Consider the following 576,716-nt stretch of genomic DNA (forward strand, 5'->3'; position numbering starts at 1 on the left):
GCACTATTTTAAGCGTTCACGACAGGACCATGATGCAGACGGGGGAAGCATCAGTGGCTTCGGCTCCCCCCAGCCGCGGATCCACACCGGGACAGCCCCCGCGTGGGAGCAACTCCCGCCGGCCGTCCCCGCCGGCCGTCCCCGCCGCCACCTCCGGGAAGCGGGATGCGGGTGGGGGAACGGGGTCACCTGACTGCGCCGGGCCACCGATCTGCGGCGGCAGCGGCAGCGCCGCTCGGCTCCGCTCCGTCCCGCCCTCTGCACCGGGGTAGGGGGCGGCGCTGCTGCGGCAGTAGCGCGGGGATTAGGCTGCGGGAGGATTAAGCCGCCGGCTGGAAATAGCAGCGTCGGCTCCCGGGCGTGGACGCCCAGCGCATCCCCGGCGGCGGCGGCGGGAGGGGACAGCCCGCCCGGCACCTGGGGCTACCGGGGCCGGGGGGACGGGGGGGGGGGGCTGCTGCGCCGCGGGGCTCCTCGCCAGCGGGCCGGGCCGGGCCGGACAGCGGTCGCGGCGGGGGCCGGCAGTGCCCTCCCCGGAGCGGCGGCAGGAGGACGGGAGGGAAGGACGCGCTGACAGGTCGGCCGCTGGCGCTCGGTCCATCCTGCTGTCCCCCCGCGCCGAGATGCTGCATGGCGCTGGGCGCCGCCGCCGCCGCATCCAGCGGCGCCCCGCTTCCCGGCGTGGGGGGGGGCGGGGGGGGGGTGTCTCTGTCGGGGCCGGGGGTGGCGGTGCGGGAGGCACCGGGAGGGCAGAACATGGCGCAACGGTGCCATAATCTCCCATCGGGGAGGCGGCGGCGCGGGCGCTGCAGCGGGGCCGGGGCGCGGCGGCGGCTCCTCCGCGGGTCGGCTCGTGGGGCGGGCGCTGCCGAGGCAGGTGCGGGAGGGCTGCCTTCCCCCCATCCCGGGGGCTCGCACCGTGGTTGTGTGCAGCCTCCTTCAGCTGCTGTCATTATTTCTCCTTCATGCGTTCCTTGCAACGCCTAAAATACCCTTCTTTCTGCCCCAGGCGGCTTCTAGCGAGGCAGAGGCTTACACAACGGGGCGGGGGGGCTGCGCCTCGGGAGGGGCCGGGCTGCCCGAGGGACCATTGTGCGTGTGGCGGGGCTGTGCGAGTGCCCGTGTGCGTGTGCCCCTGCCTGTGCGCGTCCCTGCCGTGCCTCCCCCCGGCCACAAACCCGGCATCTCCCCCTCCCCTCCCGTGTCTTTCGCCCCTGCAGAGCAGGCAGCAGCCAGCACGCCGTTCGAAGATGTCGGGTCAGACGCTGACAGATCGCATCGCAGCTGCTCAGTACAGCGTTACGGGATCGGCCGTAGCCAGAGCCGTCTGCAAAGCCACCACGCATGAAGTGATGGGGCCCAAGAAAAAGCACCTGGACTGTGAGCATCCCTTTTTGTTTCCCCAGCGAAGGCCCGGGGCTGAGGAGCCTGCCCGCAGGGCACTTTAGTGGGCCTTTGAGCCGGCTGGCTGTCACGCTTGCTCTAATCCAGCTTGCAGAGCGTAAGGGTGATGGGAAATCTCCAGGAGAGGATGAGTTATTATTGCATTTCTTCTCTTATTGCATAATACTGCTCTTTCGGCCATTTTTTTTTTCTCATGACCTCTTGCCTTTTATCCAGGAAGACAGTGGAAAGAGCACCTTATGCAGCAGGGGCTTGAGAAGAGGGGAGGGAATTGGACGCAGGGAAAAATGGACGCACACTTGTCACTGCCTACTTCTGTCAGGATTAAGCTAGGATGAGATATACATAAATGATATTCCCAGAGCTGGCCAAGCACCAGTGGGGCTTGAGTGGGGCCATCTCCACAACCTTCTGAAGAGGTTCAGATGATGGTGTGCTTAAATGGCAAGGCACTGGGATAACACCGTGCTGTAGATTGGGACAACCTTTGGAGAGTTTAAGGGCTGTTTCTGAGGTCCCAAATATCTGACAGCAACTTTGTGAGCTATCCACTAGTTTGCATCATGTTTTATTAAAGATGGCTGTTGGCTTTATCTCCAGATGTATTCTGGAGTGACATAAGCTAGTTAAGGCATGAAACAAGGTCGAGGCAAAACATTTATTGGAAAACAATGAGCTAGTCATGTTTTGTCCTGACAATTTCATTTCAACTGTCTGTCCCTGCTTGGAGACATCAAGTAGTAGAGTGGTGAAAGAATTTCATCATATGATATTAATTGGCCTTGTTTACCACTAGTATCTCTGTCGAGCATTGAAGTTGGCAGATCAACAGCAGGTGTTAATATCTAAAACTAAGTGGGTTTCCCGTGGTTTTTTTGGACATGGTAAGAAGTACTTTCAAGTGAAGATCAGCAGGTTTTATACCAGGCAGTCTCTTGGCTGCTGGCCATTACTAAATATTGCTGGTGCAGGTGTTTGTGAGTACAGTTCTGATGATGCAGTGTTTGTTAAAAGGAGGTAGCATTACTTCTGGAAAATAATTCCAGATTTCACTTTTAATGACTTCGTAGCTTACCCTCCAAGTGCCAAACAGTGGGCTGGTCTTTCAGTATATCTAGATACTCTTGCATGTATGTCCAAGAAATGCTGATGTAAGCAGCATTGACTGAAGACTCACTGGAGTCTAAACTGTTGTTTAAATAGGTAATTGGTCATGATATCATGTATTCTGTCATGTTTTCTTGTATATTTTAGAAAGTCATCTTGGTTATTGATGTCTGTCCTATGTTGTGTGGTAGCTGTCAACACTCTTTAATCTGTAGGCTCTGTCTGGACTGTCCTAAACAGACCATATCTGTTACTACAAGCTTTAGCTTAAAAAAAGCATAGCTCTTGTATTTAAAAGCATGCTGTGACTCTGTGTTTCTGTGTGTACGTACATATATATAAATAAAAGTACTATCTGGAATAGGCAGGATTAAAGTGAGGTAGAAGTAATCTACTGGTGTTATATTAAGGACTGTAAAGGGTCTGTGTTTGGATATTGGTGCTAATATTACTACTTGAGAAAGTGGTTGTAGTGGAGACAGAAGCCAGTAGAATTCCACACAATTTCATACCTACCTGCATGTCACACATACAAGAGGAAAAAAAGTTATAATTTCCTGGGAAGACATATGCCTGCTCATTTTTCTTTCTATTTTACAAGCTGTAAATAACAGTTCAGAGTTTAACTGGCTGGGTGCATTTCAAGTTGGATAAGTAGCATTTGAAGATGTGAAGGATGAAAGGTAAAAACTTCCCAGTGCCTTACAGTAAGTTTTATGTCAATGTATGAAGGATTTAGATGATTAAAAATTCAGGTTCATCACAGAGAGTGATGGTTGGAGTGATACTTCATGAAGAGCTCTAATTCTGGTATTAATGTTGGGATTCTGTGTCCTTAGGGAACTCCATAATTTTATTTAGTGTCTTAGTGGCCAGGTATCAAGTCACACAACCTCTCTTCCACTGCCCTACTTAACAACTTGTAAATGAAATTGAGAGATCAACTATTTCACATGGGTTAAGTAGTCCTGTAAGGATAGGACACAATGATGCCTGTCCTCGTACGTTTCTGCAGAAGATACTAATTCCAGAGGGCTATAGGCAGATAATAGGTGACAAGGTGATATGTAAGGTGACTTAGGTGGTATGTAAGGAAGGGAGAAAAGAACAGAATTAATGTCTTCAGTGTAGAAAAGCTGAGCTGCTAAGTGTTTACTTTTGTGTGGTTTTCTGTACTTGCTGTAGATTTCAAATACAGACTGTAATATAGATGCTGCTGTCCTTTGGCGTGGGCTCTGGGTGCTGGACAGGCTTGTCTTGTAAAGAAGTACTAAAGTATCATTTGGTTGCTATCATGTGCTTATTAACAGGATTTACCGTTTGCTTGAACTCCAGATCTCCTACTAGTGAATTTGCAGCAACTGCTGGAAGTAGTGCCAGATGGCATTAAATGAGCTTCTCAAGTCCCTGTGGGGGAAAAAGGAATGTAAAGCTAGGATGCTCTGATGGTTTGGGACGGTTGAGCTCTGACCATTTTGGACTTATAAAACTGTTGGCATCCAAAAGTTGTCTTAAAATCACCACAATGATATGGATTCTTATCCCTCAGCTAACCAATGTTTGTTAGCTAAATTATTATTCCTGTGAAGAAGTGGGGAATTAAGAACTTTATTTTGATGCAGTGAGAAGGGCCGTTGCAGAGTGGGTGAATGAGGCATATGGGCTACATTAAGGATATATAAACTTATAATTCAAGTGGGAAGGCAATCCTTGTGCACAGCATAGGAGTTTGATTCTTAGAATTGTTCTGAAAGATGTGTTAAGGCTTCACCAAGGGTTTAATTGTGTGGAACAAGACTGCTTCCAGCCTCAAATGGGAATGACTCTGATGGTATCAAGAGGGAGATGCTTTTGGAGAAGGGAAATAACATGACTTCTAAATGTGAAAACACATGATAGATGAGGGGAAAGTAGTTGATCTCAACTCAGCTCTTTTTATAGGATGTCACTCAGAAACAGACCTTCAAGTTTTCATTTAGGGAAGTGAATTGAAAACTAGTGAGGTTGTTGCATCTGCAGGTGGTTGTAACAAGTTCCTGTTTGTGAAAATGATAAAAATGGCTGGGATTTTCCTTGACTTATTTTGCTGAGTGAATTGCTTTGCAGCAGGAGGAAGTTCTGCAGTGTGTATTCTGAGAAGACCACATGTGTCTCCTGACTTCTTCAAGATAATTCTCATAAGGTTGAAGACCCTCCCAGAAGCCTGATCAAGAGCTGGGAGATGTTTGTGAAAAGTGGAAGCAAAGCAGATGAAGATCAGGATTTGATTTTCTGTGGCTGTGGAGATGACCTGTGTATCTGCTGTAATTTATTTTTATCCCAAGTTTAGTTCTGCATATTTGCATGTACCTGGCAAGGAGAGGCTCTAAAAAGAAGTTTATGGTTTAATTCATGGTGGTAACTGAACTTGCAGGGTGGTGTCAGTATTTTGCTTATACAGACACTTCTTTCCTGCAGTGTTCTACCTTTCTTCTGCAATCTCTACGGCTGACCTAAGAAGTTTGGGTCACTGTGGTCTTCAGTGGTGAAATAGAAGTGTCTGTTGACCAAAAGCAGTGCATCAAACTTTTTTGCCTAGGCTCGTAAAGATGAAGTTGCTAGGTCCCACAGGTTAGCCTTAGAAACCTCTATCTTATTCCTGAGGAATATCTGTCTCTGTTTTTGGGAAAGGTGGGGGTCACTGGAATTGCCTTGAGTCCCTAGACTTCAGTGTCTGTTGACTCGGTGGGTTAAAGGGTAAGGTTGACTAGGATGTGTATATTTCAGAAGTAGTTTGCTGTTGAAGTGATTTGGGGAGTGTTCCAAGTGTGTTGGCACTTGTGGCCCTTTCCCAGCGGGAGGAGTGCAGATGTACTGCATTGCTCTGCAGTCCAGGTGACACTCGGTCTTTATGGCTGGGGGAGAATCGTCAGGAAGTTGCCAAGCACGGAGTCCCTGCACACAATGGGCTTAATCCTTCACACTTTACTAATGCAACTGCTTTAATGTCTCACTGTATCTTGTACTGCAGTAATTTGTCACAGTTTCTATGTGTGAGAAAACTGACTTTGTTTAAATGTTACCATTGAAGATCAGCTGGAATACTCTGTCTTGGCTTTTGTTGTCATAGCTGGTGTGGATGTTTTAGTGTGAGCTCCTCTGTCACCCCAATGAATTGCTCTCACACCTGAAAAGAAAAAAATCCAAGCAAGCAGTTATTTTCTTTAATTCTTTATTGGATGTTGGATTAGCCCATTTATTGCGTGTAAGGACTCATCATCAATTTTTATGTTGAATGGCTGTTTCTGTGGGCTTCTACCATGTCCTTTCCCAAAAGGGTATTGAAGACACACTTCATTTGGAGGCATGTAGATCTCTGAATAGGAGTAGAAATGTCTGTCATGGGTAAGGGGAGGTAATAAGAAGGCTTTTTAGATTAGTTGTTCTTGAGTATTTAAGTGGCATTAACTTTCAATTCTCCCCCCAGCCTCATACTGTTTTTAAGGCATGTGTAATTCCAAGAGAAGACTGCCCTTTTAATCAAGCTAAGACTTAGCTAATTTTTCAAAATATGCTTGAATCTGAGTAGAAGTTCGAATTCATGTTAAGATCCAGATGTTGAAATATGGGCAGGATCACTTGATCCTGTGGATCTCAACTGTTCTGTGTGCAAATTGTCATATGGTGCAATGCCTAAGGAAAGGAAGAGGGAAGATGAGGGAGCAGAAAAGTGAGTAGGCACTGTAATGTTAAACTTTTTTCATCTAAGCAGTGTAACTTGATAAAGATTGACTAGTCCTGAGGGCACGTATTCTTAGTCTTTTTCAATAGTAAGCAAGATCTTTCTTTTAAACATGCTTTGTCAAGGTCATGGATGACAAATTCTGGGACAAGTCAGGTCTTTCTGTTGTATTGACTTCCATTGTAGACCTTGATGGAGTAGCTATTTATGAGATGGTCAGGATCCCAGTGACCAGAGACTTTTATTTAGTAGTTGAGTGTGTTTCATAATAATCTCATAGTGTCGCTCTCATAGATCTGAGGTGGCAGCAGTTGAACATCTTTTAAATGACAATAGCAAAAATCTGCAGATCTCTGTGTTTTGATTTCATCTATGTCTCTGATTTCCAAGCCTCACTCTTAAACCTTGTATCTTCTGTGCATGCCATACATGGGCCTGTCACTCTAGTGAGGAATTCTGTGAAGTCTCCAGGAAAATGCTCAGTAAGTGTGGTCAGCCCATGCTTCTCTGTCTCTGCCATGTGAAGGATCCCCTGAAGTGCTTGAAAGTAGATGACAGATAACTTTGAAGGGCATAAAGCATTTTGAAGGCTACTCATTTTCTCTGCTCCTTGCTGGATTGAGAAATTGGTAGCCAAAGAGGAGAATTTCCTGCTTCACAGTTCCCACTTTTGAAGAAATGTTAGTATAGTAGACGCACACTGCTTCTAATATTTTTCTACTGCTGCTCAAGATTCTTGAGACTCCTTTGCTCTTCCTGCCCTGCTTACCTTCCCCAGTGCTGGGTGTCTGTGACAAGTTGTTGGCTGCAGGGCTGGCCTGTGTGAGAAGAGACCAGGACCTGCTCTGTGCCAGACACAGCCAGCTCCACGTGGATCTGCTGCAATACCCAGCTAAGCCCATCCACCAAGTTTGTGGCATCACAAGGACAACAAACCCAAAAAAAAGCAGAAAATACTTGACAGACAGAGGAAGTGTGAAAAGGAAATGGCAAAGGGAACACCAAGGTTAGAGGCAGAGCAGGAGGTACAGGATGCACTCCATGGTGCTGAAGCAGATGTCCTCTGAAACCTCTGGAAGAGACCCCTGTTGTCAGAAGTCACAGCTCCAGCATTTCCCAGTGCTACCAAAACCTTTCCTTGTACATTGAGTTCACTCCCTGTCACCGAAGAAAATAAAGGGACAGACCTTCCTCAGTCAGCTGTGGACATACAGTATTGCTGAAGGAACTGGCTCCAGTATTTCTGAGGATGGGGAAAAATTGGGGCTGGAGTGATGATTATATCCCTTCCCTCAGCCTTACTGTAGCCTAAAGGTGAGTCCAAACAGTACCAAACAGTATCCTTAAGTTACCATGCCCTGTTCCTTTTTTGGAGCACAGATCAGGATGCCAGTAAGGGTGGAAAAGCACAATTTCTATTGTGTGCCTAGGGTAAATACAGGGGTCTCACCAGTGAGTGATAAACCTTGAATCTCCATGCTTCAACACATGGCATGCAGATTAGGAATAGCATCCTGCCTGGTTTGGAGAGAGGGGTTTCAAATACCATAAAAACTAAACAGCAAGGAGTAAAGCAAGGCAGGAAAGAAATCAAGGTCTGAATCTCAGGGCAGGACATATAAAGGAAAGGATGGGTCACCTGGCACAGGACTGAACCCTGAACTCAGACTAAATAAGATGATAGAAGAAGCCTTCTTAGTAGCCTTGCAGACAGTGATCTGTAGCGCAGGGTTTGCAGCAGTACTTCTGTTCCTCTGAGTCAGCAGTACCAGCAAGATTGCAGTGTGAAGCCTCACTGGTAAGCTGATATTAGAGTGTCCCACCCCATCAGATTCAGCATGGATGCTTGATTTTCCTTCTGTCCAAAATTTTGCTTGGATGAGAGCTGGTGGCTTAAATTAACCTGAATTAACCAGATGTTGGCAATTGCTGAAGGCAATTGGAATACTTGGCACAGGCTAGCTTGTCACTTTGCAGAGTATGGCTAGGTCTGCTTTTTCTGGAATCTTGCAAACCATATGCTAGACCCCTAAAACACTTTCTAATGCTTTTAATTTTGCTATTTTGATCGTGTTTACTTCAGAGCTGGCTAATAATACTCAAAATCAATGCAAAACATGTTTTGCTTGTGCTCATAAAGTCTTCTCTTTAGATTATGAAACACATTTACTGAAGCAGTTGAGAGCTGTAGTTCAGTAAGAGAAGGAATATACTATACTATCCATCTGTACTAGCATCACAAGTGATATTGGACATCAGCCTTGAAATGAATGTAGGTGGAATACTAGAACAGCATTTTCTAGGCTGCTGGCAAATGGGGCATTCACTGGGCATCTGAGGCTCACGGCTTAGTTGTAGGCACAGGAAATGACAGTGCACAATATTACTGCTTCCCTCTGGACCAGCCACGTCTAAATGCCCTCCTGTTTCTCTTTTCTGCCCAGGATAATGTGATGTCATGCTTTGTTGTAGATTATATCTCTATCTTAATTAGTTTAATGAAAGGGATTGGATGCTGAAAGGTCCTGATGTTATGCTAATGTTGCGTGTTTATGTAATTTTTACTCTGGCCATCTGAGCTGAGGCAGCATGTCAGTCAGTTGCCTTTCCTAGAGTCTATTTCTTCTAGCTATTGATAAAACTCAAATGTGTTATGATGGTTTTTGTAGAGGGGATTTTGTGAGTATATAGACATGATCATGCTTGAAGACCACCAAACGTTGCCACCCATGTGTACTGAGAACTGCAGGTTGCTGACAGCACATGTCTGCTTGGGTGTGACTTGTGGCAATCAACTCCTTTTGGTCATAAGCCAATATGCAAAATTGCCACCAGTGAAAAGCAAATTGGCAGGAACTCCTGTGTTGCAATTGGACCACAGAGTTCTAACAAAACAGTTAAGCCATGTGCTTTGACAAGGTTGCTTTACTGACTCAGAGAAGGAATGAAAAAGAAAACAATGTTCTTTTCTCATTGTTTCTAAGTGTTTAGGAGACTAGGTTATGGCTGAGATGCAAAACACTGGTAAGGGTAGATTGGAGAGTTTGGTGTCTACTTGAGCTAAGATTGTTGTACCATACAAATAAAGGACCAAAGGACACATCTTTGCAAGAAAGTGTCTTAAACCTTTCTGTCCTAAGAAGGGATACAAAGCTGTGGCTTGACTACTGACAGTACAGTACATCACTTCAAACTGACTCTTGGCTTGGCACGAGCGCTGATGACACGATGGCAGCAGGTGCTTCCATAGCAGATGGTCAGGGGTTAGCCTGCAGAGCCTGGCAGGCTCCTGGTGCCTCTGGCATAGTTTTGTTATATATCTTAAATCACTCTGATAGTTTACAGAATGTTCTGAAATGGTCGTCCACAGAAGTGAGAGAAAGACATGACTGCTCAAAGCAGGAATAAAACATGCTGACTTGTCGCCCACCTTGTTTAAATGTATGCAAGTTGACAAGTTTAGAGGAAGGTCCTCAGAAGAAGGCAATGATCAGTGATCCTGCCACAGTGCAGGACAGCACTAGGAGGGTGCACATCTTAAGCATTATTGAAGAGCCGACGTAGATGCACTTCAGTGTGAGTTCAAACTGTTTTTAACGGGGCTCTTCCTTTCACTTCTTCCTCCAGGGAGTGTAGGACTTGTGTGAAAGGGACAAGCCAGCTGGTCTGTTTCCTGCCTCTGAAGGCTGCTGTTTCTCATTACATATAGGTCAAATATAGATGAAAACGTTAACCTGTCATTGCATCAGTCCTTTAGCAACCCTGAAGTTTTCAAATCCAACCTTTTCAAATGGAGACTTGGGTTTGGATCCTGTTGCATGACTCTGGAATCCAAAGTATGTTTATTGTGCCTGTAGCTCTTAATTTAAGTTTTACAGCTTCATCTAAATGTATTTATAGGAAAATGTACATTATGTTAAGGGACAGCAAGCCAGAAGGAACTCAGCATATTTAGTGTGCCAGTGTTTAGAAAACATTTACATTTTATCATGACTTGTGTTTTGTTGTGAGAAAGTGAAACAATGATATTTTCATATGTGAGCCTTGCCTGTGACTGTCTGATCTGATCTTTCATTCTATGAAATGACTATGAAAGACTCTACATTAGAGTTTTTCTGGTTTTGCTAAGTTTAAACTTCAGATGGCTTTTTTGTTTGTGAATGGCAAGAGTGTTAACAGGCAGGGTTTGCTGTGTTTGTAATAGGTGAGTTTAAAGAGCTGCTTCTTGTCAATCTGAAAGCTGGAAATTGCTCAGACAGTATTATGAGAAACTACCTTTCAAGTATCATGCTCTGTGTCATGCTTAGGAATTAAATTGGCACTTCTGAGTATTCCAGTCTAGAGATCTAACTAGGCAAAAAGCTTCACTGCCTGGGTGTGAGCCTGTGTGATGGATTCCAACTTCCTCACTCATCAGTAGCTTGATAGGAGACTTCTACTGCCAGTGGCAAATGCATCATCCAGAGGCATTGGTAACTTCAAACTGTTGATAGCTACTTAGTACTGTCAGGTTTTTTTAAATGTTAGTAGTCCTCACTCTATCTTCTATCTCTCAGGTGGATGCTCCGTTGAATTTAGCAGATTTTGGGGTTTTTTGCAACATCAGGAAATCTGCAGTATGTGAAAGGCTGCTGGCTCATGTTGAAGAGCCAAGTCTATTGGAAGTAGAATTTAGTTTTTTCAGAGTTTTTGAGACTTAAACTCACCTGTGTGGCAGACGCAAAGGATTATTGTTTAGCTGATGTAGTACAAGGGAATGGACATCAAGGAATTGCACGGTTTCATATTTTACCTTTTTATTCTTAACTATGAAGGATCAGTCATTTTGTTAAAAAGACTGTTTTAAGGCACAACATTCACATATGAAGCAGCCATCTGGTTTTAGGAACTCTTCTGCTTCATGGTAGATACCATGGATACAAGACAATGGATTGAAATGATAGCAACCGTGTTAGAAAGTACTTGCTTCTCAGTTGGAGCTGCTTCAGTGTGCTTCCAGGAGGTCACACTGTTGCACTGGCTTGTGCAGAGGTTTGCATGACTCTTGGTTTCTTTTTCCTACAGGTATGTTCATGTTTTCAACAGGGCTGCCTGCATGGTTGTGGGCATTTTCATTCCTGGTGAAGAATTTCAGGTTGTGTCATTATGTGGCATCCACTGATGAACAAACTGAGAACTCTAACAATAATCCTGCTGAGGGAGTAGGAAAAGCATGGACCATGGTCTGGGTATTGAGTAAGATGTGTCATCTTCTGAGGCTGCCTACCCAACTGATCTCTTTCTAGCATAAAGTCTGTAGCTAATTACCATGGCACTGGAGTTGCTTGCGCATTGTCTCATCCCCACCCAATTTTTTTTTGTTTTGTTAATGTATTCCCAACATGTACCAGCTAAGTATTGGAGCTGGAACATCAGGCTTCTTGCAATATATTTTCAGTCTCGTTCAGCTTTTTAGTGGATTACAAATTGCTGTTCTGGGCAGAGTTGATAGGCTAGTGATAGTTTCACTTCTACAAGTTTATTAAAAACAAATGGTCTTCTGAGGAAAGGAGATAATTTGGGTGTAGAATTCTTCTCAGATTCCAGCATGGCAACTGAAAGAGCTCTGCCACCGTGCCTCAGCTGATTATCACTTTCTGACAGATATGCTTGGAGTGTAAGATCAGCCCAGCGTGTAAAGGCTGATTAGAAAATGCCATAGTGCAGAGATTACAGTAAATGGCCCAGTGCAACTGAGGCAAACATGAAATCCTTGTGTTTCTGGTGTAGCTGTACTCTCTGCTAAAAGGTGAAGTTGATCCTGTTACTGCTATTCCAGCAAGCACCCAAGTGACAAGAGTTATGAGTTGATGCAACCAACAGGTAATGTTAGGGGTTGGTCACTTTCATGGAAGGATAATCACAGGCCACAGCTGGAATCCTGGTATCAGGTTGTGGATGTCCCTAATGTCAGTAGGCAATTGACAGTAGCCATTTAAGTAGATTTTATTGACTGTTATCCTTCTAAGCAATAATCTTGTGACTCTACAATGCCTTTAAAATTGCTCTGTTGTTTGCAGCAAGAGCTAGGATGCAAGAGAACTGTCACTTTAATGCTTGCATGGAGGGAGAGAACAATTCCCTTAGAGGAAATTGAATAAATGCTTTGAAGGCTTGGCAGAAGATTGGCTGGTGGTTGCAGTTTCGTCTCCAAATTAATGTGTATTTTGGTTAAGGCTTCCAGGTTTGAAGCGTTGAAGGAAATGTCTTGTAGAATGAGGTCTGAGATTTGCCATGCAGGATAAATGTTCCTTTTCATGCAAAGTTATTGGTCAAAAGCTATTTGTAATGTTAGCACGGTTTTTCCATGTCTCTTCTCCCCCTAGAGTTTGGCATCTAAGATGCCATATTACAATAGGATAGGAAATAGCATTTCTCCAAGACAATTGCTATTATATTTTAACTTTATAACCTTTGGTTGGTGTCCACCAAATGGAATTTTGCATATCCTAAACTGTTAAGGGCTATGCAAAAAAGGTAGTGCAATGATGATTTGTGGTTCAGCTCTTACTTCCAGTAAATCAATAAAATAGAGAAGTGGCACATTTAGCTCCAGAATTACTTGGTGTTTCATATCAACTTAAGCAGAAATGCTTAATTCTTGTTTTTGAGCAGAAAAATGGCATGTTTCTGTTGAGCTAGTTGTGGAGCAGGATTTGTGTGGAAGGAGGATTGGAAGTGGGTTCTGTGGGTGAGAGGAAAAGATCATTAAAGCTGTGATTTCGCATCTTTCCTCCACTTTTCTGAACTTGTATTATTGCCTGAGACAGATTCTTTGGTATTCAAAGTGAGTGAGTTCTGTACAAACGAGGTTCAAGATTGAGCTTCTTATGACTTTGGACAGGGAAAAGTTTCCATGCTTGATAGCTAATACTTTTCCTACAGTGAAGATGCTTAAAAAAGCTGTGATAGCTGTAGTTGGGAAGAAAGCAGGCAGAATTTTTGGACCATGGGGCTTCTTCCCCTTTGTTCAGTGTTCTGGCTTCATATGTGTGAGGTTAAAAAGGTGCTTTCCAAGCATGTTTATAGTAGAAAGTTTGTGTAGCCTATCTGCTGTTACTCCAGATATGTAATTCCTGAGTAAAAATGAAACTTCTATTCTTCTGACTGGTTGGGTCATGGGTGTCAGCAAGGTCTCAGACTTTATTCATAAAATATATTAATCGCTAATTAATTAGCAGTCTTAAAGACTATACTTAAAACCTCTGTGACAGCTCCTTAAAACTGAGCTTCTGCAGGTGGCCTGAATGTCTCCTTTCAGTTGTACTACTCTCCTTGTAAGCATTAAAGGTTGTGTGCGCTGTTCTTCCCCAGAATCAGTGGAGCTCTGAGTTCTGGGAACTTCTTTTCTATGTAAAAATATTCATAGTTCGTGAAACTTGAAGGAATTGCTTAAAGCAAGATGTATATTTTTAATCACGCTTTGCCCCCATTATTAGGTACTTAGAGAGACAGCTGCTGTGGTTGTACCCTTTTAGATCCAGTAGAAGACCATCTGGTGATTGGCTGTTATTTCCTGTTTCCAAGAGAGCTGAACCTGAACCTCTTAGGAGGAAAAGCCATACATATAAATAATTAAGGACCAGAGGGAACACGAGTGCAGCATAACTGAGGTAACACTGCTAATGAGCTAGGGTGATTTTTGCAGGTGACTTAAAGCCAAATAACTTGCCTTGATGTGTTGGTTAAGGAGGGGTGCAAACCGTATGGAAGTATGTTGGAATAAAATCCAGCAATGTGTATGGGCAGTAGATTTTTCACTTTGTTTCAAAATAGGTATTTGATACTATAGGAGGTGGTGCAACATGTATTTAAAAAGGAGTAGTGAGATAGTAAGATGATTCTAAGGCTAATTAAAGTCTCAGGCAGAGAAATTGGAGGATGCTTCAAGAGAAATTTGCTAGTACTCAGTCATTTACCCTGTCTGCAGACCCTTCATGTGATTGATAGGTTCTGCAAAGCACTTAATACTATGGGTAGTACATATGCCTGTGAGTAGGCAGAGAGGAAGAAATTGTATATAAAAACTTGGTGTGGGGTGCTGTTGTGTGGTTCCAAGATTGATTGTTGTGACCTCTCAAACTTCAGGATCTACCGCAAGTATTTGTCCTCACAAGAGTCTGAGATACATTTTGGAAGGAGATCTTTGAAGTAAGGCTGGAGAGAGGAAGTAGCAGTCCCCCCAGGGCTACAGCTGCATTATTGAGAGTCTATAGTACCTGGAGAGCACGTGCTCAGTGGAAGATTGTGTTTAGGTTTGTTGAGTTGGTGTAGGCATGGAGGCAATATCTAAAAGATACTGGACTTTGATAAAGGGTAGGCTTGCTGGCATCAAGGTGAGATACAGCAACCCTTGAGGCAGACTTTTGGGGAGGAAGGAGGAGACAGCATGGACTGCTGTTCTGCTTGGGGTGATTGTTACAAGCCAGATCAACATGTGTGTTTGTGTAGACAGGGCAAGCTGGAAGTGAAAAGAATAAATGATAAATTATATTCTCAGAAATGAATTCCGAACTCTTTTCCGTGGAATTGCCTGATAGTCAAAGCCAACAACATTCAAATTATCTAATGTTCTTATGAGCAATTGTTGTAGAAGCAGAAACTGGTAACTTTGTTCTGCTTTCCAGTACTGTTTTGTGGTCAGGTGTCTGTAGATATGGAAGTTCAGCTCTTGCATTGTTTAGCACAATGCGGTAGTAGCTTCCTAATACAGTTCTGTCTTGCAGGGGAGGAACTGTACTCTTACTTGCCTATTTAACTTTCTTAGTTGATGCTTGAAAACTCTTACTCTGAGCTACTTCTTTCTGTTCTTGGCTAGCCTGAATTTGGAACAATCCTGCATTTCCTTTTAATTGGGTTCAAGGCATTATTTAAGTACTTAAAAGTGAGAAAAAAACATCCTGAAGACTATTTGTAGCATTTGAGTAATAGCTAGGAAGGTCTGTAAGGGGGTTACTGTTGGAGAGATTTGGCAAAGTTTGGGAACTGAATGTATGACACAGCTCAGATGCTGAGGCAGCTTGTGTGTTAATTCAGTCTGGAATGACAGCTGCTCTTAAGCTGGCACTGATATTCCTCTGAACAGGGAGGTCTTGTGTGCTGCTGCTGTTTCTCTGCATACTGAAATGTAAATTGTGAATAATTAATCATGAACTGGAAATCCCAGGTCTGCTTATTAAAGAGTTGGGGGGCGGGGGGGAAGGCTGAAACAAACCAGGAAAAATCCCTGCCTAGATCCAGAATACAATCTGGAAAGGTAGAGGACTAAGAGAGATTATACAATACTTTAAACAATCTCTCTCATTAAGAAAACAAAAGAACTAGAAACTATTTTTTAATGAGACTGAAAGAGTCTGGAATTCTGAAACCTTTGAAACGTTCTTACTGTTCCCTTTTTTCACCTTATGAGCTTAATAAACACTAAGCTAGTCCCATCTTTTAGTGGGCTCTTCAATATGCCATGAAGAGAGAGCTAAGGTCTCTTAACTTACTTCAGTCTGCCTCACTGAAGCCTCTCCCATTCTTCCTCTGTTAGGCAGGTTTGTCTTTTTATTAATGGAGGTGTTAATTAGGGAAGAGAGGTAAACCTAGAGTATGATTAAATTTCAGTTGTCTTAAGTCTGGGTGTAAAAATTGGCCTGTCCAAGAGCTTAAAGATTGTTGTTTAGATTTAAGTTATGGTGTCAGAGAATTGACAACCATTTATTTCTTCTATGTGCATTGATTTTCCATCTCAAAGCTTAACTAGAAAAAGTATATCAAAGTAAAATTATAATTAAAAAATGTATCTTTAATTGAAAAAGTCCTTAAAATAGCAACTATGAAAATGTGAGGAGAGGGAATAGGAGAAATCATGTGTTGGGATTTGGCAATTGTAATTTAGTCCCACAGTAAACAAATGGATTCAAATAAAGCATATATAGGTCTTCATTCTCCAATCACTTCTGTGAAAGTTGTGATAAAAGCACTTGCTGCTACTGCAGTACAATTCCTGATTTCTTACTGTGCTTGGAATTGGTATTTGAGCTCGGTGTCTGGGTTTGGGAATTAGGTGCAGTAGCAGAAACTGCTTCAGGAAGGTACCTTTAATCCTTGTTTGCCCTACTTGTGTGTGCCCCAAATTGAATCAATTTTGCAAGATTGCTTCATATGGCTTCTGTTGAGTTGTTCTTCATCTATTACTTCTTAATATTCCTTATTTTGTATTAACAAATGTACCTGTGACTTCCTTGTAAGACTAAGCTTTATTGTCTCTTTTTAAACTGTCCAACCCATAAATGTCTGAATCTGTGTGTTTTGAAGATGTAGTTTCTAGATTTTTTTCCTGTATATGCTTTCTTTTTCCTTGTGTCTGTTCTTCCTTACCATGTTAAAGTAAAATTAATTTTTCCGACTCTTATTTTAAAATTTAGCTTAGCCACCGAACTCTGCTGCTCAGTTTGTTAAGGTTAGCTGTGCTGGTGCTTCACTCCAGATGCTGATGGTTGCTGGTTAAGCTGAGATGCTGTGGTATTGGGGAAAGAAATCCAGGAAACTTGGATACCTTATCTTTGTGGTGTGACTAAACGGGAAACAGTTCTGCAAGAATTATCCCCCCACCCCCAATCTTCTTTTTCTGGCCTCAGATGACAAGTGACATCTTCATGCATGGTTTAATTCTTTTCTGTGCACTGAAAGTAGTGGATTTAATTTTAATCATGCCTCTCTATTTTGTACACTATAATTACTCATGTCCTAAAACATTCAGGGCTGCAGACTGAGATGCTGTACCCTCCAGTGTTTTGGAGAGGAGACAGGAATGACTGAGTGACTTCAGAAGCAGTGCTATGGCATCATACAGCAGTGCCTTGTTGCCTCCATTGCCAAAATTTCTGTGGGTGAATTCCTCTGAGGTTTCATTATCTAAAGTGCATCGATGGAATACACAATTTATAGTGTCCAGCTTTCGCAGAAATCTACATACTGAAGCCCAAGACAGAAAGCTTACAAATTTGATGCATTTCCTTATATTAATAAGACAAATGCTGTCACTTGCAGTAAAATCTCTGAGCAGGGTAAACAGTGAGCAAGCCACTTGTGACTTGCTTCTAGGTTTTTACAGACCACTGTCTTCTGTAATGCATTAATCAGCAGCACGGAGTAAAAGATCATTGGCCTGTTTGTACAACAAGCTCAAGGAGAATTCTTAGAGCTCTGTGATCTTGAATTGTTGTCATTCAATAGCATGGCTTTACTGCTAGCAGAACTGCCTCCTTCAAGGGTAGTATTGCTGAGGTTATAGTAATGAACACATTTCAGAAGGTGTTTTGCAAAAAACTCAAACCCAACATCCATAACCAAGACAACAAAATGCCATGACAACAAACATCTTCAATTCAAACTTAGCAAAAAGATCATAAAATTTTTGTCTCCTGTCTCATCCCAGAAAATCATTCCCCTGGCCTAAAACTGAAGGCAACTTGCAGCTTTTATGCCCATGCAATAGACAATTTTATGTGCAAGCAAGCACTGTGTTTTTCCCAAGCTTGTGACTCTGAGCTAGAGATTTCTTAGATCTTAAGTAAGTCTGTGTAATAGACGGAAAAAACCCATAAAGATTACGTGCCAGGATTTTAAAAAACACCCAAACCAACCAAACAAAACCTGAACTTTTGAATGCTTCTGCTGCAGCAGTGTGGGTTCTTTTACACACCAGGTGGGTCTCCGTATCTGATGTGACTGATTGATCTGTTTAGACAGACTTGTCCTCTGGGCTTCTCCTGTCCTGCAAAGGCAGAATCAGTAGTTTAATGTTGAGCCTTGACTTTCCACTCTTGGCAGCATTAATGCTCTCCATTGCATGGGATTATGTAGGGGAGGGGAAGGAAGTCTGCAAAGTGGTGACCCTGCTGTCCTAGTGGATTGAACTCGTCCTGTAGACTCACATAGTTTAGGTGTGCAGGGATCAGTCACAAAATACCCTGTCTGCTTTTGAGGTAGAATATCTGTCATCACTGAATGACTTGAATAGTTGGAGGAAAATTTCTAGTCTGGGGGTGGGGAAGAAATCATTAGCAATGATTCCTCTGAAGAAAAGTAAAAGACGAGTATTTTCATTTCAGATAATGCTTAGTCTAGTAGTTAAACTTTTAAATTTTTCCTGCTTAGGCCTTCAAACTTTAAGCCTCGGCCCTACAATTAGATCTGTGTTTGGTGCTCTTGGTGTTGCATAAAGTTGTCTCCTGAAGTCTTCCTAGGGCTGTATGTGGCATCACACAGGTTTTGGTCATGCAGTTGCAGTATGCAGTTTCCAGCTGTGTCTCAAAAATAGGTGATAGCTTGTAGAAGGTAATTGCTGGCTGCCTAACTGGAGTCGGTAGATGACAGGTGATGTAGTAAATCACAGATCCTATCAGTAGATGTGGGGTATAGAGGATAGTGGAAAGCTTACTGCCCTACTGTTTATGATTTAACTGCTTACCTTAATTTCATGCACTCTTCTGTGCAAGTCTACATCTTCTTAATGTCCAGGACACCAAGCTGTATGTTACTGTTCCCTAAGACAGACTAATGCCTTATTTCTTCTATGTAAGGTGCAGTTGCTTCAGTATAAACTAATGTCATTCCTGGTGTTCTTTCTCACTGTTGAAGAGGTCTAAATGCATGCCTGAATGCACTCTTCTGCTTTCTGGGTCTGTGGAAACTCTAGGAGGTGTGCTGGAGCTTGCTGATTAAAACAACCTCTGGGATGACTAGAGTATCTGTTTCTGGAGATACCTCTTTTTGCTGATGTGACTGGGTTCAGTGTGCTTGACATGTTACCTGTAAGTGAAGAATTCAGTTGTAGTTACTCCTCTAACCCAGAGGTAATGAACTGTGACAATTAACTTAAAAACCTGCAAACAGTAAAGTCATATGATGTTGTGCACCCTAACTTCATCTGGGATAAAGATGGAGAAACGTTTGGTCATAGCTTGGGACAGAATTGTTGGATGAAAGAATTAGACCACTGTTGCTGTCAGCATGTACTAATATAATTTCAGTTTGGGTTTTTTTGGTTTTGTTTCTTTTCTTTAAATGTGGAATGTAAGCACTGAACTTCCTATTGTCACAACCATGGCCTGCAGCCTGGTGGGCTGAGAACTGGTCCATGCTGCAAACTTTCTGTCATATTTTTAGCACCTAATGCCTTCCTTTTCTCTCTCCTACAGACTTGATCCAAGCAACTAATGAAACAAATGTGAATATCCCTCAGATGGCTGATACGCTTTTTGAGCGAGCAACGAACAGTAGCTGGGTGGTCGTATTCAAAGCCTTAGTCACCACACATCATCTAATGGTCCATGGCAATGAGGTATGTGTTAACAGCTCTCACAAGGCCACATTGGCACTGAACACACTCCAAGCCAAAAGTGTTAGTAGTGCAGAGGCATCTTGTCTGAAGCAGTAAGGACCTGAGAACAAAGGGCAAGAATGATTCTTGATGAAGGGAAAACTTACCTTCAGCAACAGAGTTGGACTGGTTTTCTGTCTCTCCATTTATAAAACCATAACATAAGACCAAGACACAGCTTGTGCCAGGATGCTGACAATTTATGCACTGAATGTGAGAACAGAGCTAAACAGGATTAAACACTACCTGTGATTTTTTGACTAAGGTCAAAGTTGATGTTCTGGCACGTGTATACTGCCATCCAAATAGTTGTTTTTTCTGCATAAATGTTAAAATCTTTCTAGAGCTGTAAATTCAACTTTAGCCTTTTGGATCAAGTTCTCCTTATCCTTGCTTTTCATTGACCTGAATGGGCACATATGTTTGCATAAAAAGAGACAGCATGTTTAAAGAATTTCAGTATGACTGTGAAACAATTCCTCCCTGCTGTATATAAAGTGTTTTCATGCAATGAACTAATCACAGTGTAAGTTTTTACTCCTATTTTTCCATTCCAAGTTTTGGTCAACATTCTTATCTGATTTCTCTGTTTCAGGCTGTTAGTCCCTGTATTTGATGGGGGGCCTTGCTTGTTATTAAAACAGGCCCTCAGCTTGGCTGAAACAGAGGGCTGATGGATTGAGAAGTCTGGGACTAGCCTGGATATGTGCTTTGTAAGCAGATAAATTTTTGCTCCCTCAAATCCCTGAGCATTAAACATTTCTATTACTCCTTTTGCGATGTATTTTGTATTTTGCACATAATCTATTTTTTATATATGCAGTAGAACATTTACTAGAGATTCTGACTGAAAGTAGTTAATCTGAATGGACAAAAAAAAGTTTTGAGGAAGGTATTGCAGGCTAAGACAAAAATCAGTGATTTCATGTTGTATGCTGAAAGTAATCATGCTTCTAGAAGGTACAAAACCTTCAGATGCAGCATGTGATAAGAAAAATGACTTTGTGTTGCAGAGATTTATTCAGTACCTGGCATCTAGAAACACATTGTTCAATCTCAGCAATTTTCTGGACAAAAGTGGATCTCATGGTAAGCCTACTTATGTCTGTAATCTCAACAAGATTTTAAATAAGATACTATTGTTAATTTGCTCCTTTGTTATTAAGATGTAAATAATATTAAAATGTGCTACTGAAGACTTTTTATAAGTACTTAATAAATACAGGAGCACAAGTGAACTGCTGAACGAATTCAGAACAATATTTCTCATCTCCTGCAATATTTTTACTCAAAAGGTGAAACTGTACAAATCCTTCAAGTGCTGGTTGAAATCTGGGCTGAGTCAGCTATCTCTTTAACTCTTATGGGTGTTAAAAGTTGGAATGGATAATTTTCCATTTAGTTCTTAGTTTTACTCAGTCTTAAATAGTGATTCAGTTGCTTGGGCACACTGTGCTTTTTAGGCATTATCTATAACTGCTTAGTGGTAGGGCTGTTGGCACCAGAAGAACTGGTTGGTTTTGATTTGATTTGAGTCATGAATTTAGAAAGGTCTAGGCAGAAATTAAGGACATCTTCCCTCTGAATCTTACAAAGCCTGCTTTTCTACTTTTCACACTGGAATTATTAGTGAATTTTCCTGTGCCTCCAATTAACAGAGGAAAAGCTTGTTTCATGGAAGCTCTACCAGAAAAGAGGGAAAATATAATTCTTCAGCTGTCAGAGAATATTTGTAGATTGTATGCATACTACAGGAATGCTACAATAATGGGAAAATTCAAAGCAATGCCACATTACTTCATCTCTTGATGTAGACATGTGATGCCAAAAAAACTTTAGCATCTTTTAGACATGGTAACAGGGCAGGAACAAAGCTAAACAAGTACTAAGAGTGTGTTCATCTAAGCAAAACATGATATATGTGTGTGTGTGTATATATATATATATATGCGCTCAAAGATACTGGTGTTTGGCAGCAATTAATTCAGTTTAATTCATGCATTTGTGTTCTTCACTACTTTCTTTAAACTTGAATTGCCATTTCATAGATAATACATGGTATGTCATAGATAATGAGGCATCAGATTTGGTAGTGTTTTGCTTGAGTTGGCAGGGATACTTAATGGTGAGAGATATTAAGGGAGAATATAGTCAGTGACTGAATTGAGGGGTGTGGATTTTTAGAAAGGTAACAAAAAGGGACCTGAATCGAAGAAGATGAGTTGCCTTCTGCAGACATCTCTGTGGCTTAGAGGAAGAAACTTTGCTAGATAAGCTGTAAAACTAACTGCTCAGATATCATAGGCTTAAAGGGCACTGAAGTTTGAGGTGCCTTGTACGGTATTATGTGCCTGGAGGATTTCTGATTTAACAGTTCAAGGAAGGCACTAGTCTCTGTGGATTCCATCATAATTTCTTTGTTCTGGTAAACCTAGTCAGGGGAATTTTGAAGGTCCATGTAAGAGTCAGAGTGACTAATATACATAAAATATAAAGTGTTTAAGTTGAACTTGAGCTTTATCTTGGAAGTCCAAGAACTGTACCAGTTCAGTATAAACTTTTTGCTAAATTGGTATTTTTCCCTGTTAATAGAGGGGTAACTTTTTTGCCATCAAGTAATGTTACCCCATAACTGTGTAGGGACCTCTAGCAGGTTTCCCCAGGAACCATGCCACTGGTGCATTGCATGAACCTGTTGGAAGTAGAGGACAGTGGTAGATTGTTTTGGTGAACCACTACTGGTTTTTCTTCAGAAGCTGAAAGATGTCTTGTGCTGCCTGTTCTGTATGTGAAGCTGCATAGTGTAACAGAAATCACATAATCTTGGGGTCTGGCAGCTGTGTATTATCATTTACTAAAGAACTTCCAAAAAAGCATGACAATTAAATGTAAAATGCGTAACTGTTTTTTGCAGGTTATGACATGTCCACCTTTATAAGGCGTTATAGTAGATACTTGAATGAAAAAGCATTTTCCTACAGACAAATGGCATTTGACTTTGCAAGAGTGAAGAAAGGGTAAGCGAAGTTTAGATACGTAAATTAATAGGGTTGCCTGACCCAGGAAAATCTTATTTGTGGCATTACACTTAATTTTAGTTTCTCAGTGACTTTGTTGTTATATGCTTTGTGTAGCTACAATGAAAAACCTGATTTTTGAAGTACTTGTAATTGGTTAAAAATTGCCAAAAGAGGATAGGAAATACTGGGTAGTAAGGCAAATATGGAAGACTAAAGTAGGTGCCTTGCCGAACTGGGAGCTTTTAGTGCTAGCTTTTAATCTGACCCTAATTAAATTTTGCAGCAGTGAGGCTGTGTTTAGGATTTGGAGAAGGAAACACTCTAAAACTATGTTTAGGATGTTTCATTACTCTCCAGACACTTTCCCTAAGAAAGGTGGCTGATTGCAAACAAAGCCTGAAGTGAACACCTGAAGTTCTTAGCAGGCAACAGAGCAAACAGTTACAAACTGAATGAAATAACATTTCAAACTGCTTGTTTTATTTCCCACACGAACTGTGTTAAAAAAAAAAAAAAAAAAAAAAAAAAAAAGGTTAACCCAGCCCAGAGTAGTATGTTGGTATTTATGAGAACATTTTTCTGGTCTCTGACTCTGCTAGCTGGGACTTTAAGGGCTCTAGATTGTCTCTTGAAGCACAGATGACACAGCAAGTGGCTTAACACCCACTGAAGGTGCAGCTTAATTGACTGCATATTAAAGATGCTTCTGCTAATCATGAGTTGTATACAGGATCCTTCTGGCAGTTCTGGTGTGTTCTGCAGCTCGGGATTCTGACCTGTTGATGCAGGCATCACTACCAGGCTGCTCTCTCCTGCTTCTCAAACAGCCAGAAAGTGTAAGGCCTACTGTGGCAGCTTTGCTGTGTAGGTGGATGCCATTCCCTTAGTGGGGACCATATGAGTTTGCTCTTGCACACTTGATGTTAAATTAAGGTAAGTTTGGGCTGCTGGGGATCCTGCTGTTCCTGCCTTTCTGTAAATTCCTGGAAAGGCTTTCTATGCCTGTTATTTCTGGTGCTCAGAACAAGGTGCTGCCTCAGAGTATAGCATAAAATAAGTAAGAGTATGCATTTCCTGTCTGCATATGTATACCTGCCTGCAGCCAGAACAGGGCAATACATAGCCATGGTTTTGCAGGTTTGTCATAATCAGAGATAAAATTGACCATGCTTGAAGACTGCTATGAGACTATGGATGACTCTTAAGAAATGCTACACATCCATGGACGTGTCAGCAATGAGTTTTCATTAGTTACTCATAACAAACTTTGTGCACAAAGTGTATCAGTGTAAGTACTTCTGTGGTAGTATTTCTAGTTAGTAATTTAAGCTCCCAGTGTCATCTTTCCATAAAGAGATCAATCTCTTGTGTTCATCACTCTAACACAAAACCTTTCCTCACCTGCTGTCAGAAAGGGTGGCTGGATGAAGTATGTTTCATGCCAGCTCTCATGATGACATGAGAAGAAGGAGAATCAGACTGTGCTTTTGAAATGGTTTAAAATGAGTTATAGGTGCTTCAAGCATAAATTTTAGACAACAGATCAGTTTTGGGGAAGGGAGAGAGGAAGCAGCATGGTTTCTAATCTGTATTCCCTCTTGCAGAGCGGAAGGTGTAATGAGAACAATGGCTCCTGAAAAGCTGCTGAAGAGTATGCCAATATTACAGGAACAAATTGATGCACTACTTGAATTTGATGTATGTATTGAAGCTGACCTAGCCTTAACACTGTTACTTATAAATGATTCATTATAATGAGCACATTTCACCTTGTAGGTAATGCTTTACTCATCATCCCTTATGGAGGGCCAAAAAAATCCCCTTTTCAGTGTCCCACTGAGGTATTGTGGCCAAGAATGAATGGCCCTTGCCCATATGTATAAAATATAAAGATTGCACTTTCGGTTTTGTAGATAGGGAACTTGGAGTTTCGTCTTCTGCATCAGTGAGGGGGAAGAAATGGACAAAACAAGGACACTGAACACTCTCTTTTCTGTCTTTAGCAACCATCTTCTTTTGGAGGGGGAGGGAAAAGCCCATTACAATACCACATGTACAATGTTTGACTTCCTCAAAATCTTCATCTTGTTTTCAGCTGCGAACTAAATTGGCTAAAGTTTCGTCTAGACTGTTCATATAAATAAGTGTGTGCAATATATTTATCATGTCATGAATGCTGATGGGATTGTTTATCTGACCTAAGGATAAAAACAGAAATCATTTGTTGTGGGAGGCACAGTGTAACATTTCAAAGAGGTTTTTGAAGGAATTGGTTCTTCTGTTGGTGGGCAGCAAGATACACTTTGAGATGGAAGGCAGAGCCTACTACAGCTCTCAGAGGAAAGGCTTAGAAGTACATCTCGCAATGTGCGTTCCATTCCTTAAATGGCATAGGAATTGTGATAGTGCTCTCAGAAGAGGAGATATTTTTAAGAAAAGAAAGACCTTTTAATAAATGAGCACATATTTTTTTCCCAAGTTGATGTGAGAAAGGATCTTGACATCATTAATCCAAATACATTATCTCATAGAATATTAAGTTTTTGTTAAGTTCTGCTGTAAACTGACATCTTTTGTCCATTTCATTAAAACCATTAATAGCATCTCTGCCTTCCTCTTCTTCGTGATAAGTGAAGGAGACAAGACTAAGATGTTGATGTGGGTACTCCTCTGCTGTAGAGGGTTGTTTTGCAGTGGTGAAGAAAGCAGTCCTTGATCTGCTAACCAAAGCTTTTGTTTAGTGTCTTAGCATGTAAACTTCAGTGCTTGGTTCTGTCTGTGACAGCACCAAATACCTGGTGTAAGCCATAATATTTGGTTGCATTTGATGCTTGTTTTGTAAATAACTGGTATTTTATTTGTAGGTTCATCCAAATGAACTGACAAATGGTGTCATAAATGCTGCATTCATGCTTCTGTTTAAAGATCTCATCAAACTTTTTGCTTGCTACAATGATGGGGTTATTAACTTACTAGGTAAGTAACCTGGCTTGTATCTCACATACCATAAGCGAGTGAAGAATCAGTTTCAGGTCTGCTTCAGCTTTTTTACTTAACTTCCATTAAAGCTACATTTGTCTTGACTGTTCTAGTCTGATTTTAGAGAAAATTTTAAGCTGTACCCTCTTACATTACTGTTCATCTGAGGCTGGATCATCACATGCCCTTAAAAGTGTGTAGATGCATTCTTTAAAGACACTGACCATCTCTGTGCTTAAAGAAGTGTACTGTGCTGTGTGAGCATGCATAGTATGTCCTGCAAGGTTAGACACTTTTGCATTTTTAAGATGCCCACATTCTTCTGTTACATATCACAGAATCAATTAGGTTTGAAAAGACCTTTGAGGTCATCGAGTCCAACTTGTGACCAAACACCACCTTATTACCTAGACCATGGCACTGAGTGCCATATCCAGTTTTTCCTTAAACACCTCCAGGGACAGTGACTCCATCACCTCCTTGAGCAGCCCATTCCAATGTCTAATCGCCCTTCCTGTGAAGAAATTCTTCCTAATGCCCAACCTAAACTTTCCCTGGCACAGTTTATTTCTGTGTCCTCTTGTCCTGTTGCTGGTTGCCTGGGAGAAGACACCAACCCTCGCCTGGCTATAACTTCCTTTCAGGTAGTTGTAGAGAGTGATAATGTTATGTGGTAGCCTTGTATGAAGTAATGCACTCCTGAATAACATTCCTGATCTGCCTGAAAGCATGACTGCCAAAATTGGATCCCTTCCAGAACCCTACCTCCCATCAGCCTACAAAGTGTAAAGGAGGCTATGAGCATGTTCTGAAGCTCAGGCAGCCTGGTGTGATCACCAGCATGACACAATGGGTTGGGCATAAAATTGAAATTGAAATTTCAATTGAAATTTCACTGTCTACTGCTACTTAAAGCTTAAGTTCAGGTTGAAATATGTGGCAGCTGTGTTTAATAATGGACACAAATGGACCTTAGGGAGCTACCTAAGTGTACAAGTACAGTTCTTTTGAGTGAAGACAATTTGGAGAGGACATATATTAATATATGTTTAAGTATCCTTAATTATTTTGAACTTTAAGTTGGGTAGATACTTCATCTGCTTACTTTCTAGTCTTTGAAAAAGTGGTTGACATCACACACAGTGCTGTTGGGGTTCAGTTTGATGGTTTATGTAATTCTTTAGTAGCTCAGCAAGCCCAGCTTCTAAATTATAGTAGGCAAGAGGGATGCCACTAGATTAATGTCCAAGCAGTAAATGTTAATGTAGTGTCATATTCTTGAAAGGTGATTTTTCTGAAGACTACAGTTGCAGATGTAAGACCGAATGTAAGACATTTTAACTGAAATTTACCACATTATTTCTTTAGAGAAATTTTTTGAAATGAAAAAGGGACAATGTAAAGATGCTCTTGAAATCTACAAACGATTTCTAACTCGAATGACCAGGGTATCAGAGTTTCTTAAAGTTGCAGAGGTAAGTGGCTTTCAGTCTTCTGGAGTCTGGCACTTAAGTACTTTGTGACTTTTTTTTTTTTTTTTAAGCATCAATGTAAAGTATTAATTGCACTTGTTAAGCATCTGTCTCAGTGTGTATAAACAGATCTGGATCTTGGATCTGCTTGTTCAGGTCTTGTAGTTAAGCCCTGCTTAACACTTCTACATGTCTCTGTAGTGCAGCCAAACTCAACTTTCCTGGTTAAATTAATAGATGACATGACTTCAGATGTACCAGTATTTCTGAGAAATGCTGTAATAAATGCATACTTCTAGGACAGGGTTGAATATTAGAGGAAGATACAGCAATTGGGAATAAAAGCATGCAGATTTTTTAAGTCTGTTTTTTTAGTCTTTGCAGACAACATTAGGTTAACTGTAATGTGAGATTTTCCTGGTTTTGTTCCTTGTTATCATCCTCTTATGTGGATAATAGGAATATTACATGGTTAATTAACTCCGTTGCTGGATTCTCATTTGTGGTAGTTGGCTCTTTGGCACAGGGTGCACATTTTCCACGTTTCATACTTCATTATAACGGACAGCAGTAATGAGCTTAATAAAAAGTTTGTTTCTTTGCTAATTCACTTGTCTATGGAGAAGCCTAATAGACTCCCTAATGACTTGTAATGTCAGATAGGAATATTGAACTTGAGGGAGTAAAGTACTTTAGGGACCTAGGTCAGCTTTTCTGAACAGGGGTTATAGTGACTCTGCTTCAGAATTACAAGATGCAGTGGAGCTTGCTGCTCTGCTGCAAAAGCTGAACTAGCAGTCACTCTGAAGAACCATAGTGAAGCAACAGGGCAATTAATAGAAGATTGCAGACTTAGACCTTAACTTCCTGTCCTCTGAGACAATGGTATATGACCAATGTATTTGAGTATAGAGTATGAATTTCACATGTGGGAAATCCTGCTCCATCTTGTTATCCTTCTATTTTAAATGGATTTTTAATTTGTGGGGAAAAAAACCAAAAACCTGCTGCAGGTTATGGAAGGTAGCTGCTAGAAAAATGGACATCTGCTTTCTAACTTTGTAGTATTTTTCTAAAGACAGAGTGCATTATAGCTTGAAGAAAATTAATGCCTGCTGCAGTGGAATAATGCACTTAGATTTTACCTTTACTCTTTTATCTCCACAGCAAGTTGGGATTGACAAAGGTGATATCCCTGATCTTACACAGGTAAGCTTCTCTTGCAGTCTTTTTGGATTTGTGTAATAAATAAAAGTTCTGTAATTAGGAAAGCACACCAGGAATGCAAATGTTGGTGAAGGCATGCCACCTAACATGCTGTAGCTGCTGGTCCATTTTAAGTATCACTTGCAAATTGGCCTGGGTGCCTGGCTTTGTGTTTGATGTAAAGAGGATATTTACTTAGAGGAAGAGGTCCATGCTGAAGAGTTCACCTGTGGCAGTTTTGATGCCAGTAAAACTGGAACAGAAGAGCAACCCAAACTATTGAGCAGCTGCAAACCCCAACTGTTCATATAGTTTTTGTTCATGCAGTTTTCAATAGCCTCTTGAAAGCCTGGTTTAAATCAGTATCAGAATAGTGTTTCTCTCAGTTGAATGCCACTTAAAAATTCTGAAAGTGAGATATTATGAGAAGGTGGAGAGTTGTAATCTTTGTGGATTTCAGATACAATGGGCCTATAAAGTCTGGCCACTCTTTCAGCAGAGAAAAGCAGCATGTGCAATACCAGACCTGATCCTGAAATAGGTGCCACAGTATGTTCCCCTAATTCTGTACCTCAGGGACTCTTTTTTAACACAGTCCGGTCAGTGATGAACTGAGTCCTTAAACCAGAAGAGGTCACCTTAAACCCAGTTAATGAAATATGCTTTATAAATTTCTGTGGCATTTTTATCTGCTTCTGCTTGTGTTGTGCCAGCCTGTTCCGCATCATCAGTCAACGCCGCACTTGCTCAGCAGCACCTTAGTTATGGCTGCTGGATGGTCCCTTCCACCCCGTGAGCCAACACTTTAAAATACAGTGGTTCTTTTGGAAGGAAGGGATCTACTGTGATAATCTCATCCAACTTCCTGACCACTTCAGTCTCTGCTCAGGTAGTCTGTCACAGCTGTATTCTCCCAAAGGCTGCTTGGCACTCACTTGCTAAGGCTAGCCTGAAACATGCTGTATAGCTTATGTGAAAGACCTCAGCAGCATACTTCAGAGAGAAATAAATAAAAGGTGAATAATAAAACTGAATTTCAGTTAATAATTAGTACATAATTCTACATAGTATCAATGGTATACCTAAATTTCTACAGCAAGCCCTGGCAATAGTTGGTATTCTGCAGAAGTTGGCTGTGTTGAAACTCTGTGTGCACATACTCTGTAAATCCAGACAAGTGGTCCCAGTAGTGTAATCCAAGTTGATAATTGTCTTCTTTGGACTTTATAGTTTGGCTACAAAGTTTTGGAGACTGAGAAGGCATATTTGCAGCAAAAAATCTTGGTTCATTTTTATTTACTAGCATTTCTTAAAGTACGACAGTTTTGCCCCTAGTAGCTAGTAGGGAACCCATATCGAAGGTTCCAGCACAAGGCTGACTGATAGATTATCTAATGTTAAAACAGCATCTAGAAGACATTAAGCAATGTTCAGTGTTGCAAATTGAGTACTAGATAGTATTTCCTTTCCAAATTGGTGCATCTGGGTAGAAATTTTCTGAAGCTTCTTCTCTGAGTTCTGTTTGATAGGTAAGTTTTGTATTACCTTGCTGGTTTTTAAGAAACCTTTGACTAATATATTGGAAAGCTATCTAAAGTGTCTAGAAGTAACTGGTAACAGTAAATCATGCAATCCTTTTTTTAATTTTTTTTTTTAAACATAGCTTTTACTTACATGTTAAAGTCACACAACTTGTATCTTACAATATAGCCTTTTTGAATATGTAAAAGTCTGAATCCATCTGGATTTTTTTGGTTTTTTTACCTTTCTTCTTTTATTTTCTACTGGAGAATTCTTATAACTAGGTCACTCATGTTTAACCAATTCTTATTATGCCCAAATGAATTGAAAGTTAATAAACATGCCTGTAAAAGCAGCAAGGTCAAGATGTCTCTTCACTGCTTGTGTACGTAGGACGTATTTAAACTCAATATGTCATTTAAGATTATTTTGAGTGTTTTAAATTTCTGGATACGTTAAGTTACTGGTTTTAATGCTAAAATCAATATGCAGACACTGCAAGTACACTGAGCTGTGCACTGGTACCAGCAGGTGCTATGCATCCTGAAATACCTGATGCAGCCAGTCAGCTGGTTTTTCAGTATAGGAGCAGTGAGTAGTCTGTTTTCAAGCATCACAAACTGACTTGTTTGATAATTATGTCTGCCCTGAAATTAAAGATGTTATTTATGAAAAACATCATAGATACTGCTGTCAGGAATTGTGGTTGATCTGAAAGAGACTGATAAAGAGAACTCCCTGTTTAGAGACTGATGAACTGATGAACTTGTAACGCTGATGAAATATTCAATTATTATATGCTACTGTATCTCTCAAGGGTTTCTTCTCTGCTTGTAGATCTTCTAGGAGTCTACTTATCCAGACTCTATTTTTATACTGGAATAGCTAAGCCCAGTGTGCATTTACAACTACTTTTTCTGTCTGCCATTGTAACAGCAAGTGCCTGTGGGTATTGGCTGCTGACCACAAAAAAGTTGCTTAAAATAAAACCTAAAATCAGGGAGGCCTGAAAAAGCTTAGTTTTTTATAGATGTCTAAAATAGTAATCTTTCTGCATTTCGAGCTATCTGCACAGTAACCTGTGTCAGGGTATCATTTTGCTAAGAACAGCTATAAGGTTTTGTGATGTTGGGGGTCTTGAGCTAAAGGTAGCTCCTTCTGGGGGCATTGGAAAGAACTTTGTTTCATTTAGGCTGCAAATGCTTTCTAAGCCTCTGGTCATGAAAGAGGTGTTGGGGGTCTGACCACAAGCAAAACTGAAAGTGTGACCTTGAATCTGTGAATCTTGACATTAACCCTGTGGATGCCTGTGCTGCTGTCAGTGTTTAACACTGATTTTAAAGCATGATGAGCAGCGCGTCCTGGATTTAGGCTTCAGGTGCTGCATAGTGGAGGTAGACATTTTCCCTCTGCAAATTTGGATGCAGTAATATCTTTTTAAAAACTGGCTTTGCCTGAATACTTCTAGCATGGAAATGCACTGTTTCCGCACTGATGTAAGTAAAGTAACTGAATGAGCCCACACATGGTGGGCTTCAGGGAAGTTGGTGTTGGATTTCAAAGTATGGTTAGATCACTGCAATACATTGAGGTGTGTATCTTTCTCTTCACTTTCAAGGCTCCCAGCAGTCTCATGGAGACCCTTGAGCAACATCTAAACTCACTGGAAGGAAAAAAACCTGGCAACAAGTAGGTATATATGTTGTACCATGTATCTAGGCATAGCAGTGACAATGTGAGATTAGTTCATGTTTAGGTTTGCCTTCACCAACCTCCTCCTGTCACTTAGCTGGAAAATATGTAAGACAAGGCTTTTCCTTCCCTTTAAAAAGTCATCTTAATGGCAACCTTTTCTTTAATTACTGGTAGTGGGGGAAACACACAGAACAACTAGACACTTTCCAAAATTAAGTAAAATTACTTCAGGAAAACTTGAAGGAACTGGGGGTTTGCATGCTGCTAAGGATTTTATCATCAAAATCTATTTCTTTTCTAATGGTTTTGCATCTTCTTAATAGATACTTGCCATGGCTAAATCTAGGAAGGATTAAGCTAAACCTCTGTTTTCTCTTTTACTATTGCTTTCCTTGCAATTTAGTGAAGGGTAAGTACATACCTTTGCATATCACTTGCTTACTGGCATGGTTATGTGTATTTTTCAAAGATTTTCTTGAGCACTTAGATATTTTCTTTGAACTGAGCTCAACTGTTCTTTGCTTTTGTATATAGTCATTAAGTTATTTTTTTGTCATTTCTGTGATTAGAAGATCTGCAGATCTTGTAATCTGTTCTACAGCTCCTAGGACTTACCCAGTTCAAGTAACTTATGGGATGGATGCTAGTTCAATACTGGTGCAGCTTTATCTTCAATTCCTCCTTTCATCTCTTAGATCAAAGCAGCTCTAAAAATATGTAGCAGTATTTTCATACCTCATAATGAAAGCAAACAGATGCACTGACGTGCATTTTAAGTTATGATTAAGGCTCTGTCAGTTACTGTTAGTGTGATTTTTGTGCATGTGGGAGAACTTTCAGCTTGAACTTTCCAACTCACTGTTTTCAGACTTTTAAATGCAGTTATTTTCAAGTAACTCTGACTTTCTTTAAAAGAAAGCAGACTTTGAAAATTTGCTGATACATCCTCAGAAGACTTATGTTAGATAACTGCTTCAGTCTTGGTGGTGTTCTGCTGCTGTTGCATGGTTTTGTAATATGGTGACACCTTGCCCATGTAACTCTTTCCTACTGGGTCCTGTAGGCACCGAAGCAAGATACTTGCATGCATCTCTGCCTTTCCTCCATTTAGTAGAGCTTATTTAAAAGGCAGAATAATCCTCTGATGCTAGTTAGCTTAAAAGATTAATTTAAGATTTGAAGTAAAATTTGCATTCCTTGTCTAAAGTGGCACATGGAAGTTTGAGAAACGTAAAGGGCATGCAATTGAAGAGGTCTTCAGAAAACTTTCATGATTAGGTTTTGGTCTTTTTGCAGGAGTTTTGATGACCTAAACTATACTTATCTGAAAATCCCCTTTTTTTTCTAGATCTGGGGCTCCTTCTCCTCTGAGCAAGGTAAATACTGCCAGCTGCTATACTAGATAATTCTTGTTCAGGTGATATGGTTTAGAACATTGTAAGGGCATAAAGAGTTAAATTTCCGTCTCTTAATCTACTTTTTAGACTTTGCCACCTAATTGACAAAATTGCATCTTTTAATGGCTTTATAAATAATGGCCCTGTAAGAGCATGTCACTGATCTGAAGGGCTGCGGTGCTTGTACCATCAGAATGCTAAGGAACTTTACCTGGGTGTGATGATTGCTCCTTGTGAAAGCATAAAAGATACACATATTTTTATCTCAATTTCTTTTTTTTTTTTTTTTTTTTTTTTTTTGCTTTCACTCCACCTTAATTCTCATGTCACTGAGAAACTTGCTCCAGGGTATTATCTTTTACTCCTTCACTCGCTCTGCTCTGCAGCTTTTTAGGAGGAAGTTCTGACTCTTTTAAAACCATGTTCATGTGAAAAGCCAGGAAAAAAGGAGGAAAATTTTCATCCAATATATTTAGTTTCAGAAATGACCTTTATTAGAGAGACTGCTGACCTTAATTTAAAGCAAGGGTTGCCAGTGAAGATGCCTTGGTTTGAGTGTCAGATAAACTAATGAGCTTTATGGTGTTAGTAATAGTATCTCCTGGTATCCCTGGAGCATTGCCAGGTGCTGTAGCTGTGTCTCATAATGGGTGTTGTGCAGGAAAAACTCAATGAAATCTTCTGAATCTAAGGCAGGGGGGTCAGTGTCTGATTCTAGAGAAAATTCTTAAATTTCTTTCTGAAAAGCCCTTTACAAAAAACCACAACAAAACCAAACTAAAACAAAACCAAGCAAAAAATACCCCCTCCAACTCTCCTGTTTAATATGAGAGCAGTTGGTGAGAGCTACATGGTGGCTCAGAAAGTGTTCTTAAAACTTTAACCACATCTTCCTTGATGTACATGAGGGATTGGGACCATTATAGTCTCAAACTTTACTAAAGCTTTGAGGAGAGTCTCGAAAGCTTACACCCATCTGCTAGAGTTATGATGATGAGATGGCAGTAGAAGAACTCAGAAGAAAATCTCTTCACCTTTGCCATTCTTTTTTTTTCTTAGAAGTGGTCAGAATGGCAAACAGTACTAAAATTAGGACTTGTTTTCAGTTTTTAGGAAAAGGCTCTCTCTAGCATGAGAGATGCTGTACCAAAGCTTATAGTATCTTTTAGAATTAAATTGACACTCTACAAGGTAACTTGAGTCTTCAAGTTCACAGAGGAATTGCGATACACTCTCCTGGGTGGCTGTCCTTGCCATACTTAAAGTATCTTTATCCAGAATTGGAGGAGCTGATGAAGCAAAGTTGTAGGCTGAGCTGTCTTTTGTATCTTCCCAAGGACTTAACCTTGAGTGCTGTTGGTGGCTCTTTAAATGCTCTTCTGAAGATTTGCAAACACACTTTTAACTAGTTTCTAACCATTTCTCTTCTCTCACCATTTCTGTGGTTAGACTACTAAGGTGCTGTTGAAGGCAAACAACTATTTAATTCCATAGACAACATGAAGAGTCTGACAGTTATAGAAACAACCCCTTTAGAATAAATCTTGGAGAAATTTTTTTCCATCTTTGGAGTCACCCTGGGGTTTCTCAGCTCTACGAGCATCTGAAAACTTAGCCCAGTCTTCCATAAATTCTTTCAGAGGAGAAAACAGCTCACAATAAAAAGGCCTGATGTCAAAATTGGGTTTTTAAAGTATGTGCATCTGTGCATGAGTTGGTTGTGAAGAAATGTTGGGATATTGAATGTATATTTAAAATATTTCTCCAGTCTTCTCCAGCCACAACTGTTACATCTCCTAGTTCTACTCCAGCAAAAACTATTGATACATCTCCTCCAGTTGATCTTTTTGCAACTTCATCTACAGCTGCTCCAGTCAGGTAAGTTAAAAAGTGTATTTCAGTTAACTGAGCTTGGTGTGGGTTCCAAAGTCATACAACAGGAGGCTTGCCTGAAAGGCTTTGCTACTTTTACAAGTAGTGTACATCAGTTTTCTGTGGTCTACATTATTCTACCAGTATAGATCACAAATAAACTCTTAACACAAAAAAACCCACAAAACCCAAAAACCGAAAAAACAAAAATACTGTACAGAAACTTCTAATTGAAAGACTGAAGTAATGTACAAATCCCAAGTAGTCTTTGCTGACCTTCAGGAATCTCTTTCTAAAACTGCTGAATTAATATTCTCTTTTCCTGCTTTTCAAAACAGTTAATGAAGCACAAAGATAATGAACTTCTGAAGGTTAAAATAAAAAGATAAACATTTTACCTTTGAGAAAATCTGAACCTTGCTTTCAAGTCAAAACCAGAACAAAGCACTCTTGCTCATTGTAAACAGCAGGTGATTGAACTCCAGAGGTGTAAACACGCTAAGCTTGAACCAAAAGTCTGTAAGATGTAACTAATTTAAGTGTCAGGTGAAGAACTTCACTGAAGAAAGAGCTTCTATTGTTTGTTATTTAAATGTTCTAGATGAACAAGGTCTGGTTTCCTAAGTAATTACCTGACTGCCTTAACCTGCAGAAATTTTGCCGGTTCTCTTCTACCTGCAGCCTGTTTATAGCCTGGAGATGCAGGTTTCTTGCTTTCTGACATGGCATGATGTAATATGGAAGTAGAATGGTGCTGGTGTCAGTCACAGCAGTTATTTCCTCTGTTTTTAGGGACCACCTGGGATTTTGCATTTTCTGGTTTGGGTGTTGTGGTGGGGTTTCTTTTGGTTTGGTTAGTTGGGTTTGGGTTGTTTTTTTTTTTTGGTTATTTGGGGTTTTTTAAAATAATTGTACATCTTGTAGTCTGTTGCAAGGTCATTATCAGGAAATGGAAGTAAGTTGAAGCTCCCATCCTGCGTTGTAATGTATTCTTGGGACTCAGTACACTAGAGGTACTTATGGCCACTTCTCTAATCCTAAGGCCTGAAAAAAATGTCTCTATTTCATCCAAACTAAGGTTAATTCCTATAACCCAGTCATGACTTTTTAAAAAAATTTGATTGAAATGGCAAATTCCTCCAGTATTTAATGTCTCTCTTCCTTTTCTTGGCAGCTCTTCCAAACCATCCAGTGATCTTTTGGATCTTCAGCCAGATTTTGCTGGTACTGGGCAGGCAGCTCCAGCACCTGCTCCTGTGGGTGCTGCTGCTGCTGCTGCTGCTGCTGGAGGCACTTCATGGGGAGGTAGAGAAACCTCACTATCAGCATCTCTTCTTGCAGTTTCCATCTTCTTGCCTGGCTGAGCTGAAGTCTGCCTCTTCCTATGCTAGTGCAGGGTGTTCCCAACTCACTCCCAGGCTTCTGCTGACCTGACAGTCAGGCATCCCTTTGCAGCACAAGGCTACTTTTTCTTTCCAGGCATATGCATAATAGTATAATCTGCTTGTAAGGGCCTGACTGCAAAGCTGAGGGAGCCAGCTAAATGTGACTAAAAGTGAGCAGGAAGGGATGGATGAAGGTGAGCAGGTAAGGTAGGCACTTCAAAACAGAAGAACCAGAACTGCTTATGTGCTTATTGGCAAGGTAGGGGCAGAAACCAGCTCTTCTGTTCATAGAGCAAAGCCCACAGATCAATAGGAGGAGGAACAAAAATAGCTTTTGAAACAAAAATGCATGTAAAGCAAATGGTTGCAACTTAGTTCTGCTGCAAGTGTGATTACCTCTGAGAAGCTGTAACATATTTTAATAAAGTATCTTCCTTGTGTACTTAGAATAATAATATGGAAATAGAAGTAGAGGGCTAACTGCTTTCAAACAGGAATAGCTAACCAGCTCTCTGAAATCTGACCCTGTTGTTCCAGGCAGCACTAGCAGCTGCTGATCTGGAGGACCACAGTAAATGTAGGCAGTGTTCACTCCTGTCCTGTTAAGACAAGGAATTAGGCCAGTAAATGTGATTTAATTTGCACAGTTGTAAACCCATTGTGGGGTAATCTTAGGAGATCCTGTGTGGCAGCTTAATGAACTCATCAGCCCTCTGCCAGCAGGAATGCAGCACTGAGTCATGCTGACTCTGCTGTCAGTGCTCATGCTGGGTACTGGTGGCTTCTGCAGTCCCTGTTTCTGTTCTTAGTTGTCGTTCATTTCAGATGACATTGTACTTCAGCCACTTCATTATGAGAGGATAGCTAGGGCTGTCATGTAGACATTGTATTGCATATTCCAGTTTAATCCGTTGAATTAATTTCTTTTTTTTCCCCAGCAAATGTCAATTTTATTAACAGAGAGGTAATCTTACCCAGAAAGCAAGACCAAAGAGTCATCTATTCTAAGATGCCTGGGACTAATTATTCTGCAGTATTTTGATTGTGTCCTATTTGTCTTACTTTGTCATTGCCAAGCACTGAAATACAAGCTTTTGAGATGTTTGAAAGAGCATGAAAGAGCTAACTTTTTAAGCAGTTGCTCATTCCTGCAATAATAGAAGTATAAATAAATAGCCAGTAATATTTAAAGTATTGCTTTGCATGGAAATTGTAGGGTGATTTGGTTTGCTTTTTTTCTTTTTGGACAAAACACCCATAGTTTGGAACTTAGGTTTTTTTATTCCTCTGAATTACTAAAACTTTAAAATTGACTAGTAATGCACCTAGTCTTACTCCATGACAGAAAAGGACAGCTAAGTATTTTCCTGTGGCCAGAATTGTCACTACCCTCATCAAGAATACTTATCTTTCAGAATAGCATTTTGGTAACTTAGTAAGCTTCAGCTTTGTCTGCTGCTTTACTGCTGGCAGTAGCTAGGTATGATGACCTGTTACTGCCCTGGAATCTTGCTTGCCTTTTTTTTTTTTTTAAACTCTCTGAAAGAATAAAAAGGGGTAGGGCAGTACTGAGGCAGATCCATGAAGGAGGGTAGGGCAGTACTGAGGCAGATCCATGATGTGAGCTAGTGAACTCTCCATTCCTGGAGATTGTTCAAGACCTGACTAGTCAGTGCCATGACTGACCTAATCTGGTGCTGGGAGCACTGCTGTTCTGAGCAGGAGGCTGGACAAGATCACCTTCCTTCCACCCAGGATTTTTGGGAGGACGTGTAACCATGCCTCCCTGCTACTTGAGCTGCTTATTCTTCTGGGCTATAGCAAGTTAATGTGGAAACTCATGAGAAAATAGTAGTAGAGGGAGGAAGCTGGAAGAAGTGCTGCAGTTCAGAATAGCCAGGAAAATGTGAACATGAAATACTTCATGGTGCAGCATCAATACATGTCAACAATAAATAATCCTGCTTTTCTCAGTCTCACTGGCAGTGTTGATTCTGTGTTTTGGCTGTATATTCAGTAAAGTGGACTATATTTAGGGGTATGTACAGTACACTGTGTATTTTGTTGTATACCTACTGTATTTCTGAATGCACAATATGTCATCTAGCAAATGTACTATAATGTGAAAATCTACACTTCTATCAAGATAGGGTAATATGCTGCCTGCAGCATACTGCAAGGAGAAGAGATAGGTATTTGGCAGGCAGAGTAGACTATAGTATTACAAAAACGACAGTAGGTTGAAGTCTGCATCTATGTGAGGTTTGACTCTTGGATGTAAAAGCAAATTGACTTGACTTTCTGCTCTGAACTACCTTACTGTGGGCCTTAGAACATGGATTTGCTAATAATATTGTTACTTTAATATTACTATACAAAACCCCACTGGTTTTAATCATTCCCATATTAAGACTAAGTGTAGATTGCGGTGCTGGATAATTGTAATATCCTGTATTAAGTTCTATAACATAACTGAATACTAAAAAGGCATTTAATACTAAGCTAATAGAACTTAAAAGTTTGCCAACAGTTGTTTATCTCAGGTCTAACTGTGAGACATTCACCTGGTGTGCAGTAATGGGATACCAGAGTGCTGCATTTTTAATGTACTGTTCTGCTCTTTCAGAATGGTGTTTTGACTTAGTTCAGTTGTGCAGTCAGTCTCAAGTAGAGCTTGCCCGAGGAACTAATTACAAACATTGTAAAGAACCTAAATGTAGGTTTTTCCTGCCATTTTTACAAGTGTTGTAAAATAAAGACAAATTTGTGAAGATAGGGCTGTGCCTGCTCAAATCATTTTGCTTCCAAATGCTGACCCACAGTCAAGCATCAGGACTCTGCTTGCTGTTCAGTGTGGATCAGATGAACCCATGACCCTGTTATGTGTGCAATGAATCTAGGAGCAGCACTGAGCTACTGGTTAGTAAACAAATAGTTGTTGAGCTCAGACTATCCTAACTACAGAATAAAAATTTAATAGGACAGACTCATTAGTTTTCACATGTTTTTATATCTCGTAGTTGATTTTTATGTAGGCAAAACTTCTGTGTTTGAGCTCAATCTGGCTGATCTCAGAGGACATCAAATTGTAGGAAAGTCTGTCATTAGAGATGCTTCACTGGCTTCCAGAAACAGTTGACTGAGGAACCAAAGCTGGAGCAGAGCCAGTCTGCTTATGCTTATGCTGTCAACATTCATACTCCTTATAGCAAGTGTTAACAGAGTTAGTTGTTTCTGCAGAGCATGTTTGCTCTATCATAAATGCAGAAAAAGCTTTCAAAGAGGAGCTGCTCTACTTATTTATTTATTTATTTATTTAGCACTTAACAGTTGTCCCAAGTCCAAGAACCACCACCTGTTTGTCTCTCAGGATATATTTCGGGACTAGGGATGCCATGTATCATATCCTGAAGTAACTTAACACTGTATTTGCAAGCTGCTCACTGCTAAGGTACCCTTGCTTTAGTGCCTGTTCTGTGAAGGGTTCTAGGCATGTACTGGTTCTGTTTTGAAGAGTTGTTAACCAGATTGAGCTTTGTCATGTCAGAACAACTTCTTGAATGTTAGAAAAGCAAGTGTAGAAATTATGTTTGTAGACATAGCCTAGACATGTAATTTAGAATGAACATTCGGCTAATGAACATCTTCAATCTGGCAGTTCTGCTAATTGCTCTGTTTTTTTTATTCTGCTGTCATTTTAATGGACAATCACTAGACCTCTTGGGAGAGGGTGAGTAGTATTTTTGATTTCTAAGACCTTTGTATGTTAAGACTCCTTACTAAAAGCTCCCAGCTTTCTGGAGCTGAGTGATTGTGGTCTCTGCCTTTCCCCTTACCTTTCCTGTTTGATCTTCATTACATGGTTGCATATAGATAATCTGGCTGCACTTTCCGGTGTTACCTCTGAGCCACAGATTTCAGATCCATTTGCCTCAGAGCCTACTGCAACTACTGCTCCAACCACTGATACTACAACTACTACGGCTGCTGCCGCTGCAACTACCACTGTCACTGCTGCCACTGCTGAAGTGGATCTCTTTGGAGGTTAGTTTGGTTGCTGTAGTCCTCTACACCAGTTCATGATGCAGTTGAAGCAATACTGAGCTCAGCTGTGTAGCAAGGCCTCTGGTTTAACCAGCTGTATCAGAAGTGCCTGTGTGTTGGGTGCTAGATGGAACAGGAAATATAAACTGCCCAACTACCTCTGTTTGCTGTGCTTTTAGCTAATAGACTCTACATATACATGGAAAAATATATGGAAAACTGTAAACCTTAAGACTGAGTTACCATGTGATTGAACAGCTAAGAACAGTAGTTCTCAGGTCCACATGGGAGTAAGCAGGATTTTTTTTCCACATTATTCAATAAATATGCACTGTACTACAGTTTCTAGGAAAAGCAGCTGTGCTTTCATAGTTGAAGAGGATGGATGTGACAGTGTCCTGCTCCTTTGTTACTTGTCATGCTTGGGCTGTGTTGTGTTTCTTTTGGGTATCTCCTGTAAATCGAGTATAGAGCCAGCTGAAATTACTGTACTTCAGCAGTCTTGAATCTGGGTTTTATTTCGCAAATATTTGCAGTAAATTGAAGTGTGATGAATTTGTACTAAATGCCACCTATGCAAATAATAATATGTAAAGGAAAAAAGGAAACATATTCTTAGAGTTTAGTCCTACTCATTCAGTTTCTAATGTTATCTGCTATCCATTTGAGTAAGAATACATTTCCTGTATGACACTGTATGTTGTCAGTTTTCTTGTTACTCCTGTGGAGCAGGAGGCTTCCCAACAGCATGCCAAAAATTACATTTCTTTTGAAAAATATACTAGCCCAGTAATGGAAAAGTCTTCTTGTTTACAAACTGTTAACATGTTTAAGATCACCCGACCACTGTGTTTTTCTAGTTTTCTCTTCTCTAATGCATACTTCCAGCATGACAGGGGATGTCAGGAATAAGTAATAACTTATTTGCTATCAAGACTGAATTCCAGTATCTTCTCTGTGGGGTGTGTTTATCTATCACTTCTACTGACAGGAATGCCAGAGAGGTCTTATACATAAACAGCTTGACTGCAAAGGTGTTTCCTAAAGACTGAAAGTTCCCAGTTAGAAGGTTGTTTAGGACTGGCTTCAACAGACAGCATCAAAATATCCCCCATTAAAGTGCTGAAAAGCTGTAAGAAAGGAATACAGCTGCAACATGCTACCTACCCCTCCTTTTACAAAGATTGATAATAATCCAAGTGCCACAAGATCAGCCAGTTGAGAAGTAGCTTCAAATTGTCATGGGCAAGGTTCTGGATGCCACTAGGAGCAAGAGAGAGTCTGATGTTGGTTGCTCTCAGGAGCCTGTTGCAGAAGCCAGGGCCTGTGCTCATTAACAACTCTGCAGATGCATAGAGTGTGAAACTTCTGGTAATGTAAGCACTGAGGTCGAGCCAGTCTTGGATACCACACCTTCAAATTGCATTATCAATTTAGTAATTTAGTAATTAATTTAGCAATTAATTTAGTAATAGGTATAGGACTTTTTGAAAAATGAAACAGTTAAATGGATAGAAATCACTGTAAACTTGAAACAGGATTAGAAAAACACCTACCTGTGCTTGTTGTTCCAGTACTACAGCAACAAGATGCAATCTTTTTTTTCTACCTTTTCCACTACTCTATGCCTGGAAAAACAGCTGCTGCCAAATCACGTGCCTGCCTCCAGGCTTGTCAGGCAAAGACCTGGATGTGTTTAGTTTCTAGTGATTTAACTGATCATTAGATAACTTAGTGACACATGTTAAGAAGTGGAGCTTCACCCTTCAGTGGGGAAAGAATTTCACTTTTGCAGTATGCAGACTTCTGTGACTTGGTCTCTTCCTTTAAAGAGAATGTATTTTGTCTCTCAAATGCTATAAATCTCCAGTGGAGTATATATTAGATGCATACTGATTTTTTTTTTCCCCTGGAACACTTCAGAATGAAGCAAGGTTCTGTTATTTATGATAGCAGAAAACCTCTGGTTCTCGAGAAGAAAAATCTCTAAACACACTCAGCAGGAAAGATACTTTTGCAGTGCCTTCAAGACACCCACTTTTCAAAAAAACTTCAAGACCCTTTTAAGATCCATGAGCCTACATTGAACTTCCATCTCTCTGCTCATGGTTTGAGGTTTTTTGTTTCTTTGTTGTTTTTTGTTTTTTTTTCCTGAAGGCTGTGCTGTAATTGTATTCTAGCATCATATACTAACGTTCTTTGTTACCTTAAGACTGTGCAAGAAGAGGTAGTTTTGGGGCAGACACTATTACTCTCTAGTTTTTGTGATGCTAGACATGCTTACACTTAATCCTATTAAGTAGGTATTTCACCTTTGAGGTCTGCTGGAGATACAGTCTTCAAGGTCCCCTTAACTTCTTGCAGCTTGCCAGTGCTTCACACAGTTTCTTGTGGTAAGGTATGGTAGGAGAAGGTACAGGAGCAGTGATCTCAGGAGAAAGAGTCTTCAGGGAGTGTCTGTGTAGGGAAAGAAGCTGACAGCTGCAGGAAGAAGGTAGCCAAGCTGAAGGAAGAAGCAGCAGAGGAGGCTTTGGAATAACTGTTGACTGCTCTGTATGGCTGATACTTCAGCTGATAAGAGCCTGCATGCTGCCTAGGACTGGGCTTTGTCTTGGAGAGATAAGCTCTGCATTATGTGTTCATTGCAAATATGGTATTGGAAAGCAGATGAGAAATGCAGGATTGATCTAGCATAGCTTTTTTAAAGAACTCAATCTGATTAATAGACAAGCTTTCAGTTACCTGGGCCAACTTGAGGAGCTCCTTACTGTGTTTCAAAGATAGGCAAGAGGAGGCTGTTTTCAAAGTGCAGCTGGAATCATTCCTGAGAGGGGAGAAATGCAAAGGTAGAAGAAAGGCAAAATACCTTGATGTGGCACTCAGTAATAGAATTTGGGCACGGTATTTTTGCACATGTGTAATGTGCTCTTGAGTTACATTTTGTTGTGGAATTGCTCTGTAATCAGTGCAAGTAACAAGTCATGGCAGACACTGTGCAAATGCCAGTTATGAGGCATTAAGATGATTTGAATTATAAGTGGGCAGAACTATGGTCTTCCCTGTAAAGAAACTACAGGCAAAGTGATGAAGACTTTTGGCAATAAAGGGCTAATGAATGTACCTTGTGCTGGTGCATGCTGGTACATGCTGGTATAGCAAGCTAGCGCGTAGTTTAAAAAACCCAAACAAACAAGAAACACTTTGCATAATTACTATTATTTCCTAGCTCTGAGCATAGTGAAATAATTCTTTTTAACTCAGGTCAGGTTTTCTATATCAAATAGTAATGAAGAAGGAGAAAACTCTGGTAACAGTTTCTTGTGTGCACTTTAGTTCAATGATCTTTCCTCTACTTGTGACTTCCACAGGATTGTTTCACCTGTTGCATAATACATTGATGATTATAAGTCAGTGGTATCATCTCTGTGAGTAAATTTGTCATGTATTGATGCTGTGGCATCAAATAAAGCCTGAAATTATGAGATGAAAGAGATTACTCTGCAGAAACACTTACTTTGTCTGCAGACAAGATGTAGGGAAGCACTGCTTCAGTATTTAACAACTTTGAAAAGCCCTTGTTTGCACATTATTTCAGTAAGAACTATATTTATGAATTCAAGTGTAGTGCAGTACATAATACATACCTGTCACTCCTGGTAGATGTTCCATGCAGTGTGAACTTGCAAAGGTTTCAGCAACATCCCTTTATGTTTTCAGGATGTCAAGAAATTCAAGTGAGGACCATATGTTACTTGATTCTAGAAGTCAAAAGCTGAATTCGCTTTTGAAACAGGAGATGCAAAAGTGCAAAAATACAGTAACAGCTTTAAAGGGAGAAAATCTCTTGCATTGCTGAATGTGCAAATGTAAGGTTACTACACCAATATGGAGGAACAAAAAAGAAAATAAACTGTCCCTTTTTTTAATAGTAAAATATGCAGATTTAATTGTATCCATTTTTGCATGTTATGCTGGATTTTAGCAGAGGGCAACTGTGCGGGAGCAGCAGAGCTTTTTGAAAGGAACTTAGTAAGTGCTAACTTAAGAAAAACCCAATGGCAAACCCTTGGTTTAAACTATGGGTTGTAGGGTCACCTGTTCAGGTTGGTTTGTCTCTGTGTAGGTTTCTTGAACTTCTCAGAGTAACTAATATTAAGAGTTTTTACGATGACATTTTTCATTTAGATTCCAGTATGAAGTTAGGTGTTTCTCCCACCTGCCATTTAACCCAAGTCTGATGCTATAAAAAATTACAACGCTTGGCAAGAACCTTACTCAGAACTGTCAGTAAATAATAAAGCTGGTGCAAAACTATCTGTTTCCTTGCATCTGTGGGCTGTAAGGAACTTGTACCCACCTGAATATCTATGACTGTTACATGTGGAACTTCAATAGACTACATCTGGCCAGGAATAGGTGTCACTCTGAGGCTGAAGTGATCCCAACATAGAACTAATGACTAGCTCTATGCTTTCTGATTTTCTGCCTTAGATGTCATCTGGAGTCTATCCTTTCATTCTGGGAAATAATTATAAGTGGGGTTGACCAATGTCTATGCTGTTGGCCTACAAGCTTGTGTGGGCACAAATAGTTTTTTCAAAAGAGCCCACGCTGCCCCTTCATCTGAAAGCTGGCCCTGTAGAGCAAAACTGAACACACATGGCATTACACAAAACATCTTCTCGAGCAGGATGATGCAAAACTCTTCAGTTCAGTGCTGAATTCCTTCCCTGTGGTGCACGCCAGTGTCTGGTATACGTACAACACTGGGATGTTCTGATGTTTTTACTTGGACAACTGCCATCCAGTTTTGTTGTTGAACAACCCTGTTACTTGAAAAATAGAATTATATTTGAAATGGCTTATTAGCAGGCCTTTTTTGCTACTAACTCATTTTAATTCTATTGTAGAAGACTCGTGGGCTTTCTTCTCTTCTGTTGAAGTTTTGATGCATGTTCTTTTGAGCTTTTTAGATTACCTGGCACGACTTTGTTTTTAAAATTGTTGTTTTCGTTTTAAAATTGACATTCAAGTTAAAGCATGTTAAGCTTTTTCCTGTGCTAATTTGACAGTGCAATTGCAGTATTCCCTAACAGATTTTTTTAAACTTGCTAACTTTTGTAGCAGTAGAAAAATGTCCTTTACAAGCATCTTGAAGTATTTAATCTTCATGGTGCAGGTTTTTTTTTTTGTGAAGAAAATGCTTGCCTATGAGGATAGTCCAAATGGCACTGTCCATTAGGGCTACTTCATAGAATTAAGAGCACAAATGCTGGTTTAAGCCTAGAAATAATGCTGTTCATAGCTTGAAATTTAAGCATGCCACTTAGGAGCTGGCAAACAAAAAGGAAAAAACAGGCAAAAAGCAAGTGGCAAACAAAAAAAGCATTCAAAGAAACCTCATGAGCAAGTCATTCCAAAACCCCAAACTAGTTGTTTTCCCTAAGTTGACTGGTTGGCCTAGAAGTGATCCTAAAAGGACAGACAGGCTATGGCTGGCCAGCCGTCAGTTAAGATGAACAATCTTGATCTGTTTGAAGCAAGCTGAGTAAATATAACCTATACATCAGGTTATGGCTTCAGAAAGATCCAGTTGGAATACTGTTAAGAAACAAGTAAGTTCAATTTTTCAGATGTTGCATGACTGACTTGGCTCAAAGACTAGAAATGGTAGATGCATATATCTGCCAGAGTAATTGGATTGTTACTCATAACAGTGAAAGGCACTATGCAAGTAAACTCATAGTTGCAGATTAGTCACATGTAATACAGGCTTTGAGCATGCAAGTTGTTAATATCTGCTCTTAAGTTTTAATTTTGTTAATTAGTTAATTTTGGGTAGTACGTGAGCATGCTGCTCTGAACCCTTATACAATGAGAATAATGCCTTCTTTTACACTCACTGTGCTTATTGTGGGCAACCCAAGAAGCTCCATCTGCAAACCCTGTCTAGAACCTGCTTGTGTGGGGTTGGGGGAGAGACAAAGCGTTTTGCGCTGCATGACTTGTCTTGCTTTGGAGTAATTCATGTTGTATAAGGGGATCTACCTATGCAATTTAACTTGGTTCTTTTATTATATTTTTCTTCTCTTTATTCTTTTTTTTTTTTTTTTTAATTTCTGTTCTTAAACTGCACCCAAGATGCCTTTGCAGCTTCTCCTGGGGAAGCCCCTGCAGCAGCTGAAGGGGCAGCAGCACCAGCTACCCCAACCCCTGTAGCAGCAGCTCTTGATGCATGTTCAGGAAATGGTGGGTTTTATGTCATTAGATAGTCTCTTGTTTTGCTGTTTTGTTTTTTCTTTTTTGTTTAAACTACATGGCAGTGTGTTTTCCTGAAAATTTCGTAGTGTTTGCAATTGGTAAAAACAAACCTTAGACTGAAGAGCATGCTTAACAAAACTGCCTGTTTCCGAGTCCCAGTGTTTATTTGGTAGTGCTAATGAATGGTTCTGTCAGTGCTGAGTTGTAAGCAGTAGCCTGGATAGTCTTTTGCCATATTTATTTTTTTGGCCTCGTCAAACAGCCTTTGAAAGTTCTCCCCTCTAGTAACTAGAACTGCTCAGCCTTTCAGACAGTCTTTATTTTAGAAAAACTTAAGTAACATGTCTGGATAAGTAAGCTAGATGTTAGAACGACCTCCTCCGTGTGCGTGCGTGTATTTGCAGTATGTGCATTGCCTATAGTTGCTTTGTTCTTGACTTCCTCCCTCACTGATCCTAAGAATGCATACACATATATTTCCCCTCTCCTTTTTACAAGACCCCTTTGCCCCATCCGAAGGTAGTGCAGAGGCTGCTCCTGAGCTGGACCTCTTTGCTATGAAGCCAACAGAGACTGCTGTTCCTGTAGTTACCCCTACAACTAGTGCAGCCACTCCAGTTCCTGCAACAACTCCTTCTCCAGCTGCTGCTGTTGCTGCTGCTGCTACTGCTACTACAGCTACTGCCACTACCACTACTGCCACCACTTCTGCTACCGCCACCACCTCCGCTCCTCCTGCTCTAGATATATTTGGTGGTAATTTTGTTTTTAACTCTTTGATTCTGGTGGATTGATCTGTCAGGAGTACCAAATGAACAGTTCATTGTTGCATGTGTGTTGTGTGCTAGGCTTTCAAACCAGAGAGCCTATTAATTTCAAATATGATGTGCAAAATTGGAAACTTCTGTTTTCAGTCCTGCCTTTCAAAGATGAGTTAAAGATGTGTTGTGTTCTTGGCCTTAGATTTATTTGAGTCTGCTCCTGATGCACCTGCAGCGCCTAAACCAGATGCTACTCCTAGCATAGATCTCTTTGGTACAGGTAAAGAGAGAATTCTTCCGATACTCTGCTGCTTTGAGGCTGTGCAATGGTGTAAACTGAGTTGAGTGATACTTCTTGTTTCTTCTTTCATTTCTGGAAGATACATTTTCATCTCCACAACCTGGAGCTTCTCCTGTGCCTGAGAGTTCTCTCACTGGTGATCTCTTATCTGGTGAGTGCTTGTTTTCAGAGGCCATTCCACAGACTTCCTGGGCTTGGATTTTTTTCCAAAAATAAAACAAAAAAATCAACTTACTGCCAATTTACACCTTTAAACTGAAATACTAAGAAATATTAAGTTTTGGGTTTGCTGCTTTGGTCACAAGATGTGCACTTGCTGAAGATGCAAATCATGAAGTGGCTGACACTGAAGTTCAGTAAGTAAGTGATGTTGTTGAGAGAGGAAATCCTCCTCTAAGCATAAGAAAATGTTTCATAAGCAATGTTTTCTTTAAAGTACTGTGGTTTTCAGTTGCTGTGTGAGAAATGTAACATTTTCTGTTTGCAGTTCTGGAGACTCTTACCCAAATTTACCAAATCTGTGGTTCTAACTGTTGGAGCCCATGTAGCTTTGAAATATTTAGCTATCATTGTTGCCTTGCTGATACTAAATATTATTTATCCTGTGCTTACTGCAGTGGATGCATTTGCAGCCCCCTCTCCTCTACCTGCTGCCTCTCCAGCAAAGGTGGATTCTTCAGGTGTGATTGACCTATTTGGTGGTGGGTATTTTTGTTTCCTCACCACTTCAGAGTTGAATCACTTCATTTCAATTACCTTTGCGCTTTGCGAAAGCTGCGGCTTTCCCCTTCTCACAACTTTTCTGTGTGGCCTTAGGGCTGAGTCTGGCATGTCCCTGTGGCCTTAGGGCTGAGTCTGGCATGTCCCATTCTTACAATTGCACCGTAATGAACTGCAAATCAGCTGTCAGTGTGGTCGTTCTGTTGTCAGGACACTTGCCATTCTGTTCTCAGTCAGTGCATGTGTGACTCTTCCTCAGCTGTCCAGTGAAAGTCTGCTCTGTCCTTTTTCTTCTTTGCTGATCTCTGTGGTCATGCTGTTTTCTCTCAGTTGCGTTTCTCAAAGCAGCTGAAGTTTGGAGGGTGACTTGTCTCAAAGTGGGTATATCTGAATCACAGGATCTTTGTTGGATTTGACAAGGTGGAAATTAGGATGGGCACCACCAGCTCTAGGCATGTTAAAAGCAGAAGTGGTGCTTAGAGGCAGTGAATTTCAAACATTAGTGAGAAATACCTCTAAAAAGATTTCATGTGAACCACTGGCTTCTGGCTGGAATTACTCCAAATTTTCAACCAATCCATTCATCTCCAAAAGACTTAACCCTGTTGTCTTGAATGCTGGGATTTGTATCTGAGAAGAGGCCCAAATAAAAGAGAAGAGATATCTTTCAAGTGCTGGTTTGTTGCACATCCTTTTTTCCACCTGAACTTTGCATCCATGGTACTGCTCTGCAATAAGGATGGCCAAGCAGTTTCGTTTTCTTCTTCTGATTTATGAAGTGGTTATTCTTTTGTCATCTTTTGTTTACGATAACCGATGAATCGATGTATTTAATATTGAACTCCTCACTTTTTCTTGATGCTTCCTGGAATTCCCTTTAGATGCTTTTGGAAGTAGTGCTTCTGAACCCCAGCCAACAACCCAGGCTGCTTCTAGTTCCTCAGCTTCTGCAGACCTACTTGCTGGTAATAAAGAATTCGAAAAATGTGTTACTTTAGAGCAATACCAAGAAATGTGTTTGAAATCTTTTATGTTCCTTGGGTGTAGATAGTGGAATAAAATACTTGTTCACAAGATTTCTTAGTACTTTAGATGTTTTAGTTAAAACTAGAGTGATTTGTAATGGAGGCAATATACTGAAGTACAAGCTAACTTCCTAGGTTATCTTCTTTCCATGTTCTTTGTTTTCCTACCTCCCACATAGCCTTATTTTTCTGTACTGTTCACTGAGTATGAGTCTGCCTAAAGTTTCTTTTGATGTCTTCAGCAGTACTAAAGTTAAGCAATATTTCAGGCTATGCTTCTTGTTCCTTACTGCTAATTAAACTTTGAGTTCATTCAATTTGGTTGCTTTAATTGAGGCAGGTTGAACATTTAAATGTTAGTAGCTTGAATGTCTGACAGCAGCCTTGCATTTAGCCAAGGAGAGTGGGACAATGAGAGCACAAGGGAAGAGAAGTGATAGAGACCCTCTCCTTATACTGGGTGAGATGAGGTCTCTGCTAGTGCTGAATGTGGCATCACTGTCACACTCTTTATCAAAGGCTGGATAACTGTATTATTTTAGTCTGCATCCTACAGATAAGCAGCTTAAGCTGAGTTCTGTGTGTACTGTTCTCCAAAATTTGTGCTATACCATGTATTGGAGTGGCTACAGTGATTGTGCTGAACAGCTGTGACTCATCCCCATCCCAGTTTGAAGTTTGTAGAGAGCAAAATCCCAGCACTCCTGGTTTGTAGAAGACTTGCCTTAAATTCTGCCATGTTTCTAAATGGTGAATTTGTGACATGATTTAAATTAATGCTACCCCAGCCAAAACCAGCACAATCTGTAGAATCGGTGGGTAGGTTATCACTACATTGTCAATTACCTGCTCAAAGTGTGGAGATTGTCTGTTTGTGCCACAGGAAGGAAGAAGTTGTCTGGATAATAATAAGGCACACATCCATTCTCAATCAGCAACCCAGATTCTTAAATTGGGACATAATGTGTAAATGCATGCTAAGGCTTTAGGGCAAACTGCCTCAGATTTTAAGGTAGAAGTCTACTTTTTTTTTCTTCATATTGCTTCAATTGGTCTTTGTATTAGTTAGTTTATGGATGGCTTAAGGCCATAGATTAGGTTTTAACTATTAGATTCTGAATCATGACAGTCTTTTGCAGTTACATGTGTTATCAGGAGACTGAGTGCAATGAGGTTGTAGGATAGAAGCTAATTCTGCTTATGCAAACATTACAATACAAAATATTTTATGTCATTATCCATAACTAAGCTTAAATGCAAGTAGGAATTGTGCTCCAGATGGCTTAAACTTCAGCAATGTGCTCTCTGAATCTGATGAGTTGCATTAAATCAACCTAAATTATAAACGGGATATTCCAAGTCAAAATACTCAAGCAGACCTGAAGCAGTTGGGATTAATAGATGATTTTTAAAAATTTATTTTATTTATGCTTTGAACATACATTCCAAAGGGCTCTAAGTAGACTTGATTTTTTTTTTTTTTGGCAGACAGAGAGAGTCTATAAACATTGCAGCATATTGCTAAGCATTTGTTCACTCTAGATAATGGCAGATGTATAGCCTGCAGTGTAATCCAGTTTTAAATTTAAGAGTGTCTGGAGTTCATATGGTGGCTGAAGGCTTGTCCTTCATGGTTTATGACTTTTTGGTTATACTGTGTGTTTATTTGCATAATGTAATGAGTATACTTACTATTCATAATTTTCTTAAGTGTTCTGCTGTCAGTTAAGTTCCTGCTCTTTCTTGGCTTGCTTAGGAAATTTGGAAGAAATGTTTTCCTACTCCAAGCCTTTCAGCAGACAAAACCAGAACTATGCTGATAAATACAACAGTCTAGCCATTTCCCTTTCTAGATCTTTCTATCCAATTAAACTGTGTGCTTGTGTGTCCCACTGTGTACTCTAATAATGTGTTCTTACATGAAATCTTCCTTGACTGTGTAAAAGTAACCTCAAAATCAGGCAGTTGGGGATGTCCAGGCAACACATCTGACTCAATTACTGCTGTTTCTGCAGACTTTCTTGGGGTCTTCTGCAATCTCTAGACAACTAGGAACTTTGTTTGTTAAAGAATTTTTACGGTTTCTGTGCCTGGTGTTACTGTTAAATTCTGCAAGGCTAAAAGCTATGGAATTAAGACCAGTCATCATACAAATTTTCACCAGAAGCTGGGGAGTCCTCTTTTCTGTAGCTGGAAAAGCAGACACTTTATGGGGCTTTGCAAAAGCTTACAGAACTTTCTAAAAAAAAAAATCTTATTAACTGGATCATACCCTTCTGCCAGGCTCCTTGTTCTCACTCAGGAAGTGGAAAGACAGTCTCTTTAGATGGCTCCTGTGGTTTAAGAATAGCTTCAGTGAACTGCCTTTGTCATCCTTGGGTCTGGTCAATCTGCTTCTGGTCTGCTTCTGTGGCAATTAATACTTTTGTGCAGATAGTTGAATGCAGCTTTGCCTTGGGGCAGGTGATGATCTAGTGACATGTCAGTCATGTTTCAGCAGGTATGTGCTGCAGACCACCTGCTCAAGAAGAGGTAAGTAGAGGAAGCCTTTTTTAGGCAGCTAGAGAAAGCATCACTATCACAAGCTTTGGCACTTGGACAGCTAGAACCACCATAGTGTGTGCTGGAAGGGAAATAGGGAATGTGGCTGGGCACGGGTAATCTGGAAATGTATTAGAGAATCTCTTGATGTGGGTCATCAAGGCATGACAGAGTGAGTTCAGTGGAGAGCCACATAGATGGTGACTTGTGCATATGACATATGCAGAGAGGCTGAACTGGGCTCATTCAGCCTTGAGTAGGCAAAAGGGAATAGATGTCTATACTCATGGGAGTATACAGAGAAGACTAGCCAGGTTCTTCTTGGAGGTGCACAAAGATAGTAAAAAAAGGCAGTATATGTGGGAAACTCATTAAATACTGTAATGCTCTGATAGGACAACAGGCCACCCAGAGAGTCAGTAAGATCTCTTGGAGGTGCCAAGGCAAATCTCTGGGCAACCTGATTTGATTAGACTGACTTTAAACAGGTTGCATGGCTGGCTGACCTCCAGAGATCCCTTCCAACCTACAGTATTCCATGACAAACTCATGTCAAGAACAGACCATGGAGAGATGCGGGCAGGTCTCTGATCCCAGTGCATTTTTCCATATTCAGGGTTAGCAACTGTGAGCATGAGACTTGCTGTAGGCTAGAATTTGCGTTATAAGGGCTTCTTGGTTCCATTATACTGAAGTAAGCCTAATAAACACAGGGAAGCTCACCTAGGCTGCTGACATATCCTTTATTTCTGAGTGCAGAAAGCAGGCTGCTCTGCTTTTCTCCTGGTTCCCTGGCTGCAGCTGGTGCCCTTGGTTGGTGGCATCTGAAGGGACCAGTTCAGGTTATGATCTGGGTGTTTTCGGTCATTACCTGGAAGCTGGAAAGCTTCAGCTGAGAGGTGCAATTTCTGAGGTGGTTCTAATCAGGTTGCCTTCTCTTGGACCTGCAGTGCACGGTCAGGTTTGCATTCCCTCTCCCAGCTGTGTCTGGGGCCAATGTGTTTGTTCATATGGGCCAGGCATTCCACACCTAAAGCCTGTCTCTGATGGTACAGCAAGTTGCTGGGCTGCTGCCCAGGACCCAGTGATGGCACTCTCATTTCCCCATGGAGGGTTTTGGTTTGAGTACAATTGACCCTGCTTTGGCATGGGGGCAAAGGGACAGCTTGAAGACATCTTGACCAGGAAAACCAGGATATTTTAAGATGGTGAGAAAGGCTAAACTGGATTAGTAAAACACTGCCTTATGAATTGAGATTCCAAAGTAGTTGATGAGTGATCATATGCACTTCTCAAGTTACTCTTCTGTTTATTTTTTTTCTGAACTAATAGTTTGTTGCATACTGCCTGTGATATTGTTTCCCTAGAACAATAGTGTGTAGAGACAGAAGTATTGCATTCTCTACTCTTTTGGTCTGCCTCTCCAAAAATCTGAATTAAAATCGCTAATGTTTTTATTGGTGACTGTCAGAAAATCTTTAAATTCCCATGGTCATACCTGGCACACCAAGGATGCTTGTGTAGTACTGAGTTATTTAAAATGGTCTAGTAATAATTGTCTCTATCATTCTGCCCTCTGTAGACTGAGGTTTTGGTAAACACAGTCTAACAAGGCTGACTCTAATGTCCTCACCTCTCTTAATGTGTTTTTTCAAAGGCTTTGGAGGTTCTTTTATCGCTCCCTCTCCATCACCATCCCCAGTCACTCCAGCTCAAACTGGATTGCTACAGCCTAACTTTGATGCAGCTTTTGGGACGACAGCCCCAACAACTGGCAGTTCATTTGATGCATCAGGTGAGCCACAGGGTTTCTTCCTGTGAATTTTCTAATGTGTTTTATGTGGTAGATGAGTTAATGACATCATATTTGGGCTCTGAGTACAAGCAATATCGGTGGCGTCCTTTTTCTTTCTCTACTGGAAGAACCTCAGGGTGGTGATAAGGCTGGTGTGTGCCCAAGAGCTCTCTATATCCATTTTTTATTCTAGCGTGTCAGTAAAAAGCAAACTAGTCTATACATCATCCTTGCATGTGCTTGATAGCATGAATCAGGAGTTACCCAAGGAAAACACTACTCTGTAATTCAAGTATACAGGCAAGTCATCTTGCCACTGCTGCTGAAGGTGCTCTGGAGCTTGCATGGCACCTGAGGGTACACACAACAGAAGCTGGCCTAGAGTTCTTTGCCTGACTATAAGCTTAAACTTTTATCATTGCTATCATTTTGTTTGCATCTCTTCCATTCTATATTTTTCATGCTGGGTCCTTGCTACAAACTTAAAATTGGTGAGTTCTACAACCGTACAAGAAAAAAGATGGAAATAGTACTGCTGCTTGGTTATTTGGTTGCTTGCCAGTGCACATGCTACCCCTCCCTGTTGACTTAACATTAGCATGTACCTCAAATACAGATCAGAAGATAGAACTCAGGCATGAGTTGTACCAAGCAGTTTGACTTCAAGGGATCTAAGAAACAAACTTCTGAGTTAGATGACTGGACTAAGGAGAACAGCACTGTCAGTGTGGATGGTTCTGGTTCCTTCTGATCTCATAAGATGTTAATAGGTTTTCCCGATTCCCTGCTGCTTGCAAGTGAATAGTAACATCTTGAGACTGCCAATCCTGTTGCTGTGAGATGTCAAGGTATAAGACTGCCTTTGCCACAGTAATTCTGACTGGTGTTTGCAGCAAGATGTTCATTTTAAAAACCTTTAAATGAATATCTCCTGACAAATGTGTGTGTATCTGACATCTCTGTAAGGATGGTTGTAAGAAAAATAGTGTCATGTGGAAGTGGTGCTGTATCTATGTAGATTCAACGCTCCAATTAAATTCCTTTTAGGCATGTCTTATCATGTTAGTTTTCATTGGTATAGCTTTTTGAGGATTACTGTACATTCAATGTCTAGTAAGATGACATGCATGCCCTTGTTGGCATTACTTTTAATGTCAAATGGTGTTCTGGTAAGACTTGTGATGTGGTTGTCTGTGCTGTATTCATTGAGCAACAGCAGAGTAGCAGGCAGTGCTTTGTTGATCATAGCTGCTGTTCTGACTCACTTTCCTTTCACTTCCAGTGTTTGATGGCTTAGGTGATCTTCTTATGCCAACTATGGTTCCTTCTGGTCAACCTGTAGCACCTACAGCCACAGCAACAGTCACTGCTGCAGCAGCAAGCAAAGGCCTTGGAAGTGATCTTGATTCGTCTCTTGCAAACTTAGTAGGCAGTAAGTGAAAAATTTTGGTTTTAAATGGTGTGGCATGCAGCTATGTTGCTTTTCCATGGAGCCAAATACCTGTCTATTTTAGCTTGCTTCAGTCTCCTCCTGTTCTGCTGGGGAGATTGGGGAAGTTATTGGCAAGAATAAGGCTTGGTTCAGATAGCTGATTCACATAGTCTGGGTTTGTCCTTCTTTGAGCCCAGGATCTGAGTCAAATAATGTCATTTTTTTGGTAGGTATGATTTGTAATGTGTGACCATCCCAGGTACATTCCAGAGACACATCAGACTCTTAATGGATGTGCCCCTCTGTAATAGATAGAAAAATTAAAATTGTCCAAGGTGTCTGATGGCATACTGGAGTTTAAGCAGCAAAGCTGGTGGACACAAATAGCTGACTTCATGTTTAATGAGAGAAAGAGTAGCAGTGGGGTGATGAGTGCACTCAAGAACAAGCCTTCTCTCAGGCAGAGAACTTACCAAACAGGTTCTTGAAATGCTAAACTAAAATATGTTCCTGTAGTAGGAAAAGGGCTAGGGCCTTTGTAATTAGAGATCAGTAGCTGCAACCCCCCAAAAACCTAACAGAGGCCCACCTAGGCTAAGGTGTAATCCTGCTGAAGTTGTATTTTGGAGGGCTGTATAGAAGGAATACTCTCTTAGTATATGTAAACACACCACAACAAAGGTAAAACTGATCTTATGATGCAGACATGGCTGTTAGGTGTAGGGGAAAATACTGTGCTTAGAAGTTAGCAAGACTTGAAATCCCTTGAAACGTCTTCTGCAAGTCATTTGGTATATCCAAGTTTGGAGGAGGAAATCAAACAGCAATTTATGACTTACAGGACTTATACTGGTCCTGTGAGAAGAGTACTCTTTAAAATTTAACTTAAGACTTCTTCCAAAGGGTAATTATGGAAACCATTTGGAGTTTCCATGTATGACAGAGCAGATAAAACAGTTCAAAACTCACAGGCAATGTCCAGATTTATGTGTATGTGGAATACAGCTTTTTATTTCCATGTGTGTAATGAGGAACAGAAACTAGTGTTGTCGTTCATGGTAAATAGTTTGGTGCTCTTAAAAAACTTAGCATTTTGTAGACTTAAATATAGTTACTTTGGTTTGCTTATGAAGCAAAAATGACTTTCTCAACTGCAAGATATCCACAGGGTTTCTCAGACGTTTGTCCTGAGGAGTAGGTAGATGTGGCCAGTCTTCTGATGCTGTCTGAATGAAGACAGCCAAAACTTTTTTCGCTCTTGATAAGCCCAGGTGCAGTGAAATCTAAGCTTTGACAGGCTTCAATTTACTAAACGTGGCTTCTTTTTTATTTCCTTTTTTTCTTACAATTTTCAGATCTTGGAATTTCTGGTACTACTTCTAAAAAGTAAGTTCAACTTTGCTTAAAGATAAAAGGAAGTTTTCTACTCTGCTGTATAGCCCTACATCTATTTCAGTGGTTATTAAGAAACAATGAATTGGTTATATGCCCCGACCTCCCAATCCAGAAAAATTCTGAAGAAAGCATTCTATTCTATACAGGTTCACTGAATAATTAAAGTTCAGTGTTCCTGATATAGCTTATAAACTTGCTGTCTTTAATCTGAGTCTTAGAAATATTTTTTTCCTGTAATTACTGCCTTCATGTTGGATAGCTGATTTCCAAACAGCTTATAATGAACAAATAGTCCAGATAACAAATTGTATAGTTCCCCTCAGTAATCTATGCTAATATGTAATAGTTTTGTTATATTTTACAGATGCTGGCTATACTTATTGTGTAGGCATTGAAATACTTCCAAAATAGAAAAGAGGTTCATTCCATGGCATGATAAGCTTCTTTTTGCAAAAAGAAATACTTACAACATTGCATTTATTTTTTTATCTTCTTAATCTAATTGCTTGCTTCTGCCCTGAGTCTTCCTCTGTATGCAAGACTTCAAAATGGTTTGTGCCTGTGTGGAGACGATAGGAGGGATATGTACAAACATATCGTGAGGTTTAGCCCCAAAATGTAGCTTCCTTCATTCTGCTTTGTTCAAATAGTGTATTTTATTCTGGGTAGAGCAGCCTCTAACAAAACCTGGTTTTGCAACAGCCCTGTTATTCTATGAATGATTTGTTTGTCTTGTATCTATCAACTTTTTGCAGAACTGAATACTTTCCTTCTTCAGCTGTCTGAGCAAGATTTCCAGCACTGAAATGGCCTTTCAAAGACATCTAGCAGGCAGCTCTCCTGCCTGGCCCCAGTAGAATAGGCAGTAGCAGTCCCTCTTCCTACTTTGCAAGGGTATATGCGATATGTTACCTTCAGTCAATACTAAGTAAAACTTCTCTTTAATTCTCACCACAAAGGCCATAACCATGTAACTTACTTCAGCATAGAGTGTTCTGGTGTCCACTGCTAACAACCCTTGAAACTGAGTGTCACTAAAAGTATATCTTTCTGTTAATAACTGCATACACCATAAGCTAATGTAGCTGCACGTCTAATGCTAGTGTGTGCTGCAACTGGGTTTGATTTTCACTGTGGAAGTATGCAAATAATAGCCTGCCTCTCTCCCTCTCTGTTAGGGGAGACCTTCAGTGGAATGCTGGAGAGAAAAAGTTAACAGGAGGAGCGAACTGGCAGCCAAAAGTAGCACCTGCAACATGGTCAACTGGTGGTGTCCCAGGTGGTCCATTGGTAGGTGGTTAATCCATAGACAACACTGGTATTGGACTTGCAGTATTTGATGAGACTGTGCAAGCATACATGTAGGCACTGCTCCAGTCTACTGAGGCTAAACAGTTTACCTCAGTGTAAATTATATGAGTGTTTCAAGTCAGACTTTTTAAGAACAGATTTACAGCTGGTATAAATAAACCTTTGAGTAGTAAATGAAAAATACACTAGTGTATGTATCAAGATACTGCTCTACATGTACATTTAATACCTGTGGGCATTTCCAAGTGTGTGATTAGCCATGTAAGCCTTACCAGGATCAGGCCCAGGTCAAGTACCCAAAATAAAACACTATCGATCCACAGCTGGTGTATTATAAGGAGAGAAAATATCTAGGTTTTTCCCAGGTTTTACTGAATGAAGTAGATCAAAAGACTACACAGTATTCATACTTATCAGGTAACTGATGTTAGATCAAGAGTGGGTAGCTTATTTATGAGGGTAAAGCAGTTGGCAAAGGTAAGATTACCCTGTAAAAAAGTATCAGAAGGCACTAATTTTGAGAGAAGAGGGTTGAATTGAGCTAAAAATCTAAAAGTGGCACAAGAGCAGCTTGATCATGAGTAAGCTACGAAAGTAATCTGAAGAGGGGTCGTAACTCATCAAATGTCTCACGAGGCTTAAAACAGCCTCCAATTGAACAAGGTTGTGTTGGCAAAGGAAAGAAAGAACTCTGAAGGGGGGCCATGACCAATTCAGTTCCTTGCTGCCACATCCAGGTGTTAACAAGACTCTGAGCATGTCCCATAACCTTATGGAAGATACAAGAATTCCCTGTACTTCACTTAATGTGTTAGTTGTAACATCAACTTTTTTTTCTTAATAGAAAGGCTGGGCAACACTGTACGGTGTAAGTGAATTTTTTTTGATCTCTTACTGCACTTAACTAAACATGAAGATACTAACAGCACCTCACCTGCACTACAGTTATTACTGCTGGCTTAAAACTAGCTAGAAGCTTCTAACATGGCTCCTCTTGGACTGTGTCCAACAGGCAATTCTCAGGCAAGGGGTTGAGTATGGTAGTAGTGATTAACCATTTCTGTACTGTAAGCTTGAAAATGATGTCTCCACTGCTTTACTTGGACGTGAACTACCTGATGACTTGTACTGCCTGAAATTTCAAGCTTCTGTAGCATCAGTCTGATCTTGTAGTGATTTTACCATCTGATAAGTAACTGGTTTTCCTGGAAGCTGGGTGCTTTTGATAGCATTTCATGAAATACATGTGCTGTATATATTTCTTAAAAATCATGCACTTAGGTACTTTTTGAATCCAGAGAAACCCAGGTCTGCAGGCAGAGTAAATATGAAGGCAAAAATGAAGCTTTTCTTCATGTCACTGTTGAACCACTTAAGTTTTGGTCTCTTTTTCCCTTCCTTGTGACCTTTCAATTCCAGGTTTAAAATCAGCAGAATCACATCAAAGCCCATTCCCTCGAGTGACTCAGTGCTTAGAGACAAAAGCAGATTTGGTTTGTGTGGCCATTTTCTTGGCATCTGCCTAACTGGTTGTTGAGCTACAATGTGTTCCTATAAAAGCAGTCAGATCACTGCATCTGATATCATTAACCTGTGTGGTTTAATTTCTTGCTTTACATACCTGAATGTCCAGATCTTGGCTTTAGTTTGGGGCCTCTCTTAGCGCAGTACACTTTTTAACTGAAATGCTCCCCAGAAAACCTTCAGACTGGAATAGAGTTCATAAACTAACAGTTCTCTCTTCCTGAATTCTAGTGGAAGATAAACTTTTTCTTGCCTTGTATTATTTGAATGAAAATCATAACAAGTCCAGCATATGAATGAAAAGCATATCAAGATAAACTAAACTTCCTTTATAAAGTATGTAATGGTTCTGATCGTGGTTTAAGTGTGTGAACTTATTCTTTAACTTCAATGAATCTTGGTACATAATTATTCTTTTTTTCACTGCAAATTAATTACAGCAGCTATTTCCCTTAGCTTTACAATCTGCTTAAGCTTTTACTAAAATAGAGTGCTACAATTAAGTGCCATAGTGTGTTAGCTGAAATTGGGATGCTTTCTTACACTCTTTAGAAGGAAGAGCAAAGTGTGTATTTTCTTGGCCCTATTTTGAGTTGTAGTCAGTAAATGCACTCTGTTCATGAAGAGAATGGAGTCTGTCATCCTTGCTTTCTTATGAAGAAACAAGCTGTGCATAAGGACTCATTCAGCTCCCTCATTCTTTGAAGCATTGTGGTTTTGAGGCTGCATATGTGCTGCATAACAGTCCTACTTTCCAGAACAGCTTTGAGAATGCTGGAGACTTGGTGTGGTTTCCAGATGGTTGCTAGATTTTTGCTCTTTTTTTGCCTTTTTTTTTTTTTAATTACTTTTTAGGCGGGAGCTGTGCCTCCAGCAAGTGCTGTTCCTGCCGCAGGAGGTACTCCACCTGTCCCACAGCCAGGAGCAGCATTTGGGATGGTGAGTCTCTTTTGCTACACTGCTCTCCTTCCCTCCCCCAGACCCCTGCTGACTCGGTGTTGGTTTCCAGCCCCCAGCAGGTGCAGGGGTGCCCATGATGCCCCAACAGCCGGTCATGTACGGGCAGCCGATGATGAGGCCCCCCTTTGGAGCTGCCACTGGCCCTGGTGTACAGGTGAGCCTTGCTGCTACAGGAGTGTTTAATTGCTCTCCACATCTCTAGGAAGTAGCTTGTGTGTGTGCATTGTCTCAGCTCAACTCTAGCTCTAGGTCTGTAAATGAGATGTCGTAAAGGATCAGCTGCCTGCCTTGCTGCAGATCACATGAACCACCTTGATTTTTTATTTCAGTTGCCTTGTATGAGACCAGTGGAACGAGTTTGAAAATCTCCTACAGCTAATTACATCCAAGATCTAGTTTTGGGGGATATTTGAGTCAAGCTCAAGGTGGAACTCACGGGCATTGCTGTTCTGTTCACAGCTTACCACAATTTACTATAGCTACACTCAGCAAGCGATGCAGCATAAGCTATAATGCCTGTTCCAGGCTATTATTTCAAAGTAGAGTTTGGTTTGTAATAACACTGAAAAGGAAAGGCCCTTCCAGAGGAGAGGCAGGAAATTATTTAGCTGTAGTATTTTGCTTTTTTTAAGTCACAAGTCCATCTTGTCTTTCAAGTAAGGAGGGAGATGGAAGTTGATGCTGCAGCTGTAAAATCTCACTGGTAACACTGGAAACCAGGCTACCCCCCTTGTATTGCGAATACTAGGCAATCAACATCTAGCAAACCACACTTCTTAAGTCAGGAACTACATTCCCAATGAAGCTTGTCAAGGTTTTCTGTGTAGAAATGGAAAGAACTTGAAACTGCTCTAAGTAGGAATATACTTAGTCTTGCTTTTCCTCCCACCTTAAACTATATGTGCACTTACCAAGAATAATATTATGGGACACAGAAATATTTTTCTAGAAGAGCGGTCATCAAGGTGCCAGGGCTACGTATAAAATACTTCTTGTGCCCTGAGTTGAGGTAGGAATGGGGAGGAGTAAGGACGGAATGGGAGAATCATTTGACCACCATAGTCAGAAGTGTTGCATGGAACTTGAAAACTGACATTTTCTATGGGATAACTGATGATTTTTATACCTATCAAAGGAGGAACCTAGTATAATCTAGTCATGTTTCCAGTTTGGTTTGGACTCTTATTTACATTACCAGTGTCAAATAATTTGTACTTAACTGCCAGTTGCAGGGATTTTCAGTTGTACCCTGCAGGATGCACTCTGCTTGCTCTGCACCTTGGTTTTTAACATCTAACAATTGTCTTGTCTTCTGTCTGGGTTGAAGATCCTAACACCATTCTGTCCTACAGGGAGAGAGTGATCTGAAGCTATGCTCATTCAGATCTGCAGTGTCTATAGCCTTGTCTATTAAACCTGCCAAACATTGTTAACCCTGTAGTAAGGATGGAACCCAAACAATGCATGAGCAAAACAGCACCACGCTGAACTTGCAGACAAATGAGAACTTTGTATGCTTGCAATGTGCTTGTGTGAGAACTGCTTATGTCTATCTAATGCTTGGGTATTCTTATCTGCTTTGTTTTTTTCCTGCCTTCCTGGCTGGCGTCTGTTAGCTTTCTCCAAGTCCAACTCCTGCTACTCAGAGCCCCAAGAAACCTCCAACAAAGGACCCATTAGCGGATCTTAACATCAAGGATTTCTTGTAAATGATAAGGTATTCTGTGACTGCCTGCTCGAGCATGTCACATTGTGGTACATGTCTGGCACACAGATGTTGTTTAGGATGAATATGACTGATAAAATCGCAGCTGTGGAGGTAGGAACATGCACTGTAATGAAAACCAAATTCTCTGTCCACACTCTTAACTTTAGCCTGAAAGCTTGACTCATAGATAACTTTTCCTGACAGTTGCTTTTGGCAAAAAAAAAGAAGTATCATCAATGTATAACTTCACTTATTACCTTGTTTCCATTCAGTCCAAGGATTCATGTTTGGTTTTTTTCTTGAAATTAATACTGAAACATGTAGAATGATAACAGGGTACAAATACTGGGGAGTGGAAAAGGTGCTGAAGAGGCTTCTTCCAGTCTTGTGGGTGTTGAAAAAGATTTGGTATCATAGGTGTGAAGGTATCAAAAGGGGAAAACGTATTCTTGTCATCAAGGGAAGGTTGTTTGCATCTCTTTACTACTGCCAGCTAATGTTCTCCCCTGCCATACCATTTTTCAAGGCACTGCTTTTCTGAATGCTAAGGCCATGAGGTCCTGAGCAGTGCTGTGTAGAACAACAGTGGGGAAGAACAGAGGAGTAAATGTAAAGAAAAATGGAGGAGAAGCAAAAAGCAGTACTGCATAATGGAAGGAAATAAAGGCCAAAACATTATTCTTACTGTTTTGGAGGGCCAGGTAGAAATATCAAATTGAATTAAACACTAATTGCCAATTAAAAAATAATGATGCAGTAGTAAGGTATGCATTTTATAATGAAGACTAGAATAATGTGACTAGAATAAGGTGAGGAGAGGACAATCATTACATAACTTTAAAGCCTTCTTCATGAGTCACTTTTCTTCCTTCCTAGAGCTTAATTCTAAAATTTGTTCTGAGCCCACTCTGCACTGGAGCTGGCAGCAGTGATTCAGGCTGCTCTTAGCAGGCATCTCCCAGTCCCACTCCACCCTTCTCCAAATTCCAGCCCTAGGGAGGTGTACCTGGCACTTGGCAGGTACACCTCCAGGTGATGGCCAGGAGTGGAGATACACCTTCACTGCTCGGACTCACTGCTTTCAACCTGTATTTATGATGGAGAGATTCATAACTGGCTGTGGGAAGACTGCTGCTTCACTAGAGTCTGATAGCAAATCCCCTGAGCTGTGGAAGGGATGAGCAGATTTGGTGCTCTTTCTAGAACATGCTTTACTAACTCATTGTATCAGTTTTCATCCAATACTTTTCTATATTCACAGCTGCGGTTTTTCTGACTGGATGCTAAAAACGTGAGTTTGGAGTCTACAAATGGATGCTCAGAGTTTCAAAGTGAGCCACCAGTACCAAACCCAGTGCTTACTCAGACTTTCTCTTCCTTCTGAAACGTGTAGCACAGCTGTGAAAGTGAACATTAGGAATGTGTACTACCTTAGCTGTTATCCCTACTCTCTCGAAATTTGTGTACTTGGGTTATTTGTGTTTTACAATTTAAACAATGGATGTATGTTTCTGATGCCTTCTAGTGCTTTTCTGAACCTATCCCACGGGGGCAGATTATGCAGCTGTTGTTTGGTGAGCCATTTGGAGCAATGTCTGTGGTTTTTGAAGGTTTCAATGTATATAACTTTTTGAGGACACCCAAAGTTTCCCTAGGCCTCAATTTCTCCTTTATCTGTTACAAAACATAGTGTGATAATACCAGATAGTAAAGCAAATACTTAAGAAATTGTGCAGAATACTTTTTTTTTCCAGTCACAGGAATCTCAATTGTCGTGAAAAAAAATGTTTTATTTTTGTGGCACTGTATATGTTAAAATAATTTAAAGTAATATAAAGGAAAACTTCCATGACAAATACTTTTTCAATGATTTACCAAGAATGAAAAATCATATCTGAAAGAATACCATATTTATTGCTGTTTTTATTTTAAAATCTCGTTTAATTATTTAAGTTTTTGCATTTATAATTGGCATATTTATCAGTTCTTGCTAAATGCACTGAAAATTAAGTAAAGGGTCAGTTTCTCTCCATGTATTTGGGAAAAAGCAACCATAGTCATGCTGGCATTAAAGGATTTCAAATACAAGAGGACTTTTTGGTATATCTGTAGTCAAAACATTACAAGTGATGTTACCCATCTCTGTTCAGTTCTTCCGTACATCTCTTAATTTAGTGCTTACCTGTGTATGCCTTAGGATAGTGTTTTCTCATTGCCCCGAATGCGCTGTGAGTAGCTTTTGTACTATTGGTGATTAGATTTAATTCTGATCCAGAGATCCATGCCCTTTACTGTACATACTGTGTTTCTTTAATTTTTATTTGTTCTCATACTGTTTCTGCTGATGGCTTGGTGTAAGATCTTGACTCTTCAATGAGGTCACTGTTGATCAGTGTTACAAGTGGCTTGGCAGTTCTCTGTAAAAGCATATTGGGTTGGAAAGATTCACCTAAAGTCTTTCAAATGAACTATTTAATCAATGTATGGTACCATTAAAAGTGGTTGTATCTGAATTTGCTGTGGGGATAACATACACTGTAATGGGAAAGTTCTATAAAAAGCTAATTTCAAAATGGCTTTTCTTTGTATTTCAGTTTAAAAAAATCCCAAACAAAAAAAAACCCAAAAAACAGAAAGCCCCAGTGCATGTGTGCCCTCTGAGATGCAATAAACACCTTGATCAAAGTAAATATCTTGTTGCCAGTTTCATAATCATTAAGATGTTGAACACAATAGTAATCTTTGAGATGAGAAAAATGTGTTTAGGTCCTAACACTGATTGATGAGTCTGCTGCATATGGGAATGACTTTTATAGAATCATAGAATCATTTAGATTGGAAAAGATGTCTAAGATCATGGAGTCCAACTGTTAACCTAACACTGCCACCTCCAGTACTCATCCATGTCCCTAAATGCCACACCTACAGCTTTCTGCACTCACTGCACAAGTTTTGTGGCCAATGAATTACCAAGTATGTGCTCGATTGTTTTTTATGGTTTCTTTCACCTATCTGAATAACCCCATCAGTAGTTTCATCTCACTGCCATTCCCAGCTGTTTTCAGCTGTGCCCCAGTGTATGGCAGCCAAGAGTAGGAACACACTCCTGGGCACAGGGACTGCCCTGGGACCATAAAGGCCTTCCTTGGAAGGGTGCTGGGTGGAAGTGTGTGGGGGGCAGGGCTGCACTTGGGGGACCCCAGAACCCCCGTGTCACAGTGCCACCACCTGGCATTGCAGCATTCACAATGCCCCAGGGCAGGAGAAAGGGGGCGTTGGTTTTATATCTCAGCCTTATGATGAGCTCACAGTTGCAGCCCAATTTTCTGGATTAAAAATATGTAATGCTCAGCAAATTGCTGTGTTTCCTCACTATTGGAGCACGAAGACCCGAACAAGGTCAGTAACTGCACCTCCAGAGAGGCTCACCATGGTTTTTCCTACTCTGCCTATGTGCTATGTCTTGCCAAATGCAGGGAATGCTCGACTTCTTAGCACTGTGTTGTGCATGTCTTCTCAATGTGAGGACAGCATTTTCAGAGGAGAATCATAACCAAACAAGTAAATACATTTAGACCAGTTCATTAGTGTCTTACTCAAATTGAGATAATGAGCTACTACTCACTAAATTGCAAATGAATGTTTGCAATGCCACGTGTTTCAAGGGGCCAGACCTCAGGGTGAGGGTTTTCTCCTTGCCAGGTACGTGCCCCTGCTGCAGAGTAATTGACTTTCTGCATTAACTTCATCCGTGTCCACAGCCCTTGGTCCTGATTTTGGTTAGTTTTGTCTAGATCTCATGGCCAACAGCTGTTCCTGTGTGTGGTGTGGAGGGGGTGTGTGATTGGTTATTCTGTAAACAAATAGAAGCCTGGACAAAAAGGAAGCTTGGTGGAGAGCATCTAGAAGCTTGTTTACTGTGGGAAGTAAAACCCGTGTATTTCCCCAAATGCTGACTAAGGCTAAATAAAAATGACTTTCTCTCCCTGGCACAAAGGCATTATAAAATCTGGCTTGCAATGGAACCACGTGGTTTTCTCCTGGCCTGCAGACAAGAACATGTTCTTGTTATCATCTGAGTTTCATCACCCAGGCACGAACGTGTCTGTGTCCTGCTATGACTAACCACTTTTCAATACGAGCTGTAGGGAAGAGTGGGTGGGAAGGAGTGCTCCCATCTGTGGAGAGAAGAAACTGTCTCCTTTCCCTGCATTTTTCATGGGGGGAGGACAGATTTCAGACACCTGATAAGTCCCTTATCCAAGTTCTTGCTGTCCTGTTGCTGGCTTCTTTAAAAGTGGGCACCTCTGGCCACATAAGGATTTGTAGCTCACCCTTAAGCTCACCTAAGTGCCTTAAGGAGTGGTAAACACCTGGAGAACCTGAATTCAGCTTATTGCAAAGGTTTGGAAAAAAAATCCAACTCATTCTGCAGAACTGACTCATTTTTTTGAATGTTTGGAGTTAAAATTGCCTCCTACTCCTCTTCTTTGTTCATTTGTTCATTAATTTTAATTGGCTTTATTTGAAAATTTTAGCTGTAAATGTACTGTAGCTTGAGTTGATGGCCTCTGAATTGATGCTGGTGTTTCCACAGATGAAAGCTTGGATGGTGAGAGCTGAATTGTTGTCTTCTAAGATCTTGGGAACCACCTTAGCCTTTCAGGCTGGTTGCACAGTCAGGCTGCTACCTGAACTTCCATTCCTAAGACTTGGTAAGGCAGCTGCAAAGGCTAGCGACTTGCCCTAAAAAAAAGCAGGAAAGTCAAGAGCAAAAGCTGTTTTGGGGTGGGGGGAAAAGAGAGGGAAAGAAAGGAAGATTTGCTTTGTAAATGTACTTGAGACTTCGGTATTATGAGGTACTACTTACTGGGGGCAGACAGCATCTAGTTCATTAAATGTCCTGTAGCCACAGCTGACAGTTATGTCTTTGTGGCATGAACATTTGCTCCTGCCCCCCTTCCCCATCAGACATCTCAGAAAAAGAGCTGCATGCTCAAGTAACTTGCTCTGCATGGGGGAGAAAAAAAAATCACAGTAATTCTTAATGCCTCGACAAGCCAACTGAAACTTGCTGTGGTAGGAGTAGTGGCAGTGACACAAAGATAATACACTGAGTTAGTGATTCAGATCTTCCAGGACCTGAAATATATCAGAAATTTTATTAAAGTAGAAAATCTTTTTTCCATGTGTTATATACTGCTAGTGCTGTGAGCAGTGTGGGAAGTGGCAGACACTGGGTGATAATGAAGGGTTGAAATAAGAATTTCAGAGATAGGACTACAGAAGGAGAGAGGCTATACATATTTTAAAGCAGACAGCACTGCTATTTTTTCTGCTCCAGATCTTGGCTCCTAAAGCTTAACCACCTCTTCCCTTTCCCTTAATTAAACTGTGCAAGTGGTGTGGGCAGCAGAAGCCCGATGCTTGTTTCATTTCCCAAGACATCTCTGCCTGCAATTAGAGGCGTAAGAATAGTAGCCTTTGGGAGTTACCAAAGGTGGTAGACCAGAAACAGAAACTGAAACAAGTGAAGAAATGTGTGTATGGGTGTGACATCCACTGCAAGGACTAAAGAGAGCAAACATCTTCTCTGATGTTGGAGAACCTGTGAAAGGGTTGGTGAATGTCCACCCTGCACAGCACTGTAAATCACCTACATTCAAATGCCCATTCAAACATGGTGAAGTTTGAGCTATATTTTCAAAATCTAGTTTATTATGATGGAAGAGATTTTTCCATTTTCCTCAATATCCTAAAACCCTAAAGTAGCCATCTTTTTAAGAGGTCCTGCAGGTCCTGCCAAAGCACTCTCCCACTCTGTTGGAAGCAGAGATTTCATACCTCTTACTGCACCAGTGAAGACACGTCCTGCAAAATCTGAGCCAATTTTTCAGACTTAAATTGGTAGTTGGAGACAGGTTAGTTGTTGCCCATGAAAGTATGCAGGGACTGATGGGATCTTGGCGACACAGGGTAGGAGGGATCCTCCTCTGCCCTGTCAAGAACATCACCTTTCCATGGTCCTTGTCTGTACTTTTGCCTATCCAGGCCTGGAAAGAGGCTGACTGTGTGGGAGAGGGGATAGTATTGCATTAAGGAGGGGAAGGAGAAGAGGGCCAGGATGGAGGCACTAGGGAGTGGTGTGGGGGATAGATGCTGTGTTCTTGCTCTTGGGGCTGCAGGTTGTCTGTAATTGAGGAAGACAGTGGGCACAGGAACATTGTGGGTACAGGGTGACCCCAGGGAGGGGGCAGCTCTGTGCCCTCAACCTTGTAAGCTGCTGCAGGCCTGCAGTGTGGGTATTAAATGTCAGCAAAAAGATTTTGCATACAAGAACAATTTACAGCTCCAAGCAGACACTGAGCTTTAAAAGAAGTAGCCTTCCATACTCTGTGTCTGCATATAAATAAAAGGGATTTTTTAAAATGCTACTGAGATGCAAGAGTAGGACAAGTTAAATTCTGAAGATAATTTTAAGATTATGCCTTATGTGTCTACGATGAGTCTGTAATTACACCCTGTCAGTCTGGGTTGATCAATCTGGAATAATCCCACACTGTCTCCAGCCAACTGAAAGAGCAGTATTGAATTTATTTTGAAAAACATCAAGAGAGAAAATAGACTACTTCTCTTTTGAAACATGGAAAAACTAAGTTTTTAACAAAGTAAGAAAGAGAGGGAAAAATAATAATACTGAGACCAGCATACTGCATAAATAAGATTATCTTACTATACAAATTCTGGCTTAGGTAATACAGCATCTTTGAATCTGCCTTTGCACAAAATTCACAAGGCTGCAGCCACTTTGAGATTTTGGTTTAGGAATTATTTCTGTGGACATGCCTTTGGGAGATAGAGCACATCATCCGCTTTGTGCTTGAAAAGAGATGGTTCCAGCAGTGTATTGAAATCCCCATTTCCCAGCTCACCTCCATCCCATCCTGACAGTATCCAGCACCTTGTCAAGCATCCCTGCTGCACAGGGGTGAACAGACACACTGAGCTTTCCCAGCTCTGTGTTTTGCAGGACTTGAGCTGTCCTGATTTTGAATATGTATTTAATTATACAAATAAATATAGATAATTAAATACATTTAAGATTGCAGGTAGCTGGTGACTTTTCCTTGCTGCCTGGGTCCCAAGTATTGCAGTTCTCTTTGTGAAAGTTTGCGGTGTTGTGCACAAATTACTTTCCTGTCACTCTCATTTCAGAAATGGTTTTGATGGAAATCCAGCTGCTTGCCTCTTTTTGTTTTCTTCAAGATTTGCTTGCATAGAATTTGCTTAAAGAACCTTTGGCTCCAAGGCAAATTGTGCTGGAAATGCACTTCTCTCTCAAAATATTTGACTGCCTGTGATTCCTTTAGGATGGCTGAAATATTTTACTCTGTAAAGCATGGTCGAGGCCCCAACAGGGAGAGAGGCAAGGCAGCATTCAGCACACTGAACCTAATTTTGAATTGACATAAAACTCCATTAACTCCAGTTGTATACACATCACCCAGCAGTGCATCTGAGTTCGTGCATGGACAGTTTTTAAGCATCTTCCTAAACTTTTGTGAAATTAAATTAGGCTAGTTATTTGGATAATTTTCTTTTCTCTTTTGAACTTTATATTATAAAATCCAAAATATGCCCATGAAAACACTTTGTTACCATAGTCCTTGTACAGACAAGTGAGTTGACTCTCATTGATTAACTGAGACCATACAAAAAATACTGTTTTTTTTCAAAGTAGCATAAAAAGATTACATAGTGACAATAAGCAGACTTTTCTATTTAAATGCTCAGCTATTTTTTAGGACTGTAAGTAGTAATTATAAAACGAACATGTGTGTGTATAATTCTCTAATGCTCCATACACAGTCTCAGATACTAAATAAACCTATCTCTCGTGAGTAGCTCTTTAACCATGTTATGGAGGACAGGTAAAATTTGTGTCCACGTACACTTAAGCCTACCTGGTTTTTCCAGTATTTTCAGTTGTCTAAAAAAAGTGCACCTTGTGACTCCTAAGTGGAGAGTGTTTTTCTGGAGGTTTTAAAATGCAGCCTGACAGATTACATTCTTGATGATTACTAAGATGTAATATTAGGTCTTGATATATATGTCTTGCACATATACATTCAGTGAAGGAAAATGTAATTTAGAGAAGTGCTACACTGTTCTGTCCACCCAAAATACAGTATTTTGCATCTAGGATTGATTTCCCTGGGATTTTAGAATCCTGGAAATTATTTATTGTAATAAAGTGGCTTATGTATCTGTTAAAACATTTTGCTTCTTTAGACATTTGGCTTCATGACTGATCATCAAGATTGACTCTAATCCTACTCCGTCATTTAGCCTGGCTTGTGGATTTTTCAGACAGCTTTTTTTTTTTCCCCAGCAGGTGTTGAAGGCTGGATTTGGTGGTTTGTGCTTATAACAGCTTTTAGAAATACCTCCAAGAATTTGCAAACATGTCACTAACAACCTCCATCTCTCTTTAAATGAGGAGCATGTACTGAGAAAGGGGCAAATCATCTATATTCCATTCAACTGCTTATTTTAGAGAAACAGGGAACTGCAGAAGAGTTGCAAGCCCTGGAAACAGTGACACCTAAGCCAGGCTGTATCCCATGGACTGCTTCTGCCATTAGCAAGGAAAATCTCCCATCTCAAAGCAGCAATGCTGTCTTTGCTGTACCTTTACCCCTTTGAGGCTAACACAGGAATAGTCCTAACTTATATTTTAACAAATTTAACTTGACACCACTGTAGTGTTACAAGTGGTTGCTCTGGAAGTCTTATAACGAAGTAGTTGGTCTCGTGTATGAAGTAATTACAACCCAGTTCAGCACAGTTTGCATGAAGAGCCTGTCATGATGTGCTTCTGTCATTTAATGACCTTTAAAATAGCTGGCAGGCTTTGAGAATATTATTTTTCTAGTAACAGAGTTCAGCATGCCAGCCGTGCTTTTCCATTCGAAACTGAACTTACAGTGGCTGGAAACTTGAACTGTAAATCCGTATTTTGATAGATCTGTCAGAGATGGAGGAGAGACACAACTGAAATGAAATAATTTTTGCCTAGCCAAACTAAAGAGCTAAGCTGATCCAATCTGTGCTTTCCTGGGACAGGCTCTAGTATTAAATACAATATTCTTCTCTTAGCCAAAGCATTTTATTGCCAATATAAAAGATCAGTATAACTATGCATACTGTTTCATTTAAAATTTGGCTTTCTGCTACAGATAAGTGAGACCAACACAGCTTTCTGCATTCCACTGCAAAGGCAATGCATTCAGAGCACATGAAGTTTCCACTTTAAGACTGCTAGGCAGAATGATAAGATAGAAATCACATATATCTACTCTATTCCCCTGCTCTAAAACCAAAATTGGGTAATACAAAGCAGATTTTTCTAGAATAGCTCCATCATTCCACAGCCTTTCCAAACACCACTGAAGAACATCATCACCTTCATCCTGAGAGAGCTGCTGGGGTTTTTTTGCTCTATTACCTGACAACTCCTTGCTGCATGTTGAACTGTTATTTCTTCTGTCCGCGGGGATACCCTCTCTGTTCTTTGCAATAGCAGTGATGGTATTTGGGGAGTCTCTGTCTTCAAACTTTACTTCCCAATCAACTTTTCTAGGTATCAGTTCAATCTTGGTTCAATCACTGCACTCTGTTCAACTGTGGCACATTGCCTTCCCCAGCAGGATTGAACTGTTGAGCCATGGTCATCCTGTGCCCCTCTGTGCTCTCAGAGACCTTCCTGAAGGGCTGTAGTTTCAACATACATTGGTTCATAGTGTATAGCCATTTTGGAAAAAAGTAAAAGAAGAACAGAAATAAAAATTCTAAAATGAAGTAATTCTAAAAATTTTTAAAAGGGAGAAATTTGATTGTTTAAATAGTATCAGTATAGAGCATTACTGTTGGGCTCTTTGTGACAATAAGACTCAGTGCACTGCTAAATCTTTATAGAAATGGAAGAAATTTGGGAAGGAAGAGGGAAGCTGTGGGCTGACTGTCTCTCCACATCCTGCTTTTCATCTGGTTGTATTTCTTTCTGCATCAAGAATTGTCCCAGGAGAATTCAGCACACTACAGAGATAGCAGGGCAGAGTGGCTCTGGAGGAGATGGGACTACTCATCCTCCTCAGAGCTTCAAATGCAGGATCCTCAAACTCTGTTTCTCCTGTGTGTGGCTTGCTCATGCACCTGGCAGGAGAGACAGAAACAAGAAGCAGCTACAGGTCTCTGGAGAGTGATGGGAGAGGTGAGGGAGGAGACAGGACACAGCAGTGCATGGGCACAAGATCAGGGTCTCACAGGCTGTGACAGCATCATCAGCTCCTCTTGTGTTTGAGTATCACACTTACAACTCCACTGCTGTGTATGTCTTGTTTCTCTGGATTGCAGGCTTGAGGTGGCCCCCACTACAGAAGCATCTGGAGCTGTGCATTTGGTGTGAGAAGCCCAGCTGTGCACTTGGGGGTCAGCAGCAAGTTGCTTGCAGGGTGATGAATGTGCCCATCTGGGGGTGTCTCCCAATAAATGTAATGATGCAAGTAGCTGGAAATGGCAGAAGGAAGAGTTTTTGATGCCTCTCTGATAAGGATGGTGGTTGCATTAACAGATTGAGAGCACAGGTCTCTTTTCCTTGCTAGTTGCACTCATTCATGGCATGTGTATGTGACACAGGTAGCAAGGGAAAGAAACCTGTGCAAGGAAAAGAACCATGCTGTGAATATGAAAGGGGCAATAACGAGAGGCAGGACACAGCCCTGAACTGCTCTGCTATCATGTAAAGTTTTGTGGGTATTAATGGCCAGAATACCTGGATTGTTTTTTGTTGGGTTTTTTTTTCAAAAACCAGTCCCATCAGTAGAAGGTTGATCATCATCACCATCACTACTGCCTTTGTATTGCCCCAGGGCATGTAGTATTATCTGCTGAAATCCTAATACTGTAATTGGTGGAGCTGCCTAAAAATCCCTCTGCTAAGAGATCACATTGGAATCTCACTAAAATAAAAACCAAACCAAACCAATTTTTTCCATGCACACAGGCAATAGGTAGTAGAAAAAAACACAGTCAAATCTTTTTAAGAAAGGCTGTGAGTCTTCCTTATTTAAGCAATTATCTGCTTCATAGGCAACCTTGTTTCTCACCAGTCTTGTATCTCTGAGCTGTATCTTTATCATGTTTCTATGAGGTTCCACAGTGATGTTGCCAGACAAGCCTAAAAATTTAAAGATTTTGCTTTCAAATTAGGAAGAGGGAGCTGGCTTCTGGATCTAGAAATGTGACTTATGTGTCTAAAAATACTTACTTGGAAGCCTAGTCTTAATTAAACAAATTAAACAAAAATTAAACAAAGAAAGCTACGTTGTGGCCTTGAAAAGTAGGTGGCTGCACCCCTCTGTCCCAAGACTGTGTAATTCTGGCTCTGTATGTGGGCTCTGACAGCTGTGGCAAGAGATGAGCATGAGGGCCAGCACAGGTTTGGCAAACAGGCTGTGCTTACAGCCCTGGCTCCACCTTGAGTGTTTAAAAAAGGCTGGAATAGGGACATAATGAAGCATGGCATTTCCTAAGTTCTTTCCAATACTTACAGTGTTTCAAATTCGTGCTGTTTAATCGTGTCGGGGGGAAGGGAAGGGAAGGGAAGGGAAGGGAAGGGAAGGGAAGGGAAGGGAAGGGAAGGGAAGGGAAGGGAAGGGAAGGGAAGGGAAGGGAAGGGAAGGGAAGGGAAGTGCGTTGCACATACTGGAGTATGAAGACTCTGCCCTTTCTGTAGAGTGGTGATGTTCTCTTTGGCAAATGGTATGTGAAGAAATGCTGCAGGTAAGACCTATCTGAAACATCTATAGCTGTCCTTTTCCAGGCTTTGTCCTTGGATTAGCCCTAGAAGACTGTGCTGCTGCAACAAGACATTAGCTTAGCAGTAGGCTTAAATAACTGGTCTAATAAACGTCACCCACAGCCAGCTACCGAGAAAGTTTCTGCCAGATTTCTCCAGGTGTTGAGCAGATGTGGATCCCACACAGGCAGATATCCCTCTCAGGGATCATTTGCTTTTTATTTGATACTGTCATTACAGTGAATCTTGTGATAGGAGCCATTTACAGCCCAGTTAGTATAATTTGATTAATAGCATCAAATCATTGCTATTTTTGCAGTCATTTAAACCAGTGAAATTAAATCAATTTCCTCTGGAGAGCAGGATGTGCCTAGGAGATTAAACCCTGTGCTTGCTGCTGGGGTGCAGAGCCTGTGGCCTCTGCCTCAGTCAGCATCCGTGGCAGGAGGAGCTGTCAGGGCAGCCCAGAGCTGTTCTGTAAGGACGTCACAAAATTGTTCTTTTGGCTGGCATTCTTTCAGTGTTTGCATTGACTCAAAGCTTACGAAAGCATTTCCCAAGGCTAGCTCCAGATTTGATGTGTTGTCTTAGACCTATAAACACTGGTTTGCTTTCAGTAATTTTGCCTTTCATTCTCTGTTTGCAGCTGGTACCTTATTAGCACTTTGAAGTGGCTTCTCTTAAGCAGCAACAAAAGTTCCTCATTATATAGCAATGGTTGGGCATTATTTAATTTAATTTAATATAATTGTAGGTGTTTGGTATTAGAGTAGAAAATGAGGTGGAAATCCAAAATGAGCACAATTTAAAAAATTAAAAAGTGGAATTCTCTCTCACTTAGAGATAATCCAAGATAGGCAGGAAAGAATGAAATGAAGTTGGAAACTGATTTGAAATAGTGAAATGCAATTAGTGGCAGCTGTTTTTGTGGGGTTTTTTAAGCTTGTGAACACTGTTTTCACACAGATGCCTGATTTTATCTAATTTGAACTGGTAAGGAAAAAGCAGTTTCAAGAAGTGAAGGACTCAAGCACATCAGTTGAATGAGCAGCATTATTGGATCACTGATCACTGTTGTACCAGGTTAATTGGCAAGCAAGGAAGTAAATTGAGCAGTAAATTGAACACTGACAAAGCTACTTTCCCTTTTGAGTATTGGCTTCCTTTTTATTTCTTTGTGAGAGAAATTTACGGGTCAAAAATGTCTAGTGTATAATGTTCTATAACAAGTAAATACGTATACTATGCGATGGGTCAAATTTCCCTTCAACACTGAGCATTGTGAATGAGAGGAGAATGTGATGCAGCGTTTGGTTATAAGAGTTTACTGTTTCAGCTCACTGTTATTAAAAATGGCATCATACATCCTCCATGTAGATGCAGAGCAAAATGTATAAAACTTGAATTGTCAGTGGCCACATCCTTGGAAGCATCTGTCCACTGTTTATGAAGGCCAGGTCTGAGCCCAAAATCCCGACAAGCAGCAAGAGTTTGGTAGCACAGTAGGTCCCTTTTGCTGTGGGGTGGTGAGATGGACAACTAGCAGGTGGATTTTCTTGCACCATGTAACTCACCACAACTCTGGAATGCATCAATGCCCTGCACAGACAAACATGGCAGAAAAACCCATATGCCACGTGTAGCTATAAAGTCTCCATTGCCTTCATGCATCAACTTTTTTCCCAAATATCCCATTGGTGCTTTTCTTAGAGGTGACTTTTGCCCCCTCTTTTCATTGCTAGTAATTCCCTTTGGGGTAATTTAGCATTCTCTTTTATTATGTGTGTTTTGGGGAGGGGAAGCCCCTGCTGGCGCTCAAGGCCGTTGTATCCCCACCACCGTTGGTTCATTCCTGTACATGGCCAAAAACATTTAGCTGATGAATCATTCAAGAAAACACAAAGGAATTGTAAATACAAAAACTAGTGTTGCCTTTGACAATAGGAAAAAACAGAAATCACATTTTCTTCCGTTCAGTAAGGCACTGTGCTTTTTTTCTGTTGTTCATGGGGTTCACCTTTGCCTTCTCTCGTCCTCTTCTTCTGCCTGTTTCAAAATGTCCACAGAGAGATACAGCCAGAAAGGGTCCATTGCTGTGTGCTGTCTCCTGGCTGCTTTCATCCTTGATTAAGCAAAGCTTTAAACAGCATTTAATCCATAAATTTGGAAATTAAACTGGAGGGGAGGAGTGGGAGAGTGCTGCAACTGCAGCCAAAGGGCAGCTGAGTAATTTGTCTGAAAACCAGCCCAATTTGGTTTCATCCAAAGTTTTCAAAATCTTTCACATGGAAAAGAAGTAGAGCCATAGCAACTGCAATAAGTATGGTGTGTTCATAATTACCAAGAAGAACAAGTAAATATTTGTGTGGCTTTTCCAGTATATCTGATCTATTTTCTAAGCAATAACAACTGAAGGATTAGCCATTATCCAGGTCTAAAGATATATTTGAAGCAGAAGGAATGAAGGACTCATCAGGAATATCTGCATAATAAACAGCGTAAAGTGCCACTTCTTTGGAGGATTTGAGTGTCTATTATTTGGGGAAGGCCTTTTGAGCATTTGTTAGACTATGAGAAATGGGAGTATGACTGGCAAATACCTGCACAAGAACCTGGGTTGTATGGGAACATTTTAGGACTGAATAGACATTTGGGTAAGATTCCAGTTCAAGCCCCCCAGGGCCCCTGGGAGTGTGCGATCCATAACATTTGTTGGAACATATCTTCCACCAAAGAAACCACATCCGTGCCAGTGGCTTGGGAATGGCCTGCAGAGGACACAGCTGTCACCCCTGGGTCTCTGTTTGTGTTCCCTGAACAGAGGCTGAGAAACATTTCTCAGGCACCAAGACATTCTCCCAGATGGTGGCACAAAGTAGATTTCAGCAATGAAAATATTTAGATCCTGTTACCAGCCCCAAACGGACTTTTTTCCAGGTCACAAATCTTTCAATCCAATTTATTTCCCTGTGGCACTAGCTTCTCCCCCATGTGAGGACCCATATAAGAGCTGGTGGGTAAACCCTTACCAGACCCCTGGTAAATATTGCTTGTATTAGACACATTGTTAATCGCAGCTGTAATAATTCCTTAACTTTCCATTAAATATTTCCAGCAGCTCTTGGCCTTGCCAAAAATCTCCCCTTTTACTGTCAGAGATAAAATCAGCACCAGTTTCAAGGGCACAGATTTAAGATAATTCTAAGAACCAATATTATAATATTTTGCATACTTCTAATTTGGCCTGGCTCAACAGATCTCTGAGGCAGAAAGTGTAACTATAGCAAATAGCAGAAACAGAACTAATTACTTATTTTAGAAGTAATAACTTGCAGAATAGACTATGAGTCATTTCCTTGCTGAACTAAATTTTTTTACTCATCAAATTTGCTCATGGAGTAATAATCTTGAAGACAGGGAGGTTTTTTTCCCAGAACAAATTTATAGAGACATTAATATCTTATAAGACCAAGTCCCAGATGATTCACTGATAAATCATTACAGGCACTTAGAGAATGAAGTTTGTGTAACACAGCCATAGCTAACAAACTGCATCATGACAGAGGAAAAGAAAAACAACAGAAAATATTTATTGACATAAGAAGTGCATCATATAATATCTTAACAGAGCAAAGGTTTGCATTTATTTTCTCAAATGGCTTGTCATTTTGCACAGTTAAAATATAAAGTTTTCTGTCAGTCTTAAAAAAGCAAAAAAACAGGAAAGAATCCTCACAGCTGCTTCTGGAGGTTTTTAACCTAAATGCTCTGACACTTGGAGCAAAAGGCTGGTGCAAAGAGAACCCAAATATACTTCCAAATCCTTTGAGATTAGAGTGAAATTTTAAGCTTTCAGTTTAATAACATTCTTCCCCCCCCCGCCAGTCGTTCTTTAATCCAGGAATTTGTAGATGGAAGTATCTTCAATAATCTGTGCTTTAAAATTAGAAGCAGTTGATTAAATTTCTACAAATGCCAAACACAAACAGAAGACATTTGAAAAAAATTTATTACCTAGAATTTCTAGATGCATGCAAAAAATGGAGCCAACATTTAAATGCCTCAAGACTGAGATTTTTTGTTGGATTTTTTTCCCAGTGGAGAACAGCCGTTACAGGAATCCCAACAAAAGGTCAGGTTTGAGAAACTCCCTTTACTCACTCCACTCTTGGTGATCCAGTGTACTGGGAGGTTCATACTGCCAAGACTTTTGGTCAGGACACAGATCTGCTGCTTTCCAAGGACCCTAAATGAACAGAAGCATAATCCCTGCGAATTCAGGCATGGATTGTAGATCAGGGTCAAAACCCCCTGCCTGCTAGTGTTCCCTGCCACAACCTGAGTCCTCTCACAGCCCCTTCCTTGCTGCTATTGGCTGGGAAGAAAAGCCCTATCTTTAACAGTGAAAAATTGTTCATGAAACTTGTGAATTTCACATCTTAATTCATACTATTAAGTCTTGACCAGCTGCCTACTCTTTCTCACAATGGGTCCCTCTGCTATCTTGCAGTCATTTCATCTGTTACTTTGCACACTTTCTTTATCCCTTGCATACCATCTCCATCTTCCTGGTCTTCCATACCATCTACTTGTTCTTTCTTTCTGTTTTATTTGCTGTTTGCTGCCAGGTCATCCCTTATCAGCAGAATACAAAGAACTCCCCAGCTGCTTTTTTCCTCCACATGTGGATGAGTTATTTTTTTTACTTAAGCCATATTCATGCTGATTCATACTCCATACAGACACATCAATCTGCAAAATTAAGATGGTAAGTTATAAACTGAGTCAAGGAGTTTCTTTAAGCAATTATTACAGTATTGGGTACTCTATACCTCATATAACAAATAATTTTCCTATGTAATATTGTAGTTTTCTTTTGCTAAGTTAGTAAAAACTTAGACTAAATTTTTCACACTGCAAATAACCCCCTTGACTTCCACTGTGTGTCTCAGAGGCTCAGATTAAACACATCCACAAATACCTTGCAGAACCTGGTCTGGGTGTGTTAATAGCTTGCATACGAGGTTTATCTTTGGCCCCGAAAAAACTTACTTGTTCACTCTATAAATTCCAGTAGCCCTCTAGGAGAAAAGAGATTTGACTGAGTTTGTTTTTTCCTAAAGCCAGGAATACAGTTAAATAAAAAGGTCTACTATACCAACTCTTATAGAAAAGCATTAGTACTGATGAAAACAAATTATGTACAGCCTGGTACCTGAGAGAGGAAAAATCCTTTAGGGAAACATCACAAGGGCTGGAAACCCAGCCTTGCTGCTAGTGTCCTAGACAACAGCAAGATCTGATCTCCTGAGATCGTATTTTCCTCCTCATATTTTCTCATTTATAACTAGATAGTAACTGCAGGTCTTTAAGAAAATCTGAGATGGTCATGGCTCAGAAATTCTTGTCCCATTTGCAGTGGTGGGTACCAAGAGCTCTCTGCAGCACACTGAATTCCTGGGATTTCATGTAAGTACTTGATTTATGAACTATTCCAGAAGTCCTTGTAATAGATAGTCACAATGCCTACACAGAGCATTTCCTTCTCTAATAGACCAACTGGAAGACTGAAATGTTGCCTAGCATGCAGAGACAACAGGAAAAACATTTTGTCTGTGGCTTCTTGTACCTGCATTCCCTGGCCTGAAGGTGCTGACTCAATCAAAACTACATGTGTTCTCCAAGCCTGTATGTTTGCACGTGTTTGTGCATGTGCACTCAGACACAGAGGTTGGTTTGTTTGTTTGTTTGAAATTAATTTTCATGTTGCTCGGGCCAACCTCTTTAATCTCTTAGCACCACAAAATGAAGCACTGAGCATCTAGTATTTATTCTCTGAAAACAAAGGTTTTTTGTCAACCTGGTATGAGAACCTCAGGTTGTGGCTGAGATATTTACAACTGATGATTATTATAACAAGACCATTTGAAAGCTGACATCAACATTTTTCATTCTTACCTTGCTCCTGATTCCCAAACTGATAGAGAAATAGGTTTTATTTCTTCTTCTAAGGAGCACGCTTAAATAAGACTCAACAAAACAAGGAATTTACTAAGTCCCCTTATCTTGATCAGTTTTGGACCCAAATCAACAATGATGATAATTGTAAAGAAATCCATGGACTTGGGTTGTCTTGTATTAGATTAATAATGTGGTACCTTATTTGTCACAGTAACTAGGAAAAAGGCACTTAAGAAAAACATTACAGAGCTGACTAAAGAATATTATAGGTCTGTTGCATAGAGTAAGAGTATTAAATACTGGACTGAGGTGATTTAAAATTACTGTCAGCAAAGCCACATGTGTTAATAGAGATGTTAACAACAATAAAAAATAATTAACCCTAAAATCTTAGAGATTTATTTCTAAACTTTAAAAATTATTATTAGTTTTCTGCAAACAATCACACAAAATAAAATTTAAAAATAATAAAAGAAGAAAAGTTGAGTGTTCCCTGGAAAGGTTGACATTAAAAGAAATAGTTTCCTTTAAAGTGAGATCTCTTCCAATTAATGAAATATTGTTAGGGTTATGATATGGAAGCAAGTCTTAAATTTTTATGCTTTGGCAATAATAGGACAAAGTTGCCTGCACATTCAGTGTGTCAGGTTATATACTTTCAATCATCTACAAAAAGAGTGGGTTATTTAAAATCATCTTATTCCATCAGAAGATATTATAAGCACATTTTAAAGATACCAACAAACAAATAATATTTTTAAATTTTGTTGTATTTTTTTCTCCTGCACAGGAAGAAAATGTATTTTGGTCAGCATAAATTTATGGTAAAAAAATGTGAATATTATGGTGGTGAATATTCTAAAAGTATAGAAACCCAAAGGATATGATCAGAAAGGCACAGTATCTTTTTATGTTATTAGAGTAACATAGCACCATAACAATTCTGTGTACTTCAAAATCTTGACATAAAATAAAAGATATAGACTTGTATAGCAATCAACAACAATTTTTAAGAAGGTGGTTTGTGTTTAAAGATGTGTAAAAGTCAAGCTCAGATTGTGTCTTCATTAAATACATGGTTCTGCAAACACATTGAACCAAATTATTTGCTAACTACTGCTCCTATCTAAGATACCTTTTATAATGCATAGGATAGTTCCACCATTCAGAACGTGCTATAATTTTGTTGGGAGAAATTTTTAGTTCACCTTGTAAATCATGTTGAGGTGGAGTCTGAATATAATGTGATTAAAACCACCCACTTTGCAAAAGTGTATAAAGCCAAACTAAAATACTGATTTCCAACTCCCAGTCTAATACATACTATCCTATCTATGAAGCTGAACTGGTATAAAAGTAATTTATAAAAACTGAAGCAATGTTTAGCACCCAAAAAATATATCATCTGTGAATCTCCAAATGATTGTCAAGTAGCCACTTCAGGAGTCAGTGACTTCTCCCAATGGTAAAGCTAAACATTTGACTAGAAACTAAACCTACAACTCTCCAAACACTAATTGGAAGGCAAATGCATGTGTTTAAGATTTCTATAGCTTCTCAAAGAATATTTAAAGGCATTAAACTATGTCCAGATATGTCTTCTTCTTCCAAGCATAGAAACGTCTGTTTGTTGATTTCTTTTTTGCTGTTTTTACTGAGCAATGAAGTGAATTTGTCTTTAAGGTGTAACCCTCAGCTACATAAATTTGGATTTTCCATGGGAGTGTTCCTGCAGCAACCAGAAGAGCAAGTTTTCCAAACTAACCATCATTAACTATAGTGCTGCTTCTCAGCATGGACCTGTGGTCTTTAGAGAATGCCAGAATAATGTCTTGTTCTCATGCAGTTCTCTGGATCATTCTGCACATACAGTAACATGCTATATGCACAACTTGCATTTGAAGAATTGGAACAGAACCCTGAGAAAAGTAAATCCATTGGAAAAAAAATAGATATTGTTTAATAACATCAGTTTGAGATGTTTCAACCCTTCCCCTGGGAAAAAAAAATGACAAACAAATGCAGCCATTTTTTTTTCTCCTCATGAATGACTTGAATTTATCACAATTGCAACCATAAATATAGTTTGGGATTTTAAGTGCGTACTAGGTTGATTACAATTAGAAATATTTTGTCTCACAATTCTACCCCTCCCCCAGCACTTCAGCATTCCTCAAGTCACCATAGCACTACTTGTGAGCTTTGAGTTCAAAAATGTTCTGACACGGAGCGATGTTCCTCCAGTAACTGTTGCGGCCGACTTTCCCTCTATGGCAGTGCGGGTGCTAAGCAAGGGAGGTTCAGCTCTCTTCAGCCTTGTGTGCAATTCTCATCGTTCCCATGTATCCAGAAGCAAATCTGGGCATATTTGAGAGGAGTAATTCGGACTGCTACATTGTAATCCTGCTGTTCGCCATTGATGTCCACCCACTGGTGGCCTGAGTAAACAGCGATGATCTTGCGTTTCCACTTCTTTTTGTTCGGCTCCTTAAGACGGAGATAGATCCCAGATCCTGTGGAGCCAGGCTCAGCATCACAGTACTGATAAAACAGATCATTGGACTCATCAGAAATGCTACAAAATCTGTAGACCAGCTGCCCAGACCGATCATTGTCAAAACCTGAGAAGTGGATCATGCTCCCAGGCATCATTTTGATTGTTGGGCTGATTCCCAGATCCATGTATTTCCTTTTGTGAGGACGCTTGAGCTCAAGAACAGCATAATCATAATCCAGGGCAATATCCCCAGAGACACCCTTAAACCAGCCTTTCGGGATGTGCGTACTCTTCACCCGGGTCCACTGGAAGGAGGGCATGCTATCTGATGTCCCTTGCTTCCTCCTAGATCTCCTCTGCTTTCTCCCATTACCTTTGGATTGTCTTAATTCTGTGGCAGCTTTGGGATCCTCTTTGGCCGCAGAAATTTCTCTCCTACTTCTTTTAGCACCTTTGTGTTTCCTGCCGTTGCCTCTGGATTTCGTCTTCATCAGGCCCACCCTCAGTCTTTTGCTGCCCTTGACATAATCCTTGCCATTGTGCAGACAGTGGGCTGCTGTCAGCACGTGCTTGGGGGAAACGAGAATGCCACTGCAGCCGGTGGAGATCTTCACAGCTGTGTTGAACGGAAAGTTGGTCATAAACCTCTTGTCATAGATGCTGAACCTGCTGTCTGTTCCATATATCTGCCTCTTCTTTCTCAAAGGCCTTCGTGTGGTTGTGTTCCCAGCTGGGTCAAGCACTGCTCCAAGGACATTCACTTCAGTCAGGGTTCGTGTGCCGTTTTCAAAAACAGTCTCATAGGATAAGAGGTTCTTCAAGTCAGACAAGCTTGGCACTGGCAGTTTTCTTTGACATTCAATTCCACATACACTGTTCAGCTCTAATTTGGTTTTTGCTTCAAATTTAGGGCTGTCAAGGGAGAAAGTTCTTTCTCTCACAATCTGGGGAATCTTCTTTAAGTGCCAAGTAAAATCTTGTTCAGTTTCTGTTCCATTACTGAGACCCAATATAGGTATGAAAAATATGAATAGCAGTAACATGTGCTCCATTTTATTTTATTTTTTTCTAAAACAAGAAAGAGAGATTTGAAAATACATTTTGGAAATGTACACAGTTGTCTTAACATCTTTAAGTATAATCATGCAGTTTTAGAACTGACATTAATGGAACAGAATTCTACACTCTGCTCAAAATAGAAATGCCTCATATATTCCCTGTATTGCCTCTGACTCTTCCAATGGTTCCTAGCAAGATGGGTGCATATAATTCAGCCAGCATCCATGCTGAGCTACCTACTGGAAGATGAAACCTCCTGTTTTTCCCTCAGTGGACAGCAGTCTGAGTCATTCCACTTGATGGAGCATCCTGGTTTTAATTATTCCAAAGGAATGCAGTTATACATTATGTTTCTGCTTCTCTTTTCTATAGCTATATAGTTGAAGGTAGAACATAATCGAAAACCCTCAGTGTATTCAAAAGCTGGGAGCCGAGCAGAGATGGATAGACAGACTACACTTGTGAGACTGAGGAACTCTTGGGAAACCAGACCAATTGTGCTCTTTCAGGAAGTGGTCAAAAAGTGGCTTTAACTGACTTAAAAGTCACCAGTGCTTCTCCATTACCCACCCAGCTGAGAATTATGAATCTGTCTGTATGAAAAATGGCACTTTGCTAGCTGCTATCCCAAGGAAACAAGGTCTTCTAGGACAGACAGACAAGTGAGGAAAGCAGAATGTTGCTGGTGTAGAGGAGTCTCCTGGTTATATATACATGCAGCAAAGCTCAGCCAAGTAGGAGGGACAAGCCTGGTTACTCATCACATGCCTTTTTCAGGATCCCACAAAGGCTGTAGGAACTGTGCTGTCTGTGTCTTATGGTCACATGTGGAATGCCCCACCTACATGGGGTGATACACCACACCAAGAGCTAATATTTTAAATGGGAAAGACAAAAAACACTATTATTTCCATCTGTAGTTGAGAAACATGCAGGAAAAATGTAAAATTGTTAGAAGTCTGCGGCAGAGCCAGAAACTGAACCCAGAACTCTTGATTCTGAGCTCAAAACATTAAAAGACCATTTTTCTCCTTTGGCAGCACTGATGTCAGTGGCACTATCCAACTACTGGCGGCTGCCACTGGGAAACCTGTGCTCAGTTCCAACATCCTTCATTCCAATTACATGGAAACCTCAGCAGTGAAGAAAGAAAGGGTCTATGATTAAACTTTAAAAGCCAAGCAATTCAAGGATTTGTATGCGGTTAAGCTCTCTGGTTAACATTGCAATGGCAGTGTAGGCCAGGCCAAATATAACCACTTTCCTTAATTTTAGTTTAGAATAATAAAAGTGGTGCTCTCCAGTGAAACAGCCTGTCTACAGGCTGGCTGAAGATCTAGCATGAGAAATAGGGGTATATGTGCAACATATAAAAAGAAGAGGGAATATCACTTTCAAAGTTGTATAATGGACCAGTGACTCAGGATTTTTGAGGCATCTTTACTCTATAGACAGATTTGTTGTCTATAGTAAGTAATAATTTTAATTTTTAAAACTTAAAATAAGCACTACAGTTCAACCACAGCTTCTTGCTTCTGATGCCAAAATCAGAGAGTGGATTTGTTTTAGCATAGTTTTGACACTTTTCACCTTTGCCAGAATGGAACACCAACTTTGAGCTGGAGTCCACTTACTAGGAGATACATTATATATATATATACACACATATAAACCACATTTTACAACACAAAGAAACCCTCCCTGGCTTTAAAGTAGCTAACTCAGGTTTTGGAGAAGATGTGTGGACTTTCCTAGAACATCTGGAGATTACAGTGATCACAGGTCTGAGTTCTGGGGTGTAAGTGGTCATATGAAAAGATATCAGGAAGTTTTGAAAGCAGAGCAGAATCACCCCAGGCACAAGATTTTGTAGACGGATGCCAGCTGCTCACACCAGTCTAGCTTATTGGTATAGCAGAAATGTGCACATTTAAACATTAACTTTGATATACAAAGTTACCTTCAAAGTGTTGGTTTGGTTATCGCTCAATTAGCACTAAATCTGAGGAGAAATTACTATTTTACGTATCTATGGGTAAGTTAGAAGGTGCCAAAATAAAAAAATACTATAACGAGAACATTAAAAATACCTTCCTGGTCTGACCAAAGGCTTGCCTGTCCTAAAATCCTGTTTCTGACACTGGCTAAATGTGGTTGCCTAGGGTAGAGGACAGGAAGAGTGCAACCATGTGTGCCCCTCCTCCCTCATGGTTTCTTAACTTACAAGCAGTTGTACCTGGTGGACTTTAAAGCAGAGGTAGTTTCTGTAGTGTAAGGAAACCTTAGTTAATTTCTCTTCCATAGTTTGACAGTCCTCCCTTGAATACATATAAAATTTTGTAGCCGTAATGTTCTGCATCCAGGAGTTCCACAGCTTAACTACACGTTGCATGAGGAAGCATCTCCTTTATTTCCAGCCTGTCACAAACTAGCATGGTTTGAGGATAACTAATGTTATATTAATGTAGAAAAGCTGGTTTAAATTTGCTTTGCCCTAATATACCTGCTGAACAAGACAGTTCTAATGTTAGGCTTGAGAATGATTTTTCTATTTTTCCCTGGAATACTCCTCCCTTTCTCAGCTGTTCCTCAGGGTCTGGATATTTGATTTCCTCTGCAGCTGAACTTTGTGAGCGCTAAGGAAAGTTCAGTCACTAACTGCTTGTTCATACAGAAAGTCTGGGTTGATGTCGTTCCACTGTGATGGCTGAAGTCTTCCCAGATGCACTCATAACTAAGTTTATAGGGAAGTCCATGTTTTTCTCTCTGCTTTATAGAGAGACTTTCTACAAGGAAATGAGTGGAGTACTATGGCTCCCTTCTGCCACTCTTTAGAAAGAAAAAAAACAGTCAAAGCACAGAACCTTCAATAGATGCCTTGGAGCCTTCCATTTGAAACACGATACTCAAGTGCTCACTGCTTACAAAGGCAGTCTTGGAAGCCAAGATTTTTCCTCATTTATAATGAACCACTTGTCACTGGAAATGAACTAACTACACTTCAGGATAACTGGAAGAAGTTCAAGGAACTTAATAAACATGGTAATTCTCATTACAGACCAGAGCAGTGGTCCTGCTAGGCAGCTTTGTCATTTCCAGCCATGCATTTAAGATCTGTTTACTAACCCCATCGCTACTGTTTAAGGGAGGCCGACTCCAGGCATGGGCAATGTCAGCAGCTGCCATGGTCCAGTACAGACTGCTGGCAAACGGGAAACACAGGGCTCCTCTTGCCAGATGATGAGGATGTAAATGTGTAGATGGGTGCAAAGACAGCATTGCAGGGTGGGAGAACGGGAGAAAATACAGCCTCCAGAGGAGGGAGGAAATGTTCTGAGAAGGCTTCAAGCTGATTTCAAGAAAAAACGCTCAATCTCAATATGTTAGCCATTCTGCCATGCTGTTCTCCACTCTTCCTCCAAACCCCTCTGCCCTCTCCTCTCCTTCACTCCTTTCCCATACAGATTTTGGGTTGGCTTAAAGTAATTGGAATTCTTGAGTCAGCTCTTTAAGGTAGGATGAATTGCTTCAGAGAAGACAAGATGGAAACCAGAAAGTGAGAGAGATTCCCAGCTAAATGAAAATGCTGAAGTTCTTCCTCCAGTTTCCAAACCCAGCTGATAACAGGACTCCCTGTTTGGTGGCATTCCAGCTGCCAGGTGTATCCATACAAGTAAAACTATTTTCAGTTCTTTCACTTCTTGCTTCCAACATTAAACCTTTCTTGCATCCATAGGACAAGAACTACCTAATTTTTCAAGATATCCTTCAAATATTTTGTCATTATAACCTACCTTACTCCAGCTGAATGCATCTCAGATGCTCAGGAAAAGGCTTAGAATCAAGCAGAACTAGAAGAGGTTTCTCTTCAGGCTACCGCAGAGGGAATTTATGTATCAGTGTAGCTCAGAGAGAAGAAAAGTTCAGTCCAGTTTCCTGGCAGTGTTTTATCTTGGTCTGTTCAGTGCAGCCTCTACTCTGGGGTTTCCTTCTTCTTGGAGGAAAGTTAACACATTTCAAACTAAGCTTACACAATTTTAAATGCAATTTTCAGGCCATAAAATAACAGAGGCTGCTATAGTAACCACCTTCTTTAACTGCTTTTGGTCTTACTCTTGAAATGACCTGAAAGTTGGAATTCAAAATTCTACTCTGACAAAGCAAAATGGACAACAAATTTTTGAAATCTCGCACTCCCTGGGAGAAACCATTGCCCTAATCTTATCTGCCACTTCTCTCCCCTTCCCTCCTCCAGGTGTGCTCACTCACTACAGCAGTGCATGAATGTTGTCCTCCTCTCTGACTTGCGGGAAAAAAAACCCACTGCGGCTCCTGGCTCTTACAAAACTTAGGCAGCTTCAGTACTCATAGGAAGAACTAACTGTACGCGGCAGGCGTCACAGCTCGTTTCTGAAACCCCACACGCGGGGGAAATAAAGGCCCGTGGCTGAGTGGCGCTGGCGCGGGGCTCCCCTCTGGCGCAGTGCCCGCCGCGGCCGCGGGGCGGCGCTCCCGCAGCGGCTCCGGGTCCGGCCGCAGCCCCGCGCCCCGGCCGCTCCTCCCGACCCTCCCGCAGCCGGGATCCGCTCCCGCTCCTCCGGGCCGGCAGGAGGCGGAGGGGGAGGAGATCGCGCCCAGGCCACTGCTCTGCTGCTGAACGTCTCCGGGGGTCCAGCCCTGCCAGGCGGGCAGCGGCCCGGGACGGCAGCGGACGGGCACAGACCGGGAACCGGTCAGAGGAACGGCGGGGACGGGAGGGCTTTGCCGGGATGGCCGCCTTCCCACTGCCCTCTCCGCTGTTGCCGGCCCCTCCTATGTGTTCGCGTGTTAAAGCCCAGGGCTACCCTGGAAGAAGACGAGGATTTGGGGAGTAAGTCTTTATCTCTCAGCCATCCCCGTGTCCTGCTCTCCGTAGGAGGCTCTGCTTTTCCGCGCCTGATCCAAAGGAGTTTCCCTCTACAAAGCCTGCAAGTTAAATACCTTGGCACGGCTCTTTCATTTTTGCTATTCCAAGATAAATCTGCTTCCAGCAGTGACGAGTCTGGATGAAATTAGTGTCAATTCCAGAGGAGCGCAGAGATGGTAGCGCTAATACTGAGGGGATGAATCAGAATTAAAGGAGAGTTTGTTTTGAAGGGTGAAGAGGCTCCTTGCCTGCTCTCCGCAGAAGGCACAGCACAGAGGCAATCCCCCGAAAACTCAACAAATATGTCCCTTGCCTCAGTCCCGTTAAGCCGTCTTGTGAAACCGGCTCCAAATATTGAAAAACAAGGACCAGAGAAACGCGTGGCGTTTTAGTCCTATCAAAAATATATGCATCAGGTTAAAGAGGCAGGAACTTTTAAACAACACATCTCAGCTGCCAAACTCAAGGTATTGACATCGCTCAGCCCCTTCATATTTTAGAAACGACCCGCGTAGGAAGAATGACACCGCAAGAAACTATCACTTTAGAGACGCTGGTTACCTCGGACTGCCCGGTCCCCGGCACCGGGCAGTCCCCCTCAGCCCCCATCCCCAGCTCCACTCCTGCCCCCTCCAGGTCTCTGCCTCTTCCCCCGAGGCCGACGCCGAGAAGGGTCTTGGTCATACCTGGCACCCCGCAGGACGGACGGAAGGGAGGGCGGCCGCAGCCTCGGGGCTCAGGCTCCCGGCTCCCCGCTCCGCGCCGCTCGTCCGCCGCCCAGCGCCCGCGGCTACTGAGGACGGGGCGGGGGGAGCGGCCAGGTCTTCCCAGGCGGGGGAGGGGATGGAAAAAGGAAAAAAAAAAAAAAAAAAAAAAAAAAAAAGAAAAAAAAAAGAAAGAAAAAGAAGGCGAGAGGGAGGAAGCCGGGAGGGCGCGAGGGGGAGGGCCGAGGGGAGCGGAGGCAGATCCCGGTGTCTCCTCGGATGGGAAGGGAAGAACGGGCTCTGCCTGCGGGGCGGGGAGGCACATCGCCCCGGCAGCGGCTTCTTCTCTGCGCCGAGCGCAGGGCCGGGGTGACCCGCACAGGAACGGGGCGGGGGAGGCTGCCGGGCCGGGGTGGCGAGGCGGAGGGACCCCGCTCCAAGGGAAGGGCGGCGGGGTTCGCACCGCTCCACCTGTGTGGGTGGCGGGACCGGGCGGCAGCGGGGAGGGCTGCTCCCCCGACCCGCCGGAGCGCTCCTGGGGAAGGCGAGGAGCGGGGAGTGGCGTTCCCACGGACCGTGGCTGCCCGCTCCTCCCTGCCCTCGCCCCTGTCTCCCAGCCTCGCTCCTCCGGAGCGCCTCGCTCCTAAGGGACCCTCCCTGCCCTCCTCCTCTGGACCATCCCTGGCTCTTCAGGGCCTCAGAGGCCAGGTGAGAAGCACCTTCCTCCTTTCCTCATCACTCTTTGTTCCTCTTTGCCTTCCTCCTTTCCCTCGGTGTCCCTGTGGTCTCCCAAGGCAGAAAGCTTTGTGTGGTGGTCTCTTCTCCTTGGATCACCCCCTGGCATTTCAACAAGGTCCTCCCCAAAGCCGTACTGCCACACAGATTAACAAAGTGAAAAGCACCCTCACTAAGCACTTCTGCAAGTGCTTAACGCGAGTACTTCCATTGAGCTCATCTGCTAAAAACTCATTTCACGCTAAATGAAGGACCATTGATCTGCCAGAACCAGCAGGAAATTTGTGGCATTGCTGGAGATCAGAGTGAGATCTCCAGAGTGCTGCTTCGTTGTTTTAATCATAGGCATATCCTTCCTTTAAAAGTCTTAACTTCCAAAATTTAGTGGAACCAATTATGTAAACAGGTTGGAAAGAAGGCTTTGGCCAGCAAACTGCAGCCTGCAGTTTCATTTTGAAGACTGAGGCTTATTTCTTCAAAATGTAAATTTCGTTTGCAGCTCTGGTTTTGTTGTTGTTTGTGTCCACAACCTAATAACAAAGTGAAATAATAACAATAACAATAATAATAAAATTCATGTGCTAAGAAAATGAGCTGAAGAATTCCCAATGTAATTAACAAGGCAAGACAGGAATGAGGGTAAGTCAGTTAAGTTTTACAAGCAATTTATTGAACATAACTTCCACACTGTGTGAGACCATGGGCTTTGCTAGACAATATCAGGCTGCATTACTGAAGGCAATAGTCCCCCCCAGCACTTTCACTGCCACCACTATTTCAAACTCAGAGATTTCTGAGGCAGATGTAATTTCTATGACCTTAGTAACCCTCACTGGATTTCTCTGTCAGGTACTTCTTCTCTTTAACCTACATGGATCTGTAGCATCTACAACTTGCTCTGGTAAAAAGTTCCCCAGGTCAAACATATGTTGTGCAAAATCTTGCCTCTTTTAGTGTCTTTTCAACCTGGCTAGCTTCATTTGATGCTCACTAGTCCTTTATCATATGCTCTGTAACTCCTCTCCCACCCTGAAGAATTCTATTTAAGTTAGCTGTGCTTTACATCAAAAACGTTCCTGTTTTCCATCCTATTGCTGGAGTTCAGGGACCAGAAAAGCATCTGAAGGAAGGTGCAGCCAAACACTTCTTGGCAGTGGCAAGTAGAACAAGGAGCAACAACTACTTGCATTGGGCAGCTGTGTTGAGCAACAGCAACTGCAGCTAGGGAGGTTCAAACTGGACATGGGGAAAAATTTCTTCACCGAAGGGAACATGCAACACTGGAACAAATTACCCAGACAGGTTGTGGAATCACCATCCTCGGTGGTTTCCAACACTCACATAAACAAAGCCACAGCTGATCTGATCTACTGTTGGCAGTAGTCCTGCTTCAAGGGAAAGGTTGGGGCTGGGTGACCTGCAGAGGTCCCTCTCAACCAATATTTCTATGATTCTTTACCTATACAGAAGCTGCAAGCAAAATATGGATTTTTGTAGCAGCAAAAAGATATTATTTGTTTTGTTCTCAGCTGGTTTCTTAACACTTACTAGTTGGTTTTTTTGTTTGTTTGTTTGTTTGTTTTCAGCTGGTGATCACCAGGCTGATGTTCCCATGGGGCCATTTTCATACTCCAGAATGCTCTTTCGTGAAAAATAATGACCAGATCAGATCCTGATGTTTCATACCTGAAGTAAGGGCCCTTTTCTTCTTGTGCAGCACTTTGCATTTATCTACTATGAACTCCACTGCCATTTTATTGCTCAGTCACTCCCATAAACTTTTCTGCAGATAATCAAGGTTATCTCATCTTTATTAACCTAAATAATTTGATAGCCTCATCAGGCTTTGTGACCTGACTACTCATCTCTTTTCCAGACCCTTTATGAATACACTGAATAGTGCAGCACAAAGCAGTTTGTTATTGGTAACCTGTCACCCCTAGAAAAACTGATCCCCTTGTCCCATACTTCCTTTCCCGTTTTTCATAAAATACAAATGGTGCAGGTTTTTTTCTTGAACTCTGGGTGATGGGATCAGTGTGCTTTCAACCCATCAGTCCCCTCACTCCTGATTTTGGAATCTAAATTTCAAATTTAAATTATTTTAAACCATTTTTTCTTCAATTCTATGCCATGGTTTAACCCCAGCCAGAAAGAAAGCCCCTCACAGCTGCTCACTCACTCTCCCCACCCCAGTGGGATAGGGAAGAGAATTGGAAAAGTTAAAATCCATGGACTGAAATAAGAACAGTTTAATAATTGAAATAAAGACACTATAGTAAAAATAACCATAATAATATTCATAGTGAGAAAAATTGAGGTAACCAAAAAAAAAAAAAAAAGAAAACACCAAAAACCCAGAGGAATAAACCTCCAGAAAGACAAGTGATGCACAAGACAATTGCTCACCACCCACTGGCTGAAGCCCAGCACATCCCTGAGCAGTGATCTGTGCCTCCAGGCCAACTCCCCCCAGTTTGTACACTGGGCATGACATTCTATAGTGGGGAATATCCCTTCGGCCAGCTCAGGTCAGCTCTCCTGGCCATGCTCCCTCACAGCTTCTTGTGCCCCTCCTCACTGGCAGAGCACAAGACACTGAAAAGCCCTGGACTGAAAACAAGCATTGCTGAGCCACAACCAAAACATCTGTGTGTTACCAACATGATTCTCATACTAAATCCAAAACACAGCACTGGACCAGCTACTAGGAAGAAAATTAACTCCATCCCAGCTAAAATCAGGATGCCCCTCTCATTACTAATATTTTATTTCTTGTAATAATAAGATTATACAATATGGATAATTCTTCATAAATAATGAGATATTTTAAGAAATAATTATCACATAAAATTTTTCTTCAGAATATACTTTGCAGAAGACATAAGACATGTATATTTCAGAATACTGATTCTTTAAAAATACACTGTATAATATACATGGTAGGGCTGTAAAAATATAATTGTTGGAAAATTTCCAGCATGCTAATTTTATCCTTCAGAAGTAATTTTATCTCATTAGAAGATTAATGAACCCTTTTGGTATTTTTCATGTTCCAAAAATAAGTTTGAGATCATATACTAACTGAGAGATGTTCACTTGGAACCCAACTTTGAAAAGAGTGGCACCTGAAAGTAAAAAAAAAAACAGAAGTCAGAGAAAAAAATAAAACAAAATCTGCATTAACATCAAGAATGCGCTAACTTTTATCAAAATTCTTCCTGCATATCTACAAAGAACATAAAGAAAAAATCCCAAGTTCCATCAGATTTGTAGCCTAGGTTTGAGTGAATTCACAGAACTGTTGTATTCTTATCTTGGGGTAAATAATCCATAAAATGGGTTACAAAATGTTTCCAAGTAAGATTCTCCTAGATTTTTTTTTCAGGTAGAAATTTGAGATAGGAACGTCAACTTTCCCTGTGGGGAACATACACTAAGCGTGGATGCAGTGACTGAGCAGCTGCTCCTGGAATGTCATTTGGCCCTCCGGTGCTGGATGAACACGTGGGTCTTGCACACATGCAAAGAATGTTTGATCACAGCAACAACATGCCTCGTCTGCAACCTCTGGATTGTATTCCTTGTAGTGCACCCACCCACAAAATATTCTTCCACATATTACTTAAGGGAAAACAAGCAGGTGCAACTCAGGAAAACTGAAACAATGTTCATGGATGTAAAAAAGGATGCAAACGCCTATAACCAAATTAAAAGTTAAATGCATTGTCCTTAGCCAAAACCCACAAAAAGTCACCTTTAATCTCTTCCTTTTTTCTATTCAGTCCTTCTTTTACTTATGTATCCATACACCCATGTACTTTATTCCAAAACTAACGATTACTTGAATAGTGCAGGTAACTCCCTTTTCTTCACACTTTAATTCCCAAGCTGAATCTCGAGTACTTGTGGGTGCTCTTCCAGTTCAGCTGATACGTTTCACTTCCTTTCTACTCTTCTTATCCCAGGCAGACTATTTTTGGTGAGTTTTAACACTTTTCCCGTTGCCAAACTCTAAACTTGGGATAACTCATTGGCTCGTGATGAATGGACGTGAGATATTTCCTACTGCTTTCAGAACAAAGGGATGTGAAATACAATGGATCTTTCTTGCAGGATCACGAATAGTCTCCATGGTAGTATCTCTTCTGTGGCAGCTTGTTGCCACAGAGGCCCTTTTGTTTTGTGGACCAGTGGGGTTGGTTATTGTGCTGTTCAGAGGTGCCTGTGACACAGTGCTGATCAGTTAGACTAAAACCCTGAATGAAACAGACCTCTGTTAGAGACCCTGCCTTTGAGAACTTGAAAAAGACGCAAAAACTGCAATACATCGCGTAATTGTTTAACAGCGCACACAATGGGGACAGAGAGGACGACAAACAGCATTGCTAGCTCTCCTCAAATGCTAGAATTCAGGAGAATTCTGCACAGACCAATGGATTATAGCAGTACAGGCTGGCGAGGTATCCACTTAGGATCGAGTGTACAAAGTACTGTGGTGCCAGACACATGGATATTAGCAATGAGTGCGCTGTCATCAACACAGGAACTTACAGATGACAAAAAGAAGGAGGGATGGGAAAGTTGAGGCCTCTAATTGTGACCTGATTTTCACAATATGAGTTTAGGAACTAGATATATGGGTAAGTAATAGACATGAATAAAACCTCAATTTGTAGTAGCGCAAACAGACAAAGTCCCATTTCTAAGTTAAAACTCTCAAGTTTGTGATCAAGTGGACACATGGAGCTCTGAGCAACCTGGTCTAGTGAAAGTTGTCCCTGCCCAAGGCAGTGTGGTTGGAACAAGATCATTTTTAAGGTCCCTTCCAACTCTTGTTGTTCCAAGGCTGTTCTATGATTCTATGATTCTTTATTCAGTGAAGCAGCAGGCAAAAATAAATGTGGTTCTGCCTAAGTGTATGACCCACAGGAGAGAAGCTCTTCTAACTGTGCAGAAAGGAAATTAGTTGACAGCCCAGTCACCACCCAGCTTCTGCCTTTTAGCACATTTTTCTCTCCCTCTAGAGCAGCAGTTGAAAATGAAGCTGGACAGGCTCACTGTTCTAGCATTTGTGCTTTTAGTAGAAAAGCAGAGTCAATTGTTCACTCATCATCTCTAAACAAACAAAACCTACAGTTCTTGCCTGATATGAATCATCATGGAAATTATATACATATGTATATATGTAAAGTGAACATTTTTCTCAAGGAAAATTTCCACAAGAAGAGGTACTTCTGGAGATGTGTCAGATGGCAAATATTCTTATACATGCAATGTGTTGGCAGGTTGCAAGCAGGTACTGTTAAGGAAAAAAGATCCAATCCGCATCATTTTTGTAAGCACACTCCTTTGAAGGAAATAGTTTCCTCCAACTGCCATTCCCATTGCGCAGGCCATCAGCAGCTTTACTGGAAAATCAGTGAATTAGAGATGCTAATGCAGCATACCATGATATGAATAAATGACATATTGATGTGAGGAGAAAAGAAGTGCATGAACAATGACTCTGAGAAGCTTTGGAAGAAACCCCAAACTTGCCTGGCTAAAGCTGGGTATTCATCCTCTCCCCAAGCCTCTAAACTCCTATAATTGAAACAGCATACCACAGAGGAAAGTTAATAGAGTGACATTGACATGCTAGATAAAATTAGATTTTAGCTACCTTCAGCATGATTGAGCCAAGAGAGGGGAAAGAAAATCCAGGGAAAGATGAACTGGCAAGGGGCATGCTACCTAATCTCACCATTCAAACCAGCAGAGGGTGAGTGGAAGTGCCTATCTTAAAAAGTCTGAGAAATCAGAGGAATTAATAGCAATATGTTACTGGAAAAAACGTGACATTCAGCATAAAACTGAGTTCCTGTGGAACTTCCAAACAGAATATTGAAGCAGTTTCCTCTAGAAGTATGGACAAAGTAGGGAAATGTGGAGTAACAGAAATTGCATTTACAAAAAAAAAGAAATTAAAAGAGAGGATGTTGGCCTTAATTCATGGGTATTATGTAATATAGTCTTTATTATCAATGTTAACTGAAGGTGACCATAAACCATTTACTGCCATTGTAAACATGCCCAGGAGAGCACAAGACTCATTTTTCAACTATAGTGGCATTAATTTAAAATTAATACAAACCTGAGAGGAAAAAAAGCACACTTTAAAAAGACCACTTACCAAACCACATTCCAGAATGTTATTCCATCACAAGACAAACTTTTTTAAAATTCTTATTAAACTGTAGGTATGAAGTCAGATCAGAAGAAAACCTGATGACACTATTTTAAAATTCCATTCACAAGCTTGAAATAACTGGACAGTTCTGCTAAAATTATTAACAGTGGAATAACTAACAATGGTGGAAATTTTAAGGTTTCACTTTAGGCTTCAAACTTGATATTCCACTGGAATGAATATGGGCATTTTATACCTCTCAGAGCCATAATTACTATTAGGAAAACAACATTATATTGATTGACAAAATCCATGGTGAATACAGCATCAGGGTTGCTAAGCATGCCTTGTTGCCACCCAGATACACACATTACCTTTGTGGCTCTGAAGCTGGCATGGAAAACTAGGACCAAACAACACCCAGGACATGTTTTTAAAGCAGTCTTCCATCTTCTGTTTTGCACCCCACAGAGCTGTCTCCTGTGTCTTCCTGTTCATGTACTCTCACCTGTGAGCACCCCTGTGTCAGGCAGAACTGGTCACGTTGGTAGCTGTAGGAAAGTACAGCTGCAGCTAAAGAAGTGGGGGATCTTTTTTGTGGGTGATACAGGAGATTGAAGTCATCACTCATAACCATCCCTCTTGGATAATGAAGCCTCTGCATATTTCAGATAGTTTTACAGCTGCCTGTAGGTTTTCAGTTTGCTGCTAGAATCATTTCCACATGCTAACAACCCAGTATATAGCTCAACAAGGAGAGGGAAGGCAGAAGTGCCTTGCCCTTATCAGACACCCCTTTGCACTTTCTCAGTATGGATTTCTGCAGTAGTATTTGAAAAGAATCACATGTCCTGACTGTTATTTCAACTGCACTAGTGCCCTAAGGATTTCTGTAGATGTAGCATCCTTCTCAAGAGGCTACAGGCAGAAGTGCCCTCAAAGGCAATCCATAGATAAACAGGAATATTTATTGAGGGATGATTTCGCCTTTTTTCTTTTAAAGTCTGACCTAAATTTCACTTCCATCTTAATAAAGACATGTCTTAAGACTGTCTAGCAGCCTTTCACTCCCATTCATGACATGCCCAGGTTCAGGAAAGGTGCATCCTCATGCAGTCCCAAAAAGACTCATTGGGGTCTCTTGCAGAGGAGCAGTATTTTGACAAAGGAAAGACAGAAGAAGGAAGATACAGCATGCATTTTTCCCCCTGTGGCAGGCAAATTAACAAAATATGTTAACTTCTCTGACAAACGAGAAATAAAAGAAAGATGACAGAAATTAGAAAACATGTTATCGTTTTCTTTTTCTGATGTTGCTTGGGAAAACTGTAAATTTGGGCATAAGTCTGGAAGGTAATTGGAAAAACAAGAACTGAATTAACCATGATATAAGCTGAAATTTTTGGGAAAAAGTTCTGTTCATTCCTGTCTCACAACTCTCTAGCATATTGTCTCAGCTATAACACAATAAAACATGAAATGCAAGCAGTGCAGAGCAGGACACCAGTAGCACCTGGAAGTAGTTTAAATCAGACCAACACTTTCAGACCAATACAAATCAAAAGTAGCATATTGGCTTATTTATTATCCCAGAATAACTGCACTTCTCATTTTGACTGGCTTTTGACTTAAACATACTAGAGAGCGCATCTTCAGTGGCATCTTCAACAGTTCTATGGATTGTTTGATACCAATGTCATATTCATCCCTATTAATTTATTTGGTCTGCTTGCTGATACAGTAAGGTAAGGGAGACAAACCCAAAGCTCAAAGTAAGATAGTGAAAGGATTTTTTTTCACTTCACTTTGTAGCAGGTCTCAAGAGAGAAAAACAATGGTGGGGATTCAATAACCGCATCGATTTTCCTCCTCTACCCATTACAATTTTTGCTTCTGATTAACTCTCTAAACCACAATCTCCTTGCAGCGTGTGACAACATTAAAACAAAACAGATGTGAGAAGATTGACTTTAGAATGAATTTCATGCAAGTTAAAATAAATGGAAAGTTATAGCCCCAACTTGTAATGGAAAACTGATACTCATCAGAATTATCACCCATCCACATACTTCTGCTCAGCCAAGATTTTTAAATTAAAAGCTGCATGCAATTCAGTTACCAAATCCTCCTTAGCTGTATGTTTTGTCAAAACTCCCTAAGAAGGGGTTTTCCTGCTTCTTGTATTTCTATAAACCTCACCTTGCTTGCAGCAGAGGCAAATGTTTATACACAGATTATTACCAGAAGTCATGGGACTGCTCAATGTATAATCCTTCCCCACCACAGCAAGCATAAGCTAAATGTCTTCACCCGTGGCTTATGGTTCTCCATTTTATATTCATGAAGGTGCTGCTTGTTATGATGCCAGCTCCTCGCACTGCCTGTAACATCATCCAGTGTTTTCCACACTTTGTGTTGGAGCAAACACCATCATGCTTCACCTGCTGCTGCTGTTGTCTGTCTCCATTTCACTTTAAAAGGATCTTCTCTTTTACTTCATAAGGCCCTTTCAAATGCTTCCTTAAAGCTCTCCCTTTCTGTGACACACAAGGAATACTTATCACATTTAGGCTATTGACGAGCAGAAACCAAGCAAAACCAAGCATGCAGACCATTATTATTTTATTATCTCTTTGTAGTCTCCTTTCTGTCTGTATTCCATTTATAATATGTATCAGCAGATGACTGTAGAGTCCTGGTTTGAGTTGGAGATTATATAAGCAATCATAATACAAAAAATAAATTAATTTTTGAAGCATGTGATGAAACACATGTACGCATGCATTACTTCAGTTGTCACAATACTGTTTTTGGAAGAAATCTAAATATATGTAGTTGCTCTGCTTGTGCCATTACCTATTCTGTTTTAATCACAATTGCTGTTGGCACACTGTTGCAGCAACAGCTCTGCACTTCCACTCGAATATCTTGGGTTTAGCAATTCATGAACTGCATCTAAAAATATATCCTCATTTGAAAATTGGCATTCAAGCTACAGTCTACTAGCAGTTCCTGTTTAAGCATACTTATTTAGTTGAGTAGCTTTATCTCAGAGCACAAAGGATACCTTTGTTGTTCCAGAAAGCTTTATTTCATTTTTCTGTGTTTAGAAGTGACTGTGAAGATATTCTTCTGTATTTCATTATCTCTAATATGAGCCTTAGAAAAAAGATAGTTCACTTACCATGTACCAGCTTTGTACTTCCTTACCCTTTGACAGTCAGTGCTAAGTAGGAAGCCACCATCTGTAGTCACATGGATTAGAAAAACAACTTTAAAATGCCAGAAATATATGGAAATAACTGGCCCCTTGATTTCCTTTGGAAATAGATGTTGAAGACTCTATGCCTAACTGAAGCACTTACTAGAGAACAAAATGGCTTTGGCCTTCCAAGTTAAACAACCATCCAGCCAGGAGAAAGGCTTTCCAGTTGCTAACAGCACAATAAAAGGGAGTTCTCTAGGACACTGTAAAACTCTTCCAGAGGAAGAAGGTCCAAAGTCACTTTGATCCTCTCCAAGCTTATTTGTAATTCCTTGTTCCAGTTATTTACCTTTTTCTCAAACCCAGGAAGATTTTACAATGTGTAGACATTTATTCCAGCCCACGGTGGACTGTTTGAACCTCAGAGTGGCTGACCAAAGTTACAGAGTTGTCAGTGACTCCACCAACTCTTCTGCACTTTTCCTACAAGATATGTCAAACCACAGGAGAGGAATTAAAAAGGAAGGACCCAGTCTGGCTGGCTTGGGATTTTGCACATGATCAGAGATTTCTAGATGCCAAAATTTTCGAGTAATGGATACCCTTACTTAGGACTAGTTTGCATTGCTTCCTGGAACCTGCTAAAGGTCTGAATGGGGATCAATATTTAGAAAAGGGGCATTTGCCCTCTGTAAACATCATAAACTTAATTTCCACTGAAGTTTATTCAGCAATTTATTCAAGCATTCTAAAATGTGTGGTTACACAAGCCTAGAACAGCACAACCACTGTCCTCTTAGCTTAACTATGCATAGATATGAAGTGTTGCTCACAATACATACGTGTACTTTTGCCTTCTGCCAAATAATGCAGGCATATGCTATCTGTAAGGATATCAAGTGCATAACTTAATAGCTATTTGATTAATTTGAGTATCCCATGGCAAAAAAATATATTATTTACTTACTAAAATGGGTGATGTAAAACCAAAGAAGCAAAAGTAATTGGTCAAATTTCCAGACAAAATTCACTACAGATTATTTTCAAATTATGTGTACAGGTAGAACCTATCAAAAATATAATTACGTGTGCAAACTGTTTGAGTGGAGGTCATACCAGCTTCTGCATAGGAAAATTCCCCCAGGGAGGTAGACTGCTCATCTGGATTATTAACTGGGCTCAGGAAGCCAAGATTCTTAAACAACAGTTGTTAGTGATTTAATAATACATGAATATGACTCTGAGTTTGAAAACTAAAGCACAGAAAAGAAAAGCCTAAGGGAATAAGATATGACTAATGGGAAAATTCACTGTCTTTGAATTTTTCTTTACATTATCACAGTCATGCTTTGTTGACTTCAGCAAATTGTATTGCTGCTTAGCAGCATTATTATCTTAACTCTAAAATATTCAATTAATGTTATTTGAATGGAATTAATTAGAAAAATATTATGGTATTCCCATGGTGTGATCCTGACTTCATTCTTTACTTCTTTATTCTTTCACTTGCCAGAAAGAATTGGAAACACTGTGCTCAGTTCCACTGAATCAGCTCTTTCTTGTAAAACATAGAGAATCATGACTGGTTACTCTCATTTATTAATTCTAGAATGAGTCTTTTTCGAGATGACTACAGAGAAATTTATCCTTATACCAAATATTCATATTTTCCTTCAATAAAATATTTTTTTACTTCTAAGACATGATTCTAAAAAAAGATGATTATTAATTACTATTGTGAATTACTAAAAGTGTGAAATACTACTGGAAAAAGGTTTTAATTTGTAGAGTGGGCAAGCTTATGTACCTCTGTTAATTTACATAGTTTTTCTTTTTCAATTTTGCTATCCAAAGAACAAACCAGTTCTGCTAATGTTTGCAGAAGCCAAATTCCATTGCTTTGCAACAAGCAAAGGTTACAAAAAAATGTCCGTAGTCTATGCAGAAATTAAGATAATTTTTAAAATCAAGGTTTTAACTAATATTTAATCAAAACATCAGTGGGTTAAAAATACTACATGGTAAAGTCATCATTTGTCCAGATCACCCAATTCAAAAAGGTAGTAATCAAATCACAGCAGTTAAAAGAAAAAGATTTAGATGCTAATAGAAAATTAAATTGGTTTAGTCAAAACCTTCTTATTCTTCTTTCATTCCCAGCACACAACAGTGAAATTGAAATAGTTGGCAGAGACCTTTCTACCCATGTTGATTTTACTCCCTAGTTACAGTTATTAGCTAGAGCCCTAAAATCAATTTAGCTTGTCTTACATAGCTTCCTAGATTTCATATGCAATGCTGTTACACAATTGCAAAATTAAGCTTTGTGTTTTGTGGTTGTGCAGTCAATCCAATACATCTCACAGGATGGAGAACCCACAATGGAGCCCACTGGGCTTTCAGCCTCCCTTACCACTGGCCCATCTGTGTGTTTCTCAGGTATTTTACTTGATGAATCTTGTAGTGTGTTTGATGAAATGTCAGCAGGTTTTGGGCATTGCTGACTGACAGAGTGATGAGGTCCTTATGTATGGGCAGAATAATTTCATAAAGATCAGACAGAGGTTGTCATTTCTCCTGGAGATAGGAAAGCAGTTAGAGAAAGTCCGATAGAGGACAACTTCTGTGGGATAGTCACTACTGCAGTCACATGGTAGAAAAGGTGAAAAACAGAGCCTAGGACCACCTTTACTGAAAAAAAGGCCACTTATTTTAAATAAATAGACGATAGCCATATGATCTGCTCTGGGTATTTTTGCCTGGTTTGGGCATTCACAAACTCACAGAAACAGCTGCAGGCCTCATTGTTAAGACTTTCATTCACCTCAAAGCATCTTGTGCTCCCTGAACATGCTGGAAATCAGCTGAACAAACCCACAATCAGTAGCCCTATCGCAGCACCAGGCAGAGTAGCTAGAGGCAGAATATACGAAGTTTTGTTAATTTTTACCCTCTATGGTTTATACCCATTCAGTAAGAGAGAACTAATAGCAAAGATCTGCTTTCACATTTAATTGACCTAAGCTCCACATAATAAAAACCCATTAAAGTATATGCCACAGAAAAATTACCATTTGAGTTATTTCTCTCACAGTCCATTGTTGTCATAGCCATCATTTTTTTCCAGTGCATTCTTTAAAAATTAAATTGCACACAGATTGACATCACGGTAGTTTTAGCAACACAGACTATGAGCCCATAGAATTTATATAGCTAGAAAGTAATAAATTGCAGCTTGCATAAAAATATTAAAATAACTGAACTAATACTACCATAATGAGTTTCTTAACAAAGAATATAATAAATTGTGTGAAGTAACCTCCATTTGAAATGAATGACCTATATCGCCTCATTTTGCTGACTGTTTTCATAACATTTTAAGGCGTTCACTGTATCAATATCAGTGTAATGCAATAAGTGCTACCAGAATGAGATGCCTCACTGTTACTATTGTTCATTCCAGTCATTGTTCTAAATCAACTATTTCATTTCAAACTAAACCTTCAGACCAACCTTAAAACTGATACGTGTCCATTTGTTTATTGATTTCAGCTAAGACAGGACCACAGTAAAGTAATTGCAAATTATTTTCTTCTGTGTATTTCAGGTATCCAATTTGGATTTCTTTCTGAGAAACACAGATGTAAGCTACTTCAAAGCTGTCAGTACCTCTGACTCAAAATGTCTGTATCTTTCACAAAGTTGTCTTCCTCTGGATTTTCTCCAGAAATTGTATTTAGCAATGGAGGGAAAAAAAGCAACTCAATTTACAAGGTCACAGTATTCTGTAGCTTTGTCCACTCCATCTGTTTTGAGATGCTTTTTGTTTCTAGCATCTATCAGAGGAAACTTTATGACTAGAGTGAAGACAAGGAGGGCTAGTAAGGCACGTGGGACAAAGGAGAAACATTTTACTTAAGCTTTCAAGGCTCATTGTAGAGCAGTTAGGCTTTTTGGCTCTGAATCTGCTGAAAACTATAGAGGCAGCCTAGAAAGATTAGCTTGAATGGCTAAAGTTACCTTTTTGGAATACTTCACAGTTGCCAAAATCTTAGGTGGTTAAATTTAGATGAGGTAAATCCCATTCTCACTGTGGTGCACTTAATCATGAGCTATTTTATTGCAACTGTCTCCTACTGATGAAAATTAAAGAAGAATACAATTTTTTTTTCTGGATTTGGGTTGTAAGTATAATTAAAGATAATTTTGAAATGTAATTTCTTAAAAAAATTGTCAACATTTTAGAATTAGAACATTCATTGAAGAATAAATTATTTTGATAGATTTAAAGAAAAAAAATAAACCCAAACAGCAAGGTAATAATAACTTTTTAGATTATATATCCTTCAAATAATACTTGTGTTCTTGTGGGGAAATAACTCTGAATCCTTAATTAAAGGATTAAAGTCCAAAGATTTTTGGAATAAAGTCTGAAAGCTTGGGATTTGTGGTCCTAAAGATTCCTTTGTAAGTTTTTTAGGATACTTTAATAATGAAATATTTCTGTAAATAAGAATGGTAATCCAGATCTTTATTTGAAGTGGAATCTGTCTCTCTAAGATTTCCAGAGTTTTGTCTTTTATGGGAAGATTGGATCTACACTGTTCTACCACATTCAAAATATGTATCGGAGATTGTGTCTTGAGACTAAAAATCTCACCATATGCTTAAAATTTTATCATTCTGTTATGCCACTGCTCTACACTTCTCTGCAAGAAAGAACAGATTAAGAAGAGAAAATTTCCAGTACTTGAGGGGTGTCTGTTTACACAAATTCCTTTCTTCACTATATCAATTACAAAGAAGAGATGTTGGTGTTGTGTACTGTCATACTCCTTATCAAACAATGAATCCAAATGAATTACAACAACTTTGACTTTTGAGCTGTTATATTATATTTGCTAGCTTAGCAGAAATGAAAGATTTTCCTTTTTTCTTTTTCTTCTTTTTTTTTTTCTTTTTCTTTTTCTTTTTCTTTTTCTTTTTCTTTTTCTTTTTCTTTTTCTTTTTCTTTTTCTTTTTCTTTTTCTTTTTCTTTTTTCTTTTTCTTTTTTCTTTTTCTTTTCTTTTCTTTCTTTCTTTCTTTCTTTCTTTCTTTCTTTCTTTCTTTCTTTCTTTCTTTCTTTCTTTCTTTCTTTCTTTCTTTCTTTCTCTCTTTCTCTCTTTCTCTCTCTCTTTCTTTCTCTCTTTCTTTCTCTCTTTCTCTCTTTTTTCCCCTCTTTTTATCCAGTAGTTCTCATGATAGTTTTGTATTTCTCTTGCTTCCTTGTTTTCCACTGTTCTGGAATTCCAGTACAAGAAAATCCTATGCACAAAAATTGTGAAAAGTCTATGTAAACTTCAGAATTGTAATAACCTCCAGCTGCTAGCAGGACAGTTAAGCAGCAATCTTCATTTTATAGGCCTATGCTGTCACTTCATGATTTTGGAGAATGCAAAAAATCCACATAAATGTCATTCATGTTTGACCTGCTTTTACATAAATGAATGGCATAATAAAGAAATCTTCAAGATATCCTAATTCAGATTCTACCCATGCAAAAGGGCTCTTCTTTCAGCCATCACCAATAGTAAGACTTGCTCATATCTTGTCAGATCTTTGTGCTGTAACACATATAGCTGAAAACAAGACACAAAATTAATAAGTACAGGCAATTTCATGAGCTGGTATAATCACATAAGTGTTTTACAGTCACTGTTCCTTTAGCTGTCTGTGTGAGTAAGTATTTCCTGTCAGACTTGTAATTTCAGGTTTCAAATGAAAACAGCATTGGTTTTTGATCTGATTTTGGAACACCTTCATATTTTTACTGTATCTGGCTGTCAAACTCCTTCTCATAATAATAAATGATATGAAAGTATATAAAATACTTTAGTAATTAAGGGCAAAAGCAGAATATCATACTGTATTGCAACATTTTGTATTTTAATGAACTAACCCCAATTCTGCTAATAGCTATTGCAATCCTGGCAGAGATATCAATCATATGAAAAATACCCCAAACCCAATAATTAACTAGACAAATGACATCAGCAAATTAAGACCCTTTAGAGTTTTGCCAAGGAAAATGGTGACTAGTGAAATTAGATACAAGATCAATCACTGAATGCAGTGGGCTTGGCAGAAGGGAGTCAGAGAAAACTCTTGAGTCTGGGAATATATGCCTGAGGACATGGACAGGGTTAGTAAATGAGAACCCATGCCTGCTTGAGATGAAGAGGCAGGAAATTCCCCATGAGCTCCTGTCCCTAGAGGAAAGAGGACTTCTAGTACTAGAAATCTTTGGCATAGTGTTTAGGGTTAGTTGTTGATGGATAAGAGAACAAGATATATGAGGAATCAGATTTTCTGTATAAGGCCAGTATTAATTCTGTGTGAGAAGGGAAGGGGACTGAGAAGCCTAGTGCAGAGTAAGTAGGGAATCAGGGTGTTGCAGTGGGGATAGGGAACCTGGATGCTGAATGATAAAGAGAGCACTCCATCATCCTTGTGCCTGCTTGGGAGAGAGCATCATTCCCAAGCCTAACCACTGCATTTTGTCATTTATTAAAGCAAACAGCCAAATCTCCTTTTAATTTACTGAAGGCAAGTTTTAATACATAACCTTAGCCCTTAGCTTTTTGCTACCTACTCTCAATATGGCATTCTGTGCCCTCAAGTCTAGGCATCTGGGAAAATGGTTTGATTTCTTAGGGAATTTTCTGAAGTTAGATAATAAACTTCCCTTGCAATTGAGCTCATGGAGATGACATAAAAAAACCTGATTTATTAGGTCTCTCTAACTGCAGAAGACATTCAATTACATAGGGAAGAAATGAGAAAGGTACACCACTAGTACCTGAACATCCCCCTTTGAGCCTTATGACATCTTCTGTTTCTAAAAGGAGCTAGAGCCCAGCGTGGAAGGAGAAGGAAGGGGAACATTTTCCTCCCATGAGCACAGGTTTCTTGAAGATTTCCTCTCTCAGTACACTCTCTTCTCTCAAACTCTTAAAACATAAGCTAAATCCAAGAAAGGCCTTCCAGGACAAAGTAGGTATGTCTGCTGATATACCACCTCATGGTTAAACAGCTGTCAAAGCAGACAGAAAGTTAGGAATTATTAAGAAAGAATAGAGGGAAAAAAAGGAAAACAGTACTATGTTACCATAAAATAAATTTACAGTGTCCCCACACCTTGAATACGACATGTAATTATTTTCATCTGTCTCAGAAATTATAAAATAAATCAAGAGAATGGCAGTAAAGAGGATGCAGAGTATCAAACAGGTTCAGTATGAGAAAATGGAAAACTCATTCTGGACAACAGCTGATCTAGAAGAAAAAGATAAAGGTTTATAAAATCCTGTGTGGCATGGAGATAGAAAATAGGGCATGAATTTCCACTGTCTTTTTCAACAGAAGCAACTTCAAATGAAACAAGCAGGTAACAGATTCAAAATAAACAAAGGACGTACCTTTGCATGCATACATAATTAACCTGTGAATCTCCCTACATGTTGTGGATTCTAAAAGTTTACATAAATAAAAAGTGGTTAGGACAAACTCATGGAAGCAAAATCTGTTCCAGGCTTTTAATGTAAATGCACCTCCTCTCTTGTGAGATATGGAAGATGTGAGACATCATGAAGCAATCAAGCCACTCTAGGATGAGAAGTCAGGTGAGCAAAAGGCTCCAAATTACTTGGTAGCTACTGTGACCACTAGGAGATTATGTGTACACTAGGAGATTATGTTATGCATTTTAGGAACACCCAAATCTGTAGCTCTGACTGGACTCAGAAGACTCAAGCAGAACAATGCTCATTGCTAGCTCCCAAACTTCCCCTGACGACTCCCAGGGACAGAGAGGTGTTGTTCTGGGAGAGGCCAGAAACCACCCTGTGACCTTCTCTGGTCCAATGGGGAGATTTTGCAAGTTTAGGCAAAAGCTCAATGTTGTAGGGTGGAGTCAGACTGGCCTTCCTCACTTCATGTCTGCTTTTGATGATGAACCTTTGATTAGCTGAAGTCCTCTACCATTATCGTTTTTTAGTAATGAGAATTATAAAGCAAAGATTAGGGAAAAATATACATTTCTCAGGGGAAGTTATGTGGCTGTTCCTAGATACATTCTTAGTGGGGCACTGCTCTTGTAACAAAGAGGTGTTTCTGCTCCTTGTGGAAAATGCAGTTCTCAGAAGAGTCAAGAACTGCAGAGGAAAGTGCGGCCTTCTTTAGGGAGCCATAACAAATACCATCCCCAAGGCCCACAGAGAGAAGCAGGGATCCAGACACTGTGTCTGTAGAGCTTAAGTCAGACTAGCAGCAGTGCACAGATACCCTGTGTGATTTCTGCAGTACAACCATGTCAGCTAAAAACCATTGATCTACTTTCCATTTGTACTGCTTTTCCTATAATCTGCATGTCCTTCCCACCTGCTAAGAGGATATTTATAAAAAACCCCAGATACAGGGGCAATAGCCCCTATGCTGAAGAAGTCAACAAAAAAAAGTACATTGTCCTTAATGGAAGATAGAAATGATTGAATATTATTGGTTGTACAGGTTATTGTCTCTTTGTCTTCCCATTTCAGTGTGCCCAGAAGCCTAGCAATACCTTTTATTCAAAGTTTAGAAGTTTAACTAAAGTGCTTAGGACTGTCAAAATATATGGAACACAATTAATATCTACTTGAAGTAATTGATCTGGAATATATGAACACTTCATAACACTTGAATGCAACAACCTAAGCTAACAATACCCACAGATATAAATATACATAGACTTCTTGGAACAGTTTGTTTCTTTACATTTGCAGTGCTCAAAATTATGCTGTTGATCCTGTTGATACAGCAAAATCACAATCAAATTCAAACAGACAGTAAGTGGCTTAAATGAGTCACCACTATGTGTTTCCTACACTACTGTAAAATAACAAATGTCACCAACATAAACAAATTAAGAACATGTAGTGTTTCAGAAAGCTAGATGCCAACATAACCGTAGTATTATTGACATTAAAATGGAAAATACTAAAAGTTTGGCATTAGCAGATATTATAATACAAATTAATTGTACAAATCCCAGGCTGGATACCACCATACCATGCCCTAACTACCAAGTATAGCATGCCCTTATATCTTCCCTACCAGTGGATTTCTTGGCCTATAGACTGTCACCTACTGAAGGGACCAACTGTGGGGTGCAGTGGAAGTCAACCCCTGCATTCTTAGTGAGATAGATCTTAGCTATAACTCCTGGCATTGTTTTTACAGTTCTCAACTAATTATTTTTTTCATTGCTTCTACAAAATTTATTACCTACCAGGTGCTGCTCTGTTCTGAAATGTTCATGTAAGTAGCTTTACATTAATTTGTCAAATAAATTAACCTGGCATATTCTTTAATACCTTTATTTTTTCTAACTAATTGTAAATCATTCATCCTCAGACAAATTTAATCCTTAATGCTCTGCTGGATTTTAATCAAATAATAAAACTAGTGATACAGAAACTACAATAGGATTTTAAATCACTACAGATTATCTGGATAACATTACAAATGCCATCTTGTCACATGTCCAAAGATTGCATTTACAAAATGTCTTTTTACAGACAGAGATGGCTTGAGCCTGGCTGGACACCATGTGCCCACAAAAGTCTTTCTATCACTACCCTCCTCACCTGGGCATGGGAAAGAAAATACAACTAAAGGCTCCTAGGTAAAGATGAGGACAAGGGAGATCACTCAGGAATTACTGTCATGGGCAAAACAGGCTCAACCTGGAAATTAATTTATTTTCAATCAAATCAGAGTAGTATAATGAGAAATAAGAACAAATCTAAAACCCACATTCCCTCCACCCCTACATCTTCCCAGGCTCATCTTAATTTCCGAATTCTCCACCTGCTCACTTCTAGCAGTGCAGGGGGACAGGGAATGGGGGTTTCGGTCAGTTCATCACATGCTTCTGCCAGTCCTTCCTCCTCAGGGGAGGGCTCTTCATGCTCTTCCCCTGCTCCAGCATGGGGTCCCTCCCATAGGAGACAGTCCTTCACTAACTTTTCCAGTGTGGGTCTTCCCCATGCGCTGCAATTCTTCACAAACTGTTTCAGTGTGGGTCCCTTCCACAGGGTTCAGGCGTTCCGGAACAGACTGCCCCAGAGTGGGTCCCCTATGGCACCTGCAAACCTGCTCCAGTGTGGGTTCCTCACTCCACGAGGCCACAGGTCCTGCCAGAAGCCTGCTCCAGCACAGGCTTCCCACAGGGTCACAGCCTCCTTCAGGCATCCCCCTGCTCCAAAGTGAGGTCCTCCATGGGATATCTACTCCACAGTGGATATTTGCTCCACTGTGGACCTCCATTGAGGGACAGCTGCCTCACCATGATCTGCACCATGGGCTGCAGGGGAATCTCTGCCCCAGCACCTGGGAAATGTGAGATCACATGCAAACTGAAACGGAAACTGAAGAGTGAAATTAGTTATTTAGGGAACAAGTGCAATCACTGCAGAGCAGTTAGGAAACAGTGTTTGCGAACACCTGCAAGCCACTTCCTAAGAAACAAAATTATATACATAACATAGTGTGTTATGCCTTAATAACTTCAATGATTTTGAGTGTTTTTGCTTTTCATTCCAGCCCTTCTTGCCTGTCTGGCTTTTCTCATGCAACTTTACAGACTGAAGAAGCATATCTTTGGAACATTCTCTACAGCAATGTATTTTCCGACAAATGGAACAGCCAGTAATTGCAAGATTGCTCATGTCCACAGGCAGTGTCTCTGGCAGAAGGTCAAATTCTTTTCAGAGTCAACTACAAAGCTCTTCTATCTACCTAGAAAGGGTCTTTTTAATACTTGTTTTCGATTTACACTGAAAACAAGTTTTCAGGTTTCCACTGGTACCTCTGGGACAAGCATGTAGTGCCACTACCAAGTGAAGTTATTGCTGGCATTCCCCTCCAGCCTTTTTGCATCACTTCTACATGCTGGTATATAGCTCTGTGTGAATCATACAGAGTGCAGATAACTACTTCAGTTAGCAAAAAACTGGAAAAAGTTAATTTTAATAAAATTGAGTTGCTGATCTGCTTTACTGTGTTGCCTCTGCAGCTATAGCTACAAAAGTGAGTGACGTGGCATGGCACCACTGCCACATTTGAAATTTATTCTTCTTTTTCACACTAAAATGAAGTGTATATATGAGTGCCAGTTAGATGATCCAAAATTTTTCCTTTCCTGAAGAACATAACCCCAGTATGCTTGAGATAGTTTTCTGTTTTCCTCTCAGTTCACGGACTAAATTACTAAGTCCTAACTCAAAGTTGCACTGCCTTCCTGCCTTCCAAGAAAAGTTTTGTTTTTAATTGGCACATGAGTAACCACATACATGAATCAATTGTTTCACTGTTTTTCTGTGCAGTCCACTTACATCTAAGTGCTTAATTCACAGAATCACAAAATATGCTGATTTGGAAGAGAGCCACAAGGATAATGTAGGATTTTATAAGTATATTTTTAATATACTGGCCAAATTCCCAGTTCATTATTGTTTGATGAAAGAATAACAAAGCTAGAATGTGTTAGATTATTTTTTGGTATTATTTTTGCTATTAATTTAACTTTTACACAGAAATATACACCTTATCATAACCTTAACATCATTATGCAGCAAAGCAGATGGAATATTATAAGTTGAGCTGATTTTAAAGTCCTCCAGTCTAGGTTAATAGTCTCTTCTGCCAAACAACCAAATCTGAAAGACAAGATTATTTGCTTTATTTAGAACCCATTCTCTGACTGGAGTAAAGGATGAGCAGTCCTTTTTGGAGCAAAGCTATATCCTGAAAAGTGTTAGACTCTGATCTTAGTCCAGCAGCTCAGTATCTAAAGACTTCGATGAATGAGGGCCAGAGTGCTCAGCACCCTGCAGGAGAGACTGCATAGTGAAGCAGCCTCTGCAGGAGACAGGATCACTGCTCTTTAGAAATGAGCAGGTTGTTACAATACATGGTTCAGTTACCAGTGAAAAAAAGGAAGCTAAATATAAAGACAGATCTAAAGTCTTCACTTCATGCAGAGTCTTTTTAATATATTGTGAATTAAACCTATGGTGTTCAGGAATCTGAGTTGCCATTTGGAAGAAAGCATTTTCTGACAGCAAATATATTTTTAGAAACTACAGAGAAGGCTCAACATGCTAAAGATTCATATGAATGCCATCTATTAGGTGTAAGGGAGAAGATTCAGAAGCTAAAACTATGAGACATGCTGTACCTTAACCCCAAACGAAATAATAGACCTATTAAGGAGTTTGGGGTGAGAAGAGAAAGGGGACTGAGAGCCACTGCAAGGCTAGCAAGAGCTGTAGAGCATTCAGTCTCATCAAGACAACTGCTAACAACTTTAGGACATAAATAAATAATACATACCATGCTAAATACATTGATGTCTTCATACTGTTTGGCATCAGAAGTAAGTAAGAAAGAAGAAATTTACAGCTGTAGCATGGAGTCCACAGGCAAGATAAAGGATATATATTTTATACATAGTGTTTTTCTTTTGTAAAACACAACATAGCTTCTTAAAAATATATGGTAGTAGATTCCATGAAAAAAATGTGGCCAAAGGATAAAAAATTAGAAACCGAAGCCATGGCTGAGCTAGAACTTGCATTTTATTTCTTTTAAGCATCAGTATTATATTCTAGTAAGATCTGTCTCAGGACTGCTTTATTCACAAACCCCTTTAGAAATACTTGCTGGAACACAAAAAGTTCTTCCTCGTTATTAAAGAAAGTGGGTCACTGGTTTCCGCATTCAGGTACATTCAAATAATGTGTCTTTTTAAACTTTAAACATGTCTCATTGTATACAGCTCTCAGTAACAAACACCCATGCACTTTGGTGCATGTGAAAACAGTGGCTGAGACACCAAATGTTTGATATATTGCACATGCACATTCATTAATCTCCCTGACAATTTATATGCAGAGCTTTCAGGTTATCTAAACATAAACTTGCACATAGCTTCAGAGCATGGAGGTTTCACACCATTTTTAAATGCAGGCAACTTTTCTCTTCCATGAATTCCCACTAGGCCTCTATAGTGCACTTGCCAAAAGGCTGAAGCTCAGCAGGTGTGGTCTTTCTGTAAATATTTCCCAGTGGAAGTTTAATGTGAACCTCTCACATATATAAAAATCTAATAGGCAGAGAAATGTTTGCTGGATAAGGACCTCAGATTTAAAACTCAGAGGGGAAGGGACTATGTCTTTACATATACACTAGCTAAGTGTATTTGAAAGCTGCTAAATCATTTAAAGGCACAGTTCTAGGAAAGCCATGGGTTATTCTGGAAACCAAAGGAGATTCAGGATACTCAACACCCAGCATAATGTTTCGCAAAATGAAGGTAAAAAAGTGCAACTACATGTTTCCAGGTAGGTGGCACGAAGATTGTTCACTCGGTCTGTACAGAATAGTTTGTCGATTAAATGTTGTGCAAATGCTACGTGTAATTGAACATACCCTCAGTGCATCTTGGCACTGTTATGCTTGTTAGGATACAGTGATTACAGTGGTGCTCTTCTGAGAGGGAGATTACATTTCTCACAGATTCTGTTCCTGACCCAACCATAGTATAGCTAAAACTGAACATACCAACACCTGGCCTGAGAGCAACCACGTTATACCATTTGAATTGAGATATCTTTTAAAGAGAAGTTGAAATTGATACCTTCTAAGTTACCCTCCCCCTTTCAGCTGAACAATCTGTTCAAGGGTCTGAGCCTGGACTCACTGCACATCCCGCGTAGCTGATTCTTAGAACAAACAATTCCTTTGGGGTCTAAAACGCACACTGGATTCTGACTCAGTTGGAATAAATTATTTCTAACAGGAAAGAAATCAAATTAGCTCAGTTTTGAGGCACAGATGATCAGAGAAGTAAAAGCAAGTATGTAGTACAATTTCATTACAAGTAAACTGTCTATAGTCAGTTACAAGAATAACAGAAAGATGCTGCCTACTCAGCTACCTACTTTATGGAAGCATTGTGTGGACCATTAAATCCTGCCTTCTGCAAAACTCCTTTCCAGTCCACCTATATTTCACTAGTTAATGCTGTATCTACATCACACAGTGAAAAAAACAACAACTGGGGACTCTTGCACTGGAGGCAATTAATTTTTTTTTTTTTCAAATTCTTGTAACAAAAGGGGAAAAAAGCCCATCACCTTTAGGTGGCTGCTTAATGAGGCAAGATCTGTCACCTTATGATGGAGAAGCACTATTTCACGTGATAAAGAACACTGACATTTCTCTTTAACATATGCTAATAGTGCAGCATATATCCCTTTTGGTTTTTCTCCTGTCCAAATCCACCACCTGCAGTCTGCATTACAAGGATAAATGGATACTAAACCTTATGCCAGTGGAACCTGTGCTACACGATGATTTCTGGGAACAGAGCCCATATTCATTGTGCCACGATGACTGGACTTTTTGGGAGAGGCCTGCATTGCTAGAAGCCTGTTGCCCCTCCTCATCCTTCATGCAGGTGTATTTGAAAGTATTTGTCAAAACCCTTCATGTTTGATTTTCTATTTGCCTTTTTCAGTTTCTGCTAGAGCATCAACTGTTGTGATCTATTCCTGCTGAAAATTTTGGTGGAATAAGCACCTAGTGAAGCTGCAGCATACAGGGCTTGAACATGACAACCGCTTTATTGACAGCCACAATAAATTCATAACTGTCTCTCTGCAGACCAGTGCTCCTAACACATGGAATTAGCACAGTACAGTAGGATCACTGCTATGCTTTTAAATGACAAGTTGGTTGATAAATCTGAGCAGCTGAGTAGTGCAGAGGTAAATTTCCATAGTGCTCCACAGCACAGCTATGTGCACATTGTATCCATCTCTGGCAGGCCTGGTTAGTGTTGGCCAACCAACCATTAAAACTGTTGGGGTAATGGAGGTTCTTTGGTTTGGCCACAGATGACAGGCACCAGAAGCAGAACAACCTCTGGCTTTCAGACAATGGTGAGCACACACTATGTAGGGAACAAGGGTAATACGTGTACCCTTATCTCAGTTACCACATGTCGCCTGCAGCATTTGTTCACTGTCAGGGAAAGTTCATAGAAGAACTTTTCCATATTGAAAAGATAGATTATACCAGGATTTTGAGAAAGTCTTGTCTTTTCTGACTCATGACACTTCTCTTCTTTGCCAAATAGAGCTTGGCAAAAGAAAGTCTGACTGTACGCTTACAGCTGCAGGGAGGGAGGCAGAGTGAGATGCAGTTTCAGAAGTCCTTTCAATAGCAAATGAATGAGTAACAAAATGGCAGATTATATTCAATCCAAATATTACACATACACAGTGGATTACCTTAATTTACTTAGCACCAGTTAGGAAAGAGGTCTCTGAGTCATTGTAGCTGTTGTCCCTCCCCTATCAGCGCCTTCCTTTTGGGGCATTCCACAGCACAGACTGCATGGGTTGTATAGAGGTGGGATTTGCTGAAAACCAGTAACATTGTTTTTAATGGAGATTTAGAGGTTTTGGGTAAGGCCATAAGGGTAACCCATTGTGTAAGCATTCGCTGGAAGAATTATGAGGACTCTACAAGCAGTAATGGTAGGATAAAGTAACAAGTAGTGGTATGTAGTTCTATTTATTTATGTATTTATTTATTGTACATAAACACTTAAACACATTTTGAGTAATGTTTTTCTTCAAGAAGTCTCTTCTTACAAGTATGAATCAATAAAATAGCTCACAAACTTAAGCAAGAAGACACCTGATTATTTGCCAGGTAAGATATCTAATGCTGTGCAGTAATGTTTTTATTGGTCTACTTCATTTACTCTACCTAAAATTTCTCGTTTACTCATATTTTTCCCTACAGCTTGTTTATAGCCCAAATTTATTTAGTTTTTGGATAAAGTTTCCTGAAATAAATAAACTGTGCCCTTCAACTGTCCCTTGTAGTCAATTATATTAACTAGGACAGCTATTCTTTGGACATTTTATAAGACACTGAAACCCTCATCTGAACTAGGCCACCAACTAATTGCTATGCACAAGAAACAACGCCACATTATTTCTGAAACTCTGTCATCCTTGCCCTGTAACTCCAAAGCCGCAGTAATGGTGAATTATCTTGTGCATGACTACTTGAAACCAGAAAATCTGCTGCTTAAACAAAGTCTCTGTTATTTCCTTTATTTTGCACAACAGAAAATAACACTGGACATTTTTACAAATTAAGCTCAGAAGAAATAACCCTAACTTTATAAAAGGACATAATGCTCCTTGGAAAATATTGTCAAACTTCAAAATGACCAGGTTAGTTCATCTTCAAAATATTGTCTTAGAAATAAGGCATCCTTTTGGGTTTTTGGTATAGGACGTTGTTGTTATCTCTGTAGCAATCTTTATTAGATGCTTGTTAGCTTCATATTAAGAATTTATGGTATGCAGAACCACTGTATTAAAGCTATAGTCTCCAGACCTTTGAGGGCCTCTATAGAGCTGTATAGAAAGACTCTTTGAATGACAAGGTTAACAGATCTATCAGTGAATAAATTCATGGGACATTGATTATCACTACCTGAGTAACCATGAGGTTCACATGAGAATCACCTTAAAAGTATTTGGAGAGAAACACTCTTCTTTATGCTCTAGTGAAGTTTGAACTCATGAGGCCTTACTCAAGTGTTCTCTTTTAGGTATTAAGCTTGGTAAAATGATAAACAGTGAGATCGACTGCACCCTCAGCAGGTTTGCCACTGGCACCAAGCTGTGTGGTGTGGTTGACACGCTGGTGGCAAGGGATGTCATCCAGAGGGACCTGGACAATCTTGAGAGATAGGCCTGTGCGAACCTCATGAAATTCAACAAGGCCAAGTGCAAGCTCCTGCACCTGGGCCAGGACAATCCCAAGCACTAACACAGGCTGCGTGGAGAATGGATTGAGAGCAGTCCTGGGAAGAAAGGCTTGGGGGTTTGGTTGACAAGAAGCTCAACATGAGCTGTAAATGTGCACTTGCAGCCCAGACAGGCAACCACATCCTGGACTTTGCACAATGAAGACAGGCTGAGAGAGTTGGAGTTGTTCAGCCTGGAGAAGAGGAGTCTCCAGGAAGACCTTATAACAGCCTTCCAGTACCTAAAGGGGGCCTACAAGGAAGATGGAGAGGCACTTTTTACAAGGGCATGTAGTGATAGGACAAGGGGGAATGGCTTCAGACTGAACTCTTTCAGGTTTAGATTAGATATTAGGAAGAAATTACTCACTATGAAGGTGGTGAGGCACTGGAACAGGTTGCCCAGAGAAGCTGTGGATGTCATCTTTGGAAGAGTTCAAGGCCAGGTTGGATGGGGCTTTGAGCAATCTGGTCTAGTGGGAGGTGTCCCTGCCCATGGCAAAGGGTGGAAACTAGATGATCTTTAAGGTCCTTTCCAGCCCAGGCCATTCCATGATACTACTTTTGCCCGTGCGTTGTGTACTCATGCTGAAGCTGTCTAGGCCTTTTACAAGTCATTAAAAACCAAATATCGTTGCCATCAATGTCCATGATTCCTTTACTTAGTCTGTACAGCCTCCTGTTAAAGCAGAGTGGCAATTCTCTACCTCACAAAGTACTGCCTCATCCTTCTTCCCTGATGATTCAACTGCTTTTAAGTTTTAATTGGTCTTGTCTAAGTGATTTGTACATAAAAAACCTAAGCACGGCTGGAATCTCATGTGCTAAACCTCACGTGCTTTGGCAAGTGAACTGCATGTAAAGGACCCCACACAGTTCCCTTTGCATAAGGAAGGGTTTCTGATGAACTAGGACTTGTGTTTGAGTTTCTGCCAACATTTGTTTTAGAAGGTTTGTTTTTAACATTGCTAATGATTTGGAAAACAAAACAGAGTTTGTAGAACAATCTCCAAAATATTTATGGTAATTAGCATATGGAAAAGAAAAAGTCCTTCATGGACTCCTGTGTATAGGAGATGAAGTAGTTAAAAGAGGAACATTTCTGAGCACACTTTGTTGCTAAACTGTTAAAATTCCTGTGCCAGGCATAACCATGGAAGCAAACCATGGAAGCAAACCATGGAAGCAAACAACGGAAGTGCACTTGCTAATACTATTCTAAAATTATCCTAAAGGTGCTGAAGTTGTTTGAAATTTTGTCTAATTGGCAGAGCTGAAAGAATTCACCCTCTTTTTATAAACAATGGAAGGAGTCTTGAAGATTTTCCACTCTTATTCCTGGAACATAGATCTGATACACCAATTCAAATAAATGTGCTGTTTGGGGCCTTTTCCTAAATCCTACTATTCCTAGCAAGACAGTGAACTCCCAGCATTAAGATACAAATCATACCATAAAGTCATAGTAATTTAATTCTGGCATTCAAAAATCTTCAGTTCTGAATTCAGGGTTAGCGCAACTAAAACAAAGCCAAGGAAAATTTGTTCTGAGACAGTTAACCAAACAGTCTAAAAATTTTTAATTCTCCTAATCTGAAACATTCTTCTACAAAATACCTCTAAAATATTTGAGATGGAATAAATGTGCACATCTAAATTTCTAAAACCATGTGCAGTGTTAAAATAAGCATTTGCATTAGTGATGAAAAGATAACACTATAAATATTCCCTATCCTTCAGATAAGCAGGCTTGGGAGTCTAGAAATATTTTACATTCCTCATCTCCAGCCAATTCAGGAAATTAGTTTTAAAAGGATATTTCAAGGAAGATTTGCTTGATTTTGAATAGTTTGAAGAGAAGGAATGTGGTTTTTTACGCCTTTATGTAGGTCATTTAAGTTACTCCAGAGCATCTGTACGTTAAAAATAGTGGCATTTTAAATCACATTTGAAATCTATTACTCCTCACATTAGTTTTGTTCTTGGGAGATTAAAAGACAACAAGTGAATAGTTGCCTCTACAGTTTTGTGGGGTTTTTTTATAGAAATAGAAAAATTATTAGAAAACTGCGCTATTTGGAACAAAACTGAAAAAGGGTTGGATGCTTATCTTGAGTATTATTTAATCTTCTTGAAACATAAATACAGCCAGAATATCTTCTGAGAATATGCTGCACTGTGGCATGCATATTTTATTTGCCTTGTGCTAGATTTACTATAATAACAAGGACATGGTCTATCAGTCAAAATGTTAACACTGGGATGTAGGAAAATTAAAGTCTCATTGTACCCCAGGCCTACTGTGAAGCATGAGTGGCTTTGTAGACGTGCAACTCATCCTATTTGTCTCTTCCTAATTTACATCTGACCTGAGAATCGATGGAAGTTTCTAATGGTACCACGTGTGCGTGAACATTCTCTCACAGTGCTTCAGCACGTCCAACAACATGTACTGGGCCAGGCGCCGCTTTTTTCCTGTGACACCTGGACAATGCAATATTGACTAACAGAAATTGCAACAGGCATTCTTACTGTTCTATTGACTTATATATATATTATGTATGTGTTATGCTGAAATAACGCTAGTATTTCTATGAGTCCAGCACTGGATTCCAAAATTGTGGAGTCTTAGGACACTTGCCACTAGTTGTTGAAGTTCAACAGTTTAACTAGATTTAAGCCATTTAGGATAAAACCCTTAGCAGAAAGGGATAAAGGGTGAGAGGTATGAAGCAAATTTGGAGTAAAAATTCCACTGGTCAAGCAGATATAAGCCTAAATAGAAGGAGAGTCAGAAATTGAAGGGCAAGATCAAAGAAAGCTGGTGAATTCATGAGCAGGAACAGTCTTTTGTGGCTCTAATGAAATTCCTGTAAAAATGCCTGCACGTTCAGAGCCTTTGTTACTCTCAGCAGTGTACTACCCGCAGAATCATGTAACAGTCCAGGTTGGAAAGGATGCCTGAAGTTCATCTGGCCCAGCCTTCTGTTGTCAACAAACTGAACTTCAAAGCTGGATCGTTCACAGCCTTGTCAAGTTTTGAAAAGCTCCAGGCATGAAACTCTTCAACCTCTCTTGGCAGCCTGCTCGAGTGCTCACCACTCTTCTGATTGAAAATGTTGTGCTTAAGCCCAACTGGAGGTTCTCTGGGTGCACCTTGCTACTGCCACCTCTTGGCACTGCACTCCTCCTCTGTGAAAAGAGCCTGGCTCTTCCTTCTCCATACCCACCTCCCGGACAGGGTGCGGTGGGGGCTGGGGCCAGGGAGGTCCCCGTTTGGGCCAGCAAGGCAGACAAGGTCTCACCAGGCAGGGCTCTTCCCACCACCCCCACTGAAGGAGGAGAGCAGGCCGGGGCAGCCGAGGGCAGCCCTGTCCATGTGTGCTGCGCTGCTGAGGCCGGTCTGAGGCTGAGGACGTGAAGCAAGGTCAGCCTGGTGAGGGTAACCAGGGTCAGGGACCTGACCACTGAGTGACTCCATGGTTACAAGGCTGCAGAGGCCAGGCTAGCAAGTCACCCCACAGGTGGTCAGGGTCCAGGACATCAGGGCCCATGGCCAGGAACAAGCAAGGCTGTGGTGCTGCTGGGACAGTGACTGATGGCCCTGAGAGCTGATATGGGATACTGAACCATGGCAGGGTGGGGAGGAACCCTGGGAGTGTGGGCAGGGACAGGGAGGCTGGCAGGGACCTCAGAGTGCTAGCACTTGGGCATTTCAAACCTTCTAGTAGATTCTGCTCTTAACTTCAGGAGTCCATTGTCTACTTTGAAGTAGATCTTTTTCAAAATCCACCTCTGTGTTATAAAAATCACTTCTAGGTAATAAATCATTATTAAACAATAACTTCATACTGCTTATACAGTTCAATTTTTGCTTCTCCTTCAGCCCAACTAAAAACATATCTCCCAGTGATGAAAAATTTAACTTTATTTTCAAATTACCTAGCACAAGTCAGGATTTCTACCACTACTGTAAAATGTTCAAGTTATAGAGACTTTAAAAATGCTTCATCTTTTTTAAAACTAACCTCGGGTCCCTGCCAAATTTGACTTGGTATTGCCAAGCCAAAAAACAAATTTATAACTCAATAAAAATTTGTAACTCAGCAAACAAATGTATAAAAACAAATGTTTCTATAAATACATTAGCAGCAAAAGGAGGGTTAAGGAGCATCTCCATGCTTTTTTTAGTCACCATCCCCGGAGCTCTTTAAAAGTCATGTAGGCCTGTCACTAAGGGCCATGGTTTAGTGTTGGGCTTGGCAACACTGGGTTAACAGTTGGACTCAATGATCTTCAAAGTCTCTTCCAACCTAAACAACTCTATGACCTCCCCTAACCTCCATCCCCTCACAAAAGGACCCGGGGCTGTACCAGATTGCAAGCCCAGCAGAAGTTAACAGTGTTGCACTATTGCAAAAAAGCAAACATTGTGCTGAGAAGTATGGAGGGCATTGCCATGGTTAGCACATATGAAGCAAGGCCTTCCATTGATTCAGGGCTGCTGAGGTCTTGCCTGGAGTACCATGACCCACAGTGAGCACCCAACTGTTACCATCTGTTGGTAATAGTTCAACTACAGATCTTAATGGGGTAAGTCAGACGTGACACACGAGTACCACCCTAAAAGTAGTTAACTGGATGTTTTCATCAGGACATAAGAGTTCCCTTTCTCTTCTTCCAAACTGGTAGCCCTGGAAGCTGAACCCTCCCCAGTGTCACAGCAGGATATTGAGCTCCCAAAATGAACAGTGGTTCAAAAAATAGTTTAAGGGAGTCCAAATCCTCTGATCACTGATAGCCTAACACATGGACATTTCCCAAGTTCCATTCTTAAATATTTAAACAGAGTGAGTCATCTTAATTAACTACAACAAAGAAATATTTTTTTCCTGTACTTATCTGTCCTTACTACTGGCTTGACAAAGCAGGTTGTCAAGTTTCTGGCTGAGATAGAGTTAATTTTCTTCCTAATATCTGGTACAGTGCTGCATTTTGGATTTAGTAAGAGAATCATGTTGATAACACTCTGATGTTTCAGCTGTTGCTCAATAGTGTTTACCCTCAGTCAAGGACTTTTCATTCTCTCATACTCTGCCAACAAGGACACAAAAGAAGCCAGGAGGGAGCATAGCCAGGACAGCTGACACAAACTAACCAAAAGATATTCCATACCATACAACATCATGCTCAGTAAATTAAATTGGGGGATTTGGCCAGGAGGGGCCAATTGCTGCTCAGGGATGGGCTGGACTTCGGTCAGAAGGTGGTGAGCAATTGTCTTGTGCATCACTTGGTTTTCTTGGGTTTTATTCCTGTCTTTTTGTTATCTCACTTTTAATTACTATTATTATATTGTATTTTACTTTATTTTGTTTATCAATCTGTTCTAAACCCATATGATTTACCTTTTTCTAGTTCTCCTCCCCTTCTCAGGAAGTGAGTGACCAGCTGCACAGTACTTAGTTTCTGGCCGCGGTTAAATCACACCACCAATGTTCGTTCTAGGCTTTTTTTCCCCTAGGACATTTCAAGTAGAGTTTTTCATATATCCTGAGAACATCTGAGGAGATTTGAGAGAGACAAGAATACAGAAGGTGGGAGGAAACCATAAGTACTTATGAAAAATAATGAGTAAGAGTTTTAAAAGTGTTCCATATGGAAACCATTTGAGAAAAAGAATTAGGTGCCTGCCAGAAGGGCAAAACCACTGTATTTTCTGTCAGAAACACATTGATAGTGTACAATGCTCACTAATAATCTGAATGCGGGCTAACATTTACAAAAATACCTGTATTGTGTACACAGACATTACAAATACTTGGTCACTTACAAAGGCTTTATTTATAGTCCTGTAATACAGCTTTATTATGCAACACAGTCCTCTTTTGGAATAATGACCTCTGAGTGCAGATGTAACTGCTGAGCATTACACCTTTACACCTCTGAAGTATTTCAATGGTTTGAATATTTTGAGGTCCTGGAAAAGCCACTCTAGTATTTCTCTTGATCAAAGATACTCTATAAAGGCAATACAAATGCACAACTGAATTTGCAGGAGGGTATAAAGTCTAGAAGAAAAGTAATCACTAACAGCAGACGTGGACAAATAAATCCCTACCAAGCTCATTAAATGGTAAAATGTTCCAGGTCTCAAGTGGAAGATTTCTACAGGTGACAGGTGGCATGTGATATCGTTTTTGCTTGTTTCTTTGGTTTTCTTTTTGAGCTGAAAAGATCTTTTGCCATTCTTACCACTCATTTATCTCCAAAGATAGTTATGATTTAGTTTTTACTAGGATTTGAACATAACAAATGGAAATAAATTGTATTTTTAAGAAGATAGGAAGGAGTAAATTTGTACTTCAAACACAACAGTAAATGGTTTCTGAAGTCTGATTACATTAAAAAAAATTCTATATCCCAGCGAACTTGACTTTAATTAGCTGTTTCGTTATATACCTTTTATAACTTGGGCAAGGTGAGCCAGGACAAGTGCTTAGCAGGGGTCAGACCTCTGAGCAGGTACTCACAATGATTGCAATGACTTTTGACATAAATCAAAGAGGGTTTTTTTATAAACAGTGTTGCAACATGAAGATAAAAATTACATCAGTACACATGAATCTCAGATGAAATATTGCATTAGGTTAGCATTCTATCAGAGTGGTTTCAGTGCACTCACAAAGAAAGGAGAAAGGATGTTTCTATGTTGCTTTTCAATTTTATAACTAAGAAAGACCTGAAATGAAACCCCATATTCCTGACACCTATTACAGGTAATATTCAGGGCTTGGGTGGGGAGGAAGGTATTTAGCTAGCCAGACAAATCCAAGGAAAGCTGGATAATTGACCAGAAAGACTCCAGGTTTCAAGTTTTGAAGACATTTTCTAGTTTTAGTTTACTTCTTTCCATAATACTGAGATGGTGGAGCAAGAGAGAATTCTATTTACTGAATTTTCTGCTGACTTGCAAGTCAAGTTTCCAAAAATAGAGACTTGGAATGCTTCCAACTTTCCTTTGTTAGTTAACTGTAAATAAACTTTTCAGAGCTACTTAACAGCAAATTCAGTAGAGGCCGTATTTGTGGGAGTCTTTTTTTTTTTTAAATAAAAGTTGAGGTGGTAGTAATATGTATACAAGGTCTACTCATTAAATGTGAAGAGGTAAGTTTGAATGAGCTGCAAAATCTTGATCTGTTCATTGCTGCTTGACAACAGAAACCAAACCCTTCTAAATTAATCCACTAGTCACACATTCAAAGCTGTGTAAAATCTCCAGCAGGACTACAACATCCATATGGAAATTATTTTTGCTTATATACATGAATTTAGAGGAATAAAGTCACAGTCATACAGTACACAATGGGTTGTATGCAAAGAATTTCAGAACATACTGCAAACAAATGTCAAGGCTAGCGGTACAAACCAGATAACACCTGCTCTGCCCCAGTTCTCGCCATCCTGACCAGACCTAACCCCAATCACCACAGCTGAAGCCAACCCACAGCTAATTACATCAAACGTGTGCTCCTAACTGTAACAAGCTACGCAGTCCATCCCCTTCGGGAAAGATTGGATTTCATGGCCATTTAAATAGCAGAAGGAAAGTGAAACTTGAACGTCACTCAAGCGCAGAGGCCCGGCTCCTGCGTGTGGCCGCGCCCAGGGGGTTCAGCTGAGCTGCGGGACCCTGGCCGATGGGGTCCGGGCGCGGTGCTCGGCAGCTCCTGTGCCAAAGCCGGCGTGACGAGGCAGAGCCGCGCCTGCGAGCCCCCCGCAGCAGGGGATCCCAGACCGGCCTGCTTCTCCGGGCGGCCCGGACGGGCTCTCCGCTGCGATAGAAGGCAGCGCAGCCTGCACCCCCTAGATCCCCGGGCAGGGCAGGGCTGCGGGTCCGCACCCACGCTGTCCCTCGCACCTGGGAGGCCGCCCGCGTGTGCGCGGAGCCGCCGGTGACTCAGCGGCGCCCCGGTGACCCCCTCCCGGCGGCGGCGGCGCCTCGCCGCGGCTCTGCCCCCTCCCTCTCCCCCTCCCTCCCGGCAGGATCATCCCACCCCGCCGGGCGGTCACCTCGGCAGGAGGAGCCGCCGCTTCGCCTCCGCTCCCGCAGAGACCTGACGGCAGTCAGCCCCGCCGCGCCGCGCCATGCAAGCAGAGAAGGCAGCCGAGAAGAGGCGGGACGCCGCCCGGCCCCTGCAGCTCACCATGAAGAGGGGCTACGAGGTGCTCCGCGACCCCCACCTCAACAAGGTAGGGGCGTGCAGGGCAGGTGCGCCGCTGGGCGAGGACGGCGGCTGCCCGCGCCCTCGCCGCGGCCCCCGCGGGTGACAGACGGTCCTGCCGGGCGCTGCCTGCGGGGCCGGGGCCGCCGGGCCGCCCGTCGCCGCCGCCACCTGTCACGGCGCAGCGGCTGCCGAGCGCCCGGGCCGCCCCCGCGCAGCGGCCGCCGGGCCGGGGGCGGCGGGCGCGGGGCAGCGGCACTTCCTGCGGGCCCGGCACCGCTTCCTCTTCCTTCGGGCGGCGGGGGGCGGCCAGCGCTCTGCCCGCACCCGCCCCACCGGGCCCGGGGCGCGGAGCCGTCCCCGCGGTAGCCCCCAGGAGAGAGGAGCTGCAGCAGCACGGGAAGGAGGATGCTGCTGAAAGTTACGCCGCTCTGATGCGAGTTCCTGCTGCCGTGCTTGTGTGTTCCCGGTACCTTCCTTCTTTTCCAATCCTCTTTTCCACTGATGCCCCACCTCGTTTCCTGCGGACAAAAGTGGCTGTTGGTGCTGTCCTGCGTTTTCTCCCCTGGCAGGTGGAAAATGTGTTTATTACCACTATTCCTCTTGGAGCTCTAAAATGCAACTGCAGTTTCCTCCCCGCTCTGCATCAGCGAATGCAGTCAGCTTTTCTAAGAGATGCTATAGCACAGTAAAACCTTTTGGCGCATTCCTAATTTGCTTAAGAATGGTAATTCAGCTTGATCAAATCAAACTTTCTAAATGTGTAAAACCAATCTGGGAAAAATAAAGCTGAGTAGTCAAGTGTTTGCATAATTGCCTTGATAAAGATGCAAAGTTCAAATAGTAAAATAATTAAATCGGCATGACAAGCTCTGAACTTGCTGCCAAAATGAAAAATGGTTAAGGTAGATAATAAACCACACCTAGCACATGAAGCCTTGGTCAGACTCTTGCCTCCAAATTTCATCTTGCACATTACCTGGAATGGTGCTCTGACTTGTACATCTGCATTAGAGTGTATATGCAGTCATTTTGCTTATTGCTGAGTTGGATAAATTGACAAAAACTATGTCTCTAGTTTTACTGGATAGGTTGACTCATCACTAACAGCTCCATGTATTAGTTAGATGAATACTGCTTTTATTAGTCTTGGTGCTTGTCTACAGAGTTTCCTTAGAGGCTGTCTTAAGTCTGTGTGTAGGCCTGAGAAGGTCTCCTGAGGTCAGGTTAAAGGAAAATTAACCAAAATATAAAACTCCCAAGAAGAAACCAAGGAGAGATTGTTTTGCTTGGGGTTGCTTTTAAGCAGCTGTAATATTAATGGAAAAAGTGTGATTCAGCATAACCAGGAAAGCCAACCCAACAGAAAACTCACCTTGTTTTAAGAAATAAAAAGGGGCCTGTTCTAAAATGCATTGACTAAAGGGCAGTCAGCGGCAGGCTCATTGCTATGGTTTTCCCCTCACACACCATCATCTTGCCTCTCAACAGTGTACTGTAAGGGTCAGTCGTCACAGATGAGGTATTAAAGAGGGAGAGTTTTGCTTGATTTTAAGTTACAGGAGACAAGAGTTAGTTACAGGATATTCTGAGTTGGAAGAGACCCGTGAGGATTATTGACTCCAGCTCTTAAGTGAATGGCCAGTGTGAGGATCAAACAGACAACTTTGTTGGGTTAGCACAATGCACTTTCTGGGTTAGGCTTTATTCTTTCATACTCTCTCAGCTGTGGTATAGCACATAGGTACTGTAGAGCAGAGAAGCAGGAAGAGGTAGTTGTCCACTACCAGCCACATCCACCCTGTGAACAGAATTCCATGTTAGAAATGCTCAGCTGAAAAATCTGGTCTTTGTGCCTGTGAGAAGAGTCTGGTCCTGGTCGGGTCAAGGATAGGTAATCCAGTTTTCTGACTGAGACAGGTGATGTTTTTATGGGTGTAGATGTATTACACCCTAATATATGTATATACACCCATACTCTAATATGTATAATAATATATATTTGATTCTGTGTAGGTGCACTAAATTCAAATATGCTGAGGACTGCCAACATGGTTGCCAGTTTGATAGCTTGTGTTGATAGGCTTGCATGCACACATGGAAGCTGCTACTCCCAGTTCACTTTCTATTACCAAGGCTGTTAAACAAGCATCAGGTTGCTAAGAATTCAATGTGAAGTAGATAAAATATCTGCCTTAATGATTCTAAAGTACAGGGATGTTTTGCAGTCCTGCAAGGTGCCAGAACTTTCTGCTATCTTGGCCCTGTCGACGAGTTGCAATTTCTTAGGATCAGCACTTTCTTTTGGATATGGTGCCAGAGTTAAGAGGCCTATTTGCACATATGTGGCAAAAGTAGACTATAAGTACTAAATAGTGGTGTCTAGCAGTGACTTGTAGGAAAAGAAGGCAAATGAAGTTTTCAGGGTCTCTTAAGACAGATACCCTGTAAACCAGGTAAAACTGAATTGTGTTTCAGCATGTGGAAGCTTGGGGCCTGTGTCATCAAATAACACATTCCTGTTCTCAGACAAGTTGAATTTTACATGGAACCATTTATACTTGAACATCTTAAAAACAGTTGTAAGAAGAAATAAGTGCTAGATTTAAAAAGAAAAAAACCCAACCAAAGCAGAAAACCCAACCCCAAAACCGTATGTCCATTTAGGTGCTCTGTTTAAGTGCCCCACTCATACAAGAAGAAAACTGGATTTCTGCATGCTCGTCCATCACTTTTTATACTTAACCTTCATGGCTTGTCACAAACATGTCCAACCTTCACTGGGGGAAAGTTCAATAAAAAATATTTGGTGGTTTTGTGATTTATTTCCCCTCGCTTTCCACACCCACCGCCTCCCCTTGCCCCCTCCCCCCCCCCCCCCAATCCCTCGGTATTTTGGGTCCCTGAGTGGTTTGTGCCATCTCAGCAGTAGTGATACATCAAAAGTCATGACAAACAGTGGATTGTAACAGACTGAATTTAATTACCTGAGGATGTGTGTCTAAGTCTATGGACAATAATTGTAATTCAGTTTATTGTCTGAAATTTTAGGCTCTTAGTGTTTAAAAGGGTATTTAGAACCTTTCTGGTAATTGTCTGCCTTTTTCCCTCAGGCAACCAAACACATTGTAAATAGCAATTACAAGGAAAACAAACACAGTTTCACTTCTTTTCACTGGAATAGATTTGGCTGAGAGTTGTATGCTCCTTAAGCTGATGAACTACAGAAGTGTGGAAGTAATTTGCTCTTTCCCTACTGTAAATCTTATTTATGCTTTATTCAGTGGACAAGGTTACAATCTTAAAGCATGCAAACAGTTTAACATTACAGTTGCATCTTTAATTCTTTATCTTTTAATATTTAAGAAAATCACATTTTCCAATAAGCTGCTTATTTCCAGAATCTCAGTGTAAAGATAGACAAACATGCATTTTAATAGAAAACTTTCCCAATAGCCTGTGTTAGTTGCCAAGTGTAAACTCTTCCATGACTGAGAAACTTTGCCATTGGAGAAATGCTTTGTTTCCAGGCTGCTTTTGTATTCTTGCAGAGCAATTCAGTGAGCAGTAAATAAGGGATGCTATTAAATGTGAGTGCTGGAGGACTCTTTCTCCTCCCCAGATGCCTAATTTTAACTCCTCTACTGCATGACTGCTATCATCCTTGCTGAGTATAACGTGCTTGTGAACTGTTGCTCCCTCTTTTTTCCTTTCCTTTTATTCACGTTGCACTAAAGTGCTGGAGGATTTCAGAACAGCTGCTGAGTATCTGAGAGCTCCCAGTGTCCACCCCACCCGCAATTGCATTGGTGTTTTATCCTTACATCTCCCAGATGTGATGCCCCTGGATCTTAGCAGGTTCTCAGCTAAGTGACATTAGTTGTTGGCTGGAGTTGATTGTCGGTGCACTGACAGGTTTGTCTTGCATACTATTAATAAAGACAAAGTCTTGGAAAAAGCACAAAGTATTTAAATCAGATTATTTTATCACTTTCTTCTATTTAACGTATACAGCTTACAGTGTTCATTGCCTCCAATACTTTGCTCCTGACATAGTAGGTAAGTAGCTGTGGTTGGTGTTATGTTCTTTTCTGCCTGCTGGCCTCCAGTTCTTTGCTTGCAGTTATGAAATAGAGTGCTGAGACAGCGAGTTGGGAACAAAGTTCTGTGACTTGAATTAAAAGCAAATAAAATGAAGAAGAAGTTATGCAGTAAGCTATATAGCAGTGATAGCAACTGAATAGTGGTATAAGTTGTCAGAGGAAGCTAAAATCTGGAATTGTTTTGCTGCAAAGCTGCTTAAGCCATTAAAACAATTTTCAGTTGTGTAATTTTCTTGTGAGCTTCAGTAGTTGAATACGAAATTGACGTTTTTACTTTTGATTGAGGAATCCTGTGCCCATTGGTTATAAATGCTATTTGAATAGAAACATTAATCCTGGCACAGAGCACCTTGTAGGCAGGATCTCTGTATTTAAAATGGGTTAAATGTGCCTTTCTACACTAAGTTTTATAGAGATGCTGGCCAGAGGTCTTGAGTGTTGTTTTTTTAATCTTACTTATGGATGCTGACAGTAAATAGGAGTAGAGTTCACAGAGTACCTACTTCTGTATAGGTAAAATAAATTGCAGAGAGTATTTGTGCTGTCTGCAGAAAGCATATCTTGGAGTACAGAAGTTCTCACTTTGCATTCTGCACTTTGTATGTCCAATTCTGCTGAACCAGTGTTTTGTATCAAGCTGTTGCTGAAAAAAATAGAAGTTGCGGCTGTAGGAGGCACAAGGTTCTCTCCCCCAGCCCTGCTTGTGAATGGGAGGAGGAAGAGAACTGTGTGTGACAACAATGTTTCTTATTAACCCATGACTGGAGGTTAAAATGTGCCATTTTTGCTTTGTCATGGTTTCCTTTCTTGCCTGCTCAGGTGGGCTGTGTATTTCATTCATGACTTGCTTCTGGCTGCTGTTGCCCACGCCTGCAGGGGTTGATGCAGAGTTTCATGCCAAAGGTCTCCTTGCTCCAGGCTCTGATGTCTTAAGTGGCCACTGCCAGTGTGCTAAATACCATTACTGATGGAGGTCTGAAACAGAGTATTAATACCCTTCAATTAGGTCCTTCACTAAGTTTTTTCCAGTTTATAATTGAGAATTTTACAGTGGAACAGCTGCTTCAAAGAAGGTTCCAAAGCATCGTTGAGTGGAGGACGTGATCCTGGGGTTTCAGCCACAGTAGCAAGTGGTTTGTCCTCCCTGCAAATCTGAAGAGCTCTTGTAAGGTGTCATTTGTGCTGCCCTGGCTGGAGCGAATGTACTGAGGTTGCTTGTATGCTCTGTGGCCCATCATGGCTGGAAGACTAGCATGGAAAGGGCAGAAAAGAACAGAAATAACACTGTTGGTTTGTGTGCCTGTCTAATGAGATTGGTTATACAATAATAAAGTTTGTTAGTAGTAGGCCATTAGTTAAACTTTGTTTGAATGTTCTTGTTATTCATGGAGATGCTTTTTCTGTACTTTGTGCCCAGACCAGGCCTGGCCCATGACTGGGAATAGTTTTACAGAAATGATCTCTATTGTCTGGTTTAACACAACATCAAGGAGCTAAATCTGGTATAGGGAAAAGGCAATAGAACGTGGGTAGGATTACCAGTTTGCAATATATGGTAGCCAAAATTTTGTACAGGAAGCTGCAGACAAACATGACACAGCAACTATGTATCTACAAACTAGGATAGGTGGAACTTGGAATAAACTTCCCCACAGACAGCTAGAAGTAGCAAGACTATGCATTAAATTGCAGGAGACTGGGGAAAGGTTTTGGTGCTCCCAGGCGTTTTACCTGACATAGAATTCAAATATTTAAATAAAGATGCTGATGGTTTCTAGTCAGAGCCAGAGGATGAATTTAGCTTGACACTAGAATGCTCTGCCATACCATTCAGGGAGAAGAGTATCACACACAGGCACCAGCGCTGCTTTCTAGAAGGGCTTGCAGTCATGAGAAATCTACCTTACCCAACTGATATATTGTTATTTATTGTTAGTGTCCTATTCTCAAAACCTATGAAGTGACTTGTGGTTCTGAAATTGCAACTGTGCAAGCTCTCTGTGGAATGTGTTGTATGTCTGTTTATCTTAAAAAAAAAAATCAAAGTAATGGATGAAGTCAGGGAAGATAGGGGAAGCCACCTAATAGGTGCTTTAAGAAATTGTCAAAATAAATTGAATAATTTTTATTACTATTCACCCTATGAAGCCTGCATAGATTAAACTGCTATGTCAGGCACTCATTTCTTTACCTTCCCCTTTCTCCCCTCAGTAGCAAATTTATACCTTTAATTGAGAAGTAAATGATTGCTGTCAGGCATATTTATGCTGAACCTCCATGAACTTACATTTTAGAAATATTTATATTTTTCTTTTTTTTCTAGAATGAAATTATATGCTTCCAGAGAAATAAGAAAATTGCTGTGTAATTATGTGTTGGGTTATCATTATAACTAATTTTCTGATTTCATGACATGCAGCAAGACAGTAGGAATTTTAAGGTTGTCTCGAAGGACTGTCAGTGTGACGCACATCACAGATAGCTCCAGGAGCTGCAACTGACAGGCTCTCCCAGCCATGGGAAACCTAAGGGCTAGACCATACTCACAGATAAGCTCATTGCTTTTATGAGGATGATAAATTTGTGTAGGAGGTATTAGGGAAAGACCTAACAACCTGATTCTAATGCCGGTTTTCGTAGTGTAATGGTAGAAGGAATGGTGAATGGTAGAAGAATTCAAGAGAGGAAGCTGCTGCAAAACTGGCATGAAATTAGCCCTGGTGCATTAATCCTTAAAAATACCCAAAAAACCAGCCCATTGTCACTTGGAGAGTTTGAGGTCCTTTCTCCTCCACAGAGTTCTAAAGCTTGTTTCCTAGCAGCCAGTTTATAAAGAAATGTTGAAATATTCGTAGTTTGCAAGGTAAGTGGTTTTGGCTAGTCTGGCTGATTTGTTTAAAGTGATGAATATTATAGTATCTCCTTTTATGTTTAATTAGGATGACTTTAATAGTCCAACTCTTTGGGTGATGTCAGTGGAAAAAAATGCTGTGGAGAAAGCTAAATTTGTTTCTTTTAAAAACAGATCTCTGATTTTGTCTGAGAATTACTTATGTATATCCCTTGGTATAGATTATTTTAGGAGTTAAAAAAAATAACCCCTGAATTGCATGCATAAGGAAACATATTTTGGTCTTAAGCTTTGCTGAAGTAATTTGTTGCGTAATTCCGGAAGCAAAAATCCTGCCTTAGCAGAAGGAGGTCACGGGGCACCCAGGAGGCACTTCTTGCAGGGCACTCTGTACTTTCTGTTGAAATCAGTGTAATTTACTTGAATACTGTTAGTGCCTATTCCTGTGTGAAACAATACTCTGAGCAGGACCTGACTTTGTTTACAATTTGGAGGAAGCAAAGGAAGCGTGGAGTAAGCACTTTTTATATACATAAAGAACACATAACATAGAACTGAAGAAAAAAAAAACTCTTATGATCTGAATACTTGTGACTTTCAGCCAAAGATGTGGAAATATGGTAAGATGTAGTTGTCTAGTGAGAGAGCTCAGAAAGCACATTCGTCAGTCCTAAAATAATATAAATGAGGCATAGAGCAGGTATGCATTTTATCATTGCATGCTTATACTTAGGTTTTTACTTACTTCATTGTTTGAGTAGCAGCTGTTACCCATTTCTGGCTTAGAAAAAAATCTTTTCTCTTCAAAAAATGAAGTTTAATATTAAAACTAAATCACTGTTCTGCTTCTTATCTCTCTTATCATTACAAGTGGTTTGAGAAATTGAAAACGCCTTTGGGTCAGTGTAACTTTGCTTAAATAGATGCAGTCTTGAGTCTTCTGTTATTATTTAAGATTCATATGTCTTATTAATGAATTGTGTTTATCTTTGGAACAGAGTAGGTGCTATGAGGTATGAAATCATTTTGGTATCCAGTTCAGATTGGATATCACAGTTTAGTTTTCTTCCTCTTGTCCCCTGTGAGTGATACCCTTTTAAGTTTGCTTTTGGCATGGAGTTTAGATAGTACTGCTCTGCATGAGAAGAACAATAATTATTTTGAAATACATAATTCTTTTTTCCACAAAGGCAAAAATAATTCTGGCTTTTTAATGACCAAGAAAAAAAAATTGCCTTAAGTCAGTCCTGGAAAGGAGTGCATAGTGGTGATTATGAAGCATGCTATAACATTTACAATACTGGTGTCTAGCTGACTTACTGGATTTCATCCTCCAGATACCTGACTTTGCAAAGCAGATTTATGTGTGTGGGATGTATTTACGAAAGAGACAGTAAAGCCTCTTTACCTAAACAGTAAAAAAGAGTTCAGTAGGTACAGATAAAAGTCAGAATAGAAGAATATAATATTGTCCAAGTAAAATGAATAACTGAGTTTGCCAAAGCACTTAACATTGGTTTAATTTGACTTGATTCTCTGCTATTGAAAGGTAAATTTATCTGCTGCTATTTACAGGAAAATAGAAAAAATTGTGAAAATTCATTTTGAAATTTTGATTTTGTGCTTTAGCAGTAATTTGCGTAATTCCCTAAGGTCCTTAGGTCTGTGTAGCTTAGGTTTTTCCCAGGCATAAGCCACTGTTAAAAGTCATGTCCTAGGAGAAGGGGCTGGAGAAGAATGAAGAGCCTTCTTTCAGGGGATTGAGATTCAGGCTCTTGGACATTCTTCAGGAGTGAGATCTTGCAGCAGTTTGTTCTTATGTCTGTCCAGTCTTTTCAGTCTTCCTCAGATTATGTGTTTTAAGTGACTGCTTGACATATTAATTCCAAAGGTTTCTCTGAAATTCTTCCCTTGGTTTTGTGTGGAGCTCATGTGGGACAGTTGTCCTTTCAACTCCAAGACAGCATCTCCGTTTGTTTCAAGTTGCCTCTGTCCCAGGAGTGTTTTGAAGTTCAGTGATGCAAATTTGTGACTTACTATAGTCTTGGAAGAGCATAAAATCAGTGTGGTTTATCTCTTTTTGTGTTGTTGCTTTTTGTGAAGACACGAGTTCATGACAGATTCCCTAAGGTTGAGGCTTACCAATGGCATTGCTTTCTGTAAATGAAATCTGGGTAAAGCATTCCTCTTGTTCATGTAATAGAGGATTTGGCATCTGCCTGCTTTTTTAGGTCAGTCAAGGGTCTAGTAGAAAAAGAGCTTGCTAGTTCTGAGTTATGTTTTTTAATTCCTATAGAGCATGCGGATTCTTACATTTAGCACAATGCAGTGGCTGAACTAAATGCATCGATTGTAGGTGGGGATAAGTAACTTGTCTCTGGTTTTGAGGCAAAACTTCAGGCGGAAACACTCCGGAATGAGTGTTCCTCCCCTTTTCCTCCATCAATGAACCAAATGGGTCACATGAAGTGAAAGTGGGGAAAAAAACCCAAACTGTTTATTAACGCATGAACAAAACAGGGTAGAACAGGATAAAAAAAACCCTCAAAATACAACAAGTTCCCTGAGAGGGAACAGGCACGCAGGCTCGGACCAGCTGGGACCACCCCGTGGGCCTGCCGGGGCTACCCCGCAGGCTCCCCGGACCAGCAAGGAGGGGAGGCAGTGAGGCAAGGGGAAGGAAAGGGAAAAAAGAAAAAGAAAAAAAACCAACAGAACCTTTTGCCAGCTAGCTGGAACACAAAGGAAACAAAAAACCAGCACAGCACTCCTGGTGCACTCCCTCCTGAGCCCCCCCGAGCTGAACCGTTCAACCGACCCGCACTCGGCCCTGTGGCTCTGGCCCTGCCCCCCGCGTCCATCTTAAAGGCACAGCATCCTTGGGCATTGAGCAGATGTTTAAGGAATAAAGTGGCTTCTTAACATCACCCCAAGACATAAATTAATCTGGGTTTCTCTGTAAAGAGATGTCAGAAAAGGTGTCTTACTGTACTGCAGTACAAAGAGGTCTTGCACCACTCATCCTCAGCAGCTGCTTGAAAGGAACACTTTATCTAAGCTCAGAAAAAGTAGAGCATCTCACTTTGCATCTTACCTGGGGAAACATAACCAGTGTGGCTCTGTCTCATAGTCACTGGTGTTGCGTTTGCTGTAAGAGCAAAAGTGTTCCAGGTCAGGAGCCTGTGTGAAACTGGAGCCTCTGCGCTCCTGCCAGGCTGTTTGTGGTACTGAGCTCTTGTGCTTCTTGGAGTACAGAGATAAACTCTAAATAGGAAATAAAAAGTGAGTGCTTACTTCTGAGGTGTAATTCTTGGGAAAAGAAATATTTCTGTAGGATTGTCATGGGTTAGCACTGTGATTCACACTTAAGAATAGGAAACTCCGAGGCAGAGCCTCTCTGTCTCGTTTCTGGTGCTGGGACAGGTGGCTGTGGGCCCCGTGCGGGGGCCAGTGGGCATGGCCCAGGCCCTGCTTGGGCTAGGCCAGGCCGGGCCACGGCCATCCTGGAGCTGATGGGTCCTGTTCCACCCGCGGAACCCCCCACAGCCCTGCTGTGGGCAGACGGAGCAGTCTGGCTCCCCCTCTCCAGTGTGGTCAAGATTCAGCTGAAGCTGCACCGCTGTCCAGCAGAGATCATGTGACCAACAGCGATAAGCTTCATTCCAGCTGCAAGGCCCGGGTGAGATTAACCCTTTTAGTGCTGTGAAGAGCTGAAAACCTGAGGGAAGAGAAAGAGGAGATGCTTAAAGCTGAAATTCTGTTGTGAAGCTATGATATATCAGAGTACCCATTGTAATTTCATGAAGATGGGGGGGGTGGAGTGTTCAACTCGTGAGCAAAAGCACCTGCGCAGAGATAGGCAGATGCTGACGCAGCTGTAACTTCATGAGAAGTTTGGACAGAGAGAGATGGAAGTGATGAGGACTTTTGCTCCAAATGGGAAAGGAGAAAACCTCAGTTCCTAGAGATGCTGCCAGAGATAGTCCTAAAGATGAAGATGAGGAAGACCCTTTCCTTCCAGGGAAGGAGAAGGGCCTCTGTTCTTAGAGATGAAATGCTCCCAGAGATGGGTGAAGAGAACTTTTGTTTCTGAACGGCTCAACCTTAAAATTGTACCCCAAAAAGCTTCAAGAGTGGACTCTCAAAAGCAGTTGTGGGAAAAGCTGCAAGTCGTGGGAAGGGACTCACATGCGAGCAGAGAACCAACTCAGGCGGCTGTCTTGTTGTGATAATGTGTTCATAGCATGGGCAAGAGAGACTCCTCTTTCTAAATGGACTGAACAAGGTTATCACGGAAGTGGTAAACAGACTGAACATCTCAAGGGTTGTCTTTTTACATTGTCATTTGGAGAAGGGAGAAAGGTGGGGGGAGGAGAAGAGTTCTGAAGCTGTGGTGTGATTTTTTTTTTTTCTTCTTTTAGGTCTGTTAATAAACTTCTTTATATTCTTTCAAGATTTGAAACTGCTTTGCATTTCTCCTAATTCTTATCTCACAGAAGGTAAACAGTAATGAGTATCTTGGACCAAACCACTACACTGAATTGGTGTTTCTGCCCGGTTACAAACCCAACCTGCTACAAGGATAAAGACACTCATCCTTCAAACTAAAATTATTTCCTAAACTTCTTACTTTTGTGTAGTTTATGGCAAGAAGTAACTTTCTTCTGGTTCTGTAGTTACCAAGTCCTCTAACTATTCTGCAGTAAGGAGTAGTGGGTAAAACAAAGGTAAGAAGAATACATGAATATAGAAAAGCATCATATATAGTTGTCGTAATGTACCAGCAGCAATTTAAACAGGGTGTGTGGCTGACAGACACCCTTTCTGCTTTGCTTTGAGGTACACTTGACAAATCTTTAAAAGCTTTCTTTGTCTTACTTCAGAACTATGTAATGCGTATGAGTACCCACATTTTCCCCTCTTAATTAGTGAGCTCTGCTTCATCAAGAGAGACAAAATACTGTAGTAGATTGGGCACTGGACTGGAAACTAGGTCATGCACTAAGAATATTAAATCTTAGTCATTTAGTTTTCTCATCTGAATAGGCAAACAGCATTTGAGAAATGTTCAGGATGAAAAGTAGTATGAAATAGTTGGTCTTGTATAATTAGTCTTTGTAGATAATGTTTACATCATTGTCTTTATACTGCTATAATCTAGTTTCTGTTTACAATTTCTTTCCTTGTGGGTGGAATCATCTCATTTTTGCAGTAATCAGTCAGCAAGCTGATAGTTCTTTAAAAGTCGCATCTAAGTAGGCCGATGTTGAGTCTATATAGTCCTGACATATTTTAACCATGTCCTTTTACCTTCTGCTGTATTGCAATTAAAAGTAGTGAGGATATTAATGGGTATGCAGTCTCCTGCACATACAGTTTCCTAGATCCATGAAAATCATTAGACAGGACTGCAGATCATGGCCTGTGCTGAATGCTGGGGTGGGGGGGTAATGAAGATCTGAATAGGCAGGAGGAACTCATACATCTGTGTAACTAAACCTGCTCCTGGCTTCAGACCATGCTGTGCCACATGCAGATTAGTTCCAATTAGATGAAGTAGTAGCTGACCCTTGGCTGCCTCCTCTAAGCCTCCTGGTCCTGGGCAGCATTCGGAGGGTTGCCTCCATTCCCACTGAGTGGGGGAGAAGAGGTAAGATAGTGTTCAGTATTTATTACCTGAATGCCTGGGGGAACTCAGGTCAGTACTTCCTGCAAAAAATGGCATTTTAACCTCCAGCTAGGCACTATTCAGTAGTTTTTAACTCAGTGAAACTTCACTTCTTTAGGAAGCTAGAATTCATGGCTCCAGGACTTAAATGCATGTCATGATGTGAATGAAGGCTGACTTTCTATGGGTATATTTAACTGTCTGAAGATTTTTCTAGCTATTGAATAGGCAGAGGTGATACAAATCTGATGCCCACTAGTTTCCCAAACTTAGGAATTTCGATGTTGATTCCCTAGAGAAATTGCCCTGCACAGAAATTGTGTATACAGGCTGAATAAAACCACCTTGTATGATGGAGCTGACTATTACTGTCAAAGATACCTTTTAAAAATTTTTTTATTCTTTCCTAAAATGTGCTAAAACATATATATGTCTTCCAAATAGAAGGAGCTGCATACATTTTCTTTAGGTATGAATTCTTATGATATTCTTCGAAATTACACTTCTGTAATGTAAATACCCAGGAAAATAAGATTTTTTTTTTTTGAAAGATAACTCAATGAAGGTTTAACAGTTAGCAAAATAAATCTATTTTCGCATCAAAATATAGAATGATATCTTGATCCTCTCATATTTTGTAATAATTTCTTAATTCAAAGTAGATTCCTTTTTTTCTGTTGTGGGTTTCAGCAGTGACCAGAAAGCCTACATGACGAATTAATATCTGTGAACCTAATCCTGCAAATAATTATATAAGTGGCTACAGAAAGGTAATGCTTGTCTGGCTGTGCTCCAACTTGCCAGCAGTGCAACTCTCAAAGTATACATGGTAAGCATTTTTTTTTGTCCCTGAAAATACTTACATGCATCTATTTACTTAAATACAAAGAAATAATCTTTCAGCTACCATGAGGAAATGTGGCACATGCATAAAAGCCCCATTTATTTTGTACTGACCTGTTACTTACACTTCATTACTTTACATAGGCGAAGCTGCCATGTGGAGAACAGAGCAATAGGGCAGTATTAGACATACAGCTGTAGAGATCCAAAGCTGGATCTGTCATGGTGAGTCTGCTCTGCATTCCCTGAATCTGTTATCCTCAGCAAATCGAATTAATAATAATAATAAAAACCTCATTAATCCCATTTTGGTGCTGTGAGTGTCATGCTAGCACTGTGAGAAATGCAGCTTGGGTTAAAGGTAGTATGAACAGGAATTTTTCCTACCTGTCCTGTCCTTTCTTCACTCCACATTATATGTTGTTACAGGCAAATGGATTTCTGTTTCCAACACAAAATAAATGTTTTCTGGAGCAGAACCTGTTCTGGCTGGAAACTTGAGTCATAGCATGAAGAGAGCTTCAGCCTCTCTAGATCGTGTATGCTGCTGTTCTACTCTGCCTTGAAATGAGTAGTTAAAGGAAAATGCAAGTTAACCATTGAGTGGTTTTGTCAGATGTGGCATATGGGACTGCAGTATTTGAAGTAATCACAACAGCATGTCTTGGTTTTAAAAGAATACCTTCTAAACAAAATTAACTCCCCCTCTTAAAGTTTTCTATGCTAAGGACCTTGCAAAGAGAGTATTTTTATAAACCTTTTCCATGATTTAACTTACCCAATTTAGTCAGTGCTCTGATATTTTATCTCTATAGTAATTTTTGTCATAGCATGTTTGTTTAATTTTGGGGAAAATTTCTTTTTTGGTGTATGTTTATTGCACTGCAATTGGCCTATCTCAATGAGGCTTTCCAGTGCTTTGGCCCAGATTCATCTGGCTTACACAGATGTATGAAACCAATGTGTGCTCACTTTTTTCCCTCCCCTGACTCAAAGAGTACATCAGCAACCATAATAATGTATACCAATTAAAGATTAAAGTGCCTGGCATTCCTCAACATGAATTAGTTATTTTCTGTCACTAGAAACTGCGATGCTTCTTGAAATGATCCTTTTTTCTGTGAAGATTTTTATCTGAATGCTGCTTAGTGGAAGAAGCTTGTAATATCACAGGGAATGTGAGTGAAATGTTATTATAAAACCATGGTGTAATTCCTGTCAAAAGGGATCTCAGGAGTCCAATCTCCTACTCAAAGCAGAGTCAGATATGGAGAGAAGACAGGTTGCTTAGGGCTGTATCCTGTCAGGTCATGAAAATCTCTAAGATGGAAACTGTACAGCTTCTCTGGGCAACCTATGTGTGTGTTTGTTCTCAGGAGGAATTTCTTCTTACATTATATTTAGTCTGAGCCTCTCTTTTATCTCATGCTTGTTGTCTCGTCCTTGCTGTAGAGATCCTGGCTCTGTTTTCTACATAGCCTCAGCATAGGTGCTAGAAGGTTCCTCCCAAAACATTCTCTTTTCCAGGCTAAAAAAGCCTAGTTCCCTAACTGGGGATGTGCTTCAGCCCAAATCATCCAGTTGGCCCCTTACTGAACTTGCTCCAGTTTATCGATGTCTTTCCAGTATTAGGGACTCAAAGCTGGACTCTGCAGCCTAATGAGTGCCAAGTAAAGCAGGATGGTAATTTCCCTCAGCCCGTGGCATACTGTACTGCTGCTGATACAGCCCAGGATCCCACTGCCTGTCTTTGCCTGTGCACACTGGTGACTCCTGCTAAGTTTGCCATCCACCACGTCCTTTTTGACAGACCTGTTCCTCCCCAGCCAGTCAGTCTGTCACCAGGCTGAATCACTGCAGCCTGTTTACTTTCGGGGTTGCAGCATTTTGCATTTGTCCTTGTCGAATATTGTAATGTTCTTGTCAAGCCATTCCTCCAGGCTAGGTCCCTTTGGATGGCAGCCCTGCTCTTGGGGTTGCCCCTGTTTGGTATCACCTGCAAACCTGGTGAGTTTGCGCTCCACTGCCTCTCCAGGTCATTGATAAAGATGTTTAACAGGACAGGTCCCATTACAGACTCCTGCAGCATTTTTACTGGGAGGTGCAGTAGACCCATTAACTGATTCCTTGTGAGCCCCATCATCCAGCAGCAGCTTTTTACCCATCTGGTTGTCCACTCATCTGCACGCACTGTAATATCCCAACTTGGTGCATGGATTTTTTGGGATCCAGTTGTCAAAGCCTTGCTTAAAGTGAGATAAATGACAAATTCTGTCTTCCCTTGTCCCAAAGTGCAGTCATTTTACCGTAGAAGGCAATCAGGTTGATCAGGGGTGGTTTACCCTTGCCTTAAGTCCAGTCTGTAATGTCCTGCTTGCCGCCTTCTGTTCACTTAGGATCTTGAACTGTACTAGTCCATGGTCATTTCACCTAAGGCTGGCATTGATTATTGTATTCTCAGTCAGGTCTTCCTAATTTGTGAAAAGCCAATCCAGTTCTGCATCACCTCTGACTAGCTCACCCAGAATCTCCTATATCATCTCTGACACTTTCCAGTAATCTCCTGGATTGTTTGTGTCCTGTCATGTCATTCTTCTAGCAGAAATGAAGGAGATTGATGACTATCATAGGAACAGGGAACTGTAATCTAGAGACTTACCTTGTATGTGCTCAAGGAACAGGAACAGTTTTTCAGCCTGATATCTGATTCCTATTATTGCTACCTGCTGCAATCAGAGATTTTAGTTACTTGACTAAGCATTTATGTTCTTCTTATAAAAAAAGCAGGAGGAGGAAGAGATGTTTGCACACACATAGCCTATGTGCATGACCTCTATGTCAAACTTGTACATTTTGTTGAATAGGAGTCTCTTAGCAATATTGTACAAGTTTTGGAATACTGTAAGAAAAGAGAAGTTACTGTGTGTCTGGTTCCCCTGCTGCTATTTGTGGAATTTTGAAAGTGTGATTTTTTTTTTTTTTTTGTATGTGATTTTGTAATCATCACTTCTGTAAAGGAAATACAGAGTAACTAAGGCAGCTCTTCGACAAGCTGGGGAAGAACTTACTCAGTTAAATGTTCATTCTGTTTGTGGAAGTAACTGTTGTGGGGGGAAGGTCTATGAGAACCCTCTATTTCTCATCCCATCCTGCTCTTTCTGGCCTGAGAGGAGGCCATCTGGGGCTGTTTCTGAAGGAAAATTGTAGTAATTTCAAGGAATTCTTCTAATAACTACTAAGTGGACAATCCCATCGTCACTAAAGAACTTAATTTCCCAGATTGAGAACCTTCTGGCTTGGTCTACAGAGCAAGTAAGCTTTGATGATTTTATTTCTTTCATTTTCCATACCCCAGTTGTTTTTACTCTCCACAGCTCATTTAGATTTTGGTGCATGGAAATTAAACTGCAAGCCACAGTCCAAGTGTGCTGCAGAGGAAACATAAAGGAAAGGTTTGAAAAGCCTCCATACCAACTCTGTCAAGCTGTCTTCTGCTCCACTTGAGTGAATTGTTAAAGTAGCTACTACCTCTGTTACTAAATAAAGTAGTACAAAAGCTGGCAATGGCAACTTGAAACTCCCCTGGCTAGCAACCTACAAATAGGCTGCTGTAGCTGAGAGTTCAAAGCATGTAGAAAGGATGGTCTGTCTTGCTGTCATAACTGATTTCACTCACTTGGAAAAGGGGGCAATCGATCTTGCTACAATTCTGTCTGCGATTTTTGGAATCTTTCATTCTCTGTTTTTCCTGTCTATTTTCAGTTCTCAGCTGTTCCCATGCCAAGTACCTTTCTTAAAGTTGTTTTACAGCTTTGAGGTCTGCTTGGATTCTCAGTGTTTTCTGGATGCCGTAACAGTAGCCTAGAGGCTGAGACTCAGAGTCACAAGAATAGTTGAAAAGGACCCCTGGAGCTTATCTAGACCAGCTTTTTTCTCAAGGCAGGGACAGCTTCAAAATACTACAACGTGTGAATGTGCTGAAACCGGATCAAAAGGAGCCCAGTGGACCTATAGGCTAGAGGAAAAGGGGATGCCTGTATGCTTTTACCTTTGGGTTCCTTAAAAAGCTTGTCCCAGTGCACTGAATGGTTGCTGAATGTGCTTTCTACTTCAAAGGTGTAAAGCAGCCTCCATGGCATTGACTGGCTAACTGACCACCTTCCTTGTTGTGGTCTTAGACCCTCAAATGAGCTGGAGCTCTACAGGCTCTTGGTGACTAGAGAAGAAACTTGTCTGCTAAGAGGTTTTCTAACTATGGAGTTACAAGAGATACGGGTAAACCATAAAGTTTGGCTAGCAGTAAGGAAGACATTGGGGCTGCACTTGACCTAATCAATGATAATAGAGTAAAAATAGCACAAAAAAAGCCTTTATGAATCAGAATCTCCACTGATCAGGAACCTCTTAAGGGAGAAATCCAAAATCTGCTGCTGTAGTTTCTCTTGGAGTTACAGCCTGTTTTTTTCAATTTGCAATTGTTCTGAGTCATGTGCAATTCTTATGACTGCACAACTCAGAGTAATTTAATCATATTATTCTTGCTTATGTTAACATGTCAGTGGAAATCTAACAAGTACGTAAAAAAAGAATGTGACATTTTTCTTTATTCTGTTGGAGAGAAAAACAGAACACTTGCTGTAGCCTGTGGTCATACTAGAATAGTTTCCATACCAATCTCTTGCATCTTAATTAAAGTTATGTGTTCACATGTATATATTTGCAAACAGTATGTAAGTAGAAATGCTACGGTTTATGGCCTGTATTTTCAATGGCAAATGGCATAGATCTGTAGATCAGACACCCACAGTATACAATGTTATGGATTTTTTAATGAGAATTTGAGGCTTGGAGCTATTAAAAAATATTCTATTGTTTGTTTGTTTGTTTTGTTTTGTTTTCTTTGTTAGGGAGCAGAATATTTGTGGTGGTTTTGTGTTTGGATGCTTGGGGTTTTTTTTGGTCCTTTTGAGTCTGATCTCATGAACTGAATGTCTGCTTACAGCTCAGACATACTAGATGAGCTCCTGGAACCTATTTTCTAATTGCTTTTTATCCAAAAAGAATTCCCTTTGAGCGCTCCAAGACTGTTCCACAACATGAGAGAAATACAGTGAGTGGTGACAGCCAGGAAATTTCATTCAAAAGGCTTCCTCCTGTTCAAGCAAAATACCTAATATGCATGCACCTAATATATATTATTAAGAAATAAGGGATTAAAAACCTTTAGTTGTTGGGGTTTAGGCAATTCTATAGGCCCCAACATGTTTTAGTGCAGTAAAAATGTTTCATTGTATTTTTTAAATGTACACAGATGTATGCTGTGGTTTACATCCATGCAAGAGAAGACAATAGCCTTGATACAAATTTCACTTTTATCAGATGCAATTTATGATGTTGCTGTGGCTCATAGTTAGTGCTGATATACTGTGATTTGTTTCTGCTTGAGCAACCATCCTTCTCATAACAAGGAAGTGAGAGAATTTCACCTATAATAAGATCAGTGAGATTAGACATGTACCAAAATGTGGGCAGCACTTTCCTGGGAGCGTCCTGTCATTTCTCTTCCAAGCTGTCATCTGCCCCAGGTGAGTGAGTTGTTAAAACTAGCAAATGCAACTTAAAATGCTACTGGCTTGCTACCTGCAGATAGTTTGTTGTAGTTGAGAGAACTACGTTATTTCATAGAGTGTAGTAATGAAAGAGTGAAAAAATTGACATATGGACCTGCCAATGAATAACATGCTTTTGCTTTTTTCCACTTATACATGGAAGTAGCTTAGAGAAAACCTCCTCATTTGGGAGCAGTGCTTGCTCTGTATGAATATGACAGGGTCTCTGAGTCAGGGTGATGAAAATATTTCTTCTGTGCTTACTTTACCTGGCGTTCTAAAAATTAGGTGGGGTCCAATGTCCATAGCTACTAGTCTCATATGCATGTAGTATCATTATTACTACAGTAATCAAACCAAGTGCTGAAAAACCTCTTACCACTGCTGGATGGCTATTCCTATCTTCTGCCTAATGTTTTGATAAAGTACGATTTTATGAGAGATATTAAAAAGAATTAAATAGCTGATTGCCTTTATGCTGTTAAGCTGGTAGTATCATGTTATGAAGTCTGTCTTGCTATTGCTTAGTGCCAATTCAGATGCAAACGGTTGCATCTGATCTAGGGTTCAAATGGGGAAGAGTCTACCAGCCTTATTCACCCATTGCTGACCTGCTGTCAGGATCCTAGTCTGTCTGCAGCTCCTCATGCTGGCAGGAACATACAGCATTTAAATTCCCAAACTCTGCTGGTTTTGAAAAAAATTTGTAGGCACTCCATTTATACATTTTTCTGCATATTCATTCGAGGTACAAACCCCATAAAACCAATTAATAAAGGAATCTTAGAGCTTGTTTTACCAAAGAATCAGCTTTTTAGGTAAAGCATGCTCTGACAGCTTGTATCTACAGGCCAGCTTTTCCAAGAATTCTCGTAGTATGGGAAGTGCAGGAAAGAACAAACAACAGTATTTATATTCATTAATACTGGTGACGTATCCTCTGATTTTTTTGGTTCACTGATGTGTGTATACCTAGGAAAAAACCCAGAATTAGAAAGTCCTGTATTAGAACGATCACCTGGAAAATTGTTTTTGCATGGTTCTGTAAATCTTTCTGATGGTTAGACACTAATCCTTGACAAAATGTAAAACATGTTTGTCGGATATAGAGCAGATCTGGATAGGGGTTTGGGAAAAAAAGGCAGAATACAAATAATGTACTTCAGCATTTCTAAGTGTCCCAGCCTGAAAGGTTTCCAGAATGTTTTTTTTTAATTGTCAGAGTAGTTAGGTTTTTTCTTGTATTTCTAGAAGAGAAAGCTGATGAAATGCATGCAAGAATCACCTCATTCAAGGGGCTGCAACTCTTCACGCTGTATAAGTGTGTTCTACTGGGAAAGTGTCCTGAAAATGACATGTGTGACATTGCTATCTGCTCTCCCTTAGCAAAGAGAGTAACAACACTCGTAATTTCAGACATGGTACTGCATTAACCAGGGTTATATATTAGTTTCCATTTCATTTGGTTGCAAATGCATGATCAGATTGAAGCAGTTTGTGTGTGTATGTGTTTAAAGGGTGGTTTGCACAGGCTGTTGAGTAGAAACAAGATACAGACCAAAATTATTTAACCGTACTTTTTTATTTTTGTGGCAATGATGTGAAGAGCTCTTGAAGGCTCTCTTGGGGAGGGATGGGCAGTGATTTTGTGGAGGGCTGAACAGGGGCTCTGCCGATGCAGCTGTGTTGGTAGAGCCCTCTCATGGAGGTGGGATGTGTGCCTGCAGGAGGAAGTGTTTCGTCAGCATAGCTTTGCTGCTGTCCTAGACAACAGGAACTGATCTTCCAAAAGCATTCTTCTGTTGGCACATCCAGCAGGGCTGTTGCTCATGTAACTGCTTGGCTGGAGTTTGTGATTTCCTCCATGCAATCCAGACTGTGCTGGCTTTATGTGGGCCGGTCCTGTGCTGGACAAGAGCAGACATAGAGGTCTGCCAGGTCTTGATATCTGCAGAGTTTGAGCTAAAACAACGTGAGAGAAGGATCTCTCTCTCTCTCTCCATCTCCCCCCTCCCTCGCTGACACTTCTTACCATCTGTAGTGTTTAAAAAAAAATAGTATTCTAAAGTACTTTTCTGTATGCAGATGAAAATGATCCCTTCTGGAATTCTACCTTAAAATATAGTAGTCAATTAACAGATACTGTTGGGAATTGTTGTTGAACTGTGAAAATTGCAGCTGTTTAACAGCACAGTGTTGGTAGGTTTGCTAATCCTCTCAGAGTCAGTGTACTTTAATATCTCTACAGTGTTCTCTGGCTTTTTTTTTTGTTTTGTTTCTTTTTTTTACTTAAAACCTTTCAAGGCTCAGAATTGACATAAAAATCCCTCCAGCAATGTCATTTTTTTACAAAGTCAGACTTTAGGTTTTTTTTTCTAATTTGTCAAATAATGTGAGTAAACACAATATAAATACTAAGAAAAAAATTGTCTGTCCCTAATTACCTAAGAACCATGCTGAAACAAAAAATTCATGTTGGAGCTTTAAATATTTCTATGATCTAACTTAAAAGCGATATTAATTACAGTTACGACAGTACAAAGAACATGAGATGTCTATCTTTCAGCCATTAGTAATTTAAATTAAACTATTGATAACATGATGTTGTTAATTAGAGAAAATGAGGTTAGAATAATCTTCCCACTTTTCATAATCCCAACTAAAAGTTTCTCATGGAAGACCAGTAGATGCCTCAAAATTGAAAAGTTTGATTCAAATAAACATAGTAAATCTGCTAGTAATTATCAGATATTTATTATGCTTTCTTTTGTTGCAGTGTATTCACCCATTGAACAGAGAAACAAATTAACTGCTATATTCTGTCCAGAAAAAGATGAAGTTAGAAGAGGTTTCTTAGAACCTCTTACTCATTTTCTAAAATGAGAATGTGAAAATAAATACTTACAATTATCTTTAAAGAAATATTTCTGCAACTTTTTTTTTTTTTTCATTTTTATAGAATTATTGCACACTTATCCTTTCAATTTCTAAAAACCTGAATTTAGAGACAAAATACAAATCCAAACCCAAACAAACCCCATGATCCAGAAAATCCTGTCAAGGACCACAGGGGAGTAGAGGTTGAAGGAAGGCCAACCACGCCCAGGGAAGACAAGGAAAGAAACCATATCTCAACAATATGAGAACAGCCTTCAAAGAGAAAGTTAAAGTTCATGTGGGTATCGCAGAAATTACACATGGCTTGGAATTTTACTTGTGTGAGAGGAGAATTAGGAGCAATGTCGGGAGCTGCTCAGTTCAGACCATTACTTTTATGCTCTACTTATGATTTCTGTTCCACTGGGAAGTAGAACAAAATTATTATTTCAGATAATGAAATACTGTGGTTAAAGCATAATGGGCTGAACAATTTAGCATCTGTATGAATAAGCTGTGTAATGAGACAGACTACACTGTCTGCAAGCCTGAGGACTGCACGTTAGAAGGCAGGCTGCTTTTTGGAATGACATAGAAACGATGGAAAAATGGGCTGACAGGAATGCCATTAATTTAGATAAAGGCAGATGAGCAGCCCAGCAATTAGGATGGAATAACCCTGTGCAAGAGAACAGGCTGGGAAACAAGTGGAAAGAAGGCAACCCTGTAGGAAAAGACCTGGGTGACTTGGTGATATGGTGAAAGGGTCAGAGGCCAGGAAGACAAGTTTGAGTGTGGGAAATATGAAATAGTTCTGAGGAAAAATAAAAGAAAAAATTGAGGACAGTCAAGTGCAGTGGGGGGCTGCTTAGAGAGAAGTGGAATCTCCATCCTTGGAGAGACTCAGTACTCTCCTAGAGATGCTCCTGAGGACCCTGGCTCAGCTGGACCTGCTCTGAGTGGGGCTGGACCAGTAGACCTCCTTAAGGCCTTTCCAAGCTGCATGATTCTCTTTTATTTGTGGTTGTTGTGAACTATATGCACATAATAATGGTTTGGACTTCATGGATAACTACATTATAAACATTTGTTCTCTTAAATCCAGTTTTTAGCTGTTTTCCCATATTTTTTAAAGAGACTTTGTTTAAATTGATTCATAGTGGTGACATCTGATTTCTAGGGAGCAATGAAAACTAATTTAAATGGGTAAGGATGGTTCAGATGCTTACGTGTGCATTTACAGGTTTTATGAGTTACATGGGACTGTAAATTATCTGCTTTAAACCAGAATTTCTCTTTTCACTTTGATACAGCCAAAGTGGCATATATGTGCAGGGTTAGGTGCTACTACAGGCAATTAACCCAAGAAATCCCATTATTTGTTATCAGTTGTTCTGTCTGTCTTCCAACCTGACAGGGGATTTCTGTCTGTTTTTACAAATGTTACAGAAGGACTGGTGTAAAGTGTTGTCATCCATGGTTTTAAATGTCTCATGGACATTTTATCAACTTAAGGGCAATTTTTTTTTCTAAATCAAGCACTTTAGAAGTAAAGTTTATAATTGCTTTAATGGGGTCTCTAGCTGCCAGGAAAATATTTAGTGATGTGGGAGTTCATTACAACCACAAAGTTGTACCTAAAACATTTTTTGAGTGCCCTTGTCAAAGGGGGAAACAAGTTTGGGTTTTTTTCAGTTGATACATAGTAGTGACAGCCCCTAAGAACAAGCCTATACAGGGCATCTGAATTGTGGCCCCTTAAAACTGTCTAATGTTGGCATGAAGACTTTTTTGCATCTAATTTTGAAGAAAGCTCGGGATGTATTTTAGTGGTTTCCTCTCTTTAGAAAGAAAAAAAAAGTAAAAAATAAAAAATAAATTTAAAAAAAATCAAACAATAGGAAGCAGTCTAGGCCTGCTCCTGCTCCAGTGGTAATTATCTATCAAATAGTGCTGACCTGAGCGGATATTCTCAGTTTCGGTTGGCCCTTTAAGAGCCCAACATGTGGTTGGATTTGTGGAGTGATGATGGAGGAAGAAGGGGACTTTTATAATAATGTGTTTTCTTTTACTTGGATTCTGTTTTATTCAAGCTGCCTGAAGTTTTATTTATGGATGTTACCATTTTGTTATTAAATAATCCATCCCTAAATTCAGACCGTACATCTAACATCAGTACAAATCCTTGGGAAGCTTGTGGAAAGCTAAGAGCAGAAAGAAGTAAGTGTTGTTTCTTAAACAGAATAAGCAATGGTGATTTTTGTAATACTGTTGGGCATTTGTCTGAAGTGAGTGAAAACATACATAAATGATCTAGATAAGTTTTGCTTTAATAGGTTAGAAGGTATGCTGAAGTCTCTGGGGTTTTATTGCGGACTTCTGCCAATGCTGTGCATTTTCACTCAAGGTTTCATCTAAAACAAATAAACAAGCAAAAATGTTTTATTTTTGAAGGACTCTAAGTTTCCTGTTATGTAAAATTCCTCTTGGAAGGAGGTGAGTTGACTGGTTTTTGGTTTTGAACAGGCAGATTTTCTTTAACAGTGTAACTGATAGCAAAGAAGGCATTCAAACTTGACACAGTTGTTAGTACAAGATCTACTGATCTGCGGAGCTACATGATCCCAGCCAAGAGGTTCTCCTGACCTACTTTTAGCTAACAGATCTTAAACTTGGCTATTACTGACACTTGAGAAATGACAAACCATAGATACCATAGTATAATAGGTAACAACCCAAACAAAACCTTTGGGACTAAATTACTCTTACTTTAAAATTGTGTTTTCCTTCTGTTGTTTGTGCTAGAAGATGTTTCTTTGACAAACTGTGTAGTCTATGGAGGAAGTTACCTAGTTGGTCAAGAATATGTCTGTATGTGTAGCAGGATAAATGTGGATTCTGTACACATAAATTCAGAATTTTCTAATTATCTGTGTTTATTGGAGTTGCATATGTACCTTTCACAATCTGTGTCCCTGCTTTAGAATGTAAAAGGTTAGAAATCTCTCAATGCCTCTCAGTTCATTCTCCCACATGTGGAAGAAGTTAAGAGTATCCAGTAGAGGGATTTTTAATGTTTTCTGTAGTACTACTAATAATAGACTAGTTTAAGCCTTTAAACAAAAGCATTCATTTTACAGAAGACTAGTAAATAGTTCTGGCTCAACACAGTAATTTAAAGATTCCAACTTTAGAAACTTGCCAAGCTAGGAGATGCTTTCCCCATGGATGATGGGTTTTGGGTACCTGCTTTGTTAGAGGGACCCTCATATTCCCCTCTAAATTGTGCGATTTGTAATTCCCGCTGAAAGCTGGCTGGGGTTCTGGATTCATCCTTGTGAGCTTCCAGTGGGATAATGCTGCCCACCGCTGCCTGGGAAAAGAAATGTTGCCTTTTGCAGCTTGATTTAAGCTTTCTATCCAGGCATAATTAGGAACAGACAGCAAAGTAAGGTTCTTTGTGTGTGCAGTGTGTGTGAAGCAGATTGCAGCAGTCCAAAGCTCTTCTGGCACAATTACTTGCAGCACCTGTTTTTTCTTTCTGGTATTCATCTGAGCTTCATTTCTTCAGCCTTCACATTTGCATTCGTGTGTGTTCTCTGATCTTAGTGTTCCTTACACAGGTTGGACTTGCTCTATTTTGTCCATGACTCCTGCCTTTGAGTTCTCTTTCAGTTATTCATTGAAAATAAATCCTGTTACTATTTGACTTGCTTTGCTGGCTTTTCATTCCCATCTGCTTGGGCCTTCTGCTTAACTTTTCTGTTTCCATTGCTTTCAGCCACATCGGTTTGGCATGCTTTCTCTGCTTACTGTTGTGCTCTTTCAGCAGCTCCAGGCAACTCCTTATTGTGCCTTTCCTGTTCTTACTTTCTTTCTAGAAAAGTCAGCTATTTCTCTTGGCCACTGTGAGAGGCAGATAGACATAACTAAATTGGGTTGGTGTCCCCAGTAAGGCTAGTGACTTTGCAGTATTAAAGCTTGCTCCCTGTGAGCAGTGAGAAGTGGTTTTTCTATACTATAAGGAAGGCAGTTTTTCTCATGAATCTTGTAAACGAATCCTAAAGTTCAGTCCATGTAAATTACATTTCCTACTAGAAAAATAAGCTGTCTTTGGAAAATCTTGCATATTATAGCTTAGACATATGGTCTTATTTTGAGTGCCAGTACTGGTGAAAGGAATCTGTTTCTTTCAAGGATTGCTTTGCTATGTTGAGAGACTTAAAACTGATGCTTCTGAACAACAGCAGAAACTACTTTTGAGACCAACACTTTTGGGGAAGGAGAGTCAAACTCATCCCTCTTGAAACCAGTCATGCTGGTTTGGAAGATTTCCACTCCCACTTCACACAGCAAGTAGTATTACCTTTGCCAAAACAGTCAAGACCAGTGGTGAAATAAAAGATTTTGTTTTGTTGTGGAGCTTGCCATTAAGATCTCAGTACACAGTCATCAGGAGTGACTGTGAATATCTGAAGGCTCCTATGCCTTCGTGTGAAATGGTCTGAATAGCATCTGGCAGTGTTACTACACTATAAGTAGTCAAGGTACAACAACCACGATGAAGTTGGTCTACTTTTCCATTTAAAGTTCCTACAATAAGCTGTCTAAAACCCCCCAAAGGCAGTTTGGTTGACTAAAGGTAAAGAGCAGATTTCTGTGCTCTTTGAAACACTGTTGCTTCAATTTGTTTTCCTGTTTGAGTTCAGAAAGTATGTGTATTTTGTTGTATGAGCTTTTCAGCCATTTTATTGTGATACTTTCAGCTTTTAGAGAAAAAGCATGGCACTTAGAAAAGGGAAATTTTGTCTTGGTGTCAAAATCTGCCTGTGCTGAGTTTTCTTGTTACTGTTTCTTTTCTTATAGCCCGATTTTTTGCCCTTGAAGACAGTGCATATCCTTGACATTCTCATGTGGGAATTCCTGTAATAGTGTGCAACCAATGCATTTGAAGAGGATCTACTTACTGCAAGCCTGGAAATAAGATATACTCTCAAATATGTGTAGAAATAGAAAAACTAATAAAACAAAATCCCAGTGATGGCTATGGCTACATTGCCTCCACTAGATGAACTAGTATTTCATACTATGGTTTTCTTCATCAGCTGGTCTTTTAACCACCAGGTACCTGCTGAACACTAAAATTAATTTAATTAAAGCAGCAAAGAAATGTCTGTGCTTTCCATGTGAAACAACCAGTACTCCCTGCTCCATTTGTGTAACAATGCATAGAAAGTTAATGTGCTGCATAGGAAACTTCCCCTTGGGTGGTCAGGGCTGGAAGTGATGCTTGCTCAAGATCTGTGGATCCACTGGGTGATGGATTTCAGTTAGGACTTTGCTGGAGAAGATTTTTTCTTAATATAGCCCTTATTATCTGTGGGCTTTTTGCATATTTCCATTTTCTGTAATGGGAATATGCTACTTGAACTTTAGGAACTAATAAAATAAGTTTAGTGTGCTGACTTGTAATGTGGAGGTTAATAAAACAAATAGAATACAAGTGTCCTTCTGAGTTGGTTTTGTAACTGTATTTTTTGTTCAATTTTGCATGAAAGGGGCTTAATATTGGTATTAATGGTCTGGTTGGCATATTGGCATTACTCTGTATTGTTGAAAGGTTTCAAGAAATGGACAAACTTACTTTGTAGTTAACTCGTTATAGAATTGGTGAAAATTGATGATCTTTCTTAATCTGAGTGAATCTCTCATTGTTGACTAAAATATGTTGTGAATAGGTATCTTAGGCTTAAGGACCCCATGTAAGATTTAAGAAGCACTATTAGAAGTATTTCCTTAGATCTGTCATAATTTTTTTTTTTTTTTGATCTTCATTGCATAAATGCTTCCTTGGTTTTTTTTTTTTTTTTTTGTGAAATGCTTTAGCTATTAGTCAGGAAATACTGTGTTTTGCCCATTATCTCAAAACTTCTTCCTCATCTGTATTCCTGGTTGCTCTGTCCTGTGTTGTGTAGATGCTGTGTTTATAGGTCTGCTAACTCAGTGTGTCCAGAACAAGTTTAAACCAAGGACAGTGGTTAATGCCTACTCCAGATTAATAAGGTTTAAACAAGATACTCTCATTTTGTACAAGTGAAGGGTCTGGCACCATAGTTTCCTTTAGGAAAGGTAGCAGTTAATCTGTTATGTAGCTAGAAAAAGCTTATAATGGGTCTGCATAATTAGATTCTAGGAAATGTGAAAAGTTAAAATAGAGGAGTAGTATTTCCTACAGATTCAAATAGGCTTGTGTTTAATGTTTACTGTCAAGTTACATTTTTCAACATCAACCTAGAAAACTGGTTTTTTAACATAATGGTTTGGGGCTATTTTTGTGGATTTTTTTTCTGTTTTACTTTACTTTTCATATTGTTTTAGATTCGAATTTCTGTGTATGGCACAGTTAGATAAAAGGGCAACTAAATCCTTGCTTTGCTTTGAAAACGGTAGCAACTTGAAATTAATCAGGTCTACTGGGAGGGGATTCTTGTCATTTTTTCAGCTTTGTGAATTTTCTTTCAGGTGGAGCTCTTGTGTGTCTGATAGCAAATTCAGATGGTTTTATATTGGCTGTTTTCCTTAACTACCATTCAGATTTTATTTCCATAATGCTCACTTTTCTTTAGTCTACTGTTTGCTTTGATGAGTCAAGCTCTTTTGGAGAGCAGTCAAATAAAAAGAAAACTGATATACCCCATTTTATCAAGCTTTTTCCGTGATTTATTTCAGTCTAATCTTTTCTATGCAAGCAGATACTATTGATGTGCAGGCTGTACCTTGGCAAAGCAGAGCTGTATGAATGCAGCAGGTACAGCAGTTTTAAATGAAATTGTTCTGCCATTAGTAGATATTTTCCTTCAATCAGCTAACTTTTTGCATACTCTGGAAGGCTTTGCATGACTTTGCTGTCTCTGTGTAACTGGTTCAGTAACAGTTTTAGGTTACAAAATCAAAGCTCACACTAAAGTTTTAGACTGATTGTGTCTTACTTTCCCTGTTGAGTTTTAAAGAGTTTGCCTTCCCGGTCAGTCTGGTCCTTCACTGTATTTTCCTCCTGCCTTAATCTGAAGGGTCAGAACCAAACAAAATTGTAGCAGGGCTCAGGTAAGATCGCAATTTTCAGGAAGATGTATGATGTATGACAATGTGCACTCTCCTATGCCTTAGCTGCTATTTCAAATGCTGTAATAGTCTCAGTCTGGGGTTCTAGTAATGACTGTGGCTACTGATGACTGCTCTAAGTGTTTTAAGAATTGAAAATGGAAAAAATAATAATGAGCTTACTCAAAGTCTTAAGTTGGCAATTTTTTTTTGTCACTTTGTTCATGATAACATGAATTTTCAGTGACTTCTCAGCAAGAAGAAAAATACTTTCATTTGCAAGAGAATGTTGCAAGTAGGATGCTTGTTGTTACAGCAAAAATTGAATGACTATCTTCCTGCTGGATAGCAATTAAGGCTGTGCTTATATATCAGGTGCTTTCAGGGTGTAAATTTTGTGTGTTGCTTTACACTTGGTTTTAGAGTATTGCCCAGTTCTGAGAAAAAATACCAAGATTGGGTGTAACAAGGTCCTCAAACAAAAGGTTTGGGTAGGCTTTTTTCATGTATACATGTACTACTACCCCTTAGACTGAGATGATTAAAGGGAAAGTAAGTTTCCATCTGTAGAATGGGAAACTCGATAGGTATGCAATATATGCAATATGTGTATATGGTAGAAAGGCTAACAGATCATATTACCAGGCTGTGGTAATAGAAATACCATAACTATAGGATTACCTGTGACAATGGAAAGTATTAATCTCATTTGTTTTGTCTGAAATAGTTAATTATAATCCTATAAAGGAAAAAAGGGTACCACCTAGGGTCCCAGTCCGACTTTCTCCTCAGTCTGTGGAGGGTGCCCAGAGGACTAATTTTGAGTAGACACGTCACTTTAGGCCCAGTGAAACAGCACACTACCCATGAGTAACGTGATAATCTCTGTGCCTGGTGTCACTCAACACGACAGTGCCATCAGCTCTCAGGTCAAGCCTTTGTCGTTCGCTAGGCTGGCCAGTGCCTCTGTCACCATCTGGATGCAGCAGGAAGAAAGTCTATCAGTGCAGTAGTTGAAGCAAAGACCACAGCATTGAGATTGGGCTCTGCTCTGCTCTACACAACCCTGTGTTACAGTATTTAACATATTTATTTTTGTTAATTGTTTATCACGCCAGTGAAAAGAAATTAGTTGCTTAGTCCTATCAGAAGCCCAGAATACGGTAGTTGGTAATCTGTTTAGTCTCTGAAAGGCAATAATAAAATCTGTTAAGCATATCAGGGTTATCAACTCCCCTCAGGATTTCAGGGCTTACTAACCTGTATTTGGTTAAGTACTTATTTCAGACAGATGGAATTTTTGGCAGTTACTGAAATTCCTCTCCTACTTACATGGAGATCATGCTTGATTCTCAAATAACACCTGATTTTGCAAATGTAAATATTGTATATTGGAGACTGCATGCCTGGTGACTGTACTTTATTTGTAAAATTATTGCAGTTAGAGAGCTATTATTTTGCATTTTGTTTGGAATAATTCTGGTTAACAATATATTCTATGTCAAATGATAATATGTTCATCTAAATTCCCTTCAGAAATAGGGGTTCCATGTCAGTTATTCCACTGATAGCATTGCAGGCATCCTTTGATTAGAGTTACATATTTAAGATATGGGGTAATGACTCATAGCATCTACTATACAAGGAAGTTAATATTTTATGTAGAATTTCAGATATGGTCTAGTAAAACTTAGTGACATCTTTATTTTTAAAAAATAACCATCATTATCCAAATTATAATTTAATATACAATTATTATATAAATGTAACACCTAAAAATAAAACTGCACATTGATGCATCTTTAGAAGACATCAAGTATTGACAAAGGTGGTAATTAACAAGATTATTTTTGTTACCATGATTCACGCAGGGGGCTATAGCTCTGGATTGGCCTACAACCAGGTTTTTAATCTATATCATAGGTAAACTGTGTTGAAAATTAAAATCTGTCATAAGAACATGCTCAACAAGTTTGTAAGTGATGTGGTAAGCTGCTCTTGTCTCTGGTTCCCATAACCAGACTTTCCCAAGTGGTAATCTTTGAGGGTCAGTACATCCCAAAGGAGTTATAAAAGAATAAAAATGGCTCAGAAATATCCAGGGACAAAAAAACAAAACAAAACAAAACCCTCAAACCCTAACATATGAATATTTGTTCAGCTTCTCTGACTCTATAGTTTAAACTGTGTTTTAGGCTGCTGTTTGGTCTTGTCTGCTCAGGGCAACCAAGAGAGCAAAGACAGGTCTCTCTCCACTGGTGGAATACCTCTGCTGGGGGATGGAGTCAGGGGAGGCACAGATCATACCCAATGCTTGTTAATAGGCCTGTTATTAATTTAGCTGCTCTTATGAACAGAACCAGGGTGGTTGCTCTTAGTAGCAGATAACTATGTCCATTGGTCCAGTTCCCAGTTTGCTCATGGCTATGTTCACTGTAGCTCCCAGGTGGGAGCAGCAGTAGGAAGACAGCCAGCTTTTGAGAGAGCCAGCTCTGATTTGAAAGCGTACAAATGCAGCTCTAGCAATTTTTCTGGTTGCTTTGGCATTAAATATCCCTGTAACAATATGAATAATTCAGAGTAATATGATTTTTCAATGGGACGTGTGGATTGAAGAGTCAAAAGGATAGTTGAGGATTGGTGTAGCAGCCACATATAGGCAATTAGTGCCCCTTGAGATACAGAGGTGCCTGGCTGTTGTCTGGTGCTGTGAAAGCCTGCTATGCAGTGGATTCATAGTTGATACTATTGCCATAATGAGCAATGTTGATTGTTCCAATATCTTCAAGCCTCCCAGTTGTCAGTAAGTGCTTACGTGTGCAAATCTGAATTTGGTCTGTAGTCAATATAGTAACTGGAACAATTTGGATTAGTGACTGCAAGGTACCTATTCTTGAGTGAGCTTTATCCTATAATTATCATGGATGGATAGGTGCCTATACTGCATATGAATTACTGAATTTAGAATCTTAACTAGACCCAACCCATCATCCTTCATTAAAGCACAGCATACAAAATATTTTTATATATTATTTTCTTGGTAACTTCTTTTACTGTGTATTTGTTACTGCCTGCTGTTTGTGTAGTACAGTCTTCTCAAAATTAGGGTGAGGGAAGATTATGCAATGCAAAAAGATTTTACTCTGTGTATGTATCTAGAAATAGTTTCTTAAAATAGGTTTGCTTGCTTACCTTCAGGTAATTGTTTACATTAGCTTAAAGGATTGTTAAACTAAGAATGCTGTGATGTGGCATTTCTAACATGCTGGTCTGAATCATGCTTGTGTGCAATCACTGTATCAGCTCACGGCACGGCTGCCAAGCTGCCCACACATTCCCATGATGAATTTGCCAAGAGAAGTCTGATCTCCTTCTGGCCATCTGCATTTGTTTTGAGTCATAAGTCCATGGGTGTGTGTATTAGCTTCTGTATTTGTCTGGACTCTATTTGTTGGAAACTGGTTTTGACTTTTGTTTCAGTTTCCTCTGTTGACTTGACTTTTTAAGTTTGCTTTTGAAAATCCTATGGACTTAGAATTGGGCTATGAGTATGCTTCAGGTCACCTGGTGCTCCTGGAAAAAAAAAATTGTGTGTTCAACACACTGCAACAGATCCACCACAACTCTAGAAAAACAGCTTTGAAATATAAATGCCAAATGTCACAGTATAGTTTTTCAACTTAAAGTACTTGTTAAAAAGCTGTGTTTAAAGAAAAGTGCATACAACAAAACCTATGCCTTTTGGCATTTTATAGCTGAAACTATGACAGTTTCTTCTTTTCTTGTATGTTCAGAGCTGTGCCCATCAACTATTGTATATTTTTTAAAATTTACCCTCAGCATGCCTCACAGTCTCAGAAGTCCTGATGGATGCCTGTGCATGAGCGCTTATCAAAAGGAGCATGAGTGCTGTATCTAAACTGGGTTTTGCTGTTTACACTTCACCAGTCCTCCTTCTCTATCTTTCTTCTTCCTTGTTTTAACCAGGGTAGATACCTGTCTGTGTCTGGCTTTTCAAACTCCAGTGAAGTCACTTAGTTAGCAGGATTCATTGCTAATACAGGGATCTCAGCTCTAGGCTGAGACCTGTATCTGTGTTAGGTACTGCAGAAAGGCAAGAAAAGCACAGTTCCTCTGCCAGAGAACCTAATGGACTGTTAATCATTAGTTAGTGTACTGATTTTTAAACCTTAATCCAAGATGCATAATTCAATGTGCCTCATGAAAAGGCCAATAGACAATCTGAGCATAGGTTTGAGGAAAAATAACTTATTTGAAAGATAGCAGTTCCATCACACAGTGACTTTTCTAGTTGCAGTCTAATAATACTTTAAATAATGTGTGCATTATAAATGGTTACCAATGTTCTTTGCTTCTGAAAGCAAAGGTGTTGTCTGTATGTGTTGCCAGAGTGTTGCAACAGAAAATTTGTATTTTCATATTCAGTTTTCATTTCTTAACTCTATGCTATTCATCTTTGAACTATGATAACTTTCTGCTGTTGGGCATATTTCTTCTTCTTACCAATTTTTATTTGTCATCTTTCTCCCTAGCCTTCATAAACACCATTTGAAAGGATTTCTTTTTTCTCCAAAATTTTAATAATCCTGATTTTATTTTTTTAATTGCAACTGGATTCAGCTATTCAAACCCTTCATTTGTGTATAGTCTTTACAGCAAATGATTCCTAAGAAGAAACATGAATCTCTAAGTTAATGCAAATTGACATTTTTCAGAAATATTTTTTTCTTCAGGTCCAAAAGAAACCACCTTAACAGAAAACTGTGTGTGAATTTGCACCATTAAAAAAGAATTAGTCCCTCTCCTTACCTCCTGGGGTATTTACTGTGACCGGTGTGGCCTAAAGCACTGGTTGCAGAAGAGATGTTTGCCCAAATAGCTGCATTAGCTGCCTCTGCTTGTAATATTTTTTTGGCAGTCATGACAAGTATGGGTAGAGAAAACAGCAGTAACATCTTTAGCCATATGTACTGCTCCAACACCAATTTCTTGCCATGAACCACATTTGTTTTCAGCAGAATGAGTTCATTATGGAGTGTGTGCTCAGATTAGTTATTCTAAGTATTTCCTGGTGTATTGTGCCTTGAAATGAGTGTTGGATATGGAGTATTAGAAGTATTTATCTGGTTTCTCTGAAGTCATGTTTGGATAATAAAAATGAAAAATGGAGAGGAAATGCTCGTAAAACTTTCTTTTTGCCTGTTCATAAGGTGACTTTTTAAAAAAACACAAATTATATAAAATAGCTCAAAGGGATTTGCAGATCATTAAACTCTTAAATGTAGCTTTAAATGCTTGAAAACCCATATGTTCTATATTTTAATAGAGATTTTATAAAAATTTCTTTGAACATGTAAAATTTTGCAGAGTTGTGTTTTTGGTTGGTGGGGTTTTTTTGGTTTTTTTTTTTTTTTTTTTTTTTTTTTTTTAATATTCAGATTCTGAAGGGGTTTATCACATTAGGTGCCTGAAACTGTTGTCATGTAGCTCGTATGTAGCAAGCAGGACTATACATACATTTTTTTGCTTCCTCAGCCAAAGTAGTCCTTAAAAGACATTAATTTTGACTTGGATTCCTCCCTAACAGTACTCGTGTAGTATGAGAAGCCAAAATTGCTGAAGGCCAAAGCTTGACCAGCGAAAGAATTGCCTGCAAACAGTCATGGATACCAAAGATCATGTTTTCCTAAGGACTGCATCTAGTTCTGCAGTTGAATTTCTCCTGGAGACAGTCTTGTGCATGAAGTGGTGTGAGCAGCATGGGATGATGTGTGACTGGCAACTAGTAGTGATGCCACTTAATTTTCATTTGGGACATATTGGGGAAAGAACTCTTCTCTAGTAATTGGAGAATGTTTTTGGTCTTTCAGCCAAAAGCATTTGTCTTGTTTGCGTTTCCTTTATTTGTTTGTTTTTAAGAATGGAATTTTTAAGATTGGACTTATGGTGTTCTGTAAGTCCATTTGTTCAAAAAATTGATTCAGATCTTGAGCAGACAAGTATGGCAGGCAGCTGTGGGGTTTTCTCAGAGCTTTGTCTGACAGAATGCTCCCTGGCCTCTGCTCAGGGATACCAACTGCTGTGGTGGGAGGCTGCAAGGAGGTGCCAGCTTTCCTCTTTCTGGCCATGGCAGCAAATGTTGAGCATATCTGAGTCACTCAGAGTTGTGTGCCTTTTTCACTATATCGTTGAAATTTGTTCACTGCACTTTTATGATTTAGATACAGAGAATGAGTTTTCTAACAAAGAGTTTTTTACTTTTTGATGGACTCTGAGACAGTGATGAACCTACTTGTCTGTCCCCAAAATACTCTAGAGACTGTAATTTTCCTCTAGCAATATCTTAGGCCAGCAATCCAGAGATTTCTTTTTCACAGAATAGAAAGTATTTTTAAATAAACATCCTTGCTGCACCTTTTCACCTTCCTCCTCATTTCTTCCTTGCCCCTTCAAGGATCCAGTAGGCTCAAATATATATATGCGAGTACTCGAGCTTGAGTACTGCTGTTGGTGGTTGTCTGCTGACTCCCTGAAGTCTTATGAGCCTTGATTTTCTCCTTCCAGAGGCTGATGAAAGAGTCACTGAGGTAGAGAACCTTGGATGTGGACATGGTTTCCTCTTCTAAGCCAGCCTCCTTCTACATGCTGTTAGGCTGATACTTCTGTGGTACACCTGCAATGAGGCCAGCAGGAGGAAATGACTTATTCTTCTAAATGAGTTGAAGTTTTTAAAAATGAAAGTTTTGATCTACTAGAAGAAAAGATGGCTAGGTCTTGGGAGAAATTGGAGAAGGATCCCTGCAATGAATACTGGCTACCCTTTAGTGAAGCTGAATCTCATTAGTGCATGAACAGGATGCACATATTGCTTTAGTACACTCTCTTTTTCTAGAGAGGTTATATAAACCTAGCCATTATATGAGCTTCAGATATTTTATCTGAAGGAAAACTATGTCAGTGCAATCTAATTTGTATTAAGAGAGAAAATTTGTCTCTGTTGACTGTGAACAGAGGCTGAGACACCTCTTGAAGTATTTTGAATGTGCTCTCTGTCTTTTCAAGCACTGCTTGAAAATTCAGTCAAAAGCCAGTGCAAAAAGCTGTCTGATACAAGATGATGCTGTTCTGTTTATTTTGTTTTTTGGTTTTTCAATACTGCAACTGAAAAAGGGTATTGATGTATATGTCACTGCACTAGAACAATATTGTAGATAAGGGGCAAGGGGCCTTGGGGGGTCAGAGATTATGAGCAGAGGACAGGTAGTTGAGAGCAGAGTTGACCAATAGATGTTAAATAGTGAAAGAATACTGAATCATGTGCAGTAATAGAAATCACTGCTACAATTACAAAACTTCACAATATTACAAATGGAGAGACAAACTCAGAATTAAATGTATTTGCAATGAGTTAAATTTCTTGAAAACTCAGAGAGCTTTCTATGTACAGCTGAGAAGCTGAAAGGGTGTGTCTGCTTAAGGAGCAATAAAAAAAATAACCCAAGATTTTGAGCAAAAGCTCTGTGAGAAAGGAAGGTAATGAGGTGGCTGGAGAACAACTTGTTTTTTGTCAAAACCAAACCAGAGCACATGCAGAAACATATGAAACACAACTCCTGAAGAATTGCACACTCTTAACTGGGAGGGTTGACAATAACTATATTTTTCATCTCTATGATGTATATGATGCATAAAGCAGTGAATAAACCAAAACTAATTAGGCAGAGGATAATGTTTATGGTTGTGGTCTTTTGCCCTTATGCTGCTTTTAGATTGTCATACTATTGTTCTTTAAAAGTTTGTTTGTAATACAAGCTGCAGAATAAAAATATCCACATCGTTTATAATAGCTGGGATGCTAGATGATGGGAGTCTGTCCCATCCAGGTGTGTGCAAAATACGCCTCTCAGGAAGGGAAAGGAGTGTGTAAACCAAGCTGGACCTAGAGCCCTCTCTGCTGGATGGCTGGGAAACAACACTTCAAACAGGAAAAATAAGAATTTTGATGTAGAAAAGAAAATCTGAGGCTAGTGCAAGAAATCTAGACATAAAACATAAATCCTACATAACTGAATTCTTCCCTATTTTAAGCAGATGGAATAGCATACACTTATTTCATAAAATGGCCTTCTCTTATTAAATTATTAGGTGATGTATTTTAATGAGAATTCTTTTCTCCCGAGCAAATACGGGATCTGAGGGAGGAAGAAAAGAATTAACATTTCATCTTAGAACTTTGAAAAATCCATTATATCTGTGCCAAAGAGGAATATTGAGGTAAAGGATTTTCTAACCATATATAGCGTAGAGGGTGTAGGTGGGTGCTGTGTTTTTGCAGTAATGAACCAAAGAAATGAACACTTACTATAGAAACTGTAGTAATACATTGAAAATATGCTATTCCAAGATGAAGTACTTTTTAAAAAAGGCATTTGGCAAGATGTAACACATGTGTTTGTTTTAAAATAAAATATATTTTCCAGTAAGAGGGGAAACCCTATTATAGTAATTAAAGTCCATATTTTATTCCTAATGTAAAGCCAAACACAGACATTCAGAAATTTTTGTCATTCCATTTGACAAATGGAAACAAGGGAAAGGAGAATTGCAGAGAATAACTGGATTACCACTTTACTGCCAGCACTAGAAGATCCACTAAAACTGTGCAGCTCCCTGAAGTCCAGTCACTTGGAACTGATTCTGAAGTGTGTGTGAGCAGACGTAGGTTTTTTAAGCCCAAAAAAGTCTAGTGGAGATGAGAGGGATCAACATTGAATAAACTTGTGAGAAGTGTTGACTCTTCCTTCTTCCATGGTTTTTCAAGATTGGATAGCAGCTGAAGACATTCATGACGTATCTGGTCACAGAAAGCTCGTTAGGGAAAAAAGATGCAGGCTTTGTGTACGCATTTGGAAACCTCTGAAATCTCTCATGCACGGAGAGCTACAGCAAAACAGTTACTGATCTTTATTAAACTTGGTTTCCATTAATTTCCTCTCTAGGCTAGAAGAAGCACATTCTGGAAATATTTGGTCTTTTGTAAAGTGTTCATTATAAGGTGGTTTTTTTTTTTTTTTGAGTTGTCATTTCGCTTAAGGTAACAATTTGATTAATGGCATTATAGAGCAGATAGTGTGATGGGGTTGCTTTAGGGCTTTTTTTCTACTTTTTTTCAAGTCACAATGATATAACTTGAAAATTTAGATTAAAAATGGTGTAAGAAATGTAGACTAGTAAGATACAGGAAGATTTTGTAATATATTTTTTGTTCTGTAAGAATAAGCCCTATGAGCTGACTATTTCTGAGAAAAAAACCCCAACAAAACAGATACAAAAAAGAAGAGCCTGTCTAGGTAACCAAGCTAACTGGCATTAATTTATCCCATGGTATCACTCACCAAGAGTTGTGTGAGAGGCAGTAAGGACATTATGTAAAGGACTGAATTTGTTCTCTTGAAAAGACAAGAGTAGTGAAAATGTAGACTGAAGGAAGCCTTTTGTATTTATGTGCTTGTTTTCCCTTTTTTTCCCTGTCATTTGTTGACCCAGCTAATTCAAATGGTAACATGAACAAAGACATTTTGAAAGTATCTTTATAGAGGTGGCTCTGAAAGTACCTCAGTAGTACTTATTTTCCACAGGAGAATTAATGCAGAAACACTATATTGCTATTTTTTCCTCCTTTAATGGATCTCAAGCTGTCTTCTCAAGAATTTTTTTGGATAAGAAACAGTGTTTTTTGTATAGTTGTATCATAGATGTTGAATATTAGGCAACTGTCTAATCTATGGCTTATATGTGTATTCACATATCCTCTTGTAGAGTAATACTTGCTGCCTAACCTCTACTACATGAGCTTTAGAATATTTTTAAGCTACATGATAAGCATGTTGCAAAGATACAGAAAGTTGTAGTGTTAACCTAAGAGAGGCCTCAAAGACATGTGCAGATCAGCCAGTATTGACTCTGGAGCAGGAGAAGTGCAGGTGGAATGGTGCTAAAGGAGAGCTGCCACGTGTCTGTGGTGCCAGCGACCAAGGGCTACAGTGTGAAACAAATGCATACATTTCACAGCTCGTATATAGAAGAAATTCCTCTGACTTTTCTTCTTATCTGCTAAAGCTGTCAAAGGTCTGATCCTGTCTGTCAGTCCTGCCTGGCTGTAGTTACCACAGCAGAGTAAAACTTCAGCAGCCAGAGTGCTCGATGCTGGTGTGCTAAACCCACAGTCATGTTTCTGCTCTAAGGGCACAGTCTTTCTTACAGAAGCTTACAGGTAATTTCATGAGGATGTTTCAGAGAGACAGACCTCATTAAAAGCAGAAAATTAGTGGAGTGATTATATGGCTGCTTTCTTCTTCAGCTATAACAGTTTTGCAGGTGGTACTCTTGTGGTGTCAGGAGACCTTAGCTTGTTCTGTGCTGGGATGGAATTATTGTACTGTACAGGCCTGTTTCCTTACGGCTCAATAAAACCTTTTCCCAAAATAATTGCACAATTCTAAATTCTGTTTCATTTTAAATAGTTTTTCTGATGCTGACTTTACCTGTGCTATGATCTGTTGCAGAATTTTTCTTAAATTAATTCTCTCTCATATACATCTATATATGGTTTTTGTTTTTATTTTTGTTTTTTCAGGGCATGGCTTTTACCTTGGAGGAGAGGCAACAATTGAATATTCATGGATTATTGCCGCCTTGCTTTCTTGGTCAAGATGCTCAGGTTTATACAATTCTTAAGAATTTTGAAAGGCTGACATGTGACCTAGACAGGTACAGTATGGCTATGAAACTTTATCCTACTTATCAATTCATGAGTCACTTTTTTTTGTATAGTAGCATAGGTGAAATTTTGGGGTATTTTTTTCCAGCTGTGGTTGTTAATTACTGGGAGTTCTTAAGCTAAGTACATACTTTTTCTAAAATGCTTTCTTCAAAAGATCAACTCCTACTTTAAAATTGTAATCTTCCAGAGCTGTTCACATGAAGTTACTTTGGTAACCAAATGATACAAAGGTCATTGGAAGCAAATGAGCTAATGTGAAACTAAAAGTCAGTAATGACTTTACATGCATGTAGATACACATGCATTAAAACATTCAAAATTTATAAAATGCTGTAAAACTAATATGTAATGTAGTACTGCTGTGCTTAGGTTTTTTTAAGGAAAAAACCTGTGGAGGGCTTTAAACTGTTATGAATGCTAAAAATTTTTTTCTTAAAAAATTGTATTTTATAGGCCCTAGAGCAAAACACTGTTACTTCATGTCCTTACTTCTGTGCCTTGCTTTTCTCTGTCTTGGGATGTCTTGTTATCAGTAATACATGGCCTTTAGGTACCCATCTGTTGGTGACAAGGCTTTTTTATAATTTAAAGTTGCCATAACCTTTGTTTTTTATGGAGTCAGAATAGGATGAGGACAACTTTCCTTGCAAGTGAAGCTCTTGGCAATTGTGGAATCTTTGGTAGGCTAACTATTCTCCAGTGCTCTCAGGAAGGCCATTATCAGTTGTCACAGAGTAGTAGCTTCCAAAGCTAGAATGTTTATGAGGCTGAGTCCCTGCATATAGGAAAGTGTAAAATTGCATGAAGCCCCCTGATTCAACCATTGATGTTACCGTAGGAAAAATCTTTCTCTATCCTTCTGTCCCCATCTCCTCCTTAACTCTGTCTTGAGGTAGTCTCTTCATGGTACAGCTCGTTCATGTGTTTCAGGACATTTAAGGCAGTTTGAACTGCTTGTTTCTGTTTGAATTGCTGGAATTTCTCTTCACCTATAACTTGAACACCAGAAGAAAAAAGGTCTTTACCCTACTGTTTTATGTGTTATTTAACTAGGAAAGAAATTTTGTTCCTACTTCAGGTCATGGAAGAAAAGCACTTGTGCTTTTTAAAACATCACAGATAGAACCTCACAGGTCTAGCTATGCAACAATCAAAAGGAAATTAGCAATATTTCCAAATGTTGTTTCTTTATTTTTGTTAGCAAAAAATTGTGGATATTGAAGCAGCTTTTTGCCAAAATGAAAAATTTCTTCAGGCAAGGAAAAAAGAATTAATCTATCAGTTTTAAATGACAGAGTAATAAAACTTTGAATGATGTGCCTTTTGAACTGCAATAAAACACTGTATACTGAAGTTTTGATTGCAGTGGGAATAATGAAATAAAAATAACTGTCTTCCAGTATTGTGGGAATACATTGCAGCTATCTTTATTGTGTTAAAAGAAAGGAAAGAAAAATGTCTGTCTTGGGGGTGGGAGAGGAAAGATTTTTTTAAAAGTATAATTAATCCATGTATGATAAGCACAGATAATACAAAACTATAAAGAAATATAATATGGTTACAAATAAATGTAAAGAAAAAGTTTTCCAGAAGCCATTTGCTTCAGAGAATATTTTTCCAAAGTTGCTGCTGTTAAGCTTAAGATCTGTAAATACTTAATTAAACAAAAACTTGGCGGCATTCTTTCCACCTCTGAGTCTTCTTTGGCATTTTCTCTTTTCCAAATACATCATTGGGTAAGGAAGAAATTTGTTTCCTGCTCCTGTAACCAGACATCAGTAAAACAGAAGCGCTAGCATTTAATTATTCCATCCATGTGTCTTGAGCATTAGACTGTAGCTTGCCATTTTGTACCATAAAGCCAGTTTTTATTATAATGCCTGCTTTAGCATAAATTATATCTAGTATAAGATATAGTATTATACTGTACTGTGCAGCTTTGCAGTAAAAATTTATTATTGTTAATTTGGTTTTAGTGATGCAGTTCAACTGAGAAAACTCGCAAGTCTTCCGTTCACAGAAATAGCTTGAAACTATTACAATTTAGGCTTTTTTCTCACTAATGTGTCCACTAGTCAGAAACTTAAATTAAGATTTTAATAATTAACATATTAAAAAAGTGAATAGCTGTGTGTCTTGGGGTGACGTTATGATGTGTATCCCATATCGCTGCCTATGCCCAAAATTAATTTTTGTGCCTTTCTGTGCCTCTAAACTGAGCCTGAGAGGGGGAAGGAAAAAACTGAGCAAAACTTTTTCAGGGCAGTTTGCAGCTTGTTCAAGGTCACACAGAGATAGCAGGTTTTTTTTTCAGCTGCGGGAGGGGAGCGAGGAAGCACCCGGCTTGCTGCTTTCCAGTCAGCTTTTGACCAGTTGTTTCAGCTTCTTGTTCTCCGGAGAGAGAGAGACTGAGAGTTGGACTTTGTTTTTCCTTCTCTGGAATTCCGGATTTTCTCCCTTTTATACTGGACTGTTTTTTTTTCAACCTCAGAGCACATCGGGAGGACTTTCCACCGGGCACAGAGGGCCTGGCCCTGGCCCAAGCCCCAGCGCCGAGGAGACCAAAGGGAGGACTCTTAACACTTTCCCAGGTTTTTTTCCTCCACAGTGAAACATTTTATTATTTAGCCTTATTTTCCTTTTCCCGTGTGTTTGGTAAATAAATAGTTTTATCTTCTTCACTTTCCTTCGAGGAAAATTTATTTTTTCCCGAACCTGGGGGGGAAGGGGTAGCTGTGCCTTCTCTCAGAGGATATATTTCTAAATTTGGCCAAACCGGAACACTGTGTTTATTTCTCAGTTTTATTCTGTGATGTGTGTCTATTTCATTTTAAATAGTTTTTCTGATGCTGACTTTACCTGTGCCGTAGTTTGTGGCCCAGGTATTTGAATCTTCTCCTTCCCCTTACAATGTGAACAAACAGTGTGGCCCCATTTATAGTGCTGGATAAGCTGTGGTGGGACCTCCATCCATGGGAGGTATTCAAAACCTGACTGAACATGGTCCTGGGCAAACTGCTGTAGCTGACTCTGCTTTGAGCAGATCAGATGAGGCAATCTCCAGAGGTCCCTTCCAACCGGAGCTAGTGTATGCTTTCATAATGCAAGTCCATAGTATTTAAGAAATAAGCTTATATTTAAGGGATAATCTTGGATCAATGACACTGAACCGTGCCATAAATCAAGTCCCTCCTGATGGGAGAGAATTTGCTGAAAGTCCTTGCAAGGAGTTTCAAAGATAAGCCGAGACTTTTCCTTAAGTTTCAATGCTTCTAGATAGTTGTTTATTAAGTCTTATCAGAGGAACAGAGCCACTAGTGTGACCCAGGTACAGCATAGAAGGAAGAAAAGTAGGAGTGAGAGCTGATTATCAAGATTTACACAGCCTTTTAAAGATATTTTAACCAATAGTTACTAAAAACGTACATTATTTTCACTTTCCTACCAACTATTCAGTAACACGGGCAGGACCTGTGGAATTCTCTATCCAGTCATTCCAAACTACTTTTACTGCAGAACATGGAGTAGTAGAAGAAGGAGAAAAAGGTTTAGAGAACAACATCAATCCTCCATTTTGATATTTTTTACTCTTATCTATTTACTACAAAGAAAAGCCCAAAACCGCTAAATTTTTCACCCTGTGACAATCTTACATAGTAATCTATCACCTAATTCACACCACTGTATTTTCTAGTTCTTGTCTGACTGTTGGTAATTTTTTCCAAGGTTTGAAGCTAAAACAGTGTTGTTCAGGGGGGTAAGAACCCTTAAAAACAGGCAGAGAAATATTCTCGGCACTCTGGGTTCCTACAGATCAATGCAAATTTTTGTAAATTAAGTCAGGTTTTCCCTTAAGAATATTAAATTATATAAATCCCCAAGTACCCTCCAAATTGAATTGTTTCTTTAAGAAATCATATTTATACTGTGTGAACACCTAGCAGATCTAAACTGACTATTTGTGCCATGCTGTGTTTTGATAAAAAAAAAATATTTTCCTCGTGTATGATTCAGGCTTTATATAGCTGTGGTGTTTTCTCCATTTTTTAGCAAAATAAAATTGTATTATATGCATAGGTCTACATTTAAGACCACTGATGAAAGACTTGGTAATATTTGCATGAAGAAGATCCTTCCTTTTAAGACTGTCAACAGTGACATCTTGGGCTTTTTTGCAGACAAAATGCTTGTGTGAATTGAGTGTGCAAAAAGTTGCATGTGCAAAATGTGATTTGCAGATGTGTTTATAAGTTGTGTCTGACAATTTCATTGGAGTATGTCAATAAAGAGGCTGCTTGGAGAACATGTGCATTACATGTGTGTGAGCTCAATCCTCAGGACAATATGTGAACTCTGGTCTCCTATATTTATACTTGTATCAAAGAATTTTAAAGAAGAGTGACTGTGATCCTGCCACAATTACACCTTGAATCTCTTCACTGATGAAGAATGTCAGAAGATTTTAGCTATTTTAACTGGAACTTGAAATCTCAAGTGCTCCCTGTAAGGGCAGGTGCTCAAGGACAATCTTGCATAAGAGCATGCAGTTATTGCCTTGAGTGTAAATGTCCTAATTTCAGAAAAAAACCCAGTGTTTCTTGCAGTATGCACCTGGCATAGTCTTGGCTCCCATAGAAACAGTGACTGAAAAGAGATAAAGGGAGGCCATTGTTTTCCTTCTAGATCTTGGCAGTATGTGTTTTACATCAAAATACAAAAGATTTAGTACAAGCATTTAGATATTGCAGAGGTGGAAGCTGTTTAGTACCTTAGACAGAAGGGTATTGTCTGATGAAACATAAATGCTGTGTATGACAGCAATCTTACATTGGCAGGATTGCCCTGGTTTTGCTTGGAAAGAGGGGGTGTGTAAATTCATAAAGCTAAGTTGATAGATAGTACCATGACATGTTTTGGCACAGATGAAACGCCTTTGTGAACTCATAACATGAAATTGTTGGACTCTGAAATTCCAAAAATTCATACACAAAGTGAATGTGGAACAGCAGCACATCAATTGCCTGGTATGCTTGGCAAAAGGGACACAAATAAGAGGAAAAAATTCTATTCATCTAACTTAATTTAGAAAAGCTGTGATGGATTGTGAAAGTAATTTATTTTTTTTTTTTCTCCCCTGCATGTTCTTAATTGTTTTTCTTCTTGCTCTATATTGATACTGAAATTGTTGCTCCTGGCATGATCACATCTTCCTCCTGAGCTTTTCTCTCTTCAAAGAGTCACGCTGGTAAAATGTTATACTGGATGTGTTAACTGGATTAGGAGAGGGGCCATCAAATCACATTTCCAGAGGATTCCATCTTATTTTGTTTTTTTCTTAAAGTTCCCTGTTTTTAATACATTTTTATATAGATACTGAGGATACAGAGAATGGAGCAAAGTGTCTTACGAAGGTTAAAAATAATAGCCTTTCCTCTCACCCTCCTTTATTTACTCTCATATTTTTCAAGATAAGCGCAAATAAATTTGGAGTTTGTTCTGTTTTCACCTTTCCATTTTGCCTTGTAAACTGCATGCCAGCGATAGTTGGGCCAATTATCCTAAGAAACCATCAGTAACTTTCCGGTAGTTATATCAGTTTTCTTTTGGGTTTTGGATGATACGTGGTTTATATCCTTTTGTTGCTACTGTATTTCATTCCCTTCATAACAGCAGGCTAGTATGAAGCATTCTTAGGTGAAGTAAAGGCAAGGGGGGGAAAAGTGACAAACTGAAATTTGAGTGCTTGGCAGTCTCTTCTCTCTGACTTGCCAGACCTTGGGTTTTGTGCTCTGAAACTCTTCCCTGAAATCATCATTCAAGACTCCTTGTCTGAGGACAGATAATATTTTTCTCCCTTTTTATAGCACAAATGATTGTTCTCAGTGTTTTATTGTGTGTTTTCATTATGTTTTCAATTAAATGTGGGCTTCAGTAATAGATTCCAATAAATACTGAATTTTAAATTTATTTTTTAAACACAATGCTGAAAAAAACTTTATGCTTTTAGTTGTGTAGATACTTGGATATTGCTAAAAGATGCATACTTGTTATCTAATGCATTATAACCAACCCCACATTGAGGATGAGGCATTTTTGGTTTTCCCTTTAGAAAGAATTTTTGAGAAATCTGATACCCCCAGTGAAGCAAATTATGATGCTGAGAAAGAAGACATATACCTGCTGTTGAAAAGTAACCTTCTGATAAAAATTGCACTTCTCTAGAAATATTTTTCACATTATAATAATATTTATTGTGCTGATTTGTATATGATCAAGTATGTAATATTTGAAAATATAAGTAATATCCAGTTACTACTTTTTCAAGTTCTTTAGCGTATCCTGAATATAAAAGTGGCATGATAAATACAAATAAGAAAATAAAACCCCAGTGTAATGCTATAGGACAATAAAAGCAAAGAGGAGAGTTTTAAGAGAGTTTTTTGATTTGAAACCCGAGGAAGCCTTTTGCTAAGCTTTTAGTTTCTTTTGTAAAAGATTTCTTTACCCCATTTAAAATCTAGGCTTGATCTGAGTGATAAGAAAGGATGATTAAAAGATATTTTATACTCTTAAGTAGCCACACCTCATTTTAAATGAAAGTGGTAAAAAAAATAAAATACTGGCAACTGCTTCGGAACAATGCTGTGGCTCGCGTAGTACTTGCAGTATAGAGTGGGGGCCAAAAATATGCATGATATTCTCCAGCATCACTTTAAATGTTCTCTGGAAACAAAATTAATGTCTTCATGTATATTCACAACTACATGTGCATGAGCTTGTATTTCAAGATAAATGTTGGGATAGTTGTCCTCAGGAGAAAGGTTTTAATAAAGAAAATGCTCTGAGAATTCAAGGACATTGAAAGATATGCTATATCATAATGAAATACTGGGAAAATGAAAGGCTATAGGGAAATGTAATAATATGAAAGAAAATTAGTATGTATGTATGTATATTTGTAGCTGAGAAATACAAGAGCGGGATATAATTTAACCTTGGAGTACATTCAAAACTAATGTGTATGATGGAAGGTGGTTCTGATTGCCTCATGGTGATGGTATTTAGAGTACAACTGCAACTTTTTGGTTTATAGATCTTTATCTGTTTAGGGTCAAAAATACCCTTCATGACACAAGGGAAGGGATAGTGTTTTGCCTCACTTCTGTCACCTCATTACAGTCACCAATTGCCAAACTGGCTGCACTCGCCTTGCTTACAGGGCTTGTTAAAGGTTTACGTAACAGATCCCAAAAGAAGTGCTTCCCTGATATAGAGGGATATGCAAGCTAAGCGTGAATGGAATGCATTCAGATTTACTAAGCTGTTCTTTGTCTGATGGTTACCTGACTAGGTTTGTGTCTTCCTAAAGAATGAATTAGATTTTACTGAGGCATGTGATGCATAAATATGCAGAAGTAAAGTTCATACGAATAATATTTAAGTACACAAACCTTACTTTTGCCTTTGGAATGAATGTGTTCTATATATATCCTCAACACTTGTGTAATAAAAGGATGCACATATTAAACTTTTTGAGTATAAGTAATTAGTAATCCATTGTAAATTTAAAAAAAGTCCTACATAAATTGTATACAGAAATTAAGTTAAAGATTTTGTGTAAGCCTATTGGTATAGAAGACTACTTAGTTTTTACAGCAATACTTAACATTGCTAAAGCTAGTGAATAAACAGGTAAGGTTTAAGATCACTAAATTCCTAAATTTTAAGTGTTCACAAAATGACAGTCATACCTATGTGAACTGGTATAACTTGAAGTCACTCATAGACTCATATCATTTGTCACACTCAGCATTGCAATTTGGCTTCCCAGTTGGTGTCTTGAAACAGTAATGTAATTATTTAATGTAGGTGTGATGGTAGTCAAAAGTAGATCAAGCTAAACATGAACTTTTTTCACTCTCATTTATATGATTCTTTTTTTTCTCATTGGTGTTCTTTTTAAATAAATACAGAACTTCCTCAAAATTCATTTCAGTTAGGAGATACAGCATTGCAGATTTCATGTCAAACATAGACTTAAGGAATGAAAAGCCATGTGTGTATGCTTTGTTTTCAAAAGCTTTGTTTTTCAGTATTTATTTGAAGTGTTAGTTTGGATTTAAGATAAATTTCTATTGAGGCAAGGGCATGCAAAGCTTAATGGTTTTATTTCTGTTTTCTTTGGGCAAGTGAGTAAGCATGTTTAAGTTTACTTAATGCTTGTCTCATTTCAAGTGGAACAACTGATATATACAAATAAGGTTCTGACAGACCAAATCCTCAATTGCAGCACACTGTTTTATACCTGAGAGGGATTAGCTTCCTGAGTATGTAGAGTTTGACAACTTTGTTTCAGGTTTCAGGTTCTCTGTCTCAACAAGTTTGTTATCTTTTGTGTCTGGACCATTTGTGCTATTAAGACAAGGAAGAATTTAAATACTTTCAATAAGAGAGAGGCTATTACAGAACAAACATAATTTTAATTATCCAAACACTGCTATCTTTCTGAATCTACTTTATATGTTCCCTTGATGTCTGTCTAATTATATGTAATTCTCCACAGATACATGCTACTAATGAGTCTTCAGGATCGAAATGAAAAGCTTTTCTATAAAGTGCTGGCTTCTGACATAGAAAGGTTCATGCCTATTGTTTATACTCCCACTGTGGGACTGGCTTGCCAACAATATGGTTTAGCATTCCGGAGGCCAAGGTATGTAAGTTTATACTTCAAATAAAAGTAATTGTATCTTGTTTTCCTCTTGGCAGATTTCTGCAGAGGTTTTCTAACAGCTGAATGTAAGACAAAACTGCAATAATTGACATAATTCAAGCTACACTTTTGGTCTACATTAAAAAATAATTTGTACGTTTCTTATCTGCATTGAGAAGGCAAATGGTTGGTTTAATTACATTAAAACGTGAATATATTTTTAATCTTATTAACTGACTGTTTTAGAATCCTAGCTGCATGTTAGAAGACTGGAGAAAAATGGAACCTTAGTTTTAGATTTGTCTTAGGAAACTTGAAAAGCATAGACTTTTGCCTATATAAATATTTGTTTTATTGGTATTTTATACATACACACACACACAAACACACACATATATATATGTAAAAACAATATGTATACAAACCGAGAATGTATTACATATGCATCTACTGATACCTTAAAAATAATAAAGAAATCATCAAAATGCCTGTTTCACTGCTAAATAATTAATAATCTCGTGCTTCATAGGGTGCTTTTATTCTGCATCCAAAATCTGTATTTATAGAATGATGAGGAAGTGGTATGAAAGAAGGATAGACACTTCTGTTTCACTCTGCCTCTTGAACATCAGCTCACAGAGTTTGAGATTTATGGTGGTTGCTGTTTGAGAACATTGTGCATATCACTGCTTTCAAGTGCAAACTGGAAAACACTTTGGAGCCTTCTGCAGAATTTTCTGGCAAAGAAAGAGATAAATGAGCTGCATGTGCATAGCTCTGTTAACAGAAATAGGTTTTTTACAGTCAAGGCATTGATCAAAAGTAAGAAGCTTGCAAGATGTAAGGGAACAAATGACTGCTCACAAATTCTTCAGCAGGAGATATTTGAGAGAGACTTACGGCTTCAAGGTTTTGTTAATGTGAAAATCATTTTGGCCTTGTGACTGACAGAATGAGTCAGGACCATCTGGTCAATTGCAGAAGACAAGAATTCCCACTTCTGTGCACATTAAAAAGTTCAAAAATACCTCAAGAATGCTTACTTAAACCTGTTTAATGATCTGTGGCTTTTAGGTGCCTCCCTTAGTAAGAGAAGTCATCTCCTTTTTCCATCTCAGTATTTACCACCGTGGTGATTTATTGGCTTTCCAGGAAGTGCAAAACATGTTTGGAAATTAGGTCTTTGGTTACACTGGTCTCATTACCCCTCATTTTGATATTCATTGCCATATAAAATATTTCACAAGGAGCACCTCTGCCCATGCATGTAATTTTCCCTTTCTCCCTAGACATGTGAAGCATCTGTGGAGAAGAACACCCAGTTTAATTAGAGTCATGGAATTGTTAAGGTTGCAAAAGACCTCCAAGGTCATTGAGTCCAACTTTTGACCGAAGACCCCCATGTAAACTAAAGCATAGCACTAAGTTCCACATCCAATCATTTCTCGAACACTTGCAGGGATGGCAACTCCACCCCCTCCCTGGACAGCCCGTTCCAATGCTTAACCACCTTTTCAGTAAAGAAGCTCTTCCTAATGTCTAACCTGAAACTCCTTGGCACAGCTTGAGACTATTTCCTATTACCCTGTCATTAATTGCTTGGGGGAAGAGGCTGACCCCCACCCAGCTACAACCTCCTTTCAGGCAGTTGTAGAGAGTGGTAAGGTCACCCTAAGCCTCCTCAGGGCTAAACAACCCCCAGATCCCTCAGCCACTCCTCCAAGGACTTATGCTCCAGACCCTTCACCAGCTTCATTGCCCTTCTCTGGACATGCTCCAGCACCTCAATGTGTCTTGTGCAGTGGGGTTGGAACTAGATGATCTTTACGATCCCTTACAATCCAAACCATTCTGTGGTTCTGTGATCTTTGACAGACTCTTTCCTGCTTAAGAAAAATATCTACAATGGAGTCTCCCACTGTGGTGTTAAAGAGATACGTTTTTTTTTCTAAGAAAAACCTTTTCTAAATTATTCCAAAACCAACTATGAAAAGCAACCAATATAATTTAGTTTGAAATTGCATTCTAAACCATGAGTCATTTAGCATTAAGCCTTATATGCCAGTGTACCTCATAAACAGCATCTTCCATGAAATGGATGGAAAAAATTTTAATATTCAGAAGGCAAAAAGGAGTTAAAGATGTGAGATTTAGTTCAGGCTATACCATCTTACAATTTTGACTGATTTTTTTTTCAAGAAGTTGCAATTAAGGAAAAAGGTATAATCTGACCATACCTTAAAAAAAGGTATTCTGATCTGTAAGAACTGTATCTGCTTTATGCTGACTCGTAGGTAAATGCTGTCTTTATAGATAAGCGACTATTTTTCTTTCACAATGTATTTTTATTTCAGAATATTTTTAATACTGGCTCTTCCTACAGCTCAGAAAATGCTTGCTATTTCGTAGTTTAATACGTATCCCATTAGACACAGACTTGGAGGTAGATAAGTTCACAATTACCCAGTTGCTGCAGATCATATTTATCTCACTGCAGTTTGCAAGGCAGTGTCACATTTAGTTTACATCTGTAAGGATTTTTTCCTATATTCAGTATTCAGTTATACTTTTTATGTTTTGAAATGAGTTTGAAGCCCCTGACTTGCAAGTTATCTCTTGAGGCAAGGAACAACAAAAATTAATTTAGAGTTCAAAAAATAGGTGTCTAGTGGAATCAATGAGATCATCTTCTGTGACTCCCTTATGTGTTTTTAGAAGACTTTATGGGCTCACATGATGTGCTTACAGGCACGGAAGGACTCTGTGGCTCAGGCAGAGGTTTTCATTCTGAAGCAATATTTTGCAATTTTAGAATAAACATTCATGGCTGACCAGCTAACCATCTGATGAAGCATCATTTCTCAAGAGAACCAGCTGCAAAGCAACTTGACTCACTGATTTGAAGCTTGTCTGTATAACTGCCATTTATTTGTAAAATTCCGACTCAGCTCAAGATTGCATTACTTGCTCTGAATATTCAGCTTTAAATTCACCAGTTTAATGAATAAGAGTGTTACTGTAGAAATAAACAGTATGGATCTGATAGCAGATCTGTAACATGTACCCACCTACACCACATTGTTACATAAACATAATTTAGAAGACCAGTCTGTCTGGTCTTCTTCCTAACTGTTGAGGAGGATGAGGGAAGAAAGAATCCTTCAGGGGAGTTGATCAGAGAAGGAATTTGGACCTGTATGGATAGAAGCTTTACTTATGCTGGAAATGTAGTGGGGTTCTGGTTTTATTGTAATGCTCACGTTATCATTAAAAGCACTATCTCAGAATCCCTACTAGGTCTCTTTTTGGTTCAGAGTTTCTATCCATCATTTAAATTCCTAAAGTAAAGAATTCTTCAGTTGCACAAGGCACGTACATACGTATGACAGCTTTTGATTACTTACCCAGAAACAATCTATTTCTGTAAATAGATTTCTGAAATGTAACAGTTCTTTCATCCAACCAGAATAAATATGGGAAAGCTCAATGGAAATTTCCTCTAAGAATCCAAAATCAACTTTTTACATTGCATAGAGAACACCCAGGAGTTTCAGATTCTTGTGTAAACTCAGCATTCAGAGAAGGGAGGTATAATTGCCAAGTACTGCTATGCTGAAGACTTTGGACGTTGTTAAAATGTTAGGTGACTGTTTATATATTGCCATTCCTAGAAGGAAAAGCCATTCCAAACAGAATATGATCAGAGCAAGCCTTGGTAGCTGATGCAGCTACACAGCCATGGCAGAGTTGTCTGAAATAACTTCCCGATGCAGTCACAGACTTGTCAGGCTGACTAGGAGCCATTTTTAAAGAGCCCTGTAGGATCTGATGCAGTCTCTTAAAAGGCAAAGTATGTCAGCTTTGAAATTATTTACCAGATTTCCTCCTCACTGAAGTGCGTGACTGACTCAGCACCTACAAATTTGAGACTTTGTCCTTTCCTTTCCTTATGTTTCTCAAAAAGAATGTATTTATTTACATTTATTTTATGTATTTACATTTACAATGATTCGGGTGCATGGTATTTAATGCAAACGTTGCAAATGTGAGTTGTTTTTTTGTTGACAGATGTTTGCATGCTGAGATTGCCAGCTGCAAGAAAGCATCGCTTTTAATAAAGAAAAGAAATTAGAGAACAGGGAAATATTTATTTCCTGTGACAGGACATGCAAAATAGACTTTGCCATCAGAAGTTGCAGTCTGCTTGCCAGCACAAGGTTGATCCTGTGGTACATTTAATAATCTTTTTGTGGTTTTTAATGAGGCTTTTATTGGAATTATTTTCCTTAATTCCAATGAATGTCTGTGGCATCCAAGTCTCTTCAGAAACCAGATTTGGCTTACTGGAGGCCAGAAACTTGTCAAGTACTGCTGGATCACATGAGCCAAGAAAGCTCAGTTCCTGGAACTTTTTTGTGACTCTGTCTCTCCTTCAGATGCGTGGTGTTTTCTTGATTGAGACTACTGGAAGGTCTAGATTTATTTCACATAACTTTTTCACCAGTATAACAGCTCCCTTAGATTTTTTTCAGCACATTTAGATGGTTTCTTCCTCCCCTGGAAAAGCAAATATATGTATACATATGTCTATTTAGGGACTTTATTCATCTGATTGCTGCTATACATAATTAACTTAGTATCTTCATTTATCTAGAAGTGATTATTGCCTAACATAAAATTATATTAAAAGATATTAAAAAGTTTCACAGTTATTTTTCCTAGTATTTTCTCCTCTGAAAACTATGCAGAATTTTAATCTGTAAATGAAAAAAAGACAATGTAGAGGCTGTTTAACTGATCTCTTGTAATGTCCTGACTGTTAGGACAGCATATGAAATCAAAATGTTTTGCAATAAAGACATAAAGAACAACAAAATGCTTTTTTGAAAATAGACTGCTGGAATTCTGTTCTGCAGAAGGACCTGGTGTGTGTATTAACAACATGGTTCTAGTGGCAAGTTATTTTGTAACATTTCAACAGAGAATTAGTATAGCTGTAGCATTTCTTCTAATTTTAGGCAGTCTTTCCTTTTATGGCTTCTAAAGCCTGATGATGATGGCAGTTGCAAGCCCTCACCAAGCACTTTTGAAATACATGTTGGTCATTTTTCACTTTTGTCTTTTGTGAAGATGACAACTGTAGACATATTCCAGGCAAGTTTTTTCTCCTTCCTTTTTTTTCCCCCTGTGTATAGCCTTGCCATTGAGTTCATTGGCATGCAGTAATTTCACTTTCTGGCATGATTTTGGTCTGTTGTTACTTTCATCAAGCTAAAACTTAGCTTAGCATGCTGTTGCTTCCTTAGCTTGAAGGTAAGGCTAATAGAATTGTGCCAGCAAAATATTTGCCCTGCTCTGGAAAGCTGGAAAAGGAAAATTAGCACAATGAGAGAGTGTTGAATTCCTCTCTTCTCCTGGACTGTCTTTTAGACTGGATTGTGCCCAAGGTGTATTCAGTTTGGTCTGTCAGCAGACAGTAATGCTGCTGCAGGGAAAGGTGTGAGGATCTTGCACAGAAGATGTCAGCGGGCCTCATTTTAGTCTTGGAGTGCTTTGTAAATATTAAACCAGTTTTGTCATGTAAGAAATTATTGAAGGAAAAAAAATTATGTCTTGATTTTTGAAAAATTTATTATATTCTTCAGTTTATGCTCATGTAGTCATCTGGTCTCTCTAGAACTGTTAAATTAATGGCTTTTCATAATATTTTGCCAATAGGTTTCACCATTTAGGTACAGTGTGAATTTTTATTTTTAAATTAAACTTCCATCTCAGAATAAAATCATGAATGATTAGCCTGTGCCAAGCTGAGAATAGGAAGTCCTGACCTAGCATTATAAAATATAATGTCCTCCATGTGGTGGGGTTTTTTTGCATGTACTTGGTGCTTGCATGTAGGTATAACCTACAGCAGTACTTGTATTTACAAAAGTAGCCCTTGGAGTTATTCTTCCATTTAGTCTTGTCTGAGTTGGAGTTTACGTATTATTAGCCTCTTCCTGCTCGCATAAATTTCATATGTGATTTCTTCTGCAGGTAATATTTAAGGGACTTGTGATCATGGTCATAAAAGCTTTATCCTAAAGCACATCACAAGCATGGAATTTCTGGCTTTCAGACCTAAGTTTGTAGGTGCATTGCTCTGTTTTCTCTGGATGGAGTACATCTTGGCTGTGAGCAGGAGGAAATGAGGCCATCCCTTCTCAAAACATGACTCTCAAAATGTTTGGCAGCAGTCAATGTTTGGTCATTCTTAACACAGTCTTCTAAGGAAGACAGCTAGCAAGACTCAGTGCTTTCCTACAGATGTCCTTGGTGGTTTCTGAGCAAGAGGGCCAAAATTCAAGTACTGGCCGTGCCTTTCTGTTCCCTTGTTCACTTCTTTCACAGAGTCCCGGATATTTCCAGGGGATCCCTGCTCTCATTTGACTTGTACTGTTACTTTTTAATAATTTCTACTATCTGTTGTGTGAGGCTAGAACTGAATAGTCTCTCTTCTCCACAAGTCTGGGGGAATCAAATTTATCCTTTGAAGGGCATCTGCACTTTGAGCTAATGGGAACTTACTTCTGTGGGTTTTGGCATATGATTATCTTCCTCATTTCCTTATATCCCACTGAGACAGTCCTCTGAAACAAAGAAGTTTCATACAGATGCTTTTCACTAAATGGGAAAGACAGTTTGTGTGACAGTTATTAATGCAGTATTTATTAGAACCTTCTTCTTTACTAAAGCAGTCATCTTGTGGATCTACGTGCAGAAGACTGGACAGAAAGTACATGATCCCAAGTTAAATGTCCTTACTCTGAGTAATCTTTTCTTTCTAGTGCCAATACCACATAAAAGGTAGGCTATATCTTTTTCAACAAATAAACTATGTATCTGCATTTTAATATAGAGGTATTATTTTGGCATGTTACAGTTTCATATCAATAACTATGACTTGTATCAAAATATAGCCATGTTACTCTTCAATGTCTTCCTATTTTCCTGATTTTTAGGGAGGTTTTGACTCTATGCCAGCCTGCAATACTGCCTACTGGTTACAAGCTCCCCGATTTCCCAAAGCAGTACATTCCTTAATGAAATGTACTTTAAGGGCAGAGATTTTATTTAGATTTCACACCTCTACTTGGCCAAAGATTCCACTGTAACACCAAAGTATCAGGTCATACAGCACAGGAGAGGTCTACTCATTTGCTCTGTCCAACTCCAGCCATATTTATCTACTAAAATTTTCCCCTCGTGAAACAGTCTCTGTCAGCCTGACAGATTTGTAGACTTTCCTAATTATCAACATCATTTGACCCCCAAAGCAAACCTTTTAAGAGTCACTTCCTTAAATAAGAGAACTTTAACTTTCCTTAGTTCAACAACTTTTCAAGGACAGCCTATCAAATCCCATGCAGTGTCTGCAAATGAAGTTACTCCATCCTTCCTTTTGTACAAATTGATAGGTACAGTTGCCTTCTTTCTGCCTTGAGAGGCCTTGGGACAGCCCTGAAGTTGTGGCTTGCTCTTGACAGTAGTGTGCATATTGTATCAATTTCCATGGACTGGAATTCTGCACCATTCTAGCACTCATTTAGGACAACCCAGACACTGACAGCTTGTGCCACATGAACAGACAACTGCAACAGACAACAAACAACTTGCAACACATTGCTTGGGAAGTATGAAGAAAAATGTGTAAGCATCTTTGTCCCTTCCTAGGGCTATGCTGTGGAAGGGAAAGAGCTTGCTTCCGGGTATCAGTGGGATAAAAAATAAATGGTGTTACTCCATGTGTTTACAATTAGGTATCACCAGCAGTAGAGATTTATGTGTTGGAAACATGAGCTTATAGCAGAGAACTGTTATAGTTGACTGAGAAACATCTAGTGCAGGTTTTGGTTTTGTTGTTTGTTTTGTTTTTTTTAATATTATGATCTTTTTAAGATAGAGGGATCCTACGCTTTCTTTCTATGGAAAGAGTTTTCCATGACCCCAGTAATTCCCAATGTTATCATCTGATACTGCAAAACAAGGTACCAGTAGTATTCAGATGAGATGCCAGTGATTTAAAAGCATTACATTGTTTTATTAGTTCATTCTGTATATATCCCAGCCCATGCCCAGAGGATGTTTTCCTTTAGGGGTGTGCTTATGCTGGACTTTCTCCAGCTCCCATTTTCTGTACATCTGTTGCACATCCTTCGACACCACCCAAATCCCCTGCTTACACATTCAGCAGCTTCTCTGTTCAAAATACTCTCATTACTCAGCAGTCCAACACTGTCTCGTTGCATTTCCAATGCAAGATATTTAGTAGCTTTAAAAAAAATCCCTACAGTAATTCCTGTAACTGTATTTGCTGAAGTCCAAAAGAGGAAGGAAAAACCTTAGAAAAATCACTGTAACTTTGCAGTAGCTTGCCTATTCTAACATCATAGTTTTCTGTCTCTGTTTAGAAGCTTTCTAAATAGATAGGGTAAATAGTCGAGTCTTAACATGAAAAATCAAAAGTGAAGACAAGGCATAAAGATTTTCAGCCTTTAAGAGCATAACAAATGGGATGATTGTGTGTTGTAATATATCTTGTATTTCTCTATATGTCTAGATGTTTTGGTCCAGGAGATTTTTACATACTACATTTGAGAGAGCCATATGCATAGGAGGCTTCTGAAAAAGGCAAGAAAAAAAGCTTTGGGATAGAAGTGGATCCTTTTATTTCTTGCAAGGCACTTTCATCCGTTTTTAGCAAAGTTTTATAGCTGCATAAAACTGTTTTCTTATGGGCACAGCTCAATAAAAAATGTCAGCAGTGTTAATTATAATAAGCTTAAACATAAAAAGACCAGGTAATAATAACTACTGAATCTAGTGTAGAGTAGCAGTAACATCATGTAATTTGCAGCTGGGTGGAGAAAGGTTTGCAAGGCATCTGACATCCTGACCGCTGCTCTTTGAGTTAAGTGGTGACACTGAATGTCAGTTCTGCTTCTTTGGCTAGTGAGTATTAGCTGATTAAGCCACATTCAGGAAATCCAGTATCTTTTAGAAAATGGTGGGTAAGGGCCTGCTGGGAGCATAGATCAAATAGATGAATGTGCATAAACCAAACAAAGCAAGTTGTTTTTGTAAGAAAAGCAAGAACTTCCAGCTGAAGGCAGACAGTGATATGGAAGACTTAAATCAACTGGCTGAAATAAGGGAACCATTTGCTGAACCATAAGGCATCAATTTACTAAGAAATATTAAAAAAGAAAAGCAAGCTTCGGTTTTTACTGAAGGAGAACCCATGCCTTTGGCGCAAAGATGGTCAAAAGCCAGTTGTCATTTTTGCTTCTTCGTTCCCAAAGTGACTACATGTAAAATGAATTTTGTTTAGTCTTAAGGAAGAAGGGAGTTTAGGAGATCTCACAACTTTATTTTAGTACTGAAATTAACTATTGTTTTCAGCATTCTGGTGGAATTTTCCATCTAAAGGAAGAGCCTGAGACAAAGTTTCAATGTAGCTGTATTACAGAGACACAGCAGCACATTTCCATTTCAGAAGTTCCCAATATTATGAAAACTTTGTTATTTCAGAGGGTATTTTTGGTTTCTTTGAACTTTTCTCTTAGAAATCTTTAGATTTATTCTAAGCACATATGAATGTACAGGTTTGCTGCACTGTATGTTGAGGGTCAGCTTGTTCATAAGGCCTGTTTTAGGCAACAGTACGTCTGAGAGTTTCCTTTGGTCATCCACAAGGAGCTTCTTAAACATGACACGTAGATATTTATCTCTGGCAGTGAAAATACAGAACATGGTTTGTTTTCTGTTCAATTAAATAATTTTTTTTTCATGAATAAGTAGTATATGAGCATGGGGAACTTTTCATTCTCAAGAAAATAGTGTATTTAAAAAGATTTCCATTCTGCCTTATTTCAGTTTGCTGCAAGCAATGTGCCTATTTCTCTGCTTTTACTTTGCCCCTTAACGTAGAATGTAGCAAGCTCCAGTTCATGCATTGAAATGAGATTCTTCTTGAAGGTGGTTGTAATGTCAGTCATTTGATGAATGATTGGTATGCCACATTCAATCCTACAGTGAAACAAATGTCGTCTTTGAAAGATGACTTAAAATATGGCATGTAGACTTCCAAAGGCAATGTCCTTGTGTGCTTTCAAACACTGGACTCGAGCCTTTGATTCCTTGAAGAGGCTGGAAGCTCCCAAATGATGTTTCAGAAACACTTCTATTGTGACTGCTAGATGATGCTTTTTGAATACTCTCTCACTCCACAGGACTGGCTCCAAGACTCCTCGCTAGGTCCATTCCGTATCATGTGCTTCGTTTCCTGTGTGTGTAGTGAAGACCAGCAATATTAGGTTGTGTTAGCTGGTATCGTTGTGTGCTGTGATTTTTCCCAAAATGTTGATGGTGACTTTATGAAATAAAAAACTTTACATAGGGTCATGACTGAATTTTTATAAAAAGGCGGGAAAATATATGACTATTTGCCTCTAATGGACGAGGTTAATTTTTATCACAGTGGGCCAGATACATTCCAGATGTTTAATGCTCAAAATGTTTCCTTGGGGTTCCATCTATTCTAATTCTTTTCTCAAATTTTGTTGTAAAGGCTTCTAGTAATTTTTAATTGAGTCAGAAAATCATTATTTTTTCTTAAATATATTCAATTCCCTGTAATTAGAACCACTTTTTATAGGTAATATACATTTCCTGGGTTTTGCTGGAAAAATTCTAATTCTTCTTCTGTGAGCGAATTTCAGAAAACAACTGGTATGTTGGAGCTTTGTTAACATCAGATAACATAAATCTTAAGAATAATCATGTTACTTCTGTCTGAGATAGATCTGGACCTGCAGCTTTTTTCCCCTATGTTAAAAGTTGTTATTGAACACGACTAAAAATTTGGTCTGTCTCATACATTCATTCATGATGTAAATTTAACAGGAAGTAAGTACAGAAATAGTGCTGCTGATCAGGTTGTTTACATTTTTTAAAATGTGCAAATGGTAAATGGAGACTTTTTCAGAGTGTTCATTTTCAGCAGTTAGAGTCAGCTCTACAAATGGAGGATAGTGTCTCATTTCAGAAGTGACATTTTCAATGAAGTGGAAGTTGGGTAGGATATGTTATAAGAAGAAATAATTTTTGTTAAGTCTTCACTTTTGTCCTGGTTAATAGTTACTGAGAGCAAATTATGGTGATTTAAAGGTCAATGAAAACTGGCCTCAGAGGACGTTATTGTCTAAATACGGGAAACTTTCCATGTTCCAATGAGCCAAGGCAGCACAAGTTGTTGAAGTAAATAGGACAGTGATCTCACTTGTTTGAGTATTTCACAGCTCAAATAGCATTTAAAAGTTTTTTTTAGAAAAACATCACTAGCATTGCAAGATTCCTAGTAGATAACGTGGTTGATGTTGTAGATGGCTTTCTATGCAGTTAATATTAGCATAAAATAATAGAAACATGATAGCTATTGAAGCAGAACAGTAGGTTATTTTTTTGTCTTAAAAATGAATGGGTCTGGCTCTGGTAAACCATTCTCTCATTCACAGTCTTCAAATCGTTCTATTTGTGTCCATTAGAGTGTAAGTAATTAAGTTATTTATTGAGCAACTGTCAGAGGAATTTAAGTAGCTTCTGGAGCAAAAGAGCTCCAGTGCTTAAACCATAGTATTTTGCAAAGTCTGCCTTTTCCTTTGCAAACACATCCCATTGAATTGCTGTTGTGTGGTTAAGCAACAATATGTAAAAGCTGATTGTCTAGATGAGTGATACTTTAGAAATATAGTTAAATCAACAAATTCATGTTTTAAGACTATAAAGATATGATTTAATTTACTCTTTTGCTCTATGAAAAGGATGCATCATTAGTTTGAACATTCAGACCACAAAATGCTGTGCAAAATTGGAAAACAGTGTTAGAGATCTAGATATACAGTAAAGAGTATTTTATATGAGTGTTGTGAAATGTCTGCAAGGACTAAGTCCATGAAGTGTTTACTGTGAAGTATTTTTAGTATAGTTTGAGGTGAACATTATGGTTTCCAAAATTAAGTAGAGATTTTTGGATTATTAGTGAAGTGTCAAGCTATAATTACTCTTGGTACCATGTAAAATTGGTTTTAAAGTTTTTCCAGTGTAAGGCTTGTAATGTTGTTGCTCAGATTATTTTTACAATGTAATGTTTTTTTGGGTTGAACGAGAGCAGTTGAGGAATTACTTCACTGAGTTGCTTTTTATTGTACAAAAGCCTTGACTTCTTTGCCCACTTCTGGAACCTGAGTTTATCTGATAGACATTTTACAGTGTAAAAGCAGAATGTTTCAAGAAAAAAGATTCTTTTTGCAAAAATCTGTATACACTCAAACTCATAATGTAGAGATTACATGCTTTGGTAGCAAGAACAGGCATCTCAAAGGGCTGGAAAAGTCCAGACTTGTGGGAGAAAAGTAGTAAGACAGGACTGATGCAGGTTTTGTCTCTGTTCCTTTGTCATTTGCCTTCAGTCTGTACTGCTGTGGGCAACTTGACCTTTTTTTTTCCACTCTCTCCTCTGTTGTGTTACAGTTTAGAAAATGTGTGCTGTGTGCAAGCTCTGAAGCCTGTTTCAGATGCAGAAGGCCAAATGGGGCAATGTCTGCGTGATCTGGCCCCTGCCCGGAGATGTATCAGGAGTGTTACAATGAGTTACTTAACTCACTGTGTTGCAAATTGTGGAATAGCAGCCCCTGGTTCCCTGCTTCCCTAATCCCACATGGGGTGGAAGAGGGAATGTGCTGAGACCTGAAGTCAGGTTTCTGAGTAAACCCAAGATATGGGCAAAGGGAGTTTTATGTGGAAGTTCCTGGAATCTGTGGGGTTGCTTGAACCAGCTCTTCTGACTGAGTGCCACTGGATGAGCCTCTTTGAACCACACAGTGTCCATTGTCAAAGAAACAAGGCAGAGTCACGGACTCTAGTCGAAGATCTTGGGCAGGCTTGAGCATAGTGTGGATATTGTATTTACCTCTGGCAGCATCTGGAGCACTGCAACTTGCTGGGGCTTGCTTCAGAAAAATTGTAATCTTAAGTAGCTATTTAGCCCAGTGGTATTTTTTAATGCTTTAGTTTTTTAAAAAAATTTCTATCATTATAATTTATTTTTAAATAATGTTTTAACATTTAAAAAGATTCTGTACTAAAAGATTCTCCCAGCTTCTGAGTCTTTGTGTCACTAGAGTGGGGTACCTTTTATTTCTCCAAACGCTATCCTTTCTTTTCTGAAACCTCATTCCCCTGAGGTTGTATTTTCAAATGCCAGGCTTACAGCAGCTGTCTTTCAGGTTAACTTTATCACTTTTCTGCTCTAAAGGCTAATTCACATTGGATACTGTACAGTTCTATAAGTGGCCCAAACTTACTTCTCTCTTCTCTGTAGATATTGTTTTTAACTGTAGTGACTATTGGAGCACGACACTCACTAGCTGGGATTGATGAGCAGCTTTGATGGACTTGGGCATGTGAAAGAGTGCTACAGAGGCTGCCAACTGGATAATGACTATCATGAAACAGTGTTTTTCAGAAGGGATTCTTCAATTAAACTAAATGCTGGTTTGCTCCTGTAGCTGAAGATTGGCTGTTAGACCCTTTGACATTAGCATTTCCCATTCACAGGGATTATGAACACTGTATTTACTGTATTTTAATAATTTCCCTACACTCTTGTGCCAGATTGGGCTTTTGAGTTGCTATAAAAATATATGAGGCTTTCATCATTCTTTCATGTATAGCAAACTGAGTTGGCAGGTGTTAGCATCTGTCTTTCAGAGTATTTGCAGTCTTCTACAAAGTAACCTTTTTAATCAGTAGTCAATTAGGAAACCATATGCTAAGCATGAAATAACACATAATATTTATAAACTTTTATGTCTTTTCAGGATTAGTATCTTACCCTCATTGTCATTCATATGCTGATAGAATTGGCCTTTTTTATCAACTACATCTTGCTCATGTACAGCTCCACACTTTTAAGAGGTTTTAGTAGTACCTACTGTTCTCTTAATGTTCCTGTCCTATTTTTGATCTTTGTTTTTGATTTAGTCTTTATTTTGCTTCTTACAAACTTTTTATTTAAATATGGTTTGAGTATGCCACATCTAGAAAATGTAAAGGCCAGGTTTCTTTAACACTGATGAATTCAAGCTGACAGTCAGTAGCAGCTGCTATTTCAGCATCAACTATTTTATATATTGAAAAACATACCTGTGTATTGCAAAGTAATAAAATTCATCCCTGTACAAAGGGAAAGGTAAAGAAAATAAAAAAAGCTGTCAACAACTGCATTTCTCAAATCAGCCCATCTCTTGTATTTATTAGGCCTCAATGGTCTTGCAATGCAAAGGAACCTGCTACGGTAAGATGTAATGAAAACTTTGAGCACATTTTATATGAAGAAATGAGACCATATTAAACTGTCACAATGGGAAATGTGGTGAAAAAAGAGCAGAATGTTCTTTGGGGAGGATACAGGTACTCTTAGTTCCTAGTACAGAGTTTATATTGTATTGTTTTTTATGGTTTTAAAAATAGGAGGGAATTTCAACAGGGACCAGGGAAGTAGTTTACCTCTTTCTTGCCAAGTGCAGGAGCTTGGAAGAGTCTAGGCTCAGAAATAAACTGTGTCTGGCCCCTGAGATTTTTTTTTTGTTATTATTATTAAGCTTGTTGGTTTAGGCTGCCTGGGGAAGTGAAGTCACCTCTACTGTAACTCTATGTACAGTTCATAATTCAAATAACAATTTTGAATATGTAGGGTTGTAGGGTTGTGAGAAAAGTCTGAACTTTTTTTCATTAAACATGTTTGGCATTTTCTGAGACATGTTAAGATTGCCTCCTGTTGTTATAAGAAGAGGAAAGAAAGGATTATTCTGTTACAATGACACATTTTCCTAAACTGTTCTTTAATAGAAAATAGACAAATACATTGCTGGTAGAACATTGCTTCCTCGAAACATAATAAACAAATGCTCCATTTTATTCTGTTGACTTTTTTCTCATAGATCAGAATTTTAATAAAAGAGACCCAAATCATGTGCTGTAGCATGACCTCCACATAACTGGTAAAATCTGCTACAGTGTAGTGAGCTCAGTGACCCAAAATAGATCCAGCCTTTGTTGAGTGGATCTTGATGTCTTCGTGTGGGCTCCCCCCTCACTCTTCAGTCTTACTGCTGGTGTGATGAGAAGAAAGGAGGCATAGTTACTTCTTTGCCTAATTATTCCTCTGCTGTAGTTTCCTACATTTTCTGGCTACCTAAAGTGGGTGTCACTGGCAGTGTTTGCTTTGGCTGGGCTGGTGTGCGGGTTCTCGACCCCCATACGTCCTCCCCGGATGGGGGAGAAAGTCCTTGCCCGGAGTAAGAGATGAATGGGACTTTTGGATCTTCTTGGTCTTCAGATTGTTTATTATATCTTATCAGCAATGACATGCCGCTGACATAGCATGAAGCAGGGAGAGTACCAAAAGACACGATACAGGAAATTCAAGGCCCTTTTAAAGGTAAATCACCCAATTTTCACCAAGAATGTACATCATTTTTACTTTTCTACCAATGCCTAATGAACTGTCCATTCACGTAGCCCTGTCCTGCAGCATTTCCTAACCAATCATTCTGTGCTACCAACACTGCAGAAAATGGAGTAGATGAAGAAGAAGGAAGAGACCTGAAAAGCGACAGGAGTCCTCCATCTTGTCTTCATCTACTTACCATATTAATAAACCTAAAATTCTAAATTTTTCACCCTGTAACAAACTATATATTATACTACCACCTAACTCACACCCTTGTAGATTCTAATTCATCCCAAAGCCTTGGCAGTCCTCTCCATGGACGAAGGTTAAAAACAGTGTTTCCCTGGGGGGATGGGCCCCTCAGGACAGACAGAGAAACGTTCCCTGCACTCTAGGTTCCAACAGGCTATAAACCAGTGCTGAGCTGAGGGCTGACTGGGGCAAACTGGCTGTAAATGAGCACTTCTGCATATGTGCTTAGGCAAGTCAATCTGCACTGTGCCGTGTTCAAAATGAACACATTAATTAGAAGACTGATCTGAGGCTGTAAGCTTCAGGTCAGCTTTAACTCACAGTTTTGGTGGTTGGTCTTCTTGCCTTGCAAGAAAAGATAATCTGTATAACTGAGATACCAGTTAAAATGGAAAGGACCATACTGTGTTGTAAAATCTACAGTTGCTTTTCCAGTGAGCTTGCCAACCTGGACTGCTCTGAAAGTGTGTGAAGGAGAACTTAACCCTGCTCCCTCCTGAGTTGCTTTTCTTCCTAGAAACGTGAATTTGTGCATGCTAAAAAACAAGCAGCATATTCTTCCTCATAACATTTTCCCTGTATCTTGCTTCTTTCTCTGTGTGATTATATATATTACTTGTTTGTCTGCTTTAGCAACCCCATCCTGAAGTGCATTGTCAGACAGGTGTACATCCTGCAGGCCATCTCTTCCTCATCCAGCAGAGCAGGGTGTGCGTCACTGGTACGACAGTTCTTATTTTTGTTATTAACAACATTCTCAAATGGCTAATTCAGTCATATTTCTGGACTGAAATCCATATAGAACTAAATCCAGTTTAAATCATCTACCTTGCCCCATGCTTTGTTCTTCTTGGAGGTGTGCTATGAGGGCCCAAAAATAACTGTAATGTCTGCTAGATAGCCAAATTGCTGACTACCTTTTCAGCTTGTCAGCCCTATCCCACTTATAATAACCTTATGCAGTTGCTTCTTTGCCTGGCTATAGCATGACCTCATGAAAAAGAAAAAAACCACATGTAGTGCTACCTTTTGATGGCTGTCTGCAGGTAGAATTGCCAGTGAATTTAGTTTCAGTAATATAGTCTGAGTATTCTTGTGGCTGACATCTTTGTGAACCAGGGTTCCTCTTACCAACCCAGTGTATCTACTTGCAGAGAATACCTTATAGGAAAAAAGTGCTTTAGTTCAAGAAATGAAGGATCAGGAAAAGAGATCCAGATAAAAGAATAAAAAATTCTTCTCACTTATTCCGTTCCCTTAAATCTAAGAGCATCTTCTTGGTCAGGCCAGTGTGTCCAGAAATGTTTTACTAAACTACAGAAAGAATGGAGGGATGGAAAGAAAGAGGGGAGTGAAATGCTTTTAACATCACTATTTACACCTCAGCCTCTATTTTCTGTTGCGGCTTGAATCTGATCCTGCTTGAACAGATTTCTGAAATACGCTCTCAATACTTATTCAAAGGTCCTTACAAATGTTCTAACAAAATTCCTTCTGGAGCAGCCATCCTGCCTTTATTTTCCTCTGTTGGGGAATTTATTCCATGGTGACCTCTCTCCCTAGCCTGCAAGGAAGAGGTTATTTAGGCACACTGGGCTGGACTGGGACTCTTTAGAAAATCAATACAAAATCTTGCTTCATTTAACACAAATCTTTTAGGTTGGTGTAAATTGGAGAATGGAGACAAGGAGAGGAGTGATCCCACAAGATAGCTTTCTTCCAGCACTCTATGCTTGCTTTCACACACTCATCTGTCACAGCTATCTCTGAGGCTAGCAATTTTGATGAGATGTACTTAATGATTTAACATTTTACAGGATGTTTTATAAAATGACTCAAGGTACAATACACCAGAAAGGAATCATCATTTATTTTTCTTTGCTGTTTTATGGTATTTCACTGTAAGGGACATATTTTTTCAGGTAGCCAGCTCACAAATAGATACGCTTGTGTGCAGTAAATACCAGAACTTTTCTAAAGTGTCGTGAAATTAACCCTCCTGTCCCTGAGAACCTGTCGCTTCCAGTGTGGTGGAGAAATTAATTTGCTGATGGATGCTACTTATTAAGAAACAACTGAGATACATTAATATCTGCATGGTGTGTTAGTTCTGAGCATGGGAAATGGACACAGAAGGAGAATTAATTAGAAATGCCAGGATGAGAGAATTTTTAGTTCTAGGGGAAAATGCATAAAATGAAGTACTTTGGTTAATTACAGCATGTCTTACATTGCTTTTTTTCCTAAATAATAAAGAATTTCTGTTGCAAATTTTTGACATCAAAGAGGGAAAGAAGACACTTGAATATAAAATTAAATAAAAAATTCAATATAAAAATATAAATCACATAGTAATTTATATATAAAATACCATCTAATATGTTTTAAATATATAAACATGTGAAATTAAATATAACATTGGGACTAATTTTGCTGTCTTGGTTAGTATGCATTTAACACTGCAGGAGATTTTTTGCTTGACTTGGTATATGTGCAGTCATACCTGACAAGCATTTTCCGGATTTATTAGTTTTATTTAGACCTATATGATCCACTTGTATGAATATGGTAATATTCTGCTAGACTTAGATTTCAATTATTTTTTCAATAATTTTCTCTAATTCTTACTTTAAAATTTTTAAAATAGTCAAAGGGAAATGCTTTAGAATAATTCTAGAAGACAATGCCTTATATGTACAAATGAAAAATTTTATTACAAGAAGGCATTTTGGTATGTGCTTCTTCATTGATGTCTTCTTTGTGGATTTTGAGAGATTGCATTTAAGTGCATTCATGGGTTTTGAGAGATAGCATTTTTCCACTATCTCACATGAAAAAAGTAGATAAAAGATGGAATTAAATTAACTCTGAGTGGATCTGAATGTACATCTACCTGACAAGTAAATGAAGAATGAAATGCTGAATAGGAGAATAAGATACTCTGTTGATTTTGCTTATGTCATAAGCAGAAAATGAATTGAGAGTTACACTTTTCTATCATTTTGTTTTAAACTTTTTTGTGCTGGTGGAACTAAAGGCCAATTTTCAAACACTCTTTGGAGTAAAGATTTGGTCTGTTCAGTATTGAGGATCTTCTTGCACTGTCGAGAAGAAAATTTCCCACTTTTGTAATTGAAAATGGCATCTAATGAAACAGGGAGACTGTTTTCTAACACATAGCTGAATGCTCCTGATTTATTTATGTAATGATAATATATGGCTTATTTCAGATTTTGTTTGATACTCTGTTGATTTTGCTTATGTCATAAGCAGAAAATGAATTGAGAGTTACACTTTTCTATCATTTTGTTTTAAACTTTTTTGTGCTGGTGGAACTAAAGGCCAATTTTCAAACACTCTTTGGAGTAAAGATTTGGTCTGTTCAGTATTGAGGATCTTCTTGCACTGTCGAGAAGAAAATTTCCCACTTTTGTAATTGAAAATGGCATCTAATGAAACAGGGAGACTGTTTTCTAACACATAGCTGAATGCTCCTGATTTATTTATGTAATGATAATATATGGCTTATTTCAGATTTTGTTCACAGTTTAAAGCTTCAGCCTATTCTTGTTTCTAAATGTTAGGACTGCTGGGGCAGTAGTGATAACTGTCATAAGAGGAACTTATTTTGTGGTCAGGGTCAACTAGTGAATACATTTGAACAGACAAAGTACTGAGCGAGTTGGTTTCAGAAAGGACTCTTACAGGTTCTCTCTGCTTAGTAAAGCTCTACTGAGTTACTTGTTTTCTGATTTTTAAATGCAGGTGATTCTTTACCTATTCATACAAAATTGAGCTATTATTATCAAACTGAATTTTTGTATGTTGGAAACACATTTGCATAGATTTAATATTATTTAGTTGAATTATACTTTATTTATATTACACTGATTTATAATTATTTACCTGTTTATATGAGAAGTATTTTTTTTATTTGCAGAGGTCTTTTTATTTCTATCCATGACCGGGGTCACATTGCTACAATGCTTAAATCCTGGCCAGAAAGTGTCATCAAGGTAAGTCCAGTTTTAGTCACATAACAAAGCTGATGCTGTTTTGTACCCAAGATGACTTGGTTAAGGTATTTTTTATAAGCTTTTTATCAGTTTAGGTGTTGGTGATTTCTTAACTGATTTTTTCAACAGAAAGAATGCTGCTGCAGCCAAAGTTTGAGGCATTTAAGCACTTACTTGTTTAGCTATAGGCATCCTTTACTGATTAATTGGTCACTTACATTGAATATTATGGAAAACAAAAAGCCCTGAATTTTTTTTCTGCATTTCAGGAAATCACAGAATGGCTGAGGTAGGAAGGCATTTCTGGAGATTATCTAGGCCATCTTGTGCTCAAACAAGATCATTAAGGACAGGTTACTCAGGGCTATGTCCAGCCTTTGAGTTTTGAGTATCTCCAAGGGTAGAGACCCCACAAGACCCCTTGGCAGCCCCATTCTAGTGTTTGAGTTAACAGTTCTCCACTTACAGTGCTTCATAAGCTCTCTCACAAAAAATATTAAATTTCCAGCTAAAATGGCTTGTCACTGAGTACAACAAGGAGATTATTGTGTTGTCAGCAGTTTGCCACACTGAGCATTTCTCTCCTTTAATATGGAAAGTCTTTCTTATTAGCATAGACAGTTTTTGGGATTTACTAAGTTATTATATTTCTGTCAATGAAAACACATGCTTCCTGATATGTATAAGTTTGATGGAGTGTGTTATTTGCTCAAGGGAAGAGGACATACATCACTGAAGAGTAAGAACCAGGAGGTTGTAGACAGCCCTGACAAAGGCCAGTAGGAGTGGCTAGCTCTGGTTCTGCTGAAAACAGACATGACAAAACCCAGGAGTTTGTGGTTCTTCTTTTTTTATGGATAACTTCCTTTCCCTTCCTATTCTGTTTTCATACTGCTGACAGAAAAATGTGAGAGGGAACAATGCCAGTTCTCTTGTAATGTAATACTAAACACCTCTCTCATGTATTCTTAAAAGTTTTATATGAAAGTCCCCTTTACAGTGAAGCAAGAGTCTAAAATAGTGTAACAAACCCACAGTAAAATACAATAAAAAAATTATTCGCTTTTGTTGTACTATTGATTTGTTTGCACCTGTTACAGTTTTTACACGTAAAATAAAAAGTGATGGTAAGAGAATAATGGAATACTTAGTACATACAAGTAAAGAAGTGATTTTTACAGTGCCTTTATTTCTTCCTCCAGGCTATTGTGGTGACCGATGGTGAACGTATTCTTGGTCTTGGAGACCTTGGCTGTTATGGAATGGGCATTCCTGTTGGCAAACTGGCACTTTATACAGCATGTGGAGGAGTAAAACCTCATGAGTGTCTACCAGTGATGCTGGATGTGGGAACAGATAATGAGGTAAATCCTTTTCTGAGGTGTAGTATTAGCTATTTGAAGGGAACTGTATAATAGTGGAATTATAAATGGTAGGGGGTTTTGTTAAAATACTGGCTTTGATTCTGCGCAAACTAAAAAGTCATAAGGAAAATGTCTCATCCTAGTATACAGTGTAGATATACTCATCCTAATGTGCAGTGTAGACTGCTTTGTAAGGCTTAAGTAACTAAGGACACTGTTGTCTCTGAAAATGTGCTGCATACATTGTATATGTTAAAAAGTGGTATAGGAAATTTGGTCTCAAGAAGAGGAGGATGGATGATAAATGAGGTAAAATATGAATGAAAAAATAAGGTAAAAATACAATTTAAGGAAGCATTCTTTCTTCACTTCCGTCACAGAATTTCTCTGCGTTGATTTCAGATGTGAATTCTGAATTCAGATTCAGAATAACTGTGCCCCTCATTTTGGTGAACTGCTTGAAGCTATAATCTGTGCTGGCAAGGTGTGTCTACATACTTCAGCTGTACATTCACTTTAGTTGTAAAAAGCAGTGTAGTGCTACAGATTTTCCCCAGCTGAGGTTCTAGTGCTTCAAGAAGGTGGACCTTACCCTCTTTAACTTGGCTTCCCATTTATGTGAAATGCAGAGATTTAAACTTGTTGAAAATTGGCTCTCTTCTTTCCAGTACTCCTGGGATTACTGGTTAATTACTTGGTCCCGATCTTCCTTTTTTTTTGTCTGAAAGAATATTAAAGAATATTTGAATACTTGAAGACTCCGACTGATGTCAAATTACAAAGAAAAACACCTTCAATGTATTTATGCTTTTGTAGAAGTAAACACGTTGTATTATAAATGATACAAGCATTAAACTTTATGCATGATAAATGTATTACAGATTTATGTGTATTATAGCTAAACACAGCATTCCTGCATCAGTAAATTTAGCTGGGGCTTCTGGATTGTTGGATTGGGTGTGTGCATCATCAGCTTTATACACACATCCTCACCCCTGCCCCAGTGGGATCATTTAGACAACACATCATGAAAGCTTCAGTGAACGAGAAGTGTCTGCTCCCCTCTCTCTCTGTCGCCTCAGAGCCACGTTCTAAAAGTGGACAGGCTTTCTTGTGAGATGTATCTGAACACTGTAGCAAGTAGCCATATCACATCATATACAAGTCATTAGCTAGAAAGTATTTTTCATTTTGGTCTGAGAAGCTGGGCCAGTTTTGTAATCTATTAATGAATGTTTCTAGGCAGTTAATTGCAACAGCTGCTTCTGATACTTCAGTAGGCTTTTCATTTTGCTTTATGCTTGTGTTTCATTGTAATTTTAAATTTTCTGTAGCATATTATTTGCTTGAAAGATATCAAACATCTGTATATACACACAGCAACAGCAAAGCTGGCTTATCCATGCTAGTAGCCCAACTTTCGTGTCACTGTTTTTGTGACTAAGCATTGAGTTCAATGTGTATGAAGGAGTGGCACATACAAAGTATTACAATGTGCATAAAATTTGTGTGGCCTATTCTGAAACACCTTCTGATCAGGAGGATGCCTTTTGTTTTTTTTCATTTTGGGATGACTTCTTATATTAGGACCACAGCGAATGAGACCTCTGAATTCTGCTCTTGGAATATGATCAGGTGGGACTTCGTTGCTGTACCCCTTAACTGATCAGACTACATGAGCCTGATAGTATTCATTAATGGGAGCTTGGATGTAGTTCCCAGGCTCCTTTAGTCAAAGTCAGGGATCCTGGGGCACCATCTCTCCTAATTTCTCCCCTCTAATACCCTCCCTCTCACCCAGTAGCACATCCCTGTTCCCTCCTTAACACTTACGTTCATGTAACCAGGTGCTGAGTCACTATAGAGAACTGAAATGACCAAAAAGAATTCACATTTTTCTAGCTAAGCTGATTATATTAGGCCAAGCCGGCATGGAGTTGCACTGCAATTCCTTATCTTAAAAGCTAAACCACTTGAACAAATAACTGTATTTTTAGGCTATATTTTCTTAGTCTAGTCAGGATTTTCCACGATGAGGTACAATAGAAATCACTCTCACTACTTGTGCACATATAAATAATAATTATGCTGAACTTGTTTTTTGAAATGTGCAGATGTTTTCCATTTAGATTAGTTCCTTCTCCTATTCTGTGGGGGCCTCCCTACTTTTAAGGCAGTTTTAAAAAATGTACTTTTGGCAACTATAATGCGGAGGTGCACAACCTGCAAATTCTCCAGAAAGATTAATTCTTACACTAAAGCAGATTGCAAAAAAGCCCAACTTCACAAGCTCTCATCCTGTATTGTTTTGTTGTGTACAGAACTCAAAACACTAACTTGGAGGAGCAACTCACTCAATTTGAGATGGCTATTAAAGTCCTTGTTACTGTTAGTTTTAGCAGAGGTATTTTTAGCCAGGGTATTATCCTGTTACTCATAAAAGCAAGGAAAGAAAAGCAAGTAGAGCATTTTTATACAATTGCCTAGATAATAAGCAAGAGAAATGGAAACTGCTTATTTATGGGTAAAAAATTGACTGCTTATTTATGGGTTAAAAATGGGTAGAAAGTCCCGTGTGACCAAACTAGTAAATGGTTCCATGTAGACGGTGTGGGACTGAGTGTCTGAAAGAAAGAGTGTTGACTGCTGCCAAAAATAATAGGCCTGTTTTGTAAGGCATTGACAAGAAAAGTAATTACTGAGGAACATTTTTATTCAAAGCATTTAAAATGTTATTTGGAGTACTGCTAGTTACTTACTACAAACCATGGCAATCTCACTAAAAGTTATGCCTTACCCATAGTCATGTATTTTTTAGGTGTGAGGATGGTGCTTCTTAGGTGGGATTTCAACACAATTAAAACATACTTAGGCACTAGTCTGAGTGCTGATTTGAAGGGTGTTGTTGGAAATCCTGAGGTGATATGACCTCTGGATCCTGAGTGTTCATCAAATGTTGTAGATATGTTAATACCTATAGAATATAGAATATGTTAAATCACTTTGCAATGGTTAAAGAAATAGACTGTAGAAGAAAAATGAATAATTGTCAGGATACAAACAGCTGCAATTTAGTGGAGACCTACCTGAAACGCGTTCAGCACTGGAAGATGAATGGTTTAAGGATGATGGACATAATCAAGCTGGATCAAAGGGAAACATTTAAACATCAAAATGTGAGTGATGATTGTTTTCTACTTAAAAGATGTGAATAAACTCTCACAAAATAAACAATGTTGAGACAAGCCTGGTTGGTTAAAAATCAGTCTGGCTTACAGGGATATGAAAACTGCCAGTTTAATAAAACCAAACAAACAGCAAGGCCTAGTAATAGAAAACAAGGTCAAAAACTGTCTTTTTAGGCAATAAAAAAGCAAAAGACACTAAAGAAAAGTAACCTAACAAAAATAATTATGAATAGTAAGAATGAGGTTTTCTGTTTTTCCTGATGCTTTTCCTTAGTGATGATACATATAGAAGTATTAGATTGTCACTATAAATGTGGTAGATACTTCTTAAATATAAGTTTTATCTATCTTGGCAAGAAGTCCTATTTTCCCTTTTATTAACAGCAAATTAATATGTTGAAAAAAGCTTTAAAAGTTTGTCAAGATCCTTGAATTGGAGTGTCCAAATAATACTTTGTCATTTCTTTTAAAAAAAACTTTGGTAAAAGCTTTCTGTACCATGCTGAGCTGGGTGCGGAGGAAGTACTATTTTTCCCAGGTATATCTGGGATAAATTGAAAAAATCAGGGAGATTGGATTAAAGGTAAGGCTGTTATTGAAAATACAATGATCCTGGTCTAATAAGCGTTTACAGATTTTTGGTTGACTTATTTTTTACCTTTGAAAGACATTTGAATTCTTACTGTTTCTTTTCAGAAACTACACCAATGAAAAAGCAAAGCAGGCCTCTTGTGTTACTGGAGAAGATGTGATTAAAAATATGTATTTCTATGAGGAATAACAAAATACTTGTGGGTTTATGGTATCTCAGGGTTTTTTTTTTAGCTCTGCAATGTTTAATATCTTTATCATTGACTTGGAGGCAATATTTTTGTTATTCAAGGGTCACAAAAGAGACATGGTTTAGTTAAAGTACTATTCTCCAGACAGAGGAGCAATGAAATCTAGCAAGACTGATGGCTTGTGTTATGTAAAAGTCAAACCAATGGTGGTGAAAGGGTTTCTTTTGACCATAAAAATTTTAATCTAATACTGGATGGTTAGCAGAGGAATGAGAACTGTGTTTATCTGATACCTTACAAGAGAAGCTCTGACAAGCTCATGGCTGCCAGACCAATTCTAAACTGATCACGTGTAAATTCAATACTGGCGATGGCCAGTTGTGGGAGATCTGTTAGCATTGAAACTTAAACCATTTACCATAAATTTCAGTTTAGGTAGAAAGCATTCAACTTTTTCAGGTAGTACTTTCACACAAAGTGGAAGAGCCGAGACAGCTCACATTGAAAGGACTTTTTACACAGGCAGTTTCCAGCAGAAGACACTGTGGTGCTCTGAGCACTGGGACAGTGCCACATGGATTGCCCAGGGTCAGGAGCCATTCCAGCTGCAGCTGCAATGGCTGTGAGGAAGCTGGACACACAAACGTTCTCTTGCCCTTTGTAGACATAGCTAAAAAGCTGACTGGTCACATATATATTCCCTTAATGTGCAGATGAATCATCATGGCAAGCTTACTTTTAATAAATGAGTATCTGAACTGTTTTTTATTTGTATAACTGTTGGTCTCTTCTCCAAAATAATAAGAGATAGGGTGAGAGAAAATGGCCTCAAGCTGCACCAGGTGAATTTTAGATTGGATATTAGGAACAATTTCTTCACAGGAAGGGTTGCTATGCATTGGAACAGACTGCCCAGGGAAGTGGTAGAGTCCCTATCCCTGGAAGTATTTAAAAGCTATATAGCTGTGGTGCTTAGAGACATAGTTTAGTGGTGGACTTGGCAGCGCTGGATTAACAGTTGGACTTAATGATCTTAAAGGTATTTTCCAACCTATGTAATTCTATGATTCTATTATTTGAGAACTGAAATTGCACAAGAGAGAAATATGCAGAGGAGCTGCTAGGGCAGCTACTCCTTCGTCTGTGACAGTTCAGGAACTTGTGGGCTGCTGTTTCAAGTTGTTTCCTGCATGCTTGCTTTGGAATATTTTTTTTCTCCTAACTTACTAAAATACTGAAATGTAGGAATCTGATGGTTCTCACAGTTGCCCATAATAGGTCAATGAACGTGCCCGGGCTGGCAGTTCCGACTCCTCTGGAGGAATGACAGGCATCTGGGCTGGAATATGCAATCCAGAAAAGCTGAGGTACAAATTCAAGCTCAGTTTTTCATCTTATCCTAGTTAGCTTTCTGTATTTCCCCAAATTATTTCTAATTTTTGTAAGAATTAGTACCAGCCTTCCAAGATTCATATTCTCGAGGAATACCTACACATAAATATGCAAATGAAAACTGTTGAGAAAACAGAAACAAACCTGCTTTTATTATTCATATTTCAACCAAAGTAGAAACCTGGACAGTGGAAAACTGATTATAGAGGAAACCTGCAATTTCATACCTTGTCAATCTAAAGATATAAATGTGTCAAGTAAATAATTTAAATTGTGCGCAGCTGCAGGGATTTCTAAATAAAAGACAATCACAATTGGCATTCATATGTAGAATAGTGGCACTTCTGCACTTTTTAAAAAATGTAGTAAATATGTAATGGGAATGATTATGCTCTCTGATTTTAAAAAGGTCCTGTTGCTTTCCCTGTGAATGATGATTGTTAAAACTGGAGACAACATTTCCGTGACAGTTTTACTGTAACATAGTCGTAACATTTCCTGAATTCTATGAACAGAGATTGGTCCCGTCTATATATAAAGAGTCTATTTTTGTATCTGGTGCATATATGAGAATCTCATTTCTAGGTTATATTCTCCAGTGTGTTCCATAGTAGTTTTGCATATTTCTGCAATACAAATGACACTATGTGTGATCAAAACAGGTTTCCAGATGTGCAACTTTTCATTTAGGTATGTTAACATGTTATTGACCAAATTAACCTGGCTGATGAAAAGAGGCTTTTTAACATGTTCCACAAAACAATCAGGCCAAGGAAGGTGCTCAGAAGTAATGCTGTGGCCCAGTGGTGCAGAGTTCCAGGCATGAGCATTTGTAAAACTACTGATGAAGTAAACATTCTATGGGGTTTTAATTTTTGGTTGCTGCCTGTCTGTGCCAGTCTGGTAGGAGATAATTGCACTTTCCTTTACCAGTTAAGTTCTGTTTCACAAGTGGATTTTTTCCCCCTTAGATCTTGCTGCTGTACTGCCTTCCCTGGTAGCATACAGGTAGCACTTGAGCAAAGGAGAAAATAGATGACCATTCCTTTTTCTTCCCCTTTCCGAACTTCCAGCTGGCAAGAAAATAGTGCGATTGGATACTACTTTTCCTAGAGTCAATGTCATGACAAACATTTTCTATTCTCTTTCAGTGTTCAGAAGTACTGAAAAGTAAAGTAATTTCTGAATTTAAAGTCCTATCTAGCCCATTGTGAAGGAGAAAAAACCCCACACTGTTTTATTTTGTCAGAATTGGTAAATTCTATTCTGTTAAATCTATTCTGTTATTTGAAGTGGACTGAGTTTGTGTTAGAAGATGGAATGGACAAATGCATCTACTTTTATAGATCCATGTTTTAAAATTGAGGGGTTTAGTGTTATCTTTCCAGTGTGTTTCAAAAGGTTCCGCCTCTAAAATAAATATGGCATCATCAATCACTCCTAAATATGCTTTATTTAAACATTGGAAACACCTGGAGCTGTGCCAGCATCCATATTACACCTGCAGACCTAAAGAATGATCAGATGAAGGGATGGTACTTACAAGAGCCACCATTTTCCCTCAGTGCAGGGACTGGTGGGTGACATGTTTGAGTGGATCACAAGTATCTGACAGGTGATGTGCTTCAGTAATTTTTGGGACTTTTCCTTTTCTTGCTCTTTAATGCTCTTATTGAAAGCTGCAATATGTCTGGTAATACATTCACAACTTGAACATTTCAAAAATTATTTTTACTCAGTGTTTTAACTCAGATGGATTGAGAATTTGTAAGTGTAGTAATAAATCTAGATTTACCCAAGATACTGAGGATCCCAGTGTGTTTCAGTCTTTGAGAGACAGCCTCTTTGTCTTCTACTTTGTCCATGGCATTCTGCAATTTTTTAATTAGTTTCTTCTGTATCTTCTGTCTTACTGTGTATTTCCATGGTTATATTAAACCTTCAAGAAGACTGTGTGCAAATGTCTTGTGCTTCCTAGGGGATGCATTCTACTAATGATGTATTAAGAGAGCTGAAACACAGAACATTGCCTACCCCTTTTCTGAAGTCGCGCCCAGAGGGGCACAGCATTTCCCACAGTATTTAGAGCTGTTGAAAGTTTTGACTTATTTGCAAATGTAGAAGATCATTTGCTATTCTTTACCATGGTGTTCCCAGGGGAACATATTGCATCTTCTCTCTTGTTTTCATTTAGCTGCTTTTCTCATATTTTGTTAGGCATACATCAGCAGCTATGAGTACCAGCACTTTCACCAATAAAACTCAGATATAAATGGGCTTGGATTTTAAATGTTTACTCTCTTTAAATATTTTTCTTGGTTTCATAATGTGTATACTACCAGCATTTTCTTTAATGTTACAGTCACTTGTAATGGCCTTTGTTCTTTACTGTTACAGTAGAAAGGCATTCTGTGTTTACATTACTACTGTTTTAGTGCTCATCTTCTTTTGCCCTAATACGAGGATGAAAAATACCTTGATCTTAATTTCCTATCAGTAGCAAAAATACTTACAGTCCTTTTTAAATAAATAAAAAACAACGGGGAAAGATTTTTTTTCACCAGGGACTTACTGTTGTTATTGTACAACAAAAGGTTACTGCAATTTTAAAAATTCATCCAGTTGTTCTAGTATAATTAAATTAAAAGAGACTTTCAAGTACATATTCTTTTTAATATGCATGTAGTGTAAATTAATATATTGTTATATATTTCAGTGCCAGACTTACATCCACCATCATTCTAAATTGCCTTTCCTAAATTTCTCTTATGCTTTCATAAAATACTAAAGCTGTGTTTGCAGTCTTCTTATAACCATCCAGCCTTTCCATGTTGCCTGTGTACTAAATCCAAATCTAGACTTTTCTGGTATACCCACTTAGGCAGCAATGTTTTTGCCTCTTTCTTTCCCATACTTAAGATTCAGTGGAATGAACAGTTATAACCTTGTGTTTGAATTATTAGTCTTGAGAGTCTGGGCCCAAACTGGGTAAGCTCAGAAAGACTTAAAGAGTTGCAGAGCTTGACAATCATCTGAACCTAAGCTAATCCTCCTATGCTAATTTTGTAAGGGGAACAGGAGCTGCTTTTTGTAGAGGAACTGTCTTAAACCACTCTGATGAATTATATTTTAAAATGTTTTTAAATCTTTTTTTTTTTTACTTGTTGACTGTGAAAAGGGCCTAGACTAGTTTAGATGTAGAAGTAGCCAGTATAGGTTCTTAAGTTAGCTGACATAAATTCATACTCAGTTTGCACTTCACTTGCCTCGCTCTGTGTCTGACGTGATTACTGTGTGACTCGGGGGACTTCTACAGAGACTAAAACTTGGTTTTGAACTTATGTCAACCTCTTACTAAACAAACTCTTGTTATCTTTGAGAAGTGTCATTCTACTGCTCTTTGAGAAATGCCATTCCACTGCTTAGTGCATGAGAAGATCTCAGCAATTGTCTGCTACTTTTGATCCATTGTCATCCTTTAAACTTTGTCATTTTGGTTAGGAATATATTAATTTTCTGAAGCTGTTAACTTATTGTTGTGAAATTTGCTATTTATGATTATTTCTTTTGTGAAATGTTCTATTTCATTAGAGCATGGAAAATGTGACAAAGCTAGGTGGTGCCTCAGATTTCCATGTTTACCAAACCACATGTTGGTAATGAATTTTAAGACCTGAGAAATTGAGAAGGGAAGGGTGTTAGAAGAAAGAATATAGATGGTGACACAGGATTTAAGTCTCAGTTTCAGCTGACACTAGAAAGAATGAGCTGTGTACTGATGTTACAGGCAGTTCTGTCAGTCCGTTTAATTTCTTCTTACTTCACTTTTCAGAGCAAGGGGATCTATGAAAGAGGGCAGAAATTATTATCTGGAAATGCTTATTTTGGATAGCATGCAGGAATATCCATAGACTAAATTCATGGCAGACTTTGTTTGAAGATACATTGGACATTTCCACATCTTTATGCTCAGAAGACAGCAACAGATAGTGTTTGTTTTTGTTGGCTTTCACAGTAACTGCTATCAACCTCCTCAGCAATTTCACAGGCAGTGGAGAAGACAAGAGAAGGAATGGGCATAAGTATAGCTATTACCACAAAAGGTGGGAAAATATGTTTTATTTATGGCTCCACAGAAGACAGCCTAGCATCTGGGACAAAGCTTGTCATGCTTGAATTGTAAAGGTGCTCTTACAAATGTTGGCCTTGCACTAGCAAGTCTACTTTGTGCACAGAATGACTTTTCCTTTTTTTTTACTGGTGATAGGACAGATATATAGCTAAGATGCCAGCACCAAAATAATATCAACATGTTTTTTTCAGTCCAAGGGACACTGTGGATGTGACTTGATGATATAGGAAGAGGTCCAACCCATTTGGATCTAGTAAAGAAACTGTCTGAGTGTCAGCACAGGAGAAAGGGATGTCAGGGTCAAAGGAAGGACCATGTGGAAGTAGCTTGTGGAAATAAATTAAATAAATAGGCATAAGTTTAATAAAACTGAGGAGAGGTCACAACAAGTGGTGGAGATTTATATTTATGTGTGAATGGAAAGAAAATAAAAACAAAATATCAGAATTGTTGGTGTAGAAATGAGATATACTGGTAACCTAGAACAAGATTTTCAGTTCTGTAAATGGTATCTATTGATATGTTAAAATTCTGTTCAATTACCTCTCTGATGGACTTGAGACACTCTGGTGTCATAATGTGTGAGGTGATAAAATATTAGCAAAATCCTCTTTCTTAGTAGAATATTAAATATGAATGAAAAATGTCTTTGAGGGTTTTTTAAGGTTCATCTTATCTTTGTAATTTTTCAGATGAAGGAAAATTACTAGGATGGCATTCTTCTGAATATTGCTGATTAATAACAAAACTTTACTGGTGTCATCTTCAAAACAACCAGTCTTTGCTCTTTGCTGATTCACTTTGTTGGTGGTTTGCTTTTTGGTTTTGCGTTTGTTTGGGATTTTTGCCTTTATTTTTGTCTGGTTTTGAAACCTGGATGACTCTTTCTACTCAGACATTCCAGCTACCTATCCTAAAGAAAATCTGTAAATGTAAGTGCATGAACATAAAGGGAATGATGTGTGTTTGTTGCTTTGCAAAAGCGGTGTAGAAAAGTTTGATGTATTTAAAGTGTTTGAATCACCCCAAGAAGCTGTATCTTGTCACTCTCTTGATTAAGCTAAAAAAAGTAATGAGAGAGCTACACTCCCACTAACTTTGCAGGAAAAAAAAAAAAAGATAAATATCTCCAACTTCTCTAAACTGTTTCACTGGGGCTGGACTTGTTTTTAGAGTACTGTGTAGGCTACCATGAGCACTGTTTGGGCTCTTCGTAAAGATTATTGTTTGGCCACCGTCTTTGATTTATTATAAGCACTTACAGCTGGACCTTCAAGTAGGTTTTAGTATGTCATCCCTCATGATTTTTGAGAGCAATAAACTTTTGAAAGTTTGGTTGCAGTAATCTGTTTCTATAGCTTCCAGTTCTTGTCATCCATCAGCTATATTTCAAAGTGTAGCAGTGAGGGTATTGTTCCATGTTTCTTGATGTGTGACAGGACATGTGACTTTTTAGCCATGTAGCTGCTGGGGTTCGTGAAGAAGAAATTGTAGTCGTTAACTCTGTGGTGCCTGTGGGAGGTCAGTTGTGTCGGGAGTTTAATGGTTCATCTGAGCCTTTTCTGGGATTCAGGAAATTATTTCATAGAAAGTAGACAGAAGGAGTTTTAGGAGTTTTCTTGTGAGATTTCTTCTGAAAACTATATTAATAAAATACATGAGATTTCTCAGATTTCTTTGCTTTCTGACTATTGTTTGTATGTTAAAATAATAGTGATTACATACAGCCCAATGTGCTGAAGTCCTAAACGATGTTGGATTCTTCAGGACTATTGTTTTCTCAATAGGCAAATGATTAAGTTTTTCAAGAAATGCCACTGGCACGCAGACAACCATTTGTTTTCAGTTTTACTGTGTAAAAGAGTTATGCACGCTAAAATTGTGTCTGATGAAATGTTCCTCCAAAACCATGGTTCTGAGTGTCTTCCAAGTTCCAACTCAAATTACAGGCATTTGTGGAATTGGCATTGTCCCTATCCTTGCAGACAGATGTTAACATCAGGAGAGTTCTCTCGGACTGTTAAACATAATGCAGAGTATTTATCTTGCTGTTTTGTTTTGTTTTCTTAAAATACACAATGAATTAGGCCTCTCTGTTCTTAGTAACTCTGCTAGATATGGCTCTGGTAGCAGGTTGAATTAGAAAAGACCTATGAAACCATTGGGTCCCACTGTTAACCCAGCACTGCCAAGTCCACCACTAAACTATGTCCCTGAGTGCCACATGTACTTTTAAATACCCCCAGGGATGGGGACTCAACCACTTGCCTGGGCAGCCTGTTCTAAGGCTTGAGAACCCGTTCTGTGAAGAAGCCTCTGTATTCCACCCATGGTGACAGTGCCCCATTCATACAAAGCATTCCATTGTTTTCAGATTGGCACAATTAACACAGAAAATGGATCTTTCTATACTTTTCCTCAGTATTTTTCCGAGATTAGAAATTATTTCCCCTTCATCCTGGTAATCACATGACTTAGTTATGAGCTGCTTGGCACAGCTGCCACTTGGTGCATAAGTTAAATGTTGATTTGAATGAAGGACCTGATGAATCCCTATGGTGGTGATACACAAGCATAGTACTAGGAGAACTCTAATGCTATAAAGATCAGTCTAACAAGGAATTTATTATTTTCATTTTCAAGCTAACTTTCTGTAACAGAAGATGTTGGCACAATTGTACGTTTAGAATTGAAAAACTTTTTAGTTTTTTATTTTCTGGTATGAAAAACTGTCAAGCTAACTTGCTAACTTGGAAGGCAGTTTTTTTTCTTTCTTCAATTACAGTATTTTCATAGCAACACCCAGTCCAATCCTCAGGAAAATGCCTGCTTTTCTCACTATGAACAGCACATGGCTCGTGATGGCCATTCTCTGATACTTACTTCTAATAGTTTTTAGAAGTTAAAGTGGTTAAAAATCATCAGTGTAAGCTGTTTGACCTGAAAAAAGGTTCCAATGAAATTTAAATTTCAGGGAAATACCATTATTTTTTTGCTTAATCTGTTGGCTAGCAAAGTTGTAGTTGAGGTATGTTTCACTACTCAGCTGTTCCCAGGTCTTTCATGGTTGGAGACTGCCATAAAGATCAAGGTGCACAGAGCAGTTTTTGCTAGATTGTCCAAGTAAATTTACTGCAAGAATTTTTTTAATATCAACGGTAACTTACTGAAAAAGCTTTGTCATTGCTGTGTGAATCTCTTGCACTGTGTACTGGAAAGGTGAGCAGGTGGAATAAAAGCCAAATTGCTCTGAAAAAGATATAATGCATCTGATGTCAGATGTATTATTGCTTTTAAAAAATTTTAAATTTTAGTACTCAATATCAAGCATGGCAATATATAGTTAGCCTAGCTGTACTGTGTATTACTTGTGTTTTCAGAGCCCACCAAGTAAAGAGGTTCAGGTGTCATTGTAAATTCCAGATTGTTTGGAATGGAAAAGTTAGCCTAGAAAGGAACTTCTTAGGCATATGCATCATTGATGGACCCCGGCTGTAACTCGTCTTGTGTGTTTCAAGTGCTCAGGAATCTTGAATTACACCTAAAAATCATAAGGTAAACTTTCTATAAAAGTATGATTTCTATAAAATATTTTATAATTCCCAGCATTTTGGAGTTAAGCTATGAGAGTGACTCAGGTGTATCTAGAGACTCACACTAGAAGGCAACACTGCTCTCTGCCCCTGCCCCATCAACAACCCTTGACCTTTTCACCCATCACTTGGTTCCACAAACTGACTTGTGGACACAAGTGAGTCAATGTCCCAAACACAAATGCATTGTCTGACTTGAGGAGACAGCAGCCACTTGAAAAATCTGAAAAATCAAGTGCATCTTGTCCCTTGGTGCTGCAAATTTCTGTCTTTGGATTTTGCACTTGGTGCTCCCTTGCTAGTGAGGGCTCACATAACCACACATTTGTGTATCTCAGGTATGTTTGTAAATGTTGCCCTCAGGGGCCTGGGTGGTCTTTAGCTTTGCATACTCACCCACAGGAATGAGTGTGACTTCCTGGAAGGGCCCTTCCGGTAGCCATGGCATGGGATGGAGGGATGCAGGCAGATGGTGCCGTGCGAGGGGGCTGGAGGCTTGTGCCCCTGGGCACACAGCCACTGTCTGCCCACAGCACTCGCACACTGGGGCCTTTATTCAGTGCCACATACATGCGCCGGAAACATCCCACAGAATGTCCTTGGCACAGCCTGGCTTTGTGCAGTCTTCTTGCTTGGGGACGGGCTGTGGTAATTTCATAGCGTGTTACAAGATTCCTTCATGAAGCATTCTTTCCAGCCATTAGAGGGATTTTTATTTTGTTGTTAAAGTTCGCTGGAGCTGACAGTTTTTCAGCTGGGCAAGGCTGTTTGCATGCGTGGGAAATAACTGGGATATAAGCAACAGGGTTCAGTGAGCATTCAAAGCTACAACTGGTAATTCCTCTCAGGTTAAGAAATGAGTAAGCTTCCTGAGCAGAAGCAAGCACAGGATGTAAAGGTCACACTGATACTTTAATAACCATATGAAATTAAAGAACAAGTTGGATTGAATTAATGAAGCCTGTCTTTAAGGAGAAGTAATTGAGAAAGTCTAGTCCGAATGTGCAAATCTATAGTATCATTATGCATATATGAAAGAGAATATATTCTCTATATTTTTAGCACAACCTTAAATTCTTTTAAGCAGAATTTGAAATACTGTAACTTCTTTTCTGTTGCATGAGGACATTGCTTCACCAGAGTTTCAATAATTTTTTGTATTTTGAACTGTCTCAAAAATTCATAATACTCTTTGCTAATAATTTTATTTCATAAAAGTTTTTCCCTTCAAGCACTACATTCGAGATTGATGACAAAGGAGCACTCTGAATGTATTATCTTTTAAACTCTTGACTGCTGAAGGTGTCTATTTGAGCAGACAAGGGACAATTTTCAGTGATGTTTTTTGGGTTACAGGTGGGAAAATAGTAATTATGGTATGGCTGTATCTTTGTCTCTAAAGAACTGACAGCCACTTGGTTTTGGCAAGGTGAGCACAGCTGGGCTCAACTGTTAAAACTCATGTCCAGTGTGTGGGGTTTTTCCTCCTTTTTTTATGGCTAGAACAACTCATTGTGGTACCCATTTTTGGCCTCCTGTTTTGGGATCTTTTGTGACATCCTGTCCTATGGAGGATCCCGTGGAGGAAACTAAGGGGCAAAGAGAGCTACAAAGGGGATGTCTAGATAAAGTGTTAGCTGAGACTCCCAAAGATGAGATCTCCTTTTAGGGAGAAACAGAGGATAAGGCTCCTTTTTTCTTGTGCAAGAGGCCCCTTGCTAACGTTTGCAAATGTGTTGACAGAGGTCTGGTGTTTATGCAACTTATTTTTGCAAAGTATTCTACAGCCTCAAGTCCAATTAACAGCATTCAACTCTCCAAAATTAATTTAGCATTTGGAAACACAGGATTTGTTACATGTTTTAAGGGCATCATCCTGTATTTCAGACTTCAAAATAAGCTTATTCGAAGAAAAGAAAGGCTTTCTAGTCTAATATAAATTGAAATCTTGTACAGTCTTTCTAATGCCATGAAAAACACTTTGCAGCTGTAAGCAGTTCTTGAAGGACAGAAAATTGTGATTCAGCATGTTAGTGCTTATAAAGCAAAATTTAAATGAATGCAGATTGATTACTGGGTAATGAGTATCGATGGAAGCTGAAGTTAAGTCCAAAACTTTGGCATGTTCCTAACCAGCTAACTCTTTTTATTGGAAAAAGTTTCACATCAAATGAAATTTCAATCTTGTGGAACAAAAAAAAAAGTTTGGAATATGCAACTTTCCTGGAGAACAGAAGCCTCCCTGTGCTCACTAGCCCTTCCCCAACCTGTTAAAACTGAGACAAGAAGGTTACAAAAAGAATTGAGAGTGTATTAATGTAAGAAAATACTAAGACTTAAAAAAGCTGCGGCCTCCCCCTGGTGTTCTTGGTAACTGTGTGCCCTGTTAGACCAATCATGCTCTAAAATGTGTTTAATTTCTGGCATGTGGCATGTCTTTGTCCCAAAGCTTCAGATGTCCCATACAAATATAGCTCTCTTTTAGCTTTGTAACTGTGGCTCTAGTGCAAATCATTTCCCAGTGTAGAACTGCTGGAGGGTTTTGACATTTTAATGGCATGGGGTTAGTTGCTTCTCTGAAGCATTACCATACACCAAGCACTATCTAGGTAGCACTGGTTGGTTCTGAGCAATCTCTGCTCCATATTTGTCAGTGGAAAGGCTCAGGGTCTTGCAGATGTTCACCTCCAGTTTTCCATGAAGCTGTTCACTAAAGTATGTATCTGTTCTGAAGGAACATCTCATTGCCAAGTGTGGGAATAAATGACATTTCAGCGTGTTTGTGCTCAACTGATGAAATATTTAAGTGCACAGTTTTCTGTTTCTCACTGGTTTGGCTTTTGTAGCTAAATTAGAGCCAGGTGCATGGCTCAGCCTTGCTTGAACTTTGATGATTTGCTGATCTCTTTACCCTGAGTAAGATGGTATAAACGGCTTGCCTTTTTCTTAAAACCCCCAAAGGTCATTACAGTTTTAATGCGCTCAGGTGGTGCTTCAAAGAACTCGTTATTTTGCACAGCTAATTCTAAATAGATCTACATGCTATTTCCACTGCCAGAACTTCAAATAAGCCCTTTATTCTTAGAAAACCCTATTTCTGTTAAAGCTTGAATGTACCACATTGGTAAACCTAAATGTTTTAGAACTTTTTTTTTTTTAGCCTTAGAACAAAGATATCTAAAAATAAGCTGGCATCAACTCTTTCAGTATCATGTAATATGCATAACGAACCCACTAACCTGGAAAAAAGGAGAGTTATGTTTTGAGAGAGATTGGATTTCCAAAAGAACAAAACAAAGTTTAAGCTTTGACAACAAGCTGGGTAACAAAAGAAACCCAAGTCACTGAGGAAAAGTACCTAATCATCATGTCAGTTTGACATACTCAATTGTACGATGGAACTTTTTTTTTTGGTAATCTGTTTTGAAAGCCATGAAATAGTTGGTAGCAAATGTTAATCTCTCAAGATGTGTGAACCCTCTAAAAAAAAACAAGCATGGTCCCGGTTTGCATGGTGTTGACCTGAATAAGGGGATAATGTGCTTAAGCAGCTTATTCATTCTTCAGTGCCCTTTGGAAAGGGAGCAGCTCCACAATGGTTTGCCACTCAGGGCACAGACGTGACCACTGTTCTTTTCACTTGCTGAATGTTTCATTCTTTTGTGTCTGCCACGGGTTTCTTCATACGTTGTTCCAAACAGGACCATAAAGGAACTTTTTGGGGCTATTTCATGTCAAACTGTAACGTTTGTTAAGCAGAATGCACTGAGCTGTAAAGGAATTCTGAGCTCTGAGTATATAGCTGGCCAAGCTTTTCATCAGAGATGTGTTGCTGAATTAATTGTCTCTGCTTGTGAGACTTCCCAGGCTAGAGGTTTATACATACTCCGGAAACACTGTAATAGTTGTTTTAAATATTTCACATTAAATTTCAGCATCAAAGGTAGGTGAATAAGCTCAAACAGTGGTCCTATAAATGGAACTGCTTTGGAGTTCTGAGTTTTAGTGTTGACTATAGATTTAAAAGCTCACAGACATGAAAAATGCAGAAGCAGCAAAAGGAGTGTAAGAGCGTGTGTAAGTTTCAAGGCAGACCCATGTCTGGTTTAGCACTTTTTGAACAGAGTAATGTGATACCTGTTTCTCTTGAACTTTCACAGAATCACTGCCCATCTAAATTGCCTTCTTGAAGGAATCAGACTGATTCAGTCTGGCCGCAAAGTGTTTTAGAAACACGTCTTTAGAATTTAAAAAATAAAGGGAGCAAAGATTTTTTTTTTTTTTTTTCATTTTGAGCATTGTTTTATAAAATGAGAAAACAGACATTGCCTAATAAAAAGCTTGTGGAAGCTCTTTGAAAAGAGCAAATCAATTGAGGAAGAAGAATTAGGGGATTTGGAAAGGAATTAAGTTATTTACTCTGAATTGGACAGTGGAACATGCGGTATCCTTGCACAGGACATGGAGTAGCAGAAGCCTACTGGCATGGAAAGCTGCAGAAATGGGATTTTAGAAATGAGACTGCTGTTTCTGAGTCCTACCATGATGTTCCTGACAGAGGCTCTTGAGGCTTGCCAGTTCTTCTTCCCAACCTTGTGTGCTCAATCTGGTGGGAAGCATGAGACAGCTCATATGGGTTCTCCAAACTTGCCTTAAAATTTCATGTTGTTAAGTAGTTAATTTGCACTTCCTGTGAATTCATCTCCCAGAAATATATATTTATCCTTGATTTTTCAGATTCATTTTTAATAACTAGGAAAACTCAAAATGGAAATGAAAAAATAATTCCAGAAATAGTTCTTGACTACAAAGTTTGAAGTGGTTATATAAAAAAAGAAGACTATACAAACGGGACAATTCCTTTGACAGATACCAGGTCAAACTCTTGCCAGTTTTTCCTGCAGATCTAGAATAAGTACAGAATTATTATTTTGATTTTGCTGCTAGAATATTTAGGATAATGTAAATACATAGGCAAAATTATTTCCTCAAAAACTATGCTACTTAAGCATGACTACCTACAGTGTGTTGGTGAAGGGAATAAATAAAATACTTACAGTGTAATGACTTCACCTTCATTTATAAAGTAATTTTAATTTTGAGCTTTATTCATATTTCACTTCAAAAAGTTGAACTAACAACTTCTGAATGGCTGTAAGTAATGTATTACAAAATTTTCTGAATTGGTGATTAATACAGCAAGTATTAAAAAGTTCAGCTTTAAAACCTGCTTGATCTTTTAAAATATTCTAATCATATCTTTACTTCTTTGTGGATGTGGAGAGAAAAGTGAGGCAGAGACAAACATCTCTATCTGTAGGTCTGCATCAGGATACTCCCAGGGGAGGCAGAATACCACCAAAGATTTTGAGTTTCATACTGATTCAAATCAATCTTTAACAGGGGCTTGTGGCCCAGAGGAATGTTTTCAGTTCTACAGCATAAAAAAAAAAAGGCTGGGATGGGAATTTAGGCGCTTCTCTAAAATTCAGAAATCAAATTTCTGTTTCCCAGTCTGGATCAGGTTGAGAAAGCTTTCCAGACTTCTTGCTTCATTTTGCATTATGAAGGCTCTCTCTTGGAAGGTGAGTTGGTCTGTACTTTCCTTTACAATGTTTTTCTAGTTGAAGCTGGTGTACAAGTTTCTGCCACCCTGTTGGGTTTTCATATTGTTTTTGGATGAAAAATATTTAGTCAAGCTTCTGACCTATTCTGCAAGCTGTTTGGGCACATGTGGGAGGATTGCACACAACATATAATGGGGAAATTAGCTTATTTTTTTTCAGAGGCATGTGAGAAATAATAGCAGAGAGTGTCTTTATACCTGAGTTCCTGCGAGAGCCAGTGGAAGCGTGAGACTTGCCGTGGGGAATTGCTGTAGCTGAAGTGGATGGTCAAAAGTAGCTGCAAAATGCTTTGAACACTTTTAGTAATTTGTAAGTTATAATTTGGAAATATATCTGACCTTCTAGTAGTGAAGACATGGCATGATACAGGCTTAGTGTTTTTATGGACCATGGGGAAGTCTGAGTCATAAAGGTAGAGGAAGAAAAAGTACAAGATTTAAGCATAGACAAATTCAGAAATCATATCCAACTGATGGAACATGGATAGCTGAAATGAAGAATTCTAGAATCTAAACTGATAATCTAAAAAGTTTGGAAGGAAAAGGGCAAAGGCTTGGTTATGTTTTGGTGTATTGAATTTTAGAGAGCAGCACATTTTCTGAATATCAGCTCGTCAACAGTTGAAATGATGGTCTCTGGGAGAGGTTTGTGAAACATGTTGATAAAACTAAGGAAAATGGCTTTTTTAAAATGTCAGAGTACTTTCAGGATATAAAAGAAAAATAGAAAATTACTAACTAAAGCTTTAAAAGACACTTTTGAAACCTGACTTCCCAGAGTAAATTTTACTTTTTTACTTGGAAACTATACACTTCCTTTGAGACTAGGGTATCCCTTTTCCTTGATACAAAAAGGGTGTTTCTTTAATCTCTTTATGTTTCTTCGGTCTTAATGTAGAGATGGATGAATTGGTATATACTTCATATGCTTGGGTTACTCCTCAAACACTGTATTTTTGTCCCCTTCTTATTAACTGAGAGTGTAGTATTGTAACTTGCTCATGTAATAGTTCAAACATTTTTCTTTTTTTTTAAACAGGCATTGCTGAAAGATCCTTTGTATATTGGGCTGAGACACAAGAGAATTAGAGGTCAAGCCTATGATGATCTTCTTGATGAATTCATGGAAGCTGTGACTTCAAGGTAAGTGATATATGTGTGCTAGTCATTGATTAATTCCACTGTGAACTTCATCTTAAGAGAAATAAAGGTCAGTAGCTTATGAAAAGAAGACAGAGTTGTTGGGTTCCAGATAATTTTTATTTTGAGCATAGTATTTTATGAGTTTACAACTGCCTGAACTATTTACCTTCAATATTGCAGTTTTATGAATTATATGAGCAGTAAAATTCATCTGAATATAACTCATTTTTCAAACTTCTTTTTCAAGGTTTAGATTGTTAAATATTTGCCTAATAATTTTCCCTGCCTAGCACTGTGCCTACATGATCTTCTCTGTCTCTGTGATTTCATATGTGAGATGTCAGCAGCCTTAAAGAAGCTATCATACTTGGCAACCCCTGCCTCTGCCCCCACCAAACCCACGACAGGACTAAGCTTTCAGTGTTTTGATTTTAAGTGTCATGGTATGGACCTACACCAAGTCAGCTCTTTCACTTGGTTCTTTTTTCCTGTACAGAAAGTAGTTAAATTTATTATTAGACTGTGATGCATAAAATAGTTCTCCTTACGTGTCAAATAACACCTTTGCTCATATTTTCCTTGTTTTTTAAAATATTTGGAGTTTTAGCTCTGCATTCAATGTGTATACCTAAAATAGCTCAACTGCCATGATCCATAGAGGAATGTGTCTTCTGCATCTGCATCCCAAAGGTGAGGCTGATCTGTGGAACCTGGAGATACTTTCCAGCTCCTCAATCTTGTCTTGTGCCCCATCTGCACTTGACACAATCTTGAGACCTTACCTGGACATACACAACCTCTGTTCTTCCTGCCTTAACTGCTGTGCAAGAGAAACCTAGCCAAACAGGTGGTATTAATTTCTGTGCTGAAACACATATTCCTTCAGGTACTACTCTACTCTTCCCCATCATCCCCAGTTAGCTGCCACTCCCTTGTTTATAATGGTCCTGTGGAGGTTGCTGGTTTGACTCTATCCTGTTGTGTGTTTGCTACTCAGCTAAACGCTCCCTTTCAGATAAAATGGATGAACCTTCCTAATAGATTCAGCTCCCTAAAAGAATGTTCAGAGCATTAGAAGTTGCTCTGTGGTCTTGTGTTTTGAGAATCTCTAACATAATGCATTCTCTAAATAGCCCTTTCTTTAAAATGAATCACTGTTCTTCATACTAAAGGAAATAATCGGAGTCAAGCAGAAGATTACCTCATGAATGTCTGAAGGTCTGGTTGACATGCACTTCTTACTTAAACATCTTTAAAGCTCTGTAATTTTGAGCAATTTTGAGCAATTTGTGTTTGCTTGACCTTCTAAAAGATCACTTTGTTCTCAGCTAAATCTGTCATGGTCAGCAGTGGTTGAAGTTCATGTTTGAAGTGGAGTACTTAAAAATTGTAATTCCAGCTTCGTGTGGTTTACTTGTGAATTGTTTTGCCTGTAGTGTGATTTCTACATTCATTATGATACCCATTTACTAAGGTGAAGGGAAAAGGGATGTAGTTAGATCAAAATCTAGCCCAATTGCTCAATAATTTTACATGTTCCTAAATTCAGATTTATGTTTAATGTGCCTCTGGCAGACTCAGCACTTACAGCTGATTCTGGCATAGCAGGTCTGACTGTTAAACATGCAGGTCATGGTTCCCTTTGTAACCATTGTGGTGATCTAGATAATTGTATACTTTGGTTACGTGATAATTATTTTTTCCTTATGAAGGTTTCTATTGTGTTTTTCCTCTTTTCACTTTGCTTAGCCTTCTGCTGGCTGTTTCACTGAGGGAGTATTTGCTTCGCTAATCTTAGATGCATGTTTGGGCTGTTAAATTTTATGTTAGTCATATTTATTGTTAGTTATTGCCATGGTGCTCCAAAAGAAGCTTTCTTATTTAGCACTGCCTAATCAGTTCTGGGAATGGGATAAATTCTGGTGAAATCTGTTGTTGTGGTGTTTTCAGTACATCTCCAAGATGTACATAATCATGAACATTGTAAAGCACAAGGCTGTCATGTATTTTTAATAAGTCTAAGTTAAAGACAGTGTGATGACAGGTATTTTCAAGTTGGAAAGCTATGTGAAATACCTATTTTAGATCTTTTACACCTTCATAATTCTCCAGAAAGGCCAAATGCTAACAGAAGTGAGAGCCAGGTTTTAGCAGCATTGCCTGAGAGCAAGAAGGAGTGGGCAGCAGTACAGGGCGGTGCACTTTGTACAGTCTTTTTATTGGCTTCCAGGGAATTTTCCTATATGTCGTCTTGATTGATTGTTAAATTTTGAAAATCTGGATTTTTATAAGCTGATGCAGAATAATTTATAGTGTTTCATGTTGAAATGTCACCTTTATACAATGAATGGCATTGTAACAAAAAATGCTTTATAAAAAGGTATAGTTTTGTCAACTGCAATACTTTCCTCTTCTCAGCCTCCACTGATACTCACTCCAAAAATTTCTTCTTATGAAACAAAATTATTTATGGAAGAGTCAGGATTAAAAAAACAAACAAACAAACAAACAAAACAAACCAGCAAACCCAAAACTTAAACTATCCATTACTAAAAGGTTTTGGTACAGTATCTAGAGTGCTATCATGGCAGAATGGAACTACTACATTGTGATTTTTCCCAGATGATGGAAGGCAGAAACATGTGGAAAGCATCTGGATTTCTGGTGACACAAATTCAGTGAACAGCTTTTATTTATTTACATATGTATACATTTATCTGTTTATTTATTTATTACTAGTGCCAGCAGCTGCCCTCTGAGGGCAGATACTATAATTTCTCTGGGCATTACCAGGTGGTTCTCGCTTTTGTGTCAGTGCAGTAATTTAGAGGAACAGAAATATTCTAAATGGAAGGAATGTTTTATAACAGGAGAAAAAAATGGACAGTTGTCTTCATCAGTGAAGAACATAATTCAAACTGGAATTCAGAAACGTTTGTTAAGTTTCTGCCCTGTGGAGAAATGGGTCATAAAACGTTTTATACAGACAAGTAAATTTTTCCAAATGACAAGTTGTTCTTAAATATCTGTGTTTACAGAGGAAACTTTGAGAGGAGGGATTGCTAAACAACACTTTGGTAGCTGGGATTGATCCACCAAAGCTTCCTGTGTAACCAGAGAAAGTAACTCTGTTTTTATTCCAGTTCCTCTTCTCTGCTTGACTGTGATGATGCAAAGTGAAATAGATCAGTGGCCAAGAGGCATTCATGTACAACAGTGAAAGGATTATGGAAATGCTTGAGGGGAAAATATGTAGAATGGAGATGGAACAAGAAATGAAAGGAGAGGAAAAAGGCATCTTTTCAATGACAGGGACCTGAATTTCCTTGTCTAATGCAAGAAGTAAATTTAAACAGTATGGAATTTTTTTCCATATTTTAAAGGATATTTCATTTTAGCAAATCTGGTAAAGATAACTCCACCCTGAACCCCTCAAAAGAATGTCAGAGTAGGGAAGAACAGCATCTTACCAGCTTTGCTTCCTGCTGCAGATCATCCTCAATGGAAGTCATTGTATTGGGCAGGGAAAATACTGACTTGCACCTCTGGCCTATGGACAGATAGGAAACTTAGAAAATGGAAAGAATCTGGTGGAATTTCCATAGATTATTTTCTTGCCTACCTACCACAACCCCAAAGAGTTGGGTGGAATTATTTTATGAGCTAAACTCTGTGGATTTGTGATGTGTATGAGCAGCCCTGTATCACTGAAATTATCTTTCTGTGTGTGTGTGATGGTAAGTTTTCAGTTACACTTCAAGATACAAATAATAGTGGTGGACCCTTGAAAAGTAATGCCATGTGTCATTTATGTTCTCTTCTGTAATCATATTTTGATTAAATCCTTCCCCACTCTTTTTATATGCTGTGCTTTTCTCAAGTTTGTGAGCTATAAACCAAGCTGCTGACAATTGTAATTCAGTATGTTCTATCCTAAATTACCATGATGTAGTCATTATTCCTCATTTGCCTGATTACATTATTCACAGATGGTAGCAGTATTTCGTTTCACTTCATGTACTACTTTAGAGCAGTGTTTTATGGTAAATATGGTTTAGCTAACTTTGAGAACAACTGTAAAAGCAATGTATCCACAAAATCAAAATAGAAAAGTATTTTAATAGCTATTTTCATTTAGTAGATTGCATTAGAATGTTTAGTTTGTGACTAAATTAATTAATTCATACAGCCCTTACTTTTGGCAAGAGAATGTACTGGCAAGAAGTCAGCTTAAAAGGTGCATATAGCTGTGCATCATTAAGGAAGTGGTTGGACCACACAGTCATTCTGACAGTATGTCCAAGCACAGGTTGTGAGAACATTGGTGCCTCTGTCCTCTTTTGCACTGTAATGGTGCAAGACCAAGACTTATATCATGCCTGTATGTTCCCATATTGATCAAGCTAAACTGGCTGTCAGAAAGTGTGCAGGAAGAAATGCTGCTGCAACAACTCCCTCCTATGGCAGACTTAGTGAAGATCTTTTTGCACAGAGATTTTTTTCCCTCAGTGGGACTTAAGCCCTTTGAAGCAATTTTTCAAGTCTATGGCTGCCTGCTCCTTCCACCATGCAGTGAACATTAACTTCCTAATGAAGATCACTGTGGGCAGCAGGAGAGGAGAAAGGTGGGTTCTTTGGCACTTGCTCATAGACTGCCTTGACTACAGCTAGAATTGCTCTTTGAACCTACCCTCAGTTCCTTCCTGTGCTTACATCTGAGATTCATTCCCACTCATTGATGGGTTTGCATTCTTCCTGAAACTACCTGGGTCCAGGCTTCCTTGCCCACCTAGACTCCCAGGTGGACTTTTTTACACTCACGGGATGAGACCATTCAGAAGGCTCCTTAGCTTGTTTGACTATTAAGATAAGCTCTTGGATTAAAAAAACCCCACACAGTGGTTTTAAATGAGGAACTGTTTCTTTGGATAATGGACAGTGCTGTGGAAGAGGAAAACTCAAACAGTTTCATAATCAGGGCTTATTTTGTTATCCTAGTTTTAGCAACTATGATGGTTTGCCTGAGGAATATCTTCAAATTTTGTGATTAACCATGATGACTTGTAACTGATACCACTTGAAACATTTAAATTGTCAACAGATGATGCCATCTCTAAGAGGGTTGTTAAGGAACCCTGAACCCTTCTCCAGGCTGTGGTGCTTAGTGGGGTACCCTGCTTGGAATTGTCCTCACCTGCCTGTGTAGGGGGAAAAGAGAAGTAAACTAATTGTACTGTTTTTCTTGAGATGGGATGCTTGTGTGCACATTTGGCACTCCTTCAGTTCCCAGATCCAGGGAACTCTGACATGGAGGAAAGAAGATTTGGTAGAAGACATCTGCTTCTGTATATTCTGTTACATTAGGGGGAGTAGGTTAATTAATTAATTCCTCGTATGAATACCCTTATAAATAGGGTAGTCACAGAAAGAAGAACGTTGGCAAGCAATTTGTGGTTGGTTGGTTGGTTTTTTACTTAGCCTCGTATCCTTCTTCTTTCCTTTCCTGTTGGTTCATTGGGTGGTTAAATCGTATCTGATTGCTGGAAGTGTTACAAATATATGCTCGACAGACTTTTTGGACCCAAAAAGCAGCGTAAGGAAAAGTGAGTCTGGCAGAGAAGTAAAGTCACAGCAGGATAGATAGAACCTAATCACATCAAGTTTATTTGCAGAGAGACACCTATTATTGTTTGTGATGCAAGACCTTAGAGAAATTCTTAGCAAAGATCAGCGGAGGAGCCTTAAAGAAATAAATTGATCCTTTAAAGAAAACAAAAACTATTGAAATCGTCAGATGTGGTACTGAGTGGGAAGGCTATTGTTTTGGGTTTTGAGATAAGATAGAGAAAGTGGAGGATTATTTTAGTATTTTTAATATGCCTGTTGTACCAAAACTGATTCTGGAGCTCAAATTGGATGTATTAATGTTCTAATAATGCTCAGTTATGCCCCAGACTTCAACAAGTGAAGCACATGCTGTTCCTGGGCTTTTCTTCTCCAAACTATTTTAAAACAGGATTTTTCAAATGGAAAAGGCCTGGGTAATCTCAGTTACTTTCCTTCATCTTTTATAGCTCCAGCAAATGGTGGGCAGCATTCCCAACAGAAGTTAGCTGGTGCACTGTATTGTAAATGGAGTGAATGTTGATTTATTTGAATAATTTGTGTGAGTGTAATATTTTAACAAGGTTTATATTGTTGTTACGGAAGTACAGTAGTTTTCCAGGCTGTCAGAAGCAGCAGTTTCTTTTTTTCTTTCTTTTTTTTTCCCCCTTTGGAAACTCTGGTAAAGTAAAATAATAAAATTTTGGCTTCAGTTCACATCAGAATGCAGTAACTTATGTGTCCCTTTTATCCCAGCTCTGTCTCTTTCCCACTAGAAGTCAAGAAGTATTTTTACCTATATTTCAACTCTCAGGAAAACTTTCAGTCACTGTTGGTCTGGCTAATTGGATTTGAGTACCTCAGTGCTTCATCTCTCTTTGGTCCTTTACCTCTACCAGAGAGCAACACTGCTTGCTTTATTCAGAGTATCCCACCCGAACTGCTGCTGCTGAGATTCCTGATCCATGGCAGTGGATCAGCCTGTGCCCATGGTTGCTTCTGCTGCCTGGTTGCCTACAAATAATAAGCCATTCATAAATATCACTGACATAACCTATTCATCATTTGGTTGTTACTAACTTGTTTTCCCACTGGCTGACTTAGCAGTAAACCATCATGGCTCACTGTTTTGTATGTCAGGTACTTGCAAATTGCTATATAACTGTATTTTTATACTGCTTTTCATTGTAGTTGTACCCTTTTAAAATAAAACATAGCATGAGGGAATAGATACATTGCCATGGATCTTCAGTGGATATCCTAGAGCTGAAGTTTAGATCTTTTCATACCTGAGTATCATTTTTTTCTTTTAAGTGTTGTCATCACTGTATTAAAAATTGACAGTGACATTAGACAAAGAGCTCCAGTCCCAGATTAGACAAATGCGAGTATTCCCAGAATTTAATTATCCATGCTCCTTGAGATTGTTGTGAGACAGGGCACTTGCTAGACTCAACAACTTTTTTGCAGTCTTCCCAGGAAAATTGCAATGGAAACTTCAGTGGCTTCCCTGGCCATCCTACAATCCTAGTAGTAATCCATATGTCCTTGCATAGCCATATAATGTACTGAAGTGTGGGCAAATAGCACTTCTGAAAATCAGGATACTTCTCTTTTGCTGCTTAACTGTGAATTTAAATGCTGACTTGTAAAATGCAAGTATTTAACCGTATACTGAGGTTATGTTAGTCTTTCAGCTGTGCAAACCTTGTCATATGAACTCTTTGCCAGGGTTTTGGGACTGGGATTCAAAAGCATGCCAGAACTGCATTCTGGAGTTGTGTACATTATCAGTTGAATGCTGGGAACTGCCTCTCTTCTTCTATCCCTGCACTCTCTCTATACCACCAATTTCATGCCAATAAAGCAAACTGAGAGCTTGCTTAATTGAAGGGAGCTAAAGACTGATGCTCTTAATTGCAAGATCATACAATTGATTCATTTCACTGATTCATTCTTGTTTTTTTTTAATCTAGAGGTAAGGAGACAGTATTTGGTATCCACAGAATTTTTACCCTTTTTTGGAAATTCCAGACGCACATCTTATTTTTGCATTAGCAATCACTGGTGTTTATAAACCACTGTAAAAAATATTACCCATGGCTTAAAAATGCAATATGACACTTCAAGCCCACTACCATATGTAAGTGCAGTTAGCTGACACTTCACAGACACTCAGCAGTGCTGCCAGTACGAGCAACTTCTGAATAAATCGTGTTATCTGTGTAGCTAATGTATTTGTTTAATTGCAAAGTCATAAAAGTTCTTTGCAATTCTGTAAGTGAATTTGTTTAAATAACTAGATTTTTTGAGTTCCAAAGGATGCTGATTGTATCCCCAGAAGGAGATAATAGTGATCTGGTAGGTCATCTTTAAATAACTGGGGGTGTACATGAGAGAAAAAAAGGAACACATTTTGAAAAATAGACTGGGGTTTCAGTGATTCGAAGATCCTTTTTTTCTTAATCCCTTACTCTTTTAGATCTTCTTATGATATGGTGGGAAGAATTTCTACTTCTCTCCCTGCATTGACTCCTGCAGAAGGAAAGTCTTTACTGTTCTATCTCTGGCACCATGTTACTTTGATATTTCTCCTTTTAAAAATGGGATCTAACTTTGTACAGAACCTGAAAGCTGGCCATTTCAAACATTTTACTTTAGAAACTGCGAGAGAATAATTAGTGAACTATATTTCAGAATTTGGTGGATTTCATCATCAAAGATAATTGTTCATCTACTTGATGATCTGTAGTAAGCCTAAATGGCTACTGGAAAGAGATTGCTGGCAGGGATTGTTCAAAATTAACTATTAAGAATTTAATAAAAATGGAGCTAAATACTGCTAGAAAAAGTTAAACCTTCTTTCTAGAATCACAGAACCATAGAAGATATTATTTCTGAAATATTTAGTTAAAAGATATATAAATACAATTTGATTATAATTGCTTTGTGATTAATTTCTACTTCTATAAGTAAATTCCTTTATTCCTTTTTTCTTCTCTCTCCCCCTATTCTAAAAGACCTTGATGGAATATATATTTGATATCTTTGCCACCCTGATATCTTTGGTATCTTTTTTGGCACAGAGCTCTGATCAAGAAAACATGTGCAGGAGTTATTTTTCCTTTAACAGAATATATGAATAGGAGCAAGTTTATTTGTGTCTGTTAGATAAACTGAAATGTTGTCGTGATAGCTACTAATAATAGAAGAGTCTTGACATCTGAAAGCATACTGAGAAAAAAATGTAGGGGAAAAACAGTGTTCTTTTAATAAGCCATGAGCAGCCACAAAGAATTTAACTAGTGTTAATTTCAGGTTCTGTACACCCTTTGAAAATGTTTAATTAGCTTATTTTTTGCCTAGATGTCATCTGTGTTTGTGGTCCCATATATAAGAACAGAAAACACTTGTGCAATTCTCTGAAATACCACAATTCTCACAGTAATCTCGTACCTCATGTGCTCTAACCAACTATGAGAATCTCCAAATTTAGCAATAATATTAAAGTCCACTTGCTTACATATACTTTGGTTCTGCACCATTAAAATTGATGTAATTTTTTTTTAAAGCTTTTTCCAGTAGCTGCAGAATAGAAAGCCTGTCTTGTTAGAGGTTTTGCATTTGGCAGCCCTGGAGTCATCTGAAAACCTATGGAGTCCATTTCTCTGGCAGGATATCATAATCCAGACATTAAGAGATCTTTTTACAGTATCAAGTTTTTATTAAAAGTGTTTGATTAGTCTTTTCTTCTGAAAAATTAATTATAATTTGAGCACATGTTTGACTTCTGGAATACTAAATTTCTTCAGCTGTGGGACAACAGTGATTCTACTGAATTAATACTGGGAAAACAGCTAAATAATTTATCCTTCACATTTATACCAGCTGATTTAAGAATGCCGTAACAGGTAGAAAGAAATGCTGTGTTAAATTTGTTAATTATTCTAAATTTGTTTTTAAAAAGTGATTTTTCACTTTAACCCAGACTACACCGTCTAAGGATTTGTTTTCTTTTCTTTGCCAGAAAAGTATAGAAGCTGTAAATTATATATGGAAAATATTTTTAAAGAATGATATTTTCAGGATAAGAGAACTGAGTGCAGCTGGCTTTGTATATTTTCCAAATCAGATTTCAAAATGGGAACCAGCTGCTCATCTGTAGCTCTTAGCTAAAATGCCAGCATATGCTGGTTGTCTCACGGTGGCCATTTTTGAAATAATGCACGTGAGGAGTACTGGGTATGATCCTGATGCCAAATTCAGCTGCACATCCTCACTTAATCACAGCACCACCTTCAAACGCTGCAGGCCCATAGCCTAAAGACACTTGGGTGACTTTTCTGCAAAAAATCCAGGATCAGTGAGGAGATTGTAGTGTATAGAATCCACTGTGCATTTTCAACCAGCTTTCTACGTGAATTACTCAGCTTCTTGCAGCTGAGCTGCTCAATTGCATTAACAGACACCTCCATCTGGGCAGGCAGCTCCTAAGCCTTGGTCTCTGGACATAAGAGCTGCCACTGCTGTGCTTTTGTCCCAGATGCCTTCTCCTTCGAGCCCTACAGGCAGAGCTGCTTTGGTGACGTCTGGTAGCCATCGTTCTGCTTCTCTGGATTTTGGTTGTATTACAAACTCCATAATTCTGATATTTTTTAATTGCACCTGTTGGTATAAAACCATGTTATGGAGAAAACTTTAGAGGAGAAGACAAGGAAATGGCTGTTTCCTACAATTCTTCAGTATGTGCAACAGAATAAGGTGCTAAACCAAATTTTTTTTATCTGTGTTTGGGAGAAGGTGGTCAGATGGTCAAGAACAAGGAGCTGATATGAATATAAACAGTTGAAGAGGTCAACAGAGCTATAGTGTTTTCTCAGTTGAGGCTTGTTGGCAGCAGTTTTGGCTTCCAGAGCAGAGGTAATGTCAAAGAACCACTTAACAGAATGTGGGACAAAACAGATTTTTGACAAAGAACATAGTCTGTGCTCCAAAGAAAACCACTAAACTAGTTTAAACTTGAGTAAATACTGCCAGAGTTTTCAAATTTCATCTCATTTTTGTTGCCTTGCCTTCATTCTGTGTTAGAAATCCTGCTGTGATTGGAAAAAAATCACCTAAGTAACTTTTTTAGCTGATAAACACAGCAATATTGCTGATGGAGGTTTTAAGTAATGTTCTGTGCCTGAGTATTTGAAATGATTGTTTTGCATGTAGGTGTTTTAGTGGGGCTTCAGACATGTAACTGAACTGCACTGACATAAACTAAGCAAGATGATAAATATGAAATCAGAATTTGAGGAGACTTTTAAACAAATGCTCAGTTCTGTAAGATAAAACCTAAAAATGAAAAAAGGAATGTTAACTAAACTGCCCAGGATGTTCAGGGCTTTTTTCATTGCATTTCTTCCCCTGGGTTACAGAAGTAACTTTGAAGCAGTTGAATCATTCTAAGAGAAATGGACAAGACTAACTTCTGCTTCTTCACAAAGAAAAATGTGTCTTTTAAAAAAGGCATCAAACTCCACTCCTGTGTTCAGTTTCAGAAGTCTAATTGGGATGTATAGTACAAACAATAGTAAATATCTCCTTTAGATAAGAATGGCTAGAATGGAAAGCAGTTCCATTTTTATTGTATTTATTTTAATTAAAAGAGAAAATGTTTTAATTTTACTCCAATTTTGGTAGTATAAGGTTTTAAAATAGAAGGGACTAACTTTTGGCAGAAGTAGGATACAGGAAAACAAATGCTAGTGTGTTACTCACCTGTCAGTCATAAGGCAAGAGGGTGCTATGAACTAATTTTGAAGTTCTGAGCAGAGCTGATGGTACCATAATGGACCTGGCTTAGATTGCTTTTATCATTTTGAAATGTTATGCAGTTTATAGTAGTTATAGACTTAACTACCATCTGTATGAGGGGCACTCTTCACTTGCAGCACCTGACACTGGGATTCAGATTGTGCCTGTGGTTGAAGACTTTGCTTAAATATCACATTTACAGGAAACCGAGTTCTTTCATTTTTAATAAGGTTAGTGTTTGCTTTTTCTTATTTAGTTATTAAGCAATAAATTACAGTGTTCTGCTGTTCAGAGGTGTCACCTTGAAACTCTTAATACAGGCATGACTGTTATATCCTCAGGAGGAGGATGTAGTAAGAGATGGTCCTCCGCTGGGAAAAATCTGCTATCTTCTTTTTTATGCTTTCCTCTTACGTGTGCTGTGTGAGACCACCAGGGAGTTATACCTTTTCTGTTCTAAACTGGTAGCTGCAGTTCCTGGCTGCAAGCACCATGATGAGTGAGGGAACTACACCATCACTAAAGTACTGCAACTTCTATGCCAGTGATGCTGTGGATTAAGAATATTGAAGGCATCCAAAGAAAACCCCAAAAAACCAAACCAAAACCAGAGCAACAAAGTAATTTGCCAGATTTTGTGGATTCAAGCAGTTCTGCTCGACCAGCTGATGTCAGAATGACTCATTTTTTTCCCCTAATATGGTATAGACCTTAGTTAGGTTTTGAATGTCATGACGCAATTATTTGTGGCCTGCTTGATTTTTTTACTTCCTTGGTGGGGCAGGGGTAGAAACTTTTAAAGACAATAACCTTGTCTGGTGTGATGTGTCTTGGACGTTTTTTCCTTAATGTGACAACACCTTACCTCATTGGTAAATGAGAAAATGAACCCTTTTGCTGTCTGCAGCAAAGCATCTACTGCAGCTGGTTAGCACAAAATATGATGCAGTCTGAGCAGTGCCTGAGCTTTCAGTTAGTGTGGAAATCAGACATCAGGGTTCTGAAAAGCCTGCTTGCATGTAGTGGGAGTCCGCAACTCTTCACTGACTCACTCATTCCACATTTTTTTATCTCTTTTATGTTTCTGGTTTTGCTTACCTCCTATAGTTGCCTTCTACTAGTAGTATCTCATCCTATTGCCTTTTCTTCCTGATTGTATTTTGTAAATTCCAACTGTGCTTTCTCCTTTATTGCCCACTTCTCTCTATATAGGTTTTTTCAATCCTAATCCTACCTGTGTTCTTAGCTATTTTTGTTCCCACCTATAATTATCTCTAATCCTTCTATGTCACAGCTGTTCTCTCTTTTATATCCTTCTGGGTTGTTGATTTGTAGTTCTAAATCATGTTTTCTAAATACATTGGTTTGGTTATTTAATTACTTTGTTTCATGATCTTCTAACTTCTGCTGTCTCTGTCATGTTCTGTCTGGCTGTTGTTTGTCCCATGTCCTTGGTTCCTTGTCTGGTTCTGTCATAGCACACCACAGTTCCCAACCTTCCCTTATTAAGGGATAAATAGATGATAAGCAACAAAAGCAGCAGTTGTTATTTACTTTTCAGCTTCATTAATACTTCCTTGCTATCACTGTCCCCACTAAAAGTAAGAAATATTAAAATAGTTTTTGTAACTGCTTTTGTAGATCACTGAAGCATCTCAAATTTTGCTTCTTAAGCTTTGTCCCAAATGGGATATAAATTAAGTATTTAGTAACATTGCTAAGTACGAAGGACTCAGCAAGATACTATCTTTATAGTCTTATTTTAGAGTGATTAATACATTGTATGTAAGAAAGAGGAGACAGTTTCTTTCCACAAACATCTGTTTATGATTTAAATTCTGCAAAATATCCAAAAAAAGGCTGTGTGGTGAATACAGACTAAGAACTTTCGCCACGTATCCTACTATCCCGAGGACTGCTCCTATACTACTATTAATTTTGTTGGTATAATTCCAAATCTGTCATACAGAGTTTCAAAATATTTTTTGTCACATACCCTATTACTAAAGAAAAATAAAACCTGAAAACTTGGGGACTATTTCTGTAGCTGATATATATTATTTGATTAATCCTGCAACATAAAATTATGGTCAAAAGCGTACTGTCATTATGAGTGAGTTTTGCTGTAAATAGATGGGAATGTATTTGAGAAAGTCAGGTTTGCTCCATGTGCTTTATTTATTTATTTATTTATTTATTTATTTATTTATTTATTTAGATGTGTTCCTTTCCAGTGACAGATCCCACCTGTTTTCCATGTAACAACCATCTGGTCTTAAAGCTGGGGATGCAGCCCCCTTTTTCACAGTTTGCTCACTCTCTTCCAGTTAGATCTGCTCTGGTCAAGTCGTGGCATGCAGAGCTAATATGTTTAGAGGAATCCAGATAAACATTAAATTTTGCACAGCCTGACTTCTGCACTAACAGGTTTTTTTGTATTTCCTGGCCATCTCTTGGATGAAAGAGAAGCACATTATGGCAGTGTTTAAGAGGCTTTTGGGCAATGGCCTTAATAATATGCCTTGACTTGTGGTCCACCCTGAGGTGATCAGTTACCATAGATGATTCCTGTAGGTCCCCTGTCAACTGAAGTATTCTATTTTCTGTGAGCTTTGGCTCTGTTGAAAGAAGTACGTATTTTTGACTTTGGATTGTACAATTTGCTGAGGAGACCTCATTGCTGAAGTAAATATGGATTGAATGACTTGTTTCTGGTTCTGCAGTTTGAAAACTTGTTTTTTCAGACATCTGGTATGTTCCAGATAGTCCTGCTTAGGGTATGCCTTCTAGGAGAACAAGTTGTTTGTCTCTTGGCATAAAGATAAGGCTGTCCTGTACAGCAAAACTTACTGGATCTGTATTCAAATTCTACCAAGCAAACACTGCAAGAAGATCAGGAAAAAGGTGAGATTCCAGCATCTAAACCCACTTTGGTCTATGAAGAAAGTCTTTCTTTAAAGTACTTTGAAGCTACAGAAAGGGCAATAGAGATTTTTTTGGACTAGATATGAAAGCTGAGAGCTCATGAGGGGATTTTTGTAGGAGAGAGTGGAAGTCATGGTATCACTCATCCTCGCAGAGAAGAGATTCCTTTGGAGCTCAAGTCATGGCATTATTGCTCATGACTTCCAAAGTGTTCAAGAATTTTTGCTGGAGACTCAAGCCAAGCCTTGGAAAAGTTTAGCTGCTGAGTGCTACACTTCTGGGCTTGTGGCTAGTGCAGGATAGCTGTTATGATGCTTCTAGACTTTGTTGGTGATTGAAGGGTAAGAAACAACATCTGGAAGATGCCAAATGGACATCCAGGGCTGTTATCTGTAGTGTCTCTCTGTAGGGGATTATTAGTCTTTATGCTGCATAGTAGCTCATACATCGTAGCCATTGTACAACAACTCAGACTGCATAAGCTGAGTTTCCTTCACTCTATTTAAATGTTTTAACTATTTTCACAGCACTGTCCATGCCCCCAACCAGGAGGTTCATGGAGGAATCCCTAGAGACAGTCTCTTATCACTCTTCCAAGCTGTTATCCCAGAAATTGTATAATATTTATGAATTCGCAAAATCTTAATGTGCCTTTTTTTTTTTTTTTCAATGGCTAAAACAAAGAAAGGAACTGAAAATATTTTGGACACATCTATACTTCAAATATTTAGAGACGGGTGGGGACTTGATTATTTAGCTGAATTTTGTGAAGATTTAAAGCACTAGTTGTCTACATGGAATGCCAGAAAATGCAGATATTTTAAAAGATACATATGTGTGTATATGTATATAAATTTATAAAACAATAATAATTCCAGAAGTATAAAATTGGCTGTAGTCCTAGTTTTTCAGTTAAAAATAATAGTTCTGGAGATATTGAGTGGATCCTCATGGCTTTAGAACTGTTTTACCAGATCATTGCTAGATGCTTTTCTTATTTAGTAGACTTTAAACATTTCCAAGAGCTCATTATTCCCATCTCTAGGGAAGAGACTTTGCAGACAGCTACAGTTATTGTACATCTTTCCTGGCTTTTTTAAGGGAAGAGGAGGAGGGAAGCAGTGTAATGGACATGTGTTTCCTGACCAAAAATCCATCCCTGTGTCAATGTCCTGTGAGTATTTGAATGAGAAACTGAATAAATTCAACAACAACAAAAAAGTATCTCCTGACTACAGTAGCTAATGTCTTGGTCCAGATGATCTAGCTTCCTAAATCATATAGGGGAGAGATATAGAATAAGGAGAGACTTTTTTTCTGCTATCTTTGTCAAATTGTGAGAAGTTTACAGAACTAATCTCCGTTCACCATCTGATCCTAATTTTCAGCTGAGTTCAGTTTATCGTTGCCTGTCAGAGCCCTGAGACAAATGAAAACAAAAAGAAATTGGCTGGGTTTCTGTGTAAGAAAACATTTTCCTGAATTCTGGAGGAGTTTCCTCCAGAACCCTGAAGGAGGATGTTCAGTAGTGGTGCAATTCCCTGCTGACAGCACTCTCCATGTTCAGTTGGTCATCCTTTCATTAAGTGATTGGGGCCGGATGGCAGCTCTCCTAAGGCTTGTGAAAAATACATTTTACAATTAATCATTTTCATTAATATAAATAACATAAATTTAAATTTTTGCTGATTACTGCAGCTCACAAAAATAAATTACGAAAATAGAAGGTACTCTAATTGTAGGATAGGAGAACATTCAAATATATCCTGGTATTTGCTACAGTAGGAGCTTCCCTTTTAATCTATTAAATGGAACATTACAATAGAATGTACAATTAAGTAAATAAGCAGTTTCAAAGTGTAACACTCTCCTTTGTGCATTCTTATTTTTTTTCAGCCTGTCTTTCATAGCTTTTTGAAGGGGAAGCAATGGTTTTGTCATTACCTTTTGCATTGCTTGAGCACATGATTCAATATGATATAGGGTTAGGAAACAGTTTTTTGGTTTTTGTCCATTGGCAGTGAGTAGACATTTGCTATTTACTTTCTATTTTTATTTTTTTTTATTTTAATATACAGATGATCCTGCCAGTATGAACAAATCTTATGATGTAATCTTTCTGACCCTATTTATATTTTTAGTTACTAAAGCAAATTTAGTTACAACCTGCAAATAAAAACATTACTCAAACCAGGGTCTAACTCTGTCTTTATCCCACAAAGGAGGAATTTGGAGACTGAGGACCAAGGAGAAATATAGATGCCATGCTCTAAGCTATATTGTGTAACAAGAAAAATTATCAGCAAGAGATTTTTCATTAAGGAGACCCAGATGAGAGTCTTTGATAGTAGATGGCAGTTTACATTAGAGGAACATCATTTGATAGCATAATTCTGATTATATTCAGTATGTTACTAATTGTATGCATCCACTGAACTACAACTAGCAATTGAGGGATGAATTTTGGGAGCCACCTCAGGTGCCAGAGGGAATGTGAACATGCACATTTAGATATTTTTCTGATACTGTAAAAGTTGGTAGCATTATTCAGTCTATTAACTTTCATTTCTTCAAAAGACTTCTCCCCATGTAAGCATTTATTCCCATAAGGTTGATTGTGCATATGTGTATTTGCTTCTGAACAAAGAAATTTGCTTTCTGGAAAAAAAATGTTTGTAGTATCTTCCTTCTGCTTCCTCCCCACATTTCTGAAAAAAAAAAAGTATTCTGAGAGTGTTGGGTCACACAGGGCTTTTGTGTGTGTTCTGTGCTTGGCATCACCTGAACATAGCCTTTAAAAAGGTCATATGTATTAGGTGACAGGGAAAATAGCTTTCAGACAGGTAATTGAAAGAAATAGATAATATTATTAACATAGAATAAGTATAATTAACCTCTTAAACTTTTCAGATTGTAATCTATTACTATAAATACATTATCAGACCTCTTTCAGAAAACTTGCAGTCATAGGAAGTACACAGACAAATCAAAACCTCTGCTTTATGATACATAGTAATAATTGCCATGCTAAGAAAGCTCAAGCTGAGCTTGTTTATTCTCAAGAAGGCATTACAGAAAGAAAAAAACTCCTGATTTTCTTTGTTATGTGCTTCATTGCATAGTGTAGACATTGCTGAAGAGTAGAATACTTTGCTATATTTTTCCCACATGAACATATTTTTTCTGCAAAACCTATTAAATGCCCTTTCCTTACTCAGAAGTTAAGTTTCCGGCTGGCACAAAGTGACAGGATGATTCATCTATGCAAGCAAAGTTCTTTGATTTTTTCTGTGATTTAAAGTTCTGAGTTTTTAGGGGATGCAGGGTGGTCTTAGGAAGCTGGAGAATCCAACTCTATAGTTGTGAATGAGTAACGCTAGAAAACAGTAAAGTTGCATTAACTGGCATTCTTAAACTCCACTCAGTAGGTGCTACACTATTCTCCATATAATGCACTCAAATAATGAGTACTCAAGTAAACCAAGTAATTCTAACTGTAGATGTGAACATTTCAATATTCACTAGACAACAAAGACCGAAAGTCAGATTATTGGCTAATTTAAAGGAATATTAACTAATCTTAAAAGGTAGATGGGATCTCTCATCAATACATCATGATCAAGGGACTTAAACTTACTGAAATAACCAAGATACATCTTTTGGGGCAAGAAAACCTGAACATGCCTATTAAACTAATTCATTTCTCTGAAGTCATTGGAATACATATATGTATTAATGACTTTGGATCATAGAAGTCATAGGATTTACCAGTAATTACAAGTAACAGAAAGTTTTTTTGTCAAACACCAAGAGAATCTGGAATGAGTATAAAACTTCTAAATCCTTCTAAAAAGGTGTGACCTGGGTCTAGTTTCAGTGTATCCTCAATGGTGATTGAATCCAATAAGAATTCCAACAGTTCATCTCCAAAAAAGCAATTTAACAAGTCCACTAAAATATATACAAAGATTTTTTTGTTGAAATAATATTGATAAATCCAAGGCATAAGTGAGTTACATGCAAAAAGCAAATAATACAGTGAGTAATAGAATTTAGAAAAAACATAAAAAATACTCTTTTGAACTGTTTGGTACATCCTACTTTTGCAGTCCACCATAGGTGATATCTGAGCCAGCTAATTTGAAATGCACATATATTCTGCAAAGTCAATATGCCACAGCCTTATCCAAGGATTCTGGTTTAGATGTAGTGTTATATTCTAAACATCCTGAAATAAAATCAGAGAAAAACTGCATCTCATTAGTGTGCTGCCTCTATAATGCAAAACAATATCTTAAACAGGAACTTCTTCCTTCACTCTGTGACAGACATGGGGAGACCATTTGGTACACATCTGATGTTCCCTGGGGAAGGTGTAAATAATAGTGTGAAAAGGATATTTGGCTTAGCAGAGGATTATAAACAGTTTTGAGGAGCATGCATCCACTTCCTTTTCTCACTTAGTCCCTGATTATAAGAGATTGCATTTTATACATTGCCCTTTTGAAATCACTGATATAATCCCCAGGATCTCGAATATTTGAGGAGACAACAAGGAGGAGCCATTTAGAACTTCTAACCACCTGTTTAAAATGTTAAAATAGAGTTAGAACACTTCTGGGACCTTAATTTAGTCTCCAATTAACCTTTTTTCAAGTCATTGTTAATAAATATTTGAATATAAATTTACCAGTGAGACAGCTTGGACTGAAAAGTTTGAACTTACTTCAAAGGCAGTTTTTAAGAAAGCTAAATTCATGATGATAAAGAGTAACCATAACCACTAGCACAGGCAGTACTAATATGTCCAGTGTAGGTGAGCCGAAGGTGTTGCCAGTTTTTCAATATAAAATACAATGTTAATACTTTCCTTTTCTCTGGGGATTCCAGAACGCTTCTGTTTCTGCAATGAAAGCAAGAGCGGCTGTTACTTCTTTATGATGACTTCTGGAAAAAACATTACTCTTATAAATATACCATTTTATTGAGCTTGAGTATTCCACTTCTATGGCAAAGTTCATAAACATTCCTCCAGTCTTTCCCCGGTAAAAATCCAATTAGGAGTGATTTTAAAGTTAATACATGAAGTCTTGACTTAGTTTAAATATTAATAGTTGTGGCAATTTTTGGAGTATTGAAGAGCCATTAAAAGAGTTTTGGTTAATCTTTGAAGCTTTACTCTTTGTGTGGAGCTTTGAACATAGTGACCTATGACATATCAGTAAAGTTATAGAAAAATGTGTTTAGTTTGTAGCAATAAAATGTGATTTTCCCTTAAATTCTGGTTAATATTTCAAAACAGTAATTACGTGAGTACTTAAGAAAAGTATTCTCTCAGTTTTGTTTTCTTTCTTACCTTTACATAATACCAAATTTCTTCAGGAAAAACTTTTGTTTAAAAATTTGTGATCAGTTCTGACCTGATTTTATGTGGTCATTGATTTAAGAAAGCTTTGGGGCTTTTTTTTCTGTGTGAACAACTCCTTTCCTGGTCCAGAATAACCTAAATCAGTCATCACATGTGAAATCAGAGAGCAACCAAGCAGTCACAACTTGGTTTTGTAATTTTGATGTGACTGGTCAGGAAACCATGTGTGCTAAGGGAGATGCAAAATGTGCTATAATTGAGTGGGAATTGCTCCAGTTTTAGGCCAGCCATCACAAGTCTAGGAAAAGTGTTTTAAAGGCAGCTATGTAAAGCCTGTGGAGCCCTTCTGGACTTCTATTCAATTTTGTTTTCTTCTGAAAGATAATGATTTCCTCTAGCTTGCTGATGCCAACTGCTGCAGATTAAATGTGTATTTATTAACTTGGGTTGCAGTTTCACTTGCAGAGCTGATTGGAAAAGCTTTTTATTCCTACAGGATAGTAATCTTGTGGCATGACCCAAAAGTGCCTGGTACTTTTATCTTTAGAGAGTGTCTGATGCTACTACAATCATGCAAGATATGGAAGCTGTAATCCAGGTTTTCACTGTTTTGTATATCTGCTCAGGGAAGGGCAGAAAGAATGAAGAATGCTGTCTGAGGAATGGCAGGTCACCATTCCCAGGAACTAAAGAGTTTGGTTGAACACATGCTTACATTAATTTCTATAATGTTGTCTGGTTTGGGGTACCTTATGTGTGATGTGTTTAATTTCTGCTGAATAAATAAATAAATTTCACCAGCAATGCTACTCAAACAGAGCCCACTCATCTTCTGCAAGGAAGTAGCAGTGCTCTCCATCTTGCTAGGATGTGTGGGATGAATCTGATGTCCTTCCCTGGGCATAGTTCTTCTCTGTGTTTATATTTTATTGGAATAGATTCCAAAATGTTTATAGTCTTGGATAATCTCCCTTGTGGATTACAGTACTTTCTGGCCTTTGTGATACAAACCGGGTTTCCTTCCAGGTGGTCCAAATGTTGCTGCCAAACTCTTCTTCCTCTGATGCGCTTTGTTCACACTTTCTCTTGAGAAAACGTCTTTATTTGCTTTACTATACCAAAAATAGTTTTTGTTCTTTCGTGGTTCTGCACAGCTTTATTGCTACCTCTCCTTCATCTCTGCTTTAGTTATGCCGCTCTGCTACCTTTTATCTTTTCGTGTTTTGCTTAGGAGAATTTGGGTTTTTTTCTCCATTAATGTGGAATACCTTCCCCTGTTAAATCTGCAATGCAACTTTTCTTCATTTCTTTCAGATTGCCATTCAAAACCTACCTTTTGTAAGCACCTTCAGTCATCCCACAGAATGCTGAGCATGTCAACTTAATTGAATGTTTGAAATTCTATCTTATTTAAGCATTTTTTTAGCCATGTTCAGTGTACTGCAAGTTTATAAAGACAGAAAACATTTTTGTAAACTAGTTTGGCTTTCTGCATAAAATGAAGCATTTGGTTAGAATCAACTTAGTTTGATATTTAAATCTTCAATTACAGACATCGGAAATGGTCATTATAGCACTATTTATACTATAAAAAAATAAAAATATGAGATTTTTCTATCCTTATTTGATAATCCCTTACCTGTTCAGCCCTTATTTATGTTAACCTTTTTGGCTTGGATAGTTGCTGAGCAATAGCATATGTCCATTAGCTATAGCTTTTTATTATTTTTTTTTTAATCCAGAGTAATGTCCTTCACTTTTGATCCTTGGTTTATAAATTTACATTTGGCCACATTGAAATGTTTGTGTCTTTGCCCAGCTTACAAGAAAGCAACCTCAATCTTTATAATGTGTAAACTTTATAATCTATACTATTTTCCTCCATGTTTTATTGTTATGAATACTTAATAACTTTATGCTTAAGCATTCATTCCTGTAGGGCTCACCAGAGGAATAAATGCTTATCTTCCTCTTTCTGTCTTCTCATCTACTTTCACTTACTTGCCTGTGGATGTGTCTTCCCATGGTAATTAGATTGTGTGTAATGGAGAGCAGAGATTTAGTTGTACAGTTTAATTGTCAAGGAATCTTAAGAATAGAAATAGAGTGGCGTGGAAAAAAGGTCACATGCTGCAGATATACTGCAGAAAAATTTCTTAGAGCCCATGTAGGTGGTGTTTTTGGACGAGTCAAAAGAGAAATTGAAAGTTGGATGTCCTCTGGGCAAGTGTCTGATGTAGGAGATGTAGACTACAGAAAAGTTGTGGCAGACCGATCTGGTGCTTTCCAGAGTAATGCCATCCCTAAAGCGAGTGAGACTGACTTTAGGTAATCATAAATGTCAAGGTTATTTCTTAATTTGTAAAAAATCTCTGACCAAGATTGTGGCATAAACTTCATCATCACAGCATGATTTTGAAGAATTTTAAAAGCATGAGTTCAGATATTTTTCTGGACAGATTTCTTTTTCCACTGCAGTACAGGGCATAAGACACATAAACTGTCTTGATACCAATATAGCAGATGTTTCATGCTTCTTTCTTCTTTGAGTCAGAGTGGAACTGAAAAGTTGCCTGGAATGGGTCACAGAATCAGAGAATCATAGGTCAAAGGTAGACTGCAAGTTTTCATGTTGTTAACTGCAGAAAGTCAAAATCAGTCATTCTAAAACCTACAGAACCATTCTTTTGAAACCTGCTTTCCCTCAGTCTTGTGGAAGTATTAGAGACTTAAAGAACCAGTTTCTTTACCATCAAGTACTGTTTATGTATACAGTGAAATGCTTTCTTCATAAGTATGGTATGGATCAACTAGATATAATTCTAAAGACATTAATGTAAATGTATTTGGCACTGAAAAGCTGGCCAAGTACTATCCTATCCTCATTTTCAGTAACTCTCATTACTTACATATAAATTATTTCTTACACTGCAGAATTAGTCTTGCCTAATTGGAGAAGGAGTAGGTCTTTTTGTTACGTCAAATAATCAGTGCTCTACGCATCCTACGGTTAGTTAGATTTTATAATTCGTATTCACCAGGAGTGCTGTATCCAGTCCTGGCTTCCCCAGTACAGGAGAGAGATACTGGAGAATGACAAGTGAAGGGCCACTAAGATGATGCACTGGAGCATCTCTCCTGTGAGGAGAGACTGGGAGCTGGGGCTGTCTATCCCAGTGGAGCAGCAGCTCATTGGTGTATAAAATATTGTAAGGCAGGGTTTAAAGGAGAATGGGCCAAGATGTTTATAAGTGGTGCCCAATGACAGGACAAGAGAAAATAAGATGCAAACATTTTGCTTAAATGTAAGAGAAACGTCAGTGTTAAAAAAACCCCATTTAACTGTCAGGGTGACTGAGCACTGGCACAGGCTTCCCAGAGAAGTTGTGGAGTCTCTGTTCCTGCAGATAGTCCAAAAGCTGTCTGGATGTGGTGCTGCCCAGCCTGCTTTCACTGACCCTGCTGGAGCAGTGGGTGGTGAGATATCTCCAGAGGTGCCTGCCAGCCTCAGCCATTCTGTGATTCTGTAATGTTCCACTATAATAGTCACAGTTCCTCAGGTCAAACAGTATGCTGTCTAAATAATGCTTTGAAAACAGTAAGCTCCTTTTTTTCTTATAATTCTACATTGTCCATTTCTTCAGTCTAGCCTCCAATATGCTTCTTTTCTCTCAAGTGTAATTTGTGTTGCAGGTACATAAGATATTTTAGTGCCTTAAAAACACCATCAAGAACTTGGAGAGGTGAGTTTCACAAATGATCAAAGAGTACAAATATTTGGAGTGTATTTCATCTATCAGAAATGCTTTAAGTATTCCTGTTACAACCTCCCTTTGACATTTCTGAAAGCTCATTACTTCTTTGCCTTTTAACAGTCAAGATGAAGGCTGTCAGTAGTGGAATTGAGATTTCCATCTGTTCATTACACTTGAAGTAGCAGAGGGAAAGAGCAGATGTGCTGCCCCAGGCTTTCTACTAATTTGGCTATCCAGCTGCCTCTTTTATTTTGGGAAAAATACCTATAATCTCATACTAATATAATCAAATATGTAAGGAAGTGCAGTCATTTGGTTCAACCTCCTATAACTACTTAGAAATCTTTAGATTCTGGCAAAAGATACAATATCTTTTCCAAAAAGGCATTGCATTTGTTATAAATCACTGAGGCCTAATTCACTGAGGCATCAAAACAGGCACTTAAGTTAAAACAAAGGAGTAGTCTTGTTGACCCAAGCTGGAATTCTCATATGTTTAAGTAAATACTTTAATAAATTATTCTTTATTGAAATAGTATTTTTGAATACTGTTAGATTCAGTTAAATAAATAGAGTTAAAAATTATTAGGAAACTTTCTGGTATAGAATTATCAGCCAAGGATCTATTTTTTTTTTTTTTTTTCTGTAATCCAGACCCTTCCCCCTTTTTGGAAAATTTTAAAATTTACTGTCTGGGCAGTGAATATATGATGGTTCATTCACAAGAAAATAAAATGCAGCTTTTATAAGCAAAATGCCACCTTAAAATACGCACAATCACTGCAAATCTAATTTTTCCAGCCAAATTGAAACCTTTACCTTTTCCAAGTCCAGCTTTCATTTTCATACAGAAATCTGCGAACTTGTCCAGACAAACATCTCTTGCCTGGATTTAGGAATCCAGGCTTCTTGGAATAGATGATTTCACTAATCACATTATGAATAATAATACATATAACACAGTATCTTTCATACTAAATGATCTGTAGAGGACTTCCCTCTGACAGCTCTGTGCAATTGTTAACCAGTGTTCAGGTGCTGCTGTACTTATTTCTTTTTGATGACTTTTGCAAAATTTAGAGCATTAAAAATCTAATTTGTAGAGTGTGCAGGTACATACCAACACCAGGGCAAACCTCAGAACTGTGGCTTTATGGTATTTTTCTTGGCAAGGTAAAATTGCTGAAAATCTGAACCAGACAGTAATAATCAGTAACTTTTAAAGATTGCAGTCATGAAGTAACGAGGAAACACCCATTTAAAACTAGGTTCAAACAATTTTAAGTTGTGTAGGATGACTCATCAAACAGTGTAATGTATTCTATATGTTCTTTTTTTGATAACAACAGTTCTTTTTTTGTTTAGCATAGATCCATTTAATTAAAATTTTAAAAATAAGCTTGAAGGGTTTAACAAAGAACACTATATTTTGGGAAGGCAAGAAGTGACACACACCTTTAGCTACAGCTTAAGATTCATGAGGAATAAAACTGCTTACTATTTCCAGCTGAGGTGGATTTCTTTCTTGATTCTCTGTTTTTCTGATTTAGTCTGCTCAGACAGTTGACCAATCCATCTGTTCAGTACCATTCCTTCCCTCAGCCAAAAGTATCACAGTGCCAAGTCTCTAAAGAAGAATTGAAGAGTCTGAAAAGAAAAAAAATCTCAGGTCATCTGTTTCAAATCTGCACTCATCTCTTTTAAGTGAATGTAAAACTGAAGGTAATTTGAGATTGTTCTTTGGTCTAAGTTACAGTTAAATCAGCTAAGTGGTAACACTGGAAAAAGCAGTAGAACAGCTAGGAGACAAGTAGAATTCCCTTTCCAGGCTCCTGGAGTTTTACTTTTGACTTAGGTGGGGTCAGGATCAGGTAACAAGTGAACCTGTACAAATTCATGAGACACCATCACAGTAATTCAATTTGCTGTTTACTTCAAATTCACATGGAACCATTTTTTTCCCCAAGGAGGAAAACTACCAAAATTTACAATACAGTTTTCTTCCTCTTCAGATTTAACCTGAGTGTTAGGCAAGCCTGCACTCATACCTCTGCATTTGTGGAAGTTTGTGCTGTGTATTTTCTCATGGCAATGATCTGCTGGGGCTGGTGTTTGGGCATGTCAAGAACTGAATCTAAGCGTTTGGCTCATGTCTGACTTTGAGAAATTTCAAAAGTATAGTTTATTTGTATAATGTACATTATGCCATACCTCAGTACTATGTCATCCATCCACCTTCCTGCTGAGAGGACTGTTTCACAGCAGAGAGGAGGCAACTGGACACAATCCACCATAGGAAACTGATTTGACAGCACTCAGTGAAAGTTTTTATGGAACAGAGAGGTGGATTTATGTTAGAAGCGTTCAAAAAAGTTGATTTTATTATTCAGTCTAATACCTACATATTCAAAGCATCAGCAGGTTTCTGTTAATATGGTCTGACCAGGGTTGCTGATGTGTGACACTGAAGGCAAAAGAGCCCTGCCTGTCAAGTCCTCAGTGCTTTTTCTGGGCTTCTGGTGATAAGTGGTAATAAGATTTGATTTTATATAGGTGTTCTATGCCTTTAAGATCCAGCAGCTGTGCTGGCATGGTTATTTTGCCTCAGGGTATTGCTTACTTCAGCCTCCATAAATTTTTTGTGTCTGTATGTCCTCACATTGAATTTCTTCAGATTGCAGTGTGACTTCCTGCTGTGCCTGTAGGATAAAGAGTGGCACATGTGATGTGCTGTGATATGGATTGTTGCTGTTGTCAAGGTCCCAGAGGCGTCTTTGCTGTGGCCTTACCAGAGCTCAGGCCTGCTCATCTTGATGTAAATGAGACATTGTAAATTTTCCTTCAGTCAGTTTTGTTCTTTGTTATCTGTGTGTGCCACTGTTTTCAGCTCTGTTTTGCTGCTGCTTCCAGTAGTGCACACATTTCCATTCATACGTCATTCGCACCACCCTCCCTAATTCTGTTGCAAAAGTCTATACATGTGAACTGGAAAAGTCTAAGTTATGATCAAGCCCAGTTCCTGACAACACTGTTGTGTGCTATACTTCAGAACAAATATCAAAACCAAAAAATAAAATACAAATAGTTTTGCAACAAGAAGAAATATAATTTTACAATGGTGATAACTTTCAGTTACTTGTTTCGCAGCCTTTATTTTATTATATAGTTCAGGTTCACTAGTGACCATCCGTATTAATCCTTTCACAGCACTTTGAAAATGCACAAATACTTAGAGTGGGTATGTCTAGAACTGCTGTCAAGTTATTGTCTCAGTAGGATGGACTTCAAAAGACTTCAATTTAAAGAACAAGTAGTCCCTGCTACAGTGTGATGCAACTGTGCTGATGAAAAATTAGGTTAAAACCAGCAACTGTCCTTTTCTCATAGCGTTTCTGTTGGTATACCACAAAAGCTTTTGATTTCATTACCTTTTCTCACAAGAGAAGCCCTTTATGTGTATAAGGCCTGACTGTGGGCAGAGAATCTGGTTTTGCTTCTCTGCTTATGAACAACTTCCAGGACAACCAACCTCAAAACCTTCCTAAATGAGCACCACTCTGCTCCCAAGGCTGTGAAGTCCACACATGTAGCAGTGCTGTTGGCTGGGGGGAAAAAAGAGAGAAAATTGTAAGTCATCTCCAGCCCATTCTCCTCACTATTCCTGGGATAGAAAGGCCATGGAAATGAATACCAAATCTGTTTAGGACAGGGGAAGAGCAAGCAGAAGAGTGTTAGAAGCACTGGTACAGTGCCAGAGCACTGTGGCTGTGCCAGGGAATAGTAATATGGAAACGTTATGTAGAACTTTATTTCCTTAAGAGAACAAGAATGAAGGAAGGGTCTGCTGCTGGTACCTAGGTGAGTGCTGCTGGTACTAGGGTGAGGGCTAAGTGCTGCCATCTCCTGCATGCCCATGCCTATCTATTCCCTTGGACAGATACTGAGCTCATTGAGGCAAGGATTGGTTCAGAAATGGAAAATTACTATGAAAAATAGTCCTATGAAAGTACATGCTTTCTGTAGCTGAAATAAAACCAGTGGTTGCCTACAGGGGAATAAAAAAGGAATTTTAAACAGAGTCCTTCATGTGGAAAGCAGAGATGCTGACAGTTTCTATTAAGTTCTTTAGAAAATCTCTTCCTGTGAAGAATGTCCTGTCTGACTTGCTGGTCCAATTCAGGACAGAGAAAGTTATTTGTAATTTAATGATACCTCTTCTGGGAAGGTATTTGCATTGTAGAACTGGCTGGAGCTTAGTGCACCTTGGACAGAGTTTTGTCCTGTGCAGCTGTAGCCCATCAGGCTGTTGGAGAGGCAGCATGAGTAGTACCATTTGCTGCAAAGGGGCTCGGGTGCTTGCTGGAGGGTAGCTCATCTGGGCCACCTTTTCCACAGAATATATATGTAGCATTTATTGTGCAAAACTCTAACCCCCTCATTTAAATTGTGTTGAATTTAAGCAGCGGGTTACAATTGTAGCAGAAGAGGTGCTGGGATGGATGTATGACCTCATTGCAGCAGTTTAATTGCCTTATGAAATGAAGTTAAAGATAGGTTGGAGGAAAACAGGAGGAGAAAGCACCCAGGTCCTAAGAGTTGTCAGGAGGGAGGGTGGGAAGGCATCCAGGGAAAGCCCTGGCACAAAGAGGAGTTTGTAGCAGTGTTCTTTATGCTTTAAGTCTGCTTTGAGCAGTGGGATATATGGTAATGAGCAGGCTTACAGCATTTGGAGCGGGGAGGAAGGAGATAATTTCCACATTGTCCTGGTGCACTATAAATGGTTCTGGCTGGCAGGGCGGCTCCATGACGCATGAGGCAAGGAAGACAGTGCCAGTGTTGCTATCATTTTGGTTTGCTCCTTCTTAAGAATGGGTGGCAGCAACCACTTTTGATGGTTTCTAAGGCTTTTTCAGTTCCAGGCATGTATGAAAAAAAAAAAAAAAATAAAAAAAGTGTTTGGAAGGGCTAAAAACCTAAAAAGCAACCACTTGTTCCTTTAGGAAGGTTTCCAAAACAATGGCTAGCAGTAAGAAAAAATGATCCAAATATACATCCAGAAAAGCTTCTTAGCTGTAGAAGTAAGCATGGATTTTACTGATCATATGGTTTAAATTCAAAATTATGCCTAAACTTTTATAGCTCCCACTGTCACCAAAAGCCAGGTTCTTGAGGGTTTTCCCTGTTGAGGTTTTAAGAGTATTGAGTTGCCAAAATACTTGTACTGTATATTTGGGATGGTTAAAGAGCTGGGAACATTTTTCTCCAGGCTGTTACATAAAGATATACCCCATAGAATTATTTGGAACATTAACATTGTTGTCACAGACAACTGAATATAAATTTATTTATAAATGGGGAAAAATGAACTAAGACTGTCACAAAAAATATGTTGTAAATTGGGAAAAGTATTGGAGACATTGTTTTTTGGCAACCACGTGTTATTCAGTGGGATGGTTCATTTTAATCCATTGTCCAGCATTTGCCTCCCATACTTGATGACAAATACGATGTTGCATGCTTGCCACCTCTCGTCTGCATTTTATCTTCGTAACAAAACAAAGGAAATACGGCTTTGAACTTCTGTCCAGTTGGATCCTGATTCAGACTGCCTGTGTGACTTGGAGCAGAAATCTAAAATCCAAGTACACAGAAAGGAGTGGGTGACAAAATAGGATTTACAAGGGGAAACAGTGATCTGGATTATCACTTTCTAGGGACAATTTATATTTGTTTAATCAGCTACTGCAGTGACATCCTTAACCAGCGGAAGAGAGGAATTCACAGCTACAAAACACTTGCCTGCAAAAATCCATCAGTCCTAGGCAGAACCCAAGCCAAGCTATTGCTATCAGAGAAGTGTTTTCCAGAGCACAAAAATAGTTAAGAATTCGTTAGTGCATTTATTATGGTTGCACACTGAGGAGGAATGTCTACCAGATTTTCTTTTTTAGTTTTGACAGTGTAGGACTAGATCTCATAATTTCTTCTGGTTAAGACAGTTGATGCCCACTGGATAGGCTCTTTCTTCCATTTATTTGTACCACCTTTCATATGAACATTGACGTTGGTTACATGTTCCTCTATTTCCTCAGTTGTGCCCTATGTAGCCCTGGGTCAAAACCAGTGACAGCAGGAGAACTGTTGGCTCTGCTTTGAACAAGCCATAAGGCATGATATGTTTTATGTGACTCATATCACAGAATCAGTTAGGTTGGAAAAGACCCCTGAGATCCATAAATCCAAGCTATGACCAAACACCAAAAGACATCAACCAGACCATGGCACTATGTGCCACGACCAGTCTCTCTTTAAACGCCTCCAGGGATGGTGACTCCACCACCTCCCTGGGCAGCCCATTCCAATGTCTAATCACTCTTTCTGTGAAGAAATTCCTCCCAATGTCCAACCTAAACCTCCCCTGGAGCAGCTTGAGACTGTGTCCTCTTATCCTGTCGTTGGTTGCCTGGGAGAAGAGGCCGACCCCCACCTGGCTAAACTTTCTTGCGGCTGGTTGTAGAGAGCATTAAGGTCACCTCTGAGCCTCCTTTCTCCTGGCTAAACAACCCCAGCTCCCTCAACTGTTCCTCACAAGATTTGTGTTCCAGCCCCTTCACCAATTTCATTGCCCTTCTCTGAATGCACTCAAGCACCTCAATGACCTTCCTGACTTGAGGGGCCCAGAACTGGACCCAGGACTCGAAGTGTGGCCTTACCAGTGCTGAGTACAGGGGGACAATCCCTGTCCTGGTCCTGCTGCCCACGCTATTGTTGATACAGGCCAGGGTGCCATTGGCCTTCTTGGCCACTTGAGCACACGCTGCTTTGTGTTCAGCCAGTCAACCAGCATCCCCATGTTTTCTTCTGCTGAGCAGCTTTCCAGCTGCTCTTCCCCCATCCTGCAGCCCTGCATGGGGTTGTTGTGACCAAAGTGCAGGACCCAGCACTTGGTCTTGTTGAACCTTATACCACTGGTGTTGGCTCATAGATCCAGCCTGTCCAGATCCCTCTGCAGAGCCTTTCTGTGATCAATGCTCCCACCCCCATTTGTGCAGCATTGTAACTGAATACCATGTCTGCTTGTTTCTGGAACTCTACTGCTGGTGACACATTCAAAATAAAAGGCTTTTAGTTTCTACTGGAGATACGCGTGCCTTCAAATTTCAAAGAGGAAGATGAAATTGTCCTAAGGTATATGATGATGAAGTTTAGCTACTTAAATAAGCAGTACACACTATTATTTCACGCTATTATATGAAATAGGTAGTCCACTACTTTTAAAATACAAGAAATACCTCTTAGAGAGTTTTCTATCATGACAATTTCTTCTAATTTTGTCTCCTAATCTTCTTGACATGCCTGAAATTGCTGTCTTTTAACATGCTCCCTTTTACCAGTCAGCCGCAATCATGGAATGGTGGTTTTAAATCTGATGATTTTGTGTGTAGCAAATCTATTACTGGTGTCTGGACCCTGCCTGATCAGGCACCCTGTGTCATCAGAGGAAACTGTGAAGCCAGTCTGTGCTGTATCTATATCAAGTATTGATGGAAGATGTTAAGATGGTCACATTTTAAGTTAGCTGCAGGCTTTGTTTTCTCTTTTCATAATGTTTGAAAGATAATTGGACTCACAGAACTGTAGTGGCCCACAGTTGCTGGAATTCTAGTGGTTTGAAAGGTGCAGCAGGATTTGATGACTACACGAGGACAAGCACCAAAGTGCTTGGTTCCCGTCTCATCCCGCAGTCATTTGTGTTCCATACCCACCTGTGAAGAGGTGCAGTTCCAAGCTGAAAACTTGCAATGACAGCAGGGTATGAGGTGCAAACAGAGAGGACACGTTCTGCTTCCATGAGGGTTGATTCAAGCAGTTACCCTTTATAGTGCAAAAGCCACAAAGCTAAAAGTGTTCATCGGCGTGTGAGAAGGGTGGAAGGTTATTGCAGAGTGAGACAGGAAGGAAAATATTGGTTTAGGTTTTGGCTCAACTTTCTGCTTTAAGTAATTGTGACAGTAAGATGTGGAAGTCATAGAAGAATTGATGGCTCTTTTGGTATGGTCACTGCTTCCAGAACTGTGTGGCACCTTTTTAGCCAATTCATTATTGCTAAGGGATTTTCTGGAATGCCAGATAATAGCTATTTTGTATTACCTCATCTGTATGTCTCATCTGTTAGTGGTTTTGAGAATGAGAATACTCCAAGCACAGAAACGGTGTGTAATTTTCTTGTCTTTCATGGGTACCCAGCCACTGGATTTGGTTAGACTTTTTTGAGAACATAGACCTCAAAACTCACAAGTCTTATGAGGTACTGCAGGTCATGGGCAGCACTGAAGTCTCAGGTTTTTACCTGGATGTCAGGTGCTACACGTGCAGTGAATAAGAATGCTGCTTAGAAAATTTTCTGCTATGACACCAAAATCCCAGAGGCCCAGAGTTAGACTGCCTGCATTTTTTCCATTTTAATTAAACAGCCATGATATCTGGCTCAGAGAATTAATATGGATACTGTGCCCAGTATAGGATGATTATTTTCTACAGGGACACTCTTTTAATATTACTCACAGGGAATTTTGGTCTTCGTCTACAAAGGTAATGGACAAGAAAACAGAGAAAAATAAAATGCAGATGAGAAAATGGAATGTTGTATATGGTAAAATAACGAAACAGACCAGCCTATTGACATCCAAGAAACACATATAACCAAGGTCCAGGATTCCAGAGTGATAATCTCATTATTTTCATATTATTATGCAACTGTCAGCTCCTAGACCCTTATGGAATTACAGAGGTTTATGTCAGAAACTGAATCAGGTTAGAAATTTAAATTAATTATTGAAATTAGCTCTAGTTTATTACTTGAACCCAGTTGTGATTTACAGTACTGGACTTGCCAAATTCTCTTTTAAGCAGTTGCCTGTCATTGTGCTGCTGAAGAAATCCAGGTTTTTCCATCAAACCTGAAGATGTATTTATTTTCAGCAAGGATTACTATTCCTGCCAGTGGAATCCCCATAGATTCAGCTAATTGTAATATGGCTGTAAATATGTGTTTTTCCATGGAAATGAGTTTAGTCACAGGAATTTTGTCTTTTTTTTAAATACTGATAGATTTGCTTAATGTGGTTGCCAAACACATGTATGGTTTAAAGAAAAACTCAATTAATGTATTTACACTGAACTGTTCACTATATGTATGTATTGCTTTTCTGGATGAAACATGAACTGCTTGACTGTCTCTCATGGATTTGTGCTGTTAGCAAATAAGGAAAGCCTCCTTTAGCTCAATCAGGGTGTGTGCTGTTGAGATCTTGCCCTCTTGCAAGTGTCTATGAGCTTGAATCCAGTCTTTACGTAGTTTTTGTCTACATCTATTTTCATTGCTTTGTAGATTTTTTGGCTTTTGTTGTAAGAAAGTACTTGAAAATGCCATATGTGACTGGTATGCAAAGAATCTAGAGACATCTGGATGTATAAAAATGCCTCTAAGGACTGGGTGATATTTACAAGAGCATATAGTGACAGGACAAGGGGGAATGGCTTCAGACTGAGAGTAGGATTAGGTTAGATACTGGGGTATCTGAGGGTGGTGAGGCACTGGAAGAGGTTGCCCAGAGAAGTTGTGGATGCCACATCTCTGGAAGTGTTCAAGGCAAGGTTGGATGCAGCTCTGAGCAACCTGGTCTAGTGGAAGATGTCCCTGCCCATGGCAGGGGATTGGAACAAGATGATCATTACGGTCCCTTCCAATCCAAACGATTCTATGATATATTAATTAATTTAACTTCTTACTAACTTTTATTTTGAAGCAATGAAACAGCAAGGCAATTGCTTACTTCTTAGGTATTGGCATACAAGTCTAGTGCCAGGAGTCTTGAGTTTCCATATTAAAAAAAAAAATAAAAATGCAACCATAGAATTATAGATTGGTTTGTGTTGGGAGGGACCTTTTTTGTTCACTAGGTAATTGCACAGTGAAGACTTGTGTTGAGATGTCTGCAGAGGGTGAACGCCTTTTCTACTGATCTTCTACTCATAACTTAGAACTGATTAAATATTATTAGTAGTATAATTATGAAACATATTAAGAATTGTATGATTCATATTATACTTGTATTCAAAATCTGACCTGCAAATGTTATTAGCTTTTTAATGTATAATTTGGAGACTTTTTTTAACATAATGCATAATTTCTTGTTTTTCTAGATATGGCATGAACTGCCTCATTCAGTTTGAGGATTTTGCTAATGCCAATGCATTCCGCCTCCTGCATAAGTACCGTAACAAGTATTGCACTTTCAATGATGACATTCAAGGTAACAAACTTTTTCTCTTCTCTTCACTGTTGTTCCCACAAGCTAGAAAGAAAAGTCTTAATTTCCCGAGGGAAAAAAATCCACCAGCTTTATTGTGATATTTGTGGATGTACAGCTCACATTTTGCCATGGTTTTCCTCAGCACGGTGAGCTGGTGAGCTGCGTTTGCTCTTAACCTTTTACTGCATTTCAGTTCTTAAACTGACAACTCAGTTAAATATTCATGTAATTTTCCTTGCAGTCTCATTCAGTTTTAGAGGGAAATGATCCCCTTGACTCTGTTTTCCCATCTGAATAATTTGTGGCAGCCGGTAAAAGGAAAATATCTAGGATGGGAAATGTCAGCAAGGGGGATTTCCCAGTGCTCAATCTGAACAGACATCCTGTCCCTCCCCTCCCAAGAAGACAGACAAGCAGGGCTGACATGGTGTATGGGTTGCCTTATATCCAGTCAGCAAAAGAGCACTGGAAAATAACTTACTCTAGGGCAGTAAGTGTATAACTTCCTCTAGGGCACGGGCTCCCACCCTTGAGAGGAGGCTGAAGTCAGATGAACTGCTGGAGAGAGGTACCCAGAGAGGGCCCTGGGTATCCAGCTGCCTCTTACCCCTTCGTGTTTCCTTGGGTAGATGAAGGTCTCAGCAGTGACAGGAAGTTAACCTGTATTCGTTTCTCACAGTTTTCAGTGACAATTTAAGCCAACTATTAGGAGCTGGAGTTTTCCAGAAGTCATTATTGAGTCATGCTTGGGACCTAAGTCATATTTCAGTGACTCAGCACATGGCAGTGGATTCAAATAGCCCTTGTCTTTCTGTTGTTAGGGATTTGGCTATCCATATGAACTGTGTTCCTGTTACAAGCCTGGCTGAGTTCTACTTCCGCATTTGAAACAGATTATGGAGGACAACCTCCCAGATGGGAAATAAACCAATTATAAAATGTCATTTCCCTTTGTAAGAGGCATGGTGCTTCCTACCCTGAAGGGTCTGAATGTAGCCATGGCTACAGCAGGCCAAACAGCATCTGGAAGTTTCCCTGGTTGTTTAGAGGCCCCGCTCCCACAGGGAATTCCTTTTCCTTGCAGGATGAAGGTCCTTAACCCAAATCAGAAAAAGACTCAAGTAGAATGTGCTTTCACAGAAATGGAAAGGAAGCTTTTCAGCAAAAGTGTACCAGCTATGGGTAAACTTATTTGACAAGGCCTTTTGTGTCTTTATTTGCATTTTCAAACCATTTCATTCTCTCTCATGCACCTTGGAAGGAGGTGTCTTGATGTTCAGAAGTGTTGGAAGGTATCCCTTTGGCTTTTGTCTGAGCTGCTGTAGCAGCTAGCAGCCTTCCTTAGAAGTGCAGCCATGTGCAGCCTTATAATTTATTTGTTTTCTGCAATCTGATTTGTGCTTGTGGGGCCTTTGGTATTTTCACAAACAATGCCAGTGACTTTTGGGTGATCTCCATCCTTAATATTTGTGTAGATTCCAAGAGGTGAAAGTGGATGCATTTATTCTTCTCTGGTCTCTGTCATTTTTCATCATATCCCTGTAATTACCTTCAGAAACTTTTTTTTTTCATAGCATGTCATCTTCTCCTATAACGTGGAAGTAGAATAACAGTCCATTGATTTTTAATCCTTCTTCTTGTTCCAACTTTATAAACCCTAAGGATCTTTTGCCTAGCAACTATAATGAGACTGGATGGTGCTAACTTCTTTATCAATCCTTAGAGATTTTCATATTATAAATAGCATGATTTTTACCAGGCTACTTGAAAGAGGGCTTTCTCTATGTGCAAGTTGTATTTTCTACAGCACTAAAGCTGGCAAGTAGTGCCAGGCCAATAAAAGCAAAGAAACACAGCACTGCATCTAATTTGCCATAATCTTCTGAAGACAGTGCTTGAATGATATTTTAAACACAGTTTCTACCAGTACTAATATTTTTCAAGAGAAAGCTACCTTAAGATCAAAAGAAATGTTTAATATGTTTCATAGAAAGGCTTGAGGATTTTTTTATCTGTATAAGATATTCAGAGAAAGGATTCCTATATATCTTAGATTCAATGAGAACCTTTCAGTATCTCAAGTCTAAAATAACCCCCTAATATATGATGTTGATTTCTGACAGACACTGAAAAAGACAAAGAAAACATGGCAAGCTGCATATATCCATCTGCAAATACTGACTTGGACAAATGCAGTTGCCTTCTCTTAGCTCACAGCTGTTTACAGGGGGTCAGCCTGCTCCTAACTGATGACTGCAGAACATTTGGAAAAAGTCTGCCAAAACGCTGATCACAACCCACTAAAGATTGACCATTAAGGGTCACCTATAGACATATTTAAGAATTTCTGGAAACAGTTTCCATCCCTGCTACAGTATGGTCACATCCTTTGCTTTGGAGAAAGCTTTGTAACTTTTTCTACATTACCTCTCTGTACACAAGGAATTGACAGCAAGGGTGAACAGGATTCTGGTATAAATCTGTATTGGAATAATAAAATTCTTCATATTTCAGCATTTTAGAAAGCATCTTTGTTTTTGGATAGGTGGTGAATTTCTTCCCTCTGCAATTATAATCATTTCTTCATATTTATATTTTCAAAATATCTTCTTACAAACACAATAGCAATGTTTCCTTAGGGAGAAAATATTCGCTTTTTCCCTTGAATTCCTGTCTCGTTTTTTTCTAACCACAAATCAGCTTGTTGGGTTTTTTCTCTCTCTCTGAAATACAGAGACAGATTTTCGGAAATGAAAATCAGAGAAAGCCTTTGGTTTAGAACAAATACTTCTATCTGGTTCTAACTATTAAGAACCTTTTCCGAAACGGAGGTTTGATCATAATTTCCCATATGGGAGAAATATGAATTAGTTTTGTAATGTCAAACTTTACAGCATTTAGAAATTCCTGAATTAGGTCAGGTTGCTAGCTTTGCTCATCCCCAGGATGAGGTGTTATAAGGAAAGGATGGAATTTTCCAGAAGATAAGATATGTGATGTTTTTTTATTTTCCAACCCCTGCCTGGGAATGAACCAATGGTGCCTGTGTTGCCAAACAAAGCTGTTTCTCAGGGTGAGAGATGTTCTCTGCTTGACTGCCCTTGAAGGAGGCAGGGTTGGGATTCAGTTTGAAAATTCCCTTAAAGAAACAAACCAGTTCCCTTCCCTGCTGCAGGGAAGTTGAACAAGTCTCTTAAGATCTGCTGAAAAGGAAGTCCTAGGTACAGGGCAGTGCTAAAATCCTGCTTGTGGGTGGGATTGGCTTGGGCCACACCTTCCTGCCCCTTGCAAACCCCAGATGCCATAATGCTCCCTTTCCACACCCATTTTGACTTTGGTGAGTCTGTTGAAAGAGTTTTTGCTGCTTGAGCACAGTCAGTGGCTTAAGGCATGTTTGCGTGTCTTTAGAGCCATGCATTTGTTTTCTGTGGGTGTCTCGGTGCTTATCATGTGGTAGCTGGTTGCAGGCATTGCTGACATGGATACATTTCAAATAGTGGCATCAATTTCCCTAGCCTTGCTGCCTCTGTGTAGATTAATTATTTCAATTATTAGAATTTTTTTGATATTTTCCCCCCCTTCTGCAGTTAAAAATTGTCTTGACTGACAATAACAAACTTCTGTAGTATGACACAATCTACATGAAATAAGTGTTTCTCTGCATTATAATACTGGAGTCACAGCTCTTGTTCAGTGTGCCCGCAGTTGCAATGCTTTCCCCCATTATGGACACAGGGCCTGTATTTATGCCAACAAAAATATTTACACCGAGAGATTGCACTGGATTGGAATTAGCTTTGGTATCCGTCATGACCTCAGATGTCATTAGTTCTTCACAGCTGTGCTGTTTAATTGCATCAACATTTTGTGAAAAGAAAGAGACATAAAATAAAAAATGTAGAGCATGTATAACTTAATATAATTATTTTATTTTCCATTTTGATTTGATTTAAATATATGTTAAATGTTCAGCACACTGCTATTTGAATAACTAGGAAAATTATACCTGGAAGTTATGTTATGACCAATTCAATGTTATTTCAGTGCCATTCTCAGAAATCAGAATTTCTGTGTCACAAGCATTGTCCTTTTTAAGATATAATTCTTTTTAACATTAATATAAAAAAATTATACATTTGGTACCTGGGAATTCAAGATCTTGAAATCAAATTGTAGAGAAGATTTAGGGTTTGTTGTTATGGTTGTGAGGGGCATGGGGCTTCCAGTTCTTTCTCTGACCAAGAACTTGAAAAATGCAGAGTTGAATGATACGTAATACCTCATGTATTGATCTCATGTATCTCAAATTCTGATAAGATGTGCAAAATGTAGAAAACTTCTTTCATAGACATTTGCTTTACGTTCTGAGACATTGGCTTCCAAGTGAAATATGTTGAGATTTTAAAAATTAAATAATTTTAAAAATGAAATAATTTTAAAAAATTCCATTAAGACATGTGCTGTAGGGTTACGTGAAGTGTGTTTTTCTTTCTGTATATTCAGGCTGTCACCTCTTTGTTACTTTGTGGTAAATTTACATTGAAATCGGTATGTTTTCAACTAAATCCCCTACTGTAGCTTTTGTGTAATTTCCCAAGTGTATACACAAGCATGTGTATATACAAATATTCTTCTGTTTCATTTTTTGCTCATTATGGGTTTAAAAAAGAAATCCATTCTCCCTGTGTTCTGGGGCACCCAGCTCCAGGTGGCACTGCTTGAGCAAGGAGTTGCACCAAATGACCTCCCATCCTGTGCTGCCAGGACTCTGTATCCTTTTCCAAATATGCCAAATGATTGCTGTTTTAGAAAGGCTACATTTATCTTTCACTAGAGCCTTTCCCCTCTTTTCACTGCCTGCTGCAGAGCAGGGCAGTGTGCACACACAGCTTTGAGAAGCCTGTTCATGGCAAGAAGAAGGAGCTCCCATCTCTTAAAAGAGGGTGCTTTTGAACTACCCACAGCTGTAGCATTTGCCTCTGGAACTGAGATGACACCTTTTCGATAGGATCTTTACTCCCCTTTTTCCCAGTGAGTGTAGGAGATGGGAATGGATTTGTTTCCCTGGCACTCTGTGAAGTGCTATTTGGATGACTGGCAATGTTAACATGTGATTTCTATTCTTCTGTGTATTGAGAAATATGGCAATCTGCTGACTTACCAATTCCTAATCTTTTAGTCCAGAAGGAATAAGTCAGATTTTAGGATGTGTTGCAGGAAGTTCTCCCCTCTTCTTGTTTGCTAGCTTTTTAAGACAAGATAGGTAAAATTACGTAAAGGAACTACTAACACATGATTGCAAGTTTTATTTTTGAATCTTTAAATAATGGGCAAATGCTTCAGTGCAATAAGCCATTTCTCACTAATTTAAATTAATTACATCCAGTATAAATTAAGTTCTTATCTCACGTTTTGGGGCTTTTTTCCCCTTTTTTTTTTTTTTGTTCAACTATATCTGCTGAAAAAATAGTCTGTGCTCCCAAGCATTTATAGTATGTCAACCCCATACAGCTGTGGATTTCCTTTAACATATTCATGCTCAGTTGTACAGTTCACAATTAATAAGGCTAAAGAATCTTGCACAGAAAACAAAGACTTGGTATAGAATAGTGTACCTTGAAATTTCACGTCTGTTGCGTTTATACAAGACATGACCTACCTTCCTAGAAAACTATAATGAAATGTTTGCTGTTGCAGCAGTTGACACTGCTTTAGAAAAATATCCTTTGTTAAATTTGCTTTGATTAATCTTCTAGAAATCTGTGGACAATAGAATGGGTGTTCAAAATCATATCCTTGAACAATGTCTATCTTATCCTGCACACGAGGGATTTAACCTGTGCTCTGGCCAAGCCAATTCTCTCCTTCCTGCAGCAATGACAGTCAGAAAAGTGACAACATTTTGTTTCTGCCTCGTGATGTCCGCAAGAAGTGGTTTGCATCTGCCTTGGCAGAGGGATGTGAATTGCATTTTGATTCGTTTCAAAAGCTCGAGCCAGTATTCAGGATGGAATTTAAGGTCATGGCGTTAGTCAGAGCAGTTCCGGTAAAACAGATCTGCTATTCAGGCTGCCGGTGCCCCCCTTTCGGTGGGAAGGAATAAGGGAAGCTGCTGATGAGGAGTGATGACAGCCGCCGCCAGCAGCAGTGATAGTGGGTTCAGTAATCTAATAAACTGGGTTATTATTCCTTTCAGAGTCAAAAGGCTGAATAAAATTGGTGTGGAATACTTTTAAATACCCTTTTTAGAGCAGTTCTGTGCAAATCATGATTTGAGAGAAAGGTCATATTTAAGCCTTTATCTATTGCTATTACAACCTTTGTTCTGAATCGCCCTCATAATGAACATACAGGTAACGCTAGCTCACATCCCATGCAAATACTCAATGCAAAATGTTACTGACATTCAGTGCAGCATTTTATTTAAGTTTCATATATCATTTATTTTTCCTTAAAGCAGAAAATAGTGTAGTGACAGAGTTTGTAAAAGTATCCTAACTGGTAAAATTTAATGACAGTCCATTTTTCTGGCTAACAAGCTTAGCAACAGTACATTAGCCATTAAGATAAGTGGTATCCCAGCATTCCCATTTGTTATAAATCTATGGTGTTTCATTTTGACTCTGTCACCACAAAGCAGCTTGAAGAGCAGCTTTCATGGCTCTCTGTGAAGTCCTCTGATGGGGGCAGGGGGCTGTGGTGGCCACAGCATCAAGGGAAACAGAAATCTTAACAGTGCTCCAGCTCAGCTTTCCTTTTCAGGAGACCAGATTGATGGTCCTAGGAATAAGCTGTGTTATGTAGGCTCCCTCCTCCTCCTCCCCTGCAAGCACAGCTGTGCAATATAAAATAGGAGAAAGAATTTGGCATCCAACGAGAGCATGGGCTTTTTTTCTCGCTGGTTATGAGGATTGTTTGGTAGGGAAACTGAGAGCACACTCCGACTTCTCTTTTTTTGCCATTTTTGATCTTTGCCAGCTTGGCACTTGCCAGAGGAAGACTTAATTTCATCTGGGAAAGAAACAAGCTAGTTCTTGGAGACTGTGGGATGGAAATGTCTCAGCCTGATGGTTGTTGTTCCCAAAGCCATGCCTCAGAGGAACCATTTTTAAGATTTTTTTTATTTAGAAATGAGGGACAGAACAAGTAATAAAAATGACTAAAGAAGCAAAAAATGTCAAATTTGTATGGTCTAAACATTAAGTGGGCTGAGAACAAGGTGTCCTGTATTTCTGATGATTGAAGTGAAAAGTCATAATCAAAAGCACGTAACAAACTTAATTCTGAAGACAGACACATTTTTTAACTGTTCAAGTGGATTTACTTCAAAAATTGACTTTCTAACTTTAAAATGTATTCTTAAATTTTATTAAGTATTACCTTTTATTTTTGGAAAAGTAACCATTCTTGAAACTCAGATGATCCTGCCTACAAACCACAGATTCAAACCTAGCCTTCAGCACCCAAATGATGTCATTTAAGAAGAGGTTTAGCCAGTACCAGGCTTCTTACTTCTGTTCCTTTAGTTCCTGTAATTTTAGATACATGTATTTGAAAATCAATGATCTGTGTGCCTGCAGTATGAATGACTGTTTTGAGCATCTCCTCAAGTTTAGTGTGGGGATTACTGCTATCTCACCTTTAAAATTCACCTTGTTCCTGAGAAAATAGACTTGTGAATAGCAAATTTAGGGGAGCTGCATGTTGAGGGCAACTGTCCAATATGCAGATTCTGAGCCACGTGCTTTTGTAGGGCTGATCATACCTATTTCACACTTTTTATGAAGGAAAAGTCAGTAGCAATGGGAATTCTCCCCTCAGCTGGGTGGCCTGTGGGCAATTGCAGTTAGTGCAGTGGTGATCAGGAACATACTTGTAGGAGCCATCAGATCTCCTCCTTGCAAGTTCTTGCAGGCTTCTCAAAATAATTCATAGCCTCATCTTTGATTTCCTTGAGTCAGTCAGCAGCAGCTGCTGCCCAGAGAGGGAAGAATTAATTTCTTATTCCCAGAACTGAATGTTGCAGGGCCCGTGTTCATCTCCCTGTGGTTCAGCTCTCTCTGAATCAGATAGGCATTATAAATCTTCAAAGACTGTTGAAACCCATTCTTTGACTTTCAGTACCTAATTGTTAGGTTTTTCAGTCTGAGGGAAATCAGTGCTGTCTGCTATTGGTTCTTCAGAATATCCTCTAAAATCACAACTTTGCTGGTGGTGTTATCTACCTCACTACCACACCCCTGTCCACGGGATGTCTATATGGGATCCAAGTTCCTTGCAGCAATAGAGTCTGATTTTTTTTTTTTTCCTGGGCTCACCTTATGCTTTAGAGATGATAATAATTTGTGAAAAATACAAGCTTGTTGCCTGAAGTCACTAACACATGAAAGAGTCTTTCCCCTCCAGTAGGCTTTGTTGGGGAGGAGTCACCTTTAGTCTTATCTGGTCAGAAGAGCCAGATATGAGGTCCTGGTGACTAAATACAAATTTCCTGAGCACAACAGAGTCTGACAGCTTGACTCAGCACTGCTGGTAATTCACCTGCAGTGCGGTGTATTGATTTGGGTGCAGCAGTTCAGTCAAGAAAACTTAACTTTCTGAAAGAGTGGGAGAGTTGGGATTGTTCCAGATAGGAAAAGCAGGTTGGAACACCATTAGTCTTCAAAAATAATAAATGACTTTTTGTGAAATAACAGGCTTTACAGTAGGAGATAAGAGGCAAAGATAGAAGAAGAAAAGAAACATTTAGGTTTGAAGTTTTCAACTTACTGGAATAGCTTGCTGAGGAGATATGAGAGTATTTGAAAGAAGACCTTAGGGACAAGTTAGATAAAGATATGTCAGCAATCACAGAGGTTAGATTTATCCTGCTACTGTGAACAAGTTGGAGTTAGATGCCTGCTTGAATTCTTTTTATTGCTCTACTTTTTATTAATAGCTGTTTCTCAAAATGAGGACCAAAATTTCTCCATTCAAAGACAGACAGGTATCTTGTTCTCTGGGGTTCTCATTTGGAGAAGAAAGATCTCCACAGGCTAAATCATAAAACTAAATTTTAGCCTTTTTCCATAACTCAAAGATAGATTTAAAAAGTACCTCCTATGGTTTAGAAGATACTAAACTGAAACTCCTGTCACAGTGGACTGAAGTATTAAATAAGCTGGCCTTATTCTTTCAGGTAGCTTAGCTTCTCTGTAAATGTTCAGTTTGATATTCTACACTGACAACCTCCCCATGAGAAGTGAAGTTTTATTTTAGTCTTGTATTTTACTGTACTTGAAGTATATCTATTTGAAGAATGAAACCAGTAACTTAATTTTCTGGATTCCTTCAAAATCCTTCTCTCTGGACTCTCACTCTCACAACCCCTGCTTCTAAAAAAGGTCATAACTAGAATATTTTACAAGAGTTTGCATGGCCTAGTCGTTATGCCCATCCAGGAGGATCAGTCAATCGTATTTTATTTAATGCTGCTCTGATGATATTCCCACTTACATTTAACTTTTGTAAGAATAAAGTAGAGCAAACTCCAATTCCACTCAACTATTTGTTACTACACTCAGTACTTGTATATTTAGCCAAAAGATGCTCTGGTATTATTTAAAATGTAATGTTTTGTAATTGTTTCCAGAATAACCAGATACATGCTTTTTTTTTTATATATATTTCAGGAACTGCATCTGTTGCTGTTGCAGGTCTTCTTGCAGCTCTGCGCATCACCAAGAACAAGTTATCAGACCACACAGTGTTGTTCCAGGGAGCTGGGGAGGTAGGTATTTTTATATGAGGAAAAATTGTATTGTGAGATTAATATTTAATGAGTTACATATGTCCAATAAACAAGAAGCTTAAATGGGTAGAATGATTACTAACACCTCCTGAAAGTTGTTTTTTAGTTCAAATATAAATTTACAGAAAAATCTCTGATCATCTGATGAAGCCTTGTCTTTTTCATAAGACATTTTCTGGAGATCTGCTCTCTTTTCAAGAATTTAAGATTGGGCTCTTCAGCTGTAAATTATTAAACTGCTCTCAATATAACCAAACAAAACATTTTTTGAAAGATGAGGAAATACAGGGGAGAAAGTAAATATAAGGTATTTACCCGAGTGAGCGTTATTTAGTAAGAAGAGCCTCTTCGATTTTTTTTGTCATTGAATATAGTCTTTCAGGATTCTGCATATTAAGGTCATCCATTTCTGAAGATCTTTATGCACACTATTTTTTTATACTAATTTTTCAGTATTAATTTCTTAGCCACTAACACAAGGGCAGGTTTTACTTATCTACGGTGTGGCTTGTCATCTCTTGTATGAAATCTACAACCCCATGCTGGCTTCTTTAATTTCATTAAATATTTGGTGCGATGTCTGCAGTTTTCAAAATGGCTTGTATCTGTATCTGGCATGTCAACACCTTACTGCATCAAGGAAGGAACTCTGGAGTTCCTTCCCCTGGTTTCGCTCCCTGTTCAATGAGCAGATGAATTCATGGTCTGATGTTTATTTTCTTGTCAGTATTTTCAGTGTGGCTGTTGCTGCAAAGAGGTAATGGTAGATATCATCCCTGCCACAGGAGCTGGTTTTTAATAAATCTGGTTATTTCTTAACAAAAAAAGGGAAATCTCACTTGGTTCTTGGTGAATGGTTCTCAGTGAAACTCAGTGATAAAGAATAAAAAACAGAACCAACCCTAAAAATACATATATAGGTCTGTAATCAGAAATACTGAGTGGTCTGTTGGCTTGTTTTGTTGCCTGGTTTTCAATCTGTACCTGTATGACATTTAATCAGTTGGATGAAATATTGTAAAATCCAGTAAGAATGAAACACATTTCAGCAAAAGGTTGATACATGAGTTTTTCTTGCCCCTGCTTTGACTGGGAGCACAGCCAAGTCTAGAGTTAGGAAACACATGAATAATAGGTAAAAGGAGGCTTACCTTTCTGATGGGCATCTAAGAAAAAGATAAGAGCAAAAACTCTTATGTTTTACTTTCTGGCACACAGACTGTTATTTCCTTTAGTTTAAATTACAGAAGTTTCAAAGAAGAAAAAATACTTCATGTATTCTGATAGAATGGTGGAATGGTTTGGATTGGAATGGACAGTAAAGATCATCTAGTTCAACCCCTGCTGTCATGGGCAGGAAACCTTCCACTGGAGCAGGTTGCTGAGAGCCCCATCCAACATGGCCTTGAACACTTCCAGGGCCAGCAGTGTCATTATGTGGAGTAAATGTTAGTTCTAGCATTTTCTATTTGCCAGTCTCAACATTTATTGTGCTCTCCACACTCTAAGCCATCTGAAGCTTTATCTATACTATGATTTATCTCTATGATTTAAGATTTCTCTGTGCTTTTTTTTTACGTTATGATTTCTAATTACCAAATGGTAGCAACAGTTCATTCTGTTTATCCTATGAAAAAATAATGATACAGTTTTATTGTCTAATAAAATTAGGAAACTTACTAAAATAGTGGGTAAATGAAACGTGTGAGCAGGGGATTCCTTTTGTTTCTTGTTTGGTACTCTACTTTTCTTCTTTTTCCTTCAGGCTGCATTGGGGATAGCAAACCTCATTGTTATGGCTATGGAAAAAGAAGGGATACCCAAAGATGCAGCTACCAAAAGAATATGGATGGTTGACTCGAAGGGATTAATAGTAAAGGTAATACAATTTTGTCATTACTTTAAATATCATGATACTACTTGCATTCTGTAGATAAAGACAAGAACATATTCTATGTGAAAGCAACTGCAACAGTATATCTCTCTTGGCATAGTGAGTTGTTTTTCTTTTCTAAAGTTTATTAAATTAATGACAGACTGCCATGTTACTTTGTGGAGGGGATGACTATGCTTGGAGTTCCTGCTCTATTTCCATTAGGGATGAGCACATAATGAAGAAAAATTTTCAGCAGTTCATTAAAAAAACGTGTCAGAAAAGAAATGTTCAACTTTGGGGTTTAATATTTCCCATCTAAATGTGACTATTATTTGTTAGCACAGTCTTGCACAAAGATGTATAGATACATGGCAGACAAGTCATCCTTCTGCAAGAACTGAGGTGCATTGCAACGAAAAGCTTCTCTGCAAAGTGATACAGCTCATGTTGCAGATGTTGTGGTCTGCAGTGCTATCAACACTGGTCAGAATTTGAAGCTGCTGAGAGACTTCATCAGTCACCCTTACCTCATTCCTTCAATGTGCCAAAATAAAGAAACATATTAATTCCATGTGCCAGAATAAAGAAACTGGTATGTTTTAAAAGGTGGTTATGTATTTAATAGTTTGTGAGCTACTTAAAGGAAATGGATGAGAGGCCAGTTGCCATTGCTTTTTTCACCTTGCTGGTCAGTTTGCAGTATTTGTGGTCATCTTTGTACCACACTTTGCAGTGTTCTTTGGCTGTGTGACATTAAAGGTCTTTTGTGGTTCACACAGCTTTGCATCAGGAGAATGCATTCTGTAGGCAGTGTCTGCTGGCTTATTGAACAGCATCACAGCACCTTTCACTCCTACTGTTAAAGGGAAAATAGTAGGATCTTACACATTGAGATGGGCAAATATTACCAAGGTCATCTTGGACATCCCTTGCCAGAAGTCACAAAAGTAGCCTGATTATGAACAGAGAATGCAGGTATTTGCCACTATCTAGGACACAGATTTTTTTTTCCTTTGGTACTTTTTTTTGTTTGTTTAATGAGTATTTTCAATCTGTTTGGTTTTCATCTAATGATTTTGAAGTGATTGACATCCAAACATAATTGACTGAAGGCCTGTGTATTGTCTGTTGCTGTTGAAACCTTGAGGTTGCCTAAGAGGAATTGGGTTGCACCATTTCTTTCACCATAGAAACTGCTCTTATCAAATTAAACAATTGAACTAAAATCACCTCCTGGTGATTAAGGAAACTGACAGGGGCAGAAGTGTAGGAACTTCACAGCCCTGAAGCAGTAAAAGAGGTCTCGGCTGCATGTCCATTCAGCTGAGGTGGTTAACCAGCCTTTCTTCTCTCTCCCTGGTTTCTTGTCCCAGCCTCTTTGCACCTCTCACTGCTAATTTGCCAGTCAGCCGAGAACCCGAGTTGTTGCTCTTGGTCTGCAGTGACTCATTCCTTTCATAGGGTCTCAATTTTTAGTGACTCAGTAACTGCATTCTTTCCTCGCCACCTTCGAGCTTCTGCACTCTCAAGCAGTGCCAAAACCAATCAGTGTCTCACACAGCCTCGATGTTCCTTTCCTCTGCTTATTCTTCTTGGTGGAGCTTTAATTTGGGTTTTGTCCAAAAAGCAGTCCACTGAGTTTCATGTCCTGCCTGGACTGTATTTGTGAACTGTTTGTGATCGCCAGACATAACAGCTGTCTGAGGTAGATTAGGGCTGAATTTGTGGCCAGATGTTGATGTAAGCAGCAGGAACCAACGGTGCATATTTCAGGTTGTTGCTTGTGTTCCTGGAAGACCTGGCAGCACCAGTTTTCCCATCTGGCTGTCCTGGGGGGCCTGAGAATGGGTGGGAGCTTACTGCTGTGTTGTGTTTGAGGGACATCTGTCAGTGCAACGCCTGGGCTGGACATAAGGAAACACATCCTTGACTTAGAGCCCTGCAAGTCCTCTCTTGGCTTTCTTCTGCAGCAAAATGTTCCCCTCTGAAAAGTTAAAAAAAGTTAAAAAAACAAACCATAAAACAAAAAACCCTCCCCCGAAAGAAAGATTCAATGTAAGCCTCAAGAGGCTTGAGATTTAACTGCTGGGAAGTTGCATATACAGCGAGTAAATAATGGAGCTGCTTCTGGTTCCTTTTTCTGGCCTGAGAGAGAATGCTATGATTTAGGTCCACTTAGGAAATTATCTTGGCTGTAGCTGGTTGCAGAAAAATGCTGCATGGCTTGAAGGACTTTCCAAACTCTTAGAAATGAGATAAGAGAAATAAAATGAGAAGATTTATTGGGAACAAGGTAAAATCAGAACTCTATTATTACAAACCTTTGCATTATTGCAAAGGTAAGAATTGCCAAGATAGGAGCATAGATCACCAGGTAATCAAATTTTGCATAAACTAAATTGACACTTATTTCTTGCTACTGAGGACATGTATCAATGGAAACCTGTTCAATAAGAGTCCCTTAAAATTTGCCTCACCAAAACCTGCTTGATCAAAAGAGTTTTGCATGAAGCAGGGAGACCTTTTCAGTACTAGAAATATTCTGATCTGTTGCTTTAGCAGTATGAGAAATAACAGAATTGCTGGAGACTCAGCAATTACTTTGTCCAACTAAACTAATTTTTACATCATTTATATTCTATGCTGGCCTTTGATCATTAATTTTGCAATGTGTGATTATAGATTTAAACATTGTTTCTCCTTTCATCTACTTTCTGCTAGAATTTCAACCAGTTCTATTCAAAGAAAAATAACCTGGGAACTGTCATCGACCTGGCTGCAGTTTCCCCCTTTTTTCTTCTTCCCCCACCCTCAAAAGCTGCCACGAAGTCACTTATCAGGCTTTTGTTGCTGAATTTTTCCTTTGTGGCTTTTTAATTTTAGTTCAAGTGCAGCTGTGTTTTCATTCTCCTGTTAATTTTATTTTCCCCCCATGGGAACCATCTGTTTTCATTAAAGCAAGCCTGATGACCAACTTTCCTGCTATGTTGTGGTAAAAGAGCTGGTGATGGAGGCTGTGTTTGTTATACTGTCCATAGTTATGTTCTGCAATTCCTTCTAGGGAATTTATAGTGTTTTAGATACCAGTTTGGTCTTTTAAAGTTTGTTCAGAATGCTTTCACCTTTTGAAACAATTTTTTTTCCAAAGGTGGGTGAGGAAGTTTTACAGATCATAATAATATCATTAGAATTTTGCCACTTAAACTGTGTGACTTTTTGAAACTTACTGTCTTAAGTATGCCAGTGCGTTCAAATGGAAATTTTAATGTTGAATGAAAAGATTATTTGAAGTTGCTTTTGCACTCTTGTGTGCTCGAAGATTATACATAATCAGTTGGGACTCATCTTTAGTTTTGAATTTCTGAATTATCGCACAACCACAGTCTGTCTGATGAATAAATATTTACCTGTATAAACACATTGGTGGGTAATGTCTCCCACAATTCATTCCCATATTCTCAGTGTTCCCATTGTTTTTCCTGTTAATCACACAGATTACATAAATGGGTGATGTGTGGTGAACATGTTTTGTGTCTTCTTTAAAGCTTCCATAGTGTCATGTTTAGCTGTGTTAGTAGCCAAATCTTAGTCCATGAACTTTAAAGATGGTAAGTTCTTTGTGTCACTTAGTTGAGAAGAGGCAGAATGTGATAATGTTGGGATATTCATGAGATCTACCATTATCAGAGCATTTCAGTAATGGGCTGCAAAGGCTTTTATTGCTTTTTTGTTTTGTTTTCTAAGGCAATACCAAGAAAAGGTGGGGTGATAGGCAAGAGGTTTCTTGGAACTTCCTAGGAATATGATACAGATAATAAGGCATTTTTAATATTTAAATTGACTTAGTAGAAACTTCCCCCCGCCGTCTGCCAAGGATGGCTGCTCCTGTGCTGAGGATGGACAGGGAATGTTCCTGGGCTGCCAAACATGCTTCTCTTGCAGTGAAGTTTGTCTGTAATTTGCAAGGCAGCATTACATTTTTGTACACCACATAATCTCTAGTGCATAGAAGTCGTTCCTTTGCATAGGGATGAATGTCATCCTTCATTTTAAAGAGTATGTCACCATGGAGAAATGTTTCTTTTGACAGTTTTGCACTCTAATCTTTCTGGTTCAGCACAGTAATAATACTTGTGTCTAGTCGAGTGATTTGTATTTTAAATGTCCATTAGATGTGTGATCTTATCCCCTGTATGACAAGCAAAAGAATATTCACTGAGATCTAATGGCTGAAGGCCTCAGAATATTGATCTTTCTAAGAGGAAGACTGAAATAGATCCCAAAAGTTTAACAATTTCTGTAGTCCTGATTAATTATAGTGGAGGTAACCACGTAAACTTGTAGATAATCCCATAAAAGGATTCCATTTTTCATCCTCCTTCCCCCATTTCATTATCCCTGGCAATCTTATTTGCATTTGATATGACCCTGATTAAAGTTCATGGTTTGGTCAAAGCTGGGTATATGCACAGTTCAGTCTTTGCTTAGAGAATGGTGGAAGAGAAAGGGGGACATTTGGGAATGATACCAGAATTTCAGTGCCATATAGTTGCTCCTAGTGGAGTCAGCAGATTCATATTAACAAGTGAAAGAATCTTCAGAGCTCACAATGAAATATCATAATATTGAACTTAATCCCATCCAGACTGTCTGTTACTGATTTTTTTTATTTTTATCAATAATCACTCTTTTAAAAAATTTCATTCTAGATAAGAATTTGATAATGGTTTTAATTTTAACTTTTATATATCACTGTCTGCCAGTTCTGCTAGCTTTTAATTATTTCTAGCTTTCTTTTTATCAACAGTCAATTATTCTGACACTTCTGTTCTTGTTCAGTTCTTTTATGGCTGACTGCAACTGGCTGGGACTTTTTGAGCCAAGAAAATGATTTACATTTTAGCAAAGATGCAATGCCTTGGGTATCTCCAAGGTGCCACAATCAAAGCAGTTTCTGCCTTATTTTACTCATGCAACATCCCAGCAAAACAATCCTTGTTTGCTTCATCAGGTTTTCTGATGTCTGGGGAATTAATCTGTGCACTTTCATCTTGCATTTATCATGTCCTATATCAAGTACAAGTTTTGCAAAAAGGAAACATTAATTTGTCTCTGAATGCTCGTGGCATTACTCATGCTCAGTGAGTAATGTATGAAAACAAGTGAGGACAAGGCAAGAGGGTGATTGGTAGGGTTTCTCTAAAAGAGACACCACCAAAACCTGTTGCCTTTGTTGGCATGTAACTCTTTGACACTGTGTGCATTAGATGTACTGATGAGATGGGGACCTAATTTGGGTGGTTTATAATTTCTTTTGCTCATGCTCTGCTACTGAAATTAATGGTTGATTTGCTCAGTTTTCTGCTGTTCTGTGGATTTGTGATTTGCTCTGGTTCTCAGATCTTATCTTCTTGAAATAATTGTGCTTATAAATTTTGTCCTGCCTGTTAACCTTGTTAATCTATTATCCACGTGTGCTTATTTACGTGGAAATGGTACTTTATAAATTTTACAGAACTTAAACGCCCTACTAACATTGTGTTTTAAAGTCAACACCAGAATTGTATTTCTTTTCTTAATTGTATGTTTTACTGTCAACTCTTATGACATTGTCTCCTCAAAATGTTGTGTTTTTTCACACAGTTGGCACCAAACTATTTATCAGTTGCATGCCCAAGTTGCCTTGTTTGATTTTAATGTACTCTCTTCACCTTTAGGTGTTAGGTGATGGGCCTGATCAGGAGGCACTGTCACTTTATAATTAGTTTCAGTATGGGGTTTTGGGAAGGCTTACATGTCTCTGATTTTTGGTTCCTAAATGAGGTGGCACAGGAGTGCCTGTCACCTGCAGGCCCTTGGACTTCAGTCAACCCCTGCCCAGAGAGTCCATGTCCATACCTCCACCTTTTTTATTTTTGCATTTTGTGATTTCTTGTGCCTGATGCTGTTCTGGAGTTCTGGCTAGGAGGGAGCCTGGCCTGTCCCCTCCCAGCCCGCTCTCTGTGCCCCTCCTGTCCCATCCCTTTCATGATTCTGGGGCCTCCCAGTAGTAGTCCATGCCTAGAGCTCTCAACCTTTAGACCATGGATTTACTTGTGATGAAACAGATAAAAAGCCATGTAGAGACCATCTCCCAAAAGGAAGGTGTATCATCACCTTCTCCTATGACTCTTAACCACTTTCTTTTTTCACAGCTGTTTTTTGTTTGTTTTACTCCTAACTCTGCAGTAGGAAACTCACAGGAAAAATGCAAGCAAAACCCAAACATTTGCAGTTGGAAATACTCAACTTACTAATGGACTGCTTTGCTCCCTGGTCTACAGTTCTCATGTCTTTTGTGGTTCTCATGTCTTCAGTATTTAAGAACCTCAAAATATTTTATTAATTTATCTGTGTACTGATCTCTGAGCTCTTGTTTAAATAAGCCACAGTTGACACAGTGAAATGGAGGCAAGTGTTGATATAAATAGATTTGTGCCTCCCTGGTGGTGAGACGGGATGAGTGCCAGCACTGCCTCAAATGTGGGACAGGGCAGTCGTCAGGGTGCTCTTCCTTATTCCCAGCTGCCTCCCAGCTGATGGAAAGAGAAGTTCTTGGAGAGCTTCCAGCCCTGCTTCTCTCGCCTCGCTGGCACAGAGCTGCTCTGCTCTTCAGCCCTGGTTTGTGGAGCAGCCCTGACAGAACTAGTTCAAACAGGCCATGGCATCAGGCTGCATATTGGTGGTATTTGTAAGGTTTGCCTCCCATTTTCTAATTTCCCATATAGATGTCTGCTGTGCAGTCTGGTCTCCTGTTTTTACAGCTGTTTTCTATGAAAATTCTCAGGGTTTTATTGATGGGTCATTTTTTGTTTGTTATCTGAGCCTCAATTTGGTTATAATATGACGATAAGAGTAACTTTCTGTGAAAACTGTGATGTACATTTGCTTGAAACCTGATCAGACCCTTACACTAAAAACTTCAGAACCCTCCCTGAAACTGCTCCCTATGAACTGCTTTCATTTCAATTCCAACATACAAGCAATTTTTTTCATAGAACTGTTAACTACTGAGTCCTGTTACTTCCTTTTGCTCCTTGATTTGAAAGGTCCTGGTGTTCACGTGACTGTGTTTTGTAATAATAAAATATAATACCAGTGATTCTGACCCATTAAGGAGTAGGGACATTTTAGGACTGCCAGCATCTTTCATACATAATGTCACAATCAGAGAATGCTGCTATTGTTTCTTTATCTCTGTACTTCATCTGCTGATTTAACACAGTCCACCTTTGTGATTCATTTGCTAATAAAGAATTTAGTTCATATTACTTTTCATCTCAGATACCATGGTGACTTCTAATATATCTGCTTTCAGGCTGCTTTGTTCTCTTTTGTTCAAAATAACCCAAAGGTTTCTTGGTACAGAATTATACTGTGATAGAGGCAATACTTTTCCACTACAAAGTAATTTCTGGCATTTTCACCGAGTCTTTGGACTTAAAGCTTATTAATCTTTTTGAGTGTTAATATTCTCAACCTTCAGTATTCTAGTGAAAGTGTATTGTATAGTTTATTCAGGCAGCCTAATTATCCATTAAAGATACTATGACTTTCTTTGTGGAACATTAGTTCTTAGTAATTTTTTGGTTGGCTGTTTTTATTTTTTGCTTGGTTTTGGTTTTTTTTTTTGGTTTTTTTTTTGGTTTTTTTTCCCAATTCACAAAAACTTATTATAATGCCCCTGGCAAATTACTTATTCTATAAAGGAAAAGAAAAACATACAAGATTATAAAAAGAAATAATTTTGGTGCTTTTTAAATTTCTTTCTTGGGATGCTGAATACATTTGGGAAGTAAGAGCAAGAAGAATATGTAGCCTCTTTTTCTCTCTTTGCCTTCCTCTGAACAGCTGCACAGGTATCACATAAATCTCTTGGTTATCTGCGGATTTCAGTGTGAAAGACTTTCTGTTTGGATTTGGGCGGTGTCCCTTGGTGCAGGAGAGAGACATATATCTTTATGTACATCTACATATACCTAATAGAAAACATGATACACCTTAAGACAGCTGATGTCTGGTCTAGAGGAGTCTTCATACAGCTACTTGAACAACAGTTCAGTAACATCCTTTGATAGGAGCTCCTGGAAAAAATCTCTCCAAAAAATCCCTCTGCTGTGTGGTGAGCAGTGAAGTCCTTCAGTGAAACAGTGAGACTGTACAGAGGTTTGGTGTACTGCAGAGGTCTTTAAACTGCTGGTTTTTCTGAGCCCTTTTCATTGCCTGAATGAATTTTTAATAATGCTGAAAGACCAGGACATTGGACTTAGAAGACATATCTGAATGTGACTGAAGATGATGTTTCTACTTAAAAGACTCAGAGCTTCATACACAGAACCTCAGAGCTCATTCAAACTCTTCAAAGTTTGGGGTATTTTACATTTTTTCTTTTTCCTATTAGAAGAAGAAGGGAAATATCAGTAAGCTCTGTGCCACGTTAGTATCTTAGGATTATGGAGATGCAGGCAGACCAGAGCAATTTCTGATTTATGCTGCATTGTGTTGATCCTTTACAGCTCATTTCCCAGCAGCCACAGTACAAAGGCTGGCTAAGCCAGGGCTGGAAATGGAAATGTCAGAAGACAGGCTCTGTGCTTCTGGAATATGTTTTAGAGCAGATCAACACTGACAGGTTCAGCCACTTTGCATCTCTCCAGTGTCAGGAAGGAGACAAGACAGCAAACCACGCAAATCCAGAACTGAGACTTCTGCATTTTGGCTCCATCCTCTTCTTTCTGCTGACTGAAAAAGCTTTGTGATTTCTTATTCCAGCTATAGGCATTGGGCATGAATATCTGGAAGCTTGTACTAAATGGCCTGGCAACCCCTTATTTTAAGGAAGATACACAAAACTGAATTGTTTCTTCCTTCCTGCAAGCCCTTGCTTGTCCTGTTGGCAGGGCACAGAGGAAAGCTAGTTGTGCCCTTGCTGCTGCCTTTCTACTTGGTGGAGAGCAGAACTTGAGCATTTGTCAGTCTGTGGAGAAAAAAAAATACTGTCTAAAGCACTGGCCTCTAAACTATTGGAGTTTTGTAATCAAATCAACTGGCTGATCTTGAAATCATGGAGATGTTTAGGGAGGTGTTATGTAGCTCCTTTAGATCACTGAATTAACAATTAAAATACATTTCTGACACCTCTCCTTTGAGGAAAGGCTGAGAGAATTGGGATTGTTCAGCCTGAAGAACAGAAGGCCCCAGGAGATGTTCTATCAGCCTTCCAGTACCCAAAGGGGCCTATAAGCTGGAGAGGGACTTTTTACAGGGGTGTGGAACGATAGGACAAGGGATTACAGCTTTAAATTGAAAGAGGGTCAATTCAGATTAGAAATTAGGAAGAATTTTTTTTACAGTGAAGGTGGTGAGATGTTGGAACAGGTTGCCCAGAGAAATTGTGGATGCCCCATTCCTGGCAGTGTTCAAGGCCAGGCTGGATGGGGCTTTGAGCAGCCTGGTCTAGCAGAAGGTGTCCCTGCCCATGGCAGGCTGCGTGGAATGATATGATCTTTAAGGTCCCTTCCAACGCAAACCATTATATGATTCCAATTTATTTTAAAATAGACATTTAAAGAAAAATCCCATACCATATAATTTTTTTTATAAGCATTTTCCAAGCAAAAATCTCTATGCACATAGCTGTTGTTATTTTTGCTAAGCCACATAATTTAATATTTCATTCTTAGTTAATACGCTAGAAAAATATATTCTTGGAGACATGATCTATGCTGACTAATGGGATCAAACTAATTCAGACCAAAGCTGAATAAATAAGTAAATTTTAAATTGTTTGGGTTTTGACTTGCATTGGGTTTTTTGTTTGTTTGACTATTATTTTTTTTAGAATGTTAAAATGTCATGAGTGAAATCAAGAGCAGATAGTAATTAGGATAAGGCAGAAGTGAATCTTACCTGAGCTGACCCATCTGGCTAGCACTAGTCTTGCTAGCTAGCAGCCTGAAAAACGTTGCAGTGGATCACATCCTTACTGTTTGAGTACTCCTTTTTAGCTAATTAAATGAGAGATCATTCTCAGTGTCAGGACTTTGAATCTTTGGTGTTTCATCAATAAGCATTTTAATACCTCCTCGAAAACCAGTCAAGTGTAAAACTGTGTAAAGAACTGAATCTGCTTCATGAAGGATTTTGGTTATTTGCTTTGACTAAAACTGAAAATTAACGAATATCAACATTTTTATCCACTAAGATGTTAGCCTGATCTCTTGGCTGTTATGTACTGTGGAAAAAAATCAAAGGTCACCTTTCCTGAGCAATCTGTCCAGATCTGCAGATCCTGGAGGGGCTCAGAATTACCAGCCTGCCACAGCCTGAAGAGAGAGCTGGTCACAGCCCTTGGAGATGATTTCTTTTTCCTTGGTAGCCCAAGGCAGTCTCCTAGAGGTGGGGTTTTAAAGTCAGATGGAAAACTGGCCTCCTCAGAAGCAGCATGATGAGCCATTAAGGAACCATCTAAAGAAGCAGCCTGGGACTGGATGGTGGCCCAGGGCACCCACTCCTGGCTCCCCAGCAAACCTGCCTCCAAGTGAGGCTCCACCAAGCATTTTAATTCCAACCAACCCACAGATTTGAATGAGAAGTGCCTTTTATTATAGTATTTTGAATTAATCCTAGCAACAAGCTTTTGGTCTGGAAGTCATAAATGTTGGGGTTTCTTTTTCTTTGCTGACTAAAAAGAAAGCTTCATATTTTTTCCTTGGAAACGTTAAGGAAAATTCCTCCTTTAAAATGAGATGGGTCTAAAGTGTGTGTGCAGACTGTGGGGACATCTGCTGGGATGCTGGGAAATGGCAGACTGCAAAATGCATATGTGATGGTGGAATGATTCAGGCATAAATATGCCAAAAATTATTAATACTGCGGCATTCCCTCAGGGCTGACAATTTCACATTTTATCCACAAAGGAAACCGAGTGCCCATATCTCAGTATTTCCTTGCTAATCACTGTAGGAGAACACTTCAGACCTGCATAAGCCCATCCAGATATAAAAATGTGTAGAAAAGAGAGATCTCTGGAAATGCCCTGTAATCGTGCGTGAGCTAAAAGAAGCTGGCATGCTGTGGGGCAGAGCAGCTCAATCAGCCCCGACCACGTAACAGCCTCCCACAGCTTCCTGTGGCACCCTTGGGATGGAAGCACTTTCCTTGCAGCTGGAAATGAGAAATGGCCTCTTCTTCAGCCCACCAGCTCTTGCAGTGGCTGTCCCAGGACCAGCAGAGGAGCTTCTGTGATGGGACTGGCACAGCCCCATGCTGCCACCCTGCAGAACTGGGGTCCGAAAGGAAGTATCAGCTTTCTCACCGTGGCTTATGTCTGATGGTGTATGCAGGCCTAAGCTGAGCCAAAATTTTCAAATTCATAGACTTTGGTGGAATCGTGGAACGAATTCTATTCAAGCACTGAATACTTCAGTGTAGTCCTAATAAACTTGCTAGGATTAAGGAAACTTTCATCTTATCAGTTGTAAAAGGTGTGGCTGGGGAGACAATACATATCTGCTCTGGCTATTTGGTCAAAATTACATTTAGCCTTCAATGTTCCTCATGTACTTCCCCACATATCTGTTTAATCTGCTTCTTTCTGTATGAAATTGTAAGATGTTTGAGGGGCTGGAATCATCTTCTAGACTTGTGTTTGAAAAGTGCCTTTGCAGTGATGTTTTCTGCAGGCACGAGACTAAAACAAGAGGTGGAGGTGTGCGCATTTTAAACTTTTCTGCTGAAATTTTTAGATGCCTCTGTACAGACAGAGCTCTCTTTATTTAGACAACTAACAGAATTTTCACAAGTTCTGGCCCATTCTCACCCTGCACTCCATGTTACTTACACTGAGCTCAAACCCACAGCCCAAGTCAATGTCAGTGATACTCTATAGCCCTTTCTCCTGCATCCATCATATTACATTTGGAAACCTTGTTGGGCATCAGTGGATGGAAATTGCCAGTAGAGATCAGGGCAAAAGTTTTTTCACAGCAGAGTCAATTTTGTTAATGCAAAAACAGTGCACCAGACTGTTGGTTGAAATTATTTTTATTCCATGCTTAATAATGAATGACTTAAATATGAAGAGTGTGAAGAAGAATGTAGGCTCCCCTATAGTCTAAATAGTCACACCATATAGTCTCCATACTTTTAGACAAGAGCAAAGCTGAAAAAGCTAGGAAAAACTATTTTTACTTTGCTAAGTTATAAATCTCATATAATTGCTCAAATAGATGTTAATACCATGGTGTTCTACAGCTATTTTCGATTTAAAAGTACAATTAATGAATTTATCTATTGCTTAGAGAAATAGATTAGTCCTAAATTATCCTAAGCATGTTAGCTGTACACAATGTAACTTTGTCTGATATGACAGATGCAAAAGTAATGAATGAAAATAGGATGCGTTAAACCAGATACTTTGTAAACTGATTATCCCAAGATATTAGGTTCCATTAAACTTAAATATATTTTTCTTGTTGTTCCTTACTCAGGGGCGTGCCTCATTAACACCTGAGAAGCAGCGTTTTGCCCATGAACATGGTGAAATGAAAAATCTAGAAGATATTGTTAAGGATATAAAACCATCTGTGCTAATAGGTAATTTCTTTGAATTTAAAGCAATGACCTTATTCTTTGTTGAAAAAAAATGGGGATGTGGCTTTGTCTAAAGACAAGATCAAGTTCCTCTGAACAGAGTTTACCTTTGTGTGTTTTCAGAAAACACTGGGTGCATAATGGACTCTATTAAGCAACTGAACAAATGCTAACTATCCAAGCATGTAACACTGCTTTCATTCTGAGCCATCCATTTTACAGGGGAAAGAATCCTATTGGGTTTAAACAACTCATGGAGGACCTTACCACCTTCCTAAATTACTTCTGATTTAATGTGGAGGGTGTAATACAAATAACCTCAGAGTGAGAAAACTGAGCTAAGCTCATGTAAAGCTGTGCAAACGTGAGGGTGCTGTATCTGCATCTTTTTTTTGCTCACATTTAGATCCTTAGCCAGCAGTCCTTTATGCAGACCAAAATGCACGTTTTATGAACACTTATTCTGTTGTAAAAGCAAGAGGATTGTGATCTCAAGAACAAGATTGCTCAGCTCTCTGTAGTTTGGTTATTGCATTTTAGTGACAGTTTCAGGAATGAACTGCAAGTACTCTTGTTTTGGTTTTTTTTAATAAGACTTCAAGATTAATCTATCTGGCTAGTAAAGTCATTCATAAGGTGCTATAAAAACTGAAATGCCACAGTGAAAAGTATCCTACATTTTAACAGCTACTTTTTTGACTATGCCTAGACCACATGGTCCTTGTTCAGTAACATCTGCTTTTGCCAGTGATCGTCAGTGAGGTAAATTAAGTGGCTTTTTCCTGTGCTACATAAAGATGTGACTGCAAGAGGAGACCAAGTGGTGTAGAGAATTTACGTAGTAGACTACAAGGCTGAAAAAGCTAGAGGGACAGAAGAATAGAATGAATTAATATTTATCCAGATAAAGGTGTGTGGATGCTTAGGGAAGATCTGCTGTCATGAAATATGGGTCTTTACTGTGTATCATTTTTACATGTAAACCTATGTGACTCTTCCTCAAGGTCACTTTCATTTATCAGTTCTGTATAATGAAGGCTCTTCCATCAGAAACAGCAATAGAAACTAATATTGGGGATTTTTGGTTTGAGTGACTAGACATTCACTATGTTCCTTGGAGTATCAGGAGTCATGGGAAAATAGGTTGATAGTCCTTCTCCCACTGTTTTATGTAGCTCTGTCTGAGCAAATCCTCATACACGTTTTGTTGCCTGCAATGGCTCAAGGAAAAGCCTTAATTTAACTTGACCCAGTCTAAGAAACTGCAATTAAAAAAAAAAAAAAAATAAATAGCCAGTGAGCATTTTGTTTTGACTTTAAATCTGAAGATAGTTTTCATTCTTACTGTTGGCTGTCCAGAAGCAGTTGTAGAAGTCATTAAACACTTGGCAACTGAAGATTTAACCAGAAACTAAGGTGTATAACAGGCTCTTATACAACTGTTCATCGAACATAGAGTGGCTCAGCTGGTCTATCAGAGCTTTTGCATCTAAGCACCCTTGTCCATTCATAGAAGGTGAAGTACAGAGAGCTCAGAGTTGCAAAAAATAGTAGTATGTGACAGATATACCATGCTCCATGTGGAATCAGTCAGAAAATACTCTGTGGTGTCTTAAAGAAGTATTAGTCCTGAAGCATGACCGAGTCAGCTCTGGGCAGGGAGGGCCCCTTTCACCTCCCTCCAAGGACCTTGTGCTCTCCTGAGGCAGATACCAAGCTATCCTTTAAGACTGGGTGCTGTCAGGATGCTCATTTGAGCATCAGTGACAAGACATTACAGTACTGATCTGAGAAGGGCCCAAGTTCCAGGCTCTCCTCTCCCAGACTGGGTTTTAATCAATTTCCAGTCCCCCAAGAGGGGGAAAACCAGCTCTTTTTCCTGCTTTTGAAACTCAGATGCTGTGGAAAGCAGAATGGCGTGTCAGACACTGGGGTCTCTGAGGAAGGAGGCTACCCTCTCTCCAAGCCAGGTGAGAGTGGCCTCTGGTAAAATAAAGATCTTTAGTTTTACTCCAAGATCTGTTTATCTGTTTATTTTCACTGAAGGTGTGGATATCCTTGAATTCCCAGCTCTTATAGATTAGTCAGAAACACGGGTATACTTGGCATCTCAGAAACATCACACACCCTCTTCTTTGGCTGTGAATTGTCTGAGGTCTAAAATCTAAGTACTGGCTACCAGTCTGCAGTGCATCAGAATGCAACCTAAGTTAGAGGATTTCATGCTGCAAGAGTGGCATTCAATTCCTATAAAAAGCATTTATAAATGTAGACAATATGGGGAATAGAAAAGCATCTCTGGTGCAATGAAAAGGGATGTATTAAAAAAAATTGTTGCTGTCAGGGAAGGCTTAGACTCAAAATTGGGATTATTTGTCAGCTCAGCTCAGATGTAGAAGGCAGAGACTTTAACCATCATGTCAGAAAAACCTGAAATCTGACACACTGGATTTGGGAGAAACTATGCAGTCTGTGAAATAAAACTTTAGGACCCAGAGCTGCATCTGTCTGGTCCGCACTGGGCTTAGCTGCAGGTAAGGTGATACATTTCTATTTCACACAAAGGGCTTGAGAAAAGGGAAAGGAGAAATTCACCTGATTGTACAGGGGCAAACAAGTTCTGCCTTATGCTAGGGATAATACTGAAGTTCCACTATTGCAAAATCTTTTATACAAAACTTTATTTTAACGACACGGTAGGAAAAAGGTTGAACTCCATTTAAGAGAGGGAGACAGTAAAAGGAGCTCTGTTCTTTTACAAGTGACATTCGTGTCTTGCCCTGAACTAATTTCATTTGTGTATTTGTTATGTGTGTGTTTTTCTTATTTAGGAGTTGCTGCAATTGGTGGTGCTTTTACTACACAAATTCTTCAGGATATGGCTGCTCTGAACAAACGTCCTATAATTTTTGCTCTCAGCAATCCTACCAGCAAAGCAGAATGCACTGCTGAGCAGTGCTACAAATACACAGAGGTAACCAAAGATTAACATCTTTTCAGTTTAAGTCATGAAAAGTAAATCTGAAATTAAATTTTAAAGGGGAAAAAGACAGAGGGTGGAGTAGCAAGTATTAATAATGTCTCTGTGCATAGATAAAATGAGTTAAATTAAATAAAAGATTTTTCAGATTTTATCAAGACAATTTCACTGAATTCACTACATGCTTGCACTCTCATAAAAACATGTCAAAGCTTTTATTGGTGTCAGGCAACACTCATAATCTTTACTACAACCAAAGCATCAGTCACCATCAATCATTAAAACATTATGTCTGTTTTGAACTGTACTGTTTCGTGTAATATATGCACACAGTGGCATGCTTTTCATTTGAGATTTCATAAATACTCTTCAGGGTGAGAAAATATTTTGATACATGAAACAGAATCTTTAAAATCATTCTGTATTAAGAACTGGGGTAATTGACTCTTCTTACAAAGTTTTCTATTGTATAAACATAGGTGAAAATTAAGGAACTGTGCTTGCTTATTTGTTATAGAAGTACTGATAAACACGTTATCCTGTAATTCAGCCTAGAATTTAAAATGTATGAGTACCTGACTGTATGTGTTTCACAGTGGATGTATTTGGATTTCTTGTCAAATACAGGGCATTTTGAATGACAGTTTCTCAGTGTTTAAAAGACAAATTTAGTATGTCCATTCCCCACAGCACAGATGCAATTACAGCCCAGTGCAGGAGCCAGGGAAGCAGCCTACATGAAGGGTTGGCTGTAGTGGGTAACCACATGTGGTAAACAGAGCAGAAGACACTCAAGTATTTGATCTGTCACCAAAACGTATAATAATCAGGCTAGGATTATAGTGCATGACACCAAACCAAAGAGAATATTCTTCTGAAGAGCTGAATAGCAACAGTGGCCTTATTTAAAAATGCCCTTTTCCAGTTCTCTAAAACAGGCATAGATACAGAGTGCCTCTGAAGTATTTAACAGTGATATTTATCACTTTAGCAGTGCTAGCATAAATAAAGGCTGGCTTTTCTTCCCTACCTGAATTCACTGCTTAAATTGGAGGGTGCTCTCTCCCCAGAGAGGCAGGAGCCAGGGGCCTTTGGGCTGTGGACACACAGCTGTGCAGCGTCACTCCACATGAACTACAATCTAAACCAAGTTAGAGCCAGATCTCTTGTCCTCAGGACAGTGTTATGGTATAACTTGTACACATATAGCTAAATTCTCTTAATTCCCCCAAACAGACTGGCTCTTCTTACTGCCTACCTGCACCAACTTGGGCATGATGCCTGGGCCCTGCCAGCCACAATCCTACCTGGCATTACCCAAAAATCTGCTGGGAAACATTCTACTGGTTTATCGGTGCTGGCAGGTGCCTGAGTTGGTGCCCTCACCCTACTCAGTATGTTAGAAAGATGGGACCCCCAAAGTCCTGGCAGAGGACGTTCCACACTGATTTGTGCTGTTGCTCTAAGGGATGATGTTCCTGGGACAGAGCTTGCACCTCTGTCATTCTGTTGAGCTGTGGAATGGGCTCGAGGGCCTGAAGTGGGGGATTGGGAAGAAAAGAGAGCTCTGCCTGCCCACAGCTCCTCAGAAATCTCCCCATCCAAAAGGGCAACATTTAGTTGCCTTAGTGTCTATTGGGACACTACTGGGAAAAAAGTCCAGTAGCATCACCTGTTGCTACCATAGCAATATTGCCCACTTAGAGTTCTACAACTCTGGATGCATACCGTGTGCCTTCTTCTGGCATGAATGCACAAAGGGAATAATCACTGCTGGCTTCAGTTTCTCTCTTTCTGAATTGTACAGATAGACTTAGAGAGCCACAGAGAATCACCAGGGATCTCCAGGATCAGCATCCTGATGTTCTTGAGACATATTCAGGCAAATAGCTCTAATACCCTCTCAGAAGAGATGCTAAATAGATGCAACCCAGCTTCCACAGTGGTGGATATTTAAAAGGATGTGTGAAATATTTCAACAGCAATCTCTCAATTAACTTGCTTTATTTTTATTCTTACAATTTAGGGACGTGGCATTTTTGCCAGTGGAAGTCCTTTTGATCCTGTCACTCTTCCAAGTGGACAAACTCTCTATCCTGGACAGGGTAACAATTCCTATGTGTTCCCAGGAGTTGCCCTTGGTGTTATTTCATGTGGACTGAGACATATTGACGAGGATGTATTCCTCACAACTGCTGAGGTACTGTATTCAAAATTATTTAAATTCCTTAATTTAGTGACTTAGTATTAATGAGCAATTAAACAGGAAGAGCTAAACTTTAAAAGTGGAAAAATACTGCTTTCTGTATAAGGCCTTTATTTGCAAGGTATATTGTTCTTTATAAATTGTATTTGAACAAGTCATTTTTAAAAGTCCTTGTTAGAATTTCAAAGGTTTTTTAAGGTGCATGCTATGGCATCTTAAAAGAGGTTTGCTAACAGCCTGCCCTCTGTAAGAAAGACATTCACAATTTCCATCTTTAAAATTAGTAAAAAACCCAGCATGTCTCCACTGGCTTTAACCATCTTAGAAGGGCAATGATCCATCTCCTAAGCCTTTGGATAATTATATCCTCCCTTTAAATCCTCCCCTGTAATTTCAGTTGGATACGGTGATCCTCACTTCCTGGTCTAAGCTGCTGTGTTAGAGTTGTCTTACTTCATTGTAGAAGTTGCTTCATTTTGGTTTGTATGAAGTGGTTCCTATACAGTGAGAGCTGATGACAAAAGGTGGCACATGTGTGGATTGAACTTTGTTTCATGTGACAGTCTATGAAGTCAGAAAGAAATCAGTTCTGAACAAAGACATCTAACAGTCAGGGAAGTAAAATAGTATCAGAAATTGTGAGGAAGCTTTTAAATTCCCACGTGAGGTAGAGGTTCTCTCCTGACTCTTGGGTAAAGGTTTTGCTATGCAATTGCCTTCCCCTAGTAAAATTCCTAGAAAAGTTTGACATATAAAAATGTGGGTTTTGTCTTGCATAGAAAGTTCTGTCAGGGGCAGGATTCCTGGGTAGCTGCTCCTCTTACTGCTTGCAGCTCAGGGCTTTCACATCTGGTCTTCTTAATGTGTGAGGGGCTGTGGGGCTTGGGTAAGATGAGCACAGCAACAGCTGATGGATGCCAGAGGAGTCTTTGCCAGAAGAGGTGTCAGGGCTGTGAAGGCTGCCAGTGCTGTGTAGGCCCTTAGCTGAATAATTACACTACAGAGCAAAAGCAAAAGTGCTCTTTTTGTTTTATTTTCTTGGCTTTTTTAATGGAAGGATAAAATCAGAATAGTTTTGGGGGTTTTAGAATAGTGCTTAGTACTCTTCATTTGAAATGGAAGCACTCAAGATGCTGCAAAATTTAAAGCACAAAACCCATGCATTTGTTGGGCAGAAGGACCTTCTTAGATTGTAGAGGTAGCTTACCTGAAAACAGAAATTATAAAAAATAAGCAGCCCAAGCCACATGCCTGCACCTCCTGTTTCTTGCTTTGCCACCTCTCCAATTACATCTGATAGAAGTCACAAATAAGTAGTTATTGTAACTACAACAGATTCTACTTTCAGTGTTCTTTTCTTCCTTCCAAGTAAAATAGAATGTAACTTTGACTTTGGATGGAAAATCTAAGGTACTGTAAGCTGCAATACCTCTTAACTGCGGGCAGTTGTTCTGTGATGACGAGGGATGTTGCCTATTCTTTTAAGTCCTACAAAACACAACAAAAGAGGCAGAGAATTATGAATTAATGAAATATTCTTGCATGTGTGACCTGCAGTTCAGTTCACAAATAATCCTACAAAATCTTTTCATTATGAAGAATATGTCCTCCAAAACCCAAGCTGCTTTATGCCATTTGTCTTGGTTGCCTTGCATTTAGGTTCTGCATTAATGATTATCTAATTTTTCTATTAAAAACTTGAATTAATTAAAATTTAAAACATGAAAATAGCCATACTGGGTTGGACCTAAGGTACACACAGCTTGGTATCTTCCTGTGAAAGCAATTGCTAACAGAAGCTGAGGAAAAGAGGATCAAAAAGGGAGAAATACAGTGATCCTTCTGCTGAAATGGCTTCTCAGATTCTGGCAGCCTTTACTGTCTGGCCTTCCTGTGCCGGATGTTTTATCCCTTTATGGATTTCTCCTTCATAAATGAGCTTAGTGGCTTTTTAAACATGTTTATACATTTGAGCATTTTTGGCAATCAGTATCACAATTTAGTTATGAGTCCTGTGGAAAAAGAAACTCTTACGATTTTCTGCTGTTTGATGATTTGGTTTCCCTATGGTGCCATAAGAAATGCTCACCTTCAGTTGTCTTTTGCATTTCCTTTCAGTCTTCTCTTTTCCTCCCAAGTCTATTTTATTATTTTTTGTCTCCTTGATCGAAAAATTTTTTTTTTATCATCTTTGTTATTTTCTATACCCCCTCATGCTTCTACCCCATTTTTGTTTGAAGTATGTGGAGAAAAACCACACCCTGCTCAAAGTGGGGTTACGTTCTGGATTTATACATTGGCACAGTTACGTTTTCTGTCTTATCTTCTCAGTAATACCAAATGTTGATTCATCATTTTTTCTCCTGACACTGATCTGATGTTCTCAAGGAGTGTTTTTCAAAGATCACATGAAGAGGGTATATTCTCTTTGAAAATGCTTGGGTTTGTGTTTTTGCAGTTTTCAGTGCTGTTACAGGAGTATGTCTGAAGGAACCGCATGGCATCTATACATTTGATCTTGCTACCTCCCCCACTTTGACCACTGCACAAATATTTTGTGGCTTACCATCTATCAAAAACAGAATCACAAAAGAGAAGTTCTCCACTCCTGAACCTTTTCTTTTCAGTGATGTATTACAGTAAGAGCAACTTGCTGTTGATTGCTTCAGCTTTCATCTTCCCTGCAGAGCCCTCTTACGCTATTAACATCAGAAACCTCATGTTGTAAGTGCCTCCTTACATTCAGATGCACATCAAAGGGCTGTGCAGCATTTTGAAATAACCTGGTTGCTGTTATGGAGAGCAATAACTTGATTTTACATTCTCTTAGCTCCCCCTAGAGGGTTTTTCTCTGCTGTATTTCTCAAGTTCAGGTTTAAATGTAAACAAATAATTTTCTTTCACTTGTTATACTCAAAAGTGTAATCGCCTATTGCTCTTGTCAGCATTTTCACTCCAAATGGAAAAACTTAGGACATCTGCCAACATTCTGGTTAGATTGCACAAGAGAATACTGAGTTCTCTTTGAACCTGGAGCTACTTTAGTTCAAACTATTCACCTGCTTCTGCTGTAAGGGGTGCATTAATGACATCCAGACACCTGCTTTGATGCAGTCCTAGCTGTTTAGAAGCATATGTACAAGGTCCTATTACCCACATGCAACAGGAACTGTAGGAAGTTTTGTTTGTGCTTTGTTTCAAGTATTTTCCCAGAAAATTCCCTCAGAAATGCACTTCTTGCTTTCTGTTTAGGCTATGTTACCAGTTGCAAGTCTCAGTGTTTCCTAGACTTTCCTGGTGTTTTCAGAACCTCTTGGTGGGTCATACATGGCTCTACCAGATGTCTCTATCCAGAGCAGAGTTTTCCTTCTATCCACATCTGGATCACCCTTAAAAGGTATTTCAAGTCCCCAAAAGACAAACAAATTGTAGCTAATGATAGCAGAAATACCAGCTGCCAGTAATTTCATTCAGGGCATTTTACACCTAAGGGTTTCAGTTCTGTTCCCTGCACAGGTTGACTTGACAACTGTCAGAATGACAGGTGCTTTTTAATATCCTGGAAGTCTTTGACCCACCTGCAATTATTGGCTGGAATTTATACCTCACAATGAGCTATTTGCTAGTTTATGTGTGGACTTACTCAAGAATTAAGTTTACATTTTATTGTCTGACTGAGAAAAAAAGGTGTAACTCCATAAATTTCTAATTCTTTTGTATCTTCTCCTAATGCCAAGGGTGGTTCTAAAAAACGCTGCCTAGGTGGATTAAGCAGCATCTGTGTGATTTGCCAAAGCGGAAACATTTCTATCCAAAGACAATACCACTGTCTAATCAAGCTACAGCTGCATCTGCATGTCAAATTAAACATGTTTGTGTTATTTCAGGTTATAGCTCAGCAAGTAACAGATGAGAATTTACAGGAAGGTCGTCTCTACCCTCCATTAGTCACCATTCAGGATGTGTCATTGAAAATCGCTGTGAGGGTAAGTCATTTCAGATTTTTGTGGCTTTTTGTCTTCCCACCAACTCTACGTAGTTTGATTTTATCACCTAACACACCTTCACACAAGTTGGTTTATGTCAATTGATATTGGACACCTAACAGTTTCAAAATTAAATTTAAATTCATAAATGTAAAGGTAATCCAAATACAAGGAGAGCTGCAGAACTATAGCAAGTGTGTATGTCTGTAGAGAACAGACTCTGCTGTCCACCACAGACATGCCAGCTGCACAGCTGAAGGGCTTTTGGCCCTTCATGGTTATCAGTTTCAACTTTTTGCTTGTCTTCTGCAACCTTTTTTCTACAATTATTGTTTTCTGTCTTTCTCACCTTACTGTGAGTAGTTCCACTTCATATTCTTTTGAGAGAATAACAAGGAGCCCTCATGCTTGAAACAGTTTCCATAGCTTCACTCATTCTGTATGTTTAAGAAAAAAAATCCTTCTCAAAGTTCATGTCCTCTTAGGCAAGTAGTAACTCTTGTTCTGTATGCAACTCTGTTCAAAATGTTACTTAAATTCCTCAGGCAAAATCAAACCAGTTCTGTGTTTGGCAGAAACACAGTGATAGAAATTCCTCCTCTGTTTGTGCGTGTTACATAAAATACAAAACAAGGAAAATGTTACTAAGTGATTCTTTTCTGCCTGTTCTCTGCTGGAACTTTATTCCTGCAAATACTTACTCGGGCTCATACAACCCAAGAGGTTTAGCAATGGCTTCTGCCTTTTCCAGGAGAGGAACACTATCAAAATATTTTGGAATATCAAGCATCGGGTATGAATTCAGACCTTATTCAACCATGATAATTACGTGCACAGACCTGAAGACATCCTTACATAAACACCCAAAGTGATTCTCAATCAAATTGAGTTGGGATTCAGATTAATCCTAGAAAATAAGCCTTAATAAGGTGACTTTGGGTCTCAGCTTCTCACCAAACAAATAATTTATGTTTTAAAGAGAGCTAAGGAAAGCAGGAAGAAGAATGTCTCCCTTTTATTCAAAGGAGGAGCATTAGAGTGTTTGCCAAATAGTTTCAAGCAGATTTTTTCACAGTGCTGCTGCATAAAACCTGTCTGCTAGACTTCCTTTCTTTCACAGATGAATGTCCAGTCTGAAGATACTTATTTCTCAAGCAGGTGATCTTCAGATGTGAGAGGCTACTTTGATGTGTTGAGAGAGCTCCAACCCCTTCCAAACTTAATTTTTGTTGCAGCTGTATTTGTGATGCATAATTGATTCACTTAGGCATGGTCTGGGTGAGGAAAGAGCAAGCAAGTATTTGTATTTTCCCCAGCCATCCTGTGCACTGTATAGGATTATTTTTTTCCCATGAGTTTACTTTTTATGAAGTATATTATCAAGCTATGGCAAATACTAAACTTCTCTAATATGCAAAGAGCATGGAAGCTTTGAACAAATCATGCTTTTCTTGCAGTGCTTTGGGAAGATGGTAAACTAGGATAAAGTGATGATAAAAAAGCAGAACTTGTATCTCAGTGCTTGGGGCTTGTGGAATATTTTATCCACCACTGCCCAGTAAAAGCTAAGATACTACTGTGCAAGGAGGAGCACTGTATTTGTAACAGTCTGAATGTGTAATCCTGTTCAAAAGTAGCCTGAGTCAGACCCACTTAAACACCATCATCCTGTTGTAGTCTTACTCACAGGGTGCCAACCCGGATCCAGTGTGAACACAGGTGACTGCCAGCACCAGAGGGTGAAGTCTCACCTTGATTTTGAACTAAGTCCTACTTTTAAATGCTGCTAAGTGTACTCAGTTTATCAGCACTAATTAGGATTTTAATGCATCTTTCCAGGTTGCAGAAGAAGCCTACAGGAATAACACTGCCTCCACCTATCCTCAGCCCAAGGACCTCGAAGCCTTCATCCGCTCTCAGGTGTACAGTACTGATTACAACAGCTTTGTGGCTGACTCCTACACCTGGCCTGAAGAGGCCATGAAAGTGAAACTGTAAATATTTAATGAAGAATGAACAAATCACCTGCAGTTAAAAAGCATTAAAATATTAAGGTTGTTTCTGCCTAGGAAGACTAAGAATAGCTAATTTTTTAAGATGCAGAAAACTTTTTCTAAATCATAGTATTTGGTTAGAAACTCAGATCAAGAAATCATGAATTATACATCAGAAAATAAATATTAATCTGAAAAATATATTTGCATTGTTTGGTTATTTTGATTGTTACTTTGAGATATCCTACGCTACAGTTTGATAGATCTTTTTGAAATAAGTGGTTGTATCTTGAGTCAAGAGTTTTGTCACAACATCAGTGGGAACTTAAGCAGATAAAAGGACACTTAAAAATGCATGTGATGTTTTATCCGTTACAGGTCATAGTGTAATATGCATAATTTGTGAACCTACTATTTAAAAAAACCCCCAAGTTTTAAACAACCACAAGGTTAGAATATTTTATTCCGGAGAAAATCCTTACTGGTCACTCTTGTGTGGAGTAATGAAATGAAAATTTTCTAAAAGAATCAAACCTGCAGAACCTTTTGTTCACATCTAATTAGAACATTTTAACATTACTAACAAAAACATTTAACATTACTAACATTTAACATTAGCTAAGGTAATGTCCTGTATGAGATCAAGGATTTCATTCCCCCACCAAGATAACCACTGTTTCGATCCATTGCAAATGTTTGGCCTAATTGCTTGAACTCCGTGTTACTGACAAAAAGGGAGTATGAAGATGCCAGGAATAGACTTTGAGGAATTATTAGTTGTTAAACAATTACCACTCTAAGAAAAATGTAATATATCTTCTGAATGGTTCTGAAAACAAAGTGTACTTGAACATTTTTTCTACTATTTCTTTCTCGTCTTTACTAGAGATTATCTCTAGAAAACCAAATATTAGTTTTGTCTAGCCCCTCAACTATGTCACAGCTGGAGATTACAGGTCCCAAACTCAGAAAGAGAGGCACTTTCTCCCTCACTGCCTAATGGGAACGTGTAAACATTTTTTGCCTCACTGTGCTTTTGGCAGAAGTTATGATCACACAAACAGTACACTTACCACAGTGAAGGAAAATACATTAATCATATTCTGAGCAACCAGAAATACTCTGCATTTCAATGTATTGCTATTGTGAGAAGGATATTAAAACACTTCCTTTTGTTTCATTGGAAATAAAATAATATCTGTTACTTGTGTTGTCATCAGCTGAGTGTGCTGAAACACAGTCTTTAAACAGCTGCTGTTGAGTGCCTGGGTGTCAGAGCCGATCAACCAGACCTCTGCAGCTCAGCAGTAAGTCTGCTTTTATTGCCTGGTACCCATTTTCACATTAAGGCACTCAGGCACAAAGTGGGAGGTGGTGGGCTGGTGGTCCTTCAAGGCACAGCTGCTGGGGACTTTCCAGTAGCATTCTTCAACTACATACTGTATTGATGACCTTTAAATATGATCATGAATTATAAACAGGAACACTCACTATCCACATCCACACTCAGCACGCTTCCCCGCAGGAAAACGCTGCCTAATGAACCATTAATAGCATTGCCTCTTGCAAGCTGCTGGAAAATTCAATACTAATTTGACATTGACATAGAAAGGATTCTTCAGGTTATTTGTATTTTTATGTAATATTAAATATATATATATATAGGGGCTTTTTGCTATTTTCTGTATTTTACATGTATTTCCTTATGTAATGTAGGGGTGAAAACTAAACTTTATCTCATCTGACCCATTTTCATTTCCAAGGTGTTTGGTCTAACAGTGTAAACATAAAGTGCCATGAGTTGAGCAGATGAAAAATTGTTATTAACATAACCAGACACTTTGCCACATGACATCCTTGTCTCTAAATGGAAGAGACCTGGATTTGGTGGATGAACCACTTGGTGGGTAAGGATGGTCACAAAGAGTTGTAGTCAATGGCTCGATGTCCAAGTGGAGACCAGTGAGAGGGACATCCCTCAGGGGTTGGTGTTAACATCATTGTCGATGACACGGACAGTGGGAACGAGTGCACCCTCAGCAAGTTTGCTGATGGCACCAAGCTACGTGGAGCAGTCAACACACTGGGGGGAAGGGATGTTATCCAGAGGGACCTGGAGAAGTGGGTCTGTGCAAGCCTCATGGTGTTCAAGGCCAAGTGCAAGGTCCTGCACCTGGGTCAGGGCAATCCCAAGCACAAAGACTGGGTGGAGAACGGATTGAAAGCAGCCCTGAGGAGGATTTGGGGGTATTGGTAGACAAGAAACTCAACACGAGCCACCAATGAGCACTTGAAGCCAAGAAAGCCAACTGTATCCTAAGCTGCATCAAAAGCAGCATGACCAGCAGGCTGAGGGAGGTGATTCTTACCCTGTCTCACTTTTGTGAGACCTCAAACGGGCCACTGCATCCAGCTCTGGGACACAAACATAGTAGGGACATTGTTGGAGCAAATCCAGAGGAGGGCCACAGAAATGATCAGAGGGCTGGAGCATCTCTCCTATGACAACTGCGTGAGAGAATTGGGACTCTTCAGCCTGGAGAAGAGAAGGCTTTGGAAAGACCTTATAGCACTTTCCAGTATGTAAAGGGAGCCTACAAGAAGGCTAGAAAGGGAATTTTTTACAAGCGCATGTAGTGACAGGACAAGGGGGGAATGCTTTAAACTGAAAGAGAGTAGGTTTAGATGAGATGTTGGGAAGAAATTCACACAGCACAGTATGGAAGAGGAGACAGAAGTGTACAATTCCTAACACCCTGTGGAATGTTTATCACTTTGCAAGTGTATTGAGGCATGGCTCATAGAGACAAATGCCAGTTTTAAAGTCTTAGAAAATCAGTAAACATGTCTCAAAAATTCAGCACAGAAGCTGAGATTAACTACTTGAACCATTCATCTCAGATGTTAAAGTTTCCCTTTTCACAATAGCTGTAAGGCACAATATTTCAGTGTTAGCAACATCTCTCACTCTCCAAAATTAGAACTCTTTATACAGTTTCTCTCAATTGTCTGAAAGTTTGCCTTCAACACCAAATAAAATTTGAAAAATGTGTCCACTTTGGTGCTGTTTCAGGAATTCTAGAAACTGGCCAAGATCCATGTGATAGTCATTCCTCAGGCCATAATCACCATGTGCCTGAAACTGCAGGTCTTCAAAACCATCAAAGAGACGAAGATTATCAATGCTTCCCTCTGTTTCCATATTCTCCACATGCTTGCATGAAATATGCTTCCAGTTGGGATATCTAATATCATGCCAGAACTCTTCACAGTTTTCTCGGAGTCCCTCCACACAAATGACACCAGGTTTCCCAGTTAGGCAGAAGCCAGTCAGATTTAATTTCTTTGCACAGTCAAAAATCTTTTTCCTCAGTTCCTGCCTGTATATGTGATGGCTGTAGATCCACATGCGATGCAGCATTTCCTTAACCCTCACTTCTTTTGAAGCACACTCAGACGAGGTCTCACTGTTTTCCAAGAAAGGCAGGCTGTTGTCCTTCACCCACTGCACAGCCTCACAAACACGCAGATCTCCTGAATCCAGAGAGCTGATGTGAGACGCGAGATGAGTATTGAGCTGCAACTGTTGCTGTCTGTGCAGAGCATCTGATCTGGCAAAGAGCTGAGGAGCTACCTGAGGATACATATGAGGAAGGAGAACCTGCAATTCCACCTTTGCCTTAAAAGCAGAAGACACAGAGAGACAGAAAATTAATTCTTCCTCAACTGAAGACACGCTAGATTCTTTTTCCCTATCAGAGGCAGATTATGAGGAGATGTAATTAAGATTGCAGCATCCTAATGACTGGGATTATTTCCACTTCCCTTTTGTCCCAATAACCCATCGTTATTCTGTTCATTTTCTTCTGTTGCATTATGCTGTCACTTTCACAACACTTCCCATGTCATCCAGGCTGCTTTTGTGCTGTTCACAGAACTAATGCTATGGCCTGGGAGAAGGTACAGTTACCCTCGAGGGATATTTCTAGCTCAGTGTTGCTACAGTGATGAACTGTTGGAGTCAAGGGCTTTTGAGAATCTTATCCCTTACCAAATGCACATGATTAATGAACTGAGCCCAGCTGCTGGAAAAGAAGGCCAAGAGTTACATGAAACAGTGTTTTTGATTGTACCTACTGTAGAGAGACACGTGGCAGGGGTGTTGGAAGTAGATGATCTTTCAGGTTGCTCCCAACCCAAACCATTCTATGATTTGGTGCATTACCATTATTTTAAGCAAGTATTCACTGTACAGAGGAATCAGGATTATAGGGGATAAAAAGATTTATGTACTTTTCAGGTCAGGGAGACCTCTAGACTATCTTATCTGATCTCCCATGAACACTGGGTTGTTGAATTTCTCTTGATTATTCCTACAGTGCCTTCAAATGGAGCACCACAGTTCTTTGGCAGCTGAACCCTGCCTCTAGTCTAGTCCAAGAGCAGGAAAGGATTTATGGATTTATGCATCCTGAGTGCTTCAAGCTCCTGTAGACTGTTAGGGGGTACTCACTACAGTGTACAATCATATGATTAGTCCTGCAGAGAGAAGCAAATCATGAAATGACTGATTATCTTTCCAAGTTCCTTGACAATCTGCTATGGAAAAAAACCCACTACTCCTACACAAGCCCTCCGACATGGTTCATAAAACTTCTCTCTGAAGGTCAGTGAAAGGGTGCATTTTAGAAAGATATCTAAGCTTGTACCTTAAGTTTCAAAAAAATTATGAGGCCACCTCATTACCCAGTAAATTGTTCTAAGGCCTAATTACCTTCATTCCAAGGAAAATGGTTTTTAGGCTGAGTTTGTTCTCAATTTCTAGTCACTGCATTAGTAGGCACTCATTCCTGTGTTCTCTGTGCAAGTATTTACATCAAGTAGTTCAATCCCTTTCTTCAGTCAGCTGAACTATTCAAACTCGTTATACTGCGAGTTTGGTTTCTCTGCTCATAGGCTGGTTTTGTTTTAGTCTTCATGTGACTCCTCTTAGTTGCATTCTGCCATCTGGGGCTATATTTACGTTACCGTATTTCTAACGCAGATCAATGAATGTTAGCAGCAGCCATGATTTTCTGTTATTCTTGACATTTCAAAAAGCAAACAAAAATGAGGTGGCTTTTTTACCCCCTTTTTTCTGGGCAGAGTTTCCAAGTGTGTGCAGAAGGAGTAAAGACAACACCACCCATGAACAGCTCTCCTTGGCAGCTCTCACCTTCGCCTCCCCTACATCAAGAGTGATGCGATATTCCAGCTGTGGGGGCAGGGCTCCATCAGCGTTCCTCAGGTAGCGCTGGATGCTGGGCACGGCATCCTTATCCAGACTGAACTCCCCTCTTTTGGGAAACATCGAAAGCAGCATTTCTACTTCCAGCAGCTGGAGCTCCAGGCATTCTTTTACCGTGACAGCCATTGCACTGCCCTCCATGCACGCCTGGAACGAGAGAGCTGGAGTCAAACCCCGGGGTTTGCTGAGGTTTAGCACCACAAGGAAGCCCCAGGATTCCTAAAGGGCAGAATTTAGTTAAACACGGCTGGACACACAGCGCTCAGCAGCCGGGCCCTCACAGCCCTACACCGGGCAGGGCTGGGCAGGCGGAGCCTTGCAGGCCCTGCCGGGCTCAGAGATGGAAGAGAGCACGGAATGGAGCCCCGTGTTGATGTGCGTGGGCAGTGACACATTATTTGTGTTATTTATCAGCAGATACACCCCGTGTTTCAGGGGGTCGTGGGTCAGCCGGCAGCCAAGTTCCCCACACACAGCCGCCTCCCCCGCCCGCGGGATCGGGGAGAGAATCGGGAGGGTAAAACGCAGAAAATTCACGGGTTGAGGTAGAGACAGTTCCATCGGGAAAGCAAAAGCCATGCACACAAGCAAAGCAAGGAATGAATTCAGTGCTTCCCTGGGCAGGCGGGTGTTCAGCCATCTCCAGGAGAGCAGGGCCCCACCACACCTAACAGTGACTTGGGAAGACAAACGCCATCACTGCAAACGTTGGCCCCGTTCCTCCTTCTCCCCCCTCCTTGTATACTGAGCATGATGCCATTTGGTCTGGAATGTCCCTTTGGTCAGTTTGGGTCACCTGTCCCGGCTGTGTCTCCTCCCAAGCACCCCCAGGCTCCTCCCCAGTGTGGCAGTACAAAAATCAGAAAAGGCCTTGGCTCTGTGTAAGCCCTGCTCAGCAATAGCAAAAACATCTCCACATTATCATCACTGCGTTCAGCACAAATCCAAAACACAGCCCCCTACCAGCCACTGCGAAGAAAATTAACTCCGCCCCAGCCAAAAGCAGCGCACTGGGAGGGCAGCTTCGGAATGGGAGCGAGATGTCAGCGAAGCTGTGCGAGACTGGCTGTCCCAGCCCGTGCCGGACGCTCCCGGGGCGCTCCCGCCGCCGCCATGCCCGGACCTTCCGCCGGACGCTCGCGCGGCTCCGGGCGGGGCGGGGCCTGCGCGGCCGCGGCTCCGGGCGGGACGGGGCCCGGGCGCCACGCGGCGGTCGATGCCCCGCCCGCCGCCAGCCACTGGTCGGTCCCGCCGCCTGTGGGCGCGGCCGCGCCGGCTCCGTGCGAGGCGCGCGGCGGCGTCTCCGGCGGGATTCCGGCCATCCCGTCCCGTCCGTCCCGTCCCGTCCCGTCCCGTCCTAGCCGGCGCGTCCGGACGCCATCGCCGCGGGGTCCCGAGGGAATCAGCCGTGCAGGTGGCGGCTGCTGGCGCCGCCCGTGAGGGAGCGTGTCCGGCTGGCCCCGCCCGGCCCGGCCTGGTGTCCGTCTCCTGGTCCGCACGGAGCTGCCGCCCGGGAGGAACATCCCGGGAGCACCGCTGGGGGTTTCCCTGCAAGGGCTTAGGGAGGCAGGACACGCTGCTCTTGGGCTCGGAAATCAGTGCATGCAGCCGCGGCCGAACGCACTGGGCGGCTGATGTCACGGTGAGAAACGGGAAGCTCCCGCTGCGGGAACTTGTTAGGATCCCTGGATCCAGCCGACTGGGAATCGTGGCTCTCCTTGCCTCATCCGTGCACGATCTGCTTATATCTGATCACGCTCTGTTTATCCAGTGCGCCCCAGGGAGTGTAGAGACTCCTTCACTGTGGTCGTGGTCCCCGCGGCGGTCCCGCCAAGGGATGGATGGGAGCGGCTAAAAGTCCCCGCAGGCTTCAGAAGGTGAAACTGGTTACAGTGACGTGTCTTCTCTCACTTCCATCTGTATTGCTTCCTTCTCTAGAAATGGATTCTGAAGCCCTCAGAAAGTACTCGGCATTGCACCCCAAGCCTGCCGGGCTGACCCTGCAGTATGGCACCGCTGGATTCCGCACCAAGGCCGAGCAGCTGGACCACATCGTGTTCCGCATGGGCCTCCTGGCAGTCCTCAGGTCCAAAGCCGTGACAGCGACCATTGGCATCATGGTTACAGCGTCTCACAACCCTGAAGTAAGAACAGCCCTTTCCTTAAACGTGTGACCAGTTTGGTGGAATGATGTGTTTTGGTAGAAGGGTGGAAAGATGTGATCAATTTGTTGGAATCAAAGCTCATCATAGCATTGAGAGACCAGATCCTGGAGGTACTTGGACCTGCTTAAAGCATTTAGCCTGCTCCATGTAAATACAATCTCTGATCTATCTGAAGTTACTTTTTTCTCTGTACACACAAGTGGGATTTTTTCTCATGTGGAAATGGTGTAACGCAGAAAACATTTCATCCTGCAACATAACTTTCTAATGTTGGGAAGCTAGGAGTAACCTCGAGAAGAGAGGAACCTTTGAGTAAAATCTGTAAGTTTTAAAAATAAACATGCAAATGCAGGGATTACAAATCAGGCATTTAGACTTCTGCTGCTGTGGAGCATTGCAGGTTATTAGAATCTCCCCTTATGTCATTTTAATGTCAAATGTGTTTCATACCAAAATTATGAGGGAGAAAGAGTTGGTTACTTAATAAGCTGGTACTTTTTAGGGGCTTGTTGGAGGTTTAAATAAACAGCTAAGTTTATTGCATCCCAGAACTTCTCCACTTTTAAAGAAACAATATGACTGAACCATGTGTTGGCTGTCTTCAAAGAGGTTTTATTAGTTCCCCACTTTTAGACATACTTTGTTCTTTTGTTTTTCTGCTAAGGAAGACAATGGTGTAAAGCTGGTTGATCCTCTTGGAGAAATGCTGCACCCTTCCTGGGAAGAGTATGCCACACAACTAGCAAATGCAGAGGAGCAAGAATTACAGAAAGTGATAACTGAGATCTGCCAAAAAGCAGCAGTGAACCTGCACAAAGATGCCTCAGTTTTTATTGGTAGAGACACCAGGTAGTTACAAAAGGCTATAGATGTATCCTGCTCCTATGGAAGTGCCAGTGCTGTGTTCATGCTTTTGGGATGTTCTACTCTCTGGAGCCAGATTATGTTTTCTTTGTGGCTAAATTTATGATAACGGCAATAAGCAAAAGGTTTTCAGTGCTGTTGCTATGTTAGCTTCCATAATAGCTACAAGAACTTCCTAGCACTGCTTCTGAACAGGATGCTTTATTGTGGTGTGGGGTGGGGAATTGTGTGGGTACTCTGTGATTTCCATCTGTGTCCAGCACTTTACGTGTGTTTGCAATCCCCGGGGATTGCAAACTTTGTTGGGAATTGCCTACAACAGAAAAAGGTATAGATTTCTTCACAGTGAGTCTAAATCTACTGGTTGGAAGCTTGTTGAGTCTTCCACATGGGCTTCCTTCCCAAGTCCATAGATAAATGCCTTTGCCAAGGTTATCAGCTGTACTTGTTTTCCAGGCCAAGCAGCAAGAAGCTGTCCCAGTCAGTAATAGATGGTATCCAGGTTCTAGGTGGTCAGTACCACGGTAGGTTGCACTTCTGCAATTCTAATCTCATTTCAAGTTTTTTTAATGCAAATATGACTCTTTTATGTAGACCTAAAGCAATAGCCTAGACACATTTCCATTCTTGCTTGTAACAATCTTATTTCAGGGTAGCTGTATGGCTTTAATACAAGGGGGGCAGGGGAAGGTTACATTTTCATAAGAGAACTTGAAAAATTTCATTGTGTTTCCTGCACTGCATTTGTCTGTTTACTGTACAACTTTTAAGCAGCAATTAATTTGCAATTCTATTTCTGAATATTGTGCCTTTTGTTTCATGCTAGATTATGGTCTGGTGACAACACCACAGCTCCATTACATGGTCTGCTGTCAAAACACCCAAGGGCAGTATGGGAAAGCAACACTGGAAGGTTATTATGAAAAACTATCCAAAGCTTTTATGGAACTGATAAAACAGGTGAATAGTGGGTGTTGTCTTCTTCGTGCAAATGTACAAAATGATTCTCTTTTGTTTGTTAGCCTGTTAAGGCCTGAAGTTTTTAATTCAGCATGCTCTAGGTGTGGTTTCTCTAGGGTTAGAGTTCACTTTGCCCCTTCTTCCCTTGCGCTAAGTCTCACTGCTCTGGAGAGAGTCAGAGGCACCTGAAGATTGACTGTGCCAATGGAATAGGAGCCCTGAAACTATCAGAAATGAAGCCCTACTTTCCACAAGAGGTGCTAATTCACATATATAATGATGGAACCAAGGAGAAACTCAATCACTTATGTGGTGCAGATTTTGTGAAAGTTCACCAGAAACCACCTGGAGGTATGTAGTTGCTTTACCTTATCTCCAGGCCTGAAAGTGCAGGGTCTAGCAAGGGTGCACATTTTTGGGGAAGTAGAGCTCCCTGTTTCTTACTAAGTGACTGCGTGAATGGTTCTCCTTGTGCAATGGAAGGAGGGAATAGCATGGCCAGATTTGGCACATCTCTAGTTTATGTTGGTCTAAACTGCTTGGAAGTGCACAGTATCTCTCTGACTGGCTGAAATATGTTTGACGGTCTCTTCTGAATGTTAAGGTGGCAGAGTCCAAAGATCAGTCAGGACTGCATTAATGTTATTTATTTTATGAAGAAACACTTTTCCGGGTTCCTGCAGAAGGGCTGGGTTAATTAACAGCTTGGTGCCAGCAGCTGACTCATTGCCATTGCACAGTGAGGAAATGATTCCAATCAATTTTTTGAGAAGTGTATAAAAGAAAACCCCTGAACTGGGAGAGCAGGCTGGTTTGGATATGAGATTATTTGAGACTAAACTGAGTTCTCCATTGGACAGCTGCCCTCTCACTGCAACTGCTGGCCAAATCTGAACACCAAGATATGGTGTTGTTTCCCCTTCCCACACTGCTTATGTACTGGAGAAATGCAGTGCTGGGAGCAGCACAGGGGCAGTACCTGCTGGGGATGGATGCTTGTGCCTCACGTCTGGATCCTGGCTTTAACTGTGCCTGAGTAGAGTCATTTGTATGCAGACCTGTGCTCTGAAAAGAAAATATGCTTTCCTAATCACTCACTGAAATAAATTACTTGATTTTGTTTATTTTCCTGACTTTAACTTGCATTTGTAACTCTGTGCACTAGGGCTGGACATGAAGCCCAATGAGAGATGCTGCTCATTTGATGGTGATGCAGATAGAATTGTTTATTACTATAAGGACACAGCTGGCCATTTTCACCTGATTGATGGAGATAAAATAGCAACTTTAATTAGTATCTTCCTAAAAGAACTTCTTGCCAAGGTAACTCTAACATATGAAATGAATTCTGGCATTTTAATTTTTAACGTATGACATAGGCTAAGGAAGCTGTGTTGGTTGATATGTGGTCTCTCTACATCTACCTAAAGTGAACCAGCTTTAAAAAGAGATCAATCCTGTACCTCACTGCTGTGGCCAAAAAGGGGTTTGGAAAGTCTAAGCTTGAAGAGCTGCTTCATCCAGACCCGAGAAAAATCAGTATGGGATATATAAAGGTTGAACAGAACTCATGTTGTTTTTAAACATACAGAAGTTCTCAGTGAGCTGGTGCCTCCCTCTGATGCCCAGGAGTTTTAAGTGTACATTTAACAGTTCTGATTATCCTTCCATTTATCCTCCTCGTTGGCTTTGTGCCTCTTGGACAGTAAAACTTGGCTTATTGGTTTGCTCAGGTGAAACAGAGCTTCAAGATGGCAGTGGTACAAACAGCATATGCCAATGGGAATTCCACACGCTACCTCCAGGAAACACTGAAGGTATTCTCCATGTTTTTCCTAGGTAGTTTACATTTGTTTATTTTAAAAGTAAATGCTACTGTAATATGATTGCTAGGAAAATTAAAATCAAGCAAAAATAAATTACTCTTTCAAATCTCCAGTAGTGACAAAATTCTTGGTGGCAAAGGAGACACAAGAGAGCAAAGCTTAAAAAATTATAGTCAGCTTTTATTAATTTAAAAAATGTTTAACAAAATCCCTTTATATTTCTCAAACAGATTGAGGACTTTATAACTTTGCAACCAAGTGAGTCAGTAAAGGCTCCTTGATACTGTGACAGTGATTGTTTCTGCAGCAAGCTAAATGTTCAGGAATTGAGAGACAGTACTATTTTTGTTTGTGTGTGAATCTAGTGTGTTCCCTGAAGCTATAAACTGGATTTTCCAAGGTTTGGAGTTTATTTCTTTATTTCTTTAATTAGCCTTTATTTACACAGGAATAAATGAAATCTTTTTTAATTGGGTCTGCAGAAATATTGGAGCATTCTAGCTCTGGGGCCTCAGCGGCCATGAGACATGGGTTAGTTTGCAACAGTCCACCCAGTTGGCTGCTCAGTTCTGCCTTCTGAGGAGAGTCTGTAACCTTGTTGTCATTCTCTGCACACCCTTGGGTTGCAGGTACCTGTGCACTGTGTCAAAACAGGAGTGAAACACTTGCACCACAAGGCCCAGGAGTTTGATGTGGGTGTTTATTTTGAGGCAAATGGACATGGCACAGTAAGTATGAGCATGTAATGCATATGATCAGCCACTGTGTACAAAATTTTAGTTGAATTAGCTGGAGAAGGAGGTCTTTTCACTCTCTTACCTAATTTTGTAAACAAGACTTTTTCTCCTTGTTTGAAAACAGACTTGTTTACTCCTGTCTTTATCACAGCATTGCCACCAGCTCCTCTGTGCTTTATGGGGGGGATGGGAATTCATGGTAGCAAACATTAATGATGGCTATTTGGGCTTAGATGGTAAAAGTTTTTCCTCACTACTGCACAGATCCTGGTTTCATCTTGACAAGCTCTCATCTTTTTCCTCTAGGTATTGTTTAGTAAAGCTGCTGAAACTAAAATACGACAATTGGTGAAAGAGGAGAAAGATGATGAAAAAAGAGAAGCAGCAAAGATGCTTGAAAACATGATTGACCTGATTAATCAGGTAAAAACAGAGAGAACTGAATCACAGTGTTGGCAGGGTTAGCCTGTTTGTGAGCTCCTGTCAGGCTGCTGCTGGGCACTGCTGGAAGATTACTGATCAAATCCTGCCTCCCTGTCTTCACTGTGGACTGCTGCAGTGTTTTTCCCTCCCTGTTGGCAGACTGTGGGCGATGCTGTCTCAGACATGCTGGTTATTGAAGCAATCCTGGCTCTGAAGGGTCTGACTGTGCAGCAGTGGGACGCTCTCTACACCGACCTTCCCAATCGGCTGCTCAAGGTCCAGGTGCGTTACCAGCCACGCTACAGCAGCCTCTGGGGGCCCTGCTCACAGCATCTTTTGCCTGCACATATTTTGATAAGCTTTATTTTAAAGCTGAAACAGACCATTAAAGGGCAGAAATAGGGCAAAGAAGATGGGAAAAAACCCAGAGGAGGGACCAGAATTTCACTTGGACTAAAATAGAAATATGACTTTAAAAAATGATGAAATAATAGCCAGCTGTGTTAAATGTAAAAACCTGACCAAAACGCTTCAAATTTTAACTTAAGAAGAAACTTTAACATTCAAATTAGAAAAATCCTGTTTTTCTAAGGCCCCTGCCTGCTGGGCAGCTGGATTTTTCTTGCTGTGCCACTTTGTATAACTTGAATGTTACATAATGTTTCTTGCTTCTGTATGCTTTCCAACATTCAGACAGAGCTTGAGCAGAAGGTGCCATGTGGCAGCATTCCATTAGACACAGTAAGGAAGCTCTGGGCTCTAAACAAACCAGAGGAAAGAGTTTAAGTTTCTATCTACTGGGAGAAGCTGTAGCTTCACTTCAATCTGACCAAGGAGGCATGTTCAGAACTGACCCTTTTTTTTAAACTGAGCAGCTGAGGCCTCTCAGGACTTGGTTAATAGATGCTGAGCAGGGATCCTGGGGACCCCAAGGGTTTGAGTAGCCCTTTATTAGCTCCCAGACTGAACTCTTCTCCAGGCAGCACAACATATCCAACCCTGACTTTCTGTCTTATCCTGTTTCTGATGCCACAGGTCGCAGACAGGCGTGTTATCGACACAACGGACGCAGAAAGGCGAGCACTGACACCCCCGGGGCTACAGGACAAAATTGATGCCCTTGTGAAGAAGTACAAGCTGTCACGGGCATTTGTCCGTCCATCAGGAACAGAGGACGTTGTCAGAATCTATGCTGAAGCAGACACACAGGTCAGAGCTTAAACAACTCTTTTATGAGTGGGCTTGTTCATGTTAAACAATCTTCTGCTTAGCGGGGGGTGATGAAGGAAGTCTGTTTCCATACTTGTCATTTAATCACACTTAACTGCTAAATTTGGAAAAAAAGAGTGATCACAAAAAATCACTTTGGATTTTCTTTTATTTAGAAAAGTAATGTTTAATGTTCTCAATGTTTATCTTCAAAGGAAAATATAAATGTTTATAAAGGCAGATTTAACACCAGATGAATTTGAAAAGACAACCAGCCTTCGGAGAGCTCAGGGTTAAGAAGAAAGTTACCAAAGCAGCCCCTAACTACACAATTTCATAAGAGGCAAAATAGAAAAAAAATTCTGGCTGCTGTTAAGTTAGCCCAGCTCTGAACTTAAAGGCAACAGCAAAAGTGGTCTTGCTCTCCCCACTTCACATGCTCCTACCTGCTGCTCTCTGCCAGTATGACAGATATGGCTGATGGAGCAATATAGGGAACACAGCATTTGCAGGAAAATGCTTGCCTTAATATCACATATTTGCTCTATTCTTCTCATGCTGACAGCAGCATAAACTAACTTTTCCTACATTCCACAGGAGAATGCAGATGCCCTCGCCCATGAAGTGAGCCTGGCTGTTTTCCACCTCGCTGGTGGAAAAGGAGCACCACCCCAGCCTATATAATGAATGGCAGTTAAAGCACACAACTTCCCTTATCTTTTAATATTACCTTTTTTTACCATGTGCTGCTGTACACATAGCCAACACTTCCTGGGAGTAGCAAGGATTGATCAGAGCTGAGTGGAATATTACTCTGCTTATTCTTAACCTCCTTTAGCAACTTACCTCTTAATGAGATGCTCTTGCTGTTGAATGTTGCCCTCCCCAAGTTTGTCTAACTTCTTGACAGGCCATGGCCATGTCCAGAAGGAATTCTGCCCCTCCCTGCCCCAGCTTCGTTCATCATCACATTGTGCCTGAAATCCAACTCCCCCTGCCCTCAGAGCACTGGCCATGGCTGCATGACCTGAGCTCTGCTGTGACTATGCTCACAGTGGCTGCAGTGCAATGGCTGCTGCAGGAGCATCATCCCCACGTTCCCCCAGTAGCCCAGTCATCTGTGGGCAAACAGTGTAAGACAGAGGCTGTCACTAGACTTCAGATTCACTTCACCTCATTTTGAGGGGGAAACAATATAATGAAAAAGAATATTTGCTAATAATAATCAATTATTGCAATTTTATCTTCATTAGATTCTTTATGACATTATTTAGAAAGTGATTTGTAGTAATAGAATTTATAATCACACTTGAGAGGGAAAGGACAGAGACAATTTTGTCTTCTGTGGCCTTAACTGATCCCCAGCTCCATGAAGGGGCTGGGCCAACAGAATGCAATGTTTTATACACACTAGTATCCTCCTCGGCATACATACCTCTGACAAACAGTTCATTGTAGTCCTGTATTAACTCCAGCCATAATATAATTCTACAGGTTATTAAATAAGCACAAGTTTCAATAGATTAAAAAAAAAAAAAAAAAAGAAGACAAAAATAAACTGGAAACAAATTGAAAAAATGTGCACCTTGTATTTTTTTTTCTTTTTTTTTTAAAGACAGAACTCAAGACAACAAAACATTTACTGTAAATAGTAGGCACCATAATCAATATGAGCCACCAATATTTAAACTTGATTCAGGCCACATCCAGAGCTTCTCTTATTTACAAATATTTAACTTAAATACAACATTAAGTATTCATTACATACAAAATAAGAAAAGAATACTATACAACTGGGAAAGATACAGTATTTCATTTAAATAGTTACACTACATATAGGCTGAGTAGTACCGGTTTGGTTCATGATTTTATGACGCCTTCAAGAAAATCTTTCTCAACCATTTCTTCTATCTTCTGTCTTGCTTTGCTGGAGAAGGTCTTGAGGTTCTCCATTTTTATGTCCTTACTTGGAAAACAGTTTGGGTAAAGGACAGGGCTCCCTGAGTGTCCAACACATCTGCTTGTGACTTTGCTGTTAAAAACTTGGCTGAGTACATTGAAGAAAGGCAAAAGCTGCTCAATGCTGCGAACGGTGTAGATGGTTAAAAGCAAGTGACCTGGTTCCCAGCTTAGTGTTTTCCCTGAGCCATCCTCCTCCGGGTTTTTCTGCAAATACAGAGACATGGGAAATAATACAGGACAAAACAGGAAAAGCACAGGTAAAAACAAAAGACTAATATAGTCAATATAGTCAAAAAGTACAATATAGTACTTTTCTAAAGCCAAAAGATATTTGTCCTATCCACAAAACACACAAATGCTGAAGTGTAGCTTCCAAAGCAGGTCCTCTGCTCCCCCTCGCCATGCCCTGCAGAGGCAGTGGCTGGCAGTGTACAGGTGGCAGTCAGCTGATGCTAATGGAAGAGTTGCAGTGGGTGTTGGAGTCCAACATCTCAGCCCAGGGCTGTCCCAAAGCAAGGCAGCTGCCAGCATGCAGCGCTCCTGGGCAGCACCCCGTGGGACAACACAAATGGCCCAAGCTGGTGACAGCTGGAAGTTGTGAGCTACTTCAGCTGCTTTCCAAAGCAGTTCCCTCTCTGGTGACACACACACAACTTCACCAGCTGATACTGCCAACATCAGTGATGATAAACCCCAGAGGAGGTTAAAATAGATACAAAGCATTTTCACTTTGCAGCTTGAGTTCAGAGTTTTCGGGAAGAGCAAAAAGCAGTGCTGTTTTTAGTATCACAAATAACACAAATGGACCTTCTGAGAAACACCTGAAGTTGTTCTCAAAGGAAAATGCTTCAGTTACTCATTGTGTATTCTCAGAAAAACTCAATTATGTTCCTTCCATTTCATGGGGGGAATTTCAAAGGAAAGAATTTCGGGAACCCCACAAGCGAAGGCAGCAGTCACACACCAGATGCTCACCAGCAGCAGCACACTGCTGTAACCCTGCTTAGGGCTGCCTTAAATATCTGCATACTGAAATACCTGAGCACCAGCATCCAGGTTCTCATATGGTTCTTCCCTATTTCTGTTATCTGAGTCAAAAACCATACTCAAATCTAGACAGTAAGGTACTATCACCACTGGAAACACCTTGTTTGTACTGTTACTGACAAACCAGTGCAGAGAGCTTCTACCATGAAGTAGAATTCCAGCAATAATGGATTTTATTCTGCAAGGAAGGAGAAAAGAAGCACAAAGGCCTCACCAAGAAGAGCCACCTGTGGATCCACCCTGACCAGCACCTCTGTCCCACTGCCCTGGCAGTGCCTGTGGCCAAGGCAGGGGGTCCACTTGGTAATGAAAGAAGAATGAAGGGGAAAGGACAGCAGTGGGAGCAGAGCATGAGGTAAGGATCACTGACTGCACAGCCTTTGATCAAATAGATTGTTTTCAAGACATGATACCTAAACAAATACAGTTTTTTCCCTTTAAATAAGCAACTGTCCTGCAATTGAGGAGCCTACAGGGCACTATTTCACAAACCCCAATTAGGTTTAAATTCGATATGAATGTATCTGGTGGCTCCCTGCCACAGGAGATCACTATTTTAGCTTTACAAGTCCTCTGAAAGAAAGGGTCACACTGAACCACAGCAAAAGGAAGACTAAATTTCCAACACAGAATGAGTTGTTGATGCCTCCTTCTTTAAATGAGGCTACTGATTTTTAGTTTCTCCTTAAAAAACTTCTCATTGTATTCACAGTGAAGTTTCTTCCATATTATTTCTGTACCATGCTTAGCATTACCCAGCGGGGAGCAGGGAGTGCCCCCAGCACGCAGCAAGTGTCGGTGTCACACAGCAGCCAACCAAATGGGGTGCATGTGCAAATACCAACTCTGAGCAATGAAATACAACCTGTCCAAGCCATTTTCTCATGGCACTATTGGCTAAGCAAACACCACTAATTCCATGGATGCTTTAAACAACAGTTAATTTGATGGAGACCAACCAGGGACTGTGTGTTTCACACCTGCAGTTTGACAAAAATTACGATTTAATTTTACAACGATTTGCAATCATAATTCTTCTTAGAACTAACATTAACTTTTAGTAATTTATTTCATATAGGAAACCAACTCTAAAAAGTTTTCCTTTTGTTAAATTAAAGTTATCTGTAAAAATAAGGGTTCTTATGGTCCTTTCACCTCAAAAATCTCTCAGCTTTGTTCTATAACAAATCTGATCTCTCTTAGTTCTTATTGAATGCTAAATAGTGTCCAGGACCTTGAGGTGATGGTATTATTATGGCAAGCTTGTTTTGCAACTCAAGCATCAAAGGCCACCCTCACCTGATGCTTGGCCATCTCCATTCCCTCCAAAACCACCGTCTTAAAGTCCTCCTGTTTGTCCTGTGGAAGGAAAGAGGAGAACTTTCAGACTGCATTTCATATATGAAAATAATACTTTGCCGTGAAGGCCGTGCAGTTGCTTGGTTGGGTGCTGTGCTTCAGCTAGAAAAATCACCCACCCCAACAAGTCCATGATCCAGAAATGGCAGACTCAAGCTAGTATGGCCAAGACACTTAGACAAAAACAGCACTGCCACTTTGTGCCTCTGTTTATTTCCAGCACTGCTGAAGGAGGTTTTTCAGAACATTTCCCTCAGATAACAGAGCTTGAGCAACACCATACTACATGAATCTAAACATGAGTCAGAATGCCATGAAGGAAAATTAAGATCCACTCCATTTTTCTCAGTTATTTTCTAGGAAAACCCCACAGCTATATGTAACAGTATTCTCCTCTGCATAAAGAAGAAATGGCCTGAAGTCAATATTCATTAGCTCATGTTTATCTCATCATCATACACCTACCTATGGTTCAGTGTGCAACTGCTGCCATGACTAGGGGGTTCCAGAAATTCCAGGAAGTTTTCTGAATTCTTGAAGCATACTATGGGAGTCCTGACTTCAGGCATCTATCTCAGCATACAGTACTTACCAGCAGCATGTATATTTATAAATCACATATGATGTATAAATTCATGTACAGTTATTACCTGGAGTGTGACAACTTTCTAAACTGAGACTACACTGAACACCAGGGTTAGAGGCTATGCCTGAGGAGCAGCCACTTAAAACTCACTACTCCTTTATACATACAAGAAGATAAATTTAGTCTCATCTTCATGGTTCAAAAATGGTAAAATGCAGAATGCAGATATGCTTCAGATAGTAGTTTTATCCCCCATAATTGTGAGCCTTACTTCAGTAGTTCAGATCTGCCTGCAACTAAGTTATCCTTAAATTTAATGTAGCCACTTGTACCTCAACAGTAGTTTCTTTACTCACTGAAGACATTACAGACTGTAAGTGCAGTAGCTATAACAAGCTACCAGAGAGAAACCTGAGAATAAAACTTCAAAACTTTCTGCCATTTGGCTTTGCACTTCCTCCCTGCTTCCCCAGCTCACCCAGCAACATTTCCCAGTGAACTGCCTGTCCAGGAGGGCTCTGTCCTCACAGCAGGAGCGGCAAAATATCTGACAGCAATGCTCTTACTTTGTGGCAGCAGAAGGGATCTCCCGGGGACAGGGCTTGGCCAGCTTCCATCAGCTTCATCAGCAGATCAGGCCTCCAACCCCACAAACTGGGGGATTAATACACCCCATGCACCAGCATAATGACAACCCTAATTCTGCTCCCACTCTACAAACCGTGCAGCCAAGATTTCCCTAGAACTGTTTCTACTGATCTCTGCCTTCTTCTGCTCATCACAGTCCCAGGGTCTGCTTAGTTTCAACACTCTTGGTTCTGTCATGTTTAGAAATGCAACAGTTTTTAAAATATTTAATTGTTATTAACAAAACTGGTTTTCTACTTCAAAAAGTAGGCAGTCAGACTAGTATCTACATATATGACCAGCTATCTGACAGTGATTTTATATTAAAATATATTAGATAAAGGAGTATATTTTACTTTTTATTTAAATAATACTTTTGATTTAGAAATGCAAAGTCAGTGATCATAATAATTTTGACCATAGCAGGTTATGAATTTTTCTGTTGTCTGATTAATTTTGGGGCTTTTTTGTTTGGTTTGGGCCTTGGTTTTTTTGTTTGTTTGACTTGTTTTCTATACTTACATGTGGTTTTTGCCTGATGTTGACTTGAGATTACTCCAGCTGGAATCTACACCAGAAAAAAATCCTTCTCCCTCTTAATTGTTAAAAAAAATTACAATATATAAACCCAAGCACTGTTGTGAGCCATAGTACATGAAACTTTTCAGTGAAAAGCAGAAGAAGAAAGCAACACACCTTTGCTTTTTTTCGCAGCAGCTTTGCCAGACGCACCACATAGGGTTTGAATTCCCTCTGATGTGTTCCTTGTCTTCGTACTTCCAAGCCCGAATCATCTGATGCTTCTGGAATAAAAGCCCAACGATACCTGCCATGAGATAACACAAACAGCCGTTATCCTTACTGAACATGCAGGCTTTTCTGATCAATCAAAAATATGAATGGATGAGGAAATCTAGTGAAGTATCAGAGAAGGAGGGAGGAAAAAAGAAACCCAAGTCAACCCTCACAAGAACACATTAGTCTTTGACAACAAAGAATAAGAAAAGCACTTTCTGAAAAGCAGGAGGTAACATGGCCTTATCTTTTCCCTTTAGAGTATCTTATTTAAGGATGCCAAGAACAAGACAAGGCAGAGAAGATAAAACCAGTAGTATTCACATCCTCACTGTGTACAAGAGAACTGAACGCAGTTCTGTATTATAAAATACACGTTGCTTAAATTTTGCTGCATATTTCCAACATGCACACACAAAATGTTCTCAATATACCATGCTGATAATAAAAACTCATTTATTTTACCAATTCTTAGCCCAGTGAAACCAAGTGGACCATTCTGTTGTTACCTGTGCCTTGCTGCACTGCAAGGACTGGCTACTTGTACTATAAACTACAAAAGGAAATAAAAGTTTCTGTTGTTAAAACTTCAATCCAAGCCTCCATGAGAACTGCACAGTAAACAGTATGACTATTCAGCATATATTGTCTTTCCAGAAATGACAGTAATGACCTAAATAAAATGGTTGGCTAATTACAAGGATTAGAACAGCTTGGAGAACTGGACAAAAACTATGAGCTACATCCCCAGAAAATAAGATAAGTGAAAAAGCCTTCAATATTAGATTTAGAAATGCTACAGGGCACAACCTGACACAATGTGTGCAAATCCTTCCAGCCTCTAACCCACATGAGTGTCTTTAAACTACAGGATAATTAGGGGTGACCAAATGTCTACGGAGCTGTGCCAGGGCAGAAGCCCTCACAGAGTCACAGTTGTTCTGCATTCATTTTTTTCCAGTGGAACAGGATTGCAAAGGCACCGAGGAAGCAGCTTGCACACATGCCTACTACTGACCAATAAAAACCTATAGGATCCCCTTTTTAAGGAGGTTTGTTGCCACCTCTTCCAAACAGACTGTGCAAGAGTAATTTAAGCAAGTCATGCTGAGATGACATGCAGGCCTCTGATCTCATGCATTACTCACTGAGATGGGTGGGTGTATTTTGAGTTCTTAGGCATTACTGTAACTAAATACTTTAAAAATAAAATACTGAATAAATCACTACTACTGATGATCTCTCAAGTGTGGCAAATCTCTTGCCACAGGCTAAATCAAACCAGCTTGAGCTAATTTGATGTGCAGCATCATTTGCCCTGGGGGCTACTCAGGTACTGTGAGGGAACAAACTATGGGCTGCCCTGGCTGTCCAAAAAAAAGAAGGGAAACAGAAAACCAAAGACTTTTATACACTGGAATTTTACCAAGAGGCATGGAGAAACATCCAAAAACTTAAATGACAATGTCTTCTACTCACATCTGAAATTGAGGCAGGTTTTCAGATGGTAAAGCTAGAGCCAAGTCCAGAAATTTGCAAGCAGACAAATACAGGTTCAACCACCTCTGGCTGTTGTAGGATGTGGAAAAACCATTGCCGCCTGTGTAAGTTGTCTCCAAACCAGCAACAGATGGGCCAGAAGTTCTAAAATATATTATAGCAGGGAAGTGAGTCATAACAACCTTCTGCCACAATGAAAACTTTATTTTTCTTACTTGCTTTTACAAACACACAACCCTTTATTTACCAGCATAATCCTGAATTCATAAATCAAATCCAAACACAAGGCTGTGCTATGAGTGCAGTTCTGTATGCATATATATGTGATAAAATGTCAATATAAAATAAATTTGTTGCACTGTATCTTGTTCCCAGATATTCAAGTTAGAGAAAGTTTAAAATTGCCAGTCATGTTGATATTACTTTATTTGAGGGGAAAACTCTCCAAATACACAAAGAGAACCTAGGAAAAAAGTGAGCAAAACTTGGGCAAATAAGTCTGGCTCATTTGAGAAATCTGCCTCTGCTGCTAGCATTGACTGAAAGTGGATCACACTGTACAGAAGGTAGGTGAGATAAAAGTGGATACCAAAAAAAGAAAAATTATCTACCTCACTTTTCTAATACTAGAAGAAACTATACTTTTATTTAGACAAAAGTGCATCAGTCTTATTTAGAATAAGTGTATGACACAGAAAAGGTATAAGCCACGTCATGCATAATGTAATTGCAGCAGCACTGTCATTTTAGTCAGGCAGACACTTTGAGAACTCAGACACTTGTATTATACAATTTACCTTAGTGACTTATGAGCAATCTGACAGCAGGACTTCTTTTGTTTTGTCCTGAACAATCTGTCCCTTGTACTGCAGTCAGACTGAACTACCCTTTACTTGTCCTTCTCGTTTGAGCTCAACAACTCTAAGACAAATTATTCTGAAGAATGACTCAACTCCCCATCAGCATACCAAGGGATTTTTACAAAGTTTAACAAGCAGGAAATTTATGCATTTACCTGGAAATATCTTCATCAGCAGTGAGCTCCTGTTCCATCAGTAAAAACACTTGCACCTAAAGATCAAATGCTACATTTTAATACCATTTTTAATGGTGACTCAGGAAAACACTATAGGAAGGCCTAAGTAATAAGCCTTAGACAAATAGTTTGGAGCTTTATTTCCACTCCTGTATGAGTGGACACTGGCACCCTAACGCTCTTTCATCCCTTATATAACCTGAGTAATACAAAGGCCACAAGGAACTGTCTCTTATGGCCAGGAAAGCTCTCAAAGGCTAATCCCCTCCACTACTTAGAAAGAGAGCAAGACCTAAACGAAATGAGAATAAAGAACCATTTAATGGAGCAGTCAGGCTCAGGTGGGAATTCCTAGAAGCAACACAGTCCTACTAACTGAAAGTAATTCCAAGACTGTGGTAACTTGTGCAAAGGCCAGGGTACAGCACTGGAATCAGAAGACCACACTGAGTAGAATGGGTTTTCTAGTATTTATAGTATTGACAGGCTTAAAATTAAATGCATCTATTGTTGTAAATACAACACACTTTATCTTTAAAATACTTCATATAGCTTTTCTCCTTCTATTGCTTGGATCTATGGTTATTCAAGGGCTAGGTTAGGCACCTGCAGATTGAAAAAAATAATCATCACAGCAATGATTATGATTTGCTCCCTCTGTTATTCAGTCCCTTGGGAACTCCTTGAATAACAGGCCAAATGGATCACAGGATGCACCAACCACTCTCTTCCGTTCCCACTGCCAAAGCTGAAACCCAAAAGAGTGTGTCAAACAGCCAACACTGGAGATTCTGCAGGTAGAAGCTCTGGAAACAGATATTTTTACTGTTTTGTTATGAAGAGTAAAACAAGAAAGAAGAAATCTGAGCCAAGACTTGTATAAATCTAGTCACAAAATTTAGCCACAATGTGACCTGAATGACCACCAACTGCCAATAAAACATGGATTCTGACTCCTTTACATGGATTCTCATCCCCATTGTTGGAAGAAGAATGACCAGGAAAGTAGAAACAGGGAACACTGAAAAAGAAGAGCAGGGGTGGGAATGGTGGAGAGGGTACACATACATAAGCAGAAACTGAAGTAGGATTCAGTAGGGAACAATGAAGGCAAATGCAAATTTAATTCAAGAGACAGCTGAACAGCTGAAACAGTGTAAGCCAACAGATACTCAATTTCACCACGAAAACCAGACATCAGGACTATGAAAATAAGTCAGCTTTCAATCTGTGTCCATTGCACATTTATATGCACAATCTCTAGAAGAGATTTTCTTAAAAATCTTGAGGAGAAATGAGGTTGTGTCTCAGATATGCACCAGTCTTCTAAATAATGAAAGACACCTGCAACTCACCAGTTCAGTGATCATGGTTGGCCAAAGTGAGGTAAGGTGCTGTGGAGACATTCTTAAAAGCAATACTCTGAAAAACAGGAACACTTGGGAATGAAGGGTGGGAACCTGTGGCAACCGGAGACTTTCTACCAGCCTTTCTGAAACAAGAAGCCAAGAAGGGTCCCTCAGTTCAGAGTAATTCCAATGAGAATTTTCTCCTTCCCTCATTTACTCCCAATTTTATGTATCTGCCATCTTACTGTTCCACTACTTTACTGATTTTATTCTGTCAACATAAAAAATAACCACTCCACCAAAGAAGGAACAAAAGAGAAAAACCTCTAAATAGTGCAGTTGCCTATTTTGGGTTAAGTTCTCTACATAAATGCAATAGTGCATCTGGGAACTTTGCTCATCTTATGCAGAGTTTCAACCATTATAACAAGAAGAGTTAACAGATTCCAAACAATATCACAAAAGCCTGAACAACTTGTATGTATTATTATTATTATTATTAAAACACTGCCCCATCATAGTAGATGAGAAATTACAAAGGGATGGCACAGTTTTTTGAACTATGATCACCTCTAGGCATTCAATACCTATAGAGGCAGATACATAAAGAAATTTTTCAGTCAAACCAACAACCATGCATGTTGCAGTTCAGACCAGCAAAACCACCTGATACCATGAACATAGTAATCTCAGCTACTGACTTGACTGGAAATAAAAAAAACACAAAAAACCAACCAACCAACCAAATAACTTTACAAAAAATAGATCCCGGAACAAATGAAACAAAAAAGATGATGCAACTCATTTTCCAGATAGAAGAAGAGACCAAAGTGTCCCTTTGGTGGAATGAAAAGATGATACATCTAAAAGCTGCTGCTGTAACTATTTGCATCATCTTAAAAAAAAGATCCAAGCAGTTCCCATTCCCAGTCTCTTAAGGTCATTGGAAGAAATAAACTTCAGTAATAAATAAGACAGATAAACTGAACAGATAAAAAAACACCAGCAAAAAAAGTCAAGAATTCAAAATGTCAAGGTCAGTTTTCCTATTTATCCATAATTGATAGGTGTTTATGCCTCAGATGTTCATGTCAAAACATATTGTGCAGGTATCCAAGGATATTGATCAAGGGATAAAATGACAGATTAGTGAAATAATCTGGATTAAAGTCAACTGGCAATCACAAATTCTGCATATTTTGTAGTCATTTAAGACTTAAAACATTTTAACCAAAATCTGCAAACTTTGTTTCAGCTATGGAAACAGTGATATTCCAGGATAAAAATTTAACCTGCTGTTACTCTGTCATACAGGCATTCCACAGTTAACCTAAAGAAGTCCACTAAATCATACATTTTTACTGACCTTGTATGTCTGGCAGGTATTTCTGGTATTGGTCTATCTCACTGCTAAAGATGGCGAAGGCGAGTCTCTTGAGGAGCATGGCGCGCTGCTCCAGCTCTACATCTCGGTTAGCAAACAGATTGAGGGAGCTGCTCTGGGCCACAGCCACTCGTGCTGAAAGAGAAAAGGGAAAGTGCAGAGAAGAGCTCACGAATTTCCCTTCTGCTTCACTTCAAGGCACAAATAACTCTTGTGAAAGCAGATGTTAAAATGATGCATGGTTTGCAATTTGAATTTGTAACCAGAAATTCAAAATACAAGTTAAAGAAAACTTGTAAGTATACACAATACTGGCTGGATTTAGGGGCTTTTAGGAGGGAGATTAGCCATTTTTTAAAATAAAATTTGCATGTACAGATGCTCAGAAATTTCAAATGTGCAGAATCAGTTTATTTTAAGCAGAGTTGGTGTCTGATCTTCAAAACCAAATACCACACCCACCCACTCTGCTTAAACAGCTTTTCCATATAGGCAAAATTCACTGTGTGCCAGTATGCTATCAAATTCTCTCACTTCGTTATTTATGGCTCTCCAGAAACAAATAGCTGAAAAGAACATGAAAAAGACTAAATAAATCAAATTGGAATAGATGTTGAACAAGTTTTTTCTTCAAGATACTTGTTTTTCATTTATTTAATGTTTATACTGCAGAAAAGTCACTATTATATCAATACTTACTCATCAAATCCCTGAATGTGGTTTTGTCATGTGTCATCAAATTATCCATAATAGCTCTCCAACTAAAAGAGGGAAATGGTACACAAATCAGAAAAGCAAGAAAAAAACAAGCATTTTCAGGAACATTCGCAGAGCTTTTTCTGCTCTTTCAGTTTAGGTTAAGGCTTCCAATCCAAGCTCTCTGCTTCAGAAGGTACCATTTACTTGATGTTGTTTGATCTGAAACTATGTATCTTGAACCCCCTTCTCCAAGAAAATAAGGGATTCCATCCAGAGGGACCTTGAAAGTTTTGAGAAATGGGCCCATGAGAACCTCATGAAGTACAACAAGGACAAGTGCAAGGTTCTGCAGAATGGTCACAGCAATTCCAAGCACAAATACAGGCTGGGCAGAAACTGCATTGAGAGCAACTTTGAGGAGAAGGACTTGGGGCTGGTGGTGGATGAAAAATGGAATTTGATCTGGCAATGTGTGCTCACAGCCCAGAAGGCCAACTGCATCTGGGGCTGCACCAAAAGGGTGGCAAACTGTTCAGGGGAGGTGATTCTGCCTCTCTACTCTGGTAAGACCCCACCTGGAGTACTGCATCCAGCTCTGGGACCCCCAGCATAAGAAGGATGCAAACTCATTAGAAGGGGTCCATGGGAAGACCACAAAGATGATCAGAGGACTGAAGCACCTCTCTATGAAGATAGGCTGAGAGTTAGGGTCATTCAGACTGGAAAAGAAAAGGCTTCAGGGAGACCTTGTAGCAGCTTTCCAGTACCTAAAGAGCCTCCAGAAAGCTGAGAGCAACTTTTTACCAAGGGCATGAAGTGACAGGACATGGGGGAATAACTTTAAACTGAAAGAGGGCGAATTTAGATATTAGGAAGAAATTCTTTATTGTGAGGCACTGGAACAAGTTGCCCAGTGAAGCCATGGATGCCCCACCCCTAAGAGTGTTCAAGGCCAGGTGGAATGGGGCTTTGAGCACCGTGGTCTAGTGGAAGGTGTCCCTGTCCATGGCAGGGGGTTTAGAACTAGATGATCTTTAAGGTCTCTTCCAATGCAAATAATTCTATGCTTCTACAAAATGCTAACCACATTTTCCTTACAGAATTTTTTTTTTCAATTTTAAGATTCTTTTTTAAAATAGATTTGTGTATAGAAATATACCTTATGTTTCATATTTCACATGGTAACCTAAACCACAGAAAATCTCTGCTTCTCTCAACAGAGGTTTGCTGGGAAATTTTGGCCCATATGTTAATGGAATACATAAAATTTGTAAGGGCCAAAAATTTGTAAAATTTGTAATTTATAAGCAGTAAGAAAGTCTTACTGGTTAACACACGAAGCATCCATCTGGAAGAAACTGGAATCCATAAAGAGGTCAAATGCTTCCTTTTTCCATGCCCTCCTCGTATACTGATATCCACTAAGACTGCTTAATAACTGGACACAAGCTCGATAGCTGGATGCATTGTGAGCACTAAACAAAAAAAAAAGTCAACATAAACCAGTTCTGAATTGTTGCTTTATAGAAAGTTTGATAGACATCAATCCTTATCATTTCAACTTAAGTGTCACCATCCAAATTTCTTCTGGCTGTAGACATCTACATCAATTCAATAAACTAAAGGTACCTGTGATTACGGAGGTAGGGCACAACATAGTGCATAATATTTACAAGCAAAGGAATAACTCTCTCTTTTTCATCACTGTAGAAAACCATGTCCAGGAGATGAGCCAAAACCTACAAAAGAAGAGGAAGACGTGTTACAATGCATTCTTAAATTGCTTTTTATCTACTATTCATCATTTGTTTTGTATAATGTTCTTACTGAACATTCAAGTTTATGATAGAAGTGATCAAATTTCAGGTACCATGCAAAACCCAGAGTATAAAGATTCCATCCTTTTTATAACACATTAAGGTAAAAGCATGGAAGTGCAAGCTGCTGGTCAAAGCATTCTAGAGAATAAACTACAAACAAAGAAAAAATTCAAAGACTGACTGCAATTATCAGCAGTAAATAAGATGGACCACAAAGATAAACACACAAAGTTCACAATCAAAAAAGTTGGCTGTACTACACACCTGAAAGCCAATGCTTTACACCTCATCCATCTCAATGGGTTAGTAACAAAGCTTTATATACTTTTACATTACAAGACCCAGAATCCATTCACATCTAGTCCAAAGCTTTTCATAACATAGAAGTTTATAATTAGTATTCATTATCTCCAAGGAAACATTTACCTCAGAAAGTAAGGTCAATGCATGGACACTATAAACAGATGGAGTTATATTTGAAGTTTCCATTGCTGGAGACAGCATATCTAAATGAAGATAATATAAAAAAAAAAAGTCCAAAGTTAGTTTTCTCAAGCCATTATTTACCTTACAGTATATTTTTAAAATATGTATTTTGAAGATGCACAAGCTTTGCCAGACACACTAGTGCTAGAACAATACTGAAGAATTTTACATGTATTCAAATACAGCAAAGCTGTCCTCTTTGGTAATTTTGGCATTATAATAAAGATTAAAATGAAACTACCTTCAACATCTGATTCTAAGTTGTTTCCATCAACCATAATCTTGGGGGAAGGCTTAACCTCCAAGTTTCGTCTTAGCCAAGTGGTCTGTTCCAAGGAAGAACCAGCAATTGCCCCAATGGCATCCACTATCTTGTGTGTTACATCCTGGTAGAAAAAACACCCCAAGCATTTTAAGAACTTTGTGCAGAAGGGCTGTATTCATTGTCCTGACATGTAGAAAATCCACATAACCAAATATAGAATTGCTTTCAAATCATTTCTATATTATCAGTGATTAGTAACTCCACAAAAAATGAGAGCTTTTTCAACACATTATAAATATAAGAAGATGATTTTAAAGAGTAATTTCGGACTACAGAACTGGTATCAAATAATTCTAGTACGTTCAAGTATCTAGTTCCAACCCCACTGCCATGGATATGGGACCCCTTGCACTGGACCTGGTTGCTCAGAACCTCATCAAAGTGGCCTTAAAACCACTTTCAGTGTCACTTTGAGTGACAGGGCATCCACAACTTCTCTGGGTAATCAGTTCTAGTGTCTCACCACCTTCACAGTACAGATTTTTTTCCTAATATCTAATCTAAACCTACTTTCACTTTGAAGCCATTCCCCCTTGTCCTGTCACTGCATGCTCTTATAAATAGTCCCTCTCTGTCTTTCTTGTGGCTTCCTCCAGGTACTGGAAGCCTTCTCTTTTCCAGGCTGAACAAACCCAATTCTTTCAGCCTTTTCTCTTAAGCGAGGTGCTCCATTGCTCTAATCACTCAGTGACCCTTCACTGGACTTGCTCCAAGAGGTCAATATCCTTCCTGTGCTGGGAACTGGAAGATCTTTAAGGCCCCTTTCCAATCCAGGCCATTCTATGATTTATTGTTCAATATTTTCAAAAGACATTTCTTACCTGTAGATCTCTTTGATCTTTCTTATTCTCCAGACTCGGGTTTTTCATGATGAACTCATTAAGAACGCTGAAAAAATATAGAAGCAAGTATGGATTTTCTTCTCACAATACATTATTTAGTAATTTCCAGAGTTAGGACAAATCTGAAGACATTTATTTGCACAATATTCATTCACTAAACCCTCAGGGATTGCTACTTATCAATATTCCAGGAAACATCTTTTCAAGTTCCTTAGGTTAATTTTGATCATAAGGGTTTACTGAGAACATGTTTCACTTGATTATATACAAAATAGCTTTAGAGACAGTTTATTAGGGAAGATAAAATACTGAAGAAAATGATCCTTGAAGCATTATACAGAAAATCATATTCAAAATTACATTTCTAACAGTCCACAAACTGTTTTCATGCTGAGAAGTCAGCCCATTCTAGTGGGCTTCAAATACCTAAGAAATAGTAATTGTTGTTATTTTCTAGGAAAAATCAGAAACTTACATCTGTTGCTTAAAAGGCCTGAATCACTGAAATAATCATTAAGGGAAGGTCATGGCTTATATCATACCATAATATCAAATTTAATACATGTAACCATTCCTCAGAGAAGAAACTGATTTGGTCAGACCCACAGAACTCAGGCAATAACTCTACCAGTCAAAAGTAGGAGATAGAGATTTAAAAACACTAACACTTCAGTATAATTTCACACACCTACATTTGAGCTTATTTGGAAATTCCAAATATCACCAGCACTTACCCAAGTATGAGAAACTGTCCTGGGGCTGGAAGACCAACCTGTATGGAATCTTTTAACAGAAGCAGCAGTGCTGCCCAGCTGTCTACTAAGCTGGTCACTGGAATCCTAAGGGAGAGAGAGCAGCAATGTCATTGATGAGAACATCATTTCCCTCAGGTATTCCCCCAATTTCTTTCTACCTCACAACTCTCCTGTCAGATATTGGGAATCAACATCCTTATAGGTTCTTTTAATACTAGGTTGCTACATCAAGTCATTAAGAAACAGATGAAGGCAGAAGAAGAGTATTCTCAAAAGATACATTTTTCATTACAAGGCTGGAGTGGCACCAATAAGTTACAGCACAACTAAGATCCTTGGGCAGGGAGCAGATTACCTGCAGGATTTTTAGGTGGGGGAAGAAAGGTGTTGCAGTACTAGGAACTCCCAAAATAAATGACCTTTTCTTAATGAACCTACAGTTCAAACCCATTCTTTCTTCACTATTTGTATTACACAGACTATTCCTTATCCTATGACACAAAGATGTAAAATATTCAAATTGTTCATCTGCTTCCTGATGACAGAAATAAAATTTAGCTTCTTTTCTTACCTTTGAGTGTAAGCATAGAAAAATTGCAACATGCAGACTTCCAGTGAAAGATGTTTCTAGAAAAAGACATGAAATCTGTGTCATCAGAAAGAAGTGGCTTTTTTTCCCCCCTCACCAGGGTAAAATTGTCAATGCTATAATGATGCTGCAGTGTCTAAACATATAACTTAACAGAATATTAAAAATGTCCTTTCAGACATCCCTCTGTAAAGTTATGCTTCTCTTCATTTACCTCTTAGATATAGTGAAAATTTTCCCATTGTGCTGCTCAGCTTTGTCAATGAAGAACCCATATCATCAGTGCTCTAAGCTTCATTAAGAGGACATCATATAAATCAACAGCATCTCTACAGTTTCCATACCTTGTCCTTTGCTATGGCTGGAGGCTGCTTCAGAACTTCTTTCACTGTTTGTATGACAGTCTCTGTTCTCATAACACTGATAGAGCGAACCAGCTCGACCAGCAGAAGTTGTTCTTCACCTGCTGTAGGAATAACCTAAAAGAATCAGATGTATGTCACAGATTATTATCACAGACAATGGTTATGCTAAAACTAAGGCAGCTGTCCTCATGGCATTAAAATGATAGCAACTAACAGTTGCTATCTAGAGACTTGGTATCACCTACTCTTCCCCTGAAGAATTCAGGAAGATTATCCCAATCTCAAGTGGTACCTCCCTGACAGTACAGCTGCTATTTAGAAATACAAATATTGTCCATACATCATTGTATTTTTTTCACTGGGCTGTCTGAATTTTCTTCTTCCTAACACTAAACCACTTAAAGGTATTACCACTCTTTGAAGTGACCACTGTGATACAAACATACCTTTGTCCTAGAAGTATTTTTGTTTTGCCTTCTTTCATTCCATACAAATGCAATAGCAGCCATGAAGTGAACACCGTGATTCATTGAAATTGGACCCAAAAGTTCCAGAATCTGTTGCCTCAAATTCTGAAATATGAAAGCAGAACACATATTCCTTTAGATAAGCACCTCAGCATTATATTCAAAACATTCTCTCTGCAGAAAGCAAAGAGATGACACATTGCATTGAACTGATACATTTTAGTTTAAAAGCATATTCAATACCCATTTATAAAAGCCTTGTTCGTGAGGTGAGTGAGTAGATGAGGACAAAGGTATTAAAACTCAATTTAGATTTAAGGGAAGGGAACTGACAAAGATATTAATGAACAACTTAAATGATATTATCCCTAATGTTCTGACCTTAGTTGACCCAAGATTAATAGTGGTAATGGATGCAGCAGCAGCAGTAGTTTTCTCTGAAGAATCTGCAAGGTGCAGGATGCTCCACAGTAAAGTCACAGAAGACATGATCATATGCAAGATAGACAGGATCCCATTGCGTGCTTCAACCAAATGCTTCTGATCAACATTAACCAAAAGCTAGTGGGAGAGGAGAGGAAAGGAGGACTAAATATCTACATAAACAGCACATTTATAATAGAGTAAATTTAGACTTACCTAAAACAGGAGCTTTCAATCCTAACTGTTTTTCAAAAGTTTTTCAGTAATTTTTACAATATATAAAGGTTTTGAGATTATTAAAATATTGGAGAATCTTTTGATTGAGCTGTGCAGTATCAAATGTACTCTTAATATGTGAGGCCTCATGTCTACAGCAATCATTTTTGTATCCTCTGCCGATACCTTTGCAAAACAATTATTTCAGAATTTTAAGTGTAGCTAATACTCTAGGCAAAATAATTTACTCACATAAACAAACCCCACTTTTCAGTCACTTTTAAATTAATGGAAAGCAAAGGGGTATAAGAACGGGGAAAAAAGCACAAAACCAAAACTACTGAGAAAACGGGGCAGAAGCTTCTTATGGAATCTGGACCAAATTCTTAACAGACACCACACTCAGAATATCAGATCTAAAAACACTGGTTAAAAAGACAAGTTGTGAATATACAGAAGGAGCCAAAAGATAACGTTTAGACATCTTGCAAGATGAACACAACAAAGGCAGCTCTAAAAAGTGGCATTTTAGAGGTCTGAAAGTTAAGGAATTAATACTTTAGTTATTTCAGGGTAACTAAAAACAAACAAAATAAGCAAACAAATGTAAGAGTATTCTTTTAAGACTATCATCCATAGAAACTTGTTTTTCTGTTTGAAATATGTGTATTGTCAATAAACCCCCCATATTTATAGCTAAGACAATATATTTGGTATTTTTGTCACTCAGATCTTCATAACTATTAACATAATCACAGTCCCTGATTGGACATGTACTGCTTAGGAACTTCCCAGATACCCAGGTAAGTTTACCTGATGATACTGTGTAGATGGATCCAGGAGGCAGTAGTGAATTATTGTTGTGATCCCTTCTAATAAAGTGAGAACCATATCTGGGGGAGTGACTGATGCCATCCAGAGAGGCCTTAAAGAGGAGATTCATTTTAAAATAGGTTAATCTGACAGTAAAGTAATTCAACACAACCGAACAAACTTAAAAAGATTATATATCTCTACATACACATACCTATTATCAGATAATCCTGTTTCATATTTATACTGCTGAATTAAATTATCCAAGTTCCTGCAGAGCTGAAGAGTCACTGAAACAACCACCCTTTGAAGAACTTTTCCCATGTAAGGCAACGTAGATGTGATAAGGCCAATCCACTGGGGATGCATTTTGCAGGCACAGTGCTGGTGCAAAGCTCGTATCACTGCACAGAGAAACATGCCTTGGCAGGTTATTGGCTGGGAATGTAAATACTGCAGAGAAGTCATCGGCTGCTGGGGACAAATGTGCTCCAAGTCTGTTATGACAAAGTCAAACCCCGTTTCGTTTTCCTCAGGCACAGTCATTACTCTGTGTTCCAGCACAATCAGCCGCTGAAGTACTTTCAAAAGTTGTGACTGCAGAGTACTACCATTGTCAAATTCATCCTCAGAAAAATTTATAAGGCTGTCTTCAGAGAAGCCTTCTTCTACAGCCACTATGTTTTTTCCAGCTATCTTTTCACTGTGCCATTTCTGGGCACTGAAGATAGAAGACAGCAGACAATGCAGGATCACTTTCTGAACCTTGCACTTGGACAACATGTCTGAAATAAAACTAGGAAAGCCCTTGGCAGAGCTTTCTATCACTTTTGCCAACTCAGCAAAGAGAAGTGTCAGAATTTCTATACTCATCATTTGCATATTGCGGTTTCCTATGAGGTCTTGTGAGGTTACTTTAACGTGAGTTGGATAATGGCTCCGCATGTAGTATAAACACAAGGAAATAAGAATTTCTATGTACATAGAGCTCCGAAAGTTATGGTTAGAATCAACTGGGATGTGACTATAGAAATCCTTGCCCATAACAGATATTCGATGCCTGGCTAGAAGATTTTGGAGCAATGAAAGCTGTGGAGTGTATGCATTGTTGACACTGGTAGTGGAGATGGCACTTACAAAAGCTGAAGGATTTGTTTTCAGAATGGCTTTAATTGCAGAAAAAGCATACAATGTCCTTGAAGAGTCGTACAACTGGAGATAAAGCAGCACATGTTGATACAGTGGATGGATATTGAAGTTTGGAGATTTTCGCATTCCTGGGGATCCCACATCACTTTCTATTTCTGAAATTTCTCCTTCTCCACAACTGTACCAATTTTCTAAATCAAGACCATCACTAAAGAAGACATTTGTTTGTTTAAGCTTTTCTGTTTGTGCTTTCTTCTTCTCTTCATCTTTCTTTTTGGCTATTTTTACCTTAGGTTTTGCACCTGGTTGCTTACCAGCCTCTTTAACAATAGTTTCTTTTTCTGACATTTTTTCTGGCAGCTTTCCTTTAAAGCTGAACTGAATACTACTGTGGCTACGTTTCCTAGATTTTGATTCAGTGGAAGAAAGAGTGAGATCAGAGAAAGATTGCTGGCTTTCTGCAATACAAGGTGAAGAGTTATTTCTTGAAATTTCATCTCCTAAACTCTCAAGTCCAGTCTCAGTTGAGGCTGATAGTAACTGTGAGCTGTCATTACTAAGTAAACTACTCTGGCTACTTTGAATATTTTGATCATCACTTTTTCTAACCTCTACAGAGTTATCCAAAGAGCTGAATTTACATGAAGCATCCTCAGATTGTAGACTGTCTTTAACTGGTTCAATCTCTTCTCCAAGACCACTTACAACTTTGCATATAAGATCTGTAACCACTTGTTGCACAATTTCATCAGGTGAGTCTTCTTTCAGAGTCTGAGAGCTATCTTGTGCACTCAGGCTTTCTGTTTCCACTTCATAACTGATGTTGTCTCCAGTAGATGACTGAGAACAGCCAGAGTCAGAACTCTGCAGTATTTCAGCTTGATGATCAGGAAGGTCAAAATCAGACATGACCATTGGTATGGTCTCACTGCTGGTACTTAACAAGGAAAGCCTGTCACTCAGAGGATTGACAGTCAGGCTGAAGTTCTCCATTTCATCCACACCAAGTTGTTTCTCATTGCCTTCTTTAGGTATAATAAGTTGTCCTTGGCTTACAGGCATGTGGGAGAATGCTTGAAGAAGAACACAAAGAAAAGCATACATATAAGATTTTGTTCTTCAGAATAAGCATTCAGAATTAAAATTTAGAATTGAAACTATTATTGAGACTTCAAATTAGAAAGGCATGGTAAATAGTGTCTTTCCAGTTCACAGCTGAAAAAATATGTTAATAAGCAAATGACACATTCACAAAAACAAAGCAAAATTATTTTAGCAGTACACCTTAGCAAAACAACGTAATTCTCTATGAAACATCGTACAGTCTTATCTGCTTTAGTTTTCACAAAAAAAATAATTAGTAAACTCTAAACTAAAATTACACAATACATGCAAACACCTTCAAAACCTATTGGTACGTGGTTTTCAGCCAGCCTCATGTCAGTGGTCATAATTCATAAAAACGTTTAATTTCTTGGTTAAACTTCAAGACATTTTCTTATGTTCTACCAAGATTCAGTAAGATGTAAGAAAATGCTCTGCATTAAAATACTTGCATATCATTTTAATTTAGAAACAACAAAACTTCAAACAGTACTTGGGACACACAACCTTGAATTAGGAAAAAACCACACAAATGGAAATATAAGCCATAGCTATTCCAACACTTTTTTGAGTTACCCTCAAAAATGTCTACTATGTTTTTAACACTGCATGTAAACAGTAAGCAAAGAAATTAGGGACCTTCCTACAGTCTTCTTGTGTACATACCATCAGCACAGCTAAACTTCTGCATGAACTGCTTTTCATTTTCTTCTTCAGGGTGATTGGGAGATTTAGTCCAGTAACATTCAGCCTGTACTCGCTGAACAGAAACTCGCTGAGTTTTTGGATGGAGAAGCAGTAGGAGCAAAGGTTCAAGAACCCTTGCAATATCATGTCTTTGAAGCACTTGATTTAACCAGGCTTGTCCCACTGACCAGGTAGAACCATCCAAGCTATTGAGGCTGTCCAGCATGATAAACAATGATCTAGAATGGAAAGAAGATTGAATCTAGTGGATATTGTACACTACTCACAGAGTAATCCCATTTTAATCTGATATATGACCAATTTTAATGTCAGTACATACTGACATATTTCATGTCAGTACATACAGTGTCTTCTCCACATAAAGCAGTATTTTTTTGGAATCAAAACTTTGAACCTGATCTTTATATTTTAGTCTAGTCTAATGAAGGAGTGGGCAGGAAGAGCTACTAACAAAGTCAGTTATAACAGTTGCTCTAATAGTAGCAATTGTATAGTCAGATCAAGTATTTGTACAGTTATCAGCATAACAAACCTTTGTTGACTTTTAATTGGCATGCCATTAAAAATATACAACTTTAAAAGCCAATTCACAAGGATATAATGAAAACATTCAAAGATCTTGTCTTCAAGAACAGAGAAGAGAAATATACTTGACAATTCAGCCATTTCTACTATCATTATTTTCTTCTTTTAACAGTTTTAGCCTTGAGAATCCTTTTCAGATTTATGGAAAAACAGTATATACATATTAGACTCTGAATTTTGCCTATTGTTTTACATTCTCTAGTAGTACACATTCATAGGCTTTTAGCTGTACACACAGAATTTACCACCCCTTATGCAATAAGTGACAGTATAAGACAGAAATAACAACCTTTTTACTCTACTCTCTACAGCTTAGTATGCAATACAAAATCTAAATAAACACTTTTCAACAACATTTGTGCTAGCTGAGAAGGACAAGACTAGTTCAGAGTCTGGATCTTCAGTCTTTTCTAAGAAGATAGTCCGATACCACAACACGAAACAGAAATCCTCTGCTGCTTGCCATAAATAACGTCTTAAACAAAATACAGATTAAACAAAAGAACTCATATTTTAGCACTTGCTTTCAATTTAGTTCTCAAGGTTTTTTGTTAAGTTTTACTGTTACTTTCTACTCCATATAACTCAATTCTGGGTTGACTTCTGTCTCCTGCTTGCTTTTATCAAAACACAGCAAGACCTCAGATACTAAGCTCAATATATACCACAGTGATGGTCAATGAATATTGTGACCATTCCTTTCCCACTCTTTATAGTTTCCAGAAAAATTTACAGCTTACATAATCATCACTGTGAAAACTATTTTGTCTAACACAAATTCATTTCTTATCCTTCTTCCCTGCTCTCACAGCTGTAGTTCTTCTATTTTTAAATGTCCTATGTTGCCAGTATAATACCATCAAAGATTTTGAAGTAAAATTATTTCAACTCAATTACACTTGCAGGCACCAACCTGTCAAAGGTGCGGCCAAAGGAAGAAGATTTGTTAATATGAAGATCTCGTGTGAGATGCCATAGCACTGCAAACTTGGCATGAGCTTCCATTCTTACTCTCTGTGGGCCAAATTATAAGTTAGATCTAGCAGAATGTAACAACTTACGACAATAATTGGAAAAAGAAAGAGTCACAGACCATCCTAAAAGATATAAGATATAATGAAATTAACTTCTGACTGTGCATTCAAGTACTATTTTCTAATCTTAAAATAGCCAACAACAGGTGTCTGTGAGCAATTTAGTACCATGAAAGGATCCTCCCCTATCTTGATCTTGGCTTAGTTTCAAAGTTTTGCCTGTCTCTTTCTAGCCCACTTATTTTTCTTCCATTATTACCATGCTAGAAAGAAACAGAAGAATTTTCTAGGTAAACATGTAGACAGAGTTCTTCACTAACACGTCAAATTTAGCTCTGGAACAAATTGGACAAATAGGACATGCTTACTGCCCAAAGGACTTCTAATGACCAGTAATAATATGTAGAATATTTCATAGAATCATAAAATATCCTGAGTTGGAAGGCACCCACAAGGATGACTGAAGTCCAACTCGGGATATTTCATGGCAAAAATTGTGTAAAGTAACAATTGTTCTCTCTCTCTGTTTACTGAAGCTGATCAAGGCAAAGAGTTATTCCAGCAAGGCTGCGAACAATAGTAAATGTCATGATATGATTTGAACACATGTATAAAAACAGCTTCACCCAACAGACAAGAAAGCTAGTCAGCATTTGTAGGAGTGAACAAAGCACAGCAATCAGGACAATTACATCAAATAAATAATCAAAATTACTTTCAAGTACAATAAGGGCTTAAACTAAATTGTTAGATGATAAGCAGAGACAAGAGGACAAAGATTTTCACTTGTTTGTTCTTAAAATATGTGGTTATAAGAAACAAACAGTAGGTATATTTACCTTTAACCGAGGTGAGACAAAACCAAAAACTGTTAAAACCACTGACAATCTGGCATACTTGCAGGCTTGATTTACATCATACAACTTAAGAAGCATTGCAACAGCTTATAAAACCAGTATCTGCCATAATAATGAAAACTTTAAGTAAAAGCTATGAAAATTACACAAAAGACGAACAGTTCACATTAAACAAACTAAAAATAAAACAACGTCTTCACACCAAAACCAAAAACCAAGGGAGACAGCAGCATTCTAGAAAGTAAAGCAAACATCGCTTGTATTTAGAAAAAAAAAATGCTTCTCACAGGAAAATAATCCACAACACTGCTGCACATGGCTCACATTCACTCTTGTTGACCTAGTAACCCTGGTAGAACGGCAATAAGGTAAGCACTCCTGAAGTCACACAACCATGAGTTGCTAGAGTGTGTAAGCAAGTCATCACCATTCATACTGTTGGGGCTGTGAGAATAGTTCATATACCTGAAATTTAAAGCACTGCAAACACCTCAACTCGAATGTCAAATTGACAGCCTCTATGTGAAATAAATTTCTAGGTGAGGAAAAAAAATAAGTGAAGTACCTGCCATGACAAGAACTCCTTCTAACAACAGCAAAAACTAAGCACATGCTTTAAGTATTGGGAAGCATCACATGACTTTTGATAAGAGATAAAGTTTCCTGCCTAAGTCTGTTGCGGAATGCTTTGTCTAGCATGGAACTAGAGGCTCATCACAGACCTAAAATAACATTTGAAACAATATAAGGCAACGTTTTTTCAATATTGAAGTTATTCATACTCTCCTCTGAAGGACCAAGTCCTTTTTCTAAATATATTTCTATAGTTACATAGTTTACTCATCTTTAAGTAAATACATGAACAACTTGCCTTGTCTCTGTGAGTCAGCTGCTGACTAATAACATCTTCACAAATGCTAGAAGATGGGACGAGGTTGTGCAGCTGGTAGAAGAGCTCCACACTCTTCTGATGATGCTGAGGAGTTCCATCACCCAGCTGGTCCCAAAGAGTTAAAGCTATGTGCTTAGTACATGAAAAGAGAAGTTGAAAGAGACACAAGTGAATGACTATCATGCCTTGTTTTGCTCCATGCAACAGTGGGAGACATCACATCTGATGACACCCTATGACCAAGAGGCAATCTGTAAAATGGTTCCTTTTGTATGAACAGAAGGATCTGTTTGAAACACTGCAACAACTTACTACATAAAAAATTCCTGTTAAGGAGTTAAAACAGAAATAAATTTTCATTGAAATATAATTAACTACATAATATACCCTGCTGCTGATTATCTTTTGCAAAAGATTTCTTGCATAAATTACACAAATACAAAGACTGTTTACCAGAGTCCTACACTATGCACATCTCAGTTTCCTACCTTTTTTGATTAATGTTGCTATTCAATCAAGTTTTGTTTATATTTTTAAAATATTAATTTAAACAAGGATTTTCAAACAAGTGGTCAGTAACAGAATCACGGCAGGAAAACTTACTGTGTATTTAATTTAGATTCTAGCACAGGTTACAACTGTTATCAAAATATTCAGCAAGAAAATTTGCTTTACAATACCAAGAACAGTAAAGGGGCCAAGACTGTTATTCTTCACCAGACAGGAAAAGTCTAAAGAAAACAGCAATGAGATACTGCATCTAACCTTGAAGAAATCTGTCTTTTCAGCCATGTATCTCAGATTGCCTTGAGTAAGAGGAGGTCTGATGACGACAGCCACTCTTCCCTGGTTAGGACTAAGAGGCTGAGCAGTTTCCACGCTGTTCAGATTTTCTCCAGTGACAAGAGCAACAGATTGAGTCAATCCAACCAAGTCCATCACGAGGGAAATACTAACACCCTGAACACTGAAATCGCTTGCCTGCTTGCAAGCATTCATTAAAGTCTGTAGCCACAGTGGAGGCTGTACTTGTTCACAGTCTGAAATAAAAATCACAGATTATACATTCATTTAACAATCTAAATATTATGGATTTTTCCTTTTGTAGTCCATAATTATATGTGCAATTGTCCCTTCATATTTCAGTCTGCCCATTGTATGGGTTTAGGAAAATGTATGCAAGTGGAAGATACTTCCTGATGTATCTTTAAAATAATCCAATTAAGAACGCAATACTGTATCACTTCAAACATTTAGTAAAGACTGAATAGAAAAATTTAAACAAGGAAGAGAAAAATTTTATGGAAATGCATTCAGATGATTTCCTGCTTTAGGCAAAACTGAACTTCTAGTAGTTAGCACATCCTTTCATCCACTTTCCTTCTTCACAAAATTCCTCATCAGCAATCAAATCTTAACACTCTAGATAGTAGTCTGGAATAATTCTGTAATATATTTTATAGTGCCTAGGATAATATCATATATTATAATATACATGCAGACTGATTTTAAATTGACAAATTATATTTGCCTGGCAACAATTTAAAAATAGAAGTTTCTGTGAAAATTGATGGTTTGGGTGCAGAACTATGGTCCTATTAGACCATACTCTGTTTTCACTGTAGGTTGTAGTTTCCCCCTTCTTACTGTCCCCTCACTTTATCAAGCCATACTCTGGGTTGATACTGGAAGTGTTTTTCTCCAAAGTCCACAGTCAACTGTCCAAGTGAATATTTCACCCTTTTATTTTAGAGATACCAAAGTAATTTCTCTTAAAACTTCAAAAGGACTCCATTGATCATGTTCTTAGAAAGGCAAATGCATCTATAATGAGATACAAGTGAAGAAGTGTTATTTAATAGGTGAAAATACAGCACCCTTTTATAATCAAGAGAAGAATGATGCAATTTCTAATTTATATCCACAGCTCCACTGGAGCCTAAATATACCTAACAATTCCATATATTGCTCTAGAGTTTACAGATTGAACCATTGTTTTCAGCTTCACTCAGTTCCCTTTTTAATCTCCTCAATTAAAGATAGCTGAGAAATTAGGCATACAGCAGAATTAAAGCACAATTATGTTCTATAAACATCAGATTAACATGACTCCTTCAAATAAACAGACAGATGACTCTCACCAATGATTAAGAGCTATTGGGTCATATCAGCAATGCAACCCTTCAAAAACACATTCCAAATTTAGGAACCCTTAGATAAACAAAGCCTCTTCTGCAGTATAAAAACCTTGTGTGAATAGATAGGGTAGTGTGAGAATTATGGAAACTACCTTCTTCCATTCTCTGTTCCAGTAGAATTCTCTATTATGGGAAGTAGGACTCCCAGACAGCTATACAGCCCTATTCCCATCTGCCCTGCCATTCTATACAACAGGTGTTTACATTTGGAACAAAATACTTCCTGTTGGTTTTACCCACCTACAATTTATGCTTATTCCTCACAGTTACACTGTTTAATAGACTGCGAATGAGATCTCACAAATGGGAAAGCTCAGATGATGAACAAGAAACACAAATCCAAGACATTTAACAAAGGATTGAAAGGTGAAAAGGATTCCTAGAAGCACTGCCCTCATACGAGGCACATACTACTCAAGCTCTACAGGCTCTCTGCTCTACAGTGCACAAGGCAGTGATGATCAAGTGCTGTGTGCACTGAAAAGTAATAAGCAAACAGCTGACATTTTAGTCTTTGGACACAACACTCATTTGTAGACTGTTTGGGAGAAAAAAACAAAAAAAACATTTCACATTTTCAGGGTCATGCTATAAAAGCACAAATATTCTGTGATAGATCTTTCACAAAGGACAGCAGATCTTTGGCATTGTCATACTCCTAATTAATAAACAGCTATAACCAAATTGCCTTCAACTGACATAAAACTGACATAAATATTTTATATGTTTGGATGTTATGAAGTCAAATACATGCTCTGCTCATAGCTATAATGAAGATGCACGTAACATATCTTAAAGACCATAGAAACAGAAGCAGTCATGTTAAATTGGCAGGCTTGCTTCCAAAACCAAACAAACTACTCATCTCCAAGCACCGCCCACCACTTAGCCCTGATTTGAAAATTGCAAATAAGAACAAAAAGCTGCAACTATGAAATTTCCTAGAAAAAAATTAAACCAGAGATGACCGTGACAGTAGCCAAAATTAGTGTTACTATTTCTTGCATTCTCCAAGTATATCCACCATGAAAATATTTTAAGGAACAACTCTCAGACTGCAGATCAGAAGTGGATCCAAAACTGGAACTGTAAAGTGAAGACTTTACAATCTGTAAAAAGGATTGTTCATCCTAAAATGTCACATTTCACTGTAATCAATAACTGTCAATGTTTTAATCATGTCTGTATCTGAATAATTTCATCTATCTGTGAACATAGCCATACCTCACCAAAACTCACCATTTTTATTTTGTTCCTTAATGCAATCATAGCTAGAAGAATTTTTTTGCAAGAACTGTTCCTTTAATAGGAGCAAAGTAGAATTAATTAAATTTCTTAGCTGGTATGATTTTTATTAGACAGCAGCTTACAATTCCCATGTATTGCCAAAGTGATCAAAGTGCATATCAATCCAAAATTGATAAGAGGAAGCTAAAAACATATTTGATGTGAGCTGTGGCTATTGCAAAATATGACAAAGAAAACACTGTGGATCCATACAGTAAAGGGGAAGATTCAACAATCTAGATTCTACTCTCAGGTTTCAGTTTGCATCATTTATATTTTTTCACCCCAATATTAATTAGTGTCAAATTCCATGCAGCAATATTCTCAAAAATCTATGAGAAAATAATTTAGTTTCCAAATGCAAACCAATTAATACAGAAGAAGACTTACATTTCTGAGAGGAACAGCAAACAGCAACACACAAAAAGCATGATACTATAAATTTTTTTGGCAGAAAAAGAAAAATTATTATTTTAAAAACAAAGAACAAATGAGAGTGCAGCTTACCAACTTCAGGCTTCCCAGGATGTAATTCTGAAGTGCGGTTTCCTTCAGCAATGTAAACGGGAAAGCTCGAACATTCAAGATAGAGCTGACAAGCAGCAATAAAGGCAGGAAGGTATTCTTTTGGTGTTTTCTTCTTGTTTGTTTTCTTCACCTTAGCATCATCTGGTGATTCTCTGTCCCATTTTGTGCTCTGTCCTTGCACTCTAGTGGGGTCTACTGGAAGGTCTGTCCCTAAGGGCTGAGACAAGGAATTACTCTGAATGATATACAGGTTGATAAATCTGGTTAAAAACTGTTGGACATATTCCAAACAGCACTGCATTGCAGTCTTTTGGATCGTTTTCCCACTACGAGTTGCTGTCCCTTGGGTCATTATGGAAGGAGGCTGTACAATGGTCTCCTCAGAACCCACAGTTGACGCTGTCTCAGTCTCTGAGGATGCGCTACCAACAATAGGAATGCCAGGTGCACCGTGCCCTTCATTCAGTGCTCTGTCAATGTCATCAGTTGTATCTGCCTGGTATTGCACGAACTCAGTGAATCCACTTTCTGATGATCGACTGCTTGGAGGATTTTCACCATCTTCAAATACATCATTAGGATTTTCAAGTGACACTGATGGCACCTGAGTAAAATAAAAGTTTAATGGCTGTTCAAAATAGGTTATTTAGGTCTTAGCAAAAAAATATTTATTAGGGTCTTCATTTGAAAGCAACAATTTTATTCCAGAGATTTAAATGTATTCATACAAATACATTTTATGCAAAATGATGTTTGGTGTTTCAGTAATCCTGCCAGACTAAGCTAACATTAAAAAAGAATTGTTTATCAAGTAAAATATTTTAAATACTATTGGTTTTAACATTTTCTTCATATCATAATCATGTCTACTCTATTATGAAAGAATGCCGAAATGCATAGGTATTAATAGTTTATACTAGCATCATAAACTATCAAATACAAAGCTATAATTACAAAAATATATAAACTTTTCATTTAAAAAATGATAATCATTTCCAACTAGAAAAAAGATAAAATCATCTTGAAATGAGAAAGAGAGGTTGCTGCAGCAACAACAGATCTTCATGACTCATTATGTCTTAATTCCTTAAGAGTTTGGAATACCCACAAATATGACGAATGGCTTTTACTCAGAAAGCACCCACAGTGGCTTTCTGCACTGCTCTAGCCCTTTGCAGTCTTAGTAACTGGCAGCATAGTCTCTGTTTCCCAGTGAGAATGTGAGGTGGGAAACAACTGAAACAGAAAAGCGTGAATCAGTGGCAGCAAATGCAGGTGCCCACTTCTTTCCAATCTGTCATCTTACTGGCAAGGGCAGATGCTGCCCGGGACCTAAGAGGCGCAGAAGTTGTTTTGACTCTAATCACTACCTGCCTTAAATACAGAACTTGAGCATAATGTAATAATATGAAAAACTTTTTCATGAATAAATAAAAACAGTGACATTATTATATACAGTGAATTCTGTGGTAATACCTCAAACAAATTTCCATTCTTATACCAGACATCTCAGAGATGTCTGGTATAAGAATGGAAATTTGTTTGAGGTATTACCACAGAAAACAGTGAAACCTATGTACTAAAAATCTTGGAGAGAGATAAATGATGACCCCAATTTATAAAATACAATCTAAAAGTGATTAGAAGCATGACAATTCATTTCACTATCTTTTAAGAGAGACTGTGGCCACATAAGAGTCAGTTGTAATTGGAAACAAAAGGCCATTGAAGGTTCAAGGGGCAACATCATTCAATTAAAAGAGGGTTTCTTAAATAAAAAAAGAAAAAGAGGCAACCAAAAAAAAAAAACAACCCCAAAAGAACATACAGAACAAAAATCAGGAAGGTATCAATTAGCTAGAAAGAATAAGGATAGGGTCCTGAATAAAGGATGCTGGAGCCCTAATTGACAAGGTGAATGTGAGCCAGCAGTGGGCTTCTTTAGTGAATCAGGCCAGCCACATTTAGGACCATATCAGCAAAAGTACTGTCAGCAAAACAAGGGAACTAATTAGGCCCCTCTGCTCTGCAGTTTTAGGTCGGCAACCAGAATATTGTATCCAATTTTGCATTCATTAGTACAAAAGAAACACTGATGTACTGAGTATGTCCAAAGGAAAGTCACTACAGGTGCTCCTGACACAGAAGAAAAGCTCAGACAGTTGGATTTACTCAGTTTAAAAGAATGCTACAAGTTGTGGAGCGGGTGAAGGTGTCTTTATTGCTGTCTGTGAGTTCCCATTAGGCAGCTGAAAAGATGGAGGGATGCTCAGAAACCCACAGTGAAAGAACACAAGGCAACCAACACAAGCTGCAGCAATGAAAATTCTGATTAAATAACAGTACAAACAAACAAGCTGTACAGAGAAGTCGTGGTAACTTCATCCTTGGAGATATTCAAAACTAAGACAAATATGATCCTCAGTGACATGACCTAGCTTTAAAGTAAAATCTAACTATAAAATCAGCCCTGCTTTGAGCAGTGCCCTGCAACTGTCACTTCCAACCTAATTTATTCTATGATGTTCCTCAAGTTTCTTCAGCTGGAAAACAAGGATTTCAGGGCATGTCACTTAACACACCTCACAGAGCCATGGCTGCATAGAGCAAAATGGTCAAAGTTAAAAGAGAAATAGCTGCTGGCTGGCTTCTTGTATTTCTTTAATAAACAATTCTAACAACTTAACAGTGACAGTAAAATACATGATAGGTATTAAACCAAGGCACATAAATTGGGTGAGAGAAGAATTTACAATACTTAAACAAAATGGTGAATTCTTTTCAGTCCAGTTATTTTACTTCATCATACTCTTGAAGTGCATTACAAACTGTAGTTGATTAGCTCTTTCTTAGGCCCTGATTCTGAAGTGATTTATACATGTATAATATTAAATATGGGTAAAAACCCTTAAGAACCAAGAAATTTTACAATTATAAGTTATTTTGATTACCCAAGTTTCACATATACTGTGATACCTAAATCTAATCAAAGACTTGTAGAGTGTTCAACATAGACTTAGAAATCACATTGCTCTTTTCCACACAAGAAGTATTTTTCCAAGATGCTGCAAAACCTGGTCAGTTACCTTTTTATTTTCCCATTCTTTGATAGTGCTGCTGTGTCCAGCAGGAAGCTGCAGGATACCATCTGTACCAGCAGAGAGCAATGGAGGCTGAACCTTACTAAGGATCTTTGAGCAGAGTCTGAGAGAATCAGTAAGCTCAGACAAGTGCAAAGTAGGAAGATGGCTCGTCAATGCAGAAATCATTCTGAGCAACAGCTGAGGCAAGTGTTCTGTCTGTATTTCAATGTAAGTCTCCTAGCAAAGTAATAATAAACTTGTTAGCTGTAACACTAAATTCCACCCTGAAAGTTATTTTCTGTAATAGAGGTACCTATCATTTGCATAACTGTTCTAAACATATAGAACATGGAAAAAGGAAAATTAATATCTTAATTTCCAAGAATAAGAAATACATGCTTTTCTAAAAAATATTTACAAAATTAAAGTTGGGTAACAAACAAATAGAAATATATTTAGCTCTTTTTCAAACTAGTACATATTGTTCATTACACAACAAATACATTAAAAAACCTCATGAAAAGGCTGAAGAATGCTACTATTACTTTATTAATATTAAGATAAAAGTTTAAGAAGGAAAGATAAATGAGTTATTAAGAACTAAAGGAAGAACAGGCTGATTGCCATACCTGACACAGCACTCTCATACTTCTAGTAGGCTTTGAAATGAGAAAGCAAAGAATTGAGGAAAGACAGCTATAGAAAAAACAGTTCCAACAGTCTTTGCTACATTAAGCAATGACAACAGAAAAAGAAGATACATCTTATCATGACATTTAAAAGATCCTTAAAAGAAAACTGCACATTTAAACTAGCATATCAAACTACAAAAGACTATACTTGCAATGAACACACAGAAAAGAAAATAAGGACAAAGTAAAATTTTCAGGTATAAGCATCATAAACCCACTTCAATTATGTCCAACCAGTCTATCAAGAATCATACAATCAATCAAAAACGTCTTTTAATGTTGTCCACCAATTTATGTCAATATATTTTCAGAAGAAGCAATTGATAAAGTATATATAGTATTTCTGCAGACTATAAATATACAGCATCCTGGTATTAATAATGAATAAAGCAATTCTTACCAAAGAAACAATATCCAACAAAAAATCCACTAACAAGCAGAAATTTGTCAGAGGTAACTCAGATTGCTCACTATCACCTCCAGGCCCAGTTTGAAGTCTGGCATGTAAAGTCCTCCTGCAAAATTCAAATAGAGTTTCATAATATTTTCCCCTCCCCCTTATATTGACCATATTTCTGTAACTTAATGCAAAGTTGTATCTATTGGGGATAATCACTACAAACCAATAAGCAATCTCTCATTTTACTGTTGAGTAGCTCATTTGGCCCCTAGCCATTCTTTTAGAAAAAGCAGCAACCAGCCTCTCAGTGTAAAATAAACAGTCTTCATTTGTAAAATAAGGAAATTCAAGCTACAGAAAACTGAGCATGGAACTTAGATAATACAGCAGCCCATGGCGGGGGGGGGGGGGGGAACAAATTCTCCAGGTTTCATTTATTTATAAGGCAATTTTGTATCCATGTAGACAGTAACACTACTTATATGTAGTGAAATACTCACCTGCATGTTAGGTGGCTGTAGATGACTTTCCTTACTTTAGTGATTCAGCCCAACACACAAAAATCAAGTCACAGACATCTAGATCAACCTCTCACACTGAGCAGGACTTCTAAAAACACTAGATAAATTCATCCACAGTTTTGTCTAGCAGAGTTCTGGAAATGTCACAAGAAAGCTCCACAGCCTTCCTGGCTTCCACTGTTGCACCTCTTCCACTGCTGCACAATGTTCTTAGCAAAGCTTTTCTCAAAGTCCAACCTGACCACTTGAGTGAGTACTTGTTGCTGTCCTTTGTTTTCCATCAGCTGTTATAAAAAGTATAGCTGTATGAACTTTGCAAATGCCCTTCAGGAAGTCAAAGGGTGCCATTCAATTTCCCTCTTTGCCAGGCTAAATCAAACTCACCTACCTCAACCTTCAGTGCAGTGTCCTATGACTGACTAGCTTAGCAGTTTCTCTACTAGAGTCTCTTCAGTTTCTCAACACTTCTCAGGTGGAGTGCCCAAAGCTGGACACAATACTCCACATCTTAGAAACACTAAGTGAAAGGAAAAATAACTTCCTTTCACCTGTTGCCCACGGTCCTCATAACATAGCCCAAGACACAGTTTTCTTTAGATATGACAGCACACTGTTGGCTTATAGACAAATTTGTGTCCAAGTATCTTAATATTTTATCAAGTAACTCTATAAGCAACGAAAAAAAATTCTACAAATTTCATTTGAAATCTCTGTATCATCTTCCCCTTGCCACAGCAAAAACCTCTGCTCTTCTGTGGTCCCTTCATCCCGTTCCCTCCTGTTAATATTTTCAATTTTCCCTGATTTACGGTTTACTATTTTCTCCTGTAGCCCTCCTTGTCATCTACAGGATGATGATGATCTACACCCTTCTTTTTCCCTAAAACAGCAGGAAAAATTACAACACATTGGGTTTCTGGCAAATCTGTCAGTTTTACCAAAAGCGATTTGTACAATGAGTAATCCTGTGCTGGCCAGACAGAACAAAAACCAGCTTTGAGATCACTCTGGGGTCTCCCCTTCAGTAGAGGGGCTAATTCTATCTCTTGATTTAACCCAGACAATGAGTTTGTGAGAACTCACGTTGCTAAGACACCTAATCACACCTGATTAAAATCGGCCAAAAGATTGACGTTAGAGGGATGGGAGGAAAAAAGGACTTACAGGCTAAATGATCTCATGAGACTGACATCTTTGAAGAAAGGAGTATATAAAACAAAAATTAACTTCAACTTTACCCACACAGAGGTTAAATATTATCACCTACCTACAACACTCTTCAAACCAACGAGCAATGTAATCCCACATATAATAAGGCTCAAAGGAATTGAAAAGAAGATTGGCAGTTTTAATCAATTCTGCTGTTTTCTTGTTTTCTCTCAGTTTGCTGAAAGAAAATAAAAAGAACGTTTTATATTTTTATACTTATTTTTCAAGTTATATAACTACACATCACTGTGAGTTTACCCACGGTCAAGTAATACTGACAAATTACCCTCCTCTCATCCCTACAACTAGTTGTTGCTTAAGGGCTCAGTATACTTGCAGGCTGCTCATTCCAATGTCTTTTCACAGTTGCTAGGTTTCTCCTCTATCCTTTCTTTAATATTTGTCTTTTAACCACATATTCAATAGATCTGTTTTTATCATAATTGTTCCTACAGTTGTTTCCTCCCCTCTCCAGTTTTGAACACCCCTCTCCTCTCCACCTTTCAAAATATTAAATTCAAATCTTGAAACTATATATCCCACTCCTCGGCTCTCTTGTTGCAGTCTTCATTTTTATACTACAAGAAAACTCATCAGTCTATTTTGTTTTTGAGGAACACAGATATAAAGAATATCACAATCAAACAAGCATTTTTGTCATGGGTAAATAATAAAACATATGCTAAATATTAGAAAAATAAAAATAATAAAGCCAACCACTTCACACCTTTGCACTGAACACAGAAAGTTGAAACTAATGTCAATAGATCCTGTGCCATGAAGAAAACACGTCACAGTCCCACAGGCTTCAAAGTCATGGTTCCAGCAACAAAGGTGTATTATTTAATACAAAATACATTATACTCATTATTTACCTGCTTAGCTGTGTGTGATCTTTGTTGAAAGATGGTTCTGTCTGAAGCTCCAGTTCCGCTTTGCACTGTGTATATAGTGTCCGAAACACTTCAATCAATACATCCTCTAGGATGGCAGGGCCTAGGGAGAAATACCAGCAGTCACACTCTGTTGCATTACAGCATTGCCAACAGTCCACTGCTGCAAGCTATTGAAATCATTAGCTAGCTTTGGTCACTGAAACACAAAACTCCTTCTGATCCAATCTCATAAACTACCCGAATGTCAGGAAGTTTGGTTTGCTTCCATTCCAGAAACACTGAGACAATTGTAGTGCCTGAGAGTACACAAAGCACAAGAAGGGTTCTTTTGCCCACATACAGTGGCAGCTGGATACAAACCCACCAAATTCAAAAGCTATGCAGTCACAGAAGTACAGACCATGTTCAAGCCAACACACCCTTTTTATTAGCTCAACTCAGTAACATGTAAATGTGACTTCATGGATTTTTGGTCAGAGGTAGCTTTCAATCAAACATTTTGCAATACTCACCTGTAAGCTATCTCATGCTGTTAGCATATGGACAATCCACTCAAATATTTAAATACAAATACAAGAATAAATATTTTGAGCATCTTCCTTCATTTTAATTTGAGGCAGGGTTTTTTTTGTTCAGGATATAGTCTGCAGGGTACTTTTTGAAGGTATTTTTGAGAGTGTGAAACTGCAGCCCAGAAAGCCAACTGCGCCCTGGGCTGCATTGAAAGAGGTGTGGCCAGCAGGCCAAGGGAGGTGATTCTGGCCTTCTGTTTTGCCCTTGTGAAACCCCACCTGGAGTACTGCATCCATCTCTGGGATGCCCAACACAGGGACATGGAGCTGCTAAAGCAAATTCAGAGGAGGGCCACAGAAATTATAAGTAGGCTGGAACATCTCTCCTATGATGACAGGCTGAGATAATTGGGCTTGTTCAGCCTGAAGAAGAGAAGGCATCAGAGAGACCTCATTGCAGCCTTTCAGTACTTACAGGGGGCTTATGAAAAAAGAGGGAGAGACATTTTTTTATACAGGCAGATGGTAATGGACAAGGGAGAACAGTTTTAGACTAAAAGAAGAGAGATTAAGGTTGGTTGCTAGGGAAAAATTCTTTACCCAGAGGGTAATGAGGCACTGGCACAGAGAAGCTGTGGATGTTCCATCCCTGGCAGTGTTCAAGGCCAGGCTGGATGGGGCTTTGAGCAATCTGGTCTAGTGGGAGGTGCCCCTGCCCATGGTAGGGGCGTTGGAACTGGATGGTCTGCAAGGTCCCTTCCAATACACAACATTCTATGATTCTATAAAATAGCTCCTCCTTTGGATTTGAGCTAAATCTCAATTTTGAAGAAAAAAACCCCAAATTATTTTTAAAGGAATTTAAAAAGTAATCCTGCTTGATATATCACTTAATTTTTTATGTGTTTCCTAGCCTCACTGAGCTCCCTTCAGTAAGAGTACACTCACAGAGTTAACCAAAAATCCTATTAGCTTATTCCATCTCATTTTGCGGCAAGAATCCTCAAAGCTTTGCTGCTTCATGAAATCTTAACATACACATTGCCTCTGAACATTTAAACTGATCCCCAGAAATCATAAATTACAAGAAAGATAGCAAATTTCTGACAAATATTTTGTTCTTTGTAGTTCTTCTGTCCTAACCAATTCTTTTCTTTAATTATTGTATTTTTATGCTTTTATTATCCCACCCTCAAATCTGATAATGGATTAAAAAACTTATTTTGATCTTTTTCAGTCACCTTAAAAACTGTATTCCAAAAAAAAAAAGACAAGATATCCAAATCTTAACTGTAAATACTTTTGTCCCATGGTTCTCACCACTCATCAGCTAAAGAGGGCATTTAAACACTTTAAATAGGGGAAAGAAAAAATAAAAAGAAACACCAAAAAGAAATCCCAACAAACCACCCACAAAACCAAAAAAATACTTGCTTCTTCTGCATAAGTTCTTCTGAAAAAAAAACCCCACCTGTTTTCTTGTTAATATCTATTACCTCTGTGTGTATATTAGGAGAAAGAAGAGGTTATTCCCAAAAGCAATAGCTGAGATTTATAATAGTAAAAGTCATTATTTGATGAAAGAAATGAAAAAGATCCAATCTGCATTTTTTCCAACACACAGATAGTTCTCTCTATGACTTTAACTTACTGTTTCCTGTGTAGAAAGTAGAAGAAATGGCATTTGGTAAAAGGTAAATCTGATGAATGCCTTTAATTAAATACAAAGCATAGATACAGCTTGGAAGATCTAAGAAATCTGGCTAACCTGCCAGTACTAAGCATATAACTTTTTCAATTTGAACAATAAGAGAGAAAAATTTTCAAAGCAAAATCACATGAAACAAATTAAAAGGAGTAACATGAAAATTACCTAATTCAGGCTTATCCAGCAAACTGATAAGAATTCGAAAAGGCTTTAAGTCTTGCATTAATGTGCTTTCTTCTCCCTGTCCATTAATTTGTAATATTCCAACCATTGCCTACAAAGAGCAAAAACATATCAGGAAAACAAAAAGAAAGCTAGAAAGCAATAAAAGCTGCACATAAAGGGCAAATTCTCAGTAGTGGAGACCACTATTTCATCTCACTGCAGCTCAGTCTACCATGATTAAGTTCTCTCAACCTTGCCTATGAGAACATTTCTATGGAACAGAACTTGATAACTTGTATTTATTTAAAATCAAAATAAAGTATTATAAACAGATAACTCAATATTTCTTAAGAATAGAAGAGGAGACATGAGCATTAGTGAAGAAATTATTTGAGAAGATAAAGCAGGTAGATATTAAGAGCTTAATAAAATGCAATCTGTCCTATGATATACTACTCACTTATGTGGATGAAAACTTTCTTGACTAAATAGCAATGACAACTTTGAAACAAATGGGAAAACTGAGTTTCTATACCAAAGCAGGCTAGAGAATGAGCTGCAGAATTAAAAAAAGCCCCATGAGACAACCACAGATTTTGCTTAGTTTTCTCTCTGGCTGACTTGACTGTCTGATCTAGTTTGTTTCCTTTACAGTTTTAAAAAAAAGGAGGACAAAGAAGAAAAAGAAGAGAGATAATAAAGAACAGAGTCATAAAAATCAGTTTGTCCCTGCTATCTGCTACAAACCAAGTATTATCAGCAAGTATCTTAAAAGAAATATCTTCTGTACTTTCATATGTCTTTAGAAGGCCAGAATTTTCAGTACATTGTATCTGTGAATAAGATATGAGCTGACTAGATAAAACAGAACACAGAGAGACTGCTAGAGAAGAAGGCAGAAAGGAGCAATGCTTTTAAAGTCTTTCAAGAGACAGCAGAAGGTTTCAGAAGGCGTATGCAATTTTTATTATGTATAGGCAAGGCACTGATTCTAATGTCCATATTCTTTTCAGACAGAAAAGCTTTATTGACACTGATTAAGCTAGAAAGATAGACATATTTAAAAAGACCATAACCATTAACCATGACTAAATGTTGCTGAAAGCTCACCACATTTTTTTTATATAAGGTACAGGTGAAACTGTAGTTCATTGAGGCCTCTCCTTTACATTTGAATAATTTCTTAATCATCTGCTGTGGAAGGCAAAAGGGTGATAAGAGAAGGGTGAGAGACTGCCAACAAGGTCCTTGCTGCTGTGATACTGGAATTCTGAGGTCTCTTCCTCATCAGTAGAACAGCAGATCTTACAACTTTCAGATAAAACTGAAGGTGCAAGCTCTGTGCTGGATGTCAGCTTTAAATTGGGATGAGCTGAATATTCCTGCATCAGCTACTACTGTTAGAATTGCCACTCTCATTCCCATACATAGCATCACAGCTCTGAGTCAGTATCAGAAAAATCCTGACCTTATCAATTTGCCTTAATTATAAAATGTGTTCCCAACTTCAAGATCAGACTCACAGCAGTTTAAAAGACATCTGTATTTCAATTACTGTGAGAAAAGCAGCACAGTTCTTAGAACCAGTGATCTCAGATCACACAGCAATGCTTTAAGGGTAAACTTGTTTAACTGCCAATTTTCTCAACTATTCCTGGCTGCCAACAGAAAGCACAAGATGCTCCCTTTGCCTAGAGGGGAGAAAAATCATTTTTACACAGACTTTGAGTGCCATCTGATAAATTTTTTCTGATTCTCGAGACACAGAGGAGTTTATCTACAGAAGAGAATTCTTCAATTTGGTTTCATGAAAGAACAGGTTCCAGTGCTGGGTTCATCACCAAATAACATCCATGTATGCTTCATTGATTGTGGAAAAGGAGAGGGAGAAATCTAATGTTTGTTCTGTTGGTTCTAGAGAAACACATTATTCCATGTCATCATTTTTCCACTGAGAAAGTTTTAGAAGCATAGGACACAATAGCACAAAAAGACAAGATTACATGGTCACATTGCAGTGGCAACTCAAAAGATAAAGATACAGCAACTTTGATCAGGATCTGTTTATAAACATGTATGCCCCAATAAAACACTGTATAGCTACCTGGACTAACATCTCCTTTGAGAAGGTGTTAAAATAGTATGTGGCATGCTCCTCAGGATTGCTGTGCCTTGTACTTCTGGGTCCTACAAGGGCACCATTGTTATCGAAACCTTCAAGCAAACAAAAGATAAACCAGATAAATATTTGCAATTTAATAGAATATATTGCCGATTTCTTTAAACTAGAAATCAACACATTAGGATTGATAACTTACCAAGATGAAGTCCAAGTCATGTTGGCAAGCAAAAGATGATTTTATAGAGTTTAATATAGGAAACTAAGTTATATTTTCACACAAGCAGTTTGTACACAAATCAGAAAACTTAGGTTTATGCAATATTATCAACCAATTACTTCTTGTACAAAAGAAATACGTTCACAAATGCTGCAAAACCCATAATCCTAGAGAATCTTTAAAAAACCCCAAGCTGTCACATAAAAATATTTAAATATTAATGAGAACACAAAATTCAGTGTTTTAAATATAAAGAGATGATCATCAAAACACACTGACATGACTAAGGCACTTAGGAAGAATGTCAGTCACACTACAAAAAGTAAATGGTTTTTTTATTCAAAATTACATTAAGGAGATGGACCTTTGTATTTTAAGTTTCTTTTCTTTGCCCAGTAAGTTTTTTATTGCACAAAAAGTTGGCTTAAGGAAGAAAAAAAAAAAAATCAGTTGCTTAACAATGGTTAAGAAAACCTGATTTAAGGAGATGTATGTGATTTCTATTCATAGAGAATGCTAATAGGTCACTCCTAGCTGAAAAACAACAGGAAGGAATAGCAAAACACCAGAATTAAATAATGTCATAACAGAACAACAATTCAGAGAGTCTTCCAATGTAACGGATCTCCATCTGCAATGTTTTATATTAGGAATAGAATATCATGATAGTAGAAAAGCAGTAAAACATCCAAAGAAAAAAGAGCAAAAATCCTATATTGTCAGAAAGTTTGTCCAAATATACAGCAAATAGAGGCGGCAGCTGTGCACAACACAGGACCAGGAACAGACACTGTAAAAGTATTCTCTGAAGATGTATTACTTTCAGTGGAGACTATGTTCATGAAATGGCTGTAAAAGAAGGTACCACAACTAAAAAAGCAGCATGATATTTTAAACACATAAAATACCTTTTTCAATAATAGCAAAAGACATATCTAAACCATGAAATTTAGATGAAATGAGTGCAGTGTTTAATCTGTTAAAAACTGTTTCTTCCCCAAATTGGAAAATGCAGGTACGGAGTAGAACATTGCATTTCATTGTCTTTCTTTAAAAGATGAATCATTTGCAAGTCAGTGATTTGAGAAATGATTAACTAAAGAAGCCAGGATTTTCTCATATTTAACTTCTAAACCCCTGAAGCTCCTACAACAACACAACCAACCCTCTCATGCAAAACACTGTTGCTGACTTCTTCCTTCATAATTTCAGTTCTCTCTCAGGGCCCTTTGCTACCCTCATCCTTTCTCCCCAGTCACCCACAAGCTACCTGCCTCTGATGTCTTAGCTATCAGCTGGGAAAGATGTAAGAGCTGCTGGGAAGGGTTCTGGGTAGCCCAAGAAGCACATATGTGCTTAGTGGTGAGCTAGGAAGTCAAACAAAAACGGTAACAGCAGACTGCCAAACAAATCAAGTAGAGAAGCCACTTCATGTCTCTCCATTCAGTCTCCAGTTCCTGGGACACACTTAGGAACTTCCATGATTTTGACTTCTCTCAAAATGGGTTTAAAAAGTAAGTGATCAGATTCATGTGACCACAGGTTTCATTTCCTTAAAATAACAAGGCTGAATAAGAGTTATTGTTTTCCAAAATTTTCTGGTCTTCTAACTATTCCCTTAATAGTTAAGAACCTTCTAATAGCTATAATTCTTTGCTACCCTCTTGTGATTACATGCTGGATTAGTATAAAACTTTAAATTTGTACTGTATTGATTTTGTGTCATTTGGTACAGTTATATTCCAAATTGCTCTATTTTTACTCCAGAAAGGTGTTGAAAAGTGATTGGTAATCTGTTAATTCAATTATACAAACATCTAATGAAGTTTAAAGTTTGCATCCTCAAGCTGTAATATCAATGTTTTTCAACATTCTTTCCTTTTAACATCTTCTATACTGCTGTGCTCCAACTATCATTTACGCTCTATAATGCCTATTCTCTGCTCTCTTCATTCTATGTTTTTAGAGAAAAAGTTGTAGAGTGCCTATTTCCATGAGTCTACTACACCAGGCTCTACTGCTGAATATGGGCCATAATTGCTGCTATAGGAAAATGCACCAACAGTTTACGTGACAGGAATGAGCTCCAGTATGAATTCTTCATCTTCTATGTCCATGGAGAGAGAAAGTACCTTTCCTCATTATGGAAGAAATTGAGTATTTCATTTTTCCAAGAATCTTTCTACACAATATTGCAAACACTGCTAAGAAAAAATACAATCCTTCTTCCACTTCTAGTGACCAATGGAATGAAATACAAACCTACCCAGAAGCCATGCATACAGCCTTCGGTTGAGCGACATATCCCTGCGCAGCACTACATGAAGGGCTGCTGACAAAATTCTGATCATGTCTGGACGTGTTGCCTGAAGAAGTGAGAAACACAAATTTAACTATGAAAAGTAATACTTTTTCTATGCTAGCAGATTAATGTTCATTAAAACCTGGCTAGTTTCATGTTTTGACATTTATGAATTCAGAATAGTACAAGGAAACACAATCTTGCTCTTAGGAAACCAAAATATGATTATTGTTTGGAACAGATACTATTTAATAACATGCACCCTTTAGGAACAGCAAAAATAACTGATTTGACTAACAGCTCCTTTTTGTTACAAGACATTTCATTTGACTATGAGGCAAAAGCTTTGGAAGAAAATTCAACTAACATCCAGTTAAAAAAAAAGATTAAGTACTTTTTCAGTTTCTTACTACTTTAAATGCTTGTAAGCCTTAATATTGAAAAAATGCTGCACTGATATTTTCAACATTTTAGTACCTAAACAGGGACACTGCAAATACTCCTACAGTAACTGATAAATGTGAATGAAGCACTTCCACAAGCAAGAACACAGTTCTCTTTTTACAGGTTTTCCCTTATTTCTAACAAGATGAGAATCAATCTTGTATGAGTTTTCCTCCATTAATAAAATAATTCATGGATCATTTAAAAACAGGAAGTAGCTAACAATAATTGAAGTCCAAAAAAAAATTACCTAGAAGTTGTAAGGTCTATTTCCCACTACTGCTAGGGCTAACTACTCAACCAAAACCAAAAACCATTTTCAATTCTCTAGTGTTCTGAATCTGTTGTGCTAAGAGGATTAACTTTTGCTGATTTTGAACACTGGGAATTGGAAAATTGCAAACGAACAGGTAATTTGCTTTCTCATCAAACTGGATCAAATTAAAAGCTTCTGCATAGACTAAACATCATAATTTGAGCTTACATATACAGAAGTTAAAGTTAACTTCAAAGTTAACACATCAAGTTAAAAAGCAGAAGAGCAGAGATCATGAGGTAAGAATAGCCAAACCTATCAGAGAAAACTCTTCCATGTGACTCTTGCTGGAATTTGGAGAAAATCATTAACAAAAACCAACCAAATACTGCTACTGGCTAAAGAAGCGGAGTACATTTAGGAATTTGTAAATTCATCTCTCATATTAATAACCTACCTGGCTCATGTGGAAAGGAAAACAAAAAAGGATAAGGTCCAATGTGCTCCTCTGTACTAAAACACTGGTATCTTGCACTGATGTGCTTACTGCTTCCACCTGAAGTAATGGCAGATTCCCCCCCCCAAAATAGTTATTTATTATTTTAAGAAGGTAGATATAAAAAAGCACTCAAAAGTAAGAACAATTCTTTATAAATAGTCATAAGTACTGAATGAAGTTATTTTAAATTTTGAATAATGAAACAAGATAAAACAGGAAAATAAAAACTTTCACCACTGAGGAAACATAGAATCAACAGATTCCCTAATCTATACAAACATTAAGCTTTTGCTTTTTTATATTACCAATGAACGTCTTAAGTTTAAAAGACAAAGTAATTCTCTAAATCTTAAAAAAAAAACCAACCAAACAAACAAACCAAAAATTGTAAGAAAACTCCACCACTTTTAGACGAAGCATGTAATGAATGGAAAGTTGGAAATGGAAACCTAAGCAGTTCTGATACATTAATTCAGCTTTGAAATATTCCTATCATGCACAGAAACATCAGTTTAACTGGAGCTATAATAAACATGCACTTTTATCTCTTCAACGGTTAAGTTCAAAGATAGAGAATACATCTAAATCCCCTCAAAATACATTACATAATAAGTAACTTCAATGTTGTTACTTACTTATTATAAGTTCATTGTTCTATTAAAACATTACCATTAATTCAATGTCACTGCCAATTATGTAGAGCTGATCCTCCATGGACAGCTTCCTGTTCAAATGGGAGAGGACGTAAGTGATGCCAGGCAGACGAACTGCAGGGCTGGTGAGAAGGCTCCCCCAGAGAGCACTGTAGAACGCTGACTGATCCACAGCTGAAGCAACTTTCTCCAGCAGCGTGTTTGTTCTGCAGTAAAACCGAGTCAGCTGAATCAGGGCCTGTATCACAGCTCTTGCCCCTGCCCCCAATTTTAGTAAGTATTAAAATTAATTGTTACAGGAAGGTCAAAACTTCCTTTTGAGAGGCCAAGAGAGGCCCAATCATACACTGAACCTTATAATGCAGCCTGAACAGAGCAATTTAGCTAGCAAGCCTGTGGGCCAATCTGGCTGGCAAAATGCTTTTGGTCTGCCCACAGCTTCTCTTTATGTATTCCTTATGTACTCCTTATGTTCAAAGAGCCAAATAACTCCTTCATCTGCTACTTAAAGCCAAGTGTTGCTACAGACAGAGGTTTCAGACAGACAGCAGGAAAGCATAGCTTCCAAAGAAAAGAATCAAGCAGATGGCTTTTGCCCTCTCATTCCTTGCACTGAGTCCTTCTGATAATAACAGGGCATAAAAATACCCCAATTCTTTTGGGCACAAGCAATAACTTCCCCTGTCCTCATTTCTTCCAACTCATGTGGCAGCACCTCTACACCCTACAGCAGGCCCCAGAAGGCAAGCTGGATAGACCTTGTTCCGTGTTGTAGGGATGCCAACTACACTGTGTGTGTCTGCCTACACAGAAATAGAAAAAGACAGTGTTGAATTGCTCTTCACAGACAAGTTGTGAAAATTCAAGTTTCTGAAGTTGGAAATATCAAGAATATGTAAGCATGTGAACAATTCCAAGAATTACAAGTGTTGGAGTGCAACTTCATCCTTTAATATGTTAAGATGCTATCTCAGCACCCCAGCTGCTGCAGTTATAGACGTCAATTCATATCAAGAATCATAGAATTAAGTTGTGAAAGACTTTCAAGATCATTGAGTCCAACCATTAACCCAGCACTGCAAAATCCACCAATAAACCATGTCCCAAATTGCCACATCTAGACAGCTTTTAAATACTCCAGGTATGGTGACTCCCCTACTTCCCCTGGCAGCCTGTTCCAATGCTTGACAACCTTTTAGGTGAAGCAATTTTTCCTAATATCCAACCTAAACCTCCCCTGGAACAACCTGAAACCATTTTCTCTTGTACTATTGCTTGCTACTTGGAAGAAGAAACTGGCATATAACACTAAGTCTGCTTAATGTCAATTCCCTTTCCATAAGAGGAACAGCTAACAGTTAATTTGTCCTAATTAATGCTAAGAACCTTCTACCATACCATTCTGTTGAAATTAATATGACAGCATCAAATTAAAAAGCAGCCACCTTAAAAACAATAAGATCCACATACAAGTATATAGTGAAAAGTTACAGCAAAAAAAACCCCCACCAGATCAAGCATATCACCTTATTAACATACGTATCCTTACCTTTCATAATACTCTGATCCTTCCTCTAACCCAGGCAGAATCCCAGTCAACAGTCCTTGCAGTCCTGGTTTCAGTGTTTTCCCCAAAGGGAGGTAATAAATCTCATACAGACTCAATAATGTTGGCTTAACAGACATAGCAGCATTGGCAAGGAGTGGAAATAGTCCAGAACTGTGAAAAGTAAATTTTATCTTTTTAAGGAAGCTTCTCATGTGACAATTTTATTTCTCTCTAAAGACTGCTACAGGCACATCCAGTATAGTTATTATAAGCAGCAGATTTTTATCTTGGAATTTTGCATAGGCATAGACCACCACACTATTACTGCCTTTGGATGGACAGGTTGGTGGGACAAGGCTAATATTATAAGCTTTATTAGTATTGTGATAACAAGAACTAAAGGCCCAGAGATTACTGCCTTCACCAATAAAACAAATATGATAAACCAGAAGCATCTCTGCATAACAAAACGTTAATTTTGCCCACACTGAACTACACTACAATGAAAATTGTACTTAAAAATACTTTTTTTTTGGCACTTATTAAAAAAAAAAAAAAAACACAAGACTGGATAAGAACAATATGAGGAAATTTATAGAAACAATTTTCTGAAAGGAAAATCTTGATGTTTTACTTTGGCAAGTAACCTTGAGGTAAAATTTAAGACATTTAAACATTTATACTGGCATATTTAAGTGGCATCAAAGTATATATTTACTTCATAAATTCAGTCTGAAAACAGATTCTAAACCCAACAATAAACCCTATTTGTAATGCTGTTCATAACACAGCATGTAAAGAAGTGAAAACACTGGAAGTATGTTCTGAATTTACTTGAATGTAAGTTCATGGAAGTTATAAAAGTGATCTCCTAAGGAGAAGCTACATAGATACTAAAATAATGTTTGCTATTGCTACTAAATATCATAAATTATTGCAAACTGTGCCAATAATCAAAGGCATTTGAACACAACTTCAAGTTTCAAAATCATTGAGGATTCAGGTTAGAAGATCCTGACATATGAAGAAGAAATCAAAGAACAGTAAAAAAACAATTTTAAGAACAGGCTCTTAAAGTATACACCTACAAATCTACTATTAAAAAAAAAAAAAAATCTATGTAGATAGGCTGTTGTCCAGGTTAGAGAAAAATCCCTACAAAACTCTTTCCAAAATACAAAACTTTTGGTAAAAAATACTTTTGCCTTTATCTGTCTAGCAGAACTAGTCCTTTACCATTGTCAATTGGCTTCTTTTTTCTACAGAAAATGTTTTTTTGTTCAATAAGCAGCCCACTGACCCACAGTCTTTCTTTGTAAGGCTATTATTCATACTTCAAGATTTGATGCTCAGACACTGGCATTCTGTTTTCATGACAAATACTGGAATCTTTGATAATGCCTTAATGTGAATGTCTGTCTTTGCCCAAGCAGCAGTAACAACAGCTTTTAGTTAGATTATACAAAGTAGCATTTTCCACTACCCTAGAACTTACTGTTAATGATATCTTGCAGCTACTGAATCACTGTACAAGAAAAAAATGTGAGCTGTGAGTTCACAGTATCTTTTAAAACATGTGGAAACACAGAACTTAAACACTCCCCCTCAATGTAACTACGTATAAACATCATGACAATGCAAGACAGAAGAGTTTGATGGAAAGGCATACAGTTTACTTCCAACCATTAATGTACACCTTTTCTACCTAAACAGAATTCTATTTTATCCCACTATTTCTTAAATTGTAGAAATTTTAATCTCTAGGGATAGGTAAAGACTAAGAACCATGTGTGACAGTGTGCATACTCCCCTCTATGCATTATATAATAATAACTTAATGTCTTGCTCATCCCACCCAACCAAAAACCTAATGGAGGTTTAGGAACCAGTATATGCTGACTAAACTTAACTTTTCAAGGTTATCTTTCATTTTCATTATCATCAGTTCCAGAGACTGAGAAAAAGTGTGTATTTGCCCCACATTCTAACAAAACAGACAAATCTTTCTGTCAATTTGATGATAAAGTTTCTTGTAACAAACTATACTCAAATTCTTTTCCAACACCACTTAAAATAGAAAAATGTAATGTGACTACAATGAAATGTTAACATTTCAATTACTAAACATACAGGCAGAAAACTTTATTTCAATGAAAAAATAATAAATTCCAGGTTTTCTTGCACTGAAGTCAGTTCCTAACAAAAATTTAGGTGATCTGTTTATCTTCCATTATACAATATTCAGAAGAAAAGTACTAGACAAGCAGCAAAAATACGAGGGAAAGAAAATGATTCTTAATTGATTCTTGCTATATAACAAAATAATACTGCTAATGTAAAACGCAGGAAAACGAAAGGATCTCAACTACGCATGTGGAATGGAATTGTTTAAAATACTGTACCTGTAGAGGAAAAGATCTTTGGCCAAGCGCTTGGGTCCAATGATTTTGAAAATTATTTCATATGTTTCAAGTGCCTTCCGATGAACCCCTCCCGGCAGAGCCGGATGAAGACATTGTGCCAAGCGCTTGCCTATCGTCAGCTTTTTGGGTACTACCTGGTACTTGGCGTTGTTCTGTAGCACCTGGTAAATCAGCACATTAAGAAAAACAGCACAAAAGAAGTTAAACATCAAATGCACATTTTATAAAGGAGTTCCTGAACATGTTCAGTAAGTCACCACACAAACATAGGTTACAAGAAAAAAACCCAAACCTATTAAAATGTACCGTGGAGCTTTTTCTTTGCCATACTTTTCACCTGTACACTTCTTATAGGTGAAACTGCCAAGGCATTTAAAACTTCACTTGCAATGGGCTTCTTGCCTATAGCTTGTCCATTTGTCATTTACTCATCTTTTTGAGGACAAAAATTGCTATTTTCTGTTTGATAAGATCCATTATCACTAGCTTAAAGAGGACTATTCAACTGTGGGTCCATGAGTCTGGGATAGCTTTTAGAAAATGTCATAGAGCGAGATCATATACAAAACTTTAGCACTGTCTGAAACTATGTAATCACTTCAGGACTGGAAAACCATAGCCTTCACATTGCACAAACACATAGCAAGAACTGCTACAATCAAAATAAGAAAAAAAAAGGAAAGAAATGAGAGTTAATACAAAATAAATATGCCACTTCCAACTGTAGCGTCATTTTCCTGAGTGGGGCTCCCTAGAAACACATGCAACTGACTAAAACATGGATATCAGGATCTATATTCATTTGTAAACTGCTATAAAAGATTACAATGATATTGCCCATTAAACTTAACTGTTAGAATGAATCAGAATGATAACATTCTTTGGTCCATTGATTTGAGCCTCATTTTAGAACTCATGCTTCATAAAACTACTGCTGATACCTACACCAGTTACTATTTTTCACACTATTTCCGTAACATTGAATGATACTAGAAGTAAATGTGACTAATAAAAGAGATTATGCATTTATTTCTACTAGAAATATAAATAACTTCTCCCTTTACTTAAAATTACAAAGGGTTCAACTCTAGGTCTTAGAAAGGTGTTTGATTTGTTTGCTCCTTGCACACACCCAACATTTGGCTCAGACTGCTGAAATATTTGCAAGACTATTGGATGGCTGGAACCTTGCACTTCTGTACTGTTACACCAGTACCTTTTGCAATTCCTGAATGTTTTTCAAGAGCGCCTGACAGGCATACCTTGTTTAGCTTCCCAAGTGCTGATATTAAATCAGCCCATTCACTGGAATATTCGAAGTTCTTCAGTGCTTTGTCAACAGCTGCTACATAGTTTCTGTACTTGGAATCAGTCAGCAGCTCCAGCTCCTCTGTGTTCATCCTCCCACGGTGTCCCCACTAGAGACTAGCTTGCAATTCATGTACAGACATTACCTATTCAAAATATAAAAGAAAAAAGCCCTGAAACCATTGTTCCCAAGACATACTGTTAAAATATGTATCAAAAGCACTACATTTCCCTCAAAGACATTAAAAAAAAATCTGAAATCAGGTTACAACAAACCCTAAACCAAAACTAACAAACTGCAAACAAATATTAGCAAATATTTAACACATGTCCAACATCAAGTCCTATTAAAAAACCCAAACAAATAATAAAAAATCACATCACAAGCCAAACAAAAATCCCTAGAAAATTCATGCATTGTCTCTCCCAAAAAGCACTGCTTGTTCTAAACAATGCAACAAAGGGATTTTTCATTTTCTTTTTTACTTCCTCTGGGCCCATCACCAGAAATCCCCACCTTTCAACAAACCAGCCCTTCTGCAAACAGAAGATGCCAATCTTTCTGAAACACTTCCAAGCAGAAGACTGAAGGATACATACAGCAGTTACCCACTATTCAAGAGGACTTCTGTGCATCAACACTACCTTTTACAAGACCTGCTACTCTAACGCAGAGAAGCAACTCTACTTTTTTTTTTTTATATTATTGTCATCCAGGCACAACAAAAGGACATGTTTACCAATAATCATTACAGTTCTGTAATCATAGGCTTTTGCAATTTGCTCCATATATTTTCATCACGTGGTAGTCTACACCAAGTAATTAAAATATTCTAGTTCCAGAAACATCACCCTGTACTTTAATAGGTCATGGACTACTTTTTTTTTTTTATAACAGAGATTCAATAATCTTTTAAAAGGAATGAGTTTTTAAGGCTATTTTCACCCCAAGAAAATACAACTCAGCGAGAAATCCTACTGTATTCTATTATACCACATCTGTGAAAAAAGCAGATTTGGTGCCCCTTTTAATGGGGGTATTATTGGGGGAGACCTTTTGAGATCTCTTTTGTACTTGGCTTCAGAAGAGACTTCACATTCAGCAGATGCTGTTCTCTTCTGTCTCAAATTAAAGGGAAATGGGAAGAAAATTGTGTGCAGAAGTGCAGGCTGAAGCACGACTGAAAAATCCAAACAAACCATGGGACAGGTACAAAGAAGCTGTATTCATCAGACTGTCTTCCAGGTATGATAGGGAAAGTTGCAAGAATAAACAAAAACAAGTGACAGATAAAATCAAAGAAAGAGCTGGGTGGAAGGAGTGAATAAAAAGGCCAAAAATTACAAGCTTTTTGCACTGTTGATTCTGATGGCAGACTAATAATGACAGACTGTCTCCAAGACAGAACAGAAATGCAAACCACTATTTAAAAACCATGTTCTGAGTGTCAGATTGATAGATTTCACAATATCCCACTGGTGTAAAGCACTTAGATACTACTTTTAATTTAAAAAAAAAAAACCCAAACATTTCATGTTGGTTTCATTTTATAATAACCATTTTTGGATTAAATCCCAAAAAGAGATCAGGTTTGTTCTGAAAAAGCTGTAAAATGCCAACAGATTTCTCAAAAAGACAGTTGCACAACCACCAGAGTCTGATCTCCAAAAGTGAAATAAAGTATTAACACTAAAAAGAAAGAACCAACCCATAAAAGCAGAACAACTCCAATTTTTCCAGGCACAATGGATGGAGAAAGAACTTGACACAGTAAATAATTCTTTCCAAGTGAAGAAACCATCAGAATCCTTTCCATCCAGCTAAAACATCAATGGAACCACTTATGGCTGAGTGGAAAACAGGGCTCTGTCTTCCTCAAGTGCTTGAAAGACCTGAAAGCTGAGACTGGTCTGATAAAGAATTATCAAAGGTTAAACAAGCCCAGGCAGAGCATAGGTAGCTTCCTCTCAAGACTTAAAAACTAATCAGAACAATCTCTTACTTTTAAAAACAAAACATATTAACATCTTTGACTGAATAATTATGCTTTTAGACAAGTCTAATGCACAGTGGCTGTGCAAATTTAATCATTATGAAGTTTTGTATAGAGAAGAAAAAGCATACTCTGTTTTCTTACTACTCTATGGTTATGGTCTCATTATTCTATCTTGGGGAAAAAAAAAAAGTTTTATGCAAAAAGAATTTATGCAAAGACTTTCTTGCATACTTTTCCCCAAAATGAAATCTCAGTTTTAAACAAATCATGAGTAGCCATAGTAAGTGAGGCACCCACCCAAAGAATACTACGTGTTATGTAATTTTTTTATAAACCTTGGACTACTTTTATTCTACAATCATTAAAATTACAGGAATGACCATTTATTAGTTCTCATACATAAAAATAAACTTGTTTACTATGGTTTTCTTTTTGTTTAGTCCGAAGACATTCCAAAATGTAGTTTTTAATCTTTTCATGTTTCTATCATGTATTCTTATCAACACTTTCCTGTTCTCTTCATCGATAATAAAAATGCAGATTTAACAACATTTGATTTTGCAGCTGGTATTTCAATACAGTGTAAAGCTTGGTAGTGTCTATTTCCTTATAAGTATCACACCCTTATTCTTTCATGGTTTACTACTTTAAAAAAAAACAAGATAAATAGTAAAATTTGATAGATCAAAAAAAACCTTGAAAAATAGCGTTTTCTGCTACACCATCAAACAGCCCACAGAATAGAACATTTATCTTGTCATTACACAATCACCATTTGGCATGAAGGCCAACTTTCCTTGGAATGTTCTTTATTTGTTTCTCTTTTGAAACAAACATATGAAGAGCACTATCCTTTGCTCTTTTTTCCCCCTTTTTGTATACCAGATGAGATGAGCCAATGTTCTCAGATTGAAGGTTAAACCATTCTCATGAGTCTGACATAGGCAATCACTGACCTGTCAGATGGCCGGGACTTTTTAAATTGTGCAAGTCGAAAAGTAAATATGCTTTCTGCCCCACCAGAAAGCTTATTATGAATGAGGAAGAAACCACCTAAGATGTACTATACACTTTCAAATCATTTAATATAATTATATTTAAATCATAAGTGATAAAAGAAGTAGGTCCTGAAACTTACTAACTCCTACTTCACCTTCTAGTGGGGATTAAAATACAGATACCACACAATTCTGGGTACACCTGGATGCCTGTGGAGTCTTTGCACAACTGACAAGGAAGATGTCTGGGGCTGTGGATCTTCTTCTGCTGGGGTTGTGCACAGTGTGTTCCCAGAGCAGCCTTCAATTCCCTTCACTGATGAGCTGCTACAGGTTTTCCTCTGACTCGCGTTAAAACAATATGGTTTCAGCTATGTTTCCACAGCAAGTGCTCATTTTTCGTAACTTTTGTACCTAAGCACCTTCTGTCTCACATCAACACAAACTAGTCACTTGTTTAAGAGGCTCTAAATGTTTTTCACTGAAGCCAAATTAACGTGGAGAAGAACAGTAGCTTTATCAAATCAATTTAATAAAAGCAGCTTTAGCTAGATTCTGTTTTGATTTAATCACAAGGTTATAAGACTTGATTCATAATCTCTCCCTTATCTGTTTTACCCCAAAACTCCTCTTCAGGTTTGATTTGCTACTATTCCACTCTTACATTTTTCAAGCCCCAGATAATTGCTCTATTTGTGTGCTTCACACCAATCTGCAATACTGAAATACTGGTACACGTCCAGTGGCTGATTGTGGAGCACAAATCTACATACATCAAGTCACTTCAAGAAATCTCAAGATTTGTTCCAAGTACTGTAAGAATCTGAGATCACAAGCTTGCTCCTTTGAATTCCTCAGGGTCTCTGCTTTGCAATGCAATATTCCAAGGCATTTTAAAAATTGTTTAGCATTTCAAGGGTGGCTATGGGGTGCACAGCAAAAGAACTAGTAGACAATTAAAAAGCAGATGACAAAAAATTCTAATTCCACTGCAGTGATATTGCTTTTTAAGCTGTGTATAGTGCCCACATATTAAGCCAGCAACTCCAGAAAAACATTTGTATTTAAATAGACTCAATACAAACACAGATTTGAATACATGGAAAACAGAAGCCTTGTCATTTGGTAATTTATTATGCTTTGCTTCCCCTCAGAAGCATTTAACAACATGAATAGCAAAATAAGTACTGCAAATCCCACACTACACTCTTCAGATAAAATTCAAATGTAGGAAATACATACATTCTTCTATAACCACAGATAAAGATTTTCCAATTACAGCTAATTACTCTGTTTCTAGATTGACTTTCCACAGAGTCCTCTTACTCAGATTTTTTCAAACAGGAATCTCTAATGTCTTCTGAAGAATAAGAACCATTTGAGCTTGTTATGTTGGCTAACTGCTATTCAGTACAAAAATGAAAGAAGAATCTTCCCCATACTACACAAACAAACAAAACAAAAGAACCCCACCTAACAGTATTATTAACTATAATTAGCCACTATGTCATTAGTATCCTGAAACAGTCTACAGCACTTAGCAAGATTTAATATTGTGATTAATAACTTCTCAATACACTTTTCTACCTACTCATATTCACAAGTGGACACAGCACATAATATTTTTCCACAGAAAAAACAGCACTGCTTTAGGGGTTCAAATTTCTTCCATGACAAAATTAAATTAAATCCAATCCAATCCAATCAAATCTGTATAATAATCTGTGCATTACCCATAGTGGCAACTTCTAAATCAACACAAGATGTTTTCCTGAGAATGATTCTCATATCAAACAAGAATTAAATGAGAGAAAATCTATAGCTTGTACTACAGAGGTTAGATCAGGTACCCAACTGGATGTGCAACCTCCTTACTTATGAAGCCACAAAACAAGATTATTATTTATTACTATGCAAAAACTGAAACTGTCAGTAAAAAGAAACTGAGTACATTTTTCCTTATTTTACATTTTCTTCAAATAAAAAAGACTGGAAGAAACCTAAGTCTATCACTGAGCACAGTCTGATGCAAGTACATCAGGTATGTAAAATGTTCTTTCTACTATTCCTGTCATACAGTATTCCAAAATGTGACTTACACCAGACATGAGTTCATAAAGAGGAACAAGTAACAAGCTTAAAAATTCATAAGGAACGTACAACAAGCCTTCTAAGGATTCAACTGCTCTAGTTACTATTTAAGAAAACAAAAGTATAATTATAAACAAACCCTAAATGAACATGCTTTAGAGCATAATTTTTCTGAAATTAAAAAAAACCAAAACCATCCAATCTATGTCTATCTGTTTGTCAGAGGTGAAAAGAAAGTGACCAAAGACTTCCCACTCTCATTGACAAATACATGTCTCTTTCAATTGCCTCTTAAAAACTGAGTTTAGGGTAACATTTTAACCCCTCTACTCAATTCTATTTTATTACAGCTTCTCAATATTTAACAGGTAAACTACAAAACAGTTTGATATACCGGACTGAAATTTTGATTTGAGTTCAGACCCACCATCAGAACACTACTGACTCCTTTCAGCCCTTGAGCACTGCTGTCTGCATACTGCTCAGGATTATCTTAGTTTCTGGCAAAGTATAATAGACATCATCTTTTCTAGAGTTAAGTACTTTTGCACTTCATGAATACCAGAATCTTACACTGGAGTCTCTACTTTTAAAATATTGTTCTTCCTGAGACCAAATCAAATATTCAGATTTCACAGATCTAAACTTATGTCACTCAGTAAATGAAAGATGATAATTTGCATCTTTCTTACAACTCAGGTCAACCATTAACTAAAATAATGCTTCCCCATATATTTTCCTTTCTTACAACAAATGATTGCCGAGTTATCTATGTAATAAATTACAGCTTAATCAATATTCATTTTATGTCCAAAAACCAACAAAGTTCCAGATAGCCTTGCTTATTCTAAATTATGTAAAACATCTAACATCTCTTACTAAAAAACAGATGGTAATTTAAGTCAGAATAATACAACATACAGAAAAAACAGGAAAATGCTCCCTTGAAATTGTGGTTATCCTTCAATACTCAGTTTCAAATACTTTTTTTGTCCCCTTTTTCCCTTTGTTCACCAATGTATCTGAACAGCCAATATTTCAATCTAAATGTAGAACTGGTCACTATTTCCCTCCTATTCAATTACACATTTGAAAAAAAAAAAAAACCTAAACCAAAACACCAAGAATTTACCTTGTGCTCATTTGATATGTGTTCAGAGTATTACCACCTTAAACTTTATTTCATCTCAGCTCATACAGTTACCATCTTTATGCACAACTTAAGTTTTGGTAGCAATGTATGCCTCAAAGAACTGTAAACAATTTGGTTAAAGACATTTTAAAAATAATCTTCATTTCATTCTCCCATCTGACATCTGAACAACACCAAGTATTTAAGAAGTTTTTTTAAATCATAGAATGTTTTGAATTAGAAGGGACCTTAAAGTGCACCTAGCTCCAACCACCCTGCCATGGGCAGGGACACCTTCCACTAGAAGATGAAATATAACCTCCTGGAGTCACTAGTCATTTCCACAATGCTGAGCCAAACAGAACCATAAAATCCTTACTCTGAAGTGTAACAATGTATATAGTGTATCAACTACCTCTCCCTGGACCAAAAGAAACTGTTGCCATGCTCAAAAAAAGGTTGGCTTGCTCCCTGAATTGGGAGGGCCTTTTTCAGCTATCCACAATCAAATCTGCAACATCATACAGTGTCAGCAGTTTTTCCACCTTCATAAACAGATCCTGAGACTGAATATTAGCAATAAGGCTGTTTGGACTACTCTAAACAGGATATGGAAAGTATTTACCTGACATAGCTACATCCATGGTAACCACTTCAGTGGTTTGGAAAAAGCACTATCACAGAGAGAACGAGGGTGTTCTGGTGCGAGTGCAGCCGCACCCTCCCTGTGGCTCCTGCACCACCGTGAGCACCGCGAGCTTTGTGCTTTCCCAGTCCCACAGCAGAACTGTCCAGCTCCCACATGCACCCACTGGACCCTGGGACCACTGCCTCCCCTGTGGGGCAGTGCTTGATAAGTACATGACTTCAAATAGTTATCTTCTCTCCAGCTGCCTGAGCACAGGAACAGGACAGGCTTCCTAAAATAAACTGCAATTTATTTTCACTTTTGTGTGTTTAAGCCTTGTGCCTTCAAATGGTCCCTATACCCTCTCTGAAAAGAATTCCTTTTTAACTGGCTAGCTTTTCTTTTCCAAGCATTTATTGAGAGGGGACTTACCTTGAGGTATTCTTTTTCTTTCTTGGATATTTTTAACTCTTGTCAAATTAGTAAGTCAAATTAATATGCAACACAGTTAAAATAAAGAAATAGGTAAACAACAGCAAAAAAGCCATAGCAAACATAACAATGAAATCAACTCAAACCAGTATCAATTCATTTAAAGCTGTATTTGTACTACACTTTGTTTTAAAGGAGAGTTTGCCAACTTCAGGATACTTTTCAGCTTAGTACACAAAAATAAAGGACTTAGATGAGGTTCACTGTCTTACATTACACTTGCAGTACTCTGTATGGAGAGAGAAGCTTTGCTTTCAGGGTAATGCTGTGCCTTCACATTGAGACTTCTCTTTAAATATTCTGATATACAGTTTAACAACGAATCTACCAAACTAACAACAAAAAAGTGGTGGCCTGGTAATTTATTCATTTGTTCTTTGCTCACAATAGCCTTTCATTTATCCATACCCATTGTTCTAATATGTAGCTTCAAGAGAGCTTAACATTCTGTCTCCAAACAATCCTGATACGTCTTTTCACAACAGCATCTCAGAAGCTCTCATATTCTTATCATTACCTTACTCAGATAACCTAATACAATGCATTTGAGCAAGACTTTGTGCATCTTCCTTTTTTATTATGCCCTGAGATCTAAGATATTAGCAATTAATAATTTCAAATTTCAACTAATTTCTATAACTTTATTCTGATTTTAATTCTGAAATAGTGTCATATGCCATGCCTATATCTCTGCATTGTCTAGATTGTGGTTACATTTCACAATGCATCTGGTTTCCCAGTTCTAGTGGTGGATTTCAAAGGAATTTGTAAAGCAGAATCCCTTTCTGACTATTCTGAAAATGGTGCCTGGACCAAAACTCGTTCACTCTCCTTATCCTCGGAAGTAAACCAGAAAAGACATAAATACAAGGTTAAACTCCCTACAATTTCTGCAAGTTAAAAACCTAGTTAAGCAAAACACCATTCCTTGACTTCTAAGAATTTTTTTTAGGTTTATATTGAACGACAAGTTTCTGATAAAAATAGGAATGTGTTAACTAGTAAAACTGTTTACTGATTCTCTTTGGTGCTTTCTTTTCATTTCTTGTTTCAGTTATTCGGAGAAAATGGTTGATCCTGCAGTGTTTCTTCTCCCTGGCCTCTCAGAGGGAAACATATCACTTACTATTTCTATTTATCATTCAGCTTCGTTTCAGCTACAAGTCAGAGCAACATGGTTATTAATCTGGAAGACAGTTTATGTGCATACAGGCGAATTACTTCAATTTTTCTATTTCATGCTTTAGCAGGTATCACTTAGTGTGGTCTCTTTTCCATCTCCTATTTTTCTCAATCATTTTCAAAACATTAACAACATACTTCATATCTCTTCTTGGTTCTCTTCTACACACTGCAGATTTAATACAGCTTCAAGGAAGAGAAGAGAAGAGAAGAGAAGAGAAGAGAAGAGAAGAGAAGAGAAGAGAAGAGAAGAGAAGAGAAGAGAAGAGAAGAGAAGAGAAGAGAAGAGAAGAGAAGAGAAGAGAAGAGAAGAGAAGAGAAGAGAAGAGAAGAGAAGAGAAGAGAAGAGAAGAGAAGAGAAGAGAAGAGAAGAGAAGAGAAGAGAAGAGAAGAGAAGAGAAGAGAAGAGAAGAGAAGAGAAGAGAAGAGAAGAGAAGAGAAGAGAAGAGAAGAGAAGAGAAGAGAAGAGAAGAGAAGAGAAGAGAAGAGAAGAGAAGAGAAGAGAAGAGAAGAGAAGAGAGCAATAAGCATTTTCAGCCAGCCCGCCCAGCCCAAGCAGTCAATCCCAGCTAAGCAAGAAGACACTAAAGGTAGGCACCAGGAACTGTGGTCAAGAGTACTAAGCCAGCAATGAACACACAGAAGTGTCTTCCCTTTATTCAAACAGATAATAATGCCAGGAAATTACAGGCTAAGCCCCCTCACACCAGTGGAGTACAGTTCATTTTCTTCACAGTGACAGGTAGGGGCCTGTGTTTTGGATTTGTGTTAAACACAAATAATTATAATATAGAGATATTTTTGTTATTGCTGGACAGGGTTACTTTTCTCCTTTCTGTACTGCCATGTGGGAGGTGCATGGGATGTTGGGAGGAGACAGAGCTGGGACAGGTGACCCAAACTGGCCAAAGGGGTATTCCAGACTATATGACATCATGCTTAGCATGCAAAGAAGGACAAAGGCAGGGACATTTGTAGTGGTAGTGTTTGTTTTCTTCCCAAGTCACTGCCAGGTGTGATGGGGCTCTGCTCTCCTGGAGATGCCTGAACACCTGCCTGCCCATGGGAACCACTGAATTAATTCCTTGTGTGCATGGCTTTTGCTTTCCCTATTAAATTGTCTTTATCTCAACCCATGAGTTTTCTACCTTTTACCCTTCTGATTCTTTCCCTTGTCCCACAGGTGGGGGAAGGGGGCTTGGTTGCTGGCTGGGGTTGAACCACGGCACCCAGCCACACTGCAAGCTTGCTGTGCCTGCGATGAGCATTTCTAATGGTCAGCTTAGCATGCCAGTAATTTTACACAGGAAAAGCACTGCCAGGATAAGCACGGCCTAACTTGTGAACATAACCATTCACTCAAATGCACAGCCACTCCACTGATGGAAGACATAAGATAACTTTTCTTTGCAAGATGCTGTTTAAACATCTACTGTCACAGGTGATACCAACAAGTTGGGAAAGTAAGACATTCAGTAAGCTAGAAATGCAGCCTCTCCCCATATCATTTACAATCTGCTTAGTTTCCAAAAGTGCCAGTTCTCATGTCGATGAAGACAAAACCACAAATTATGCTATAAACATTCTGCCTGTTTCCAAACCAATATTCCCCCCATGACATTCATATATGCTATATTGAAAATGACTGTACATTTTGGATAATCACAATATTTAGGCATCACACTATTAGCAAAAGGTCTACTGCATCCCATCTTGTTTTTGAAAAGGTACCAACATTAAAAAAAAGTAAAAAAACACAAACAGAGAAAAACTGATAGCCAGGCCTGCCTAAGTACCTAACACAGGCCAAGATGTGGCAGCAAAATGAAAAGACTAGGATTTTCAACCTTTTATTGTGCCCCCTTATTATCTGCAAGCATCTAGCCTGTTACTCTTTAGATAGTCTTCCCAACTCTTCACATTCCTACAGCTGGAATTCAGGTATCAGTAACATTCTGCAGTTAACCTGAGAACCATAACACTTTCACTATTACTGCATGTTGAAAGCAAATCCAGGAGTGAAAGGGTTCTTGCAATCAGCAACAAAAACACAAGGGTTGAGTCACCCAGAATAAGCTCATCAAAACCTGCACCTCATATCTAACATATCTTAGGTCATTTAAAGCGATAAATTGTTTAGGCTTCTCTGGTTATTGTCAGAGGTATGAAAATATTATTTCTAAAAAACACTTTAACACCAGAAGCTGTCATATACTTATGCTTTTCAAACTGCTATTACAAGATTTAAGGCCATCTCTGCATCAACAGATGAAATTTAACCCTGCACCACACAAACCAGCGACAGCCGTATGTCCCATGTATCCTTCCAAACACCACACACAGTAACTCCAGCAATCGGGAATCTGACCCAAAAGAGGCCCACAGCCCCCTGGATGCTCAAGGTCAAAGCAGGACGGCCCTGGCAGCCCAACGCCAAGCTCATTCCCAGGCGGGAAGAGCTCCCTGAGGAAGCTCCACCGCTAAGGGCGAAGCCAGGCCCCGCCAGCTGCTGCCCGGGTGCGGGCGCGGGGAGAGGCTCCGCACCCCAAAACCCCCCCGGGCGCGCTCCACGCTGCGGGGGGACAGAGCCCGGAGGGGGAGGGTGGACAGGTGCCACAGGTTAATTGATGCAGAGCAATTAACAGGCTATGACCGGTCTCCCCAGGCTCCTCAGCACCTGCTCCTCGCACACAGCCCAGTACGGCCCGGCCGTCGCCCACCACGACGGTGCCGGAGGGGAGGGCAGAGCAAAGCAGAGGAGGGCAGGGCAGAACAGAGCAGAGGGCCGCCTCGGCTCGGCTTCAGGGGCGGACCCTCCCCAACACCGGCGCGGCGACGGGGATGGAGGTGGGAGAGCAGCAGCCGTCGCCGGGCCGCGCTGCCTGCCCGCACCAGGGTCCCGGGGAAGGAGCGGAGGGAGCGGCGTTACCTGAGCGACCCGAGCCGGAAGAGCCCGACCGCCGCCGGCACCCCCGCGCCGCCCTGACAGCTCCCGGCGTGCCCCGCGCCGCGCCCACCCCGCCCCGCCCGCCGAGCCGCCGCCGCGCTGCGCCCCCTGGCGGGACGCGTGCGCAGGTGCGCGGGCGCGCAGCGGGTTCTGTGTGAGTGGGAGCGCTCGTTTATTTTGCCCGGTATTTGCTGAGTTTATCAAATACAGCGCAGGTAAAAATGAAAGGCAGGTGGTTGTTTAGAAAAATATACTGGAACAGCTTGCCCAGTGAAGCTGTGGATGCCCCATCCCTGGACGTGTTCGAGGCCAGATTGGATCAGGCTTTGAGCAACCTGGTCTAGTAGAAGATGCTCTTGGTCATGGCAGCGGGGATTGGAACGAGATGATCTTTAAGGTCGCGGAATCAGTTAGGTTGGATAAGACCTCTGAGATCATCGAGTCCAACCTATGATTAAACGCTGCCATGTTAACCAGACCATGCCACTAAGTGCCATAGCCAGTCTTTCCTTAAACACCTTCAGAGACTGACTCCACCACCTCTATGGGCAGCCCATTCCAAAGTCTAAACATTCCTTCTGTGAAGAAATTCCTCTGAATGTCTAGCCTTAACCTCACCTGGAGCAGCTTGTCCTCTTCCCCTGTCTCTGGCTGCCTGGGAGAAGAGGCCAACTCCCATCCAGTCCCTTTCCAACCCAAACAGGTCTGTGATGCTATGATGTGATATTATGTTTATGTTAGCAGTAGCTATATTAGGAATTTTCTACAATTTCTTGTGATTAGTATGCTTGAATCCTTACTACACACAAAAGTGTATGGGTGCCCACATAGACAGTGTTGGAAGGAATTTTTTACTGCATTGCAAGAGTGATTTTCTACTGACCAATTCCACAGTATAAAGGGTACAGTTCTTAGACTGTAATCTGTTAGTTTTAAAGTCATCATTACAATTCTCAAATGTAAGCAGGCTTCATGATAGCAAACAGAGCTTATAGTTATAAATTACTTTCAGTAACTGCAAAAAAATAAAGGTGCATTCAGCTTACATGATTAATATTTTAGGCTTTGACTGAGGACAAGTATTTCTAAAATATTGCCAGGGGAAAATCTAATAATATTTATAAATCTTCTACTTGCTGACTTATGTTGCCAGCCAATATTTAATGAGGTCTAATTTTATTCTCCAGACTTGGGATAATAATAAAGAGGAAATGCAATTCCTTTTCTCATTAAACTATACCAGGAACTGGTAGATGAAAAATAGTTACTTTCTGGAAAGCTGACAATTTCCACTAGTTTTCTGAGGCATCAAGTATGACTCTATGTGTCATGTATTTTTAATAAAATGGTGCACTTAAATTTATTGTTTTCTTTGAAGATACTTCTAAATGCCTTTGAGATGTAATTTTTAACCAGGTTGGTCGTGCTTTTGGAGCTATTTAACAGTGGTGAACTTCACAGACGGGAAGTGACTTTCAATAACTGACCATGTGCTTTCACATGCTCCTGCTGCTGCGTGGTTGGATTTCTAAGCTTCCCTTGTGCTGAATTTAGTACTGGCAGTTACAGCTCAGAGCTCCAAAACAGTTCTTTCAAGTTGTCTCATCAACTTTATGTGCAGTGGCAATCGAAAAAACACTGTACATAGTTGGAAAGAATATTGAGAACAAGACAGGGGTAGTTGTTTGAGTGCTGTATAAAAGGCTGGTGCAGCCTCAGATTGATTGTGGCATCAATGTTTGTCTTCACAGCTCAAGAGGGATGTAGAGAAGTTGGGAAAGCACTGTGTAGAGATGCCACTGCTATATTACAGCAAGAGCAATAATGACTGGGACTGTTCGATGCAGAGAGAGAAGGCAGGGGAGAGGATTGATCAAATTCTACAAAATCATGAAAGGCAACAAAGTTGTTGTTAACCAAACCCCACAGTATGAGAATGAGGAGGCACAGAAAATTATTCTCTGTGAAGCAGAAAACTCCTAGAACATATTGGGACCAGGGGCTGGGGACTTGGACACTATCCGTAGGTTGGAGGATGCATTATTCATACTGATGACAAACATATCCATAAGTGGACACTGAAGGAATTGGGTAGGGATGTCCCCACAGGGGAAGTACCAGGAAGCAACTGCACTATAGGAGCTCTTCTCTTTTGTACCTCCTTTTACTGATGTTGGAGTCAAAATACTGGATTGGGTCCAGCACTGATGTTAGGTGCACTTGCTCTGTAGGACATTTACCTTCCTTTCTCTGTAATTATTTCACAGCAGAAATGATGAGAAACTTATAATAGACAATTTTGAATAAATGAAGCACACACCCTGGAAATACTTAAAATTATTCATAACTTTGTAGCCTTGTGTAAGCCTTTGTAACGTCAAAGGCTCTTTTACTAATACTAGGAGTCAATTCTCCTATAATTACATGGGGTTTATGTTTGATGTATGACCTACTTGTCCAGAACAATTTAGCTCACAACATGTACACTGGTTTCTGAAGCAATTTTAAATGAAACCCACCATGTAGACTAATTATTTTTCTTCCTTAAAAAAGGAAACAAACAACAACAACAAAATCCCAAACTACCAAACTCTGAACAGCATGTAGACAGTATAGTCCCATCTTAGAATACTTCAATAAATTCATGCTTTGTAAAAAACAACAAAATAACTCAGTAGAAACTGTTGACTATTGTCTGCTGTATTTTTCCTCACAAAATCTAACCTTACTCCATCTTCTCTTTGGGACTCTCCTACTTGGTTTTGATAACTATAAGGACTAAGATTACTTCAAAATAATCTTTGATAATAAATTGCTATAAAAGTAACATGCAAATTTGTCTTTTTGTTTCAAGCTTTGCAGATCATGCTTTCAAATAACTCTCTGAAACCACAGAAGGTCTTGTGACTTCATGAAAAGTAAACACTTTTAACATTGCAGAAAGACTCCTTTTTTCAAAGTGACAGTTTCTTTCCTTGGTGTCCTTGAACACTGAACATCAACTTCTTACATACTGTAAGGGCAGCATCCTGGATGAAGTGTGCACTGGTGACAGCGCTCATAAGGTAAGGAAAAGTCACACAGGCGTGTCAGGGTGGGCTTACAGTCTCTTGATAAAAGACCTCATGGGAGGCAGTAGAAAACCTCAGCCCAGAGCAGCAGCTGACTGTGCCGAGTCTGTTTGCTATGAGTACAATGTGACAGCATTCAAGAGCTGGATGCACATGGATCAGGAGAAATTCAGGCAGACTTGTAAAGCTGCGAGAAAGGGTGAAGAGGTTTTTTTTTCACAAGGCAGGGGGTGAGTAGTGGGCATGACAAGCCACAGGACACAGTCCCCAGTGCTGGGGAGCCTGCCCCTGTCTCAGCAGAGTCCTCTGCTCAGACTGAACTTTGCGGTCATGATGCACTGACCCCAGCCAGCTGTTAGCTCCGGGGTAGAACCAGAAGTGCAAAAGCAAGAAAAACTGTGGGTTAAAACAGTGATGTTTTTGTAGATGAGGGAAAGTGGAACAACCCCCTTACCCCCCCAAACATACAGACAGTCACTCACCATCTCCCACAACAAGACTGCTGATGTTCAGACAGTCTCTGAGCAATGGTCACTTTGGAAAGACTACGCCCCGAGTTTTTACTGCCAAGCGTGATGTTATGTGCCATGGAACATCACTTCGGTCGATTCAAGTCGGCTGTACCATCTCTCCCCCTGCCCCAGCCTCTTCCCCACCTCCAGCCTACTTGCTGGGCGGTGCAGAGGGAGACACTGAAGAGGCCTTGACACTGTTGAGGCCTTGACACTGTTCAGCAGTCACGAATCCCGAGCACGCAACCCCAGGCACAGCCCACAGTTCCTGTGGGGAGGTGCCCGGGAAAGTGGACCCAGGCTCCTCCCGGTAGGGGTGTGGTGTAGCGGGAAAGCAGGAGATGATAGCCCGATGTTGATACCGAAAAGACTGGGCATAAGAAAACCCCGTGAGACCAGCCGATTGTGCAGACCCTGACCTTGAGGCCTCGGGACCCGATGGGACTCATTCCTGGGCCCCCAGGCCTGACTCTACCGCCAGCAGCGGCCAAGCCGGCGGGCGCAGCAGACTCCGGGACATCTTTCCACCACTGCCTCCCACGGCACCGCGGGGGCCGAGCTGCTGGATCCTGCTCTTGGGTCGCAGCAACCCCATGCAGTGCTACAGGCTTGGGGAGGAGTGACTTGAGGGCTGTTCGGCGGAGAAGGGTTCTGACAGCCAATGTGGGCGAGCAGCGTGCCCAGGTGGCAAAGAAGGCCAGTGGCATCTTGGCCTGTATCAAGAATAGTGTGGCCAGCAGGACCAGGGCAGTGATTGTCCCTCTGTACACAGCACCTCGAGTGCTCTGATCAGTTTCTGGGCCCCTTACTTTGAAAAGGACATTGATGTGCTGGAGCGTCTCCAGAGAAGGCTCTCGAAGGGTCTAGAAAACATGTCTTATGAGGAGCGGCCGAGGGAGCTGGGGTTGTTCAGCCTCGAGGAGACTAAATGCTCTCTATGTAAATGCTCTCTACAACTCCCTGAAAGAAGATTTTTGGGGTTGGTCTCTTCTGCCGGGCCTACTGTGACAAGATTAGGGGGAATGGCCTTGAACTGGGACAGGAGACATTCAGATTCGAGATTAGAAAAATATTTTTCATTGTTAAGGTGGTCAAGCACTGCAATAGATTTCCCAGCGAGGTGGTGGAGTCGCCATCCCTGGAGGTGTTCAAGAGGCGTCTGAATGTAGCGCTAGGTGATGTGATTTACGGGTTACAGCGGCAGTGCCGGGTGGACGTTTGCTCTGGAGGATCTTAAAGGCCCCTTCCAGCGATTCTGAGTCTGTGATCCTGTGACCCTACGATTCCAGGCAGGCGGCGCTGTGGCGGGCGGGCGGGCGGCGGCCCCGCGCCTGCGCCGGGGGGAGAGCGGCCGCTTCCTGGGCCGTGCGTGGCGCTGCTCCGTGCCGGCATGGCGGGAGCCTTCCTGATGGAGATCAGGCGGGGGACGCAGAGCGCGCTGCTGGTTATCCGGTAGTGCGGGGGCGCTGCCGCCCGCCGCCGCTCGGGCCGTGCGGGGCAGGAGGGGGCGCGGCGGGTCTGGCTTTTGGCGTCATTAGCCTTCAGCGGGGGGAACGGGTTGTGTGCGGGCGCCTCTCCCTCTCTGCCTATTTGGCTCGGCACAGCCCGGGATACTGTGCAAATAAATTTTTCCTGAGAACGGTGGATTGTTTATCTCGGCTGCTCTTCGTTCACCGCGTGGATCCCGGGGCACGACTGGGGCTGCGGGGGAGCTGCAGGCCGGCCTCCTTAAAGCAGCCGCGCGCCCCGACAGCTCCTTCCCGAGGCATACCCGTTGCTTTTCCTCCGCAGCGCGGCGGCGGAGCTCCCCAGCGCGCCGGTGGAGGTTTCGGTGTGCGTGGATTCCCTGGAAGTGAGGAGCGGCGGGAGCTGCGATGCGGCGGCGCTGCCGGCAGGGGTCAGGCTGGCGCCGTCCTCGTGCCGCGGGCTCCGGCGCCTGCGCGGGGACGGGCTGCACCTGCGCGTGCGCCTGCGCGGCCCGCCGCCCGCCGCCGGTGAGGGCCGGGCGGGGCCGGGCCGGGGCCGCCGCTGGGAGAGGCGGGAGGGTGAGCGGGAACCCGCCGCGTTTAAGTGAGAGAGGCTGTAGGGCGGGGATTCTGGAGAGCAAGGACCTGGAACTGTCAGTTTTAGAAGCTGAAAGTACAAAAACGACGTAATGAAAGGGAAACGCGGTGTATTGGGGGATCTGCTCGTGCTTCCCCAGAGTACTTCAGAATTATTTGCTGTCTCTCCTATTCCGCGTTTGGTAGCTGAAAATCGTAGAATCATAAAATGGAACGGACTTTAGAGATCATGTAGTCCCATCTCCCCAGTGCCATTGGCAGGGATACGTCCCGCTAGACCAGGTTACTCAAGGACTTACCCGACCTGGCTTTGAACACTGCCGGGGTTGGGGCATCCACAGCCTCCCTGGGCAGCCTGTGCCAGTGTCTCACCACTCTCACAGTAAAGAATTTCTTCACAGCATCTAGCCTAAATTTCCTTTCTTTCAGTTTGTACCCATGACTCCTCATTCTATCAGTAATTCAGTAATCTGATTCATCCAGGCAATTAAGACTGTGCTTGTCCATCCCTGACCACTTAATCATAAAGGATTATGGGTCTGTGTTGGGGCTCATTATTCTCACAGCTGGGGTTTCAGAGGTTAATGTCACAGGTAACATCTGCAAAGTTGCCTTCTTTATTTCCGTGATGCTAATTCAGGTCTAGGATGTGTTTGCAATAAGTAGAAAGCACGGTAGTACAGCTGTTGCTTTCTTTCATCCTGGCATCCAAGCTCAGTATGTTTAGATTCATTTCATGCGATGTGGCACAGAAAGATATATTAAATAACACTTAATTGCCATTCTGAGCTTTTAAAGTAGAAAAGGATGATAAAATATGTAAAATACAGTAATGACTTCAGCACCAGAAACACATTGGAGTACTCTGTTGATATGCTGAGATTGCATCTGTACATTAATCTGTAATTATGCATGTGCTGTGACAACTCAATTATACTAAAATTATTTAATGTGTCCTATTAATGAGACATTCAAAAGACCAATGATGAAGTTTTAAAACTCAACCTTGGAAAGTCATGCTAGTGAAAAATAAGTATGTGAACCAGGTGGTAATCAACATATATATTGGGTAGTCATAGTTACCCTTTGATGTTTTATATTATTATGCACAATAGCTGAAATTCTGGGACCTTTTAAAGTACTTTTCTCTTGTGGTTGAATCCTAAATTTCAAATATTGAATGTCAGTGCTGAGAGTATACTTTGATTCTTAAGTCTGAGAAAGTGGGTGATGCAAAGCAAATTCATACGTAGAGCTAGGCTTACAGTTTTACTTTTCTTCCACTTAATGTTATCGACTAATTTGGGGAGGCTTTTATAGCTTCTTTTTTTACTTTGAAAAGTTGTTTGAGCTGCCTTTTGTGAGACCATTTTTGTTTTCCTGGCCTGCAGAGGCCATTGCTCACTGTCTTTTCCCGGACTGGTTCCACAGTGGTGGATTCTTACCTGCCTACATATAATACATTTAAAAATGTAAAACTTTTGCCTCTCCCTGCTCCCCATCCTGACTATTTGTGTTACATATGGGTGTGTCCCCTCATATTGCAGATACACTGATTATCAGAAGTATCATTACAAAAGGGTGATATTGAATTTCGATTTTTATGATCTCTGCAATGATACCAATATATCAGCTCCTGTTCTGGAGAGGATTTGCACCTTGAAATAATTATTCACATGTTTCCTACTTGGTAATATGGGGCATGAGGTGGAGATGACAAGTTTTTCCTGAATCTAAATACTTGCTTCTTCAGGTAAAAAAAATAAAGTTGTGTTTAAAATGTCAGCATTTTGCTTTGTCTGTTAGATTTATACTTTTTGGTTTGAGGTATTTGGCAGGATTTTTTTGTACAAGTGACTGAAAATTTTACACAATTTTGAAGATTAATATATTTCCTTCCATCTCTAGATGTGGTTTGTCCTTTGAGGGAAAGCTTGAAATCCAACAAGAATTACATCTTTTATTGTCAGTCCTGTGGTGACATCATAGTAAAAGACCGGTGAGTACTGCAGTGTCTTGTATTTATACCAATAAATGCCATAATGATTGGTATTCACGTTGTTTTGTGTACTTAAAAACAGCTAAAAGGTATTTCTTTTGAAACTCATAGACAAGAACACATTTGAAGCACTGCAGATGACAAAAAGCCAAATTACCTGAAGCAGTTTTTAACTGTTCATTCATTTACTTCTTGATTTCTTTCTTCCTCTGTACTTCAGGCATCCTTTTCAGTTCTTTCCAGTCTCTTATAAGTTTCCTTCAGTCATCATGCTGTAATTATAGAGTGGCTGCTCAGAATGGGGATATTGACCATAGTTTCCTTTTGTCTGTTAAGCAAAGCCTGTCTCCACATAGTTCAGGGATGCTGAATCTGGGAAACCACAGCAACTGTGTCTTAGCTGTGTGACTCAGCCTTATCTCTGTTCTTTACAAAGTCTGCAGAGTGAATGAGAATTTAATAAAAAGATGCTGCATTGTCTAGCTCTTCTGATGAACAATTTTGACCGCTTCAGCTGAATATGTAAGAATTGTTAGTGATGCACTTAGACCTTCTATGATGTGTGGCTCCTAATACTCAAAACCATAATACAAATGTGTTTCATTCTCTAAATTTCTATTACTTTCTTGTCATAGGTATGGATTTATGGCTAGCCTGAATGTAACTGAATGAGGATTTCTTAACTTTCTCTCAGAAAGTCTAGTAATAACTCTTATTTTGATACATTTGTAAAGTGGTGAAACTTCTAATTTCTAGTCAGTAACATTTGCTTTCAAAACATATTGCACTTTTATATTTGCATGACTGAGTGGGTGTTTTCTTGAATTTCAGCACATTAGATTCATATGCATGCTGTTTAAATCTTTTGGTTCTGCATCCTGTAATGTGACACAGGCAGAATTTTTGAGAAAAGAAAAAGAATGCATGTCCATAGCTTTTCACTTGGCGTTTCTCCTTGCAGGGTGCCTCTGAGCCCCTTGAATGTTGACACCAAAAAAACTTAAGAGTAGAAGAGTGGAGCTGCTAGTGTATCCAACACCTTCTGTTCCAGCATTTCCAACAGGAAGAGAGTAGCATAGTCAGAACTTCTAGCTACAAAATTCATGTGTTCCTCTCTCCAGGAAGAGTTAAGTATGACAGTGACAGCAGAGGTGGAAGGATTGAAGGGAAATTGCGGAACTGTGTGAAAGAGAACTTACTGAAGTCTGAATTACTAGGAAAGGGTCTGTAATAAGAAAAACCCGAGATCTAGAAAATCATACCTTTAAAAAGAAATTGAAGTAAATGGGATTTAGTTTAGATAAGGTTGTGGAGAAGACATAAGATTCTTCCAGTATCTTGGAAGTTGCTGCAAATACGGTGGCAGTAATCTTCAGCTGAAGGAAGAGGAATCTGGGTTAAAATGGAAAAAAACCCTAAACCAACAAACCACTCCAAACATATTCTGAAGCTTATTTTTTTTACTGTTAGGAAGCCTTTACTGCATAGGAAGCCCTTCTTGTAAAGGTTAGATTAAGAAATGTACTAGGAATGGTTTAAATGTAAGTAATCCTTCCTTGGTGCACAAAAATTGACTCTCTACATTTTCTGAAATCCTCTGCCTCAGTCTGTTTCCTTCCATAAATCTGATAGCTCTTCAGAGGTTAGGGTTATGCTCTTTCATTCTTTTCCATTACCCTCACATTACCCACGTTAGAGGAAATTATTAGATTTTTTTTTTTCTTCCATCATGCAAGAGCTGCAAAGAATTAGGGATACTTTCTTTTTTCTTTCTCTCCTTCCAGTTGGGCTAAATGTACCTCATATATAAAATAATTCTGTAAGACTTTATTTCTGTCATGAAAAAATTCGTAAGAGCTTGTGGTGGGTGGATGCCAGGTGCCCACCAAAGCCGCTCTATCTCTCCCCTCATCAGCTGGACAAGGGAGACAAAATGTAATGAAAGGGGTCACAAGTCCTGCCAGCAAACCTGTTCCAGTGTGGGCTTCTCTCTTTCTCCATGGGTCCAAAGATTCTGGCAGACTTCCCATGGGGCCGCAGCCTCTTTTGGGCATCTGTCTGCTCTGGTGTGGGGTCCTCCATGGAGGGCATCCATCTGCTCCACTGTGGACCTTCATGGGCTGCAGCAGGACAGCCTGCTTCACCGTTATCTTCCCTATGGGCTGCAGGGAAAACTGCTTCAGTGCCTGCCACACCTTCTCCGCCCCTTCTTCACTGTCCTTGGTGTCTGCAGAGCAGTTGCTCTCAGATTTTCTCTCTCTTCTGACTGCAAAATGTTTTATCCCCCCCTGTATTAAATACATTTGCAGAGAGGTGCTACCACTGCTGATGGCCTCATCCTTGGCCAGTGGTGGGTCTGTCTTGGAGCTGGCTGGCATTGTCTGTATCAGACATGGGGGAAGCTTCTGGCAGCTTCTCACAGAATCTATCCATAAAGGCCCCCTACTACTAAAACCTTGCATGGAAATGCAATATGGTCACAGCACCAAGCCTGCTAGAGTTCAAGAAGCATTTGGACATGGTTTGAACCTTCAGGTTGTCCTGTGCAGGGCCCGAAGTTTTCCAACTCAGAATATTCTATGATTCCATGATAATGATTTGTACTGCACAAATATTGCACTGAAAAACTCATGGCAGGGGAAATCTAATTGCACCTTTCCTACATAAGTAGTGTTAAGCCTGACAATTAACTGTCAAGCTGGGCTGTCCCAAGATTTTTTAGTAAGTAAATAAGGGAGACTGCAGTTACAGAAATGCAGTTGTTTTTCTTTTTCTCTGATGGAACTGAACAGGTATATGTTTAAAAGTCTAAAGCCCATTTTACTTCCAGTTTTCAGTATTTTCTGTAGACAATGATATTACTGGGCATTAGTTAATAATGACATTAGGGGTTACTTTTCTTAATCCAGTCTTACAGGGGTCTCTATGGTCAAATACTTACCTTATCCTGGAGGATCATTTAAGAGTTATATCTTTATGGCAGGGCTCTTATAGACTAGTGCTGAACTTCTAACTTTTAAAAAATAAGTTCATTACCTACTCTTCTGGTTGGAATCTGAGAGCTGTCTACAGCAGGAAATTCAGCCTGGGTAGATTAGACACTTTCAGGAGACAGCTACTCTTAAAGGTCCCAACCTAAGAATTGTTTGTTGCTCTCTGACTGTGAAGGCAGCCTGGGTGACTATCTTCAAGTAGAAACTCAGTTGTTATTAGGAGCAAGTTTGGGGATATAAGACACCCTGTTTTCTTGGTTTTTATTGTAGTATTTAGCAGCCTCAGTTTAGTCAGTACGTAGTAAATCTCAAGTTGGTTTTGTTTATTTGTTTTTCTGTAAAGCTCCTTTTTTATTAGTGTTGCATTTTTCCAGTTCTGGTGATCCTTGGATATGGCTTCCCACCTATGAGTGGCAAAAGCCTAAAATACAGTGGAAATTATGTATTTTCAGTACAGCTCAGAGTTAGGAGGAGTCTCTTTAGGAAATTCCTACTGGTTGGAGAAAACTACTTTTGTTGGGAAAGAAGTGAAGATCTTGATGCTGCAGACTGTGAAAGTAAAGAAACACTGATGTAATGAAACAGGACAGCATTAGTCTGCAGCTTAAGGTAATCTCTGTCTTTTTTTTCCCTTGTGAAAACATTTCTGAGCAATACCAGCTTTGAATTACTTTTGTGTAAAAAGCAATATAGGAAGACTTTTTTTTGCAGTGTGAATCCAGGCACTGGAACTAATTGTAAAGGCTGATGAAGAATCAGTTATTAGGCCAACACCAGAACTAAACTCGCACTTTGGCAGAACTGAGTTTTATCTCAAGTAATATATAAGACCACAGAAAATGAAGACATGGGTAGTGTTGAGAGGTGATGTTACATAGGTTTTGTAAAGCTGGATGAGTTATTCAGAGGATGTTATTCCAACTTTCATCTGCAGGTGGAGCAAGCAGAGTTTAAAATGTATTGTCTATCTAGAAAAAAAGGATTTTTTTTTAATAAAAGATTTTTCTTTCACCCACTGAACAATTCAGAACGGCCAAGAAGCTGAAGTGGGAAAAACTGACATCTTCAGAAAATGTTAGTCTGGGAACTGCAAGAAAGGGAGGATGCCTAAGTGTTGGCTTAGCAGCTGTGATTTTATTTGCAGAGTAGCACCGTAAGCAAAGTTGTATTTGCAAGTTTTAAGTAAGGAGTAGAATCAAGAAACTGTTTAAAGGTTTCAGGCGGCAGCTGAAGAAATAGGGTAACAAAAAGAAAGCATTCAAGGAAAGTAGGCAGAGAGCAGAAAATGCAAACCCAATACAACTGATAATGAAAGTAAAGTAGTATTTCAGGAAGCAGTATCCTTGATCCATACAGCTACCCAGGAGAAAGGGATTTGCCTTTTTAGTATAAGACTTCTGAAAGTTGGATCTGAGTATTCAAATCTAAATTAAGATTGAATTATCCTTTATTTGTGGTTTTGTTTGTTTGGGTTTTTTAATGAAGATGTACTGTGGTATTTTTGTCAGGTTTTAGCTTTTTCAGGTCTGGTATCTGAAACGAACGTGCTGAGTCTTGCTGTGGCATGAGTCTGTGTCTGTTGGTTTTACATCAACATTTGGTGCAAGGGAACTTTACAAGAAATAATAATAAATGTAATTGCAAATGCTCATTGTCATATTTTTCATGACTAGGTAGCACTGCTTTATTTTTGCCTTGTGATTCATTTCAAGAAAGGACTATGCCAAATTCTGCCTTATAATCATTGGAGATTTACCCTTGGGAAATGCTTCATCACAGACTTGGCAGGAAACTCAGCCATTGCTTTCTCAGAATTCACCCAAACAAAGTGCCTTTGGCTGAAAAGAGTCAAGCACCTCCTTTTGAGAAAATGCCATACTTCCCCCACTATTTGTAGGAAGCCTAAACTCTCTTTTAGTGTCTTAGAAATGAATTATAACATACTGAAATATTTGTCTCTTCTTCCCTTTAAGGAAATTTCTCAGAGTTCTTCCTCTACCAAGTGAAAACTGGAGTGATTTAGTTGAAGAGTGGTGCTGTCACCCTGACCCCTTTGCCAGAAGCACTTTGCACCCTCAGCATGGTGACTGCTTTCTAGGAGACACTTTTTTTCTGTTGAATTCAGGAAGTGAATCACATGTGCCTGAATCTCCCGTGTGCTGCTCAGAAGCTGGACACCACGTTTCTCAGAGTGGCTCCAGCTTGGTAAAGTATTTTCTTCAAATAATTCTTAGGTGCACTTTTTTGGACTTTTTCATTGTAAAGTGCTTTTTTTGTTACTAGTTTTATTTAATTTGTATGTACTAGAACATGTTTTGAAGGTCATAGGGAGTTCTTGACATTCAGCTGTGCAGAAGCCAGAAAATATTCCAGGCTATGTTTTACATTTTCTAAAGCTCACACCAGAGTCTTGATATTGACCTTCATATGCAAGTAGAACTTCGTGCTATAAACAGAATTAGAAGCTACTTAATTATGTAGTTCTAAACCCAGATATTTTCCCCTGAAATTATCATGAGTGAAGGACATCAGAATTTAGTAAGATAATAACTGTGATGGGTTAGATGCTTGTTAAAGGATAGTGGAGCAAAGAATGAGGTGGAAACTGAAGTAACAATTATTTTTTTTCTCACACTGTGACTTGAGACATAATCATTAATATGATCAAAGAGAAGTGTGATTTTTTTTTTTTTTGTTTTTTTTTTTTTTTTTTGTTTTTTAGTTTTAGAAAGACTTGGGAATATCAGAATGTGTACTTTGGGTTTAGATCTGGCTGTCTTACGTTCTTAAGGCATAGTAAGGAACTTGAATTTGTTTGACTTCTCTATCTAGTGAAAGGAACCTGCCATCCCATGTTACTGCTCTTCATGTTGATGTTTCTGAGATGTTCCAGGATAAGATAGATTCATCAACCAATTCTGTAGGAAGAGGGCTGTCATTTGGCTTAGAGACATCAAAATTTGTTATTGCCCAGAGAAAAAAACATTTTTAGGGGTGCTGATGTTTCAGTGGTGGGGTAAAACCCGTGAAGAATGGCAGTTGAGTGCTTTACTCTTGGGCATCTAGCACTTGTATAAAAGTTCAAGCAATAATCTTTTCTGCTGCCAGAAGAACATCCAGGAACTCAGTTCACCAAAGCCTACATTTCCATAAAGCCTTTTCTGATAACCTACTGCTTGTCTGCATTTGTGCTGACAAAGGCTGGGCCTACACATGTATTTTCTCCCAGTACCAAGTATTTAACTGTCTACGTTGCTGCCTTGGCAATTTGTGTCTCTAACAACTGATGACTTATTATGTAGAGATTTCCAGCATGAAACATTTAATCTCTTGAGAACTAACACCAGAGACCCTGATTTCTACCTGCTGCTTATAGTGATATGTATTATCCTCAGTAAGAGTCACCGGGATTCTCACAGTTCAGGGGTTGCTGGTGCAATGCTCCAAGTGACCCCTCTGCTTGGGGAGCAGTTCTGTCCTGTGGTCCCTATCTGCAAATCTTGCAGCTGTGATCTCCTGGGTTTCTTGTTCCATTGTTCTTTGAAAAGCAGAATATGTGAAGAGGAAAATAAGGACTGATACCCTGAAAGGGTATCAGCATGGCAGAAGCAGATTAATTTGGCTTAACTCTGTGTCAATGGAGTTATTTCTTCTAAGTTTTCTTAAGAAGGAGGTGGAGTAGATGATTCCAAATTTCCAAGAAGACAGTGCTTTCTGCCAGAGATTGTCAAAATGAATTCTCGCGGTTCAGTAATCTTAAAAGAGATCTTAGAACAACAGGAGTAAATATGGGAAGAGGCAGGGTGCATGGAGTCCATATTGCACACTTCTTCATCAAAGAGAATGTTTGTGAGAAAAGGATTGATTTGAATGAAGAAATGTAATAAAAGGATGTGGAACAAAGATGTTATTGAGATGTGGGTCAAACCAGGATAACAGCAGAACTTTTGAATGAGGGAGGAGGCTGTTTTATGTCAGAGGCATACAATAGTAGTTTAGTGTGATGAATTTTCATGTTTGCTTCCTTATACTTGCATTGAAGTTGAGAATTTGTTCCTTGTGTCAAATCCCTTTTTCTACATCTTTCACACTTGCAATGAATTCTTATTTCTGTGTTTGCTTATTCCCAGCATCACTCAGTTGCCAAGCAAATGAGCAAAACTGTTAGATCCAGCAGAACATGGACTAATAAGGAAAAAAAACCCCTTATATCGAAGCAGAAAATTCTTCCATAATATGAGTAATAGAAAGTTACAGGCAAGACAGATTGCTATTGGCATAAATGTTCTCATTTCAGAGAATATTGTTGCAGTCTGCCCCAGTATGAAAGTTCCTTTTTAATTGCATTGCAGTTCTTTGGAAAGTGTTTACCTATGACCAAAATAGTAGCAGAAATGTACCAGAGATGCTTAAACAATCTTTTCCAGACTCCAGTGGGACCAAGACAGCATCCGTCCACTGCAAACATATTTTTCACATCTATTAGTCTTCCAGTGTAACATAGTTTTTAAATGTCACATGGTCTTGCAGAATCTTAATAGTATCTCTTGGGGAAAATACTTTTCCTGACACCATATCAGGGATCCTTAGGAATAGAAACAGAAAATATTAGGCTTGTGATCTACCTGCATCTGCAGATTGCCAGCAGCTGCAAATTGTCAAATAGATGTATTGATTTAATTAGTTGAGCTAAAACTATCCCTTTTTCCATTGAAGCATGATACAACGAGTTAGTGATGTTTTCTAGGCACAGTTCTCAGTCAGCACCTGTAATTGTAGTCAGAAAAAAAATACTCAAGTTGTAGCTTTCAAGGAAGTACTGTGTATTCTGTACTTGTACTGTGCAGTATTTGTACCAGTCTCAGACACTGGCTTATGCAAAACCTTGTCTATTTATTCTTGCTTTTCACACTGATCAAGTAATTTCACTGTGTATGTTTGAGAGGAGCAGGGAGGTAGGAATTGGGAAAGGGGATAACTGCTTATGTATGAACCAGATGATTTTCCTGATCTCCATAACAAGGGGACTGTTGTTCCAACATAGTCAGCTCTCAGGCTTTTAGTTTGATTCTCTGTTTTTGACCATCATTAAGGTTATATATATCTGTACTGCTTTCAGACCAGAGCTCTAATGTGCTACACCCAGGTTAATAAGCCCACACAGAACCAGTTCTGAAGCTTAGACTTTGGATTAAAGTAAAAATTGTGCTTACTTGTTTGATGTATTGAATTTAAACACTGTAATTAGTAGGAGTCTTAGAGGGTAGATTTTATCTAGAAATGAGATCTTTTATAAAGGGCAGTAATAGATGCATAAAGCTGAGGTAAATAGTCAGTGATGTTTTGGAGAGTGTAGAGACTCCTTGAACTAGATGTTGTCATCCACATTTTTTGTTTTTAATAAGCCATTGTTGACATTGCTTTCTCTGAATTGATGAAGACTTTTTAAACTTGTGTATACTTTTAGTATGACAAATGCTTTCCTGTAGTAAGTACCAAACTATATTACACATCATGTGACAAATGCCTTCCTTTTTTTTTTGATACAAGACAGAGTTAGAATTTCATAGCATGAGCTCTGAGGGCATATGTTTGGTTTTTTTCTGTTCAGCTTTTCTTAAACATTTAAGATTTTATGTATCTCAATGATACCCCTCAGTTTTCTGTCTTCCATGTGTTCTCCTGTTACGTGTATTTTTATGCCGCATCTGGAAACTGTTTTGCACTTCTGATAATTGTTCTTATTGTCAATACCTTTTCTGTATCTGCTAGAATTGAGGGAGAAGGGTTGTTCAAGAACAGAATCCGCTGCACCTTTCTGGAATATCATGCTGTGTTGTGTACTTCAGCTGTTTCCTAGTAACTCAAAATAATCTGCAGACGTTTTCTGCTCTCTGCTGAACATTAAACTGGTATTCAACTCCTATAAAACTGTCCACAATGCCTAGAACTTGTTACTGAGTAATGGTAGTCACATTGCCACATACTATTTTATGTATGTATTATGGAGTACTTCATTTCAGATGCATTATTTCGCCCTTAGCAAAATCGAATTTAGCTTATCATTTTATCATCCAGTCACTCAGTATTACAAGATTCTCCTGTTAGCTATTACAGGTTGTGCTGTGTGGATATACTGCCAGATTTTAAAATGAGTATGAAACTTGCAAGCAAGTCCAAGTGTAGAAAGCTGCAGTAGTGAAGGCAAATACGTGTGCATGGGAACATAAAGAGGGCAGAAATAAGTAAAAAGTTCACTATCCCCTTTGTAAATTATGTTACAGTTATGCATTCCTTTTTCAGAATATCTGAGTAACATTTAAATGATATTTCTTTGTCCTACAGAAGTCAAAAGAAAATACCAGAGTAATTTGTAAGCGCTGCAAGACAATGCTGGGAGAAACAGTTTCATCAGGTATGAGATGTTCAAACAAAACCAGATTTGACTACATCAGCCATTGAACACTGTGTGATTAACACTGAACACAGTGTTGAAAACAGTGAAGGAAAGTAGCTTGTCAATAATGTGCAGTGATGATTCCTGTGTGTTTGTCTCATTCCCTTCTGGAACAGATGAGGTTATTGCTTCTAGTGTTAGACCTTGAAAGTGACTTTCAGCATGACTCCAGTTTGCTAGAAATCCCAGTAAAGATGGAGACTTGAGAAATTACAAGTTGCTTATTTTCCTGTCAGTTCTACAGAATAAGTGAAAGGAAAATTCAGCGCTTGATCAGCACAACTTGAAGCTGAAGTTTGCTAACAGTCAGCCTGGTTTTGTGGCACGGAAACTTTTTCAAAGAAACGGGTTGTGTCTTATCCAATGATGAACTGATGGAATTATCAGTTTAAAAGCTGTAATTATATTTGATCAACAGGGTTTACCTGAAGTGGTGTAAAGATGAGTGTCTGGTTGTTTTTAAAATTCAGCTATTAATGGAAGAGAAGCAATGATAAGACTGTTATTAGCAGGTTCATTCTTTCATTCTCCCTCTACTCCACTGCATCAGTCACTGTGAGCCTGCCTCAGTTCAGAGATCTGGTGAATACAAAAACTTCTCAGAAAATGCAAAGCCCATTTAAGAAATGTCATAAGGAGAGACAAGACAGAAGATCTTCTGTTACAGAATGTTCTGATTGTCCTGTACAGGAATCTGAACAATACAGGCTTTAATGAAACCAAATTTAAGGTACAGAGTTTGAAAGCCCACAAAGCAAGATGTGACTTTGGGAAGGGAGCGCTTGGAAAAGAGTATGGATAACAAGGTCATGAGTAATAGATCAGTGGGAATGGGGAAAGGCAAGCAATATAGATGTGCAGGGATTTGGTACGGACTCTGCACTTGGCTGAAGTTAGATAGCATATCCATTGTTTTGACCATGTTTCTTCAGTACTGTAGGAAATTTTGGTAGAATTCAGAGAACAAAAGAGATGTATGGTGTAAGTCTAGGCAGAACATCTCTGTGAAAAGAGACTAGAGAGCAAACTTGACTGTCATGCTTTGGTGCTTCCTCATGAGCAGGTATCTTGAAGATAAAGAAGGATTAGAGCGGTGTAGCTGTGGAGGCCAGATGCGGCTTTGAGATTCCCCCATTGGCTATCTTCCTCCAACTCTATCCACATATACTCATGTGATTTTTTCTTGGGAAATCACACCTTCTGTGTCTCTATAAGCAAACATCTCCTGAATTCCCAATACCCTTTTGTAGCAGTAGCACCAATTCCTTACTCAGGGTAATGGCTGAGGAACTAGAGGGGCTGAACTGTCTTTTCCCCCTGTCTCCAAGAACTCATATAGCATGGAGCAGACTTAATAAACTTAGAGGTAAAATATAATTTCCTAACAGTGAAGATAATTTAAAAAGTGTAGTATTTACCTGGAGAAGGGATGCGATTACCAAGCCTTTGCAGGGTTTAAAACAGATTAAGTGTCTTCCTGAAATGTTTGCTTTCATCCATTTTTAGTGGTATGTGTGGACAGACATCAGATTAAACCCTTCAGTCCTTAAAACTTGTGGACCACATGAATCTTCCAGTTGTTCACATGCTGAGGCTTAGTAGAATTTCTTACTCTTAACCTGTTTTGCTGGCCCTCTGGTTAGGCTGTATTTGCAGCATAGACCCAGATCTTCAATATGATCATCTTTGACCTGACTTTATAGAAGGGGTTTAAATTATGTCCTCAAACACTTCCATTTAGTGTTAAAAGCTGTCTTAGTGGAGCTTTTGATGAACAGTTACATTGAAATTCAGAATGTATGCAGTGTTAACGTTGAGTGAGTGTGATTTTTGGAAAGAAGTTCCATTCTGTTCTTTGAGCAAAGAAGAAAATTATTCCCCCGTGTGAGCTGTTATTAAAACTGTCTCTTGTGATTCACTGCAGCATTACAAAGCAGCAGAGGGTACTAAAATACTTATGTAAGCTATGCTGATCTCAGTGCTTTAGGAAAGTTCTTTCAATTCATCTTTCAGGTTTGGCTTGAGCTCTTGCTTGCTTGGTTTCGAGATGATTGTTCCCAGCATTCAGCAAAGATCAATATAAATGAGAAATTGCTGATCTTGTAATTAGCTTGGAGCAGTTTTCTTCAGGAGGTGTAGGTTTTTTGGTATGGTTCCTTCTACTCCTACAAACCCAAGCAAAATATGATTGTCTGCCGCACCTCTTAATTGACTACTGAACAAATGTTTAATTAGTATAGTGATATGGTGACTTACAGTCTAATCTTAACAAGTTGGTTATTCTATTATATTTGAAAAATGTTTTTGTCATTTTAGATACCATTAAATATTATGTCACTGAGGTGATTATTCAACTAGCTGAGGAAAGTTTCAGTCCAACACCAAGGTAACAAAAAAATCAAATAATTTGCTCAAGTATTTATGTTTTAGAAAGGATGCTAGAAGTGTTCTAATGTTGTAGTTTCTTGAATAATTACATCTGATAACAGAGTGCAATTTTATGTAATCATCACAGAATCAAGCATTGTAAAGGCAAAGTAACGTGAATTCACTCATGTACAGTTTTGTTTGCTCATTTTTGTGTGTGATGCTGGAGATAGATTGTGTATAATTTGTCACAGTGTCTCACTATTCAGGTGATAAGCCAAAATAAAATACTTACTTATTTTGAACTATTTAAGTTTGCACAATGTCTGGGTGACTAATTATGGAAACAGAAGTTTATGTTGTGTAAAGTTAAATTAAGTAAAGCTTGAAATGTTTAATTGGAGGCTTTTGAATTTTAAAGTAATTCAGTTTGAATTTAAGACTAAGATGAAAGAAAACTTGATCTAGCTACCTGGTATTACGTACAATGGTTTAATGACAGTTCTTTCTTTTTGTGAATTATATTTGAAATATGTGCATCATTCTGAACTTTGTGTTCATATGCGCAAAACATAATAGGGAAAAGCTTCTATTCAGCTTTTGACAATTGGTGTTGGCCAAAATAAAGGATGTGGAGCAATTTAGAATCCTGATCTATTAAAAAATTTGTGTTTCAGGAAATAAAAAGTTCTCTGGTTTTGAGTGAGAGGAAGAAAAAGAAGCCCCATCTTTCAGTAAAATGTGGTTGTAGGATGTAGTGGAATTAAGTATGAGATACTCATTTACCTGTAGTGCATAGATACGAATGACTGCCTGTATAGTTGTTTTGAAAACATGATATGTGGTTACTTCTTAAACAGGTCTCAATTTGTACAGAGCATGGTTGCTCAGTGTCTTTTGGAATTATCCTCTGCTAAAAGCACATTTAGATTCACCATAAAAGGAGATAATGGAAAAACCTATATTCTGGTAAGTTTTTAAGTCTTCATCTTCCTGACTTTCTTTCTAACCTACACATCCCAGTTCCTAAAATGTATTATATATGCAGTTCATTATTGTAAGTTAAAAAAATTAACAAATTCAAATTCTTGAAGGGGTTCTGAGGTACAGCTATTCAAGTAAGAACATCCCTAAATGTTTTAATCTAAGTAGATGTACACACAGAAATTTTATTCATACAATAATTAAAGTACCACAGATGCACCACAGCTAGCACAGAAATAACACTATTTTGTATCCAGAAAACATGGAAAGCTTAAGTTTTAACTTTTTGATACATATTTCACCTTCTTGCTCCAGCGCTTCTTTCCTTTAATCACCAGAAGTGAATCAAATTGTATAGCATCTTTCACAAGCATTGTCTCAAGTCAGCAGGGGCTATTAATGTAGTCAATACATTGCATTGCGAAGTGAAGTGCAAACAAAAATAAAATTGCCTATTATACTTAATGTTCTAATGCTGTTAAACTTGGTTAAGCTTGATATTTAGATGGTGACAGCTAGATTCCTCAAACTTTTAAGATGGATAGGAGTTACCTTAGTACTGTACACTTATAACCAGGGATGTTTCCTTTTATTTCTGAACTAAATGTAGGTGTAGAATTTGTATATTTGCAGTTTATAAAAATAATTCATAGACATGAAGATAAAGAAATACATGATTATAGATTCCTGCCCTGGATAAACTCATAAATGCACTTTCTTGAGGCAATCTAATTACATAAACTGTTTTATATATGCATTGTCCGAGTTCTGTAATTTTGGAACATCCGGATGCTGAGGAAAGTGTATATCTGTTGCTTTTAAATAAATTTTAGTGCCAAGGCAACATTTGTACTACCACTGAGAAATATCTCTTCTGTAATGATAAAATGAAGGTTTCATGAGCAGACCCATAATTATCATTATATATTATCTTATTGAGGAGTCATTAAAAATCATTGTGATTTTTCCCTTGTAGCTTATCTGTTCCCAAGTTAAGTAAAATTCTGGTGCTTAAGTTTAGTAGCTTAGATACAGCAAACTGGATATTTTTTAACAGAAAAATCACTTTATTTATTATTCTTAGCTCTGAGCTGCATTTTTGCCAATGTATTGATTAGAGGAGCAGGCTGAATTAGATAGGCACTGGCTTCTGATTGACATCTCTTCATTTATATTGGTTAGTTGTTAGTTTTTTGCAGGTGTTTTTAGTATTTAACATCAGAAAGCCCTTACATCTGTCCAGAGTGAGGTTCTGGCTACTGTATACACATCAACAGCTGTTTTGGAGTCATGGTTTAAGTTTTTGGACTCAGAGGCCTTGTGGACACAAGTATAATGTAGCTCTATTTATATTAATGATTGTCAACAGCTAAACAGTAAAACATGGGTGCTCGAGGCTGTGAGCATACAGCCAAGTTACACAAGTAGTCTCATCACTGATGCATCATGAACCAGCTGTCCCACTTGTTTGTTTTGATAATGAGCCAAAGATTCTTGTTCACAGTGTTTGTGCTTACCTACATGAATACACAGAGCTTAGACTGTGTATGTGATAATTAAGGTTAAGGTTTCTCACAAGTATTTTTAATTTTTTTTAAACCACAAGTATTATGTGTACTTGTTTTCCTCATTTCCTCTGTATACATCACTTAGCATTACCAGTTATGTTATTTGCAGATATCATAACACGAGTTTCCATTGTTTAAGTTACACATATTCTGTTGTTTAAGCTATAACTACTTATGTTGGTTGTTTTTTTATTTTTTATTTTTAAAGGATGTCAATAAACAAAAGTTTCTTTGTTTCAAGGGAAAAAAGTGGTACATACAGATGTCCTTATCTGTCCTAACTATGTCTCTGCTGTCTTCACATTTGTGAATCACTTACTTCCTCTCTTTGCTCCACTGCTGAAGGGTTCCCTGCCTTGTAGTTGCATGACTTACAAGCTAAGAATAAGAGGAGGACAGCAAACAGACAGTGAGATAGGAGAACACAAGCAAAATGGTACATTATTGGTCAGCATAGCAGCATCTCAACAGATATCTATGTAAAAAAGTGTGGCTTTGAAAGAGGTAAAGACGTAGTTTTCTGGTTAGATACAGGGAATTCATCTCATGGATGGGATCAACATCATAAGACCCAAAAAGATTACATCTGTGAAAATCAAAAAGTGTGCAGTAGTTTGGACTCTTTGAATACTATCTCCAGTCTTTCAGTATTGAAGGAAATATGTTTTCTGGAGTGGGGTTACACTGTAAAGTGCCTTGAAAGTAAAGCAGCTTGTATTTCAGGAGTGAGCGGAGAGGGAGTGGGAAGATATCCCAAGAAAATTAATATGTAACAAAATGGGAGGGACTTGTCAGTCTGGTTATTTTCCACGTCTTGAAGGGCATGAGCAGAACAGGTTTGCATTTGTTAAGATTGGAGATGGGATGGATGTTGCAGTGGTCAAGAAGTGAGATAATGAGGACCTTGCTGAGACTTAGCTACCCAGCTCTCTTAGAGAGCTTTATTCTTTGTGAAATATGTGGAAACCACATCTTTACCTGAACAGTCTTGAGTGTGAGAACAAAATAGCTGTAATGAAAGATGTTTATGTAAGTGACCTGTGTGATGATGAAAGTAATAGTAATGTCTGCAATAACTAAGAAAGAACTAGCAAGGAAGAATAAAAGACTTGGGTTTTTTGTTTTTTGGGTTTTTTTTTCATGTTAAATTCAAATTGATGCCTAATTGTCCACAAATTGATGCTGGAGACCCAGGCTGAGATATAGGGAAACTGATCACACAATCTAAATTGTGGTATTTCCCCTGTTTGGTTCAAGTCCCATGAAGTATAACTGGGATAGATTTGTTACAACTTTTCTCCAAAGAACATCTTTTAAGTCTCTTGACAAAATGATTTGAAAACAATAAAAAAAAGACCAAAACCCCCCAAATACTTTTTTTTCTGATTCTGTAATTTCAGAAAAGGTCATCAATGGCATTGTGAATGAATTCTAATCTTTATGTATTTATTTTTCTATAGAGATTCTTTTCTTACTGGAGTTAATGTGGAAGGAGTTTGGTTGTGCAAGCTCTGCTGTACAAAGAGGTAGAAAGGAAGGAAAGATTGCACATTGTGAATAACATAGTTGAAAGCACAGATCAAAATATGGAAATGTGTTAGCCAGGAATAACATATATAAACTGCTTAGAGTCAACACACCAAGCCTGGGTGAGTGATTGTTCACTCAGACTGAAAACAAGACCAAAAGCGAATTCATAAATGAAGAAAAGAATAAAAATACTGCCTAAAGAAGTAAATGTAGTTCAGAAGTTGATTTTTCTCATGGCCAGGAATCCTTCCACCCCCAGAGATTAATTTGCTTTCTCTGTATTGTGTGCTAAATTATTAATAGAGATCTGTTGTGTTGCTGTTGAGACAAAAACATTCATACAGGTTGTGGAAGATGATTGTCAGATGCCGCATGTCACACTTGTGGTAGAAAGAAGTGCTTTGCAGATGGACTATGTTGCAAATGAAACACTTTGGTTGCTTTCTCTACAGCAGATTGTAGGAGGATTCTGAAAGGAGCAGACAGCTATTGCTCCATTGTTCCCTTGTCTAGTTTGAAGGATATTCCCCTTCTGAAAAGCATTCCAGGAAGCTCCTTCTACATGGAATTGTTAGAAATTTCAAAAGGAAGAAACTCTGTTCAGTTTGTGTTGGCAGGAGCCTGTGTTTTTTCACCATTTTCTCCCAACATCGCTTCAGCACTTGGCTTTAAGAACCTTGTGTAATGGTCCTAGCTAATGAGGTATATATTGCAGTTTAGGCTATAAATGTGTACAGTGAGTTACCAGAGCAAAACTGATGAACAACCACTTGCAAAACCAAGTGCAGTTGCTTGTCATCATTCATGTGCATATGCTAAAGTGATTCTCCTCCTCCCATCCCCTCCCAAGATATCTTTATCAATATATCTCACTCCTTCTTTATGAAGCTTCCACTGTAGTGTTCTGAGCCTTGGGCTCTGATAAATTGTGACTGTCACATTCAATTACAACATATACTATGTGTCCTGTTAATGATGGCTTTCTCCCTCCACAGGGGATATCTTGTGTCTGCTACCTAACATCATGTAACTTGTTTTACTTGAAACTGATTAGATCATGAGAAGCAGAAGATTGCTCTCTAGTGAGCAGTACTGTATAAATCCCATTTTCTATGATAAATATTTCATATATAAACATTTCATACAGGCACCGGATTTGTAAAAATTGATTTCCATTGTTAACTTGGATCACTTCACTACTGCAGGCTGTGAATTAAGGAAAACCCTGACTTATTTGTATGGTGTTCAGCAAGAAAGCCCTGGATCCAAGTCAGAACACTGATACCAAATCACACAAAGATTAAATAAGATCCATAACGGGATGCAAAAAGTTCAGATTTCTCAAAACTCTCCCCAGTAAATATCCCTCAAATCGCTGTGAGCAAATAGTGCCGAAGAATGCCATTCCCATTATGAAATTCGATGAAGATTTATTTTCCAAGTGAGGGTCTGTTGCAGCTGTTTGTAAATCCCACCATTCCTTTTAGACCATCTTAATTGTTGTCTTACAGTCATAACTACCACACTTCTAAAAATCCTCAATTTTTTGGCACTTCAGTGGACAATCTTTCAGTTCCTTATCTTCAGCCCTCAGTTGCTCAACACCATATGCTTGACTATGCCTAAAAAAATATGAAATTGGAGAAATAATACATCTGGTACTGAAAGAGATGACTTGGGACTGTTTCTTTTGTTCCTGCCAAAGGGAATGTGCTACAATCACAAAAAAAGGCAGCTTCAGAGTAATGATCTTAAGAGTGACTGATAAATCAGTATTGTATTACCCTTTTTTTCTCCACTAGAAGCTGTACAGACTGTGCTGAATAATAAAATATCAATTTATGTCTGTTAATACTTTGTTAGAAACTTTATAAGAATGTGGCTTTAGTATTAGCTGATTTAGGGTCAGAGTAAAGTAATACATTGAAATGTATGTAATCTACAGTAAAATAAATTATTTCTTTATTTATAGATATGGCTTTTAAATTCTGACACATTGCTGGTAGAGTCTTTAGGAAGTTTGTCCTCCCACAGCATTTTTACACCATTTGGAGATATCCTCATGCCTAGCTCTGGACCAGTGGGAACCTGGAATGCTGTCAAAGTCCTTTATCAGCCATGCATTAAATGCAGGAATAAGGAGTAAGTACAACTTTTTTTGAACTCAGATTCTGGTATTTATTTGCTTTGCATTAGTATTTCTTTGATGTTCTTTGGACAGTCTGTTAATCTCAGATATAAACCTCTTTGAATTTGCATCTTTCTTAAAATATTTTTTTAAGCAAAATGCCAGAAGAGTAGTATTTGGTTGCTGTTACAGCCACAGAGAATCTGGTTGTTAGATTTTTTGCACTGTAATATTAAAATATAGACCAAGGAGCTTTGTTGTTTCTAAAGGCATGTGTAGGTAACTTAGGTATTAGTATTTAAATTTAATTTTCTTTCAGCTCAGTGATGATGTTATTTCAAAAAGAAGCAAGGCCCTGGGAAAAGGGAAAAGAAGAGGTGAGGAAGGTTTGAAGTACAGTGTCATAAAAATGTTTTTCTTGGATATATCTGAGTGTACTGGAGCCCTCATAAAGGAAACATTTGATTTCAGCAAGCTTTGAGTTCAACATTATGAAAAATATACATTGCCTAACATGTTAAAGCCTCCATCAGTTGGAGAGCAATGGTAAGAGAATGTTGATTAAACAGTGGCTCCAATGTTTGCAGGTGATGGAAGGTGAGAGTATGATTTAAGCATAATTTACTGCTATTTTTTTGTGCAGTGATAGGAAAGAAAGCATCTGTTTGTGTAAATCACACTTAAATAGTGGTTTGTTGTTGTTTTTTCTTTAAACTTTGGAAACTAGGTGAAAGATTTAAATATGTATGGATGAAGACATTCATTCCAGACCAGACTCAGTCAATACACAAATAATTTATAGCCCAAGACCTCATAAAAGTACAACAGAAATGTTTTCTCACACAGACAAGCAAACGTGTGTATGAATTTAATATTTTTGTAGGAGAAACATAACACTGTACAAGCGTGTGTGATTCATTAGAGTGTGTTTATCCTGGATGTTGCCAAGTGTATTCTTTTTATATTTCAAACAGATGCAGTATTGAATAGCTGAAGTAAACTCTGACAAATGGAGAGAATGCAAAATTTTAATATTTACAGGAAAGGTCATTCTACTTTGTTAATGCTATTCATGTAAGAGAAAAAAAATATCTTTATTGATGTAATAACTTCAGAATGGGGCTTTGGAAAACCTTCATGATGTAAATGTTATTTAGTGATCCAAAATACATCCTAAAGTATTATCATTTAAACTGCTTATTCTGACAGTGGGAGATATTTTGCAGGAACCTGTCTAAAATGAAAGATATTTCACTTACTACTCTTAAGTCTTACGAAAGTGTAACTTGCAGTTTTGCTTTTCCAGTTTCATTTCTTTATCACGGAAAAAACTTAATTACTTTAACACATGTTCAACTACTCTGACATATTATTGAGATAAAAGTCATCTACTTAGTCATTTTCCTAGCATTCAGAAATGCTTTTCTTGAATGGAGTTCTCAGCAGCAGTATTTTACTGTGAGATTATATTCAGTTCTTTCTATTTCCACAGACAAACTTGTTAGAAATCACTTTTTTTCCAGATGTTGCTTTGTATTTGTCTTTGGGATTTTGCAGTGAGTATAAGGAAGACCTGAGGTTTTAATTCTTCTCTGACAGTAATTGGCATTTTCTCTATCCAGTTCCTGGATAAGTGAAATAATGGAGGAGAAAGAAGGGAGGATTCTTTTTAAGCTTCAGAAACCAAACTGTTGGTTTAGTATTGTTTTTCCATTTTTATATTTCTAGGAAAGGGCAGTGAAAAAGACACTAGCACTTCAGTCTGTTTCCACGAACTCATTTATCAGTTGGCCTCAAGTACCACCCGTATCTGTGCAATCAGACTGAAGTCCTTCTGTATTGAACAGGAATGTAAACACAGCAGAAGCAAAAATATCACAACCAGTATGACTTATTTAATGTGATGCCTTTCCGTGTAGAACTCAAATATTATTTCCAGAATTCTGAACAAAGAGTCTGATTTCTTGAATAGTGCAAGTTCCAAAAATTTCAGATGCCCACCTTCTGATAATAATTGTAACACTTACCTTGCTTGCATCTGCACATACACCTGCCTTTGAAATAATGGAAAGGTTTCAGAGCCCATGGCCTGCTTCCCATGAGAGGGGAATAAGCAAGGACACCTCCAGTGTGGAAAGGAATCAGCAGGAGGTCTGCATGTGACCTTGACCCTAGCAGACCCCAATAGCTGCAAGGGATAAGTGTGTTTTATGTTTTATGTCAGAGGGCCTCTTCAGTTGCTGTGAGTCCCTGGGTACACTTGGGTTCTGTCCAGTTCTGTCAGGACCAGAATCTGATCCCAGTGATGGGAGGGGAAGCACCTTACTTGTGGATGCTGCAGAGTGTGTGCTGGTTAGCTGGGCCATAGGTTAAAACAGATTAAGGTAAACTAAAAGTAAAAGTATTGTTTGTAGTATCTAAATATAATAATGTAATCACATATTTGTAAAACATGGGTGAAGAAATGAAACTAAATCTGTACTTAGTCTACTTACACAAGCATAAATCTACTTATTGTGAGATAAATACATGGTTCCATTGTAGCAGTTGAGGTCTTGGGCTTTGTGAAATTATCCTTGGCAAACTCTGCTGCTAAAGAGAGTCTGACTGGGATTGCCACATAATTCACATTCAGTCACCCTTTTCTGGGGATACACTTGAATATTTCTCTTGAGGGGAATGTAGTAGCTTTTGAACGTGGTCTTCCATTTCAAGACTTCTGGGATGTCAGAAGAAATTTATTGTCTCACTCCAAAACTCATTTTATTCCTCCTTTATTCAGAGCTCAGTTTTGCAATTCTTTGTAATTAACTTAATGCTTATTTCTCTTCCTCAGATACAGAAGTGTTTGTCCCACTTAAACTAGGAATTATGTCCTGTGAACAGCACTGCTTCAGTGAGCAACAGAACTCTCTTTCCTCCAGTAAATCACTGGCATATCTATCACTTCACCTTACATTCAGCATTGCTCTAAATGTTAACAATGCAAAGGAAACAAACATTTGAGTAGGATAAATGTCTATGGTTCATTACTGGCTGCTGAGTGGTTATTACCCACATGGAGTGATGGCTGTTTAGGGGTGGTTGTTTAGGGGTGGTTTGTCTTTGTTAGAGAAGCTTTCTCTAACAAAACTGTGGTCTGAATTAGGCTGAATGTTGCTCTGAAGGTGATTACCCCTCTTGTGGCATCAACAGCACACTGATTTAATGTTCAATTTGTTGATGTGTGTTGACCATCAGATCCTTTTCAGGTTGATTGCGGTCTAATAAGCAGCCTTCCTCTTTATTTTTGTGCAGTGTCCTTTATTAAATTATATTCTAATTTTGTTCAGAATCTTTTTCTTTCTTGGTCATGGCCATTTTTGTTCCCAACTTGTGGCCTGTTGGTGGCCCTTCCCAACTCCATGTTGTCTGTGGAAGGAAGAACCATCTCTCTTGTTCCAGTCTCTGGGAGAGCGACTGATATATGGGATAGGAACAAACTGTGAACATGTCATGTGGAGCCTCTCTTCATATATCTTTATTTTGGCTAGGAATTCTTAACAGTTGTGCTCTGGGTATTCTCTTTGTATTAGACTGCATTGCTTAAGGACATTCAGTAACTGAAGTTAAAATAGGGTTAAGTATATCCAGACATGCTATTTATAGTGTCGTTCTTGGCATTTCTCCTTGCTGAGCTGAATTCCTCTGATCTTCCTGAATGTGTTATAGTGATTTGTATCTTACTCCTTCAGCAGTGAAACAGGGCTAGAAACACTTAGGTGTGTGTTATGTGTGATAACACAAATTTTGGGTAGGTCTGTCTGCAGTTAGGCTTTCAGCCCTTGGGGGAGCTTTATGACAATTCTTCTACAGCAAATTAGTTGAAACTACATGAAAAATGTGTCTTTTAAATGTGTTTGAGTCCCGTTAGAGAAGGATGCCTCATGCATTTTCTGCTCCATCCTTTATGGATCATGTGCATGTGATTATGTTGGTTCCCTCCACTTTTCTCTCAGCAAGGCTTCTTTTCTCCACCTACAAATCTGCTGTGCAGACAGAAGAGGTCTTCCCTTCAAGTAACAGGTTCTTGGCAAATAACACCTTATGCAAACAACCTTGGCTGCTGGGAGTGATAATAGTAAATACTCCTGAAGTGAGAGTGTTGTAAAAATGTATGAAGAAAATTGAAAATATGGTTACATGGCAATTTGACCATAATTTGATCTCAGAAAATATATGTGAAGGTACAGTTGGAGGAAAATTGCACTTTTCTCTTTTAGAGTGCTAGGCAAAGCTTTGTCAAAAGGTCATTGATAGCTTTTTGTATCTCCTATGCATCTAGAGTCTCTCTGAATGGTTTACAGCTTTTGCAGAAACCTTTTTCAGTGTAAAAAATTGCTGCTTATAATTTGGGAGTTGAAAAATTACTTCCAGAAATTGTTCATTTTATTAGCTTTAGAGGGACCAGAATAAGCTGGAAAATTGAGTTTGTGGCTGAAAACCTGGAGGGTTTGAGTCCTAGTGCTTTTATTACAGTCTATGTATAGTTGGCTGTTTATGAAGCTGTTATTGATGTATTCCAGAATGTTGTTTATTTCTCCCAAGAATGGCTTTCATTCTGTGTATGAATCTAGAGTAATTCACCTCTCATAAAAATATCAAGCTGTGTCCTATTTCTCTGATTTTTTGAATGTCTGAAATTTTCGTAGTGTTTCAGTGACTCTTGCCTGTAGAAAACACATGGGACCACACAGATCAGTAATTCATTGAATGAGGAGTGACCAATGTTTCTCTGGTTTGTGCTCTCTGTAAGCTGATTTCTCTGTCTGGAATGATTAAAATAGTGGGTGTGATTGTAAATGGAACATGAAGGATCTGGTTTGTTTTCAGATTTTTTTTCTGTTCCCTTCTTGAATTATTTCATGGTATCGAGTTAAGAGAACTGACACCACGGGTGGGATGAGTTGCCTTAAAAGAGATGACTGAACAGTCCAGCAAAAATGTTTAAAATATGCAGTCTGATGCCAATCAGGGTTTTTGGGACAGGAAGGAAAAAAATACTTTTCAGAGTTTGATAGACATGTGGAAGCTCTAAGCCTTATGAAATTTGAGTGCTTAAGCAGCAGACTGCTCTTCAGTACTTCTAACATCCTTTCCCACCCCTAGGAAAAGGTGTATGCAACTTTTAAGTATAAATTTCAGGACAAATATCCTGACTTTCTTGTTTCTTGAAACCACACCTGCCATATGCAGCAGCCTTTTATGGTAGTGTGAGGAATGAGACAACTCTTTGTAGAAATTAAAACAATTTATTAAAACAGAAAAAATTGAAAAATTGCAAAAAAACTAACAAAATATAAAAATTTGGGATCCAAGTGGCTCAAAAGGTATGCCCCAGGAGCGCAGGGATTCAGGAACTTAGGCTTAAGGCAGCTCTGAACCTCAGGTAGAGGAAAGAAAAAAAAACTTGCAGTCTAGGCTGGTCAAAAAGAAATCTATTTCTAAAAGCCCCTAGAAAGGGGTAGGTTTCTCCAGCACTGCCTTAGCAAGCTGGAGAGGAAGGGAGAATGAGAGAGAGAGATGGGCGTGTCTGCTTTTCTCCCTTTTATAGCTTTTGCTCCGCCCACAGTCCGCCCACAGCCCACCCCTTTGGTTCAAGGTGATTGGTGTTTTCCCCTTGACAGACCACCTCTGTCCACCAATGGCTCCTCCTGGTCAGAGGGGTGATATTAGTTGAGATAAGGGTCATGTGCTTATGGGGGCTGGGCTGTTTGTTGCAGCTGGGGTTTTTAAAATCTGCCTTGAAACCAAGATACAAGTAAAACAAAAAAATACATCCAACACATCTTAAAACACTTGTAAAGGTATACAGTAAACACAGGAAGACCATAAAAACTTGATTAGTGTACCTGGACTGATGGACTGATTTTAACATTCAATTTAAAAATATTAAGCTCAAATTAATTAAAGCACTTAATATGCAAAGACCAAGCACAAATAGGGATTTCATGTATGACAGTAGTTACTTAGGAACTTAGTTCTTCCTCCTAAACACAGGTCTGATGTATCTTTCCAGCTCTTTGGAGCTGTTGTATTTTTGGTATTTCCTATTTTAAGTGGTCTTAGAAGTACTAATTGAAGTAGAGAAAAATGTTGGAATAAGATTTTTGTCTACTGAATAAATTCTCATATTTTTGCTCAAAAATTTTGCTCATTTTATCATTCCAGCTGAGCTTTTTGCTTAGACTGCCTTTTTTTTGTTCATCTTTTGAAATTTAGCATTGAAGGTAGAGGAGGAAGGATTCTGACTGGTTTTTAAAAGGGATTTGCAATCCCAAATCACTTAGCCGTTTGTTGATAATCTGACTGATAGCCTGCCTTTTTTCTTGTGTATTGTGAAGGATGCTGTTGTATCATTTTGCAGGGTACTGCTTTTGTTCTCTGCATTAGAACTGTTAAATGCTATCTACATAGTAATTGGCAATGAAAAAATATGAAATTGATTGTAATGGCTATTGCTTAACTACTTTTTACAGTTTAATTTTTTAAAGAAAAAATAGATAAGTATGCCATTAAGATCTCTGATCACATTAAATGTGCTTTTGAGTCAGAATCTGTGATTCTGTAATATGGTATGACAAAAATATATTTCAGGCTTATACCTTTTTTTCCATATTCTTCATATTTACTTGTGAAACACTGCAATTCAAGTAAGCACAGTTTTGGTAGTTTTCATGTGTCTTTGGCTCATCTTGCTGTAGTTCAGCTCTTTGAGGAATCTTAGGATTGGTAATAAGACAAATGTCAAGGTGGGTGGCAAAAAATTGTAAATTAAAAGCAGCAAGACTATCTGAAACTAATTTAAAATGTATAGTCAGAAACAACTGCAGTGCCAGGTAGTTAATAACACTTATAGGATGATAGAAATGTAAGAAATGCCATGCTGAGTCAGAACAGTTTAGCATGTAATTCTGCATTGTCACCCCAACATCCAGAAATATTCTTCAGAATAGTGTGTGAGCTCTACAGTGCTCAGCTCTGTAGTTGTATTAAGGATGTCAGAGGATAAAATGTTGTCTATTTCCTTTACTGTCTGTTCATTCATCTTTTGATCATCTGTTTGAATAAATTCTTTCTGGCCTTCTGGTGCTGTCTGCCTCCACAATCAAGTGACAAGTTCCAGAAGTTCACTACTGATGTGTAGTACCCTTTTAACCTCCCATGAACTGATGTCCTGCTAGATTTCATGTGTGGATTAGTGAACCACAGTTCAGAATTCGCACCAGCTAAATGGACATGGGGATCCTAAACTACAGCATGCAGTGTTCTTGCTGATTAGTTAGGGCTTAGACTTAGTGGCCAGTTTGCTGAAAGGAAATCAATGTCACATCTACTCAAGTCTTACTATGTGTATGTGCATCTCTATTATATTCATTTTGCTTTCCTTGTAGCACTGCTTCTTTTAAAGCCAGGTAGCCTAAATATGATAGTGCTGATCCATTGAGGGTAATTTTATAATAGTACATCAAACATAGCAGATTTCCACTTGGATGCTTGCAGTTTGTTTCTCATAGACTTATAAAGACTGTTGGGTTCACTTGGGAACTGTAAGTACTCAACTCCTGTAATGCCTTTAAAATGACAAGATCTATTTGAGCAGGCAGGAATCAAATTATGAGCCAAGAGTGAAAAAGCAAATCTTATAAAAGCCTATTGGACAGATGGCTGACATGAACTACTTAAACCTCAAAACTTGATTTATTTATTGAATTTTAGGATCTTGGCCTGTTTTAAATTAATTAGCATTTGTTGTTTCTATTGTTGTTTCTATTTCTCTGTGACAGGCTGTGTAAATTAACAATACTTAACGATTTAAGCTGCCAATTTTACTTGTAATATTTTTAAATTGTTAAGACTAAAGGAAATTGGGAGTGTATGACCTGAGACCAAAGAAGAAAGGCTTATTTGTGGAATTGGTCAGGATATTTCCATTTTTGTATGTGCAGCAACAATAGGATATAGCTGCTGATTGCCTATTTTGAGTGCTGTAGCAGAAACAAGCAAAAACAGAACAAGCAATTCTCATGCTGGCTCCTCTGAGTAGTGGCCTTAAGCTATAAATTAAATTATTTGTATAATTAATAAGCATAATAAGTGATAACTATAACAGAATCATAGTGTGGGTAAGGTTGGAAGGCACCTCTATGGGGCCATCTGGTCCAACCTCCCTGCTCAAGCACGGTCATTCTAGAACATATGGCACAGAATTGAATCCAGATGGTTCTTGAATATCTCCAGTGAGGGAGACTCTACAACCTCTCTGGGTAATCTGTTCCAGTACTTGGTCACCTGCACAGTAAAAAAGTTCTTCCTTATATTTAGGTGGAACTTCCTGTGCATAAGTTTCTGCCCATTGCTTCTTGTCCTGTTGCTTGGCACCACTGAGAAGCCTGGCTCCAACCTCTGACACTGTCCCTTTAGATACTGATAGATAATGATGAGGTCCCCTCTCAGTTGTCTCTTCTCCAGACTGAAGAGGCCCAGCTCCCTCTGCCTTTCCTCATGAGAGGGATGCTCCAGTCATCTCATCAACTTTGTTGTCCTCCACTGGACCCACTCCAGGAGTTCCATGGCTCTCTTGTACTGAGAAGCCCAGAATTGGACTCCAGATGTGACCTCACCAAAACTGAGTAGAGGGGCAGGATCACCTCCCTTGGCCTGTTGGCAATGCTCTTCTTAATGCACCCCAGGATACCATTGGCCTTCTTGGCCACAATGACACTGCTGGTTCATAGACAGCCTGTTGTCCACTAGGACCCCCAGGTCCATCTCTGCCTTTCCAGCAAGTCAGTCCCCAGCCTGTAGTAGAGCCTGGGGTTACTCTTCCCCAGGTACAGGACCCTGCGCTTGCCACCTTTGTTGAATTTCAGAAGGTCCTTCTCTACCCATCCCTCCACTCTGTTGAGGTCCTTCTGAAGGGCTGCACAGCCCCCTGGGGTATCAGCCACTCCTCCAGCTTTGTGTCATCAGTGAACTTGCTGAGGAGGCCTCTATCCCTTTATCCAAGTTATTGAGGAATAAGTTAAACAATACAGGGCCCACTAGTGAACCTTGGGGGACACCACTAGTGGCAGGCTTCCAGCCAGACCCCTTGCCACTGATCACGACCCTCTGGGATGTGTCCTTCAGTCAGTTCTCAATCCACCTCACCGTATGTGGGCATGAATGATTGAGGGAAGAGGTGGAGGAGGTCTGATTGGAAAGATGGGAAGGGTTGTTCTGGGGAATAAAATTACTGCAGAATTATAGATCTTCAACCAAGTAATTGCCAAAAGACAGGACTATTAGATCTACGCAGAAATGAGATGTTGGATCGACCATGCCTATTTTCCCTCTGTGTATGGCTATGAGAGTAACAGCCCAATACCTGTCTTGCAGGGAGGTGACTATTTTAGCTTTAAACAGCTAGTTTAAAGACTCACCTGCCAAAAGACTTTCAAATTCACCTTCAACATACCTCTTTTGCTCTCTGGAAGCAGTTTGGAGTGACATCTGTAGGACCCCAAAAACTTGCTTGACAAGACTTAAAAGGTTTTTTATGTACTCTGACTTAGATTCATGGGAAGAATACTGACAAGATATTCTCAAGAGCCCAAGACAATAAAAAAACTTTACTGGCAACTTTGGAAAATCAGAGAACTTTGACAAAAGTTTAGAGCAGCATTCAATCAACATAAAAGCAACTTCTCAAAGTATTAACTTGGCAAACTCCAATCCCATCTAATTTTAAGTTACTCAAAACTATGAGAAGAGGGAATTAGTAGAAGAATGAGAAGAGAAGAGAAGAAAATATTCAGAAAAAACAATTATAGCTACCACTCCTGGTTCCAGCGGTGTTCAGCTGATAGAAATTCCAAGAAGAGGTAGCATCAAGACATGTGCTCAATGCATGTCCTGGCTTAAATACCCTTTGGCCACAGTGGGACTTCTGGTCATCTGGCCACTCTGGGGCTAGAATGGAGCTCCAGAGGTGAGTGTGGAGCATTGCCTCTGATGTGCCAGGGGTTGGCAGCCACTGCAGGGCTGCAATACAGGCCTGGGGGTGTGTGGGGTGTTCCGGGCAGGGCATCGCCTCACCAAAGGCAAGCCTGACCTCTCCCTTCCCACACACACGTGCTTGAAATGTTTCGAGCCAGCAATTCTTCCAGTCTTATAACATCTTTGCATAGAGAGCCACACTGGTTCCATAGTCTTGATTGGACTGTTACTCAACAATTTGTTAATTATCAAGTGTGGTTTTATTTCTTTACCTATGGTGTATTCTCCTACCTCTGAAGTCCATTCTAATTAATTTTATATACAAAAGATTTATAGCTGTCTTGTTTTCAGCTGTTGCATCTCCACTTTGAACAAAGTCATCTACTCAAAGATTTCTCATTGAGCTGGTGTCTGTGACACAGTTTTTCCATGCCTACTTTACTTCCTTTCATCAAAAATCTGTTTTAGTCTGTCTGTAACATCAGCTCCTGCATCAGCATTGACTTGATTTAAATGTAAATTTAAATTTTCTGTTCCTTTTTTCTTCTGCTCTTGCCCATGTCCAGAACTTGGCTGCCAGGCTGCATGTCTCCCTTACCCTGTATCTTGTACTTCTGAGCTGAGACTAGCTTTCCCTTTTTCTTGACCCATAAAATTTTAAGAAAGCTTATAAAATGAAAGAGCCAAAACAATCTGTGTTCGGGAATCTGACCATGTCAAGGTGTATGTGCATGGTGCAGCCCCCACAGTGCTCTCCCAAGGTTGATGTGTGGCCTTGTGTGATTCCTCCTCCTGTGCTTTGTGTCTGCAGCAGGACAGAAGTACTCTGGACAGCCCTGCCAAAGTGCTGCCAAGGGCTCCATCGGCATCAGCCTGGATTAAACAGGCACTGTTAAATCTCTGCTGGTGCAGAAAGGGGAAAGCTTCACAATAGTTGAAAAGGAAAACCTGGGAAATAGCTCTGAGGAGAGGAGGTGTTAAAACCAGGGACAGTTTGGGGAAGGGTGGAGGAGTTATTTGTGGGAGAGTATTTCCCTGCGCAGAGGAAATCTGACAGACGTGAGGATGTATACTGGCAGAGGACATGGAAAAGGGGCTAGTGGAAAGTTGAGTCTTTTCAGATTGACAGTCGGTCTGCTGTGAGTTTCCAAAGTAAGCTGTGGGATGTGGTAAAATATGTAAAAAAATCTACACCAGCTTAGGATTTTGAGTTAATTCAAAGTTTATTTTTAGGCGAGGAAGCTGTGCTCTTGACTCCTGGTTTTATTTATTTAGGATTTAATTGCTTGTTAAATTTGACTTGTAGCCACAGCTGATACTTTAATGTCAATTTTGTGTTAGTACCTGCATAGAATGAGCTTCTTTGCAAGAGGTACAATTTTTTGTGGAGAGGGAAAATGATGATAAAAATAAACTCTTCTACTAAAACTGTGGTTTAAGTGTGAAAGAGAAAATATGACATATGTGAAATTCTAACTTCAGTCATTAGGCTTTTGTTTGGCAATTAGATTGAATGAATAGAAAGAATAAATTTTGCTGTCAGCAAATTCAGAATCAACCACTTCTATGATTTGTGGTGTTCCTTGCTTCGGGTAATTGCATCTTGAAATACTGCATTTCCTTCTCTTCTGAAGTCAGTACATCAGGAAAAAACTTCAAAGCATCAAGCTGAGAGATTTTTGTGAACAGTGATTACAGCATTTTTTTTGTACAGCAGGATAACTTCTCCCTTTGGATTCAGACATAATGTTCTGGAGTGCCTGGTATTTGTGAATATTTCTATATGGAATATCAACAGTGCTGTGGAAGAGATTTAATTTTACCCAAAGGTTTAAAAATCAGAGGCCAGAAAACATTTTAATCTTTATATTGTTCTGAAAATCCATTTCAACTTCAGAAATGGCCCCCTGCTTGGTATAATAGGACTTAAAAAGGGAATTAAAGTTTATGGAGCATGTATAAATCTTCATGTGGCACAGCTGGTAGGAATAACCTCCATAAGAACACCCAGGGAAGTGCTTTATACTGTGGATGGGGAACTTAGGGCTCTATGTACAGGGTAACAGCAGTGCCATCTCATCATACAGACCACTGGTTCATTCAACTTTGATTTAATTTGATTTCTTTTTCTTAAATAATTTTTCTCTGCCACTTGCCTGGTTTGTTATGCTGACAAAACAAGTGTTACTATTTGTGGCTATTCTACAGCCCTGAATGCACACCTGTTTCAATACTGTTTTAGGGCAGGGTATCAAAGACACCATCCCTCGGGTACCACTGATAGTGTTGAGGCTGCTGGCTGGTGTGACAGTGGCAGAGAGTAGCTCATATTAGGGCTATATTTTCTACGTAGTGCTTAATTCTCTTGGTTTGTGGTTAGAGCCTTTCCTGGGATCTATGGTGTGACCATTAGTAACAAAGGCAAGGAGATACCACATTGCTAACTGGGTTTGCTGCTGCCTCTCTGCCACTCTCTCTGCACGGCCTAGATGGGAAAATTAGATTGTCTTGCTGAAGCCAACCCTGCTTTTCAACCATGGTCTTAGGTGAGGTTACTGCCCCAGCTGTTTGCCTCGCTTTTGCAGCACAGACATCTGAGCCACTTGACAGTCAAGTCCTCAACCGCTGCAGTTTAGAGCATATGGTTGAAGCTAAATTGTTGCCAGTTTTGGATTGCTTAAAGACACTGCACAGTGAACCATGGCAGTTTAGGAAATGAGTGATGAGCAGTTCAGATGTCCAGGCAGTGTCAACAGCTGAGACCAGTAGCTTCATCTCATCCATCAGGTCACTGAGTACCAATACTGAGTGATGTGAATACCTCCCAGTGTGCTCATGGTGCACAGAAATAGCAGGTTACACCAGCTTTACAGGATTTAAGCATTGGCTCTGAATGTCTTCTTTTTTCACCTGTAACTACTAATTAAAAAAAAATTCTTAATAAACCTATGCTGATTTATCATAATTGCATCTATAAATCCATTTCTAATGACAGTCCCTTCCCTAAGGCCACATTAGTCAGTATAAACTCAGACTGATATGTAGAACAATTATTTTTTTCCAAACTCAAAGTGTAAAAAATTTATGATGTTGCTTTAACAAGGCCCACTGAGATTTGGGATTATATATCTAAACCCTTATTGAAGACAAAAACTTTCCTATGTTTAGCCATGCAGAGCAAAGCTGCTCCTCAGACAGCACTTTAAAAATGAAGAGAATTTGATAAACATAGAATTGAAATAATAGACAAAGGTATGAGGGATCTTCCCTCTGGATTAGTTTACTGCAAAGCCACAGTTAGTATTAACGAATACAAAATGTAGATTGGAGTGGTAGCAGCTCTTGAATTTTAAGGCCATTTCACTATACTAGGAACCAGCAGTGGAAAACTTTAGCATTGTTAGAAGAAAACTACTTGCAACACTGAAGAAAAAGCAGACGATGAAGGATACACATCATTCCCTAGCAGGAGGATTAATTCTCCTGTACAATTAATCTGATTTCTTAGTCTCACTCTTTGGCGCCCAAATCTCAGTTCTTATCTCTAAGAGGTAGTTTTTACTCAGGTATGCCACTGTTGCAACCTCAGTTTAGTATCCCTCTACTTCCTTCTCCTGGGAAACTCTAAAAGGAGAATTAGGTGGAATGTATTTCATGAGATACTATATGTTCAACTCCCTCTTGTTTTCTTTGAGTAGTTAGGAAATTAAACTGTTTCCGCAGGCTTGGAAAAGAAAAATCTGATGTAACATTAGACCATTTAATTAAATTATAAAAATTGAACCTAATATTTTTAGGAAGGATACTTTACAGGAGGCCACAGTGCAGTTGGCAGAAAGTTTTAAGTTCCACACTTTCAAAGCACAGAGTTGCTTTAGGCATTTTCACTCCTTTTGTAAATCTGAGCAATCTGTGTATCCAGAAACTTAAATGCATTCTTTGTCTCTCTCAAGAAACTAGGTGTTCTCCCTTTGTAAGGCTTATAAATTGATAAATATGTACACCATTTCATTCAGCCTTCCTTTGGGTAAATTTCTGCCATTTTAATTTTCAGTGTTTGCTGTTTTGAATTAAGCTTTGCTTCTGATTTCCTTTTGCCAAATCTGTAACACTGCTCTTCTGCCAGCATTCCAGAGTTAGCAAGTGATTTCCATTCTGTAGATCATTCAGAGGCACAACCGGAGTGTCGGACACGATGATGTTTTAATGTCCTGAAACTGAGTTAATTGCTTCTGTAGACATATGCAGATAGATCCTGTTGTGCATGGTATTCTGTCCTCAGCCTGAAATTACTACACACCACAACAAAAGTTTGTAACACTGCATACTTGCCGTGATTCCTTAAGGGTGTAAGTTTTTCTGGTAAAGGTAAATTTTACGCTGTCAGTGTCAGAAGCCTTATCTGGAATAGATATGCTGCTTCTTCCTTGCAATGGTCTCCATTCGTCAAGCCCTTCTTATAAACTAGCTCTGACAAGGTGTTCAGTGAGGTCACTCTGAAAGTATTTAGATTCACTGGCAGTCCATACAGGGCAGTCTACAGGTAACTGAGCTGCACAGTCCCAGAAAACCTTGAAGAAAAAATGCAAGCCTGAATGTGGTTGGGCCTGGTATTACTGTTTTTACAAGCAGTGACACTGAGTATTGTATGACACAATGCAGACACATAGGTATTCTAGATTAATGATTAAGCTACAGATGCTGATCTTTAAGCAGCATCTGCATGTATTTTTACACTGTGTAGATCCAACAGGAATATGTAATGTCTCCTATGCCCCAGATAATGATGTTTTGTTTCAATAAGTGATGGGAACACTGTCTTGGAACATCATTGTATTCACCTTGCTTAGTATAGAATGATTTAGTCTGGGTACAAAGTTCTTTTTTTAAGGATGCAGAGTTAGTAAAATAATCTTTAAATCTGAGGAAACACCAAACCATTATTGTCCATCTCTTGAATTGTTTTGCTGTTGTGGGGTCTTTTTTTGCTTTTTCTGCAGCATCTGTGAGGTTTGAGATTTTGTTAATAATGAGTATTGTAGTTGGGCACACATGACAGAGTTGCTGCTACTCTGTAGATACTTCAGTCAGAGTTACCAGTTTAGAAATCGTTTGGTAGCTGTTTTAGGCAAGCAAACCAGGTATTTTTGGACTGACTTCAGTAATGCCTCAGTGAATGAAGGAGGACTTCAAACAAATGAAACTAGAAAACAAGTCGATCACAGATGAAACTGGGAGCTGAAATAACTCAAAATAATTCTTGACATTGCATTTGTGATGCTTAGAATTATTATAAGAGATCAAGAATAGAAAGTACATTTTTTTTAAATTTTGGACATTGTATACCAATTTCTTTTGAAATAGATATACCAATAAAATTCCTTGCTAAGGTACTGCAGCTTGGTTCACTGCCTCTATTTTCATTACGAGAAATTCTACTTCTCTTTGAAAGCTAAATTATCTTTACAGTCTCCAGCTTTAAATTTTTTTTATCCCCTTGCTCTTAGAATAATTTGGTCATCTGAGAATTGATTGACTGAAGTGAATTAAATGCCATTTCAAATTACATAGGTCTTGTCTTTCTTAAGCATCTGACCCTCAGTGGGTTTGGGCATACTGCTCATGAGGTTTCTGGAACCTTTTGTACTGAACCAGTTCAAGAATTTAGCTTTTGTATTTAATCTGCCTTGCCACTGTTTAGAATGATAGTTTTGGATTTTTTGATTGGCTCTTTATCAACCTTTCATATTTTATATGGTGAAAAATTATTCTCAGGTACTGAACATAGCATTTGTACATAGGGAAACTTTCTGTGAAAGGGCCCTTGTATTTGTGATAGGATACCTGACACCACGTTTTTTATGTTCACCAATATAGCGCCTCACTTTGATGATTTTTAAATAAAGATTATAGGTCCATGGAGAGATGTAAAGGCACTTTCAGGAGAGTAGTGTTACTGATAACATCTGGACATACAAAAGTTTAGACATGCCAATCTTTTTGGAAAAGATATTTGTGTCTTCCCCCTGAGTCTCCTATTTTATGATTGGAGTTTCCAACCTTGGGAGGGGGAGGAGGAAGGAAAGAGTCTGTAAAATCATTCCTGTGTGAGAGTTTTGTGGAAGTGTAGCCCAGAGATACAGCAGAGATATTTTGAGTTTTCTCTAGTCCTTCTACCTAGTGTCATGATGCCTGGAAGGGCTGAGAGACAACCTGTTGTCTCAGCCTTCAGGTGGGAAGCTCAGCTGCACACAGGACATGCTGGCTAATGTGCAGACAGTGAGGAGAAAGGTGCTCTGCATTTATGACCCATCACTAGCGTCCCTTGATAAGATTCTGTAGGTTCTTGAGGTTGGTTTGTGGAAAAAATACACTGAGGCAAATATGGTTTATTTCTCTGGGAAAATGAAGTGTTTGTGACAGTACTTGGACTTGGTGGTGCTAGGTTAACAGTTGGACTGCATGATCTTAGAGGTCTTTTCCAATCTAAATGATGCTGTGTTTTTATATTTTCTGTCTGTCTTGCCAGTTACCTCCACCCTTCTTCTCCTGCCCTGATTTTTAAGCACATTTGCTTTATTTGGACAGTTTTGGAGATAAACCTTCTGACTTATACTTTCCCCACAATGCCTGTAAAGCTAGAGGAATACATTGTTAATGCTCTTGATGAGAAAGACTACAGGTTGACAATGACAGCTGCAAGAAGAGTCTGCTGAGGAAGGCAGCCGGTCCAGCAGACATCACTAGTCCCATGAGCAGGCTTCCTTAAAATTGGATCAATCTTTTAAGGGTGAGCTGTCTGGAATTACTTTGCATTTACTAGGGTAACCATATTGATGTCAGCAGCTGTCAGAAGGAGCTTTTACACAGTACTTTGTTTTTCTACAGCTCTGCTATGCACTTCTACCTTTCAGGAAATGAGCATTATTAGAAGAGGCATACACCCATTTGCTAGGGCAAGTGGCCTTTATATACCCTTATATACATATCCAAAGTGTTGAAAGGTTAAAAAAAGAGATGTAACTTGAGAATTCAAGTACTTGGTTCATACATGCTGGGAAGAGAGGCTTTTTACTTTGGTGGTGTTTCCCTGCAAGTAAGGTGGCACCAGTCAGGCTGTTAGCATAGGTCAGTAGCACACTGCTGTGTCCTCTGCATCCATCCCAAGCACAGTAGTCTACAGTTATTGTCATACATTAGGGAAATTATGAACCATCTGTTCTAATTTCGAGCAAGATGTATCCAGGAAGGAATCAAGAGGTGCTTAAGGTGAAGAAAAGTATTTTAAGAAGCATTCAAAGCTATGCCTTCATTCTGAGCTGTATAGGCATATTCAAGAAAACTGCGTTCTAGAGTCATAGTACTACTGTTGCTACTGCCATCCTCCACTATAGTGAATTATCAGCAGTGATCTGGCTACAGCAGTCTGATCTTTACTGTTTTCAGAAAAGTTACTTTAATTCTTTCCACCTGGGATGCAGTAAGACATGAAAAGAAATGCAGCTTAAAGCCTTAGCACAACCATGAAAGTGAAGAAGGTTATTCTAAAGCATTGGCTGTGCAATTTTTATGAGAGTAATTTGCTTCTCCTTTTAGTGGGACCACATTGCTTTGCTGCTGAGAAGTCAGCAATTACATTGTACTTTGGAGCTGCACCAGCAATTCTGCATAGTGTGGATGTTGAAGAGCAGTCACAGCAGACTTTAGGCAGTGCTCAGCAAGAGCCACTCCTGTGCTTTTCTTGGTTTTGTAGGAAAACTAAATTAATGTGGATTCTACTCTTGCACCCAGGTAGGCAAGAATTATGTAGGAATTTTTAAAAAGTAGTTTAAAAATATATATATAGTGACAGAATTCACTGTCTGACATGTTTTCTTACTATTACGTGTAGATATGTTTGACATCATAGGCCCAGCAGGAGCTGTTTTCTCCATGAGCTTGTATCCCTCAGTCAGATGCTCTAAAACAGAACTTCACTGTCACTGATGAAAATTTGCAGCAGTTTTCTGCTTTTACAGGTTTAGCTTTTGCCGTAAACTGTTGATCTTGTAGGTGAATGAAGAAAGAATGTCTCTCTCCATAGACAATTGTTGCTATGTGTTGGCTCTGTGGATAGATCTGCTGCTTCCATATCTTTATGGACTGGGGTTTTGCCGGTACAACATATTCTGGGACATACCCAGCAGGTTTGGGATTTTATATCCAAGGTCAGTTCCCACGAAATTAAAATCACTTTTTCTCTTCATTCTTTGATGATCCTTCTTCTGCTTACCTGGTGCTGAAACTAAATAGAGATGACAATGTCTTAGTTGTACTCACGGACCATCTGTGCATAGTTTGAGAACTGTCGTGAATTTTAAATTTAGTACATTTGCAAGTGTTTGTGGTCCCATGTATCTAGGTGTCCCATTGGACATAAGTCTGCTTTAGACATTGTTGCTGGATTTAGGTTTCCATACATTTGTTTTAGATCTTATGAATCTTCAACTTAGAGGTTTCAGAATAGATGAACACCTGCTAATCCTTCTGTGATGTTTAAGCTTTATTTCAGTGATTTTTGCAGCTGAAATTCTGTTTTGTCTTCAACAGAGACTGTACAGTTGGTGCTGTTTTGCAATGGAATGGAAATATTTTATGGGTGATAAGAGTTTGCAACTTAAAATTAATGCTTTTGAAATTGCATAGCAGCCAGATGGAGAAGGGAAGGCAATGTAGAAAAGCAGTTGGTGAACACCCAAAAATCTTTAGTCTGGAGAAGTATGTTGGGCATTACTTTGAAATTACATACTCCAAAGCAAAGTTACTCCTGGACAGGATTAAAATGTCAAGATTTCTTGCTATGCAAAAAGCTGCAGTATGTTGAGATAGCTTTCTGTGCTTCAGAGGAATAATCTACCTGTAAACAACCTTGTTCATCTGTGTTGTCACAGTATACTAACACAGTTGTTTGGTTTTCTGCTTTTGCTCTTTACCCTTTGAGAAAAAAAGAATTGAATTCTGTGGACTGTTCAGAGACTTTATTGTGCAAATAGCATTTCTTAATAACTATACCAAAACCAATGTAGTTACATTTAAGTTAATATAGGGCAGTTGAGTCTACTAAAAATGTTCATTGGAGTGAAGCAGAAGGAAAATAATTTGGGCTTTGCTTTACATTTTGAAATAGGCAGCTTTTACTTCTCTTTCTGACTTCCCTTAAATAGCTTACAATGATCAAAGCATGTCAAGAAATTGTAAAATAATTTCCAGTGCATTAATAAAATTAATGTCATTGATATTCATATGTAGTTGTTTAATGCAAACAAAATTATTTAATCCACTGGCTTTTAATGTACCTTTTGGCATGAGTTATTTAATCTATGCTATTTATTGGAGTAAGAAATGAGAAAACTCATGTGGAGTATGGATTTTAAATCATAAAAGCATTCATCAGAGCAAATAGCATAATGTTAATTAAAAGGCGCTTTGAAATATTACAAGATCAGTTGATACCTCTTATGTCAGCCCTTCTCAAAAATATTGTGGCACTGGTACTCTGGTGAGGTTAAATATGAATTTTCATTATAAGGCTTTCTTATTAGTATTAAATAACTTGCCCTTTTCAAATGGTGACACTTTGAAAGTTCAAGAAGGACTTATATTTTGCAGGATAGGGTATTTTAAACCCACTGAATTGTTTTTGCAGTGGATTTCTATGTAACTTCTTTTTGACTAGACTTCAGAATTGCATATTTTTTCCAATCAAAGTATTCATTACTCAGAAAAAAAGATAGAAGACTATTAATAATGAGCATGTCCTTGTATATACAAGTATTATATTAATTTATAGAAATATGTATCATTGTATATTAATATGATTGTTGTGTATATAACTAATATAATTATATATGCTACTTTAAAATATATGTACTATATTCTATATATTTGGTGCACTTTATTGTAAGGATTATATATTAGTAACTTTATAATGAGAATGCTTTGCAAGCAATAGTATTTAAGACCATGTGAAAATACAGAAATTCAGTTAAATGTAATCTTGTCTCTGTAGTTATACAATGAAAAAGAAAATGTTTAAAACTTTGAGATGGAGCTTCTGTGTTGACCACTGTAGTCTATTGCAAAAAATACAAAAAGTCAGGCTCTCTGCCTTCTTACTTCCCTTCTCTTGCTCATTTCCTTGCAAGGACACCAGTGGGTTAAATTCTGTTCTTCCATTTTTTGTCTCTTACGAGAGATTTAATACCTATTGGTTTGGGATACCATGCAACTAATAAAGATCCATGGGAAAATTTGCTCAAAACCCACACTTGACACTCCCAGCTGCTCAGGATGAATAATGAATGGCAGGACATGACCACAGATGTTTGTTTCAGGAGGGAAGCAGTGGTTCTGCAGAGCAAGTTTTTTTCCAAAGGAACGTACTCTAGACTGTGAAAGTACCACACTTCTTAGTCGTCCATATTATTTAAATTTTGGTAAGAGTTTAGTAGCTAATGAGCAGGCATTGATTTTTATGTCATTTTTAGATCACTGCAAGGATAATTAAAAGTATAAATAACTTAGCCTCCCGGTACATTAAGTATATAGACACATCATCAACCATAATTAAGAATTGTTTTTAGATTAAATTATTTTTACAAATAGTTATTTAATTTAGCAGCTTTGTCCTTTGGTTCAGTAAAGTCATCTGTCTTTTCTCTCAGAGCTGTACTTGTGGAAAGGGCAGCTTTAACAACATTCAGTGAACTCTGAGATTCAGGCCTGAGCTTCTGTCAGCTTTTATATTGGATTCTTCGGCACAGGCTTGCTTCATCAAAGCACTGAAGCTGCAGTTAACATCTCCTTCAAGAGTTTCACAGCATTTGGAGCCCTAAATGCAGAGTGCATTTACCTAGATCGTAACTAATAAAATCTAGTGGCACAGTTTGAGACAAATTCAGAGGAACGTCAGAAATGAACGTCCTCTGATAGAAGACGGGTTACAGCCACCCCTTCCCCACCAGGTTTGGAAAGAATTTTCCTCAGAGGAAAGTGAAAAGTTAAAAAATAGTTATTTATTTAACAAGCAGAGTGCATGCAGGCGTGGGGGAAAGAAAAAAAAAAAAAAAGAGAATAATGCTAAATAATAAAACCTCTCACTGTGGAGAGAAGCTGGCAAAATTCAAAGGCCTTGTGGGCGTGGCTCTCTCCAGAGCTGGAGTTCGGTGTGGGCCCCCTCTGGGCGAATGGTGTAAGGCCTCCCAGTGATGTTCTGGTGTTGCTGAACAGTCCAGAAGAGAAGAAAAAGAAGAAGCCAAAGTGCCGAGGGAAAAAAAACTTTCTTGCCTCAGCTCACAGACTAGCTGAAAAACAAAGTTTAACTCTCCATCTCTCTCCTGAGAAAGGAGCTGAGAGCTGGGAAAAGCAGGAAGGTGCTTTCCTCTGCTCTGTAGCAGCCAGGAATGCAGGGGAGTGTGTATCTGTGTCCTTAAACACAAAACCGCTTGGGGGCTTTTTTTCTCCTTTTCTCTCGGACCCAGTTTAAAAACACAGAAAGGCACAGGATTCATGTCTGGCATAGGGCAGACGATAGGGAACACAGTATCATACAGTCACCCCAAGACATCTAGTTAATACATTGCCTCAGCAACACTGAGCAGAGAGCACTGAGTAAGAGCTTTTTAATTTTCCAGTTTTGACCTGTGTAGACTACCCTTGGTTAATGTATTTGTAGAAGTAGCCTGCTAAATTAGAGGTGATGATGGGGATGTGCTGGAAAGGAAAAAAGGGCTTATCTGTTCCTCTTCAAATGCAGACTTACTTTGTCTGTTGCTGAGACAGCTCAGTTGCATTTAAAAGTGAATCTCATGCATGATGAAGGGTGATTACTGATAAATTCTTTAGCACTGATGGAAGAGGCTATTTTTGAAATAAATGCAATCTAGTCAGAAGTCTGGTCCAGTTTTTCAAAATCTTGTGAGAATCTTTCTCAGTTTCTCTCGGGTTTGAAATACAAAGTTTTCTTTTGCTTCACTGATATGCCATATGTATTGTGTTTTTCCATGAAGACTTAGGGTGTTGTGAGTGGGTTTCATGACCTGATGGATGATTGTGTTAGTTTACTAGTTCGTATATCAAGAAATTATGAAATAAATGTATTTCATTATTTTGGTGTTTTAAACCTTGCTTTTAAGGACACAGTTTTGAAATGTTACTCTAACTTATACAGACAATTCATTGTGATCAATGCCATAGTAAACAGTGGAGAAATACCATTCTCTGATCCATGGTGATTCAAATGTAAAACATTATCTAAAAACATTGTGATCAGTTATTTCTGCTAGAGAAGTAACTGTCTTATCTATAATCTTAGCTGAGTAGTTGTTTTCAAGTTTTGCTCCTCTCTGCTTTCAGAATGAATTGGTTGAATTTCATAGAGCATTTGGTGATTTCTTTTTATTTTTTAAAGAAATCAAAATTTCCCCAGCTTTCCCATTATCATTAACTAAACAGCTTTGAAAATACCACTTCATTTTTAAAAACATTTTATACATATGACTATGGGAACTTTACTTTCCTAGCTGTATTTCTTTTACTAGTTATGGGAATGTGACAATCATATCATGTTCTAAATTTCTCCTTCAAATGACCAGTTCCTTAGGGAAAGCATTGAAAAGGACAAGGGGAAGATAATCTCAGCTTGTCATCTTTATTTCTTACTTGTTTTGAATGCTCTGTGCTGACAGTTTAGCTCATAGCACATGGTTGTTCCGCATCAGCATCTAGCACAGTAGCCAAGTATCACCCCCTTGAGTTTTACTTCTTCACTCTCTGTACTACTTCAGTTCAGTTCTGAAATGTGTTCCAGAAATATATTAGAGTTTTATTAGCATTCACCATATGTGGTTCTGTCCCTCTCAAAATGAAAGTTCTTTGAAGGTTCTAATTGTATCTTTTAATCTTACGTCTGTTCATTGTGTTTTCATGGGTGAGACTAATAGATACCTCTTAGATTGAAGGAGTTCTGAGTTTGAGGTTTCACTTTCATCTGCAGAGGCTGCATCTGAAGTTTGATTAACAGCAGGGAAACCTCTGACTTGTTCTTACTAGGGATCAATTCCATTATCACCAATCCTTCTTCCTGCCTCAAAATTTAAGAATATTTTTTTTTCCAGTTGTCCTGAACCCACAACATAGAGTGGACTTGTGTAAAAGCACCAAGTCTCTCAGTTTGTCTCACTCATAAGGGACTATTGTGGGCTCTAACATGTTTACTTTGCTTATAGTAGTTGTTTTTGCTAGATAGAAATGTCACATGATGGAGTTTATGCTCATGTTCTCCCAGGTAAACACCACTTGATTAGCTGGTATATATGTTGCTGTGTTCCATCAGCAGCTTTTCCCTGTGGAGTTACTAATGTGCATTTTTTCTCTGTACTCAGACAGTGATTTTCAGGAAAACATAAAACTTGCCCAAACCTAATTTATTTGAGATCTTGCTTAAGAAAATTTGGTTGAAATAAGCTAAGAGGATTAATACAAGTTCTGGGAAAGAGTGGGATGAATAAAAGAGAGAGAAAATGGAAAGAATGGAGTGACAGACAAAATGCTTAGAATTATTTGTGTTTTCCTGTTGGTGAGATCACTGACAGACAAAAGTGGATGATGATGGTGATTCACAGAGGTGGATTTAACATCCTGTGAAAAAAATCACTCTGGCATGTCCTTTTCTTGACTCAGAGCATGCTCTGAGTTTGGATCATTTTCCTGAGTATTTTACTACCTTTCACTCTTTTAAAGCCTGGTTTCTAAAACTGACTCACATCTCCTTCAAACGCTGGCAAGGTCAATAGGTAGTGGTGAGATTTTACGTGTCACAAAATTGGTCCAAAGTAGATGCAGTCTTGCCCCCCACAATGAGTTAGAGAACCTATGCAGAATTTATGAATTTTGTTTGATACTGAGGGTCATTTTTTTTTATGTCAGACTGTGAAGTCCAGAATCTTAAGGCTTCTTTGCGGTGTAGAAAAGTTGAATATTTGCTGAAAGAAGAACAGCATTTTTGCTCTTGTTAATCTCATTTTCCTCAAGCTAATGTCTTATCTTCCCCTTATTCCTTTCAGCCAGCATACCAAGCTGTGCTGTGATCTCTGGAAGTTGTGCTGGGAACTGGTGGGCTGACTTGTCCTCTGTGGATGGTCACTCTCCTGAGGAACATTATCAGCCAATCTACCTCTTCCAGTAAACAGAAAGCAGTCTCCTCTCCTGTACTGGAAGTGAGACAACTCCCCTTATACAGAAAGACTGCGAAACTAAGGTGAAAAGCAGTGGATTCTTTGTGGTTTGTTTTGCTTTTGTTTTAAGCATAGATGCTTTTCTCTTTCCTCTACAATAAAGATTATGGAAAAATGTTTCTAAAAGCAATAGGGATAAAGAAGAACAAAGAGAAATGATCTAATAAAGCAGTGACTTCCCACAACCATTTGTGTTAAATGCTGTGAAAGGGCAAGTCACAAAAACGAATTCCTAGCATGTGTTCCTGGAGCAGTAAGTGCTAGGATACACAGGTTTTGTTTGTAATAAGGGAATACACTGGAATAATTTCAGGAAATACTAATAACTGAGCAATTAGTAAACAAGATTTGCAATATGATTAGGCTAAATGTCTTTATGGAAGCATTCTTTCCCTCAAATAAACCAACAGGAAAAGGAAATAACCAACACAAAACCAACACAAAAGGAAAATCCCTAGTTCAGTGCCAGGGCTGTACTAGGGCTTTAAAATGAGGAGGCATCTCCAAAAAAAACTTATATCAAAACACAATAATAGAATCAGGGTAATGATGTAAGTTGTGATGTTTTGAATATTGCTTGGGGTTCTGAAAAGATTTTCTGCAGAGAGGGTGTTGACCTGTGGAAACACCTTCCCAGGATCCAGAACCTTAGCATAACACCTCCAGTCTCCAAACTCTCTAGCTGTGTTTGAAGGTGCCTGCACAGTGCTTTGTTTAGACTTGCTGAGACTCTCTGAAAAAGAGAGCCCCTGTTTTCCTAGCTTCACCTACATTTGTCTGCATCACCAGCTTGCAGAAAATGTAGAAAAAAGAATGAGTAGGGAGCATATTAAGGTAAGTTTCTAATTGTGTGGGGAAATGAAGTTATCAAGTCATAAGGAAATGTAAAACTCCATTCTGGATTACAGTTAACAAGACTCTTTGGTTACTGGTTACTTAGTGCTCATCATGTGGCTTTAAGTGTTCCTCCTGGAACATTTATAGAATCATAGACTCATACAGTGGTTTGGGTTGGAAGGGACCTTGAGGATCATCTAGTTCCAACCCTGCTGTGGGGAGGTATACCTTCCACTAGACCAGGCTGCTCAGAGCCCCATCCAACCTGGAACTCTGAACCAGTCAGGACTGCCTTTTCTGGGCTTGGCCACTTAGTCTTATGAAAGAATTTTGTTTCCATTCAATGTAGACATAGTATTTGTGACTTAACTGGAGGCTTGTACCTTCCAGTAATGAAAATACTTCACAGTCTCTTCTAAACATCTCACCTTCCTGTTCTAGTGGTCAGTGGGGGTTTTTGTAATAGATTTAACAGCTTTTCCAGATCCATGTGGCACATTATAAGTGTCCAATGAGATACTACATATTATAAAGGCAGTTAATGTGTGGGAGGTTTTGTCCTCTGCCCTTTGGTATAGTCTCAGACATGTTGGAAATCTTCAGTGATGCACTGCCATTAGAAGAGCCAGAGGGTGCCTTTCTTTATCATGTAAAGCTTCCTTTGTCAAGATGACTCACTCTGGTGAGGTCTGAGAAAAGACATGGTGTATTTGGTAATCTAGATGTGATATGATTGTCTTTTAATGTGGGGAAAAAGAAAAGAATGAGAGAAAACGCTCTTTTTTTTTAGGGAGATGAAAGCCCCTCTGACGTTCTGTGCATTATAGATCTTGCTTCTATGTATCAAAGCAGAGTTGGATTCTTATATACCCATAGATAAATTAGGAAGGAGGAAAAATGTAAATATTAGGAAAGACAAAAGCAAAGAGTTGAAATTCAAGTGCCCAATTTCAGACAAATGGAGGTAAGAAGATGAAAGTACACCCACTCTTTGAAGAAAGATGTGTAAATTATGCTGAGACATCTTCTAGAAGAACTAAGAAGGTGCTATGTACAAAAAGTATATATGCAAGCCTATGTGTAAGAAGCAAGACATTACAGACAATAATTTGGTTTGGGAGACCTGAAAGAATGAGAACTGTTCAGGGTGACACAGATATTGTGAAGAGAGTATTTGCTCAGTTTTCACCATGCTGGATTCTGGGGTCATGACTCCTCTCCCAAGTGTTTAAAAAAATGTAGCTGTTTCTAGAAAGTATCTTAAAATAAGCAGGGGTTCAGTCAGAAGAGCTGGAGGAATTCAAAAGTGAAAGCTGATGCTAAGATTGTTTATTGAAATTTTGAAGTCTTGGACAGAGAAGGGTAGCAAGCAATGTCTTCCAAAGTGATGCACTCAGGTCTGCTGAGAATAATTGGCATTCATCTTACCCAGGGGTATCTGGTACTACCTACCCAGACAAAGTTATTAAAGTAGCTGGATCACTGATCAGTCTGTCAGTTTGTACATTATGGAAGAAATAAGCCTGAACTATAGGAAGCAGAATGATCTCGTGTTTTGAGTAAATCTTGTTGAAATAATCTTGTTCTTCAGCATGTGATAGTGGGAACAGTTTATAGGAATATGCTTCTGAAATGTTGTTCTTATGAGTAACTCTAGAACTCTTAACTGTTTTAATACATCTAAAGAAAAAAGCTGTATAAAATGAACTGGGATTGAGTTTTGCTTGGTACAGACTGTTAGTAAGTTCCCAGTGAGCATCATGAACATCAGTTTTGAAAATCATGCCTGACCTCCTGTCTTTTCAGAATTGAATGGAATCTTTCTTTCTAGAAACAAAATAAAAAGTGGAGGCATTATGTTCTGCATAGAATACTCTGTGTGTAAAGTCATTATATAATGGGAAATTAGCAGTGACAGATGAAATTTTGTTCAGAAGTAATGAAACTTTGAATTAGAAACATGAGTGATTTTTTCTAAAATATGCTAACTTTTCCTTTCACATTATGTATCTTTTTGAAAGATATTGGTGGTATGGTTAAGGCACTTTATCTAAATATGCTGTGTTTTTGTGGTAAAAGGCACTGATCTGGGACTTTTACAGGGAAAGCATGAAGGGAATTTTTTATCACAGTGATATGACACATTTTAATACTTAATTGAAGCTTACGGTTTGGATATATTTTAAGAAAATGAAAAAGATCCTTTTTTTTTTTAACTCTATAGCCTTGCTGATGCATGGGAAAATGATATGGGAGTTCATCCTTTAAAGTTTCCATCAGAAACATGTTTGGAATTACTGCTGATACTGGGTTTGAGTACTGCATCTCTGCCACCTTCACTTCGCTGCATGAACTCTTTTCAGGTAAGGAACAGCTTCTGTTTCAGTATAAAGGTGTTACTTTTGGAAAAAGAGAGGTCCCTGGGGCCCATAAACCCTTTCAGAGGGTTTGTCTTCTGGAGTTGCATGACTCTCCATTGTATTGAAATGTAGACCAAGGTGGAAAACGCCACTGTATTTTTAAACAGTTCATTACTGTTTAAAGTGATGAAATTTAAAGAAATTTCATCAAACTTAGGCTGGGTAGCTAGAATCATTAATAAAAAATCTTGTGGGTATAAAAAAAAAAAAAAAGAAAAAGCCTCATCAAAACAATAAAGATTTCCAGTGGGGAAAACATTCTTCTGTGTAATACTTGGGGATCAGCAATCATAGAAATTTTCCAAAGAAAACATTGTTGCAGGCATGTTAAACTGCGATTTGTATTTCTTTTGTAATGTGTCTGGAGAGTATGATTTTTACAAATGCAATAGAGACAACTGAATTCATGATGATATGACATAGCTACTCAGCCTTTTTATGAAGTTTCTGTCTTCCCCTGTAGTTACATAGTCTATCAGCTGTGTATTGATGCAAATCTAAAGTAACCAGCTGTTGAGCAGGAAGTGGACTGAATCTGTGTTTGTTCTGGCAGCTATAAAAGAATCATCATCTTAGTGGGAATGAGTGTCCGTAACAGTTTCTAACATGAAATCAGGTAGCTTCTATTTGTCCTTATTTCCTGTTTGTAGTGAAGGCACATCTAATTAGTGTTCCTGAGTTATGTTTACTGAAAAATAATCTTTTTGTACATTTCTGGAGCCAAAAACCCGTGGTTGTAACACAAAATCAAGTAATTGATTTTAGTTGAGTTATACTGATGTACAAATGCTGAAAACTCCTCTAGATGTTAGGAAATAGGTATGTACAAGCACTGTGTAGTCTTATAAAAGAAGCATTGTTGACTCGCTTTTCATTTTATGTGCTTGGAAACAGAGAATCTGTATATGGTGATCACCTGGGTACAGCAGCAGCCACTGATCAGTTCAATATGTTATTTTAATACCCAAGGTCAGAATTGTTACTGGGTTGTACATTCAGAGGCCATAAAATTGAAAAATCTCTTGGATGCCAACAGATTGCAACAATTAAACAAATCTCAAGGACTGGCCAGCACTAGTTATCCATGCAGTTGAATAGTCCATGTTTCCCATTAAGAAGTGAACATTTTGGTTGTCTCATCCAAGACAATTTATTCTTTGTCCATTACATTACCAGTAATCTGTGGTATAGTCTTCTCTGCTTTACCCACAACAGGTTAAATAGGAGTCTCTTCCTCTTTGCCGAGGCTGTACGTCCTGTATTGTTCCTGTGCATACTCAATCCCACATTGTGTATTCGGGGTTCCCTTTGATTTGTGTATGGGTAGAGGTAGGAAGTGACAGATGTCTGTCAGCTGGTGTTTTTACCTTGGAGTACACGAAACATCAGACTTCTTTTTTTCCTTGTCAGATTCTGCACGATTGTACTCGATTGTGCCTGGGTAATTTTAGCTCTGTAAAGAAACCATTGCCCTACAGGCACATGGTGCAGGTCCTGGAAGCATAGGGCTATACCAGCTGTGGGGTGGGAAGTCCCCATGCGTCCCCTTGAGACCCTCTGACCATGGCCTTTCAACCCCAGATTTCTGTGGAACAGGTGAAAGCAAACAGTACTTTGCAAAGCTCATTTACTGGACACTGGCCTGCACAGATCGGGGTTTGCCTGCCTGTGTGCCAGGGTTGGTGATGTGACAATGTCCTGTCTTTCATAGCAATGCACTCTGCAGTTTTTGAAAAGCCCAGGTTCAGAAACCTGCTCTGCTAAGATAATGTTCTATTTTGCCAAGTGAGAGGAAAGGAAAATGGCTTTTTTGATAAAATTCTGTGACTTCAACTCTCGCTCTCCTTGGCAGACAGTCAATATCACCAAGTGTTTGTCCTAGAGGGCAAACACTGTCCAGTAAAATATTGTTTTATTTATTTTTATCCTTATAAACCTTGTTTGGATTTCAGTTAGTGAGTCCATGAAGCAGAAACAAAATTTGCCCAAGCTTTTCACCGATGCTTTATAATGGTCTGCCAGGCTTAAAATTTTTTTTATCTGGCTTGCTTCTTCATGTTCAGCAATACTAGAATTATAGATCTTAGTTTTTCTGTATTTTTCTTGGAAAAAGTTGGCAAGATCTGAAGAGAACTTGAATAGCGATAATAAATTGTGCTGTTGCCTGAGCATAAAATCACGCTGCATCCAAAATAGTGAAGATTGTGAGCCAAAAAGGGAATAATAAAAGGGCACTAATTGAAAACTGGTATTTCACATATCTTAATGGAGTAATGGCAAAATGACAAAACTAGTTATGCTTTATTTTGTGGTAGACCTTAATCTGGCAGTTGTCTGGTAAAATTTAAAACATTTTAATTCTGTATTACAATTAAACTTGCATTTGAACTGAAAATAATTGCAGAATTCCCTGTTATCTACATAGTGGAACAGTGGCAGTCTTGTTCAACAGGGGCCAGGCTCTTGCAACTGAATGCTAGAGGAATTAGAAGGAAAAAATGACCCCAGAAATTGCCAGAGTTTTCTCCTTTCATATATATGTGTTTCCACTGTTGGACACCTGGTGAGGAGCTAAATGGACCACTGCTTTCTACTGCTTTTCTTTATGTTTTCATACAGTATTTAGAAATGTATCTAACAGCAGCTCTAATGATCTAAAAGTCACAGTTTAACTCCTGATACCCTGTCAGGATGGCTTTTAAAAATCCAGTTGTTTTTAATTAGGTAACCAAAAAGATGTCACCAACACCCGTGTTTTTTGAGAATGTATTTACCCTCTCTCCCAATTATATTACAGTACTGCAGTATTGACAAGCCAAAATTTTAGTTGGTATGCATCTGCACTGGATGATGCTTAGGCTGTAAAAGGCACACAAAGGAAATCTGCTTAGTTGCTAATAATCTGTAATAAACTCTGTTCTGCCTTGTGCTCTAGAAGTACTCTCTGGGACTAGCTTAGCAGACTCTGTATCAGTGCTGAGAAATAAATTACATTTTATTTTCCATTGGTGTGCTACTGCTTAGTAACATAATATTTGAAATCACTTTCAATTCTGTTTTGACCCTTTAAAGATCTTTCAGTGTGATTTATGTTGCTAGAGGAGCCTGGAAGAAAAGAGCAGCAGCAGACTGTGCTACATAGCTCTCTGCTGAGTTTAAGGTGCTCACTAAAGCCAGCTTATAAGTTTCCCAGGCTGTTGATCCTAGGTACTAGGTTGTCTTTGGGTCATCTCTCATTTTACCTGTACAATTGCAGTAACAATTTTTTGGTGGACTACAGAGAGTTAAATCTTAGCAAGCTCGAGCCTCTAAACTCTGAAGGACCAAAGTGGATAGACTGTTTCTTGCTGGTTGATGCCAGCTCCTGGCTTTACTGGAGAACATGGTTTTTCAGCCCTGACTTGCATCTTCCCAGGCTTGTAATCCCTCACCCATACTAAGGATGTCTCAGATCAAGGTAATAGGATTGACTGAGACACTTGATACTTACCCTGGAGCAGTGAGAAAAGCAGTAGGAAGGGGGAGAGGAGTTTGCTACTAGAAAAGATTAATTTTTTAGTTTGCTTTTGCTCTGAGCATTGTTTTGCCACTTTCTCTTCAGCTCCATTACACTGCACGGAAAGCTGTGTTACCTTATTACACACTCAATCTACGTGGCTGTCCACCCACCTGAGCTGTCAGCCCTTTGCTTTAAGAATGGTTGGGCTTTACTTTGTGTATTATTCTTAATACTTGCAAACACTTGTAGCTAGCACCCACTTGAGTTACCATGTACTTTATCACAGAACTGCTCAGCTGCTACTTCTCAGCACAGTCTAGGAGAACGTGTTGGTATTTCAGAGCCTACGGCAGAAGACAGTTAACACAGGGAGATGCTTTAAAGTGACAAGCAATCTCTGCTGTGTTTTTCTAACCTTATCTCGTCTTTCTCTGAATTCAAGCACAGTGAACAGAAAACGTCCTGGATATTGAATTCTTATGATGATATATGGGGCTGTTGGGCACATTTTCTCTCACTGATGTTTTTGTGGGAAACCAGGCATTTTACTTCCCCTATCAAGGCACTATTCATAAGGCCATAGAGTGTAAACAAGAGTTTTCAGTATTTAAACAGATCATGGTTTTATTTTTACTTTTACAGTTGCATGAAATTGAAGGAAGATTGTGATTAAGAACTGCTGAGCTGTTTCAAAATTTTGTTTCAAATAGCTCTTGATAGTTTTTGGAGCTGCACCCAGTGCCCCTGGTAGCTTTGGTTAAGTGAAGTGAAGCCACTATTTAAGAAAAAAAACAAAAAAATGTTCATTCTACCATTGCAGTAAGAATCCCTAGTGGTGTCTCTGAAGGAAAAACTCATTTGCAGTTATTTTGCTTTCAAAAAAGGAGGAAAACCCAAGGTTTCTTATAGAGCAGCCTGTCAAGTTCTCTGTCATTTAGTCTCTTAATACAGCACAGGAAACTTTTTAAAGGCAACATATTTAGAAATAGGAGTTGCTCAGAAAATAAGAATGAATAAATACAATATTCATTATAGTTTAGTGGCTCTAGTATATGAATATCAAAAGTGTCACGGAAAACAAAATATAAAATTACTGCTTTCTCTCAGGTCCATGCATTGTCAAAACTAAAGTGTTCCTTGATATTTGGTGGTTTTTAATATTGATACTTTTATTTTTATGTGTCTCTATATATATGAAAAGCAGTTTCAGAATCATTTATTGCAAGAAGTTAGCTGAAGATAGCAGATGCACCTGTGTCTTCTGACAATCCTTTTTGAAGCAGACATCTGAGTGAAATTAAGAAAAGTTTGTTCAGCTTGGTTTTTCCATTTGTTCTGGGCATTTGGAGCTAGAGAAGATGCACATATTCTTTTATGCTGGATTCCAGTCCTTTGGAGCACTGTCAAACAGCAGCAAAGACAGGACAAAGGTACAAGAAAAGAAAATATAAAGAGTGAAGGAATGGCTTTCAAAATATTGTGTCTTTTATTAAACTATCCCAGAAAGGAAAATTAAGTAAGTGAATTTATGCAGTAAAATGGCTTATTATCCTTTTAAACATTTTTTAAAATCACAGGCTATTATTTGCCTAGTGAGGATCTCCCACAAAATGAATTATAGGTCTGAATATGTATATTCTGCAGTATTTCACAAAGGATGAGTTCCTAGATACTGTATGAATTTTAAAAAAATATTTCTCTCAAGCTTGCGACTGCTCTGAAACTTCTGCATTAACATTGACAGTATTATGAAGCAACCACTGCAAATACATTGCAATCTCTGTTTAAATACAGTCATTTTTGCTTTCCTTAGCTGACCGGTTCTACATAATGTGTACTACAGTGAGCAAAACCTGAGTAGTTAGTGCCAGCCTATTTTGGCTGCTCTGATTTTACCCAAAATAAAGATGTTTTGATCTTTGCAGGTTAGTATGAAAGTTCCTGCTATGTGCTTTTTGTAGTTTTGACTAACTCAGATAGGATGCCAGGATGACACAGAATGGATTTCTTTTCCGTTTTATTTGTGATCATTATGTGTAAGTTTTTAAGTTTAATTTCAAACAACTTGTTTTAAATAGGAAAGAAGTACCCAAACAGAAAGCAGATGTAGTTTTCTAAAATATGCATACAAATATTTAATTGGCTTTTAAATAAAAGAACTTATAGTGTATATATTTGGGGTTTTTTTTATGTTTGTCTGCATTTAATAAGAGCCATAACAAATCTACTGAAACACTGCAGAATAATTAGGAAAAAATTATAAAATTATACTTAATATATGCTGCCAAGAGCAAATGATATTAAGAGAGTTAGTGTTTCAACGACAAATCTGAATACTTTGTTGCAGAATTAGAGAGATTTCTATGTTCAATTAAGAAATTATTACTTTGTCTGCTGCTTAATTGTTCCATATTAAGTTGATTTATATTATGTCACTCAGGTTATCTTACTTGGTGTTCACTGTAAGCTATCTTTTAAAAGTATCTCTGGAGTGTTCAGGTATATGCCTTGGACACTGAGACTATCCATTTCTTTTGGTGTTAACTTTTAGGGCCTCAATCTCAGAGGGAACAATTTTTTAATTGAACTAAAATTAGTATTTTTAAGTCCTTGTTGAACCTGTACCAAAAATGTTTCCTACTGATTCTGCATAAACTTTTTTAAAGCATAACATCACCTGGTTGAGCACTGTTCAGCTCTGTATATGCAGGAGCTTATTGAACAATGTCCTATATGTCCTCTTGTGTCCCTATATGACTCATCTGTATCTGCAGCACAGGCTCACATTTCTAGCCTATGGTTTTGTGATATCTGTGGCTGCTTTGGACATGCTGATGGGAAGATATTACTTCACTTATCTAATATGTGGCATGGCTACATTTCCTCTAATGGAAGGAGCTGCCTGTTTATATTGGCCAGAAACAGAACGAAATCAATGATGTGCAAACCTAAACTGAAGCTATGAATGGGAAAACTGCAAGCTGAGCTTCCTTGTGAAAGCACAAAATTTTGTGATTACTTCATTGCTCAGTGATGGAGAATCCGAACATTGACAGCTGTGGCCCTAAACTGAGATTGAAAATTTGTCATCAGTTTCTTGGAAAGGGTAAATGGTTCTTTTTTTCCAAGGCAGTTCTCCATTAAAGAGGAAATCAGAGAGAGTGAACCCGCACATATCATAAACAGAAGTAGATTTAATTGCAAAAAGACTATGAGCTCCAAGTAAGAAACAGTGCATGTGCAGCATGCAGGCAAGTGCCTCCTCTGGAAATATGGTCTCCTGCTGCTTGAGAGGGTAGATCTGCTGGAAGAACTACTCACTTCAGTGCAATCCCCTTTGCCTAGAATATGGCAAAAGCCACCTGTTACATAAGCATCTGGTAATACATTTCAAAGCAGTTTTCTTAGAAAAGATGCTCAAATATGTCATCAGGGTGCTTTGACCCTGGTTGTCCACCAAAGCTGCTTTATCAGTCCCCTCCTCAGCTGGACAGGGGAGAGAAAGTAAAATGAACAGCTCGTGGGTCAATGGTAAGGACGGGGAGAGATCACTCACCAATTACTGTCATGGGCAAAACAGATTTGACTTGGGGAAATTAACTGAATTTGCTACAATCAAATCAGAGTAGGATAATGAGAAGTAAAAGCAAATCTTGAAAATATTTACCCCTAAGTCCTCCCTTTTCAGGTTGAACTTTATTCTCAATTCTTTGACAGCTCCTCCTAGTGGTTCAAGGATACAGGGAAGGGGGGCCATGGTCAGTTCATCACACATTGTCTCTGCTGCTCCCTCCTTCTCAGGCAGAGGACTCACACATTTCCCCTGCTTCACTGTGGGTTCCCTCCCATGGGTGGCAGTTCTTCATGAACTTCTCCAACATGGGCCCTGTCTACACGCTGCAGTTCTTCATTAACTGCTCTAGTGTGGGTCCTTTCTGTGGGGTATAGTCCTTCAGGAAGAGGCTGCTACAGTGTGGGTCTCCTATGCGGTGACAAGCCCTGCCAGCAATCCTGCTGCAGTGTGGGCTCCTCTTTCCACAAGTCCACCCAGGAGCCTGCTCCATTGCAGGCTTCCCACAGGGTCACAGCGTCCTTCAAGCATCCACCTGCTCTGGCATGGGTTCCTCCATGGGCTGCAGGTGGGTCTCTGCTCCCCCATGGACCTCCATGGGCTGCAGGGGCACAGCTGCATCACCATGGGCTGCACCAGGGACTTCAGGGGAATCTCTGCTCCAGTGCCTGGAACACCTCCTCTCCTTCGCTGACCTTGGTATCTGCAGAGCTGCTCCTCCCACGTATGCTCACTCCTCTCTCCCAGACTGTTGAACAGTTTTTTTACCCCTTCTTAAGTCTGTTATCCCAGAGGCACTGCCACCACCACTGATGGGCTCAGCCTTGACCAGCTGCGGGTCTGTCCTGGAGCCGCCTGGCATTGGCTCTGTTGGACATGGGGGGAGTTCTGGCAGTTTCTCACAGAAGCCACCTCTGCAGCCTCCCGCTACCAAAACGTTGCCATGCAAAACCAATATAGTCATTTGCCATTTAGATGTGAATGTCCAATTAATTGCAGGGATCCAGTTTAGATGGTCTGGCAACAGTCTGTGGATAAACTTTGAAAGGGGTGAAGACAGAACTAATTAGGAATGAAAATGCCTGTTTGGTGCCACTCTTTTTTTTTTTTTTCCAGTTTTCATCTATTGTGAACTTTCTGATTTTCCCAAGTAATTCTGAAATCTAAAAGTGTAGCTGTTATGTCCTAATGATTGAGTAGTTGTGTAGATAATGTACTATTAAACAGAAACAGAGAGTTTGTCTTTATCAATCGGCACCACACTGTGGAAAAGACAAATACCCGTGTTTTATGTACATGAATATATACATAAAGAAGAGTCTTATGGGACATCTGAAATACTTCTAGAACGTCCATTCCTCTTCGTTAATCGAGACTGTTGCCTTTGTGACTGGAAAAACAGGCTCTGCTCAAAAGATAAATTTAGACCTGTGCACAACCAAATACTGCAATACATGTTCAACGTGGTTTGTATAAGGCTGCTTCCCTCCAAAACTGTGGCATCTCTAAGTTAATCTCAGCTCTATCCAGATTATAATTAATAGCTTGGCTTATGTGAAGTGCAAGTGTCAATGTTGTAGCTAAAAGTGCACAGAAATCACATTATCAGCTACAAAGACCTCTTTTGCTTTAAAAATAATACTGAGTCACTGGATAATAATGATTCGATAATGGAGATTTTCCTTAGAAGTTCATGTTGTTATGCCATGTGTTTTGTGAATGTGTGTTGTTGTGGAAAGCTACAACACTTCATTTCCATTAAGAGTCCGGATGGAAACTTTGAAGCTAATTGAGGAGTCCAGAAAGCTCTGCAGAAAAAAGGATGTATTTATAAGAATGCTTCTTAGTAGATTTAAAAGTGCTTTAAAAATGGATGGATCCAACTTGCTTAGATTTCAGCTATATGCTGGAATAGATATGATATTATCACAGATCAAGATTTTGAGGAATCCTGAGGGAGGTTGTCAATAAATTCTAGCATTTTATTAACAGACAGGTCAGCTTTCCAAGGCACTTAAAGCAGCTCAGGAGTGTTACATGTTGAAGAGTTGGAAGCAGTAATAATGTCTTCAAGGAGACAAATGGACAAATATAGCAAAGGCTGTAAAGCCAGAGCATAATAATTGAATCGATGACTTGACTATGATAAAGTACATGGTGGACGAAAAGGAAGAGGGCTGTTAAGTTCTCTTCTTTTTATTGTCAGTTGAAAATGAGTCTGGAATGGATCTTTTGGTGAAGAAGTCAGTAATGCCTCCAGTGAGAAACATACAATTTACCTTCTCTCAGAAGCAGAAGTCCATCATTCTGTTGCAGTGTCAGTAAAGAGAACAGTGTGCTCTAAATCTTTGTGCTTAAATCATAGGTCTGTTCCAGGGGTGGTGGCTGATGACAAATGGTACTGCTTGAAAGCTTCTGCTTCTTAAAGAAGAAAACTCTGTTTGGATTTTAGGAAAGCTAGAAACATGACATGGGGGAACAGGTCAGATCACTGTCCAGGGGCAGGGAAAGACCTGAAGGGAAGTGTAAGAGATAAGATGGACCAACTCTCCTTTTACTGGGCTGGTGATGTTCCTGTTGACATACACCAACACAATTCTGACTGGCCGAAAAAAGGACAAGATTATTTCCTTTGTCTCCAAGTTGTTTGCTGCTTTGATCTGTAAAAAAGATCAGTTGTGTGAATATTTGTTTGTAATAGCTCCACTGCTTTTGAATTAAAGGAAGCTGGTTTACACATGGGAGTGTGTGGAGGTATCTCAGCCTATGCATTTTATAGAGCTCCTAAAATAAGATTTGGAATATTCCCGTGGGAAAAAAGAGAAGGGCAAAAGGGTGTATAAGCATTAACACAACCTACTGAAATAAGGAGACTGTTTAGCATCCAATAGAAAGCTGTTATGCTTTGAGGTGAAACTTGGCAACCATTTAGCAGTATGTAGAAAAACTTGCAGAAATCTGAAGATGCCGTAGCTGAGTGAGATCACAGGGAGTGTTGGATGGGCAGAATGTGATTGCTGTTTGGACTTTTGCCAGGCATTTTGGTTAAAGTTTCTTCATCTGTCTTCCAGAAGCTTGACAAGTAACATCGGAAGTGATTTTGCCTTATGGAAAAAAAAAAAACAAAAAAAAGATTCCTATATAGCTAATGTGAACTGTAAAAGCGTGGTATATAGAGAAAGAGACTATTTTCAAAAATCGGTTCCCAGTCTCCATTATTTTTGTGAGCTGTGGCATTGTGAATTGATGAAACCAGATAAGGGAGCTATATTTCTTCTGTTGCTTTTAGTGAGCTTGAGTTTTATATGGAAAATAGAAGAAAAAAAGTATTAAGCACCTTGGCTGCTTGAAAAAGGATCTTGCCTGAAAACTTGTACAAGTGAAGATGTTATTTTAATTGTACTGACTATTTTGGCTACTCAGTCCTCTTCCAACTTCTTCCAGAATGCCTGTAATTTTTAAATATTATCCTGAAAATTACTGAGCATTGTACTGTTCAGATGTTCTCACTTTTTGTGACTGGTACTGCTGACCCTAGTTCTGCTTCTTATCAATAACTATATGTCTGAATAATTCAGTTTTAAATAGAAGGGCTTCTTGTTGTTGATGCTCCAGTCTTTGACACATTTTCTATTTTCATATGTCCCACCAAATTAAAAGAAGGCTATTATTGTGTAATGGTGGGTGACTAGCTAACATATTTCTTTCTTAACTCTCCAGAGAGCCTGCTGCTGACTTTTTATTTCATGTTTTCATACAAAGTCGATTTCATTTGTCATTTGCCAGATTTTCAGAAATTAAATTCTAGGGCTGTCTTGTTTCCCTCTTTGTTAATCACTTTGAGTTTTATGCACTGATGAATTTCCATGTTACTTTCTCATTTTTGTTAGATATAAATTTACTTTGTTTCCAAGCCATTTATGAGCAGACAGCTTTGTAATTCTTGCATCTTTTCCCTGTTTAGAAACTTTTAGTGCTTACAGTTACCTAACTGTATTTGCCTCTTTTCAGCTGAGATGGGAAAATCGAGGCTGGGGGAACAACAGGGCTTTATATCCTTCTTTGTAGCAAAGTAGAATCAACTTTACTTCTTGAATTAAAAAAAAAAAAAAAGTCTGCTGAACACACAGAAACCTTCATATTTCAGTTCACCTTCTGTGCTTCCACAGAAAGGAAATGCATTTTCAGCTGTATTTTTGTAGAGTAGTAGCTAGTGACTGGTTAAATTAATCAGAAGTGTCTATTCTGCATGATTCTTCTGGGGATATATTCCATTAAGTGACTGCTTTTTCTGTTTTAAGGTAGGATGTAGAATGTGACTAAATAGTGTCTCTAAAACTTACTGTATTCTGTTCTGTAAGCTTTTGCTTGTCTGAGCTATATGGTTCAATGCTAAGATTGATTTTGAAAGAGCTACTGAATCTTATTCTACATTTTTTAAGCCACTCCTGTGTGAGGAGTTTGGGGAGAGACCATTCTCCCATTTGCCTGGTAATTAGATCATCTTCTGAGGACTCTAGCATTTAACAAGGTTGTATCCACAGCACTAGATTTAGATGACGCAGAGCTCTGATTCCACCTGGAAATGATTGTGCTCCTGTAATTTAGTTAAAATGAGCTGTCAGAAGTGAGACAGTGTTTACGTATTTTTAAGTGTAGCTCAGAAGCTGGAGAAAACCCTGGTGACACTTCGTTGCTAATCATTTTATGTAAGCCTTTCCTGCAAAGGCAGAGCATGCATTCCTAATACAAAGCAATGAAGAAGTCAAGTGGAACTCTTTTACAACAATACTGAATACTGGTTAAAGTACTGATACTTATTAAAGTGCAGTGTCACTGTTGGATTATACTCCTTTCCCAACGTACATTCAGATAATTTAAAAAGCATCTGAATGCCTGATTAAATCTTCCAAAATGATTCTCAAAACAACCTTGTAATATTTTTTTACAACAAGGTAATCATCTTTAAGAAGATGCAAGTCACAGAAAAAAGAATTTCGTGTAAAGACATTATCTTAATCTCACATAGTATTCTGTTTATGCAGAAGTGACTTGTCAGTCCCGTTTTAGCCATTACAATAAAAATTGCCAGGACTTTGGATTACCTAGAGTTCTCATTCAAATGAACAAATACTGAGTGTTTTTTAAAGTTAGGCAATCATTTAGGGTGCCTACCTGAAGACTTAAGAGCCTGTTTCTCATCTTGTAAGCTTAAAAATGCTAGTGGTGGTCCCTTAGTGGTGGCAGCTTTGCTTTAATTAGTTTGTGTGGTATTATGGAAATGCACCTGAAGTGTTTGTGGTGATAGCTCAACGTTGTAGGCAAGGACCAGAACCTTTTGAAGTTAATATCAAAACTCTCTTTGGCTTCAGTGGTGCAGAACTGGCCTGCAAATGAATAAACCAGCCAGCTGGCTATATTGTAGAGAAATAATTATTGCAGACTCCTCATTAACACTATTGCATGTGAACTTTGCAAGCAAATGCTTGAAGCTAATCTCAGATAGCTATTTGTTAGACAAGTGAATTAATAGCTGTGGCTGCTGGTTCATGCAGAGGGTTCTCTGTTGGTTTTTTTTGTCTTTTGTTTGAAGACTTCAATCAGTATAAATGATTTAAAGGCCTCACTCCACTAGATGGGGAAAAGATGCTTATAATGTAGTACTTGCTTACACTCTGTAGTTATTGATATGATGTAATATTTTTACACTTGGGTAAGTATAGATTTTGAATAAAAGAATTTAATTAACACTGAATAAATGTTCCTCATAAGGGGAAAACTATTTCTATTTCATTAATGCTTCATGCTTCTAGCAGTTAACTAATTTAATTTTACTCCCGGTGTTCAGGGTCTGTGCTTTTCTTTCCTTCTGTTTTTCAGTCTTTGTTTTAAACAGGTTTTCTTTGTGTTTTGTAGTTGGGAAGAGAAGATCAGCCAGAGATAGAAGATAGGGAAAAGTACAAAGCATTTTTTTCCTTTAGTTGAACTTCGTGTAATGCACAGTGGACATGTATCTATGACTGTGCATAAAAGAAATGTGATGTGAAAAAATTAGGTTTTTGGAAAGATCCCTGAGATTTAAAGATTACAAACCCTATTTTAAAAAGCAAGCTAAGGGACAATGAATTATTTTAAATAAGTAAAGGTAGGGAGGATCAGTCACATTATAAAAATAACACTTGCACATGCAAGGAAGCATGCTCATTTAATTTGGCTTAGTAAGGAAATTTAGGGTTTTAGGGATCAAAAGCCCTTTTGAGAGTTGTTTTTAGTTGTATATGCAGTACAGTAGAATTTTGTATAAAATGCTTAAATTCAGGTTACAAAGTGAGTGAAATGATGTGGCAAATGTTCAAAGTGAATAAAAAATATCAGTTCATATTGTGTGTCAAGCATAGAGGGTTTTAGTGTGAGAAGTCCAGGAGAATGATTGTTTTAAAAGTTTGAGGCAAACAATTTTTCATTTTTATTTTTCCACTAACTCAGTACAGTTTTATTAAAGGTTTTCATGCAGAAATGTTAAGTGCCTGGTTTCAATATTTGGTAGTTCTTAGTGTTTATCTTACAAAGCTAGTAAAATTTTGAACAGCTTCAGGTTATTTCTTTCAGACCTTAAGGTCATGCTGTGATCCTCAGCTTTGGATCTTGCACATTTCTAACTTCATCTTTCTACATTTCTACTCATTTATGCTATTTTTCATTCACTGAGCTTTGGGAAATGCTATATTTTTTTTATGGTGCAGGCAGTTAGGGTTCAACAGTGTGGTTTTTTAGTGGCCTTGCCCTAAGGAAGATGTTTTAAACATTATTTTGGAAGTCTTAGAGCAGCCCAATGTGCTGTAATAATTATACTTCAATAATCCAAAGTGATGACTCCAGGGAGATATGAATCCAGTGTATACTTTGTTCATATATATTTCTCCTTGATGGTAAAATTGGATTTAAAAAATAAGAAAAATAATTGGAAGAAAAAATCTGGAAAATTGATTCTTCTTGAAGGTCATTAATGTTTTCTAAAAAGAAGTTAAAAATTAACATGAAAATCTCATTGTTAAAGAAATCATTCTAGCTTTGTTTTGCACAGTAAGATTTTTATCAGTACAAGAAAAGGTCTCATAATAGTAAAACCTAATGTTATTTTCATCTGAAACTGGAAAGTATTCAGTGGCTGGAAAACAGACAAAGAAAAAAGGGGGGAGAAAAAGAAGCTTGAAGAGAATACTATGGACTGCATGGAGCCATGAGCTGAAGGACAGATTCATACTATGTTGTAATATAAATAAAAAAGGTTGCAAAGGAGGAGGAGAGAAGAGAAGGGGAGTAAACCAAAACTGCAAGATAAGGTTTAATTCAGAAGTATTTTCTGTCCAGTATTTGACTAAAATATCTTTCAAGTGAATGAAGGAAGTTGATATATAAAAGGAAACTTAGGCAGCAAAATGAAGAGGGAATGTGAAATTTGCACTTTATCTAAGCCCCCTAAAAAGAGCAGAGTAGAAAAAGTCCAGTTTGTAAGTTTTACAAAACATTTGAACCATTTGTCTTTAAAGACGCCTTAATTACCAGTCTTTGTTAATTAGCTGGTTCACTTAAATTAAAAAATGCATGCAACAGAAATATATGTACAGAGTCACTGAGTCATTGAGGTTGGACATGACCTCTTGATACCATCGAGTGCTAAAGCACAATCAGCTAGAGCAGGTTACCCGGGAGCATGCCCACTTGGGTTTTAAACACCTCCAAGGATGAAGAGTCCACGACCTCCCTGGGCAGCCTGTGCCAGTGTTCTACCATGTTACAATCAAAAAGTGTTCAGAAGGAATTTAATGCTCTTTAATTTGTGCTTATTGCCTCTTGTCCTGTTAACAGGCGCTACTGGGAAGAGTCTGGCTCTGTCAACTTCACTCCCTCCCATCAGGTATTTTTACACATTGATATGATACCCCTGGACCTTCTCTTGTCCAGGCTGAACAGTCTCAGCTCTCAGCCTCTCCTCATGTGAAAGACGCTCCTTAGTCATCCTCATGGTCCCTTTTTAGCCTGTTCTTAACCCTTTCCTCACTTCATTAAGTCTATATCTTTCTTGTACTGGGGAGCCCAGACGGACCCAGCAGTCCAGATGTGACCCTACCAGTGCTGATTTGGGGTGAAGGATGACCTCCGTCAACTTGCTAGCAACACTTTTTCTGATGCAGATGTATGTCCACTGTAAGTGTTCTGTTACCTGGTCCTCCTTTACAAAGGGTAAGTCTTCTTACAGACTTCCCTACTAGTCCTAGGGGCCTGGGATTCCTGCAGGCTGATTACCAGTAAAGACTGAGGCAAAAAGGCCGTTGAATACCTCAGCCTTTCAAGTGTCTTTTGTCAGCAGGGCCTCAGGCAATGTGCAGGCTAATGCTGTGCTACTCACTGCTTGTGTGTCACTGAGAATCTGGAAACAACTGCCTCCTGGTTACCTGGGTTCTCACTCTGCTGGAGTAGTTTGCTGTTCATGGTGATGGCTGTTGTTGCTGTCAATTGTTTAATTGGAGTGAGTAGGGACCCAAAGAAGCCATTGCATTTCTGAGATTTAGGGTTGACTGCACCTGTTAGGTGTTGCACTAAATCTCTTCAGTGATGGTTAGGTCAGGAGTGCAAATATTGGTTTGACTGTGTCTAGATAATCTCATTATTCCAGCCCACCAAGACAAGCAGTCCCTAACTATCCCATACACGTGTCCAGTTAATGTCTTTGTCTGACACCAGTGTTTTAACATCTATTTCCTTTTGAAATGGGTCTCATTTAAGCCAGTTATCCAGGGTGCTGTCAAAGCCCATGTGTGAACTGTGTTTTGCAGTGATAAATGAGTACAACTTTTATCATAATCCATTTATTTTTTTGCTTGGATCCCTTTTCAGAATGTGATGGGTGGCCTACTTTTGTGGGGATGAAATATTATTTTCCTGTTCTTTTGTGACATAATGGGTCTTGTAAGGAGTTGCATAGTTTTTTGGAGTAGGTGGCATTATTAGGATGGATATTAATTATTTTGGGGATGCTGATACATCACCTCTGCATGATCTGTATTTGTCTCTTGAATGTTCCTCATCTCTTGCTAATTATAGTTGGCCTTGGGGGGATCAGCTTCCTAAGTTAAATAGACCAGTGTAACACACAGTGTTTCTGGAGCGTGTTCAGGTGAGAACTGGTTCATGTCACCAATTCCATGTTCACAACCCCCAGGTTTTTTCACGGTTTTGCGGTGGCCATATGCTAATGCTGCTACCTACACTCCTGTTTGGGAGCAAGCTTCCCAAATGCCTTTGCCCTGAAAGCATGTAAGTTCCTTTCTTTTCTGTTTCCAGGCTTGTTGAGTAAACTTGTTCTTCTCTTTCTGCTTTAAGAATTTTTTTTGTGTCTTTTTCCTGCTGATTGATATATTTCCTCTGTTCTACCCATTGCATTTTTTTAAAACCAGATATAAACTCTTCAGCAGATTCTGTGATTACTGTTACATCAGTTATCTGAAACTGAGGAGGGGAAGAGCTTGTGCAGATTTTTTTCTGGTTGTCTGTTTTGCTTACCTAAAAAAGTCTACCTCCATCTTTTTTTCCTTTGTCTTTTCTTCTCCCCACCTGCCAACTTCTGAAAATTGGAAACATGAGAGGCCTTGTCTGAGCATTGGATTAAGAGCCAGGAAATCCTTACTCTTTCCATGACTCATTGTGTGTGTCCTTGGGCAATCTGTTACTATTACAGATAAAAGCTGTGCATAGCACTTGGATGAAAAATTAGAAGCACGGTACATGATCCAAGGAAATTATTTCAAATTTAAATCAAAGAATGGCAAAAGTGGACAGAAAAGAGAGGCTGCAGAAAATTAGTATGGGGGGAAAGAGTTTGTTTATGAGCTCCACAAAATGGTTGTGAAGGGGGATGGGTATTGCTCACAGTAATTTCTGTCTTTTTGAACCCTTTGGTTCTGTCACAGTGCAAGCATATGCTGTGGTAGTAGATGCACATACACATCCCTCAGTTTCAGAGCTGATATATTCTTATGAGAAATGAAGTGGGTAAATAAGGGTGATGGAAGAAGAGAGGGTGCTCTGTTCAATAGAGGATGCACCAGTTCTCTGAAGGTTTTCTTGGGAGGTTGGCTTGGTGATTGTGTTTACATGTGTGTAAATGCCTGAGGTTTTCTTGTTTGCATAATGTTTCTTACATTTCACATCTTTAAGGATGTGAACTCTTCCTCACAATTTAGAAGAAATAACAGAGATCTTTGGAGAGAGAAAAGGTCTGGGGCTTCTAGGCAGGGTCACCTGGAGGCCAGAGAAGACAAACGGAATAATTTACCTATATTTTCCATGATAAATCAAACATGAAAATAACTTCCAGAAGTAACAGAATATATGATATGATATGATATGATATGATATGATATGATATGATATGATATGACATGATTGATATGAAAAGCTGCCTTCTGTATTCCTTACATGACTTCTCCATATAAAGATGAATATAGTGAAAAGCTGCCTGTAGAACACACTGCTTTCAGAGTGTATTTGCAGGCATTTTAGTACCATGTCCATTCAGTGTTCATTCACATGACATTGCCTATAGCTTTATTTTGCCTTTTTTAATGATCTGTACATCAGCTCCCCTTGCTGTGATATTGAGGGTGGTATTCTTCTATTCAGCAGCAACCTGTCTAATAATCTAAGGCAGCCTTTCCATCCCACAGCCTCTTGTTCATGTAACCTTGTCTCTTCCTTCTTCTCCTTTTGTGTTATCCAGTGACTATGCAGCTGTGCCAACACAGTGGGGAGGAAGTTTGGTAGACTATTTGGTTATTGCTTAGCTTTCCACCAAAGAAATGCATACTTCTGTGGTGAAGGCTGCTGGGGTCCTTGTATAATCTTTGATATTTCATTTGGTGAGGAAAAATGGCTGTGCTTGGAAAGAGTGTTTGGCTTTAAATTATTAAATGCCTATGTTTGGGTTTTTTTCCTGGCTTTGAATAGTCATGGTTAATTGAGAAGAAAGATATCAGGGTTCTGAGATTCAGAATCTTCTGGTGATGCTACAGTATGCAAAAGGTCATTGTTTCAAAAGGTCAGTCCTGCTCCTGCAGTGGAAGTTGCTGTCCTGATGCCAGTTAAGTGGGGTCAGTCTGACCTCTGCTTGAGAGCGTTAACTTGCCTTTTCCACTGTTGCTGCTCTTTTGACATGCTGGGATAGGAATCTGATGAAGAAACTGATTGAGAAAGGGTGCTATCAGATGTTTATCCTAGCTTTTGTGATCAGTTTCTATCTCACAGACTTGCCGTAGCAAGTCTGGTTTGTTGCTGGGGCCACGTAGAATTCTTGTGTTTCATTAAATTTAGTCCTATCACTGCAGATAACATCATGTATCATCAACGAATCAAGCTTTGTCTTAAGATCCCTCTGGTTCCTTGTACAACCGTTCCTTTTGGAAGACCAGTTCACTTTCAATTCACCATTAATGGATGCATTCATCAAAATTTTCCAAATCTGTCCTGATAGAGAGTAACTGTTTTAAATTGTCTGATGCCTGTCAGGGGCAGGAATCCATAAGCTATTTATGAATCTCGATTTGACTCCCATAAGCACTTTACTACAGGAATAATTGCCTCCCTTGGACAATAGATGTTCCAATGTGTGTATAGGATCAAAGACCCAGGGCAAAGTTCATCTTCCGAATAACCATGTTGTTGTTGAGGAAATCTTTAGATTCAAAAGGATGAGGGAGTTTGTCTCAGGTGAAAATTGTTTTCTTCAGTATTGTTTTCAAAGAGAATGTCATTGGTTGTTTTTAAGTCTTTCTTACTCTCTTGCTAATTTAATAGACTTTTCTCTCATGGGTGACTACTGACAAGAAATACTTAGAAAGGATGCAATTTAAATGTACTGAAGTCAAAGTTAATTGTATTAAACCTTCTTAAAATGCAAGAATCATACAATACCAGGAAAATAAACATCTAGCATGCAGAAATTACATTACTACATTCCTTCTCTCAGTTGTTCTACAAGCAAGCTTTTTCATAATGAAAGACATAAGGGACTTCAATATAGTCTAGACAACCATTTTAATTTCTTGTGATATTCTCAGTCAACTTTTTGACTTTCGAGAGTTCCCAGAGCTGAGGACTCATGCTGCCCATGGAGAGTCTTCCCGGTATTGCCATAGTTAAATTTTATTTATTTTGTACATCATGCTCTACTCTTAAAGAAATGTGTCAATAAACAAAGTAATAATAAATCTCACACATCTTTCAACACCTACTACCCCATAGATCTTTGCTTTTAAAAATCTTCACTTTATTTACTGTTACTACTGTATAAAATTAATAGTATATCTTGATGAAAAGAGGTTTAACTTGGAGGATTGATGTTTGAATCTGCTTTCAAAAAAAACCCCACTTGAAAGCTTTTATCTTCAGTTACCTTAGTGCTGAAGGAAAAATATTCTAAAAATTATAAATACTGTATTTTCTTATGAAGCTTCAAGGTCAGTAACTGTTCTTTTTACCAAGAAAACATCTGTTTTCTTGAGTTTGAGCCTTAAAATGGATGGTTTCAGCTTTTGTTCTGATTGCAGCTGGCAAAAGAATATGCCCAATCCCTAGAAATAAAAATCAGTTTTACCTAGTAATGGCTATAGGGATCTTAGAGGCCAGAAATCCACACTATAAAAGTACCTAATATAATTTAGGAGCTCAAATCTCACTGAGAGTGGCCTTAAAGTCCTACATCCTTTAGAAGCTTTGAAAATGTTTTATTACCCAACCAGTGTTAAGCGGTGTTTACTGAATGCTTGGCCATTTAATAGGCATCATGAGATTGTACAGGAACAGGATGACCTGGGACCAAAGGACAGCCCTGCTCAGACTCTGTCCCCCTGGGAATGAATCATAGTAGGAAAAGACATTTTACTGAATACCCCTTAGTTACTGTGGTTTTATGTTTTCTTCTGTGTCTCTCTATTTCACAGGATACAAATGAATGCCTTATGCAATTTTTTTTTTCCTTCATCTTTTCATCTTCTTGGTTTGTGCTTTTATTGCAGCCATATAATCTTCTAAACACCTGTTCCTGTTTTAACTCAATCTCTTGCCAAAAGCTGAACTGTGGTAGGAATGCAGTAGTCCCAATAAGGTGTTAAAAATAAAATAGTAGTTGATACTTAAATACCCATTTATATACACAAACAAATTAATCCTCATACCTCATGCAGGGAGGTATTTATTCTCATTCCAGTTTTAACTGCCAGGAAGCAAAGAGAGAATTTAAGCAGCTAATTTTTCAAACTTGCTTTTTTTCCAAAAGTTTTCAAAAGATAACCTAATGAAGACATCTGTTCAACCTATCTAGTTTCAAAGTGTTACATAACAGTGCCACATTCTCCTTTAATTTCCTCTACTGTTTACTTTAGAGTTGTGGTAGAGTTGACTGTTCGGATTACATGTAAAAATAAAGATTGTGTGTAAATGTGAGCATATAACCAAATACCTCTCAATAAAAGATATCATTTATTTCTGTTTTCTAATGCATCCATTCTGTGTCATGCTCCCTCTGCCCCCTCCTCACATCTTACTGGTATTTCAAATCATATGTCAGGTAGCATTTGGGTTTAGTATGTTGAGAGATGGGTGTGCACACAGGCGATGGCCACTTCTGACACTGTGGCAACATTGTGTATGTGACAAGATATCCCAGAAGTTTCAACATGACATCAGTGTACTCTGCTTCTATAGCATTTGCTAAGGGAGACTCTAAGAAACCCAGTTTACATCTGTGTACTGGTTTCTGTGACATAACTAACTATAAATATTGCAGGAAATGAAGAGGGTAGACCATTTCCTGGCTTTTCAGGGTTTGGTGGATTTTCTTTTTAGATAAAAATGTAGCAGTTTAGAGAAAAAAGCAAAATTAAACTGCTATTATACCCTCCAGGCCATCAGCAAGTATTAACCGAACTATTATTACGAAGAGTATTAACCAAAGTGGTTGGCTTGTTTCCTTGTGGATTCTTTGTTTGTAAAGCACCCTACCACAGTAGTTTGTAGTAAATCTTTTCCTGACAATCCATTTAAAGGCAGAGCAGGTGGCCTCTGGTGCTGCTCTATAATTTCTCATGTCAGTTTTACCTGTCCATTGGGTTTTCTAAGGCATTTCAGTGTAAGAGATGAGAAGGTTGTCTTATGACTGGCCTCAGACAGACTCTGAACAGGTGCCTAAATTTGGACAAAGAGAGACTGATTTTCATTAAATTAAAATTCAAAGATGTATTGACCTACAACATCAATATCTAATATCTCTGGTGTCTTGCCAGTGCTGAATCCTGGAGATAACTGTATTGCTATTACACTTGGAGTCATGGAGAGCGTGAGGGAAACCCAAATAATTTCTTTGGTTGCTGCCTGTGTGATAGCCTTGTTAATGCACCCCAATTACATCTCTAGTTTAGTGCAAATGCTTCCCCACACTTCAGTTTTTAGCAAGATATGCTGCTTTCTTCTCAGGTTTCCAGTTCAGTTCCTCGTTTTCTTTAGTTTTCCACCATGTTTCTTCTAAACATGAAATAATCTTAGCCTGCTGTTTTACTTCAATAAAGGGCAAGGGAGTTGAGAGGACAAAAAAGACAAGAAACACAAGCAAGGAAAGGCATCTCCAGCCAGGCCCTGAAGGGGATTCTGGCTTCTAGATTTTACCTGCTGCTGCAGCTGGGAAACAAATTACTATTTTTGTAGTAATCTTGCTTTTCCTGGAGAAACTGTGAGCAAGACTTTATCTCCTACTGCAGTATATCTGACGTAGTACAGGCTGGAGGTAAATACTGTTGAAAGATGTATTGTGTGGGTTTAAGGGAGAAGGATTGATTAGAGTCAGAAAAACATTTTTAGGGGTAGTGATTAAAAATAGGAGGAAGACAATTTGAATTACTTTGGTAAATAGTTCTGTAATAGGGAATAAGAGAGAAAATGTTAGTTTTTGGTGAAGGGATCATTTGAGCTGGAAAACTAAGCTGGTAATAGAAGACTATATTGTTCATTTTTCTGGTTTGAATGATGAAGCACTTGAAAGTCACCTTTCTGGTTTAGATTGTGCTACAGTACTTCATGGCTAGAAGGAGAGAAAAAGGAGAGGAAAGGAGACATTTGCCAGCTCAGAATCCAGCTGTGTTACTGTGTAGTAAAGACCTAAAAGCTGTTCTTCTCTTTCACATATGTTAGCACTTCCCTCTCTTTCAGACATAATAAGATTGAAATAGAGTTAAGAGAGTATTTTGGTGAGATAGGATGCTTCATAAACTTTGTTGCAGAGAATACCACCTAAGAGCATCTAATTGAGAACAACAGCCATGCAAATGACCAGAACATCACACATCTGGGTAAGGCAGCATCTAATCAAAGACATAAGTGCATAGCGTGTTGTGAAACACACCTGACATGCACCATACTTTATCAGCTTAATTTTGAGAGAGGAAATTCACTGTTAAAGGGAGATTATGTGGCCACTTTGTTGACCCTATTAATTCTCTCTAGAATTAGGTACATCTCACTTGCTTCATGGTCAACAAAATAAATCTATATATTTCTCTATTTAGAACTTACTTTTATAAGACAGCAGGCTATTCATTACACCTTGTTCAGGGCTTCTTTCATCCTCTTCTTCAATGCTGAAATACTGTAAGGGGTGCAGTTGCTGAATGCCACAGCAGCACCAGTGTGTCAGTTCTTTCCCTTTCTGGGGGAGATACAGCAGTATATTATTGATTCTGAGCAGTTGAAACAGATTCCCAAGAGGCCAAAGAAACCTAGTGGCATAAGAACTGCAAAAACAGAGCAAAGGCTTTTGAGTGACATGGTGTGCTAGTTTGAAACCAAACCAGTGGAAGATTGCAAGTCAGAATTATAATTTAACAGGAAAATTAAAATAAATGCAGTTAACTACAATAGTACACTGACAGAGTCAGGATACAACCTGACACCCTGTTAATTAGGGTGGTGGCAGCAGTCCAGATGAAGTGGTCCTGTTGAAGCAGTGGTTCTGTAGAAAAGGGGTCTGATCTTCACCTGACAGTCCAGTGGTGTAGTTCTTGTCCTCTAGGAGTCCCATAGGTAAGGGCTGTTCATGCTGTTCTAAACCCCAGATTATAGCCAGGTGGGAATGCTTGGCTCCTCCCCCTGGGTGGAGCATCTCACAATGGGCTGATGTAATTCTGTGAGTCATGCTGTGGGTCCTTGATTGCCCATTAAACAGAGGTAGCTTCCTGAGGGAGTTATCAAGGATGAGTCATGGTAGGAGATAAGGAACACTGCCCCACCTGCTTTAACAGTTTGTGAAGATGATAATAGAATGTAACTTTTGGTTACATCTTACGTTGTAACCTAGGGCACATGGCTTTGAGGTAATCATGTGGGAACAAGTCCTGCCATGACAGCAGACTCTGTGGGCAAGTGTGGAATGGCGTGCTGGAGTGCAGGGCATCGAAAGGGTGGCAGACTCGCCTTCCTCCAATTCAGCCTTGTGACACACCTTTTGGCAAGGCTAAGAATTTTTTAGAAGCTTCATCATATGTTTCAGTTAGGGCTGCCAAGCATTAATTTCTTCATGTCTCTAGCTTTAGGATACAGCTAGCATGTAGTAAATTGACACAGCAGCTTGCAGTGCCTCATTTGTTTTAGGTTAACTTGTGTTTCACAACTGCCCATGCATATATGTGCCTAAACAATTGTTTTCAAATGGCAGTTTAAAACTACATGATACAGAAATATATGTGCTGCTCTGACTGCATGATTAGTTTGAAGTTTGGTGTGGTGATTACTACAGTAAAAACCAAACTTCATCTGGTGTTGACTAGAAAAATCCTAAATTCCATGATGTTTTTAGCTCAGTTTGCTTTGTATCTGTAATTGCAATGCAACATTAGTACCCAGTTACATCCCCCGTTATGATTTACATTCAAAAAAGTGTATGTAAGACTAACAAAGGTCAATAATACTCCTATTTCTGTGCCTGTCTTAATGATGGGTACCACAAGAAGTAATGTCTGCAGTAGAAATAAAAATAGTATAGGCTAATGAGGAAGGCTTGGCAGAAAACAAAATAAAGCCATGAAGTTTTGGGGCTTCTAGATGTAAAGAAACAAAAATTAATAGCCATCTCATCCTGAAAGAAAACAAACCCAAAAAACCTTTTCCTTTTTTCACACAAAGAACTACTTGATCTAAAATTTTAATGAATTGCTTGTCTTCATATCAAATAAAAACATGCAGTGATTTATTTTCCACTGTTTTTTCAACTGCCAATGGATTTTTCTCTAGAGCTTTGGCAAGTTTCAACATGCAACTGTTAACAATAGCAAAGTGATAGCTTGCAGTACGCATGCACAGCCTGGTACTTTGGGGGAATCTCTTGCTTGTTCTCATTTACCTCTGTCACATTTCAAATCTAGCTTCATTATTATAAGAAATTAATACTTTAGGAAGGATTATGTTGAAAGAATGCATGCTGACTTCTAGACGGGTTTATTTCTTAAATCCTGGAGGTACATTACCAGATTGAGAAAGCATATTTAAAGAAGGAAACCCTTGCTTTGGTTGAAATTAATTCCACTAGAAATTGAATGAAAGGAATCTAATTGTCTTTCTGCTTGGTTGTTTTGGTTATGTTTCACATTTTCTCCTTGGACAGAAGAAGAAGTGATTTAACAGAGTGATGTTCTAATCAGTTTCCTCCTGCATTGAAGGCTGGAAAGCTCACAGATGTACAGTGCCTTTCACACTGTACAGCAGAGGACATACCTTTCCCCAGCCTTCTCCTAGGAGTTCTGGGGAATTTGACTCTTCAGATGATAGGTCTGCTGAAGCCAAGTTCTTGCCAGCTTTCGTTGCCAACTCTGTTCCTCTGCTTCTGTGGTAGCATAGCACTGACCAAAATTATGTTTCCTCTAAGACATTAAAGCTGTTTGAAGCACATACTCATTGAGATGTGAAATTCCCTGCAGATATATCTGCTAAAGAATGACCTTGACCTCCTGCATAGTGAGTGAGGTAAGAGTCCTTCACAGAATGTCCCCTCCTCCATACCCAAATCTGAGCCCTGTAGGGGTTAGTGGGTCAGACTGCAAAGCTGCTGTTCCACATATCTTTATTCTTTAACCCAATTTGCAGGGTTTTAGTTTGTCGGGATAGCATGGTTCCACAATCTGTGCTTCTGTTGGCTTCATTATTTCCTTCATGACATAGTCCTGTGCAGCACAGTGCTGCTGTGTTTGGCTGAGAGAGTATTCTGGATGTATTTTAGTTTCTGTCTCCTTTAGAACTCGAGCATGATAGTGCTAGTCATGAACGCTTTTAGATTGACCCTATACATTAGTTTTGTTATTTCATTAAATATTTGAAACTTGGCTTGTACAACTGTATCTGTTCTGTCAATCTGTAGTATCGCAGTATTGACCTTTTCATGGGACTCATATTCGTCTAGAGACATTTTGGTTTGAAAATTTTTGTTTCTATAGTAAAATATTTAAGACTTACCAAGCTAGTGGTATGAGGTTATGGTGCTATGAGCACAGGCTGATGTTTCCTTGGTTTTCTTTGACCAAAAATGCAAAGGAAGGGTAGTTAGATAAAACACTTTTTCATGTTCTGGTGCATACTCAAAACTGGACTTCTCACTGCATGGCCTTTAAAGTATATTGGGAAACTTTCCCTGTGTGAGAGAACCTGAAACTACTATTGTTGACATGCTGTGTTAAGTGGCTGCCATTGATGAGCTGTGGAGGGGATATTAGAGCAGCCGAGTCTACTTACATGGCTTCCGTGCCGTAGGAGAAATGGGCACCTAGTGACCTAAGGTTCAACTACTATCACAAGAGCCTGGAGAACAGAAGAAAAAGAACCAAACATCAGTGTAACAGAGGACAGCTTTGCTGCTGGAGTGTAGCTGGTGAGTTTGCAGGCTACCAGGAGGCCCTCTTGGGGCAAGTAAATACTATACTGTCAAGGTAGGGTCATCTCAATGATTGATGGGTTTGATCATCTTGGCAGTCTTTTCCAACTGTAGTGATTCTGTCTCTGGCTCCTCTCATTCTTCCAGTAGTGAACATGCTGCTTTCCTCTCCAATTTCCTCTAAAAGTACCTTTGCTCTCCCCAAAAGCTGCCCCAGAGATCTGAGGATAATATGCACCAGCTTGGTAACATTCAAGTCTGGAAAAGACAGCTGCTTTTTTATGGGTCTCTGGATTCAGTGGGAGCAAGTGTAAATATAGCAGTTAATGTTCTCTCACGTCTCTGCTCATCTAATGCCATCTGCTTTGTGTCCATTCATTCAAACTGGTGCCAAAATGTATTTCTGGAACAGGTTATTTGTGCATCAGCAGACTTGATCCCAGAATGTTAGGCGAGAGCAAATATATAAACTGTATGGTGTGGGTAGGCAGGTGAACTCTTAAGATTTAATGTGGCTATTTATAATCAGACATTGCCAATAGTTGCTAATCCACAGGGTAATGGTAACAGTTATAACTTGTCATTGCTTCTGGGTGGTGCGGGAATGGAAAGAGTAGTTTCCCCTCTGGGAAAGGTCTTATTCCTTTGAGTGCTCTGTCCCTTTTCAGCACCTATGGCAACACCAAACTTCTTGCAGAGTTTATCAGAAATCAAATATTTATAGAGCTAGGACCTAGACATGGTCGAGATGCTTTAATCCTCCCATTCGTTGATCTGTCTTTATTTTAAAGGAGTGAGAAATATGTCAGGCAGGGTTATGGCCTTCACTGTCTGTTTATGCACATTGTCCCTGTAGTGGTATTAGTGCATTATTAAATATGGGGATAAGGGATATGTAGGTTCATTTATATTCACACAAACATGTTTCTATCACTTTGTCTGATTCTTTTTTCAAGGTAGAAGTGTATTCCGTGTACAGGGCATCTTGACTGCAACATAATTGCAACTACCCAAGCGTTTGTACTATCTGTAGTTATTAAAGCTTAAGCCATAACACTTAGCACTAGCTGTAACATTTGTGAAAATACAAATCTGGATGTGAATTAGACTGGTCTGAGGCTTTGAGTATATGTTATCTTTCAAATCCAGCTGTACATGTGGACAAAAACACTATTCTCAGCTTTTCACTCTCATTTCCACCAGAGATTAGTCTCTCCCCTGTGATCTGCCAGCAGAATTGTTTGTGCAAGCCCTCCCTTTCCTGTTTCTAGGATAAATCCATCCATTTAGTGCAGACCAGAGGCCTGAGTTTGGTGTATCAGTCTGATTTCACCAGACACTAGGTAGAAACTTTGAAGTGGTCTTTTGTGGGGAGAGAGGAATGGTTACTTGCAGCAGAGGATCACCATGTGCCTGTGAGATTAATGTCATCCAGCACAGCTGGATCTAGGAGCAGAGGTCTGCCCACCACTGTCCTTGTCTTTTTGGGAAGGTTATTCTCTTCCTGTGCACATGGATGGCATGGCATTGCTTGATTACCTGTCACCCTTGAGTGGAAATAAATACAGCATTTGATGTTGATTGTAGGCTGTAGCCTTGCTGGTGTGTAATCAACGTTTCCTCTGCAGTCATTTCATCTCACCTGATTTCACACTAGCACATGTGCAGGATTAAAGCGTGGGTATCTGTCTATGTACAGACTGTCTGTTGCAGTAGATATGATTTAAGATAGCCATGTAAGTTGTGTTCTTCTAAAACACAATGTAGTATTATGAACTGTGCATGGTAGTGTTTAAAAATTGGTCTGATGTTCAAAGAAGATAACAGTAAAATGCCTTTTATACGTTTAAGCTTCAGGTTTGAGCCTGGTGGTGTTTTATTCTTTGTGGTGCAGTGAAAAAAACTACAGCAGTCATATTTCAGGAAGCATTCAAAGATTTAATAGGTTCATTTTCTTCTGCTGAAACTGAAGCATACATAACTACTTTCAACCCTCTTTTTTCCTTTATAATTATGCAGGAGTAAACAGAAGTACAATTCCCTCTCTAAAACTAAAGAGAAATTCTGTATTTTCTACATACTTTTGTTTAGCTCTTAGGAGAAACATAGGTATTAAAAATCCTTCATTGTCATATTTGAGAGACATACATAGGGATTTTTATGCACCATTCACTTGGATTTCTTTAAAGAGAAAAGCATAAGGAGAGTTTCAAAGCTTGTGTTCCAACATGGGAATGCAACTTTTGACATATTATTTCCTGTTTTGTGGAAGTAAGGATCTTGCTTCTGTTCTGGTTCTTGCAGCTGATTCAAAGATTGAACTTTTTCCTTGCTGAGCTGATCTGTAGGTTGCGTTTCTTTAAAATATGTTGTTTAGCTGCCTCTATCATGCTCCTGCTTCTCTTGCAGCAGTCATCTGCTCTGCCTGCTCACCTAGTGTTAGCACTTGGTAGAAGGGATTTCTTTTCACCAGCTTCAGCCATCTGGAAGCACCTTCTTTTATCTCCTAAATTCGTTAGGTCTCCATAGTTTTAAAAAATATTTTCTGAAGTTACAACTGTTTTCTTTCCCCTTTTATTCCTTGGTGTTTGGACATATTTCACCAGACCAGATTGCTCATAGCAAGTAGGATTTGAACTAGATAATCTCTATGGTCTCTTCCACCCCAAACCATTCTGTGCTTTTCCTGAGAAAGCCAAGAGAGCACATCCTCTAAAACTGAACATCACTACCTGGATTTCTTAACTTGTCCTGACTCCAGGAGATTTTAACAAAGTTGCTGCTGCTTTATTGTTTACTGAAAGAGTGATTTTGTAAGATATATCTATTGTTCATATATCTGTGGTGCTCTGTTGCTCCCTCTGTATTGATATCTCTTAAAATGCTTGAAAATCTGCGGTTTATGTTTGTTCATTATCCAGAGGTCTTAGCAGCTTCTGGCTCTGTGAAGACTAATGGAATAGAGGGGCTGAGATGCACTTGATACTCTGTGACAGAGTAAGATTAAAATCTTGAGAGGAAAGGAAAAACTGAGAGGAAAAGAAAAAAAAGTCTCCTGTCATAGAAGTATGGAGGGTAGAGTACATAAATTGTTCTTAAGGGTGGATTAATACTGGCTATCCTGAGTGCTTTAAGAAGGGGACAATGTGCTGAGATAAGGTCAGTAAAAAAACTGATTAGAGAACTGACTTTTATTCTAAATTTAGTAATAAACCTGTGTAGATGAGATAACTGTTTGGCAAATTACTTTCCTTTCAAAATGCATTCATAGCAATGAAATATTGGACGTGCAGACTTTGCTGGAAGCATTGCTACTAAAGCTGGAAGAAGCCAGTAGTTAGTTCTGTCTTGTAGAGAAAGTATCCTAGTAGATGGAAAACTGGGGGAGAATCACTTAGACCCATTTTTCCAACTTATAGTAATTCATTTATTATGTAGAACATATAGTTTACTGCTGTTTAGAGATCCAATTGCATCTACAGTAACAGTATAATAAAGGAATATTTTATATGCTTCATGTTGAACTTCGGATGGATAAGGTGAAACTTCATAAGTGGTTTAGTTTCAGTTGATTTTGTTCTCAAGTATTTTCATGGGTTGCAGGTGTTTTTTTAGACAGCTTATGATTTCCATTTTTTTTGCTGGCTATGTCGGCTGTAGGGATGATCTAATGTGCTCTTTTCATTCACATTGGTAGTAAATATAAACACAGACAGTGATAAATTATTCCTCTTGTTGCTTTTCAGTTTATTGGGCAGTAGGAGAGCCTAGCAGTCTAGGGAAACATTATGTTGCAAATAACTCTCTCAAAGGAGAGGAAAAGTGTATTTCATGCATTATAAAATATAGCAAGCAGTCAAATTAAGCAAATATATCCACTCTAATGGCACTTCAAAACTGTGTAGCAAAGGAGTCTGCAATCACAGGTAAAAAAATCTGCTTGAAATTTTGAGTCTTGTGTATTGAGATGGTTATTGCTTTTCTCAGTTTTTCTATTTTTTCCTTGCGATGCAAGGACAAATCTCCCACATTGTTAAGGTCAATGTGAGTTTTGTCTTTGATTTGACTGGTGCCAGTGTTTCATCCCTAGCCTGTATAAATTATGACTTTTCCACAGAGGTAAGATTTTACATTTTTTAATAATTATGTATCTGTCTCTATTCATCTGAGTAACTAAGTCATGAGAAAGGTGACAAGCATATTGATTTTGCTTTCATATTTTGTCTTTGAGAGTGGTAATCTTTGGCATAGTGGATACATTTCCCAACATGATGAGTAGTCTCTGGCTTTTACAACACCCCTTGGTTGAACTGACAGAAATTGTTTTGATGGAGCAGCTTACTGCTGGAAAATGCTGATGGAGCTGAATGAAAACACTCTGTGGTAATGTGTCAGTGTGATGAGATTTTCATGAGAAAGCAGACCAGCTTCCACCCTGGCCAGCGAGTGGTTTGCTGGCAGGGTTTGCCTATAGACATTTCTGAAAATGTATGTTCTTTAAATCATAGAATCATAGAATGGTTTGGGTTGGAAGGGACCTTAGAGATCATCTCGTTCCAACCCCCCACCACAGGCAGGGACACCTCCCACTAGACCGGGTTGCTAATTTAACTTTCTCCATTAGTATCCTGCAGATCCTGAAGAAGGCTAAATAAAATCAAAACCATAGAGGAGAAACTGCTGCATGCATGTGACCAAGAACAAATGAGTTTGGGACAGCAGAAATCCTATAGGTCTCTTGTATTTGACAGATCACTTTCCCTCTAAATAGCTGTTAGACAGTTCACTTAGTGCAATAAAGAGAACAGGTACATCATTTGCCATCTTCTGATCATATACAAATGTTTGTCTTCTCCCCTCAGGTAGGATTTTGGTTCCTGGTTATTTCAAAATGTAAGGTATTTTTCTGTATGACTTTGGACTTTTCATTGTGACTTTGGAATCAGGATTTGACTTACAGTGACAGCACTGTTCAAACAAACTAATATTCAGACAAAACAGGGAATGTATCAAAGATTTAATCTAAGCTAGTTTCAAAATACTATCAAATAGCCTTTTAAGTTAGATGAGATAAACACTGTGCTTTGTTATCCTGGAGAAAAAAAGAGTTTTAATTCTGCAACGTGCAGTGCTTGAGCAAAAAGAGAAAGTTTGGGAATTTTTAGGAGACGTTAGGTAGAGAAGAGGTGGGAACGTAACACTGCTTTCAAATATAGCCTCTGTTTTCTCATTGCATTAATGCGTTATTAAGTAAAAAGATTATTATAATACATCATTTCTGTTGATACAAAGAAACATTTTTGTTTTACCTGCAATGTTGAAACTAATTATGGTATTGTTTTTCCTTCCTTTTATAGGTTGCCTTTTTGAAGATGTGAACAAAGATACCTGTGTTGAAAACTATTGTTAGATTTATTTTCAGCAGAAATGTGTACAGATAACTTCTAATGGTGTGACTTCTAGAAAAAAATCCACTGGCAATACAAAAGAAAATGGGGTGTGGTGGGGTGGGTGGGTGTATTCTTCATACCTGACTGTGTTTCAAAACCAAAGACAGTTGATTTTTGTATCCAGTGCATTCTTAGATGTCATTCTAAGAGTGACTTACCTGTCACTCCTCTGACATCCAGCTGGGATGACTATTATGATGTCTTCATTGCCAAAAGGAAATCCCCTGTTTATCTTGTACTACCTTTATCAGTGTTTGGTAGCAATGTATATATATATCCTTAGGAAAGTTCACAACTGGTAGCAAATATTTTAAAATGTCATGGATACTAATGTAAGTTCTTTACCTTCTTTGTTCTGTTGAAGTTAGAGGTCCAACTTTAAAACATAAAATCTGTTTTTTGTAAAACTTACATGTTTATCATGTATATTGTTTCTGCATTAAGGTTTAGCTCTCTGCTTGAGAGTGAAGGAAGACAGTTTCTGCATTCCTACACCATATATAGATTTTTTAAAAAATGATAATATTTTAGAAAACCAAGGTTTTATAGTTAGTTGGAATAATTATTATCTCAAGGAAAGTTAACATGTCCTTTACTCATTAAATGATCCTAACGTGGGAAGTGATCCCACAAAGTGTTGGACACCTGGGTTTTAAACATCCAAAGACAAGTAGCTGAGGCCTCACAGTCCCCAGTCTGGATATAATTTTTCTGTTATTATTTTAGTTTTCGGTACTGAAGGAAGAACAAAATTGTTCTGACTTTTGTATTCAGGGACTAAATTATCTAGCTCCAAGATATTTTATTTATGCACCAATGTTGAGTCATTTTATGAATAAAATATTTTTTCTAAATTAGTTTGCCATTTGTTCTGCCTAATTTCTGTGACAGTTTCAGCTTCCCAGAGTATGACTGAGCAATTTGCAGAGGGAAATCATTCATATGACACCAAAATATTCCAGCTTTAAGATCTTTTTTAAATGACCCCTGTTATTGTTTTGCATGTATGGAGCAATCTTAAGTCAGAGAATTTTTATGCTGCTGAGGTTCAATTTCTGTTGTGTCCTGCATCTTTAGATACTGTGGCCATAAAGAGTTAATCTGCCTCTGGTAACATACATGGATCCAGAAAGATGAGTGCAGACCTTTCATTGGGAGTATTCTGGGGTAAAAAAAGCCCTTTTAGAGATGAAATACAAATCAACCCAAGCCAGTCTGGTCTATCTCTCACCTATAGGAGTTAATGGTTCCCATCATGCTACTACATGTGCTGCAGCAGGCTCAGGAAGCAAATCCTGAGAGAGTGCACTGTAAAAGAAAGAGCAGAGTGTACTCTTAAACCATTAAATTTCTTGTCAGCTTGTTCTCTGCCTAGGTGTGCTTTAAGCTTTTCCTGGTTCTGTTTTACCCTGTGCATGAGTGGGCTGGGTCTGCCTGGGCTGGAGTTAGTATTCTTCATAGCAACCTCTATGGTGCTGTGGTTTGTGGCTCTAACGGTGGCTCCAACATCAATATTTTGACTATAGCTGAATGTTCTCTTATTTCCCACTCTGCACCACTTTCCCCAGTAAACAGGGGCAAGAAGTTAGCAGGGGGGACACAGCAGGGACAGCTGATCTGAGTTGGCCAAGGGGATATGCTGTACCGTACAGCATCAAGCAAACAGTGAAAGTGGTGGTAGAGGAAGAAAGGGGGAGAGGGATGTCTTCCAAGTTTGTGGTTGCTCAGAGAATACCTGAGCACTGGTCTGCTTGAGGGAGGTGATGAGTTACTGCCTTTGAATCACTTGGTTCCATTTTTGTTTGATTGTTCTTTTGTTTTTCCTCTTCATTTATGTCTTGGTTTGAAAGGCAGATGTCTGCCAGGGAAGGCAGGAGTTTCCCTTGAAATGAAAAAAAAAATGCAACCCCCTTCCCTCTGAATTATTATAATTTTGAAATTAAGGGGCTTTCAGGCAAATATATGAGGAATAAGAATAACAGTTCTTTACTATTATATATCTGTATGTGTATAACCAGTCAAACAAAAACCAATAACTCTGGCAGTAACAGCAAACAATCCCAAACCCAGTCCCAGCCTTCTCGGCTGCCGGGCCCTTTCCCCTCGGGTGCAGTTCCGCTCGCAGCCGGCAGGGGCGCTGGCGGCTCCCGGTGAGCAGGGCAGGTGCGATGGTTCCCCCGCGGCTGCAGGGGGCGCTCCGGAGCGAGCTCGGGGAGCACGCGGCACCGGTGCCCTGGGATCCCGGGAAGGGATGGGACAAAGGCTTCACAAACCCCTGGGCAGCCGATCCCGGTGTCCGGCCGGCCCCTCGGGAACAGCAGGCTGGAACGGCAGGGACGAGCACAAATCCCGGGTGGCAGACGAGATGTATTGAGCTCCAGAGCTGCAGCGGAACCCCCGGAGGTCGGGGCAGGCAGGGCGAGCAGGGCTATGATATAGCGAAGGCTCGAAGCAGCGACAGGGGCAGGGCGGCCACAGCCCGGCTCCCAGCGGGGCAGGGAAAGGCGGGCTTGGGATCCCGGGGTTTCTCCGGTAGAAGGAAGGCAGCTGAGAAAGCAGAAGTCTTCAGCGCTGATGAATTCCTTCCAGCCTCTCTCTCTGTCCAAATGCCAGGAACTAACTGCCCACCAGCCCAGGTGAAAGAGAGTAGCCACATGCACCCCTCCCTCTGTGCCCAGGTCTTTTGTTTTTCTTAAGCACCCAGTAATTTGTCCCCGTGGCAACATGTATGGGGAAAATTCTTTAAGAGAAAAAGAAAACAGAAGGAGAACTCCTAAAACCCCAACAATTTATTAAACTGTCTTTCAAATCACAGGTTCTCTTGCTTTTTTCTTCCTGTTCTCTGCCCCATCATGCTGGTAAAGGAGTAAGTGCATGACTGAGCAGCTGGATGGGTGCTTACCTGCTGGCTGGGATTGACCCACCACAATTGGAAGTAAAGTTGTGAAAAAGAAGAAGAATAATTCTGTCTGTTCTCTCTGCCTTCCCATTTGGGGACATTTTCCTTCCCCATGTTCTCAATGGCTGTAGTTACCTGTCTGTGTCTATACCAGCAGTAGGGCAATTTGACACATTTGGTGTAATTTTTCCCTTTCCTTGATTCTAGCTCTGAGACCTCTACTGACATTTAATTATTGAAGTTCCTGGAAAATATCAGATCACATATATATATATATATAATATATAATAATAATATAATTGGATAATATATAATTGTCTCAGATGTCTTTCTATTTGAAAATAGATTTATTTGGCCATGTTCAGAAAATAAATGATTGTATGCTCTCCCAGGTACCAGGGAATGTTATTCAGAACTCCTGTTTCTGGAGACAACTTTATTGGGTCTTTTTTCTCCCTGCCTATTTTTTATGTCACCTGTCCTACTGAGCCAGTAGTGGATTTGAGGTGTCACAGCTTCATTTGACACTTTCTTGTAATCACTCTGTTTTATAAAAGCAAAACTTGGCCTTTGTTATCTTTGCAGTGAACCATGGTTTCTTATAAAAAATGGACTTAGGTTCAGAAAGACTGTTGAGTTCCCCTCATGACTTCTTCCTTGACCCTTGCCTACCTACTGCTCTTGCCTCCATTTCTCTCTGTTGAATAGCATGATATTTTATTTTGTTGTTTGCTTATTGACATCAACATTTTGAGAAATAGTGTAAGTGCAAAGTACAATTAGTTACTGTGTAATTTGCTTTGCATCCAGAGTTAGAGGTACATCTTAGTCCAGCCTAAATACCATGTTTGGATACAACCATAACAGAAAGTTTGGTTAGTTTTGAAGTGTGCAGGCAGTATCTCCATGAAGATGGAAAAGCAAGCACCAAGATAGGGGCTGGCCTAGAAGCTGTGCCCTTACAAAATGTTTGGTCCTTCTTATCACTTGCCCTCTCTCCCCAGCATTTTTATCTCTTTCAGTCTGCATTTCTCACTGCAGAAGCTGTCTTAATTTTTGCTTTCCATAGTGCCAAGCACGATGTTAGTCCTGAAGTAATAATAATCAACAATGATGTCCAAAATCCTCAGCTTGCATTAACTGAGATGTGCATCTTTTCCTAATGCGCAGTTACCAAATACTGCACCGAGAAGATATTAAAAATGTCAGCTTTAATTCTAATATTTTATGGGATTATAAAGCTGGCTATTGCTGTGGTGCAGAAAACATGCCTGTGTGTCAGACCAGTACTAATGTACTTGCCATTAGCAGCAACAGACAACAGTATTGTTGCTGTCATTGATGGGTCACAGGGCAATTATTTGTGTAGGGCTTGCTATTTCTTTTTAAAAGGGGTGACCATTTAACTGGGATAGTAAATTGGTGTACCAAACTGAGTACCAGTTGGGGTTATTTTAATTCCAAAATTAGGGTGGTTTTCTGTTACAGCTGGTGAGGGGTCAGTAGCTCTGACTGAGGAAGAGGTGACCGGTCCGGAGAGATGGTCCCGAAAGGAATCGCCTTCCCGAGGCCTGGTGTCTTCCCTCAGCTGCTGGCAGGAGGGCCCGTGCAGAGGCTGTCAGCTCTTTAGTGATTGTCAGCTTGTGATTTCAGCTCAGCTGTGCAGGGCAGCCTCCAGGCCAGGCCAGGGAGAGACAAGAGGCTGGTTCTGCACAAAGTAGCTTTATTGTTGGTCCCCTCTGGCGAAGGGGAAAGCCAGGGACGAGAGCTCTCTCCCCTGCAGGGGCAGAGGGCTTGCTTTTATAGGGATACAGGGGGTGGGTGTCAGAGGGTAAAGGCCAGTGGGTTACAAAGGATCTGCATAGGGTGTTCCAAAGGATTCTGGGTCTGTCTTTTCTCGCCGTAACTGAAAAGTTAGCTGCCTTCTCAGGGGGGGTCCTGCTGGGAGGTTAAGCAATCTCCTTATCTCAGCAGACATCCCTCCAGGGCAGGGGCTGGGCATACCCTACAGTTTTCTAGCTTAGTTTAAATCCCTGCTAGAGTAGGTTAGGATAAACTGAATAATAATAACAAATTGGTTAATCAGAGAGCTGTACTGGCCTTACCCTGTGAGTTGAAGGGCAAGTTCTAGCTTACCTTCGTCTTATTTTTTTGTGTAGAGAAACTTTTATATATAAGAAACAAATTAAAAGTTACAATAGATGATTCTGCTCTCAAACATTCTGGGTTTAAATGCAAATGCTTTCCAGTAATTTTGTTTTGCTGCCTTCATGGTTGTTTCTCCAGAACATCACTTTGTGGTTTCAATTTAGACTTTGTGTCCTATTATTCCTCTCCTAGCCAACTGTGCTCCATTATAAATGACAGGTGACTTGTTTGAGGTACTGCTTCAACTCATCAACCTCATTCCTTTTGGTTTACCTCCGTGGGTTTTTTTGCTACCGTTGAATCACTGTCATAGAAGCACTGCAAAATCTGCAGATAAACAAATTATAGAGACATTGAGCAACTCTTGTCTTTTGAAGCAGCTTCAGTTTATTCATCCAGAGCAGGGTGAATTGCCTCATAGCAGATGCCAGGGAGCTTTCAGCGATGTTCACAGAATAGCAGGAATTTTGCAGGTCCTCATGCAAATGCTCAGTAGCAACATTTGTGTCTTCTAATACCTGAGTGTGACATTAAGTGTTGAATAGCATGACATTTTTCTTACTGTGGACACCAACTGCTGTGTCCAGATCCCATGGTTCTGTGGTTCAGTGTGTTTGGCTGGTGTTCTCTTAACACAGCAGTAATGCTATTGTCTCACTGCCACAGGCTTTATCCCCATCCAGTTGTCTTGCATATGGATTGTGCAGGTCAGTTCTGTGTTCTTAGTGATAGATGCTTCTTCTATCTGCTTATATTCAGTGATGATATAAAGGTATATCAAATTTTCAGTGTAAATAGTAGAAAAATGTTTATTTCAAAATATAAACCATCTATAAGTCTATCTTACGTGCTTTTAATTACTCCCTCAAGACTGCAAAACACTTTATTATTTACATTCTGTTGTGATAACTGGGTTTTCTGTAGTGCAGGCAGGATGGCACAGCTGCAGATGTGCCCTACCACGTGCTTGTGGCAGCACAGCCAGCGAGGGGCTTATGAAACAGACTTTACACCTTCATTACTGACACTGGGTTATTACAGCCCCAGTGGGCTGGGCATCTTGTCTTTTGCTACATGTGTTTCCTTGCTTCTAAAACTATGACTGTACCATAAGACTCATGACTTTCCCATCAGCAAGAAGGTCATTTTCTCAGCAGTGCAGCTGGGAAAAAAGTCCCTGTGTGGCCATCAGCTGAGTTACACAGGTGAAGGGCAGACCATCAAACATGATAAAGCTGATGTAGCTGTCCCGACATTAATGGAGCCATTGCCAATTTATATCAGCCAACGATGTTCAGTGTAACGGGAGGGAGATGAAGTCTCTTGTCTTCCCCCATCAGTCCCGCTTCAGAATATAGAATTGAGTTGGCACATAGATAGAAACAGGGCTGACTATGTCTGAAAAAAGCATGAGAACACATCTGGACAGACATGGAGTCAGTTCCCTCATGAACCATCATAATGAGAGGGCTCTGCACAGCTCACAAGTGTCCTTCCTGCAGAGAGAGGATGTTGGCTGTAAAACAAGAAGAGGGAAGAAAGAAATTCAGTCAGTACTCCATCAGCTGTGCATGATGGAGTCCTAGATTAACAGGCTCACTGAGTATATCCATGATGCAACAGCTCTACTCTCAACTTCTTTGTTAACCTCGTCAAAAGTTTCTAGTTTGTGACTAATGGGAAGCATGACATGCAACAATCCAATTGTATGGTTAGTGTAGGCTGTTTTCTCAGATTACTCGACTTGTCCTTTACCAGGCTTTGATTTATGTGGACATAATATGAAAAGGACAAGAACAGTCCTTTGTCTGAGCTTTGAAAGAAAACTAAGGTATGGGACAATTTACAGCTTCTGCTTTGTAGCTGAAAGGAGGTTTTGTGAATTTGTTGGAAAAAATATTCTCAAACACATGAAGCAAGATGAAAATGCACTAAATTAAGAGCGCCTTTTAAATTTATGGCTACTGGGAAGAAGATATGAGTTGCTGTTTTAGTTGATTCACAGTAATTATTAAGATCATATTTTGTGATTGAGACGCACAAAACCAGCTTGACTGTTGCACCCTCTTATCTCGGGAGTGCAAAGAGCAGTGTCTGTTCCGATCCAGCAAACACAGCTCCAGCACCCAGGCAGTTCTCTGTGTAGGTAAACAAGGCATGAGCAAGCCCCACAGAGGACAGGGAACATCACACAGCAGAGGGTTCTGTGAGATGCTGAGAGGGAAAATGTATTAACAGCCTGCCTGAAAGAGACATTTATTCTGTCCTTAAAAGTGCTTTTTAGATTACAACAGGCACATAAAGAAACATCTTGGTAAGATGGAGATTTTGGAATTGGCATCATAATTTGCAAATGAAAACTTATTTCCTAGCCTGTTTTTTTTTCAATGATCACATGAATGCAAAAGAACATCTTGTTGTACAGTAACGCTGATTTATTTTGCAAATATTTCTAGTTACCTGTGGATTTATTAGTGAATGCATTACAATCTATACCTTCCTCTGCTTCTAGATTTTGACACTTGCTTAGCAAGAGTCACTATTTACACAAAAGTATATTAACTTTCCCCAAATTAAGAAAATTTTTCTTTGAAGTAGAAACTCATTGCATTTTGTTGTTACAGTTACCAGAAGACTAGTAAGTAAAAAAGACCTCACATGGGCTATTTGTTTTTTAGTGTATCATTTCACATTTTAAGGTGGATTTTTGTCTCCTACTCTACTAGGCAGATGTTACATTATTAGAATTAACAATTTTTATTTTGGCCATAGAACATAATTTTAAAGCATTTTTGAAAGACCTGGGATTCAGAACCTGTGAGACTTTTACAACCCTTAAACCAAATCTCCTGTCATAGATGGCACTCTTCCACATGGTTCTCTCTCATATGGCTACTTTCATATCCTGATCCACCCTTAAATTTATCAGTTGGCTTGATTTTGTTTTTTTTTTTTTTGTCCTGCCATCCTTACTGAAAAACCTGATTCAGAGTCTCATTCTCCTGATAGGAATCTTCTGATTTCTGGGGTAAGTGTATCCCTGGCTATATTGCACCTGTTTTTTGTTGTGCCAACAGCATTCTTTAATATAGGCAGCTTCCTTCCTGGGTTCTTAAATCTTATTCCATGCTTAGGGAACAATTCTATCTCCTCAATGTTAATTTTATTTATGGTTTCATTCCCTAAGATAAACCTGGCATTATACCAAATTCCGTGTCTGTGCCTGCTTGAATTAATCTCCATTGTGTGGGAGTGAGCAAATTGTGCATGAGGTGTGAATCTTAGCAAAGAGACATTAATGCTTTCTTACTTCTTTTGGGAACACCTCACTTCATGCCTTTGTGAGTGCTTCTCTTTTGTCCTCAAGTCTGCTGGACACTGGTGGCTCACCCCAGCTCTTCTTCCCTTCCATTTCCAACTGTGGAGACCTAAAGAATGCCATTATTCTCTGGCAGAAGAATCTGATTATTTCATAAGTGCATGACCTCACGCTTTGTGTGTTAATAATTTCCTTAGTTTTTCTGATCCTCATCTTTATTTATAATGCTTCTGACTGTCACATCAGCAAGTGTTCTTATAACATTTGTAGTGGACCATGTCACTATGCTATGGTCACTAGTGAAAACGTTTAATAAGATCAGCTTATAGGCAGAACTACTATCCCCTCAGGCCAGTTACTTCTCTTTTGGGTTTCCGATGAGGATTTGAACCTTGAAAGTTCATTTCAGACCTCAGCAGGAGTCAAGATCTTGATGCTGTCCTCCTGAGCCCTGTGCCAGGACTCATCTACCAAGCAGAATCAGCCCTTCAGCTGTTATTGACGCTCACTGGGCAATACTTGTTCCTGACAATGCATGAAAGATAAATGCTCTAGTGACTGGAGTTGCCCCACTGTGGTAGAGGGCTGTCGGAGTATTACACATTGAGTTATTAGGTAAAAATAGCAGATTATCTCATTCTTATTTAGCACTCTATTGCTGGTCACTTTGGGGTTGTTTTTTTTTGTTTTATTTTGTTTTGTTCCGGAGTGGTTTGTTAATTTTAATGCTTGGTATAAAAACATTGTGATTCTAATGACCAAATGCTCCTTAAAAACGCAGCATTACACTCCATCCCTTCTGCTGTGAGTACCAAACACAGCCTGATGATAAACTGAGACAAAGTTATAGGAGTGGGAGCAAGACAAGGGTCATATTCCAGTACTGTTAAAGGAAACTGTTGCTGGCCTGAGCTTGGATGCTGGATGTTACAGCTTTGATAGCTGTGTGACTATAGACAGGGCCTGGGAGATTCAAACTTTTCCTGCCTGAGTGCATAAACTTTCAAAGAGATGTTTGACAGACCTTTGACAGATCTGTGCTTTGGTTTTTCTGTATGTGACATTATTTACCTTGTGGGCTAATAATAATGCACTGTATCCTGTGTAAGCTTTTTTTAACTGCGAGCTCTCCAGATCCGTCACTCTGCGTGGTGGGAGTTTGTCAGCGCCGCCGTGTCGAGCAGCTTTGTGCCTTCTGTAACACCAGCAGCACCTCACAAGTGTGACCCACCCTTTCTCTCTGCAGAAAGGAGGTGCAAAGTGCCTGTTGTCGTGATCTTGTGGGGGTGAGCATGGAGCAGTTGCCTGCTTGTTTTAAATGTACAACCTTCTTGGTGGCTGTTCGAAGCGGTGAGTGACAGAAGCCTGCCTGGGAGCAGAAGGTGTTTGGATTTGCCATGGTCCAGAGTTTCTGTGTGAGGTCCCTCCATAAGCGAAGAGGCCACTGTGAAAAGTTTCTGTCTTGTGTGAAGTGAAATAGCTATCCTGAGCCCAGGTTTTCAGGTGTCTTGAAGAGAGGATTTTGGGATCATGAACTTGATTCAAAGCTTCATGAGACAGCAGCACAGACAGCAGGTGTTAGGTCACTGCCATGTTTTATTAACGTCTAGTTGGAAGGACCTTTTTTATCTACAAGCTCTGTTTACAAACATTTAATATGCACCGCACAGTTTTTGCCCTGTCACTAGTAGTGTTTCTCAAATGCAGGCTACGCTGATCAGCCAAAGGCTGGTTGGTCTGTCCCCAGGATGTTCTGCATTCCTCTGCCTCCCATTACCAACTAGAAATGTTTTGTCTTGCTTAAGCCCATTTCAAGTAGCAACCCATGCCAAGCTAGCCTTATTCAAACATAAGCCAGGTAGTGGCCTGGCTTCATGAGGGGAAGATGAATGAGCAGAGTTTCTTCAGATTAGTAATATGGTTTATATATTATAACATACCACATTCTTTATTACCTTAATGCATGCACAACAAACGCACAGGGATGCCATATGTACAGCTGCAGAAGGTAACCCAAGCAATTATTAGTTAGTAATTGAATATGATCCTCTAATCGAAGATGATACAGTAATGCACAAAGGGACACACGCACATTTACATTTGATATTTTGTGCCTTGAAGTTTTAGTCACATAATCTAAGCATGGGTGTGTTTGAAGATGTATATGGAAATGGTTTTGATTATTTAGAGGACAGCATTAAGGAATTCTGAGCTTGTCATGGGTTTAGACACAGCCTCTGAAACAGCTTCAGAGACCAGGCTCGTTATGTCAATTAATAGTCTCTTGTGCATCTGATTTCATGAAGAATTCAAGATCAAAGGTCACGTTAAAGCAGTCTTAATACTGACATAATTTGGTGATAATAAAGCACAATTTTGTCTTCTTTTCATTGTAATGAAATGATGTTGCACACATTGTAAAATTATGGTAATTTTATTTTCCTGTAATTCATAAAGAGAATAATAGCTGAGCAACAATGCACTGGGGCATTTTATTAGGAAATTGAGGGCCATATTCACTAGTTTTTCAAGATAGCTTTTATCCTTCCCTCTGTGTTTTTGTTTTTCAGAATTGCATTGCTTTGGTATCATCTCACTTCTGCAAAACACAATTTTGTTAAATCTATCCCCAAATGCACTGATGGAGTTATAACTGTTTGGCAAAGGCTTGGAGACAAAGATACTGCTGTGAAAAATGAGTCTTGTCAAAAGAAAACTGATTTGTGAGCACAAAATATGGACAGTGTGGTCAATGTTGTATTATCCGTTTTTCTCCCACTTTCAGGTGTATCCACTATCCTGAGGTAGTTTTTATAAATCAGGAGCATCTATGCGGACTCTGCCCACCCTTCTTCACTGTCAAATTATATCAGAATGGAGATTTTTTCCGTCTCTCAGCACTATGGCTTTTGCCCAGTGTAACTGGATATCCCGGGGCTTTGTGGCTGGCACTCTGGGATTTGGACACTTAGTTCCTCTTTGTGCATCTATACCTGTCTATAGCTCTGTCTTTCATCTGTGCCTACGAAATGAGAGAAAAGCACAGTCTAGTCTTGAAAGAGATATCATGAGGAGAAACCTGTTAAAAGACTGTGAGTGTTAGGCTAAGCAGTCAAGGATTTAGTAGATGAAATATGGATTTGCTACAGACTGTTTCTAAAAGAAGGCGTATCTTGTTCCAGACTAATAGTTGTGTAGCATTTTGACACATAAGTGAAAAGCTGTTGCTCCCAGTGTCTGCTAGGAGATCATATTATTTCCTTCTCTTAACTTGTAATGTGTTTACCCTGCCTTTGATTTATGTAGCCAGGAACAAGAAGTGAAGCACTTACACAGGGGAGATAGGCAAGTACTTGTATGGGTTCCTTGTATGCCAGAGCTGTTAAAACTAAATCTTCAGATCTTTAACTCATAGGATAATGTTTCTAAAGAGGACACTGTAAACCTGTTTGTATGTATTTATTAGTTTCACTACTGTTTTATTTCTGTGCTGTTTAACAGCAGCTGATATCTTCCTGTGATTTTCAAGATCCCAGGGTGTTTATTGTCATTGCAATTGTTCTTTTGTTGAGATCAGCAGAGTAGCTGGGCTTCTTCAGCAAAAAGACTGCAGGTCTCTTTTAGCCAGTGAGCCAATAGTTCATGCAAGTCTAGGAAATTCTGCTTTTTGTTAAACTGAGCAACATATTTATACTCTCACAGAGTTTTCATTAATGTAATATCCAGTCTTCTTAAAACATGTGCTGCTTGTTTTGTCCTAATCCGTCTGTTTTAAAAACAAAAATTAAAGGGGGTATGCAGTATGTGTGTTGCTTTGATCACAGATTTGGAATTTCCTGCCTCTTGTAAAGGAGCATGGGTTAGGTGTAACTCCAGTCTAACACCCAGATCTAACATTTGCCTTGCAAAAGTGGGGGCAGTCCTGTCTTTGCAAGGTATTCTAAACCCCTTTTCCTAAGTGGAAAAGCAACACTTCAGATGCTCAGATAAATTGTCAGGGGTGTCCCTTCTTTTACAGGCAGCTGCTAAGACCTAGGAGGGATGCTGTCTACCCTTGTTGCCACCAACGGAAGCATAAAGAGGTGACTTCTCAAGTATGTGCTATTTTTGTATAATCTGAGTTTCATCATTTTGGCTGGGCTGAACATCCTACAGGTCATTAGGAAGGGTATGTAATTTAGGAAGGTTTAACAGAGGTGCAGGCAGAGAAATGTTCTGTCCTTCATATAGATGGTATCTGACAAAATTTCACTTATTTGCTGATGCTGCCTTGCTACTTGGTACTCCACAAGAGAAATAGCACCAGAAAACTAAGGCATGGTCCAACTGCAAATACTACATCAAACATGGTAGAAGGGTAAAAGCTGAACTCTTCCAGTGACTGCCCGCATTCTTACTAAACCCCTACTGTCCTGGCTCTTTCCTTTCATGCTGTTCATGCACCATGCAAATACTCTGATGTCTGTGCAGCCCGTATCTCTTTTGTCAGCAGGAACATAGCCCTCTAACCTCTGAAAGCAACACCAGCTTCTCTGGGCAATTACTTTGGCCATTTTGTGCCAGAAATTGTCCTTTAGTACTGTGCTAAATTTAAAAATAATATGTTTTAAATTACCCCGAAGGAAACTGTAAAAGGTAACAAGCAAGGGGTGAAGGAGATGAAGGGTGAAGAATTAGAACTAGATTTCAGCTCATGTTTTGCACATAACAGAGCCAGAACAACATAATACCCCTTTCTCTCTGCAACAGAAAAAATCCCTCAGACAGGCTCTTCTGTGAGACCAATGCAAAGGCAGTTTAAATACACCAGAGACAGACTCACTGAAAAAGTTGTGAGCGGGTTCTAATTTCCAACATCCTTGTTCAACACAGGCATCCAGAAGATGCACAAGCAGAAGTCCCCGCAGCCAAGTCCAACCCCACACTGATTGTCACTTGTGTAGGTATCAGTGCTGAACACTTTCCCACCCCATGAAATGCAAGAGGGCTTTTGCCTTGCAAAATTTGGAGTTGTTGCACTCTACCTGAAATTCCCCTGGTTGAGGGTTCATGTGGTCAGGGGTGAAGCTGAGCTTCCAGGCCAGCACATAGAAGGTATGGAAGGTATATGCTCCTGGGGATGCCTTTCTAGTTCTTTCTGGTGGGAATGTGGATGAGGGAATTAATCAACATGGATCCTATTATGCCTTCTTAAAAACAGGAGTTTCAATTAAAGAAGCACCTGCTTAGGAAAGGTTAACAGACCCATGCACTGCTTTAAAATTGAAAAAAATATAAATACTTGCAAAATATTTTATAAGTGTTTGTAAAATGCTTTGTAAGTCAGAAAATGAAAAAGAAAATTACTTTAAAAACTTAATTAAAAATATTAATAATTTCCTTACTAATGCAAGGAAATTCCAATTGGAAAACTCTCTGGTGTCAGAGGTGCAGCAGTGAATGTTGTTACATATCTGAGCTCCCAGACGACAAATGGTTTCTAATTTAGGGCGAAATTAAGCCCCCATTTATGCTAGCATGTGTCCCCAGGAACTCTTTTCACTTCATCAGGGTACTTGAGTCTTACCCCTATGTAGCTGAGACCATAAATGAGCCCTTATGAAACTTTTTGCTACTGAGAGTTCTTTCAGAGCCTCATCATTATTGAAGTTCTTTCCTGAATAATGAACAAGCAGACACAGTAGGCAGAAAAGACTGACAGGCATGGACGTGCCCTTATAAAGCCATGAAATGCCCCAAAACTTGATGATTCTGACTATTACAGATAACACTCTTAAATTAATCCTTACTGTTTACTTCCCACATTTAAGTCCAATAAACACTGGGAATCCAGAAACTGCACATTTTTAAGGAGTTGACTGGACCTGATTACAACAGATATCACTTTGTTATTCATGTGGAAAATGGTCTTTCAGTGACTTCTTTCCAAGTCTGGGTAGAACAGGACTTTACAGCCAGACATTTTCGTGGTGCAGGAGAAATGTTACATGTGAGTGTGACCTTCAAGCACTCGCTGTTATGGGCATGTCTCTTGTGGATGCCATGATAAATGATGTTATGCTGGCTAATTAAATCAATGCACCTCATTAATGCCTTGCAGCTTCTGAATTTCTTGTCGCTCTTTAGTCCCATGGAACACTTTCTGTATCTGCTCTTCCCAGGCTGACATCCAAGTTTTTTGCACTTCTCTCTCTGCAGAGATACAGCAATTCCAGTACTCTCCATCTCAAAGTAAGGTTGAGGAATATATTTAGTACATCCAATAAGAGAGTAGTTTAAAGGTAACCAGTAGCACCTCTGGCTTCCCCATTAAATTTATTTTCCCCATTTCACAAATGAAGACCTTTCTGTGTCTTTTGGACTTAAGTTATAAGCTAAACAATGAAAATAATTTTTTTTATTATTATTTAATATGTTGGGAATTGTGTTAATGCAGGGAGAGAACAGCTGCTGAGAGATGTTACATGAAAGAATGTAAAGAATCCTACAAGGATTTTCACTCTCTTGCAGCACCGACAAGGATCTGCATTAGGAATATGGCAGAAAATATTGTCCCCACGCCTATTGTGTGTCTGTCCCTGTGCTTGCACATAATAGGAAGCCTTTTTCTGATCCCTTCTTGACTTTTGCCATCTATTAAATACATAATGAAAAGAGGTTTAAAACCTTTCCCCAAAAACCTCCCAGTTTTTCCACAAAACTAGTAGCCTAAATATCTATTGGAATATGTTAATTCTCTTGACTATACTTTCCCCCTCCCAGTAAATCATGTTTTCAATACCACCTCAGGATGGAAACAAAAATTATTTGGGGTTTTGTTACTTTTCAAATTTTTTTCCCCTTTCTCTTCAATCTTTATTTACAATTTTTTTTCACAGGCAAAAAAAAAAAGGGAAGATGAGGGAAGAAATTTCTTCAGTTAAGCATTTCTCTGGAAGAGCTTGGAAGAAGCACATTTCTATAACAGCTGAAGGAGCAAGAAGAAACAGAAAAGAGCAACTGCCGATGCTTTAGCCAAGCCTAGAGCCCATGTCTGGATTGCTTGTTATGATTCAAGTGTATGTTTTAATAGGAGTAAAACTACATTGGTTTGAATGCACTGAATATCAGTAATTCCCAAACTCCCAAACAGAGATCTTCCTGGCTGTGGGCAAACACCAGACTTGACTTGGACTCTCGTGTAACTGCATTTGATCATCACACACTAATGCCTACACATGGACTTGCCCCCATCCCTGCAGCATGCCAGGGTATAGGAACACAGCCTGGCTCCTGCCTGGGACTTCTGTCTTGTCTTGCTTGATTGTAAAGAGACAAAGGAATGATTCTGGAGTAGAACCTGGGCCAAAATCTCTCTCTGCACCACTAGAGCCATTAACTCCAGACCACACAGCTATGCTGCAAGTGGGAATGGAAAAGTGAGAAATAAACAACCTGGCCTTAGAGACATTAGACTGGAGTGCTGCCAGGGGAAAACAGTGGGATGACTACACCCTTGCTTAAAAGTTTGCCCAGGAAGCCTTTTGCAGGTCACTGAAATCTGCTTTCTGCTGACCCTGGAGCTCTTATTCAGGACTTGTCCTGCCTTTTTTGCACTATCTATAGTAGGTATGTTAGTAAAGACCCCGGATATAAAAGAATTCCTCAGGTTGTGTTGCTTCATCTACCACTAACATGTCACATCGTGGTTTGTCCTGCAAGAATCTGGGCTGCACTCTGAAATCCAGCTCATTATTCAGAGACGATACAACAGCTTTCGCCTGTCCTGTTTCTGCAGCTAATAGAGCTGTCAGCTCTGCTGTCATTCCTTGTCCTCCCATCCAGAAACATATAGAATGTCTTAAAGGAAACAGGTCATCCTGAGACTGACTCTTGAAATAAAATTGACCCTTATTCAAGTGTACATACAAAATAGCTTGGATGTTTGCCTTCGATTGCTATTTGTATTTGCCTCTTGTTCCACAGAGAGTTAATGTGGATTGAAAAGACGACATTTTTCAGGAAAATATCCGTTACAGGTGCCAAAGGCTGTTCTGTTGCCAATGCTCTGTGATATTTTCATGGCATGTTTAGAAGAAAGTCTTTCCTCTCTGTCTCCTTCATTTGCCTTAAGCCCAGCATTACCATCTCATTCAAGAGATGATAATGACTGTGTTCACTTGTTGCATTGGATATTTGTGCCAAGGGTATTTCGGAATGTTCTAGCTCATTTTAAATTCAAACTTCAGTGCCTGGAGACACTTTCATAGGAAAAGCAATTGAGTCACCGTAGCAGGGAAGGAGAGGTTCAGCAGGTAAAGTGGCACTCAGTCAAGAAGGTGCTTGTTGGCTAGTAAAGTACAGGGGATGACAGCTGCTCTGACAAAGTGACATTTGCATCTCCAGAAAAGTGAGACTTCTTAATTTAACTGGAGAAGTGTCAAGATCATCTGCTGAGTAAGTTAAAAGGAAGTAAGTTTCAGATAGAAAGACAGAAAGTTTCTAGAGGAAAAAGTAAATCTGCTCAAAGCCCCTGGAAAGAAGATTAGTTACAGATGGTGGTGTGGAGGAAAGGTTTTTCTCTAACAAGTGCAGCCTGTGACACATGGCATGCAGGGAGACAGTGCCCCTGACATGTCAGAAGACTACCTGCAGCAAATAAAAGGGATATAGAGTAAAAAGGAGCTTTTATATTTTTATTTGTAAGTAGGCTGATTATAGCCTTCTTTATTATGCCTTAAAACCCTTGTTACTGCAGTGTTTATTTTGGATACTGTAAATAAATGTTCCCACTTGGATTTTGCTCAGATGGAGTTAAAGTACTTGATTTAAAGCAAGATGTTCCTTGCTGAAGGCTGCCACAGCCCTAATAGGCAACTAGGGATGTGGTAGCCTAGAGGTGAGGAGGTGAAGCCACTTCTTCCCACAATGAGGGCTCTCGGCAGGATGCTGGTGAGCCTAGCTGAATCTCGGTGATCCTGTGGGAACTTGTCACCCATGCACTTGAGTCATGCTGTGTTTTTATTCCTCCTTGGAAGAGTGAACACCCATGGTAGGAGTGAGCTTACTTTTCTCCAGTTCTTTCTTTGTTCATGAGCAGCTCCTGCTTTGCTGGGGGTACAAGCAGTTTACCAGCAATTATGTCAGAACGTTTGCTAGCATCTTACTTTGACTTCTAAGTCATAAAGCAGCAAGGGGAATTACTGCTGCCATCTCCAAAGCAAGGCAACAAAGGCACAGATGTAATAATGCATGCACCTAAGTACTTGCCCAGTTTTTCTCACATTCCTCTTTTTGTTTTCCCAAGCAAAAAGCAGACTCCCTAGCAACCATTTTAAGGCTGAGGGCACACTGAAAGCAAGCTTGACAAATGAAAGTGAAATGCTGCGGCATGTGGGACTGGTGGAGCAGCCCCGTGGAATTATCAAACCCTCATTGTGCACAGCCCCACTGGGCTGCATCCCTGGGGGTTACAGGGATGGGAAAAATGCAAGCAGCCACCTAAGCTGGTAAAGCAGGAGGTGCTTAGGAGAAAGGCTCCTGTGTCTTAGCAACTCAGAATCCTTTCCCAGAGCTAAGTGCTGTGCTGCTTTTTTTTTTTTCTTTTTTTTTTTTTTTCTTAAAGAAAGTGGTAGTGAACATTAGGCTTACTTCTTAACAGGAGTGGAGAAATTAAAGTCCCAGTTTTAAATGCTGACCAAGTGGGCAGGACACTTACCTGGGCTGCAGGAAGCACAGATTCAGATCCTACCTTTGCCTGAGGAGATCTGACCATCAGTGTGTTGTGAATAGACTCATGGCCAGGATGGGGTGTCTGAGACAGAACTCTGCCTAGTGGTGTCATCTAAAGACTCAGTGCCAGCCATGTAGTCCTGCCCTCTTCTCCATGCCAGCTGTGATGGCTTTCTGACCACACAGCACACTGCTACAATTCACAAAGCAGGAGACATTCACCTTGGTTTTGTTGCTTTAATTTCTCTTGGAAGGGGAGAAAAAAGGAAGACACAGGTGCTGAAGAGCAGGACCTTGTTCCTTGAGTATCAATGACTGGACAGACCCGGCTGCACCATTTATGATCTCACCTGTCAAAGCTGCTCACTCAACATCTCACGGAACTGCAAAATGTGCCCTGAACTTGATAAAGACTCTTTAGCCCATAGTTGAAATGCTCATCTATAAAAGGTGAGACACGGGCTTTCTTCTCTTGTCATTTTTTTTTTTCACTTGAAATCATACTGAGCACATTTCAGTTGCATACCTGTCATATGCAGTAAAACTGAGATTATGCAGTCTTAAATAACTGGCCAGGGCTCCCAAGCAGAGAAATGTAGGATTGATTGTGTTTTGACTCACATTGTGTAATCTTCAGTTACTAAGTAAACCAGGGCAGCTGAGCACTCTCTTCCAAACTCAATAACATGTATAATTTTGAGGAACTTTAGCAAATGTCCTGGTTGCCTGCCCGTGGCGTGCCTTCCCATATCACTCGTGAGTACTGAGCTTGATAAGAGATAGCTAGAAGTCTTCATATTCTCATCTGTCATTTTGTGCTCCAGTGGGTTCTACTAGCAACAAATGTTATTGGAAATGTATCAGCCCTTGGAGGAGATGCATAGGAAAATAATAAGGTGAAGTAAGTGTCAAATGTCTAGCCAAGATGATATTGATATCAATCCCCACTAAATAAACTGTCAAACCTGTCAGTGTGACCATCAGGCAGGGAAGTTAAAAGGTAAAAAAGCAATCAGTGTAGCTGACTTTTAAATATATCTTCCAGTTCTTATCAAAAATGGTTGTCATCATTCTTGGGGATCTTTATAGCAAAAAATAAAGAGGCTGTATAAATGCCAGATTTTTTTTCTCCAGAGATTTTTTAGTGCCAGTGAAAACTTGCTGTTGCCCAGATCCATTAGTGTTGGTAGAGGCTGAGCATTAGAGAACCATATTCTATCCCCCCCTCCATGTACTGTTTAGAAACTTGAGTGATTCAGAACATCCACTGTCTGGTGTCCATGGTCATGGCATATTAGACAGGCAGTGACTAAAATAATTTCATTGTCCATGACAGGCATCCATAGCAGGATGCTTGAATTCAGCCCTAAATCTTTTTGATGGTGTTGAAATCCCTACAGGATATCAAATGTGTTACTTTTTTTGGATTGGAAAAAAATTTTGAAGTTTTGTGTAAAGTAGTATGTGGTAGAACTATGAAGGCCAAACTTGCCTAGTCACTGAGCCTGAAAATATTAATATGCACAAGGGTAATAAATCCTACTGAGTTACTTCACTTTAAATATGGTTATTGAGCCAATTAAAAGTGTAGTCCTCTTGATTTCAGTTACCTTATTTCTTATACTTACTCAACTTAGTCCTACCAAACTTGCCCAAAATTACATGATAGTACTCAGATACTCCACAACTGACTGTTCTCCATCAAGGCACAGTCCTGATTTGTTATTAAATCAATGCTTATTTTATTTCCTCATTGTTTGTTCTGTTTCTTTAAAGGTTCTGCAGTTGAAATAACAATACTTTATTGGTGCTGGTATTGAATGGAAATTGGCAGATTTTAAGTGATCAGTTATTGAAGCAGTATAAACTCTGCTTCAGGACATATGACTTGGATATGAGCGAATAAGTTGCTCTATAGCAGCCAAATTTAGGATTTTAGGAACTTCCTTTGGAAGCAACGTGTTCTGGCTTCTGTTGGAAACAAGACATATGACAGTTCTCGTACAGCATAGGAAAGCTTGTGTTCCGTAATGAAAGAGAGTTTACCCTCCAAACTAAACATTATCCAAGGGAACTTAGGGGCTGCTCCATGTATTTCTGCACTTGGTTCACTACAGCATATATATCTTATATATGCTATAAATCTTACATATGCCATATGTATGTATGCTATTTAAGTTATATATGCTATCTTAGCATATATAAAACTATGCAAGAGTTAGTACATTCCCCTCATATTAGCTGGTGAAACATCAGCTGATATTGTCTGTATATTTAGGTTCAAAGGACTTGTCAGAAACAGAGATAGTCCGGAGCATAATATAGTCAAGTTCTATTTGTTTTTGGTAAGGTGACTCCAAATCGTATTAGAGACTGGGTGGCAGCTCCTGAGGCAGTCACAATTATGATAGTTTTATCAGCACTCATTCACCATTTTCAAGAACAAAGGTTAATAAACAGGAGATAGAATATTTATTCTAATATAGGTCCCTGGGGTACTAAGTCATCTTTAATGAGAAATGAGGTAATTACCAGTTCTGTCACCTTTCGTCTTTCAAATGCACTTGATGCTGTTTAATATGAGGCCCATGTTGTTCAATAGAAAATAAAGACTTAGAAATTATTGTAAAGCATTTCAGTATTACTATATTAATGTAAAGACAATGAAGCTGGAATATCAAAGTATATATTTCAAGGCAATTTGAATGCCTTTCTTAAATCAGAATGGAATGAGATGTCAGGACAAAAAAAATGTATCAGTTGTTCTGGTCTGTCATCACCATAATCATCACAGACTCAGCTACTCAAGTTAGGGGTATTTTGGGCTTGAAATGGAAAACATAGTGAAGGAATTTGACTGTGACAAATTTTGGAAGGATGCATTTATTTGCATCACCTGCCTTGTGGAGAGTGATATGAGATTGGCTAGGATGAAAAAAGTCACAAAAGTAATGTGTGAGAAGAAAGAACAAGGAACAACTGTAATTAAAGGAAATACAGACTTCTGTAAGGCTGTAAGAGTAATCTTCGCTTGCTTTACTATATTTTCTGGATCAAAGGTTCTTGAAGTGGATTTAAGTTCCTGTTTCTGTTTGCAATGTCAGAGTGGTGGAAAGGAGACACGATGTAGATTAGAACCATGTTCTTCAGAATTAGGTTATGGAAAGATAATTGCACTAACAACTTTCATCCATTTGCTGTGCAGGGCAGGCAGGATTAAAATGGTTCAAGTTACACAAGGCAAAGTAAAGAATGGCTCTCAGGTCCCTGGTGGGCCAGGGACATGGCCTTCTGGAGCACAGGCTCCTCCCTCCATCTCTGCACTGGGGTGCTGCTTGGAGATAGCCCGAGCAGCAGAGATGTGGTCTTGCTGGAACCTGGCTGCTCCCTATGGCAGAGCTGGGAGTGGGACTCCGGGCTGGACCCCAACTTTGGCTCCCCCAGCAGGCGAGGTGGGTCAGGGGGATAAAGACGACACAAAAGTGGGTGGAGTGGCTGATATGCCAAGTGTTGGTGCCACCATCTGGAAGGACCTGGACAGGCTGGAGAAATGGGCTGACAGGAACATCATGAGGTTCAACACAGGGAAGTGCAAAGTCCTGGGTGAAGAGGCAAGGGGGCTGGGGGATGGCTGGAGGACACAGAGGGCTGAAGGGGAGGGGAGAAACAGGAAACATAACATCCAGTTGCGGAAGGGCATCTTTCTGAAGATTTGGGGAAAAGGAAACTAGCAGGCTCCTGTCTTTGGAAGAGGAGTAAACATGATTGTGAGAAGAAGCTGTGAAAATGTCTTGGGTGGCAACAACAAGAAAGGTCTGGATGGTGACTCTACTATAGCCTGTCAGTGGTCAGCCCTGTATCTTTTGCAAGGGCATTGTGGGGATCAGTGACTTTCTCAGCCCCCATGTCCCTGACCTCTGGGAAGGAGACTTGCAAAGGGAGCAATGGGGACATAGAGCAAAAATTCAGGTGTGTACCCACAAAGAAGTTGTGTTGTGTGCACATCCACACTACGGGCTGCTCCCATGTTTCTTCAGGTAAACATTTATTTAGCTTTAAAAAGTTACTGGCAGATGGCTGATGAGGTTGTTCCCGGGTTATAGTTGCTAAGCCAGCTCCAGGCTTGGTTCATTACCGGGTAATTATGGCTTTGCATCTTCTTGTTTGCTGTTCAATAATTGTCCTCTTCAGTGAAAGTGCCTATTGACCTGAATAAAATATAATTGTGTCTCCCATCGACTTTCAACTTTTTAAAAGCATTTCTCTGTTGAATTGGCTTTCTCCAATAATTCTCATGTTTGTTATAGATTTCCCTGACAACATAACAGTATGGAAATAAGCATTTGTACTAATCCTTTCTGCTTCAGTTCTAATATGCAATAGTCATTTTTATATTAACAGTCACAGTCTTGCATTCCCTTCACTGCAGAGGTGAATCTGCTCCTCAGCATCACTAGTGCATCTCATCTTCCCTGTGTCACAACTCTTCAGAGCTCCTTGTCCCATAAGGGAGAAGGTGCTGAGGCATCTGCAACAGGTTGGCACCTTCTTTAGGCCTCCTCCATGAAGACAGCTTCCAGAAGTGCTAGCACTAGTAAATCCACTTAAAGACACTGGGAACTTGCAGACTCTAATCCATCCACTTCCCTTTCTCATTTGAAGGTTTGGAAAGCTCCCAAACCATGAAAAGCTTGGGAGCATATTGCTCCTTCCTTCCTTGTGGTGCAGTAGCTTGGGAGTAATTGGGGAATCTGCTTCCAGATGGCCAGGGAAATGCCACAGCAAACTCCCAGTTAACTTCTTGATTTAGTACCTTCTCCATACTGAAAAATCAGCAGGTTTGTTTAAAACTGTGCAGTACACTCTGCACAACTGACTACTGCTGTCAGTGATCCCTTTGATCCCTTAAGAAAACTGCACACAGTACTTTTGAGTGTCATTTGATGTGGTAGGTTCATTACTTCAATATGCAGGAGAAAATTTTCAAGACTACTCCATGTAAGTTTAGCTGTTTTGTTCCAATTAATTAATTGATGTTCTTTCAGGTTGATGTGATTTTAGTGCAGCACAATCATTTATATGTTGAGAAGTTGAGAGCATAAAAATGAAATGAAAATCACTTTTTTTTTCCAAACCTTATGATTTTAGTTTTGTTTAAAAGACTAGAAATAGTTTCTGCTAAGAAAAACAAGTTACTAAAAAACCCAATGAATTTGGTCAAAATATTTTTTAAAATTTGCAGGATGGTCACTTGGTGCAGGAACTTAAATATTTCATTTCAAATTCCAACATATTCTTGTTCCACTTGGAAGGCCTCTGTAAACAGTCCCAATTACTGCTAATTGATTTAAATCTCAGAACTCAGTAGGAAATCACAGATGTTATCTTCTCAGCAATGCACTGAGTTTCTCACAAAAAGATTTGGTGTAATTGCAAGATATCTTTTTGAGGTACAGGGATTATATAAATCTGTTCCGGTGAGAGCTGTTACACAGAAACCATTGATGTTAAGCTTGTAAGTCTGTTAAGGAAAATAACTTTATATTTGTTTTGAGACCTTCACCCTGTAGAAGACTGAAAAAAACCTCTAATGCTTTTTTTACTGCAAAGAGAAAAACTCCTTTTTTGGATGCCCATGAAAGATTTCAGAACCCTTTAAAAAGAAAGCTGACCATTTTCTTGAAAAGGTGGAAAAAGATGTGGCAGAAAGACCTAAAAAAAAATCTAGTCAGCAGAAAATAGGTCTCCCGAACTGATATGAAATGCTGAAGCTTAAGTTACAGGACAGAGAACAGAGGGAAAATGTTCTAGAAGTATTTGATTAAAAAAGAGTAAAAGTTGTCTGTGAACTTACACAATGAACATAAGTACATAAGCAGGATGCAATAACCACTTAAATGTAAATGGAGACAAGCTTCAGCAACCAAATTTCTTCTAGAATTAAAATGACCCTGCTCCCTTCCTCATCCATAGATACAACCTACAGACACTATCTGCTGGCTAATCCTCATCTTCATTTCCCTTCCTGTGGTGGTTATGATGAAGTTCTCTGTAGCAGAAGTGCTTTTTTCTGAAAGTTAAAGAAAAATTCAAAAAATTACAGCGCTAATCACATAAATTCTTTAATATCATTAAGAATTCAGTAATATCCCAAGCTGATGGGGATATCTTGCAGCAAGATGAAGTGCTGCAGACCAATTACTGGCAGGTTGCCCAGCAGGTGAATCAGGAGCTCAGCTTGTATGGCTTAAAGCTCTGGGGAATCTCTGGGCTGCAGATTATTTTTTTGCTGGGCATTCAAGACCTTCATGCTTGGTGGCTCTGGCGCAGCACAGACTAAAAGCAACAGCTGCCTGAAGACAGTGAGCTGGATAAAGCTGCAAATTGGAAATCAGGAGAATTGGGGACTTCTATGTGACTGCCATTTGCCCATGCCCCTGCATCCTGTTTGTAAAACAAAAACACTGTCTGTCCCCTGAGAAGCTTTCTGAACCCATTAGAATGTGCTGTATGTCAGGAAGGTGCTACTCACAGAGCCTCCGAGGGTTCCAGGCATGGCTCCCAACTCAGAAGTTGACAAAGGGAAAATCCCTTTCCTAGGGAGTAACAACAGCACAAAGGAATTTAAAGTGGCCACCCTTCCACAGCTGAGGTCATTTTTATGTCTGTACAGGTCCATCTGTCTGGCAGAGGTGTCTGTCCCCAAGTGCACTGGCCAGAAATGAGCAGCCTAGTGGGCAGACCGCCACTTGATAATTACACTCTGGCCTCAGTTAAAAGGACACTGCCTGGCTATGCTGGCAGGAGTAGGGGATGCTCTCTCCCTACAACTACCTGCCAGCCCATTCCAGGGCACAAAGCTTACTCTGCCTCTCGTTCCCACCCTGTTCTCTCTGAAACTCAACAAGACAGTAACAAAGCATCAGTTAATGATCATCTTCTGAGACATACAGGGTCAAAAAGTTGTGGAGCACTTTGTGAGTCATCCAGATCCAAGAGCCCACCTCAAGACTGGGCCAGCACCCACCAGTTCTGTCAGCCTGGCAGGGGGACAGCCGTTGTAAAGCAGGAACACAGGTAAGGGCTTTTAACAATGCCATCATCCTCTCTCTTCCAGCTTGCTCCTCAGCATTTGCTCCTCAGCATTTGCTCCTTGGCAAGTCTGCCAATCTTATGGACAAGGCCCCTGGTTTATTCTGTGGCCTGTTCCACAGGTGTTGCCTGGACTGGAAGAATTCCTCAGCCTCCATCTGTACTGTGCTCCAGTACTGATGTATGCTTTATATTGTGGCTTTCTTATATTATAATTTTAGGTTTGTGAACTGAATGAGATCCACTGTGTGTGTTGTGTTGCCTTCTTATCCATGCTCTTAAAAATACAGATGAGAAAGAAGAGATGGACAATACTTACACTAGGAAAAATCAGCCTGAGATTCCGAAGTAACATATTTGCCTGCGTTGTTACGTGAACATTTCAGAAGTGTTATCCTGCTGTTCTTTTAATGAGATTGCACTGGGGAAAAAAGGAGCAGGATGCAGGCGTGGTGAATGTGTCTAGCAAATCTTTAAATGCCTGAGCGGTGATGATAATGCGAGCATGGGTTTATTGCTCTGCATTTTAGAAATACATTTTAAAATCTTCCAATTTTACTAGGCATTTATTTGCATACAGGCACTTCTACCTCTACTTTTTGTAATTTTATTGCCACTGTAATAGAGATTTGGAAATCAAATGCACTTCACTATATTTCAAGGCTCTTCCTGTGCTACTGGGTGATATCTGATTTATGAAAAGAAGGCACTATTTGCCCTACCCTCTGTGTGTCTGATGGAAAAATACAGTAAATTGAGATTAATATATCCATTACTTGTGCATGTGGATGGATACAAGGGAGATGCAGGTTTCAGTCTCATAGAGGTTTTTTTCTCTTGCCTTATGTAAGGCTGAAACAAATTATTGGGTTTCTTTCATCTTAACTCCTCCAGTCTCATGCTGGGTGCTGATAACGGGATGGTAGGTTTATTTGCTATAGAGTCTTCCTTGAGATTGTTTCAATTGCGTCTTAGTCCTTTGAACCTGTCTGTCGTTCCTGACTTCAAATTAAACAGAGGATGGGAAGGGAGGAGCTGGCCTCTCTTTCTCCACTGAACTGGCTACTGTCATTATACAGCTTCCTTTTAGGCTCCCTGACAGTCCTAGCTCTGTTTTTTAGAAAATTTCTTTCCAGTCAGTATGTTTTCACTAATTGGAGGCATTATTCTTAGAAGAAACTCAGCTCTAATTATTTCTGTAAGTTATATGTCCATTTTAACTTGAAAGTGGCACTTGAGGTCAAACCCTCTCCCCCACTGCTTCCCCAGAAGCCTACTGTAGGAGGTATTGAGGTGGCCTCTATGGAAAAGCCTCAGCATTCTGGGATTAAATTGGTGCATGAGAAGGGAAAGCTATTGTTTTCCATCCTTGCCAGCCTCCTCTGGGAGCAGCAATATTTGGTGCTGAGCCACAGCCTACAAGAGGACTCTCTTCTCAATTTATTTTTGGTTACTGTACAATACTGGATATAATTTCATTACCTATTTGCCTTAAGTCAAACTCTGATTACCTGACTTGAAATGTTATTGTGTGGTTACTGAAAGAGTTATTTTTGAAATCATATTTAAGCATTGGAAAGAGAGCTGAACAAGCTGCAAAGAGAATATTATGTTGCTAAAAACTGAAAAAGGGTGTTGATGGAAGATAATGTCTTATAGAAAGCTGGATAGACTAAAAAATAACCCTGCTACATCTGGATGCTGTTTTTTTCATGGCATTAGATAGCTATTACAGAACTCTATGCTGTCTTTCCCACTGGGAAACAAGAGCTAAAAGAAGCAAATTTTTAGCTATTTTTGCATTTCATTAACAAACGGTCTTACTTGAAAATGCAGTTTTCTAGATCTTGGCAGTAGTGAGATGCCTGTAGGCAGGAGCACAAGTCTCCTCCTGAAGATCTGTGTGGATGGATATTAACCCCATGAAATTCTAAGCATACCTGGCCACGTACTGTAGGATGAGTGCTGGTAATGATGCTGCTCAAAATACTCTCCCTGAGAACCATACAATTTCAGCATAGCAAACTGCAGTCTCCTATTGTCAGACTTGCTGACTGTCTTCCAGATGAGCCCAATACTAAAGAAAAAGTAATATCCAGCTTATTTTCAAACTCCTGTAGCTCCTTAGGCCTTGTAACAACATTATTCTCAACTCTGAGAATGATTTTAATCTACCCTTAAGATACCAGCGGCTGAAAGTAATCGTGTAAACATTGTTATACACCTTTCCTTCTCCCAGTGATTTGCAAGGGGTACAGTTATTGCAAGCAGGGAGTGGGTGCTGGGGCGTTCATACCCCCTGGTGCATGGTCCTGGGTCACATCCCAGCGCTGCTGCTGGGGGGGACATGGCATGCGAGGAGCACGCCCGTGGGTCCTGCTCTTCTGCAGATGTTTCTAATATTAGATTTGTGTTATTGATCTCTGCTCTCCCTGGAGCCAGGAAAAAGCCTCCTGCAAGAAGGCAGTGAGGAAAGTAAGGCAAAAACCTAAAGAACTGACTTATGTTTGCTGTTAAAGAGCACTGCAAAATGCTTGCTGTGCAGCTTAGATGATCTGCAGGAGTGATGAATATCACACTGGCATGGGTGTTATGCAACAGTTATGTCTTTGTTTTTGCTCTTAAAATGAACAAATTTGGATTATAGAGAAAGACATGACGTTCTGAGGCATTGTGCTAACTGAATTTCTCCCCAAATGTGTGCAAGTTTAATGGAATATATCCCTCAAGCAAACTTGCATCATCCAGTGATGAAAAGGTCTAATAAAGTTTAAGTTTACACTACCAGTCTAAAAGCAGAAGTTTGTGAAAGGCCACTGAAAGCAAGAATGGTGTTCACCTACAACATTGTGATTAAATATTAAAGGTCATGTTCTAGGCTTGACCGACTCCAGCGTGTTCCCTTGTCACCATCAGTCCCGCATGAGCACAGTGCCACATGTAACACCATGCACAAGCAAGCATGCAAGGAGACCACAGTGGAGACCTGCAAGATGTCAGCCTGAGCTGTGTAGTTCAGTGCTTCCAGCCTGTGGTCCCAGTGGGAGGATGCAGAGGACATTATTGCTCACATTTCTGTCCCGGCTGTTAAGTCCCTGGTGCAGCAGTACTCATACTGGATAGTGCACATCAGAAATCTTGGGGTTTTTAGTGTTAAAATATCAGAAACCTCTTTAACTTTTGACTAAGCCTTGGTTGATGTTAGTACAACTCTCCTGGAATCAACAGAAAACACCGTCTCTGAAGAGTTCAGGTGGATTCAGAAGAGAATTAACCTCTCTGGGACTGCAAAGAGACTTCCTTGGACTTTGGCTTATGGCATGGTGTGTCTGGCTCTGAGATCCTAATACTGGACTCAAAATGATACAGTGGGTAGACAGGATATGAAGTCACTGTATGGGTTCAGATTTGTTCCAGAAAAGTTGGATGGGCTAACTTTGTACTGAGAAGCTTTACACAAGATCAGGTTTCAGCTGTACTCTGCAGCCACTGCTCCTGATTCTATAAAATTGGAATAAATCCCTTGCTGTTTGCGGAGGTTGTTCAACAGAAATATGACCATCTGCCTGTGCCTGCTGTGGATCTTCTTTGTACTGCTGAGTAACCTGATAATACATTGATAAGCACTAGTGATCTCAGAGGTATGAGCTTGAGATTAAAAAAACATCTTGAAATAGTTAAATATTTTCCTTAGCACTAGCTCGACTCCTATTGTTTCAGATACCCACTTGAAAAAGGCCGGGGGAGCATTAAAAACTAAAGGGAAAGAGTCAACCCAGATTTCTTCTGTGTGATTATCTTGCAAGTTTGTGAGAAAATGATGCCTTGTACCTTCCTCTCTTCTCCTTGATACACAGATGAATCATTAAGACTTTGCTAGTTGTCATACATGAAATCCCTATTTGTGCTTGGTCTTTGCATATTAAGTGCCTTAATTAATTTGAGCTTAATATTTTTAAATTGAATGTTAAAATCAATCCATCAGTCCAGGTACAATAATCAAGCTTTTATGGTCTTCCTGTGTTTACTGTATACCTTTACAAGTGTTTTAAGATGTGTGGAATGTATTTTTTTGTTTTACTTGTATCTTGGTTTCAAGGCAGATTTTAAAAAAACCCCAGTTGCAACAAACAGCCCAGCCCCCCATAAGCACATGACCCTTATCTCAACTAATATCACCCCTCTGACCAGGAGGAGCCATTGGTGGACAGAGGTGGTCTGTCAAGGGGAAAACACCAACCGCCTTGAACCAGGGGGGTGGACTGTGGGCGGACTGTGGGCGGACTGTGGGCGGAGCAAAAGCTATAAAGGGAGCAAAAGAAAGACACGTGTCTCATTTTTTCCCTTCCTCTCCAGCTTGCTAAGGCAGTGCTGGAGAAGCCTACCCCTTTCTAGGGGCTTTTTAGAAATAGATTTCTTTTTGACCAACCTAAACTGCAAGTTTATTTTTTTTCTCTACCTGAGGTTCAGAGCTGTCTTAAGCCTAAAGTTCCTGAATCCCTGCGCTCCTGGGGCATATCTCTCGAGCCATCTGGATCCCAAATTTTTATATTTTGTTAGTTTTTTGCAATTTTTCAACTTTTTTTTTTTGTTTTAATAAATTGTTTTAATTTCTACAAAGAGTTGTCTCATTCCTCACAACTCTTTTGGGGGCTCTCCGGGATCCTATTTTTGCCCTAAAATCCAGGTATTTTGGTTAATTTTACTATTTTTGAATTTTTGCGATTTTTTTGGTTTTTCTCCTTGGATTTTCTGGGCTCCCACAAGGATTACTGCAGCAGAGAAAGGACACCTCCGGTGGAGAAAGACTTGTGGTAAGGCTTGAACCCTTCTTAAAGGGAACTTAGTTAGGGACTTACCCTTTTTAAGGGCTATTAGTTTTTGGGGAACCTCCGAGTGGAATTCCTTTTGTGAGAGAGTGTGTGGGGGGTTGGCCGCCCCCAGTGTGTGTGTGAGTGTGCTTGAAAGGGTTCATTTTTAAGGGCACCACGAGGGATCACCCCTTTAGAGACACAGAGGGGAAGATCGAGTGTGGTGATCAGCCTTTCTGGGGGGAGGTTTCCACGTTTTAGGGGTGTGCGCAGCCCCAAATTCATTTTTATTAGTGTCTCAGTCTCCTCGGGTCTAGAACTGAGGAGAAACCTCATTTTAAACCCCTCTCTTTTTCTTTTCGCCGCGTGGTCGGCGGCCATTTTGAAATTTCGGGCCGCCGCGTGGTCGGCGGCCATTTTGAAATTTCGCGCCGCCGCGTGGTCAGCCGCCATTTTGAAATTTCGGGCCGCCACGTGGTCGGCCGCCATTTTGTGTCCTTTTAATTTGAACTGCACCCCTTTGCCGTTTTAAGTGCATGTGTGAACTTGTTTTAGCTGCACTCTTGTGGTCAGTGCTATCTAGCACCTTTATACTTCCTGTTAGTTTGGAGTGTTTGGGTTATTGGATTGTAGTTGTAATTTGCTTTATCTGCTTTAATCATAAGACACTACTTTGATATTTTGAATTACTGCTTGTGTTATTCATTATAATCTTTTTCCTTTAATTTGGTTATAAATATTTTAATCTATCTCTCCTTTGCTAATAAAGACAACTCTTGTTTCTTAAATTTTAAGTATATATGTATAAAACTATCTAAATTTCAGTCATACTTTAACCAATTTAAATATTCACTAATTATTCTTTTTATAATTAAAATTAATATTTCTTGCACCATATTTGTTTCTCACCAGCCTGCCATATTTAATTTTTTTCCCACAGATTCGCCATCATATATCTACTAACCCTGCTTGCTTTTCTCTACATTAGTTGTATTGTATTTTATGCTTATAACTTTATTATCATTTTTTTATTGTGATAGTGTATTGAATTTAGGTTATTTTGTAATATTATTTCCTTATGCAATATTTTAATTGTTTTATATAATACAATACTTTGGTTTATTTAATTAGAAAAAAAAAAAAAAAAAAAAAAAAAATTTTTTTCTTCTGCACTAGCTGCTTGTTTGCTTCCCAGTAACAAAATGGGACAAGCGAATAGCAAAAAGAAAGACCTAATGAAGAAATACAAAATCTTCCCAGACAGTCCGTTAGGGCAAATGCTCCTAAAGTGGGAAGAAAATCTTTTAACTAAAGAAAAAGACCAGTGTCAAATGATTAGGTACTGTGTTTTTAAGTGGCCAAAACATAAAATTAACAAAGATGGGCTCAGATGGCCCAAGTATGGGTCTTCTGAAAAATGGCTTTGTGAGGCTTTGCATTCTTATGTACATTACAAAGCTCCAAAACATTCTGATGAATTAGACTATGCTAAAATTTGGTTAAATTATTGGCAAAAACAAAATGAAGACCAAAGCAAAAAAATAGAATTGGAAGAGGAAACTAAATCTAATTCAATTGGACTTAATAAAAATCCAAACCAAATTTTTTCCATTGCAGAAGAACACAAACAGAAAGAAAAACAAAAACCTAAATTAAATAAACCAAAGTGGGACCCCCTAGACTACCTTCCTCCAGTAACTCCTCCAGAAAGGAGGGTCCAAATTGAACAAGAAAGGGTCCTTCCTTCATCAAGCCACCCAATCGAAAGGGACTCAGAAAATGAGAATGAAAGTGAAAAAGAAAATTCTGTTCCTTCCTGCTCTCACAAAAAGACAACCGGACAAAGGATTTTTTCTAGCCAGGATGGCCCAGCATCTTGCACTAGAAAGAAATCATTTAAAACACCTGACTGTCCCACCTGCCTGAGCACTCCCCATGAGTCTAAAATTTTACCTCTTAGGGAGGTACCCATGGGAAATGCTCAAGGAGGAATTGGTTATGTAGTTGTACCTCTAGCTTCATCTGAGGTACGGGAATTTAAAAAAGAAATGAAAAGTCTGATGGCTGACCCCATTGGTCTAGCTGACCAATTTGATCAATTCCTCGGCCCTAATATTTATAATTGGGGAGAGATACAATCCATCCTTCACTCCTTATTCACCATTGAGGAAAGAAAATTGATTAGAGCTGCAGGAGTGACAGTCTGGGACAGAGAAAATAATTCTAATCAGGGCCCAATTGGAGAACAAAAATTACCACTGACAGACCCTGAATGGAACCCAAATTCAGAAGAGGGCAGGAGGAACATGAAAGACTACAGAAATTTAATTATAAAAGGGATTAGAGAAGCTGTTCCTCGAGTTAATAATATGAAAAAAGCATTTTGTGGGGAACAGGAAAAGGATGAGTCCCCAACAGCTTGGATGGCTCGGTTAAGGAATAACATTCAACTTTATTCTGTCATTGACTTAGACAGTGAGGGAGGCAAAACTATGCTAAAGGTACATTTTGTGCTTCACTCCTGGCCTGACATCAGGAAAAAATTAGAAAAATTGGAAAAATGGCCAGAGAGGGAACTAGATGAATTACTGGAGGAAGCCCAAAAAGTCTTTGTTAGGAGGGATGAAGAGAGGATGAAGGCTAAAAGCCGAATAATGAATAACAGTACTAATGCTCCAATCCACAACCCTCCTACACAAAGAACTTCCCAAAGGGGCATCCCACAACAGCAAACCCAAATCTGCTCTCAGCAACAGCCACAGGTTTGTGTTTGCAATAAACAACCTAACCCAATTGTTCAAAGACCTGAGAGGTTAATTTGCACATACTGTAATAAACCAGGCCACGGGCAGTGGTACTGTTTTAAAAAGCAGAGAGATCAAGGAGTCCTTCAAATGGAGGGACAAATTTTGAACAACTGAAGGGGTCAGGGGCTTTATTCTCTGGGGCAAAAACATCTTAAAGAGCCCTTGATAAAATTAGAAGCTGGACCCCAGAGACAACAAGTGGAGTTTTTAGTGGACACAGGTGCTGAAAGAACCTGTGTCACTGAAACACCTCCAGGATGTTTTATTTCTCAAGATACATTAGATATATATGGTGCTAATGGTGAAAGCTTTGCTGTTCCTGTAATTAAAAATGTAATCCTTTCCATACAAGGACGTACCCATACAGGGGATGTGCTATACCTACCTCAAGCTGGGATCAATCTTTTAGGACGTGACTTCCAAATACCTCTGAGGGTTGGGGTGGTACCGCAGGGTGGAAAAATGACCATTAAATTGTTTGTGTTATCTTTAGTAGATGAGCAACACATTGACCCGGTGGTGTGGGCCAAACCTGGCAACAGGGGAAAAATGGACATCACACCTCTAACAATTGAGTTGCTCCCAAATAGCCAGCCAGTACGTGTACCACAATATCCCCTCTCCAAGGACAAAAGAAAGGGCCTGAAGCCTGTTATCATGGACTTATTACAAGATGGAATTCTTGAGACCTGCAAATCCAGTTACAACACTCCAATTTTGGCTGTCCAGAAACCAGATAAGTCATTCCGGCTTGTACAAGATCTGCGTGAGGTCAATAAGAGAGTCCAAACCAGTACCCACTGGTGCAGGACCCCTATACACTCCTGAGTCGGGTACCCCCAGCACATGCCTGGTTCTCTGTTATTGACCTTAAAGATGCTTTCTGGTCATGTCCTCTAGATTCTCATTGCAGAGACATCTTTGCATTTACCTGGGAGGATCCAGACACTGGACGGAAGCAGCAGCTGCGCTGGACTCGCCTGCCTCAAGGTTACACCGAGTCACCCACACTCTTTGGCCAAGCGCTAGAAGATTTGCTAAGTTCCTTTTCTCCACCCGAAGGGATTCAGGTAACTCAGTACGTAGACGACCTGCTCCTCTCTGGGGAACAGGAGTCTACGGTAAGAACTGCTACAATTCAGTTACTGAATTTTCTAGGGAGGAACGGGCTGAGGGTGTCAAAACCTAAATTACAATTTGTGCTACAGGAGGTGAAGTATTTGGGACATCTAATTGGCCATGGCACAAAAAAACTCAGTGCTGAAAGAGTAGAAGGAATCCTAAATCTACCACCTCCAACTTCAAAACGAGAAATCCGGCAATTATTAGGCCTATTTGGATACTGCAGACTGTGGATTGATCAGTATTCACAATCTGCCAAATTTTTATATGAAAAACTAATAGAAGAAGAACCTTTTAATTGGACTAATTCAGACACACAAAAATTACAAAATCTGAAAGAGAAATTAACAAAAGCACCTGTTTTAAGCCTTCCTTCACTAGAAAAACCCTTCGATCTATTTGTTAATGTGGAGAAGGGAATTGCCTATGGCGTCTTGACCCAGGAGTGGGGAGGAGTCAGGAAGCCAGTGGCTTTTCTTTCCAAATTACTGGATCCAGTGTCCAGAGGATGGCCCGTCTGCATCCAGTCCATCGCCGCAGCAGCTGTTCTGGTCTCGGAGAGTCAAAAACTCATTTTTGGTGGAGACTTGACAGTGCATACACCACACTCAATCAAAACCATTTTAGCTCACAGGGCTGCAGAGTGGTTAACTGACCCAAGAATAGTCAAATATGAAGCCATTCTCATGCACTCAGACCACCTGAGGTTAGTTGTGTGTACACACCAAAATCCAGCTCAATTTCTTTATGGGACCCCATCAGAAAAAGAAATTGAACACAATTGCATTGAGATAATTGATATCCAAACAAAAGTCAGAGAGGACCTGGTGGACTGTCCCCTCAATGAAGGGGAAATCCTCTTCATTGACGGGTCATCTCGAGTGGTGGATGGAAAGCGATGCTCTGGCTATTCAGTGGTCGATGGACACCAAATGTGTGTGCTAGAAAAGGGCAGATTGCCACCAACCTGGTCAGCTCAGGTCTGTGAGCTCTATGCCCTAGAAAAAGCACTCCACCGACTAGCAGGAAGCATCGGGACCATTTACACTGACTCCAGATACGCTTATGGCGTAGTCCACACCTTTGGAAAAATCTGGTCCGAAAGGGGGTTCCTAAACACCAAAGGGAAAGATATCCTACATAAGGAATTGATCCTAAAAATTCTAAAAGCACTGCAACTGCCTCAGGTGATCTCAGTGGTGCATATTCCAGGTCATCAATCGGGAACCACAAAAGAAGCTCGGGGGAACAACCTAGCAGACTTGGCAGCAAAAGAAGCAGCAGTGGAAGAAGAGGTAAAAGTGATGGAAGTAAACCAACTTCCAACTAACACCACCACATCTGACACTATTCCACAAACTAACATTTTACCCACGCCCATTTTTACTGATCAGGAAAAACAGAAATTAGTTTTAATTGGTGCCAATGAGGATTCTCAAGGCCGCTGGTATTTACCAGATAAACGCCAAATTTTAAACAAAAATTTAACCCGAGAAATTCTACAAAATATCCACCAAAGCAATCATTGGGGTTCAAAGGCTCTGGCGGATCACTATCTCAGAACCTTTGGATGCACTGGTGTTTATGAAATAGCCAACCAAATAACCCGGGACTGTGTAATCTGTCAAAAGGTTAACAAAAAGGTAATGAAAAAGAACACTGGCGGAGGAATTGAATTAGCAATCAGGCCTTTCCAAAACATTCAAATTGACTTTACAGAAATGCCTCCTGTCCAGAGGTGGAAATACCTATTGGTAATCGTTGATCACCTTACCCACTGGGTGGAAGCTATTCCAACTGTCAATGCAACAGCCCAGACAGTGAGTAAGGTGATCCTCGAGCAAATTATCCCCCGTTATGGGATAGTCCACCGCATAGATTCAGATCGAGGTACTCATTTTACCTCCCAAATTGTACAACAATTGGCTCAGCAATTAGGAACAAATTGGAGATTACACACCCCGTGGCATCCACAGAGCTCTGGGAGAGTGGAACGGATGAACCAAACAATCAAGAACACCCTCACAAAATTAATGCTGGAAACAAAATGGACCTGGGTAAAATGCCTTCCACTTGCTCTTCTTAGAATTAGGACACAGCCAAGATCTGATTTGGGTTGTTCACCATATGAGATGTTGTATGGATTACCCTACCTTGCTACACCACAAGAGTTGAATGTGAAAGAGTGTGGAAACTCCAATGTACAACAATATGTACAGATAATTGCCAAAAATCTAGAGTTGCTAAGGGAAAGAGGTTTTCTACCACAAACTCCCCCACTTGATTTTAATTTACATCACATCAATCCAGGTGACTGGGTGTTAATAAAATCCTAGAAAGAAAAGTCATTAACCCCATCCTGGGAAGGTCCATTTCAGGTCCAGCTAACCACTGAAACAGCTGTCCGGACATTTGAAAAGGGCTGGACGCATGTCAAGAGGGTGAAGGGTCCAGTAACACCACCAATTGAAGAGAAGAAACCTCCAGACAAACCATCAAACTAAACACCCTGTTTGAAAGCTCCACTCAGCATCCCTCACTCCAAGTTAATAAAATCCTGTACTCCCAGTTCTTCCCCAGTTATACCTCAGTAATAAGTGCTAGCTACAAGTTGTTAAACTAAGTTGAAAATATTTTGCTGTTAATTCTGTTCTTTGTTATTCCCTTTTACAGATTCTGCCTTCACACAACCTTATTGTCACATCAACTGTATAGTAAGGCTCCATTTGAAGCCAGCATTCTCTTCCAATAACAGTCCAATCAGACTCCAAAATTACGGGCACGATAACTCTAATCTTTGACAAGGCCAACCCTAAAATAACCATGAGTTTCCAGAAGCCTGAGGTCACTGAAGAACCATCTGAAGGTGAGATGCCTAAAGAAAGGACGAAAGAAGCAAAGATGACAAGCCCCACCAGCAGAGGCAACCCAAATGCTGACAGCTCCTCTCGGGTATGCCTAAAGGGGAAAGTGAGCAACATCCTGCTACTGAGTGTCATCTGTCTCTGGGTCCTCTGGCCTCCCTTTACACAAGCAGCCGACAGCCGCTGTAACAGATGTTACAAGACTGTGTACCAGGCAGAAAGAGGCTCATTTCAAATTCGACACTTTTTCCGAGCACATACTTATGTTAATCCATCTTGTTACAACATAACAAGGTTGAGTATCTGCTCAGAAAAAGGTCACAAGTACTGGATTGGCAAAAACATTGGCACCCAAATACATAAGCAGAAGGGAGAGTGCCCCTCCCAAGACGATTGGCTCTGTTTCAATTTTAGATACATAACCAAGACAGAAGATTTGTTAAAAAGAAAGACCTATGACACTGACCTGATCCAAGAGGTGGTCATAGAAGAAAAGGAAAAACAAAAAGAAAACAATCCTTTGATGTCAAGGAAAAACTTGTTTATTGACCTGGCAGAAAGGATTGGACAACAGCTAAATTTAACAAATTGCTGGGTGTGCGGAGGAACTTTAGAATCGGAGAGTTGGCCTTGGCGGGGAGTCAGTCTTGGACCCCCCGATTTACTCCGACTGAGTAATCTCTCCCCCACAACCAGACATGACAATGAAACCTGGCTGCTAAGCAATACTGTTATTGGAGAAGAATGCATCTGGAGGAAAGGAAGAAAATTTTTAAAAGAAGTTGGTGAGACAATATGCAAAAGGTACCTGGTAACTGATGGGCAAAAACATTGGTGGATACCTCAAGAACCAGATGTATTCTGGTCTGCAGAAAAGGTTAAAAACAAAAATTGCATTTTGAATCCTGTTAAAAAACTCTGGCAGTGCTGGGATCAAGGAAATCCATATTCTGTCCTGCCACAAATTTCCAAGTACTGGATTACAGCAGCAAGTATACAACCCCACTTCTGGGAAGCACCACAAGACCTCTACTGGATCTGTGGTAACCGAGCTTATTCCAACTTACCACCTCGCTGGAAAGGGAGCTGCACTCTTGGAGCCATTCAACCAAACTTCTTCCTACTTGCTGAAAACGCTGGAGCCCACCTTGGAATCTCCCTTTATGATGAACTTTTCCGTACTAAGAGACATGTAATAGGAGGGACCCAGAGATGGGGAGAAGAAGAGTGGCCAGCTGAGAGGATCCTAGAGACTTATGGACCTGCAACATGGGCACAGGATGGGAGCTGGGGGTACCGAACTCCCATCTACATGCTAAACCGGATCATCAGACTGCAAGCACTAATTGAGGTAATCACTAATGAGACCTCTCTTGCTCTTGAACTACTTAACACACAGCAAGGGCAAACTCGAGCAGCCGTGTACCAAAATAGGCTGGCATTAGACTATTTACTAGCTGAAGAAGGTGGAGTATGTGGCAAGTTTAACACCTCAGACTGCTGCATCCATATTGATGATCACGGCGAAGCCATCACCAAGATTACCCAAAACATCAGGAAACTAGCCCATGTTCCAGTGCAGAAATGGCAGCCCTTGATCACTTCTGAATGGTGGGAAAATATTTTCCAAGGACAATGGTGGAAGAAAGCTTTAATTATTGTTGGACTTTCCCTTACAGGACTTATTTTTCTCCCTTGTTTAATCCCTTGTTTCATCCGTCTAATCACCACTGTCGTCCAAAGCATGCCACTGATCCAGGATCTTCAAGGACAACAGCAGCGTCCACCATTCGCTCAAAAGATTATGCATATCAATAATAGTAACAATAAGAAAACTAGAAAGGAGAGAAAAATTGCCCAGCAAGTGTGGGACAGTTTTAAAGAGCTTGAATCTATCCCTGAAGAGTTATCCACCTCCACTTAAATGCAAAGACCAAAGATGTGAGCATAAGAGAAAAAGGGGGGACTTGTCATACATGAAATCCCTATTTGTGCTTGGTCTTTGCATATTAAGTGCCTTAATTAATTTGAGCTTAATATTTTTAAATTGAATGTTAAAATCAATCCATCAGTCCAGGTACAATAATCAAGCTTTTATGGTCTTCCTGTGTTTACTGTATACCTTTACAAGTGTTTTAAGATGTGTGGAATGTATTTTTTTGTTTTACTTGTATCTTGGTTTCAAGGCAGATTTTAAAAAAACCCCAGTTGCAACAAACAGCCCAGCCCCCCATAAGCACATGACCCTTATCTCAACTAATATCACCCCTCTGACCAGGAGGAGCCATTGGTGGACAGAGGTGGTCTGTCAAGGGGAAAACACCAACCGCCTTGAACCAGGGGGGTGGACTGTGGGTGGGCTGTGGGCGGACTGTGGGCGGAGCAAAAGCTATAAAGGGAGCAAAAGAAAGACACGTGTCTCATTTTTTCCCTTCCTCTCCAGCTTGCTAAGGCAGTGCTGGAGAAGCCTACCCCTTTCTAGGGGCTTTTTAGAAATAGATTTCTTTTTGACCAACCTAAACTGCAAGTTTATTTTTTTTCTCTACCTGAGGTTCAGAGCTGTCTTAAGCCTAAAGTTCCTGAATCCCTGCGCTCCTGGGGCATATCTCTCGAGCCATCTGGATCCCAAATTTTTATATTTTGTTAGTTTTTTGCAATTTTTCAACTTTTTTTTTTTGTTTTAATAAATTGTTTTAATTTCTACAAAGAGTTGTCTCATTCCTCACACTAGTAAAGGCCATCTAGGTTGCCTGCACAACTTCCTATGAATTTAGCAAAGGGATAAATTCAATCAAGCATCCGTGGGTTTGCTGACCAATGTCAACTGCAAGCAAAAGGCAGCAACAGTGTTCTGCCCAAAAGCAACCATGGATTTTTAATCCATTGTTGAAAGTGCAGTATTTTACAGTGCTATTTTATCTATCCTCTGCCAAAGGTGTCTCTAACAGACACGTGTTACAGTCCTGCTGTCTGTTACCTACCTCTAATTCTTACAGAGCACTGAAATTTAGAATGCTACATTAAGCTTGATTCATTACCACTCTCCTTAGTTCACTCACAGCAGTGCTGTTTGTGTCAACAAACCTTCATGAGAAGCATTGCCTATTACCCTGAGGGGGACTGATGGCTGTGTTCCTTGTACCATGGCCCTGTTTTCCTAAATAAGATTTTATCTACAGCTATTTCATCTTTCTCTTGGTTCCTTTGTGCTGATATAAATTCAAAATTGTAAGAAGAATTTTCCAGTAGCTTTTTGTGTTCAGGCTGTTACTAGAACAAATGTAAAATGTTCCTGGGTCTTTTTCTAATGAATATTCCAAGTTTTCAATTCATTATGATGTGATTTACCTAATGCTAATGGGAGGAAAAGGAACACCAGATGACGTGATGCTGCAAAGCTGAGCCTAATTTAGCAGAGCAAGCAAGAGACAGGCTGTGGCAGACACAGCTTTTCACATACTCAGGCACCCCCATTAACTGAGACCTGCCCCTCTCATCTGTTCCATGGCTTAGTGATGCTCCTTCCAGCTGGTCCCAGCGGTGAGCTTTGGGCACTGGCTTGCCTCCAGCCCATGACAGTGCCAGCTCAGATGCTACACGGTGTCAGACATCCATGTGACAGTGCTGCCCTTGTCACCAGCCCTGAGGGCCATTACAGCCATGGGCCAGCACTGGGCACCAGTCCCTCTAGCCATGCTGATATTCTGCTATCCCTCTGTGATTATTCCAGAGGTGCTGTCCCATCTGGTGTTGGTCCATGGCCCACTTAAGGCTCATGCCAAAGTCTGCATCTTCCTGTTATCTGTGAGTCACCACACTCAGACTGTTTGTGTCAGCTCTTGGCCTGTGTGAGAGCACAATACTCTTTTGTCACCTAAAATTGTGGAGAGGGGCTTCCTGCAGTCGATCTTTGCATCTTTTGGGACCCTGGGCCTAAGTCCCTCCTTTTTGGTTAAATACAGAACCAATGAAACACACACACCCATCCACCCACCCACCCAAAAAAAACCCCAAAAAAACAAACCAAACCAAAAAAAAACCTGGCTGTTGTATTTCCACAGAACAGACGGGCAAAAAAAACCCCAAAAACCAGAGAGGTAAGCATCTCCTCCTTAGTCTCTCTGACACATTGCCATTTCATTTAACTCCTGTTCACATTTCCTTTCTTGCAGTTGCAGGGATCCTTCTGCTTGACTGGATGAGTGCAAGGCTCTCACACATTCCGGGGCAGGGACACACTGCACCTGCCATCTTTGGCAGACCTTGACTCTGTTGTACAGACAGGCATAGGTGGCCACCTGGCTCCTCATGGACATGTTCCTGGCATCCACTGAAAGTCCTTCTAAACTCAGAACCTTGTGATGGGCAGTTAAGCAGTCCATAAGACTGATCTGTCTGTTGGCCAAAAAGAGAAAGCACATGAAATGTATTTGTATAAAAAAATATAAAGGGAGAAACAACTGAGAAAGAGCTTCAGAACCAAATCCTGTTTCTTGAGTGTATTTAAGGAGCAGCTGGCTGCAAATGATAATTATCCTCTTTTTAGGAACAATAAATTAAAGCAGAGGGAGATGAAGGCAAAAACCAAGCTGATAATTTATAAAGGCTTGTAATCATTGCAATTAAAGATCTATTAGAAACCTATAACTACTGTATGAAGCTGATTTAAAAGGGCAGTTACTTTCTTTCTAATGATGGCTGGTATTTGACAAAGTTCAATCAACAATGTTTATATTAATGGATATTCAGTGCATGCTTGCTGCATGAACTTGTCAGATTGGGTAATGACATCCTTTCCAAGAATATCTGCAGACCTTAAAAGGACACTGGGACTTCTGTGTTGGGACAATACTGAGCAAATTCATATAATACATTGTAAGTATCTGTGCGTGCAGGACTGTCCCCAGCAAAGGCAGGTAAGAAAATACAGATTCTAGCTCTCCCTGTAGGCCTGCAATGTTAAAGAGTTTCAGAGCAAGAGTGATTGTGTTCACTTGGAGAGGTCACTGCCTGTCACACTGCACATTCCCTTCAAAATGATATGACATAGCTAAGCCTTGTTTCCCTTAGGGAGATTCATAATTAATTGCAGAGCACAGTATCAAACTAAAACTTACAGTTTTTTAGAGCTAAGGGCCCCAACCTGGAAAGCTGGGAATCCGGATCCTCCCCAAGAACAGCAGCAGGCCCTGGAAGTGCAGCAGTAACATTTCTTGCTCATGCAAAGTAGTCTTAGATCTTCCAACAAATGGTCCTGTTAGCAGCTGTTCAATGGTTAATTATGTCTCACTGTAGATTTCTCCTGTTTCTGTGTGTGTGCATGTGTGCCTACCTTCCTTCTCTCTTTGGAGATACCCAGAGAAGGTCTGTTAAACTATGCATTAGTTGGAAATACAGGCCACTTTAGTATTCTGAGAAAGCAAACTAAGCAAGAAAAATGTGGCACACTTCTGGAGGCCTCCCAGGATTTGGCAGAAAGAGAGAACTGAAACAGTATTTCAGCTGTGAAAATGAAGAAGGTTTCTAATCATTAATGCCTAAATTCTGCTCAAATGCTTTGCTTAGCTGTTGCATCTAAATGGATTGTTGAAATGTCTGAACAGGAATAAGAGGAGAGCAAAGCTCAGGTAGGTCTTGAGTTTTGTTTCTGAAATTTTGGTCTTGATGGAAATTCTCTTAGGTCTGAGTGCTTTAGAACATAAACGTCCAAAAAAATCTTTTTGCTGAGGCTTAGCCATGACTAAGAGCCAAACTCCCAACCAGCTGCTCACTTCACACCCTCCAGTGGGATGGGGGAAGAAAATAGGACTTGACTCGGGGAAAATTACTTTTAATTTATTGCCAATTAAATAGATTACAGTAGGGAGAAACAAAATTTAAAACATTAAACCGACGCCTTTTCTTCCCTGTTTTTTATGCTCAGCTTCACTGCTTCCCTCCTGATCTTTTACCCCCCAAGAGGTGCAGGGGAATGGGGAACAGGAGTTTGCTCCTCTCTGCTGCTCCTCCCTTTGCCTGGAAATATCTGTACCCCCCAGTGTCTTGATACCCGCACCCAACGTGGTGCCTTTGCAGTGAAAGGGCAATTTTGGTGCTTTACTGAATTGAGGCCAAGGTCAGAAGTCAGTGCTGGTTTTGGTCTCTTTCCTCATGCTGGTTGGTCACACAGAAGATGAACGGAAACCCTTGGAAAATGAAAGGCTCCCTGTGCATGGTTAGACAAGAAGTGGTGCATGGCTGGATAAGATCAGAAGTGCCAGCAATGTCTTACTTCTCAGTAGAGGAAAAGAATTAGTAGTGAAACACATACGAAGATGCCAGTGGCTATGAAAGAAATGTTAACATGAACGTAAGCAAGGCAGCAAGGCAAGGGTGACTGTGCAGCTCAGTGAGCAAATGGGAGTTCATGTGAGAAATGGGACAAAGAGGAACTTTTGTGATTGCTTTATTTCAACCAGCCCGTACGTGCCACCACAATGTGCTGGCGTTTCTGAATAGCATTTCCCCAGATAGTTCCATATTGCAAGTACTAAGTATATTTACCCAAATTACATAATGATGCACCATTATACAAGTCAAATAATTGCATTAGAATTAACAAAATTCTATATATGTGCTCTCCTTCTAATGTAATTTCTATCAGAATAACCTAAACACCCACTGAAATACAGAAATAGGCACATTTGGGAATATTTTCCCCCATGTATCCCTATGTTTCTATATTTAAATTGCAGCTAATTATGTATATGTACGTAATTTCTTTATTGCTGTGAACAAACAGGAAGAGCTCTGCTAATTTTTCAGGGAAAAAAAGAGAAATAAGCTGTCAGACAAGTGTTTGTTGCATTTTCATACAGATGAATAAAGAAAACATTAGTAAGCATCTGTCAAGATTTATATTTGATGTTTCTCATTTAAACTTGTAATTTAAAGCATGAATAAAACATGAATGGTACAGGTATGACCTAAGGCTCTTTTCACTATTTTCACCACTTTAGTGCAAATGTGGAATGTACTGAGCGCGCAGAGGACTCTGAAGACACACGGCCCTTCTCCCTCTCTCTTTGGGGAGAAGTTTTAATAAATCAGATAATAATAAAAGAGAACTACTTTCCTTCCCTTTCCTAAGACTTGTTTGTGAAACAAATATGTGCTCTTGCTTTTTATGAGCAGGACAAAGGGTATGTCCAAAGGGATGCATTCCAGTTCTGCACAATGCAGGTCTTAAGAGCAGTGTTGAGTTTGCTACAGTCTCTCCTCTTTACCTCAGTGGACAGGGTTTTTCTGAAAATTGGAAGCAGAATCAAAGATGAGATTAGCTGGAGAGTGTGAGAGCAAGTGGAATAGTTAAAGGCAATGTGAACACAGCACAGGAGGAAGGCCATTTCCTCACCTCCATTTTCACCAGAAGATGCCAAAAAAGAGGCTTGCCCAGGCTTCTTCCTTATGGAAAGGAGAACTGACTCACTCTTAGAGGTTAAAGATGTCAAGAGAAGATGTGCTTGTCAAATCACTGAACATGATCACTTTCTGTCCATTTTCTAAACTGTGCTAATCTGAGCTCTAAGAGTTTTTCCTATTAACTTGATACAGACTTTAATATTACACCCCAGAGGACTGGCAAATGCCAAACACTTATTCATAGAAAAAGAAAGCCCAAACAAAAAATCCCAGTAGTAATGGCCTTGGAAATTATGGACCAGTAATTCTTTCTTAAGAAATTATAAAAAAACCACTGGAAACAATGAGAAATTTCATGGACTGCTCACGTCTCTCTTTAAATTAATATTTTCCTATATAAAATGGGGGAGTGACAGCTCTTAAAGAAGGAGGACTTTCAAAAAGCTTGAGATGGAGACACACACCAAATTAGCCACATAGAAGAGCAGTGAACAGTCTTGCATACCTCTACCAGCTAAATTCCCTTTAAACACAGAATGGGTGGAATAAGTTTTTGAGGAGCGCAGTATAGAGAGGGTGACACTACCCTGCCATCCTTCCTGTGTGCAAGGCCATACCCATGGGCCAGCACTTTTCCTCCTTTGCACATTGCTTCCAGAAAGTGATAAGAACAGACACCAGAGTGCAAATTCATCAGAATTTTGGCATGTGGAGAGATGAAGGCATCTCTGAGGAGTCATTCAAAGAGTCTGAACAAGTGCTGAACCAGCACCTTGATCCGGATACCTTACCCTCTCCTTGATACTAACTGCAGAAACTGTCTGAGTTACCTTCAGAAAATGGGTCTGGAGAACTTTTCATGTACCAGAAAAATCTAATAGATGATATCTTGACTCTTTCAAGAAAACACAGTGGGCTATCTTTGGACATTTTTTTTTAAACACTGTTTGTCCTGAATTTACTCTTACATGTGTGATCAAAGTTGTGCAAATAATGACACTTCCACTTGATAGTGGATCAAAGGAAGAACAACAGAATAACTGCTTCACAATCATTTATTATCTGCATAATTAAATCAAGGCAGTGAATAGAAGTTTGTTGAAAAAAACTCTCTTTTTTTGGGATGTGCAGTTAGAAAGGAATGTAAAATTACCCCAAACCTAAGTAAAATTCTGTCTCATGTTTAGGAGACAGCTAATTAAATTTTGCTCTAAAAATCTTGCTTTTTTCCTCAGTCAGTCTGATGACTTTGAATAAATGCATTTCAAACTATTAAAGGTTGTTGGAAAAGAAACCAATGGAAAATTAAAGCCTAAGTTGTGTTTGCTAATGTCCAAAACATGAGTTGTTCTGTTTTCCATCGTCACCTCCATACTTGTGATCTAAACTCCTACTTACATATATCTACTGTTGCAATAATGTGTGATAGAGGAAATCAGGTTCAATTGAACCACCTCTATTACAGAACATATACAAACCCCCTCAAAAAAAAAAAAAAAAAAAAAGGAAAAAAAAGAAAAGAAAAAAGAAAAAAAAGAACAAAAGATAGCCCTAGCATAAAATATACCATCTTACAAATATGAAGAACTGCCCACATTTAAAATTATTCTACTTGAAGAATTGCATTATGACAGCCAAATTTCAATTACCTCTATTTGTTCATTTTCTGTTTTGAAGAGTGGTTCATGTTGGTGCATGCAATCAAACCCTTGCCATGTTTTAATCCATTAGTGCATGTGAGCTCTCACAGCTAAAGGATGTGTGCTTTAGTTTTTGTACCATCAAGACACGGCTCATAAGGGAGAGTGACTTGCCTAATCTGCATGGGGAGCATCAAGTGCCTGGATGGAGCAGGTGGAGAGAAAAAAACCCAACCACACCAGCTTTTGCTTTGATCCAAAATCTGAGGAAGACATTGATTTTACTGGCTCTGAAGCAGTAACTCAGACCTTGTTCAGAAGGATTTCAAACATGCCTTCCTGCATGCCTGGTTGAAGTCATGAGCCAGAGCAGCTTTCTGAATCCATGCTTAAGTTAATATAGCAGGCAAGAAAGTGGAAGTGCTAAATAAAAACAGCCTTGCCTTTGGTCCCTCACAGCTGCCATGCAGAACTACTCTCCAGGTAACCTAAGCAAAGGCAGTCCTGCTTCATGCAGGTTGTGGGTGGTTATCAGGGCACCAAAGAGATGCTGATTCACAGTGATCTTTCCAGGCTGTCGTGCAATGCTGATGGTACAGAAGAGCTCGTTTCAGTGTTTTCCTCTCAGAGAAAACTTCCCTTTTAGCAGAAATGTAATAGAATATACGTGACAGGTCTATTTCTCACATTTGTGTTGCGTTATGAGTCCTGTCCTTAGCATGATTACACTTGTTATGTGTAGAGAGATCAGCAGTGCTTGTTTTCTCATGTATCTAAAACATCAGGATGTTGCTTATATGCTGCATCCTAAATATCAGGTTACTTAAATCTCAACTTCTTACAGAAATTTGTAATTTTCTTGGTCTAATAAATACTTAGTATTTTTACAAGCTTGAAAATTCATAGTGCAGAATGTTAGATTTACCAGCATGGGTAGATGATATTTAAAGCAGAAACATTTATAAAAGCAGAACACATGGCAACCAGGAAGTAGCAGCTATTTCACGTGGTTCAGTTTCCTTATTTTACAACACTTTCTAGTCCAGTCCCTTTCCTGAGCAATCCCAAGGTCATCACCTCACAGCTTTGAGCAGCAGGTCATTTAACCTGCTTACAGCTATAAGAGATGAGAAGTGATTTTTTTAAAGCTTACTTTGAATTTATTTTTCTTCAACTTCCAGTTGTGTTCTCCTTTTTCAGCCTTCCGCACTGAAGCTAAAAAAGAAGCTTCTGCTATCTCAGTTATTTATGATTTTGGTCACTTCTGTTAAATCCCTACTTATGAACATATTTTTGTAACTTGTATTCATAACATATTTTTTAGTCTTGGGATTACTGCTGTCTTTTTTACTTTTTTGTCCTTAAAAAACACATGTAAGAAAAAAAAAGGAAGCCATAGTTTTGGTCAAAAGCAATGCCCAGCATACTGTCCATTCATGTTTTTTTTCTCTTAACTAAACAGAATTTTTTTGGGTGAGGAAACTTCTTGGGAACATGCAGTTTAAATTCTGTTTTTTTGGATCATGTGTTATAGTTGTCTCTTTTTAGGAAAGTCAGTAGCAACCCTATATTTAGGGTATTATGTGCTATTATAAGAATTCTTGGAGCCTTTTTATAAGAAAGTCTAACAGCATTGCTTGTGTCAGGCTTTTAAGATTTTCCGCTGAAGAAAAGTGCTTGGGGTAGATAATGCTTTTTCCTCTCCACTTCTGCCCATGAAAATTAATTTATACTTAGCTGAGATACAGGCTGTTAAATTGCTGTTCCATTCTTTCACTGGTGCTCTGCTGGAAAGCCTTGGCATCACATCAAATTGATAACAGACAGTCCTTCATCACCACAGTGCCTCTGCTTCCTCCAACGTCACCAGGAGGGAGGAAGCCAAGAGGAGGCAGACAAAAGCAAATCCAGGAGCTTTGCTTTCTGCCCATCTGACCTGGGACCCTCACCAAGGCCCTCCCTCCCTCCTTGTCTAGCTGTGAAGGAAAGAGAAGCCAGCCTGATTTGCTGTGAGAAGCTTCCTAGAACCTCTCTCACCCGTGGTAAGGTTACCTGGATGGCCAGCTGCTGTCTTGCAAAGGAAAAAACCACAGACTCCTGTGGTGATGACAGATAAAAAGCCTTTGCTGAAATGAAGCAATTTGGATTGCCAAGCTGCCAGCTGTGGGCATCCCAGCCATCTCCATGGGGCACTTGGTGTCCCTTTCCCTATTCTTCCTATGTAGTGGCTGTTTCTGGCCATGCCCACTTCCCACTTCTCACCTATGGGAGGTAAAACTCTGCTTCCCTCTTCCAGCAAGGCTGAGTAAGGATATCATGAGTCCACTGTCCCACTCCTGGACACTGGAAAAGGGTCTTCTACTTTAATGGATGTTATTTTCACTAAAGGAACTCCAATTTCTCTCTGTGGGGTGTTGGCTTTTTTCCATCCCACTCCAACTTTTTGTCTCTTCTTCATCCACTGTTAGTTGTAGGGTGTTTAGGTCTCACCCCCGAGTATCCCTCAACCTCCAGTCTTCAAACCCTTCACTTTTTCCTGCCAGTGGCAGTAGGAGAACCTGCCTTAAAATGAGCCACTTTGTGCTTCATAGCCATGAAAAATGGCCAACTTTTTAGTCCCAAGGAGGGGCATGTCATATGAATATTGTCAAGGAAATTAGCAAATAGCTTCATCTCTTTTTCTTTGTCTCACAAGCACTGAGTTAAAGTGTGTATGAGTATTTGAATTTACATTCTGCAGCAACAGATGGGTTTTAAGGGCTTGTTGTTTAAAATATATTTATTCTTAAATGCATTCTTGATCTCATCTACTTTTAAAATGCTAGAAAGACTTCTTGATAATGCCTGCTGGAGACAGAGCAGAGAGGGAAGGAGGCTGTTGGCAACAGCTCTGATCTTTGGGTGGGCTTGTTGTGCTAGGAGGAGTAATGTGGGGCTGGCAGGCTGCAGCTCTTCACCCTGTGCTGAGGCAGTGCTCAAACCTGTCATGTGTAAACCCAGCCTCATGGTCCAGCTAACAGCCTTCATTCATCTTTCTTGCAGGCAATATTTCTAAGTGTTTATGGAGCTGATGTACAGCATTAACCTCATGTCTGGGCTACACTTTGGCTCCCATCGAGCTGGTTTTGCCAGTGTCAGTTTGGACTCAGGGTGGTGTTGAGCAGGGCATAAATCACACTGTAAGACGCTAAGACACAAGTTTCTTCATTTGTCTTGTGGCTGGAGATGAGAAGTCTAGAACCAGAGTTTTTCCAGCCTGTGTGGTTCAGCAGGTTTGTTTCTTTCCCAGCTCTTTCAGAGGAGATGAATATTGGGATGATGGGCATAGGGCACTGTCAAAGGGGAAAATCCTAAAAGCTCATGTCCCACACTAGACCTCAATCCCCATAGCCTTTTCCTATGCCATGGTTGTAGGAGACCTCACTTTACAACCAGTGTTGCTGATGAAAACATGATTCTGATTGACCAGGATGACCTTTTATTTCAGTTGGGTGCTTGGAACCTTGATGCTTTGGGCAGGAATGGAACTACCTGAAATAAATGAACTAAAAAAATTTTCTCAGTATATGAAAAAAATTCTTGATTTCTGATCCTTATTTGCATTTATTCTTCAAACAGATGTTTTTGTAATGCTTAGGTGATCTCTTTTTCTTCACCTTTTTTGCATTCAGACAGCAACATTTCCTTTAATAATATTTTCCTAAAACCTTTAGCTTTTCAAAGGAAGTTCTATACAAACAGCTTCATCAAGCTGTTCCCAAGAAAAATGCTTAAGGAGTCCCTTGTAATAAGCCCTATTCCCTTTCTTCTAACACATCAGTGGGTCTAGAGCATGAGTTCTCCAGGGACCAGTGCTCTATAAATACCTTTGATAGATAAATGACAAACTGCTGCACACTAGAGCAGGTTTTACTTGTGTTGTGCAGTGAAGGGCAAGAGAACTAACCAAAATAAGCACAGGGATGCTGGTGGAATGGAATTTATCACGAGGTCTTGGTTTGCCAACTATTGTCACAGTTATTTTCTTTACCTAAGCACAGGGATAGAAACACAGTAATTACTGCTGGTAAATGCCATTTCACACCGCTGACTACTGCACTTTCCAAGGACTCTCATTACTATACAATCATTGCCAGTTTTGACAAATTGCATCTGATTAATGAAAACAATATTTCTAAATCAACCGTACCTCCTGAGAAGTCACCTCCTTGGTAGGGAAGAAGTATGAAGGGGAATTTCAGTGGTGTTTTTCAGAACTGTGGAGATCCCAGTTGTGCTTCCTGCGGGATCAGTAGTTATCAAATATCCCAAAAAGGGGCACTGATTGAAACAAGCAGAATGGTTTAAAATAGATGCAGGAAAGGCTGCTGTGAAAACAGGTGGTGAGCTTCTGGAGCCTGGCACCACTGGACATGAATGAGGACATGTCAGCAGGCTGAAAAAGGGATTAAACACATTCATGTCCAACAAATATATAAAGAGAAACTGTCAGGAATATGCAGTAATCCAGTAAAAGTAAAGTGTGAGAAAGTGTTGAGGCTCATGTGCTCCCATAAATAACCTCCTTCACTGTCACCACTGAGACCAGTATTGGGTGGGACTGTCTGTTGCTCTAACTGAGCAACACATTATGTCTTTAAAAACTGGAAAACAAAAAAACTACTGCTTCTGCCATAGATGCCAGCACAGAAAGCTTCAGTATATCCCACTGGAGTGGAGGGTGGAGAGAATGGGGCAACCAGCATCAGGGCTGACCTTTTTAAAAAGTCTGAAAATACACTTTTTGTGGTAGAAAAGCACACTTCAAAAAATGTAAGAGGTTACTCTGAAGTTCAGCTGTTTACCTGTATGCACTATTTTTACATGTATGTTTCTACAGCATAGAGTTCTTTTCTTAAACTTTTGTTGTTGTTGTTGTTGTTTTTATTTTGCCTATATCTTCATATGTTTAGGGAATATGGCTGGTGAAGAAAGCCAGTGAGGCAGTTTGAACTTAGGTGTCCAAATTTGCCTGCAATACCTTTCAGCTGCCTTCATCTGTATCTGGATCTGTTTCTTTCTCTTCTCTTTCTTAGAAGTCTTTGGGGATCCAGCAGTGGCCAGAAGACACAAATATCATTGCAAGAAATCTTTTTTTTACAGCTCCCTTCTCTCTGCTTAGAGCTGTTCTCAGTGGGAGGTTTAATCTAGTTATCACTTTTTGCTGAGGAAAGCACCTTTTTAGGTTTTGTTTTAATTTTAAAGTAAGTTTACATCCTCTCCTTGCTGAATTGAAAGCACAGTCTTGTTTCTTCCGTGTCATTCATCACAGCCTTAACAGGGAGAGATTGAAGACAGGTTCTACTGGGAGACATCTGTGCAAACATTACTGCTGCCTTTCTATCCATCAGGCTTTAATCTGGACCACTGCATTTTTCATTTTCCCTTCATTCCTGTGCTTCTCAGAGCCTGTGCAGCAAGCTCTGGTTTCTTTATTTATGCTCATCATAAACTGCCCAGGAGTCACTGTCAGTGACTGAGCCCCCATTGTGTGAGAGGAAGGAGACAGCTGCTGTCTCCAAAGCTGTTTTGGGGGTGGACTTGAAAGCACTCGTGCCTTCAAAACTCTAAGAATAAAAACAGTGTGTCATATACAGCTGTCCAAGTCATAAAAAGCATTTCAGGGTAAGTTAGGGCTCGTCCCATAGAGTGGTTACTGAGGTGAAAGTGCAGCAGTCTCTTGTTATAGGACAAGGGTTTAAGTCCAACTCACTGACTAAGGTCCATTTATAAAGTGTTTTCAATGTTTTATTTATTTATCCAACTTAATTTAATACTAATAGTAGAGTTAGAGGCAGAAGTGAAAAGTAGGGCTTACTATGTTCGTTTCTCTGTCAAAAACCAAATAATTTGCAGAGACAGAACTTTTCTCAGAAATACCCAGTTTTCTTGTGGCAATGTCCAAGCACTGAATTTTTTGGAATACAAATTGAAATCTGTTCTTGAATTATCCGAAACATTGACGCCCACGATTTGCATTAACTTCAAGAAGAACTTCAACATCTTTCTGAAAAAAACCCCAGAATGTCAGTTAGATTTCTAACTTGTCATCTGAACTCACGGACCAAATTCTCAAAAACTCCCAAAACGCCGCCTTCAGCGCACAGAGATGAGAACTTTTACTCTCCTCTTGCTGACACTGGCTTTACAATTCTGATTTATTCTGAGCTTTATTCTCTGTACTTTCTAGTCCTTAATAGAGTCTTATATTGTAATCACAGCTGAAATCTGCAGATTATGCTGCAACAATAAATTATTCAGATGGGCTACTTAGACTTCATTTTACCAAAATGGTTCCATCTCTATCAATTAATTGACAGTTATTTCTGAGCATTATTTAGCCTTTCACATCACAAATCAGGACTCCTGCCTATTGCCAGCTCCAGCTTCTAGTGCCAGATTCCCATCTGGCTTTGTAACAGGGAGTATTTGAGTAGGACACGTTGCCTTTTTTTAGTATCAAATCCATAAGGCTCACAATGAAAAAACAGCTTCTTTTATCTACTGAGCTCAAACTTATGTATACTGTAAATCATTTTTACTTCTCAAATGTCAAGATGACTTTAATAGCCCTAATTGAATAGAAAACTGAGCTGAAACTCAGATGTTGATTTGGAACTCTTGATGAGGTAAAAAGCATCTTTTTTAACAGGCCCTCTATTAAGAAAAGGAAGTTAAGCACTCTGTTATGTAGACATTTCCATCATGTTCCTCCCTGAACAGTAATTAGTTCTGCTCCTGCCTTGCCATCCAGCTGCAGCTTTGTGGGATTACAAAACTTTCCAGCAAGGTGTGAGGATCCACACCAGCCACCAGCACCCGTGATGCCCTACTAGGCCCTTTTGGCAGATGCAGGCTCTCATGACCTCTCAAATTTCTGATGAGGAGCACAGTGTCCCCTTGCATGACTCCCTCGTCTTGCCTCCCATGAAAGGAGCTGTCTGCTCTGCTGGCCAGGAACCTGGTCAGGGCTATTTTGGTCTGACTGTGATGTCCCTCGAATGAGACCTTCACGTGCCGGTGCCTGGTGGCGTGTTAGCAGCATGTGTCTCATGCACAGCCAGCTGCTGGGCCAAGGCAGTGGATCCTGGAGAGATCTGTGGGATGTTCTTCAGGCTGTATGGGCAGGGATCTTGCATCTCCAGTCTAAGCCTAGTGTGCAAAGCCCCAAATCCCTCAGCCTTTGTTGTTATCACATATATAACAATAAGCAAAGAAAGCAGGCAATCTCAAGAAGTATTAGAGGATCAGAAATTTCAAAGCTAATTTAAAAGTGATTGCCTAACAAACGAACAAACAGACAAATCTCTAAGATGATTCCTCTGTGCCCTGTTTTTTATTAAACCAGATTTTATTTTTCATGATTGAGAGAAGTCACTTAGTCTCATCAACAACATTTTTTGGTTTGCTGTCACAAAATTATCTCCCAGAATACTTTCCTCTCTCTTGATGCTGAAGTGTTTTACCAGGCTCTTCTCCCTTTGAGGGAATTTTTTGTTGTACTTATTTTCCTTAGGAAATACATGAATGCGTACATATCGTCTTCTGCTGTCAGAAATTCATCTGTCATGTTTCAAGAATAAATGCAACATGACATGAGGCTTTTAAAATGCATTGTATTAATGTATCTCCTCTTTTTTTTTGGAATTGCTTCTAAAATTCAGTGTCACAAATTCTTCTCTGAGAAATCAAAGCCAATAGTTTCAGTGTTGCTGTCAGGATTTGTCTCTGCTCCTAATATCTAAACGAGATACCAAGAGTATCAAAACCAGCTGATTTTTCAGGCAAGGTTTATGTGAGTTATCAGAAAATTTTAGTTGCCCTTTCTCCATTTCCAGTTCTTTCTCCTACCCACACCAAAGAGAACACCTTTGTTTCAGAGCTAAGACCTTTCTCTCCTTGCTTCTGTCTCACTGGAGAATTTCTCATTGTTTCATGTAGGTGGGTAGGGAGATTTGGATTTCTAACACCTTAGCTAAACTATTTAGTGCATCCTTGCTGTCCAGTGGCAGAGGCAGACCCTGTTACATCCATTTCATGGCTTCTTCCAAACTCAATACTTTGTGTGATGAGTGACATGGTCTCTGTCAACAAATAACTGATTTGATACAGGTAGAGGGTTAAATTGAACATGAAGTGCATGGTATCAGTCTGATTACATGCATTTGATATATCATGTATTAAGAAGTACTAGTAAGAGCCAGAAGCTGTGAACATTTGGTATTGATGATACTGAGAGAACAACAGCCTTGAACAACATGAATTTTTGTGTATTTAGCAGTGGAAACAGCAATTCACAGAAAGGTGGAATCCTAAGGATTAAGGCATTTAAATATATTTGTATACAAAGCACAGCTTTCATACTTATTTAAGTGGTATAGAAGTAGGATTTGACAGAAAGTTGGAATGATGAGCAAGAAGGAGAAGTGGAAGGACAGCTTCCGTACACAAAGCTGGCTTCCCAACTACTGCCGACTGCTGCTTCCATGAAGCATAAATGTATATATGCATGTGCATGTATAAATGTGTGTAAGTATGTAGTGCTTTCTACTTCCTATTTTTGGGCATTAAAAGGACATGAATTAGCTCACTTGAAGGAATCCTGACTTGTTCTAAACAAATTAAATGTCTAATGTAATACAATTTATTAAAATGAACTATACTGTCAACTCCACCGTTGCAAGCTCTGCAGCAACTTCATTGTCTGGTTCTTGCCAAGTGAGAAAAGCATAGTTGTTTTGTCATATTGTATTCCATTCAGTCTGAAACCTGACATAAACAAGCTCTTGTTCAGCATTATCCCAAGCAGGCCACAGATTTGCCCTTTGTTTGACCATCTGTTATGTTTGCAGCTCCTGGAGAACAAATTCTAATTATAGGATGTAAGTCTTCGTGGATGTAGCCTTAAATGGCTGGAATAAGAGGCCTTACTCTATTAAAAGAGGATTTCAGTTTTCAGATTTAAAGCTGTATCAGGTCTCTGACCTAAAACTGTGTCATTATTAAGTCGCTGAATTACTAAGTGCTGTGCCCCAGGACTTTGATCAGTGGTATGTTTTACCCAGTTCTGCGGAGGGATATTGAGAGTGCTGAACAGCAAAAGGGCAACCAAGGGCCTGATTCTTATTCATATTAGGCCCCATCAATCTGTGGAGGAGGATATGGATAAAAAGAGCAGGATATTATATCAGAAGTTTCCAGAAAAATAGGATGTGTCCTGATAGACCCATTTTTTGCACAAGCACAAGTTAAAGTCTTTGCAAATCATAATGCCTCTTTCAGAGTTAAGGAAAAGCAAGTTAACTAGGATGCTTTTCCTTACTATTTGACAGTATGGCCTTATTGCCATCTAGAATTTGTACTAATTTGCTGTGAAAATTTCAGTGGCCTTGTTCCGCTGATCGGATGTTGGCATTTTATTTCCTGCACTAACTGCAGTCTGCTTCTGGTTGTTGTGACTCCTGTGAGAGGGTCCTTACAGTGCAAGCAAGTCCTTTCTAATGAAAGCTGCCCAAGGAGCACTGCCATAGGGATGACTTCCACATCTGAGAACATCTCCAGAACTTGCATGCACACAGCCAGCTAGCACTGCCCTGCCTTCTGCCTGTAGCTCCTATCTGGCACAGAAAATGATTTGGGAACTATTTAGACGATAAATATTCTTTGGTGAGTGAGCTGAGTCAGCTGTGCCCTGACTGTAAAGACCTCCTGTACCCTCACTTTCCTGGCTCACGCTTGTTACTGGCAATCGCAATGAGCCACCTTCCTCCCTCCTCATTTATTCCCTGGCAATAGGACTTAACAAGGACAAGGACTCTCTTAATCATTTCTAACCCGAGGAGACCATTGTAGAAATAAACTGGAGTGTGGGATTGCCCTTGCCAAGTGGTTTCCTGGGGAAAGGTTAGTACTAATAGGTATGTTTCCACATTTTTTAAAACATCAATCAGGTTTAAGCATTTTCTGGCCACCAGGAGACATGATGATAAATCTCTGCTGCCATGGTCAAGGCAGGCAGTAGAAGAGTCAGCCACACACCAAACTCAGTGTTCCTTATGTGACAGAAAAGAAATTGTACCAGAGGAATTATGATGCCTTGAGAAAAGTAGACTTCTTATTTCAACAAATATTTGAAAATTTTTAGAATATGAAGGAACAGGTGTCTAAATTTCTTTTTGATGGCATGTTGCCTATAAGTTGTAATTCTCTATTCTTTAATTGCTGGTGACTAGAAATGATACCAACCTCCCATGCTGCCATCCCCAAAAGTGCGGTCCTGGTGGTGACGCTGGCTGCCTCCCTTGGCCGAATGGAGCCCGCATTGCTTTGAGGCTCACCTTGAATTTTCACAGGATTGAAAGGAAGATTGGTGCCACTGATAAATAAGGAATAAAATCCCATGAAGGCTGATGATGGCAGTATGGAATTCAGCAGGTTCATTTTGGGTGAAAGCAGCAAGAGAAGTTGTTTCAGTGAGTGCTGATAAGCTGGGTTTGAGCTGCAAAGCACCTTTGGGGGCTGGAGGTTTCCTAGACTGTCACCACGGATGAGATGGGTGCATGGGGAATCCAGGGGATTTGCTCTTTACCATACATCTTGGCAGCTATCCCTTACGCTTATGGGACTTCTCTGATCCAAAGGAGAGTCATCCTTGGCCACTGCTGGAGCTGCACACCAGGGGTGTCCATACAGGACTGTCACTTTGTATGGTGCCTATGACAAACAAGTTGTTTTTATGCCTATATTATTATATTGTCATGCCTGCGAGATAAAAATTATTCTCTCTTGAGTTAAATGCCATCTGCTGATGGCTCTTGTAGAATGGCAAATATCTGAGAAGAAGGAGGTGATTTTTTCTGGTGACTTATGCCTTCTTTAACAGGTATACCTATCTTGTTTAGCAGATTTACAGGACTGAAGTATGGAAAAGAGGTTACAAATCAGAGCAATAGCTACATACTCTCAAATTTCAGTTTTATACACATCTGCTGGGCATCTTGTGTGCTGAAATGCCTCACTAGCACACATATATTTTGAAAATTGGTAATATGTTGCTAAAGCTTTCTGGTGGCATTCAGATTTCAGAGCAGATTCCATCTCTCAAATAGATGAGAAGGGGAAAAACAGGGAAACTGCAAAAAGATTTGAAAGCTGCTCAAGGCCTCGGTGGAGAAAGATAAGAAAGACTATAACAGTGTTCAATGCATTTATTACTGATCTTAAATTTTTATAAGGCAAATTATTCTGCTCTGATTTTTTTTCTGCTATCAAGTGGTAGTATTAAAAGTATCACTCTTACAACACAAGAAAGCAATCAAAAAAAAAAGTCCCTCACATAAAATAATCTAAATACCTCTGAAAAGCAAGAAAAGGTGATTTAATTAAATATTCTAAAACTAATTTGCCTTGATTTGCAATATTATACTGCAAACAGTTCTCTTTAGTGGGTTGCTGTTGCAGTTGGAAACTTCTGTTCCAGCGTTGTTCATTTTTTGTTAAGAAAAACAGCACCTCATTTTTTTGGTTATGCCTTATACTCTCTTTTTTTTTTTCCTTTATGTAGTTTATTCTAACACAAAATAAATGGAAAATGTCACACCTTTCCAACAGAGTACTTTGTCATAACAGAACTCTTCTGAGAATTACTTTGGAAAAGATGAGGACAGCAGTGAATTGATGATTTGGCAACACGCCTGGTCTCACAAAATATATAGTTTAGGTTAGAATCAGGGTTTCCAGAATATTTTATCATCCAATTCCATCTTGTCCCATTGGAAACTTCCTCACAAACAGTAACCTGAAATAATGTAAGCATACATTGTGTTATTGCTTTTTAGGTTTTTCCCACCTGTCATTACACCATCACAGTAGAAGCTGTCTGAATAGGTGTGAAAACAAAATGTCTGTGCTGTTGAGGAGCATTCTACTTCTTGAAACACATCTTGTTTCCTCTGTTGTGTACTCTCCAGGTACATCTAATAACACTAATAACATCAAATGTCACAAAGCTGCCCTATGACTAAATATGGCCACGACCTGTGATTTCGACTGGCCTCAGCACTGGTTACAGTAGATTAATAAATTCATTGTGTAGCATTGAAAAAGACTTGTACAATAAATTACATTTTTTTTCTGGCACTGACCATCCTTGACAATATATTCAGGTTAGTCCTTAATGAAAATCAAACTCCCTAGTCTCTTGGTTTGAAACAGAGAACAAACAGTAAGGAGATGGACCAAGAGCAGTGGCAGAAGCATCATAAAGTGCTGGCGAGTACGTGGGGAAAAAGCACCTTCTTGGGGGCATCTGTGTTGTGGATCTGTGTCTCCATTTTTCAGGCCTGGGGCTGTCTGGTTTCTAACCTGTGTAAGGGCATTATATCATGTTTGCTGGAAATGAAAGATGAAAAGCAACCTTTTTTCCCCCAACAAATATTAAGGTTCTGCCTCATTATACCTAGTGTTTCCAAATAACAGATGATGTAGAGAGGACTGGAACACGGTGTTTTGTTTGTCCTGGCGTTAATGAGCATTTGAAATGCTGATGTGTAGGCACATCTATTTCTGTTTTAATATTTTGCATATATATTACTATATAATGCCTTGTGGGGGGAATAGGAATTTAACATCTAAATATATTAATATTCAACAAATAGTGGTGTGTACAAAATAGAAGAAGGAATGATTTTTCCCCCCCTTAAAACATAGCAGCCAATGCTAGTTTGGCTTCATGCAAGCCATTACAATGATTGTACTAATTCATCTCTCTAATTCAGGCCTCATAGATGTTAATTTTTGACTTCAGGAAATACACAACTCTTTGCTTGCTTTCATTTAGGCCACCTCATCATAGTCTGAAATGAAGTACACTGGCAGAAAGGGGTTTGGTATCCCTTTCAGTGGAAGATTTCACAAGTGCCTTGAGCCAAATCAGCACAAACCCCAAGTGGAAATAAGATGCTTGTTTTTAACATGCTGTGGGCAACCAGAGGTACATGGTGTCCTTAGCTGCTCTGAGTGCCATGGCCTGAAGTCCTTGATCAAGCCTGTGTATCCCTCTAGAAGACTCGTGCTGGCATCACTTCATGACATTGATAATGGTGACCCAGCAATAACTGGATTACATTCCACATCCTCATTATGAAGACCAAAACACATGATCACGGAGGTTCCTTCTGCTCTTAAAATACATGGATCAATTAACTAACTGGTTTACTTAATTTGATTTAGATAAATTATAGAGCTATTTCTGTATTCAAAGACTGGGAGGAAAGGAGAGGGAGGTTTATAGTCAAGTGAGATTTAATTTATCAGCTGGGGCTATCCTGGTTCCTTTTGAACTTGACTGATACTGGTGTGAATAGGACATCATTTTTGTTGGGCTTTATCATCCACTGAAGTTAACTGGAAGAGCTTCACTGAGTCCTGAGGGCACTCCTGTCCTGGTGAGCAGTCATACAAGGCTTTCATGGGGACAACAGTATTCACTAGAAGTTTTGCTGGCACAGGTTTAGACAGAGTAGGCAGGCAGTACGGGGGTTCTCAAGCTCAGAGCATAAATTGTGTACCCAGAATGACAAATAAGTAATGCAAGATGCTGCCACCATATGCCATCTGTATATAAAGGGTGCCAAAAAGAAAGGCTTTCGTCTGCCTCTGTGACTATGGCAAAGAGCAATGAATATATGAATAGATCTCCTTCAGATAAATTATATGGATGAGTGTGTTTCACAGGTTGGAAAATACATGTAAAGCATAAAGGGTGTGTTCTTAGCTTGTAAGTATTTAAAACAAAATACACACCAAGATCCTCCTGACTTTATTTGCTTTGCTTCTTCCTCATTCTCTCTTATATTGGAGCAACAATTTATCATGCAGTCTGCTTATCTTCCTCATTAATGAGATTTCAGTTTAACTCGTTATGCTCCCACCATTTTTCTATAATACTTCTTGATTCGTGTAATCCCTTCCTAAAAAGATGAAATGCTGGGATTTGTAATTGGAATAACCTTTACTTATGAGGTTGTAATGTTTTTTTTTCCCCTCTAAACTGATTTAAATCAACACAATTCAATTAATTTCTTTCTTGAGCCTCTGTCAGTTGTACTAAACTAATATTCTAATATTGCAGTAGGGTCTATAATGTTGTTTATATAATGTTGCTTCCTGCATTGGCACAGGGGTTACTGGATTTGCACCCTGTGCAAGATGAATCTCCCTTCTACTACAAAAGCCAGTCTGCTCTAGCTACTTATCCTCATGCCCTAGATTTGTACTTGGACTTTTTGCCTGTTCTGCTACATGCAAATATAGTAGTAGTCTCACTTCACCATTTGTAGACACCTACAGTTTTCATTTGGAGTGTTTTGGTAAACTGGAAACTGCCTTGATATTTACTTTAGCAGGTGGTTGGAGTACAAGATTGTTCATTTAGAAGTAGACTCTCTTTTAAAATCTAACAATTGAAGTGGAATGTGAAATCAAGCAAACCTTGAGATATATGAAATACAACAGCTCCAAGATAGAGTTTTGGTGACTGTACATAGACACTTATTTCTTTTTTTTCTTTATTTTCATGAATGGATGCTTTTGTGACTCTTTTGTTCCCTTTGGAGCCTCTTTTTTACAAAACCCTAATTAAAATGAACAATTCAAGGATGACTTCAGAACATTTATATTTTTTTCTGCTTATGCCTTCTACTGGGATCTAGTTCCTCTAGAGCAATGGAAGGTTATTGAAAGAGGAAAACAAATTTTCAAACAATTTTTGATTAGTTTTTATTTTTTAAGTTATTTCCAGGTCATACTTTTCATCAGATCTTTTAAAATCAATATTTTTTTAACTTCTCTCCATCTCAGCCTACACAACTTCCATCAGCATACACATTTTTTTTTTCTGAGTGCAATAAAATGAATTAGATTCAGAGGGACTTTTCCCTTTTTTTCTTACTCTCTTTCTAACTTCTTAACTTTTCAAGATTTCTTCCACTTTCAAAATGTCTCAGAGGAAGAAGGAGAAACATTAAAGCTGTGATTAATTGCTATTTCAATATTCTTGAAACTGATATTCAAGCTTGAGAAAGTTTTCAGAAGTTCAGAGAAACTGGGGAAAAGAGAAAGAATGAAATCAGAATATGACAGGCATTTGGTGATAGAGAGAGAAAAGGGAAAGAACAAGGAGAAAACACCCTCCTAACTTCATCTTTGGTTTTCAACATCTAATATTGAATGAAAATAAAACTGTGGAATTAAACAAATTGGAAATATTTGTTCTGCTTTAAATACTAATAATGAAACACCTTATGAACATCAAAATGGAGCTAAAGGCACCTAAATCACCCCTGATTTGGGAGTTTGCTTAGAATTCACGTGTTACTTGCAGACATGACTATGGTGAGATCCTGTCTGCCCTTTGCAAAAGACCTAAGCAGCTGAAGCACTTATCTTCTAGGGAGGACTGTCTTCATCCAGATGCTCCCTGTGTATCCTGAGAGAGGCACCTTTCCAAACTCTGCTGGCATTTATAGCATCACACATTTGGAAATGCAGTAGTTGAGGGGCAGGTTCAGAGAAGCAGATGTGAACAATCATAACTTAGCCTTTGGTTAGGGCAGGCACACAGCTATAGCTAAAATGTATATACATTTACATAAGTCCATAATCAAAAGCCAGGAAAAAGTTCTGGGGCCTCAGACAAAGCACATCTGACTTTAAGATGAGTATTTTCCACTTTTTTTTTCCCTTTAAATTTGACATCACAGTTGTGGCAATGAGTCTGCCTGCCCCGTGTGGATTGAGAAACCAGACTGAACCAGTCTTCTTCTGGCAAAGGACTCACTCCAAAGTCTAATAAAGCTGCACTTGGCTGTCTGCAGGGAAAAAGCGAGCAGTACCCACGTGGCAAAGTGCTGCTGGCTGTTCAAGAAGAGCCACAATAGAGGAGGCAAGAGTGACTGCTAGCTGGAAATGACCCTCCACAGTGCAACTTGGCTCCTCATTCCCTGGAAAGACTTCTCATGGCAAAAAAACTTTAAAATTCCAAACAAAGGCATTGAATGGGTAGGAACAACACATAGATAACTTCAGAGACTAGAAATGAGATGCAGGAATTCAATTAAATGCTGAAATGCCCTTGAATATACCATGGATTTTGTGCCACTCCAAGTCTTTAAACTGAGTGTCTTTAAACCTTGTGTGTGGAAGAAGCCAACCAAGAGCTCCAGATTCAATTCACTGTGTTGTGTAACCACAAAATGACAGATTTGAATACTGGAACTGATTTTTTGGTTAATAATTACAATTGCAGTTAATAAGGACTTAATTTTATTGCTTTGGCTTTGAGTTCTCTCCCAAATACTCACTGCATGTGATCAGCCAGATGATACTCAGGGCAACAGCTCATTCTTAGATCTCTGTATGGATAAATTGTTCCCTCCATGGTTTCTTCATAGTGGTCTGATATGAAGAAGAACAGAGGCATAATGCTGCTGCTGCTATTTTGAGAGAGATTTGATATGAAAGAGCTGCTAAAAGCCTCATGAGATCTTCCATATCCTGTGTATATTACCAAAACAACTCCATGGAAGATGTAAAATTTGGGATGTAAACAAGCGGAACTAGTGGACCATTAAGACAGGATGGAGATCAGGACAAAGAAATTTATAAGCTATTAGTTTTGTGATGGACTGGGAGGTGGTGAGAAATCTGCCATCAGTGAAAATATTTGGAACTCTGAGAGTAAACCTTACTGGTTTCATGCACTTTTTCCTTTACTTGCAAAAGAGAAAAGAAAAAAATCCAGGTGCTTGGATCAGTCTTGGTGTTTATTTGAATAAATTCCTAGCAGACTGCAAAGCATTTCTGAGAAATGAGAAAAGGACAGAATGGCAATTCTGAAAACAAAATTGCAAGAAAAGGTAATATAAAAGTAATGTACAATTTGGTAATAGTGTGCTAAGTAAGTTATTAGAGTGCAAGAGTTGGGGAGAAACTAGATGTATTCTCAGGCCTTTTCAGTTTAAAAGGAAACATAAAGCTTCTGTAAAGACTGTTAATGTGTTGCATATATTATCTTCTACCTGAAATGGGAATGCTAACAAGTTGCAAAGAAAGTTATTGTGAGACTAATTTATTTAAAAGGGCTCTTTGAGGCTTGTGCTGTGGGCTGATGTGGAGCTTGATTTAGGATGAGCAACCAGGACAATTGCCCCCAAAGAGGAGCTTTGCAAGCTTATAATGGGGAATAGAGGAAGAGGACGTGCCTGGCTGAAGTCTGATGTCAGGTGTGAGCAAACTGATGGCATTCCTTCTGTTCTAGGGCAAAATACTGTGTGGTTTGTGGTGGATTTTCCTTTTTGTTTTTGTTTTTTAATTCCTGGTTTTGTTTGTTTGTTTTTAATTCTATAAAAACAGTTCTTAAAAATAAGGAATATTTCACAAATAGCAGAACTTTCACCAGGAAAGTCACACCATGGAAAACCTGAAGCTGGTACATACCGAAGAGAGAATCAATGTGTAAAACTGAGCTGAGGCTAGTATTATAAAATTAATCATATTATGTTAGTTCACATAATAAAGCCTTTGATTCAGAGGTGTTCAGACAAGTTGACCCAGGAGACCCAGTGGGAGAGCAGTGGAGGAATTGTCACCAAGATTTTTAGATAAAGGGTAAAAATAAAGGCCTAGATGCTCTGCTGAAGTAAAACATGGTGTCTGAATTCTTAGAGCTCTTGTAAACAAACATAAGCCATGGTGGCAGTAGCTAGGGTAGGTAAAATGCCTCCACTTTGCCAGTCTTCACCTTGAGGGTTTTTTCCTTGTTCAAATAGGTACCAAAGTTAGGTGAGTCGGTCTGTAGAGAAGTTTTCATTTGGTTAATTTCCGGTCTTCCAGATGCAGCTTACAGCTCATAAATTGATGGTATTTTAGCCCTGCAGTCATGCTTGTGCCTGTGACAGTTACACCAGATGGGAGCTCTTGCCAGCAATCCCATGCCAGAACCCTGATCAAGAACACTTTTCCAGGTTGCTGTACACCATGTGCACACATAAGGCTCTGCCTTGTATTGCCTTGACTCTTATATTCATGTTCTTTATAAATAAAAGAGAATTTTTCTCATTCATTGGAATAAAAATGCAGTTTGTTTATATAAATGTTTACTTGATCCTGCTCTGCATTCCTTTAAGCCATAATATTAGACACAGTAATTGTCCCTTTTGTAACCACCTTGACAAGCAGAAGAGAATTATGACATTAGGTAGCCTAGGTAGAAGGCTCAAATAAATTTATCTTCATTGATGAGTACAAAAATCCTTGCGACTACTTCACAGATTTTAGATTTAGCTGATCTTTTTTTATTTCTTAGCTTTTCTTTTTACTTTGAACTTTATTTAGAGTCTTCTAAACACGAAAAATTTGAAACAGGATTTGTTCTCTGGCCATTTCCTGCACATTACAAGCCCTCTGTGACCGAGAATCCTTGGACCAATGAAAGGAGGTCACTTCTTAGCTTTGGTGGATCTCAGTTGAAGATTTTAATGCATTCCTTCAGGTCAGTTAAAATGAAAATGATGGTCCAGATTTCCCGCCTGGCAAGTAATTTGGTGTCCTGTGCAGGCAGGAAGGTGCCAGCTGGGGGATGAGGTGAGTGGGGACACTGCTCTGAGTGAAAGACTCAGGTGAGACCTGACGTGGAAGGGCTGGATGGCCACCTCCACATCTGCAAACGGAATAGTGCCAGGACAGATCACCCACGTCTTTTCAGTTTAGAGGTACCATTACTTTATCACAACACAGAAAATTTCTTGACCAGCTTGACATTTCTTCCCTACAGCCCCAGGCTCCCTTCCCTCTCACAGCCAGATTCACTTGGAAATCTGCTGTTCAAAAAAGCAGCTGTGGCTTGAAAGCACAACCTGACAGAAACCCAGGGAAAGGCCACTGTATATTTTGGTGATATGGTAGCTTTACACTTTCTAACAGGTACTTACCAATGACTGCAGTACTACTGGTAACTTTCTAAATCTTCTGCAGTTGATGCAAAGAAAATGGAATGACAATGTAGAAAGAGGTGCTGCACACCAACCAAACTTCAGTGCCCTGAGACAGCACGTCTTGAAAAGAGAACTTACTCTGCTTACTTCTGATACAGTCATCCATGCTGAGGTATTAAGTTACACTGATGGGTACAAGTAAAATGGAAGCTTGCAAAATGAGAATTCAGATATGTAAACAGGTTTCTGTTGATGGCAACATAATAAAGGAGGTAATTCTCGAAACATCTTGTTCCCATTTTGTTTCTAATTACAGTGAACTACAAGGTTAGTTCTGCTCTTTAACTGCACTTTAATTACTCTCTCAATGTTGACTTTCTGCATTATGATTCCTGTAGCACGCCATAGGAAATAGACATTTAATTAACCAGATGTCACTCAATAAATCTTAACTTCTACTCTGAATCAGAAAAGCCAATGTTAATGGGCATAAAAGCACCAGGATTTTAGAAATAATTTACTTTTTATGTTCCTTTAGCTCTTTGTTATACTAAGGGAAATGTCTGTAATGAAGGAAAATTAAACTGATGCTTGTAAGCATTTAATTTAATGAAAAATAGGTCCACAAAGTAAAAACATGATTCTAACATTTTGTAAGCATTGACATTTCATAACATGTAGGAAAGGCAACTGATAACGGTGAAGTTAAGAGTGTGGCATGACTGCAGCCAGATGTGTTGGCTCACTGTCATACTTCACCTCATCTTATCTATACTTATTGATGAATTTATAGAGCTACATGCAAAAAACATATTATACTCATACTCTTTACTGGGAGTGTGGTGAGGCACTGGAACAAGTTGCCCACAGAAGTTGTGGATGCCCCATCCCTGGAGGTGTTCAAGGCCAGGCTGGATGAGGCTCTGAGGAACCTGGTCTAGTGAAAGATGTCCCTGCCCATGGCAGGAGGTTGGAACCAGGTGGCCTTTAAAGTCCCTTCCAGCCCAAACCATTCTATGATTCTGTGCATATTTTTGGCTTTTTGGGATTGGTTTTTGTATGTAGCTCTATAAGCTCACAGCCTCTGATTATGCCATCGTGGTAGTCCAGAAATACTAGCTGTAATAGTAATACACAGGACATGTAGCAAGGCAGAGTGACACAGATTCCCAGTGTGTCAGCTGAGACCATTTGCCAGCTTTGGAAGAGAAGGGCAGAATTTTTCCTTCTTAGACTCTGCCGACCATCCCAACAGACCTATATAGAGACCTGATTTGGGCCACACAGCATCCATCATGATAATGGTGCACCCATTAATCCTCCACTTGGAGGTTTTTAAAAATTTCCAGCAGCCTTAAGGAAAAATGAACACAGCCAGGTTTTCAGGTTGGTGACATTCTGAACCATTTAAGTGTTTTAATAGCTGGATGATCTCTTCAGATGTATTTCTCTGCTGTTTCTAGAAAAGTAAAAGGGGCTCTCCACAGTAACTTGCATCAGTACAATCCTTTTCCTTGACTACTCTTCGTAGGGTCAGTGTCTTGTCAGAGACCTCAACCCTAGTCCCATTTCTTAAGTAATCTTGGCTTATATTATAGGAACCTCTCTACTACAGCAGCTTCATTTCCTTTCTCCATTCCCCCTATGTCGACAGTACCTCAGCCTTCCTTTGCAATGTCACTGAACATGGCCAGAGTGCCATAAAAGAATACAACAGGGCACGTTCTCCTATTAATAATTGCAGTGCAAAGCTCCTATTAAAATTAATGGGCACTCCATGTGCATTGGAGTGTAAAAATAACCCCCCTATTCTCATATGCTATTTTAGCCTCTTCATTCTTTCTAACCTATGTTTCCACTTCCATTACACCTAATGAATGCTGTGGGAATGCAGTTCCTTCTCCCTGAGGTTAGTGGCATCAAAGCTGTCCCTTAGGCTCAAATTCATAGTGTGGCTGCCCAGAGTCTCTTCTTCAAAATGGAACCGGGCACGTGTTCTGTAGCTCTTGTGAGACCATGTTTTAGCATTTTTCAAGAGTGATACTGTGTGATAATAATACTGAATCTTTTTTAGAAACTAACCCAAATGCAAAGGTAGTGACATCAGGAAATATGCTTTTCCTGAAAGGTATCTGTCAAGGATTAATTGCTTTTCCAGTCTTGTTATTTGTCTCTTTTGTAATGCCCAGCCTACTTTTTGGCAGAACAAGGACAGCTTTTAAAAGCAGGCCTCTCAGCTGAAAGGTACCTTTCTGCTAATCTGGTAAACCAACTGCTAGTTCTCTTCTTGCACCTCTGGAACAAATTTTTCCATAAGTTCTCTATGCTCTGCTTGGAAATAGCAGCAGTCAGTACATTTTACAAATGGTATGATTCCATCCAACTAACATAAACAAAGAAAATTAGAAAAAAATGTGAATTTTGTATGGGAATCCTTAAAGCAAGTTTGATAAATCTTCCAAGAAGTAGTGAGAAAATATTGCATAAATATCTCTTTCAGAATGTGATGAAAATATTTCAGATGGGCATCCACAACCTTAACACAGCCAATTTAAAAGACAAAACTCAATCATTCAAAACACCTTTAAAGGAAGATTTCGCTTAATTGAAGAGAACACATTACCAAAACCATGCCTCTGCATTTGTTAGCACGGAAGACGTGAAATTTCTTGTGTGATCTCCCCTGCTCTGAGTTGTCCAAAGGCACCAGTGACTGGAGTGAGAGCTCAGAGAGGGCTGCTCCCAGGAGAGCCTGCAAATCCATGCTGCAGCACTGGGAGCCTGTGGCAGCTGGTGCAAGGAGAGTTAATGCAGCTTGACACTGGCTTTGCAATTTTTGCTGGCTGCTGCCAGAGAATTGAAAACAGGGAAAGGAATCCCAGGAGCGCTGTCAGAGCTTTTTCTGGCCTCATGTGGAAGGATGTCTTTGCCTGTCCTATGGCTGAAACCACAGCAGAGCTGTGGGCATGCACAGTGGAGAACCTGGCATGACTTCCCGTGTGTTGCTGGCTACTTGTCTGTGCAGGGGAGGCAATGGGCTGGCTTGGGGCGATGGACCAACATGAGGCAGGATGAGTGTCTGAACTCCTGATTCCTTTCACAACAACATAACCAGGTAGGAGGTTTCCTGGTGGGACTTTTAGACAGTCCTGAACACCTTACTGCAGCTCCCTGTATGCCGAGACCTGTGGGTAGTCTGGGTGCCCAAACATGTTCTCTGCTGGGAGCACATTGCTTCTGAAGTTTACATGAAAGTTTTTCATTTTTGTTGTATAAAAACATTGTTCCCAACTGATTAAAACTCCCTGTTAAACTCCAGATCTACAATACCATTTCTGGGCTGGAATTTCCTACCCAAACCACGTTTCTTACTTCCACCTGTGCCTAAGCTCTCCTAAAGGAAATCAGTCTTCAGTTGCTTAATTGAGCTCTGAGTTTAGGAAGGCATTACCATTCAGAAAGCCTCCAGTGAATTCTCATTTGTTCTAAATTGACCAGGTGACTCATCACCACCTTTTTAAGATAAAAATTCCCATAACTACAGTAATAGCTTCAACCTATAAAAATGAATAGTATCAGGCAAAATAGACATTCAGTGATGAAGTGGCATTTCTCAAAAGACAATTTTTTGGGACCATACAGTACCCTCTTTGTATGTGTGTCCATCTTATGATTGTGCCTTTACTTGCCTCTTGAGAGCTGGACTTTTTGTAGGGGTTCCCATGTGGCTGATTATGCTGTTGTATAACTTAAAAACATACTTCACATGTGCCATTTCAGAATATGTGAGGTGCCTTATAATTACTCTATAATGATTTACTCTCCCCACTGAAGTCTAGTGAGCCTATCTGCAAAACAAGATTCTTAAAGCAGCTGAGCTTTTGCAGCATTCCTTTTACACAGTAAATTTCCTATCTGCCAAGGGACCTCTACTTTTCAAGAGTACTTTGTCAGGTGCCAGAGGAAAGGGGATGGCCACCCATAAGGAACAAACAAAAGCCATTGATGCTGGAACAAAGTTAATAAATGAATTTTTGGGTTGTGTTTCTTGGGTAAGAAGCAATCGTCCAGGCCCCTGGCAGGTTTCTTGCTAACATTTGCTTCCTTGTGAATATTCAGTTTGGGTCATGGGCTGGATGGAGACCTGAATTTATCTAACTTGTTGAAAGTCACTTTGCTTATTTCATAGAATAGTTTATACATTTCAATAAAAGTTGAATAAATAAGAACAAATGAATTCAAAGAAGAAAACCATCTTTACTGAACTTGGAAACAGTGCTAGAGTTGTGACTGGTAAACAGAAATGTGAAGCCAGAAATTAATAAATGCAGTGCTGTATCAGGATTGTGTGGCAAGGGTTTGGTAACAAGGGGGCTACAGGGGTGACTTCTGTGAGAAGCTGCCAGAAGCTGCCCCCATATCTGGCAGAGCCAATGCCAGCCAGCTCCAAGATCAGTCAAGGCAGAGCCCATCAGTGACAGTGGTGACATATTTAAGGAGTGGAGGGGGAGCAAGCTGCCCAACAGCCTGCAGCTGGAGAGAAGAATGAGGATATATGAGAGGAACAGCCCTGCAGAAACAAAAGCCAGTGAAGAAGGAGGGGAGGAGGTGCTCCAGGTGCCAGAGTAAAGATTCCCATGCAGACCATGGCAGCTTTCCCCTGCAGCCCCTGGAGGAACCACATCAGAGCAGGTGGATACCTGAAGGAGGCTGTGACCCTGTGGGAAGCCTGTGCTGGAGCAGGCTCCTGGCAGGACCTGTGACCCCATGGAGAGAGAAGCCCACATTGTAGGAGGTTTGCTGGCAGGGCTTGTGACCCTGTGGGGGACCTCCCTCTTGAAAGCTTGTTTAAGAGGTGTCTCTCAGCGAGAGAAAATTCTAGGTGTCAGTTGGGGATGAAAACTTCAACACAGTTTATCATATTCCTTTGGTTTTCTAAACTCCAAATCTCCTCTGCTTTTGGTTTCTGTTTCAAAAGGTGTCTTTGACCAGCTTGGTATCTTGCAACACTGTAGTGAACCTTACAGCTAGGTCAGGCACTAAAAAAAAGCCTTCTTACATGACCTGGATCTGACACGAGCTTGCCCTGACTCAGGAGGGATGACAGGCTGAGTCCTGGGCTTGTCTTCTTCCAGGAGTAAGTCTTCCCCTGATAAGGAAAACTGTTCAACATGGAGATGAATAAAATTAATTTTCTCTTTATTGCTGATTTTTCTGTTCTCTCTTTTTTTTTTTAAGTGGATTTTTGTCTTGCTCTGTCTTCAAAGAAACAGAGCCTCTCAAAATGACACAAGAAACAGAAGTTTCTGTGCATCTCAGGTGTTTCCCTTTATCCCCAAAGGAACCTTCTGTCCATCTTTGATAACATCTAAAATGACAGTTTGGGACTTTAGGTCTTCTCTCATTTGGTAAGAGCTTTAGAGCTTTTTTTTAAAAAAAATAAGCCACCTCAGCATATGGCAGATTTTGTGATTTCACATGAAGTACATATGATATGTTGATTGCTCCCTAGTACTCATTCATCAATCAGCTCTTTTCCAATGGCCTCTTCTAATCATATCACTGAGACTGACTCTGAAGAGCACTCCTATGCTCCAATAGATTATAAACTAGTAGAAGATTTGCCCATATGTAATTTCTTTAAAATTGAACAAGAAAATAAATTTGTCTTGGGCTGTGCTTTTTTTTTTTTTTTTTTTTTTTTTTTTTTTTTTTTTTTTAGAGAGGCTAGTGCTGTTGCATCCTTGAAATAGCTTCCTGAGTTGTCTGGGCAGGTGCAGGAGATGGGGAATTTGCCAAGAAGCACAGAGTCATTCACCTCTTTCACCAAGGCTGTCAGCAGCAGTGACATTGCACCCTTCTGTGTTCCTGAATGACCGTGGCAGTTGTGTTCACATTCAAGTAATTATCAATTGCCATTTCAGTCATGCTGAGTAGGAAGCTGCAGCTGTAATCAGTGGCAAATTTTTAATTAACAGGTTAAGTACTTCTTATCAACAGCTGTTTGAGAAATAAGCCAAGATTATTTAATGGGTCTCTTGGATCTCTAAAATATTACACTTATGTTCTCTGTTTTATTGTGAATACTGCCATCATATCTATGCACCCATCTACTACCCCAGATCTCTGTAAAATGTGTAAGGTTTTTTTATATATTTAGGCATTTAGAGTAGGATCTATAAGTGTTTGATTTATATGAATCATCCCATAGATATTGTAATTACTGAACTCCTATTTATTAGTATGAAACCTAAGGAGCAGTTTGTCTTAAAAGAAATTTATGATGACGAAGACCTGTGGGGAGAATAAATAAAGGAATCAGGTAGTATTTTAGAATATAAATATGCCATTTGTCACTGAGGAATTAATTTAGTTTAACTTTCTTGGTGATAATTATATTTATTCTATCTAAAAAATCAGAAAAGTATTTTGATACAGATAATTCTTAGATTATATTTTTCTCTTGCATAAAACATATAATGTCACATTGCATGGTCCATGGATCATTCCCAATAGGAAATTTAGATGAACACACCTGGGTCAGAGGTGACAACACAGATATAGGCTACATTATGCCAGAGGGCATCAAGAATTGGAAAATAGCACGTTGTATTTGGTACTAAAATTATGCCTTTACTTTCCAAATCTATTTCACAGTGATTATTTTCATTAATAGCCTTACTTTGAAAATTTTCCAAATATATATCAACATTTTATTTACTTGAAAAACGACTGGCAAACACTTTGTTATACCCAGAATCTAAGTTTCCTTTTCTAATGGAAATCTGAGACCTTGAAGTTATTGCATGGCTCATCTAGCTCTCTTCAAGAAAATCTGATGAGGAATTACAATACACATTGTCCTACTAACAGTGAGATATTTAATATTTCGGATTCAGGGCAATGTCTCATCCAAGCACCGCTTTCTCCTTTAGTTGCGGACATAGATTTGTTTCCAGTGGAAAGCAAACAGCCCCTTCTGGAATGCCCTGGTTTGTCAGTGCAGTGAAAAAAAAGACCTGATGAGACATTGTCTTGTCTCTGAAGTTAATTCATGGCACTCGAGGGAAAATTTTGTCTGTGGTCTACTGTAGCAGTTGGTGACACTTTGAGATACAACATTCAGAGGGACAGTGGTCACTGGGTGGGCCGAAGTCCCCCTGCCCTGGTCTCATTACACATGATAGGAGATGTTTGCACCCTGGGGCTTAAAGGACTTGAAAATCGTCTGAGCATGTCTAAGTATTGATATGTGGGAGATAAAAACATTCCATTCTTCCAGCCTGTATTTCAGTGTCCAGAAATGGTCATCAGCATCTTTGCAGAGTTAATATAGGCTACTTAACACACTAATTGTGGCCACTCTTTCTGTATGAAAATGGTGACTAGACAGGTAACAAGATGAGCAGAACTGACTAGAAAGGAACAACTGCTATCCTTTCAGATGGCTTTGAATTAATAAGAGCCCCCCGAATAATGTATTCACCAGGTTCCCTGTCCAGATGATCTGACTTTTCACACAGCCTTGTGCTGCTTCGGTCTTCCCAGTCTCCTCCTCTTCTCCTCCCTCTGAAAGTCTCCAGTCTTCTCATATCCATGAATGTAAAACACCCTGTTGCCTCTCTGAAAACTCCATACTCCTTCCTAGTGATGGTATGGCCCTAACTTAACTCCAAACTCCAAAACAGCATGCTAGCAGGTAAGATCCATTATTTTTATATCTGTGCCTTGGGGGTATTCTTTGTCTTGAGCAGGATATTTTTTTGATGATCTGGGTAGGAGTTATTCTAATTGTGAACAAGTTTAGAAGAGTGCCATTCAGTGAATCAAATCAGCCTGCAGGCAGTCACCTACTGTAGGGAAATATTGTTTGCATCTCCTCTTCATGCACGAATGTCCCATTGTTTGACACACTACTAATTGCGGAACCTGGAAGATACTATAGGGCCAATTGTGTTCAACAGGTCATGCTTGTCTGTTTTCATCAGAATCACAATTAAGGGTGAGCAGCTGTTTCCAACTGAAATAAAAATAGAGTGAAAACCTTCTCCTCTTCTCATTTGAAGCCTGTCTTGAGTTTTGGGACGATTCAGTCAACTTTTTCTCATCCATTTTACTGTTTTGTTTTTCTGCATGCCCTCATAACAGGCAAGAAATGCAAGTAAAAGCATTAAAACACTCCTTGAGTGATACAAGGGAAGTATTTGTAGACTGGACATAAACATAAAGTAAAAAAGAGAAAAGGGAGCTTGTTCCTTGAAGACATAAACTGGGTTTTAGACTGATGGAAACAGAAACCCTCTGCTGTTCAGTGGACACCACCTCAGGTTTTGGCTCCTTTTCTATGGTTTTCATAGAATCTTTAAGAAGTTTTTGCATCTGTTGGTTTTTCCAGGGCTTCATTGTGCTTGCAAATTCAATTCAAGCACCGAGTTTCAGAGCTGTACAGATTGTATGCAGAGTCCCAGCCCGCCCCAAGCTCTGTGTACCCGTGTGCACAGCTCCAGCTTGCACCAGTCCCTCCCTGCTTTAGCTCGCTGCTATTTTAGCTCTCTGTGTGGTTCATAATTTATCTTGCTTGCTTTACAGCAACCTAATTTTCTTCAAGGATAGACTTCATTTGCTTAATATTTATGCTCTTTTTGACCCTCATTATATTATCTTTTCAGAGTTGCATGGTTTCGCTAAATTTCTCCATTCCAGCACTGCCTATACGTGGAATGTGTTTTCTGGATCATCAGCAAAAATTGTTTACAAGGCATTGGTAATATTTACAGAGGTGTCTGAGTGAGTAGGAAATTAAACTGACTTCTGATTTGCTTTAAACTCCTACATTTTCTTTCTCAAAGCCAGCTCTGTTCCTACTGGATTTGAAATGTGATTATTATGCCCATAGGTTCAAAGGTATCTCCTGGTATTTTCTTTGATTTTACTCCATAAAGAGGATCAAAATCTAGATTTTTAAACTACTAATGCTGTCTTGAAATATTGTCAAAATTGACAGTATTTTTTCTGTATCTCATCACACAGCTAGTGACATTTTATCATGAAATTTATTTGTTGTCCCTTGTTAGAGTTTTTCAATCTTTTCTAAACCATTTATTCATTTTCTAGCCAATCCTGATGCGATCTTTTTGTAGATTTCACACCACTTTTTCACATGCTTTGCAAAATCAATATAACCCATCAACCTTCTTCCTATTTCCCATTTATTTTCATAATTTCATCAAGCACAACAGTCAGATTTCTGGTAAGATTTACTCCTTATAAACTCACTCAATTTTTTATCGCAGATTACATTATCTTCAAAATAACTACCTGTGTATTAAACTTGCAATGCAGATCTTGATCATAACTTCTGAATTTCTATGGCTGTTAACCTAGTGAATAAATAAAAAGTTTTCAGATTGGAAAAATCGGCACTTCTCATGCATGTATGCACAAGAAGCTATTATTTTGGCAATAATATTTTGAGCCTGAAAAAATTATGATGAATTGCTTGTTTTTCACATTCTATGATTTTGGAGGTTTTACACAATGTTTTTCAAAAGCTGCAGGAGCAAAAAAAAAAAAAAGCAAACAGTGAAGACACGCCAATTAGGAAAACCAAACGAAAGGTTAATTTCCACAGGATGGGAACCTGCTCTCCCCTCACTATATAATGCTTCTGTACTGGGTCAGAGTAACTAAGAAGGTAGGCACTCATAAGAAAAGGATAACTAGTACAGGATATTCCAGCCTGGGGAGGGAGAGAAAAGGGAATTAGAGACTTTGGGTCTGCACCTGGTGCCTGCCTTCCCTTACCCTTGAAAAAGAGCAGACACCATTGACAAGGAAAAGATGGGAGATAAAGCTTGAAGTGAATAGTTTTTAATGACACACCCTACAGGGTTCTTTTATTTCCTCATCCCTTTTTATTCATGTTCTTGTTTTTCTTTAGTAATTGTTTCTAATATTCTACTTAAATGTCTACTATTTTCCCCATGGCAGAATAAACTTCTTATTTTTCATCTTTAATAATAATTTTCAAATAAAGTGCTGTGCATTTAACATGAGAAGCACATTCCCCAAATGTCCACTGATCAGTCAGTACCAACTGGGCAACTCCTGGAGCAGTTTGGAGTGCAGGATGCAGCTGTTCTCTAAAGAAGAGCACATCTTTGACACTCTTTGTCAAAGGCATGGTGCTAGAACCCAGTTAGAGGGCTTTAACTAGTACTGCTTTGGCAAAAAGGGTAATGGGTGTGAAATTTCACATAACTGTTACAGAACTCTTGTCTCAAGGCTGTTCAGGGGCTTTGCACAAGTGAGTAATAGATTTGGAGCTTTTAATTGGAATTGTGCAACTGTACAGATCTGAAAAACAATCCCTATGAGCCAGGCATTCACTGGATCTGCAGTAAGGAAGAGAGGGCAAACATTTACATTGGTTCAGTTCACTCTCAGCACAACAGAAACCATGAATTATGTTTTCCAGGTCACTTTCTAAATATACACACACTCCCCCTCTTATTCTCATGTGCATTCCCTGGAGGTTGTCTGCAAACTACCCCCTCTAACACTTTATCCCTCTAGACTCCTAACCCAGATCCCATATTCTACTTCCTTTATTGCAGTGATCCCATGTCTCTAATTCCCCACCTCAGCCTCCTAAATGCAGCTGGGGACATGCTTTTATAAAGCTTCTGCAGATCTTCTGGGTTGTTGGTCATGCACAGGCAAATACGGCTTGGTACACAAAGTCATATAGGACAAATTCTTCAGTTTGAAGTCAATTGTGTTTATCAGCGCTTCTGGCATGACAAGCACACCTGTCATGAATTTCATACATGAACTTTGGAATTTCATATAATTTACATTTACCCAATATTTCTCTTACCTGTGGAGCTAAGCCCTTCTGACCCCTTTAGAAAAGGATCTAAAATTGCTAATCTCTGAGACTATTTGTCAGTGGGAGCAGAGATGTGCTAACTTACTGACAGTAGTCACAAGAATGAACTAAAAGGTACCTCATGGGTGAACCTGACTCTGGTTTTACTCTGGGCTTGAAGCATATCTGGGAATATTCTTAGTTTCTGCATTGCTCCTGTTCAAGTTGTTGGGACAAAGAGAGAAATGTTGAGCTCTCTCTTATTTTAAACTGTGATTTGCAAATTAAAGCTGCAGTAGAGGATCTTCAGAATGAGATCCTGTTTTGCTCCAGTTTCTTGAGTTCGGCTTCACATCCATCCCCTGATTGTGGGATGAAGGGCACAATGTTGCGACTACTGCTGGTAAAGCTGATACACGTGGTAGCATTAGAGCGCTTGGCTGGGGTGGGGATATCAACCAGGTGGCTGCAGCGTGAGAGGCTCACTGTGGGCACCCTGTCCCACTCCTCACCCAGGGTCCAGTGCAAACACTGCATTCTGCACCAAGGCTGGGCAGCTGCGATGCTGTGGGTGCCCAGCACAGCTCTCTGCACCCCAGACATGTCACAAGTGTGGACTGGACGTGCTCTAAGAACATTGGAACCAGGTGGTGGGACATCTATTTCAGCAAGGGAGGGAGACAATTTGTGTCCAGGGTGAGGATAGGCCCTGAATAAAATGTACTAGTTCAGGGTAAAGCGGATAGTGTCATTAATAAAAATTGCAAGGGCTGTGAGGAGCCAAAAAGGCTCTGCAGTCAGAAGTCCAAGCCTTTAAGTGGGAGAGTACAGGAGAGCAACAGTAAAAAGTGACTAGCATTAAAAAAAAAGGACAAATGACCTTCCTGTTTAGCATCACCAGAATAAACTCAAAGGTCAGGAAAATGTATTTCTGCCCAAAACCTGTGGCTACATTATTTCTGTGACTGAAAAGGTAAATGTTAAAATCCCTGTCTTGTACAAAAACCACAATGTCTCTGATTAGATTTGCCCACCTATTTCACTGTGTTTGTAGCTTAAGTAAAACTTAAAATATAGCATAAATTACATATTTGGATTCTTTTTTACCTGTTCTTCTAAAATTCTAGAAGCATTTTCTACAATATTTCCATTTTGCATGGACATCTTTAAATTTTTTCGTGTTTATATGCCAGGCTATGACTGGATTTTGGGAGAGCAGTTCACAGCTCTGGTTTGGAGTTGGGGATTTCTTTTGCTCAGTTAACTTTGTAGGGTCATGGAACCTGGACCTGAGAGAGGTCAGCTTACCTCCATGTGCATCAGTGGACACAGTGACAGATGACTCAGATGGATCACTGCAGCAAGGTCTGTGAGGGCTGCAAGCAGCAAGGGGGAGAAGCTGCTGGCAGAGGGGACCTGGTCAGGCATCCTGCTTTACAGGTCCTCTCTCTGCTGTGACAGGTTCACCACAAGAAGGTGATGGTCTTGTCATCTACAGGAATGAGTGCCTGGTTAGGGGAGGCAAGAACAGGAGGAGCTTCAGCCAGTGCATATGTTTCTTTGTATTTTAAGAGCAGGGAAAAGGGCAGTGTTTTTGAGCCTCACCATCCCTGGTATCCACTTGACACTCCAAACTGCTGGGTTGGGAATCAGAATAAACCATGACAATTGCATAAGCACAACAAGGGGAACTATTAGTGTACAAAACAAAAGCTCTTCTTCTGAATGTTCAGACATTTTTAGTTTCACTGTCCCAGAAATGTCAGTGAATTAAAGGAACGACTTCAGCCGTAGCTCAGCTCCATTGTCATTTACATGTCAGGTTCTCACACTTTGCAAACTGAAGGCAATGGAGGTGGGTGTGAAACAGACTCTTGGAAAAAGCTTTCAGAAAATGGGTGCCTAAGAAGTCAGACCCCCCTAGCTCTGAAGAAGCTGTTGAGTGTTCAGAACTTGGAAAAACCCAGCTACTCTTGCACATCCCAATGTAGGCATGAGAGACCTTTCAAAGAGAAATAATATTTTCTCCAAGACCAATTCATCCAGTACAACTTTTAGGTACACCACAATCAGTGGTGCCGGGTTGTGCTGATTCTCCACAAATGCAAAGGTAGAGATTGCTCAGTAGCTCAGTGGCTGAATTTTTATCCAAAGACCAAAATACTTTTCCTTGGCTCAAGAGCTAGTGAGAACCAGCACTGCCTTTTTGCCAGTCCGGTCCATCTGCACTAAGGTAGCATCTGTAATCTTAGAAGAGAGACCAACATTGAGGAAAGCTGGAAAATTGAGTTACTTCTGTCTGAGGCATTGTTACTTCAGGTCAGATCAAAGGCATGTTGAGAGGAGTCAATAAATAGATCCTGCAAAGCTGAAGCCAGCATTTAATTACTTCTGAGCTTTGTACCAGGCTCTTCCAGTTCAACACTTTTTGTGAGAGTTATATCAATTTTAAAATAATCACAAATATGGGACTTGAAAACTGAAGAGAAGCTTATGCTTCTGAGCTGATTGCCTCACCAAGGGCTGTTTCTGCAAGCACAGAAGTTGCATTGCTCCTGATTTACTCGGCTGAAGTGGAAAGTTTCTCTGCAATTTTAATGGCTTGCAAAACTTGAGATTAAGATTTAATGGATGGTTAGCAAAACATATTTTTGGCCTTGTAGTATGATTTCATGCTATGATGACTACATTGACTGGTGAGTTACAAACCTGCTCCAATTCTCCTCTACCAATAGGTTTCTAATTTAAGCAAATATGGCTGAAATATTGAAAATCTCCTCCTTTATCAAAGACACGCAGGACCTGTAATTATTCTTCCTGTTTTCTCCCTTCCCCTTAACCCCCCTCATTCCCAGAGAGGGATTTTGTGCTCAGTGTCTCTGCAACCTGCAAACCTCCCTCCAGTTTGTGAGCATTGCACTCACCCTGTACGCGGGTGATTTATTGGAGCGCTGAGTCCACAGAACTGCTCACGCACAGCACTAACGCAATCACTCATTTTTTATTTAAAATGCTTTACAGGCTGTTTATGGTAGGATGACAACCAGGCACTGCTGCTTACAAGAGCTCAGGGATCAGCTTGATCCAGCTACCACCGTGACCAATGAATCACAATGGTCTTGGTGGAAGGAGCCCCTCTGCTTCCCAGGGGCCAGGTGTGGACTTGGATACCCAGCTTGTAGATGGGAGGAGTGAGAAGCCAAGACTGCCAGACTCTGGGGCAAAGAAGAGAGGTAGCTTTGCATTGCCAGAGAGAGATACTTCTTTGTGGCCCCGAACAGCAAAACAGCTTCAGGCAGTGCTGAGCAGTGGGACTGAACTGCTCTATGAAGTTTTGAACATTGACATCATGACAAGTTTCCAGAAAACAGCTGTAAAATCTTTTTATCATAGTGCATTCTGATCAGGGGATGCAGGAATGGCTTTGTGAAGTGATGAATTGGATGCTTTATGGACTCCATTTGTCCTATGAACTCTCAGGCTGCTGAGGTGGGGAAATACAGTTTATAGGGCAGTAGCATGACCTGAGCCTGAAAGTGTGCTGCCCTGAGAGACAGTAGGGCTGAGTCCTTGTCCCAGCCACGTTACTAAAGGGTTGACAGCATTTGTGCTGGAGAAAGAAGCACTGAAGCTTCAAACAGAAATGTATGGTGCTCTGTGTGCTGTGATCGAGGGGAAACAACTGGGGGAGGATCACAGCATAAAGTACTTCAAAACATGTCCTAAATCCCAGCTAGGTTAGAGAGGAGGCAAGGAAGGGAGAACAGCACTTTGCCACTGGCATAAGCCCATGATTCACATAAGCCTTTAGTGCTCTGTGCTGTTCTGATCCCTCTGGCTCAGGAGAGCTGCAGTGGGGACTGGAAGAGGTTGAGAGGAGGGTGATGTACATAGTTTCAGTGTGAAGAGCAGCTGAGTGAGCCAGGACTTGACAACCTGGAACACAGACAGCTGAAGGGTAATTCTGACAGAGGACTGTAAAAATGCAAGAGATTGGTGGAGGATGAATGGATAGGGATGGACTGTTTTTTTTCTGCAAGGAATGAGAAGGCATCAAGTGAAGCTAGTAGGAGATAGGAACAAGACATACCAATGAGATGGTTCTCTGTTAATCAAGCAGTAGAAGAAATATAAGGAATTTATACTCAAAGTGAGACAAGATCACAGAACAGATACCCCAGACACTGTTGGTCTGGAGCTCTTGGAGCTTTGAGCAATTGAAGGCTGGGCATGGCTGAGTTAACACCTTACATGGGGTTTTTTTTCAGTACTCATATTCCAGACCTTTGCTTTTACCCACTTCTTAGATACAGGGCACTGAACCTGGTATGCTTTTTCTGACTAAATAAAGCTGTTCCTATACTCCATGTTTATGAGATAATCTTAATATTCATCAGAAATCTGATCCACAGTCAGAGAAATTAAATTGCAGGGACTGTCGCCATGTATTCAGCTGAAGTTTGTGTGTCCCCATCGGGATGGGCTGAAGCAGCACTGGTTGCTGGATATACATGCAGAATTACTGAGCAGAAGCATCATTTCTATGCTGTGTGTCACATATACTTCACTGTATGTGACAACGACTGTTATTTGCTACCAGTCCTGTTTCTAACTTGACATTTTGAGTTCAGTAAGAGATGATGAAGAAAAAAAGCCCTTTGGCTATTGTTACTTTTTAATGTTAAGAATGTGCAGCTGTTGCATGGGATGTGTTTTGTCAAGTTTATAACAGTTAATAGAAAGCTAAAATAAAAAATGTCTGAGGGTCCAATATTTTTGAGCCAATGCTCAAACTAATTCACCATTGCAAACAAGAGATTGCAATGCAACAATTTACAACAGCAATCTTGAACTTTGTTTTTCCATTCTGCTTCATGCAAAAGACCAGCATTTTTTGGCTTTTAGTGTATATTCTGGCTTTGCACTACAGTGCATGCAAACAGAACTGTCAACTTTACAATTAAATGAATATGGATTAGGGAATATTTGGTGCCATTACTCAATAGGACCATTTTGCTGGGTGTTCAGGATTGTAAAAAACTTCCAGTGAATCAACACTCCATCATTCTGTTATCCGTCTTTGTCACTCTACATCCTGGCAGAGGTAGCATTAGCTCTGCATTTAAATTACTGTGCACAGCTATGAGTTGTGTAAAAAAATATGGAAGGGTAAAAATCCTGCTGTTCCACTTATCAACGGAACAGAACTGATTTAGGGCTATACATTCCTAATCTCTTGTTTTGACAGCCAGTGGTTTCATATTTTCATTTGTAAAACTTCAGTGGGAGTTACTTGATTTGTAAAGAAAAAAAATATCACAGCTCCAGTTAAAGTTTCTTAAAAGACCTTCATTTGGACTAGCTTAATGGTCTTCTGTTCAACAAATTCACCACTGTCCTGGGTGTCTCAGCATCAAGCATCTTTTTCTTTCAAGGCGTATTAGTTTTTAGCTGCCTGTCAATTTAAAGTTGAAAACTACTGATCTTTGAAAAGAAACTGAAGTTTTGGAAGAATTGTGAGCATATGAATAAATGGCACTGAAACTTGAGTTTCCTGTGTGAGTCATGCTGTGGTCCTCTGCATTTGGGTCTAGTGCAGTCACATTTACTTACTCATTGGCACTGAGGAGTAGTGGCAATAATCTCACACCTCCTGCTTGTATAAAACCTGACGTGTTGGTCACCACTCTCCTGTGGCCATCTCAGTCACTACAGCAAGTCTGAGTGACAGATTTCAGCTGCAACATAGGTTGCAATATTTTGAGGGTGACCAAAAAAGGGAGAGAAGGGTTGTAGCTGTAGTTCCTTAAATGCTTAGGTCATGAAAAGCAGTATTATTTCCAAATCTTAAAGATCAGCGGGAATATTCTTTGGACTGTTTTCCTTGCCCTCTGCCATCAAATATGTGTGTTTTTCTCACAATCCCACCCGCCAATGAGCTCCTGCTCACTCTGTGTTTCTGAAGCAGAGCGGTTGGCACGTACATAAATCCAGTGTTTTCCAGCCTGCCTACCAAATGTGTACATTCTGTTCCTACTAATTTGCAAAGCCTTTCTGATGATGGCAGGCCAAGACAAGAAGCCATGCACACAGCCCTCACTTCATGGTGCAGGGCAGAGACTGACAAACCCGTTCCCTGACAGGTATCTGAGTTGCAAATATATCAGTGGGAAAAGGAATGAAGTGAGTAATGGGATTGAGGCGAAACTACTATGTAGGAGATGTTACATTTCTGGAGGTGTTTCATAGGAATCAAGTGCTTGGGTTACATACTATAGTGGAGAGACAGAGTTCTTAATCCAGAAAAAGGATGAGAAAAAGTATAATGCTGCCAAAAAGCCTGAGAGATCTTGCAGAGGAATTTCAACACATACCCTGCAAGGAACTCTGTCATAATGGGAGACATGCATAAAGTCTGAACCCTCAGAGGAAAGTCCCTCCCCTTTGCAAACCAGCCATTGTAACAGTGCTGATGCAATCATAGTTCTGTTCAATCTAGTGTCAGAAAGCAGCCACAAAGCACTTTGCTTCCTTGAAATTCGGACCAAGGAGACAGAGAGGACGATTATTAAGAAAGTATATATCTTTACTAGTGTTTTCCTTTCCTTTGCAAAGGAAAATTCAGTGTTGCAGAATGTAGTTATCGGAAAGAAATGTTTCTCTGCACTTGCCTTCTCCATGTTCTGCTATCATACAGTGTTACAGGATGGCAGAAATGGCCCTAGGATAACTCCTCGTTTTTCCTTGTCTTTTGGTGTGTGCCTGCTCTTTGTTCTACTCAAATTGACTAATCATGCAAATAATCTTGTGGCCTTTTGAAAATGGAAACAAAGTAAAGATTAAAAAGGTTAAAATCTGCATCCACACAAATATCACCTGCACCTCAGGGAATGGAGCTGCTTGAGTGTCACAGCAGTAACTCAAACCAAATTGGGAAACTGTGGTTGCTGCTTCCTATGTCAAGTGAGGCTCTGCTCCTCCCATGGGCTTCCCTGGCCACTCTCTAGGATATCTTCATCTTGGAGAATCAGTCCAACAGTATGAAAGAAGTAAATGTTCTTTACCTTCCCTTCTCTCTAGTCCATCTGCCCAAGGATGCTACAGGGCTTAGGGGACTGATCATGGGTCTCCTGGTTTTGAGCCACGAATGGAATTATCCATGGCTGAACAACATGCAACTAAACCACTGCACTTGGTGAGAATGGTTGTCTCCAGACTGCATAACTGTAGCAGTTTGTCTTAAGAAAACTGTAGTGTCTTAGTTATGTTGCTTAAAATTCTGGTTCCATCATAAAACCCTGCTTTCATGTGCTAGTAGCTTTGGAAAATTTTCATCCAGGCTGAAACTCCCCACTCCATATCTGTGGACTTTAAGCTGAATATTCTCAGCAAATTGTGTCATTTTTTACTAATAATAAGCCAGGGGAAAGAGGAAAGCTACTATTATTAGTAAGAGTTACTGAAGCTGGTGGATTCAGTTGGCATGCTTCATTTAAAATAAAGTTAACTAATTCACTAAGCTCATTTATGAAAGCAAGTGGCTGAATCTCCACAGACTCTAGTGCACAAAAATGTGTCTGCAGGAGCAGCCTCTGTGCAGTTGTGGCCATCTCCTCTGGTAAAGCAGATGCTGCGCAAGCTGAGCAGCCAGTCAGGATACACCTTCTTCAGCTGCACTTGGAAAGCTGCACCTCTTCCCAGACAAAGGCAAATGGGAGACTCCATAGGAACTTCCAACTGCCTGGAAAGAAGGCTCATTTTGAGCATAGGTTTGCGCAGGAGTGTTGGAAGCTTGAGAAGCTTCAATTCTGGGAGCAAAAAACATTGAAGATGGTGACAAGGTTGATCCAAGATGAATCCTGGCCCTGGGAGGAATCCACAAGATCACAATCTAATCAAAAATATGGTTGAAGTGGTTACAAAACCAGAGTGCACTAGATATCCTGCACACTAAAATAGGCAGGGAAAAAGCTGGGGTGGGTAAAGCTGCAGTCATTGAAGAGCATGTGCTTAATAGAAGGAATCAATGTTACCCAGTCAAGAAACTGATTATTTGACTGCAGACTTTCCTTCCTTCTAGACCTTTTATCTGGAATGTTAATGGATATTATTGAAACCCCAGATAGTGTCCACTACCTCCTAGCTTCTTGGAAAGTGTACCTCCACCATACTTAAGTAGAATAATCTTTATTTTCCCTGGGGTGTTTCTTCTTTCCCAGAAGAGGGGAAAGAGCATATCATACTCATCATTTCCTGGAAAAAGTTTGCCTCTTTTTTCTTTTTTAAGAACTGTCCAACCTGTTGATCAGATTTTCTGTAGTTGAGTTAAAAAAGAGCAGAGCTGTCATGACATTTTTTTTGCTTGTATTTAAACATTCCCTACAGACGCTCCTATAGGGCTGCTGCTTTGTCTCTCCATAACCTTTTTGGCCTTTGCAGAGGACTCTTGCTGAAATCCTGCCAGTTAAAGGATGCACTTCATAACATACAGAAGAACATTAGTCTCCACTTTGTCAGTTCTGCTGTGAGCCAGGCCTGAGGAACACCCCAGTGCCTGTCAGGCAGATGTGCCACGGGCAAATGCCAGTTATGCCCTTTAAGCACAACAGAGAAGCCCTCCTAGTGCAGCAGGACTCATATTGCTCTCTCCCATAAACTGCTCCTTCCCTGTCACCGATATATTGCCACAGAATATCATCACAGACCAAGGAATGCTGCTGTTTTCACTTGTATCCCACATCAACTGTTTTCTCTCCCATTCTGGTGCTGGATCACATCTACAGGAAAATAAGACATGACACACATTTTCACTTTGTGTATCCTGCTTTCCCAACAGCATTTCAGATTACCACTATTTTTTTCTCATCAGAAGTGACAGGGTGCAATAATGTCCCTACTCTTCACCCAAGGTTTTCTCCCTACTTGTGTCACAAGCTGTTATTCAATCACAAGGAGTGCCCATTCCTACCCCAGCAAGGCTTAAAAACTCCAATCAGCATCATGAGGTTGAAGAAGCCCAGACTGAGCAGAGAGAAGTTTTTACATGCATTTGCTGTTGGTTTTGTATGACATTAATTTCCCCTAACTACCCCTCTGCTTGTCAGTAGTTACAGATAAACAGAGAGCTTTAGAGACAGTCAGATCCCAGACTGGAGAAAAGGAGCCCAGATTGAAGCTCAGTGCCCTGGACACACATGTGGAAGCTGAAACCTCATGTGTGGCTTAGATCACCCAGAAAGCTGGAGAGGGAAGGAGAATACCCAGAATACTGGCCAATATCATCACTAGAGTCAATGGGAAGAGGGAGGAAATCAATGGGAGAGAATAACGTCATGAACCACTGTGTGGTGGGCAGATGGGCAGGGGGAGGCAGCACAAGGTGGAGGAGCCATATATGCAAGAACAGCAGAAAGATCAAGAGGCTGCTCAGGCCCTGGAATAAAGCCAAAATGAGGAAACTCCAAGTGGTTTGTGAAGACTGGTGAAAATAAAAAGCATCTTGGAAGAGATCCAGGCCAAAGCTGGAAATAAGAATTGCAGACTAGGGTAACAACTGAGGGTTGAATTAATTTCATGATCCAGGGAAGAAATGCAGTAAAATGTGAAATATGGATTTCAAGAGGATGTTTTTACCTGAGTATCCTTTTCTTCGGGAAGAGAGGCAGAACCCAAGCTATGTGAGAACAGGACTCAAGGAGGAAACATTAAATCATCAGGTAGGATGCAAAAGAAACAATAAAGAAGTCAGATAAAGAAGAACAAAACATGTGATTTCAGCCAGGGGAAAGGGATGGTGGGCTGTTTGCAGGTGTTTGTGGTAAAGATGCTATTATGGGCTCTTTGAAATGTTTTAACAAAACTGTACATGTAGGTTTAATTGGTACAAGGATGTGTCCAGCTTTAATTTAAATGGGGTGCCGTGCAGTGTGGGGTGGGAGCATGCAAACTGGGTAATAGGGAGAAAACTGATGAGGAACCAGTGAAAAAGGGCTCTGAATGAGAGTATTGGCAGAAGAGAAGAGGGAAATCTTGTAGCTCAAAAAGATATGTAGAGTATATGTATAACTATAAGGAAAGGGAAAAGAGACAGCAGAAAAGAAAAGGGCTGGGGAAGTCACTGTGGAAAGGAGGGCATGAAAACCTGCAGAGGGAAAGGCTGAGCAATGGAAAATTTGATAGCAGTCTGTGAGAAGAGAAGGGAAGATGAGGACACGTAGAGCAGCAGCCAGATTTAAGACAAAGTTATAGTGGAAGTCATGGTGAAGACAGGTATCTACATGGCCTAAAATGCCCCGTTTGCATTGCGCACTTTCTGACGTGTAGCTGGTCTCTCCTGCAAAAAGAGGAAACCAAGCAATAGTTCCTAGCTGGACGATAAATAGAAAAAAGCTTACACTTTTTAAAAGTAAAAACATTCTCCTTGTCCTTTTCCCATCAGTCAAGTATTTCAGTGGCTGCTTTTTGAAAAAGTTGCAGTTAGAGCTACATGAAAGAGATTAACCATGCTCCTTCTTTTACTTTGCTCTTCAGCTGTGCTCATGGCTGTCAGACAAATCTAAACTCCAAAGCTGGCCTCACCCGTGGGAGGGTGTGTTGCTCTCTCATGGATTTCATGCCTTAAAACCTGTCATGCCATGAGAGGCAGGGGCACAGGCAAGTGGTGGATGATGGGCTTCTGTGGGGATCAGTGAGGCCCTCCTGGCCTTTCTCTCCCATGCCAGCCCCAGGCATGGCATGGTGTCTCCCTCTGGGAGGAACTTAAACTTTTTCAGTTCAGGCAGTAGTCATGCAAGAGATAGTAAATGGGATGGTATGGCATGAGGTAACAGCGTTCCCCTGCTGAAGCACCCATTGTTAGACTGCCTGTGTCCCCACGTCTGCAGTATTCCCAGAGTTTTTCTAGAAACAATTTTAGATGGGCAAATTCTAGTGATCGATTCAATCTGGATTTACCACTCCTGATGTGGATCACTGATCCTGCAGCCATGGCCCAGCCAGAAGCTCAGACCAAGCTGTACTGCAGTAACTGCTACTTGCCTGCATCAGGGTTTGGCTGTCTCTGGGGACAGGTCACAGCTCTGACTTCAGTGGAAGTTAGTAGGGACTGCAACCTAATGAAGTTTAATGGCTGTCCCTGAGCAAAAAATTTACAGGTCTCATTGTGACTAAGTACAATTCAATCCAGGGGGTTGAACAGGTTCCAGTGGTGTTAAATCCATACCTACGTCTTCATTCTTTTAATAACCTTCAGATGCAGGGGGAAGCAGTGGGTACCCATGCTCATCCTACTTGCAATGCTTGGGAGACAGAGCCCTCAAATCTCAAGAAATGTTTGCTAAGCATATCAGTCATACATTGGAAATAAAATAATATAAGCCTGTTCACAGCTGCGTCAGCTGCTATTTCTTTTTCTAGATAAGAGCCACCCTGTGCTCCCTCTCTCTCTTTCTCTTGCTGGCTATCAGATGTCCTGGGATTCTCTCCTGCTCATCCAGCACTCTCTCCCCTGTTGAGGAAAGAAGCATGGAGGCTAACTAACAGGCTAAAGCCTTTAACAGCATTTTATATCTGTCTTCAGATCACAGCTAGTTTGGAAACTGCTGTTTAGTTTTAACTATAAAATGATAGCTTTTTTCTTGCATTTAACAAAATAGTTACTTAAGGTACTATTATACTATACTTAAGGGCACAGCAGCAGTCATGGAATTTATATTTTTACGTTATAATTTTTGTTAGCATATATCATATTCATTTGTACAGTCAATGTTTATTTTTAAATGTCTCAAATGTCACACAAAGTGATCATGAGAAAATACCAGTATTTTGCAGAAAGGATTCAGCCCTTAGTCCTTCTGATTTAATTGGGATGACTGAGATATTACTGAAACTGAGGTTTTAAAACAGATGACATTGAGAACTAAGTGGCTGAAAGAACAAGAGAATTATATTTTATTCAAGTTCTTAGCACTGTTTATTAATGTCACTATAACTTGAAAAATGTTACAGTATTTATTTATTACTTTATTAGAGTTTTTATTATATGCCTTATTTTTTATGTGAGAGTATCTCCTCTTTTCTCCAATTTTAATACTGGCATCCTTAGTAATTCTTATTACTTGCTTTAAAGAAAAAAGAAAACAACAGCAAAAAAGCCTGTCATAACACATACTTGCCTTCAAATAATTTATTTTCTCATCCCACCTGTGTTGTTCTTCCTTGTGACTTCTCTGGCCTGTGGTTGTGTCTGGCCCAGCAGAGCCCACTCTCATGGTGGGTGCACAAACCCTCCAAAGCTGTGGATGGCCATCAACCCTATGGTGGTGGCTATCTGCAGTGTAAGGTAAACTGAAGACACAAAAGTTTCCAGGGCTTGTGTTGATGCTGTCTGACACATAATGGGGATCGACATGTACTCCTTCCATGAGAGCTCTCCTGCTCTGGAATCAACTGTTTTTTGGGTTTATCATGGGTAGAAGATGGCAGACTGCAGCATCCCCTAAAGAGAGTTACATTTGAGATGGGAAGGCTCTGCTTGCTGCTCCCTGTCTGTCACTGCCCTGCATGGAACCTCTTCAGTCTTGGCACCTCCACTTGCTGTCTCACCTCTGTCCTGTGTGTTTGGGCTGTGGCACAGCCGGCACTGGGGTAGAGTTGGTGTCACTACCAGCTCCAGGAGGACTGTTGGGACTGCTGAGCCCACCCCCAGGGCCTTGCACCCACACCATGGACCTCACTCGTGAGTCTGAGCAACAAAATCGTGCATCTGTCTGCAAGCATCCACGTCAGGCACTGTGCTTTGCTCCCTTTTGATGTCCATTTATTTCCTTGTTCTCTTTCCCTGGCCTTGTTTGTCACTTTCCTCAGTCTCTCTCCAAAAGTCTAAACTTGCACACTCCACTCCATGATGTTCAAAGACCTTCTTAGGCTCTGCTAAATGCCTGACTGCCTTCTCTGTGTATCTCAGATGAAGGTGTCAGCCCTCATTCAGCTGATGAAATCTAGCATTGTGGTGAAACAGCATGATCCCAGAGAAGTGCTGTGTGGAAACACTGGGATCCCAGAACAGGTCTGTCAGCAGGCAGTGTTTTCACATCCCTGCTGAGCAATCACCTCTTGACACCACAGAGATTTTGTGGGTGGGAAGACCAGATGCATGATGTGACCAGGTCCCTGGTTTTGACTTTCAGGGATGTAGACCTGAATTTAAAATTCAGGATCTAAATTTAAAATTAAAATTAAATCTTAATCCATTCTGTAAGACTTTATGCATGACAATGTCTGAGTAATTAGAATTAACTTGGGGCCACAATATAGAGAACAACTTATGGCTGAAGGAGTAGAAGGACTTTAGACTAATGCTGGACTCATTCAAGTTAAAAAGCTGGAAAATGTAGAAACTCAGCTGACTGCAAAATAAGAAATCATTATGGCCTCACATGGGCAAAGGTCCTAAAGCCAGCTTGTTCAGCAGCAGCAAATGAATATATGAATTTAACCTACATAGAATAAGATACTCTTGTATGAATGCTATCTGGTTACCTCATATAGATTAGTATTACTTTTATTATTGGAAAATTTTCCCTCAGATATGTTCATGGAACATTGAAAACCTACCACATACAAATGCCTTGAGATCTTCTTTGAAGAATAGTCTCTGCATTTAGATAAGATGGGTCAGATTTCTTTCCTAACAGCCTGTCCAACCTATAAGTTTTGATAAAGAAAAAAGGAGAAGCAGCCAAAGTAACACATGGATTTGTCCCTTCTCTGTAGTCTACAGCAGTGCCATTTCTATACTGCAAAGAGTTGACTCACTGAAACCTTTCCTGTGGCATACATGAATGGAGAAACTTTCTCCTGCCCACTTCAAAGTAATGAGATGTAGGATTCATGAAAAACAGAGGAGATTTCACTCAGTGCCATCTCCTGAATGGCTGGAGGTTAGTAGGTGCTCAAAACTTTGAAAAGACAAAGTTACAGTATGAAGGAATGACACACAGTTTGAAGATTGAGAGCCATGTACTGTCTGTTCTATAGCAAACTGACAAGATCCACATAGGAAAACTATGAGAAAAGTAAAGAAGACATCTTTTTATGTAACTCAAACTTCTCATTTTCACAGCCATGGAGCAACCCAGAAGTGGGCTGCATAAGGATGTACTTGTTGGCTCATTACCATAGACCGTGGAGCTGCAAGTGCATCCATAGCCTTGAAAACAGAAGCTTTGATCTCAGTGTTACTGCAGAAACCAGAGAGGTGAGAGATGCAAAGTGTCTTTCTGCCTCTTCTCTTCTTGTGTGCCCTGGTTCTGGCATGGTGAGAATTGTGTGTGGACATTGGTACAAACCTGAATGGTGCAAGTTGGAGTGACTCTGACAGTCAGGCTAATAGAATAACAAGGCATGGCAGTGTTTCTCTTTTGCACGGGGCCAGGGCACAACCCATTCTAGTTATCCCTTCTTCATAGTGTTTTCTGGCCAGGAGGAAGCCCTTGGGTAAGGAACTAAATATTCCAAAAGCCCTCTCTGTAAAAATGACGAAATGCAATTTGAATTCTAGAACCTTGGCCCGGAGTAACTTTTCATTAAACAGCCACAATGACTGTAATTATGGTTAGATAAAATTAATAAATAATATAAATGCTCTCTAGGATGTACAAAATTATTAATGGCTAAAGCATAAACTGGAACTAAATTCGGATGCTTTATTTGAGGATATAGTAAAAGACTAATAAATCCTGCAGGCAGATTAGTTGGAAAAAGCCAATAAAAATTATTTAACTAACCAGCCAGCCCACTTGCTATTTGGTTTGACAGATTCAATTTATTTTCTCCCTTTAAACTCATTTTTTCTCTCTTTATTGCAACAGTTTCTTGGGTTTTGGAAACAACTGAGATAGAGTGTAAAGCTGTGCTTTTATTTCTCACAGGGTCTATTAGAGGTTGGGGAGAGTGAGCCCAGACTTTAAGGCTAGATATAATATACTGAGCAGCTGAACAGTTTATGTGTGATCTAGAGGCAGAGAAGTTGAAGTGACACAGGGCGCAAGCCCAGATCCATGTTCTCAAAACATCATATTTCAATGTTCTTACATTTGTCTTTCCATTCACACAATGAGAATACGGAGAGGGAGAGATTAAATAATTGTTTGTGAGTACAATCTGAGAGTGCCAAACACTAAATTATTTTAGTCCTCTAAGAAGCTATGGCATGGGTCACAGGAGAGACTATTTACAGTCTGTTGACCAATTTCAACACTGTCACCAAATGATCACTCCTCACGGTTAAGGAGAAGATCTTTTCTTCTGAATGTGAAATGCCATTTAAATGTGTGTGAGTTACCTTCACAGCCACCAAGGTCCCCACTGATTCACAAATAACCAACATGTCTCTTTTTGAGAAACTTACCTCCTTTACAGCTGACATTTCACTTCTACCTACTCACCTTGTGAGGGAACAAATTTGCTGGCGAAAACCAAAGTTAATCTGCAGTGCTCTTAGTTTGTGGGACTGAAGGAGTTAAGGTTGCAGGTGAGTAGGAATAACTACCTGTCCTAGAAAAGCCATGCATGCTTGTAAATCAAACCTCGGGGGGCCGCGGTTTGGAGCTGAGTATCACTGCAACTAGCCCTGAGGTCAGCAGCTGCAGCATTAGGCTGGGGTTTGGCTGGTCCACCAGCCTCAGAAACTGGCACCCAGCATCCACTCCTGGAGTGGAAAAAATGTCCAAGTCCTTCACAACTGCAAATCTTCCCATAAATCAAGCCTTCAGCATCAGAATGCCAAGTGAGAAATTAGTGTTCCTGACAGAGTGGGTGAGACAGACTGCTGAAATCATGATGATCCCTCTAAAACTAGTAACCAAGGATCTGTCTTTACCACTTTCAAATGGTTTTTAGAAGCTGCATGGTCATGCACTTTGATAAAAAAATTAAGGTGAAAACAATTACATTTTACTTTCTCTGTCTAAAGTTACTGTTAATTAAGATGTCTGGCAAATTTAATTTCTGTGAGGCATGAAAGAACATGCATCAGATTTCTCTTTTCACTGGCCTAGGAGCAGCCTTCATACCAAGGTGATCTTCTTTGCTGCTCCTCAGAGGGGCTGATAGGGTAGATGGAAAGAGTGTCCTAAAACACCACCACTGCTCTGTGTGGAAAAGGCTGAGATGAGTGACCCTGTGAGATGTCAGGCAAGAGAAGCTTCAGGGAGCTTTATAATTGCTTTGGTTGTGGTTTAATCTTTCTTGTGTCTATGTGTGGTTTGTGTAAGGAAGAAAGTGACAAAGATAATATGGGTATGGAGAAAGTGGGAGCAGGGCATAGTTATCTCAGTTTCTTCCACTGTGTAAAATCAAAGATTATGATTACTGTATTGCAAAAGGGGTGAAGTTGAGATAACTTAGTACATGGTGAGTTAATAATATGAAAGAAGACTTTGAAGTAATAGCAGATATGTTTGTAGAAGAAACTGTGTGGCAGTGTCATATGATGCTGCATACATCCTACCATAATAGAAGGAGGGAGTCATTCTTCTGATTCACAGAACCAATTAAATATATTTTTTGCCCATGAAAAATAAACAAAGACAGCCTCTGGGGATGATATCTTTATGGTTATCAATAACCTTCAAGCAGTCTGGTGGCTGAAAGGACAGACCTTGCTCATTGCAGAGATACTTCAAGAAGTGGAGTCCATTGATGGAGGTGTGATGGGGAAAGGAGGGAGACACAGGCGTTAGACAAATTTCTGTGGTTACAGAAGGCACAAAATTGTATCCACTTAGCACCAGGGTGGCCCCAGTCACTGCTCTCTAATGGTATTTGCACATCAGGTATTATCAGCAAAACACTTATCAAAGCATAGCCCTACCTGCTGCACCTCAGCCAGTTGTGACCATTCCTGTTTCCTCCGAGTACCAGATGTCTCCTCCATTTACTGTTAAAATTGCAAGTGGCTGAACCCCAGTTTGACTGTGCTTTCTTAAATGTGCCTATGCTCTGACAGCTTAGGCAGTACTGTGTCAATGCTCATAGGTGTGTCATACTCCCACTAACACCTCTCTACCACAATCCTGGTGTCCTGCTTGTATCACCTCTTATCATACAGTCCAGGAGTTCTTCAGACAGCTATGTTACTCCCGCTGATGGTTGTTTACCATGCAATAACCCAGTAATTTGATGAACAGTCAGTTAAAAAGGCAGGACAGAAACCCAGTTCTGTGCAGGATATATGACAGCTGAGAATTACGCTACAGCAGTGAAATCCAGTGCTGTTTGCTGCATGTGAACTCTAAATTGTGGAGCAGTATTGTGTTAGGAGATTCAGCTCTCTGCAACTATACTATTTTGGGGGAGGGGAAAGTCCTATTGCATTTGACATTATAATGTACTCTGCCTTTAAGAATAAGAGAGATAAAAATGTACACCACATAGAAATGCAAATATTTTAATGCCTTTCATGCCCACACCCTTATCCAGCCATTTCTGTACATGGGTGCTAAAACAGAACTGGATCAGATCAGGATATGATGGTCTGTTCCTCACCCCAAAAAGTCCCTGGAAATTTTAGCTCCCTATATTTATGTAGGAAGATCCTGGCTGCAGCTTGGGGGTACAATAGACACAATATGGTTTTGTTGTTTTTAGAAATGTCTTTACAAGTAAATCCACAGTAGGGCTGTGCAATGTGTCAAGTACTACTGTGTGAAACCATGGATCAAATTTTTAGTAGCTGCCTGGGTAATGGTGACCTTTTTGAACAGAAAAACACCCCTGGTGTCCAGCCACTTGTGGTCTGTATTTAAAAAAACTCCCCTTGCTCTAGCCTAAAGCACAGATATTAAAGAATAAAGAACACAAACTCCTGTTTATTTTATTAGAGCCACTGACATAGTGAAGACCTTGAGACTGTTAATGACGTAAAATTAAATACTAGAGAAATTAGATGGAACCAATTAAAAATAGTATAGGTGAGATGAAGCTCAAGGATTTTGGATCCAAGCCACTGACCAGTTGGACTCTTCCCTACCATGCGTCATCTCTGACTACTGCGACAGTATAATACTGGCTGTCCACGTAAATTGGACTAAAAAAGGGCCAAACTCTATGTCAAGCAAATCTATGCAGCTGAGCAAGCATGAAGTCCAGCTTGTTGAAGAAAATTGGATTAGAAAGAGATTCTGGAGCAGCAGATTTTGGAGAGCCTATGCTAGAAAGAAGCATCTGGGGTGCCAGCTGTGACTAGGTCATGGAGAGGCCAGAGACACAGATCCCAGAATGAAAAATCCATGCCCAGAAGCCCTAGTATGTATTGCTGCACTGAGAAAGAGTGAAATACTCAGTGAAGGAAGAAACTCAAACATGAAGATGAAACAGCTGTGCACAGCAATCTGGTATGGACAATATTAAACAACAGACTGGGGAAGAAGGGTAATCCTGTGTTTTGGAAGAGGTGGCCTCAGTCTGCTGTTGTTGCAGCAAACTTTGTGACCATTTGGGCTTTCATACCATCAGAAGAGCTTCTGACCAAATTGGAGCTTATAAAAACTTCCCGGTTAATTGCATAGCCTTTCTCTAATGACAGCTACTTTTGATCTATTAATTAACCCAGTCTTACTCTAACAAGACACTGCTATTATGGAATCATAGAATTGTTAAGGGTGGAAAAGACCTCTATGTTTATCAAGTCCAACTGCCTGCCAACCCAGCACCACCACCACATTCACCATTAAGCCATGCCCTCAAGTGCCATATCCACCCTTTTTTTGAATGCTTCCAGGCATGATGACCCCACCACTACCCTGGGAAGTCTGTTCCAATGCTTTTCAACCCTTTCCATGAAAAGTTTTTCCCTAATATCCAGTCTAAACCTCCTCCAGTGAAATTTGAGACCACTTCTTCAGGTTCTGTCACCTGGGAGAAGGTACCACACGCTGTTGATTCTGTAAGAAATTCTTCTAATACCTTATCTCTCAGAGAAATACAGGTGGAAAATATCTCTATGGTTGCTGTTATTACATTTTTAATCCTAGCAGAGTTTTCACTCTGTGTTATGTCAGCTACTCTGAGCTGTCACCATGGACTGATGTGAGACATAGTTCACCCTGAGAGTTTAGTGAGTAGGGACACTCTCTGTGAACACTGACATGTATTTTTGCTGAGAACACTGCTCTGGCAGACCTGTGCCATTTCTGTCACCCAGGCAAGGCAGTGGAGGGGTCCTCTGTCTGTGCATGGCATTGTATCCTAACAGCTATGTTGGCTTTTCCACGGCATTCCATAAAGACTGAAAGTGTTCCCAGTGTGAATTTTCCCAGTCAAGCTCTGAATGGTCTCCCCAGCTATGTGCTCTCTAGTTGTTGGCTTGGGTGGTCAGTGTCAATCCAAGCATGGACAAAGAAATTCACATCAGCCCAACTGGATAGTGGTCAGCATTCCCCATTGTGCTTGTGTGGCTTGGGAAACAGCCAGCTTCAGCTAAGTTAAGTGGATGCTCCATAGCTTTTGTCCTTCTATTTTGCTTTCATCCTTGAGGACAGAGAACAGGACCAGAGACAGTGAGATGGTACAAAGGAAAATTAAGCAAAAGAAGTTTTGTTTTGACTCTCTTGACTGACTTTGCTGTACTTTGCAAGAGGAAAAATGCATTTTGCTACAAATTTTGGATTCTGGATTGGAGAATATTTTCAATGTTTTTTTTCAATAAGAGGAAAAGAGGAAGGTCATTTCTCCACATGTTTTCAAACAACTCATTTCCTGTCCTTAAAAATCATGAAATGAGAGAGGTGACCTGAAAATTAACAGGATTAAGTCAGGCAAAATCAACTTGGGCTTTGGTGAGGCCTTCTGCATGAGGCGATTGTAACAGTTTCTTCAGAATTATCTGCCTGTTAAATGCAGAATAATTTATAAAAGTGAAAAAAGTCTCACTGAATATTGTTCTGTCAAAAGAAAAATCCTCCTACATCATTCATTGAAGATTTATTTATATGCAGTTGCTTTTCTGACAATGAGGGAACCAGATGGAGATATGAAATAGCTCAAATAGAGCTGCTTTCAAAGTTACAGATGATCTGTGGACCAGCCGCCTTCATAATACTTTCTTTGGATGCTCATACCTCTGACTGGATGCTTTGAACAAATTAATGTTTGTCCCACATCTAACCCTTATTCCCTAGCAAAAAAAAAAAAAAAAAAAAAAAAATCCAGTCAGGAAATGGTAATAGAAGTAGTTACAGGGTTACTGCTGTCGCTCAGCTCTTCATAGGGTCAAGTTCAAAGAATTTGTTTGCCTAATTTAAAGAAAATTGTATTTAAACCTATGAAAAACTCCCAAGAAGAGCAAGTTAGGATACAGTCACTTGAACAATCAGATTCAAAAGATTTATTCCTAAGAGCTGAAATCAGCAAATGCTATAGAAACCTTAATGCTTCATCATCCAACACATTAAAAAAAAATGGTAATATTAATGGAGGCTTCATCACTTACCATGTTTCATTAGTCAAAACACTAATTTTTCTTGTGTCCAGAACAATAATTACTTTACCACTGTTTCCATTTCTCATGATAACAGTACAGAGCCAAATAACCTAGCTAGCTGCTGCTGCTGCACTATCCCAAAGCCAGGGGCTATAACAGCCCAGGTGGAGCTCATTGAAGGGAACCACTAATTAAGCTGCCTGGTAAGTGCTAATTGAACTTCAGTTTTGCTGCCTTAGCTTTTTGCTTGTAGGTGTGTGAATGTGAAAGTTTCATTTTCAACCTGGATTGCTCAGGTAATGAATAGCATGTGAATGAATAGCAGTGGTATTAAAACACCTCATTATTTCATTTACATGAATTGTGAGTATCTCCTTCCCTGGAGATATTCTAAAGCTGTTCGGACAGAATCACAAGTAGCATGCTCTAGGGGATCCTGCTTGAGCAGGGAGGTTGGACTAGATGACCTCCAGTGATCCCTTCTAACCTTACCCATTCTGTGATTCTGGGAAAGGGGATTTCTTTCAGCTTCCAGTAATTTAATTTTTTTTTTGGAGTGTATTTTTGTCTTAAATATGCTGGCAGACTTTTCACACTTTTTGAACTATCATCATTTTGAGAGCATATGCATAAAAAGTTTACATCGTATTTGGCAACTTTTCACTTCCCAGTGCCTTTGTCCACATACCTATTTTAAGCCAGGACAATAGGGAGCAGGTTTTAGGATGGGTCTGGAGCAAGATGAATATGTGTCTTAGGCTGTTGCAGTGGGGATTCTTGCAACACGTGTATCAGACAGCGAGTCCGTGGAAAAGAATATATGGACGGATTCTTGGTAGATATTTTCAGAGATGTTTATTTTTCCAGCCACCTGGTCGGCAACCTGGCCAAGAACTGAACAATCACAGGACCAGAGGGTCCTTCCCGGGCAGGGGAACACAAAACAACCAATGGGGAACGAGGCTGACCAGGGAGTAGGGAAACCTCATGGGCCCTGCCTCTAGCCCAGGGCCCCTCTCCCAGGACCACATGGCAGGGGGGAGGAACCCCAACATTAGGCATCACAGTGCATCACCTAACTTACTTTGCTACTGGTCCTTGTAGCAAAAGATGAGCCGTTACCTAAAACAGCAATTCAGGGAATTCAAGAGGGATGAGCACAAACCCTCAGGCTTAGCTGTTTGCCTGTTTTTGGAAAATGAACACAGGATCCGTGCTGCTTTGAAGAGTCTGTCCCCACGGAAAGGTAATTTAACTGGCTTTTGGGGAAGTTAACAGTAGGGTGAGTAAACATGAGAACATTTTGTATGTGAGATCTCAGTGTATAATTCATGATGGGTTTTGATACTGAACAGTTCTCGAGTGCAGTGGGAAAACATGTACCTATGATAGAAATGGCACTGAGAAATAAGGAGGTATTCTGGTCAGCAGTATGATTTGAAAGTGATTCCTCCACTCCAGGTGGGAGTTTTTTGTGAGAGAAGAAATAAATCCTAATCAACAGCTCACTGAAATAAATGGTGTCAGTCTCTGTGAAACAAACAGTCTATTATGGAAAGATGGATTTAAACTATGAAAATTATTTCTTTGATTTATTCCTTTTTTTCTTTTCCTTTTTTTTTTTCCTCCCTCAGAAACCTTATACAATCTTCAGGTTGCAAGGCACTGATTATTCTGGGAAAAGAATATTTTCCTTGGGTCTGGATCACACTGTGCTCATCAAGATCATTATTTTGTACTAATTAGTTTGCCAGTGGATGCAACTGGCATCCTTTCTCTGTTCTCCCTCTCCAAATCCCTGAAACAGGATTCCTCTTCTCTGCTGTTGTTTTGTTCCCGGGGAATTGTTTTGTGCTGAGCTTCATTGTGGCAAGAGATAAAACCTCCTCCTCATCCTGAACCCGAACTGCTGCCCAGGGTGGCCAAGGGATCTTCACCCCTGGAAGCCAGACCCTCTTGCAAAACACATATGGATTTTTGTAGAAGCAAGTGGCACAGAACTATCCTAAAATCAGTCCCTTGTGACATGTTTTTGAAAAATCCTTTTCTATGTATCCTAAAAAGTTTTCTGTGTGCTACACAAAATACAGACACCCCATCAAAAATGCTGCACTGCAAATGAGAATTTTTTTCACATTACATTTTGTATATTTAAGTCATCTAAGAAATTTCTATGTTTTCTAAAACAAACAACACTGTCTTTATAACTTAACAGGATCTAGATATTTTTTTCCTTTCAGTATTACCATGGCCACTTGTTTTTTGCATTTTTTTTATTAACCTCAGTGGGAAATTGGTCTAAAGATATATTTTCTTCCTTCGTGAAAGCAGCAGTAACAAGGGCAAAAGCAGAGCTCATTCTCATAACTGAAAGTCTGGCTGTTTCATTTCCAGTAATATTTCTTTTGCAGAAAATCTTATGCATAAAAATATCTTTTCCCAAGGTTAGCATTCCGACAGTAATTTGAGCAGATAGGTGCTGTTTGCAATTAGTGCCGCATTCCATATTGACTGCTGTGCCAGTGGAATCTTGTGACACCAACTACATTAGTTATGAATCTCTTTCCGTGTATAGGCAATCGAGGGGATGTATAACGTCGAGAGAAAAGTGCCTCCTGAGGACTTTGGAATGTTACTGTTGAACTACAGGTATAAAGTGATGAAATAGCTAAAATCCTCACAGGACATCACCCTGACGCATTAGGCAAACAGGAAAGTAGGCTGCTTGTGATGCAGGCAGACAAGACAGAAAGGGGGGAGGAAGAAAAAGCATTCATTTGGAAATTTCCAGCTTCAACCTTCTCTTAGCTGCATTTATGTTTTAAATATACCCCCAGTCATGCTACCTAGGAAAATGTTCATGGCTGAATGTGCTGCAGTAACAAACAGTTGATCTTTTCAGAATCTTAAGAGGAATATTTGACACTGAAAGGAATATTTGAATATTGTAATTAAAAGCAGTTCCTTTTCTCTTTTACCATTCATGTGTATTCAGCCTTTCCTCTAAGGGACCAGTTCAGTAAAAGGTGTGGATAACTTGTGCACTGTATTGCAGAAGCTTCCAATAGAAAGGGCTTGAGGTTTCTTTCATCATTTTCTCATCAGACACACACAATGAATTCAATCTGCAGTTTTGCATTAAACAAAGGTGGAACAAGGTGTTTCCTTTATATATTCACAGTCTTTCAAAGGATAGTGTCAGAATGGAGAGGGCACTGTCAGAAACACTGTGATTTCTGCCTGGCTATTCCTCTTACTCAGATATGACCCCCTGAGTGCTTTTGTAAGGGGCAGCCTCCATTCCCTCTTCTCTGCTCTCCTGCCTCCAGCACTGTGTGGGCTTCCCACTACTGGCAACTGAAGTATGCACAAGGGTGGGACAAACCTGGTGCAAAAGTACTACTGATAGCATGACTTCAGGGAAGTGAAGCAAGCACTGTAATCACTGCACATGTTCATACCCCTTTGGCACTAAGGTGTTTTATCATTCCATCTCAGTGGAAACATAAGGAGACAATTGCCTGAGCCACCACAAAGTTATCAGCAGGGAGCCAGCACTTCCCATGACAACTGCTTGTCTCCTGTGTTTCTATTAGGGAGGGATTTTTGGTGATACTCAACCTGAAAACCTAGCTGCTTTAATAAAATGGAAACCATGAGGTGAGGAGGGGAAAAGGGAGGCAAAGAACTTTTTCACATTTTCTTGCAATGGTGGGAGGAGAGACGAGCTTGTGGTGAGTAAGTGGCTTCTTCAGGAGAAAAGTTTTGCATGCTAGAGATAAGCTCTGTTTTGTGTCCAGCCTCTTTTATGTGCTTGCATACATTTACAGGATTTTTTATGCTTGCACTCAGCTGCCTTCCTACAGTTGTGTTAAGGCACATGCCACTGAGGCCAGGAGCTGTGCTTTATATCCCCTTGTCTGTGGTTCAGCATAAAGCTGTCATACTGTGTCATGTTCTCTTTCTGCTGTAAGCACATACATCTCTTCCCTTAGCAGAAGGTCTGCCTAATTTTAGTGAGAAAATTGCCCCTGTCAATAGCAGACTTGCTGCACAGTAAGTGCAGCCAGCCTGGATTACCCAGTCTGTAACAACTTAATTATCTCAGCCAGGCAGATCACCTTTACCGAAATGCCTTGGGTAAGCTGGGCAAGTACAGTAGGAGAGGTGCTTGCTCTGAAATTAGAAATAACTTTATGAGCAAATCAGAGTGCATAGTGGACACTGTGTTGGGGAGAATTTGATATGAATGTATCTGATCAGCAGGATGGTAGTAGATCAGCATATGGTCCCACTGAGAACGGGGCCTCTCTCTTTTTCAGAGTATAAATTATGAGAAATACGTCCTCTCCAAAGAGCTCCAAAGAGGATGTCTGAATACTGCAGATCAGCTTTAATGGCAATAAAGAATGGAAGGGTTTTACGAAAGGCCAGTGAGAGCTCTAGGAAGTGCTCCCTGCTTTTCTGACTCTCTGACCATCACTATTTGAGCAACTTCTATGCCAGTAAATAGAACACACCCCACAGAGAATGGCAGTGATGAGGCTTTCAGTGCAGCAACTGGCATTGCTCTCCAAGTGTCAGGTGGGTTTTACTTGGATCACCTTCTGGGCAATGTTGGCTGTGAAGGCTAATGCAAGGAGGAGAACTGTGAACTAGTTTTGTGCATAAGTGTCTCATACAGGTGTGTGTGTATGACCATAGACATGTGTATGTATGCATCGTGTTCAAAAACCAGATGAAAAAACCTGTTTGGAGGATGTAGGTGTGCCATTATGAAACATCTTTGTTCTACTACTCTAATATTAATGAAAGAGCCAGCAGATCTAACTGTTTTCTGCAAAGAGCCCCTACAGCTAACACTGGATCACCATTTAGACCACTTTGCAAGTGATAGTTCAAGTGATCAGTCATAATCACTTGAATTTTTCACTTTGAGAAAAAAATTTCAAAAGGTTGTGAGTGTTGAAAACACTGTAGGATTGGCAAATTAACTAGGATCTACTTTGGAACAATTATTTTTAATAGCACGATCTTTACAACAGTGGAAAATTTGTTCCTTGTTTGATTTATTAAAAATGAAGATTTAAGAACTATTTTTCAAATAGAAAAAGAGTAGTGCATTTTTACCACCATCTGTTGAACACATGTTTTGGGAACCAGCATTTCTTTTTCCATCCACAAATACCTGAAGGTTTTTACCCCATTCAATTAATTATTTACATTTTATAAAGTAGAAAAAAATATGAATCTGCTGGGACCTACCACAATCTTTCAAAAGCAGAAGTCAGAAACACAAAAGTTGCCAACCTGTGAAACCTGAGTTCCATAGATACTGTATTTGGTAGAAAATAACTGAGGAATGAGGATATTTACTGCAGAAATATGAGAACTGAGTGAAGTGAAAACACTGAGTCCATCACATGAAGTCTCCAGGAGTGCAACTGAAGCTTGGGTGACCAGAGCTTTCCAGGGTTTTGTACCCGCACCTGCAGATTATGGAGATACATCCACAGATCTCACAAAAAGGACTGAACAAGTTTTGAGATGGGAAATCTAGATGGAGCATTTCCTCTTCATAAAAAGAATATTGTGTTCAAAACAGATTCCTAGGTACTGTGCAAAAACATGTGGAAACCATATTCTATAAGAAAACTGGCAGGGTCCAGAAGGTCATCCAAGAGTGGAGGAGGAGAAAGGGCTCTAATGGAGAGACAAATTAAGTCAAAGTACTGTGTTGGGCTTGGGTTTCTGAGTCTCTTTGAACAAGGAGGAATGAATGAGAGAATATTGATGGAAGGGCAGGATGCACAGGGTAACAAGGGACACATCAGGGTCCCTTTAATATGGAATTGTATTAGAAAAGTTGTGGCCAGCAAGACTCAGGCAGTCATGATTCCCTTGCACTCAGCACTGGTGAGGCCACACTATAAATCCTGTGTTCAGTTTTGGGCCCCTCACTACCAGATAGAGTTTGAGGTGCTGGAGCAAGTCCAGAGAAGGGCAACAAAGCTGGTGAAGGGTTTGGAGCAGAAGTCTCATGACAAAAGGCTGATGTGAGCTGGGGTTGTTTAGGCTGGAGAAAAGGAGGCCCAGGGGAGACCTTACTGTTTTCTATAACTCCCTGAAAGAGGTTGTAGCCAGGTGGGAGTTGATAGTTTTTACCAAGTAACAGAATGGCACTGCATTTAATGGTGCTGGCAGCCCACATGCCAAGTAAGATTATAGCTACCTGTTCTGCAAGAGGACAGGATTAACTATCCTGAAAGTGCCTCAAGAGCCAGAGAAAGAGCCTGTAGAGCTGGAAAGACTAACACTAATAAAAAGGTGTATTAACAATGAGAGAAAAGTAGGTGACTTTTTTCCTAGTCCAGAAAGCACACAGTGCTCAGGTGAAAATTGTTCTTCGCAGTTAAATAGCTTTTAGCTTTTGTTTTACATGTCCTTTGTGTCTATTTTTGCTACAGAGAACATTGCTCAAACAATACAGCAAATGAAGGACATGCCTTTGGATCCTTGGGGAATGACTGAGGTTCCTGAACATGCGTGCCTAGCATTACTTGAGATGCCCTTGCTTTTCTGTCTGACTTCCAGTGGCTGATGCAGAAGGACAGTTGCTTTTCCAGAGGTCTGGTGTCAGACCTGACAGCCTAGCAAGGAGGGCTCAGGTACACTAAAGCACATGAAATGTCATTAGAGGGGCATGTTTAGGCACACTAGTCACTCCTTACCAGTAATATCTCTGTTTCGGAGTTATTGCTGAAACACTTCACTCTGTGTTAGCAGGAATAATGACACCTTCTTTCTGTTCCACAGCATGAACAACTATCAGCACCAGGCAGCAACCACTGCCTCCTCACTCCTGCTGCTGGTCTCTGGTGGCAATGCCAGACTGCCAGTGGATGTCAGAGTAGGGTACCCGCCCTCTAGGGTTGCATGATGAGGGGATGTTTTGGTTATGCTGCGTGTTTCCTTTCCTACGCAATACTGGTACCCAACTTTTATTAAATTATTTGACCTATATGGATTCGTGTTAGACTCTGAATTCCACAGCCTTCCCTGAAAATCCTGAAGGCTGTGAAACCCTCTCCAGATTCACAATTCCCTGGAGAGGACATACAGGGCAGTGCAGAAAGGTGGTCATGAGGAATACCCCTGAGCTTTTTCTGCTTCCCACAGGAAAGCCCAGCAGACGCCAATGGATTTGGACTGGCATTTTAAATCATGTTGCTTTCACCATTTTTTAAAGTGTTGTCAGGGATGAAGCCACATAAGCAGGTGTGAGGACCCCCAGCTCCCAGAACAGAGGGTGCTGGAAGGCAGAGGTGGTGAAAGGCAGCAGTGCTGTGCTGGCTGCAGCACCTGCAAGGAGCAACCAGGGGCATTAAGGAGCCTGTTTCCTTTTCAGGAAAATTATTAATGGCTACGAGATGAAAAAGTGATTCAATACCAAAAACTTGCTGTGCAGCAGCTGTTGTTTGGAGATGGACTCAACTAAAAAGAGCAACACAAACTGTACAGTGGATTTACCTCACTTGATCCAACGCCTGAGCCAAGATGCAGTGCTTTGCTCTTTGTATTGCTATTGCTGTTTCCAATTGTTATTCTACGTTGTTTTCCTCAACTTGAGAACTATTGTTTTCACTTGAACATAACTAAACCAATCCAGAAAATGGGACTGAAACCCCAGAGCAACAGCACACATAACTTCAGAGGTGAAATTATTTAACCCAGCTTGAAATGCTACACACAAGCCTCTTTTTATATAAGGGTGATCAGAAAATGTAAATTGCATTGGTCGTCCTGCATACCTGAAATTTCTGCCTGATTTTCCACTCCAGTGTCTGGCTAAGAAAGTTCACTTTGGCTTGCAGGGCACAGGAAGTCTCACTGTATCAGGGAAATACCTGTAAAAAGGTAAAAATTGTGTGGGAGGCAGGATCTGGACTCTGCCACAATTCCACATATGCCTGGGGAACCTGTCTTGGAAACATGGAAAGGAGTCTGCATTGTGATTTTTGAACACTGACTTGGAGATATTTTCTGGACTTGATCTCTGAATCCAAACAATAGGAGATATTAGTCTGTAAAATTTCTTTTTCTGGAGTTCATGGCTAGTGGCTAAAGAGTAGTTGTGGTCACCACTTGCCTGCAGATTGAGAACTGGTGCTGGGACAATTTCTAAGCTTTATGAGTATGAGCTGAGTGGTTTTCATTTTCTGATTTTCTGACACTTCCAGAAAAAAAATCTTTAAATTCCCATTGCTTATTTCTTCTTCTTCTTATGGTTACAGCCTGACATTTTCAATTCTCCCTTTTAAGAGTTACATTATTTAAGTGTCTTACATAACTCCTGTTGTCACCGTAGAGGGAAGATTTTTATTAGGGATATTGGTTTTGATTTGTTTCTTCTGTTTGGTTATGGAACTCAAAATAGCCTTAATGCATGAAAAATCACAAATGGAACAAAGGAAGGGAGGGGGTAGTGGTATCCTAGGCCCATTTTTTCTCCTTCCAGTGGTAGCTGAGAGTCCCTGTGGAATTTGTAATCTCTACATAAGTTTATTAATTTTGCACACAAACCCTCTTTATGGCTTACTTGTTAAAAAAAAAAGTTTGCAAAGTTTTTCTTTATAAAAGTTATTGTCTTAACAGTTCTATATGCTAGCAAGGGTCTGCATTTTCTCTACAATAACTTTTAATTAGCCACCTGGCATAATTCAGTAAATGTTTTTTTTTTTCCTTTCTAAGATAAAAGAACAACTGTCAGGAAAAAAAGAAGAGTTTTAAACATAGGAAACAGAAGAAAATCCTTTTCCTAACCTCCTCCATACAATATTCATATTTTACATTATGGAATAATCATGGGAGAGAGCTGGAAGATCTCCTTGAATAGTCCTCCCGCCATATGGAAGCTGGTGGAAGCAAATCTACAGAGGAGTTTTTAATGTTTTTTCTTCTTGGTTTCACAGATACTTTTAGAGCATTCACAGCTGCTGTGTAATAAACTTTATTTTTTTTGGCTTTAAGAGTAAAAAATTCAAGTGCTAAAAGTATCACCCTGACCTTGACACCTGACTTCTTGCAGCCAGGTTCCTAGTTAATGCTCCACGCTCAGGAGCACGTAGTTGTTCCAGTTTCTGCTGATGAGCTCGATCCTCCTCTCTGCCATTTCTTGGTGATCTCATTACAAGTTATCACAATTGTACTCTGAACCTCTTTCCTTCCTACCTCCTCCACTGTAGATGTCAGCCACTTTCACTATGTGCAAGGTCTTGCTTATTGACAAATCACTGCCAAATACCACTGGAAAAACCTTTCATGATGGATTTCAAGATCTTGCCACATTCCCATGTAAGTACCAGTCATTCAGATCCTGCTTTGCTCATTATTCTAAGAGTTTTGAAGCAAAAATAGAAGTAGGCTTCATTTCTACTGTTGCCTCTGCTCCCCCCTGCCCTTTTGGATCCCTGAATCACCCTTGTAAAACTTGAAAGTAGGTCTGCAGTCCCATGTGGCAGGATAAGTCAACACTGTCACTGCTGCTTGCAGTGACCAGAAAAACAAAACAAGTGGTTCGTCAGCCTCTGTGGACTTTTAGCTCGCCTGTCTGAGGGCATCACAAAACTGGTTCATGGCCAGGAGAGGCCCTGCCCTCACTCAGGCCCTCCTGTTTGTCTGTAGCAATGGGGAACTTTCTGTACCAACCTGGGTTTTTCTAGAACACATAGAAAGCTCCTGATGGCACTGGATTTTATGCAAAGGTTTCTAGTAATTTCTGTTTCTTTGTGCTCGGACCATCAGAGTGAATGGTGGCAAGAATGAACAGCCCTGGGAATAAGGCACAGTAGCTAGCTCAGGACCTGTTTGGGGACTTTGCTGCAGCAGAGATTAAAACACAATGGTAAGGGAAAGCTGTGTGTAAACCTTGCCTGCTCAGCTCCTGGGGAGAGCAAAATCCTTTGACTCCCAAGCTGGTAATGGGGTGGATTGGGAGAATAAGCCCTTTGTGCAGCTTTGCCATGTCAAACAGCTCCTTTGCTGCTCTGGCTGTGTCACATCAATGGAAGAAGCAGGGCTTCAGTGCCTGGGGCCTGACTGCTGGTTTGCAGCAGCAGAAAATGGCAGTCCCAGTCTCCACGGCTCTCCCTGCTCCTCCTGTGACGGAATGGTTGCTGTCAGCACATCACAGACAAACAATTGCTGCACCTGGGGCTGATGCACCATCATCAGTGATGAGGTGGTGTCTGTAGGAGAGTTAAAGGACACGTTCTGCTGACCACCCGGCGTCACCTTTCTGCTCCTGCCCACTATATGCAACCCCACTTCTAAAGCATCCTGGGTGTTCATATGGTTTCTTCAGATACAGACAATCAGCCTGTCAAATTTTCTCCAGAGCTAACATCACACATGCCAACTAATTCAAACATTCTCTATCCCAGTTTTATCACTCATAATTACTGTGCTTTAACTACTCCATATTAAGAGAAGGCTAATTTTGGTTATATTATGAAAAAATGCATTTAATTAATGAAATTTGTAGTGAACTTGGTTTAAAAGGACTTAACTCAGAAATTGGTTCATTCAAACACACAACAAACTGTATATTAAAATCCTTTAAGAGCTAAATAAGATGATGCCCAGCCCTAGCACCACATAATGCTGCAGAGCATTGTCACATGGGAGGATTGGCACACCTGCAGGAAGGCAAAGCTGGGGGTGCTGTTTCACTGTACACAAGGAAGAGACAACTTGCCCAGAGCACCTGTTCTGTATCTGCTATTCATTTTAACATGAGAAAAAAAATGTTGTTTCTCTAAAAGCCTTTCTGAGAGGTGTTTGCCCAGGGTGAGCCATAAAACAAGTTAGTGAGCCTCCCATCACAGCTAAGGTACTGAAACAACTAAGGAATGCTGTTACTTTTTAAAAAATTTCTTTAATTTTGGCAAAATGTCTTCTTTTAAATTTTTTTGAAATTTTTTGTAGCCTTGTATCACTACTGTACTCTCCTGTGTCCTTATAGGAATGTACTGTCTTATCTTTACATCCTACTTTTAACCATTCAGCCACCAGCCAGGTTGGTCTGAGACCACCTGGAGTTCCTCTTGGCTGAGATTCAATACAGAAATCACCTAAGTTCATCTTGCATCTCTGAGTCTGCTGGGCTGTGGGGAAACTGCAGGGGGCAGAGGGCTTGAAGAGCCCAGAGGGAGATGAGCAGAAAGGATTGCTTGGGTCAGGCTGCCTGTGGCTGTCCTAGGGTCAGGCCCTTGTTATATGGTAACAAGACTAGCCTTTTCCACCCTGGAGATTGAGTAGAAGCACATTCACACACAGGTCTCCTCAGGCCCCAAATGACAGCTAGTTACTGGCCTTGCAAGAGTTCTTCAGGATGGATACAGGTTTCTGAGCAGCTTTATGTTGGCATTTCTCTTCAGCTCTGCTGGCTGAAAACCTGGGTTATTTTTTTTTTTCATTTGCAAAATCACATCAGTTTTTGAGTAGCCTTTCACTCGTCTAGGGGTTGTAGGCAGAAGATCTTTAAAACATCTGATGCAGTGCTAGAAATGGGAGAGCAGCTTTGCAGACTTGATACCCATGGAAATGGGCAAGGGGATGCCAGTGGGAATTTGGTGGTCTGAGGCATGAAGGCATGGAGGAGCTTGTGAGGATTGCTGAGGGCTGAGGCAGAGCCAGCTCCAGCCAGTAGGGTCTGTACAGTCTGCAAGGGAGGGCTGAAACACAAGCCAGAGTGGAGACTGTGGGAGCAAGCAGTGACTCCAGACTTGCATACAAACTCAGGCTGAGCCCAAATAAGCAGATGTATAATATACACCATGCAGAAGCTCCTGTGACAGCAAAGGTGTAATTTGTGTCACACAGGATAGATGTTGTGCTTTTCTCATCACTGTGTGCCAGTGTTGTGTCAAGAGATATGAAGAGAAAAAGCAGTACAAAAGTAGTTCAGCAGTTGAGTCTTTTTATTGATTCAAGACTTTATACCACATATAACAAAGTAGAAAAGCACTATCAGAGAGACAGATGGTAACAAGTCAGCTTTAGATGGACATGAATCATTTCATACCAAAGGTTTGGAAGTGATGCCATGATTTTTGCTGCTTACCTGTCTCTTTGCTATTGGTGCCTAAGGCACTTTCTCAGAGATGCTTCAAAGGACACATTCCATATCCTTGGATGCTGTGATGGAGAAGAATGATTTCTTCTCAGCCGAAAGAAAAAGTCTTTCAAGGTGAGGAACTCTAAGTTTTCACTCAGTACCACTTGATAATCTGTGATGACTCTATGTAAGGAAAAATGTGCTCATAGAAGCAGAAAAAAAAGTACATTATAGATTTTCCTTGAGATGACTCAAAGGCAAAAGATGTGGGAGGACACTAGAAAGGGAGGAAGAAATTAGGACCTCAGGGCTAGACCCAGATGGAAATGTCAGCCCTCCTGGAAACTGCAACTAGAATCAATAGGGTAAATATATGGTCTAAATATTTAGACAAAATTTAAAGAAATTTATGGAGATATATTTATAGATTGAATGATTGCAATCAGTTTTGCTCTGTTTCACCAGCTTCAATTACACTGCAAAGGTTTTTGGTTCTTACAAATAACAAAGAAAAACAGAATTTGGCTTTCAATTCCTTCATGTAGAAATAGATCTTGCATTAGATTATGCAGTAGAGAAGTTGAACATTACATTTTTTTTTACAATATACACCACTTGTGAGCATAAACACGTTTATTATATATATGACCTGGCTTGTTAACAGACGTTGCAATAGTCTACACCCTGTTGACACAATTTTTCAGTCAGTGGGGTTTCTTGTGATAATGGGCAAAAATGCAAAGTGAAACAAAAACACAAAGCAGAGGCCAAAAGTCACAGAAAGAACAAGGAGAAACTATCATTTTTCTGCAGACCTCAGGGGCTGACCATGGTGTGGCTTTACTAGCATAAAGGGTACAAAGATCTTCACTATCTGCCAGAATTTTTCTGTTATGCTGCAAAAGAGCTACTTGATTGTGGTCATTTGTAGAGTAGAACCAACAAGGTCAGTTCTACAGGGTTAAGAGACATTGGAGGATACACCTTCTTTCTCTCATAGACGCTTTTCTAAAACAAACAAAAAAAATACAGAAATATCTCATCCTTCCAGTTAAGGAACAATGTCATTCTGAAATGATAAAAAAGCTGGCACAGATTTAACCTCTGATTTTAATAATAACTTTAATTCTGTATGATTTTAGCCTGGCAGCTCAGTCTATAGGATGATAAAATAAATTATTGTACTAGTTGTGGAGTCTCTAATAAATCTGATAAAACATTTTTCTTCTGGAGAATTCCAAGTATTCCACATAATCATTCATAACTCCTCCCTTCCTGATATAAAGCAGCTCTGTGCATGTTCATAGCTGAGGCGCTGCAGGAAGAAAAGATAAAGAAGTTTTCTTTAGTCAAAAGACATTTTAAAGGTGATCTTTACCTAATGCTTATGTATGATAACACCATTTTGTTTAAGACCTTGCCAAAGATTATTCTCTGTCTGACTTTTGTCTAGAAAAAGCCTTCAGAAAAGAACTTTCAACAGTTCCCAGCATTAAAATACTTTAAAACAATCTAAAACAATCTCCCTGTCAACCTGAGGAGATACTAATGTAGGAAAATAATTTTTCCCTCCTAAATTTTCTCTCTGCTCACAATCTCTCAGACTGCTTCCCTTTTGTTTGGAGGGTGAGGTAGATTTGAGAAACTTGTGTTGATCTGGCAAAGTTTTGCAGCGTTAACTAACTTGTCAGCATAACCATGTTTTTAACTGAAATTTTGAATCTAGATGTGACTATTTTTAAGTTTAAGGCCTATAAATATCAAGTTCTTAATTTAAAAAGACAAGATGTTAACATTTTCTGTCTCATTATATCAGTGTCAGTATCTCAGCAAAGTAAATTTTTAAATGTATTTGAAAAATTTCTTCTTGATTTTCCTTTCTGTGCACCCATATGAGATGTATTCAATCCTAAATAATTACCTAGGACCTGAAAATAGAAGATGTTGTTTGCACAACACTGTTTTATTTCAAAAGATATTTTTAGGGACAGAGAAATATGTTATTAAATATGCTGTGTAGTATACTATCTACATTTCCACTGTGAAATGTTCCTATTTTCAGTTGATATCGGTTGACTTTCTGTGAGTGGGAAAGGACTTGGTGGTGGTGATGCTGGGTGTCCTGGAACCCTAATTCATCCAGCCTTAATCACATAAGCTTAACTTACAAAAAGAAGTAAACTTAGTGGTAGAATCAGAGTTGGAAAAACTCCTTAAAAATAAGGCAATTCAGGGAGAATTCTGGATGTCGCATCCCTTTTCCCCATGACCACAAAAATACCATTTCTTACATTTAAAAATAACTTTGATTCCTTGGAAAAAAATTTATCAGGGATTTCAGGTGACAGTGACTGGGTCTATGCTGACATTCCCCATGCACTGCTCCAGCTGTAGGCACACAGGGAGCAATGGGGAATTCATGGAGAGTGACTGCACTTGTGAAATCATAACTCATGTATTGCTCTGTGCTGGCCATGAGTGCCTGCCAGGCTGACACCAAGTGGGCTTTGCTCAGCCACAGCAGCTTTTCAGACCACCCTGTAACGTGAAAGATGAGGATGCAAAGCCACTGCACACTGAGAGGAGCCTTTGACACAGGACCACAAGAGGGAAGAAATCCAGCTGTTTTCTTCCCTTGGTGTCAGCTGGGCAAGGAAGGTTGTTTTGTGGTCTGGAATGACATTAGGAGGTGGATGATGCTGCTAGCTCCCTGGATGGGAGTTCCTGCTGCCTGCTCAGCTCACCCAGCTGAATGCCTTACTGCTGAAATAAACATTTGTCTCACTTCTCTGCCCCCTCCTTCATATTTACTTCTGTTTCCATGACCATGAAAAAGATGTTACCAGTCAAATTTGTTTTTCCATAAACCAGAGACAAATATGTCATAAAATGAATCCTGCTTTCCCAATGGAGACTGGAAGCTTTTTTTCTGACTTCATGGATTTGCCATTGACATTATTATATGGGTTTTAGTCAGGGATTTTCAGAGAGATTAGTGTAAGGGGATGGAACATCAGTCCAGACAAAACAAAAGAAATTTCTGCTCCCATGACAACAGAAAAGGTAGTGGCTGTTTCTTGTATGAGACTGGAAGAAGCTACCTCATGGCATTTAACAATTTCCTAAGAATGTCAATGTGCCATAAACGACAGCCCTAGGAAATGGGAGGTGAGGATATCAGTACTACAATTCATTATCAGAAATGTCTCAACTGATTTCAAAAGAAACCCCTTTTTGTCACAAAATCTTTGTATCATCACTGGTGATTGCAATGAAACCCCTTACACATGGATTACAGTCCGTGGTAACACGTAGGAAAAAGTTCCAAATAAGGTTCTGTATGGGTAGCACAGTTAAACACGGGTCATGCTTCACTGAAAAGAAAGTGGAGGTGGAAATTATTTAAATTGAGGTCAGTGCTGCCTTACGTGTCCATCAGGTTTCTGCAGCAAAGTCCATGGAACAGGTCTTGCTGTTCAACAGGGAACGAAATTTAATGAAAATCATGCTGGTTTTCATCCTTATAGCAGAGATTGCCAGCAAGATGATTTCCAGATGAATGCGGTCTCTTCCAGTCTCACTGACTTTTAACAAAGGAGAATAAAGTACCCTAAAAAGAAGTAGCCATCTTTTTTTTTTTTTTTTTAATTTTTTAAATGGGAGCTACCTGAGTCTTTGTGTACATGCAGATTCATTCCAGTCTGTGAAAGACTCTGAGCTGTTTTGCATATGAAGAGCTCCACCAGGTTCAGGTTTCTGCATGCAAAGTCAAGTATGAACTTATGTGCACACAAGGAATGGTTTTTATTCAGCGGCCAAAATGATTTATCTAGAGCACTGTAAAACAGGTGTAGCATTAGTTCTCAATTTTCATAACAAGTGAACAGGGTCAGACGCTGTTGTAACTCAGAGAAAGACTCTTGCCAGATATCTATTCTGTTTCTATCAAACAGAATTGTTGGAAAATAGTCAATGACTTCAACATTTACAAATTAAAGTATATTATAGACCAAAGTCTTGCTCTGGTTTAGTTTGTCTGTTTTGTTTTTTTTCCCTAATTGCTGCTTTTCCATGCAATATGCAAATCTACCAGGACAGTAATTCTTTTCAATATATATTCTTCTACGTGTGTGTGTGTACGTGTAGGGTAACGAAATAATTGTTTGCCATTAGAAAAGTCTCGGGAGTAGTTACAGTAGAATGTGGGTAACTACTAAGAGCTCAAAAATGTGCAGTGCAGATGTCTGATTCAGGGAAAAAGGGTAAATCCAAGGAAAAGCTGCTGTAGAAGAGAGCACAAGCACAAAACTTTATTTTGAAGATAACTGTCGATACTCTTTGATTCAAGTGCTTTTCACTATTTGTATGCAAATAATGGAAGCTAGCAAATTACCCAGGATAAACCTGGTCAAGGGCTAAGATCATTATCACTATAATCAGAAATGGATGTTCCCACTTACTAGAACAGGGGAAGACTGGATGCATTGCAGTTGTTGTACATATTCTCAGCAGCTCAACTAAATGAGCAGCCATTTACTCTGGGAAAATTCTTGTTTAAAAGTAGAGGCAAAAGTTCAAAGTTAATCTATTCTCTTGTTTTCTCTGGTGGTCTCTATGCTGTGTAGGGCTGCTTTGTTGTGTGCTGACCTCCTGGTTGTCTGTGAAATACATACCACTCTTCTGGGACTGCAGGTGAAGGTGGAGGAATACAAGACAAGACAGATGTGTAGTAAGGATGATTGTAGTAAGGATGATTTGTAACGATTGCCAAAAAACGTACACCAAAAGGACTTTTTGCAGATTGTACTGGGAAGGAACAGTAAAGGAGAAGCAGCTTGCACAATATGATCTTCTACAGATATTTATATCCAAGAATCTTGAAAATTAGAGGAGATAATGCAATGATATTATTTCATCCGCAAAAGAAACTATACAGGACTGTACCAGCATGGCTTTCCTTTTGATGGTTTGAGAGACTTCCCATGCACTCCAAGGCAGAGAGGTGGGTCCAGGGCAAGAACAGGATGGCTCACCCTGACCATGGGGCCAGATCCCTTGGGACTATCCCTGCTACAAGATCACACCCAAGACCAGGCTATGACGCTGCATTCCCATTAAACCTCTGAGCTGGTGACCTCCAGCTGTGAGTATCAGTGCCACAAATTTGTATAAAGCAGCAGCCTTGGCAAGCCACAAACTCACCTGATAGATTTCATGGAGTGAAATGGATCATGCACAGCCCTTACCCCGTGTCAGACAGACAGCTTGGCACAGAGCTGGCCGCACAGTGACCTCCAAGTTGATTTGCAGCCAGTTGCTTTCCTTCAAAGCATAAAGTTTGCCTAAACGTGTTTGGATTGAGGATTTAGAAAATGTGAGAGGAAGAAGGAAGGAAAAGTACTTAAGGAAAACAGCCAAGTTTATAACTGAAAGAAAGGCAGAGATGATTGAATATAATTCTTGGGAGAATTGTAGGCTGGTGTGCCTCAGTTCTTGACAAGGCACTTGAGCAAATCTCCCCTTGATAATGAAGCTCAAAGCCTCAGAGGTTGGAAGGTCCTGTTTTTTTTGACAGACTCTACTGTAACAAACACCTCTCTTGGAAAAAAAATTGTTAACAATTACTCCCTGTAAAGGATGTGCTTTCATCCACAGATCAGACATCTTGCAAGTTGCAACTCATTAAAAAGATTCTCTCTGGGCTCCTGTCCAAAATTAGTGCCAGCTTTCTCCAAGCATTTGAGCAAACACAACTGCCACCATCAGTGCAGCCTTCCTTTGGAAAAATCCTTTGATGCTCAGTGGCTGTGGGAGCCAGCCAGCCACTAACACGTGTCTGCAGTTTCCTCCTGCTGCTCACAGGGTACTACCAGGCTGAGCAAAGCTGCATGGCTGCGAGCTGAGGTCCCGCAGCATGAGGTCTTCTAAGCCTGCTCACCTCTGAGGCATTGTGTGGCTCCAGAGGTGAGTTATCCAACTAGGCTGTAGGTGTGATACAGGCTAGCTGTGTAAATGCCAGCACAGAAGCAGAAAATGTTCTAGCTCAATCACAAGCATGTCTTACAGCAACACAGTGCCATTTCAATTTTTCACTATGCAGGTGTCCAGGGTTTTGATGAAATTCAGTGGGAGAACAAGGCTGCTCATACTGGGATGGAGAGAGGCCAGCCTGCTCCGAGCAGAGAGCCAAAGGTAATAAGTAGGAAATGTGTAAGGAGGAGAAAAGCTTGAACTCATATTCCTTTTAGGGGAGTAATTCCCTTACAGTAGCCTGCAGTGTTGTAGCAAGCCCTCATAAAGATATAGTCTTCCAAACACCCATGGATTTGGATGCTCACACCAATGACAAGGAATGGAGCTAGTGAGGGGCTTCCTATCTCTTTGCCAGAGACAAGCAGTCATTAAATAAGGGTGAAGTAATTCTGGTGTCAGCTCCAGAAGTGCTTGGGGAAACAGGTAAACATCAATATTGCATTTGCAGATGTCAGATGCCTACAGGATTAGATGGCTGCTGAGCAGGGAACAGAAGTCAGGTGCCTGCAGAAACAGGCATCAGGTAAATGAAGGTATTGTGAGCCGGCTCTAACATGAGCAACATGAGATTTCTCTGCTGTGGAGGTTTAGTGTAAGGATTGTAGGGGAGTGTAGTTTGGCAGGTCTCCTTGGGGCAGCTGCTTGTGCTGTGGAGTACATCCCACGCAGGTCTCAGCTCAACTCTCACTGTGTTTCAAATACAGCACTTGCTCCAGGCAAGAGTTTCAGGCCCAGCTCCTTGGATGTTGAGTCCAGTGTGCCACCACAAAACATGGGGATGGGCATGTGAAGCACTTGCTCCACTTCCCCTACCAACTTGTTGTGAGGGGAAGGATAAAGGTGATTTTAATTGCTAGATGGTTTTCTCCTAGGAAAAACAGGAGTTTTAAGAGGGCCCTTAAGTTCACTAGATAAAAGAGAGACTTAATGTTTCATATCTGGAAGATCTAACTGATGTTTACTTTGTGTCTCACCAGGGCTGAAATCCTCACTATTTAATACTAGTTGGCACTTACAGTGTGCTAGTTAAGGACAAAGAATTGTGCAAATATTAATTAACCTTCAAAGAATAGGAGAGAATCCTTTTTCAGAGGGGAAAACCCAGAAGGCAGAAATATTAAACAAGGTCACGCATACAGCATCACTGTTGTTTCAATATCCTCTGCTTTGAGAGAAGATCCTCAGGAGCAGGGGAATAGCCTGAGAAATAGGGACCCAGTGAGGATTGCTGAAATGACTGATGGGAGAAGAAGGGGACAAGCCTTTTGCTGAGCCAAGCAAAGAAGAAATGCCTGAAGGATATTGGAGAACAGGGGTGGACTGCAGTATATATTCAAGGGCAGAAATAGCAGGTGTGCCGATGAGATCAAAACAGAGCAAGCTGCTTCCAAAGAAGCCCTGACAAACAGGGATTAAAATAATTGAAAGGTTCCTGAACTATAGCACTAAGTATAAGCTGTTAGATTTCACCTCTATTGGTCAAATAAGTGTTCCAGCAGCGGCACTTCAAATGTCAGCACTTGCCAATATTTACTGCTGAGTGACTAGCTCAGCTGAGGGTCTGGCCCTGAGAAGCAAAGGATACCTTTGTGATCAAAAAAGGAAATATGATGGCAAACATGCTGGAAAATAAAAGTAGGAAATAATTTTAAAAGGTGGCAAATGCATATCATAGTGGCTTTCAAACCAGATACAGCAGAGCCTAGTTTTAATTTCACTGGTACTCACTGTGTGGAACTACCATGCAGAGACTTGCAGTACATTGCACGGTAATACTGAACCCACAGGTTTCTAAAAGAGACAAGAAAATGCGTCTTAAAAGAATGGTAGAATGTTCATTCCAAAAAATGAACTCTTTCTTTTTTCTTTTTTTTTTTTTTTCCTTTTTTTGCCAGGAGAAATGTTCTCTCCTGAGATGCTGCTTACCTTTGCACACCTGGTAAGAGACTTGAAAAGAATTTAGTGCAGGTGCCAGTTGAAAAAGTCACCTGCAGTCCTGGGATTACTTCTGACTTCCTACTTTCCTTTTAAAGCAAAAGAACAATGCAACTTGACAGTATTACCAAGCTGTCCAGAAAGGCAGTTTTAAAAGATTCAGTGCCTAAATAAGATTTTCAAATAGTTTTTACTGCTTTTCTTATGCCACAGCCCTGCAAGCTAGTGTTCAGGTAGGAGGCCTATTGAACAACGTTTTTGCTGGATAACAGCAATATCAAAAGTATCCAACTATGGTTAATCCTGATTTTACGGATCCGCCATTTCTCTTTAAATAGTTTTGCCATTCTGCAGCAATTTACTTGTTTCTTTCTAATGTCTCTGAATAGCCACCAGTTATGCATGCAGAGATCAAGATGAGTATACTCATGGAATAAGGCTGGCAGCCTTTCTTTGGAGAGGGAGTAAAGGTGGCCACATACAAAGAGTATTCATGAGAAGTAAAATGAGTTTTCCTGCCAGAAACAGTTGAGGAGTTAGCAGCATGACTTGGGCCTCCTGGCTCTGAGACCAGTTCAAAATTAACAAAACAAAATTTCCTTGGAGAACAATATTGCAAAACACAGTGCTATCAAATAAGTGGTGTAGTTCTGCTGTATTTTGTTATCTTTCCAAAGAGTCACTTTAAACACACCAGTAAACTATACAGAACTTAGCAGACTAATTTTCCTATGTTGTGGATTATATTAATGTATCATCCCAATGTGTTAATGTTGTGGTTTATCAGTATACCAGATTCAGTAGCCAATTTGGCCAACTCTGGGGCATGATTTCATTGGCTTACTGTATCTTAGTTACTTATAAGTTCAGTACAGCAAGCTCCCTCCTTAAATTAAGGTTCTTCCGTAAATCTTTCTATAAATGGAAATGTAAATTTCAATGTCTGTGCTCAATAAGGTATTGTTAACTCCATAAAAAAAAAAATCTATCATAATACCATTTGGGAAAACTAAGCCTATTACCAGAAAATTCAGCTCTTTTCAATTTTCAGTTTTGCATTTGAAAAGTAGGCCATTAAAATGACAGATGAGTGCTGCAGAGCACTTATTCTAGGTGACTCCTACCTATAGATACATGGGATAACTTAAAAACTGGAATTAAATCCTTCATAAAGAAATGGCTAAAAGACAAGAAGGCTTTTCCAAAATGCTATTTGTGAGGAATTTCTAAGACTGAGGGAATTTTAAATTCTCCTTTGGTAGCTATAAATAACTTCTTAGTCAAGATGAAAATCAGGAGCAAACATGATTTTGTTGTACCCTTCTCTTGTCCACTGAAGTCACTGAAGTGCTACAGGGAACATAATTTGGCACATGATGTCTTTGCTACTTGACAGTTGCACTTGACTGCATTTCTTGCATGGCAATAAGTGAAATGATTGCAGCTGTACACTCGCAGAATTTTGTTCCTTTTCCCTTGATGGCAATTTGAGGTAATAACACTGATACCTGTTGGGGGATCCTAATTCCGCAATAATATCAGAGCCAAATTTGCCACCCCACTGCTTAGTTCTTAACCATAGTCTTAAACTTCTCAGTGCACTGGAAAATGTTATGAGGCAACTGCTGGGTTACTGTAAGTTTGGCACACAGCATTCGCCAAAAAGCAGGGCTATGAAAAAGGCTTTAAAGGACCTTACAAGAACAGGTATCCCCAGTGAAATGGCATTGCTCATAATCATGAGCTTTGGAGTCTTTCCAGAAGCCTAAAGATAACCATGTTGATTTGGACTGTAGAACACCCTCCAGTTCCCAGCGCACATGGATATCTGTAGCACAAGTGACAACATGGCATCTGATGTATGAGGTATGGAGACTGAGTACACTGCTGATGTCTAAAGTGCTTGCTGCTTGCAACAACCTTTTCATTTTCAGGCTACATTTCTTTGGGATCCAATTGTACTTGTTCTTTCACCTAGACAGCCCTCCTGCCTCCTTGATATTTACAACCAGGTATTTACATACAGCTGATGCCTGTTCTCTCAGCCTTCATTCTTCTTGTGTAAGCAAGGCAAGCAGTTTTAGGGTCTCCTCCTATGAAGACTTTCCACAATTCTTTACCCTGCAGTAGCTGCTATGTACCTTTTACAGGTTGAGATTCTCTTTTTGGGGCAGAAATTACCAGCACTGCTTGCTATATACCCTGTCAGTCATTGCTTGTTCTTTTCAGGTGCATTAATATTTCATGTTGTGCTTGATGCATCAATATATCTGTTCTATATTGCAGATGTATTGTGAGACTGACTGTACCAAACTGGGAGCTTTCAGCCATTCTTTGCTCAACTGTTAGGTCCTCTCACCTTTTGTGTACTTTGGTTTAAGGTTGAAGCAATGTTGATTACTCCACATAATTCCATGACCCCTGGGGGCTCACTGGGGAATCAAAATGAGCAAGAAGTGAGATAAGAGCAGAGGATGTCACATGTCCTGATAAAGTAAGCCATGATGGAGATCATCTATTACAGTAGGTTATCCTCTTCAAGCAGGGCTAGAAGGGTACATGCACTCAGAGCCTCAGGTATCCTGCTTCATCCAGGTACCTCAGCTGAAACATCTAAAGCAATAGTCCATTCTAAACTATGAGGCTGTAAGCTCTAGGAACTGAACTAAGGATGTCTACCCTGTCTCCCAGTTGCAGTGGAGCAGGAAGGTGTGCTGGAGAGAGGGGAGAACAGCTGGGTGCAGTGTCAGCTTCAATTGCCCCAGCCAGAATCAGCACTGAATTTCTGATAGAGCCTTTAATGTGCTTGCTGTCATCATCATTGATAAGTGAAGAAGTTAGTCCTTCAGCTCAAGTGATAGACGTGTCATTTATGGGACTGAGACCTCAGTAACCAATCCTGGCCAAAAACCCTGACAGAGGGAACGTTAGCCTTGGCTGCAGAAAACAAGCAGTTGCCTTTGAAAATTCAGTATAACCCTCTCTTGGTGTTATAGAGACAGCAGTGTGTGAGTGAGTGATGTGTGTGAGTTATTGATTTATCCTTCAACTTCTGTCCTCATTTTATTCACATAACTTTATATCACAGGTTTTATGACTGATAGAAAAATATGATTCTATTTCCAGGTGCAGGAAATGTTTCTTGTGCCAATTTCCCTAAAGGAGATGAGTGATTAGTGACACAATCCCTTTGTCCTCCCCATCATCTCTGATCACCAGTATCACCCAGAATCTGCTTTTGCCCCCCAATCAGAGAATCAGAGCAGTCTCAACAGAAGTGCAGATGGTGAGTAACAAATAAACATTCCTGTTGTTCATGGGTGAAGAAGAGTATTTGTATGAAGACTAGCCACGCTCCAAATATCTGTTCAGACACTGGTTTTTATGAATGGTTGTAAGTAACAATGCTGGTCCAACTGAATAACAGCTGCTTCAAATATGAACAAATACCACATTAGGTCAGTTCTGTTACTCACATGAGCTTCTATCACACTTGATCTGAAACACTGAGATTATATTCCCTAGCTCTTATTTCCAATCTCCTGTTTGCTGATGGACTCCTCTTCTGCATGATGGCTTGCTATGGATTATCACTGAAATATAATGACACATTTCTGAAGCATATTGCATTCTCATAAGAAAAAAAAATAGAAAAATATTGTTTGTACCTATATCTACTTCTTCTGTCAGTCACTAAAATTGATAGACTCTCTTCTGTTTCTTTCTTTTCATTCATGATTTTGTTTTCTCAAATAATTGATTTATCATGTATCTAATGATTCTTTTCTGGTTTTCAACTTGAAAAATATCCATGCCCTGGCTCATTGCTGTAGTATTTGTCATATCAGAATAACACCATAAATCATTTTGAGCTTAAGATCAGACAGGGAAGGTGGAGAAAGGTCTGGATGATTTAAAGACATGTGCAGAAGACATCTGAAAAAATTTCTTCTTTTGAGAAAGATTTTAATTAGCCAATAGTAATAAGGCTTTACTGGAATTAGGCTTTCTCTAGAAGTTGGATACTGCAAAATGTGGTGTTGTTAGAACAACAGTTCGCATGGGTTTTTGTGTGGAGAACTTTGGAGGTATCTTTTGATGGATTTGAGTATTGTATTGCCAAGACAATCTTATATTAGTGTTAGCATTGGTGTTCATGTAAAAATTCAATGGCTACAAGTGTTGTTAAGTGAAATATTCAACCAAAGACCTCCTGGAAGGATGCCTTTGGTGATGTGGAATTAAAAATATGGCTTATCTCAGCACAGGGAGACGGGAGGAGAGTCACAGCTTCTCAGAGTTACAGGGAAATGCCACAAGAAACAGCTTGGACATGGGTTGGACCAGGTAGAGACAAATGGGTTAATAGGGTTTCTGTCTGGCCAGGGGTCCAAGGCTTCTGCTCTGATGTGGAGCTGGAGATGTGGACATGGAGTGAAGCAGAGAGATCAAAGGTACAGTTTGTCTGTAATTATATGCCTGTCCAGGGTATATTTGCAATCCTCCTGCTCTGGCTGTTGACACACAATCCCAGTTCTGCCCCGTGGAGGTACCATTACAGGATATGAACACACAGAAGTTGATTAAGGAAAGTGAGCAATGATTGTCACTTTCCAGGGAAGTTTGGGCACTTTGGTATGTAGTATGAAGTTCATGGCCATGAAAAATAATGCACACATTAATTGCAAAACAGGTTTTGATATATGTATACCTAGATATACATATCATATATATCTATATCAAGATGATCTTTCAAATATAACTTTTTTTTATGCCCAAGAAGCACAATAAATAAAACAACACAAAAGCCATCTTGTTTTTTGCATGATAAATAATGTCAGCAATTTCAGATTCTCCCATTTTAAAAAGAGTGATAATGGAAAAAATATTTTGGCCCAAATTAACCTTTATTATAAAATAATATTTACCAATTCTATTTTTGTAAGGAGTACTTGCTTTGTCTATAAGATCAGGTCTCCTTCATATCTGTACTGCTGTAAAATGTCCTTTGTGATAAAGGTATCACTGCAAACAAAATCTTATCCAGTCTTGGAATGTGCTACTTAGCTGGTCTCCAACATACTAGAACATGTCATTTACTAGGTTTGGACTGTTATCCATATTCTCGGATACAGTTAGAGAATTTCTTCAAATACATTTTAAAATCTATTTTACTGAAACTATCATAAGAAAAAAAACACTAACATTGTCTTTTTAAACTAAGAACTTGAATATTATGTACTTTAAAAAACATGAAGTGCCATTTAACTTCAAAGTTACAGTTAAAGATGCTCAAGTTTCCAAGTTAGGTAATGCTGCCAAATTTTGCTAGATCAACACACCCTTTTCAAATCCGAGCTTAAAAAAAAACAACCTGAGGGAAGAATGCTGTTGATGAAGTGAAATCTAGAAATGTATGCTGACACACAGCGAGGAATTGGTGATAACTGCTGTGTGCAGTCTTCATGCCTGCAATATGCCCACAATTCACTTAATATGAGAGAAAATGGCCAGCTGGTCCTGTTGAACTGAAGGCAGCAAGCTGTGCTCCCTTGCCATTAAACCCAGGAAAAACACTCTTCTTGAAAATGTAACTTTTCAAAATAACTTGAATTATTCTTCACATTTCCACAGATATTTCCATAAATGATTGGGTTTTCTAACTCTGACTGAGACATTTGAAATAAGTTGTTTCAAGCTGTTGTCAATAAACCACAGAATTGATTTTGCAAAGAAGAAAATGTGACTGATCTTCTAATGTACTGTAAGGTGAAAATAATACAGAAGTTTAATAATTATAATATCAAGCTTTTTTTAGAGGATAAGCTATACATTCTTGCTTCATATCTGTTGAATAGAGCTCCATTATTTTACTAACCAAGTTCTCATACTTGGCTACAATAATGTCATTTACCACTACCTTCAAATAGGGATGATACATAAAGACAAAGCTATAATTAGGATTGCTATATCTAAATATATGGAGCAGTCAGGTAGAAAAAGTGGTGTAAAATTATTTTTTGATCTTTCAAGACTCCAAATTGTTTCTATCTCACCTTTCTACTTAATTTAATTTACCAAACATAAAATCACAGTCTCATTTGGGAAAATATTATAGAAACAACACCAACAAGTCTCATCAATCCTCACAGTTTAGATTTACTTCATAAAATGCTTATGCTATAAAACAGAAAAGAAACACAGGTATTGTGGACAGCATGTGGATTAAAACAAGCTGCCCTTTCAGAGGCATTTGTCCTCTACACAACTATTATTTTCTTCCAGCAGTGAATCTGTACAAAGGTTTCCTGCACAGGGAATAAATTAATGAATCTATTTTAAAAGGACAAATATTATACTGCAAGCCATACCCATGCTATCATGGCCAAACAGATGCTACAGAAGTAGCATTTAGAGATCGTTTTTGCAGAAACAAAAGGTTTATCACTGGAGTGGTATCACGTTAACAGGAGAGCTGACCTACTTACACACCATAACACTCTGAGGAGCCTCTGGGGAGACTGGAGACCCTGGTGGAGGGCATGTTTTACAAGCCAAGTCATGAAACTATGACCAAGAGCACAACTTTTTTTTGTAGCAGCTGTTTATTGTTGACAGAAAAATATTGGGTAAATTTATTACCGTCTTACTACACATATTTAAGGTTTACTTGTCTAACTCTCTACTGATTGCTCTGGGCTTCCACTACATTCACTGGAGAGCAACCCACACATGCGATCTCTCTGACCTACTTTAAGTAACTACCTCCAGATGAGATGAATTTCTCCCTGGATGTGCCTGCTTCTCTCAGCTGCCTATAATGGGAACCAGTGTAAATAGCTGAGAGTTTGGAAACTAACTTTTTGAGACCTGGGTGTGATAAGTCCCATGTGTGGTCTAAGAAGAGTTCCTCCATGAATTACAAATACCTGAGCTAAGTTTTGTAAAAAAAAGGAGTGTGTTCTCCTGAGCTTCTTATGGGTGTTGGTAATGAAATTACCATTGACTGAGTTGATATGGGTTATGTCCACAGTGCACCAGACTCTTCCTGGTGAGTGAATAGATAAACTATCCAGCTTTTCTACTTAGATATTCTCATTGTTTACTTCATGGTGGAACCTCGAGATGGCTGAAGTGAAAAAGCTGGATAGCATCCTGTCTACTCACCCTGGTGACAAAGTGATAGGAAATACGTACCCAGTGCAGGGAAAGTAAAATAGCTGAACCAATTTTACTGAAAAAGTTGAATGTCTGTTGTGCAAATATATCAAAAGGGAGACCTTACTGAGGTCTTTCAATATTTAAAGGGTCCTATAAGAAAGATGGGGACAGAATTTTTAGCAGGGCCTGTTGCCATATGACAAAGGATTATAGTTTTATATTAAAAGAGATTAGATTCAAATTAGATATAAGGAAGAATTTTTTCACAATCTAGGTGGTAAAACACTGGAATAGATTACCCAGAGAGGTGATGGATGGCCAGTCTCTGGAAATACTCAAGGCCAGGTTGGATGGGAAACCTAAGAAACCTGATCTAGTTGAATATATCCCTGAAGGGGAGTTGGACCAGATGACCTGTAAAGGTCAGAGGGTTTGGACTAGATGACCTGTAAAGATCCCTTCCAACCTAAACCATTTTATGATTCTATGATCTTCTCTGGGGGTTAAGACCCAACTGCTATTTAAAGTACTTAGTGTTATTACCTCTGAAGCTCTAGAATTTATGACCAGTAAATATCACTTTGCACTAGTGTAAGGAGGTTATGATAAACTGGTTGTACGTAATTGAAATTATACAGGAATACAGACAAATTTACTATCAGGCAGGGTTGCTTCAGCTCAGGTGACTTTGCTGCTGCTGAGTAGCAAGGTATGACAGTAACAAAGAGGTACCCAGTTAGCAGCACATTATCTCAGGGCAGTCGCACAGCAGTGTATCACACTTGCACAGTACTGATGGCACGTGAAAAACAAGCTGGTTTTAATCATTCTGCAGATGAAATAAGTAAAAATCAAGGAATAAAAGAGTTTGAACTAAATTTTATATTTTAAAAAACCAAAAGATTAATGCTCCTAGACTTGTGTGTGGGTGAGCTCCAGTCAGCTTTAAGCCCTATCAAAACTTCCATCAACAAATTCCTTATAGGCTTCTAATTTAACTTGAGAGATGCCTGTTATGGCTTGCCATGAAACCTTAAGGGAAAAAAAGGTCCTGTGTGCCATTACACATGTGTTTCCAAAGTATCTACTTCTTGGGTTGAGTTCCCTTCAACAGGTCAGCATGCTGATGAATTGCTAGATTTGATAGCATTTCTGATGGTTCTGAAGAAATATTTTTCATAATTTTCCTTCTTAAAAAAAAAAAAAATTTATTTAAACTCTTAACATCTTCATAGCAAATTGTCTCATTGAAAGAAAGCATTAAATTCAGTTTAGCTAAGGACAGACAAGATGATTTAAGGAGAGGGGGATTCCCAGCATGGTTCAGGGATGTTTTATTTATCTGTGTCTCTGAATCTGCATTAAATCTTCACCTGGAAAATGCCAAACAAAAAATGGGTACAACTCTGTACCTTATGAAGATGATCTTGCTCCTGGCTTGGTGCTCTGGTTCCAAAGCTTGTCTTTCCAGCAGGCTCTGGCTGAGGTACATATGTGGTAAATCCAGTCAGTTTCTAACACACACTTGAAATTCTAGTACAATGACTTACCCTGCCCAATGCACTGACTTCCACTTCAGGGGGACAGGTGCCATAGCCCACCCACCTACAGAGATATTGTTGTTCTGTTTTACACTGCTTGGAGGTTTGCTCTTCAGAGGTTCCATCTGAACACTTATTATAAGACACCTGTTATTTCTGCAACACTATATAAATATTTATGATAGCTCTTGACAGGTCCTAGCTGCTCTCATGCCCAACTCTCTTCTTAAGGGGACACGTGTCTATGTGACTTCGATTTCACACTTTTTCCTGAATTTTCATTCTGGGTTAGATTCTATTCACCTGCTGAAACAATGAATCCCCAGAGACTATCCAGTAAGTTGTATGATTTTTATAGTTCAATGTACTATATAGCACACATAAATGGCATGTGCTTTTTTTACAGTAAAGCATCAAGCCCAGCTGCCCAGTGAAGCAACCAGAGCTGTCAGCACAACTTTTGAGTACATCTACCACTTGCCAAATATTTGTTCTACAGCAGCACACAACTGCTCAGCCAAGACTGAGGCCTCCAGTGTGGTGTTTCACTGGTGCTCAAGCAAACCCTAGTCTTTGCCCATCCCCAGAGGCTGTGGAGAGGTGGGAAGAAAAGGGAGAACACGTGAGATGCGCATACTTTGCTTTTTAGAGATGGTGTTGTCACATCAGCTCTGATTAGAAAGCAAAGGGGTTTTGTCGCCCGCCCGTGCCAAGGGAGCAGTGCCATGGTTCTTAGCTGAGATGCATCCTTACAGGTCAGAGCCAAGGAAGAGCAACATGTGTCAGGGACAAGGCACTGAGAGGCCATCCAAGAAGGCATTGCAGAGACACTGAATACATGGCATTGCTCTTTGCAGTTTGGCAGACCAGGAGCAAGAAGGAAAAAAAAATAAAAGGACCAGGTAGGATGCTTTTAGTTTTAAATCTGTCATAAGGCCATGGAATCCTGATGCTTTAATTCCCTTGGTGTTTGCACGACTTTGTAAGCAAGCAGTCATGAATTCAGCCAGAATAAAGGCGAACAAGATGTGGTACACAGATACACATACTGAGAAAATCTGACGTCATGTTTTGCTGGAGAAACTTTGAGCTTTTCAGCATGTTTTTGTTTGTTTTGTTAGTTTTTTACTGCTTTCATAAACCTGCACTATTTCTGTAATTAAGCTTAGAGGCTCATACCTTCGACAGACACATGGAATTATTTCTGTTACATGGTCTGAGTTTTGCTCTATTAGGCAGCCATAATATATCCTAATATGCAAGATTAAAAACCCCAAAACAAATACATATATGTATATACATACTTGTCTCTGTCCATGTGTGTATACATATTCCTCTTTTCTAAGTTAGTTTTAGTTAAAAGATTCTTAAAGCTGTTTATTTTGTAGTTGAAAAAGGATATTCTGGTGAGAATAGTATAAAGCTAGAATAATGCTTCTCCGCAGAGCTTTTTATTCCTCCCAGTGCAGACACCACTGAAAGCAGCTAGCAGAGGTGAGATTTGCTGCTGAAAAACAAGCTCTGAGCAGCACAACCTGCGAACATTGCCCATGGCTGATAATGGATTGTCAACGTTTGGACATGTTAGATACTGCAAAATGTACTTCAAACCACACTGCAGAGAGCCATCTTGTCAGTTTATAATTTTGGAGACTTTTTTCTCTTTTTACTCGTAAACAGAACTTTCCCTTTACTCTTCTTACCCTAGCTCTGTTTTAATGCTGAGGCTTAGGTGTGCTCAGTGCAGCCTATGCAGGACAATCATAATGTGAAATGGCATGTAAGGTTCTCTCGTCTTTCTTTTCCTTCTGTCCTTCATATGGCTGCAACACACAGGACCCAGAGGTCTTCAGGCTTTTCCAGTTCTCAGAGCTCTGCTGAATTAATGTGCCTGGGGGAGCAGTCCTTGCTCCTTGTTTCAGCTCTCACAATGTGCACACCATTATGCAGTGCCACCCCAGTGCAGCAGTACTCTGTTTATTTGTGGTACTTAGCTCCAAAACTGTTTGACTGATTTTATTCTAGTGCATTGCAGGGGGATTCCTACTGGATTGCTGTCCAGTTGCTCCCAAGCCCTTGCTTAACCTAGCAAGGACAAGGGAGGCTAAAAGTGGACTTGGATTATGCCTGTGGAGACTCCTTGTTTGAGAGTCACTTGTCTCTTCATAATTTAAAGCACTAAACTTCCAGGGTTTCACTGGGTACCTCTTCCAGCCTCTCTTTTCCCTTTCCTGTCATTAAACTGATTTCCCTTTTCACTTCACCTGGTTCAGTACACCCCTTCAGATGATGCACACAATAGGTGATACAAAATTTTCTTCCAAATTCAGCCTGTTAATTTTCTACTTATCTTGTACTTTCTACAAGCTCCTAAACTTTGCTGCTTCTACTTTAGAGTGAAACCCAAAGTACTTCACAGTAAAATTTTTAGTCAGCAGATTTAGGGAACCTTGGAGAAGAGAGGGAAAAAACATGTTGCTGTTCCTACCACCCACCTGGTTCTGGCTGAGCTCAATATTAAAATGCTGCTCAAAACAGAAGGAATAAGTTAACACAGGAAACTCATGGAGGCTTCACATTATCCAGGAAGCCCCAGGCTAGCTTCTGGTTTGGCTGGAAGCTAATCTTATGGGGTGAGATGTCTGCATGTTTACAGTCCTGCTAGAAAAAGTTTCTCTCAGAGTTTTTTTTGGGGACAGAGCCAGGAAATATTCCAAAATACAGAGCTGCCAAATTCTAGCACATCTCTCTTGTTAAACACAAAATTGTAACAAGTTCAAACTAAACAGGCAAACCTTTATGACCTTAGAGAAGGCAGAGGCATGAACAAGAACTTTGGTGCTTCTCATTCTGCTCCATTTTGGGGTCTGTTGTTAGGGGGTTAATTTTGAGGACAGTGCACTGTCTCTAGCCTTTTTCTCTTCAGTGTGCATGAATCATCCAACCTCAGAACAGCCCGTACCTGGCTGCCAGTCTCACAGCACTGGGCAGCAAAATGCTGTGTCTCTCTTGCCTAATCTATCTCCAAAAGAGAATGAAAAGTAAAAAGCGATAAAATGTTTTGCAGGCAGACACTGAGCATGGAAACACTAGTGATCTTCAGCTCTCACCAAAATGAAATCTTCCTGTCCTGTAAAAGGACAGCAAACCTAATAACTTGGACCTATAGTCAAATCTACAGTGAATGGTGTTACACAGTGCTCCAGGCCACACTTATTTAGGGATTTCCATGTGAATCTAGGTACCTAACCTCAGGCATCAAGGCAAAGCTCAGATCACAAGCAAGCATCAACTCATTTATTTTATTAAGGTAGCAGGCTTATGAGAAAGGCTATGCTTGGTTCTACATTTATAAATAAAACCTCAGTAAAACAGTAGCTCTGATGCTGCTGAACAGTTCAATACAGCAGGCTAAAAATATTCCCAAATCAATCTAGGGTAGAAAGGTTTATGAAGATACTGAACTTTCTATTTTTTTTTTTCCAAAGGTTTACATGCTGTTGTCATTCATAAACCCAGATACTCAGAAAACCAGATATTTATTAAAATAATCAGATATGGGGGCAAGTGAAAAATAGAAAGAGACAGTTAAGGTATGATGGGTTGTACTGCAGCTATATAGAATAAAATTTTTAAACAAAAAATAAAGCAATATTGTATCTTGAATTTGAAAGTATATCATATGATGAAGTTTGAGTGTGTACTGGTTTTATCAATGAATTAAACAGGAAAAGAAAATCGTGTGGCAATGAAAACATGCTGCTAATGAAAAAGTTAGCAGTGCCAGCATTGCAAACAAGGATTTGAATATCAAATGAAGAACTTGGTTGAACCTTTGAATTGGAATTGCAGAAATGGGAAAAATTTAATAAGAACTTACAGCAATAACTACCATTATAAACCTGAGATTTGCCAGTACTGAGATAAGAAGCAGAAACATGCATGAGATGGTCAATCATACTCAATGAGATGCTCTAACGGAGAAAGGAAAAACAAGACTGAAACCTACTGGATTAAATATTTCTGCTGCACATTAGCAAGTATGAAGCCATTGTACAAACTGCTGTTACAGCCTCTCTGGAAAACTGATTGCAACCTTGCACACACAGTTTTAAAAAAAAATCCAAAACAAATAAAAAAACCCAGACAAAACAACAAAAAAGTGGATTCCAGATGCCATATGTGCAGAGGAGGGCCACTCAGAGGGGTAGAGACTTTCTGTCATGCTGGGGGAGGTTGGAAAGAGCTTGGGGTGCTCCCTCTGGCAAAGAAAAATTTGTATGGGGCTGGAAAGGCTGTTTTGCTGCTGACTGGAGTTGTGGGTTAGTGCTGTACAGAGTGAAGAGCTAAGAAAATGGATCCCTGCCATGAAACCAAAGGGTACATCTCTCTGTGAATAAACGTTAAATGCAAGTTTGAAGAAAGTTTCCATTCTTAAAAAGAGCTTAAAAAATCTTAAAATTGGGCAACCATCCACAGAATTTTTAATATGGAACAAGATAGATTTATGAATTGGTTTATCTGTCATGATTGCTGAAGGTAGCAGGGGTCTGGGTCCGATGACTCAAGAGGTGCAGTGTACTGAATGTTCCACCTATATGCTGGGCTCAAGGGGTCAATTTATTTCATTATTTGCTACAAAAATACAGATTTCAAGCTATGCAGTGGACCACCCAGGAGGAATAGGAAAAAAAATTATACACTCACCATTTTTTTTTCTCTCAGGTGACTTAGACCAAATGGTGTGGGATTACAAGGGAATAGACTGAGGCTTTACAGTGGGTGAGGTCCTGCAAGCATTCCTCAAAGTCACCTTCCACCTCAGAAGCAGGTTTGAATACCTTGATTTATTTTGAAGCTATCTCACTTCAAGTATCTCAAATTCCCTCCTCCTTATTTTTAAACTGTATTTTGGGTTCAGAAAGCACATTTTACTGATCTGCCTTTATTACTCTCCTGCTACTGATAGATTTCAAGAATTTGGAGCTCTTCATCATGATTTTTTACTAAAAATTTACTAACCACTAAGGCCAGTGGTTTCATCTGTACTTTTTTGCACCAGTAAAACTAGGTAACTGAAAGTGCCTAAACTGAGTCCATCTATGAATATGGAAAGGAGTAGGGGCAAGAAAATCAGAGCAGGGAAATATGCACTTTCCACAAGATTTCCCCATTTTGATGGGCTGGCCCATGCCACTTAGCACTCCTTCTCTCACAGCAAAGTGAAGATTTTTTTGCTCATTATTAGTGGACAAATTCATAACATTATCTTCCACTTTCTAGGCCACCCAGTGCCACCTACCAGATACTGGAGTGACTACATATTCTCATTCTTTTAACTGCCTCCCAAAGAAATAGGATGCCGAGATGTGATGGGAAGAAATGAAGTGGGACTTCAGTGTGTGAGCGAAGAGTGGTATCAGCAAGGAGTATACCCCAATAAAACCTTGACTTCATGCTAAAATATTTCCCAGTGTATGTATAAAAGATGCTTCTTGATGCTGAGCCCTGTAGGAATCACAGGGACTGTCTCCAGTGGCTCAGCTGGCCAACGGAGATGCCTCTTTTGCTGTATCTACACTGGAGCTGCAGCAAAGACCTATCTGAGTGAGGATTAGGTTAAATGCCCCCACAACAGCAGGAATCCATCTAGGGCAACTATGTGCTTATGCAGACGGAGCCCACACTGAGCTCCTTGCTATGGCAGCTAAGCTGCCATCAATCACAGCACAGTTGGAGCAGTGACTGTGTTATAAGCATTGTCTTTGTTTGTAAAGCGTGATAAAGTTGGGCCCACAGCTGGTGCTGAGAGGCTGTTTGAGAGCTGTGATGCAGTGTGGAGCCTCTATCCCCCACTGAATTCCAAAATGATGGAGGGGCAATATCCTTGCATCATTTGGTATTGCTTGTTCCTGTGATGGCATATAACAATAAATCTAGCATCTGCATCTTCTGGTTGATAAAAGTTGTTTATCTCCAGCTGAGATGTTGGACTTGATTTGTATTAGACTGATTTTTCTTTTATATGAAGGTCAGCCTCATTACCTCTTTATAAGGATTCTGGAGAATGGATCTTATAGGGATTGTACTGTAGCACAAAGTTTTCTGTATTTCTCAACAAAGGTCAATAGTAAATAGAGGTCAGTAGTAAACAGAACTGCATGCATATAGGACTAGATAAGATATTACAATATATCCTAACCCCTCCTCTGTGGAGGTGGGTTTGCCTTCCTATGGACTTCTACTGGTTGACTGCAGTACTGAAATATAAATGTGCCTGACACTGTTCTCTGGCCCTGAGGCCAAATGGCCCAGGGAAATATACTTTGAAGCTCTCCTATCTTGCTGTCAAGAACGCTCCCATTAAGCCTATCTGTTGGGAATAGTTCCTGGCCCATGTGAACGCCAGGCCTGTACAGGGAGTGCTTATGGACCCAGCACAACTGATGGTTTCACAGGAAGGATGACTGAGGGCCCAGGTCTATGTTCTAGGATTGCTAATTGCTAATATTGACATAACCTGTGACTCCTGCACTGATGCAGAGTTCGTAAACTTCTGTGGTCACCATGCTACCCTGCTATGAACTCTTCCCTAGTATCTGCCCTGAATACAGTAAAGTTAGCAAGAACTTGTAACAGTCTTTATAATGATGCAAGATTTCAATTTTTTTCTCTGTCCTCACTTTCCAAACTGAACTACCATAATATTTTGGTTTTCCTCTGCAGATTTTCTCTTTCAGACCTCTTTCTGCTCTTACTGCTCATATTTCCTTGCATTTTCTCTGCCTTATGTTCAAGAATCCAGGCCAGGATGCAATGCTGGAGGAAACCTCTCACTGGCACTCTGCATGACAGAAGAAATGTCTTTGTCTTATTGCACACCCCATTTCTGTAAGGCTTTCCAAAATGAATATTGTCTTCCTTGTGCAGAGCTAGATTGCTTCATCCATACCAGTTTTGTGACCCCTGTAAACCTGGCTCTTTCACCAACACACAGCTGTCTAGCTGATTGTTATCCCCATTGATTTGTTCTGTAATAGCTTGCCAGGAATAAACCCTTCGCAATCCATTTGAGGCAAAGACAGGCTAAATTAATCTTGTTGATTCTGGACAGCTACATCACCAGTTCATTTCAAAATTTGTCCTGGTCTTCCACAACTTTTGTCACCTCTATAACTTCTCATTAACCATTTAGCCCTGTATAAACGAAAATATTGAGTAGAATGAGCAGAGGAGAGATTCGTAAGGCAACTCACTTGAAATACCTTCCCATTCTGTTTCTCTTGGGGTATTTTAACAATCATTTGCGGACTGCTTTCTTGATATTTTTAGCTAGGTCTGATGTCCTTAGGTAACTGTGGGAATGGTGTGTGAGACATTGCTGAGGTCCTCCACTGAGCTCAGACATATTTTCAAGACAAAGTATGTCCTTCCTTTCTCACTAGGCATGTATCCAGTCTTGGTAGGGAAACAGTTTTCCTATAGAAGAATCAGAAAGGGTTGACCTGGGCATGCAGTACTGGTTCAAAAAGTTTATCCTGGGGAAACCCTAGAAAATGTGTTCTTAGGGGTTTCAGTTAATGCATGTTGAGCTGATCTGCCATAGCATACAGCTTCTTATTGCAAAAAATAGCTGGGTTGTGTTTCTCTGTGTGTAGTAATGTTGTGGTTGGAGAAGAGACCCTCTGGAGATCAATCATTTCTGAATTACAGATCTTGTTTGCCCAATATAGGTAACATTTGTAAAGAGGGGTAATATCTTACATGAAACCAGCTGATGTAACTCCTATTTTATACAAATGATTACCATAACAGTAAAATGAAAGGAAGAAAAGGAATTGTTTTGTTGCTATTATGGTAATGACTGCATTAGAAATGCATACAAAAGCATCTGAGTGACTTCATTGCTCATATAAACTGTTGGCTCTCAGGTTTTTACAATGGCTGTTTTGTTTTCTCCACTGTTCTTGAACAGCTGTAGCCTCCATTTGTTGAAAGGACAGAACCTCAAGCCTGTGAACAGCACTGCATGCAGCCCTCTCAGAACAGAAAAGACAGGGTGCTTGTGACTGTTGGGTGCTCATTCCAGGTAGAAACCTGTTACCTGAGCAATGACTCACAGTGGAATATACTTCCAGTTTTGCCATTTGTCCTCCAGCTGTCTGACTGCATTTGGGAAGCCCACAGAGGACAAACGAAGAAAGAGGTTAATTTGTAGCTTGGTGATAATTGGTTTGCATGTCAGTTAAGACATGTAGGATGAGATGTTTTTTTGATGGTCTGGA

At 39.4% G+C, this 576,716-nt stretch overlaps 7 protein-coding genes and 3 long non-coding RNA genes across 28 annotated transcripts; 7 read left to right on the forward strand and 3 right to left on the reverse strand.

Annotated features, from left to right (window-relative positions):
* The first annotated feature begins 521 nt into the window (after positions 1-521).
* SNAP91 (synaptosome associated protein 91) lies at positions 522-64,541 on the forward strand. The gene is made up of 29 exons (XM_069011243.1): positions 522-577; positions 1,221-1,380; positions 19,462-19,604; positions 20,657-20,732; positions 22,558-22,660; positions 24,268-24,361; positions 25,528-25,639; positions 27,011-27,117; positions 28,282-28,323; positions 31,460-31,530; positions 32,885-32,912; positions 34,702-34,811; positions 35,980-36,110; positions 39,906-39,920; positions 40,064-40,234; positions 46,376-46,483; positions 46,994-47,251; positions 47,459-47,536; positions 47,637-47,708; positions 48,175-48,258; positions 49,159-49,242; positions 53,501-53,638; positions 54,921-55,070; positions 56,426-56,456; positions 57,644-57,755; positions 60,156-60,239; positions 60,310-60,414; positions 61,877-61,977; positions 63,230-64,541. Exons 2-28 carry the CDS (start codon positions 1,251-1,253, stop codon positions 61,967-61,969), a joined length of 2,730 nt encoding a protein of 909 aa, XP_068867344.1. The 5' UTR covers positions 522-577; positions 1,221-1,250; the 3' UTR covers positions 61,970-61,977; positions 63,230-64,541.
* Positions 64,542-77,203: 12,662 nt separating this feature from the next.
* PRSS35 (serine protease 35) lies at positions 77,204-89,064 on the reverse strand. Of its 3 annotated transcripts, none has more exons than XM_069011236.1 (3): positions 88,938-89,064; positions 87,140-87,339; positions 77,204-83,354 (listed from the first exon to the last, which is right to left on the reverse strand). In XM_069011236.1, exon 3 carries the CDS (start codon positions 83,336-83,338, stop codon positions 82,100-82,102), a length of 1,239 nt encoding a protein of 412 aa, XP_068867337.1. In that variant the 5' UTR covers positions 83,339-83,354; positions 87,140-87,339; positions 88,938-89,064; the 3' UTR covers positions 77,204-82,099. The 3 variants fall into 3 exon arrangements, with proteins under 3 accessions (XP_068867337.1, XP_068867338.1, XP_068867336.1); XM_069011237.1 differs by lacking the exon at positions 88,938-89,064 and adding an exon at positions 88,326-88,905; XM_069011235.1 differs by lacking the exon at positions 87,140-87,339.
* A 34,963-nt stretch (positions 89,065-124,027) lies between these two features.
* Positions 124,028-283,257, forward strand: ME1 (malic enzyme 1). Of its 2 annotated transcripts, none has more exons than XM_069011234.1 (14): positions 124,028-124,239; positions 163,921-164,054; positions 172,631-172,780; positions 192,526-192,601; positions 193,804-193,965; positions 213,718-213,821; positions 247,482-247,591; positions 257,263-257,360; positions 259,147-259,260; positions 271,788-271,893; positions 274,722-274,864; positions 276,897-277,070; positions 280,964-281,062; positions 282,902-283,257. In XM_069011234.1, exons 1-14 carry the CDS (start codon positions 124,135-124,137, stop codon positions 283,058-283,060), a joined length of 1,734 nt encoding a protein of 577 aa, XP_068867335.1. In that variant the 5' UTR covers positions 124,028-124,134; the 3' UTR covers positions 283,061-283,257. The 2 variants fall into 2 exon arrangements, with proteins under 2 accessions (XP_068867335.1, XP_068867334.1); XM_069011233.1 differs by lacking the exon at positions 124,028-124,239 and adding an exon at positions 124,417-124,783.
* An 88-nt stretch (positions 283,258-283,345) lies between these two features.
* Positions 283,346-289,458, reverse strand: RWDD2A (RWD domain containing 2A). Of its 3 annotated transcripts, XM_069011239.1 has the most exons (3): positions 289,307-289,458; positions 288,272-288,490; positions 283,346-286,735 (listed from the first exon to the last, which is right to left on the reverse strand). In XM_069011239.1, exons 2-3 carry the CDS (start codon positions 288,482-288,484, stop codon positions 286,058-286,060), a joined length of 891 nt encoding a protein of 296 aa, XP_068867340.1. In that variant the 5' UTR covers positions 288,485-288,490; positions 289,307-289,458; the 3' UTR covers positions 283,346-286,057. The 3 variants fall into 3 exon arrangements, with proteins under 3 accessions (XP_068867340.1, XP_068867341.1, XP_068867342.1); XM_069011240.1 differs by lacking the exon at positions 289,307-289,458 and having other exon boundaries at positions 288,272-288,706; XM_069011241.1 differs by lacking the exons at positions 288,272-288,490; positions 289,307-289,458 and adding an exon at positions 287,831-288,232.
* Positions 289,459-289,622: 164 nt separating this feature from the next.
* On the forward strand, positions 289,623-298,013 carry PGM3 (phosphoglucomutase 3). Of its 2 annotated transcripts, XM_069011251.1 has the most exons (13): positions 289,623-289,985; positions 290,282-290,487; positions 291,173-291,357; positions 291,829-291,896; positions 292,199-292,332; positions 292,488-292,683; positions 293,498-293,655; positions 294,066-294,149; positions 294,788-294,886; positions 295,202-295,318; positions 295,478-295,600; positions 296,354-296,527; positions 297,125-298,013. In XM_069011251.1, the coding sequence occupies exons 2-13, from the start codon at positions 290,284-290,286 to the stop codon at positions 297,209-297,211; spliced, it is 1,629 nt and encodes a 542-aa protein (XP_068867352.1). In that variant the 5' UTR covers positions 289,623-289,985; positions 290,282-290,283; the 3' UTR covers positions 297,212-298,013. The 2 variants fall into 2 exon arrangements, 1 of the variants encoding a protein (XP_068867352.1); XR_011149985.1 differs by lacking the exon at positions 297,125-298,013 and having other exon boundaries at positions 295,455-295,600; positions 296,354-296,441.
* An 83-nt stretch (positions 298,014-298,096) lies between these two features.
* DOP1A (DOP1 leucine zipper like protein A) lies at positions 298,097-358,804 on the reverse strand. Of its 6 annotated transcripts, XM_069011244.1 has the most exons (39): positions 358,723-358,804; positions 347,228-347,419; positions 345,945-346,126; positions 343,543-343,713; positions 342,010-342,199; positions 341,299-341,397; positions 340,106-340,205; positions 337,605-337,714; positions 335,501-335,609; positions 333,095-333,215; positions 332,278-332,397; positions 330,490-330,604; positions 330,027-330,056; positions 329,401-329,634; positions 326,294-326,918; positions 323,067-323,341; positions 322,281-322,433; positions 320,432-320,532; positions 318,892-319,151; positions 316,187-318,194; positions 315,973-316,084; positions 314,902-315,081; positions 314,500-314,625; positions 314,033-314,167; positions 313,671-313,726; positions 313,079-313,183; positions 312,324-312,390; positions 311,419-311,563; positions 311,118-311,197; positions 310,501-310,610; positions 310,197-310,346; positions 308,872-308,933; positions 308,155-308,307; positions 306,795-306,931; positions 305,419-305,474; positions 304,383-304,547; positions 302,805-302,934; positions 300,836-300,895; positions 298,097-298,693 (listed from the first exon to the last, which is right to left on the reverse strand). In XM_069011244.1, the coding sequence occupies exons 2-39, from the start codon at positions 347,363-347,365 to the stop codon at positions 298,388-298,390; spliced, it is 7,476 nt and encodes a 2,491-aa protein (XP_068867345.1). In that variant the 5' UTR covers positions 347,366-347,419; positions 358,723-358,804; the 3' UTR covers positions 298,097-298,387. The 6 variants fall into 6 exon arrangements, with proteins under 6 accessions (XP_068867345.1, XP_068867346.1, XP_068867347.1 ...); XM_069011245.1 differs by lacking the exon at positions 330,027-330,056; XM_069011246.1 differs by lacking the exon at positions 300,836-300,895.
* Positions 354,080-356,064, forward strand: LOC138107351 (uncharacterized). 2 transcript variants are annotated; one of them, XR_011149431.1, is made up of 3 exons: positions 354,080-354,557; positions 355,666-355,861; positions 355,969-356,064. It is a non-coding gene; the product is annotated as an uncharacterized lncRNA (long non-coding RNA). The 2 variants fall into 2 exon arrangements; XR_011149430.1 differs by having other exon boundaries at positions 354,080-354,348.
* LOC138108497 (uncharacterized) lies at positions 356,195-358,737 on the forward strand. The gene is made up of 3 exons (XR_011149987.1): positions 356,195-356,535; positions 356,977-357,234; positions 358,459-358,737. It is a non-coding gene; the product is annotated as an uncharacterized lncRNA (long non-coding RNA).
* A 4,875-nt stretch (positions 358,805-363,679) lies between the features above and the next one.
* UBE3D (ubiquitin protein ligase E3D) lies at positions 363,680-460,693 on the forward strand. Of its 7 annotated transcripts, none has more exons than XR_011149986.1 (11): positions 363,680-363,775; positions 364,115-364,317; positions 366,295-366,385; positions 371,352-371,583; positions 375,724-375,793; positions 378,152-378,221; positions 379,063-379,171; positions 384,257-384,426; positions 411,767-411,905; positions 455,831-455,906; positions 456,685-456,863. XR_011149986.1 is itself a non-coding variant. In XM_069011257.1 (11 exons), the coding sequence occupies exons 1-11, from the start codon at positions 363,714-363,716 to the stop codon at positions 458,824-458,826; spliced, it is 1,278 nt and encodes a 425-aa protein (XP_068867358.1). In that variant the 5' UTR covers positions 363,680-363,713; the 3' UTR covers positions 458,827-460,693. The 7 variants fall into 7 exon arrangements, 6 of the variants coding, with proteins under 6 accessions (XP_068867358.1, XP_068867353.1, XP_068867355.1 ...); XM_069011257.1 differs by lacking the exon at positions 455,831-455,906 and adding an exon at positions 458,705-460,693 and having other exon boundaries at positions 456,857-456,866; XM_069011252.1 differs by lacking the exons at positions 455,831-455,906; positions 456,685-456,863 and adding exons at positions 426,902-426,950; positions 443,354-444,303.
* A 12,531-nt stretch (positions 460,694-473,224) lies between these two features.
* On the forward strand, positions 473,225-478,693 carry LOC138108498 (uncharacterized). Its single transcript, XR_011149988.1, has 3 exons — positions 473,225-473,429; positions 476,727-476,830; positions 478,568-478,693. It is a non-coding gene; the product is annotated as an uncharacterized lncRNA (long non-coding RNA).
* The last annotated feature ends 98,023 nt before the right edge of the window (positions 478,694-576,716 follow it).

The sequence above is a fragment of the Aphelocoma coerulescens genome, chromosome 3 (genome assembly GCF_041296385.1).
Source record: "Aphelocoma coerulescens isolate FSJ_1873_10779 chromosome 3, UR_Acoe_1.0, whole genome shotgun sequence".
NCBI classification, from domain to species: domain Eukaryota; kingdom Metazoa; phylum Chordata; class Aves; order Passeriformes; family Corvidae; genus Aphelocoma; species Aphelocoma coerulescens.

Coding starts and splice junctions, on each gene's coding strand:
- SNAP91 (XM_069011243.1), top strand. CDS start 1,251: ATGTCGGGTCAGACGCTGACAGATCGCATCGCAGCTGCTCAGTACAGC. Junction 31,531..32,884: donor GGAAAAAAACCTGGCAACAA/GTAGGTATATAT, acceptor TTTTTTTTCTAG/ATCTGGGGCTCCTTCTCCTC. Junction 60,415..61,876: donor CCACTGGCCCTGGTGTACAG/GTGAGCCTTGCT, acceptor GGCGTCTGTTAG/CTTTCTCCAAGTCCAACTCC.
- PGM3 (XM_069011251.1), top strand. CDS start 290,284: ATGGATTCTGAAGCCCTCAGAAAGTACTCGGCATTGCACCCCAAGCCT. Junction 294,150..294,787: donor ACCTCCAGGAAACACTGAAG/GTATTCTCCATG, acceptor CTTGGGTTGCAG/GTACCTGTGCACTGTGTCAA. Junction 295,601..296,353: donor ATCGGCTGCTCAAGGTCCAG/GTGCGTTACCAG, acceptor CTGATGCCACAG/GTCGCAGACAGGCGTGTTAT.
- PRSS35 (XM_069011235.1), bottom strand. CDS start 83,338: ATGGAGCACATGTTACTGCTATTCATATTTTTCATACCTATATTGGGT.
- DOP1A (XM_069011244.1), bottom strand. CDS start 347,365: ATGAACACAGAGGAGCTGGAGCTGCTGACTGATTCCAAGTACAGAAAC. Junction 329,635..330,026: donor GTATGAGAGTGCTGTGTCAG/GTATGGCAATCA, acceptor TTACTTTGCTAG/GAGACTTACATTGAAATACA. Junction 318,195..318,891: donor GAAGTTTAGCTGTGCTGATG/GTATGTACACAA, acceptor TTCTTCTTCAAG/CATTCTCCCACATGCCTGTA.
- RWDD2A (XM_069011239.1), bottom strand. CDS start 288,484: ATGGAGGGCAGTGCAATGGCTGTCACGGTAAAAGAATGCCTGGAGCTC. Junction 286,736..288,271: donor TTGATGTAGGGGAGGCGAAG/GTGAGAGCTGCC, acceptor TCTGCTTTTAAG/GCAAAGGTGGAATTGCAGGT.
- UBE3D (XM_069011257.1), top strand. CDS start 363,714: ATGGCGGGAGCCTTCCTGATGGAGATCAGGCGGGGGACGCAGAGCGCG. Junction 366,386..371,351: donor GACATCATAGTAAAAGACCG/GTGAGTACTGCA, acceptor CTTCCCTTTAAG/GAAATTTCTCAGAGTTCTTC. Junction 378,222..379,062: donor AGTTTCAGTCCAACACCAAG/GTAACAAAAAAA, acceptor CTTCTTAAACAG/GTCTCAATTTGTACAGAGCA.
- ME1 (XM_069011233.1), top strand. CDS start 124,646: ATGCGAGTTCCTGCTGCCGTGCTTGTGTGTTCCCGGTACCTTCCTTCT. Junction 247,592..257,262: donor TTTCAATGATGACATTCAAG/GTAACAAACTTT, acceptor TATATATTTCAG/GAACTGCATCTGTTGCTGTT. Junction 259,261..271,787: donor CGAAGGGATTAATAGTAAAG/GTAATACAATTT, acceptor TTCCTTACTCAG/GGGCGTGCCTCATTAACACC.